The sequence below is a fragment of the Pongo abelii genome, chromosome 1, assembly GCF_028885655.2.
Source record: "Pongo abelii isolate AG06213 chromosome 1, NHGRI_mPonAbe1-v2.0_pri, whole genome shotgun sequence".
NCBI lineage: Eukaryota > Metazoa > Chordata > Mammalia > Primates > Hominidae > Pongo > Pongo abelii.
The window spans coordinates 52,929,268-53,505,380 of record NC_071985.2 but is presented as its reverse complement, the minus strand read 5'-3'; the positions used below and the strand labels follow the sequence as shown (position 1 = coordinate 53,505,380).

Here is a 576,113-nt window from a genome sequence, read left to right as displayed (position 1 = left end):
CAGACACTTAAGAAATATAATATTTCATAATTATTAAATTGCACAAAGTTTACTCACTTAGTATAACCTTCAACTATTTAGATCAACATTTGGCTTTAGCTTCCCTTATTTCTACTGGTTTCACTTCAGCTAAAACAAACTACTTTATTTGGCATTGATAAATTCACAGAAATTACTGTCTTATTATTCAGAGGCCACGCGATAGCTATTCACAGAATCGCTGATACCTTCTCTTTCATTTAGACTCATGTTTTTCTATGCACACAATAAACCTCTATTGAATCCCAAGCAGACATGTCATCTTATAGTAACTATTGCTCTTAGAAGAGGAAGGTTATTTCTAAACACAGCTGATTTGATGACTAGTTGAAAGCACATAAACTTGAAGTGATAGGAGACATACCTTAATCAATAGATTTATGCTAATTGTGAGTTAAATAATCAATCAGAGACAGTATAATATGGTAGACAAATACCCTGATCTTGCATTGTGAGAATTAACTTATAATTCTAGCTTTCCTATTAAAACTATTTCCTCAGGCAAGTCTTCCTAATATAGGAGCCTCAAGTTTCTTCACCACATGCTAGAAGCTAGTAGAAAATATTTATTGAGATCCAGTGCTAGGTAACAAATTAGCCCAAAACTTCGGGCTTAAAACAACAAACATTAATTATCCCAGAGTTTCCATGGAACAGGAACTCATGCCTCATGGCACAGACCTGACAGAGAGAACAGCAGCTGCTGTGTAAAGGAAGCCTCATCCAGTTCATTTTTTCCCGTCTCTTCTACAAATTAAATCCTTCAATTTTTGGAGAAAGACAACAAACTTCTATGAGATTTCTTTCAGCAGTGTTTTGTAGTTCTCCTTGTAGAAATCCTTCATGAATCTAAAGTAAAAGTTCAAATTATATATATATATTTTTAAAAAATGCAACAAAAACTGTTACCCATATTCCATCACTGAAAGCTCACTACATCTACAGAAAGTTAATAGGAAAATAAAATCTACTCCTGGAACTGTGGCAGGCATATATGTTGCCCAGTAGACCTGCTAACTGGGGCTGAAACAGTGTCACTGAGAAGTCCCCGCCCCTAATACTGGAACTTAATCAGAATGAAAGAGTGTCATCTGCCTAGGTAACCAGCTAACAAATTGACTACGGCAGGGAATGTGGCAAGAACTTGGAGAGTATGCTGTCTGAGGTGAAGCAGAAAGGAAAACTCTAAAGACGAGGATGGAACAGATATTGAGAAACTCCCCCTGACAAAGCTTTTCTCACACTAAAAATAAGGTAATACTTGAGGTATCTGAGGCCTATGTACACTAAAGATAACAACAGCAACAGCAAATCTCAAATCCAGCTCACCGTGTCACTAGATTTACTCTTTCCCCTGGCCTTCACATTAAGGGTTCAGCTGAAGGAAAGGCAGGCCCGTTTCCAGGTATAAAGCTGCTTATCTTGGCCTCCAATATCCTACACAAAATGGATTTCAACTAAAAAAAAAAAAAAAAAAAAAGCAGTGTAAAGAAACAAGGCAATCAAGAGGACAATAGCCATATATGATTCAGATGCTACAATATCAAACAGAGATTTTAGGTTAACTATGATTGCTATGTGAAGTGCTCTGGTAGAGAGTATGCATAATCTGGGGGGTTATTTTAGCAGAGAGATGAAAGCTATAAGACATAATCAAATGAAAATGTGAGAAATAAAATATATATAATAGCAGGTAAGAAAAGTGCTTTTTTTTTGAGACAGAGTTTCATTATTGTTGCCCAGGCTGGAGGGCAATGGCATGATCTCGGCTCATTGCAACCTCCGCCTCCTTGGTTCAAGCTGTTCTACTGCCTCAGCCTCCCAAGTAGCTGGATTACTGGCATGCACCACCAAGCCCAGCTAATTTTTGTATTATTAGTAGAGATGGGGTTTCACCATGTTGGCCAGGCTGGTCTCGAACTCCTGACCTCAGGTGATCCACCCACCTCAGCCTCCCAAACTGCTGGGATTACAGGCATGAGCCACCGTGTCCAGCTGACTTTGACAAGCTCATTATTGACTCAACACAGCCAAGAAAAGAATCTGTAAACTTGAAGGAGTATTGGAGATATATAGAGATAGAGCAACAGAAATTATGCAAACTGAAACACAAAGAGAAAAAGGAGTTCCAGAAAGGGAGAATCTTAAGAGCAAATATTCTAAGAGGCAGGAGGTGAAAGCTACCAAGAGGAACGGCCTCACTTCTGTCCTATTCTAATTACCCAAAATAGTCAAAATTTCTGCCCAGGTTCAAGAGGGTGAAGAAAGACACTCTACCTCTTGATGGGGAATAGCCAATGTTACATTACATAACGTATGTGGAATGGGAGTTATTGTTGCAGCCATCTTCGGAAAGTATAATCTGTCACATAAATATTTATTGGATTTCTAGCTTGTGAAATTGCTGGATGCCTTAAGATATGTCATCCTTGAATCTGCTAACCATCTGGAGTGGAGTTCAGCAACAAAAATTCAAATAGTATAATACAAGGTTGAATGTGCCAGATATCATAAGCAAAGAATATAGAACTATGGAGTTTCAAAAGGAAGTAACCAACATTTCATTGGAAATAAATTGAAAAATAATGCATGCAGTAGTTGGAATGTTAGATGAACCTTGAAGGTCAGATAAAATTTTTATAGGTGAGAAAACAAGAAGACCCATAACAGCCAGTGAATAAGTTGTGGAAAGAGAGAAGCAAAAACAACAAAAAATGGAGAAGAAATATACACATACACACACATACACACACACACATGTGCGCACACACACACACACACCCCTCTTTTGGCTTCCTTGTAGAAGACAAGAAAGAACACTGTATATACAGGAAGCTGAAAAGAGAAGTATGTGACTATTTTAGGGCAGTGGGAAGGATGCATTTGTTTGAGTGCAGGCAGTACATCAGGCAGTGATCTGGATGCATCATATAAATTAACTGATATAAATCTTCATAGTCATCTTGTAGGTTTTAAAACAAATAAGAGAAGTGGGGCTTTCAGAGTTTCAAAAACTTGCTCAGGGAAAAATGAAGAGTCAATCCGTATCCTATTCCAAAGCCCATATATTATACATTTCACCAAATGCTTCTTTTTAAACAAAGATCTAGTATTTGATTTGGTATTTAGTGGATGTTCCCAGAAGGGTGTGGACAAGAAGGTACAATGATTTTAATTGCACTTTGGAAACATTTGAGTGGCTTGAAGAAAGAACCCAGAGAAGGTAGGGAGACCATCCGGTGGTCACTATCATACTCCATTACAAGGAGGGTGAGACCTGAAATTATGTCCTGGCAAAGAAAGTAGAGAACAGGGAGCAGATTTAAAGGGACTCACACACTTAACATAAGACCCAACAACCGACAGTACAAATGTTTATGACGTATGTAGTGGAGGGGTCAACAATTAGACAAAAGATTAATATAGATTTAGTCAGGGAAGACACTTGAAGCTATATGTGCTCTCTGAGATATTGATGAAATTTTTTAAAAAATCAACTAAAAATAACCAACAACAACAAACATTACCAAAAGGGAAAATATAAGCATCACAGGAAAAGCATTAGCAATAGTCTTGCATATTAAGGGAAGACCGAAAATTCTCTGAAAGCTCTGTAAGTTTAACAAACAAAAATATATGAGAGGCAGGTGGGGTTTACGATTAATTTGGCATGTAGTTTTATTGTCTGCAAAGAGTTTTGGGTATTTATAAATGAGCCAGCTATAAACCTTCATCAATATTCTACTGTTTTCTCATCTAGGCAGTGACTTTTGATAACTGAAATATTAAAAAGTGAACTCATGTCAAAATCCCAGAATTTTACTGGTCTATTTCTCTCAAAGAATAATCTAATATTTTTATGGTAGGCAGACAGTCGTTTTTTAATGAAACACCACATCTACTTACTGACGAACAAAATAAATGGGATAACATTTCTCTCGGTTATATTAGCACAGTTTCTTCCCTTGTGAAATATTGATTTATAAAATAATTCTATGTTCCAATAGTAATTTTAATTAAAGTCAATATTATTTATTAGCTTAATTTTAACCTTAAAACTCCCTGAGAGGAAAAAAAGGTATAATATTCTATTCTATTATGGTCACTAAATAATTGTGGAACATGTTACCTAGATGAATTCGTTAACTTATCCAAAGTTTTACAGTCATTGTAAAGTCAGCACAGGTATTAGAACCCAAGAATCCTGATACCCAGAATTGATACCAGTTCTCCTGAATTAAAATACATATGTTGTCACTAATAAAATATACGATCACAATTACTTCAGTGATATTCTCTTTCATGCCTATGCCCAACATATTTACAGATCTTAAAATGTTTTACCCCTGTGAAACACATGCACTCCAAAAAACTACATATGTGTGTTTATATATATAATTACATGTTTGTATATATGTCCACATAGATTTATTATGTATTTGCCAGTATTTATATGCAGTGAATTAATTCAGTGTATATAAAACAAATCCTAATTATTTATAAATTGTTCTTTAGAAAATCAAGTGAAAGTTAAAAATTCAATGTCAAAATTAAGATTACAAATGGAATCTAATTAAACTAAAGAGCTTCTGCACAGCAAAAGAAACTATTATCAGAGTGAACAGGCAACCTACAGAATGGAATAAAAATTTTGCAATCTAATCCATCTGACTGAGTTCTAATATCCAGAATCTACAAGAAACTTAAATTCACAAGAAACAAACAAACAAAAATCAAAAAGTGGGCGAAGGATATAAACAGACACTTCTCAAAAGAAGACATTTATGCGGCCAACAAACATAAAAAAAAAAAAAAAGCTCATCATTACTGGTCATTAGAGAAATGCAAATCCAAACCCCAATGAGATACCATCTCAAGCCAGTTAGAATGGCGATCACTCGTCAGGAAAAAACAGATGCTGGACAGGCTGTGGAGAAATAAGAGTGCTTTTACACTGTTGCTGGGAATACAAATTAGTTCAACCATTGTGAAAGACAGTGTGGAAGTTCCTCAAGGATCTAGAACTAGAAATACCATTTGACCCAGCAATCCCATTACTGGGTGTATACCCAAAGGATTATAAATCATTCTACTACAAAGACACATGCACACATATGTTTATTGCAGCACTATTCACAATAGTAAACACTTGGAACCACCCCAAATGCCCATCAATGATAGACTGGATAAAGAAAATATGGCACATATACACTATGAAATATTATGCAGCCATACAAAAGAATGTGTTCATGTCCTTTGCAGGGACATGGATGAAGCTGGAAACTATCATTCTCAGCAAACTACACAAGAACAGAAAACCAAAAACCGCATGTTCTCACTCATAAGTGGGAGTTGAACAATGAGAACACATGGACACAGGGTGGGGAACATCACACACCAGGGCCTGTCAGGGGGTGAGGAGAAAGGGTGGGGAGAGCATTAGGACAAATATCTAATGCATGCAGGGCTTAAAGCCTAGATGATGGTTTGATAGGTGCAGCAAACCACCATGGCACATGTACACCTGTGTAACAAACCTGTGTGTTCTGCACATGTATCCCAGAACTTAAAGCAAAAGAAAAATAAATAAATTTAAAAAATAAAAAATTAAGATTATGCCAATACTAGATAGCCTGATTTATACTATTCAAATCTAATTATGTCCAATTTTCTGGGGGCTGGGGGAATGTTCATCTATCTGTAATACAAATAAGAGACTGTGACTTTTGACTGACCTCTTAAACTTCCTGATAGGATTCACTGAAAACAAAAACAGAGGATCAGTTCTGTGATAGTCCTGCCAAAACTGCATCAACTTAATATAATCATGAGGAAGCACCAGATAAATGCATATAAAGGGACCTTTGACCAAATGGCCTCTAATCTTCTAAACAGTCAAGTAATGAATGTCAAAGAAAGGCTTCTATTCTGAAGTAAGGAGATTACAGAGCCCAAATGAAATGCAATCTTGGTTTGGATTGGATCCGGAACCAGAGAATCTTTCTTTCTCTTTCTATAAAGAAAAATAGTGAAACAATTACAAAATTGGAATGCCTACAAATTAGATATTAATAGTGTATTAACATTACTTTTCTGATTTCGAAAATTTAACTGAAGTTATAGAATTTCTTGACTCTAGTAAATACACATTAAATTATTTAGCGATATGTCATCAGCTCCACAACTTACACTTAAACATTACAGAAAAAAGTACACACACTCACACGTACACACAAGCACTCACATGGAGAGAGAAGAGAAATAAAGAGAAAATAATAAAGCAAATACAATAAAATTTTATCTTTGGGAGAATATCTGTGATTTGCATGGAGATTCTTTGTATTATTTTTCAACTTTTCAGTAATTCTGAGGTTTTTTCAAAATAAAATATTAAAAAAGAATATGAATTCACGTTCATTTTTATTATGCTCAAGGTTGAATTTTATAAAGCCAAGAAAAATGAAATGACACAAATTAAAAAGAGAAAAAGACTGTCCCAACCAAGGAAAAGTAGATTCTACATAGGATAAAAAATTACCATAATGTAGCCCCAAAAAGTGAATGCTGAGTGGTTAGAAAGGGTAGAAATTGCTCACTGTAGAGGGGAAAGGGCATATGAAAGAGATTCGATTTGAAGTGGTTCATAAGTAATAGCCTTGATTAATTTGCATTTAGTTTCTAAATACCACTTTAAAAATTTCTATTAATATTAATGGATATATAAGAATGATGGTAAGTTGCAATCAGACTTTATTTCAAGTTAGATAAATTCTGCAAATTGCCAAGTATCTCTAGCCAAATGTAAAAGTATCACTGTTAGAATTTGTTGAGTTATATATCTTGGCTCTTCAGGCACAAAACCATACTGAAATACTCAGAATGTTTATATTAGTTACCTGTATAATTAGGAGGAAATAAGTCCTTATTTGAACATCTTCAAAATAATTACACTTATAAATAATATTCCTGTTACCGGTATATGTAATAACAATGTGGCAGAGAAGGGTTCTCAGCAGCCCTTAATTTTTTGAAAACTCAAAGCTAGTCTCTAATTCTTAAAATAATCCCTTCCCCTTAACTTCAAATCTGAATTATCCCCTTCTTTACATTCCATAACACTTTGTTTATACTTCTAATATAGGCTATCACATCTCAATATAAATAATCAGTTTCTTTTCTGCATTGAAATGTCTTAAAAATGGGTACTGTTTCCTATTTTTCTATGTATTCCCAGAAGTTAGCAAATATTTTCTATGTTGTATAGATTATACACTATACTCTTATAATATAGTAGGCTAGAGAAAAAATGTTAGTAAGAAAACCATAACAAAGAGAAGAGAAAACATAATTACTAGTCATTAAGTGGAATTGGATCATTATTCAAATCTTCATCCTCACTGGCTTCATGTTGAGCAGACTGAGGAGGAGAAGGAGAAACAAAAGTTGCTGTCTCTGTCTCAGAGGTGGCAGAGGCAGAAGAGGAAAAGAAGATGAAAGGGAAAACAGGAGAGGCAGGCACACTCCATGTAACCTGAAAACATCGTAATTTCTGACATTTTGCTTTCACGTTTCTCCAAAAATGTTTCTACACAGTACCAATCCTTATTGTATCACTTTGTTTTGTTTTGTTTTGTTTTTTTCAGTGCCCATATCATAGTAGGATTCATCTTGTAAAAGACGTCAAAAACAGCTGTGAATAATTGGAACCCTTCTGTCAGATTATGTCAATTTTTTTTTTCTAGCACCTCTTCTTTCTCATCATCTGGCACTGGCCTGAAAGCAGTCACCTCCATTGAGTCATCTTCTGTTAATTCCTCTATTGCAGTGTCTATTTGTTCTTAAATTTCTCCAAGATCCATATCTACAAAGCCTTCAGCACTCCCACCACCCCCACACACCTTTTTTTTTTCTGCGGTATCCACAATCTCTTTTATGATTTGCTGGATTGCTTCTGTCCTAAATCCTGCGAAGTCATATCCAATATTTGGACATAGTTTTTTCCTGCAGATATGTATTATCTTAGGCTTGATGGCTTTCACTGCTCTTTCTCTAACAATGATGGCTTCTTCAATGATGTAACCCTTCCAGGCTTTCATAATGTTCTTTCTATCAAAGTTCTCTTCCATAGCATTGATAATTCTTTCCAAAAAGTACAGTATGTAATGAGCTTTAATGGTACTGTTGAACTTCTGATCTAGAGGCTGAATTAGAGGTGTTGTGCTTGGGGTCAAGTAGACCACTTTGACACAAACTCATGAGGTTCTGGGTGGCTAGGGGCATTGTCCAACATCAAAAGAACTTTAAAAGGCAACCCCTTACAGGCAAGGTACATCCTGACTTAAGGGAAAAAGTATCATTGAAACCAATGCAGAAAAAAAGGATTCTTATTGTTCAGGCCTTCTTGATACAGAGCCAAAATACTTCCAGCTGGTGTTTAACTTTCCCTTCAAGTTTCAGGGGTTAGCAACTTTATATCCTGATCATAAGCCGGACTGCATTTTCACAACATTGTAGGATTAGCCTATATCCCTTCCTGCCTTAAATACTGATACTTACTTCTCTTCCTTACTAATAAACGTCCTTGTGGCTTTTGCCCCCAGAACAGTCAACTGTTGTCTGCATTTAAAACCTTTTCAGAAGGATGCCCTTTCTCTTCCATGATTTTCTTAATGGTTTCTGATAACTCTGCTGCCTCTTCATCAGCAGAAGCTGCTTCTCCTGTTATCTTGACATATTTTAAGCCAAACCTCTTCTAAAGTTACCAAATCATCCTTTGCTGGTGGTAAGTTCTGCAGCTGTAGATCCTTCATCTTCCTTTTGCTTTAAGTTGTCATGTAATTACTTAACTTTTTCTCAAATTATATTAGAGTCTATAGGTATGCCTTTCTTATAGCAGTTCTGCACCCACATAAAAGCTGGATTTTCAGTACAAGACAAGAAGGTATTTCACAAAAAGTGCAAGATTTTTGTGCTTACTGGCATAGCTGCAGTAACAGCTTCATGAATTTCCTTTTCTTCTTTTACAATGGCCGTTATGCTGGATTTATTTATCTTGAAATGGCAGGCAGCTGCAGCTGTAGACCTCAGTCTACAGTACATATCAAACAATTGAACTTTCTTTTGTAATGTCATGACTTTGCTTCTTTGAAGCAGTTCTAGCCTCACTAGTGGCACTTTGTATGGGCCCCATAATGTTCTTCAAGTTTTATATGCACTAAACATAATGAAAAATATGCAAGACACACAAGAGATCACTTTTTACTTGTGATATGCAATTTACTGAGAGACAAACTTTTCATATAGAGATGATTGGTGTCACATGGTGTTTTATGGGATACAACACTTTAGCTCACTGCAATAGCAACAGGGAGTAGCTACAAAATTGTTAGCCATACAGTATATACTGTAGTCAATTTTACACAATTACTATTTAATATTGAATCTTTACATTTGTTTACATCCTTCTTGACTGGTGCTAAGTATCATCTTTAGGTGTTTGCGTGTACAAGTTTTGATCAACTTTAACTTTTAAAATATGTTTGTGTATATTTCATGGTAGTAAATGGTAGACTAGTATCCACATATATTTTATGCATTCATGGCATCTTTTTCTTAATATTTTTGACATTTCTGGGCTATGTAGTCCATCTGCTAGTTTTTTTCAGTTGTTAAAAAATTCTTTAAAACATTTTCCAATATTTTTGTTGAAAAAAAATATGTATTAGTGGACCCAAGCAGTACAAGCTCATATTGTTCAAGGGTCAATTACATGTTACTTCTGGGGAAGAAGCAGAGCAAGATGGTGGAATAGAAGGCTCCACCGATCATCACCCCAACCCCCAACAAGGACAACATGTTAACACGTATTCACAAGAAAAAACACCTTCATTGGAACCAAAAATCAGGTAAGCACCCATATTACCTGTTTTTAACTTCAAATGATTAAAAGAGGAATTGAAGGAATAGAAAACGAAACAAAAGTCCTTAATCACTGACACCACCCCTTCTCTACCCTGGCAGCAGGGCGTGGTGAGAGAGCATTGCTGAACATTGTGGGAGAAGAATTCAGCAATTGAGAGGCATTGACATCAGTGCTGTCCTGTTAGAGCACAAAGGAAGACAGAACCAAACTCAGCTGATGCCCACCCATGGAGGGAACCAGCCCTAGCCAGAAGGGAATCACCCATCCCAGTGGTCCAAAATTGAGTTCCTGCAAACCTTGCCCCCAAGGGCTATAGCAGTTTGTGTTTCCAAGTGCATTTGAGAGGCAGTCTAGGGCTTAAGGACTGCAGCACTTACAGAAGTTCTAGCACTGAACCTGGCTCAGAGACAGTGGACTGGGGCAGCATGTGACATTCTGAGATACCACCTGGGGAAGCCAAAGGAGTGCTACAATCACCCATCCCCTAACCCCAGGCTGCACAGCTCAACACACCAATAGAGACTTCTTCCTTCTGCTTAGGGGAGAAGAGGGAAGAGTGGGGAGGACTTTATCTTGCATCTTGGAGAGCAGCTCAGCCACAGCAGGATAGCGTAACTGTCAGAATCATGAGGCCCCTGTCCCAGGCCCTAGCTCCCAGATGACATTTCTAGACACACACTGGGCAGAAGGAAACCCACTACCTTGAAGGAAAGGACCCATTCCTGCCAGCATTTATCACCTGTTAGCTGAAGAGCCTTCAGTTCTTGAATAACCAGCAGCAATATGCAGGTACTACATCAAAAACCTTGGGTAAGCCTCGGAGAAACTGGCTTCAGGTGAGACTCAGCACATTACTATCTATGGTTAAGGGGAGGGTCTCCTGCTTGAGAAAAGCAGAGGAAAAAGTAAAGGGGACTTTATCTTGCACCTTAGGTACTAGCACAGCCACAGGCAGGTAGAGCACCAAATGGGCTCGTGGGTTCTCTGATTCCAAGACTTGACACTTGGATGACATTTCTGGACTTACACTGGGCCAGAGGGGACCCCACTGCCCTGAAGTCCCAGGCCTGGCAACATTCACAAGAGACTTAAGAGACTTTGGGCCTTAGGGCAACATTAGCAATAGTCTGGCAATACTCCTTATGGCTTATGGGGTGAGCCTCCTCTTCCTTTGGAAAGGGAAGAAACAAGTAAGAAGAACTGCATCTTGTGGTTTGATGGTGGCTTAGCCACAGTACAGGAAAGTACCAACTAGACTTCTAAGGTTTTTAAATCTAGTCCTTGACTCCCAGATGGCATTTCTGGACCCACCTAGGGCCTGGGGGACCTAAATTCCCTGAAAGGAAAGACGAAGGCTGGACTGGCTTTGCCACCTGCTGATTGTAGAGCCCCAGGACCTTAAGCAAACATGGCAGTAGCCAGGGAGCAGTTACAACATGCCTTGAGTAAGACCCAGTGCTGTGCTGACTTTATATCTCACCCAGTGCAGTCATAGTGGTGGCCACAGGGATGCTCAAGTCACTCCACCTCTTGCTTTAAGTGGCTCAGAACAGAGAATGAAACTGTTTTGGAGAAAGTAAGAGAAGAGGACAAGAGTCACTGCCTAGCAATCCAGAAAATCTCCTGGATCTTGTTCAAGACCATCAAGGCAGTACCTCTGAAGTCTATAAGAACCACAGTGTTACTGGGTGTGGGGTCCCCCCTGAAGCAGATACAGCTTAGATGACAACCCCCAAGCCCTTTCAAATATCTGGAAAGCCTTCCCAAGAAGTATGGCTACAAAGAAGTCCAGACAGTGAAGACTGTAATACATACCTGACTCTTCAGTGCCCAGACACGGAAGAACATCTACTAGCATCAACACCATCCAGGAAGATAAGACCTCACCAAATGAACTAAATAAGGCACCAGTTACTAATTCTGGAGAAACAGATATATGTGACCTTTCAGATAGAGAATTCAAAATAGCTGTCTTGAGGAAATTCAAAGAAATTAAAGGTAACATAGAGAAGGAATTTAGAATGCCATCAAAGAAATTTAACAAAGAAATTGAAATGATTAAAAATAAGCAGAAATTCTAGAGTTGAAAATGCAATTAGCATACTGAAGAATGCATCATAGTGGCAGGGTCTGACCTGCAGACCCAGGCTGCATGATGGATGAATAACGTGCTCAGACACAGATATTCAGTGAAAGAGCAGGCCAGGGGGTTGGGCCACTCACAGAAAGAGTTGTGACAGCTGCACGCTGACTAGCTGGCCTTGCCGGCATTTATTCAGCACAGATTTAATGACAAAGGCTTTTAGTCAACATACCTGTGGGTAATTAACCTCATCGCCCTCCCCTGGTGAGAGCAGTCCTACGAATGATCAAAGGTTGGTCTTAGGACCACATGAGTAAACAAGCTCTTTAGATAAACTCCGTTATATTCCTTTATACCTACTTTAAGCTATTAACTCAAGGTAAGAGGATTAGGCTGCCTTAAGCCAAATCTTTTACTGAAGCTATGCGAACCTCCAGACCTTTTCTGTTTTTTGCATCAGGCTTTATGGTGTCCCAGGCACCATAAATTATCTTGGGGTGGCGTGGACTTTACTTGGGGTCTGGGATATCCCATCCCCCCATTGGCCCTAATCATAGGAGAACAGCACACAGCTATGAAACTGTGATTGATGTGATGATGGATGAAGACACCAGTAAGGTCACTCTGCAAATGGCCATGGGGACTCCAGTCTAAGATGTTATAATTGCCTAACTCAAGGTTACAGGCTTGTAGAAGAAACTGGGGATACAAGGGACATACACCAATATAAGAAAAGACATATACAACAGACCCACAGCTAGTATTATACTGAAGGGAAAAACATGAAAGCCTTTCCTCTAAGATCTGGGACACAAAAAGAATGCCCACTATTACCACTGTTTTTCAACATGTTACTGGAAGTCCTAGCTTGAACAATTAGACAAGAGAAAGATAGAAAAGGCATCCAAATTGGAAAGGAAGAAACCAAATTATCCCTGTGTGAAGATAATATGAACTTATATTTGGAAAAACCTAAAGACTCCAACACGAAAACTATTGGAACTGATAAACCCAGTAAAGTTGCAGAACACAAAATCAACATATAAAAATCAGTAGCATTTCTGTATGCCAAGAGTGAATAATGTGAAAAAAATTAAAAGTAATCCCATTTACAATAGCCACACATAAAATTAAATACCTAGGGATTAACTTAACAAGAGAAGTAAAAAAATCTCTATAATGAAAACTATAAAACACTGATAAAAAAATTGAAAAGGGCACAAAACAATGGAAAATTACTCCATGAATTGGAAGAATCAGTATTATTAAAATGCCCATATTATCCAAAGCAATCTACACATTCAATGCAATCCCTATCAAAATACCAATGACATTATAAAAATAGAAAAAACAATCCTAATATTTTTATTGAACCACACACACACACACACACACACAAAGTAACCAAAGCTATCCTAAGCCAAAAAACACAGAACTGGAGGAATTACATTACTTGACTTCAAATTATACTACAGTGCTATGGTAACCAAAACAGCATGGTACTGCCATAAAAATATACATACAGACAAATGGAAGGGAATAGAGATCCCAGAAACAAATCCACAAACCTACAGTGAACTCATTTTTGACAAAGGTACCAAGAACAAACACTGGGCAAAAGATAATCTTTTCAATATATGATGCTAGGAAAACTAGATATCCACATGAAGAATAATGAAACTAGACCCCTGTCTCTCGCCATACATAAAAATCCAATCAAAATGGATTAAAGACTTAAACCTAAGGCCTCAAACTATAAAACTACTACAAGAAAACATTGGAGGAATTCTCCAGGACATTGATTTGGGCAAAGACTTATTGAGCCATACCGCACAAGCACAGGCAACCAAAGCAAACTCGGACAAGTGGGATCACATCAAGTTAAAAAGCTTCTCCACAGTAAAGTATACAATCAACAAAATGAAGAGACTACCAACAATATTTGACAGGGAATAATAACCAGAATATATAAAGAACTCAAAAAATAGAAAAATTCTAATAATTCAATCAAAATATGGGCAAAAAATTTGAATAGACATTTCTCAAAAGAAGACATACAAATGATGAACAGGCATAGGAAAAGGTGCTCAGCATTGTTGATCATCAGAGAAATGCACATCAAAAGTACAATAGGATATCATCTCAACACAGTTAAAATGGCTTATATCGAACAGATAGGCAATGACAAATGCTGGCAAAGATGTGGAGAAAAGGGAACGCTCTTTGTACGCTGTTGATGTGAATGTAAATTATTACAACCACTATGCATAACAGTTTGGAGGTTCATCAAAAAACTAAAAATTGAGATACCATATGATTCAGTCAGCCCACTGTTGCATATATACCCACAAGAAAGGAAATCGTTACAACAAAGAGATATCTGCACTCCTATATTTGTTGAAGTACTGTTTACAATAGCAAATATTTGTAAGCAATCTAAGTGTCTATCAACAGATTAATGGATAAAGAAAATGTGGTACATATGCACAAGGGAGTACTATACAGCCATAGAAAAGAGTGAGATCTAGTAATTTGCAACAACATGGATGAACTGGAAATCATTATGTTGACTGAAATAAGCCAGGCACAGAAAGACAAACATTACATGTTCTCACTTATTTGTGGTATTTAAAAATCAAAACAGTTGAATTCATGAACATACAGAGTAGAAGGATTGTTACCATAGGCTGGGAAGAGCAGTGGGTGGCTGGGGAGAAGTGAGAATGGTTAATGGATACAAAAAAAATATATAGAATAAATAAGACCCACTACTTTATAGCACAACAGAGTGACCATAGTCAATAACTTAATTGTACATTTTAAAATAACTTAAAAAGTGTAACTGAATTGTTTGTAACTCAAAGGATAAATGCTTGAGGGGATGGATACCCCATTCTCCATGATGTGCTTATTTCACATTGCATGTCTGTATCAAAACATCTCATGTACTCCATAGATACATACACCTACTATGTACCCCCCCAAAAATTAAAAATAAAATAACTGTATGTTATGTCTTTGGAATTTCTATCTATAGTAACACAAAAACAAGATAAATCCTGGAAACAAGATAAGTTAAAAATGATTAACTTAGTTCAATATATTATCAGAATGTTTTGCTATATTCAACATGTTTTCAAAAAATACATTTCAAATGAATTTTTAAAAAGTTAAGATGCAGTCATCAGTAACAATTATTCTCTACTCATTTTATTTTAAAACAAAAATCTATTTTAAAGAGTAATTATCAAATTTAAAGACATTACTCAAATTCAGTAAAATACTTCAGGTATGTATTCAAATATGCAAATACCAAGAAAAATATTGCATATCTTATCTCACACTGTTTTACTATTTCAATTTTAAACACTTACTGAAAAATATCTCTAAATGTTTATATGGAATGGCAAAATTTAAATGCCTTATTTTTCAGCAACTAGTGTTTTTTCAACCAGGATTCCACTGGACCCTAGTTTCAGCAAGATGTCACTAGTGATTTCATTAGAGAACATGATCAAACAAAAACATATATTTACTTGCAACTTAATGCTAGTGCTCATAATGATGGACAATGACTGAATAGCCTATTTAGCAATTGTAGTAGAGGATATTAAGCTCCCATTTGGCTGCATATAGGACTGTGTTCCATTGGCTGAGTCCATTTCTTGTTTTTGGTGCACAATGGAAGAGACTTGATAACTTATGAGTACTTTATTGTACAGAGGAACCAATGGCTGATGATGCTATTCCATCTTCTGTTAGCTCCCTTGAGTTTTCTTGCATACAGTTCACTTAATTACAGTAGAAAACATGCTCTACTCCTGATATGGTTTGGCTCTGTGTCCCCACCCAAATCTCATCTTGAATTGTACTCTCGTAATTCCCACTTGTTCTGGGAGGGACCCAGTGGGAGATAATTGAATCATGCGGGCAGTTTTCTCCATACTGTTCTTGTGATAGTGAATAAGTCTCACACAATCTGATGGTTCTATAAGGGGTTTCTGGTTTCACTTCTTTCTCATTCTGTCATGCCACCACCATGTAAGAAGTACCAAACACCACATGCCACATGTTCTCATATATAGATGGGAATTGAACAATGAGAACACTTGGACACAGGGTGGGGAACATCACACACCAGGGCCTGTCATGGGATGGGGGAGGGGGAGGGATAGCATTAGGAGATATACCTAATGTAAATGACGAGTTAACAGGTGCGGCACACCAACATGGCAATGTATACATATGTAACAAACCTGCACGTTGTGCACATGTACCCTAGAACTTAAAGTATAATTATAAAAAAAAAAAAGAATAAAAAAGAAGAAGTGCCTTTCACCTTCCGCCATGATGTGAGGTCTCCTCAGCCACATGGAACTGTGAGTTCACTAAACCTATTATTCTTCCCAGTCTCAGGTACGCATTAGCGATGTGAAAATGGACCAATACAGATCCTATAATAAAAAATCAGGGAAAATTTTAATCCTAAAGAAGGAATTTTTACATATTGTGATCCAGCTGCCATGCCATTTTGCTGTTGTTCTGGGTGCTACAAAATATGATTATATAGATTAGAAGTAAATTGTATTGTGAAGTTTCATATTTTTAATTTTCTCACTTGTTTGCCCTTCTGATTTATATTCATTAGGGTTTGCATTTTACAAACATGTCTGATGTTTCAATGTGCTTATTTTGAATATAATGTGTGAGATAGAAGAAAATTCTAGATCTAAGATGAAAAATAATTTTGGTAATGTTAGTAATTAGTAATTACAAATTTCAAGTTCTTTTACTGCACTAGCATAACAGAGGACACAAAACAAGCTTTCTGTTACAAGGAAAATCACTTATTACTGAGTCTTACATGGGTGCTGATCCATGTTGTCCTATTCTATTGTGTGTTGTCTGTGACAAACAACTAAGATATGCAGCAATGACTTCAGCAAAGTTGTAAAGCAAGCTTACTAAAGATCACAGCATTTGAAGAATAAAGTTGCTAAATATTTTAAGCAAACACCGGAATCTCAAAACAGAGTAAGGCTTTTTAAAACAATTAGACAATTAACAGGTTAAGAAAGCAAGTTATTTTGAAAAAGTTATTGGCTGAAAAGCAAAAGCACATAGTTGGTGAGAATCTATTAGTGCCAGCATTCTAGATGAAGATGTGCTAGAAAAAAACAGAAAAGATTCCACTTTCATAATATTCAATTAGTCACATGATAATATGTCACATGATGCTGAAAAGGCTTTGTGTAATAAACTGATAAACAATAGCTTCTGTTATCCAAGTTGACAACGGATTTTTGCCAATAATTGTCACACTGCAACATTTTCAAGATTTGTAAATTATGGAGAAATTAAAGAAACCTTTTCTGATACAAAAAAAAATGCTACCTAAAAAAAGCAAAGGCCATTTTCTTTGCAATGCTAGTCTCTGATAAAACAGATTTTAAACCAACAAAGATCAAAAGAGACAAAGAAAAGCATTACATAATGGTAAAGGGACCAATACAACAAGAAGAGCTATGTGTCCTAAATATACATGTACCCAACACAGGAGTACCCAGATTCATAAAACAAGTTCTTAGAGACCTACAAATGACTTAGATTCACACACAATAGTAGTTGGAGACTTTAACACCCCACTGTCAATATTAGACAGATCAACAAGAAAGAAAATTAACAAGGATATTCAGGACTTGAACTCATCTCTGGACCAAGCAGACCTAATAGACATCTACAAAACTCCCCACCCCAAATCAACAGAATATACATTCTTCTCACCACCACATCACACTTATTCTAGAATCAACATATAATCGGAAGTAAAACACTCCTCAGCAAAGACAAAAGAATGGAAATCATAACAAACAGTCTCTCAGAACACAGTGCAATCAAATTAGAACTCAGCATTAAGAAACTCACTCAAAACCACACAACTACATGGACACTGAACAACCTGCTTCTGAATGACTACTGGGTAAATAACGAAATGCAGGAAGAAATAAATAAGCTCTTTGAAACCAATGAGAACAAAGACACAACGTACCAGACTCTCTGGGATACAGCTAAAGCATTGTTTAGAGGGAGATTTATGGCACTAAACGCCCACAGGAGAAGCAGGAAGGATCTAAAATTGACACCCTAAAATCACAATTAAAAGAACTGGAGAAGCAAGAGCAAACAAATTCAAAAGCTAGCAGAAGACAAGAAATAACTAATAACAGAGAAGAACTAAAGGAGATAGAGACATGAAAAACCCTTCAAAAAATCAATAAATCCAGGAGCTGGTTTTTTGAAAAGATTAACAAAATAGATAGATTGCTAGGCAGACTAATGAAAAGAAAAGAGAGAAGGATAAAATAGGTGCAATAAAAAAATGATAAAGGAGATATCACCACTGAACCCACAGAAATACAAAGCATCATCAGAGAATACTATAAACACCTCCATGCAAATAAATTAGAAAATCTAGAAGAAATGGATAAATCCCTGGACACATACACCCACCCAAGACTAAACAAGGACAAAGTCAAATCCCTGAATAGACCAATAACAAGTTCTAAAATTGAGGCAGTAATTAATAGCCTACCAATCAAAAAAAAGCCCAGGATCAGATGGATTCACAGCCGAATTCTACCAGAGGTACAAAGAGGAGCTGATACAATTCCTTCTGAAATTATTCCAAACAACAGAAAACGAAGGACTCTTCCCTAACTCATTTTATGAGGCAGCATCATCCTGATGCTAAAACCTGGCGAAACACAACAAAAAAAGAAAATTTCATGCCAATATCCCTGATGAATATTGATGCGAAAATCCTCAATAAAATACTGACAAACCTAATCCAGCACCACATTAAAAAAGCTTATCCACCACGATCAATTCGGCTTCATCCCTGGGATGCAAGGCTAGTTCAACGTACGCAAATCAATAAACGTAATCCATCACATGAACAGAACCAATGACAAAACCACATGATTATCTCAATAGAGGCAGAAAAGGCCTTCGACAAAATTCAACAGCCCTTCATGCTAAAAACTCTCAATAAACTAGGTATTGATGGAACGTATCTCAAAATAATAAAAGCTATTTATGACAAATCCACAGCCAATATCATACTGAATGAGCAAAACCTGGAGGCATCCCCTTTGAAAACTGGCACAAGACAGGAATGCCCTCTCTCACCACTCCTATTCCACACAGTATTGGAAGTTCCGGCCAGGGCAATCAGGCAAGAGAAAGAAATAAAGGTATTCAAATAGGAAGAGAGGAAGTCAAATTATCTCTGTTTGCAGATGACATGATTGTATGTTTAGAAAACCCCATCATCTCAGCCCCAAATCTCCTTAAGCTGATAAGCAACTTCAGCAAAGTCTCAGGATACAAAATCAATGTGCAAAAATCACAAGCATTCCTATACACCAATAATAGACAAGCAGAGAGCCAAGTCGTGAATGAACTTTCATTCACAATTGCTACAAAGAGAATAAAATACCTAGGAATACAACTTACAAGGGATGTGAAGGACCTCTTCAAGGAGAACTACAAACCACTGCTCAAGGAAATGAGAGAGGACACAAACAGATGAAAAAGCATTCCATGCTCATGGATAGGAAGAATCAATATTATGAAAATGGTCATACTGCTCAAAGAAATTTATAGATCCAATGCTATCCCCATCAAGCTACCAATGACTTTCTTCACAGAGTTAGAAAAAACTACTTTAAATTCTGTATAGAAACAAAAAAAGAGCCTATATAGCCAAGACAATCCTAAGCAAAAAGAACAAAGCTGGAGGCATCACGATACCTGACTTCAAATGATATTACAAGGCTACAGTAATCAAAGCATCATGATACTGGTACCAAAACAGATATATAGACCAATAGAACAAAACAGAGGCCCCAGAAGTAATGCCAAACATCTATAACCATCTGGTATTTGACAAGCCTGACAAAAATAAGCAATGGGGAAAGGATTCCCTATTTCACAAATGGTGTTGGGAAAACTGGCTAGCCATATGCAGAAAACTGAAACTGGACCCTTTCCTTAAACCTCATACAAAAATTAACTCAAGATGGATTAAAGACTTACATGTAAGACCGAAAACCATAAAAACCCTAGAAGAAAACCTAGGCAATACCATTCAGGACATAGGCATGGGCAAACACTTCATGACTAAAACACCAAAACCAATAGCAACAAAAGCCAAAATGGACAAATGGGATCTAATTAAACTAACAAGCTTCTGCACAGCAAGAGAAACAGCCAACCTACAGAATGGGAGAAATTTTTTGCAATCTATCCATCTGACAACGGGCTAATATCCAGAATTTACAAAGAACTTAAACAAGTTAACAAGAAAGAAAAAAACAACCCCACCAAAAAGTGGGTGAAGGATATTAACACACTCCTCAAAAGAAGACATTTATGTGTCCAACAAACATGTGAAAAAAAAGCTCATCATCTCTGGTCACTAGAGAAATACAAATCAAAACCACAATGAGATACCATCTCAAGCCAGTTGGAATGACGATCATTAAAAAGTCAGGAAACAACAGATGCTGGAGAGGATGTGGAGAAATAGCAAAGCTTTTACGCTGTTGGTGGGAGTGTGAATTAGTTCAACCATTGTGGAAGACAGTGTGGGGATTCCTCAAAGATCTAGAACCAGAAACACCATTTGATCCAGCTATCCCATTACTGGGTATATTATACCCAGAGGATTATAAATCATTCTTCTAAAAAGACACATGAACACGCATGTTTAATGCAGCAATATTCACAATAGCAAAGACTTGGAACCAACTGAAATGCCCATCAATGATAGACTGGATAAAGCAAATGTGGTACATATACACCATGGAATACATAAAAAAGGGATGAGTTCATGCCCTTTGCAGGGATATGGATGAAGCTGGAAATCATCATTCTCAGCAAACTAACACAGGAACAGAAAACCAAACACTGCACAATCTCACTCATAAGTGGGAGTTGAACAATGAGAACACATGGACCCTGGACCCAGGGAGGGGAACATCACACACAGGGACCTGTCAGGGGGTGAGGGGCTATGGGAGGGATAGCATTAGGAGCAATACATAATGTAGATGATGGGTAGATGGGTGCAGCAAACCACCATGTCACGTGTATACATATGTAACAAACCTGCAGGTTCTGCACACATATCCAAGAACTTAAAGTATAATAATTTTTTTTAAAAGCAAAGGACAAAACATACTTAATGTTTTGTCTATATGTCTGGAAACAAAGTTGTGTCTTAAAGAAACTGTGTGGATATCCTGGTGTCCTATAGTTAGACCACCTTGCATCCTATAGATGCAAAACTACCGGAAGAAAATGTATTTCTTCAGAAAGTGCTGTGACATAAGTGAATATCTTCTATAAGAAAGACTCTGGACTAAATACTCGAAAGAAAGAGTCAATTTAGACAGAGTAGCTGGGCTCAGTGAGCTAAATAATCTAGCTAGGAAACAGTACACTTACATAAGTCCCTTTTATGCAATTGTACGATTAATTTTAAAAATGATCTTCATAATATATGGGATGACCAATATGATGATGAATGTTCACTAAGAAAGTTGGGAAAGTGAGATATAAATTGATTTCAGTCTCTATGGACAGATCTTAATTAGAGGAGACTGGATGGAAGCTTCTAGACACTGGTAAATAACATGAGCGAATGTGGGAAATTTGTTTGCCTTTGGTATATTGGATAGCATATGAGTAGATGTTTTATAATTTCATTAAATAGTCAACAAATATATGGAGTTATTATTGTGCCTCACTTACTGTATGAGGAGTTGTGTATCCAAGAGAACAAAATGAATATAGTAGGTTTGGGATGTGAGTATTTGATTTAAGAGAAGTTTCAAAGTCTATATTCTTTATTACCAACACAAGTTTAATAGCATACTATCATGGTGGGGAAAGATGTTAAATAATTGCCTTGCAACTTCAAAATGCTAGTTTTTCCCAGAGAACAGGAAGCCTTAAATAGCTTTAGTAATCCAAATATTCATTTCATAGTTACATAAGTTATGAAAAGTGTTGATATAACTAGAGCTTTATGCTCATAATATTAGCAAAATTTCAGGGATGCCTGAAAGTGCTGAGGCTACACTTTCCATTCCACTCCCTGAACATGTGTTCTGGATATTAGCCAATATGTGTGTACATTAAAGGAAATACAGCTGAACCCTGTGCTTCTGTTTTTTTTCTTCTTCTTCTTCTTCTTCTTCCATAAGTACATACATTATCATTTGAGTCAGGCACACAGTTAAGAATACTAGTGAAAGATTCATTGACTGCTTTCTCCACTCAGGACTAATGGCCACAAAAGATGGCAAATATTACAATTGGTTTATAATCTCTGAATGTTCATATTATTTCTTGAATTCAATTTTATATAGGGAAGTGAAATATTTTATCTGTACTGTAAGTCCGTTTATACAAAATAAATTCAGGTATATTTAACTACAGTAGTCCCATCTTATCCTTAGGAAATATGTTCCAAGACTCCCAGCAGTTGCCTGAAACCACAGATAGTACTGAATCTTATACGCACTATGATTTTTCCTACATACACATACCTATAATGAAGTTTAATTTATAAACTGGGCACAGTAAGAGATAAACAATAATAACTAATCATAAAATAGAACAATTATAACAATATACTTTAATAAAAGTTATGTAAATGTGACCCCTCCTTCTATCTGTTCTCTGCCTCTCTCTAAAAGTATCTTATTGTCTGTACTCACCTATTTTTAGAATCAGTTCACCACCAGTGACTAAAACTCCAGAAAGCAAAACTTCTGAGAAGAAAGGCTACTGTATTCACAATTAGTTCCAGGGTCACTTACAGCAAATATTTTTCCACCATTTCCTTAACATTTAGTAACTTTATACAAAAGAATGTATTTTGTACTTGTTTAAAACTAAAAAAATTAAGTGGCCCCTATAAAATAAAAATGTGTGAAAAACAAACAATTAAAGATGCTAATTCTGTTTTCATCACCTGGAAACATGAATCATGTTGTAGTAAGTGCCCAAATATTAGACACACATACCATTGTTTAAATATGTTAGAATATTCATTTTTGAACTCAATGTTTAATTATCACTGTCTTAGATTATTTAAAGATAATCCATCATTGCTCATTTTTGTAAAATTGACTATATTTCCTATACATCCAAGAATTTCAGTTAAAAACAATAAAATGCATAACTTTTTGCAGTAAAAAAAAAACAGATCCCTAATGAATTTTTTGGCGGGCACTACATTTCTAGGACTATATTGTTATTTCTTCTCAGCATGTGGTTCCCTTGGAACCTGCCATGTTCCTAAACTGTGTCCCAGCTCCCTGATCACAGTTGATCATTTCAGGGATAAACTTTGAGCCAAGTTGTGCTAATAGGTTCCTTTACTGAGAATTTTAGATCAGCAAATTAGGGAGGAAATCACTTTCTCCCTTTGTTAAATGTGTTATAAAGTTTTACTAGAGAGGCCAGGAACTGTGGCTCACGCCTATAATCCCAGCTGTTTGGAGGCTGAGGTTGGAGGATCACGAGGTCAGGAGTTTGAGATCAGCCTAACCAATATGGTGAAACCCTGTCTCTACTAAAATTACAAAAATTAGCCTGGCATGGTGGTGCCTGCCTGTAATCCCAGCTACTCAGGAGGCTGAGGCAGGAGAATTGCTTGAATTGGGAGGCGGAGGTTGCAGTGTGCCGAGATCGCACCACCGCACTCCAGCATGGGCAACAGAGCGAGACTCCGTCTCAAATTAAAAAAAAAAAAGAAAAAGAAAAGGTTTACTAGAGGTCTATCAAAAGCGATCTTTCTTGCCATATTAAGAAAGTTAAGCTTTAGCAACCAAGAGTAAAGGATGTATACAGAACAAAGTAGATACAACAGGAGAGAGAGAGCATGAATTAACTGGCCAGCTCACAGAGCCTCCGTTCTTAATCCTAGTCAATTTCTCTCTAAGGCCCAGCTTTATCCTTGCTCTTGGATTTACTGAGATATTATAGACATTTTCTCACTTAACTCTCACAACTATATGAGGTAGTTTTTAAAATATTAATTTAAAAATGTGGAATGGTGATTCACAGTAGTTATGCAATTTTCCCAAGATAAACCAGCTACTAAAGAGCAGAATCTGAGCTGGCTGGATTGCACTGAGTGCATCACCTGGTCATGCCACCATTGCAGAGGGAGCAGACTCAGGATGCCTGTGTCTTATTTCATATTTGTGAGAAAACCATCGGATTGTGAAACAATAGCTGGATACTCTGGGACTAAAGTAAAATATTTAGTTCTAAAAATTACATATATATATTACACACACACACAAACATATATATATACATACATACACATAGATATAGATAGATATAGTTTCCACAGCAAGTTAATAATCAGACTTTTCTAAAAAACAGGCTGTTAAAAACAAGATGATGGTGGCCAAATTATAAGAGTAATGAATGATGGAAGAAATACTTAAGAATGGGTAATGATACTTGTTTTCCTTTATTAAGTATATTCAACAATTTACGTCTCCTCTCATTTGAATTTATGGAAGTGTTTGCAATTTTACTGTTTCTAAAAGTAAAACTTTTTTTTATTTTTAAAAGTTCCTGATATTTTGGTATTTTTTACTCATTTTTTTGTTTTTATTTTTGTCTGTTTTTTAACACTTCTAATTTCCATGATATTATGATCCCAAGATCACAACAATTAATTCACTTAATTTTTAGATCATCAAAAATGTAAAGATCAGACCCAGGAACAGAAATCATGATGGAAATTTAATCTATGCATATTCCTCCATTTCATTTCCCTTCTCATTGGCACAGAGGCTCCTGCTGACAGCCAAATGGCCCAGTGCACACAAGAGAGTGCTCCAGATGATTATATTTCTAATGTCACTAAAATATTTTTCTTCTTACAAGATCCTCTAAGTGCTAATCCTCATAAAACAAAACAGAAATGATGCATTAACTCCATTTTACAGTCTCAGAGAGCATTTTAGTAACCTGACCTAAGTCACAAAATGAATAATTTGGTAGAACAAAATTTTAACTCAGGTGTGTCTGACACCAGAGTCCCTGTTCTTTATCTACTTTTTTTGTTGCTTTGTTTGGCCTTATTTTGGTAATTTAGCTACATAATTGCAATTGATTTTTAAAACTATATGATACATGTTTATGTTCAAACATCAAAAGGATAACAATGAAAAGTCTGCCTGCCAATCTGTGTCCACGAAAAACGATCTTCTTTCTGGACTTGGTCAATATTATCAGTTACCTGTGCATATTTCCAGAGATATCCTACGCTTACAGGGGGAAAAATACATATGTTGTTTATCCTGTTCAATATTAGTTAACTATTATTCATAGAAAAGCACCTCAAAATTCAGTGACTTCAAACAATATACATTTATTATGACAAGTTTAAGGGACATTAAAACGTTTTTGCTCTGGGTCTCACTAGGCTGATCTCAAGTGGGTTCTCACTCACATATTTGGGTCAGCTGATGGCTTGCCAAGACCCGGCTGCCTACAATAGCCTCATTTACATATCTGGTGTTTGGCAGGCTATCAGCTGGGCCCACGGGTGACTAAGCATAGGAATGTTCACATGGCAGTGGCAGTGGCAGGGTTCCAAGAAAGAGAGCAGAAACATGCAAGTCCCTCTGAGGCATGGGCTCAAAAGCAGTAGACTTTCATGTCTGTCATATTCTATTGGCCAAAGCAAGCCATCGGGAAGTAGGAATCTACTTCTTTATGGGAGAAGTTTCAAAGTCATATTGCAATAGACTTGAATACAGAAAAGCATGAATGATTGGTGCCACTACTACAATCAACCTATTTATTCACATACTGTATAAAGTATGACATACTTGACACATTCTTCTGCACCTCCTCCCTTTTAAGGCATTCAATATCATGTAGATCATTTTATCATTTTCTATTAGTTCATAAACAGCTTAATTATGTTTTATAACTGCATAATCTCTATAGTGTACAATCATCCATCTCTATACTTTTTGTTTAATAAGCAATGTTGTATTTAAGACTATATCTACAGAATAGATTTCTAGTATTTGATTAGCATAGCAAAAGAGTATATGACTTTGTAATTTTTAAGGATACTGAAACATTTTTATGATATTTTGTACCAATTTATACTTCTAGTAAAAAAGTGAGCATCTTGATTATCCATACTCTTGGTCTATAACATTTAATCTAATTTTTGAATTTTTCAAATATGACAGGTAAAAAATAATGTTTCAATTTGGGTTGAATAAATAAATGTGGCTGAACAACTTTTCATGTGTCTAATAACCTACTGTATTTTCATTTATAACCTTTGACTATTCCTTGGTTATTTGTTGCTTAATACCAGTGATTGAATTTGAATTCTTATAATAAAAATCTGTGTAGTTTTCTCAGATGTTTTAAAATACCTGTGAAGGTGTGTGCCTTGATTCATGAATATCTATATGACTTAGCCTAATTTGTACACTTAATTTACTCATTTTTACATTTTCTTATTTTTACATTTTATTAGTATATATCAGTCTTTTATTGTCTCCTCACTACTGGAGATACAAATTTTAATATGAACCTATTCCCACAGAAGAATTACAGTGTTTTACAAAAACAATTAAAATAGAATAATGATTCATACAATTGTTATACATAACAATATATAGGAGCATGTGGAAGTTACCTAACCCAAAATTGAGGAAACATGAAAATGTTACTAAAGATGAATCTTGACAGTTAAATAAAACTTAACCAGTAAAATAATGGAGGGAAGGCATTCATTCAAATAAGGATAGTACTTGTTGAGGCTCAAAGTCAAGAAAATATATCTTTAAGAAACATAAATGAAAATATACTTTTAATTTACAAAGTTTAAGTAGTCTTGGAACTAGAGTTCCACATCCAATGTGAAAGTAAGTTTTGTGAGAAATAAGCTGGAGAGATAAACGAAAGTTTAGAATCCTGGAGTTTACACTAAGATTCCCTAAATGATTCTAAATATCTAAGTGACTGAAAGAGTTATGCATTTTAGGAACAAAGCATTAATTCAGCAAAGGCTGGAGAATGAATTGGAGCAGCACCAAATGGGTGGCTGTAAAAATGCAGGTACAAAATCATAAAGGACTAAATATGAGGAGTGAGGCAAAGGTCAGTGATGACCATGCAAACCAGACAGCACTTTCCTGCAGTGCAGGAGTTTAAATGTCTCAAATAGTCTGGAAGTGGCTTTCAAAACAAGAATATGAAACTGCCCCAGACTAGATGGTGTAAGGGGTATGTAGTTATACAGAACAGTATACAGGCGCACACAAGAAGTTACCTAATCCAGAATTGAGAAACAGGTTAGTACCCGGACTGAGGTATTGAGCAGCATCTATTGTAGAAATCAGCTATCAAAGATGACATGAGCGAAAGGAAAAACATTACATGCTCATGAATCAGAATAAATATAGATAAATTGTTCATACTGCCCAAAGCAATCTACAGAATCACTGTAATTCCTATCGAATTACCATCATTTTTCACATAACTAGAAAAAACTATTCTAAAATGCATATAGAACTAAAAAAGAGCCCAGATAGTCAAAGCAATCCTGAACAAAAAGAAGCCAGAGGCATCACATCACCAGACTTCAAACTGTACTACAAGGCTGCAGTAACCAAGACAACATGGTGCTAGCACAAAAACAAACACATAGACCAATGAAACAGGGTGAAGAACACAAAAATAAAGCCACATACCCACAGCCATCTGAGGTTTGACAAAGTTGACAAAAATCGGAAAGATAAATTGTGCTGGGAAAATTGGTTAACTGTTTGCAGAAGAATGAAACTGGACCCCTATCTATCACCATATATAAAAATTAACTCAAGATGCATTAAAGTCTTAAATGTAAGACCTCAAATTTTAAAAACTCCTAGAAGAAAACCTAGGAAATACTCTTCTGGACATTGGCCTAGACAAGTAAATTATGACTAAGTCCTCAAAAGCAAACACACACACACACACACACACACACACATAATTGACAAGTGGGACGTAATTAAACTAAAGAGCTTTGCACAGCAAAAGAAACTATCAACAAACAGACAACCTACAGAGTAAGAAAAAAATATTCACAAACTATGCATCCAACAAAGGACTAATATCCAGAATTTATAAGGGTCTTAAACAAATCAACAAGAAAAAACAACTGTTAAAAAGCAAGCAAACAACATGAACAGAAACGCCTCAAAAGAAGACATACAAGCAACCAACAAACATATGCAAAAATGCTCAACATCACAAATCATCAGAGAAATGCAAATCAAAATCACAATGAGATACCATCTCACACTAGTCAGAATGACTAGTACTAAAAAGTAAGAAAATAACAGATGCTGGCAAAGGTCAAGAGAAAAGAGAAGGTTTATACACTGTTACTGGGACGGTAAATTAGTTCAGCCACTGTGGAAAGCAGTTTGGAGATTTCTCAAAGAACTAAAAATGAGCTACCATTTGAACAGTAAATTAGTTCAGCCACTGTGGAAAGCAGTTTGGAGATTTCTCAAAGAACTAAAAATGAGCTACCATTTGAACCAAAAATCTCATTACTCGGTATATACACAAAGGAAAAGAAATCATTCTATAAAAGAAACACCCACACTCATATGTTTATCACAGCACTGTTCACAATGGCAAAGAAATGAAATAAACCTAGATGCCCATCAACAGTGGACTGAATAAAGAAAATGTGGGGTACATATACACCATGGAATACTATGCAGCCATAAAGAAGAAGGCAATCATGTCCTTTGCAGAAATATGGATGTAGCTGGAGGTCACTATCCTAAGTGAATTAACTGCATAACAGAAAATAAAATATGATTTGTTTTCACTTATAAATGGGAGCTAAACATAGGGTATACATGGACGTAAAGATGGAAAAAAATATGCACTGGGGACTCCAAAAGAGGGGAGGGAGGGAATGGAGCAAGGTTGAAAAACTACCTGTTGGGTACTATGTTCACTATTTGGGTGACAGGTTCAGTAGAAGCCCAAACCTCAGCATCATGCAATATTTTCATGTAACAAACTTGCACATGTACCCCCTGAATCAAAAATTTAAAAAAAAAGAATCCAACTATGAAGTAGCACATTTAGGGATGGGCTTTTTTTTAATGAAGGTAAGAAAGTATGGAGAACATTATGTATTCAGCTTAAGGATCTATTTTGCTTATCACATAAAGAACTTCACAAAGGTCAAAGCCAAAAGATTTTGAAAATAGAGTACAATGGGAGGTTGGGTCCTGAGAAACTAATCACAGATCATTTCAGGGATGATAATTAAGGGAGAAAAAGGTAATCTGGAGGAAATAACATAATAATGGGCCAACAGCAAAGAAGACAAAAAAGTAAATAATGTGAGATTAATCAGCCTCAAATGTTCAGATAACATTTGACATGAGTTTGCCAATAGGGATCTGAAGTAAGGCCTCAGTTGGAAGATAGAGGCTTGGAAAAGCCAGCAGGAAATATGGAATTATTTTTTATGTTTTGTTTCCCAGGAACACTTAGGAATTAATGCAGAACACTCTAACCCAGAAACTTTTGTGTCATCAATAATTTCCTTACTTTAATTATTAAAGAAGTAGCTAGCTAGATCATCTCAGATAACAGTAGATGTTTAAGAAATTTGATTTTCTATACATGCAAAAATATAACTGCATTTTCCAACTTTTGTTTTGTTTTTGAGGCAGGATCTCACTCTGTTGTCTAAACTGGATTGCAGTGGTACGATCATCACTCACTACAGCCTTGAACCCCCAGTCTTAAGTGACACTCCCACTTCAGCCTCCCAAGCAGGTAGAACTATAGACACACACCACCACCACTGGCTAGTTTGCTTTTTGTTGTTGTTTGTTTGTTTGTTTGTAGAGACAAGATCTCACTATTTTGCCCAGGCTGGTCTCAAACTTCTGACCTCAGGTGATCCTCCTGCCTTGGCCTCCCAAAGTGCTGGGATTTTAGGCATGAGTCACTACGCCCAGCCCCACCCATCTATTATGCTATAAAATTTCTTATCGTTCTGTATAATATCAGTATCCATCAGCGTTCAGTTAAATTATACTAGTTATTTTAACAGAAGTAATTTAATGTTTTAAAAAAATGTTTACTTGATACAAAGTTATTAACTTGGTAACTGGAAAGGCAAAAAGAGAAGTTATCATGGTGGGAGCAAATTCAGGAAGCAGCTACCACACTTAGATCTGAACAAACAGAATGAAAGAGGCTAGAGCTATTAATCTCAGAACCTGGGGGAAGTCCTAGGGAGCTGAAATGTAGACTTCTGAGAAAAGTAAGCTGCTCAGCTGCCACTGGTGTCTTTGAATTTGAGGAAGGGGCCCTGTAGGCCTGGGAATCAAACCTGAGAGTTGAAGTGTCTGAGGAAGCTACCTTGAGAATGGTCTTGTGAGTGCTGAATTCAAATGCTGCCATGAGAAGGCACTGCTGCTGCTGTAAAAAAAAAAAAAAAAAAGTTTGCCAGTAGGGTGATTCTCATAGGAACACAAAGCCAATAGAAGTAAAATGAAAGAAAATGAGTCCCTAGCCTCCTAATCTCCCTCTAGCAGCCTCTATTCGTGGAGTTTAACGGGGAGACTGCTGGCAAAGCATAGATTTGAACTTCAGAATCCTAGACCCAGTATCACATGGCAGAGTATAGAAAGGCAGGTTAGAACTGAGAGACAATATGCATTGTTTACATTATATAAAATATACCTGAATACCTGACCCAGAAAAAACTCTTTTAAGTAATTTTATATGTGTGATTATGTGTGTGTATACACACACACACAATGAATTTATTATAAAGACTTCCTCTAGGGTGTAATTAAAAACCTTTGTCCTTTATCTTTGGACCTTTTTTTAAATGTTGCACTATTTGGGGATTTATTTTAATTTCGTTTTTCTGGCAATGTTACTTTACCTTTAGTAATCTAATTTAATATTTGAAAAAATTGTCTGCTGTCTTACAGCAGCTAAAAACATTACCCATTACAGTGATAAAACCGTATTGGACTTAGTAAATGAAAAATGCATTAATATCTGGCTTGCAACTCTAGCTGAGCATCCTGCTTCATTATGAGAGGCAGGAATCAGCAAATCTGCCATCTGTCAGCATTTTCCCCAGCACAGACTCTTCTTTCTCTTGCTGCTTCACCTGTGAGCTGAATGCTCATAAACACAGTTTTCTGGGATGGTGGTATTATGTTTTGGCTCCTTTGGCACCAGCATTTGGAAATCCATTTTTCTGACTATCTTAAATCATGAAAATAGTTTTTAAAAAATCTTTCCTTTTGTGCTTTTCATCAAGATCAAATAAGCATCCTTTTTTGTTTAAATCATATTTCCATTCACCAAATTGAAATAAAATACAAATATTTATGTGCATATAATAAAACCATTAGTGGAGCTGCAAAGGAAAATGAATATACATTTAAGTCATTTGAGCAGTATCATTTCACAGAAGCTTAAGTCTTTAGAGGCAATAAGCAGTCTGAATTCTAATGAAATTTTCCTTAAGGAAAGAAGAAAAACAAGTGGTTTAAAAGAAGTAAATCATTAGAAGGAATCTGATATCTTAAAACAAATTTTTGTTTTTATAAACTAAATTACTCTTAAAGCGTAAATTACTCAGTAAGTCTTCTCATGGGAAAACTGACCAATAGAAAAGATTGAATAAAATTAAAATACATAGATTTCACTGTAATATTTCATTTTCTAGTGAGTATCCTAACAACATTTTAGAACTCAAATATACGTTAGTTCACATCATTTCTATTTTTTTAAATATTGCAGGTGGCATAGATTGGAGGGTCATATTCACGGAATCTAGATAGTTTGTATTATTTTTGAGTTAGTCTTGTTAATGGCTGTGCAGTTGCATATAATTTTTTTCAAATCATATGAATTAAAATTAGTTCCATGACATGATAATACAGTAAAAGCATTTGTGATGGTTAATTTTATTAGTCAACTTGATTGGTCTAAAGGATACACAGATAGCTGATAAAATAATATTTGTGACTCTGTCTGTGAGGGTGTCTACAGAAGAGATATTAGCATTTTAATCAATAGACTGGCTAAAGAATATCTGCCCTCACTAAGGTGGGTGGGCATCATCCAATTCTTTGAGGGCCTAAATTAAACAAAAAGGCAGAGGAAGGGCGAATTCACTCTCTCTCTTTTTGAGATGGGAGATTCATTTCCTCCTGTCCTGGGACATGGGGCACCGGTTTTTGAGTGTCATCAGTGGGTAGCTGATACATACTTATTTAATATTAACCTTGCATTCTGTGTCTCCCTGATGGAAGAAACATATCACTCTAAGTCAGCCATAACAGTTTTTTGTGTCCTTAAAAACTAGGTTGGACGTTATTATAAAGCTGTTCAAGAATTTCACATTGAAAAGTGGGTCAGAAGTTGGGAAACTCTTTTTAGCCAAAGCTTCTGTGTATACAGAGTATCAAAGGAGAAAGAGGTAGCTTCATAAGCATAATGATTATGATAAACACAGGTAATCACTGAAGATACCAGAGGTAGCAGCAAGATCACTGCAAGTCTCATAAGCCAATGTGAATAAAACCTAAGATTCAATGATGTGCTTGATACAGATTTAAAGATGAGAATTCCCTTTGAGAGGTAAACTGGTAAAATATCACACATATTACATGTGATTAGCCGTTTGAAGAGCTAAACCTAAAGACAACATCCATGAATGAAGAGTTTTAGGAAAACACAAAACTTCAGTTAAGGTGACCTGGGTATTATCTCAAATCAAAAGACAGCTATAAAGTGATTATAATATATACAGAAACCTAAACTTATTTTGTCCCAGTTTGTAGATAAAAATAATAATTTCAATGTAATTCCAACAAAAAATGCCATATAACTTTTTTAGAGACCTAGAAACATTGATGCAAAATTTCATTTGAGAAAATAAAAGACCCAAAATGTCTGAGAAAATTGTGAAGAATGAGTGTAAGGGGGTAACTCATTCTACCAGATATCTTTCTAAATTCGACAGGAATAGACAAAGTAATAGGAAGCTGATAAAATATATGATAAGTAATATGTGACAGAAGTAGTATTAAATATTAGTGATGAAAAGATGGACTAATCGAATATATATATTTAAATACATATATTAAATATATACATGTGTATATTTATAAATTACAACTAACTATATGAAAAAGCTACCTTATATTACCACCTTAAATGATATACAAAAACAAAATGCAGAGGAAAAAATATAGAATGTGAAAAAATCAAACTAAAAGAGTAAGTATGGATAAGTGAAACGACTCAGAATTAGAAAGTCAGATACTGCATGTTCTCACTTATAAGTAGGAGCCACATAAAGTGTATACATTTACATAGAGTGTGGCATACAACTCATTGGAGACTCTGAAAGGTAGGAGGGCAGGAGTGGGTGAGGGATGAGAAATTACTTAATGAGCATAATGTATACTAACTCAGGTGATGGTTACACTAAAAGCCCAGACTTCAGCACTGTAATATATCTATGTAACAAAGCTGCACTTGTACCCCCTGAATTTACACCTTCCCCCAAAAAACAGTAAGCACGGAGACTGTTTTTAAGACAATGGGATCAAACAGGACTTCTGAAGTAGTCTCAAAAAGCATAAACTGTAAAGGAAAAGACTGAAAAGTTTGACCTTATATTAAGGAAAAAATTAATGGTCATATAAAAATTAACCATAGGGACTTTTAGTTTCCAGTTCCCACGTAAGGAACTTGGAAGTCATCACTTTGCTCTAAAAAATAAAAAAGATGAACAAACTGATAAATCAAAAACTCTTTTTAGATCTGTAAGAGAAGTAAGGTCACAGGGCAAACTGGTGTTCCTAAAACTGGAGAGACAGACAGGTGGATACAGAGAATTACAAATTATCAGAGAAGAAACTCCAGGAACCAGTGTGTGGTAGGAAAATCTGAACTTTAATTGACAGATTACTAGAAGCTAGGTGTGAAGGAGTCTGGGAGTTAAAAACTCCAGGGAGACCCAGTCATAGTGAAGTGCCCCATGCTTTTGTGAGCTTTACCTCTAAGAGCTCAACCAGGTTCTCACACTAAATGTCACAGAAAAATTCCCCCATGCTTCCAGCAGGGATAGGGGAAAAGGAACTGTACTGAAATACTACAGAATATTCTGTTCTTCTTAATAAGACCTGCCCTCAGGAAAAACTAGTTAACCAGAGCCTAACCTGCTGGGGTTTTAGAGTCTAACTGATCTAGAGAAAGGGACATATCCTACTCTATCCCACTTTAGCCATTCTATCTTACCTAAGTCAGGGATTAAAAAGGTGAGAAACACTTGTGAAGTCCACAGTCCAGAGGCACAGGCTCACTAAAAATTAACTGTATAGTAATAATAATAAAAAGTTTAAGTACAAAGACAACCCAATGACTAGCAGATTGGGAGAGAATATTTGCAACACCTATTGTCAGCGAAGGATTCGTTCCAGAAATGTGTAAATAACTCTGACATTAAGAAAAGACAATAATAATAACTCAATAGAAAATATTATCAGATATATAAGAATATGCCTGATAATAAATATATGGAAAGATTTTCAGCCTTATTAGTAATCAGTAAAATGCAAATTGAAACAATGAAATACCATTTTTTCACCTAGACTGACAAAATTTAATACTATCCATTGTTGTCAAGGATATGGGCAAATAAGGACTTTTGCTGCTGCTACAACAGTATATTGGCTTAACCATTTTAGAGGACAATTGGACAAAATCTATAAATTGGAATATGCATATACACTACCACATGATAATGCCATTTATACATGTGCACAAGGATGTTTGTTGTAACACTGTTCCTAACAATAAAATTGGTTAACTAAACTGTCTTCCATTATGAGAATAGACAAATTATTACTAATTTATAAAAATACTCATACATGTAATATGAGCGAGTGAAATCTATATATGGTACCACAGATAAATTTCAAAACTAAAACCCTGAAGAAAAGAAACAAGTTGAAAAAGATATACAGAGTAAGATATTTATGAACAAATTTGAAGCAAATACAGCTACATACTACCCAAATGGAAATTAAAAAAAATTCCGCCCGGGCACGGTGGCTCACGCCTGTAATCCCAACACTTTGGCAGGCCGAGGCGGGTGGATCACAAGGTCAGGAGTTCGAGACCAGCCTGGCCAAGATGGTGAAACCCCGTCTCTACTAAAACTAAAAAAAAAAAATTGGCCAGGTGTGGTGGCAGGTGCCGGTAATCCAGAGGTTGCAGTAAGCCGAGATCGCGCCACTGCAATCCAGCCTGAACAACAGAGTGAGACTCCATCTCAAAAAAAATAATAATAATAAAAGAAAAAGAAAAATTCCTCTGAGGAAGGAAGGAGTGAGTAGAGAAATGGGGCAGTTTGGGGGAAAGGGTTTTAATTGTATCTGCTTCATTTCTTTATCTGTCTATTTACTTAAAGGGCTGAGAAGCAAATTTGAAAAATAGTAACATTTTTAATCATGGGATAGGTAAAATTGTATTCTACGATAGATATCTAGAAGTTCAAAAAATAATGAATAAGCTGCTGGAATATTCTAAGCTAAAAATTAATAAGCATGGCATAGTTGACATAACATAGAATAAATGGACTTATAGTCAGAAGATCCAGGCTTTAGTGTTTTCTTTGCTATTAGCTTCTGCTGTCATCAGGAAAATTATGTATTTCCGCTGTGCTTCAAATGGTCATTGAGTGTTGGCTTTGACACTCTAAGAATGCCATCTCTTGTGTCTGTGAAACACAAATGAATATCCTCACAGCAGTGAGAAGAAGTTTAGAGTGGTATTCTCATACCACTCTAAACTTTAAATTTGATTTCTTTTTATTTTATTCTGTACTTTTTCTTTCAAAGTGATGGTTAACATGTTGCATTTTCAATGCTTTAGGAAACCTTTTCAAATACTTTTTTTTCCCAATTTTTAGGTTCAGGGGGTACATGTACAAGTTTGTTACATGAGTAAATTGCACGTGGCGGGGGTTAGGTGTACTGATTATTTTGTCACCCAGGTAATAAGCGTAGTACCCAATAGGTAATTTTTCAATCTTCACCCTCCTTCTCTCTACCCTCAAGCAGGCCACAGTGTCTACTGTTCCCTTCTTTGTGTACATGTGTACTCAATGTTTAGTGACCTATAATGTGGGAAGAATCATCCATTTCATCTCCTTTTCTGGAAGGTTAGAAGATAGAGATTTCTCCTTCTTAGAAGTATTGGACAAATAGATTTGACCCTTCCTTCTCTTCTTGCACACTCCTTACATTGGCAACAGTAACGTGTCCAGTTGTTTGATTGGAGAGATCGGCAAAAGTTCTGAGTAAGCATGGATCAACCAGTCTGAGACATTTCTTTTTAAAGGATAGCCCTTCCCCTGCATCAGTGTTTGACTTGTAGTGTTCCATTAATAGGGGAGGCTTCATCACTATAGGAGGCTACAAATTTACAAGCTATACTTCCTGGCACTATCACAGTCCATGTAAGCCTCATTCTCCAAGTAACTAAATCCTGAGGTCTGGACTGGAAAAAGGCAGAGAAACCCTAATTCTGACTCAAATCCAATCCCAAGGTGTGTTCCTCATCTAGTTCTACAAGAAATAAGCCTGATCCTTTTGTCCTTATCTGTTCCTGATTCTATTTCTATGCCAAACTTGGTGGAAAATGTGGGATAATTTTATTCATTTGATTATGATCTTTAGAGATAATACATATGACTTTTCAAATACTTATGATCATTTATATCCAGAAAGTTTGAACTGTCTTTGCCTTCTTTTTTTTTACTTTTAAAACATAAATTATATAACTATGCATTATCTATTAATTCTTTAATAATTTATTTAAAATTTATCTACCCCTGATAATCTTTAAGCTTTATGAGGGCAGTGAGCTTGTTTTGTTCACCCCTCCATGGTCAGGGCCTAGTGCTATACCTGGGAAGTGGATGGTTCTCAGAAAATCCCTTAGTAAGTGAAATAAACATTTGTTATCATTTTAGTTCCCTGGAATATTATGCCAAACACTATGGATATGATTCTTGATTTCAAAGAGCTTTGCATTTTCTATTCCTTAACAAAGCCTCTCTCTCAGCGTGACCTGAATGGTAGCAGTTCTCACAGATGAAATGTCCACTGAATAAAAGTGAGAACGTGTTCATGATGTTATCAGAACTGTCTATGAATTGAGGATGTGAAAGCTCTGAAAATTTAAATTTCAACATTTTTACCTTTATTTTCTTCATTATACAGCCAATATGCTCATGTTGTTTCAAGTTATTCTTGCTTTTTTATTTTCTATTTTTACTGTATTGAGAAAGAAATTGGTAACATCCACTCTTCAGTATGGAGTTTGGGACTTAAAAGCAGAAATAGTCATCTTTCACAAGAAAAGCTTTCCTATTAAGATAATTTCCTGCCTTCTTTGCTTCATTCCTGACATAAATACTTCCTTCCATGCCCACACTGTTTTTCTTTCTAGGAAGAGTTCATTCATTTATGGCAGTGATGGGTCTTGTGAGAGAAAAAAAAAAAAGAAACAGAGAAAGAAGATGAAGTCACTAACAAGGTGGAGTGGAGAGTTGGGTATATAAAGTGTTTCTCTGATGGGGTGATATGTGAGCAGAAATATGGAACAAGAGAAGGAGTAAGTTATGCTAAAATCTGGATATATAATGTTCTGAGCACAAGAAACAGAATACAAAGGCACTGAGGTGAGAATGTTGGTCTCTTTCAGGAGCTTCAAGAAGGCCAGTGTGGAATGAGTCACATTAGCTGATGAAATGAAACCCTGCTCATTCTTCTCATCTTCACTCTCTCCTTTGACTTCCACTTCACCCTAGATTATGTTGAAAACCTCTTGAAATAATCTCTCTTCCTTTTTTTAACAAAAGCCTCAGATGCTGTGAGTAGATCACAATGGGTCCTAACCAAGATTTTCAAGCTATAATTGTGCATGACTTTGCAGAGAAATAAGAGACAGACTTCTGTTCAACACAAAACTAATCTTGCATCTTTAAAGGTAAATTGATTGCTTCAAACCACTCAGATATGCTTGCCTTAGCTCCCCTCACTCATTTCCAGGCTTATTAAATAATTTATAAATTTAATAAATTTAATTTTTTTAAAAAAACATACCTGAGATCTTTATATTAAAACAAAACAGAAATGTTTAACCCTCCCCCTCAATAGTTTACCCAACCAGCAAATTACATTTACTAGCCTATATATCTCTCTTATTTGGCATCTGACAAACATACCAAACACTATACTAGGTACAGGCAGAATTAAGACAAGAGGCTCACCTCATAACCTGTGCCAATGTTATTGCAACAACATTCCATTCCCCAACTCACACCATTCTCTAAAGTTATTTTTGTTTTGAGAACACAGATTACATCACATCATGATCCTGCATAAAACCCTCTTCAGTCTTCCATTATTTATAAGATAATATTCAACGTCTCCAGCACAGCCTAAAAGACCTTTACAAGCTAGCCTGGACTCAACCTCCAGACTTGATTTCTAGCTAATTCTCCTCAACATTGTTTATGTTCTAGCCCAATAGTTCTCAACTCAGGCTACACATTGGATTTACCTGGGGAGCTTTTTAAAACACCAATGCTCAGGCTGCATCCCAGAAAAACTAATCATAAGCCCTGAGAGCACAGGCTGGGCAGTGATAGTTATTAAAATTTCTATAAAGGAATCTAATGTGGATGTGGCTAAAAAATGAAACTACCACTACTGCATGTTGCTGTGTCTCTGGGTAATTTAGCCTAATTCTCAAGCATACTGATTCAAAATCAAAGAGACATTGAATTGGAGGTGAAAATAGCCACATTAGCTTCTTACATGATTTCTCAAACATCCTGTGTTCACATATGCTTTCAGTTTACTTGGAACATTCTTTGGCATTTTCTCAATCTAATATCCTCCTATTTATATCTGAAAATGTAGCCTAAGTACTACTCCTCTTGAAATACTTGAAATACTAACAGGAAAGTTAGTAACTTCTGGTTCTAAACACCACAGCATTTTGAATTTATCCCTTTTAAAACTTTGTAGAAAGATTACTTGCTCACCAGTGTACCTTCTGCATAACTAAACACCACATCCTTAAGCACAAGGAACCATATGTTTCTTATGTTCATCTGCTCTGTTCCTTTTGAAACCTATAAGAAATGAAGTGGAAGGAAAATCAGAGAAATGTGGGGTCCCAAAAGCCAATGAAAAATAATTTTTTTAAAGTACAAAAATAATCAATTAGTTAACTGATAGGTTAAAAAAGGTGAGGACTAAGAATTGAAAATGAGGTTTGGAAATGTAGAGGTTATTTGTGTGTTAGAGAGGCAATATAGTGTAGTGGCCAAAAGTATGGATTTAGGCAATATCTACCTGGATTTTTTTCCCATCTACACTTCTTACTAGTTACCTTGCATGTTGTGGTAAGGATTAGATCGTCTCATAAAGTGCCTTTATAAAGTATCTGGAATATAGTAAGTGTTATAAGAGTGTGAACTATTATTTGTAGCATTCTTGCATAAGCAGTTTCACTAAAGTATAGAGAATAAAACCTTATGTGAAATAAGTTTAAGAGATATTTAAAAGAGAGAAAGGAGTATGTGTACTATTTTGAGAAATGGTACTGCAAAGGGAAGCAGAAAAATGAGCTAATCACTGGAGAGCAATATGAAATGGAGAGGGGTTTTATTTTTAAGATCACGTAACAACAACATGCTTGTATGCTAATGGAATGTTTCAGTAGAGAAAAAGAAAAATTTTCAGTGCATGAGAAAGCAGAATTACTGAAATACTATCTACGAGGAGTTGGAAAACACATGGGAACTGTTGTACAGGTGGGAAGACTGGACTAGAAGTGCAGTTCAGTGATAAAAGAAAGCAAAGAAGATATCATGATTTCTGTAAATTGAGGCACTAGGATAGAGAGATAGATAGATGGATAGGTGGACAGATATGGTGGGGCAAGATTGTATAATTTCATTTCCAGTCATTTTATTTTCACAATGAGATAGAAGGCAGAATTATCAGCCAAGAAAAGAGAAATTGATGGTGATTTGAGGAGAGCCAGAGATGTGGAATAGCTGCCTAGGGTGGTGAGAGAATAACTGGCCTAGGGGACTGTATTAGGATTTCTAGGTAGCATTATGAGCTCATCTAATATTCAAGGTTATAAAGGTAAAGTGAAACCAGACAGCATATATGTGTGCTTTTCTCTTGCTTCACTCGGCTGCATAGATGCAGGTATAGAGATGTCAAAGAGTTGGGATAAATTAGTGTGTTCTGGATTTGGCAAAAATGTAGAAGAAAAATAAAGGAATTGTGCGTGGGCATGGAATAATGATTATAAAGGTGATCCATTGGCTTTAAGATGATTTAGAAGTTAGTGAAGAAAATGAGGGAGAGTGTAATGGAGTAGGACCAATGTATTGCAGGTACAGGTGATATAGAAAGCCAACTAGACACGTGATGGAATTCACGTGATTCTCTTCCTTCTCCCTCACACCACGTGCAGCTTAACTGGCTATCTACCATTCACTTTTCTGCTCTTCTTTGCACTGTTGCCTCCTCCAGAAAACCTTTTATTACCCCATCATTTGATCATCAAGAAAGAAAATTAAATGAATTTCATTATAACGACAGATAAGTGTGACATGGTTATATCTTCATGCCAGATGTGGTTATAAGATGGTGACAAAAGCCCCAGTACTATCGACATGTTTCATTTTAGGTGTAGATAACATTAGATGCATCTCCATTCTTATAAACATTATAGCAATTCTTTATGTGATTTAGTCTTGGAAACTGTTTAGCAAATAACCTGCAGGTAGATTCAAATTTGAGAAAATATTGGCAACCATCTGATAACTTTTTGCACAGTCAGTTGTGAAAGTGACTTACAGTGACAAAATATATTACACATACTAAAATATTTAACCTTTCTGGACATATCATGAATTGTAAGGCAATGGGTATTTTATTTTTGATGCAGCTAAATGTATCTGCAGCTTGATGGCTCTCATAAGTAATAATCTGAATTGCCTATCAGAGGAAAGTGCTGGAGTTATTTACAAAGGAAAAACTAACCCAATAACCCAAGGTGTCACCATTTTATGCAGAAATAAAGTGAATATGGCAGCAAGAATAATGAAATGAGATAAGCTACATACTTGAAATCTTATATTCCACATTAAAAAAAGCTTTATAAAAACTCTTTCTGTGGATATATAGGTTTACTGAAATGGAATTTATATAAATTGTGTAGATGATAAGCCAAAGAGCTGACTCTGAAGTCCTTGTTACATCTCCAGTCATGGCTCCCCAAAATGTCTGTATGACTCTCATGTCTTCTAGTATAGGTGCTTCAGGCTAACTACCCCTGAGTTTTTCCTTTCCCTCAGTTCCTCCAAAATACAGCTGATTTTTTTCTCCATAGAATGCCTGTCAGCGGTGCTTAAGTGAACCACCCATCCCAAAAGATGCTCTCCATGTAAGCTTTAATTTTATTCAATAGATGTCATAATTTTTGTTGTAATTACTGTTATGCTAATACAGCAAAAATCTGTTTTCCTCACATTCGACCTATGGCTTCTGTCCATTTTCAAGTTCCCCACATAAGGCTTTTTTTAAGTCCTTTCTTTGTACTATATTTATAAGTAATCTTCATTTTCCCGTAAGTCCTAATTATTGCTGTATTGAGAAATTATTGCTTAAGGGGAAAGCATAGATTTTCTGGAAAGAACATAGCCTTGGGAGACAATCTCTGCTATTATTTGGTTGTACATGTCAAGACAAGTTACTTGCCATGCTGAACTTCATATTCCTTCTGTATCAAAGTGGGTTTCAACAATTTCTGTCATGATAAAGGACAATTCGGTGTTTACAGGAAGTAAATTAGACAAAATATGGGAAAGCATCTAATAAATAAATGACACATTTCTAATATTGTGAACACAGAGCAAGCCCTAGCCAAAATACTAAAGAAAATTATATTTATTTTTAGCAACGTCCTATCCAGCAACGGCAGCAACAGCACCTACAAGCATCCATCCCAACCATATGATTCCTTTAGCCCTGTGGTTCTCAAAGTGTTCTTTGGGATCCCTGGAAGTCCTTTGCAGAGGGTCTATGAGGTCAGAAACATTTTCAAAATAATAGTAAAACAATATTTGCTTTTTTCACTCTCATTCTTCACAAGTGTACAGTGTAATTTCCCAGAAGGTACATGATGCCTTTATTGCAACAGAGTAAAAGAAGAAGAAAATATGAAATTCTAGCTGTCTCCTATTAAGCCAATCTTTAAGAAATTTACAAAATTGTAAAACAATGCCACTCTTCATCTTATGTTTTTTGAAAAATACAGTTATTTGTCATATAAATATGTTATTCATGTTAAAATGTAATAAGTGTATTACAGTTACTTTTAAATAAGTTATTTAATTATATTTTATATTTTTAATTTTTAATTTCTAATACACTAATTGAGATCATTCAAAAACATACAACTTTGAAGGGCCTTCAATAATTTTACTAGTGTAAAGGGGGCCTGAGATAAAAAGGGTTTGGAACTGCTATTTTAGATTTTCTTCTCTTGGCTCACTCACTATAACCTGATTCCATTTGTGTCACTTCTTTACTACTTTCTACTGTAACATGATTAATGTGATTCCCTGTGGGTACAGATTCATCTCACCATCCTTTGGGCTAAAATATATTCAACTATGACAGATAGGTGCAAAGTCCTGCCTGACTAGATTTTAAATGCACTGACCTATATTTGCTAATCCCATGAAGGAAGACTGTTCTGAACAGGAAATACAGGGTCTCCTTAGTTGTACAGGACATGAAGGCACTCTTCCCTGGTACCAGTCTGAACCTGTACCATTTGTCTTCCTCATGTCCTTGGATCCTGTGGATCTTGTCTCAAAGTTTGTCCCTCCCACCAAGCAGGGATTTTAAACACTGAAGCCAGATTTTCTGCTCAGCCACTATTCCTTACCTTTTCCTTCGAACTGAAATCAAAATTAAGTCTGTAATTTAGTTAATAATAATGCACTAATATTAGTTTCTTATTTTTGGCAAATCATGGTAATGAAAGCTTTTAACAATAAGAGAAACTGGGTTAGGATTCAAAGAAACTCTAGTTTTGCAACTTTTCCATAAATCTAAAATTATTCCAAAATTTAAATTATAAATAAAATTAAATTGGACCATATTATTCCTTTTATTTGAGCCCTTCAATGGTTTCCTATTGTTCCTGTATGTTCCTATTGTTCATACAATGAAAACTAAACTCCTGTCTTAGCTCACAATGTTCCTGGACACCTCTCTGTTCCAGAGGACCTAGGAACATCTCATATACTCCCCTGCCTTTATTGCTCTCTAGCTTCTCTGGCCTCCATTATGCTACTTGCTTATACCAAAATCATTTCCAGCTCAGGGTCTACAACCTTCAAGGTATCTCATGGATGACTACTTTCATCATTTGAATCCCAGCTTATTCACCTCTTCAGAATTTTTTCTTCGTGATATTTCTGCCTAAAGTTACCCATTTCCTCTTGAGGCACTCAACGTAACATGACCTTGGTTTGTCTCCACTTTTATGCATGTATGTATTCTATTATAAAATGTATCACTATGTAAAATCTTTTCTTCTTACTACTGAACATTTATTTTTTATGTCTCTCTTCACTTAAATATAAGCAGGATATAGCCTATTTTATTCACTGTTATATGTCCAACACCTGAAAGAGAATTGGTATACAGTAAAAATGGTATCGTTATTTAATGCTGCATAAAATTCCAAAAGTTAGAGGCATAAAGCAATCTTATGGTTTTGTGGTTCAGCAATTCTAACAGGGCAATAGTAGAGATGATCTCTTCTTATTCCCCAAGGATTGAAGCCTCAGTTGGAATAGATCAAATGACTGGACTGGAATATTCAAGGTGTTTTCTTCACTAACATCATAATTCAAGAACATCAGTTGGAGGCCTTGTTTCTTTTCTATGTGTTCCTCTCTAAGGCTTCCTCATAGCAGAGAAGTTTGGTTCCCAGAGAAAGCAAAAGAGGGCTGCCAGTCAGGTAAACAGCTACACCCAGAACTTTCTTCTACTTTATTCTGTTGGTCAAAGAAGTCATAGGCCAGAGTCAAGGGGATACAAGGAAAAATACTTCACCTCCAGATGGACCTGTGGCAAAATTATAATGAAGAAGAACATGTGTGATGAGAGATGTTATTGCAGCATTTTCAGCAGATACAGTCAGTTCACAGCTGGCCTGCAGCCACAATTCAAATGAGAAATGCACTTACACCATACCCAACATTCCCAAAGTCTCATCCAATTATGGCATCAGATCAAAATCTATTACTTGATGTCTGGGACCTCAGATGAGAGAGTTCAAAACTGAGGGTGAAATATGAAGCATGGCTTCCTCATCTTCACTAACATAGTGGCAAGTTGGTAGTGGCTATCAGGTAGGATCTCAGTTGGGGTTGCCAGCCAGGAGCTGTGGGGCCACTCCCTTGGGACCACTTGAGGTCTCTACACAATTGGCCTTTACGAGGCATAAAGTGGAATCTTCCAGGCCAAATAAGGGCTATGCTTGTATTTAATTGGTCAAAGTAGCCATAGAGTTAACCCAGATTTAAAGAGGTAAAGAATGTGGTGTACAATTGCGTGATGTTTCAGAATATGCCAGACCACCTAAATTTGCACTCTGGCTCCACTTAGTAGTATTCTGTAACCTTGTACAATTTACTTAACTCTCTAAGTCTTCATCTTCTTTTCTTGATAGAAGATATGCCAAACATTGGTGACATGATGCTTTTTGTATAAAGTAATTCCACTCCCTTAGGAATATCGTAAGTTATCCAGGAGATCATCCATTACATTATTTTAACAGTCTAAAAGTCATATCATATGATAACACAAAGAAGTTCACTATTTAGAAAAACAACAAACCAAATCTATAGTATTTCTAAAAGTGGTGAGTTAGTTATAAATTATTGCTTAAAGATAACTGGTTTTACTATGAAAAAAATTACATATAACCTTTTTATAATTTCATAAGTTAGAATATCTGAAAGACCATTTTTCTACACCAGGGTTTAAAATATATTAGAATTTTGGAACTACATTTATTGCTAATCAATGTAGATAAACGTGCATTTTGTAAAGTGTAGACACTGTTTTTGTGTTTTCGTGAGGAATGTGGATTCAAAGCAACAGAAACTAAGTGTGACTCATTAAAGCAGAAAAGTCTTAAGTGGATATTGAATAATTAATATACATCGGTCACCCATAGAATTCCCAGGAATTCTGCACAGTGAGCATGTGGTATGATTCTACCACAAAACCATGTTGGCCGAGTTCTGCTTTGCCAGGACTTGGACTGTGGTTGCTGTAACTGCTCTTCGCAGGGCACCACCACTACTTTTGCTGCATTTAAGACCTGGTGATGCTGGAGTTTCTCCCTCACCCGCGAATTTACTTTCCCTTATTCCTTACTATTTTTTGTCCCTAGAGCCAGGTTCAATGTCTTGAGCAAGTACACTGGATTGGCTAAGCCTAAGCGACACACCCAAGCTCAAATGATGCTGCAAAAACAAGTATTTGGTGTTTTCAGCTTCAATGGGCTCTTCCTTCTACCCACATTTATAAGTTTTGGGAGTTCCTAAATGTAGATATGGAGTTCAGATTCAAAGTAAACAAAAACAAATAAATGTCAATTACAGGATTACAGAAACATTTATGCTTATCACCATTCCAAAATTTATGAAAAAACATAGTATAAGTTAACTATAAGTTTATTTTATAGTTTAAAGTGTACACTAATTACATTGACACATTGCTGCATTTATTTTCAAGGTAAAAATAAATGTTTCTTACTGTTTTTTTTTGTTGTTGTCTTTTTTTTGAGATGGAGTCCCCCTCTGTCTCCCAGGCTGGAGTGCAGTGGCGCGATCTCGGCTTACTGCAAGCTCCACCTCCCAGGTTCACGCCATTCTCCCGCTTCAGCCTCCGGAGTAGCTGGGACTACAAGCGCCTGCCACCAGTTTTAACAGTGGAGAGTTTAATAGGCAAGAAGGGGCAAGAAGGAAGAGAGAAGGAAGAAGCTCCGCTGTACAGAGGTGTGTGTGGGTGGGGGTGGGTGGGGAGGCGGGGCGGGGGTGTGCTCCAAAGCCACGAGAGAGAACTCCACCTGCCGCAGATACCAGCTAGGTATATATACAGAGGTTGGAGGAGGCAGTGTCTCATTTGCATAGGGCTCAGAGGATTGGTTTGACTAGGCATGTTATTCACATAGCCCGCGAAAAAGCTGGCCCTCCCACCCTAGCTCTGTAATATGCAACTGCAGGGCACCATGATATTCTACACACGTGGGGATACGTGGGGGCGGTCATGTTGCCAGGAACATGTGGAGAAACGGCAAGAAGGTCCATGTTTGAGTGGACCCAGTTTCTTTTTTGTTCTTTTTTTTATTATACTTTAAGTTCCAGGGTACATGTGCACAACCTGCAGGTTTGTTACATATGTATACGTGTGCCATGTTGGTTTGCTGTACCCATTAACCCGTCATTTACATTAGGTATTTCTCCTAATGTTATCTCTCCCCCATCACCCCCACCCCATGCTAGGCCTCAGTGTGTGATGTAACCCACCCTGTGTCCAAGTGTTCGCATTGTTCAGTTCCCACCTATGAGTGAGAACATGCGGTGTTTGGTTTTCTGTCCTTGTGATAGTTTGCTCAGAATGATGGTTTCCAGCTTCAGCCATGTCCCTACAAAGGACATGAACTCATCCTTTTTTATGACTGCATAGTATTCCATGGTATTCCATGGTGTATTGTGCTACATTTTCTTAATCCAGTCTATCATTGATAGACATTTGGGTTGGTTCCAAGTCTTTGCTATTGTGAATAGTGCCACAATAAACATACATGTGCATGTGTCTTTGTAGTAGCATAATTTATAATCCTTTGGGTATATACCCAGTAATGGGATCACTGGGTCAAATGGTATTTCTAGTTCTAGATCCTTGAGGAATTGCCACACTGTCTTCCACAATGGTTGAACTAGTTTACACTCCCACCAACAGTGTAAAAGTGTTCCTATTTCTCCACATCCTCTCCAGCACCTGTTGTTTCCTGACTTTTTAATGATCGCCATTCTAACTGGTGTGAGATGGTATCTCATTGTGGTTTTGATATGCATTTCTCTGATGACCAGTGATAATGAGCATTTTTTCATGTGTCTTTTGGCTGCATAAATGTCTTCTTTTGAGAAGTGTCTGTTTATGTCCTTCGCCCACTTGTTGATGGGGTTGTTTGATTTGTTTCTTGTAAATCTGTTTAAGTTCTTTGTACTTTCTGGATATTAGCCCTTTGTCAGAGGGGTAGATTGCAAAAAATTTCCCCATTCTGTATGTTGCCTGTTCACTCTGATGGTAGTTTCTTTTGCCGTGCAGAAGCTGTTTCGTTTAATTAGATCCCATGTGTCTATTTTGGCTTTTGTTGCCATTGCTTTTGGTGTTTTAGTCATGAAGTCCTTGCCCATGCCTATGTCCTGAATGGTATTGCCTAGGTTTTCTTCTAGGGTTTTTATGGTTTTAGGTCTAACATTTAAGCCTTTAATCCATCTTGAATTAATTTTTGTATAAGGTTTAAGGAAGGGATCCAGTTTCAGCTTTCTACATATGGCTAGCCAGTTTTCCCAGCACTATTTATTAAATAGGGAATCCTTTCCCCATTTCTTGTTATTGTCAGGTTTGTCAAAGATCAGATGGTTGTAGATGGGTGGTGTTATTTCTGAGGCCTCTGTTGTGTTCCATTGGTCTACCTCTCTGTTTTGGTACCAGTACCATGCAGTTTTAGTTACTGTAGCCTTGTAGTATAGTTTGAAGTCAGGTAGCGTGACGCATCACTCTATCTGAGTGGACCCAGTTTCTAATGACTTGCATTTGCATATCAAAAGTTGCTGGTCTGGCTTTAAGAGCCAGGGCTTTACATGAAATTTTCTGGGGGGAGGAGCCAAGATGGCCGAATAGGAACAGCTTCGGTCTACAGCTCCCAGCGTGAGCGACGCAGAAGATGGGTGATTTCTGCACTTCCATCTGAGGTACCGTGTTCATCTCACTAGGGAGTGCCAGACAGTGGGCGCAGGTCAGTGGGTGAGTGCACCATGTGCCAGCCAAAGCAGGGGCAAGGCATTGCCTCACTCGGGAAGTGCAAGGGGTCAGGGAGTTCCCTTTCCAGGGGTGACAGACGGCACCTGGAAAATCGGGCCACTCCCACCCGAATACTGTGCTTTTCCGACCGGCTTAGGAAACGGTGCCCCAGGAGAGTATAGCCCGCACCTGGCTCAGAGGGTCCTATGCCCACGGAGTCTCACTGATTGCTAGCACAGCAGTCTGAGATCAAACAGCAAGGCGGCAGCCAGGCTTGGGGAGGGGCGCCCGCCATTGCCCAGGCTCGCTTAGGTAAACAGAGCAGCCGGGAAGCTTGAACTGGGTGGAGCCCACCACAGCTCAAGGAGGCCTGCCTGCCTCTGTAGGCTCCACCTCTGGGGGCAGGGCACAGACAAACAAAAAGACAGCAGTAACCTCTGCAGACTTAAATGTCCCTGTCTGACAGCTTTGAGAAGAGCAGTGGTTCTCCCAGCACGCAGCTGGAGATCTGAGAACCGGCAGACTGCCTCCTCAAGTGGGTCCCTGACCCCTGACCCCCGAGCAGCCTAACTGGGAGGCACCCCCCAGCAGGGGCAGACTGACACCTCCCCTGGTACTGACACCTCCCCTGGTACTGTTGGAGTACCAGCCGGCCAGGTACTCCAACAGACCTGCAGCTGAGGGTCCTGTCTGTTAGAAGGAAAACTAACAGAAAGGACATCCACACCAAAAACCCATCTGTACATCACCATCATCAAAGACCAAAAGTAGATAAAACCACAGAGATGGGGAAAAAACAGAGCAGAAAAACTGGAGACTCTAAAAAGCAGAGTGCCTCTCCTCCTCCCAAGGAACGCAGTTCCTCACCAGCAATGGAACAAAGCTGGACGGAGAATGACTTTGACGAGCTGAGAGAAGAAGGCTTCAGACGATCAAATTATTCCGAGCTATGGGAGAATATTCAAACCAAAGGCAAAGAAGTTGAAAACTTTGAAAAAATTTAGAATAATGTATAACTAGAATAACCAATACAGAGAAGTGCTTAAAGGAGCTGATGGAGCTGAAAACCAAGGTTCGAGAACTACATGAAGAATGCAGAAGCCTCAGGAGCTGATGCGATCAAATGGAAGAAAGGGTATCAGCCCTGGAAGATGAAATGAATGAAATGAAGCGAGAAGGGAAGTTTATAGAAAAAAGAATAAAAAGAAATGAGCAAAGACTCCAAGAAATGTGGGACTATGTGAAAAGACCAAATCTACGTCTGATTGGTGTATCTGAAAGTGACGGGGAGAATGGAAACAAGTTGGAAAACACTCTGCAGGACATTATCCAGGGAGAACTTCCCCAATCTAGCAAGGCAGGCCAACATTCAGATTCAGGAAATACAGAGAACGCCACAAAGATACTCCTCGAGAAGAGCAACTCCAAGACACATAATTGTCAGATTCACCAAAGTTGAAATGAAGGAAAAAATGTTAAGGGCAGCCAGAGAGAAAGGTCGGGTTACCCTCAAAGGGAAGCCCATCAGACTAACAGCGGATCTCTCGGCAGAAACCCTACAAGCCAGAAGAGAGTGGGGGCCAATATTCAACATTCTTAAAGAAAAGAATTTTCAACCCAGAATTTCATATCCAGCCAAACTAAGCTTCATAAGTGAAGGAGAAATAAAATACTTTACAGACAAACAAATGCTGAGAGATTTTGTCACCACCAGGCCTGCCCTAAAAGAGCTCCTGAAGGAAGTGCTAAACACGGAAAGGCACAACTGGTACCAGCCACTGCAAAATCATGCCAAAATGTAAAGACCATCGAGACTAGGAAGAGACTGCATCAACTAACGAGCAAAATAACCAGCTAACATCATAATGACAGGATCAAATTCACACAAAACAATGTTAACTTTAAATGTAAATGGACTAAATGCTCCAATTAAAAGACACAGAATGGCAAATTGGATAAAGACTCAAGACCCATCAGTGTGCTGTATTCAGGAAACCCATCTCACGTGCAGAAACACACATAGGCTCAAAATAAAAGGATGGAGGAAGATCTACCAAGCAAATGGAAAACAAAAAAAGGCAGGGGTTGCAATCCTAGTCTCTGATAAAACAGACTTTAAACCAACAAAGATCAAGAGAGACAAAGAAGGCCATTACATAATGGTAAAGGGATTAATTCAACAAGAAGAGCTAACTATCCTAAATATACATGCACCCAATACAGGAGCACCCAGATTAATAAAGGAAGTCCTGAGTGACCTACAAAGAGACTTAGACTCCCACACATTAATAATGGGAGACTTTAACACCCCACTGTCAACATTAGACAGATCAACGAGACAGAAAGTTAACAAGGATACCCAGGAATTGAACTCAGCTCTGCACCAAGCGGACCTAATAGACATCTACAGAACTCTCCACCCCAAATCAACAGAATATACATTTTTTTCAGCACCACACCACACCTATTCCAAAATTGACCACATAGTTGGAAGTAAAGCTCTCCTCAGTAAATGTAAAAGAACAGAAATTATAACAAACTATCTCTCAGATCACATTGCAATCAAGCTAGAACTCAGGATTAAGAATCTCACTCAAAATCGCTCAACTACATGGAAACTAACAACCTGCTCCTGAATGACTACTGGGTACATAACGAAATGAAGACAGAAATAAAGATGTTCTTTGAAACCAACGAGAACCAAGACACAACATACCAGAATCTCTGGGATGCATTCAAAGCAGTGTGTAGAGGGAATTTATAGCACTAAATGCCCACAAGAGAAAGCAGGAAAGATCCAAAATTGACACCCTAACATCACAATTAAAAGAACTAGAAAAGCAAGAGCAAACACGTTCAAAAGCTAGCAGAAGGCAAGAAATAACTAAAATCAGAGCAGAACTGAAGGAAATAGAGACACAAAAAAAACCCTTCAAAAAATTAATGAATCCAGGAGCGGGTTTTTTGAAAGGATCAACAAAATTGATAGACTGCTAGCAAGATTAATAAAGAAAAAAAGAGAGAAGAATCAAATAGATGCAATAAAAAATGATAAAGGGGATATCACCACCGATCCCACAGAAATACAAACTACCATCAGAGAATACTACAAACACCTCTACGAAAATAAACTAGAAAATCTAGAAGAAATGGATAAATTCCTCAACACATACACCCTCTGAAGACTAAACCAGGAAGAAGTTGCATCTCTGAATAGACCAATAACAGGAGCTGAAATTGTGGCAATAATCAATAGCTTACCAACCAAAAAGAGTCCAGGACCAGATGGATTCACAACCAAATTCTACCAGAGGTACAAGGAGGAACTGGTACCATTCCTTCTGAAACTATTCCAATCAATGGAAAAAGAGGGAATCCTCCCTAACTCATTTTATGAGGCCAGCATCATCCTGATACCAAAGCCTGGCAGAGACACAACCAAAAAAGAGAATTTTAGACCAATATCCTTGATGAACATTGATGCAAAAATCCTCAATAAAATACTGTCAAACCGAATCCAGCAGCACACCAAAAAGCTTATCCACCATGATCAAGTGGGCTTCATCCCTGCGATGCAAGGCTGGTTCAATATACACAAGTCAATAAATGTAATCCAGCATATAAACAGAACCAAAGACAAAAACCACATGATTATCTCAATAGATGCAGAAAAGGCCTTTGACAAAATTCAACAACTCTTCATGCTAAAAACTCTCAATAAATTAGGTATTGATGGGACGTATCTCAAAATAATAAGAGCTATCTATGACAAACCCACAGCCAATATCATACTGAATGGGCAATAACTGGAAGCATTCCCTTTGAAAAGTGGCACAAGACAGGGATGCCCTCTCTCACCACTTCTATTCAACATAGTGTTGGAAGTTCTGGCCAGGGCAATTAGGCAGGAGAAGGAAATAATGGGTATTCAATTAAGAAAAGAGGAAGTCAAATTGTCCCCGTTTGCAGATGACATGACTGTATATCTAGAAAACCCCATTGTCTCAGCCCAAAATCTCCTGAAGCTGATAAGCAACTTCAGCAAAGTCTCAGGATACAAAATCAATGTACAAAAATCACAAGCATTCTTATACACCAATAACAGACAAACAGAGAGCCAAATCATGAGTGAACTCCCATTCACAATTGCTTCAAAGAGAATAAAATACCTAGGAATCCAACTTACAAGGGATGTGAAGGACCTCTTCAAGGAGAACTACAAACCACTGCTCAAGGAAATAAAAGAGGATACAAACAAATAGAAGAACATTCCATGTTCATGGGTAGGAAGCATCAATATCATGAAAATGGCCATACTTCCCAAGGTAATTTACAGATTCAATGCCATCCCCATCAAGCTACCAATGACCTTCTTCACCGAATTGGAAAAAAATACTTTAAAGTTCATATGGAAACAAAAAAGAGCCCACATCGCCAAGTCAATCCTAAGCCAAAAGAACAAAGCTGGAGGCATCACACTACCTGACTTCAAACTATACTACAAGGCTACAGTAACCAAAACAGCATGGTACTGGTAGCAAAACAGAGATATAGATCAATGGAACAGAACAGAGCCCTCAGAAATAACGCCACATATCTACAACTATCTGATCTTTGACAAACCTGAGAAAAACAAGAAATGGCGAAAGGATTCCCTATTTAATAAATGGTGCTGGGAAAACTGGCTAGCCATATGGAGAAAGCTGAAACTGGATCCCTTCCTTACACCATATACAAAAATCAATTCAAGATGGATTAAAGACTTACATGTTAGACCTAAAACCATAAAAACCCTAGAAGAAAACCTAGGCATTACCATTCAGGACATAGGCATGGGCAAGGACTTCATGTCTAAAACACCAAAAGCAATGGCAACAAAAGCCAAAATTGACAAATGGGATCTAGTTAAACTAAAGAGCTTCTGCACAGCAAAAGAAACTACCCTCAGAGTGAACAGGCAACCTACAAAATGGGAGAAAATTTTCACAACCTGCTTATCTGACAAAGGGCTAATATCCAAAATCTACAGTGAACCCAAACAAATTTACAAGAAAAAAACAAACAACCCCATCAAAAAGTGGGCGAAGGACATAAACAGACACTTCTCAAAAGAAGACATTTATGAAGCCAAAAAACACATGAAAAAATGCTCACCATCACTGGCCATCAGAGAAATGCAAATCAAAACCACAATGAGATATCATCTCACACCAGTTAGAATGGCAATCATTAAAAAGTCAGGAAACAACAGGTGCTGGAGAGGATGTGGAGAAATAGGAACACTTTTACACTGTTGGTGGGACTGTAAACTAGTTCAATCATTGTGGAAGTCAGTGTGGCGATTCCTCAGGGATCTAGAACTAGAAATTCCATTTGACCCAGCCATCCCATTACTGGGTATATACCCAAAGGACTATAAATCATGCCGCTATAAAGACACATGCACACGTATGTTTATTGCGGCATTATTCACAATAGCAAAGACTTGGAACCAACCCAAATGTCCAACAATGATAGACTGGATTAAGAAAATGTGGCACATATACACCATGGAATACTATGCAGCCATAAAAAATGATGAGTTCATGTCCTTTCTAGGGACATGGATGAAATTGGAAATCATCATTCTCAGTAAACTATCGCAAGAACAAAAAACCAAACACCGCATATTCTCACTCACAGGTGGGAATTGAACAATGAGAACACATGGACACAGGAAGGGGAACGTCACACTTCGGGGACTGTTGTGGGGTGGGGGGAGGGGGGAGGGATAGCATTGGGAGATATACCTAATGCTAGATGACGAGTTAGTGGGTGCAGCGCCCCAGCATGGCACATGTATACATATGTAACTAACCTGCACATTGCGCACATGTACCATAAAACCTAAAGTATAATAATAATAAAAAAAAAATTTCCGGAGATGCTTTAAAAAATGAAAATTTCCCAGGGACCCCTTTTCCTCTCTAACTGTCTGAAATAATTTCTTAATAACTCCTACAACAGTCCCCCTGTGGAGATGCCACACTAACTGCTGTTAGGGGGTTTTAGGCGATGACTCCTTCTGGCTACTTCCTGCTGAAAAGGGGTGTCGAGTGGGGTACAGCAGCTAGGGCTCCTTCTGGAGTTGTTCTAAGGGTCCTCGGAAGAATGGCGTGGCCATGTGTGTTTCAGTTTACAGCACCATTTGGAGTTTCATAGCTTCTAGGCCAGAAGAAACGATTCGAGTTGCAGTATTGTATATATAGGGTCTAAATGTCAATACAAGACATATAAGTAAGAGAGAGCTTAATACAAGGGTTAGCCAATTCCATAAAGAAGACTGGAATTTATTAAACAGGGATTGCAGCCACTCAGGGCTGAAGCCGGCATTTTCCCTGAGCCCGTCAATAATTTTGATTTGATTTGTAAGTACCTGTAGATTTTCCTCTACTTTACTAGAGATGTTAATCCAAAAGCAGTATGTTTCATTTAAAACTGCATCACTAAACCCAATAAAAAGTCTTAGCAGACTCAATGATAGCAAAACTTTCATGCTTTTTTTTTTTTGTTAGTAACTATTATCCCTGCTCTAAGGATAATAATTAAGCAAAATACAACAACAATGGAAACTCTGTTTAATATTTCAGTTAGAAGGTGCTACCATGTATAACCCTACTGCAAATAATAGAGTGAGTATAACAATTTCCATAAGTGTGATGTGGTAGATAATTTGCATTTAAAATTTTACTTGACAAGATATAGAATTCCCCTTTGGGGGTCTATGAAGTGCCTTGGCTTTATTTTCCTAAACAAAGAAAACTCTGGGTTATGAGCATCCTACTCACTTTTATTACCTGGCAGAATTTGCAGGATAATTACCCAAAAGTAGTATATTGATCCAGATTTTTACATTACCCATCCGTTATTTTTTCTTCCAGGCTGCAGGAGATCACTACTTGATTCACAGGAATCAGCAGGGTTAGTCTAAAATGTAGACAAAAGTCTTGAAAACAATTAATGAGACTAGGACTTAATGGCAAATGTATGATAAGCTTTGAAGCACAATTTTTCTCTCTAGTCCTCATTTTCGGTAAAAACAAATTATGAATAAACTATAATCTTATACCTGGCCTGATTATTTGCATAAAGTGCAGCAAGAATGGTTATTTCCACATAGGCCTTTTGGATTGGCTGAAACTGTTTCACAAGGAATTTCAGATAAGACAATTAAAGCCAAGCCCAGCCTTGAGTTTATATGCTCAAATACCTGTGAGCTGGGTGATCCTCTCCTCTTGAGGTCCCAAGATAAACTCAGAACTCCTGGACCTGTTAGAAAGTGACATTCTTTACTGACCACAGGTTAGGAACCCTTTGCAGAGACTCTGTAGACAAGGTGTGAGGACAGCTCTCCCCAAAGTGCTTTTATTGGCTCTGCATGTCAAGCTTGATTCCTTAAAGGGAAACACACCCTTTCAGTTAAAGCCTTGATAAAATAAGCAGTTTTTCCAATTATGTACTGTTGACAAAGAAAAATGGATTCTTATTGCATTGATGCAAACAACTATATTGCCAAAGTTAAGAGTACTCACAGATAGTTTCCAAATTCTAGAGGAATCAGAAGGAGAAATAAACATGCTCCAAATTTTCTTCATAGAAGTATACCTTACTCAATTATTAAAGGCCATAAATAGTTCAAAATAAGTTTCCTTCACTCTGAAAAACAAACCAAGGATCAGCAGTATTCCAAGTAAAAGTTAAAAGGCTTGCTTTAACTTTCTGAGTGCAGTCCATTTAGTTAATTCTTGTTTTGCTTGATATTTGCAAACATGTCAGTTCTTTAGGAGTTTCGTACATTCTTTCTCTCTTCCAATGTAATTATGAATAAAATATTTCTGTAGAACTGAGGTGAGGTCATAATTTAAAAATTCCTTTTTGTTTCATGTGTGGGGTTTAAAATCCACACTTTTTGTTGTGTTTTTGTAAATATATTATGATTTATCTAAAGTAGCTATTAATGTAATAGAAATAAACAGAAAAAATTCTCAATGCTAGCTTCAAAATCTGTGTATATTTATGCATCTGTTTCAGACTTTACTGTTTAAATCTGTGGTCTGTAATGGGTTTAGTTATACATTCATGTCAAACTGCAATTTCTAATAGCATGTTTAAATTACTCATTGCGCATCTTGTTTTATCTTCAATACAAGGTATAAAACACATATAAAATTTTAAAAAATGAAAACAGAAACTAATGTCATGTATTCAAGATATGCAATAAATACTATGTTGAATAAGAATAAAATAATCTGTTCATAATATATATAATATGCTTTAAAGGTTTTTAAAATTATTTTATGAGGAAACCTGAAGGAAAAAATCTCTAAATAATCTTCATTTCTTTATAAAACAATGACTTTTGGCGTTAGTGAAACAGACTTTAAATTCTGAGCAAAAATGTTACAAAGAAAGGGAAGAAAAATGAGCATGAATTTTAAGAGATGGTGATGAATGGTGCACAATTAACATTGAATTATGATACTATTTGGCTGGGGAACAAATAACAATGTTCTGCCCTGCAAGATCCTTCAGAGTTCCCTAAGGGAAATTTTTGAACAGAGAATGAAGCAACGAAAATAACACTTTTCATTAAGTGGGACTTTATTATCACATCACCAAAGTAGAATTTTAATGAGTTAATCAACCCCAAAATATTTTGTAACCTCTGTTTTCTGGGCATTGTAGTTAATGCTAGGAATAATGAAATTAGAAATCAACGTGACACCTGCCTTCTTGGCTTATAATCTAACGGGAAACACACAGATAAAAAAAATCACCTCAAACCATTAATTAAATAATTCAAGGTATGCCAAGTGATGTGGACAGAGTGCATGAGAGTGTCTAATAATGGACCTCATTCACTGTGGAGAGCTGAGGGGTATTCCCCTGAGGAGCTGCAATTAAGCTAATAATTGAAGGGTGAATAGAAATTAGCCCTAGGGTTAGAAAGGAATGAAAAGGCACTGCCTGGTTTTTTTTATTATTACACTTTAAGTTTTAGGGTACATGTGTACAATTAAACTAAAGAGCTTCTGCACAGCAAAATAAACTACCATCAGAGTAAACAGGCAACCTACAAAATGGGAAAAAATTTTCACAACCTGCTCATCTGACAAAGGGCTAATATCCAGAATCTACAATGAACTCAAACAAATTTACAAGAAAAAAATGAGCAACCCCATCAAAAAGTGGGCAAAGGACATGAGCAGACACTTCTCAAAAGAAGACATTTGTGAAGCCAAAAAACACATGAAAAAATGCTCACCATCACTGGCCATCAGAGAAATGCAAATCAAAACCACAATGAGATACCATCTCACACCAGTTAGAATGGCAATCATTAAAAAGTCAGGAAACAACAGGTGCTGGAGAGGATGTGGAGAAATAGGAACACTTTTACACTGTTGGTGGGACTGTAAACTATTTCAATCATTGTGGAAGTCAGTGTGGCGATTCCTCAGGGATCTAGAACTAGAAATACCGTTTGACCCAGCCATCCCATTACTGGGTATATACCCAAAGGACTATAAATCATGCTGCTATAAAGACACATGCACACGTATGTTTATTGCGGCACTATTCACAATAGCAAAGACTTGGAACCAACCCAAATGTCCAACAATGATAGACCGGATTAAGGCACTGCCTCTTCAAAGGTCTCAGGGTGAGAAAAAAGCATGAGACACTAGGTCTTTCATATGTCTAGTATAAAGACTGAGAGAGTGACATAAGAAGTTTTCAGAGGAAGGCTAGGGCAAACTCTTTCTGACCTGGCAAAGCACTTTATGGTTTTAACTATTGTCTAAAGGTGTTTGAGATCTATTACTTGGTGTTTGAGATCAATGTAACTTGGATTTTACAAAAATCTCCCTAGATATAATGAGGAGGATATATTGTTTGAAAAAAATCCATAGAAGAAGGAAGGGTTGAGGGACTATAGCTGTAGCCTAGTTAGATTTAGCTGAATCCTGCAAAACTCCTTACCTAAATTAAATTGTCTAAGAAGCAAAGAAGCCCAAATTGTCAGCCCTCCCTATGATCCTTTGAAGCTCAAACACAAAACAAGTTCACATGGAAGTATTCAGCAGCAGGTTTTGAGAGTGTTTGCTTGTATTATTTAAATTGCCTGCTGTTTCTTGTTCTATAAAATGTGTTTTTGCGAGATTCAAGGATGAATTTGAGTTGGCATGACCTGAAATGCAAGCAGCCTGTCACTCCCTGAAAATCAGAAGTCTACCATCAGGCTATATCAGGATATTTTGTCATAAAATTTACTCCCTAAAATTACACTACTTTTTGGTTTTTCACAAAAAAATATTTAATATATTTTGTAAAGTTTTTACATATTCAACAACTATTTTGAATCTTTTCACCAAAAAAGGATGTTGCCCAGCCATATTCGATATATCCCAAACTCCATTTATTTGAATAAAAGTGTGTGTGTGTGTGTGTTTGTGTGTGTGTGTGTGTGTGTGTGTGTTGGGAGTGAGAGGTGGACTTGGCCCTAGGAAGAAAATATAAATGAAGAAGTTTTTGACCTTAGAGTTTATTAGCCAACTTTAAAAAAAATAACCCATGGATTATGAACGCATTGACTGAAAGGGTGCTCTTCTTAATATAAATGGGTCCGAGTATGCTATGTCCTGTACCCTAGTAGTCACAATGAATATTAATTAACTCCAGGATCACTGAGATTCATCTGGCTTAGATCAATCTATGTGTGAAACTCTTCAAGCTACTCAATAAAATACCAGGATTGAAGGAGTTCTGAAATGGCCCTCCCTTCAGATGGTGTCCTCTGAAATCTTAAAATCTCTGGTAAGAACTTTGAGATCAAAAGCCTGAAATGTTGAGTGACCTGAACTGTCTTTCTAATTGTTCTGCCAAGAGTGGAACGGCACTGACATCCCTGTGTATTCTTTAAATAAATATTCCTTGCTTGGTTTGCTGAAGTTGTTTCTGAGGCTACTCTTACCATCATTCCAAGCAAACTATTGACATGATAGTTGTACAGTCTTTTGGCAGAGGTCTGATTATTTGGATTCCGAAAGAATGATACTCTACTTGTAGACGCACATTTGGGAGTCTATATACCAGCAGACACATAAAAAGTGTTTTTGAAAAAGAGTAGCAGCAGGTATTGACAGAGATTTAAAAAAACTAAAGGATAGACAGCTCCTCTGGGGCCATGTGAGAAACTTGCCTCTCTGTTATTGCAATTGTGGCTACAGAGACCCATGCTGAGTGCAGCCTCGGGCAGACATCAGAAGGCGTTACATAGCATCAGTCATTGGCCTTTTGGATGAGATGACTATCTGATGCAAATGCTCACTACTCACACTTTCACAGACATTTGGAAGCCACCTAGGGGGCACTGTTTTTTGATAGACGTGCTACTGAAGACAACAAAAAATTCTGAGCCCAGAGATTTTGCTGACTATGTATTTTGTTAGAAAACGATGTAAATATAGAAGGAACAGATTTTTTTTAATTCATTAATTTCATACTAATAGCATGTTTAGGAATATGGAAAAGAGGTTGTCATGGGAGGTGTACTCAGATTCTGTGAACAGTCACAGCCCTGGAAGTTGCATCTCTAGCAATAGAAATTGGGAATCCCCTGTGTGAGTCTTTGATTTTATAAGAATATGAATGAGATTTTATCACTGTCATTATTATCGATGGCAGTAAGCAAATAACTAATAAGGGTAGCTGAAAGACTACAAATTTCAAACTAGCCAACAGAAAGGCTCTGGTAAATCAGCCTGATGGGCCAAAGAAAATATAAGGCAGATAACAATTGATTCCATTGACTCTGCAGCTAGAGCCAATTATTTAGATATTCGGCCACCAGGGATCAGACTATTCATTTCCCAGTTTAGTGACGGAACTTATGGAAATGCCATGTGCTTTTAAACTTCAACTCAAGTTGTCATATTCATACCATAAGATGTCCTGGTGATGGAAATCCTTCTGACCAGAAAACCCATTGTGCTCCCTCTAGAGTTTAGATGAATAGACACACAGTGACTCAAGAAAAGCAGGAGTGGGTTCAAAACTACACTTTTACTCTTTTTGTAAAATATTTTATTTTAAAACAATTTTAGATTTACAGACCAGTTGCAAAGATAGATAGTACAGTGTATTCCCATACACCTTTCACTTAACTTCCCCTAAATGTTAACATCTAACTTTACTATATATGGTATGTTTATAAATATTAAGAAATTAATGTTGGTAAATACTAATAACTATATTACATATTTTACTCAGATTTCACTAGTTTTTCCATTAATGCCTAAAATCAAACCAGGATACCACATTGCATTTTGTCAGTATGTTTCCTTAGTCTTCTTGAATTAGTGACTGTACTCACGCTTATTTGTTTTGTTTCCTTTTTATGACTGTATTTCCATGACTTTGTCACCTTTGAAGAAATATTGGTTTCAATTTGAGTTTGTCTAATGTTTATCACAATTTGATTGGAGTTTTGGATTTGAGAGAAGAAAATCACAGTAGTGTCCTTATTTTATTTTATTTATTTATTTATTTATTTACTGAGATGGAGTCTCGCTCTGTCACCCAGGTGAGAGTGCAATGGTGCCATCTAGGCTCACTACAACTTGTGCCTCTCGGGTTCAAGTGATTATCCTGCTTCAGCCTCCTGAATAGCTGGGATTACAGGCATGCGCCACCACACTCAGCTAATATTGTCTTTTTAGTAGAGATGGGGTTTCTCCATGTGGGTCAGGCTGGTCTCAAACTCCCGACCTCAGGTGATCCACCAGCCTCAGCCTCCCAAAGTGCTGGGATTACAGGTATGAGCCACCACACCTGGCCAGCAGTGTCCTTCTTACCACATCATGTCTGTGTGACATGCTATCAACCTGACTTATTACTCATGATGTTAATGTTGATCACTTAGAAGAGGTGGTGTCTGTCTTCTGGGTTTCTCCCCTCTAAAGTTGTTATTGTTCCCTTCCACATTCTATTTGTTAGGAGCACGTCACTAAGTCCATGCCACACTCAATGGGAGACAAATTAAGTTCCACTTCCTAGACAGAATAATATCAAATAATTTTGGATATATGTTAAAATGAATACAGGAATTATTAAAGATTTGAGGGAAATATGTTGAAATTATACAGATATCTTGTTTCTCCTTAAAATTTTGCTGACTGTTTTTAGCATGCCTTAGTGGATCTTCCCTGCAGCATCAGTTACTACAGTGTTCTAATGGTGATTTTCGATGCCTCATCCTTCCTACATTTATTATTTGACCCCTTCTATTTAAAAGATATGCCCCTTCTCCCCTACTTATAACTCAGAAAATATATTTATTCATTTATAAATGATAGCTATTTATTTATAAATATTCCATTCCTTGAGTTACAACCTATTGCTATTATTATTTATTATGTTGTTGGAATAGATCCAGCTTTGCATAGTGGGAGCTCATTCAACTTGTTTTCTGTGTCCTTTTAACATCACTCCTTTCTTCGCCTCCCCTTATTTCTTGGCTGTACAAGATGTTAAACGCTCATCTCATATTTTTCATTGTGCCAGCCCTAAAATAAGCCATCTCACCTCATTGCTTTTATTAGAGAACAATATTTATTTATTTATTTATTTTTGAGACAGGGTCTCGCTCTGTCTCCCAGGCTGGAGTGCAGTGGCACCATCACAGCTCACTACAACCTCCGCCTCCAAGGTTCAAGCAATTCTACTGCCTCAGGCTCCCGAGTACCTGGGACTACGGGCACCCGCCACCTTGTATGGCTAATTTTTGTATTTTTAGTAGAGGCGGGATTTCACCATGTTGCCCAGGCTTGTCTCAAACTCCTGACCTCAAGTGATCTGCCTGCCTCGGCCTCCCAAAGTGTTGAGATTACAGGCGTGAGCCACTGCGCCCGGCCAGATAATGCTATTTAGAAATGAAAGTAAAATGACATTGCTCCCACTTTTACAGCTAAAAAATGATTATAAAAATAGCAATGTTTCTGGAACCTATTAGGTAAGTTAGGTCACAGAGCAAACAACTAACACCAACTATCTAGAGAGAGACAGGGTCTGCAGGCAAAAACAGGACCCAAGTATTTGCTTACCTAGGATAGATGCCACTAAAAATTACACATAAGTTGGTAAGCTGATTGAGCTGGAAATATTTAAACGACAGGTAAAAATTGAGTGTGGGCTATTGTGTGAGTAAATCTTCCGGTAGTTGTAGGCATATGGAGATTCACAGTCTTTTGTAGACTTTTCCTCCAGGAACATCACCAGGTATCCACAAGGAAATGTGGGGAAATTCCTTAGAAAGGCTTACCTGTGTTGCACCCTGGTAGAGACCTAGAGCCTCTTGGGTATGAGAAGTGAAGGAAGGAAGAAAGCTGTACAGCTAGGAAGGAGCAGTAGTGCATACTAGGCTCAACTTTATGTCTACTTCATATATATAGGAGAGGCAAGAAAATTTGTGAAAGCCACATCTACAAAGCTCAAGTTCCAAGTGCCTGCCTAAGATTGAGGCTTAATCAAAACATCAGCAAACGCTCCCATTCTCCCTTCCACTGGCCACACCAACAAGCATGAGGTGAAAATAAAAGTGAAGTAAACCTGGAAGACCTGAAGTAGGGGAGGAGGAGGGAACAGAGTAAACAGAAAGCTCAAAGACAAGAAGAGAAAAAACATTCAGGAATAAAACACTGGGAAATCAGCCCATCATAAATACAAGGTATCACTAGAGTAATTTGAAGTCTCTTGTGTAGTGAGAGCAACTACAGCAACAAGAAAACTCTTCAAAGTCAGCTCAACTCCTAAAGAGATTGAAACAAATTCCTATATTTAAGGGCCCATTAGAAGGGAGAAGGACTCAGACTTACCTTCGAGCATAAGAGATATTTAACTTACTATCAACTATCTCATATAACATGTCTTTCAAAAATAAAAAATCGTATGTAAAGATACCAAAAAAAAGGTAATGAACATCCAAGATTAGATGGATATTTTCATTAGAGGTGGAAACTATAAGAAAAAATCTAATGTAAACTGGTGACCTGTGAGATAGGTTAATAAAAATTATGCACACACAGATACATAACTGAAGCGGGAAGAGAGAGTGGTGGGTGGGAAAAATGAGCAAAGTTTCCAGAACTCTGGGGCAATATCAAATGGCCTGATATATGTATAATTGAAATTCCAGAAAGAGGAGATAGAGAAAAGAACAGAAAAAATATTTGAAAAATAATAGCTCAGCGGTAGATACAAAATTACAGATCCAAGGAGCTCAGTGAGCACTAAGAACTATGAATAATAATTTTAAAAACCTTAATACATCATATAAAAACAAAAAAGAAAAGGAAAATCTTGAAGGCAGTCAAATAAAAAAGATGTTAGCTGCAGAGAAAAACAAAAGAATTTAGCAGATTTTTTTTTTTGGTCACAATTCATGCAAACAAGGAATAGAGTGACATCTTTAAAATGCAAAAAAAAAAAAAGAAGCTAAAAAAAACCTGTAAACTCAGAATTCTGTATCCCGAAATATCCTACAAAAGAGACAGAAAATTATTATTTTCTGATTAAAACAATAACTAAAGATATTTCTTGCTTGCAGACCTACCATGGAAGTGTTAAAGAAAGTTATTTGTAAGACAGACTGTGATATAGATCAGAAACTTGGATCTACGGAACAAAATTAAAATTCAGAAATAAACAAATAAAAGTAAAACACAATGTGTTTGTTTTCTTTTTATGCTGAAAGAGACCTGACTTTAAGTGAAAGCTAGTATGTTTATAAAATATGTAACAGTGAAATTATGACAAAATGACACAAAAGATGGGAGGGAGAAAATGAGTATATTCTGTGATAGTTCCTCACAGTACTTGGAAAGTGGCATAATATTTTTTGACTATAGACTCAGATTACTTAAAAATGAATATTGTAAAGACTAGGAAACTACTAAGTAAAAAAGAGAAATAAATAATAAATCAGTAAAGGAGATAAAATAGAATCATAAAAAGACTCAAACTCAGAGAATGCAATGATGGAAAATAAAAGCAAAGAACAAGTGGAACAATAGAAAATCTCTAGAAGATCTTAGATTAAGTCAATCATATCAATAATCACTTTCCATGTGAATTATTTAAGCATATAAGTTAAATGATATAAATAATTAGATTTTAAAATCTAGACTCAATTTTATACTGTCTACAAGAAACTCACTTCAAATATAAACACTTAAAAGGTTAAAAATGAAAGAATGAAATATGTACCATGAAAATACTAACAAAAGAAAGCTGGAATAATTGTATTAATTTCAGAAAAAGTAAATTTTAGAACAAGGAATATTATCAAGAATAAAGAGGGACATTACATGTGGCAAAGGACATAATTCTACAAGAAGACATAAAACAATCTTAAATAGGTCTGCCGCTAGTAAAAGAACTTCAAATACATGAAACAAAAATAGATAGAACTGAAAGGAGAAATCCACAAATCCATTATTGCAGTTGGAGACTTCAATAGTCTTCCTTTTTTAAATGGTAAGACAAGTCAACAAAAAAAACAGTAAGACTATAGATGACTTGAGCAACACTATCAACTAATGTGGCCCAACTGTTATGTCTAAAATGTTCAAAGCCAAACTGCAGAATACACATTATTTTCAAGTGCACATAAAACATAGACTTATTTCTGGGCCTTAAAACTAACCTTACCAAAATTAAAAAGTAGGAATTAATATTTCATATTATATATTGTGATACGTATTCTTATATCCTAACAGAATTTAAATGGAAAGCAATAATGGAAAAATAGCTAAGAAATTTCCAAGTATTGGGAATCTAAATAACATATTTCTAAATAACTCATGGGTAAAAGAAAAAGTCTAAAAAGTAACTAGAAGTTATTTTTAACTAAATCATATTTGTGTTATTATTGTCATTAGAAACATGTTATTCTATAAAAAACTAAATATTAAACATATAATCACAAAATTGGCCCTGTGCATATATTTTGAAAACCTTCATAAATCGTAATTTGAGCTAAAAAAAAAAAACTTATATCTCAAAGCCTAAAGTATTTTATTTTCCCCTTGGTTAATCAGCCTACACTAGTTTGATTTTAGAAAACGTGCTTCACTTTTGGGGTCTAAATTTCCTTCTTGGCAAACTGAACTTGAGTTACCAAAATTGCCTTCCAGATTGAAGAATCTAGGTTCTATTCGTTCTCAGCATACTTTGCACCTACAGTCAGAGAGGCTGGATGTGATCCTCAAGGTGATAAACACACAATTTAAATTAAATGGCCACAGGAAATACATTCTGAAGAAGACTGAAATGAAGCCATATTCTTTGCAAACAAAGCCCATAATCAGTAATTAGGAATTTTGCATTATGGAGGAGATTTAACATGGGATTTATAAAGTTGAGAAGAGGTGGGAATTTGCTACTATGAGAGGTTTCTGAAAAAAAAACAAAAAACAAAAACAAAAACAGAAATTGATTGAGAATAGTTCCTATCACAGTGTAAGGAGTAGACCACAAGCAGCCTAAATCCTTAAACATTTGGTTCATGCTCTCTATTAACGCAATGTAAGTAACACAAATTTTGATGATCTTTTTATTATTACAGCGTTCATATTTATCATGTTTGTATTGATTATTGCCTTGTATTGATTATTGTCTTGTACTGATTATTGCCTTTATTGTCTTGTATTGATTATTGCCTTGTACTGATTATTACCTTTATCTTATCTAGCCCTTAGAGTCTAACATTTGTTAAAAGTTTAATGATATAATTTCTTTAACTTTTTAAGAATGTTTAAAAAGTAAGTTCAAAGATAAAAATATTTCTGATTTTTTTTTTTTTTTTTTGAGACAGAGTCTCGCTCTGTTGCCCAGGCCGGAGTGCAGTGGCGCGATCTCGGCTCACTTCAAGCTCCGCCTCCCGGGTTAACGCCATTCTCCTGCCTCAGCCTCCCCAGCAGCTGAGACTACAGGCGCCCGCCACCACGCCCGGCTAATTTTTTTGTATTTTTAGTAGAGACGGGGTTTCACCGTGTTAGCCAGGATGGTCTCGATCTCCTGACCTCGTGATCCGTCAGCCTCGGCCTCCCAAAGTGTTGGGACTACAGGCGTGAGCCACCGCGCCCGGCCGGCAATATTTCTGATTTTTAAAAAGTTCTTATGTATAACTCATGATATATTTACCTTTCTCTTTGCTCATATATAACTTTTGGTATTAAAAAGTATTATGTACTTTTTAAAGTATTAAATTAGCCCCGAGGAGTACAATAAGATCTTTCAAAATAATTTATAAAATGAAAATATTTCTGAATTTTAAATAATAAAAAGCACATTCTTAAAATTACAGTAAAATTAAATACAAAAAGACAATGGTTTATAAGTATAACATATGTTAGACTAATCATAAGAAACTATGTATTTAGCTTAAGCCCACCTTTGATTAGAGTGGAAAACTGTTTTAAATTTAGCCACAAGATGGTGCTGTCACAAAGCAATTTCAAAGATAAACCAATAATATAGTCTACATTATTTGTACTTGCATTTCTTTCTAAGTCAAGCCTTTAAATTTTAAAATTCTCATTAGTCTGTGTCTTCTTCCAATTTTTCTTGTATTTAGAGATGTGTTTCAGGTCTGAGTTTTTGAATTTTTTCCTTCCCACCTATTGTTGATTGACTACACCTCAAAGGAGATCAATTAAATCTATTTTGTTGAAAACTGTATGAGATGTTGGCACAATTATCTTTCAAAAATAAGAAATAATATAATTTTGTTTGTATTTTTGATTGTCATTTATTATTCTTTTTTGATTTAACAGAAGAGATATTTCCTTCTCCTCTACTCACAGGGTCAGTTAGTATAACAGTCGCAGAGCAAGCACTCAGGAGAATAACAAGCTCAATAACAAGCTGAAAGAACATTTTCATTAATTTGGTCGTTCCTTCTCTTGCCTCACCATCTGGGTCTCCATTTGCTGAAAGAGATGTCTAGCTTGCAGAGGCAGCAAACAATTAAGGACCTTTCCAAAATACGCAGAAATTGAGATGAATTCTTAAGAAAGTGTTGTTCCCAGATGACTTGACATCCCTCACACTGCATTCTGTTGTCTGTGTCAAAAGAGCAAGGGTACTTATTTAGTATTACTATATTATGAACCTCAAACAATTCAGATTGTAATGCTGCAGCTTATCTGGAATCTAAGGATAATATTTGAAGGTCCTAGAGACCTCAATGTGTCATTTAGAGGATAGCAATTTGAGGATTTGTTGAAGCAGATAATAAATTGTACTATAAATTGCAGAGGATAATGGCCCAAAGACAAGAGATGAGACATTTTTATGCACTGTAAAGATTACTTTATTGCAACTTTAGAGAGAATACTTAAATTTCTCAGAGTGTTTATGAAAAATGACTCCTGCTGTGTTTGTTAGCAGAGAATATTATCAGGAGACTTCTAGACAAGGGGTGGGCAAACTTTTTATTGCACCTACTCTGCTATTGTAGCAAAAGCAGACATAGACAGTAGGTAAGTAAATGAGCATGACTGTTTTCACTAAAGTGTAGTTACAAAACTAGGCAGAATTAAATACCTGGGAATAAATTAAGCAAAAGAAGTGCAAGGCTTGTACACTGAAAACTACAAAACATTGTTGAAAGACATTAAAGAAGACCTAAATAAAAATGGAAAGCTATCCCTGGTCCATGGATTAGAAAACTTAATATCGTTAAGATGGCAGTACTCCCCAAAATAATCTATAGATTCAGTGCAATCCCTATCAATAGGCCAGCTGCTTTATTTTCAATAATAGACAAGCTAATTCTAAAATGTATGTGGAAACGTGAAGGACCAGAACAGCCAAAACATTTTTGAAAAGGAAATTTGGAGCACTCACAATTCCCAATTTAAAACTTAATACAAAGCTACAGAATCAAGAGAGTGTGCTATTGATGTAAATACAGACATATCCAGTCCCTGGGAAGATAAAACTGAGCAAAATGGTCACTATTTCTAGAACTTACAGAATATTTACATCTTTAATTCCAGATTAACATGAGGAAAATTCATTCCTTTACGTACATGATGATCACCAATGATGTACCAAGCACTTTGTGAAGCAGAGAGCTTAAAAAGGCAAAGCTTCTGCTCTTAAAGAGTTCACAGTCTCTTGGAAAAAAGAGACGAAATTCAAGCTAACAAATTCATGATTTCAATGTATGAATTCTCTTTGAAAAGTATTATAGTTCAATAACCCTGACAATCTCCCATGACAAACTGACTAGAAATGTTAGCTCAAGTATCACACACACACATGCATACGTACACACACACACACATACACACACACAGACACACAACACAAATTATATTATTGTATTTCAGAAGAGAGTAGAATGGAAAACATTTTCCCATATTTGGATTCAAATATTCCTGACATTTAAAGTTCAGTGAAACTTTGTATTTCAGTGAAAAAGTAGTTTTAAAAATTAAGTTCATTTAATTTGCATTAATTAATAATCTTGATTGAAACACTTATTCTTACACTTTGTTCAATTATAAAATTAGATTTTGATTAAATAATATTTAATCTAAAAAATGTTGCATTTATCTTCATTGTCTCATTTTCTCATTTATCATTTATCTCTTTACTGATTTAACAAATACCAAGCAACAACTGTGGGCCAATCACTGCTGCAGGTTCTGAGGACAAAATGTTAAGCAGACATAACAAACATACAAACATAGTATCTGCTATCGGGAAGTTTTAAACTAACAGCATAAACAGATATTAACCAAATTCAATTAATACACAATTACACCTGAGACACAGGTTCTAACTGAAAGATACTTCTTGCTATGGAAAGTTACCCTTGACAATAAATAATGTCTTTGGGAAATGTCTTACGTATTTTTACACCTCATGCTTTGTATTTCCAACCTTTACTCAAACTGATACATCTTAAACATTGCAACTAGATGAATTTTCTCATCAAACAGAAATTTGGTGAGGTCAATCTTCTGTTCATTTTTAACTTCCTCCTAACCCCAAAAGAGAAAGAGTTCCTGTTAATATATTATAAATCTCCATCAATTTGACCCCAGCCCATCTCTACTCCCATGTCTCTTATTACCTCTCATGCATGTTTATTTTTTCTTCAACAAATGAGGATGTTTCATTTGCCATATAGGCTGTGGAGTTTAGTAGCTGATATATGTCTTTGTTCATAATATTTTACTGACTTGAACATTCTTTCAATTCATAGGTACAGATTTTAGTAAGTTTCTCAGACCATCTCAGGGTTAAAAAATGTTTGCACATCAGGCATATTTGGTGACTGCTGTTAATTAATGGATTGATTTTCTCTCACTCCTCTTGCATAGTAGATGTTGAAACCGATCTCCTGCATACAAAATCTAACAAACAACACTTTACTCAGCACATATATAAATTTAGAATATAAAAATTGACCATTTTTCCAAAATAATAATATTTATTGAGTGCCTATTAAATGTATTAACATATATAAATCTCACAACAACCATGTGAACTAGAAAGCTTTATGCCCATATCATGATGAAGAAATAGAAAAATCAAGTTAAATAACTTGCACATAAATAGTAACTTGGGGGCCAAAATATAAATCCAGGCAGCCTGATTTCAGAGCCCACAGTCTTAATCACTTTACCATAATGCCAACTCAGTCTCATAAGTCAAAATCAAAATAAAATATAACTGTGGCACCTGCAAAGAAATGCAGTTAATTCTTACTAAGAACAATCCTGTTAGAACATACTTTTACTAATGGGAGAATTCAACTTTCTACACTGGAAATAGATTTCTCCTTTTTTGCTTCCTAGCTGTTTCTTTGGACACATTTCTTAATTTATGTAGGGCTCAGTTTCCGTGTGTGAAAGATAAATAACAAAACCTACCTCATATGAGCATTCAGAGCCTTAACTAATAGAATAGATGTGAAAGTGCCAATTTAAAATGTCAATACTTTTGTGTAACAAAATGCCTCAGAATACAATGGCTTGAAACAAAATGCATGTATTTTTGCTCCTTGCTGTTGGCCATCTGGGGGTCAGCTGATCTAGGTTGAGCATAGCTGGGCTTGACTCCAAGCTGCAGGTTAGAGCCCAGGATTGGCCTTGTTACTCTCATCCTTATTGACACAGTGGCCTAGTTCGGGCATATTCTTCTTATCATAATAATATAAGAGCAAGAGAGAAAGTCCAACCGGTAAGCACGTCTCATGCTTTCACTTGCATTTTGTCTGCTTCCTTACATGCCATTGGCCAAAGTAAGTCATATAATTAAACATAAAGTCAAAGGTCAGGAAAATACACACTTCCTCTAATGTGAGTATTTTGGAAGGGACTGCAAATGCACAAGATAAAGGGTATGGGTAGAGGAAGGATAAAAATGGGGCCAAAATTCAATATCTGAAAGTAATTATTAATAATTTTAGGGAAATCTTTATCAAAAAAGATATCCTGATGTTATTTACATACCTCATTCCATCCAAAGATTGAAATTCAAGAATGAGAAAACTGTCTTTGTATTTGAAGAAGTCCATTGCAAAAGCAAAAAGTAATATAATATTGTTATTTTTATAATTACTATGACATTATTACATATTTTATAAAGCAAATTTTTATGAAAAAAGTTCCTATAACCTGTATTCTCCTTTCACAGAGAATATTTCCTCAAAATCTAACTCGTGGAGTCTTTGCACCTTCAAGTCAAGCAAACTATCATCAGTAGAAGCCAAAACGATAGCGACATTATTACTTTTTTCCAGCTTTATTGAGGTAAAATTGACAAATAAAAATTAAATATACTGAAGGTATACAACATGATGTCTCAACTTATGTATACTTTGTGAAATAATTACCACAATCAAGCTAATTAACATATCCATCACCTCACATAGTTATCTTTGTATGTCTGTGTGTGTATGTGTGTATGTGGTCAGAAAATGTAAAATCTCCTCTCTTAGCATATTTCAAGTATACAATACATTATTACGAAATATAATTGTCATCCATTGCATTAGTTCCCTAGAACCTATTCATCTTGTAACTGAAAGTTTGTACTATCTGACCAACACCTTCCCATTTCCCCCTCCCCTTGACGCCTGCTAACCACCCTTCTGGTCTTTGTTTCTATGAGTGGGACTATTTTAGATTTCTCATGTAAGCAAGAAAGAGATCATACTGCATTTGTCTTTCTGTGTCTGGCTTATTTCATTGAGTTTAATGTTCTCTAGTTTCATCCATGTTTTTATAAATGGTAGTATTTACCTATTTTTTTAAGGTTGAATGATATTTAATTGTACATGTACCACATAAGTCCACATATTGGCTAATGTGAATAATGTTGCAATAAGCAAGGGAGTACAAATATCTCATTGGGATAAGGATTTTATTTCCCTTGGATATTTCCAGAAATGGGATTGTTAATAGTTCATACTATAATTCTACTTTTAATTTTTTGAGTGACTTCTATATGACTTTCCATGATGGCTGTACCAATTTACATTCCCACCAACAGTGTACAAGGGCTCCAATTTCTTCATATCCTCACCGATATTTGGTATCTTTTGCATTTTTGAAAATTGTCATACTAACAAGCATAGGTGATATCTCATTTTTGTTTTGATTTGCATTTCCCTGATGATTTGTGATATTGAGCATCTTTTAAAATACCCATTTGCCATTGTATGTCTTTGGAAAAATATCCGTTCAGGTTATTCAAGTCCTTTGCCTACTTTTAATTAGATTTTGTTTTGTTTTGCTTTGCTTTGCTATTGAATTGTATAAATTCCTTTTTCTGTAATAACCCCTTGTCAGATATATGCTTGCAAATATTTTCTTCCACTCCCTGATTTGCCTTCTCATTTGTTGTTTTCTTTACTGTGCAGAACATTTTTAATTTAATGCAGTTCCACTTGTTTATTTTTACTTTTATTCCCTGTAGTTTTGGTGTCATATCCAAAAACTTATTGCCAAGAACAATGCTGCAGAGCTTTTATCAATGTTTTTCTCTGAGAGTTTTGTGGTTTCAAGTATTATGTGTAAGTCTTCAATACATTTTGAGTTGATTTTTATGTATAGTGTAAGATAATGATCCAATTTAATATTTTGCATATAAATATCCAGTTTTCCCAACCCTATCAAAGAGACTATCGTTTACCTTTATTTCTGAGCCGTCTATACCCTTCCATTGGTCTGTGTGCTTGTTTTTATACCAGTATCGCACTATTTTGATTCTATTGGAAATATAAGGATTAAGTTATTAATAACTAAATTAAATTTCTGCTTTGCAATATAATTTGAAATCAGAAAATGTGATTCCCAAGGTTTCTTCTTCTCACTTAAGATTGCTTCAGCTGTTCTGGAGCTTTTGTAGCTTCATATAAATTGTAGAATTGATTTTTCTATTTCTATGAAAAACTCAATTTAAATTTTGATAGAGATTGCATTAAATATGTAGATCACTTTGGGTAATATGGATATTTTGACAATTTTTTTTCTATCTATGAATACAGTACATCTTTTCATTTATTTGTGTTTTTCTTAATTTCTTTCATCCGTGCTTTATAGCTTTCGGTGTGTAGATCTTTCAACATTTTGGTAAAATTTATTTCTATATATTTTTGATATATTGTGACTGAGATTATTTTCTTAATTTCTTTTTCAGATAGTTATTTGTTATTATACAGACACATAACTGAATTATGTATGTTGATTTTGTATCATATAACTTTACTGAATGTATTAGTTCTAACAATTTTTTGATGAAGTCTTGGGAGTTTTCTATATAAGATCAAATTGTCAGCAAACAGAGATCATTTGACATCCTTTTCTAATTTGGGTGACTTTTTTTCTTGCCTAATTGCTCTGGTTAGGACTTCTAGTACTATGTTGAATATAAATGAGGAGACTGGGCATCCTGTCTTCTTCCTGATCATATGGGAAAACCTTTCAGCTTTTCACAGTTAAATATAGAATGGTAGGTGGGAGCCTGTGATATATGGCCTTCACTGTGTTGAGGTATATTCCTTCTGTACCCAAGTTGTTGAGAGTTTCTGACAGTTATTTTATTGGTCTTTGTATAATTAATGCTGTGATAGATTTAGAGAAGTTATTCTCTATTCAATAAATAGTGCTTCAAGTTCACATCTCCATTTCTTCTTTTTTCTTTGCTTTTAAATTTGATGAGAAAAATGGGTATAAAAGTTCAAATCAATGCGGAGGTCTCAGTTATGTTTAAAATGTGTTACCAATGGTGACTATCATTTAGGCATTACTCTTTTGTCAGTATCCATATTAATAAGCTATAGCATTCTAAGTGATTATTTTAAAATATTAAAAAATTTATATAGAATTTTACCCATCAAAACATTTTTATCAAAATAATAATAATATTTAGCTCTGGTCAGGGTGCTGTTATTGAGAGTGTAAGTTAGCATTACCTTGTTTGACAATTTATTTTAAAACTATTACAATGTTCAGAAACTTTGACACAGAATTCCTATAGACAACAATCTTTTTCTCTGCCTGAAAACAGAGCCACAGGTAGAGCTTCAAGAGAACATGCCTTAGTTATGTGACAACCTGGTGTTTCTAATACTAAAGCCCAGAAACGAAGACTTGCCCATCTGATCACAGACTGCCCTGAAGAACTGCAGGCCTTCCTACTAAGACAGAGCTTTCATTGATAAACTTAAGGCACAAAAGTGCCCTGGAGCACATGTTCTCTACAACATTACAGGTCTCAAATGAAGACGAGAAGGGCAGGGCTGAGATTTAAACATCTTCTTAGTTCCTGCTCCTAAATGTTTCATTCTGAGAGGCCAAGAATATTGCTCTAATAGCTGTCTACCTGTTGGGAAGAATCAGGAGTAAGGAGTAAGTGTTCCAACATATAACTAAAATAAATCTTTAACTACAGTCATAGATACAAACATGTAGATCCTAAAAGTACAAATCAAAATTTTAATTATAGTGTCATATAAAACAGAGGATCTAAATATTCCTCCTATATTCCACTTCATACTACATTATATAGTATCTTAGACAGAAATCATGTGGAATATAGGAGGGCGGGTTTAGAGTTCAGGGGCAATAACTTAAAAACCGATCATATGAAAATAGTTACATTTTGGTGTATATAAATAATGAGATATTATGCAGCTCTGGAAATTATGTTTTGAAAAATTCTTAACAGCTTTGGTAACTATCGCAGTATAATACTAAGTTTAAAAACTAAGACACAAAAGTGCTTATGCAGTGTAGTGTAATATTTAAAATACATACTACATTGAGATAGCCCTAAAAAGAAAAACACAAATGTATTAATAACAAATATTTGGGTACTGGCATTGTGAATTATAATGCTTTCCTATAGTTTTATTTATATTCTAAAATTTCTAGAAGCATGTGTATGATTAATTGATAACAGCACAGCTTATTTAGATATGTTGTGTGCATTTACCTTATTCAAATGAAAACACTGTTGAAAATAAGCCTTACTGATGAAACATGCTCAGTTTCTTTTTCTTTAACATTTCCTCTTTGTGATGTTAAAAGGAAAACTTCAGCTGAATTAAATTTAAAGGAGTTTAATTGAGCAATGAACAATTCATGAATCCAGCAGCCCCACAATCACAGCAGATTCAGAGACTCCAGGGGTGCCATGTGGTCAGAACAAATTTGTAGACTAAAAAAGTAAAGTGACATACAGCAACTGGAAGTGAGGTACAGAAACAGCTGGATTGATTACAGCTCGACGTTTGCCTTATTTGAACACAGTTTGAACACTCAGCAGTGTATGACTGGTTGAAGTATGGTTGCTGGGATTGGCCAAGACTCAGCAATTGTTGCAGGCACATACTTCTAAGTTAGGTTTTCAATCTTGTCTACCAATTAAGTTAGGTTTCAGTTCATCCACAAGAACTCCAATATAGAAGTACGGCCATATTTAGTTTTTGTTAACATTTCCCCACTTTTGGTCATTTTCTCAGTTTTGAGAGATTGACCAAAACTTTAGACATTGATGTCACTATCACCTTTGTAAATGTACATATTTGGTCTTGAAACCCACTGGGAAACAAAACAGTGACTACTGCAAAAGTAGAAACAAGGACTAAGTAGAGTGTACCTCCTTATGCTGGAATGTTCTGTTTACAGGAGAAAACAAAACCAAGTCTGTTCTAATCTGAAATCTATGTGTTTCTTTAAAGTCTTAGTTTGATATGTCACATTTAGCATGAACAACTCCATTTTTGTTTTGTTTGGTTTGGTTTGTTGGGGCCTAGTGTGTGAGCTCAGTCCAAAACAATGGCCTCTAATAATTTTGTTTTAAAAATTTCCCACTTTTTGGCCAAGTTCTCACTTAAGTAAGAGTTTTACTAAAACTTAGGGCCTTAGCATCACTCTCAGTTACCATCATTTTGGGTTTCCAGTCTCAGCATGCCATTCATAGGTTACAGAGTCCTCATGGTCACACATTTCTTTCAGCTCTTGTCATTCCAATTGAAGAGAGACCATTTGACATTCTAGAGATGGTTGCATGCAAACATTTATAACCCTTAAGAGAATGCAGCACAATAGGGAGACTAATTTTATGACTCTCCGGAGGATAATACCAAGAGTGTAGATTATGCTTCTTACCCAGGGTCCCCATAAACCAAACCACCTACAATCAAATAGATCAAAGAATGAGCTAAATAAAGAGTCTATTCACTTAACTAAGCAGTCTTTTATCTATATTGGGCTCTCATCTTTTACCTATCAAAGTATAAGTTTATCCATGGTCAACCACGGATATACATTTGGTCATCTGATGGGCCATTTAAACATTTTGTAAAGGGAGTTCACTCAAATGTTATTTTCAAAGCACGTTTTCTGGTTGTATAAAAGCTCTCCCATGGAAGAGGCCTGATATTATACCACTAAGTTATTATGCCACAGTGTATTTTCTCCAGTAAAGAAAGCTTTTTATGGTTCACAGAGATATGGTTCACAAAAGATAATCAATCCCTTCACAATCTGGAAGCTTTGATTGTTTTCCCGGGAATATGGGACCAAATATCGGTTATAAACTACTTTAGCAATTTATGTCACCACACCAATATATTCAATTAGGATCATTTTATCTTTTCCATGATGAGTCATGGAATGCAGAACTTTTAATAATAAAAGCTTTATGTACTCAGGAAGGACAGGGTGGCCATCCTGGTTCTCCATGAGTCCATGTTTAATTAACATTAGACTTCTATACTCTTGAATACCAGTTGTTGCTCCAAATTTGGTGCATAGCACTGATAACTGATGGGTTATCATCGGTAATTTGACTTGGACAATGGAATTTTTGTTTCCTGGAACCACAGGCAAAAGCCTCTCAATTTTGCAAGTTGCTGCCCGTGGGGTTGCATGCCGGGGGTAACCCAATTAACATTTTTCATTCTGGCCAGAGCAAAATACATGACATTAGCCACTCTGCTTAGCACCCAACACTGAACTGGCAAAGGTCAAACTTGTCATTGGTTGGGCCCTGTCATCTTTAATGCATTTTTAACCAAGACAGACTTTATGAGGGGAGGGCCTCTAGCCCAATTCCATCTTTTATTCAGGTAAAATGTACCCCATTACCTATCTGAAGTCAGCCAATTGGTGCTGCAGTGTATTTCCTTTGGAGTAGGATAATAATTAAGCTGAAAGATTGGCAGGTTTAATTTTTGGGAGCCCTCATTTTTAAATGCACTTCAATGCATTGTTGTTTATTCAGAATGTTTCACCTTAAGTTACTTTTAGTAAGATTTTGCCATTTCTGTAACACTTTGTTTTTTCCTGTGCCTAATGTATAAGCTGGAAGGGACTCAGTTTTTCAGATATGAAGAATCCCATTTTTGCCTAATATTGGCTTTGCTCTCAGATTCCCTTGATTAACCTGCCCAATGATTTTTCCTGCTTAAGTGCACAAGTAAAATGAAACAAAGGTGTAGAACACAAAAATCCCCACAAATTTTTTAAAACCAAATTTTACACCCTACAATATTACGACTTTCTACCAGTTTCTTTCTGACCCAGTCAGATGTAAGAGGCCTCTAACTGGATCCAAGCTGGTTAATTACTCGATCAAATCTATTCCTGGACCCAATCCCATTTCTGATGCAACTTCCAAACCCAGTTTGGATCAAAAATTTGCTCTAAGAAACTCAGAGAGCTCAAAAACACATATAGGTGGAGTTCCAAAATCTGAGCGAGAACTTACCCATGATCTCCAGGCACTCTGAGAGATCAGTGGACACAAGTGGGTTCTGCAGGTACCTTGCTTGTTCACTCAGTTCTCCTGGGGGTTGTCAGAAGCTCTAATTTGCACCCCACTTCTAACATCATCTGTTAAAAGAGAAACTTGGCTGAATTTATTTAAAGAAGTTTAATTGAGCAGTGAATGATTCATGAATTGGGCAGCCCCCAGAATCATAGCAGATTCAGAGAGATGCCAGGAGTGCCTTGTGGTCAAAAAAAGTAAAGTGATGTACAGAAATCAGAAGTGAGGTACAGTAACAGCTGGATTGGTTACAGGTCGGCACTGGCCTTATCTGAACACAGTTTGAACACTCACAAGTGTATGACGGGTTGAAGGATGGCTTCTGGGTTTGACCAAGACTCAGTGATTGCTACAGGAGCATACCTCTGTATTCAATCCTCTCTGCCTATTAAGTTAGGTTGCACTTCATCCATGAGTACTGGAATATAGAAGTACAAAATCCTTCCCAGGTCATATTTAGCTTTCTTTAACAGTGGATATTAGATCCACTGATATTGGATAATTTATCTTCACATCTTGAATTAACTTATGCATATCTAGCTTTACATTCTGTAAAAATCCAGTACAATAACTACATGAGTAAGAAAGCTTTTGATTGATCATTTTTACCGTAGGATATCTCAAGTTTTCACACTCCTATTAGACACCACAGAGCATTTCTTTTTCAGATTTAAATTCTTGACCACACTTTGGATTATAAATTAAACCTCAGTAAATTCAAAATATATTTTTCTTACAGTGCATAACACTTACAATTTACGAATCTCTTTCACATACCAAGATCACTGAAGACAGAACAGAAACAGGTTTCAAAAATAGGTATACTTATATGCATTCACAGATACACACATACACACATTTTACACAATATTCTAGGCAGAGGATACAATTATCATTAAAATACACAATAATTTCTGTCAATCTAATGGAAAAAGAGACATTAAACAAATGGGTACAATGTAATGACTTAGTCTATTTGAGCAGCTATAACAAAATACTGTAAACTGAGTGGTTTATAAACCAAAGAAATTTATTTCTCACAGTTCTGAAGCCTGAGAGGTTCAAGATCAAGCCACCAGCAGGTTACATATACGGTGAGGACCTGCTTTCTGCCTCACAGATGGTGCCTTTTCACTGTCTTCACATGATAGAAGGGACTAGCTAGTGTTCTGCAGTCTTTTACAAAGGCAGTAATCCCAATCATGGGGTCTCCACTCTGATAACCTAGTCACCTCCCAAAGGCCTTACTTCCTAATATCGTCACCTTACGAGTGAGAATTTCAACATATGATTTTCATGGGGAGGACACAAACATTCAACCCATAGCAGTGCTATATCATACAGATGGTGACAGTATAACTGGTATTGTGAGTAAGTATAATTGGTGTTGCACTGCAGATAAAGAGAATAAGAAGGGATTCTGAATAAGGGACATTGATGCTGAGACCTAATGTATTTAAACTTGGTAATCAACAAGTGAAATTTTTATATATGTATTACTTCATTATAGAAGCAAATTTAATTGCCTTCGGAAAGAATGTGGAGTAAGGAGGATAGCAAGGACTGAATAGAAAGGAACGCTCCATGTAAGGCATAAAATGAAGGCATGGCAGGAGACATAGGGACCAAGTCAGGGAAGAAGGCATATGATGTTGTAGAAAACAAGTAGAGTCAAAATAATGCCAAAATCTATTCAGAGTTCATGCAAAATGAGAACTGAAAAGTTTCCAATTGGGATTATATTATCAGAGGAAGTTGGTAAAAATTATGAGAACATCACAACCTGCAGAATAACTTGTTATGTAAACTCTGGGAAGACTTTATTGATGTCATTTCTAATGTAATCCTCATTACATTTCCTTTATTTTATTTCTATTTATTTAGAGGGTTTTTTTTCCCCTTGAACTATTTCCCTTTAATTTTAATTCAGCTTTGCCATTGTTTTGAAAAAAATATCTCTTCTTTAACATATATACTTTCATCTGGCATAAAATTGTTCTACTATATGGTTTTCACTGTCATCTTCTGAAAATTATCTTTAGAAATCCAGAAATCTGCAATGTGCACATTATGAAAGGCACCCCTTTAAAGGCAGAACCATACATAGTATCCCTGTGATAGAATGTTTTTCTTATGTAGCATGTGATTGATTCTATTGGACTCATATTGTGAAAGACACCTCTTTTATGGAAGTCTCCATTCACCTTCTGCAATATGGTAAATCATTGACTTCTGTGATCGTTAATACTGAATGTCAGCTTGATTGGATTGAAGGATACAAAGTATTGGCCCTCACCACTCAGCCACCTTCTCCAGCCACCCTGCTATCGCCCACTGGGCCTATGAACAAAGTGTCCATGGTGGCAGGGATGGAGGTTACTCATGGGCTCAGCAATATGGACTTTGACTCACCAAGGTTGATCTGGCTATGGCCACCACTGAATTCCGAGTTTGCCAGCAGCAGAGACAAACATTGAGCCCTTGATGTGGCACCATTCCTCGGGGTGATCAGCCAGCTACCTGGTGGCAGGTTGACTATACTTGACCTCTTCCATCATGGAAAGGGAAGAGGTTTGTCTTCCCTGAATGGATAATTACACCAGATATGGGTTTGCTTATCTTGCACGCAATGCTTCTGCCAAGACTGCCGTCCATGGCACTCACTTTAGGGCTAAAGAAGTATGGCAGTGGGCTTATGCTTATGGAATTCACTGGTCTTACCATTTCCCCATCATCCTGAAGTAGCTGGATTGATAAAACAGTGGAATGGCCTTTTGAAGTCACAATTCCAATGCCAACTAATTGACACTACTTTCCAGGGCTGGAGCAAGTTCTCCAGAAGGCCGTGTATGCTCTGAATCAGCATCCAATATCTGGTACTGCTTCTCCCATAGCCAGGATTCATGGGTCCAGGAATCAATGGGTGGAAGTGGAAGTGGCACCACTCACCATCACCCCTAGTGATCCACTAGCAAAATTTTTGCTTTCTGTTCCTGCGACTTTCTACGCAACGTTCTCCTGGAGTAGAGGTCTCAGTTCCAGAGGGAGGAATGCTGCCACCAGGAGATCCAACAACAATTCTATTTGACTGGAAGTTAAGATTGCCACCTGGACACTTTAGGCTCCTCCTACCTTTAAGTCAACAGGCTAAGAAGGGAGTCACAGTATTGGCTGGGGTGATTGACCTAGACTACCAAGATGAAATCAGTCTTCTACTCCACAACGGAGGTAAGGAAGAGCATGCATGGAATACAGGAGATCCATTGGTGCATTTCTTAGTATTACCATGCCCTCCAATAAGGTCAATGGGAAACTACAACAGCCCAATCCAGGCAGGACTATAAATGACCCAGACCCTTCATGAATGAAGATCTGGGTCACTCTACCAGGAAAAAAATCATGACTTGCTGAGGTGCTTGCTGAAGGCAAATGGAATATAGAATGGGTAACAGAAGAAAGTAGTCATTAATACCAACTACAACCACGTGACCAGCTGCAGATACGAGGATTGTAATTGTCATTAGGATTTCCTCCTTCTTTTGTTAAAAACATGTTTGTGCATGTATACATTTGTACTAAGAAAATATCTTCATTTTTTTCTTTCTCTGTCATCATGTGACTTATGATTTATTGACTTCACATCAACATTTAAGTTTTGTTAACTTTATGTCACAGTATTTGGGTTGAAGATTGGTGCATTTCCAGTTGTACAAAGGATAGTTGTATTATGTTAGGCATAATTATGACCTTATTATTGTCTTCATTTGAAAATTATGTTTGATCTCAGGAGATGTGTGTGGGTTCATGTTGAAAAGGGGTAGACTTGTGATGGTTAATACAGAGTGTCAACTTAATTGGATTGAAGGGTACAAAGTATTGATCCTGGGTGTGTCTGTGAGGGTGATGCCAAAAGAGATTAACATTTGAGTCAGTGGCCTCGGAAAGGCGGACCCACCCTTAATCTGGGTGGGCATAATCTAATCAGCTGCCAGCATGGCTAGAATATAAGCAGGCAGAAAAATGTGAAAAGAAAGCCTGGCCTAGCTTCCCAGTGTACATCTTTCTCCCATGCTGGATGCTTCTTGCCCTCGAACATTGGACTCCATCTTCTTCAGTTTGGAAACTCAGACTGGCTCTCTTTGCTCTTCAGCCTGCAACGGCCTATTGTGGGACCTTGTGATTGTGGGAGTTAATACTTAATAAACTTAATAAACTCTCCTTTATATATATATGTCTATCCTATTAGTTCCACCCCTCTAGAGAACCCTGGCTAATACACCCTCTAAGCCTGCTTGTCATCCTGGTGCTTCCTTCCATTGCTGTCTTTCTTTATGTACGCATAGTGAGAAGAAATCTCACATGAAAAGATGAAGGGGAGATATATTATCTGAACACTCCTACTTCTGAGGAGTGACTTTATTCTACCATGAAGAGATTGATCATTTTATTTCATATAGAATCAAAATGGAAAACAGTTTCCTTTAGAACATTAAAGGCAGAACTTCATTGTCTTCTAGCACAGAGTGTGTTAAAGAGAAATCAGATACTAATATGAAATTCATGTCTTCTTAGATGGCCTATTTTGTGTGTGTGTCTGGTTTTAGTGTCCTTTTGGGAACTTCTGGGTTGTTATTTTTATGACTAATGGCCCTACATCTTACTATGTGTCTAGGTGCGTGTGGCAGCCATTAATTATACTCACCAAATAAGTAGCAGGAAAATATCTATTTGGTCTTAATATCCTATATGTTCAATAAAAACCAAAGCCTTTTATTTTTTTTTTATAAAGCATTGTTTTCAAAAATGCTTTTACTGAACAGTGTTCTGGGAGATGTTAATAAGTATGCATGAAAATTGATTATAAAGATAAATAAGGTTGGGAATATACTACATTTTTAATGCTATATCCCCTGGTTGGAGATTCCTGAACTGCATTAGAATTATAAAGCCCAGATAAACAATAATGCAAAAATCCTCAACAAAATATTAGTAAACCAAATTCAAGAAGATATTAAAAGAATCATTTACTGTAGTCAAGTGAGATTTATCCATGTGATGCAAGGATGGTTTAACATACTCAAATTAGTACTTGTGATATACCACATTAAGAAAATTTAAAAAAACATACAATTATCTAAACAGATTTTTAAAAAGCATTTGACAAAATTCAATATCTTTCATAATGAAAACTCTCAATAGATTAGGCATATAAGGAATGTACCTCAACAAAATAAAGGTCATATATGGCAAACTTGTAGCTAACACCATTTTCTATGGGAAAAAAATGAAAGCTTTTCTTCTAAGATCATGGGAAAGATAAGGATGCCCACTTTCACTATCTCTATTCAACATAGTACTGGAAGTCCTAGCCAGAGCAATTAAGCAAGAGGAAAAAATAAAATATAACCTAGTAGAAGAGGAAGAAGTAAAATTGTCTCCATTTGCTAAAGACTCTACCAAAAGCTGTTAGAACTAATAACTCAATGAATTAAGTAAATGTGTTGGAACAATATCAGCATACAAAAATTAGTATCATTTTTTTATACCAATAACATACTTTTGGTGTTGCCAAAAGGAAATTGAGAAACAATTAAGAAAACAACCCCATTGAAAATAACAGCAAGAAAAATAAGTACTTAGGTTTGAATTTAACCACAGAAGTGAAACACTGATGAAAGAAAGTGAAAAAAACACAAATAAATAGAAAGACATTTTATATTCATGTATTAGAAGAACTGATATTGTAAAAATGTCTATACAACACAAAGCGATCTACAGATTCAATGCAATCACTATCAAAATTCCAGTGTCATTTTTTACAAAATAGGGAGAAACAGTCTTTTAATGTGAATGGCACCACAAAAGACCCTGAATAGCAAAAACAATCTTGAACAAAAAGAACAAAGCTGGCAGCATCATACTCCTTGTTTCAAAGCACATTACAAAGAGATTGTAATTAAAACCTAATAGTACTAGCATAAAAACAGACACATAACCAATGAAAAAGGGAAGAAATCCCAGAAATAACCCACACATTTATGGTCAACTGATGTTTTACAAAGGTGCCAAGAACACATAATGGGAAACGGATGGTCTCCTCATTAAATGTGTCAGAAAAACTGGATAACCACATGCAGAAGAGTGTAATTAGATCCTCATCTCACACCACGTACAACATTAAACTCAAAATGGATTAAAGACTTAAATGTGGAACCTGAAACCATGAAACTACTAGAAGAGAACATAGAGGAAAAGCTCCATGACATTGGTCTGAACAACAATTTTGTCTTTGTTTTTTTGTTTTTGGATATGACCATGAAAGTGCAGGTAAAAACAAAACAAAACAAAACAAAAAAACAACAAACAAAACCCAGCTACATAGGATGGCATCAAACTAAAAATCTTCTGCAAGCAAAGGAAACAATAAAGTGAAAAGACAACCCACAGATTAGAAGAAAATATTTGCACACCATACATCTGATAAGGGGCCAGTATTCAAAATATATCAGGAACTCAACTCAGTAGCAAGAAAACAAATAAGTTGATTTTAAAATGGGCAAAGGACCTGAACAGACATACAAAAGGCCATGGGTACATTAAAGCAAACATAGAAAAGGCCATGGGTACATTAAAAAAATGTTCAAAATCACTGATTATTAGGTAAATGTAAGTTAAAACCACAATGATATATTACCTCACACTTATTAGAATAGCTTTTATCAAAAAGATGAAATATAATGTTGACGAGGATGTAAAGAAAAGGGTTCTTTTCATTGCTAGAGGGAATATAAATTAGTATAACTATTATGGAAAGTTGTATTTTTTTCCTAAAAATATTAAAAATAGAACTACCATATGATCCAGCAATCCCACTGCCTGCTGTGTATACATACAGAGGAATTGAATTCAGTATGTCAAAAAAATTCTGCTGTCCCATGTTCATTGCAGCATTATTCATAATAGCCAAGATATGAAATCAACCTAAGTGCTTATCAATGGATGAATAAAGAAAATGTAGTATATATATATACACACAATGGAATAATAGCCTCAAAAAAAGGAGAAATCCTTGTCATTTGAGACAACACAGATGAAAACTGGAGGACATTATGTTAAGTAAAATAAGCGAGGCACAGAAAGACAAATACTGCATGATCTCACTTAAATGTGGACTCTAAAATAGCTTAACTCATAGAAGTAGAGAGTAGAATGGTGGGTATCAGAAGCTGGGGTGGTGATGTTGGGACGAAAGGAATGGGAGGTTGTTGATCAAAAGTTAAAAAGTTTCAGATAGACAAGAAAAATAAGTTTTGAGATCTATTGCACAGCAAGGTGACCATAGACAATAATAATTTATTGTATATTTCAAAATAACTAAGAGTAAATTTCAAATATCTCAGGACAAAAAATAAGTAAGTGACTTGCTGTATATGTTAATTAGCTTGATTCAATCATTTCACATTATATGTATGTCATATTGTACCCCATAAATGTAAACAATAATGATTTATCATTTTCTTTTTTCCTTCTTTGCTGAATTTCTCAAATTAAACAAAGAGTACTTGCATGTTACAGTTGGCAAAAGATGAATTTTTAACTTGTAAGTAGATAATTTGTTCATTATCATTTGTCCTCCATCCATCTACCAGTCACAGGAATAAAAACTGATTTCACCTCATTTACCATAACAGAGTGTGAATTTTCTCACCTCTGCGACAAGTCCCTTATGGAGCCTATGTCTAGGGCACACACCATTTGTTTAATTCCATGCTTCAGTAAGGCCAGAGGATTTTACTTACTTTCTCTGCAATGCCAGAGGCCTGTCTTTGCTCATCCCTGACCTAGCACCAAGGTTTACCCCATTACAGATGATGCTGGAGGCTTCGCTTCTATCAGAGCTTCTCCAGAAAAAAATGGAACTCAGGACCTCTCTTCTCACAGTTCCACAAATGGAAAGGAAGATCCTATTGCTCTGAACTTTACTCCTACCCCATATCTTAGTTTCAAGGGTATCAGAGAAACTTGTATTGTTCTCTAGAATCTTTCCAATCCCAACCTGTCTCACAACAGAATGGTGACATTATAATTCAAATTATCTGACAGAGTTACCCTTTATGGGGAGTAATCTCTAAAACACTGAGTATACTTTCTTCAGCTCCCAAAGTAGAAGGTGTGCAGGTAGATATTAGGTACGGAAAAGGAGATCAAGCAAATCCTGTGCATCACTCACACATATTATCTTTGTACAAAGATTAGAAATCAGCAAAGCCACCTGATGTTCTGCTTTTTTAAAAAAATAGAAATTTAAAATTAAATTCAAAAGCAATCTTTATAAAATTGTAAATAAAATTGACTTGGGTGAGAGTAATCTTTAGTCTGAAAATTATTTGTATTTTCTCTATAAAATATTGTCTAAATATCTAGTAAAGACAATTTTTTCAGACTTTATAAATTCTTCGTGCAAAATTCCATCCTTTGGAATTTGTCCTGATTACATGTACTTTGTTATTATTTATTCTAATGAGAAAAAGTTTATTATCCTTAAAATTTCTTTACTCTTTTTGAAGATTATTTTTGTCATGTCTATTCGTTTCACTTGTTAAATAATAGAGGGCAAAGAACAGTAAGGTATAATCACAGTACGTTTAATTTTTTTAAAACATTGTATGTTTAATTTTTTGAAAGAGAACTATGATGCTCATTAGCTTATTAAACTAGGTTAAGCATAAGTCATGTTACATTACTTAAGTCACAGGATAACATGATTTTTTGTTATTTTTTTCAACGTAGAAATATGCAATTTAAATTTTATTTCAAGTAAACATTTATCTAGCTATGGACAAAATAATGAAAGAAGAGTTAAAGCAGGTTTCAGTTATGTTAAATGATTTTACTTAGCTGAAACAAAGATTTCTGTGACTTCTGATATAAGCTTTAACATTGTAATGCTCAATCCAGTCTAAGTTTTCTTGCTCACTAGTAGATTGTTAGGAATATACGTCTGTCTGTAATGTAAATTCCTACAAAAAGATATATTTTAATTATATTATTTTAAAAAATTAGTTACACCTTATACAAGGCAACTTACTGCTCATGAAATTTCCTTGAATAAACCAAATGACAAAAGTGTGGCATTTATTCTGGTCAGTAAACAGAAATAACATAAACTTATGAAAACACAGTATTTTGCTTTTAAGTTTTAGACCTAGTTGCAGTCAATAGCATTATAAATAATTCAAACAGAATGTGCAGACAAAATTTTCAAGTTTTCTTAGTTTCAACTATAATAAAATAGCTAATATTTGACTATTTTGGATCTACTAAAATAGCATCTTCATATGCTTCAGTTTAATAAGTACAATAAAATGGCCACATGGTGAAAAGCTAAGCTAAAGGCACTGAATTACAATAAAACTTGTCAATGGTTTTGCAAGTGATCCTTTATCTCATACTTTTATTATGAGGAGGGTGAGTTTCAAAAAATAATTCGGAATGATGACCTCTGAGTGATGAATTATAACTCAACTAAAGGACAGAGACATAGTTGTGGACCATTTCTCTCCATAAAGGAAATAAACCCACACATATATGACAAACTGATTTCAATAAGAGTTCCAAGAATACACAATAGGGAAAGGATAGTCTTTCACAAAGAGTGATAGGAAAACAGGATACCCAAATACAAAAGAATGAAATTAGGCCTTTGTATTACACCATACACTCAAAACAACTCAAAAATGAATTAAAGAATTAAACCCAAGACTTAAGTCTATAAAACCCCTAAAAGTAAACATAGAGGAAAACCTTTATGACATTAGTTTAAGAAATAATTTCTTGGATGTGACATGAAAAGCATAAGCCACAAAAGCAAAAACAGACAAGACTACATCAAACATAGAGCTTCTGCACAACAAAGGAAACAATCAACTCTTCCTTTACTATCCAATAGTTATCTTGGCTTGTTCTGTGAAAATGGACCTGAGTTGGGCCCTTTAAACACTTTTGCCAGCTGGCAGCATGAGGTTTATTTTTGTCAGTAGAGAGTACTACTACAGCAACACTGGAGGAGGAAGAATTTGGTTTGTTTCAGTTTGATTATCTTTTTTCCGGGTTCTGTTGTGCTCCCCTTACTAGGCTGCTTTAGCATGCAGTTTCTCTAACTGTGGATGCCCCAGCAAGTGGCTTCCCCAGTTTTCTGCTTCTGCAGTGAACAGCTCCTCCAGGAACAGGCTTCCTCAGTGCCCAGCAGCCAGTAGCTTCCTCAGACACCCACCTTGGGAAACTTTATAGAAGAGTTCCACCAGCAAAGCATCTCATATGAACAGCTTCTGAGGCTTCTCACATTTGACTTTGCAGCAAGTTGCAAAGCACAGCATCTCTCTGTAGTTAGCTTCCCCAGGTACCCCAGAGAGCAGATTTACAGCAACTTCTGACATTCCAGGCACCATAGCAACTTTTCTGCCATGTAGGAAGCCATGTTGCTACACTCCCCAACAAGGCTCTAACTACCTTTTGGGGAGGATCTCTCCATTAGATCCCTTATCTTAACCCTACAAGTAATAGCTACTTATACCTATGAGTCTATATTCTTAACAGTTCTTTCTATATCTTATTAAAGAAATAAATCTTGTATTCTCGAATTTCTGTATTATTAAATACTTTTCATATTAAGATTTTCTGTTCATACTATGGTATGGTTTCTCTCCCATGGTTGGACCCAGACTGATACTGATACCCAGAATTGGTAGTGGAAGGTGTTCCCACAACTAGAATTGCCAGGATTGGATTTTGCTGTTGGTTTAATCGGCTCTTAAACTTGACTTTCTTGCCCAGTTGAAATGAGATGCTTGTAATCTATGGTATGCACTATCATCACAATTAATCAAACTATTATCTGAATTGAATGTGATAAAGACAAAAGCACACTGCTTTGGGAGCTGGAATGGTTACTGTAATTAAGGTTCATCACAGTAATGATGACTATGATGCAAATGAGATTTTGAGCCCATTTTAAGCTTACAGAATAAAAATGACAAGCTCAGAGTTTTTCAGAACCAGCTCAAGTCGTGTTGTGAGAACTAGAGAGAGCCTCTGTGCAGGCTTAAGATAATAGCTTAATTTTTGTAGCTATTTGGCTAATGTTGCTGAGAATCAAACGTAAAATTTAGTTCTGCCTGGCTAAACTACAGCAACAGTGAAGTCTTAGTCTCAGTGAGTTTCACTTGTGAACGTTGCTCATTAGTTGGAAAAAGATGAAACCTGAAACATGGAATGGGGAAATCTCATTTAATCTAGATGAAACTGACGATTTTGTGCTAAAATCACTCTGATCTCCCCTTACTAGTGGAAGTAGCATGCTGTTGTGAGTCTCAGGATCCTGATGTTCCTTCAAATCATAGACTTTTGAAATTCTCTGATTAGCAGATGCCTAGAAAGGTATGATGGCTAGTTTTTGTGTCAACTTGAAGGGTATTTTTAGATGAGATTTGTATTTTAGTCTGTGGATTCTCAGTAAAGCAGATTGCTCTTCATAATGTGGGTAGGCCTAATCCAATCAGTTGAAGGATTAAACAAAAGACTGATCTCCCCTGAACATAAGGTAATTCTGCAGCAGACAGCCATTGGACTTAAACTGCATGTGCACTTCTTCCTGAATCTCCAGCCTGCCCGCCCAATCTGGAGATTTTGCACTCTTCCTATAGAAAGGTATAGATATAGACATAGTTACTGATATTTATATATATCTTCTATTGGTTCCATTTCTCTGAAGAATGCTAATACAAAAGGGGACACTCAATTTCTTCAAGACACATCAGAGCTACTCCCTGTTTCCTCTTGACTTGACTAATGTCAAATCTCAGCATGCTCCAAGGAGAAAAGTACAGTTGACCCTTGAACAACATGAGTTTGAACTGTGAGTCCCCTCATATAAGAATTTTTTTCAATAAATATCTTGGAAACATTTTTAGAGATTTGCAACAATTTGAAAATACTCATAGATGAACTGTATAACCTAGAAATATCAAAAACAATTCAGAAAAACTTAGGTATGGCATAAATAAAAATATATGTAGATGCTAGTTTATTTTGTCACTTACTACCATAAAATATACACAAGTCTATTATAAAAAGTTGAAATTTATCAAAACTTACACAAAAATACACAGACCATACACGGTGCCGTTCACAACTGAGAGAAATCTAAAGACACAGTATTAAATCATAACTACATCTGTAGTAATTTCATAGCCAACTCCTATTGCTATTGTGGTGAGCTCAAATGTTGTGGGTACAGGCTTAAAATGTCATGTGACAATGATCAACTCCTCATGAGTAGTTTGCCTCTCCAAGTAAATTGTGCATCTCAGTAAAAAGTGATCTTTCCTTGTTCTTGTGCATTTTTCACCATGCTTACTATAATACTGTAAACCTTGAGTGACACCATGAGACCCATAGGAAATGCCACTTGTGATGCTGGAAGTGCTCCCAAGAAGCAGAGAAAAGTCATGACATCAGAAGAAAAAAGTTGAAATGCTTAATATGTACTACAGATTGAGGTCTACAGCTCCAGTTTCCCACCATTTCAAGATAAATGAATCCAGCCTAAGGACCATTGTAAAAGAAGAAAAGGGAATTCACAAAGCCATCACTGCAGCTACTCCAGCAGGCACAAAGTCCTTACACTTTTTGCAAAATACCCTTTTATCTCATATTGAAAATATAGCTTTTTTTTGTGAGGGAATAAGTCAGATATGCATGTTGACTTTTAAAGGTCATCACTTAAAAGGATAGAAATATTGTATATAGTCTTCAAGATAGTATAAGCAAGCAATAAATGCCAGAAAGGAGGAAATAAAAAGTCATAGAAAAAACAAGGTTAATAGCATTAAATAGTTTAGTAAAAATAAATTTAGGTATATTAGTAATCACAATAACTGAAAATGGAGAAAATACATGGGTTGAATTTAGGGATTATAATGAATAAAAGAAGAAAATTCAGTATATGCTTTTTACCATAAATACAACTAAACATAAGGTTTAATTTAAATATTAGCCAAAGAAAGCTAGAGTAGCTGGATTTATAACAAAGAAAATGAATCTTGAGGTATTTTAGGAGTTAGAATACTCTCCTTTAGTCACACTTTCTATGCTTGTTTATATTTGTACTTGTTCCAGGAGTTAGAAATTTGTAAATAGAATAAAACCTTGGTCAGTTGGGGAAATGTAGCAAAAGAAATTATGTAGTAGAAATTTTTTTTATTATTATTATACTTTAAGTTCTGGGATACATGTGCCGAAGGTGCAGGCTTGTTACAGAGGCGTACACATGCCATGGTGGTTTGCTGCACCCATCAACCCATCATCTACATTAGGTATTTTTCATAATGAAAATGCAGCTTTTATTTGATTGCAGGATTGCTACAAGCCCTCAGGTTTATGATCAGGACTGCCCCCATGCCCCCCAAGCCCTAAAGGCAAAAGATAGACACCAGTTGTCAATCTTTTGGTTCTGCAATAAGAAGGTCTGAAAAACAAGAACCCTTTTTTGCATTGATTCTGTTGATGCTTAGTCCCTGAAGACAGGATGTATTTTGCCAGTGAGGGACTAATTTTAAAGTTATTTTCATATTGAAAAATGCCCCTGACCACCTAGAACCCCATGAATTCAACACTAAAGATATCAAAGTGGTTTACTTGCCCCCAAACACAGTATCTCTAATTGAACCTCTAGATCAGGGACTCATAAGGATTTTTAAGCCTCACTACACACAGTACTCTATGAAAAAGATTGTCAATGCTATGGAACATAATTCCGATAAAGGGAACGGAATGGTTACACCATTGAAAATGCCATTGTTATAGAGAATGCCACAAATGCCATCAAGCCCAAAACAATACATTCCTGCTGGAGTAAACTGTGTTCAAATGCTGTGCATGGCTTCCCGTATTTATGACAGAGCCAATCAAGGATATTATAAAAGACATTGTGGATATGGCAAAAAAAAAAAAAAAAAAAAAAAAAAAAGATCAGGGGTGAAGGGTTTTAAGATACAAATCTTGGAGAAAGTAGAGAGTTAATAGAGACCAGATTGGCAGAATTAACAGAAGACAACTTGATGAAGATGAGTGCATCTGAGCCAGTGCCAGATGATCAGAAAAGAGATGGAAGAAGCAGTGCTAGAAAATCAATTGCCAGACAATCTGGCAGAAAGATTCCAAGTATTTAAGATTGCTTTTGACTTCTTTTATGACATGGATCCATCTATGATATGGGTGCTGAAACTAAAGCAAATGGTGGAAGGATAGGCACTGTATAGAAACATTGCTAGAGAAATGAAAAACCAAAAAATGTCAGACGGAAATTACCATGTACTTCTGTAAAGTTATACCGTGTGCCTGCCTCTCCTGCTCATACTTACACCTCCTCCATCTCTTCTGTCTCTCTACTCCTGAGCCCTCTCTTCCTTCTCCTCCTCAGCCTACTCAATGTGAAAACTATGAGGATGAAGACCTTTATGATGATCCACTTCCACTTAATGGACAGTTAATATATTTTCTCTTTCTTATAATTTTCTTAATATAATTTTATTTTCTCTAGCTTACTTTATTGTAAGAATACAGTAAATATAATAATACATGTAACATATAAAATATGTGTTAACTGTTTATGTTATCAGCAAGGCTTCTGATCAACAGTAGGCTACTAGCAGTTAAATTTTGGAGGAGTCAAAAGTTATAAGTGGATTTTCAACTAAGGGAGGGTGAAAGGAGCTGGGTAAAGATCCCTAACCCTGAATGGTTCAAGGGTGAACTTTTTATACTAGAATTCTGAAGAAAGGAGCTTAGAAACAAGAAGAATTGCAGGATTTTGCTAATATATATTGACAGAAACCAGGGGAACATGCGTAGGAGTGAATTCTAAGGAAATTAACCAAGGAGAGTAGGATACAGCAGGTCCTTAAATAATGCCATTTCATTCAATGTCATTTTATTATGTAAATGAGAAAAAATTGATTACCACCTGAGGGCCACTGTTGTGTTGAATGTGAATGTTCTTCCTACATCTGTACGGGTTTTCTCCCAGTATTCCAGGTTCATCTCACTTCCCAAAGATGTGCATGTTAGGTTAATTTGTGTGTCTAAATTGTCCCAGTCTAAGTGAGTATAGATATATGTGTGAATATGTCCCTCAGTTGATGTCACCCTGTCCAGGTTTGGTTCTCACCTTGAGCCCTGAACTGCTGGGATAGGCTCTGACCATCCATGACCCTGAACTGGAATAAATGAGTTGGAAAATAAATAAATGAATGAATATAAATAATTGTAAAATAAAAATTCATAAAGTATACAGTAATCATACAGATGCACAACAATGAACAAATCTGTAGGAAAGCGCTCAGTGAGCCCACCATATTTTTCATTGTCTGTTTTTAAACTGTGTGGTGGTAGGAGGTGCTCTTTACAATTTTCACTTGCAAACATTTATTTCTTGATTTAACCCACCATAGCTATGACCACTGTCACTCACTGACTCACCAAAAATTGGGTAAGTATTCTTACTTGTTTTATTAACATTTCTTTAATGAATGTGTAGCTCACATTTGTTTCAATGTTTTCAAGTATTTTGGTCTTTATTTAGATTTCCACGCTGAAAGATGAGAGTAAATGAGTAGCCCGGGTGCGGTGGATCACGCCTGTAATCCCAGCACTTTGGGAGGCCGAGGTGAGCAGATCATGAGGTCAGGAGATCAAGACCATCCTGGCTAACACGGTGAAACCCTGTCTCTACTAAAAATATAAAAAATTAGCCAGGCGTGGTGGCTCATGCCTGTAGTCCCAGCTACTCGGGAGGCTGAGGCAGGAGAATGGCATGAACCTGGGAGGTGGAGCTTGCAGTGAGCCGAGATCACGCCACTGCACTCCAGCCTGGGGGACAGTGAGCGACTCTGTCTCAAAAAAAAAAAAAAAAAAAAAGAGAGAGTAAACAAGTAATCAGACTAACTACTATGATACAGATAAGCCACAGGAGGTCAGGGAATGGGCTAACAATACATGTGATATCATACAGAAAGCTCTACACACCAAACTGATAGCTGCTAGGATTAGGAAATTTACGGGGGGCATCATACATTCATACAAATATTGTTTATGTAAACTTTCAGTTTTGATAAATGTTATTTAAAATTCTTAAATTGATTGTTATAATAATGCATAACCACAAAAATTTTTCTTTCTTTCTTTCTTTCCTTCTTGCTTGCTTTCTTGCTTGCTTGCTTTCTCTTTCTTTCTTGCTTGCTTGCTTTCTCTTTCTTTCTTTCTTTTTTTTTTTTGAGACAGGATCTCTGTCTGTCCCCCAGGCTGGAGTGCAGTGGCAAGACCTCACAGGTTCAAGCAATTCTCATGCCTCAGCCTCCCAAGTAGCTGGGACTACTGGCACATGCCACCAGGTCTGGCTAATTTTTACATTTTTGTAGAGATGGGATTTTATCATGTTGGGCAGGCTTGTCTTGAACTCTTGGCTTCAAGTGCTCCACCGGCCTTCGCCTCACAAAGTGCTGGGATTACAGGCATGATCCACTGCGCCTGACCATAAAAATCTTATAACATAACCTTTATCACATTCACAGCACAAGACAAGGGATGTTTTGCTCTTCAATATAGAATACTAAAGAGTAGCCAGATTTTAAATTTGGAGAAAATGGACTTTTGGTGCTTATTAATGAAGAAATAATCTTATTATAAAGTCATGAAGTTTTGACTGCCATCTCTTTGAAGTCTCACAGTTGACCACTGAAATCCCAATATTTTAAAAATCTGAACTTTGTGTGCTAGTGTCTTTGCATGTTAGACTTAATGACTGTGATGTAAGTTTACAGTATTTTGAAATTTCTGAAAAGACATTTTTTTCCCCTGAGATTTCTCCCAGTGAAAACAACTAAACCCTAATCTATGCTTTGTTATATGACTGATAATTTCAGTCAATAAGTAACAAATGACATTGTACAGGTGTGTGAAACAAGATGGGTAGCATTGCTCTACCCATTTATAAATGATGTGTTAATAATCACATGAGCAGCTCTGGGGGCCACATATGAAGAAAGATACAATAAATTTTGGAGAAGTCCAGAGATGGCAGTTGTTAAGTACTGAATATTTGTGTCTCCCCAAAGTTTACACATTGCAATCCTAATTTCCAATGAGACGGTATCTGAGGTAGATGCTTTGGGATATAATTAGAGTTAGATGAGGCAATAAGGGTAAGGACCTCATGATGAGATTAGCACCCTTTTAAGAGCAGAAGAGCTTGCTTTCTCTCTACCATATGAAGATACAGGGAGAAGGCAGCCAGACTTGTATTCTCACATAGTAGAGAGAAAGGGCAAGTTCTCACGAGAAATTGAATCACTCAGAACATTAATCTTGTACTTCCAAGCCCGCAGAACTGTAAGACACAAATTTCTGTTTAAGCCACACTATCTGTGGTACTTCGTTATGGCAACCAAAGCAAACTAATGCAGAAGGATATAATTGGACCTTGCTTTTTGTAGGTTGAGCCACTCTATTTATTTTGCTTAGAGGCTTTAATCTATTCACATTCAAGGTAATTATTGATAGGCAAGAACTTACTTTTGCCAATTTATTAATTTATTTCTGGCTGTTTTGTGTTCTTCATCTCTTGCTGTCTTCCTTTGTGATTTGATGATTTTCTGTAGCAGCATGTTTTGATTCCTGTCCCATTATCTTATGTGTAACTACTACAAGCTTTTGCTTTGTGATTACAATAAGGTAATAAAGCCTCCTGTAGTTAGTCTATTTTAAGCTAACAATATAATTTTAATCACATAGAAAATTCTGCACTTTTATTCTCTTTCCCTCATATTTTATGTTTTTAATGTCACAATTTACATTTTTGTATTGTATATTCACCAGCAGTTTTTTTAATATTTTGTCTTTTAACTTTTAATTACAGTTAAAAGTGATTTACACACTGCCATTACAGTATCAGAGTGTTCAGCATTTGACTATATATTTGCTTTACCAGTGAGCTTTATTTTCTCATATGTTTTCATGTTAGTAATTAGCATCCTTTTGCTTCAGCTTGAAGCGCCCTCTTTAGCATGTCTTGTAAGGAGGTGCAGTGGTGATGAACTTCCTCAACTTTTGTTTGCCTGGGAAATTTTTATCTTCAGTTCTGAAGGACAGATTTGCCAGATAAAGTATTTTCGCTTGCTAGTCTTCTTCCCCTTCCTCTTCCCCTTTTCCTTACTCCTCATCCTCCTCCTCTTCCTCCTCTTCTTCTTCTCTTCTACTTCTTCTTCTTTGAATATACCATCCTATTCTTTCCTGACCTACCACATTTTTTTTCTATAAAATCAGTTGTTAGCCTCTTGGAGGTCCCCTTTCTGTGAGGAATCTCTTTTCTCATGCTGCTTTCAATGTTTTTTTCTTTGTCTTTGATTTCTGGCAATTTGATGATGACAGCTGTTGATGAACTCTTTTTTGGATTCAACATTATTGGAGACTTTTTAGGATCATATACCTGGATGTCTATATGTATCCCCAGAATTGGGGAGATTTATCCATTATTTCTTTAAGTAAGTTTTCTGCTCCTTTTTCTCTTTTCCTTCTACAGATCTATTATGTGAAAATTAGTTCTCTTGACAGTGTCCCATATATCCCATAGACTTTCTTCATTTTTTTTCTTTCTCTCCTCTTACTAGATATTTTTAATGACCTGTTTTCAAGTTCACATATTCCTTCTCACATTTGCTGCAGATTATATATATATATAGCATTTTTTTATTTAGCTCATCATCTTCTTCAGCTTCAGAGTTTGTTTTCTTTTTATAATTTTTTATTTCTTCATTGAACTTCTTATTTTGCTTATACACTTTACTCTTGAATAACACAAGTTTGAACCGTGCAGGTCCACTTATACACAGATTAAAAATAAATACAGAGGATTCTTCCTATCTGTGGATTCTGACTCCACAACAAATAGTGAATTAAAAATACAGCATTTGTGGGATGCAAAACTGATGTGTATGGAGTGCTGACTTTTCATATTCCTGAGTTTCAAAGGGCAAATTGCAGAACATGAGTATGCACAGATTTTTGCATCCACAAGGAGTCCTGGAACCAGTTTCCCATTGATACCAAGGGGCCTCTCTTCATATTGTTTTCTGATATTGTTGATCTTTTAAACCTATATTCTTTTGTAGTTCAACTGAGCTTTTCAACAACAATTATTTTGATTTTTTTGGTCAGAAAATTTGTTTCTTTGGGATCAGTTACTAGAAATTTATTTTCTTCCTTATTATTTGGTGTTGTCATTTTTTTTCTTGTTGTCGGTGTACGTGTTGGTGGTGGAGTGTGTATGTGTGTGTTTCTTGTTGCCTTAAATTAATGTCTGTGTATGTAATGGACCATCACCTCTTCTGGACTTTATCAACTAGTTTTAGTGGAGAAAGACCTTCACCTATGTGTGAGTGTAAGGGCTCTCTCTGGCTGTGTAGGGTGAGATGGTTCCAGCTCTGGTGAGAGCACTGCCTCTATGCAGCTCTGTCAGCTGAGGTCAGCATTAGTTAAGATTCCAGGGGCCCTCAGCAGCTAGTGTCATGGATGTCTATATACATAGTAAAGGCTATTGAGGTTTTTGTTGGTGAAGCCTGCTGGTGTCCTCCTGTTCTATTTTTTTTTTTCTTATGGGAGAGGGAATCTCCCTTGGCATCAGGTCCAGGTCATGTACATGCTGTTGGTGATAGTCACGCATGTTCGATGCATGATGCCTGTGGTGTGGCCATGGAGCTGGAGTGCAGAGCTCAAGTATACACCAAGCTACAGCACCCCTGGAGTCTGGATGGAGGCTAGCTTGTTGTAGGGGTGGCTCCAATTACCAAGGTGCAGGTGATCACAAAGTGCTGTGTAATTAGGATCTGGAGTGCAGGGCAGTATGGAGCAGAGTGGCTCTAAGGTTCAGGGACTACACAGGACTGGGGAGAGTGGTGATCCCAGTGGCAACAAATTTTTATAACTTTTTATTTCCTAAGTATCCATCTTGACTACAAGTTTAACTTTCTCATACCGGAAGTAGAGTTCTGTCACAATTTACGAGAGTCCAGTTCTACATCACACCCAAATGGCTCAAGTCAGTTGCCAGAGATAAGAAGTTAGAGTCATCTCTCCTTCCTAGCAGATTGGGCTCCTTGCTTTCCCACTGCTATCCTTTAAATGAACCATTCAGCTATTTGCCTTTTAACTTAAAGTGACTCACATCCTGTTTCTTTATTTGTACTGCTAGTTGCCACATGCATCTCCCTCTCTCTGCCAAACTCTTCCTTGATGACACACAAGATCCAAGGATGGATGATTGCCCTCTTGAACTCATTACACTTTCCTTGCCTAGGATCTTAAGTAAAAACCTTTGGATTTATTTTCTGTTCTGATAGTTATAGAATTTGCACCTTCCATCTGAAGAATTAGGGGCTTCCTCAGGCCCCACTTTCCCTGGGATGCCAGGGAGAACATGAGATCAAGCTCCCAGCTGCAGCATAGAGCAATAGTCAGACAGTCATAACTGGTCAAGAACCAGACACAAGGAAGTGTTCCAGTATAAACAAGTTTCACATGTGAGAGACGCCTATCTGTGGGTGGGACAACTAGCCATTAGGCTGTATGCCAGGTAAAAGTAGTGTCATGTGAAAACCACACTATAAAACACCCATATCCAGCTTCCCTTTATTTCCCATTAGAACAGGGTTATTAGCCTCTTTAGTACTGGAACCCCAGTGTAGCTGGGGCTTTAAAAACACTGATCTCTGTGTGGCACAACAGTAGCTTCTTCTTGCGGGTAGGGATACCAGCAGCATCTCCCTCTCCAAGGAGGTTTGTTTCAATGATGGCTGTTGGTTAGCTCAGTGGCAAAAGCTGCCAGTATCCTCTGCAGAGCAGGCTGCTGGGGTCCATGCCAATAAACACTAATGGCACCTTTGCTGTGAAGGCTATGGGGAATCTGCAGATGCCATATGGGCTGTTGTAATCCTCAGTGGCAAAGTCTGCCAAGGTGCTCTGCAGAGAAGGCCACTGGGAACCATGTTGGCACACACCATGTGGCTGGTACTGATATCCATGCCATTTTTGTTGTTGTTGTTGTTCAAGCTCCCAGCTGCGGCATAGAGCAATGGTCTGACAGTTGTAATTGGTCAGAAATCAGATACAAGGGAGTCTTCTAGTATAAACAAGCTTCCCATGTGAGGGACACTGGTTGTGGGTCGAAAAACTAGCCATTAGGAGGTTCCTCGTCATCTCCAGAAGTCTCAGGTATGCTGATCTTCTCAGTGTTCCTTTGTGTACAGATTTTGTCCATGTTTCCTTGTTCCATGGTGATGCTAAAAGTTTTTAATTGGATTCTTTTGCCCTCTTAGTATTTCATTCATTGATATCTGTCTAATTAATTGTTACTTTGCAGGCGGACAGAATGAAGGCTCTGTCTTCTACTCCATCATCTTGTTGGCATCACTCCTGGAAAAGGGACATTAAAAAATAAGTTGAAATATATAGAATTGTGTAATTACTTAGCTATGGAGTTGTATGAAAACATAAATAGTTTTCCAAAAGTGTTTAGATAAATTCAGTGCAATTATAACTACAAGAGCATGTTAAAGGAATCAAGGAGAATTTCTAATTTTTGAGATTAATTTTATGAAAGCAAATGTATCATTTTGGTATATCAGCCAGCTTCATAGTAACTAGAGATTTCTTTGGTCACCTAACATGACTTCTGTATTCTTGTAAGTTTAAAATATCTAAAAAAAGTAAAATTATTTATAAAAATTTCAATAACCTTCTAACTTTAACACTTGCATCCCTCCAGCCTTTTTACTTTAACACTTGCCTCCCTCCAGTCTATTCTCTACTCAGTATCTAAAGTAACCTTACAAAAGTAGAAATCAGATTATCATATCCCTCTTCTACTGAAAACACGTCAGTGAATTCTAATCACCTACATTTAGAAAAAAATTGAAACTCTTCATCATCTCCTTCCTGCTTATTTGTGTCATAGATATATGGGGAAATTGTTTAACAGAAACAATGAGTCCACAAGTAAATTATATAGGGGCTGCAACATTTCAGATAGTTATGTGTTTGCAGGAAAAGAACACACACACACATACACACACAAACACACATGTGTGCACAAGTACACATACACCCTGCCTGTAAGCTACAGTAAGTTCCCAATTTAGTTAGCAAGGATGTATAATCCCAGCAGTGGAAAACTGGCCACACAAATCAGGAGCAGATATAGACTATCTGAATACATCTCTTGTTTTCAGAGACCTTGAAAGGGAAAAGTTAATGATGGATCAGTAACTGGGACTCATTTGTGTCCTGGAATATTGTTCATAAGATAACAATATATAGGAATATTGTCCATAAGATAGCTATTGCCTTCTATTTGGAAAGAAAATGGGCTAGTTTTAAGTCACAATATGAATTTTTTTCTCCCTTCACCACATTTTTAATTAAATGCCTTGTTGCTCAATAATTATTTGGTTTGGTTTTTCAAAATAAATTGTAAATAATCAAAAATTTTAATACTGAAAAAACCATCCCCACATTCAAACACTTATTCAAATATTTGAATTGAACTTCCCAAAGTTGTTTTTATTCATTTTATCCATAAAGATGGGATACAATGAAGTGCTTAGATGTACTGTGTTATTTCTTCAATGCCTAGAGCCTGTGCTTTCCACCGCTGAAATTGATATAGCTCTTTCAGCAACTTCCAAAGATAGAAACTGCTCAAACATTCCTTGGAAGAAGCAATGGTACACATGAAAGTAACACAAGCTAGTTTTACATCTATCTAGTATATAACCAACATTATAACTAAATTAACATACATTAAACAGAAGGAATGCCTCACTTTGCTATTGTCAGTCATGAAGCATACCAGAGAATCCACACTATCCTCTCTACCATGGGGAGAAGACACAGAGTAGACAAAAATCCTGGTTTCAGCTTCACTGGAATGAGAGCTAGTGCAAGCTCACTATCAAGATTTACTACAAGTGAATATGACTCGAGTGGAAGAAATTTTCCATCAAAATGTCAGTTACGGCTTTATGATGCTTATATATTTGGGAGAAACTCACTCATACATACCTTTTTTTTTTTTTTTTTTGAGACGGGGTTTTGCTCTTGTTACCTAGGCCGGAGTGCAGTGGCGCGACCTCGGCTCGCTGCAACCTCCACCTCCCGGGTTCAAGTGATTCCCCTGCTTCACTCAGCCTCTGGAGTAGCTGGGAGCATAGGCGCCTGCCACCACAACCGGCTAATTTTTTTGTATTTTTAGGAGAGATGGGGTTTCACCATGTTGGCCAGGCTGGTCTCAAGCTCCTGACCTCAAGTGATCCACCCGCCTCAGTCTCCCAAAGTGCTGGGATTACAGGAGTGAGCCACTGCACATGGCCATACATTATTTTTAGTAGAGACTATTTGAAATACTCTTTCTTATGGAAAAAATAGTTTTATAATATATTTCCTCAAAGTCCCTACTTCTTTTTTCAGTATCTACCCAATATATTTAAAACGTCTTAGTTTCACTTGTTTTTTTAATCTTTCTTACCAGATATTCCGGTGCAAAGTTAAGTGTGGATCATCTTTAGGGATGTAATCTCGACTTCCCTTAGGAGAAAATGAGAAATACCACATTTGTTGGAAGCAAGTCTCCAAGAAAGGTTATTTACTTTGCGTTACCCACAATCCCAATTTTCCTCTTAAATCCCTATATTTAGAATTCTCAGGCTATCTAGAGCTGTAGTTGTTCTAGAAATTCTCACACACATGGCACCTATCTACTTCTTTCCTAAGTTTTCCCTGGCTGAAGGATCACACTCACTAGATTCCTGAAGATAAACTTCTGGTAATTGATACCATTGTTGGTATACTTAGGATGATAGCAACGATCAATGTTTCTTCAGTAATATAAACCTATTATCTTTCCTTCCTTTATACTTTCACTTTCCAATCCCTGAATAACTATTTCAGTTACAGCATATGCTTTCTTTTCCATGTTGTCTTTACATGTCTTCTTGGTAAATTCCTCTAATGTTTCATTTTGTCTCAAAAAGACAAAAAAAAAAATCCTAACTACTTTTATGCAGTACCTGTGGACGAGGTAAAATAAAGAAATAAATAATCCTGTATTTCTGTAGGGTCAAAACTAGTTTTTACATCAGTTATGCATTTCCACTGTTCTACTTATTAACTGCAAGAATAGTATCTGTATTTTATAAATTTCATATATTCTTTTTCTAAATTTTCATTAATATATTTATGCTAATATATTCTATTTAGAAGATGTTTAGCCCTTTCACTACAGTTTTCTCATAGCTTTTAATAAAATCTGATGGCTAGAGTATACCAAGAAGCCTTGGGTTTTAAACAATTCCTTTGTGCTTTTTTCCCCAGCCCAGACGATGACATATTTATTTATAATAAAGGGCCTTATTGTTCTTCATCCATTATTGATTACATTACCTGGAAGGTGAATAGGCCATGATCTGTACCTATGACATCTACAGCTTTGGCTGAGCTTATCAACTAAACAAATGAGAACCAATTTAAAAGCACATGGTAGGGACAGTGTGAAAGAGTTGGTGGAAAACCTATAGGAATCTCCAAGTTAATTTTTTCAGTGTTTACCCTTTATTACTGCATGAAGTGGAAAACATGATAAAGAACAGAGTTTAGGTCTGCCTACTAAAGACAAATACTTGAATTTAATAACAATGAATAATACCAATAATTCAAAAGCTGAAGACACAAAGTGTTAATGATTTGTAATCTTTTATGAGTTCTCATCTAATGATTAAAAACTATTTTTCTGCATAATACTAACACTTTGCTCCTCAAGTAGTAGACTCTTTCCATGTATTGGCTTAAATTCCTAAGAATTTTCCTACATGACACTGTTAAATTGTGAGATATTTAATATATAATTACAAGAACTTGAATCTGAAGCATGTCTCTCAGTTCAGTTTTTCCTGATGACTATTGTCAAGCTCAGCTGAGCTGCCTGCCTCCAGCTCCAGTATTAGAACCATCCTGGTGTAATGTGCAAAAAAAGAGAACAGAGAGAAGATAGAACAATGATCAAATTCTCACTCTCATATTTCTACAAACACGAAAAGATAAAATCTAAGAGGGAGAGCAAGTAAGTCAGGGATTACGGCTGTGATTCAGTTTCCAGATTCCACTAATTGATCAGAGAAAAAGAATGGACTGCAAGATGAGCTTAAATCATGTTATTGTTTCACAATCACAAAGACAAGTGAGTAAAAATATAGAGGTACATATCTGCCAGATAGATTTTGTTGTTGTTGTTGTTTGAGATGGATTCTTGCTCTCTTGCCCAGGCTAGGGTGCAGTGGCGCTATCTCGGCTCATTGCAAACACCACCTCCCGGGATCAAGTGGTTCTCCTGCCTCAGCCTCCAATAGCTGGGATTACAGGCACCTGCCACCACAACCAGCTAATTTTTGTATTTTTTAGAAAAGACAGGGTTTCACCTTCTTGGGCAAGCTGGTCTCAAACTCCCAACCTCTTGATCTACCCACCTTGGCCTCCCAAAGTGTTGGGATTACAGGCATAAGCCACTGTGCCCAGCCATTCCAGATGTTTTAAACTGCTATCACTAGTGAGAATAGACAAAACAGAGTCCTGGACTTTGGCATAGTACATTAGATTTTCTACCACTTGGAAAGAAATAGAAAGGTACAATGAAAAGAGTAGGTTTTTCCCCCATAGAAATTTGTATTGTATCTTCATTTAAAGAAATATAGTGGTGTATTGGCATTTTGTTTTCTATTCATATGAATGATATTAGTATGTACTGTGCCATGAAGTATATATTGCTTTCAGTCCTTAAGTCATTACATTCTTGTTTTAAATCAAGAAAAGCTAATGTCATCCAAAAAAAATTTGCTGGTGATACATTTATTTTCCAGCATCATTTGTGTCAACTATATGAAACTTAAGTTATATTATTATTTTCAGACACAAACTTCACCTTATTTTACCTGTAATATCAAAGGATTAAGAGAAGCAGAAAAAGAAAAAAAATTTCTTACTAAGTAGTAAAGATCAGTGTCTTGGAACTATATATACGTTCTCTACTGTAACATATCGATTTTGTATTACTTTTATTTTTATTTTATTATTTTATTTTTTATTATACTTTAAGTTCTAGGGTACATGTGCACAACAAGCAGGTTTGTTACATATGTATACATGTGCCATGTTGGTGTGCTGCACCCGTTAACTCGTCATTTATATTAGGTATATCTCCTAATGCTATCCCTCCTCTCTCCCCCGACCCCACAACAGGCCCTGGTGTGTGATGTTCCCCACCATGTGTCCAAGTGTTCTCATTGTTCAGTTCCCACCTATCATGTGAGATATGCGGTGTTTGGTTTTCTGTCCTTGCGATAGTTAGCTGAGAATGATGGTTTCCAGCTTCATCCATGTCCCTACAAAGGATATAAACTCATCCTTTTTACGACTGCATAGTATTCCATGGTGTATATGTGCCACATTTTCTTAATCCAGTCTATCATTGATGGACATTTGGGTTGGTTCCAAGTCTTTGCTATTGTGAATAGTGCCACAATAAACATACGTGTGCATGTGTCTTTATAGCTGCATGATTTATAATCCTTTGGGTATATACCCAGTAATGGGATGGCTGGGTCAGATGGTATTTCTAGTTCTAGATCCCTGAGGAATTGCGACACTGTCTTCCACAATGGTTGAACTGGTTTACAGTCCCACCAACAGTGTAAAGTGTTCCTATTTCTCCACATCCTCTCCAGCACCTGTTGTTTCCTGACTTTTTAGTGATTGCCATTCTAACTGGTGTGAGATGGTATCTCATTGTAGTTTTGATTTGCATTTCTCTGATGGCCAGTGATGATGAGCATTTTTTCATGTGTCTTTTGGCTGCATAAATGTCTTCTTTTGAGAATTGTCTGTTCATATCCTTTGCCCACTTTTTGATGGGGTTGTTTGTTTTCTTCTCGTAAATTTGTTGAATTTCTTTGTAGATTCTGGATATTAGCCCTTTGTCAGATGGGTAGATTGTAAAAGTTTTCTCCCATTTTGTAGGTTGCCTGTTCACTCTGATGGTAGTTTCCTTTTCTATATGGAAGCTCTTTAGTTTAATTAGATCCCATTTGTCAATTTTGGCTTCCGTTGCCATTGTTTTTGGTGTTTTAGACATGAAGTCCTTGCCCATGCCTATGTCCTGAATGGTATTGCCTAGGTTTTCTTCTAGGGTTTTTATGGTTTTAGGTCTAACATTTAAGTCTTTAATTCATCTTGAATTAATTTTTGTATAAGGTGTAAGGAAGGGATTCAGTTTCAGCATTCTACATATGGCTAGCCAGCTTTCCCAGCACCATTTATTAAATAGGGAATTCTTTCCCCATTTCTTGTTTTTCTCAGGTTTGTCAAAGATCCGATGGTTGTAGATGTGTGGTATTATTTCTGAGGGCTCAGTTATGTTCCATTGGTCTATATTTCTGTTTTGGTACCAGCACCATGCTGTTCTGGTTACTGTAGCCTTATAGTATAGTTTGAACTCAGGTAGCATGATACCTCCAGCTTTATTCTTTTGGCTTAGGATTGTCTTGGCAATGCGAGCTCTTTTTTTAGTTCCAAATGAACTTTAAAGGAGTTTTTTCTAATTCTATGAAGAAAGTCATTGGTGGATTGATGGGAATGACATTGAATCTATAAATTACCTGGGGCAGTATGGCCATTTTCATGATATTGATTCTTCCTATCCATGAGCATGGAATATTCTTCCATTTTTTTGTGTCCTGTTTTATTTCATTGAGCAGTGGTTTGTAGTTCTCCTTGAAGAGATCTTTCACATCCCTTGTAAGTTGGATTCCTAGGTATTTTATTCTCTTTGAAGCAATTGTGAATGGCAGTTCACTCATGATTTGGCTCTCTGTTTGTCTGTTATTGGCGTATAGGAATGCTTGTGATTTTTGTACATTGATTTTGTATCCTGAGACTTTGCTGAAGTTGCTTATCAGCTTAAGGAGATTTTGGGCTGAGATGATGGGGTTTTCTAAATATACAATCATGTCATCTGCAAAAGGGGACAATTTGACTTCCTCTTTTCCTAATTGAATACCCTTTATTTCTTACTTTTGATGGATTGCCCTGGCCAGAACTTCCAACACTATGTTGAATAGGAGTGGTGAGAGAGGGCATTCCTGTCTTGTGCCAGTTTTCAAAGAGAACAATTCCAGTTTTTGCCCACTCAGTATGATATTGGCTGTGGGTTTGTCATAAATAGCTCTTATTATTTTGAGGTGTGTCCCATCAATACCTAGTTTATTGAGAGTTTTTAGAATGAAGGGCTGTTGAATTTTGTCGAAGGCCTTTTCTGCATCTATTGAGATAATCATGTGGTTTTTGTCTTTGATTCTGTTTACATGCTGATTACATTTATTGATTTGCATATGTTGAACCAGCCTTGCATTCCAGGGATGAAGCCAGCTTGATCATGGTGGATAAGCTTTTTGATATGCTGCTGGCTTCGGTTTGCCAGTATTTTATTGAGGATTTTTGCATCAACATTCATCAGGGATATTAGTCTAAAATTCTCTTTTTTTGTTGTGTCTCTGCCAGGCTTTGGTATCAGGAGGATGCTGGCCTTATAAAATGAGTTATGGAGGATTTCCTCTTTATCTATTGATTGGAATAGTTTCAGAAGGAATGGTACCAGTTCCTCTTTGTACCTCTGGTATAATTCGGCTTTGAATCCAACTGGTCTTGGACTTCTTTTTTGGTTGGTAAGCTATTAATTATTGCCTCAATTTCAGAGCCTGTTATTGTGTATTCAGGGATTCAACTTCTTCATGATTTAGTCTTGGGAGGGTTTATGTGTCAAGGAATTTATCCATTTCTTCTAGATTTTCTAGTTTATTTGCATAGAGGTGTTTATAGTATTCTCTGATAGTAGTTTGTATTTCTGTGGCATTGGTGGTGATATCCCCTTTATCATTTTTTATTGTGTCTATTTGATTCTTCTCTCTTTTCTTGTTTATTAGTCTTACTAGCAGTCTATCAATTTTGTTGATCTTTTCAAGAAAACAGCTCCTGGATTCATTGAGTTTTTTGAAGGGTTTTTTGTGTCTCTATCTCCTTCAGTTCTGCTCTGATCTTAGTTATTTCTTGCCTTCTGCTAGCTTTTGAATGTGTTTGCTCTTGTTTCTCTAGTTCTTTTAATTGTGTTGTTAGGGTGTCAATTTTAGATCTTTCCTGCTTTCTCTTGTGGGCATTTAGTGCTATAATTTCCCTCTCCACACTGCTTTAAATGTGTCCCAGAGATTCTGGTATGTTGTGTCTTTGTTCTCATTGGCTTCAAAGAACATCTTTATATCTGCCTTCAGGAAAGGTTGTTCAGTTTCCATGTAGTTGTGCGGTTTTGAGTGAGTTTCTTAATACTGAGTTCTAGTTTGATTGCCCTGTGGTCTGAGAGACAGTTATAATTTCTGTTCTTTTACTTTTGCTGAGGAGTGCTTTACTTCCAACTATGTGGTCAATTTTGGAGTAAGTGAGATGTGCTGAGAAGAATGTATATTCTGTTGATTTGGGGTGGAGAGTTCTGTAGATGTCTATTAGGTCTGCTTGGTGCAGAGCTGAGTTCAATTCCTGGATATCCTTTTTAACTTTCTGTCTTGTTGATCTGTCTAATGTTGACAGTGGGGTGTTAAAGTCTCCCATTATTTTTGTGTGGGAGTCTAAGTCTCTTTGTAGGTGGCCAAGGGCTTACTTTATGAATCTGGGTGCTCCTGTATTGGGTGCCTATATATTTAGGATAGTTAGCTCTTCTTGTTGAATTGATCCCTTTACCATTATGTAATGGCCTCCTTTGTCTCTTTTGATCTTTGTTGGTTTAAAGACTGTTTTATCAGAGACTAATATTGCAACCCCTGCTTTTTTTTTGTTTTCCATTTGCTCGATAGATCTTCCTCCATCTCTTTATTTCGAGCCTATGTGTGTCTCTGCATGTGAGATGGGACTCCTGAATACAGCACACTGATGGGTCTTGACTCTATCCAATTTGCCAGTCTGTGTCTTTTAACTGGAGCATTTAGCCCATTTACATTTAAGGTTAATATTGTTATGTGTGAATTTGATCCTGTGATTATGTTAGCTGGTTATGTTTGTTGCTCATTAGTTTATGCAGTTTCTTCCTAGCATCGATGGTCTTTGCAATTTGTCATGTTTTTGCAGTTGCTGGTACCAGTTGTTCCTTTCCATGTGTAGTGCTTCCTTCAGGAGCTCTTGTAAGGCAGGCCTGGTGGTGACAAAATCTCTCAGCATTTGCTTGTCTGTAAAGTATTTTATTTCTCCTTCACTTATGAAGCTTAGTTTGGCTGGATATGAAATTTTGGGTTGAAAATTCTTTTCTTTAAAAATGTTGAATATTGGCCCCCACTCTCTTCTGGCTTGTAGAGTTTCTGCCAAGAGGTCCGCTGTTAGTCTGATGGGCTTCCGTTTGTGGGTTACCCGACCTTTCTCTCTAGCTGTCCTTAACATGTTTTCCTTCATTTTAACTTTGGTGAATCTGACAATTATGTGTTTTGGAGTTGCTCTTCTCGTGGAGTATCTTTGTGGCATTCTCTGTATTTCCTGAATTTGAATGTTGGCTGCCTTGCTAGATTGGGGAAGTTCTCCTAGATAATATCATGAAGTGTGTTTTCCAACTTGGTTCCATTCTCCCTGTCACTTTCAGTTACACCAATCAGACATAGATTTGGTCTTTTCACATTGTGCCATATTTCTTGGAGACTTTGTTTGTTTCTTTTTACTCTTTTTTCTCTAAAATTCTCTTCTCGCTTCATTTCATTCATTTGATCTTCAATCACTGATTGAAGATCAATTTCTTCCACTTGATCAAATCAGCTACTGAAGCTTGTGCATGCGTCACGTAGTTCTCGTGCCATGGTTTTCAGCTCCATCAGGTCATTTAAGGTTTTCTCTACACTTTTTATTCTAGATAGCCATTCGTCTAATCTTTTTTCAAGGTTTTTAGCTTCTTTGTGATGGGTTCGAACATCCTCCTTTAGCTCGGAGTAGTTTGTTATTACTGATCGTCTGAAGCCTTCTTCTCTCAACTTGTCAAAGTCATTCTCCGTCCAGCTTTGTTCCATTGCTGGCAAGCAGCTGCATTCCTTTGGAGGAGAAGAGGTGCTCTGATTTTTAGAATTTTCAGCTTTTCTTCTCTGGTTTCTCCCCACCTTTGTGGTTTTATCTACCTTTGGTCTTTGATGAAGGTGACGTACAGATGGGATTTTGGTGTGGATGTCTTTTCTGTTTGTTAGTTTTCCTTCTAACAGTCAGGACCCTCAGCTGCAGGTCTGTTAGAGTTTGATGGAGGTCCACTCCAGACCCTGTTTGCCTGGGTATCACCAGCAGAGGCTGCGAACAGCAAATATTGCAGAATGGAAAATGTTGCTGCCTGATCCTTCCTCTGGAAGCTTCAAATCAGAGGGGCACCTGGCTGTATGAGGTGTCAGTCGGCCCCTACTGGGAGATTTTTCCCAGTTAGGCTACACAGGGGTCAGGGACCTACTTGAGGAGGCAGTCTGTCTGTTCTCAGATCTCAGACTCCATGCTGGCAGAACCACTACTCTCTTCAAAGCTGTCAGACAGAGACATTTAAGTCTGCAGAAGTTTCTGCTGCCTTTTGTTCAGCTATGCCCTGCCCCCAGAAATGGAGTCTACAGAGGCAGGCAGGCCTCCTTGAGCTGCAGTGGGCTCCAACCAGTTCGAGCTTCCCAGCTGCTTTGTTTACCTACTCAAGCCTCAGCAATGGTGGACTCCCCTCCCCCAGCCTTGCTGCCACCTTGCAGTTCAATCTCAGACTGCTGTGCTAGCAGTGAGGCTCTGTGGGCATGGGACCCTCTGAGCCAGGATATAATCTCCTGGTGTGCCATTTGCTAAGACCGCTGGAAAAGAGCAGTATTAGGTTGAGGCAGGCAGATCACGAGGTCAAGAGTTTGAGATGAGCCTGGTAAACATAGTGAAATCCTGTCTCTACTAAAAATACAAAAAATTAGCCAGGCATGGTGGCGGGCACCTGTAATCCCAGCTACTTGGGAGGCTTAGGAGGAGAATCACTTGAACCTAGGAGGTGGTGGTTGTAGTGAGCCAAGATCGTACCACTGCACTCCAGCCTGGGTGCCAATGTGAGACTCCGTCTCAAAAATTCTCTGGACTTTTGTGGGCATTTGTGTTGACTCTATGTAATTTAAAGTGTATGATAATTTATATGACCCAAATTTGACTTAATTTTACTTTTTATATCAAAAGACAAATATATAAATGGAAATTTTTTAATAATTTATTATCTGAAGATATTGGCTGACTAGTATTTATTATATGGGTACAGTTTTTGGGAATTAGTTGGAGGAATGTAATGAAAGTGCATTAAGATAAAAAAATATTAATTGGCCATAGGAAGAGTATTAGTTTCTCTATGGGAATGCAATAATGAATAATAAACTATTCTTTTGACTTCATACACGTACAAAGTTTTTTTTAACTCCTCCCTTCAAGAGATGAAGCTTAATTCCCTTCTCCTTGCATGTGGGCTGGAATTGATGACTCATTTCTATCAAATAGAAAAATGCAGAAGTAATGCTATGTGACTTTAAAACTAACATAAAAGGCATATAACTTCTGTCTTGGCCTCTCTCTCTCTCTCTCTCTCTCTCTGTCTCTGTCTGTTGAATTCCTTGCTCTGGGGGAAGCCAGATGCCATGTTGTGAGAGGACCCTGTGCTGAAGAACTGAGGCCTTCTGGTGACAGCCACCTAAGTGACCTCAGAAGCAGATCTTCCAACCCCAGTCCAACCTTCAGATAATTGCAACCTCAACTAATCTCATGAGGACTATACCCTCATGAGAGACTCAAATAAATTGCTTCTAGATTTCTGACCCTCAGAAACTCTGTATGACAATACATATGTTTGGTTTTAAGCCTGTAAGTTTGCAGGTGACTTGCTACATAGTAATAGGTAATACATTGCTCTTACCTGAAAGATACCTAAAGCCTTGTTGTGGAAGAGGACCAGAGTGAGATGTTTTGAAATAATGCTTCGTGCACTGTGTCACAGAAAAATGGAGAAACTGTATAACAGAAATAAAGGATCCATAATAATTCACGCACGGTTTGCCACATTTCAGATATGTTATAAATTCACAGGAAAAGACCACACATGCATCCACAAAAACATACACACACACAAATACACACTGTAAGACTACAGTAAATTCCCAGTAAACTGAACACTCAGAGCAGGAGCAGCTACATGATAGCCAGGTAATTAATTTTTCTGCTCTATCTAAGCTCAAGAAGAAAAAAAATCACCAAGGTCTTATGGCCGTGAATATTTTATTTCTTTTACTTCCTTTTTGTGCATGTGCAAACATTTTTATTTAGTATAAATAGCTCTCCATTGACATGTATATGAGGCTTGGAATTTAATGTAATTTAAAACTGAAAGACAAAATTGCTTAGAACACGAGAAGAGCAAGTTTGTGTTGTACGCTAAGAGGCTAAGACTACAAATTTTTTTAAATAAAATTTGCCACTGAGAGAAGAATCACTTGTGATATTTGTACTAAACTCAGTATTAGAAATCCCCACATATAAGAAGATTGAATCATCATCGTGCAGCAAACTACAACAATGTTAGTCGGGGACATCTGGGAACTGATTCTTCTCCTCCAGAAAAGGATATGCCTTGTCATTGCTGAATTTGAGTCAGAACCAGAAGAAATCATTATTAAAGAAAAAAGAAAAGAAAGAAACAGGGAAAGAAAGAAGGAAAGGAGGGAAGGAGGGAGGGCAGATGGAAGGAAGGAAGGAAGAAAAAGAAAAAGAAAGAAAGAAAGAAAGAAAGAAGAAAGAAAGAAAAAAGAAGAAAGAAGGAAAGAAGGAAGGAAGGAAAGAAGAAAGAAAGAAACGGAAGGAAGGAAAGAAAGAAAGAGAAAGAAAGCTTAAGTGAGAGCTGACAGCTTATTTATATAAAATGTTTAGAATTTTGATGAAGTACCCTCATAAACTGGAACTCCATACCTGCTAAGATAATCACGTGAGTGGACAGTGTTGCCAGCATCTGCCTACCCCTTTTCAAGGTTTTTGTGGTGCTGAGATAGATGCACCTGCTCCTGCTTATTGTAGCCAGTTTATCATTGCTAAAATTACATACCCTTGGTTAATTAAATTGGGAACATACTATAACCGTTCTGTGTATGTGTGTATTTGTGTATGTGAATGTGAATGTAGTCTTTTTCTGTAAATACCAAACAGAGATGTTCCAGACTCAGGGATATATTTTTCAACCACAGTAAAATTCATTTTGGTTCCAATATTTCAATGGTTTTGATTATTAAATATGAAAATAATGGGTTTTTACCACATCCCTTATACCTAATAATGAAAAATAGCAAGTGCTTTATAAACATTTGCTATTGCTTCTCTACGAACACTTAAATTGAAGAAAGATAAATATATGAAAATAATATATGAATATTCTTCTCTAGATTTTACTAGAAAATTTAGAGCATTTCATTTTTAATATTACATGGAACAGATAATCTATAAATATGGCATAAGATGTATTGCTAGACAAGTATATTTACTTTCCTTTAAAAGATATTTTTAGTTCTCAAATTACCCCCTAAAAATGCTCTCTAAGGTATAATGCTTCATATAATTTACAACCTCACACTATACTTACAAACATTAAAACATATGTAACTATTTTAATAGGCTATGTATATTTTTTTCATTTCAGAGCTACTGACATGTTTCTGCAAATTTATAGGAAAAATGATAAAGATAAATCAATATGTCTAATCAAGTTATGGATCAGTGATGCCTCCAGTGTGTACTCTAAAAAATATTTTTAATTGAGTCTATTCTAATATCTAATACTCTTACAATATATTTTTCTGTTCTTTAGTCAATCCTTCTGTATGCTTTAGAATCTACAGAAAGGGCTTACTGTTATTAATGAAAATGATTAAATGCATACTGGCCTATGTGCATTTGTATATTCTCTCAGAAATCAAGTTGCTTGTCACCAGGAAGAGCCCAATTAACTCTAGAAGAAGATCTAAGAATGCAGATCGAAAGGTGGGAGGCTGATTTGAATTTTACTCTGCCAGGAGCACACAAGAGATTCAGTTAGGAGGATTCAATTCACATACTCATTTGTCAGCAAAGGAATGTGTTTTTGTCAGTTAAAATGAACTCTAGACAAAATTAAATGCAATATTTTTGCACTCTGCACATCTATGAACTGAAGTTCAGTGATATCTGTTTCATTATAGGAAATGTCACTGAAAAATAACCCTGAAATATTTCAGGGTGGTTATAGATAGCTTTCTTCTTAATTCTTTTGGATACTGATGGTAAAATAGAATTATAAGAGGCACGCTTATTTACACTAACTCAATTTTCTCTTTCCTATATTTTTTACCTTTATTACTTTCACCATGCTAACATTAAAGATAGCTAAAAACAAGTAAAGTGATTAATAGCTACACCAGATGGGTGATGCATAGATATGACATAGCCAAAAGAATCATTAGTGTTTGCTTGATTAATTCAACAAAGTTTTATTGAGTATCTACACTGTGCCAGTCATGGTGCTACAAACATAAGACACCGCAGAATGCAAAACAGACAGAAAGCATTGCTCTTTCAGAGATGACATCTGGGGAGACGCCAATGACAATCACATAATAAATAAATGAATTATGTAATATGTTAGAAATTTATGGGGAAATTAAGCATTTTGGTTTAAGAGACTAGGAAGCAAGCTAAAGGTGTGACAGGAGATATTTATACTTAATAATTTCCAGCTGAAAGTATGATTCATACTATCAGAAAACAAAATAAAATATCCTCTAGTAATGGTTATCTTTATAATTTTCTCCTCTGACTGGGGATATGGCAAGAGTAGATGTAGGAGGAGAGAATAGAAGTGAGACTGAATTTATCTCAGACATGCATTAATTTAACAAATAATTATTGATTACCTACTATGAACAAGATACTGGGGATGTAAAGGCAAACAAAATAAACAAAATTCTAAATACATGGAACTTATATTAAGAGGAAGCCAACAAGTAAAAAAGTAGATACGTGATATATCAGATGGTAATACATTTGCTACTTGAAATATATCAAGGAAGTGAGATAAAGATGCAGTGGTAAGAGGTAGAGCTGAGAAAGAGTTTGAATTGTTGTATATGGTATTCAAGGAGAGCCTAAAGGAGGTATTAAAAGAACAGAAAGTTATTCAGATATCTGAAGGAAGAATATTCCAAGGAAAGAAAACAGGAAATGCCATGTCCTTGAGGAAGGAACATATCTATTTGACTTTTAAGAAAATAACAATAAGACTAAGTTTGGCTAGAGCAGAGTGATCAAGGAGGAAACAGTAGGAAGATTAAGACAGGGAAGTAAGAGGAGTCCAGATATGTGGGGCATTACAAACTTAAATTTTATGTGAGTAAGTTGGAAAGCCATTAGAAGGTTTTAAGTGGTGGGATTCAATGTATTTTAACAGAATGATTCAGGCATTTGTATTGAGAATATATCAGTGGAAGTAGAAGATGAAATACAGAGTGATTAGTTAGGAGGCTAATACAATTATCTCAGATAGGGAAGATGGTGGCTTTGACCAGGGTATAGAAGTGAAAGAATTGGTCAAATGCTGCATATACTTTGAAGAAAGAACAGGATTTGCTGACGGTTTTAATACAAAGTATGAGAAAAAATTCAGGAAACAAGGATGACTATGAGGTTCCTAACCTATATAATTGACAATGTGACAATACTCATTATTAAAAATAGAAGATTGTAGAAGAAGGAGTTTTAAACTTGAAATTTAGGTTCCTATTATATATTTAATTGAAATTATCAAGAAAGCAATTTAATATGAATCTAAAGTTTAAGGGGAACATATAAGTTAGCAACATAAATTTAGATTTCATCAACAGTAGATAACGTTTAAAGCCAAAAGATAATATGAGACCACAAAATTGAATGTGTGTCCCTGGAGAAGAGAAGACATATAAAGACAAGTCCTATGGAGCCCAATTTTAAAAGATGAGAGATGAGGAAGAACCAGCAAAGAAAAAAAAGAGTAAAAATTTTAAAAAATGGTGGCCACAGAAGTAAATCAAACTGAAAGATTTTTACTGTCCATAAGTCAAGAGAATGAGTGTTTCAAAGAAGAAAGGGTACACACTAAAGTTTCTCCATCAGGATTAACAATGACCTCTGTGTAGCTAATTCCAATGGCCAATTATTGGTCCTCATCATATTTGACCTATCACTGGTAAATTATCATGTCATTGATAATTTGCTTTTTTATCCAAGAACCTCCTCAGTCTCATGGGAAGAAGATAAACTTGAGTTAGTAAAGTAAACCTGGACAGATGTGAAGGCATAATAATTATTATTTTCTTTTTTAGTACATGGGCTCAGTTAACTTCACTTTCATCTGATGTCCTCAGGCTGTAGAATTAATAATAGCACTTAATTATTATGTGTAAGCATAAATCAATCACAGAAAAGGTGGGAAAACCATCAGAAAGAACTTACCCACTATCGGAACAAACAGAAAGTCCCAACAAACTTTCCCACATTAAGTAAGAGAAAGAAGAAAATACATGAAATGCCTACTATACAAAAGTGAATTGGAAGGAAAAAGAAATAGGAAGTCATGGAATGAAGATGAGGAAGATGAGGCAAAAGCAAAAGGAATCTGTGCAAGAGGAAAAAGAGCTAAAAGGAAGTGTAGTATGTGGTCCCTGATGAATAAGAATGAAGAAGAGATGGTGGAGAAGATGAATACAGCCTGCAAAATGATCCAATAATCTAATCTAGAAGAAAACAAGAGAGGAATCAAATAAGAATAATCTCAAAGGGCTCATTATAAGAAAGTACTTTAAAGAAAACATTATTCTGTGAGATAAACTTTTTGAAAAATAATGAGTTGTGAAAACAAAAGAATTATAAAGTGAGACTGCAGTAGAAGGATGTCAACTGAGAACCAAAAGAAATTACAAATAATAATTAATGGAACAGAAAAGAAAAGAGAGGCTCAAAGTCTAAATTAGTGACTTAGAGGAAAGTCTAAGAAAATCATTCTGAATTTAGGGAAAAAGTGTAAAGAAACTGATTTTATAAAAAAGAAAAAAGAATACCTAACAAAAAAGATGCTGTACATAATAATAATTTACTCCTTAGAGAAGAGAAAAAATAAAATTATAAAAATAGAACAGAAATGTATTCATTAGACAATATAATGTTTTTCTAAAAGAAAAAATACAAATCTGCTGATTGAAATGGTATGCACTGTTTCACGAAAAAAAAAAAAAGATATAGAAATACCCAGACATATGCTAGTGAAGTTACTAAACTTCAAAGATAAAGGATTCTTGAGACATTTTAGCAGAAATATCATGCTTCTAACAAATAAAGATTAAAAATATCAGGCCAGCCTCAGACTTTCAAACTTTTTTGGTTGACACATCCAGGGCTAGAATGTGATAGAGCCGTTTACACAAAGTTCTGAGAAAAATAAAGAGCAATGCAAGAATGTTTATTATAGAAGCTGTCATTCAAATCTAAAGCCACTAGCAGACATTTTCATACATATCATAAAACCAGTGAGACTCAATGAAGGATCTAGGCACAGAGGTAAAAAATAAATCTACATTATACTTATTCTATGTTTGAAAAATCCAGCCAACCAAATGCTGATTGGAAAAACCATAGTAGAGCACTTTTACTCACTGGCAATCAGGATTTACTTCTAAAACCAAAATTAAACTACTGCAGGAAGACAAATGTTATATATGTTGACAAATTCCAAAATAAAAATGTAAAAGATTAGGAAAGGTGAATGGGAAAAATACATGCATTTGTTTCCATGTCTTTATTAATTAGATATTCTCTATATCTGTATTAATAAGTATTCAAACAGCATTGAATTTAGTAAATTAAGAAACAACAATTTGTGTATGTTATTTAAAGTTATGCTAAAGGAACCAAGAGATTCTAACACATTTTAGGAGATCCTAATACATATCAGGAGATTAAGAAGGGAAAGTAAATTAAGTATATTCTGTCAACTTTTGACTTCCCCAAACATCTGCCAGAAAAGTAGATATTGATGTTTAGCAAGCAATTTTATTTATCAAACTTACTACAGATACTGCTTTGACAGAACTTAAGTAGTGTCTCAGAAAAGAAAAGTCAGATTTAAGGCCTGGACTGGATGATATAAGGTAGTCTTGCAAGGCAGGGAATTATTTGGATCAGGTAAAGTTTTTGATATGAAATTTTGTATTGTTTGCTGGGTGCAGAAAGGTAAGAGTCTTGTGAGTTTGATGAGCAGGCTGCTAATTTTGATAAGAAAATTGTTTAAGTTAGTTCACAGTCTTATCTTTGAAAAGTAAATATTTCCTGGAGCAAGCATATAAGTAATTTTTGCCTAAGGCCTATATTGCCTGACACACAAAAAGAAAAGCATGCTATGTGCTAGAATTATTTAGTAGAGAAACAGTAAAGTATCTCTGGGTTAGAATTTCTGAGCAGAGGAATAGAAAAATATACTGGTTTTAGATCTCCATCTCCTCTTTGGTTATCCTTTAGCTTAGAAAGGAGGGGAAATCATTATCACCTGGTGATATAATCAATCCAAACTGCACTGGTTTTAATGTGTTATGGTTACGTGTAGAGTTCCTGGTGGTAATTGTTCCAATATCTCTAAGTGTTAACGTTAGATTTTCTTTTACTTTTTTCTTTCATTTTGGGTACATTTATTATATCATGTTATGAAATAGCAGCTATGACTGAATTAAAAAATTTGGAGATCAAACATTTGAGCAGTGAAACAGACTAATACTAAGATATGAACAGGTCTTGCAGTTTGTTTCTAATCCAGATGCCAAGATACAGAAATAAATCAAACAAAAAGAATTTTGATATGAAAAACTACTGACCCATGTACAGGGCTAAGCCTAAGTATTAATTCCATAATGTTATTGTTTGTTTCACAGACGCTTTTTGCAATATTAAACATTCCAGACAAACCTATAAGGTTTTAAGTACAACATTGTTTTCCTAAAATTGTTAATATTCTACTGTGAATGGCTTGCATTTTATGTAAAATGACTCTATTTTGAACCACCTGTTCTATTACATTAAATTCTTTCAAGCATGAAGTTCTATGGCCTTAATTACGTTGTACAATCCTCCTGCTATTTTTTTAAATCATAGCATGTAAAACTCTTCCTATGTTTTGGTCTTCTGTAATTTGTGAAATGAAGACACTTAGAGCAGAAGACAAGAGTCCTAATTTCCCCTCTGGTGGTTAAAATTTTGAATTTACATTTTAAGTTTTTATCTTCTTGAATCAAATTATACAAATACCTTAAGTTAAATTATTTGCTATTTGGTGAGCCAAAATGAATCTCCATTACAGTAGGGACTATCTCTAAAGCAGGCATCAGTTCAATAAAATTACACATTACTCCCCAATTTGTAAAAGTAGGTAAGATAAATTTTCCCCCCACAAATCTAATACCAGTGTTTAGAGGTAATTCAATTATTTATTTTTGGTACAGTTATTCCTATGAGATTTTCAAATACTGTTTCAGTGTTTTGCTATCATATATGAAGAATAGTCCAGTGTCAGTTGTTGAAATTTATACTAGAGGAATCATCATGTAAATCTAACAAAAACTGCTTTTGGTTGTACCTAATTAGTTTGACTTTATTTTAAAGTCTAAACATTAGCCTCTGATCATGCATCTTACGTTCCCTAACTCTATCAAAGTCCATTTCTCTGAAAGTTTGGTTACAAATCTAGTTCATATAAAATGTACCCAGTTGTTTCTGTGGAGAGAGGAAACTCTCTTTTGGGGTACAATTTGATTCAGTGTTCATATTTCTGAACTATTTATTTTTTGTATCATCTGAAAAGTCACTTAGTGTTTGAGTTCATCCATTCAGGAAACCAAGTGAATTTTACAAAGAACTTGGATCAAAGGAAGATGGGCGACATTCAAAGGAAAGTGAGTACAAATCCAATGGTAGGTTTAATTCTATATTTTAGTCAAATTATGAGCAAATTATAGCCAGACTATTTGTCCCATACTAAAGAGTTACCAATGATGCAAAAAAGTAACATCAGGTTTATAACTCTATTAAACAATTATAGTACTTACATAACAAGTAGTGACTGAGATAAACAAGAATAAAGGACAGAGTAAGATTTGCCCTAATAGTCTCAAGTCAGACAATGGAGCCATGGCTGTTAGTTTGGGGAAGAGTGTTGGGAAGATGTCTGGAGCTCCATCTTAAATCCAATCAATTATGTCAAGGTGTGCTAGAGAGGAGTTGTCTTATAATTGGCATTTTCTGTGGTCTGGAAGTGAGCCAATAAAATCTTTTATTTGCCAAACCCTTTACATGCATTATCTCTTTGGCTACTCACTACAACTGTGTCGGGGGTCCCAAAGATTATACTTAGACTCAGTGATTTGCTAGAAGGACTCACAAGATTCAGATGCTGTTATACCCATGGTTATGGTTTATTATTGCAAAAGGGTACAAATAGATTAAAATCAGCAAAGGGAAAAGTTACATGGGACAATGTGCAGAAGAAACAAAGCACAAGTTTCTAAAATCCCTCTCCCAGTGAAGTCATACAGATGTTTCATTCTTCCATTAATGACATGTGACTACATAATGTAATGTGTTGTCAAGTAGGGAATCCCACTTGAGCCTTGGTATCTAGAGTTTTCTTGGGGTCATTCATGTAGGAACATACCACCTGCGTGACTGACCTCAACTCCTGATACTCTAACACACCAAAGCAAAAACAGGAACACTATAAATTATATTAGTTTGCAAAAACTATCTAATCCATCAGGTACAAAGTGGCCCAAGACCTCACTCACACATATAAAATATCTTACCAAGCATAATATTCCAAGGACTCAGTGCTCATCTACCAGAAGCTGGCCAAGGGCTATTCCTAAAGAATGTCCTTCCTTGAAAATGTGCAGAATCTGAGCAATACAGACCTGCTGAATAATTCATTTCCTGCATAACAGCCTTATGAGATAGTTATAGTTCTGGAGTTCAACTGTGGATTGAATTCAAGGATTCCAGGAAATTGAATGGGAAAAAAATTAATCTCACTGTCTTTAGTCACTCATCTCTAACTAAAATGGTACATTTTTTCAAATTTGAATATGTTCAAAAATTTGATAAACTTGGCTAGGCATCACATCCTTTCAATGTCACATGGGGGCATGTTATATAGGCAAATGTTCTTAGTTTATATTAGGCTCCCAGGCTTCAATTGCTAAGTTTTTTTTTTTTTTAAATAGTGTATTTTTGGTGAAATGTAAATAATTTCTGTACAGTGGAATAAATTGTCCTACAGATTAATTAACTCGTTAGACAATAACTAGTATTATATCTAACACAGGCATTACATTTTTCATGTATTTTCTAGTTTTGCCTATGCTCTTTGAATTAGTTAGTGAAATCCTACTGTTTCTCTCATTAATTAATTAGTTCAATAAAATCTTTGTTCATTTTATATTTGTATGAGAGTCATGATTTTACTTTTGTGAAATTTATTCTCTAACAATTATAAACAAACCAGCTTTATTGCTAGTTCCTATAACTTTGCAAGAAAGAGAAATCAAGCAGATATTTTCTTTTTTCATTTTTCTTTTTTTTTACTTTAAGTTCTGGGATACATGTGCAGAACGTGCACGTTTGTTACATAGGTATATATGTGTCATGGTGGTTCGCTGCACTTATCAACCCATCATCTAGGTTTTAAGCCCCACATTCATTAGCTATTTGTACTGATGTTCTCCCTCCCCTCTCCTCCCACCCCCACTGACAGGCTCCAGTGTGTGTTGTTCCCCTCCCTGTGTCCATGTGTTCTCATTGTTCAGCTCCCGCTTAAGAATGAGAACATGTGATGTTTGGTTTTCTGTTCCTGTGTTAGTTTGCTGAGGATGATGATTCCAGCTTCATCCATGTCCTTGCAAAGGACACAAACTCATTCTTTTTTTATGGCTGCATAGTGTTCCACAGTGTATATGTGCCACATTTTCTTTATCCAGTCTATCATTGATGGGCATTTGGGTTGGCTCCAAGTCTTTGCTATTGTAAATAGTGCTGCAATAAACATACGTGTGCATGCGTCTTTACGGCAGAATGATTTATAATCCTTTGAGTATATAAACAGTAATGAGATTGCTGGGTCAAATGGTATTTCTGGTTCTGGATCCTCGAGGAATCACCACACTGTCCACTACAATGGTTGAACTAATTTACACTTCCACCAACAGTGTAAAAGTGTTCCTATTTCTCCACAGCCTGTCCAGCAACTGTTGTTTCCTGACTTTTTAATAATCGCCATTCTAACTGGTGTGAGATGATATCTCATTGTGGTTTGGATTTGCATTTTTCTAATGACCAGGGATGATGGGCTTTTTTTCGTATGTTTCTTGACCACATAAATGTCTTCTTTTAAGAAGTGTCTGCTCAGGCCCGGCACGGTGGCTCAGGCCTGTAACCTCAGGAATTTGGGAGGCAGAAGTGGGTGGATCACTTGAGGTCGGGAGTTTGAGACCAGCCTGACCAACATGGAGAAACCCCGTCTCTACTAAAAATAAAAAAATTAGCCAGGCATGGTGGCACATGCCTGTGACCCCAGCTACTCGGGAGGCTGAGGCAGGAGAATCGCTTGAACCCAGGAGGCGGAGGTTGCTGTGAGCTGAGATTGTGCCATTGCACTCCAGCCTGGGCAACAAAAGCGAAACTCCATCTCAAAAAAAAAAAAAAAATGTAAAAGAAAAAGAAGAAGCAGTGTCTGTTCATATCCTTTGGACACTTTTTGATAGGGTTTTTTTTTTCTTGTAAATTTGTTTAAGTTCCTTACAGAGTCTGGATATTAGACCTTTGTCAGATGAGTAGCGTGCAAAACGTTTCTCCCATATTTTCATACTGTATTATGTTTACTTTTATTTATTAGAATAGCATTTATCTCTACATTAAACTCTAGTTATTAGACATACCTCTATATCATTTTAAGCACTAAAGTAGTACCATATTAGTGTATCAATAAAATAATATTTATTATTTCTATACATGTATTTAATTTTTTGTAATCATAGGAATTCTGTGTCCTCTTAGAATATGTTGCATGTTTATATAGCATCCCTTACTTCTGCATATAGCACTTTCCCTCTTTTGAAGGATTTTTTCTTCACTCCAACTTTTCATTCCAACTGTGAATAATAAGGGTTTCAGAGGTGAGAACGTTACCCAATTCACACACTTCAGTGTTATTCGTAACATGTTTCATACTAGAATTAAGTAGAAAGAATTTTTTTCACTGGGAAGAAAGGTGTCTTATAAGGAGCGGTCAGTGAGATCGGAGAGAGACTAGTGTGTTGTCTCAGACAAATGATGAAGGAGAAAATTATCTGTCAAATGCTGCTTGCTGACAGATCAAGATGAGGGCTGCATCCTGACTTTTAATTTATCAATGCAGAGATCAAAGGTATCATCATGAAAAGAGCTATTTTAATGTAGTGGTGGGAGCAAAAGAAGAATAGGTTGAACAGAAAATGGAAGGAGAAGAATTGAGAACAGGAAGTATGGATAACTTTTTCAAAGAGTTTTGTTGTCAGAAAGTGTAGAGAAATTAGACATTAACTAAATAAGTAATTAAGTTGAGAAGGTTTTTTTTTCAATTTATAAAGGTGTTCTCCCACCTTTATAAATAGCATATTTTATACACTAATGGGAATAGTTAAGTAGAGAGTAAAAATACCACTGGAGAAATGTTCTTGGGTAGAAGTTAAAAAAAAAAAGGGAATACAACATAAAAATAAAGGCATGGTCTGAATTGGGAGAAGATATAGTTTATTCATTGCAAAAGAAAAATGGACAGAGTGTACAGGTATATATTATCATTGATATGCATCTGAGATACTTTGAAAGTTATATGTTGTGGGCTTCCCTCAGTTAATAAGATGCAACGTCATCAGTTGGGACTGAGGATGAGGGAGAAAGCACTAGAGTATTGAAAACAGACTCTGATATAGTCCTTTAGGAGAATAGGAAATAAAAACACTAGAGAATTGTAGTATCATTTCTAGGAACATTAAAGAAACACTTGAAATTTGGAATTACAAATTTAAAGTGAAGCCAGTCAATACATGTTTTACATAGGATAAATTAGTCTCTGCAGCAGTAATAAACAACCTTCTGTTCTCACTAGCCTTAAGCAACCTAGTTGATATCTGGCTCATTTTATGTCTTTAGTCGGTGGTATTGGGTGTGGTGGTGCTGGGGTTGTGTGTGTGTGCTCTTCTCCACATGGTCATTCAGGGACCTAGGCTGATGAAGCCTCTTTCTGACTGTGAGTCTGGGAAAGAGAGTACTGAGGCTTATGCACAGGATCTTAAATGCTTCATCTAGGAAATAATACATAGTCACAGCACATTGACAAAACTAGTCCCTTGTCCTGAATAAACTACAAAGAGGCCAGAAAATATGGAAAAGTATATGAATGGACAATGAGCAGAAAAGTCCTCTGTATCTGTGTGTATCTGTCACCATATAATGTAGTCACAGATGAAGAGTTGAACTTAACTAGTGTTACTAGGGATTTTCAGTTGAGTATAATAAAAAAGAAATTAACAAGAAATTTAAAGATACATATAAGAGGGCTATTAAAATGATTAAGTGTAAATATTTAAGCATGGAAAAGAAGAAACAGACATTACAAGGGATGTGAGGGATGGTGAATAGACAGCAGCTATGGGGTTGGGGTAGGGTGGTCAATGGGTTACTATGTACATATTTCTAGAGCAAGAAAGCTAGAAAGATTGAGGGTCAATCACAGTGTGGAATCTATGTAAACTATAGAAAACTTTCTTGTGTCTCAGTGGAAAACTTTGCACCACCTATAACATGCCCTACAGGTTGTCTGATTCTGGTCCTCTTCATTGTCTTTGACCTATATTGTAACTATTTGTAAAAGTTGTATGCAACTGAGAGATATGTACATTAAGTCTTGTTTGATAGTGATTTGGGTGATTTCCTCTCTTCGGTGGAAAAAGTTTTCCTTTTTTCCATTTGCAAATTCATCTCAGCATTCCTTTACTCCAGTTACAACATCTGCCTGGGTTCCTGATAGCATAGAAGTAAAATAAATTCTTTAACACATGTTTATTTTCATATCTCTTTGAAAGTCATGACTTCATCTTTTTCAGAAAATTATCTTTCAACAGAAATGAGATTCTGAAGGCTTTTTTCACCTATTAATACTGGAAATTTCTAAGATATGATCATAAGAATGAGTGGCTGAGGAGTGGTGGAGGATAAGGTCATTTTAGGAGAGGAAATCTAAAAATTATGCAGTCACAGAGTTGGAATGTTCATCTACTGCATATTTAGATCACCAAAAATTAAACAGGAATTTTGTTGAGGAATCCAATGCTAATCCAGAAGCTAAAATATTTAAGAAATGGAGGCAAGGTTTATAAATGACGTGTGGCAAAAAACAGGAATAATAGTTAGTGGATTGCATTCATCTGATCACATGAGATTCAAAATTGGAGGGAGTGATTCAGGAAAGACAGAGGAAAACATACCTAGAAGCAGCCATGAGTATCAAGGAGAGGACCAACCTCACCTTTAGGCCTAGTGGAATAAGACATATGAGAGAGGAAATGAGACATTATTCAATATTCAAGCTACAGGAAATATGGTTTCCTAAGGAAAGATTTGAGTTCCTTTTAACGAAAGAAAGTAAAGATAATTTGCAGAGAAGAAGTTGAAAATATACAACTTTTTGCTGATACTGGAGAAATCATTGCCAAGGGTACGCACAGTCAAATGGATTCAGAATTTGAGGGTAATGGGAGGTGGATGCTTATATGTAGAGTCAGATGTAGATTTGGGTGTGGAAACAGAGGACTGACCTGGGATTAAATGTGGTAACTGAGATAAAGAAGAGGAAAGGGCACACGGGATATTCCTGACCCTCAAATTAACTCCTCAACAGACACTCACAGGCAAAAACATACCAGTGAATATCAGTATCCCACAAAGAAAGTTAATTTTCAGAGACAGTGGCAAGTTAATTCCATATTTAGGGGAAAAATAACAATCCTGGTTGTACATTAGAATGATTTAAAGATCCTTAAATATATATAAACATCCAAGCTCTCCCTTCAGAGATTCTGATTTAATTGATTTAGAATGAGGCCTGAGCATCAATATTTTTAAAAAGCTCTCTGGGTAATTCTAACCTGCAACAAGAATGCAATCCACTGGGCTATAGTTACAACTCACGTGCCTTATCAAAATGTTTAATATCTAAATCATATTAGCACTTTATTACTGTTCTCTCTATGCCTGGAATGTGGCTGTATTAGTTCATTTTCACACTGCCATAGAGAACTACCCGAGACTGGGTAATTTATGCAGAAAAAAGGTTTGACTCACAGTTCAGATGGCTGAAAGGCATCAGGAAACTTATAATCGTGGTGGAAGGTGAAGGGGAAGCAAGGCACGTCTTATATGGTGGCAGGAGGAGAATGAGGTAAGTGCCACACTTTAAAACCGTCAGATCTCATGAGAACTCATTCACTATCATGAGAACAGCATGGGGGAAACTGCCGTCATGATCCAATCACATCCCATCAGATCCCTCCCGCAACTGGTGGGGATTACAATTCCAGATGAGATTTGGGTGGATACACGGGGCCAAATTTTTCTCAGCCAAACCATCAATGGCTGGGAATGGTGTCAAGTACTGTGATCTCAGCTGGGATGGGAGGAAATCCAAGGCAGCAGGACTGGGTATCAGCTCTCAATGTCTCAAGTAAGGTTGCTATGGTTACCCTCAAAGGCATCAGATGGATGTCATGATCTGATCTCAAATAAAATTTCACTGGCAGTAGTTAAATTAATTCTGTTTTACAAAGGAATAAAACTAGTTGATAGGCAACCCATCAACATTTTCCTTGATTTGTAGAACCTGAGTCATATAACCATGAGAGTCATCGACCTTTCTTCCACTCTCATATCTGAAGGAAATTATAGAATCATCAGAGTTCCTTCAATGAAAGAGAGGCCCGGGTCACCTTGAGGAAGGTCATTGCTGTTACACTGGAGATCAGATGGCAAAACGAATTTCCACGCAGAGCCTACATCATTATTAGCCCAGTGGAACACGGGAATAATTGAATGTTTATTATTTCCTACTGTCAGGCTGTCTGGTTAAAGTACTTTTAATTTATTTTACTTGCCATAACTATCTTGGTATCCCCCGTTAACATCACTGACCAAGCAACTTACTTCAAAGTAAAAAAATGAAGATAAGCATATTTGTTTCCTTGGGCTGTCACAAAAAATGACCACAACAGTGGAGGTTTATGACAAGAGAAGTTTATTCTCATAGCTCTGGAGGCCAGAAGTGAGAAATCAAGTTGTCAGTGAGATGCACTCCTTCTGGAGGCTCCATGGGAGAATCTGTTCCATGGCTCTCTCCCAGCTTCTGGTGGTTGCTGGCAGTTCTTGGCGTTTCCTTACTTTTTTCTGCATAACTGCCTTTATTGTCACATGAGGTTCTCATTGTGTGTCTGTGTCCAAATACGTCTCTTCTTAAAAAGACAATATTCCTATCAGATTTGGGGCCCACCCTAATGCAGTATGACTTAATCTTAACTTGATTACATTACAAATGCCCTATTTTCAAACAAGTTCACATTCAGAGGTTCTCTGTGGACATGGGTTTGGGAGATATTATTAAATCCAGTACAGTAGTCCAATATCTATAATATTTACTGGTATTATATACCTTGTGGCTCAGAAGCACAGGCCATAGAGAGCTATGGATTGTATATTGGATATTCAGATACAGGGTCACATTGACAGCAATGTCTTTCAAATTTTGGGTGCTGTCTTGGAAAATGTGATGTATCATGTTAACCAGTAGCCAATATATGATTCTATTTCTATTATAGCCAGAAAAGTTTGCTTTGAATACCAAGAGATGATATTGAAGGTGGTTCTTTTCAGAATTACATGTAATGACACATTTTTGAAAAAAGAGAGGACGAGAAAGGTAGAATAGTTTTTCTTTCTATTTTATCTAGGCTTTTATGATTTAGAGACTTTAGCATCTGAGGGGTGAAACTAGAGAAGAAATGGATGTCATCCAATGATCCCGAATTTGGAGTTGGATGAGTGAATTAGAAAAGTGTGTTTTCTTTGGGCATATAAATTAATTATTGGTGTATCAATTACCTTTTGCTATATAATAAATCAGTTCAAAACTTCACAGCTTAAAACAACATATGTTTATTATTTTTTTCTGATTATGTAGGACAGTTGGTGGTTATTCTGGTCTCAGCTGTCCTAGATAATTTCTGTGGTCACTTGGAAGATTGGTTGATATCCAGTGGTCTATAATGGCCTGAATAACTTGTTTGGTAAGAAGTTTGCTCTCTTTTTTATGTGATCTCAAATTCTCAAGATCAGCCAGCCCCAGTCTCACAGAGAGCAAAAAGTCTAAGTCACAATAAATAAGTCTTTTCACAACCTATACTTCCATCTTGTTTGCTGCTGTCCCATTGGCCAAAACAGTTAACAGAAAGGGGAGACTCAATACAGAGGGAGCCACCAAATGATGTGAATACAAAAAGAATTACTATGGTTCTTTTTGAAAAAAAAAATGAACAAAAAAAACTGTCACACTTTTTTTAAACTGACAAAAACACATTTTTCTTACACAAAAGAGGAATTTTTAGATAGATATGGGGGCTTACGCTTCAAACTTAATAATAAAGAGACAGGCTTGGAAAAAAGGCAAGAATCAATGAGGATCCTGAAGTTTGGTAGGACAATGATCTAGCCAGAATAGTACTACTGTATACTGCATCCACTGCTAGACCTTTTATTTTGTTGAATACCGCAAATGGGCATCACTGATGCTTTTGTAAGGCATCACAAATCAATTTGAACCACCTCTTCATCTTCACTTTGTCAGCTCCAGATTAAAACCTTAGATGTAGGTAAGCCTAGATTATTGAAAATGAAAGAGTGAGGATTTTCTATCTTCATTTTCTGTAGTGGAGGCAGGAAATTGCATGCCACTAATTCTAACAATTAATAGAGAATTACTCTATAACAGGAAGGGCAGACACTGAAATGCTACTCACACACACTTTCAAAACACACATACATGTAATGTGCATAACAGGGACTAGTATGTTCATTTGCATTATATTAAAATGATTCAATCTTTAAGGTCTAGGAATCAATATCTTGAGAATAGCAGCACAAGGTGGACCAAAAAATTGGACTTTTTTTTTTAATACCACTTTTGCATCATGGAAAGAGATTCCTGACTTCTCAGAAGTTTGCTTTATTAGATTTTCCTTAGCTATGGTTAGCTATACATGTAAATACATTTTTGCAACCCATGATCTTATACAGAAACTGAAGTAGAAAGATAACAAGGCAATTAAATGTGTAGAATTAATGAGATTTGCATCCCCTGCCATTGTCCACTTTGTTCTGCACATGCACATCAGTGATGTCATTTGTATTAAGACTGAACCAATAGATTTTAATTTCAAATATTTCCCTTTCTACATAATGGCTTCAAAACCACTGGATTAGTTTTTTCCTGTTCTCTAAGCTGCAGTTTGTTACTCCAAATTGAAAATATTTTTAAAGTAAAATAATGTTCTTACTTTTTCTCCCCTATTCCTATCCCTCAATGCTTTCTCTCCATGCTGATTGGCACACATACATGTTTGAGAAAAGAAATTAGAAAGTTGCATTTCTTAAATAATATGTGGACACACAGAATATAACCAGTTTATAAGGCCTAATTTCTGAATTATTAGGTATTCTTTGATATCTAGAGTTTATAATGCAATGTCCCGTTGGTAATCAACAAGTATTTCCCAAGATCAATATTCTAGGAGGCTGGGTGGTGGCTTAAGCCTGTAATCCCAGCACTTTAGGAGGCTGCGGTGGGCAGATCACTTGAGATCAGGAGATCGAGACAAGCCTATAATCTTATGAGGAGCAGTTTAGCTGTCACTTGTCTTATCTTAGCCCCTTCACTCTGTTTCCGTATAAGCTTCTCTTTTAGCCAAACTCACCCAACATGGCGAAATCTTGTCTCTACTAAAAATACAAAAAATTAGCTGAGTGTGGTAATCCTAGCAACTCAGGAGACTGAGGCAGGAGATTCACTTGAACTCAGGAGGCAGAGGTTGCAGTGAGCCGAGATGGCACTACTGCACTCCAGCCTAGGCAACAGAATGAGACTTTGTCCCAAATAAATAAATAAATAAATAAAATAACCTAGGGCTTTGTGTGGATAGTCATGGTCCCTGACTTCAGGAATTATACAGTCTATCAAGAAAAACTAGCATTAATCAGATGTAGGTGGGTAGCAGTTTCTCCATTTCCCCTACCACGATTACTTTAAGTTAGAGGAAAATCAAATTGTCTTAAACATGATGTTGAGTGCTTCACCTGGGAGCTGCTTTTTTCATGTCATCTATTCTTTCCCAGCTGCCTGTTTTGCCTTGAGACACTGACTATTTTATTGCTAAGTATCCCTTTATTCTCCAAATATCAATTAGACAGGATTCTATAAATAAATAATAGAATTTATTGAAGGTTTAAGTTGATAGGAGGGGAGGAAGCAGGTACCCTGACGTATACCACAGCACATAAAAACAATCCGCTGGGCACGGTGGCTTACGCCTGTAATCCTAGCACTTTGGGAGTCCAAGGCAGGTGGATCACCTGAGGTCAGGAGTTCGAGATCAGCCTAACCAACATGGGGAAACACTGTCTATACTAAAAATACAAAATTAGCCGGGCGTGGTGGCACATGCTTGTAGTCCCAGCTACTCGGGAGGCTGAGGCAGGAGAATCACTTGAACACAGGAGGCGGAGGTTGCAGTGTGCCGAGACTGCGCGATTGCACTCCAGCCTGGGCAAAAAGAGCAAAACTCCGAAACTCCGTCTCAAAAACAAACAAACAATTAGTCTGTTTTTGTTTTTGTTTTTGTTTTTTTTACCACCTCCTGGCACTAAAAGCTTCTCTAGTCAAAGCTCCTCTACAGTTGACTAGGCTCCTCACCTGCCACCTGGGAAATGGTGCTTGGACCTCCTGTCTCATGATATCTTCTCACTGGACTTGGTTCTCTTTCTACTCTTTAAATCTCTCCTATAATCTTATGTGTAGTTTAGCTGTCACTTGTCTTATCTTAGCCCCTTTGTGCTGTTTCCATATGAGCTTCTCTTTTAGCTAAACTTGCCCAATAGTGTATTTCTAAACAAAACATACATTCTCTCCCTGAGAGAGTCTTTCCAACCAGATTTTAAAATTTTGTTTCTTCTCTATTGATCAAATACTACATTATAATACTGTTACTAATAACACAATTATACATTGGAGCAAGAAGCTGTGAAGAGGCATAGGATACTATGAGGGTATATAAGGAAATATTTTGTTGTATATTATCATTAGTAAAGATATTTGAGACCGTCCTTGAAAAGTACTTATTTATTTCAACAATGGTTCTTGATAGGTATTTTTGTATAACTGAATGAATAGTTAGAATGACAAGAAGATAATACCTATTTATTAGGCCTGATAATCACTTTGGTTCTTATTCTAAGAGTAATAAAAGGCCTGTGGATGATTTTAACTAAGAATACATTTAAATCTTTGAACAATCTTTCTGAGCACAATCTGGAGAAAAGAATGGAAGCAGAAAAGATGGGGTTTGGGAGGTTTATCAGAGAAGTGCAGAATAAGGCTAACATCTGAGTTCACTGGTCCGGAAAGGCAATGGTGAGACTGGATCTGAGAGACATTTAGGAAGGAAAATCACAAGAAATGACAACGAATTGATGGATAGAAGGTGTGGTAAAGGAGAAGAGGAAAATTCAAAATGAAACTCAGGTTTTCCCTTTGGGGAATTTTTTTCTCTACTAGGATAAAATAATAGCCTTGTGTTTATACCCTGTGAGCAGGGGGTAATCTGATTGGTGTGATGAACAACAATAGGTATTGTCAGCTGAATAAAATTTTAAAAATTTTCAGCAGGTACCTATTTTTGAGCTGCTAAGGGCCTCGTCACAATTTTTTTTTTTAGTTCATGAACACATAAAACCACATAAAGTTGCCACATAATAATTGTAGGTGTCCATATCTGGGGTGTCTGTATCTACAATAATTTTTCTTCTGCAGAAATCATTTCCAGTTTCACCACCCAGTTACCATTGTCAGTTGTTTCATGCTCCTAAAAGTCAGTTGGAATGAATCCTTGTTCCAAGAGCAAGCTTAATAACTTGTTTCCTTCAGCAAAGGTTCCTATGCATCATCTTGTTAAAAAATGGAAACAGGCACAATTCATTTGTCTTGGCTCTCAGAGCACCATTCCTGCAATGTCACAAGACAGGGGAATTGCTGCTGAGTGACCAGCCACCTTTCCATATGGTCAACATGCCCCGCCATTTAGCTCCTGAATGCTTGAGGGTCAAGTAGCCATCTCTGTAGAAGTGACTGCAATGCAGCATAGCAGGATGCAAGGTGTGCCAGTTACAACACAGACATGTCTAGAGAAGTGGTCAATATTTTCACACACGTCTGTGTGAAGAGACCACCAAACAGGCTTTGTGTGAGCGATAAAGCTTTTTAATCATCTGGGTGCAGACGGGCTGAGTCCAAAAAGAGAGTCAGCGAAGAGAGATAGTGATGGGGCCATTTTATAGGATTTGGGTAGGTAGTGGAAAATTACAGTTAAAGGGCGTTTTTCCCTGGTGGGCAGGGGCGGTGGACACAAGGTGCTCAGCGGGGAAGCTTCTGAGCCAGGAGAAGGAATTTCATAAGGTAATGCCATCAGTTAAGGCAGGAACTGGCCATTTTCACTTCTTTTGTCATTCTTCAGTTACTTCAGGCCATCTAGATGTATACGTGCAGGTTTGGGCCCAGAGGCCAGACAAATATTGTATACACAAAATAAATTACTCACCCTTGATCATCATCTGTATCCTATAGTTTATTTTCTGATGATATTGGAAGAGTTACAGAGAAACAATTGATTTTAGACTCTGATGAAAATTGGCTTCTATCTATGATACGAAAAGACGTTAAATTACTTCACTGAGTTGCTTCAAGGCTATATGGATTTGGTAATTGCTTTGGTGGTTATTTGACATAAAGAAGTAAGCAAATGGAGGCTGTTAGAGAATACTGAAAGATGTCAGGGAAGCTTGAAAAATTGTTCTGAAAGTATAAATTATTATGAGTTTAAATGATTATGAGGGCAGATCTTGTCAATATCTTTTAATATTGACTAAGAAAAACTATAAAAAATTACAGGAACTACTTTAAAATACTAAACCATCATTCATGCAAGTTCCTAATAATATATTTTCAATGGTTTCTTATTTCAGCCAAACTCAAGAAAAAAAAATGACAGTATAGCCCTCAAATCCCAAAATAATATTTTAACAAAATAAAATTATTTTATTAAGTGATTTTCAATTTTGGTAATAAATGTCACAACTATATTGATAACTAGGTAACACATTTTCAGACAGATTTCTTATCTTAAAAAATATGTGACCTGAAAATTTTACATTTCAAAATGATCAAAGGACCATCTCCTCTTTGGCTAATTTAGGCTTTTGAGTTTGTAACAGTGACTCAGAAGTAACTGATTACTTTTTTTTTTTTCTTAAATTTGATTGCAACTTGATTCTAGTACAAGAATAAATCTTAACATCACTAAACTGAAAAATGAGGATTGCCCACATTAACTAACTTGGAGGATGCAGAATGCTTCAAAATAAGAACTTCTGTCCTTTAGTTACTGATAATAAATCAAGCACACTACTTAATTATTTTTAGCAACATGTTTGCCAGTGGAAATGTCAGTTATTTTGTAGTTATTTCACAGTATGCTTTTTGCCAGAAACATTAAAAATCAATTATTTTTAATTAAAAAGTGATCATACTTTGTTTTTAAAATCAAATCATTTATAACTTGGCCCAAGAACACTTAAAATTTTATAATAATTATTGTTTTCTCCACATTTTATTTTCAAGTTTGAATTTTTAGTAAAGGTAATAAATAGTTTGGATATATTTCTGTTGTTCTGATGATTTGTATTTTTATATTGCTTCAATGAATGTACATTTATAAAATATTTTATCTTAAAATGTCAAATCATTTTCTGCATTAGACATTATTCCATATAAAATGGAATGTTTATTATATTAAACCACTTGAGATTATGTATGGAGTTTAATCTATTACTGCACTGCTGTAGCAGGACAAGCAGCAGACAAAACTTCTCAGACACCGAGTTGTAGAAGGAAGGGCTTTATTCAGCTAGGAGCATCAGCAAGCTAGTGCCTTAAAATCTGAGCTCCCCAAATGCACAATTTCTGCCCTTTTTAAGGGCTCATGACACTAAGGATTTCACATGAAAGGGTAGTGATTGATTTGAGTAAGCAAGGGGTACATGACAGGGGCTGCATGCACCGGTGGTCAGAGAGAAACAGAACAGGGCAGGGAGTTTCACAATGTTCTTCTATACAATGTCTGGAATCTATGAATAACATCGGTTTCTAAGTTATGAGTTGATTTTTAACTACTGGGTTTAGGCCAGGCAGGCCCAGGCCTGGTTTCAGGCCTGGTGCTGGGCTGCCTGTCTTTGGTTTTACTTCCTTGTTTTTTTCTTAAAACTGAGTATAAAACAATATAAAACAGTATGAGAGGGTCTCTCTTCCTTCATTTCCCCCCTTTGAGACTCTCACTTTTTATTAGTGGGAGTTCTCACTCTTATTTTTGCTACTTATGTCTTTTTGTGCAATGGATTGATAGTGATTTATATAGTATGCTTGTGCTGAAGCATTTTGGTGAACTAAGGTAGCAACGAAGTTTTTTATCATTTGGAGAAATACAGGTATCAGACATGGGAGCAGTAAGCAGGTTCCTATTACTATTACTACTTTTATTATAACAGTTTTAAATCTTCCTATTTCTGGGAACTAATTTCTAAACATGGCTCCTGGATTGAGTCCATGCCACACTTGCACAGGTACATGTGCCAGTTTTGTTATATCTTTAACTATATCTTCAACTACTTGCCCTTGATCATCTATGTGTAGACAACAATTAGTAAGGTTAAATTTTACACAAACTCCTCCTTCAGCTGCTAGCAAGTAGTCAAGAGCTAGTCTATTTTGATAGATAGCATTTCTCATCAGAGCCTCTTACTGGGCAAGAACAGTCAAGACTTGACCGGTTTCATTAGTAATAATTTCTAAAACAGCTTTTAACCATATGATTCGGTTGAGCATGTAGATGGGGATTCAATATCTTTATGAGCCATCTTGTGCCTAAGTGGTGGGTCTATAGTATTGTATGATTTTTTCAGGGGGCCATTTATCATCTTTCTAATCAGTTATGGCTGTGCTTCGTTTTTTGTGGGAAGCATAGACTGGGAAGCCTAGAAGTTTACCTGTTTTTATGGGCAGTAAGAAGAAAGATGGCTTAATGGTGCCAATTACACAGCTACCTGTCCACTGATCAGGCAGCTTAGCCTAAGCTCTGTGTTCACATATCTAGTATAACCTGGTGGGGGCTGTCCAGTCCTGGTGGAATCCTGGGTGGGCTTAAACAGTCTGCAGCTTTGGAAATTTACTGAATGGATTTCTTTCTGTGTAATTGGAACTCCACCATGTAACTGTTTTTGTGGTACCATTATACAGCTTTTGCCTAAGACAACTAAGCTGCCTTACAGGATGAGTTAATCCTTTTCTTTCTTTAACTATGCAATACTGTCCAATAGTTGGGACTTTTAGAACCTAAAAATTGTCAGGGTGGTTCTTTTGGGCTGGGAATTCATCAGGAACTGGGTCTGTGGGAACTAATTCTCAGGATTCCTATGGCCATTGATCTCCTGTTATGGTTCCTCCACAAACACAACATGAGGTGACTTGCAGAGACTGGGCTACATGTTCGGCTAATAGCAAAAACAAATTTTTAGTTTTTCCTGGAATCTCAGGTACTGGCACATTTAGTTCATCATAGAAAGTCTGAAATACTGGTTCTGGAGAGCATTTTTGAACCTCTCCTTTTATTAGGATGCTTACACTAGGATCTACTCTTTTTCTGTCAATGCCTAATGTTACATATTTTTCTTTATTCCACTTTGGGTCTGAGGGGTTTGTGATTATCAATTCTAAAAGGTTGCAGCTCCTACTCATGCAAGAGGGGCTGACTTTTCCTTTTTGGAGCCAAACAGGATCTTTTTATCTTTTTTTCAAGTAGCCTAAATGACACAAGGCCAGTATTGACACATCTCACATAAATATGATTCTTGACAGATATACTTATTTTTTTACTGTGTAACTTTTTTTTTTTTCAATTTAGAGACCCACATCTTATTTTATGCTGCTTACTATTAATAGCAGCACAAGCATCAAATTTTAAGGTTACATTTTTGGGGACCTCTTTTTTTTCTGTTCTAGCTATTACCTTACTTGTGTCACCTAGAAAAGGACCAGTCCTTAATTTTATTTTAAAAACTGTGATCATGGGAGGCTTAAAATGCGTCATAACACGTATCAGGTTCGTTATTTCCTGGGCTAGATGCTTTGGATAGAGTAGCATTATACAAGCAAGTTTCTTTTAGAGTCTTGGTATACTTATAATAACTGTAAAATAATAGGACTGTAGCAATCTTTTGTCTTACCTCAGTGACTTGATGTATATACTGGAAACAGTTCTCAGTCTGAGGAAGGTCAGTTGAAGTCCTTACTGTACGAGTCTAAATTTTAAGGAAAATGAGTCTTGCGATGAGTTTCCTCATGCTTCGGCCATGCGTGGACCAGTCAGCTTCCGGGTGTGACTGGAGCAGGGCTTGTCATCTTCTTCAGAATCACTTTACAGGGGTTGGCGAAGCTGCTCCTGTCTACGTACAGATCCTAGTCTACTGATGTTTAAGGGTGGTCTTGGTGGTTGGGCCTACTAGAATAAACTGAGTCTAATACTTCTACACAGTTATGTTTAACTGGGCTCTCTGATACCGGGAGAAAGGTGGCAGGGTTTAGGGTGTTTCAAACTTCAATGGTTATGCGGGGATTTTCACAGAGCAAGCTTTGGTATCTAGTTAGTCTAGCATTCATTAGCTAATGGTGTCCCTTGGTATTTATTAAAATCACCACAGCATGGGGGGACTTTATGTTTAGGTTTTGTCTAAGAGCTTATCTGCTTCTTGTGCTAACAGGGCCATTGCTACCATGGCCTTTGGACATGGGGCCAGCCTTTGGAAACCCTGTCTAGTTGTTTTGAGAGATAGGCCACTGGCCTTGGCCAGGGCCCTACAGTCTGGGTTAAAACTCCAACTGCCATTTTTTTTTTCTTTCTGAAACATACAGTGTAAAGAGTTTTGTCAGGTCAGGTAGCCTCAGGGCTGGGGCCGACATGAGTTTTTCTTTTTAACTCATGAAAAGTTCATTGCTGTTGGTTGTAATAGATGTAGTTTATCTAATCTATATTTTTATTGATTTTCATCTACTAAAATATTGACTTAAATCTTGTAACTATTTGATTTCAAGCTTTAAATTGATCTGGTATTCTTTGCAGGGCTCCAATTGCATCTAAATAGATGTAAGAGTTGAAAGACCTATAAGGGGCTTCTCTCGCTTTACGATGTCTTATTATTTTTTTTTTCCTTCCTCTGGTTGATGAAATGCCAGAGGAAAGGGATAGCCAAATGGACTAAAGCACAAGTGCCACTATAGTTATTTGGCAGAGTGCCTAGTAAAGGTCCACCGCAATACCACCACACATCCACCTGGGGATGAACAAGGACTGACTGATTGATAAGCTCTTGAAAATTCTTAAGCTCACTGCATCCCTTCAGGTCTCCAAGGAATGCTAAGTCTCCTCCCTGCCGTGAGAGACATGAAGTGAACTGAGTGTAGGGAGACGGAAGCTGGATGGCCCTCAGGGGCTGACCCGCAGGGACTTCGGGATATAGCAGAGAGAGCTTGGCATGACTTATTACTCCAGGCTGTAGAATCCTGAAAAAGAGCTACCATACAGTCCATGCCTGGTCGACTGGAGGACCACCTTAGTGGAAGGGGGACAATCAGGGCCTCTGTTATGCACAAGCATAACAATTGCTTTTGTTTAATGTGCAGATGGAATATTTGATCTATTTCAACCAGGCATTTGCCTCTTGGTATGCTGTCTTAATTGCCAAAGTTTGTTTTAAGTCTTTAACTTTTATGATCCTCTAGTAAAATGAATGTTTCCTTTAGCACCAATTTTTATTAGTTTTTAGACTAAAGAAAGCTAAACAGCTTTTTATATTTAGTAATTCTTCTTGTATGATTTTTATACCAGATAAGCTAAATTTTACCTTTATATTAGTGGGTTATTAATGTTAAACTTAATTTTAATAAAACCTTGTAGACATATTAATCTAATTTTTCATGTTTGACTATATGGTAAGATTTTATAGACTTTTTTCAACCTTTTATAATTTTTGTTAAAGAGCAGGTTGATGGTTTAAGAAAAACCTTTTGCATTTTTACTTTAATATCCAGTTTACAGAAAAACTGGATGATACCTTTTTAACTTTAGCTAATATGTTTACACACAGAATTTTCTTTATAATTAACGTTTTAAAACTTGCTTAAACTTTTAAAACAATAATTTTTTAACCTTTTAATGTAGGTAAAAGTTCATATTTTTATGCCCTTTTATAATCTTTTTACTAAAGGTATATTTTACTTTTCTTATACACCTTGCACATAAACTGTTTCTTTAATAGTACTTACGAGGCCTTATTACTTTTTTTAAATTATACAGTATTTTTTGCATAAAAATTTTTATGTAACATTTTTTCTTTCATGACTTTGGCAGACAATTTTTCAACATGTCCTAACTTTTTGACTTGTTACAAACATTTTTTTCTTTAAACAACTAGTTAATTTATTTCAGGACAAGAATTTACTATATAACACTTTTTTTTACATAAATTCTGCCTCCTTTTTCTTTTCTTTTTTTTTTTGAAGATAACTATTCTTTATGTCTTTTGACTAGACTGTCTAAGGCTACAAGATTAGAAGTTACTATAATACATGTTACACTGTTAAGTTTTAGCAAACTTCACTTTTGTTGAAAACTTTGTAAGTTTGGGATTTTAATTATCTTTTGCTATTAATAAGACCTTGTTTAGTCTAAGTTAACTTAGAATTGGTATAGATGGCCTCTTTTTCTTTCTGCTGGTCTTTCCTTGCCTCTGCCAGCTGCTTATGCTGCTGTTCTAACTACTGTCGGGGGAAGGGAGTCTAAAACCAGCTGTAACTCTCTGTGTATGGAAACTGGTCTGGGTGCCTTGGCTTACAGGTTACCTTGTGTCATACCTTTGAAACGAGGGACCTGTCCAGGCTTCCTTCTGATGGCCAACCTACCTTTAATGCTGGCCAGTCTATTTCACACAAAGTTCTAAGCTTTCCTGGTGTCACAGTAACACCGTAATCTCCTTTAAATTCTTTTTTGAAATTTTTTTTAACATAGTTCCTAGTGGGGTGGGCTTATTTGTGCCTGACCTATGCTGCTTTTTTTTTTTTTCAAGACAAAATACTATGCTCACACCACACACACTCACTACAAGATAAAGAACAGGTAAAGAGGGCACATACACTTTTACCGTTTATACTAAACTAAAATCATGAAATTCAAACTGAGTACTAAAAATTTCAAGCCAAGTCAAAACTAAAACCAAAGTATCCAGCAATTCAAGTCAAGTCAAAACCAGAACAAAAGTGCCAACGTAGGCATGCCGTGGGTGATCAGGCCACGCTTCTACTCAGATGGAATGGGGCAAGCTCTAAAGACTAGTCTTACCAAGTCAAGCCAAGTCAAAACCAGAACAAAAGTGCCAATACAGGCACACCATGGTTGATCAGGCCACGCTTCCACTCAGATCGAGTGGGGCAAGTTCCAAAGACTAGTCTTACCAAGTCAAGCCAAGTCAAAACCAGAACAAAAGTGCCAATACAGGTACACCGTGGGTGATCAGGCCACGCTTCCACTCAGATGGAGTGGGGCAAGTCCCAAAGACTAGTCTTACCAAGTTTCAGATGTCCGGACTCCAAGTGCCAGTTCCTTCTCGGTGTTCAGCCACTGTGTTAATCCTCTGCAGGGGCCTGCTACACACTGCTCTGGCGAGGCGTTCCACCAGGGCAATTTCCTACCTGGGAGGGCTCTTTGGATTGTGTCACTCAGGCTGGCCGGAGTGCCCCGCAGGGATGCTCCACAGGGCAGGCCCAAGCCGCCTAAGGGGCTGCCTGGGCCATCAGTCAGTTATCTTGTTTCCCAGTCAGGGAACCAAGAAATGCAGCAGGACAAGCCGCAGACAAAACCTCTCAGACACTGAGTTGTAGAAGGAAGGGCTTTATTCAGCTGGGAGCATCAGCAAGCTACTGCCTTAAAATCTGAGCTCCCTGAGTGCATAATTTCTGTCCCTTTTAAGGGCTCACAACACTAAAGATTTTACATGAAAGGGTTGTGATTGATTGAGCAATCTAGGGCATATGTGACAGGGGTTTCATGTACTGGTAGTCAGAGAGAAACAGAGCAGGTCAGGGAGTTTCACAATGTTCTTCTATACAATGTCTGGAATCTATGAATAACATCGGTTTCTAAGTTATGAGTTGATTTTTAACTACTGGGTTTAGGCCAGGCAGGCCCAGGCCTGGTTTCGGGCCTGGTGCTGGGCTGCCTGTCTTTAGTTTTACTTCCCTGTTTTTTTCTTAAAACGGGTACTGAGGATAAAACAATATAAAACAATATGAGAGGGTCTCTCTCTTCCCTCACTGTAGCTGAACCTGTCCTGCCTAATATATATCACAAAATGTCAGTTTCTTTGTGAAATCTTATGACAGATTGATAGATCTTTTGAAGGCTTTCATTCTGCAGTCTCAATTAAAATTTGGAATCTATTACCTTTTTTAACGTATTTCTTGCATACGATAATAATCAGTAATTAAAAGAACTTAAAGCTCTAAAATATTACTTTAGCAATGTATAACATAATTGTGCCTATATGGCTATGCAGTGTATTTACAAACATCGACTTCAGTAGCAATCTCATGTCTATTAATAAAAGTGTCTCATAGCTCCTGTTTTTCGAAAGTCGAGAACTTTCAGAGGAAAAAAATACATTCTGATGAACTACTCATGCTTTCTTAGTCTATATGAATAACATACAGATCAGAGTGGAAGTCAATAAATTTAGAAATGTTTCTTTTTGGAATTGTATTTAATTTCCAAGTACAAAGATATCTAGCTTGGTGTCACTAGGATGAAATATATTTTGTGTATGATACAAAAAGAAGAAAATACAAATCTTGGAGTGGAACTATATTATATTTCCTTGGAGTGTGACTAATTATAGTGCAATTTGTGAAAGATTTCTATTATTTATTTTTAGAAAAACGGGTCTTTGTTTTGTTTCTACAAACACACGTTTATATTAAGTAATAAAATACAATTCTATTGAATAACAATATAAGCATATTGTTTAATTATAAGCAAAATTACTATTTTTAACAACAACTTGCTATAATTTTAGATTGACCTACATGATTAAAGTTGGCATATCTATTTCTCCCTTCCCACAAATGAGTTAGTCCTATAAACTATAGGACTGAAGACAGTCCTATAAAAAACAGTAGAGAAGATCAAAATGAAATGAAAATGGTCTAATGCTCCACGGGATGAGTGCATCATCTGTCTGCAAAGTTTTCCAGCAGGTGCTATTTAATTTGTTGAATTTGCCCAAAGTCTGTCTCTCAGGTTTGCAGAATTTGATGTCACCATTATTTCTTTAAACCAAGAACTGCTGATTTGTGCATCATGTATCAGTCGGGGTCCTGTTTGGAGAGAGAAACCACACAGTGATTTGGACAGAGAACATTTTACACAGAGATTTTTTAACTATAACAGAGCAATAGAGAAGTATCAGATTGGTTAGTAATAGTAAAGATAACTTGAAAATAATATAGCAATAGCAGATGTAAGGAGGATGCATTATTTTCAAGGCCAAGATAAAGTGCTCCAGGAAGAGATTCCAGGACTGCACTGGAAATCAAGATAGCACAGCTGTGGCTCACAGAACAGCGGAGAAGTCACTATGGTGCTGCACTGGCAGAACTTGCTGGAATTCCACCCTCTAGGGTGCCAGAGGAAGCTTTTTATGGGAAAGCGTCTCACTGGAAGCACGCCACTAGAAAATCATCTAACAGGGTGCTGAGGGAAGCTTCAGGCCACCAGGTGTGGAGCCCATCTCAGAAGAAGCGTCCATACTAAACTATCAGCAATCTGGTGCTGCAGAAGCCACATCTGCCACAGGAGCCAGTCCTTTTGAAGGAGACAGCAGGCTTTTCTTGGAACTTTTTCATCCGTGCTCATTGATGTTTCTCAATATCAAGATCAGGATATACAGGAAGCCAAGAAAAATCCCACAGAATTCACCACCATGTCTTTCTTCAAGTCCCAATTCCCTAGTCTGTCTTCCTCCTTCTTTCCACTGTTCAGAACCTTCTTAGGTTTGTTTTACATATAATATCTAGGGGGTTTAGCTGTGTTTAGCAGGAGGAATAGGGAGAAATGGGTGTATTCCATTTGCCTGGAACTGGAATTCCATCTTTGTGTTAAAAACTATTTTTTCTTTTCTCTAACCAGTGCTTTTCTGACTCTTAAATTAGTGTATTGTGATATGATTCTGTGTCGTAAAATACTTTTCTCTTCTGACATCTTCACTAAGGTTTATTTTTTTTCTTACCTTCTGTTTTCTTCTTGCTCCCTTTCTTCCTATTGTTCATTTCCTCCCATCTCAACTCTCCTTCCCTCCTCACTTCTCCTTTTCTGACATGGTGCAACTATTCAGAATCTCTTATGTTAAGATATAATTCAACAGAAGTTTGTTTATCACTATATTTTCCAATGAGATAACCTCCATAGCTATTTTGGGTTTAAAATATAAAAATGAAAAATGATTTTTATAGTTCCAACACATAATTTATCTAAGCAACTGAAGTTTTGGCAAAAAAAAATCAAGAGTTTTCATCATTAGAAATAATTTTATTATTTATTTTAAAGCAGTTCAATGTAACTGGTAGCAAAATGGTACAGACAATAAACAGAATCAATTCCCATTGGGCTACAAGGACTATTGTTGACTTTATATTTTATTTTCATGTGCAAGTATAATTATTTTAAAAAGGCAACAGTTCATTAAAAGTCTTTTATAAGCATGTTTTTATTCTTTAAATAACAGAAATACTAATAAATTATCATTATTGTAGCAAGCTGGTATGAACTGTGTCAAATATTAAATTTGGACTAATGTTCATAGTCAAAAATAATTACTTTAAAATTTATGAAACAAAATTTTTAGTTATATAGGAAATATAATCATATCCTAGCTTAAAATTCCTAGTCTCAACAACTGTCATAATGCAAAAATACCAAACTTCAGATCTTGTGGGGAAATAAAAGATTTGTAAAATCTTACATTTATTCCTAAAAATAATGAAGTAAAAAAAGTCAACTTAAAGAAACATCATACTTGACTCTTGATATGCAAATATAAAACAAGTTCATTAAATTTATCGTTTTTCTCTATTACGTATATTATTCCATTCTGCCTTCAGTTTTTAACAATTTATATGTGAATGTGTGTGTCAAATATATTTCACGTTTATAACATATACACATATATGCATACAATCTTTAAGTTTTAAGGCATGCTCCCAATTTTAGGTAACTTGTTATAAATTCTACTTCTCTGATCAAAGTAGATTAAATACAGGGTCTCTGTTTTAGGGGCAATTCTTGGTGTTCTTGTTATTCTAAAATGTGAATAATGTAAAATACCAAAAAGAAAAAAAGACATTTCATAGTCTCAAAGCCAAATTATGCAATGACTATAATCTTTGATTTCACATTGCACTTTACAGTTTTATTTCTGTAGAATTATTGAGAGTACATTAGAATATCTTTTCTTTAGAAATTTTATTATCCTTTAAGTTGATCTGCTTCATTATGAAAAGAAAGGAAAAAAATGTCCCTTTCTAGTTTTATATGTATTTTTTGTTGTTGCTGAATTAAACTCTATGTCAAATTCAAAAATTAAAAAATACAAAATTAGAACAGTGTATATTTAAGTTTATCAATGTTTCTTTTATAGGAACATTTTAACACACTTCTACTACCTGGTAAACTATGTACGCATACTCTTGTGCACTTTTGATCTATTTCTCTAGGGGGAAAATGCAATACAGGTAAAAAATGAAAAACTGGATATCATCAATGGTCAATTTATATTTAAATTTATAACTCAAATTCTGCATGATTTGCATTAATGTTAAAAGCCAAGAATTACCTATTTTTGTTTTATGCTTTTCTCTCATAATGTTAAAGTACAGTTCATATATACTATTTCAAAATTAAGCCAAAAATTTTAATACACCCTTCATTGAGTGTTATTGTTTCATTACCAAAGACATAAGGACTTTTATGTTTTGAAGTGTCTTCAGAGTCCATAAAAGGTATAAATTATCTTCTGTCAATTTTAAAAGAATTTTTCTAATGAAATTTACTATAAAGATATATGAATATGAAAAATGGTAAAGCTCAAGAGTCTAAGGACAATCATTACTGTATATTTCAAGATATCTAGTTAATTTTTCAATCCTTGAATTAAATTTAAGTCAACAAATGTGTATTAAGTATTTTCTCTATGCTAGGCATTCATTTAGGAGAATAATAGATATTTGCTTTATAGTATGCTTTTCTTGGCATAAAATATTTGCTAGACGTAAAGTTACCAAAAAGTGCAGGAACCTAGTGTTTCTTTTCATTTATGTTTTAGTTTCTTCAGTGTAATAAAACATGCTATGAACATCTCAAATTCTAAGATAAGTATTTTTATATCGTAAGGCAGAGGAAAAAAAGTTAAAATGACTTAAAGATTTGTATTCTAAAGCAAACTATGATTCTTACACAAAAGTCAGCCACACAAGTTTGTTGGTTAATCTCTATGTAGAGAAGACTAGACATTTACGATGAGCTCAATTTTGTAAAACAGTAAGTTTAAAGAATATAATATGACACATTTAATTTTTAAGAGGAGCAGCAGCATTCTGTGTCCATTGTGATGCACCAAATATAGTTAGATTTTGTCAACTTCATAAAACCTTAATAATTTTTAAAATTGCTTTCATAGAGTTTGGATTATTATAAAACAATTAAATGTCAGATTTAAATTTTTGTATTTTAATATAGCTTTTCAAATTTATTCCATTGATGTCCTTCAAACATTAATAGGGAGAGTACCAGTAAGTAGTACATTAAGTTTCAAAATGATCTATACTTCTAAGAGAAGAGATTACGTTTTTAAATATGAGAGAATTACATATATTTCCATCTAGTTTCTTTCGTGCCAGCAAAACTTTCGTGGTTTCAAGCAAGGTCCTTGTAGGAAAAAGTTTCTCATTTTATTTTTATCAAAGTTGAGTTTCCTCCCGAGAATCTTGACCAGTGACATTGCAGATGCTGTTTCTTCGACTGGGCTCACTGTTTGGAAGGTAGGCCAGTGGATCTGGTCGAATTAAGTATCTAATAAAAGAAAACAAAATAAATAACTTTGCAATAGTAAATACAGGCAACATTAATTCACATTGACACTTCATATTTCTACTTTATTTGTTCAGTTTTCAGATTATCTAAACTGTCTGTATACAACATTGGTGGTAGAACTCACTGTTTAGCTGGCCTTTACAATTTGGCATGGTTAATATTATCATTTTCATACCTGAGAAGATTATGATGATGAATGCTGATGAATCAAGCACTATTATTTTTCTTCTTCTTCCTCTTTTTCCCTGTGCATATTTGTTGTCAGTCACCATTATTTTTCAATTATAATCAATTTCAGCACCTTCATCTCATCAAAGTTTTATGATTAAGTATGCTGTTGACTTATTATCCCTTACTTTGGCCATTTTTCTATGAAGGAGACCTACATTTTAGCCATCATTCTTCCATTACTTAACTGTTCTTTGTCTTATTTTTATCACTTAAAAAATTAGGAGATTGATGTAAGCAATTTCTATAGTCTTTTCAATTTAAATATTTTATGAATCTGTAAAATCAACAGTTTAACAAATGTTATAGTGAATATAATGCATAACGTTTAAATTAGCAGGAAAATTATTTATCTAAAATTCAGGTTATGTATAGTAAGTGTATAGTATAGCGTACACTATAGTAAGTGTACAGTATAGTATAGTATATACTAGTATAGTACAGTATAGTATAGTAAGTGTACAGTATAGTAAGTGATAATACTAAAGTATAGAGAATAATTCTTAATTAATTCTGCTAGTAAATAGAAAAATGTTTATCTGCCAAACTCAAACATCTCATTAACGTGAGAATTTGTTTTCAGAGAGTTGTCTTACTTCAGACTGTCAAATGATGTACAGGCATACCTTTTTTATTGCTTTTAACTTGATTGCACTTTGCCAATATTGAATTATTTATAAATGGAAGGTTTGTGGCAACCCTGAATCAAGCAAGTCCATTGGAGACATTTTTTCCAGCATGTGCTCACTTAGGGTCTGTGTGTCAGATTTGGTAACTTGAACTTTTTCCATTGTAATTATATCTGTTATAGTGATCTGTGATCAGTAATCTTTGATGTTCCTATTGCAATTGTTTTGGGATACCACTATCCGCACCCATATAAGAAGGCAATTTTAACCAATAAAATATGTGTGTTCTGATCACTCCACCAACTGGCTATTCCCTAGACTTTTCTCCCTCTCCTCCACCATCTGTATTCCCCAAGACACAAAAACATTAAAATTAGATCAGTTAATAACCTAAAAATGACTTGTAATTGTTCAAGTGAAAGGAAGAGTCTCATGTCTCTCACTTTAAATCAAAAGCTAGAAATGATTATGCTTAGTGAGGAAGGCACATCAAAAGCTTACATAAGTTAGAAGTTGGTCTTTTGTGCCAGTTAGCCAAGTTGTGAATGCAAAGGAAAAGTTCCTAAGGAAATTAAAAGTGCTACTCCAGTGAATACACAACTAATAAGAAAAGGAAACAGCCTTATTGCTGAGACGGCAAAAGTATGAGCGGTCTGGAAAAAAGACCAAACCAGCTACAACATTCCCTTAATCCAAAGCCATATCAAGAGCAATGCTCTACCTCTTTTCAATTCTCTGAAAGGTGAGGGAAGTGAAGAAGCTATGGAAGAGGTTAGCTATGGAAGAGGAAGCTAGCAGACGTTAGCTCATGAAGCTTAAGGAAATAAGTCTCCTCCATAACATAAACGTGCAAGGTGAAGCAGACAGTGCTAATGCAGAAGCTACAGCAAGTTATCCAAAAAATTAAACTATTAATAAGATCATTGATGAAGGTGGCTAAATTAAACAACAGATTTTCAATTTGGAAGACAGCCTTCTATTGGAAAAAGTTGCCATCTAGTACTTTAATAGCTAGAGGGGAGAAGACAAAGCCTAGTTTCAAAGCTTCAGTGACAAGCTGACTCTCTTGGTAGGGGCTAATGCATTTGGTGACTTTCAGTTGAAGCCAATGTTCATTTAGCATTCTGGAAATCCTAGGACACTTAAGAATTCTGCTAAATCTGCTCTGCCTGTGCTTTAGAAATGGAAAAACAAAGCCCGACTGGCAGCAAATCTGTTTAAAGCATAGTTTACTGAAAATGTTAGGCCCATTGTTGAGATTTAACGCTTAAAAAAAAGACTTCAAAATATCACTGCCCCTTGATAAGGCACCTGGTCACCCAAGAGCTCTTATGGAGATGTACAATGAGATTAGTATTGTATCATTCTTGCTAACACAACATCTATTCTGCAGCCCATGGATCAAAGAGTAATTTGAATGTTCATGATTCATGGGATGAGGTAGAAATATCAACATTAACAGAAGTTTGGAAGAAGTTGACTCCAACCCTTATCGATGACTTTGAGGGGTTCAAGACTTCAATGGAGGAAGTAACTGCAGTTGTGGTAGAAATAGCAAGATAACTAGAATTAGAAGTGGAGCCCAAAGATGTGACTCATTTGCTGCAATCTCTGACCAAAACTTGAATGAATGAGGAGTTGCTTCTTATTTATGATCAAATAAATTGGTTTCTTGAGATGAAATCTACTCCTGGTGAAGATGCTATGAACATTGTTGAAACAACTGTAAAGAATTTATATTATTATATAAACTTAGTTGACAAAGTAGCAGCAGGGTTTGAAAGGATTGACTCCAGTTTCAAAAGAGGTTCCACTTTGGATAAAATGCTATCAAAGGGTATTACATGCTACAGATAAATCTTGCATGAAAGAAAGAGTCAATCAATGCAGCATACTACTTCATTGTTGTCTGATTTTAAGAAATTGCCACATCCTCCAACCTTTAGCAACCACTACCCCAATCTGTCAGCAGCCATCAACATTGAGGCGAGACTCTCTACCAGCAAAAAAAGATTATGACTCCCTGAAGGCTCAGATGACTGCTAGCATTTTTTTAGCAATAAACTGTTTTTTAATTAAGGAAATTTTTAGGCATAATGCTTTGCTTTTGCACACTTAGTAGACTAAAGTATAATGCAAACATAAATTTTGTATGCACTGGGAAACAAAAAATTCAAGTGACTGGCTTGATTGCAATATTCACTCTATTGTGGTAGTCTGGAACCAATCCTGCAAAATCTCTGAGGTATGCCTGAGTATATTTAGTGACTGCTTCTTGAGCACCTGTAGGAAACTGTGCTAACACCTTAGAATTAAAACAAAATCACAAAACATTACTCCTGTCCGGCAGAAGATTAAAGTGTAATTTATGAAGCAGATATAATGGAAGAAAAAAAAAAGAAATTCCAAACATCATACAAAGTGAAAAAGAACAACAGAGAGAATTAGGAACTACTTTATTGAGGGGCTGGGTTGAACTTGCCTCTCCAGGCTTCAGAGAAGATTTAGGAGGAGGGAACAGGAGGTGATCCCAAATGTTGTCAATGGAGACCACAGAGGATGGATGTTTCTGATGTGCTTAGAAATGATTTGACTTTAGAAAACTGGTAAATCATGGTAGGTAAAGTCAGAAACAAAGGTAGGAAACAGGTAATGAATGCCTTAAGTTTCAGAATAAGTAGTTTCAATTTGTGTTTTAAGGGCAGTAGGAAGCCACTAAGGGTTTGAAAAGGAGAGAAGGAAAATAAATATATGCAACACAGCATTCTAAGAAAGTCATGTTCCAAGTCCAAATGAAAGAAGTATTTAATACTTCTATAATATTTTTAAGAGGCAGTATATAAAATGAACAGGAAAACTAATTAAAAAGTGAGAATGCTAATAAAGTTTGCACTTTTGTCTTAAAGACTGAAGGGAAAAATTCATAAAATATACTCCTTAATGAAAATGAGAAAAGGCAATCAAAAACACTGAGTCTATTTTCTTTGACCAAATGAAAGTTGAGACTAGTGTTCTTGGACCTATTAACTGGATTTTGTCATCTATGCACACTGCTTTATAGTTACTTTAAATATCAATAGCATTGTTGATTGATGAAGAAAACTAATAGTGCCCATTACACTTTTTAATACCATATCATCTAGTGATTTATTATTGTTTGCATCAAATTAATGTCGCTTCATTTAAAATGAACTTCTGAAAGTGAATTTTTAGAAAAACAAAAGATACCAATATAATACATTATCCTCTACATTCATTGATGCAGTAGCAAAAGTTCCTTTTCCTATTATTGTCACTACAAAACCTATGAGTCCAATAAAGCAAATTTCTTAAACTGTGTTTTTATATATTACATGTCATGGTAGGCATCTTTCAAATTATAATTTATCATTGCTCTGGTTCCACTGAAATTTAATTATCTCAATGCCACAAATACAGATCACTGCAACGGTGTAAGAAAAGCTTTTTTATTTTTTTAATAGCAGTCAAGTTGATGTTTTAGCTTAAAACTAATAAAAAATAAGAGTATCTAAAAGACAGAAAATTCTCTAAAAATATGTCTACTTTACCTGTCCACATTGTGACATACATATTTTATTCATAAGTAAAAAGATTAAACATTATTTGAAATTATGAACATAAATATTTGACAAAATGACATGTTCTTAGTCTCAAAAGGTTGACAACATTTTCTTTGAACATTCTGTCAAAAATAATTATGGGAAATGATTGTATTAAGCTTAAGAAACATAATTTATTATAAAATAAAAATAAGGTAAGCATAATTTTTTAAATTCTATATAATTAACACAATTATATTTATTTCAAAAAGGTATAAGAAGGCTGGAATTAATATGGGTAGATTAGATATTTAATAAAAATTATCTATACTTATGGACTTAAAAGAAAAAAGACATGTATAAATGTGGATACCATGAAAAAAGAACAGCTTTATTTTATTATCATAATATACTATGTGAAGGGTCCAGGATGAGTAATTAAAATCCAAGTGCATCATAAATACGATGTTTTCCTCTAATTGAAGTCCTTTATAAATTCAATATCCCCATCAGATACAAGTTTTGATGGTGACTTAAGAATTCTACTAGCTTAAATTGTTATTCATCTGTTTCCCCAATGCTCCTGTATTCTAACCAGTATTATCAGATGGCAAAATAAAGCAATATTATACTTGATAGTTCTATCTTAGGTGCATTTTAGGAATCTCTTCACACTTATTTGGGGTCAGATTTACTCCTGCTGTTTAATTTTCCTAATAAGTTTTTGAAATGCTTCCTGTTTCTGCCCTAAAACAAAACACTCGTCAGTAGTACAACATTAATTCTTCTACTGTTTCTTCTGTATTTATACTTTTGGAAAAAACATTACCTATTTAGCCTTTTTCAGCTGGAAGATAAAAAATATTTTTTTCTATAGAAAACTAGCTTATCTTCAAAATTCCAATACTATGTATCTAAATGCTTTCTAGACATTTCCTCTTTATACTTTAAATAACATATTTGAATGGATGGATGAAGAAAATTTGTGGTATATATGCAAAGTAGAATACCATTCATCCATAAAAAAGATGAAATTCTGTCATTTGCATCAACATAGTCAGTGTTAAACGAAATAAGCCACAGAAAAACAACATAGTGTTAAGAGAAATAAGCCACAGAAAAACAAATATCATGTTTTCATTCAAATGTGTGAGCTAAAATAATTGATCTCATGGAGATAGTAGGTAGAATGTTACCAGAGGCTGGGAAAGGTGATGAGGAGGGGAAGATGGAGAGAGACTGGTTTATTAGTAACCAAAATACAGTTACACAGAAGAAATAAATTCCAGTGCTTCAAAGCACAGTAGGGCAACTATGCTTAACAAGACTTCATTGTATATTTCAAAATAGCTGGAAAAGAACATGTGGGATATTCCTAACACAAAGAAATTATAAATGTTTGGGGTAATGGCTATCCCAATTACCCTGATTGATCATTACATATTTTATGCATGTATCAAAATATCACATGTACCTCATAAAATGCACAACTATTATATATCAATAAACTTAATTAATTAGAAAGTCAACATTTATTAAAAATACATATATACCTGGACCCACATATCACCTCTTTTTTTTTTTTTTACTACCCAACAACCTCTCTTTCCTGCCCGGAAAATTGTCTCCCCATTCTGACTTGTTTTGATGAAACAACATTTTCATTTTTATTTTTGTAATCATACAGTTTGAAACCCTAAAGCTGTGTTAAACTTCTTTTTCAATTCCCAAATCAATAATCAAGTCTCATTTTCTGCCTTCATAAATCTATTTACGTAGGGGCTTGCCTTTACAATGCTTTATCTTGTTGCTATGACAGATGGTTGTTTCCCTAACACCTGCTTTTTAACTGTTTTCCCTACATTCATATTCACCCCAACCCTAACCCATCCTATCAATCAATTCTATTGTTTTCTGCAGAACTCTTAAAAAAACATACCCTTTCCACTCCAGTCAAAATCTTCCACAAAACTGACAACATATCAAAGAGTCTTCTAAATTTTTACATATTATTACATTTAGTTCTAAACCTCTTGCATGGATCCATATTATGCTCGGCATCACAAAATGTTCTCAGTCTTGCTAGTCTCTGACCTTATCACTTGCTTTCTGGATTACAGACACAAACACATCCTAGGGATCTAATGTCCAACAAAACATGTGGATCTTTGTCATTTGTTTTATGTCAGTAATACAATCTATAGTTAGTTAACCTGGGTAAACATCACTTGACCTACCCCAGGACAGGTTGTGTATCTCAAGGGAAGATTCTTGTAAGGAATTTCTTTCCCAGGCTTACACCAACGACTGTCAAACTGCCTTTTCTAAAGTCTTGTTACATGCTTGCTCGTATATGTCTAAGTGCTGTCCATCATCTATAAGGCCAACTTTAAATTCATTTTGTCACCTAAGACCTTTCCAGAGGCAAATATAGTTTATTTTTCCAGTATTACATTTACCTTACAACAGAAATGCTAACTATACAAAATTTCTACTCCAGTCAAATTGCTACTAAAACACTTTATGCAATTACTGTATAGTGCATTTTCCAAGCCATTCTTTCTGTTCTGGAATGTCCTCTCTTCTCCACCATCACAAATTCTATCTACGCTTCAGAGTCTAGTTTAAGTCTTACATTCTTTATAATTTCTCCAACTACTCAATAATGCTCCTTCTATTAATTCAGAAAAGCACTGTCTATGTCACTCAACTAATGCATAGTTTATTAGTGACAAAGTCCTGTTATGTATTGCTATTAAATTTTTCATGTGTAAATTGTAGCTTTGTTAATTAGAGTGTAAGGACTTTGAAGTCAGAGAAAATGCCTTAGTCTTTCTATCTCACATCTTTAGGTGAGTGCTACAACTGTACACGTTCAATAGTTATTTTTCGAGAAATAAAATTAGTCCCATAGACCTTTTTCTATTAAGTGTTTGACCAATCATACTTTGGCTTTTGGGAACTTGAAGGTATTTAGAACTAGACAGTGTGGGATATTTCACGTTTTCTGTTGAGTTGCTCTTTTATTCTTTCATGTTTTCGCTTATTTTTTCCAAATATTTTTTAGCTCACATAATACAGAATTCATGCTGCTATTTCTTTATTTTATACTCCTTTTAAACAATCATATTTTTTATATTACACACAACACATCAAATGCATTTGTTTATTTATAAAATTAGGTATAGACTATTTAAGCACTTATAAGAAAAATATGAGGCTATTATGGCCTAAATAAAAGTACAAAAATAAATAGTAGTTTTCTAAAAACACATGTCTTATATGAGATGTGAGATCAACTTACACAACATCATTCAGCTCTATTCTGGTATCTGGAGATGGGTTAATCAGGATGTAGGAGAGGGTACTTTGATGATCATTCATTTCATCTAGAAGATAAATAAATACCAAGTTTGTTATACTGCTTACAGAAAATTACAGGAATTACTAGTGAACAGCTTATATTCAAACCATATAACTGTCAACAAGAAGTTGGTATAGTTTTGTCCACAGCATGATTGTGCACATAAGTTTGGCTATTTTCAAATTACTGTCATTGAAAATATCTGACACGTACTTATTTTTTGTTCCAATAGATGATAAAAATAAAGTATCTAATTCTGTTCAAAATAATCACAGTTATAGTTTACCATTTATTACACTGAAAAAGTATTTTTCTTTAATAAATGACTGGATAAGATGTTTACTTGATTATTATGCTTTATCAATTACAAAAAATAATTATGGTTATAGATAACAATCCTAGAAAAGAATATCCACACAGGAAATTCTTGGGAAAAATAATATAATTACATTATGTTTAGAAAACATGATAGAAATATGTCTAAAAAGCTTGAAGACCCTAAATATGTGTTTGGCTTCACAACATGACACATCTCATGCAACTCATCCTAATGCTTTTGCAGAATGCAAAGAATCCTCTAGAACAGAATTTAACCATGAATTTTAAGGGAAGTGTACTCCTGAATCATTTGTCTTTCCTAAAACAATATATATATGTGTATATATTTAAAATGAAAAGCTGAACCTTTTTAATTTTATTAATTCACTCTGAAAACATCCTCAGGCTGCAAGTTGAAATGTTGACCCTGCATTACATAGGGCATTGAAAAAAATAAAAAGCAAACAGCTTTGTGGTCTCAATTTTTTAGATTTCAAGATTATCATAAGATGTAAATATAAAGTTATGTGGATGTATACTTCAATAAACATAATTCCTCCCATGGGTACAGTTTTCAGTCTATGAGAATTCTCTCAAAAATCCTGTTCTTGAGCTATAGTATTCCAGGCACTGCAGCTGCAGACAAGAATGGCTCCTGAAGAAAGAACTAAATTTTTCAATTTGACCCAAAGTCTAAGAATAAGTTTCATACCAGTCTAAGAATCAGTTTCATACCAATACCTATAGTATTTAGTACACACTCAAATAACTGCATTAAACTAAAATCAAGTTATTTTAAGGCCAACGTAGCTGACCCTGATAAACAATTCGCTGCACTGGAATATAAATTACTTTCATAAAATAATGTTGACTACTGTGTTCCTCTAACGAGAAACCTGTCACTTTAATATGAAAGACACTATTTTCAGCTATGGTATTTCAAGCTGATATGGAGATGTGCCCCATTTTTAAAGTGTAAAAGCAAAAATCCTTATCTTACAAGGCAGATAAATCACTAAATAATTAAACCCACTATAAGTTTGCCAGTAACATTATTACAATCAATAGCTCACCAAATTCATAATCAAATAAATTAGTATATTCAGTTCCACATCTATGGGATAGATACAAGGAATTGTATCATGCCATAGTGTTAGGGTTGCCAGGAAAAGTAGAGAATACCCATGAAATCTGAATTTCAGATAAACAACTACCATTTCTGTTGCTGTTGTTGGCATCTCAGTCTGTCACTCAGGCTGGAGTACAATGGCTTGATCATATAACTAATGATTTTTAGAATAAATGTATCCCAAATATTGTATGTGATATACTAAAATATTTTTGTTGTTTATCAGAAATTTAAGTTCCACTGGGAATCCTGTATTTTTATTTGCTAAACCTGGTGGTCATATCTAGTGTTAGATGGCTAAGTTAACTGTCTGGAGATTAAAATTCCAATGAATATATATTGATGCTTACTACAAATAAGGTATAATTCCAACTCAAAACATATTTTACTGGCAGGAGGTTACTAGGATTATTTCTCCATATGAAAGGAAATTTTGATTCATATGTGCTTTTTGAGAAACGCCCTCTTGTTTGAATTTCTACAACTGTTGTGCAAAGGTACAGATTGATAGTGCATTGTGGAGACTAAATTGTAATAATCTAAAAAGTAAGAGGTGGACTAGAAAATCTACATCTTATTTGACGATATATAACTCCGTTTCTTTTATGAACAATGACATTATTGAACTGTGATACAGGAAAAAACAATTTAACAGATAACTTCTCAGTCAATATCAACACCTAGCCTTTATCCTTGATTATTAAGAGGATATTATACTTATTTTTGGTTCTAGAATCAAGCCAAATTCTATCGGTGACCTGGTTTGCCTGTTAAAAATGTAAAAATGGTGTAGGTAATTGAGAAATTTCCAGTGGGAGATATGATTTTTGTGCCAATATTTTTTTTTTCTGCTTAAGTAGCCCGTATTATTTATCCTACTGAAGATACTTATTTTCCCACAAACCACGGAATTGGAGCAAGCATTTTGCTAATGTTTTCAATTCAGTTATTATACATGGCTTATCAAGACATAGAAAACATCACAATCAGAAATAATCTCTCTTGGTTTCTTTCCTCACCCCTCACTGACTTTTCCTAAGGGAGGAGGAATGACTTATCTTTTAGAATTAGGTTAAAAGAATTTGCTGACTTCAAAGATATTCTCTTTTTCTTTCATGTGTGCCTTCCTATAGGGTACATTTTGCCTGCTTGTTCTCTGCCATGCTGCTTTGTGGAGAAGGCCTACAGTTGCCCCTCTTTTTTGTGATTTTGTGTTTAAGAAGCATTTGGAGAAATACCTAATGTGAATGACGAGTTAATGGGCGCAGCAAACCAACACGGCACATGTATACATATGTAACAAACCTGCACGTTGTGTACATGTACCTGAGAACTTAAAGTATAGTAATAATAAAAAAAAGAATTAAGAAGTGAGATTTTCTAAAAGCCTATTGCAGTCACACATCAAGACCACATTCAACAATAGTTTTTATTAGCCATAATCCTGGAATATTTTGTCCCCATCAGTCATTCTCTATGGTTGTTTTCTGGATATTCTTTCATTCTGGAGGTGAAAATATGGCAAATTTGTGGGGTTTTCAAGATCCTATCAATTATCGTTGACTATGGCAAAGATACAAATTAATTAAAATATGGCTTTGCACCAAGAATACCATATTTACCGAATAAAATAAATTTTATTCGGTAAATTAGCTTCATGAACAACAGACTCTATTTCTAACCAAATAAAAATATATATGAAGGGAATTTGCAGTGAATATATTTACTGTGTTCCTGATAACAAAAATATGACATTAGCAAAATAAAAAAATATATATAATTTAAATTATTTTCATTAAAAGTACTGTTTCATCAGTGACATAATTATTTTAATAAAATTACTCATAAAAACTGAAAATAATATTTTTGAATATTACAAACTTTAAATTGTATGGAGAAAAATTTAAAGATTGTTACTAGTATTTACAAAGAAACTTATTTTGCTGTATTAACTAGCATATATAATTATTAAACAAAAATCTTCAAATGGCAAATATTTTGCTTAGAGTAGTTTGTGTAAATAGATCACATTAGAAAAGAGACAATCATATTCCTATGGTTCTTACAAAATAATTGATTAATGAGTCCTAGTCCATACACATTAATTTCATATTTTTGTTTTGTTTTAAATTTTTACGTTGAAGTATTTTAAGAGGATTTTTGAAAGAGGATAATAGAATTTTGTAAGAAAGAAATGTAAATATCTTGTATATTTGTGTAGTTACCATTAAATAATACTTCTGTTATAGACTGAATTGTGGGTTCCCCCACAAATTCCAATGTTGAAAAGCTAACCACCAAGATGACTGTATTTGGAGATAGAGCCTCAAAAGCTAATTAAGTTTAAATGGGGTCAACAGGGTTGTCCTCTAATCCAATAGGACTGGTGTCCACATAAGAAGAATAAGAGATACCAGGAGTAAATACACACAGAGATAAGACTGTATGAGGACACAGAAAGAAGGCAGCCATCTGTCAGCAAACATGAGAGGCCTCAGAAGAAATCAAATTTTGGGCACCTTGATGCTGGACTTCCATCTTCCAGAATTGTGAGAAAATAAACTTCTAGTGTTTAAACCATGCACTCTGTGGTATTTTTTTATGGCAGCCCTAGTACACGAATATAACTTCTGAAAACACATATCCATTGTATCATGTGTAGTCAGAGGAACATTCTATATAATATAAAGGTATCACTTAGAACAAAGGCTCTGAAACCAGACTGCTTGCTTTGAAATTATGGATCTGCCAATTGCTTACTCTGAGATCTTAGGCAAATTATTTAATTTCTCTTAATCTCTCTGCGATTAGCATCCTGGCATGAAAAATGAGGATAGCAACAGTGCAATCTCACAGGTGGTTGTTAGAATTAACATTTATTCTATTTATTCTAATAAATAAATAACAAATATAATTTAAAATTAATATGTTCACATTGATTTATAGTTCTTGTACTTAGTATCTTATTGCTATCAAGTGCAACATAAAGGTTATGTATTATTATAGTAGCAGGCAAAATCAAGCAGTAAATTATAAAAAACAATGATATATGTATTGCTATATGAAGGTGTGGACATGCATAAATAGAGAAAGAGTGTTTTGAACAGATAGAAGGGCAAATGGCATAGCAAGAGATGATTTGGTTTAATTTGCAGAAAGTAGGCACCAGGGAATGGACTAAAGGGAGAGAGGAGAAGATTAATTTGAGATGATGTTGAACAGGCAAGCTGGGACCAGATTCTCGAAGGGCTTTACCCTTGGTCAGCAGTTTGAATTTTATTCAAAGTGCAATGAGAAAACATTGAAAGCTTGTAAGGGTCGAGGGGAAGGCTGGTGGTATGAAACAATTTTACATTAAATATATCACTTTGATTGCTTTGTGGGAAATTAACTTTGGGTGGGGCAAGTTTAAACTCAGGACTATTAGGTGGTCATTGTGAAACAGAAACCCATGTGAGAGATATTGGTAGCATGAGAACAATAGAAATGGAATAAATTAGTAAAAAGGGCGAGGAAGAGAGAGAGAAATGATGTGGAAGACAGAAAGAGGAGAGAGAAAGAGAAAGGAAGACAGAGAAAGGGACTTAGAGAAGGAGAGAGAGAATTTTAAGCTGGGAGATACCACAGTGTGTTTGAATGCCAATGGGAGAAAGTAACTAAAAGAAATTGGTGCTACTTGAGAAAGAGGGTGTTTTTTTTTTTTTTTTTTAGTTAGTACAAGAAATACCTTATCAGGGAAGATAAACTCAGTCATACAGTAGTTACTTCTTCTACATAGTTGGTAATAGCATCATCTAGTGATGATTTCATTTTCCTTCACCTGAACTTATATACACATTATGTGTTATCCACTTATAAAACTGGCTAGTTTTACAGTGGTGACTCAATTTGCTCATGTATTCCAGTTTAGTGCCAAATTATGTTTATGAGTACAACTATTTTGTCTATTGTTACTGAACTGACCAGTATATTTGGAGGGTGTGAAAGATGCTTAGAGATAAGAATTAAAGAAGAATAATTCCATTTAACTGACCTCTATTTAAGATTATTTTTATTATCATTCAAATATTTTTAATCATTTTATGATAGGCAAGATAAAATTATTAAAAACATTTGAACTCTCTTAATTTATCTCCATATGAATATTCAGTGTATTCAAGATTATATGAAACTATGAGCAAAACGAGTAGAAAGATTTTCAGAACAAGCTACATTTTAACTTGCCATGAGCCACTCCGTCACTTACTAGCTTCCTGCAAATAAAACTAGTTACTTGATACTCAATTTTCCTTTCAAAATAGAGTATTCAATATTTCTTAAAAACCTATGTCACTACCCTACTTGTGTTTAAAAGAAAACACAGATTTTCTTTTAAAAACCTATGTTACATTTCATAAATATTGAAAAACCAAAACCACCTTGCAATATTTTTTAACATGATAAAGATTCAAAAGAAAGAAAACATGAACAATTAGTCTAAATATATATGATTTCTTCAGTGGTGCAAAGTCCTGTTGTGTTTTGTCAAGATGCTTTCTCCATTGTTCCACATCCCTTACCCCACCATAATCTTCAAGGCTACTGGTGCCCTGGTGAATGGAAGCTCTCAATAAATGCTAGTTTCTTTCAAAATACTATGATTACAGCTATTTTATATTAAAGAATGTGGGACAAAACTATACAGATTGTCTTCACAGTAGGGAACATAGTGTACATTTATATTTAAATAGAATATTCATTGCATGTCAACTAAAAGGTTTTATATGTGTTCAGGTGAAGTACTTCAAAATTTATTGATGAATCTAATTGATAATCTGAAAATGTAAAATTAAGACATTACAGAAAGCCTAAAAGATTTTGGAAACACAAATAGCATATTTATTATATAATTTTATTTTAATAATTGGCCCCACTGATTTAAATTTAAAGTTACTACTACTGAAGTAATAGCTGAGGATTGAAGAAAACAATATTAAACATATACTTAAAAAATTTAAAAATAATTACATACCAAGCTTTCCAGTTTTGCAGCTATCCTGCAGTACTTTCATTTGACTTACAGAACATTTTTATGATTAGTTGATAATTGTAATTTATCACATGATATTAATTATTTTCATCTTCAATTAAGTCATTCAGTAATGATAACAGCATGATTATTTGAATCACAGATAACTCTAATTCTGAGGACACAGCAATGAACAAGACAGGCAAAGTTTTTGCCTTCACAGACCCTTTTAGCAATTTTCTTAGAATAGCTTCATACTGTATAATACAGATCTTCAGAATAAGTGTCAGGAATCTTTACTTACAGGTTTACTATAAGTTACTGTGAACTTCCTGTATAACTTTAAACATATCATTGAAGTTATTTTAGGATCACCATCATTGTTTTGATTATCACATAGGTATGTTGGGTAAAAACAAAATAAGAAATTAACTAATCCCAAGTGTACATTCAATGAGTTTTGACAAACGCATAGTGTGGCAACTACTACCATAATTATGATGTCAAACATTTCCATAATGCCAAACAGATCTCTCATGCCCCTTTGTAGTCAATTTTCTCCTCTCAATCCCAACTTCTAGCAATCACTGATTTCAAGAAGCAATCAGTTTTCTAGGAGTAATAAAATGTGTTTCTATTTTTCTCTTAGCGATGTTTTTGTGTTGAATCCATGTTACTGATAGATCTACTTTGATACTAATATAGCCACTCTAGCTTTCTTTTTTTCGTTGCATGAAAAAACATTTTTAAGAAGTGTTTTTCCACAGAGGAGGTGAAGCAAGATGACCAAATAGAAGCTTCCACTGATCATACTTTCTGCAAGAACACCAAATTGAACAACTAGTCACACAAAAAAAACCTTCATAAAAACCAAAGATCAGGTGAGCAATTACAGCATCTGTTTTTAACTTGATGTCACAGAAAGGGGCACTAAGGAGAGTAGGAAAGACCGTCTTGAATTTCCAACACCAACCCTCCCCTATCTTTTGGCAGTGGCCGCATGGTGCAGGGAGTCTGTGCACTCGGGGAATGGAGAACACAGTGACTGTGAGACTGCATTGGAACTCAGTGCTGCCCTGGAACAGTGGTAAGCAACACTGGGCAGAACTCAGCCAGTGCCCACAGAGGGAACACTTAGACAAGTTCTAGCCAGAGAAGAACTGCCTATTCCAGCAGTCAGAACCTGAGTTCTGGCAAGCCTTGTCACTGTGGGCTAAAGTGCTCTGGGGTTCTAAATAAACTTGAAAGGATGTCTAGGCCATAAGGACTGAAATTCCTGGGGAAGTCCTGGAGCTGTGTTGGAATTAAAGACAATGGACTTGATGGGGCACATGACCCAGTGAGATACCAGCTGGGATGGCCAAGGGAGTGCTTGTGCCACCCCTCCCCCAAACCCAGGCAGTGCAGCTCACAGCTCCAAGAGAGGCTTCTCCCTTCTGCTTGAGGGGAGGAAAGAGTAAAGAGGACTTTGTGTTGCAACTTGGATACCAGCTCAGCCATAGTACGATAGGGCACCAGGCAAAGTCCCGAGGCCCCCATTCCAGGCTCTAGCTCCCAGATGACATTTCTAGACATACCCTCAGCCAGAAGGGAACCTGCTTCTTTTAACAGAAGGATTCAGTCCTGGCAGCATTCATTACCTGCCAACTAAAGAGCCCTTTGGCCCTGAATAATCAGCTGTGATACCCAGGCAGTACTTGCTGTGGGCCTTGAGTGAGACTCAGAGATGTGCTGGCATCAGGGATGACCCAGAACATTCCCAGCTGTGGTGGTTACAGCAAGAGATTCCTTATGCTAGAGAAAAAGAGAGGGAAGAGTAAACGGGACTTTGTCTTGCAGCCCCAGGTACCAGCTTGGTCACAGTGGTACAGAGCACCAAGTGGGCTTTTAGGGTCCCCAATCCTAGGCCTGGGCTCTTGGTCAGCATTTCTGGACCTTCCCTGGGCCAAAGGGGTGCCTACTGTCCTGAGGAGAGAGTTTCATGCCTGGCAACATTCACCAAAATCTGACTGAAGAGCATGTGGGCCTTGAATGAACATTGACAGTAGCCAGGTAGTACCCAACATTGGCCTGGAGTGGTGGTGGCCACAGGGAGAGATTTCTTTGCTTATAGGAAGGGAAGGGAAGTGAGGGATGGGCTTTGTCTGTGTTTTTGGTGCCAGGTCAGCTGCAGTAGGATAGGGAAACAGTTAGAGTCCTAAAGTTTCTGACTCTAGGCCCTGGCTCCTAAATGGCATCTCTGGACTTGCCCAGAATAAGCAAGGAACTTACCACCCTGAAGGGAGGAAAACAGACGGGCTGGCTTTGCCACCTTCTGATTGTAGAGCTCTAGGGCTTTCAGCTAGCATAGGTAGTAGCCAGGCAGTGGTTACCACAAGCCTTGAGCAAGGCCCCATAGTTGTTGGCTTCAGGTCAGACCCATTGCAGTCCCAGCTGTGGTGGCCAGAGGGGTGCTTGTGTTATCCCTCCCCCAGCTCCAGGCAGCTCAGCACAGAGAGAGACTCTGTTTGGGAGAAACTAAAGAAAAAGAACAAGAGTCTCTGCCTGGTAATTCAGAGAATTCTTCAAGATCTTATGCAATACCAACAACATAATACTTTTACAAGTCTATAAGAGCCACAGCATTACAGGGCTTGGGGTACCCCCTGAGTAGATATGGCTGCAGTGACCAAAAACTTTAAACACAAAGTCCAAGTCTCAGGCAGGGTGTGGTGGCTCATGCCTGTAATCCCAGAACTTTGGGAAGCCGAGGTGGGAGAACTGCTTGAGCCTGGGAGTTTGAGAGCAGCCTGGGCAACATAGCAAGACCCTCTCTCTAAAAAAGCCAAAGCAAAACCAAAAAATAACAAAGCCCAAGTCTGAACACCTGAAAAGCCTTCCAAGAAAGATGGGTACGCACAAGCCCAGATCGCAAAGAATACAATAAATACCTAACTCTTCAACACCCAGACACTGACGAACATCCAGAAGCATCAAGACCATCTTGGAAAACATGTCCTCACCAAAAAAAATAAGGAATCAGTGACCAATTATGGAGAGACAGATATGTGATTGTTTAGATGGACTATTCAACATAGCTGTTTTGAAGAAACTCAACGAAATTCAAGACAACACAGAGAAGGAATTCAGAATCCTAACAAAAAATTTAACAAAGAGGTTGAACTAATTAAAAAGAAGCAAGCAAAAATTCTAGAGTTGAAAAATGCAACTGGCATAATGAAGAATGCATCAGTCTCTTAACAGAAGAAGAAATTAGTGAGCTTGAAATCTGGCTATTTGAAAGTACACAGTCAGAGGAGAAAAAGGAAAGCACAATTTTAAAAAATGAAGCATGCCTACAGAATCTAGAAAATAGCACCAAAAGGCCAAATCTAACAGTTACTGGCTTTAAAGAGGAGGTTGAAAGATAGGGTTAGAAAGTTGACGCAACAGGATAGTAACAGAGAAGTTCTCAAGCCTAGAGAAATACATCAATATATAAATACAAGATGGTAATAGAACATCAAGCAGATTAATCAAAATAAGACTACTTTAAGACATTTAATAATCAGACTACCAAAGATTAAGAATAAAGAAAAGGATCTGAAAAGTAGCAAGAGAAAAGAAACAACATACAATGGTGCTCTAATATATCTGGGAGCAGACTTCTCAGTGGAAATCTTACAGGCCAGGAGACAGTGGCATGATGCATTTAAAGTGCTGAAGGAAAAATACTTGTATCCTAGAATAGGAATAATACTTGTATCCTTTTATCCTTGTATTTCCAACCCATTGAAAATATTCTTTAAACATAAAGGAGAAATAAAGACTTTCCTGGTCAGACAAATCTGAGAGATTTCATCAACACCGGACCTGCCTATAAGAAATGCTAAAGAGAGTTCTTCAATCTCAAAGAAAAGGATGTTAAAACAATAACAAATCATCTGAAGGTACAAAACTCATTGGTAATAGTAAATACACACACACAAAAATTATTGTAATAGTGGTGTGTAAATTACTTTCATTTTCAGTAGAAAGACTGAAAGATAAACTGATCAAAAATAATAACTACATTTTTTCCAGTTTTCAGGACATAGTATAATAAGATATAAATACAAACAACAAAAAGTTAAAAAGTGGAGGATAAAGTTAAAGTGTAGAGTTTTGGTTAGTTTTCTCTTTACTTGCTTGTTTGTTTATGCAATCAGTGTTATGTTGTCATCAGTTTAATAAAATGGGTTGTAAGATATTTTGCCAGCCTCATGGTATCTCAAATCAAAAAACATACAACAGATACACAATAAATAAAAAGGAAGAAATTAAAGTATACCACCAGAGAAAATCATCTTCACTAACAGGAAGATGAGAAGGAAGGAAAGAAGGAAGAGACCACAAAACAACCAGCAAAAAAAAAAAAAAAAAAAACAATAAAATGTCAGGAGTAAGTTGTTACTTATCAATGAAAACATTGAATGTAAATGGACTAAACCCTCCCAATCAAAATACAAGAGCACCTGAATGAATTAGAAAAACAAGACGTAATGATCTCTTGCCTACAAGAAACACACTTCCCCTGTAAAGACACACATAGACTGAAAAAAAGTATGGAAAAAGACATTCCATGCCAATAGAAACCAAAAAAGACGAGGAGTAACTGTTTTTACATCAGATAAAATGGATTTCAAGGCAAAAACTATAAAAAGAGACAAAGGTCAATATATAATGATTAAGGGGTAAATTTAGAAAAAGGATGTAACAATTGAAAATATACATACAACCTACATTGGATTACCCAGATATACAAAGCAAATATTATAAGAACTAAAGAGAGAGATAGACTCCAATACAATAACTGGAGACTTCAACAGCCCTCTTTCAATGTGGAACAGATCATCCAGATAGAAAATCAGCAAGGAAATGTCAGACTTAATTCTTGCTATAGACCAAATATCTATTGAGATATTGGCAAAACATTTTGTATTAGTCAGTTCTCACACTGCTATGAAGAACTGCCTGAGACTGGGTAATTTATAAAGAGAAATTGACTCACAGTTCTGCATGGCTAGAGAGGCCTCAGGAAACTTACAATCATGGCAGAAGGGGAAGCGAACATATCCTTCTTCACATGATGGCATGAAGGAGATGTGCTGAGCAAAAGGCAGAAAAGCCCCTTATAAAACCATCAGATCTTGTGAGAACTCACTATCATAAGAACAGCATAGAAGTAACCACCCCATGATTCAATTACCTCCCACCAGGTCCCTCCCATAACAGGTAGGGATTATGGAAACTACAAGTCAAGATGAGATATGGGTGGGGGCACAGACAAAATCCATATTACATTTCATCCGGTGGTTGCACAATACACATTCTTCTCCTTAGTATATGGATCATTCTCAAGGACAGGCCGTATGTTAGGCCACAAAACAAGACTTAATAATTTATTTTAAAAATGATATTATAGCAAGTGTATTCTCTGACCACAATGGAATAAAACTACAAATCAAGAAGAGAACTATGAAAACTATACAAACACATGGAAATTAAACAATATAATCTTGAATGACCAATGGGTCAATGAAGATATTAAGAAGGAAATTGAAAAATTTCTCAAAACAAAAAATAATGGAAACACAACATACCAAAATCTATGGGGTACAATGAAAGCAGTACTTACAGGAAAATTTATAGCTAAAAGTGCCTACATCAGAAAAATAGAAAAACTTCAAATAAACAACCCTATGATGCATCTTAAAGCACTAGAAAGGCAAGAGCAAGCTAAACCAAAAATAGTAGAAAAAAAGAAACAATAAAGATATGAGCAGAAATAAATGACATTGAAATGAAGAAAAAAATACAAAAGATCAACAAAAGAAAAAGTTGTTTTTTGATAAGATAAACAAAATTGACAAACTTTTATCCAGACTAAGAAAAAAAGAGGAAACCCCATATAAATAAAATAAGACATGAAAACAAAACATTACAACTGATACTGCAGAAATACAAAGGATCATTTAGAAGCTATGCTACTATGAACAACTATGTGACAATGAATAGGAACCTGGAAGAAACTGATAAACTCCTAGACACACAAAACCTAACAAGATTGAAACATGAAGAAATCCAAAACCTAAACAGACCAATAACAAATAATGACATGAATGCCATAATAAGAAATGTCCCAGCAAAGAAAAGCCTCAGACCCTATGGCTACACTCCTGATTTTTACCAACCATCGAAAGGAGGACTAATAACAATCCTACTCAACCTATTCCAAAAAATAGAAGAGGAGGGAATACTTCCAAAGTCTTTCTAAGAGGCCAGTATTATCCTGATACAAAAACCAAATAAAGATACATCAACAAAGAAACAAACAAACAAACAAAACTACAGGCCACTATCTCTGATGAACATTGATGCAAAAATCCTCAACACAATATTAGCAGACTGAATTCAACAGCACATTAGAAAGATTATTCATCATGACCCAGTTGGATCTATCCCAAGGATGCAGGGATGGTTCAACATGTGCAAATCAATGAATCGTATCAACAGAATGAAGGACAAAAACCAAATGATCATTTCAATTGGTGCTAAAAAAAGGATTTGGAAAAATTCAAAATCCTTTCATGATAAAAAAAAAAAAATCTAAAAAAATTGGGTATAGGAAGAACAAACCCTCCACACAATAAAACCATAAACAACAGATGCACAGTTGGTATCATACTGAGTGGGGAAAAACTGAAAGCCTTTTCTCTAAGATCAGGAACATGTTAAGGATGCCCACTTTCAATGACATAATTCAACATAATGCTGGAAGTTCTATATAGAATAGACAGGCAAGAGAGAGAAAGAAATAAAGGGCATTCAAATTGAAAAGAAGGAATCAAATTATCCTTGTTTGCAGATGTTATGCTCTTCTATTTGGAAAAACCTAAGGATTCCACCAAGAGTATTAGAACTGATAAACAAATTCAGTAAAGTTGCAGGGTACAAAATCAACATACAAAAATCAGTGGCCAGACACGGTGGCTCATGCCTGTAATCCCAGCACTTTGGGAGGCCAAGGTGGGAGGATCACTTGAGGTCAGTAGTTTGAGACCAGCCTGGCCAACATAGTGAAACCCTGTCTCTACTAAAAATACAAAAAAGTAGCTGGGCCTCATGGTGCATGCCTGTAATTCCAGTTACTTGGGAGGCTGAGGCAGGAGAATCACTTGAGCCCAGGAGGCGAAGGTTACTGTGAGCTGACATCATGCCACTGCACTCCAGCCTGGATGACAAGAGTGAGACTGTGTCTCAAAAAAAAAAAAAAAAAAAAGTAGTATTTTTATATCCCAACAGTGAACAATCTGATAAAATCAAGAAGGCAATCCCGTTTACAATAGCCACAAATAAAATTAAATACCTAGGAACTAACTTAAAGAAGTGAAAAAGAGTTAACGGGTGCAGCACACCAGCATGGCACATGTATACATATGTAACTAACCTGCACATTGTGCACACGTACTCTAAAACTTAAAGTTTAATAATAATAAAATAAAAAAGAAAAGAATGGTTGACCATAAAAAAAAGAGTGAAAAGGCTCTACAATGTAAACTAAAAACATTGATGAAAGAAATTGAAGAGGACAAAAAAAATTAGAATGATATTTCATATTCACAGATATTTCATGTTCACATATTGTTAAAATGACCATACTATCCAAAGCAATCTACGGACGGATTCAATGTAATCCCTATCAAAATACCAATGATACTCTTCACAAAAATAAAAAAAAAGCATTCTAAAATTTATATGGTACCACAAAGACCCAGTATAGCTAACCTGAGCAAAAAACAACAAAACTGGCAGAATCACATTACTTGACTTCATATTATACTACAGAGCTATAGTAACTAAAACAGCATGGTACTGGCATAAAAACACAGCATGAACCATGGTACTGGCATGGTACAGCATGGTACAGACACATAGACCAATGGAACAGATTAGAGAACCCAGAAACAAAACCAGGTATCAACAGTGAATTCATTTTCCACAAAGGTGCCAAGAACATACATTGGGGAAAGGAATTTCAATAAATGATTCTAGGAAAACTGGATATCTATATGCAGAAGAATGAAGCTAGACCATTACCTCTCACCATTTACAAAAATAAATCAAAATTCAAGAGTTAAATTTAAGACTACTAACTATGAAAATACTAAGAGAAAACATTGGGAAAACTCTTCAGGACATTGGACTGGGTAATGATTTTTTAATACCCCAGAAGTACAGACAACCAATGCAAAAATTGACAAACGGGATCACATCAAGTTAAAAAGCTTATTCACAGCAAAGGAAACAATCAACAAAGTGAAGTTACAACCCACAATATGGGAGAAACTATCTGCAAACTGTGTATCTGACAAGCGATTAATAACCAGAATATGTAAGGAGCTCAAGCAACTTTATGTGAAATAATCTAGTATTCAATTTAAAAATGGGCAAAAGAGATGAATAGACATTGGTGAAAAGAAGACATAAATGAAAAACAGGTATATGTAAAGTTCCTCAACGTCACTGATCATCAGAGAAAGACAAATCAAAACTACAATGATATATCATCTCATCCCAATTGAATGCTTTCATCCAAAATACAGGCAATGACAAATCCTGACGAGGATATGGAGTAAAGCGAACCCTTGTACACTGTTGGTGGGAACGTAAATTAGTACAACCACTATGAGGAGAACAGTTGAGAGCTTCCTCAAAAAACTAAAAACATAACTACCATATGATCCAGCATTCTCACTGCTAGGTATATACCCAAAAGAAAGGATATCTGCACTCCCATGTTTATTGCATCTGTATTCACAATAGCCAAGATTTGGAAGCAACCTAAGTTCCATCAAGAGATGGATGGATAAAGAAAATATGATACATATATACAATGGAGTAAAGATGCCTTTCTACTTTTTTTGATTTGCAGTTTCTAAGAAGTCTGTTGTCATTTTACATTTAATCCTCATTCATAAAGTGCTTTTTTCCTCTAGCCCTTCCAAAGTGTGTTCAGCAGTGTGTTTTTTGTTTGTTTGTTTGTTTTTCTGAGCTGAAAAAAGAATGAGATAGTGTAATTTGAAACAATGTGATGGAACTGGAGGTCATTATGTTAGGTGAAATAAGCCAGGAACAGAAATAAAAACTTCACATGTTCTCATTTATTTGTGGGAGCTAAACATTAGAACAACTGAACTCATGGAGACAGAGAGTAAAATGATGGTTACCAGAGGCTGGGAATGGTAGTGGGGATGGGAGAAAGGGGATAGTTATTGGGTACAAAAATATAATTAGATATAATAAATAAGACCTAGTATTTGATAGCAAAACATGGTGACTACATTCAATAATAATTTATTGTGCATTTAAAAATAACTAAAAGAGTATAAGTCGATTGTTTATAACACAAAGAAATAATATATGCTTGAGGTGATAGAAACCTTACTAACCCTGATGTGATTATTATGCATTATTTGCCTTTATCAAAATACCTCATGTACCACGTAAATATATACACCTAGTATGTGCTCACAAAAATTTAAAAACTTAAAAATATATTTTTCCTTTTAACCAGTTTTGTTTTTAATTTAAGTGGGTTTCCTTTGGACAACATATATGGCATTTTGCTTTCTTTAATGCCGCCTGATGACCTCTGCATTTCAACTGAACTGTGTCGTCCCTTTATATTTAATATAATTGTTAATATATTAGGGTTTAGATGTTTCATTTTGCTAGTTGTGTTTTCTTTTTGTTTTATTATCTCTTCCTTCTTTGAAGTGAGTTTTTTAAAAAAATTCTTCTTTTAATCATTCCATTTTATTTGCACTATTGGCTATTAGTTATATCATTTTGGTTTAGTTATTTTGTAGTTCCTCTAGGTCATAGGTTGGCAAACTTTTGTTCTGTAAAGAGACAGATAGTAAATATTTCAGGCTTTGCCGTCCCCATATGATAACTGTTGCATCTACTAAATTCTTACATTGTAGATTGAAAGAGGCCATGTACAACACATAAACAAGAAAGGATGATTGCTTTATTTAGCAAAACTAGTGTGTTATTATTTCTCATGCTATACAGTTTACAATATACAGCTTTAAGTTATTACTCCCTACTCTGAAATAATATAATACCATTTCACATGTAGTAGAACAACCTTACTACATTATATGTCAGTTTTTCCTTTCCTGTTATTTGAGTTATTATAGCCAGACATTTTTGCCTCTACATGTACTAAAAACCACACAATGTTATAAACTTGCTTTCAACAGTAAATTATCTTTTAACAAAATAAAAACATAGCTTTCATGTTTACCTATATATTTACTATTTATTTGGTCTAGGTCCATAATTCCACCTGGCATCATTATTCTTCTGTTTTGGGAAAGCCTTTTATCATTTTTTTGTAGTATAAACAAATTCAGCATTTGTTTGTCTAAAAATATTATTTGCCTTCATTTTAGAAAGATATCTATATTATATATAATGTTATAGGTGGACTATTTTTTTACTACTCTCAAGATGCTGTTCTATTTTTTTGTTTTGTGAAGTTTCTAACAAGAAGTCTGTTTACATTTTACCTATATTCCTCATTCATAAAGTGGTTTTTTCCTCTAGCCCTTTTGAAACATTTTCAGCAGTTTTGTATATGGTTTCTTGGCATTACTTATTAATATGTATTTATTAGTATTTACATTTTTAAATATTTATATTGCTTGGGTTTCAATGAATTTCTTAAATTTTAGGTAGAGTTCTCATCGAATCTGAAAAAATTTTGGCCATTGTTTCTTCAAATATCCATTCTCTTCTCTCCTTTTTGGAGTCCAGTTACATGCATGTTACATTAGTTGATATTGTCCCACTGGTAACTAACACTCTATGTGTTCTTCAAAGTTTTATTTTCCCTCCTTCTCTCTATACTGTATTTCAGATAGTCTATTGCTATGGCTTTATGCACATTGATATTTTTTTCTGTGGTAGCTATTCTGATGCTACCCCCATCCAGTATTTAACTTGGAATACTGCATTATGCATTTTTAGAATGTTCAATTTGGTCTCTTCTATCTTCAGTTTATTTCCTTATCATGTTCTTGTTTTCTTCTGCCACCTTGAACATATAGAATATATTATAACTATTTTAAGATCTGTGTTTTCCAAATCTGTTTCTGTTGATTTATTTTTCTACTGGTTATGGGTCGTATTTTCTTATTTTGCATCCTAGTCATTGATTTATAAAGGAGTTAATTCATCTATTTCCCTTTCCCTGGGGAACAAAGTTGTACGCTTCCTTCGTCCAAAGTCTGCACAACATTGTTTCACATTTTTTGTATTATTTCAGTTGAGAGCATAAATGATGGTCAAAATCAGAGGTTTCTCCCTGTTGTTTCACAGCATTTAGAAAGCTCTTTCTTTGTTCATTTGTTGACTGTTTATACTCAACCACTCAACCCATAATGAACTGTTAAAAGTAAAAAGTTCACTCAACCAACTAACTTATTTCAATAACAAAAAAATTGTATTTGATTTAAATTGGCCTCATTTTTCCTACACATGTGCCAAAACACAGCACTTGAATTTCCAGTTGTAAAGATTAAATATATGTATAAGTGCAATTAAGTATGGTGAGAAATTATGCAAAATATTGGTGTCATTGAAAAATTAATGCTCTAGGAAGGATATGATACAACTCTATAAAGCAAAACTTTATATTTTAATTTAAGGAGATAGGAACAATTTATTGCTCAAATATTTTCATTTACTACCTATCATTAACTCATCAATTACCCTTTTTGAATGCTTCATTGATTTATCTATTAAGAAAAAAATTAGTTTGTTTACTGCTAATAAAGTTCTATGAACAGAATGAGATTAACATAAATCAAAACCCATGTATTCATTCTTGTGTTTTTGAGGGCCAACCCTGAGAGTTCTGGAAATATAGAATTATACAGAATATAATTAATTTTCTGGGGAAAATACACACATACTCATTTATATTAGGAAAAGCTAAATGATACATCTCAAAAAACAATAAAAATCCAGTGCCAATTCCTTCTGAAATAGTAAATTGTTAGTGAAGTCATTAGCGTGATCTCAAATACTTGTATTATTCCTTCCAATTATTAAATGTTGCAAAAAATTATAAAAGAAATAACTAGCCGTAGTTCCGTTTCCCCAGTTGGTAATATGTTTTAGGATAAATCTGTGAAGAAATCTGTACTAGAGAAAAGTATTTGATTTATTCGTTAAAAAATATGAAAACTTATGAGCTGAAAACAGAAGATGATGGTCTCATTATTACCACTACCACCATCACCACTACTATTACTACTGCTGTTAAATCTATCTTAGTTTGAGTAACAATAATAATTCTTTCCTGTTAAGTTTGCTTATTTCTTTTGCATAAGAAAGACAATGACTAAGAACTAAGTCACCGCGTTAGCTATTAAAGAGTTCTCGGTTACTCTATTCACTATTTTAGGCAAATTATAATTTACTTGACAAAAAATAAGAATTTTCTTGGATATAATAAAGGACAAGCCTAGACACTGTTAGTTATCTTGGGTTATTTAAAAGGATTTCTTTTTATTCTTCCCTTGGCTTTTTGTCTTTTACTAACAGTATGAAATTTATAACAATACACGTCAAAATCAGCTAGTACCTATTATCAGCAGTCACATCAGGAAGATTTACTTGCCAATATATACTACTAAAAATACCATTTTATGGACTAATCATAAAAATCCATCAATAGATAAAAAGAGTAATTTTCGTGAACGTGAGAGTCAGTCTAAACAGATTATTGAGGAATAATGCTAGTTATTAACAGAAAAAATTATTCACGTTTGCAATAGAGTTTATAGGTTAAAAAATCTTTTCACTTGCATTCTATTACTTGACAATTATAACTAACACATCATACCCCTGGGAAATACTTTATTATCTTCATTTGATGGTGGACAGTAAGTTCAGAGAGATGTGACTTGCCAAAGAACACACGGATTGTCCAACTTGGAGGTGAATATATTTTAAAAATTATATTGAAGAAAGTTACAAAAAATTAATAAAAAGCAAGCAGAATTTGTAGATTGTCACTTTAGCTGTTTCCCCAAAGCATATGGGTCCTCATATTTCACCTCCCAATCCCATGGAGCTAGATGTGTTTCAGAACTAAATTTTTCAGATTTAGAAAATATTACTGAGCATATAATGCATAATATGTAGCATCCACAGTAGGGTTTGAAGGAGCAGAGAAATTAACGGTTCTTCAGCAAAACATACATGTTCACAATAAATAGGATAAGTAAAGGATACTAATCATTTCAGGTAGTTTGGATCAGTTTCCATATCCAAAAACATTTTACTGCCAAACTTACTTAAAACCTTGGTTTCAGAAATTATGGATTTTGGAATTACAAGTGAAATATTGTGTACCTGTATTCTAATGCAGAATCTTTTGGGAGTAGGTATATGTATATCTCAGATAATAAATGCATGAGAATTTGTATGACTTTTGATTATTTCAGCCTAACCTGTATATCAGAAAATATTAACAATTTTAATAGTGCTATACATTTGAAGATAAGGTCAGAGTTTCAGTTCCTCCTGCATCTTAATCACTCTGGGCAAGGCATTTAATGTCTCATAACTTTGTTTTAATCTCTCAAAAGGCAAACAAAATGTGTCTCCACTATTTCAGAGTTGAATTTTCACATAGTATTATATAAGCATAAACACAAGTATGAAAATCTTGCCCTTCCTTTTGGAACTTATCTCCATATTTTTCCTCAACAATTGCCAATTATTCCATGATCATAAAATAATAATTTCTACAGTCAAGCATTGGATTTTCAAAATTTACTGAAGTCGAGTTTATAAACCCGGTACCACTGAGCCATTTTTTAAGCCTGGTATATCCTTTTACTCCCCCGCAAAAAGCTAACAGTTCTGCCAAATTTTAAACCCTGAAATCAATCATGAAAAAATTAAGCCAAACAAAAATGACATCCATGTAAGCTGTGGTCCATGACAGCATTTTCCATAAATTATAATTTCACATTATTTAATTTTGGTTTAACAAAGATAATCTGAAAAAACTTAATCCAGCAGTTACAACAGTGTTGACTGCTCTATGATATTACTGACAACTTGTATTTTAAAGTGTTTGCTAATTCTTTGAAAAAAATATTAGCAATTTAGTGACTTAAATTTTTAAATATTTTTCAATGTTTCCTTATGAGTTTTTTGTGTTATCTGAGATATAATTATTTTTCTTTAGGCAATATAAAAATAAGATTCCTAATACATCACTTGTAACGCACCATTTTCCTCAAGTTTGACAGTTTCACAGGTGATTATCATGGAAATACATATACATATATATATATCCTTTGATCTGTTATATATATAAAAAACAGTGTTAGTGTCAGAGGCGTTTGAACTGAAGCAATTCCATCTTGAATAGGGGCTGGGCAAAATAAGGCTGAGACCCGCTGGGCTGCATTCTCAGTTAGGCATTCTAAGTCACAGGATGAGACAGGAGGTCCGCACAAGATGAAGGTCACAAAGACCTTGTTAATTAAACAGGTTGCAGTAAAGAAGCCAGCTAAAACCCACCAAAACCAAGATGGTGATGAGAGTGACCTCTGGTAGACCTCACTGCTAACACTCTCACCAGCACCATCACAGTTTACAATTGCCATGGCAACGTCAGGAAGTTACCCTATATGGTCTAAAATGGGAGGAACCCTCAGTTCAGGGAACTGGTCACCCCTTTCCTAGAAAACTCATGAATAATACACCCCTTGTTCAGCATATAATCAAGAAATAACCATAAAAATGAACCACTAGCAGCCGTCAGGGCTGCTTTGCCTATGGGGTAGCCTTTCTTTATTCCTTTACTTTCTTAATAAACTTACTTTCACTTTGCACTGTGGACTTGCCCTGAATCCTTGCAAAAGATCCAATAACCCTTTCTGGGTTTGTATTGGGGCCCTTTCTGGTAATATTAGTATACCTAACATATAAGCAATTTCTCAAAGTATTACAGAACGTCTATAAAATTGGCTAGAGAAGTAAGTTGTTCACTGAAAAGGGCTTATAACCATATGAAAAGATGCTTAACATCATCATAATAAGAAGGTACACTGAGATATAATTGTTTTTACCTATTATGTTGGTAAAAATATTTAAAGAATATTTAAGAATATTTGAAACATCCCAAAGTCTGACAACATATTCTAATGACAAAGTTTTGTAAAAACAGACTCTCTCATACTTTGCTAATAGAAATATAAAGCGGTACACACCTAAGTCAGGAAATCTGGCCATTAGCAAAATTATGTATACACTTAATTGTTAATCTAGTAACTCACTTTCAGAAATTCATCCCAAGGATACACTGGGAAAAATGTGAAAAAATGTATGCATAAGCCTATTCATTGCAGAGCTATTTGTAATCACAAAAGACTTAAGAGACTAGTACATCTCCACAATGGGGTGTAGGTAGCTATTAAGAAAAACAAGGACTATTCTATATTCTAATAAGCCAGTGATCTCTAGGATGTACTGTTAAGTGAAAGAAGCAACAGGGGAAAATATGAACATATGCCACCATTTATGTTTTAAAATTTATATTTAAAAAATAAAGCACAAAGTATATATTAATATATATTAAATATATACATAACTATTAATATAAAAAAATTAAAGATGCTCCAAAACATTGGAAACAAAACTGAAACTAAATTTGCATTCGGTTGCTGATATAACCATACCAAGAACAACTATTCCAAGACTTAAAACGGAATATTTTTACTATACATTCCAATTGGGCTATACCCTAGATTGACAAACGCATAAAAGTCATAAAACGAAAGAAATGCATGATTCCTTACCAATTACAATTTTGATTTTGGCATATAATGCTATCATTTCTGTTGTTTACAACCACTAATATCAGTTTAAGAGGAAATATAGATATAGATAGAAAAAATCAAATAAAAACTCTGTAGCCCTGGATTTCAACTGTAAGTATGTAAATTCATGATATTCTCTCTCTCTTATCTGTCTGTCTGTCTGTCTAGAAACAAAGACAAACCAAAATTCATGATATTCTCTCTCTCTTATCTGTCTGTCTGTCTGTCTAGAAACAAAGACAAACCAGTAAAAATGAGTGTCTCTAAACCCTTTTTTTTTTTTTTTTTTTTTTTTGAGAGGGAGTCTTGATCTTGGCTCACTGCGAGCTCCGCCTCCCAGGTTCACGCCATTCTCCTGCCTCAGCCTCCCGAGTAGCTGGGACTACAGACACCCGCCACCATGTCCCGCTAATTTTTTGTATTTTTAGTAGAGACGGGGTTTCACCGTGTTAGCCGGGATGGTCTCGATCTCCTGACCTCATGATCCGCCCGCCTCGGCCTCCCAAAGTGCTGGGATTACATGCTTGAGCCACCGTGCCCAGCCTCTAAAGCTTGATTATGTTCTGAAATGTTATTTTCCACTACAAAAAAAAAAAAAAAAATGGGGATTCCTGAAGAGATGACATATTCCAAGGTAGAAGTATATATTCCTACAGAGAGCAAGAAAAGTCTATCAAAGATGATTGATGTTATGAGAAAATAACTCCAGAGACATTTAAAGAGGAACCCACTGGGCAAATTTAGGACAACCTAATGAATAATACAATAACTGCAATGTGTTAAAACATATCAAATATGTTTAAATATATGAGTTCATAATAATACAAAAAATCGTTAAAAAAAACAAAAGGGAAGAATGTAATGGACAAGTTTAGATTAGAAATTTAGAGTATGGGAAATGCCACAGGACAAAGACAATTTTGTTACAAAATAAGTTGCAATAAAAAATATGACATGAGGGATACATATATTAAAAACAACTAAATAAAGTTGTCACCCATCTCAATGCATGGATCTTAATTCTAATTTAAACACACTAAACATTATGACATTCTCTGAGATAATTGAATATTTGAACAGCAAGTTAATATTTGATGACATTAAATAATTATTTTTAATTGTGAAAATGGTCAGTGGTTGTGTTTTTAAAACTAGTTGTTGCTGGGCGTGGTGGCTAACACCTGTAATCTCAGCACTTTGGGAGGTCGAGGCAGGTGGATCACCTGAGGTCAGGAGTTCAAGACTAGTCTGACCAACATGGAAAAATCTTGTCTCTACTAAAAGTACAAAAATTAGCTAGGCATGGTGGCACACGCCTGTAATCCCAGCTATTCGGGAAGCTGAGGCAGGAGAATTACTTGATTCCAGGAATCAGAGGTTGCAGTGATCTGAGATTGTGCCATTGCATTCCAGCCTGGGTGACAGAGCTAGACTCAGTCTCAAAAAAAAAAAAAAAAAAAGAAAAGAAAAGAAAAGGAAAGAAAACTAGTTCTTTGATTATAGAGGTAAAAACTAAACTGTATAATGTCTGAAATTTACCTAAAAATAATGTAAGAGGTGAGAGAAATGGGTGAAATTTGTGTGAGCACACATGAAGCAAGACAGGCCATTGAGTTCTTTGTTTTGTTTTAAGACAGGGTCTCTGCCGCCCATGCTGGAGTGCAATGGCATGATCATGGCTCACTGCAGTCTCAAACTCCAGGATTCATGCAGTCCTCTCACTCAGCCTCCTAAGTAGCTGTGACTACAGGCATGTGCTACCAATCTGGCTAATTTTTTGTTTGTTTGTTTTGGTAGAGACAAGATTTCACGTTTGTAGCCTAGCCTAGGCCATGAGTTGATAATTGTTGAAGCAGGATATTGGGTAAATATTGTTTCATTATACTACTCTTTCTACATTTATTTGTGTTTAAAATTTTCCATATCTCCTAAGTCAAAAGATTTAGGTAGAATTACACAAAAGGACACCTTTTTCTCAGGGAATAAACATTCTTTAACCTGCCATTCTTGTCATCAATCTCAGCACATGATTTTAACTCCTACTATCATATGAATATATGATACAAGTAACTACAAGTTTACCACATTTAAAAGCATGTATTTTTTCCTCATTTCCAAATACCTAAGCAAAGAGTTCCAAATGTATTCCATTTCTATATTTCTAACTTTTTCACTAATGGATCAATCTTAATATTTAAGCACGCTCATCTCTCTTTGATCTTCAAAAACAAGTAGTTTCGCTTTCTTCTCCACTTTTCATCCAGCTGTTTGCATAGTTTTCATCTCTCTTTCACAATAAAACTTCTTAAAAAAAATACCTGCCATGGCAGAGTTGTCACCTGGTATCCATTATTTTCTTCCTTAATATAGATCTGAGCCACTGAAAATAAAACATACATTCTTGACAATGGGGTATAGTGGAAATGGTGTGTGCAACTCCTTGGTAATATCTTCCCATTGAGACAGTAATTTCTTTGCTGGTCTCTCCTTCCTTCCTTCTGGGTGGACTGTGGAAAAAATGATTGGAGTTCCAATAGCTATCGTGTACAATGATATGACTTTGGCAATGGAAATATTAGATGGTGGAACAACAAGATAGAAGACTGAATTTCCAATAACTTGGCATCCCATCTTGGAATATCTCCAATATCGTAATTTGGGAAAGAAATAAATCCTTCAATTTTGTTCAAAACATGCCTTCTTTTTTTTTTTTTCAACTTGTACTTAATTATAGTCAGTCCTCCTAATCTATACTCACTTATAGTCAGTCCTCTTAATCCTAACTAACATGTGTAAATTCACTGTATCCAAATTCTTACTTCAAGCTATCGGATATGTAGCTTTCAATGATATGTAACTTTCATACATATCGTTCAACTGATATTGTCTTCTCCAAGGTCACAAATGACATATCACTATACCTTTAATACAATTTGGCACGATTAATCATTCTCTATGTTTCTAGTTTTTCTATTTCTCTAGTTCAACACTTTTTAATATTTTTTTTTCACCTCACAGAACATACAGAAAATGACTTTTGTTCAGCATACTGAGGTAATAGACAAAACTGCTTAAGGCTGGAGAAAACCAACTTGACGTGCCTAGGATCACCCCAGGACCCACACCTTATGAAGGCAGAAGGGGTCAATGCTATGGTAAAAAATATAACCAATTGATAATATACTATTGTGCTCAGTTCTAGACACCTCAGCCTCTTATTTCTTGTTTTTTGTTTTTAAGGCTTTTCCCTAAACATTCCAGAAATGTGAGTTTTTTTGTTTGTTTATTTTGTTTTTTTTGAATGGAGTCTCACTCTGTCACATGGGCTGGAGTGCAGTGGCACGATCTTGGCTCACTGCAACCTCTGCCTCCCAGATTCAAGCAATTCTCCTGCCTCAGCCTCCCAAGTAGCTGGGATTACGGGCACCCGCCACTACGTCCAGCTAATTTTTTGTATTTTTAGTAGAGATGGGGTTTCACTATGTTGGCCAGGCTGGTCTCGAACTCCTGACATTGTGATTTGCTCACTAATTCTTCACCTGGGGGTTATTTCATCTACTCCAACAGCTTTAATTAAAATTTATTTACGCCGATGACTCAAGTCTATGTACACAACTCACTTTTCTTTCTTGAGCATTAGACAAAAGAAATTCAGCTGCGTACAGCATGTCACCCATTAGAAGTCTTCCAGGCACTCAAAAGAAATATCTTCACCCATATGTGTTCTTCTAAGCTCAGTGAATGCCACCATCATAGATTCAGTTGCTCTTACTAGACCCCTCAAGAGTCGTCTTTTGACTCTTCTTTTTCCCTCTCCTTTACATCCTTTATCCAGTAAGTAAATATTGTACTCTGTTTAATTCTTTCAGAGCACCCAAATCTACTGAAAAAAAAAATCAGATTATGATTTGTTGTTAAATCAATCAACATTCAAAACAATAATTGTTTTAAATGATTCATCCTCGATGGAGAAAAAATATCCATTATCTATCCCTAAGGAGGCGAAATGTGTTTTTTTTTCTTTTGTAAGTGTGCAAAAAAATCTTACTTTTTTATGTATAAAGTACACACATACGTACAATACTCAAACAGACACACAGTGTAACTATGGCACTAGTCAAATGATAGTTCTGGGTTAAGCACTTTATTATTCATTATCTAACTTGTCACTCACAACAAACCTGTGATATAGGTATTATTATTATTTTCATTTCACAGGTAAGAAAATAAGCTGAGAGGTTAAATAATTTAACAAATCTATTGGCTGACACTAGAATATGAGTTTATAAATAGAGATGTCTTGTCTGAGGAGGTTGTTTTTTTATTCCCAGTGCCCTGGCAGAGAGAGGGCAGTCCAATAGTAAGGGCTGAGTGGATGAATTAACATGAGTTAGAAATAAATGGAAAATACCAGAAGCCCATGATGTATTAGATTCCACATCCTGTTTTCATAATTACCATGCTATTAGAGATATCCAATACAAGGTTTTAGAATGGACTGATGGATCTATGGGCAAATAGATGGATACAATGAAGACAGAGAGGAAGAAATAAATAAGAAAAAATAAAAACAAGGTGAACGGAATCTGTTCTTTTTTTCTGTAAGTGTGCAAATTAAATTTAAAAAATTGTAATACAAATAAATCAGAGAGAATAACTAAATGCAAGATAAGTGATAGGACGTTTCATTAGCAAAACCAATACGTTTTCTAATGTTTCTCTCATTCAGTCAGCTTATGCACTTCTGAGTTTCTGAGAGTCAAACTTACCTGCCACACTGCTTCCAGGACCACCCTGGGGTTATAATGTTCAGGAAAAACAGCTGGAACTTGGATAAGTAACCATTCACTGAGACTTATTATTAAAAGCAAAAATAGCTGAATAATAACTAACAAAAGTACACATATATGGGACTATAACCCTTTAAGAATATAATCACCTTCCATGTCAATTAATTGGCAGATAGCTATTAGTGGATTTCTAAAATGACGATCTTACTTTTTCTTTTAATTTGCTTCTTAATGTAAGACATTAAATGCGATTATATTAAAATTATTTGTCACAGATGAATCTGGACGACATTTAAGTAAGTATCATATAATTATGAACTTCAACTATATATGGAGTCCTGACTACAACACATTTTAACTGTGTGTCTTTCAGCAAAGTCTTTAACTTCTAGAAGTCAAAATTCTGAAAGGTAAAATGAGATACCTATCAAATCAGGATTATAAAGAGTAATGAGAATATACACATAAAGCACCTAGCATAGTTCCTGGAGTAGCACACATAGCACGCTATGCATAGAGTAGTGCTAACTTAATATGTGGGTTTTTTCCTTATTCAGAGAAACAGAGGCAATTTCTCTTTAATTCAATGACTAAAATTTCTTCCTAAGAACATTGCCTCATGTTGAGATTTCAATAATAAACAAGAGAAAAGGGTAAATATGGAATACCTTCTATTTGATTCTTAACTTGCATGATACTAACACTATCTGAGTTCCTGGTTTACCATGTTACCTATTTATATACATAAATGGTATATACATAAAGCTTGTTTATCATTTGGTTTGGTTTTCCTTTGACTGGACTAAATATCTTTTTAAAGTAAAATTCATACACTGATAAGTGATTTATTTTAAATGTATCATTGCATTATTTAAGCTTTGCATTATTTATTTAAACTGTGTCTATAGTGTCTATATGGCAATTATAGATCATATATAGGAACTGAACAATTATTGAGACAGATCTGCACTGTATGAGATAAAGCAGTATTTGAGCTTCAAAATTAAAGCTTTTGAAGATTTTGTTTCTAAACCACATAAACTAAACAAATTTTATAAGAACATTTTGGTTTACCTGTGGCCGATACAATCAGTTACTTGTCAATGCCTCAAATTCATTTTATCTCAGGCACTAGAATAAGATGATAATTAGAAGGCTACCTGACTTAGGTTCTTTACTTCTAACATGAAAACACAGGGTCTGGCTCAGAGTTTTTGTGAAAATTAAAATTAAGATAATTCATGGAATGGGTTTAGCACAGTACCTAGTAGACTCAGCAAATGCTGAAAATTTTTAGCATTTTATCTTATCATCATCATTTAAGTTTTCTGTAGGAGATTAGATGTATCACTAGTTTCTACTAATTGACCTGTGAAGCAAAAATTCAATTCTTTATTAAATTAGAACCAACTATATTACTACTAATGGCAAGAAATCACGAGTCCATATATACAGTAGTTTTTAAAGAGCATACCATATCCCACTGTAGAAAGACCCAAGTGTTTCATTCTATTTTTCACAAGTTCAGCAAGCTCTTGTCTTTCTGACCTCCTGTAGAGGTTCAGTCGCTGCTGGGTTATTTTTTCAGCTGTTTTACCAGAGTGTTTTGGGCCTTTTCTGCTCAGTCTTCGGGCCCACTGCATGCTTTTTCTCCGCAGCAAGGGATGGTCCGACTGGTCACTGGATGTTGAGTTGCGGTGGTTGCTGCGGTGGTGCCCTTGTTCTTTGGAGTCTTTGGTGTCTTCCCACTCTTCTACACTGATAGATATTTGAGACTTTAAAGGAGATAGATATTGATAATTAGATACTTTAGAAATAAATATGGCCTGAAGTTGAAATAATATTTTATTTGCTAATATATTGTCACAGTTATATTTCTACTCAGGAGAGTTTTCACAGAAAGAGCAAAATCAGTCTTTCATTCTAATTTTCCATTACTAAAAATACTAAAATGTATGTTTCCTTGAACTTACATATAAATCAGGCAAAATAAATATCTGTATCCTCTAGTACAAATTTTTATGAAAGTATTTAATTTTTATGCATAAAGTTTACTTAGCATACATAGTTATTTATGATATTACTAGCATACAGTTGTTTGAAACATACAAAAACAGACATTTTATAACTTTATTCAAATAAAATCCATGTAATGGACTTTTCTAAACCTATTACAAGTATTTCACACTCAATTTAAATAATTAAGATAATTATCTTAGATTTGGAATTAATAATGTTGTTAAAAGTTTTTAAATTATTGCTCTTTCTAAAAAGACAGCACTGGCATGAACGTTATAATATGTGAATTTTTAAAATTCTCTCATATGCTCCAGAAGAAAACAAAACTCACTTTTTAACTCATGCATTTATTATTAACCATATAAAATGCTTTTCTGACAAAAATATTAAAACATATTTCAGGAAGTGTTCTAAGTATTGTGAGTGAAAATATGTTGTAAATATTAATGTTTCACAAATGTACCGTAGAAACACAACTCAAACTTAAAACAGGCTGTTCTCCATAGGAGGGAAAAACAATAAACAAACTCACAAAGTCTATTATGACTTACTCTTTTATGACTAAATCTGATTTTTAAAGTAAGATGCTCTCCTTTGATTTTAAGCCTTTAATAAGCAAATACTTACTGTTTCAAAATTGTTGCTTTTCATACTAGGAAGTCATATGAAATGCAACACTGATCAAAGAAGAAAGTCTTACTTTCTAAAAACATGCACATGCAAATGGACAATTTCCTGAATACGATTGTACTTAAGAGCAGCATTCATGAATCTGTTAACTGTGTTTCCCGTCTACGGATGGAAGCTTGAACTTCAGTTATAACATGCATGTGTTGCTGGCTTTTAAAGTAATGGAATTTAAATTACCAATTTAAGTAACGTCAGGAAGTAGATCCAATAAAATCCTTTAAAAGTGAATATAAATTATACAGGCTCAGTCAATGCTTTATATCCAATTCCCAGTGGCAAGCTATGAAATTCTCTCACACTTAATTTCATCCAAAAATTCAAATACTAATCCACATCTGTTTCAAAACAGTACTATATCAGAGGGATATCCAAAAAATCTTCATCTCTTCATTATAAAATAATTGAGATTAAATGATTTTAGAAACCATATTTTATCTACCAGAACTTAATTTCTAAGCATTAAAAGTTTTTAATACCATGGTTTAACAATAATGAACATTTTTATAAAATTTTAACTCTATTCTCATCTACTTGATAATGTGCTGAAAATTCACTTCTGTGGAAGTAAAACACATAAACTCTTAAGTAATACGTATCACCAACAAGAATATCAATATGTATTTAATAATATAGTTGTACTTTGTAGCAACAGTGAAAATATGCTATTTCAGTCATATTTAGAGGCTTGCAGAGTTTAATCATAATCTTAAATTTATTTGAAGTGATCTTTTTGTTCCTCTTTCTAATCATAAGTCCCTATGAGTGATAGTCTGATTTCCTACAAATATGTGGAAATAATAATCTTGCCAAACCAAACATTAAAGATACTATGTTCATCTAATATCACTTATAATTCAAGTCACAAAACCATAAATTAATAAAAAATTTTAAAGGGGAGCATAGGGATTCACTTCTTTTCCAAGAAGGACATGAAACACTGATTTTGTGAATGCTTTTCCTTAGCCATGTGTATCAGGCATCATGTAAAGTATACATCTATAAGATGAATTGAAACCTATGTATACATTAGTTAAGCAATATTTAATAGCCTATTCAGCATTATTTTGAATTCCCCCAAAAGAAACTGTTATAGTTTGTACATAAAAATCCGTAAGAATCTCAAGTCTTTTTTTTTCAATAATTCCATAAAATAAGTAACATTTCTTTACTAACCTCACTTTAACTACAGTAAAAAGAAATGAGAAGAATTTGAGTGTTAATTTTAGGAAATCCAAACCCAAAACACATAAATTGCTCTTTACATGTTTGGAATTTGCATTCCTTTCTCTCTTTCTTCCAACAGGACATAATAAAAGTATATTAAGTTTATATGTACTTTGTGTACACACAAATTTGAGTTCTATTTTGAATGTTTCCTAACTGTCCCTACAATAAAACTGCATAGCCCCTATAAAAAAGTGAGGATAATAATAGCCATCTTCTATTTGACAGAAATGTGAAAATTCATATAACATTAATATATAAAGAAAACATCTGTCAATTGTAAACTTCCACATATAACAATAATATCATTAATATATCCTTGTAAAATTATCCGCAATATCAATAACATTAGCAATAAACATTTATTACTCTATTCCTTGGATATTGAATGTGTGTGTGTGTGTTTGTGTGCTTTAATAGGAGGTCCATTTATAAATATACTTTCCTGATGTCATTTCTTCTTCTAGTTGTAACTCTCTTGTGTTTTAAACATGGCATCATAATCTAGTGGAAATAGTATAGTGCTGGATACACAACAGTGCCTTTATAGTAGGACCTTCTCCTGAACTCAGCATCACAATGATAGTGTAGTTAAAAACAAGGTTTTGGCATCAGATAGACCTGAGTTTAAATAACAGTTCTACCACTTACCAGTTTGCCTTCTTGGTTATGTAATCTAAGCTCTTTAAGATTATTTCCATTTCCCTCTCTAAAAAATTGTCTTTCTATTATTACATTACTACTTTACCTAGCAAATTTTTCTGAAGACATAAAAGAGATAATGCATGAAAAGGCATAGTAGATGTCTGTCTTAGAAAACACCCAATAAATATTCATATTTTATGGCTTATGACCTTGTATAAAAGGACAGTAAAAGGAGGAAAATAATATGAAATAATTATAATGGGTATATAAAAAGTGAAAAATGAGGATGAAAAAGAGAGGGAATCATTCATATTTTTGGTGCACTTTTCTCTATCACTAGACTTCTGAATAAATCAAGATGCTAAAAACATATTCTTGGCTGTAAAGATTTCTTGGTTAAAGTTTTGTAAATTTAAACAAGAACAAATTTTAAAGTGAAAGTGAATATTTTTCATTCTGCACAGTTTCTGTGAATTATTTTGTACTTTTCCATGGAATAACTACAGAACTCTGACTTTTTTATTGTCAGGCACATAATATAATCATTAACTTGAAAAATCAAAATTTAATACCAATGTTTGTGAGAAAGATGAAAATATATTTGTGTATGTAAATGAAATGCTCCTGGTAATATATACAGTTCAATAAAGAAGTGAAAAATTGATGACTACTCCAACAATTTCCATACAAATTTAAAATACTATCATTTTCTAAAAGTTATATTACTTCCTAAATATTTATCATATTTAATATGATTTTTAAGGCTAAAAGTATTTCTTCACATGAATAATAATTAAAAACATAATAAATAAGAAAATGTTTCTTATGCCTAAAATAGCTGATTATATTATTGTTTTCAGGAAAGTAGAAAGTGTCAGATACACTAAACACATTACTCTTTTCCACACTCTTCACACACACATCAAAGTGACTCAATTCAACTTCTTCCTGATTTTTTACTGAACAGTGATTCATGTCATAGGTTATTGAGCAATCTATGGAACAATGTAGTATTTTAAATAAATCAGTTCACTCAGTAGTTTGAAAATGAGTGTTTGTAATCTGGACTCATGACTCCCTTAAGGATAGTTTTACAGACTTCATAATACTCTAAACTGTGCTATTTAATTTATGATTGAAGTCAGAATTGTGTTAAAGAAGAAAAGAAAATGAAATCACTAAAATGTGCTAGTTTAACATTTTCTCAAAGAATCCTTATCTGATATTTTCCATTAAATAAACGTTAAATTATAAGAATACTTGAGAGATCATCTAAATTTAAATACATAAGCACCAAGGCTAGTGACTCTGAGTTCACTGAAAACTTATTTTTATTTTAAAAAAAATAATCTAAAGAAAGATGTTTCACCAGTTTCCAAAGCTCATTTTAATATGTACATGTGGCCTGTGATCTATGCAGAGAAAGAAAACAGCTAGTTACACTGTATATTGATGCACTTCCAAATTAATTTAGGAATCAAAAAGACAATTAGAGAATAAACAATCTTATAGTCTAAAAAATGTTGAATTTGGAATCAAATAAATAAGCTGTATTTTCAACCACCTCAGGAAAATGTTTTATGACCTTAAGAAAATCACTGAGATTCTTAGAAAATAATCTAATTTTAGACAGGAAAATACCCTGTCTTGATGACAAGAAAACACAAAATTTGTAAGAACCCAGCATTTAAACTCTAAAGTAAATTTAAAGCCAAATATTTACTAAAGAAATTCATGTTTAAATAATAACATTTTTAAAGCCAATAATTTGATGGAATGACGAAAATTATTTTAATCTTTGATTTCCTTTTTCATACATAAAAATAAGTTACTTCATCTGTGTGGTCTTTTAGGTATCTTTCAGTTCCACCTATATATAATCCTTTTTTTTAAATTTTACTTTAAGCTCTGGCGTACGTGTGCAGAACGTGCAGGTTTGTTACATAGGTATACATGCGCCATGGTGGTTTTGAAAATGTGGCAGATATATACTGTGGAATACTACGCAGCCATAAAAAAGGATGAGTTTATGTCCTTTGCAGGGACATGGATGAAGCTGGAAACCATCATTCTCAGCAAACTAACACAAGAACAGAAAACCAAACACTGCATGTTCTCACTCATAATCGGGAGTTAAACAATGAGAACACATGGACACAGGGAGGGGAACATCACACACTGGGGCCTGTCATGGGGTGGGGGCTAGGGGAGGGATGGCATTAGGAAAAATATCTAACGTAGATTACGGGTTGATGGGTGCAGCAAACCACCAATATATAATTCTATGAATATAAAATATACTCGGAGTAGGTAGAACCTCTATTACCTCAGCATTCCAATTCTATAACTTCAAAAGGCAAAATTTATGTATATGTCCAAGTGAAAAAAAAATCAAATTATCTATTAAGAGATAACATGAAATAACCCACACAAATTCATGCTAGTGGTTTTTCACTACTATCAAACGAAGCACCTCTTTCTCCACACAACCTCATCTACATTTTGGTTATTATCTCTAAAAGAAAAATCAAATATAGTTACATTTTATTTCTGTCTTTTTTTATGATACATTTTTAAATTTACACATTAACTTGCACATTTACACCTCTTTGATGACTTGGTTTTACTGCATTGTGTGTATATAAGTATGTGTGTGTGTTTTTAATTCAATCTCTACTTTCTACTTATACTTTGGTCTCTGTGGAATTTGGAATCTAGCTAATTTATTATCTTGGCATTCTTTCTCATCCTGCTGGTGATTTTGTTTTCTTGATCTTTCAAAGCTGTCATTTGGAAACAGCTGGTTTATAAGGCTTCAATTTCTTAATGCTTTTCCTATTGCTTTAAGCAAAGAAAAATCTTATGTTTTTGTTCCTGTTTTATAACACTGAATATTAATATCATGTAACTGCTAACCACTTGATGGCTGCCTGCTCTTAGAACTTAAATAATGTATCTGAGTTAAAAAGAACAAATTGAGAGGGGACTTTGTCATTGTTTTTAATGGTTTGTCTTATTACACTAGAATTCTGGTGATGTGATTCATAAATGTGAGGATGACAGGCAGAAGGTATATATATATTACTTCCTGATTTTTCATTACTTATTTAGAAATTTAAGTCTTCTCCATCAGCTCAAGATATGGAGACATTCATTTACCATATTCTTCTCATCATAAATAGCCTGCCTCCATTTTTGATGTTAGACTGCTGACTGCTTTCAAGTACCAACATTCTTCCTTTCCCTTCTGCCCCATAGATGGGGAAGCTGGTAAGTCCCAGTCTATATGTAGGACCTCACTCCAGCCCCAATATATATATATTTTTTTAATTTTAAAAATTGTTTATTTATTTATTTATTTATTTATTTTAAGACAAGGTCTTGTTCTGTTGCCTAGGCTGGAGGGCAGTGGCAGGATCTCTGCTCACTGCAACCTCCACCTCCCAGCTCAAGCAATCCTCCTGCCTCAGACTCCCGAGTAGCTAGGACCACAAGCATGGAGCATCACGCCTGGCTAATTTTTGTGTTTTTGTAGAGATGGGGTTTCATCATGTTGCCTTGGCTGGTCTAGAACTCCTGAGCTCAAGCTATCCTCCCATGTCGACCTCTCAAAGTGCTGGGATTACAGGCGTGAGCCACCATGCCCAGCGCAGCTCCAATGCTTAATCGTGATGAAAGCCAAGCCAGTTTCTTTTCCTTGCTCTTTCCAGCCCAAGCCATTTTTTGACCTGGTTGGAAGCCTGCCTCACTCTCCATGGAAAGCCTCATTATATGAGTTGTAGCCCTTTTCAATACCCTCTTGGTGCAGGTGTGCAATCATCAGTCTCAACAGGACCAGATTTGGGATGGTGGTTGGGTATTATCCCATCTATGAAAGGTAGTCTTAACAACTGGCACAGCAAGGGGTATCTAGGCAATGACCACCACCACTAGGGATCTCTCTTCTTATGTTTTGCCTTCTTAATTTGCTGTATTGTCTGGAGACAATTATGCTGTTTGGGTTTTTTCTGCCCACTGGCAAGCATACTTTAACCTGTGCAACTTTATGCTGCATTTGCTGAGTCTTTCCAAGTTTCTGTTTAGAATTAAATGATCTTAATGCCTGGAAGCATCAGTAATATTTGGGAACAGGACTGTGGCAATAGCTCCATGTCATGTGTCTTAGCCCAGACCTATCTTTGTGTCTCATACTGAATCATGTTGTTGGTATCCAGTAAGAAATGTGGCTGACACTAGGCACAGGGGAATAATTCCTACTGTGTGATCACTGGTTGTATGTCTCAACCATGCATCTGCCCCCATTCTACAGTGTGTCCTAGGAAAAATACCTGTTACTTTGTGCATTATACAGGTCCATTGGGTGGTTGCTTGTATGGAAGAAGAGCAGTTACCATGTGTAGTGCTGAGGTTCACACTCCTAAAAGGAGATAGCTCATGTGTCCACCCCAAAAAATGCTTCTGCTGCTGTTGCTGTCTATGCCTCCATAACAACACAGTTATAGAGAAAAGCAAACATGGGCCTCTGTGGCATACCCAAGAGGTTAATTCAAACCCAACTTCAATCTAGGGAACTTAAAATCTGATGAAGCAACCATTGCCATCAGGGAGGCCTATAACCCTGATGATACTTACTTGAGGCTCTCTGAAGGAGAAGGCTTGTAAATATGAGCAGGATAGAAAACAAAAACAAAAAAACAAACAAACAAAAAACAGCACCAGCCACAACAACAAAAACAAAACTGGATATAGGAGGAAGAAACAGAAAACTGGATACACAGGAGAAAACAAAAATGTAAACAGAAGTCTATAATTTGTCCCACTTGGAAATTCTTAAATTACTTGAAGAATTTATAAAGGCAGGTAAGTTTGGTGAATGGTGTTGTGCCTCTACAGCGTAAGCTCCAAATTAACTTTTATGTTTCCTGAGATGCACTCATTGGCAAAACTTCAGAAACATAATCAAAGTTGAGGATTGAACTATAGTTATCACTGGAGATGCCACTAAATTTAAACAAAGTACCCTAAATATGGGGATTGCACTAAAATAAAGGTACCTCCCCCTACTCTTATGGAGGTGATTATCACATATAAAATACAGGGCAAATAAATATACCTTATCTTAACCATCAGAATTACTTTCTGGCCTAAATTCTCCATGGTCATAACAAATATTGTCTAAAAATATCCCATAGTAGACATGGATGCTCTGAACCAATTAATAGCAAATTAAAGTAAATCAAATCAAATCTTTGACATGTACAGGTAGTTTGACAATATAGAATCACATGCTCTTTCTGCCTTCTCAATATAAGTAGTTAATAAGGACTACAATAATTGGAACAAGGAACCCCTTACCTAAGAACTATTTAGAGAAGGGGTAATAGTCACCACTGCTTCTCCATTTAATAGTCAAATTTGGCCTGTTCTTAAACCTGCAAAAAAAAAAAATGGAGCCTGGTAGTAGATCAACCAAAGCTTAATGCTGTGGTTCCACATATTAAGGCCACCATTATTCGGTGACATTACTGACTCCATTCAATCATCAATTTGTAAATACTTTGTAGTCATAAAGGCATAAGGATTTGACAAATATGTTCTATTAAGTGCCTCTTTTGATAGCTTCTTACACTCCTAAAAGGAGATAGCTCATTTGGCCCCCAACAAAAATGCTTCTGCTGCTGTTGCTGCCTATGTCTCGGTAACAACACAGATCCCGATCCCCACAGTTACAGGGAAAGGCTTATAGTTTTTCTTTACCTTCAAAAGAACTCAAACTTCTCTACCTGACTACACATAGGATACTTAAACAGTCCTGCTGTCACGAACAATCCCTCTGCAGGCAGATCTTTATTGCATCCAAGTTTCTGTGGGAAAATAGGTATGACATTACATTGATGCCGTCCTCTTCCAAGGAGGTTCCTTTGACACACTCATTCAGGATGAATAAACATTCAAAAAGGAGCTCACAAGAAAGAATAGACCGTTGTCTTATACAAAGTGCAAGGTTCCCCAGTGTAGTCAAATTTCTGAGCATTATTTGATCAAAGGCTACTTCATCACTGACAGTCTCGAGAAACAATGACCTGTCAGTATCCACAACGTTAAGACAAAACTAACATTTTTAGGCCTTTTGGGGTTCCGGATGGAAGATATTCCTCATTAACAAGTATCACTTTTTACTTAAGCCCATTTATGCCCCTGCTCGCAAACTGGCCCACATTGAATGAGACCCCTTAAAACAGAAGGCTCTAGAATCTCTCCAAATTGCAATTTCAACAGGCAATCACATTGTTCGTCTCTTCTACTGCCTCCTGCATCAACCATAGCGGTGCTCATGGGCTTCTGGTAGCAAAAACTATCCTCCTTGGTTACATGCTATATACCATTAGAATGGCAACTGCTGGGTGCATACTGAGCTCTACTGAAATCAGATGCCCTGCGCTCAGGACTGTGCACTCAATGGTCCACTGTGCCTTTGGTTATGAAAGCATCACCCTGCAAGTCTGAAATAGCCACCAAAGACTCCATAGGAAAGGGCCAAACTTGGGCATAAGTCACAGGAAGAAAAAGTTTCCCCTATCCTCAGCCCTTTGTCATACGCCATGGTACTTGAGCATGTCACTCCTATCCTAAATCCCTTGACTACCTAGGGAGCCCCTTGGGATTAATCAAGTGAACAGTGCATGGATGGTGGTACTGTGTTAAACGTGATGAAGCTCACTGCAGAACTGCTGCTTTTGATCCCTTAACATGACAGACCTAACAAAGGACAGGACCCAAAGGTTAGCAGGGAATCATTTGAGCACTAGACACCCTGGATAAAATCAAGTCCCACTTGCACATTTCTACAGACTCTTGGGTCACTGCCTGTGGTTTGGCCATCTGGTCCAGCCAACGGCAGAAACAATTCCTTATCCAAGGTTGCCCTCCAAGGTAAAGAACTCTGGGAATCCCTTGCCTCATACATACACAAAATAATAATCAAGGTCACACATGTCTTTACGCATACATATACACCTACACATTTAAGACCATAATACAAGGCTCATCAAAACAATTCTTACCACCTTCTATATTCCAGACATCATTGAAAGTGACCAAGACATGAATTTCACTTTTCCAAAATACACAACGCTGTGCTTTTGAACAAGGCATTTAAGATAACTTTAATCTCCATACTAACCACAGGCTACAAGCTTCACAAAGCATTTTACTAAATGAAACAAGGCACATTTCAGTCACCCGTCCAACAACACGAGTAAACTGTAAGTGTCTGACTCCAGTTTTGATGTTTGACTGCTGACAGCTTTCAAGATCCAATGCAACCTTCTGCCCCATATTTGAGCTAGTTGATAAGAAAGCCTGGGCACTTCTTCCTTTTTCCCTAGCAGGAAGTTTATGCTCCTTATACATGAGAAACCTCACCCAAAACCCAGCCCTAACCACGATAAAGGCCAAAACAAACATGATCTGCTCCCTCAGACCTACTTAGGAGCCCGTCTTGCTCTCCCCACAAAAAAAAAAAAAAAAAAAAAAAACCTCATCAAAAACTCTTGGGGCATATTGTGGCATCCTCAGTTTTAACATCCAAACCAAATTTTGGGTGAATTCTCCACACTGCCTCTGTGGAGTGGTAAAAATTCTCCTCAGAACTATATCAAGTTTATGTATACAATCATTAGATCTAGGTAAAAAAAAAATAATAATAATAAAGAAATAATGCGATACGTGTCTCATCCACTTAGCACCTTATAATCTGTGAAGAAATCAAAGGCATACAATCATAAACAATTACATAATAATTAAGGGTAAAATAATAGGTACCAAAATTAATGACAGAGGTGGTACAAATAAAATTTTGTAAAGATGGAATTAATGTAAGTGTGAGCAGATTTGAAAGAATGATTCTATGTTAAGAAAGATATCTGTGATTGACTTTAGTAAATATATGTTGAGCACTTGTGCAAAGCACATTGGATACAATAATAAAAACGTAGGCATGGTTTCCATACTATTTATTTGGTATGGACTATAGTGGCCCAATGGTCTGGTTTCAACATGCGAGTGTATGTATATGTGTGTGTGTGTGTGTGTGTGCATGTACGTGTAAAACCTACACACTACAAGGTAGGCCAGAGGGGCTATCACTCAATCACCTTCAGTATATTATAGTCCACAAGTTTAGAGGTAACTCCCAATTTAAAGTTTTATATGTCAGTATTTTCAGTTGTGGAGTAGTAAGCAGAAGAGAAATGAGGAGTTAAGAATATGGGAATATATACAAAAATTAGTTATCATGGAGGCCAAGGAAGAAGTATTTTTCTTGGAATGAAATGAGGTGTTGGGTATTATCAACTAGCTCTTACTACAGCTTTTTTTTCCCCTCTAATCTACATGCCATAAAAAATACCTATTGTTATAAAGACACCGAAGAAGAGCAGAATTGAGGAAACGTTATTAGTTTATTTAGCAATGCTTATCGCGGAAGTTTCAAATACAGGTCATGCATCTTGCATTCATACAAGTATGCTACAGAGGTTACCAATGACCCTGAGAAATAAATTTTCCAAATAACAATTTTCAATATTTAAGGTTTATAATCCTTCTGTAACATACTCATAACTTTTGAGTTGTGGTGTTCAGAAATTTATTTTAAATACTTAATAAAATTGCCTTAATTTTCTCATGTTTCTCCATCATATGACTCCATTTATGTCACTAATACTGTTTTTTAGTTGTTTTTCTTATGAAATCAGACTATTTCTGTTTTCTTTCACTGTGCAGTAGTGGGATGTTTTTTATCTTTTCTGAAGGTATAGAATTGCTTTTCTTTTAAAAGTTAATGCAAATTTTAAAAATAATATTATTAGCACCAAAATTATTATTGATGTAAATTTGATAACTACTTTTTTGGATCTCAAAACATGTCTTTACCCATCTACTATTTATTTGGTAGGGATTATAGTAGCCCAAGGTCTAAATCAGCCTAGCCCAAATCAAGACTGATTTCATTATAATTAATTTTTCATTTATTAGAAAACTAAAGAATGGCTTCCGTAACCAAAGGGTTCATTTTATGTCTAAATGTCTAGAAATCACATCACCAAATGTAAAAACGTATTTGCTTTCTACACACAAAAAATTATGTATGCTTAGGTTTGTATATATTATGCATATTTATATATATTTGTAAAGAATATTGCTAGACAGCTGAATCATGTTAGACTCTATAATTGACTTACAAACAAAATCAACAAAGAGAAAAGCATTGTATAAACACACAAATTCAACATACACATACAGGCAGTCAAATGGTATGCATCATTAGAATCACGGTTTCATTGCCAGCTCTGTTAACTTAGCAGTGCAATTTATAATTTTCCAGAATTACCAAAATATGTAGTCTAAAGCAATGGTTTCAGCATGCATGTGTGTGTATATGTGTGTGTGCATGTTTGTGTGTGTGTAAGTGTAGAACCTTTACACTATAAGGTAAGCCAGTTACTGAAATATATAGACTAAAGCAATGGTTTCAACATGCAAGTGTGTGTGTATATGTGTGTGTGTGCATGTGCGTGCATGTATGGGTAAAACCTACACACTACAAGGTAGGCCAGAGGGGCTATCACTCAATCACCTTCAGTATATTATAGTGCAGAAGAAAGGACCTAACTGTGAAGCTTTCAAAAGCCAGTACAGTGATTCTAACGTGAGTACAGCACCTCCCCAACCATACACAAAAGATTTTAAACACACACACAACCACACACACACACGCATAATTCCCTTATCCTTTGCAGCATCTGAAAACCAATGGATAAATGAGCCTGTGGAAAGAAAATTTTTATGTTACATGCAATGCTTTAATTAAAGAAAAGAATACTATAAGACCTGGTAAATACAAATATTTGTATTCTCATGTAAATAGTCTATCTAAAATAGTACTATGGATCTAAATATACCACTGCTTACAGATCATGACTTCCCTATGAAGACCTAGGGAACTTAAATCAACTTTATAATTTTCTCTTCAGTTTTCATTTTGTAGACTAGCAGCCATTTGACAGGGAGCTGTGATTAAAAGCTTAAGTTACTTTCTGTGGCAGTGCTAAGTACAAGAATGATCTTTAGGTAGTTTAAGACGTTAAATGGACAGAAAGCCATGACTATGTAGTTAAATTAAGTCAAATAAATTGGATGCATTAAATAGCCTCTTGTTAGTAAGTGTGCCAGTGAAACTCTTATTAAGTTAAAGTAAGTAAATAATGAAAGTAAGAAATGCGTTCCTGGGTTTGAGAATGAATGAGATTAAGAATCAGTAGAACTAGAAAATATTAGGAAAAAAATATAAAATAAGGTAAGAGAAAGATTTAAGAGTACAGTTTTTGTTAGAGAGAAAGTGAAACAAAATTACAGATGAGCTCAGACTCATGTCTGCGAGTGTGTGTTTGTGTGTGCCTATCTGTGAATTAGGATGCATCGAAGGTTAGTGAACACAGCTATGCTTGACTAATATGAAAGTACTTAATCACAAGAATACTTACTTTATATATTTTATTTATAACTTTAAGTGAATTGACATGAACATTTTCTGAGGTGGTGTCATCCACCCAAAAATAATGCACCAACGAAGAATGATGAAGTAAGATCTATATTACTCTATGTGCTTTGCCACAGAATTACTTGCTTTTAACACTGAACAACTCACTCCACACATCTCTGCCTTTCTTCTACCTTGTGAAATGATAAGAATATATTTTTTACTTAATCTTCACTCTGCTACATATAGCCAAAGTTCAGGCACAGCTAGTAAAAGGAGAGGGCAAGATTTAAACTCAGACCATTGTGTTCTAAGCCCAGTGCTCATTGGTCAGGCAAAATAATTGGATAAGTGACTCGTCCAGGAATGGGACAGGAGGATAGAGTAGCTTAAAATCCAGCAATAAAAATTTTTATTTGAAATAGTAGGCATCAGATATACACTAAGGATTCTTTATCATGTGAGTAAAGAAAAATGATCATCAATCTGGCTGCACTATGCAAAATATTGAAGGGAAGAAAGTTTTGGTATATTAAATCCACCAAAGTTAATTAAATTGAAGAAAGGCCATGAAGTTTTTATGTCAACCCTCTGAAAAACCTTTTTTTTTACTTATGTATTTTAAGTACTTACCTGGATGCATTTAGTGCCTAGTGTTACTCAATAAATATTTGTAATTCTGGTAGATAACAAGATGGAGAGGATCTTCCAGATAAAGTTTATGTCTTTGTGTTACATGTTAAGGAATTAGAACAGATAGAGCTACAAACCCAACTTTGCCATCTATCAACATAGATGACTTGTTGAAACCATAGGAAGCGATTAACGCCCGAAGGTGATGTGTAGAAAAGACCAAAAAAACTATAAACATCTTTTGTAAACATGTGGTTTATTTCACTTAGCGTAATCTTGTTCAGGTTCATTCATGTTGTTCTCCTTCTCTCAAAAAGTCAAATTCATGGAAAAAGAGTAGGAGGGTGGTTACCATTGGCCAGAGGATAGGGTAAATGGGAAGATGATGGTTAAAGATAACCTTCTATTATAAAGTGAATAAGTTCTGGAGACCTAAAGTACAGCATGGTAACTACAGTTAACGTATCATATGCTTGAAATTTGCTAAGAGAGATCTTAAGACGTCTCACTATAATATTCTTAAGAATATTTACATACACCATTGTTAAGTAAAACAGCTTCTGAAATAAATCAGTCTGAAATCTATAACCTTTTATGTCTAATTAGAGAATGCACTAAGAATAACATAAGGGTTCTTCTGCATAGTAGATGATGGAGGTCTACTCTAAAAAGTTGAAAAGCAAAAGAAAACTAGTTTTCTAATCACTTTAAAAACCATGATAGTATCTTGAAATATATTTCATTATTAACTTTAATTAGCACACAAATATTGAAACAAACACTTCTTAGAATTTAATCTTTACAATGGCAAATTCCAGGAAATTTACTGGGGAAATGTAAGTACATTAATTTGAAAAGAAAGCATTTATATGCATTTAAGTTTAATTGATTATTTCATTTTAACGTCTAAGTATTGAATTCAATATTTAATATTATTTTTCTTTAAGAGCTCTGAATTAATATATTACACCATTTGAGGAAAGCGAAACAAACAGAAAATACTTACTTGTGATGCTATTTTTCGAGACTGACACAACAGGAGGGAAAAAAAACACACAAAACACAGTTTAAACAATGACTAAACAATAGATGCATGCAACAATCAGTAACAAGGACAAAATGTAACATATACCTACATAACAAAATCCAATTTCATGCATATTTCTCTTAGGGCTTTTGAACAAAATTAGGTAAAGAATAAACTATTATTTTTAAAGATTCGGTCTTGTTAGATTGTTTTTGTTTTGCTGAAATTGTCTTCCCATTGTAATAGTAAAGTGTTAATGATTGGCAGACGGGACAACGGTTATTCCACTATGCACATTTTTGGAAGTTACAAGATTTATTCACTATAAAAGTAGCCATAATTCAGGGTAACACATTCCACAAATGTACTGCATACACTACAAATGATGTTGGTACATTAATATGCTTTAAGTATAAAAGTTTGATAGAAAAAGTGGTGCTTGTAGAAGAAAATAAAATAATCGGTAGTAGCTTATAAAGCTACTATAGTCATAACAGAATACTTGATATAATTATTGGCATTCAATAATCATTATTGGTGTTAATATTTGTACTATTTTTTAATTTCAGATCTTACAGTAAGATTGATTTTTTTTCTCCTACATATATATATAATTAAGTTAGTTGACAGAAATGTTCTGAGTTTTCATATTGGCTATGGATTCTAAAATAATTGATTTCTTTAATCAATGTATCATAGCTAAGTAGGGGTTATAAATAAAAATCATGCTGTCTTATTTTTCAAATTTAAAGAACAATAGTCTATTCATCTTTGAATAGATGGAAGTAACATTTCCAAGTATATTATTTGATGTAATATAACTTGTAATATAACTCATCTAGTATTAGTATTATAAGTATTATAATAGTATTATCTATAATTGAAAATATAAGAAATGCATAATAAACATTTGATTGTGGGTTTCTTGAAACTATTTCAGGATTCCTTACACATGACACAATGGAATAAATGTTGTTTGAGAGAATAATAGCAAAGAATGGACAGGTAGAATTTTAAAACCATTCAATCCTAAACCTTATTAAAATAATCTTAATGAGATTTTATAATAGGTAAATTTGTATCTTAATAACATATTTTAAATGCTACTTCCCATTGTAATAGTAAAGTGTTAATGATTGGCAGATGGGACAATGGTTATTCCACTATGCACATTTTTGGAAGCTACAAGATTTATTTACTATAAAAGTGGCCAAAATTCAGGGTAACACATTCCACAAATGTACTGCATACACTATAAATGATGTTGGTACATTACTATGCTTTAAAAGATGTTTTTCTGGTTTCTAGTAAAATGTTCACTGGTTATAGTATACTTCAAACAGATGAGATTTTCTGCACACTGGAAAACTGGAGGCAAACATAGGTCTACCTTTTCTTAACCAAAGGACAAATATGCTTAATAATTCAGAATTGTTCAGATTTTGGAAAATTAATACTATGTTATATGCTATACGGTAGATAATACCCCCAGTGGAACCTAGGTAGCCTTTATTTTCAAAAATTAACATTTCTGCAATGAAAAGTATAAATATTCACTCTCAATGGAATAAGTAAACATTATAAATAATCTCATGAAAATTAAGGTGATGTTTTGCCACTAAATGACTTCAGGGAGCCTTTTGGCATTTTATACTTTTGTATTATGGATTGAGAAGGAAAATACTGATCCTTTTTGTCCACTAAGAGTAATATGTGTCCCTGTCCTTCCTGTATATGTTTTTCAAACCAGGAGTATCTGATGTTTGTCAAAATTCCCTGAACTAAAAAGACATAGGTAGTGGCAGAAGTTCTCCTGGCATGGAGGGCATATGACTAATTATGAATGGGCAGTTCCATCTCTACTCTGCTTTCCATAGACTGATTTTCCAGCCACTGTGTGCACCCTCACTTTACTTTCTGCTTGTGTTTGTGTGACTTCTCCTTTCACTAATCTACATCACACCAGAAAAAAATGAGATAGTATTCCAGGCCTTCTATAAATGTTAATAGTTTTGATTATCAATGTTCTTTACCGACATTTGTCTTTTTAAAAATGTCAGCTAAACATTAGGCAGTGCTTTCCCACCCCCACAGCCAAAGCAGTTATATTAGATATATAAAAAATGATAACTTTTGTTTTCTCTACTCAGAACATGGAAAGATGACAGGCTGGAAAATGATGTGGCATGAAAACCTGCATCTGCCTTTAGAAGTTTTTTTTTTTTTTTTAATTTCATGAATAAACCAGAAAGCAAAGCCTAAAGTCTTTATACTAGTTTATCCTTATATAAAAAGTTGATATTTAATAAATGTTCTTCATAGTACAGAGTAGAATTTAGCACTTAAATATGTATATACTAAAGAAATAATTAATGAATGGGTCTGATATCACTACATTATGCCTATACACCTATTAGTGTTTTTTACTAGTTATACATGCATGGTTTGAACAGTCAGAAAATGTTATAGCTGGTTTAGAAAAATAGCAGCTTATAGCATAATATCTCTTAATTCCCTCTCATAAGACCCATCTACTTTTGTCTCTTTTAGTTGGATATGTTGTTCTTTCTCTCTCTGTTTCTATAGAATATGCCTGCTTATTATTTCATGTTTTTTTCAGTTTCTGCTTTTATCTATTGACTTCTCACTCTGCAAGAAGAGTCACTAACAGTCTTTTCCATATGTTCCACTACCTTTGCCCTCATCACCTCAAAATAGTTCAACATAATTTTTATTGGATCAAAATTCAGGATATACCATGACTAAGTATACTTTACAGATGAGATATATAGGTATGTGGTTAGTATTCATTTCCTGCACACATTCTTTCATTGTTGATAACGATGTTATAATCCTAAGGTCAGTAATTGCTTTATTGTATTAATTGCTTTGATATGTACTTAGATATATGCAATAATTCACCCTGAACTCTTTGGCAACTTTCTAATATTAATTTAAAACATTGAGATGCATCAGGAAGTCTATAGATTTAATCTTCCTAAAGAATTCTCTCTGAAGCCTTCTGACCTGCTCTAGGTCTCCCTTTATGCTTGGGGGTCTTTACATCACCATCCTGTTGATCCGCTTTACTTCATTCTTGTCACTGGTTTCCATAAAACGTCTGGTTTCCTGCAGATCATTATTTCTCCCTCATTTTACTCATTCATTTTGGTGGGAGTAGTTTCCTTAGACAGCAGACATGGGAAGGATATTTTTGGAGAATATATATACTAGATATCTGATTTATTCTACTCTTACACAAGTTTGCTTTGACTGGATAAGAAAAATCTAATTTGAAAATAATACTCTCAAAATCTTGAGAGCATTGTTTCATTTTATTCTGGCTTGTGGTAATGCAGTTGAGAAAACCCCGATAGTACCTTGTATGTGACCTATCGCACGTCTCCTGCTCATCTCTCTGAAAGACTTTAGGATCCTCTCCTTTCCTTCAGTGTTTTGAAAGTTGGTGATGTGATTCACTGTTTAATTCACTGTTGTGGACACATGGTAACCCTTACCAGTTGGAAACTAACACACTACTGATTTTTCTAGAATTATTACAGTAATATTTCTTTAATTTGTATGCATTTCCTCTTTCTTGAAATCTTGTGATTCAAATCTTAGAACTCCTAGACTAATTCTCTAATTTTATCTTTTCTTTACTCTTTGTCCATGTTTTGAATTCTTGCTCTAGTTTATCAATAACTTCCTGAACTTCATATTATAAGCTTTTTCACTTCTGTTGGGAATTTTTAGTTGTCTTCTTCTTAGAGTAAATGACTAATAAGTTAACTGAAAGCTCTAGGTGAGATTCTTTTTATTGCTGCATTTCATGGTGATCTGGCTGGATTACAAACTTAAAGAATCTCCCACATCTGTATTTTAGGGCCTTCCACATGGGTTGGTCAGTTTCCCTAAGAAAGCGTCTTTCAATCTGCTGAAGTGTAAAGCGTACAGAATATATCTTTTAACAGCGTTCAGAATTCAGTGTGATACTCCTAGCCCTCAACTCTTTCCAGGGTCTAGAGGCCACAGACCACTTCCATAGACCAAACTTTTAATATGTGTTCATATGGAGAGAGTGACAGCAGCAAAGCTTTCTGAACTGTTGAGGAAAATTGAGATCTGACAGCAACCTAAGCAAAAATATAGACTCTCCAATAGTGATTACTGAATGAAGTTTCTACTTCCTGAAATCTAGTGTCTTTCTTTAAATTCAAGGAAGAGAACAGGGCCATTTTGAACACTAATGGTTATTTAAATTTCAAAACTTTGTTTTTGAATCATTTGATATTTGAGAGACATGGTGAACTGTCAGAGCCAATTTTATTTTGTTAGATCCACTAAGCTCTTATTCTGTGTTTTTATATAATCTGAAAAAATAACGTTTTCTTCTTTAAATACAAAAAAAAATCTCAATGCCTTTATTGGGTTAATATTTAATTGATGTCCCTTCCTACTTTTTCAGTTAAAGATTAATGTAAGAGATATGCACTTTAATGGTATTTTTTTCATCTTGAAAAGCTATGAGCAAAGATAGATATTACTCATCATAGTATCTAAAATCTCCAAATTCAGGAAGCAAATAATATACTCATTCTTTTAAAAAATGACCAAGAAAAACAAATCTTTTGCAAGATGAATTTTATCTTTCATGTATCAGACCGTAATTACTATATAGACCAACATATTGCTATTTTTTACCTTATTTACCAGGAAATTAAAAATAGAAGTCAGGCTCAACTGTAGTACTCAGTTTATGCTAGTGCAGTAACACTAACTTCTCAAAACATTTACAACAAAATATTTTGTTGTAAAAAGTGCTTGATGTTTCTATTGTTTATCTTTGTTAGTTGCCTCAATTCTTTCTACAATAGGCAGAATTTAATTTAATAACAATACGTGTGTCAGAAGATGGATTGAATTCAGTACAGAAAAACAAGAGGTATTAGTTTTATTTAAAACAGTGTCCTTTTATCATCCCAATGATATATATTTTTAATATAATCTAGATATTTGAGAATTTACAAGCATTTTAATGAGGTAATCTTTATTTGCTATGGGCAGAGTTGACTAAATGTAGTTAAATACTCCTTGATGGCAATTCAAATACTCAGTATCCTTTTCCCATCTGCGATGTCAACAGCACAAAAAAAGTATTTTAATAATATATGAACATTATTATAATACATAATACTGACATGGACATGGAGTTGACCAAGGCCAGAATTTACTGCATTGCAATTCCCAAAGCCTATATGTGAGATAAAAAAACATGGCAACACTCTACTGTATGAAAGTCTTCTTTGTACTTGCTATGGTCAAATAAGAAATGATTTGTATAGACTGAATATTTGTTCTCCATCACCCCACAATGCATATGTGAAAACCTAATCCTCAATGTTGATGATATTTGAAGGTGGAACTTTGGGAAGGTGATTAGATCATGAAAGAGCCTTATAAAAGAGGACTCAGAGAGATCCCCTTCCCTTTCCACCAGCTGAGAATTCAGTGAGAAGATGGCTATCTGAGAACCAGGAAGCAGGTCCTCAGCAGACATGTAATCAACTGGTGCCCTGATCTTGGACTTCCCAGCCTTCAAAACTTTGAGAATTAATTTTTAACTGTCTGGTTTGTTGTTCCAGTCAGTCATTCCTAATTTTCTCTTGATTTGTCTCATTCTTTGCAGTGTGAACCACAACCACCACAGGAAAAGGAAAACTCAGACTCAGCAGGAGAGACAGCAGCAAAACTCCATTTAAAAAAATTTTTTTTCACTATTTGAGATGGAGTCTCGCTCTGTTACCCAGGCTGGAGGGCAGTGGCATGATCTTGGCTCACAGCAACCTCCCCGCCTCCCAGGTTCAAGTAATTCTTCAACCTCAGCCTCCCGAGTAGCTGGGACTACAGGTGTGCACCACCACACCTGACTAATTTTTGTATATTTTTTTAGTAGAAATGGGGTTTCACCACATTGGCCAGTCTGATCTCGAACTCCTGACCTTGTGATCCACCTGCCTAGGCCTCCCAAAGTGCTGGGATTACAGGCATGAGCCACTGTGCCAGGCCACAAAGCTCCATTTAACACTCCTGAAGCTAAAGTGACACCACCAAGAAGCACCTCAGAAAAACTAACCTATTTTCTGCTGGTAACTTATATAAGTGTCAAACTATAAATTTGATCAGCAACAACAAAAATCTACCCCATTATCCTTATGCTTTCTATAAAGTTCTTTTCTATATAGGGATTTATTAATTTTGTCACAAGGTGGTTTAATGATCATAGAAATTACTGAAATGTATGTGTCTGATCTAAGCCTCATAGTTGAGGTAATTTTGTATCAGACCAAAAAAAATGGCTGACCAAAATTTCTTTTTAATTTGTAATAACTTTGAAGTGTCTGAAGAAAAAAAAATTCAAGAATACAAACCATAATTTACATTAAATAATTTTATAGATATTGATAGAATGATGCATTCATCTAAAATCTTTATTTCAAGAAAGAGTCTAACCTAAAAGGTGATATTATACTAAGGCTATAAAAATTACTTAGAACAACATGAACCACATGAAGTGATCAAATCAAAATGCAAATATGTTTTCGGCTGTATGAACTTATCAGAGATTTCTTTCCATAGTAACAGGATCAAGTTTGCTGTTAAATTTACTGAGGTTTACTTTGGGAAGATCTGACACTACTCTTATACTCAGAGTTTTCTTTTGGCTTTAGAGTGGTCATCAATCTAGAGATTGAGAAATGTGAATTTTAACACTTACTAAATTATCTTTGCCTTGCTTCCTTCAAAATGCTAATTTATGCAGTAGGGGCATACATTAGAAATCTAGGTTGCTTGCCCTGAGAACTTTTCTTATGTGTCAGAACCTCAAGGTTATTTATAATTAATTTGCTTCCTGATAATCTTCCAGAAACAGCTAATCCTAGATCTACAAAAGTCATCTAAGGCCCAACATCCATAAACTTAGAACAGCCCCTTAGCCAATAATATTTTTTGGAAGACTGACATAGTTTAGTAAAACAAATAGTTGAAAAAAAATTTGGTTCTGAGATTTAACACTACGTATTCAGGTAGCATTCTTTTTCACTTTCTATTGCATTTTTTATAAATCAGTTTATAAGCTTATGAATGATTGCACTCATCAGATTAAACATCAAAACAAGAATATTTTGTTATTTCCAAACCTCAGATGTAGTAAGTTTCTGAGACTCAGTCCTGTAGATTCCAATGGGAACATCTCCAGTAGAAGAACACAACTTCTGATAAAGTCTGGCATAAGTTCTGATCCATAAGTCATCTGCAGTGATTTTCATCTATAATACACACAAATTATTTACATATTAAATGTGTCAGAAATAAAAACCTAGTGGTAACTTTACATTTCTTTATTTATTTATTTTTGTTGGGGGCAGGGTCTCACTCTGTCACCCAGGCTACAGTGCAATGGTGCAACCACGGCTCACTGCAGCCTCAACCGACATCCCTGGCTCAAGCATTTTTCACTTCTTAAAGGGAGAAATTATTAGTATTTGGAAATCTCCAAGTAATATTTCATGTTTATCCATGTATTAAATTTATTTATTATGCATCACCAAACTTAAGAAATCCAAGTACTCAATTTAGGGCAGTATGACATTATATTAGTTCGATATCAGTAGGCAATAGAGCACTGGTAATTGACTGGGAAATGTAAAGCATATGGAAACTATTTTGCATGCTGCAATAACTGGAGGCTGCCACTGGTATTTAATGTACAGGGTCTGCTGATGTTACCAAATGTAAAGTGCAAAAGACACTCTAGCACCATACTGACTTGTTCCACCCAATGATCTAATAATGCCCATATTGAGAAAGATGAATAGTAGAATAAGCATAGTGATACCAGACAGGAAACAAAAATTGTAGTCCCCCTTTGCTTCTTGTAAATCTGAACTGTTACCAAATCATTTCATTCAGCATACTTGGACAAAGTATACTTATCTATAAAAGTATAGTTAAAGGAGTTAAAAAGCATGATCACCGTTTTCGTGGACCGTATAGTATCCTATGGCAGTTTCAAATTGCCAGTTAACAAAAAAAAATTCATTCAACATTTTTTTTTTTTTGAGATGGAGTCTTGCTCTGTTGCCCAGGCTGGAGTGCAGTGGTGCGATCTCGGCTCACTGCAAGCTCTGCCCTCTGGATTCATGCCATTCTCAGCCTCCCGAGTAGCTGGGACTACAGGGGCCCACCACCACACCCAGCTAATTTTTTGTATTTTTAGTAGAGACAGGGTTTCACTGTGTTAGCCAGGATGGTCTCTAACTCCTGAACTCGTGATCCACCCGCCTCGGCCTCCCAAAGTGCTGGGATTACAGGTGTGAGCCACCACACCCGGCCAAATTCATTCAACATTTTACACAAAATGGCTATTTATTATGATTATTAAGTAAAAATAATATGTTTTCCCTGAAATTTTTAAAGGAATTTTAAAAACTCAAATGCAACTCTGGATTCACAATACAAAAAATAACATGACATAGAAGAATTAGCAAAGTACATGGTAGATAGATTTCAGAACCTTCTATCACAACAATCTTTTATTCTAGAGATTAACTTACAGAACAAAGAAACCCAGATCCTGGTGTAGTGTCCAGTCCCAACAGAAGTCTCGTGATAGAAATCATATAATCCTTCACAAATGACTGCAATATAAACAAATGAACAATATATAAATGTATATTTATATATAATGTGTATGAGATGTGTAGAACAGCTAGAAGTGTGAACATCTGACTTCTAAAAGATTATTTCTCATATCACATTTTTAACCCTCCATACAAAAGTAAATTTAATCTATATTGTTAGTATCCTAGATAAACATGTATAGTTAAGCTGTTCATAAGGAAACATAGGAAATAATTTTTTCCAGAAATATCTAACTATGCTTATACTTTATGTGTGTTATTAGGCACGATAAAAACATTTTTTAGAATCTTTAAAGCAAAAACCCCAAATGAAATGGTGACTATCATAAAAACTTGAAACAATTAAAATAAATTTTCAATGAAAAATTTAAGTCTTTTTTTAGTATTAAGCTCTAAGCTAGTGAAGTAAATTTCTAAACTATATTTATCATTTATTATTGCATATTCTCTTTCCACAACACTTCATGATAAAATAGGGCCTTCTATTTATTTATTTATTTATTTGAGACAGAGTCTTGCTGTGTCATCCAGGCTGGAGTGCAGTGGCATGATCGCAGCTCACTGCAGCCTCTGCCTCCCAGGTTCAAGTGATTCTCCTTCCTCGGCCTCTGAAGTAGTTGAGACGACAGGCATGTGCCATGGCGCCTGGCTAATTTTTGTATTTTTAGTAGAGACAGGGTTTCCCATGTTGGCCATGCTGATCTAGAACTCCTGGCCTCAAGTGATCACCTGCCTTGGCCACCCAAAAATGCTGGGATTACTGGCGTGAGCCAACACACCAGGCCTTAAATGGAATCTTTAAAAAATTAAGGAAGTGGCTCACGCCTGTAATCCCAGCACTTTGGGAGGCCAAGGCGGGCAGATCATGAGGCCAGGAGATCGAGACCATCGTGGCTAACACGGTGAAACCCCATCTCCCCTAAAAATACAAAAAATTAGCTGGGTGTGGTGGCAGGCACCTGTAGTTCCAGCTACTTGGGAGGTTGAGAATGGTGTGAACCCGGCGGGCAGAGCTTGCAGTGAGCCGAGATCGCGCCACTGCCCTCCAGCCTGGGTGACAGAGCAAGACTCTGTCTCAAGAAAACAAACAAACAAAAAAATAAATAAAATGAAATAAATAAATAAATAAATAGATAAATAGAATCATTGCATTTCCCTGGGGTGACGGTGCATCTCTTATATTATCGGTAAGTTTGAAAGCTAGAATAGTCTTTACAGACACAGACCATTTTGTTAGTAAGCAATTAAAGAAAATGTGACTGAAAATAATTCCCAATCGTTAAGAACCATTGACAATAGATCAAAAGTCCCACTGAAGAGAAATTATGATCTGGATTTTACTAATTCAGAAGTCCTCTACTTAAGTGTTTTTCAAAAAAACCACAAAATAGTTATGAATTAATGCCAGCAATTTTTAAAAATGAAATAGAGTATATTCAGTAAGATAGAAAATAGTATAGCAAATTACGAGCAGAAAGGGTAAGTGTTGTTAATATTTTGTTTCAGCTATATATACATACACGTCTACACACACACAGATGCAGGTATGTATTGAAATGCAAAATATGTTTACTGTGTCAAAATTTAAGACTTTAGGCTGAACACAGTGGCTCACGCCTATAATCTCAGCACTTTGGGAGGCCAAGGTTGGCAGATCACCCGAGGTCAGGGGTTCGAGACCAGCCTGACCAACATGGTGAAACCTCGTCTCTATTAAAAATACAAAAATTAGCCAGATGTGATGGTGCACGCCTGTAATCTCAGCTATCTGGGAGCCTGAGGCAGGAGAATTGCATGAACCTGGGAGCTGGAGGTTGCAGTGAGCCGAGATCTCACCACTGCCCTCTAGACTGGGCGACAGAGGAAGACTTTGTCTTAAAAAAAAAAAAAAAAAAAAAAATATATATATATATATATATATATATATACACACATACATATATAGTTCTAGTTCACTCTTTCTTCAGAAGTTTCAGAAAATCATGCAATTTCCTGTATCTCTATTTATAACATAAACGTAAGGCAAAAATAAAGAGAAAGAAAAAACTACTGCTTTCCATTTCTATAGAACAGTTTTTAGAACAGTTTTTCTTCTATTTAACTTATACGTTAGATTTCCTTACAAGATTTTATTTAAACAGAGGATACTGTGGCTAAAAAAATCTTAAAACTACTGGTGCATAATGGTACCCAAGCATTTGGCTCCTATTGATATAAAATCTTCAGTTTCAACACTGCTCTTCAAATAAACCATCCCCTGCAATTTAATCTCTTTAAGAGATCAGAAGTATGTGTGTTTGGTAACAGTGTTTGGAGTGGGAGCCCTGCCTCCTGTAGTACCCAGATAATATGTCTGGAAACTTTAGGGATAATAGGGGTATTTATTCTACTTTGTTGTGTTTGCTTCAGCTCTCATCTGACATAAGCAGATGGTTCCTGACGTTTCTAGAGGAATAATCATGGGCAAAATTAGCCCAAAGTTCTGCAGAAATGCTTTAACTTTCTTTGGATTAGTTTGTTCAATCAAGCAATTATAGAAGACAGTACATAAATAAGCAAAAAGAATAGGTACAATAAAATGCTGAAATGCTTAATTTGAGATTAATGTTATGAAATAATTTAAAACTCTATGAATATATCCTTCTTCGTAATGGAAATATTTAGAGATTGTCTGATTACTTGAATCAGAGAAAACGAGATATTACTGCTATTCAGTTTCTGGCAGAGACAAAAAAGATGATATTAGTATGAACAAACATCTCCACAAACCTCTTAGCTATGATAAAATGAAAAAGTTAACTTGGCATTCAGGAACAAACTCAATGGTTTTAGTTGTTGTAGTCTTTTCATATTTTTCTAAAATAGGCAATAATCAGCAGATTCTTAAAGTGTCCTTAGTTTATCAGTTTATTGACATCAATTTGGTATTTTATTTCAAACCTGGAAAAAATGTATACTATAAGGAATGCTGTTTTTATTAAGTTGGTAATTTTTTTTTACCTTTTTTAATCCAGTAATATGCTTGGAGTAACATGCAAAATGTACTAAAATGTATTAAATATATTAAACACTGCAGGGCACTGGCACAAAAGAATGCCTGAAATAATTTCCATAGGTTATTTTTAAAAATAGTATTTTTCTTACAAAATGTTTCATAGGAGCATTTATGTCATTAAGTACGTGAAATAAAATACTGAATTACTTCTGGAGCCAATTTTAAGTTAATAGCTGCATGTGAAACACTAGATGTATTATTCATTTAAATAAAATCTAAAACAGAAAACAACCATTTTAGAGAGAATAAAAAGAAATATTGTATACCTGATATAGCAGAGTGTCCAACATACTGATGCTAAACACCCTCCCAGCAGCAAAAGGCAGTCGAAACATAAAGGCCAAGTTAGAGCCTCTCTCCCGTTCTTTCTGTTCAGAAATTTGAGATAGAAAAATCTGTGAGCATTCCATATTTTATGTATTTCTGCCTCAGTAAATTGTGTTGACATATGTAAAAAAATTCTAATCATATGGTTATTGGCTATAAATGTGTCATTACTTCACTGATAATTATATTTTTTAAATTGTGCTTTCGTTTTGCTAACCACATTTTCTCAGTTAAAACACCCAATAGTGAAGAAAGATCAATATTTTTTGTACATTAAGCATGTATTTACTCTTCTTACAAGAAGAGACATCAGAATGGAAACAAATAAATATCATTGAAAAAAATGTGAAAAAAAAAAAACTAACGTCACACGATGTACCATAACACTATAAAGAAGACCTGCTTTTAAATATTCTCATGGGTGAGAACAAAAAAATAGGGAGGTAGGCATATGTTACGGTCTGAATGTTTGTGTCCCCTCAAAATTCCTACATTGAAATCCTAATCCCCAAGGTAACAGTATTAGGAAGTGAAGCCTTTGGGAAGTGATTAGGTCACGGAGGTGGAACCCTCATAAATGCAATTGCCCTTTTAAAAAAGAGAAACTTTTTGCCCCTTCTACCATGTGCCATCTATGAACTAGGAAATGGGCCCTCACCAGACACCAAATCTCCCAGCACATTGAATGTGGAATTCCCAGCCTTCAGACAGTGAGAAATTAACATCTGGTGTCTATAAGCCACCCAGTCTACAGTACTTTGTTCTAGTAGCCCTAACAGACTAAAAAAGGCTTTGTACATCCAGTAGTCTCTAGCTGTCCATCATCTTAGTTTCATTTATCCACCTAACTGATAAATTGCACCTGGTATATCAGTTTGCAACTAATCTTCTGTATATCACACACACACACACACACACACAAGTTATGTATGTTTGAATGCTTACAGGTTGGGGGGGTGATATGGTGTATGAGGGTTTCTTTTTAAAAATTCTGTTGCAATTTTTTATCCTTTAATAAATGAAGGTAAGAGAGCAAATGTCAAATTTGTTTAAGTTTAGAAGAGTTTCTTGAGAACGTAAGTTAAGCTTCTATTTAACAAATGGTAACCTCAAAAATTCTAGTTTCTTTTGTTGACAAATTCCCTTTCCTAGGAAGACTGATAGAGCTGAAAATAAGAAATCAGAATAAGATACAGAAAATAAGAAATCAACCTACACTTCTTGAGGCAACAGAAGCAAGCTCCTATTTCTAATGTAACAAATGTGTGGGTTCTCATGGAAGGGAAGCCTCCCATCTCACATGTATCTATAGTGTCTATCTAGTTGAGATGACTATCTCTATAAGAGCGTCTTCACTTGACATACAGGGAGAAGGTAAGGCAAAGGATAGGAAAGTGGTTCCACATTTTTGTCTGATGTCTATGAAATCCTAATATATTCTCTAATTTATAAACCTAGGTGTTTATAAATTAGTTAAGAGTGCTTAACTTGAACAGCTCATGTGAGTGGCTTGCAGATGACTGGAATTAGCTGTTCTTATTGTGATATAGGTAGGTTTTCCTGTGAATTTGAGGACAAACCTAGTTCTCGAGGTGTAACAAGTATCCTGGAGAAGACCAAGCCATGATATGTTAAACCCAAGTTAAAGGGAGTAGCCAGAATAAAGTGCTGGAACGCCTGAGAATTTGATGTTATGTTTACTCTTCAAAACAAACAAACAAACAAACATACATTCCTCGGTTCAATTACGTTACCATTTCACACACTATATTTTCAAATACAGAACAGTTTTTTAACCTACAGTGCTTATTCCTGTAGGAAATGAACTCTTCCCATATCCACACATCTAAATCCTATTGATATCACCTTAAACAGCAAGGCTAATTAAAATTAATTCCATTCACTATTAAAGTCCCCAAACACCAATGTATTCATTTGTGCATTAAAGTAGTCACTTAATAAATATGCGTTGAGAACGTACTTTGTGTAGGGCATCAATCATCCTCAGTGCTAGGAATACAGAGCTCCTATATAGAACTAACAGTATCTTATCAGTTAATAGAAGTATTATGTGTTGAATATGGGCCAGGATCTAGTTAAACAAACAGGGATATTTTCCTTGTCTGCAAGAACTTACACTGCTGTGAATGGTACCAATAGCAAAACAGGCAAAAACACTTGGGTGAATACATGTAATAATTAGGCAGTAATACATACTTAGGAAGGGCACCTAGCTTATTCTTTTAGTAGAAAAGCCAGAGAGCTGAATTAGAGGTGATGTTTAAGATGAGACCTAAAATTGAGTAGAAATTTGGGAAGAGTGAGTGTTAAGTTGAAAGCTATAAGCAGAATGCCAGCATGTTCTAGTGGAAGTAAAAAAAAAAAAAAATCGCTTGAGAGACTTCAAGAACTACAAACAATCCAATACCATAGAGTTTAAGTATATGGGTTGAATGGAGAGGTCAGAAATGAGACTGGAGCAATAACTTTGGACTACGTCTTAAAGTACCAGGATATGCTTTAAGATAATGGGGATGCAGTTAAGAATTACACTGAAAAATAATGATACAAATTGGGATTGTCTAAGAAATAATAGGACATACGGTTACCCTACTTTGAAACCACATTAAGTATTTTGAATTTCATCTTACGGGCAATGGGGAAAAACTAAAGTGTTTCTAAGAGGAGGAGTGATACAATCATGTTTTTAGGATGCTCACTTTGATGACAACATGGAAAATGGCTTGTGAACGAGGAGGTGGCATGGGAAAATTGAGCAAGATAAACTATACTGTTAATGCAGCAATCCTAGTGAAAGATGAATGTACCTTCTACTGTGGTATTTGCAGAAACAGATCTTATTCAGAATGCATTTAGACATTAAATTTTAAGAGGATATGATGATTGAATTTGGTACTAAAGTAGAGAGAAGATGAGGATGATACACAGGTCTCTAGATAATGAGGCAGATGATTGCACCTTCTGTAAAATAGAAAGTGTGGAGGAAGATCAGATCACAAGTTGATTTGGACTTGGGTTTTGATGCCAGTGGACAGGTCCACCTGCCAAAAATATGGATCATACAGGCAATATAACATACAATGGTTTGGAGCTTGGATTCTGAAAACACAAACAATAGTTTCAGTCAAGTGTTTCCGCTTACTAATTGTATGATCTTTTACAAGTTACTTAAGCTCTCTGTTCCTCAGTTTTATAACTGTGAATTGGGATTCATATTGACATCTACATCCCACTGTGATTACAAAAAATAAACATAATAAAACCTCTAAAATTAATGTATATAGTAAGCACTTAAAAAGCTATTTTTATTATCAGTTGTTTGAATATGCTAAATTATATATTACCTCAAGAACTTTGTATTTTTTTATCCTTCCTATAATGCTACTTCCCAGGCTTTTACTGGACTAGACTGGTGTTATCATTGCAGCTCAAATATTGCCTCCCGAAAGAGGTATTTCCTTATCACCTTATTTAAAACGTGTCTTTCTGCAGTTACTCTTGAATATAACCTGTTAAAATTTTCATAGCTTTTTTGAAACCTATTATACCTTGTTTATGTTTTTAATTTATTAATAATCTATCTCAGCTAGATCCTATGTTCCAAGAGGGCAGAGACCACGATTTTGCTTTCTGTTACTTACACAATGCCGAACACAATGCCTGGCACACAGTTAGTGACATTTGATTGGAAAAATAAATAAATTTTTTCTACTTATGTTAGTGGCCTACATCAAAAAGACAATTTATTGCATAGCTTAATGCTTAGAACATTCATATGCCAGAAGCAAGAAGCAAACATTCAAGGTTCACTCAATACTTCTATTTTCTCACTTTGGTTCTTTAACAGAGGTTTGAGAATGTAAAGAATTGTAATGTCACAATATGCAAAGCTTTTTTACTTTACTATGTCTAGTTATTGGGTTTTACAATAAATGTTTCTGTTATTGTTGCCAGTATAAACATACACTATGATTCCTTTTTGTTAAACTTATCATATTTCTTTTCTAGTAGAATTCTGAATTCAATTGAAGTCTTACTGATGATATTCTTTTCCTAACAAATACTTATATAAGTATCTAAAAGAATACCAATGACATTTAAATCATTAAAGATTTCAGACACTTTTAAATGTTTGGTCTTACTTACTTTTCCATTTGTTTTATTATCATGAACATGTGCCTTTCTTGGAAGAAGGAAAGTGTTTCTGGCAGAAATTTTGTTTCCTTTAATCTGTGTCCATCAATACCATATGGAATGAGATGATAAAATTATTGGATTTAACAGAACAGTGTGGGAGGTAAAAAAAAAAAATCAAGAATTTTATTGGCACAAATTACTGGTTTCTATCCCCTATTTTCTCAACTATAATTCTTTTACGTTCCTTCATTCTGTCCTCCGGACTCAATCAAAATGTAATTCCTAAATCTAGTGGTTTTTGTCAGCATTCATCCTACTTGAACTTTCTTACAGTGTTTGGCACACTACATTCTAATTCTGGAGCTCTGTCTTTTCACATCACTCTATCTCAGCTTCCAGAATACTCTTGGACCCCTCGCTCATTTTCTCTGATTTGTCTTCTTTCTAGACTCTCCTTTATGAACCTCAGGATAAAGTCCTTAGTTAAACTCATCTTCCTTGTGGTCCTTTTTAACCTTCCTTATGGCTCTCTAAGCCTTATATTTCTTAAGGCTTTACAATTATACATTTATGTGCACAACTTTCGAGTATATCTATGCATATATATGTGTGTGTGTATATAAATGTATAGGTATATGTGTGTGTGTATATATATATATATATATATATATATATGCACACACACATATATTTCATCCTGTTCCTGAGCTTCATTTATATATCACCACTTATTTTTTTACTTATGTACTATAATTTTAATATACTTAAATAAATGTATCATCTATCGCACTAAGGTCAGTTACTTCCCAGAATTCTGTCTTTGGTTTTAATCAATATATTCACCCTAACAGTCCTAGACCAGGTCTTTATTATCTCATGCCTGATTTATTGAAATAACTTACTAACTCTTTCCCTTTTCCCCATAATGTCTCTTTTCAGATAAATACAGAAATTTCACATCAATTTCATAAAAGCACAAGTCTGACGATGTCACCTCCCCCATGTCCTCATTTAAAAACTTGCCATGACTCCCCATTCACTGCATCAAAAACTCCAAAGACTCAGCATTCAGGGCATTCTAAGGTCTAGCTCCCAAACTGCTTTCCAGGATGACTTTTCAGTACTTCCCAGCACAGACTATTAGTAAGTCAGATGATTGACTATTTAGCTAAATACTGAAAATTTCTTCCTCATATTTGGGTTCCAACTCACTGTGGGTAACAATTTCATATAAGAGATTTCAAAACAATCTCTGCGGGTCAAAACTCTATTTCAAAACCATCTCTGCAGGTCCTCCTCATCCTTCAAAATATGTATCATGCTACCCACCCTATGAAATCCTTTTGTACAAGCACAGTGATGCTGCCCTTCTGCTTGTGTGAATCACTCTGCATGTATGATTTCCTGTCTTTTTGTTATTAACTTTCCTTACAGAGAGAAAAAAAAGATTTTTATGACACTATTTTCGAAACCTATTGACTTTAAAGTTATGTAAAAAGTAAGATTCCAAGCATCTGATTCCATCCTGATAAGAATACATTACACAATTACTTTCTCTTTTAATTCTGGACAATGAAGAATTTGGATTAATTTTATGAATTGCACTTTATCATGCTGACTTTACATATGAGAAATAAAAATTAGGGATGATTAATAGGTAGTATTTCCTATCCAGTTAGATTTTTGTGACACTATCATTAACCTACCTCTCTGTGTCTCAAAAAAACAACATATGGCTAGAAGTTACAAACTGGCAGTAATTAGTCCAAATCTGAACTACACAGGAGTTTCATTTGGACTGCCTAAATTTACTGAAGTTTAATAAGTTCCATCATTTAACATTTAATATAAAAATCTGCATTTCTGACTTATTTTAAATTTGGAGAACCAGATATCATAGGTCATGGCAGCAACTGGCCAGAATTTTTCACTTCACTAATTTACACTCCTTACTTCCATTAAAAGACTCTTATTTTACACTTTGGAAGATAAAATATTTAGAAATTAGTCTAGGGATCTACTAACTCAAATTCTGCTTAAAAGTAACTTGGGTGAATAGTAATTATATCAGAAAATAACATAGTAAGTAATCTAAATACACATTTTAAATGTGTCTTAAAAAATAGAACATTTCTAATTGACTACAAAATATTCCTTGGCTTAGGAGACAATTCTAAGCAATACAACTAAGAAATATTTCTCAAATTACTTTTATGAATCAGGTACTGACCTAGGTTCTTAGCATACAAAAATAATTAACAAAACTTTCCAGTTCTACAGGGATATATACTTTTACTGAGGACACACTTAAAAATCAAATATTGCAAGGTCATGTATAAAAAGCATTTGACAAAATTCAACATCCTTTTATGATGGAAAACTCAACAAATAAGGCATAGAAGAAATGTACCTTAACATAATATACGCCATGTATAAAAACTCCACAGCTAACATTACACTCAATGGTAGAAAGTTAAAAGCTTTTCTTCTAAGATCAGGGGCAAAGTCAACGTTGTCCATTCAAACAACTTCTGTTCAACACAGTATTCGAAGTTCTGGCCAGAGCAATTAGACAAGAAAAAGAAGTAAAAGGCATCTAAATAGAAAAAGGAAGTGGCCGGGCACAGTGGCTCACGCCTGTAATCCCAGCACTTTAGGAGGCGGAGGCAGGCGGATCACAAGGTCAGGAGATCGAGACCATTCTGGCTAACACGGTGAAACCCCGTCTCTACTAAAAATACAAAAAATTAGCCGGGCATCGTGGCGGGCGCTTGTGGTCGCAGCTACTCGGGAGGCTGAGGTAGGAGAATGGCGTGAACCCGGGAGGCGGGGCGGAGCTTGAAGCGAGCCGAGATTGCGCCACTGCACTCCAGCCTGGGCGACAGAGTGAGACTCCATCTCAAAAAAATAAAGAAAAAGAAAAAGGAAGAAGTTAAATTGTCTCTGCTTGCAGATGCCATGAACTTACAATGTATGAAAACCTTAACTACTCCACCAAAAAGCTGTTAGAAGTGATAAACAAATTCAGCAAATTTGCAGGGTACAAAATCAACACATAAAAGCCAACAGTGTTGCTTTACCCTAAAAACAAACTACATGAAAAAATAATTAAAACCAGTCCCATTCAAAATAGCATAAAAAAAAACTTAAGAATAAATGTAATCAAGGAGGTTAAAGATCTTTATACTGTAAATTATGAAACACCAATAAAAGAAACTGTAGATGACACAAATAAATCTAAAGCGTTATTGTGGTCATAAACTGGAAGAAACAATATTGTTAAAATATCCATACTACGCAAAGTGATCTTCAGATTTACTGCAATCCTGATTGAAATATTAATGTCATGTCATTTTTCACAGAATTTTGATAAAACAGTCCTAAAATTTGTATAGAATCACAAAAGACCTCAAACAGCCAAAGCAATCTTAAGAGAATAAAACAAAACAAAACAAAACAAAAAACAAAGCTGGAGACAACACAGTATCTGACTTCAAAATCTTTTACAAAGCTATAGTAATCTAGATAGAATGGCACTGGCATAAAAGCAGACAGGAAGATTGACCAATAGAACAGGATAAAGAGCCCAGAAATAAACCCATGAATTAATGGTCAATTGATTTTTTAACAAAGGTGCCAGGCCACACCATGGAGAAAAGATCATCTCTTCACTAAACTGTGCTGGGAAAACTGGATATCTGCAAGCAAAGGCATGAAATTAGACCTCATCTCATGCTATATGCAAAAAATTGGACCTTATCTCATGCTATATGCAAAAGTCAACTCAAAGACTTAAATGTAAGGCCAGAAATTGTCAAACTATTAGAAGAAAACATAGAGGAAGTATTCCACAACATTGCTCTGGGCAATAATTTATTGTCTAGGAACCCAAAAGCAGAAGCAGCAAGAACATAAACAAACAAATGGGATTATAACAAACTAAAAGGCTTCTGCACAGTCAAAAAAAAAAAATTAATGGAATGAACAGACATCCTATAGATTAGGAGAAAATATTGGCAAATAATACATTTGATAAGGGGCTCATATCCAAAATATATAAGGACTCAAACAACTCAACAGCAATAAAACAAATAACCGAGTCACAAAAAAGACAAAGGACCTACAGAAACACCTCTAAAAGAACATATACAACCGGCCAACACGTATAGGAAAAGCTGATCAACATCACTGATCATCAGGGAAATGCAAATTAAAGCTACAATAAGATATCACCTCATACCTGTAGAATGACTACTATCAAAAAAACAAAATGTAAGTGCTAGCCAGAGGAGTGGAGCAAAGAGAACGCTTTGCACTGTTGGTGGGAATGTAAATTAAGGCAGCCATTATGTTTTGTTTTTTGTTTTTTGAGACTGAATCTCGCTCTGTCGCCAGGCTAGAGTGCAGTGGTGCGATCTCAGCTCATTGCAACCTCCGACTCCCTGGTTCAAGCGATTCTCCTGTCTCAGCCTCCCGAGTAGTTGGGATTAGAGACACAGGCCAACATACCCAGCTAATTTTTGTATTTTTAGTAGAGACAGGGTTTCACCATGTTGGCCAGGATGATCTCAATCTGCTGACCTGATGATCCACCTGCCTTGGCCTCTCAAAGTGCTGGGATTACAGGCACGAGCCACTGTGCCCGACCAAGACAGCCATTATGAAAAACAGCATGGAGTTTCCTCAGAAAACTAAAAATAGGCATGCAATACAGTAATCTCACTTCTGGGTATATATTCAAATAAATTGAAAAAGTATGTTGAAGAGATGTCTGCACTCCTATATTCATGGCAGCCTTATTCATAGTAGCTAAGATATGGAAGCAACCTAGGTGTCCATCATCAGATTAACAGATAAAGAAAATATGATATATATATACATAATGGAATACTATTTTGTCTAAAAAAAATTATGTCATTAAAATTGAATTCATAGTAGAGAGTAGAATGATGGTTACCAGAGACTGGTGGAAGGGCATAAGGGGATGTTGATCAAAAGAGTGCAACGTTTCAGTTAAGAGGAAAAAGCTTAGTGATCTATTGCAAAAAAAAATGCTAACTTCAATAAATAATAATGTATTGTATATTTCAAAATTGCTTGAAGAGTTGATTTTAAATCTTTTCACTACAAAAGTAATAAGTATGTGAGGTCCTGGATTTGTTAATTAGTCTGATCTAATCATAACACATTGTAAATATATATGTGTATATATGTATATATATGTGTATATATATATATAAATGTCGCACTGTACCCAATTAACAATTATTTGCCAATTAAAAATAAAAATATAGAATAAAAGAATAAAACATTTGTACTTTTTAAAATGATAATTTGAAGCAGTTAAAACCAGTGTTCTTTCTTGTGCTTTTATAAACTATAAAATGAGCTATTTGTACCTATAATACTTAAAAACACAAATAAAGGTAAGTTCTGTATGATTTATTATTGTTCAAAAATTGTAACTCTTAAGTTACAACTATAATTCTAAAAATAACAAAAACAGGCAAAGTCAACATTAATATTCATGATAAGGTAAAGTCTGAAAACCAAAAAAAAATTGTAAAATGCAAGGAAAGAGATGGAGAATTCAAACCACTCAAAATGTCTACAGAAACATTTGGCAATCCCCATTGGGTGAAATTTTTGAACAGAAAAGGTTAGAAAATAGTCTTCATATAAGAATTAAGGAGGATATTCCACTCCTTTTAACTACAGTGTAAGTGTAAAAACTAGGTTTTGAGTAAGGCAAAAAAATTTAAAAATAATATTTTTATTGAGCATACAAACCATCATTCAAGATATTAGCTTTAAGTTAGGAAGTCTTATTTTTATTGAGCATAAACATCATCATTCAACAGATTAGTTTTAAGTTAGGAAGGCTATAAATTTAAAGATAATATTTAAATATCTGAGTCCTTAGAAGATAAACAAAGGATGTACAAATTTTTTGTGTAAGTTTTATGACATGGAGGGTTGTCAATGTAAATTATATCATGGTTTTGAAAGATTAACAGGAGTGCATATGAATGACTCATTGCTGAGTCTAGACTTCTTTGTTGTTTTGATACACCAAAACTGCTCCATATGTTACACTTCTAAAATACTGCTTAAATCGGTTATAATCACATGAGCATATGATGAATTGCATTCAATAATGGGTCCCACAGATCAAAATCACTTTCAAAATAAAGAATGAAATTATATATAAATTTACTATTATCTGTTTGATGTATTAAAGATAAGCTGTCCTAAGTTTAGTTTTATGATTTGATGACAGTTTGAAGCCCCAAGAATTAAGTTTAAAAATATTACATAAATAAATAAGAAAATATGATAGTTATAGAAATTACAAAAAAAGAAATAGTCAAAGAAGCCAAAGAACATACTTTTTTTCAAAGAGTTAACAGTAATTTAAATACATCCATATTCAATTAATCTGACACAGTTTGATTATGACAATGAATATATTACAAATATGAATAAGTATATGGAGACTATAATTTTAGATTCCTAATATATTACTGGAAGGAATTTGGAAGGACTTTAAATACAAATGATACAAATTCTACATCTTGTGGAGAAATTTATGCACTGAAAATAGTAAACTAATTATTTGAACATTTTCTGAGCCTGTATCCAATTAGTTCAAGCTATAAATATATAATGACAGCATTCAGCACAGAATCTCTCAAGTAATTCCTCTACAGGTTATAGCAACAAGAAAGATACTTAAACTCACAAATAAGTGTTCATTTTCCCAATATAATAAATCTGGTACTCTGTTGGCTTTAATGTTTTGAAATGTTTTTTATTTGACTTGGGCTGTGAAGTCAAGGGTTCCTATTTCAGTTATGTCTGCCTTGAAATGGAAGGCTGAATAAATGTGCTGTACTCTCTTTGACTCTGAATTCAAAAATGAGTAGTGCCTTGCAAACTAGCAAAGCAGAATCAAACAGTGATGGACCTACTTATTAATGTAGAGGAAGAAACAATAAGCAAGAAAAAAATCATTGGTTTCATGTCCTTGTCTAATGTGATACTCATTTTAACATTTCAAAAAGAAAGCACACCCAAAAGTAACCTTTGTCATCCTAGATACTTTCTTTTTTGTGACTTATAAGCATTTTTATTTCTTTCATTTATCGAGAAGTGAAAAAAATTCTGCAATCTCTCTCTCTCTCTTTCTCTCTCTTTCTGTAGATGTGTGTGTGTGTGTGCATACGTTTGTGAAAAGACAATTGTTGGACTTCCTAAGAATAATACATAGTTAACTACTGTATTATAAATTATTTATTTTCATAAAATAATTAACTTTATAAAATTACCACATTCTAATAATTTAATTTTATTAACTTAGTTACATAAATTCATTACTTTTCTGCATTTAATATTTTGATTTTAATGGTTTTATCAATTTGCTATACATTTTCCTTTTCACAATAGACACATACACAGCAGCTGTGTGGCACTCTTCCATGGGGAGCTAATTACATTGAATTTGAAGTGAATGTCCTCCCTGGCTATGCACTGCATTGTCTTAGTGGCATAATGTGAAGACTTTGGGCTCATTACAATCACAATGAGCTCATTACAATCACAATGGGCTCATACAATCACAATCCTATAAATATTATTAATAGAAAAATGTATACATTAACATTGTTATCCATATAAATTGTATTTATAACTTTTCTAGAATAGATTGGACAATGTTTTTCCTCATTTAAAGAAATAGAAACTAATTAGTCTTCTTTCACATTATTTTTGGATGAATATAGAGACAAGGTAAATATTTTCTTAAAAACAGGATAAGAATCTTTCTTAATGAATCAAACTCAGTGTTGGCAGGTAGCACCAAACTCCCACTCAGCTGTTCCAGAACCTAGATTATGAATAAAATGTAGCTTAAGTTGTCTGGGCAAAAAAAATTAGTAAGACAATGTGCTTTTGTTTGTTTTCATATATCTGTGTCACTCATCATATTATAAATTCTATGTGGTTTATTCAATGTTGTAATGCCTAGCATTCAGCAAGGCATTTGGCTCGTAGTATGTGCTCAGTAAATATTTATTCACTTGAGTTTAAATTGAGAATGTGTAAATTTTGCCTTCTTACTATTCTATAGTGAAAATATATTGAAAAAATGACATTTTTACCATATTTCTCCCAGAAGATATCTCCAATCACTGGTAGAAATTCTTCTCGTTTTGTTCTACCACTGACTACAAAAGTAATGTATAACTTATAGACATGACTGTTTGCATTCTGACACCAATTCTGTTGCATCAAGTGTGCATCCTACAATTAAGTTCAATTGTGACACTATCCGGAGTTGGCAAAGACTCCACAAGTTAAGGGGCTCGGTCCCAGAAGACTGCACCCAATTTAAACACCAGCCATAAGTCCTAGGTACCCTCAAGCCACCTGTATTCCTGCCCAGACAGCTTCAAATTTAGGGCTTCCCATAAACCCTCAGATTCAATAATTCACTAAAATAACTCACAGAACAACAAAAACACTATGCATATGATTACAATGTTATTATGAAGAATATAAATGAACAGTAGATGAAAAAGCACATGGAGGAAAGCCTTAAAGGGTATCCCAATCACAGTCACATCCGTGACTGTGATGTTGGGGTGCCCCATTCTCTCAGGACGTCAACATGTTCGCCAACCGGGAAGCAATCCAAGCCTTATTTTTCAGTTTTTATTGAGGCTTCATTATGCAGGTAAGATTAATTAAATCATTAGCCATGTGATGAAACCCAGCCCCCAGCCCTTCTGCCCTCCTTGGAGTTGAGGGTAAAGGCTAAAAGTGTCAACCTTTTAATCAGAGCTTCCTTTTTCTGGTGCCCACCCCAGCTTATAGAGGCGCCCCTCCATAAGTCCCTTTGTTACCATAGCATCTAGTATGGTTGGAAAGTATGAATAACAAAAGACACTCCTATCACACAGAAAATTACAAGGAGTTTTGAAGTTCTGAGCCAGAAACCAGGGACAAAGACCAAGTATTTATTTTTATTATACCACCTAGTTATCTCAGATTTTCATTATTTTGCTTCTTACGTAGGATGTAATTATCACATGATTGTATATTGTGATTATGACTATCATTTGGGAATGGCGATCATTCAAAGGCAATTTTAAAGAAAACAGTCTTGAAGCAAATTGTGCACAGATACACACATTAATAAAAGGCTTTGTGAAATACATCAAAGCAAGAGAAAAGAAATAAGCCTTTGGAGGAAAATGAGACGAAAGTTTCCCTTCTTTTTCTATTGTTGTTTTCTTTTCCATTTCTTTTCCTCCTTGCCTTCTCCATCTCTATTTAGCTCTTCTACTGTTGCCTGTTACACCTGTTACACCTACTTTTTTGGGAGAAGGTGTCAATGACATTCAAACATGAAAAGTATCACTGAGAAAACTGTAGTGGTGATGTAAATATCCAAGACCAGGATAACGTAAAAAAAATCAGCAAAAAAAAAGTGGGCAAACAATAAAAGAAAGGTCAGATGAAAAGGAAAATGGGCACAAATGCTGTTACCAAGATGGCAGAATAGAAGGTAACCTGCTCATTTCTCCCCAAAACAACAAAATGCTCAACATTACTAATCATAACAGAAATATAAATCAAGGCCACAATGAGACATCATCTCACCCCAGTTAGAATGCCTATTATCAAAATATCAAAAAGACAAAAAGTAACAAATGCTAGCAAGGATGCAGAGAAACGGGAACGCTTATAACTGTTGGTTATAAGAATGCAGAGTAGTATAGCAATTATGGACAACAATATGAAGATTCTTCAAAAAACTAATAGAACTGTCACATGATCCAGTAATCCCACTGCTAGGTATACATCCAAAAGAAAGAAAATTAGTATTTCAAAGAGGTATCTGCACTTCCATGTTTATAACAGCATCATTTAGAACAGCCAAGATATGGAATTAACCTAAGTGTTCATCAATAGATGACTGGCTAAAGAAAATGTGATATGTATACACAACGGAATATTATGGATCTGTAAAAATAATGAAATCGTGTTATTTGCAGCAACATGGATGGTTTCTCTTAACATAATAGTCATTATGTTAAGAAAAATAAGCCAGGCACAGAAAGACAAATATAGTCTGAAAAACCTTTAGTCTTTGTAAGCTTTAATAAGCATAAAAATCTTCAAACTTTCTCAAACTTGCATAAGCATGTAGCAGGCTACAAAAATTACACAGCCTGCAAGGAGTGTATATTTCTGAAGTTACATAGGTAATGATGGCTTGAGAAGAAGCTTGAGTGGAAAGACAGGGGCTACAGAAGACAGTGGAAAAGGGAACTCCTCAAGAAAGCAAGGAATAGTCAATTAACTTCACAATATTTTTCATATTGTTGTTATGAACTAGTTATCCTTCCATGTTTTTAGCTCTTTTCATTTCTCATTGAAAGACAGTGTTGTGGTGATGGGATTCAGGACATGCTACTCCAAAATATGTCAGCTTGACTTGTGAGAAAATAGCAGCAGCAGAATAGACTCTAAGCTTCTCTCACCCATTCTTCCCTGAAGCAGGCCATAAAACTTAGCTGACCTTCCACTGAAATTAGGTCATAAGATCCTCATTCCAGAGGGCTCCCCCTCTACTCAGAGGAGGGCAATGTCCTCATATCTGAAGACAAAGAGATGCCAAGAAGATCTGAAAAATAGGCCTTGCTAAGTCACCTCCCTAATTTATTACCATGATACCCCCTTTGTCCAATCATAGTTCTGTACAGCTGTCCATGCCTAGGCATACAAATACACAGATTCCCTGTTTCTTTGAGTCTTTATTTCTGAAGACATTTGTCACATAAGATTTATGTTCAATACATTTGTTATATTTTTCTCTTGTTAATCTGTCTTTTGTTACAGGGACCTCTGCCATGAACCTTGCAATGGGTGAGAAATTTTTTCTCCCTATTGGATCTCAAAAACTAATACCCCCAAATATAGTGCCTTGACATGCTGAACAGAATAAGAAACCTCTCAAGATCTCTCTGACTCCCCACCGTCCTACAACCTCCTCTCAGTCCTTTCTGTCCCAAAGCACAGGATGAAGTTGTTCTCTGAAGTTCCCTTATTGGCCTAAAGTCTGGACCTGCCAAAGAAGAAAACAATTACTCTGGTCTCTTTGAGTTTTCATTAACTGAGCTCACATCACAGGAAGCAAGACTGAAGTCTGTCAACACACCTGAACAGACTTTTGTCACAAACCATTGTCTGCTCTGTGGGCCCAACAGATTTTGTCCCAGGCCATATTATATGTTCCTCAAGTCTATTGAATTTCCCTGAAGATCATTTACTATGTGTCCCCCCAAAATCATTCATAACTCCCATCTCCCTTTCCTCTAGAAAGAAAGTATATAACCATGTGTACCCCATTGCATGGTGGGGCAATCACTTGGTGATTCTCTCGCACGCACGCTAATAAATTTGCATGCCATTTCTGCTATTAATCTGCCTTTTGTGAGTTTCAGCAAACCTTTGGAGGGCAAAGGGAAAATTTTATCCTTACCCCTATATCCCCTACAGTAGATATTCTTCACTAAGTAGCTACTTTCAGAAAATCCTTACAGAGTATTATTTCTGATACCAATGGAAACCATATATTAATATTTATTAGAATGCAAGATCTACAAGGAAAACATCAAAGCTTAATCATCACAAAAGTAAAGTAATTGGGAATAATACAGTTTAACATTCCACACCTATCCCTATAAATCCTACTTGTTAAACATGAATGAAGACCACTTAGTAGCAAAAAAAAAAAAAGTGTGTAAGCAGCCAAGCTGGTGTTTATTTCTGATTTATTTATTTATTTATTTAGAGACATAGTCTCTCTCTGTCGCCCAGGCTGGAGTGCAATGGCACAATCTTGGCTCACTACACCTTCCACCTCCTGGATTCAAGCGATTCTCATGCCTTAGCCTCCTGAGTAGCTGAGACTCCAGGTGCACACCACCACGCCTGGCTAATTTTTGTATTATTAGTAGAGACGGGGTTTCACCATGTTGGCCACGCTGGTCTTGAACTCCTGACCTCAAGTGATCCACCTGCCTCAACCTCCCAAAGTGCTGGGATTACAGGTGTGAGACACCACGCCCAGCTGTGATTTAAAATCTTAATTGTGTTTCTAAAGGTGAAGGTCTCACCTGTGAAGGTGCAAGGAAATCTACTTATAGATAGATGGAAACAATATTCATAATTGTTTGGAAGAATAAAAATCCATGTATCCCTCAGCCAACAGTAGCTATAGAAAATGCTACTGATTATTTAAATATTGGAAATAGAGATCAGTTTTCTAATCCTAAAAATCTTCTTGCACCCAGAATACAAATATGGAAAGATAATTAAATACTGTGTTAGCTGTCATACCAGTAAATATTACTGATTAAAAAAAAAACCTTGATTGGAAGATTTACCATATCATTCATAGAACACTATTTGATAGGGCTGCCATAACAAAGTAATATCGACTGGGTGTTTTAAACAATATAGACTTATTGTCTTACAGTCATGGAGGCAAGAAGTCTGAAATAAAGATGTTGTCAAGATTGGTTCCTTCTGAGGACTGTAAATGAAAGATCTGTTCCAGGCCTTTCTCCTTGGCTTATGGAAGACTATCTTCTGTTTCCCTTCACATTGCCTTCCTTTAATGTGTGTCTGTCTCTATATCTAAATTCACCCTTTTAATAAAAACGTCAGTGAGCCATAAATTAGAACTCACCCTATGGTCTCCTTTGAAGTTGACTGCCTCTCTCTAAAGACCACATCTGTAAGAGTTAGGATCCCAGCACAATTTTTTTTTTTTTTTTTTTTTGGATGGGGCATGAGATTCAACCCACGAGACTATAAAAGACTAAAAAGTTTCTACATTTTTAAATTTTTAAGTTTTTGAAATTAACTTTAACATAATATGGTAACAAGTGGATAAAAGAATTTTCCACAGCTTTATAACATTCAAACTATTTATTTTAATCCCACTTCCTCCAGCCTTCTTATCGCTGAATAATTTGGAAATATGTTGATGTATTGAGTTTCTTTTTTCTTCGTGGGAAAAATCTAAAAGACATAAGGACAAATACAAATCTTAAAAAACAAAACAAAACAAAAAAAACCCTGATGACAAAAGTCCCTTCCCTTTTCCTTGGAGCATTTTCTTTAGAAAACTTGTAATTGTAAATCCTTTCTCTGTCAAAAACTTGTAACTGGAAATCCTTTCTCTGTCCCTGAGATGGATGCAAATCTCTGAAAAGCTGAATAAACCTCTAGCCAGTTTTGCATTTCAGGAATGTTTTTCTTGTGGGCCTTGGGGGTATCTTTTTGAAATGTGAACATCAAGGAGGAAGGCAACTTGTGTCTCTCTCTTTGGGAATTTAGCCTAGATACCTGGTATTAAATTGTGCCTTCTTGCTTGCTGCAAAAATATTAAGTTTTATTTTTCCTTTGGATAAAGAGATGTATGTAATTGACTGGCATATATACCTCATATTTTTCTTCTTTTTCCCTAATGCAATAAGCAAACAACCATGTCAACACAAATGCTCACAAATACTGAAAATACCTTCCACAATTATGACCGTGCTACATCAACTGACTCGTCAACAACTAGAATGCACAGAATGAAATATTTATTAGTGACAATATCAACAAATATAAAATGTATCATTATACTTTTAATGCCATTTATTTGAGTACTAATTATATGTCAAATGCAGGGCTGTTTTGCATAGATTATGTGCTGTAATCTTTATAATGACCCTACTATTTAAAATAGCTCCTACCACTATTTTCCACATAAGAATCCCAAGGCTATTAAATAATTTATCCAGTTTCCATCTCTCAAAAGCAGTGGTGAATTGGACCAATCTGACTACAGAGCCTGGCTTCTTCATCACGAGTGATTCTACCTCACTTGCCATGAAGGAGGCTGTACTATATTATGCCAGCACGGATTCCTGCTGGATTTCTGATTATTTGGTTTGCTTTCAAGTCTGAGTCAATTTAGCCCTGCTTGCCATCTTTTTTTATGTTGCTAAAGCAACGTGGCATAGTGGAAATTTTCTGTCCTGAATATTAATAGCCTTACATTTCCCTTACTGAATTGAACTGGTAGCTGTATAATCTCGGGAGAGGTATCTATCTAGTCTCAAACTCAGTTGCCACATCCGGAAGCAGGGCACAACAACAATTTCCCTATGGCCATAAAAAAGCAGGGTAAGGCTCTATAAACATTATGTGTGTGACTAGCTTTGGAGAAATCAATAGATGAGGGTATAGACACAACCTTACTCAACAATATGTTTCCCAGGAATTAGGACAGCATCTGGTCTGTCATAATTGGTAATTAAAAGAAATAATTAACCAAAAAATATAAGGCATCATTTTCTCTACCTCTTATATTGTTATAAGAAATGAAAACAGCCTAGATTTAACTATTTATTTATTTTTAGAAACGGGATCTCACTATGCCACCCAGGCTAGAGTGCACTGCCATGATCATAGCTCACTGCAGCGTCGAAATTTTGGGCTCAAGGGATCCTCCTGTCTCAGCTTCCCAGGTCACTCTGATTATAGGCACGAGCCACCACACCCAGGTTAACACATTTTACAATGTATAAGACTGGGTCTTTTTTTTCCTTTCACATCTAATTCTCTCAGTACACTACTATTTAGTAGTAAGTAAAAGCTGAGTGCAAAAACTGTCTACACCCACACTCAGCCTGTATACTAAAAATGGAAACCAAATCTTTCTGACCATATAACATTACTTTGCAATTCTGTTGTCTCTATTAGCATTATCCAGATCTCTTCCCAATCCCAGTCAAGTCCCTGTTTTGAAATATCATCATTAAATTAAATTCCATTTCTCAGTATATTTTGACCGTGTTTTCCTCCCTCTGAGACCTTGCCAAACTTCTACAGGGGAGGTAGTCTCCCCTACCTAGGTAAGCAATAAACTTAGCTTTACGTCAGGTTGTGTTGGTGACATCTGGGAAGCCAGCATTTTCATGACATAGCAAATAAGTGGGTATACACATTTCTGTTGCATTTAATTCTTTCACAAATCATGTGTTTAATACTTAATAACAATAGAACAAAATATCTCCATCATATTTACCTGTGATATAAATTGTTCAAATCTGTCAATTCACATTTTTAAAAAAATTACCAACTAGAATTTCATCTCCCAAATAAAAATTCAAAACAGCATTTTAGTTACTATCTCATGGCATTTTTAAAATATATTTACAGAGTTAATTTTTGAATAAAGATGGTTAAATCTAATTTACTTGATAAGGTGGGGTCTTACCTTTTCCAGTTTTGAAAGAGCAAGAGAGTAACAGTCTTTGGCTCTGAATTGCATGAATCTCATGTTGGCGGGGTGAGTTAGCTCTGTGATAATACTGAGACTGGAAAACAACCTACATTTCAAAAGAACATTTGCATTACACTAACAATCCAATATGTTTTTTTTTATAACAACATATTTATGAGTGAGTGATTTCTAGCCTTGGGCATAAAACTATATCCAATTACAACAGCAGGCAGTGCCACATAAAATCTTCTATACAATGCAGGAAAAATGAAACACTATTTCCCAAAGAATATTTTAACAGACACTTTAGCACAATAAGAAAAATAAATTCAGTAATTTGGCTTTTTTTAGACATTTTCTCTTTACAATTATGGAACAACATAGAAAAAACTCATAAAGCTGATTTAAGAAGTTACAAGGTTACTTTGTGGATGGTATTGAAACAGAAATGTATAAAGATAAATAAGCTGATTGGCAAAAATTTCACATAATGAGCTTCTTGTCTATTATGTGAGCTCTTTCATGTCCTATGGGTCCTTATTCTCATAGTGGGCAATTTTTAAATGTCAAATCTTGCTACAACAAACTTCTGAGATGAGGAAATAATTTATGTAAAATTTCATTGTAATGAATTGGGGCCAAGGCTAAAGCATTGATAGTGGTCCCCAAAAGTATCCTGAAAATTTTTTTCACAGGTCCCATGGCTTCATATTAGCTTTCTTCCCATTTGACACTCTCTCAAATATATACCAAAACGAGCACACATACGTACACGCTCACACAAGATTTCTTTCCCCCAGAGAAAAGGGGCAGGAGGATACCATAATAAATGCTTTTTATTTTTGCTGTTGTTCATGATCTGATCCTTACCTGATATCCATGCATCCCTGGTAGCTTTCCTTGTTAAATATTTTGGTATTCTCTGTGGCAGCCACTTCTGCGATAATCACCTTTGTTTTTCATTTGATATGTCTTTAAACTAAGCTATGACCACTTAAAATTCCCATCACTAGGTTGAACTCATCCCTTGAACTCAGGGACTAAAACTGACTGCAAATATGCAGAATATAAACAGCCTGTTTGTGTGGCTCAGGAACAAATCAGCTCCTTCTGCTCTCAATTTATGAATTTATGCTCATTCAGTCATGAGGGTGCTGTTACTTCCATGTGCCCAAGTGCCTGATGTGGTACCTGCTTCTTTTAAGATGGGAGCCCTGTCCCTGAACTCCAGCATTACAGATGAGTTTTTACCTTTCCTCAGGTCCAACTCCGGAAGGTTGATGGATGATTTGCCAGGAATGCTCCCTCCTGCTGGGGAGAGTGCGCCCACCCTACTGCTCTGCAGCAAGCAGGGCCTTTCTTAGCCTTCAGACCAGGCTTCTCTGATTATCTGCCTCTCAGGTGTGTTTACACTGGGCTTTAGTCACCATTCCGGTTAAGACACTAACACATTCTTAAGAAGGGCATTCTTAAGAGGAGTTTTTTTTGTTTTGTTTTGTTTTTAGAGTTATCTGTAAAACTCAACACGCCTTCTTGGCCATTAGCCCAAATGGACTAACATTGGGCCTTACCTAATCAAGGCCTTTGAGAGCTAGGATATCATTGGGTATTTTGTGAAATCTTTTAGTAAAATTCACAAATTATAAGGATATATGTATTTTTCTAGGGGTAATAAATTGTGGCTGACTAAACAATCCTACTCCTTAATCTTCATTTTGATAATAAATACTATTGTAGTTATTGATTTGGGTAAATTGTAGTAATTGTTATTAAAATAATATCAGCAAAACAACCACCACAATATAATTTCTTTTGCTGACTTTTAATGTTAAAAATACAGTAATTTTATTTGTGCAACTGATAACTTTTTCAATAGTTCTGTGACCTTAAATTCATTACAGAAACTCTAAATATCAGATTTTGCAAAGAAAGGATGTAGCAAAGCATGAAGCTAGTGGCTACATACAAAAGGTACTGTTTCTTAGTTAAAACAGTTATTACTATTTTCTTAGTTTTTAAAATTTTTCTCATGTTGTTATTTCTGCCTGAAATGCCATTTCTTTTCTGTTTACTTTTCTCCTGAATCTCTATATTATGAAATCACGACCAGTATTTAAAGTGGTTCTCAAATCCATTCAAGATGAAACTTAAAACATTTTTAAAGTCAGAATCATCCTCTCCAGTTTGGCTCTCCAGTATGTGATTTATTGATTACACTACCTGTTGGCCCCTCTAGCTACCTGGTTGGTTTTATTCATGCGTTAGCTCTCCTACTAAATCATAACATCTAGAAAGCAAAGTTTCCCTCTCAGTGACTATGACCTTATATTCCTTTAATTAACAAATCTTTGTTAAAGTAAACAATTTCTCAATTCATGTTTGTGCAGTTGAGATTAAATCTTGATGAAGAGGGCACTGAATTTAATTAGAATAGTTTACGGAGAAACATTGTATTATCCATATTTCACATGATTTTCTTTTAGCAGCTCTATTCTCACTCAAAAGTAACCCATGATAGTGCATTCAATAAATAAAAGTTATTTTCTTAAAAACTCTTTAAAAATTAGAAAAGTGGCCTGATGGAAAAAAAATGTCAATTGACTTTTGGCTGGCAAACTCCATCTGGTAGGCCTGGGAAATGCCACCAACTGCCAAATTTCATACCATCTGGAAGTTTCAAAGTATTTATTTAAGCAATATTTTAAAATAACAATGTCACTAAAGATATTCACCATATATGGTTGTCACAGACAAAATTCCATCATCTGGGGAAATAGAAACTAAAATGAAAAATAGGACAAAAATGAATCAATGAGCACAAAGCCCTATAAACTCATGCAGACAACAAATCCCACATTCATGCACTGAACTTTAAAAAGAAAAATTAACAGATCTAAGGTTCTCCTCTTTGTCTTTTCCTTTTTTTCTCTCTGATGGGTAACGCACATCCATAAACCAATTATTATAAAGCACTGCTCTAAGAGTTGTCTATGTGTTAACTCATGTAATCTTCACATCAGATGGGAACCCTCTTGTGTTTCCATCTGTATCCTCTCCTTCCCTAGGAAGAGCTGAGGGTGTCTGTCTCAACCCTGACTCTATCTTTTCAGTGTCTTTAGATGTGTACTGGTCTGTGCCAAGCTGTGAGGAGAGAGTCCTCTGGGACAAGTCTTGTGGTCATCCAGTATGTCTCCTGACCATGGTTCTCAAGGGTGGATTTTAAAAGCCCACTTTTGCCTACACCAAAGTCACATCCTCCTGCCTAATATTTTTTCTCTCTATCTGCCTGACTTCTTTGGATCTCAATAGTTTCTAACTTGTGTTAGAAATTGAGAGGGTCACATTACCTCTTCAAACTGCAAAAAACTACTCCATGATTTACCTCCAATTATTAGTTTATAGGTGAGGAAACTGAGGCCCAAAGAGACAAAATAGTATGTTCAAGGTAACATTCCAGTAGATGGCAGGGCCTGGGTCACACCACAGCATTAGGTTCTGAAGCTTCCCCCACCATTATAATAAAGAGGAAGATAGACCAGTGTAAGGAGACACAGATGATCCAAATAAAATAAATTATTAACAATATCTAGCAATGGATTCATGTTTCATATATTAAAAATCAACTCTTTTAAAAATAACGTTTTATAAATTACTTCAATTTACCCTTAATGAATAATTATCAACTTTTTACTATTAGAAAGTTCTGGTCTCCAGGAGATAGATAAACACATAAAGTAAGATTCTTGACTTTAAACACCATAATATAATAGATGAAACAATAAAAATTCACCAATTATAAGGATATATGTATTTTTCTAGGGGTGATAAATCTTGGCTGACTAAACACTCCTAGATTAAGTAGCATTAAGACACTAGTGAATGGATAAATTATGAAGAACATTTAGGACAGTGTTGAGATATCAGGCTAGAGATAGAATTTATGAGGAAAATGTAGCTACAAACTAATGAAAATCGAGTTTAACTTTTGGAACATTTTTATTTCCCTTAAAAATATGTATTTTATCTTTGATATAAATCAGTATTCTCACTTTGAATCAAGTCGTGGTTACCTGGATTCTTTGGTTTATTATCCTTTTATAACACATTTTATCAAATAGAAATATACACATATATGTAGCTAGAAGTATTTGGGGTCTTAATAAGGGTGAGTGAAAATATGGTTGAGTGACCCAGTCCTTGTATTTGAGTGACTTCTGGAGTTGAAATTAAATAGGACAACATAATTTACGTGATGTGCCTCCCATTTCTGATCTACATAAATGAACCTATAACATTTATGTTATTTTGGGCTGAGAAACTGAAAGTATTAGCTAAGCCTGCCACCTAGTGAAAAATCTAGAACTAATACTTATATAATGAAACGCTGTATGTTAACACCCTTTATATCCATAAACTATTACTTGTATTCAGTTATAATATTTTATATTTACAAATTTGGTTGTCTAATAGATTTATTTAGGCTCCTTTGAAACACTAATACTGTAAATCTATTTCTGGGTCTTAATATGAGCTAAATACTTTTTGCATGTAGAACATTTTAGAATTAAAATGAAATAATAAGTCTCTTTTCCCTGGGCACTAGAAACATAATAGAGCAATACTGTAATTAAAAAAAAAGATATAGTTTGTTCTATTTAAAACTTTTCTACAATTACTTCGTGTTCTGACTCAGTGATGTAAATATAATTGTGGAGATGTGTAAAATATCTATGGAAGAGTCCTCTGCCTGCATTAATTTATTCAATAAATATTTTTACTAACCAATATAAAGATGAAAAACACACCATATATTCTATTTCACAGGCTACTGGGGGAACTCTGAAACTAGCTGTATTTGTATCATAAAGCAAAACACACAAATATAAGAATATTGGAAAATATTTATGATACGTTATTCAAAATATTACCTACTGAGCTATATGTTACACTATAAATTCTGATTTGCAATGGTAGCTGGAAATAATGTTTTTAAGTAACAGGGGGTATACATTAATAGGAGGTATACAGACACACTTAGACACACATAAAACACTACTTGGATATTTGGACTGCAATTGACTATCAACACTAAAACAAGTATAAATGTATGTAATCTTTCATAAATAATTTTAAAATACTTCAGTGAGTCTGAGTTAGTAATAAATGACAGTATGATAAATATCAGGAATCCTCTGTATTCAAAAATCTTATCCATGTAAACCATCGCCAATCTAAACATTAAAAGTGGTTTTCACTATATAAAGGTATCACTCTTGTATTTATACACGTTGAGTATTTTAAATTATTTACTTATATTTATGGTTATATTATTTTGAAATCCATCATTTTTCCATGTGCATGTACATGTTGTTTCCTAAGTAAGATTATGACTACCTGTGGCAGTCTAAAGACAATATTCTTTTCTTTAAAAAAACAGAAACAAATAAACAAAACTTGCCCTTCTATGCTCTTATAGTTGTGGCAATGCAGAAGTCTTTTAACTGGTCTGCTCTCACCCCCTCTTTCTTTTCCTGAAACAATTCTCTACATTGCACCCGCAGTTATCTCTTAAAATTTCTCTATCCTTCAATGATTTCCTGTTATTCTTAAAATTCAGACCAACTTATGAACATACTTTACAAAGCCATGAAAATATGGCTTCTAAATTCCATTTCAGCCTCCTCGCACCAGTCTTCCCCTGGCTGTGCTCCAAGTCCTTGAATAGTCACTATCAGGATCTCAGAACTTCGTATATGCTGCCCCTATATGGAATGTGCTGTACCCATCCTTTTGCCCATTTAGTCTCTCTTCACTTTTCAGGTAAAAGATTATCAATTCCTCAGGAAAACATTCCCTGACCCATGGGACTAGAGCAAATATTCTTGTTATCTGGGTCTATATACAATGCTACATAATTTCCCCAATAATTGCTACAGTTATAATTTTCTAATTAAAATTTTAAATGACTGGCTTAATACCTTCCCTGTTAGACTATTAGTATTCTAAGGCCACCAGCTATGTCCACCTTGTTCATCACTGCAGCCACAGCATCCTGTATACTCCTGACACTTACTAGATGCTCAACAAACCTAGGGGCCAAGCATGATACATTAACAAATCACAATTGCAGGCATGGCCACAGAAGTCATCCTGTCCTACTATGGATCTAATGCAGGAGTTGCTCCATTCCAACCAGATAACAATCCATGACCTGTTTCAATGTTTCCATTGACATTGCTCATTATCTTACAAGTGTAGTCAGCTAAAGTTTAGAAAACAAAAGCAAAAACAGCAACCAAAAATCTTTGTATTACAACAAAATCAACCCGAGGGAACTTCTCAACTAGGTCATGCCTAGACTTTTACCATACAAATTCTGTACCCATTCTGCCCTAAACATTATTCTGTGTTCTCTCCAGAGAGACGTTTTTTTCCCAGCTCCTAGATAAAGTTCTCTTGTCTTTCTTGACACTCTGGTCATAGCCCTGAATCTGCCATTTTTTTTTCTAGATGGGCTAGGATGAGACACTAAATTTCTCTAAATGTTTATTTCTTCCTCAGTAAAATGAAAATAATGACAGATGCCAGTGACATGCCAAACAGCCACCAAGTAGGATATTTTGGTAGATCAATTTGATGTAGACTTTTTACTGTGGTTGTTTCTAATCCACAGCACATTTTGCTTTGTGGGTTTAAACTTTGTTTAGATGTTAGTACTTGTTCATACAAATATGAAAACATGCAATGTTTTCCAATTGTAATGATTGTCTTGTTAGGTAAATCTTTAGAAGGATAAATTTAAATTTGAAATTGAGGACTTGCTTTTCTTTCACTTTTTAGCAGCTCTTTGCATTGGGATAGCTTACTTGAGTGTCTTCTCTTAGATGTGTAAATAAAAACCCTTTTGGGGAGAGAGGTACAACAGGATCTAACCTGAGGAAGATATTATCTCCTTATTGTCTTTGGTATGCAGAAATGGCGTCTGGGGAGGTGGTGAGCCAATTGCTTAGGATTCAAGTAGTCTTTTCTGAGTAAAGGAGTGGAGATACACTATTCCTCCAGGGAATATGGAACCTCTGGAGTAGAGGAAGTCCCAGAGAAAGTTTGCTGCTTTAAAGGCCTACTAAGAGCGCCCCCTCTGCGAGAAAAAATAAATTAATTAATTTAAAAAATAATAAAACTCATTGTGAGAGAAGGAACGAATCAGGGTAAGTGATAAATAAAAGGCCTGTCTAGGTTGTTCTAGGACTCTCATGATGTCTTTAATTTACTTTTCTAAACACTTCAAAATAAACAATGTGATAGGTGCATGCATTGGTTTAAGTTAAACAGCAGGTGCAGCTAGCATTCTATTTCATCACCTAAGGTGGCCCACTCTGGTTTTTAATCTGAATGTTCACACAACATTACTTCTGTTATCTGTACTTCTATCAAAGTCATAGGCCTTACTAATCAACAAATTAAAAATTGGCTCTCGATTGAGAATATTAATGGTGTTCTTTAAGATATAAGGATTGGCTGAAATATTTTAAAGATACTATTCCCGCATGCATAATTAATGTATAAGAATTTAGTTCTCTTAGAGATGGGGCCCAAAGCTTTAATCCTAAATAGTCTGATATCCAGCCATTGTGACTGGATTTCTAGTTGTCTGATGCTTACTGATGAGGGTAACTGGATCCTACCTCTGGAATGTTGTCATCTGCCTCTAAGGAATTTCATGCAAGGTGGTGGGTAGAGAACCTAAAAGGAGAGAAAACTGGGAGTAGGAGGAAGAGAGAAAAGGGAGAGAGTTGAGATCAGTGTCAGTGTGTAGTAGATAATCAGTAATTATCCATTGAGGGTTTCAGTGCAGCAGTGATTATCATGATTGATCATAGACTTGAATCTGGGTAAGGAAGGGAAAAAACCCTCAGGTGACTAGGGTAAGTAAAAAGGTAGTAGGATCAGTGGATGACAGGTTCCAGTGTGGTCAAAGGACTATTAAGAGTTGGGAATATTAGAAGAAAATAGATAGAAAATAAGTAGCATTTCTCAGAGTGTTGAATGCTAGAAACTGAGAATGTGGAGTGTAAAATCATTCATAGTTCAAGGTTTAGGCTATGACCATGAGAATGGGTGGTGAAGGTCAGATATTCAAAGGATCATCTATGTAAGATTGTTGAAATCATCAATAATTATGATCATCAGGGTTGGCAAGAGTCATAGTAAATCAGGAACTAAAATCTCCAAGGAATGCAGAAGAGTGATGTGGAGGACGATAATTAACTACATCTATAAAATGCAACTCCCAAGTCTGCGTAATTTTGGTCATTTATCTGCATAAGTGATACTTCTTATATCATAGAAACCTATAAATATCTGTCTTACTTTTTTATCATGTAAAACTAGCCTAGCTTAGCACACACAGATCAGCGGCTTAACATACAACACAAAAAAAGTTTCATATAATTTTTTCCTAAAAAATACTGTTATATACTTAGAGAAATAATAGTAATGTCATAACAGGGCATAAGAAAGGAAAGAACCGAGGTAATTTCTTTGCAATTTGGGTTTCTAATAGTTCTTTTGAAAAATTCTGCTCGAAACTATTCAGTCTAGATCACTATATATATATACCATAAAAACTATATAATTTTTAAAATATACTGCTCAAGACAGGTAAGCCTAATAGTTAAGGTATCAAAAGTTATTAATTAATTCATTCATCCATCCATTCATTCATTCAACAAGTGGTAATCACATCTTCAGCTAGGTACTCAGAGTAACATAGCCTTTGCACAATTAGTTGACATGTGTGTATCTGTCCATAATTACTATGGTGAGTTAATTTGTTTTAAATTACTAATTACAGCCTTTGAACCTCTCAGTAAGATGGGGATTTATTATTGCCTTGGAATCAAAATAATTCATCTAGAGAATATATAATAAAAGTTAAATCAATAAAAAGTCACCATAATAAAAATAAAATTCATGGCAAATTGAAAGTTTAAATAACATGTTTAATTAAAAAGACCTAGGATCCTCTTTTATATAATTAGCTTTTGCCAAGCATGGAATCAAAAAGTATGATTTTTTACCCTACTCACTGGCTATAAATCTCATCCTTGAATTAATTTTCTACCATATAATTTTCTTTTATACTCTCTAGAGAAAAAAATATGTTTATATATCTGTAATATTTTAAACAAGTTCTATATAGTGTCTTTTAAAAATGTACTGTTTAATACAGCTCATTAGTTAACTACTTAGCTATATTCTAAGCGAACTGCTGCATTATAATAACTTTAAAGTGTGTATTTCTTCTTCTGGAACAAGAGGTTCTTATGCAAATTCAGTGTAGATTTTCCAGGTGCTATGACAGATTCTTTAAATAACTGATCTCTAATCTTTACATTAACACTGCAAGGTGGGTTATTTTCTGCAGCATTTTATAGATGAGAAAAACTGAATCTTAATGAGGTTAGGAAGGTCACAAGGTTAGTGACTGTCAGCTGGAGCCTCTAGGATATACGTTGTGCCAGATAAAGTTTGCTGCTGTATAGCCCAAGGTCAGTGGCTTTTCCACTCTGCCACATGGAAGTGATAATTATACTGCTAGTAATATTAATAGCTAATATTTATTAAGTAATTAAAAATGACCAGGTATGTGCTAAGTAAGGCATTGCGTATTTCTAAATCTTTAATAATTTTGTGATTAATATATTGAGATGTAGAGAAGAAAAGTAATTTGCCTAAGATCATACCAAAAATAGGCAACTTAACACAGACACACATCTAGGCTCTCTCCTTTAAATTTTGAACTCAAATTAGAAGGCAAAATAATTAACCTCAATATATGCTTTACTACAATATGAAAGTATGAAAGTGGAGTGAACATGGATGATGAGAAAGTTGAGATTGTTTCATTTACCTCTGTAATTTGGTAGCTCACGTATTTTCTTCAGGCTTCTGCAAAACTCATACAACTTAAAAAATGGTCTTTTGGATATTTAAAATTTCATATGATTTTAGGGAGAATTGTTCCAAGTGAAACAGATGCCTTGAATGACAGACGAGTTTGACTTTACTTATAGCATGGATCTTTCTCTGGTCAGGATTGTTTACTCTTACCCAAAGACAACCATAACGGGGATTCACATCCCCATTAAATTAAATTCAATGAATTAAATTCAATGGGTACATTTAATTAAAAAAAGACAGGAAAATAGTGAAAATGATGTCATGACTTTGCTCCTAACATGGGTAAATTACCTGTTCACAGCTGTGCAGTCTTTCCGTCCTAGCTATTCAGTATGTAAATGCAAATATTTGGTCACTACTAGGCTTAATACCAATACGAGAACATGGGCTGCTTGTCAAAACTCATGACTACTAGTGCACATGATTTTCAAGAATTTGCTACTGTTAAACTATCTGAGAAAATAGATATATCATTCAATTTATTTTATGAGAAGCATTACTGATCTGGTGTTAAAAATTTAACTTCATGCAGTGCCAGTCATGCTCAATAAACATTTACTTTATGAAAAAAATGAATAAATGAACATAAAGTTGGTGTGTCTCATGTTCATTCCTCACAGAGTCAGTGTCAAATATTTTACCAATGTTTAGCACAAAGTAAGCGGCAAGGTTGGATGATTCAGCCACTTACCTGAAGAGTGTCTGCACGTTCACAATGGTTTTGGCATCTGCCATGTAGTCTTCCTCGGCACTCATGGTGCTCTCTTTATCCACAACCACCATATTAGCAGCAAAGGTCACTCCACACCTGAGTAAGTCATCTAGGCTTTGATAAAAATCAACAGAGAAAAACAAACATTAAATAAATCACAATGTTATAATCAGTGCTAAAGTCTAGCACTATCCCCTGTGCTTATATAAGTTGCCTTTAGAGGTGGCTTTTACAGAGTGTGCACAGGTAGCTATTATAGGGAATTATGATACAATATTATCTACCAATATGAAATAATTTTTATTTTGGGTACTTTACATGTCATAGATCTCAACTGTTTCAAAATATGTGTGTTAAAATATTTTCTTTAATAATTTTTATTAATTATATACATGAAATATGGAATACATCCATTTTGCAATAAAATAGAGCATGTTAGAAATTTGTTTTTACAGTTAACATACTACTTCAAAGACACATTTACATTTTTTTACTTCTAAAGTAATTTTGGCAAGAGAGGAATAAATAAGTGCTATGTTAATTTAGATAGTCAAGCCTAATGAAAAAACATACAACTATGAAATGTTTATTTTTAAATGTTTATTATTCTTTTATGTAAGACTTATGTGCTATAGATTGGTTCTACACAACCAAGAGCATATAAAATATACAAATTCTGTTGTATGCAAGCCTACTGTTTAGCCAGCCTAAGTTTTTGATAACCTGATTTCTTTGGCTGGATGAAGTAATTGCTAAAGTAGGAAACACATACCTGTGAGCTAAAATAGAGTCAGTCTTCTTCCCTATCACTGACAAAAAAAAAAAAAATCTTACCTATCATTCTCCCAATGAATTAAAAGAAAATGTTTACCGTTAAAGCTGAAACAGGGAACCATTATTCTCATTGCCTCTGCTTCATGCAAACTAGAAAAGTAGAACTGAATTGGATAATGGAGACTAAACTTGAATGAGTACAAGAATGTTCTAGGTACAGAGTTGATTGAAGACAGATAAGAAAAGATAGGTTAATTGATTTCCGTATCTTCTGATTTATAATAGGATGTTTAAAGCTTAAAGAGCAGTAGTTTCTCTTAGGTTTTTAAATTGAAGAGTGAAGTCCCTGAGGATCTTTTCCAAGTGCATGATTGGTTGAGTTAGCCATGTCACGTTAGAGGGAATTATTTTCCTTTTATGGGAAGGCGGGAGGCAGGATTTCTTACTCTGTTATTAGGCGAGAGGGTATTACCAAAGCCTTGAGTCCAAGATCCCCAGGAGTAGTCCAGAAAAAATATTTCGCTTGAATCAGGAACAATGGTCTGTGGCAGAGATTTTATGGCTAAAACTGTGGAAACAGAATGTTATTCCAAATAAATTTCCTATGATAAGAGGGGCCAGGACCATAACATCCAACCACTATGATGACCTTCAAGTTTAAATGCCTAGGGATACTTGGGTCTTTCTTTTATTCAGGAAATTTATCATAATTTTTCTTAATTTATTAAAGTACATTAAAAAAGAAAGAGTTAGATGGAAAATGAATGTGTTATGGCCCTTATGGACCATCAAAATGACACTTAAGTCATATGTCTTCACACCACTTTATCATAATTTTACATCACTTTCTCATATTTCAGCTTTCACAATCTTTTTTCTTCATTAATAAAATATCTCCATTATAATTACCTATATAGGAAAAGGAAAGGATAGGGCAGTCGAGGATAAGAGTGACTGGATAAGTATATATGCATAGAAGTGAAGATAGGAAAGATGAATATTTAATCATCAATAATTCAATGACGTTGAAGTGAACATTTGACCAAAACTTCACTTTGAGAGTACCTGTGCTAAATAGCTAACTGTTACCTATACCCTCATGTGTCGGTTAATTCCAGTCTCAAAAATACTGGCTGTTATAGTTTACTCATAACCTTAGCAAATTATCATTACATATCAATTTAAATCTATATAGAAAATAGATAAATTTGGAATAATATTTCTGAACCATGTAGAAGCTTTTTAATTTTTTTATGTTTTAAGATTATATTATTCTTTTTCCATTTACTACCGCACTTAATTTTTTTTTTAAAGTAGGCTGCCAACTTATTCTTATAACTCCTGTCCATCATAATTTCTGCAAGGCCATTGCCTTGTTTTTCCCTCAGCATGGCTGCTTTACACAGTGTGGCCAGCAGATGGCAGCACAAGAAAGTCAATCTAGATGGAAAACAAGTTATAGGGATAATTGGCAAAGCCTCCCTTTCTATCCCTCTCTAAGACCCCTTTTTGCAAGGACTAGAATGTGAAACATGTAAGTGTAAAGAAGTGTTCATAAATGTGTTTTAATTCATTCAAAGAGGTATTTTTAAAGAAAGATTTCAAACACAAGCAAAAGAGGAGAATTGTTAGATGAACATAACTGTCCCCAGACCAACAATTATCAATTCGTAGCCAATTCTGTTTTATTTCTCTCCCTAGGAATTTGATCCTTTCAATTATTTATTCTCTCACCATAAATACTTTTACAGAGGAAGAATCCACTTCATAGTTTACATCAAAAAAGGTATACGGGACATTTATTCTTTAGCTTTTAGATATACTGTTTTTCTAATAAATTTTAACAGAACACTATTACCTCAAAAGATTTCAAAAAAGATGATTGGTTATACAACGTGTGTAGAATTTAAATAGTAATTTTAGTACATCTAACTACAGTTTATTTACTTGGTTACTATTATCATAACTGATGATGTAAATTATATTAATGTACAATGGAGGCTAAACATATTTTAGACTGGTTGACCTTTAATGTATCCACAGCACTAAATACTTTCAAAGTTATAAAACTTTGTTTCCTTCAACATCTACAGGATAAAATGTAAGCGTTAAAGTTCTCAATTGGTAAATTTTAGCATTTTATTTTGAAGGCTCTGGCTGACATTTTTTAGAAGTGGAAAAGTAACATATATTATTTCAAGTATATCGGCTTTTTGATCTTTTATTTTTATATATATTTTTAATGTCACCATAATACATGTATAAGAATTTGTATTTAATTACTAATGTATTAAACACATATGACCTTTTAATTAACAAATATTTTAGAAATTATAAACTCTGACATGTGACCAAAGTAAACTCTAAAGGAACTGCTCCAATTTATAAATCTAAGTTAAAATGAGCATTTCTAAATTATTTCAGAGTTTCCAGAAGTTATCGTAATGCTATCAATGCATCACAATATTGCAAATTTAGTTTTCTCTACCACTATGTCAATAGTAATAATGTTGTTATAGATGACACAAAACTAAAACAGCATTAGAAACTGAGCAAAACTGACAAAATTGACATGCAGCAAGATTTGTTTTAATTCAACCATAGATTACTACTTAGAAAGTTTAATACAAGATGTATAACACGAGAACATAAGCTCTACATGCAAAATATATCATATTTGCAATACCGACACGGCAAATTACACTCATCATGCAGTAACAAGGCACAGCACATGACAAACCACAGGACACTACACTAGTTAGTGTGCCAAAGATTTTGTCACCTACTTGTCAATAGAGCCCACCATGTAGTAAACCATTGGAAACCAACAGATTGCATCCAGAAAATGCATATCTGGCCTAAGTAGTAGATGGATTACAAAATGAAACACAATGTCACAACAGTGGCAGCACTTCTAGGGAAAGGAAGTAAGTTGACTTAGTTTGCATTTCCAAAACTCAACACTGCTGACAAAATTAATTTTCAGTGCTTTTTTTCTTAACATTAACTAGAAAATGTCATTTGCACTTGTTATGAATCATAAAATGCCCTCAGAATTATAAAAACAAATTGTATTTCAGCTTTCTAAATCAGAAACATTATGGCATAATTCTACAAAAATACAGAATTGATATTCTTAATTATGACTAAGAAATCTTATAAATGAATTTAAAAGTTATCCATGCAGAGGAGGCCTTGTAAAATAAAAAACTAATGCATTTTTTTAGATGATCTAAAGCAATGGGTACTAATGCCTATTAGTGAGCAACTATTAAGCATGTCTATTAAGAACTACTTTCTCTAAGGGATATATGTATAATCACAACATGCCCTATATAATATATCAGTATGTCAAATAAATATAGTATATATGCTTATGCAAAATATGTGTTATATAAAATTATAATGAAAGTAATGCATTTTTTAATTTATTGATATACTCAATATATATTATTGAGGAAACATTTATGACTGAAATCTTTACTTATATACATATTTGAGGAAAAAACCATAAACCGGAAAGCTTCCTTAGAAATTGCTTAATCTATAGTATTCATTTCACAAAGTTATTAATTCCCTCATGTATCTATTCACTCAGCATATATGTATCCAAACATTTTATTTAATAGACATTTTAATACATTCAGGCATATGCAAAAGAATATCCTGTTAACTTGTAAGAAATACAGATTTTAAAAATTCATGTACAAAATCATACAATTCTATTATATATTTTAATCTGTAAAAACAAACAATATGTTATATTTAGGAGGCAGAATTGAGGAACATTTCACAGAGCTGATATTTAATTTGAATGTTAAAGGATTAGTAGAAGTTTGTTCAGCATATGAGGAGGAGAAGAAAATTCTAGGCCAAGAAAACTTTAGTACCTACAAGCCTCCCTGGCTAGATGAACTTTTTGTTCTCTCCCTGACTTATTTCTCTCCTGTTGGTCATCCTTCTAGCTCTTTACACTCTGAAGGAAAAGAATGCTCAATACAGTAAAACATTTAAAGAAAAAAAACTTGTAAAGAATACCATTATTTTAATTTTGATTAAATTTCTCCTATCATAAATTTTCTTTGTAGTCATTAAAATGACGCAATATTATTACATCTTACGATTGTACCACAATTCATTCTTAAAATCCTCAGTTACTTATTTTGTAAGTTATTTTCACTTTTTTCTGTGAAATACTGCAGTTATCAGTTCTTTGCAGTACCTTGCTATTGTATTTAACACTGGTATTCACATCTTCCGAGGACTTTCTTTTCTTTTTTTTTTTTTTAAGCATTGATTTTTTTTTTATCATTATCCCAAAACATTTATAAAAGGGATATTAGTGGCTCACAGCCTATAAAGAGTTTTAAAGATCCTGATATATGTTTTCAACAAATATTATAACCAAATATACACTCCAGTAGCAGTCTCTGATAGTGCCTTATGGTAGAGATTTCTAGTTATACTCTTTCTAGGCACTGTCCTGCTTCTTAAAATTAGCAGGGCTATTTTAATTGCTGATTCAAAACCCTCCACATCTCTCTCACCCTGTCTTGTAATTGGAGAAGCACATAGGAGGATGCAGGTACCACAAGAGTGGGGCAACACTGAGCTGTTGCGGTGATCTGAAAAATCCCTTCGCCTGTGTCTTGAGGTCACTGTGGACAAAGTAAGTCTTGATTTTATGCCAACCCTTCTACTAGAGTTAAAAATGAAGATAAGTCCTTTCTATTTTGTTGCTTTGTCTAGCAGAGAATATAAAAGCTAACTGGCCATCAAATTTAATCATTGTTATGCTTTAAGAAACTCATGAATTTCAGTCACATGCAATTCTACCACAAATATGTACTTACAATGGGCAAGCAATGTGCCAAATCCTTGGAAATTGCTTTAACATCTGTATTGTGGTAGCATGGTTCATCCTTATATGAATTCAGCTATATTACAAGGTAAATGAAGTCACCTGAACCCTGCTAAATATATAATCCTGATGAAAGATATCTAGGGTAAGTGGTCTACTATGCCGTATTCTTTGCAAAATTTAATTTTGTATAATAGATAGATTCATCTATTACAGCTATTGAAAAAAGGTGGCTTAAAAGGAAATCTGAAACATAAAGAATAAATAAACTCTGCATTTACATGTATTATGCCAGCTCACCTAAATACATTGTCAACAGTGTTCATGGCACCTACCTGCTTAGTAATTGAGTAACATAAATGATATAGGCTCATAATGAAACAATTTTTTTAATCATTGGGAGGCAGCTAATTGGCAAGCACAACCTTTACATTGGGAAGCATTATTATTGAAAAATATTAAACAAAAACATAAAACATCCCTAAAACTAGATGTCCTTTTCCTACATTATGTCCCCAAAGTACCGATGAAGAGTTTTATATTTAAAAAATTATGCGTAGAATAAAATGTATGCATTTTTTAAAATCTGACTGCTAAACAGAGAAGGCTTATTTACGTTAGGAATTACATTAAGGAAAAGTGGTGACAGTGATAGACAGATTTAACTATATAGCTCATTACAAACAGATTAATAAGAAATAAATATCGAACAATTGTTACTTATACAAAATTTGTAGACCACAGTTGCTTAATATGTAAAGAAGTATTTGATAATCAATTAAAAAGGTAAACATGACAAAAAATAGATCCAGGGAAGAATAAATATACATGAATCGAAACAAAACAACATAGGCTGAAACTAACTGGTAATAAACAAAATAAAAATTCAACAAACACAAAAAGTAACTGATGTTAGTAAACAGAAGAAAAATGAGCACATTCATTAATGAGTCTTAACTGTAATTCTATTAGAAAAGATGATGACCTATGAGCCAAAAGCCTCATATTCTTATAGAAATTCTCATAGCAAAAGTTGCCATCCAAATATTAGTCAGTGACTGTTAGGAAGTAAAAAAGGTTTGTAAATTTGTATGAATTTGTAAAATTCAAGACCATTATTTTGTTCCCATTTAACTAATAACAATAAAAAATTAATTTCTTTATTTCAAGTTCAAGAAATGAGTATAGCATGCTTTTATGAGCACAGTTTATTTTGTGAACATTTCCTAATTCCAGTTTTAAGTAGTTTATTACTTGCTAGACAATATGAAAGTAGTTTAATTTCAGCTACTTAAATAAGTGTCCTTTTTTATTAATTGGGTTTTCATATAAATCCATCCATCAGTTTGAATAGTGACAGTGTTAGTTTCTTGATTGGCAGAAGAAAAAAATGATGTTTCTTATCTTCATTTTATGAATCAGATATTGCACTAGGATTTTATATACATTATCTACATCATCTCACAATAGCTTTTTAAGATAAATGTTTTAACCATTTTACAAATCAGAAAAATGTGGCTTAAAAAGACTCAGTAACATTTAACAGACCTATCAAGAGCATAAATTTAGAACTTATCTCAGATCTGAATAAGTCTACAGTTTGAATTTAAAAAGTAAGAACACTGACATCAGGGATTTTATCATTACTTTTAAAATAAGCTGAATTTTACTTGGCACCATATGTGGAAAGAAGATTGGTTTAATAAATGGATAGTATGAAAAAGACCTTGATAAATATTAAGAGCAAAAGCCTGGATCTTTCACTTCATCTTTATGTAGCTTTGGATAATGTATTCTAGCTTTTGACTTGCTTTTCTATCTTTCACATGAGATGATGTTAAAAATGACTAGATGACCTTTAAGGTTGGGGTGGTAATCAAAATATTTAAAATCAGTATGGCACAACAGACCAAACAGAACAGATGGCCAGCCAATCAGAACTGACACCAGCTCTAATGAACCAGTAGCAACTGAAAGATGCTTTTCAATATGACTGAGTTTTATTTAATTACCATTGAGATCTAGAAAGGTTTATATTTGAAAACATTGTGAATACTTATTTTGGCATATTATGTGTATGAATATTATAAATTTAATTTACATTTTAAAATTCCATGCTTATTACATCTGCTATTATTTATTTCTGTTATATTGAATTAATTGGCGTTTTGACTAATTTTTTAAAATAGCCATGTACTGAATACTATTTTCAGCCGTACTTATGTGAATTTAAAGGAAAGTCAAACCCTCAAAACTAACTAATAATTCTAGAAGTGTATGCAATCATCATTGTAGGAATTTCTATAACATGGAAATATTGTAAAGAAGAAAGCCTCATTTTTTTGTAATATTGTAGGATAGATTGCAAAATACTCTCCATTTCAGAGCAACAGGCATCTAATTGTTAAAAAAAAAAAAAAAAAGAATTGCATAAAACTTCCTGGAACATTGTTAATTGGTGTTTAGTTTTAGTTTCCTCATTCTTAACCAAAGGAACAGAGGACAACAAGTAAGAATATTTGACACTACTTTCGGGAAGTACACAGAAAGCTAATAGATTTTACAGCATGAACTTTCAACCTAACCCTTTGAAATAAAGTCAAACCCTACAAGAATTATTTAATAACAATATAATGTGGATTGTTGGATTCCCAAATATAAGCCATTAGGAAGGCAAAGGGAACTTTTAATGCAAAAATAAACCAAAGTTAAGATATATTCTTGTTTTCAAAAAGTATGAGCAAGCAACATGTATTTTTTTCATATATGAAAACCCTGTAAGTTGAAAGAAAAATAAAACAGAAATTTCATAGAAAGGTCTAATTCAAGAACTGACCATGAAAAAGGTCATTCACCTTCTTTGTGTCTCTTTTACATCCTCTTAAAATAAGAGACAGTGTTGTAGCCACCTCACACAGCTTTCGGTTTATTTAAATGTTTACATCGTAATTTGAGATTTTAAACTGCTTGGCACATCTCTCTAAGATTAAATCATCACTGTAATGTAAATATGTGACTTGTGCAACTAAAATGTAAAATAAAGTGTGTAGTATGATGACTGACATGTAGTAAATAGTCATTATAATTATGAACAGAGGATGGAGGTAAATAATATTAACTTTATTAAATAATCTTTATGGTCTTATTCAGATGAATTACTATCTGATAAAAGCCACATCTATATTTATAGAGAAATACTAACCAGTTGTCAGTAATTAAGAGAGGTAGAGTTTTCAGATTATTCTGTGATTGATCAAGGAATGAAGACTGGCTATACAGTCTTCATTCCTTGATCAATCACAGAATTGATTTTATAAAGACATTTGTGTAACCTGTTTATTCAAAACCAAACATAAAGGGATTGATTTGGTTATAGCTACTCTAAAATCTACATAAAACATACAAGTAAAACACTTCTTCTTAGCTCCTGTCACCTGTGTGATGGTGAAAATGGAGACTTCGAGATTTGAAATTAGGTTACCTAGCAAGACTGAAGATTGAAAATGAGGAGTCCATCTCTGTTCATAGAGTGAACTCCAGTCCAAAATATGAAGAGACTGATTTTTGGTAGGGAGGTTTACACATCAGGACAAGAAACTTTATCTTGAAATTATGTGAAGAGGAGGAAAGTACAGTTTTGTCCTTAGTCCTATCAGAAAGATGCTGTAAGCACAGTTCCACTTTTTTCTCAATCCACTTCCTATCTTCCTGTCTGTAACCTGGTACCTGAATTGATCCAGTTTGATCCAAGCCATACAACATACAGCTACTCTAAGGCAATGTTTGCAAATGCCGTTGTCTTAACTTCCACTTTCAGGGCAATGGACTCATCATAAGCAAAAGAAGCCAAAAGCTGACACATTTGAACTCACACAGTTAGGCATCTCTCCTGTGGCAGCTCAGCCAATTCCTTGGAGCTTCCTACCAGAGATGCTTCAGAATTAAGATTATGTTTGAAAGAAGTGATTTACAACCACTGTATTGCCATAGCCATCCCACAACGCAACTTTGATTGTTCTAAAATTTGTTTTAACAAACTTTTATTTCTTCTGAAATTTGGTCCAAGTTTCTGTTCTCCTTAATTTACCCTAAATATGCCTCAGCTTTCCTTAGATGCCAAAGTATAGAAAAAGTCATTGAGTAATCATATCTGAAAATTCTTCAAATGAAAATTCTACAAGTGTGATAAATTTTTGGAGTTTATTATTCTTATAATGATGATTCTAAGAAAGTTGCATCAATAAGTATTTTGATATTGGTATAGTGAGAATAAACAACACTATAAAGTTATAATGTATTGGGGAGATGTCTCTCTTACGAAAAACTTTGATAATTTTGAAAGGCAGAGACAAGGCAACAGAATTTGGCCTCATTTATTAATAGTTCATCTTGACATTTGCATCACATTGGAATGGATGAGGAGAGTGAGAGAATCCTAAAATATGGTATTAATCTAAAGACCACCTGCTACTAATTTCCAGTCACAGAGATGAATATTATAATTTTAGAATAAAATGGTTTGACTGTCTCATTCAGCGACCCATATTTATATTTGCATAAGAATTTTGAATTGCTTAAGTAGTCCTATTTAACAAAAGTAAACCAATCCAATATTTTCCAAATAAATGCACATGGTAAAGCATTATTACTTCTATTATGTCATAGAATGTATGGTTTAACAGTGGTCCGATCATAATAACCTCTGATGATGCTTTGTGTTATAACATATAAAAATGGATCAGTAAATGCTTCTCTGATAATTAATGGTTCTTCAGAAAGACAAAAAAATTTGTCCAGTTTTGGCAGAGATTTGTCAGGCTAGTTGATTAATTTAAGGCAAATTGCAGTAATTATTTCAGTGGCCTGTTTCCTGTGGTATTATGAGTAGATGACCACTTGTAAAACAGTTTTAAATAAAATTCTCAGAATATCCCAGTTTTAAGTAGTATTTATGAACATAATCATATTCAATGATATATTTTGTATCACAGCACAGAATATATCTCCCAATGAATCATGTACCATAATGTATCTGATTTAAAATACTACCAGCATATTACAGGCAATTATTTTTGATATACATTAATATACTATTAAAAACAGTTTATCTTGTTTGTTATCTTAAAATATACTTACGGGTTATCCAATAGCAGTACTATGGGATTAAGTTCTTTCTTTGGTCTATAATATGCCCTGAGAGGAACAATAAAGTTATATAATCCATTTCCAGCTGTTTCAGCTGCAACTATAATTAGTTTATTTTTGAATCCATAGGCTTTTGCATCCTCATAGTAGTTATGCTGGCAGCTCTAGAGAAGAGAAAGTATACATTGAAATGCCATTTGGATACTCCATTAAAATTTGGAGAAAATTTAAGCTATATGAAAATGTAAAATTAATCAAACCACTTAAATCCTTATTTTCTAATAAATTTGAAAATAGTTACATTTTTCTGTGCCCATTTCTGCAACCTGCAGTAAGAAATAAAAGTGTGCATGGGCAAGAAAAATGAATTGCAGGTTTGTAGCTTGATGTTGAAAGACCCAACATTTTGTGTGTGTGCTTGTTCTATCATAAACTAAAGCTTGCTGCTAGAACACATCCAAGTATACACTTTTACAAATTAATTTTCTCTGACTTTCATTTTCAGAAATATAGTAATATCATAATTAGGTAACTTCAGGAACATTCCCAGTACCGAATGCTTAAAGCGATGAAGAAAAGAAAACAGTGCAAAAAAAAACCAAAAAACAAAAAACCCCTAACTGTCTACATGCATAGTTGAGCTGGCAAGATAATGATTCAAATACTCTAAAGCAAAATACCCAATAACACCAACAAAAACAAGAACAAAGCATTACCAAAACTCATCGTTGGGCTAAGGGCATTTTGCTATTTCATGGAGTCTAGAATTTGACAGGATTAGCATTGTTAACCGAATATTATTTTCAGCTAAATTATCTGCATGGAGAACTGTTTTGATGTTCTGCTATTTTACCTTTATATGTCTTTATGTGCATTTCTTATTTATGTGAGTTGAGATTAGTTAATTCTCTGGAACATTTATCACCTCTGGAACATCTGAATTTTTTTTTTTTGAGACAGGGCGTCACTCCTGTCGCCCAGGCTGGAGTGCAGTGGTGCAATCATTGCTCACTGAAATCTCAAATTTCCAGTCTCAGGTGATTCTCCCACCTCAGCCTCCTGAGTAGATGGGACTACAGGTGGGCACCAGCATGCTCGACTAATGTTTTTGTATTTTTGTAGATATGGGGTCCTGGGCTCAAGCAATCCACCCACATCAGCCTCCCCAAATGCTGGGATTACAGGCATGAGCCACCATGCTCAGACACCTCTGGAATATTCTTTGCCATTATTCTTGAATAAAAAAATTGCAAAACACTGGTGAAAACAAGGCACCATGAGTAAACAGAAATAATCATAACAAGAAAACCAGATCCACAAAGACTACGAATTTTGTGATTAAATTCAGAATATAAAATGAGCACATTTAACATGTTTAAAGAAATAAAAGAAAGTATTTAAAGCCTGAGAAAAGAACAAGAGGCTATTTAAAATAACATCTAGCAGGTTGATGTTAAAAATAATATCTAAATCTATTTCTCTGTATCTTCTTGAACTAAAGAGTGTAACTCAAAAGATTATTTAAATTACACATAGGATTCAGCCAAAGGGATCACGTGCAGGACAGAATGGAATACAGAAACCAAAATGAAAGGCAGAGAAGAAAAGAAACAGAACCTAGGGTGAAAAAATTAAGACTTGGAAGCTATCGTGAGACTATCTAACATTTATTTAATCAGAATATCTGAAAAAGAGCTAAGAGAGAATCAGAAAGAAAACTTATTCAAGTAAATATTGACTGAGAGTTTTTGAGATGTGATGAAAAACCAAATGAGAAGATCTTAAAAGCAGACACAGAGAAAAGAGCCACATCTACAAGAAAAAACAATTGGAATGTTAGCTGACTTTTCAGCCATTATTTGGAGCACAGAAGGCAGTAAGTAAAGTCCTTAAAGTGCTACAAGAAAAGAAAAAAAAAAACAGAAAACTAAATTAACAGCCTGGACTTGGACACAAAGTAAACCATCTTTCAAGAATGAGAGCAAAATAAAAGGAAACCATAATTAAAAGGATTCTCCACCAATAGAATCTCCTTAACAGAATTTCTAAAGGTGGTAATCTAGGAAGCAGGAAAATGAATCCAGAAGGAAATTCTAGGTATAAGAAAGAACAGAGAACAAAGGAAATGGTAATGAACAAGGGCAACAAGTCTTTATTGAAAGGGTGCTTGGAGAATTATAAACAGAATCTGAAGGAATATAAGAAATACAGTCACTCAGAAAGAGATCATGCACACAACAAGAATAGTGTTGAGCTGATGTTTGGATCATCAAGAATGTCAATATTTATGAGATAAACAAAGGAAAAAACAACTTTCCCTAAGGAGATTTAGAAATAGCTCAATTAATAGGGAAACAAAGAGCAGAGAACAGAGAATTTAGTGTTCATGAACGCTGACCAGGACACCAGCCCCACTGATACTGACACAGAATAAATTGGATAACGCGATCCCAGCTCACACACTTCGCAGACACAGTAGAGTCAGCTGCATAATCCCATACTGTTCCTATAATCCCAAAGTGGGTGCTCATTTACATAGCAGACCACCTTCAATCAGTCTAATGCTACCTAAATAACCAATAATTCCAGATATCACTAGCCAATCAGCAACACCCAGAAATTTTGCTTCATTAATATGGTAAAGAGACAGTTAATAGTCCTTTGATATTAAAACATCCTCTTATTGTGCCTCCATCAATCCTGTTCTCTGAAAGTTTAGCTTTTCAGTTAGATTGGGATCCCTGTTTGGAGATAAATTACTTCCACTTTTTTGTCTCCTAATATTTTTTTCTACTTTAGCTGTGCATTTAAAGAAATAAAAACCAGAAGTGAATCCAGGTTTTGTGGTGACTGAAGCATATATTATTTTAAGATTTAGCCATAAAGAAAATAACAAAAATATTATAAATAATATTAGTCTTAAAAGGAGTCAATGTGGGGGAAGGGCCTTGAAATTTAGGATTTATTAATGTTACTGAAAATACATAGCTTGCCAGAAATATCAAGTGCTTCATAATATTAAAATAATAAGGACTGCATATATATATACACACATATATGTATACATGTGTGTATATGTGTATATAGGTATATATATTTATGTACATATATGTACATATGTGTGTCATATGTGTATATATACATATGTGTATATATGTATATGTATACATATGTGTATATATACATATGTGTGTGTGTGTGTGTATATATATATATGTATATTTGAATGAGACCAATATATATATTCGGTCTTGAGGGACAGAATCTCATTTGAATGAAAGCAATATACATATATTTGGTCTTGAGGGACAGAATCATCCATCTCAGTGGGCCCAGATGAATATTTCAGAGTAATGGCAAAGATTCTCAAAGCAACTTCAGGGAAACAAAGGCAGGAAATTTCTAATGTTCTGTAAATCTTCTTCCTCAAGAGTGAAAATAATAGTCAAAATTTATAATATTTATCATATAAAAATAATAGCAAGAATATATTAAGCACCAACTCAGTTATTAAGTTTCTTGCACTTCATTAAACATGCACTAAATTATATAATCCCTATAAGAGCCTTATGAGGTTCATATTAAAATAACATCCACTTTACGGATGAGGAAACTGAAACTTGGTGAAGTTAGTTGCCCAAATTACATGACTTGTAAGTGGAGAGCTGAGATTTTAACTATAACTTCAAAACTTAATGTAAAAGAAAAAATCCCTAGCTAGAATTAGTGGCAGATCTGAATCTCTAGGGGCAGTAAATATAAGGTTCTTCCTTTTATCAGTGTTGTTATTCTTCAAGAGAGTAAATTCACACCAGTCAAGTCCAATGGTTGTACTGTGAAAAAAGATAAAAACTCTAGCATTCTTAGAATTTTTATCTTTTGGACAGCTTCTCTTGGACATCCAAGAATGACAGTAAAACTTCGAGAAAAGAAATATTAGGCAAGACTCTAATATGAGCTTTCACTTTAGTCATAAATGAATCTTTGTGTCTAACACACGGACTTACTCTTCCCATCATGTCAAGGGATTCCATAATGGGATATAAAGTAATAATGGTAAAATAAATGATGCGCATTTGGCCAAAGTGATTTTTGGAGACTTTGGTTGTTGAGGGTTCACAGGGATGAGATTTGGTACCTTATTTTCCTCTTTAGCAACATGACTAGCAGATCCAGTAGGCTAATTTAGTAGAAGACTAAAGCATTTGGGTAATCATTTGTGCAGTTAAAAATGTAAAACTGACCACTTTATATAAATTTACATTGGAAAAGACAATACCAATACATATTGTAATCAAACATATTGTAATCAAAATGCTGTACAAATTGCTTAAATTATGTAATTATAAAATGCTGTAATTTTATTTTGTAAATAAAAAAGCAGCAACAAGTACTTACCTTGTCTAATCTTAAGCAGCAAAATGGTACTTTTTCATGAAGGAGATGACAAAAAGTGGGTGAACTTCCTATATATGGAGAATAAGGTGGGTAACCTTTAGCATACCTGTAAAACAATACAAAATATTACCCTTGGGTAAGGCATGCAAATTTGAGAAATTAAGTTACAACCATGTTCCTCTGTTTTAAATACATTATAATCAATACCTCTGTGTTGCAATTATATTTTGATAAAGAGGTAGTTAAGAAGAGAGGTAGGCAAACTGTGGCCCCACGATCAAATATGGCCCTCCACATAATTTTGCAAGCTGAGGGTTGTTTCTGTATTTTTAAGTGGTTGGAAAAAATCAGACTAGTATTTCATGTCATGTGAAAATTATATGAAGTTCAAATTGCAGTATCTATAAATAAAGCTTTATTGTAATTCAGCCACACTCATTCATGTATGTATTGTGTATAGGTTTTTTTGTGCTTTCGTAACAGAGTTAGTAGTTGCAACAGGGGTCAAAAAGCCTGAAATATTTACTGGTTGTTCCTATCTAGAAAAAGTTTGCTAACTCACAGCTTAGAAGATTTTCATTTTTAAAAAATAAATAGTAATGTTAATTTTTACAAAATCCATTTAAAGCAAAATGCGTTATTATGATTTGCTCTATCAATATTCATTAGCCATAACTACATAACCGAAACAGAACAAATAACTGAGCTAATTGGTTAAAAACATAGTTTTTGTTGGAATCATACTTAAAACACTATCAGAGACATTTAGCTTGCTGACTTTCAAAAAACAGCCAACTGCATATTTCGGCTATACTGACTTTCAGAATGAAACTTCTAAAACGTAGCAGCATAAATGAAAATTAGGCAATAAAATAAAGTTTAGTGAAAATAATATTCTCTTATCCAATAAGAAAGTGTTTGATTTTAACAAGTTTACCTGCCAAGCCATAAAATTTCCGACCTAGTTAAAACTATTTTATCTTAAAGAAGAGATGCAAATCAGCATTTTCAGGAAATAAACGTCATTGACTAAGAGATACAATTATAGGGTAAAATTTTGTAAATTTAGAAGTTGGTAATCTCTACAATTACTCAACATCTCTTTCATTTTTCTAGAAATAAAAAAAAATCTTTTACCTCCCAATTTTTTAAGAAGTGTAAAGAAAGAATTTCAGTCTCACTCCAAAACACTGTTTCCTGTGAAGACACTGGTTGCCAAACCTACCCCTATTCCCATCCTAGATTCCAAATATATTCGAGAACTTTGACCATTAATTTCTTTGAAGAGTAGATTTGGTTTTGTGGGTACATCAACCTTTCTTACAATATTTTTTTAAGTGTGAGAAATTTAAACAAAGAATATTTTCAAGCTTCAATGATATTGAAGTTCTTCTTAGTTCAACATTACTTGAATTTACATTTTATGAAAGACACTGGAAGAAATGTTAGAGATTATGTTGCCAATGCCACTACTACCAGTACTATAACTAATAGTAATTAATACTAATTGAACGCTTACTCTGCACAAAACATTGTTTTGGTATAAGCATTTTTTCTCCATTATCTCAATTAATCACCACATAGCTTTCTGAAGTAGTAATTACACTCAGTTTACAGGTAAATAAATTATTGGCTAGTGTCTTTTTTTTGTTTTTTTGTTTTTTTGGTTTTTTTAAGACAGAGTCTCAGTCTGTCGCCCTGGCTGGACTGCAGTGGCAGGATCTTGGCTTGCTGCAACCTCCACCTCCTGAGTTCAAGTGATTCTCCTGTCTCAGCCTTCCAGGTAGGTAGGACTGCAGGCGTGTGCCACCACTCCTAGCTAATTTTTATATTTTTAGTAAAGTTTGAGACCAGCCACACCATGTTTGTCAGGCTTGTCTCAAACTCCTGACCTCAAATGATCCTGCCATCTCGGCCTTCCAAAGTGCTGGGATTACAGGTGTGAGCCACCGTGCCCAGCTGCAAGTTTTTTCTTTTTCTTTTTTTTTTTTTTTTAAATTAAAGTCACTTGTACACAACCCACATAAAGTAGAACTGGCATGGCAAACAATGTCCTTAGTACTACACAGTCAAGGCTGTGGACTGCTGTGTTTTCCTGAAGAATGACAATTTAATATGTGGAATAAGACATGTAAACAAACTCTACTGCAAGCTACAATGTGATTAATACTATATAGATTGGTGCTCTATTATTATAGAAGCCTAGAAAAGGGAAACAGTGCTCCTTTTATTCATACATTTAAAATAATTAATGCATAGTGTATGAAAGTGCTGAACACTGAGATAAGTAAGGAAAGCTTAATGGAGGGGGCTGTATTTTCATTTCATTGAATAATTGATTGAACATCAATATGGATGTGCAGTAAAGTAAATTCAAAGTATAAAGTACAATATACTATCAAAACCATACAATTATGAAAATGAAGTTTATATCTTGGGAACACTGATTTTTTTTTCCTTGAGGATAAAAGATAATTAAGAGCAAAATGAGATTGGAAATATATGTTGAAGCCAGAAACTTGAGGGCTTATAATGCTCTGCAGTCAAAAGAGATACTGGCTACTAGCAGTGTGTTTTGGTAGAAGTATATAGGAATGATTCTAGGATGTTCAGGAGGAAAGATCATTAGCTCCTTACCTATTGGGAAGGTACCTAAAGAAAACACTTAAGGACATTAGCACAAAACCCAGTAATCTTACACCTTAGAGTATCTGAACATACTCTAAGTTTGAAGACATTTCTTCATCTGGTGTAGTTTCATCTTCTGATTGGTCACTTAGAAGATCACATGTTTGAATCGATGATGTATCTGCAACCTCTAAAACAGGAGCAATGCTAGGTCTTCTTATTTCTTTGCTTCCCTCTGTAGGAAGAGACAGGGTAGGGCCACTTGCTGACCTACAGCTTGTATCTTGCAAGTCTATAGCCACAGTACCTAAAACAATAAAACATGAAAATTTATCAAGGCGTTTGTCATATTGATCACTAGTGTTGAAGGTTAAATGAAATATGAAATATAATGAACATAATAAATATATATATATAGAGAGAGAGTATATATTTATGCGTGTGGTATATGTTTAGTTCTGATAGCTAAGTATTTCTTTTGCACACACGCATTTTCCTGGACAAGAAAATCTCTATTTGCACAAAAGTGTATTTGCAGAGTGTTGTTCTGTAGCACAAAACATAGGATTTGTAAAATCCTGAAGTATATAGAAACTTAAACTGAAAAAAGTATACCCTGATGTTTCAATTTATATTTATTTAAAATTTATTCTTTTGTTGTTGACCATGTCCATTTTGTGAATTTTTCATTATGTCTTTCCCCTCTTTGCTTTTTGTTTTATTTCTTTTTTTCTTTTTTTTTTTTTTTTTTTTTTTTTAAGACAGTGTCTCGCTTTATCCTCCAGGCTGGAGTGCAGTGGCACAATCTCGGCTCACTGCAAATTCCTTCTCCCAGGTTCAAGCGTCCCCTTTTCTATTGAGCTATCTTTTTGTAACTGATTTGTGACCACTTTTTAAAATATCGGAACTACTAATATGTTATACTTATTTTGTATTAAATGAATATTTATTGAGTGCCACATATGGGGAGCACTGTTCCAGGTACTTGAGATCTGTAGAGAAGACAAACAAAGTTTCTACAAGATGAAACCTGTATGTAGCAAGTAGACAAATAAATGGATAATTGTAGATAATGATCAGTAGCATGCAGGGAGAGGAATGGAATTTTTATTTGATAGGAGAGAAGGCCACTGTGAAGTTAGGACATTCGATTTTTGACCTGAAATACAATAAGGAACATACAAGTCATGGAAGTACCTGGAGTCAGTAAGAATGGCAAGCCCAAGCCCAAGTGGCTTAAGGTTATTGAATACTTGAGGCACTCAAGGAATAGAAGGTGGAAGAAGCAATTCCCTTTGTGAATTTTATTGAAATTTAAAAATTAATTTTAATATCCATTTATGAAAAATTGAGGTTCCTCTCCTTCTGGAGAAAATAACGATGAAAGACAACATATTTCATAATTACTCATTTCATTTATGCACTCTAAAAGTTGTTAGTCTTTGCTTTGTCCCATTCTTTGAAACAATTACAGTCATGCATTGCTTAAAAAGGGGGATATGTTCTGAGAAATCTACCATTTGGTGATTTCTTAGATATTCAAACATCATACTTACACAAACCTAGATGAGGTAGCCTACTATCCTAGGCTATATGGTACATAGGCTATATGGTATAGCCTACTGTTATATGGTATAGGTATAGCCTACTGCCCCTAGGCTATATGGTATAGCCTCCTGCTCCTAGACTACAAATCTGTACAGCATGTTACTGTACTGATTGGTGTAGTCAATTCCAACACAATGGTAATCTCAATATAGAAAAGGTACACTAAAAACATGGTATTACAGTCTTATGGGACCACCATTGTATATGCCGTCCATCATTGACTGAATTGTCTTTATGCAGCACATGACTATTTAAAATTCTACTTTCCTCAAACCTCTGACCTTCCAACCTTCTTCCTCATTATAATAACATGAACTGAAGAAATTTTTACTTTATCTCAGCCCTTCACTTCCATAGTGATTTTTTAGACCTTGTTATAACCAATAAAAACAATGTTGCACACATTTTTATGCATTCACCTTTTGATCACCACTATTTCTTGTTTGTTCAGGTCACTCTCTGATTTCCTAACACTAGCTATGATTTTACCATGCTGGAACTTCAATTCTACTGATGATACCAGAGTTTGTCTCATTCCCTTGATGCTCTCTATTCTCTTCTTACCTATCTTAAATTCCATGTTTAAGCATTATGATTATTTTCTTGCATATACCCCTGGATCCCTTGATACATTTTTGCTTCATTCCACTCTCTTGACAAAATAGAACCCTGCTTAAGTTAAACTCTCCATGTTCCCCATATCTATACCTATGCAACTGAATACACTTGGACAGTTTAGCTCTTGCATCATTAATAGTCTCTCCACATTGTCTGTCCTGATTTTTGGCAGTTTCACCATACACATAGATGATCCTTCCAACATTCCAGACTCAACTCCTTGTCCTCTTCTCTAGTAATGGCTTTTTCTACTATCACTCCAGTCATTCACTCTCATGGCCACACCTTAGCTTTTGTAATTATTACTTGCTGCACATCATCTCTCCTTCTGGCATTTCACTCTTTGACACCTGTACCTTGGCTTTCCACCTCTTTCCCTCTTGATTTTCACTGGAATTAGAATCGATTAATCCACTCTCCTTTCAGTCTTTTTAACCAAAATACATCTTTTCACTTCCTTACTTAAATTAAGTTCCATGGCCTATAATTATACACAATCTATTATACAAACCCTCAATCTCTCTGCCTTCCTTACTTGCTTGTACTTTCAACACAAGCTACAAATCCATTTCTTTTCTCCGTTTTGCAGTCAGACGTTTTAAGAACTGTCCAGACCTACTGTTTCTAATTTATCTTCTACCATTCTTTCCCAAACGCAGTCCAATCTAGCATTGTCCACCACCACTCCATTGAAACAGCTCTTATGAGGGTGAACAATGATCATTGCATTGCTAAAGTCAATTGACACTTCTCAGTCCTTATGTTATGACATATCAGTAATATTTGACATGGCTTACCGTGGTGTTGTCTTAATGCACTTAGCTCACTTGGATTCCAGGACACCATACTCACTGGGTTTTCCTACTAGCCTGCCAGTAGCTCCTCTCTGGTCTCCTTTGCTGGTTTCTTCTCATCCCCCTGATACTTAATCTTAGTATACTGCAGAGGTCTGTTCTTTGTCTTATTTTTTCCTGCCTGTACTCATTTCCTCAAAGACTTCATTCAGTCTTATGGTTTTAAATACATACATAAGATCAGAAATACAAAATTTACTTTTTCAGCCTATCTGTCTGTCTCCTGAAATCTAGACTCTTAATATAACTTCCTGTTAGACATCTTCAAGGTGTTCCAAAGTACTCTTTATCTTCCCTTTACCCCTGCAAAACCTGCATTCCCCCTAGCCTTTCCTCTCAATTTATGGCCATTCCCTTTCTCTAGTTGCTTAATCCGAAAACCTTATGTTTCTTCACCCTTCATTTTTTCTCACAGTTCAATTTCATTTTTTAAGGAATCCTGATTATCCTCAAAGTACATCCAGAATTTTCTCCTTCTTATCACTTCCACTTGAAAATAGTCTGATCCTTGCTCCAAACCATCTATTTTCAACAGCAGCCCGAGTTGAGCACTCAGCATTGGTGAGATCAGGTCAATGGCTCTGCATAAAGCCTTGCAATAATTCCCACTTCACTGAGAGTAGAAGCTGCAATCCCATATGGACTTAAATAAGCCCAACAGGATCTGGCCTCTTTCTACCTATTCCTCCTCATCTCCTACTACTCTTTCAGCATTCACTGTGTTTGAGGCACAAGGGCCCTTTTACTGCTCCTGGAGCACCCCAGCCAGGCTCCCACTTTAGGGCCTTTGTACCAGCTGTTATCTCTTTCTCCAGACCTCCACAGGACTAATTCCTCATTTCCTTCAGGTATCTGCTCAAACATCACCTTCTGGCCTACTAAGCACTTCATTTAAAATCTGTTCCTCCCAAAATTAATTATCTCCTATACTAGCTCTGTTTTCTTCTTTTAGTTTTTCCTTTATAACTTATAACCCACTAACATATTAAATAATTTACTTATTTTTTTATATGTACTTTGGTTATCGCCTGTCTTCTACATAATAGAATGTAAGCTCTATGAACTAGGTATCTTTGTTTGTTTCTTCACTAACGTTTTATCACAAACACTTACGAGAGTTCTTGGTACATATTAGGTACTCAATAAATACTTTTTTGGGTACATATTAGGCACACAATAAGTACTTTTTGAAGACATTAAAAATGAATATTGCTACTGTAGAATAAAAATAAGTAAATGACAAATAGGATTACCTAAGAAGGTCTAGGTAGAACCATGGAATGGTGTTTGGAGGTAGTGATATTTAGACTAAGATATAAAGAATTAGAAGTCATTACTTAGGCAATGTTGGGGTGTGAGGAATAGTTCCGTCAGAGGAAACTTAATGTTTTAAGGCCCATTGGTGAAAAAAAAACATTAGTGAAGATTGAAAGAAAGTGAGTATGTTTGGAGCTTAGGAGAGCAGCAAAGGGGTGGTAAAATGTGGGGCTAGAAAAGTCAGAAAATATCATTAATAAAAAGCCTATAAAGAAAATGATGACGTAATTTATTTTCTAAACTAGGATACTGCAGAGTAAAAGGGGGTTCTTTTAATAATTACATCAGGACAATTACATAAACTGAACAATCCTAAGAAACTGGAACATTCCTAAGAAAACTAGGATTGCCTAATGCAAACAAGAACTTTTGGTTATCCTATTTATAAGTTAAGTCACACTATAGAATTTAGACTTTTTTTCCAATAGGTAGTATAAAGCAGGTGATTTGTTCAGGAAATGATACTATCAAAATTATTTTTAAAAATTTTTACTCTGGTGGCAGGATGGAGAATTAAGTGTAGAGTGGCAAGGCTGGAGGCATGGAAAGAAAACAAGGTTGTTGATCCTGCAGTTCAGGGAGAGGAGGATGGAGGCACAGACCACGATGATGTTGGTGGTGGACATGGAAAAAAAACTGAATGATTCTAGGGGCTATTTACTGACCAGATTTAATAGAATTTGGTTAACAATGAGGTATGAAAAGAGCGGGTGGTGAAGAGTCAGAATGGTGGCTTTACAAATCAAAGGATAATGTTGTCATCTGCATTTTAGCAAGAAAAAAAAAGAAGGAGAAAAATGGTGTTGAATGACTGAATGAGAGTGTAGGGATCAGTTTAATTTGAATATGCTGTGCCAGTTTTTCCCACAAAATACTCAAATAGAAATAACCAGTAGACAGTTCGCGTTGCTGTAAAGAGATGTTGAGTTAATGCTTTAGATAAAGGAATAATCAGTTTATGGACAATTGAATCCATGAGAACAGAAGTGACCACACAATGAAAATGAATGTGCACAATGCAGAAAAAAAGGCATTAGAGTGTTTCAGGAAGAACATGGTCAATATTCTTGTCATATACTGTGAAGACAATCATTAGATGTAGTGACAAAGAGGAGCATGGTGACATTGCCTGAATAGTTTCAGTGATATGACTGCAGGTGTCAGATTGAATGGGGTAGAATCACGGGCACAGGACAACAATAAAATCTAAAGCCTGCCACTAAACACAACACTTTGGAGAAATTTGTCTCTGAAGTTGTTATCACAGAAGGTTCAAAATTACATGTGTATGGTGCACACAGAGATATGAAGACACACACACACACACACACACACACACACACACACACACATACACAGAGTGAGAGAGAGACAGAGAGAGACAGAGAGAGAGAGATCAGCCAGTGATTCAGAATAGAAAATGAAGTTAGGTAATGAAGAGGGATTAAAGAGTAAAGCCTCTGAGGAGGAACAAGAGCATGGTTCGTGGAATAAATGAATGTATCAGTATTATTTAAAAAGGACACATTTTCCTTGTGACAGATACTACATGTTTGTAGGTTTGTAGATGGTTTGGTAGCCAAACTGTAAAGAAATTCTTATTTGCATGGAGGTATTTTTTCTTTTACCTTTTTTCTTCTGTGTCATAGAAGCCAAGTTCAATGATGAGAGTGAGGTGAGAGATGGAAAGAGAATTTTGAGAAAACAAAGAATATTTGAAATAGCCTCTCTTGATGATAATTACAAAGAGAACTTACAAAAGAAATATAAAAGTGTATGATGCTTTATATATAATGAGAAATATAAAATGATTGTTGGTTGTGTTTTTGTAATATCTTAGATTGAGGTTTTTTTGGACACAGAGTCTTTTTCTGTTGCCCAGGCTGTTCTCAAACTCCTGGCTCAAGTAATTCTTCCACCTCAGCCTCCGGAATAGGTAGTATTATAGACATATGCCACCACAGTAGGCTAATATCTTACTTTTTAAAAAATTCACAACTTAGAACTGTTGTCCTGTATACCTAATCATACCTAGTTTGTAAAATGCAGCATGTTTGAAATTTTATTTAAACTTTTAATAAAAATTTAAATGCATTTGTATTTATCATTATTTTTTATTTTAGGAATAAATTAATGATATTTCAAATTTGTTTATACTTACCCATGCTGGCAATTATGCTATGTACAGGTAATCTGGAAGGTCCATGATAAAATGACCTGGACACATTGCTTTTTCTCTGCTGGTCTTGGTTTTTAAATGCTGAATTCTCTTCTTTGGTGATATTAATATAAAAACATATGTCTGTAGAATTCATAATGTATCGAGGACCTGGATTCAGCAAAATGTTTTTATTATCCTCCCTCCTAACACCAATCAAGCAGACGCCAAACCTTAATTTAAAAAAAAAATTAGAGTTTGTAAGAAAATTAGTAAATTATTGAAAGGCTGAGGAAAATAAAAGTTTTAAATCATAGCATTTTAAAGCTTGAAATGATCCTAGAAGTTCAAGATCCTCATTTTTACAGGAAAATAAACTATGTGCCTAGTGCGTTGTAAAACCAATTTAGCTGATTATGACCACTATAAATTCACATTTTAATGAAAATGAATGGAAGAACATAAGAAACATGAGTGCATGTATACACTAAGGGCAATATTATTTTGCAAATTTTTACAGTTTTACTTTGGTCAAAAAACATAAACAGCATTTCTTACTTTGGTTAAAAAAAGTAAATAAAAAGCTTAAAACTATTGGCCAAAGGAAAGAAACTTACCCATGGTCACCTGAAAGAGAACCAGGGTCCCTGAATTTATCATAGTTGGTTTACTTTAAATTTTAGAAAAAAAAAATATATTTTTAAATAGTCTTAAATAGGTATGCACTTAGTCAGAAAAAAAAAGTAAAGTAGAATACAGAAGCTCCTTGACTTATGATAGAGTTATGTCCTGATAAACCCAGCATAAGTTGAAAATATTGTTAAATAAAAAATGCTTTTAATATAGCTAGCCTAACAAATATCATAGTTTTAACCTAGCCAACCTCAAACATACTCATAACACTTACATTGCCTACAGTTGGGCAAAATCATCTAATACCAAGCCTGTTTTATAATAAAGTGTTAAATATCTTATGTAATTTATTGAATATTCTACTGAAAGTGGAAAATAGAATGTATGGATACTGGAAGTACGGTTTCTACTGAATGGCTATTGTTTTGTACCGTCATGGTCAAAAAATAGTAAGTCAAAGCATCATAAGTTGGGGGTTCCTGTACATTACATAATAGATTAGTTAGTAGACTATATAGGTATATTGTAAATCCTCCAAAATGTGTCACATTAAAACATTTAATACAGATAATATGTTATTTTCATTATATACATACATTTTTATTTCTTAAGTAAATCCTTTTTTTTTTCCAAAAAGGAAAAGAAAAAAAAAGTTCTATGTTTGAAGTGGAAGCTAGTTTTATTTATTTTTTAACTTACTTCTCAGGCCAAAACAAGGGCCACCATCAGAGATTTTTTTTCAAATGTATAGTTTTTAGAAATATTAGTGTTACTTTGTTTTAGTTCCTAATCAACATCTTAAAATTCAGATCTGTGAAGAAGATTTTCATGTGTATGTAAATTCTTAATGGATTAAAATATTTTTAAAAGACTTTAAAAGTTGCTAAATGAAATATTCCTACTAGATTATAATTTACTCCTGACTATCCTATAGAGACCATACAGACACCAGGGTTCAAATGTTTCAACATTGGGGAATATTGTGACAAAAATTCCGGAATGCCTAAACACATGAACACAATATGCATTCTATTTTAGAAAACTATTTTCACATGATATGCTTGACTGATTGATATTTTAATTTTTCTCTGAGGCAGAAACATACTTTTTGTGTGCATGGAAAGAAGCATATGTAAAACTCTTTCCTTCATATTCAGCAAAAAATGTACTTTCTTCCAAAACAATGTGGTAGACTTCATTCCCGGAGCATCTACCGTACATCTTCTGCCATTGTTCTGGCGATTGCTGGCCTTCTCTGCAACACAGGCACACACACATACACACACACAAAAAGAAAACACAGTGAATGTGGTTAAAAAACAGTTGCTATAGAACTGTTTCTCAACGGTGTAAGAACTGGCAAGCACAATCCAAAGAAGCATCTGAGTAATGCTTTGAAGTCTGAAGATGACATTATATGCAAGAGTTTCTATAAAAATTTTGAAATTAATAGTATATATGTGTGTGTGTGTGTGTGTATATATATATATATATATATATATATATGCTTGAGAAATGGCAGTTTTCTAGAAAGTGGGAGTTTTTAAAGATCCAGCTAATGAAAAGGTTTACTCTCATAATGAATCAATGAGATACAGGATTTTAGTCTCTCTTTATATGTATATATATGTATATCCTATCATGCATATCTTCTAAAATTTGTTTTACAGTCTCCATAATATGGCCAACGTTATCTTACCTATGATACCTGTGTGGCTGCTGTGGGTATTTTATTTTGCTTTATACTTAAAATTACAAATTTATCTCGATTTATCTTTGATTTTATAGAAAATATACCTTTAGTTTTTGTTCATATCATAGCAATAACTTTCTTCCAATTGTATAGCAGTCACAAAAAGACACTTTTCTGTGCTAAATGTAAGGGTCTCTCCAACTAACTGAATATTTTTGTAACCACAAAATTCATGTTGGAATCCTAATCCCATTATGACGGTATTTGGGAGTGCGGCCTTTGAGAGGCAACTAGGTTATGAGAGTGGAGCCCTCAGGAATGGAATTAGTGCTTTTTAAAAAGATGCTAAAGAGCTATCTTCCCGCCATGTGAAAATACAAGTCAGCAGTTTAAAACTCAGAAGGGGGCCCTCACCAGCACTGGATTATGTTGGCACCTAGATCTTGGATTTCCAGCCTTCAGAACTGTAGGAAATGAATTTCTGTTGTTTATAAAATGCCCAAGCTGTGGTAATTTGTAATAACAGCCTGAACTGACTAAATCTCCAAAAGACATCCCACATAAGTATTTTTATAAAGAAGATAATTTTACCACAAAAAGTGCAATGTCTTTTGTTCTGGAACGTTCTGTGCTGCCCGCCTAACTCAGTGGCTTTAGAAATATATTAAAAATTCAGTTTATGAGAAATTCATAATGGATATATAAATAGGTTATTTCTCATTTTATATAATAAATTCATTTACCTTTGCTGAATGACGCTTATGAACTCTACAAAAAAAGCACATTTTAGAAGCAATATGATAAATATATAAAAATCAAAATAATTTATCATAATCTCTAATAGATTCTTAATGGATCAAAACAGATCACAAGACATTACAACCATGTTTAGGACTTTAAAAGCCATTTTAAACTGAGTATTGTCTAAAGGGTTATTAGGAAGGTAACATTTATCAATATTTTCAAATTGTCGATAAGCTTTAAAAAATATCTATATTTTCTAAGTATTCCTCATTTCTGCCTCATTCTTTCTTAAGTATGCTTAAAGAGTTAAGAGCCTGGGCCCTAGAGTTTGATTGTCTAATCTGAGTCCCAACTCTATAATGGTTTTTTGTTTTGTTTTGTTTTGTTTGTTTTTTTATTTTTATTTCTTTATTTTTTTTTTTTAGATGGAGTCTTGCTTTGTCGCCCAGACTGGAGAGCAATGGCACGATCTCAGCTCACTGCATCCTCTGCCTCCTGGGTTCAAGCGATTCTCCCGCCTCAGCTTCCCGAGTAGCTGGGATTACAGGCACCTGCCACCATGCCCAGCTAATTTTTGTATTTTTAGTAGAGATGGGGTTTCACCATGCTGGCCAGACTGGTCTTGAACTCCCGACCTCAGGCGATTCGCCCGCCTTGGCCTCCCAAAGTGCTGGGATTATAGGTGTGAGCCACCGCCCCTGGCCAAACTCTACAATCTTTTGTGAGTTATTTAACTTTTCAGTGATTCTTCATCTCTTCAGTGAAAAACAGTATCAGCTTCATTGGGTTAGATAAAATGAGGTAACACAAAGAAATCACTTGGGAGATGTTGGGATCAGAGAAAACACGCAGTAAATGTAAGCTGCCAATATTACTCTGATGTTACATCTTCCTCATTGCTAAATTCCGGAGCTATTTTAAATAAACCTAGTCAACTTACTAAACAATAATGCTTTTAAAACTTGTGCCCATTCTTCCATAATATTAATGTATTTTTGGAAGTAGGAAAACAACAACATAAAACAGTTTTGATTTTTGATTGCATATGACTACATCTAGCTACTACTTCCTAAGAATGATTGTCCCTGGTGGAAAAAACGTTCCCTTTGGCAAACAAAAATAAAGTTATTTTTGTTATGTACCACATTACTATTTAGCAAGATGGTACTTGGCAAAAACAGAACCTATCTGAAAGGCTGAAAATGTATGAGATGGTGCTGGTAATTCATCAGTATTTGTTTGAGATCCAAAAGCCAGCATGAGGTCAACTAATTGTCATGCAAGGGTACTAAAAGCTATTCAAGAGAATTAAAAATCTAATTCCAAAAGCTGACAGGGGAACACAATGTGGTAACTTGGAAGGGAACAGAAATGGATGGAATCGGACAAGGACAGTTCAGATAAATTTTCTTAAATAATTTACTTATTGCCTTGCTATTTTACACTGGCACATTGCCCCTCAGGCAGCATCATTTTTTAGGATGTCATTTCGTTGGAATTTTTTTTTCTTTATGATTTTTTCAAAACCTCTAATAGTTAACTTGGAATCTCTAAATTAATCTAATTGTCAATATACAAATTTTGATATTTTCATCGCATGTTATTTGCTTGAGAAATGCTAGACATCAATATTACATCTAATGCTGGTGTGTATATCCAGTCCCCACTCATTAACTAATATACAAAATATTTATTGAGCACCTGTGAAATATAAGGAAAGGCTTTAGATTCAAAGGTTATGGCAGTTAACAAAAAAGGTAAAAATGTCTTGTCTCATAGAGCCACTAGTGGGAGAAGGCCAACAATAAACAAGAAAAAGCAAGTTGTGTTGTGTTTAGAGATGATAATTGTGGGGAGAAAAATAAAGCAGAAAGGGAGCTAATATTTTAGCAGGTAGAATAAAATGTAAATAGTGTGACTAGGGAAAAGATGATATTTGAGTAAAAATCTTGAAGAAGGCAAGAGAGGTCTGGGAGAAGACCATTACAGGCAGAAGTAGCTACAAGCACTTCCCTGAGACAGAGTTAATGCTTGATGCGGCTAAGGAAGAGCAGGGAAGCCAGTTTAGCTGGAATTCAGGGAGGGGGAGAAAATGGGGCCACAGAGGTAACTAGCTGGGAGGAGGGATCATGTAGGACTTTACAAATAACTGTACTGTGGCTTTGACCTTTCATTGGGATGACTTGGCAATCACTGGAGATTTTTGAAGACTAGTACAAAAGATCTGATTCATATTTTATAAAATCCCTCTGGTCATTTTGTTGAAAACAGATTGAAGAAGGGACAATGACCAGTGAGGGGGTTATTGCAATGATCCACCTAAATGATATTGGTTTGAATCATGTTAGATTCTGGGTATGTTCTGAAGGCAGACTTGAAAAATTTGCTAATGGAAGAGAAAAATATATAACAATCTTAAATATTCTTAGCCACAAGAAACATGGATAGATAAACAAACAAATAAATATCCATATAGATAACAGTGAAAATGCAAGTCCCAGTGCTTACAAGACATCATGGGGAAATCTTAAATACAAAATGTTAGATAAAATAATAGTCTGCAGATTCAGCTTTATAGTAAACTAAGTCCTAGAAAAAGAGAGATGTCAAACAGACATGGTGAATGTGAGGTTTCACAAACATTTGGAATGTTTATTTTTTTAAATCTGGAATACTAGGTACATGGGTGTTCACGATAATATTCTTATACCTTTTGAATGTCTGAAATATTTTCTAATAAATAAAAAATAAAATGCATCACAAAAAGGCAAAAAAACTCCACCATGATTGATACTAATAATTAAAGCTTTTTGTTTGTGTATTTTTCACTGCTTCCTTGCTGTGTTTCAGGGCAGCATTTGGTCTACATTATATGAGCTTCCCCCATCCCCTACTTACTAACATTTTAGGACTAATATTTTCTCTAGGCAGAAAGTAATCATTTTTCCATTTCTATGATGAATGTATTGAATTTAACTTTTTTGAATATCTACCCAGTTACTCAATGTATTGAATAATCTATCTTTTTACTCGCTAATTTAAAACAACTCCTTTATCAAACACCAAATTCCTAATTATCTGTGCCTGTATTAGAGGTACATATAATTTATAGCCTGTTAATTGATTCTTCTCTATGTATTCACTAATAGCGCACCATTTCAATTATTGTAACTGCATATTATTTTTAAGTATATAAGATAATCCCCTCTCATTATTAGTGTCCTTGAAAATTTTCCTTGCTTGTCTGCTTCGTTTTATCACATAAACTTAAAATCAGCTTATCTATTTTAAAAAAGAATGTTGTGTTGGTATGATTGTTGGGATGGAATTAAAATAATAAATTTGGATGAAATTGACATCTTTATGTTAGCAACATATTATACCTTCATTTGCATGCTAATTACTCTTTATTTCTGCCACAACATCTCACCCAACACCAAATGCAGCAGAATGTAGCAGTGGAACCACTGAGCCCTGTTGTTTACTTTGTTTTCTGGAGGATTTCTGGTGACTAGAACATATTCTAAGACATAGTAGATGTTCAAAAATATTTATTTAATGAAAAATTTTTATTTTCCTGGTAATCTATGAGATATATGCTTTTACTCCCATTTCACAGATAAAGAAACTGAGGTTCAATGGCTTTGATGATCTTGCCAGCATGGGTAGGTCAAATAATTCAACCCAGACACTCTGGCTAAAAAGTCAGCACTTTGTTCAGGAACGTCAGTTCTAAGGAGCTCCACTATTCAGTGTGAATGTTGCTGCTGTTTTATTTCCATTCTTCAGGCTACTAGGATATTAAATGCCAAGTTTTTGTACCTTTATTAGTAATGCAGGACATTTTACATCCTATAGATCTGTCCAAAAATCATTAATTTGTCTTCAGCTTACAGTTCTATCCCAATTATCTATTTTTCTTATATCTTACTTTTTATATCTGGGTAGACTTAATTCAAGATTGATTTTGAATGAGGGAGAAATAATTACATAAATAAATAGTGCATTTCCAAACTTCTTATAGCAGCAAATCCTTTAATTATATCACCCAGGTGTGACTTGTACTCATATATTTGTTTATTCCTTCCTCCATCATCAATTCTTACACCTTTAAAACAGTCCTAATTCATTTCCTTGTTTCCAGTGAACGCTTTCACAAATCCTTTTACAGTAATGTAATAAGAGTAAATTTCAAAATCTCAAATTATTTCATGTCACTCTGCCATTGAAAATGCTAAAGGGCTTCCTTCTTACATTAGATAAACTTTGAAAAATTGTCATTACAAAGCCCTGCTCACCTGTTCTATGACTGTCTTTCAGGTTTCACCTGTTACTTCTGTCTGCTTTCTCTTATGCACATCAGCCAATAGAAGTCTTTAATTTGTCCTGAACAAGACACTGTCTCTTATGTCTAGGATTTTCCACAACACTTTTCTGTCTACCTCCTATGGCGTATCCATTCTTGACCCTCAGCTTAATCATTACTTCCTCAGTTTTGCTGTAGTGTACTTCTCCTTTCATAATACTGTAACATTAAATTGTGTTAATTAATTCTTAATATCTTGCTTCCCTATGAAATAAGCTTTATGAGAAAAGGGATCATGTATTGTTTACCACTATATCCCCAAGACGTGACATCGGTTCTGGCACAGAGGAAGAGCTTAATATATGTTCTGTTAAATGAACAAAGAATAATCTAACAATGTTCTTCATGCTCAATTACTAAATGTTCTGCTTTTCTAATTATATAATTCCTTTTGCCTTCACCAGAATAATTTTTAGGTCTAACGAATTACTTTCTCTATGATAAATGTGTCATTAGAATTAAAAAAAAAACACTGAGTTTCATAATCACTAATAGACATGAAGTGAATTTAATATTATATCAATTTAGTGTTATAATTAGATAAAAACAGCAGCAGTAAAAACACAAGAAATATTATGGACAAAAAGCATAGAATGGGAAGCTCATTGAAAATTATGAAAAATCATTTAATAAAGATTTGAGATGTGTTTACAGCAATTAAATGAACATTTAGGTGAAATAAGAGGCTTGTGTACTTACTAACTGTTAACCTTGAGGTACACTCCAACCTCTAAAGTAGTATAATCTGTTATCTACTTCACACTCTTGTGAGACTGTTCTACTATATTGATTGGTAATTGAATAGTAAAGAATCCTTCCTAGCCAAGTTTATGTCCACATTTGTTTTCAAAATCATTGCTAGCTACAGCTACTTTTAATGATCTTGGATTTTAAAAAAAGGAAAAAAATAATAGAATATGGAGATGAAACATTATATTAAAAAAAAAACAAATGGAGTACAGAAGAACAGTATATGTTTAATATTTGAAAGATTCCCAGCCAGGCACGGTGGCTCATGCCTGTATTCCCAACACTTTGGGAGGCCGAGGAGGGTGGATCACATGAGGTCGGGGGTTTGAGACCAGCCTGACCAACACGGAGAAACCCTGTCTCTACGAAAAATATATATATGAAAAAAAAAGGCTGGGCATGGTGGTGCATGCCTGTAATCTCAGCTACTCCAGCCTGGGCAACAAAGGAAAGAAGAGAAAGAAAGAATCCCCTAGGTCTCTAGTCTCTCTGAATAAAGGGGCATGCTGTAGAGTTCATGCACCCAATACCCAATACCAGTCATGAGAGCCTTAGAAAATTTTGATGAGACATCTTGGAAGGAAAAGAAGCTTGTGTCTATTATTCTTGACATTTTTATGCCCTCAACAAATGTCTTAATGGAACAAAATTAAAAGGAAAGGATATTGGAAGACAAGTTGATTGCTTGGGAAAAAGGAAAAAAGCAGTCTAGTGAAGTAAATAAATTACAAATTCCATGACTTTGTAGCCTTCGGCCATGCAATTTCAGATCTCCCATTCCTATCATTTAATAATATTTTAGGCAGATCCCATTTCTTTAAAATCACGTTGGAGATCCATTTAAATCCAACCCAGGCCTATCAAATTGGAAGCTCTAATCTTACCAGCTCAGGCTTGTTCTCCCTGGGCTGTCACTGCTCTGTAGGCTAATTCTAACTGCCGTCATTGTTTTCTATGAAGATGGTAACCACATGATGCCTATCTTATAGAGACATGAAAATGTTTTTTGGGGAGTGAGAGGTGGGCCTCTGTATGACATCACTGGTAAGTAAGAAACTGCATTCCGCTCTTCCTTATTTCCTAGCGGTACACCCTACAGACTCTAGCTTCTTGAGCTGCCTCACTTTGTGGAGTAGATGGGGTACTAGAAAGATAGGTCAAACCTTTTTAAACTATCGGTTGTGCTTCAGGAAACTCAAGCGCAAGAGTGTGGGCTGCTCCACAGCAGTCTCTACTCCCTGACTTGTCATCTCCCTGACTTGCCATCTCCTTCTCTTCTTCCCCTCGTGTTCAAATAATCTCAGGAAACTACATAAGCAGATGTCTAACTGGCAAATGAGATGTTAGTTCCTACTGCAGGCAGACATCCTATTTTCCATGAGTAATAAGTAATTTTTTTGGACCTCACCTCACTAGGCTGGGGGTGAATGCATAACCACTGTGCTCCTCTATCTGTCACCCTCTCTGATCATCTCTTTTTATAGAAGGGTAAGAAGATTAGTAAAGAAAATACTTGACTCATTTTTGTCCTCAGTTTTGGGTTATAATCACCAAACCTGGGGCAACATGAAGGTTCCTCTCAGCACAGTAAGTATTGGTTAGAAAAAAACAAACCACAAAAAAGCTGTTTGTTCCCTTCTGTTTATTGTTTCCAAGGTAAAGATATTATTTGTTCCATTAACTTTTGGATTGTGTGTAAATCAATCTGGACAATTTTTTAAAACATGAGTTGCATATTTCTCACTTACCGATGATTGCATTTTCAAGGCAAATGGGTGTTTATTGGCAGAAAGAATTAACTCACATATTAGTCTACTGCACTTCAAAATAATCAACCAAGTGGAATAAGGGCTGTTAGCTAATAAGTAGTTGGATCTGCTCTTTGCAGAAATGTATTTCAATACAGACCTCTGAATGCAGTAAAAGAACCTTATATAGTTTTGTTTTTAAGAGTTTCCCCACATCAGTTTTTCCAAAGGGAGAAATAAAGGATTTAATTGGAATTTCCTGTCCTAGATACAATATTTTGAAGTCTTAATATGTTGCATACTCTGTTCTTATTTCAGGATATGCTGTACAACCCTGTGCAGTAAAGTAGTCCCATTTTAATAAAATAGCACAAAATCTTATTATACTGATGACTTCTTATGTTTTTATGAACCTGTATGTTTTTGTGAAATTCATATTAATAGATGTTAGAAAGTAGAATTTATTTTTTTAATTTTCGTATTTTCTTTATGTATATAAGAATGCCATCACACTAGAGGTAAACTAAAGAAAAGCCTTGGTGTTATGAAGCACTGCCTTTAAAATTGTAAAATATAATCATTAGTGGGAGGCTACCTCTTTCACAGCATTGTTTTAAGCACCTCTACATTGTAATCCTTGGATTTAGTTTGCTAGTACATTTTGTTCTCTTTGATCCTAAATAATGTAGCTAAACAGATGATAAATAATTTACTTCAGATTCACCAAAATTGACACAGATTGTCATATTAGTTACTTTTATATATTTATATTTATTATCAAACTAAGTTATCTTTGCATCAATGGGAATAAAGAGCACCTTGTCACAAGGTAACTTTGATATATAATTCATTCTCCACTATGCAGTAAAAGTGTTTACATATATATAACTACAGAAATTTTTGCATATATGTAACTGTAGAAATATTTTGACATTTTTAGGAAAGAATTTCATTCCAGTTTGTACTTAAATAATATTAATGAGTTAAATATAAATTTCTTTATTGATATTCTATTTTGAAGAAGATAAGAAAATGTATTAACTCACTATATTGATTGCAAGGAAATTTTAAAGGTCTAAAATAAGTCACCAAAGGGTTTAAATCTAATTAAAATTAATGCACTTTATTTAATTCCATAATCTATGGGAATTATGTCCGTTTGGTTGCAATCAGTTTGTTGTTTGTATACTTCCCAGGGTGTTTTTTTGCACTCATGAATTACATTATTTCACAATTATTGCAAACTTTATTTAAAAATTAAAATATCTAAATGGTATTACAATTCTGCTTTTACTATCAATGTTAGGAATCTACAATTTAGCCACTGTAGGTCAAATAAATAATTCTGACAAATCGTAGCCTGTTTCATTGGAAAGATAAATATAATTTATGGTACGGGGGTATGTGGGGTACACAGAAGCTTCCAAAACAGGTGAGTTTACAAAATAAACAGCTAACACATAACTTTGTATTATATGAACATTTATTCTTGTAAGTCTGCAGATAGAACTGGCTGTACAGATGCAGAATATCTAGGAAGAAAAGTACTTAAGAACTCCAGATAGAAGTAATAATAATAAAAAAAGACACCTCAGTCTACTAGGAAGATGCTTATGAATTCCAATTCTTGAATAGCGGAACTGCCCCAACATTGTAGGTCACCAAGCATCAAATTAGAAATCTGAGTTCTAAGATTAAGAATTGCAGACACAATATACAGCATGGTAATCAATTTTCTACCACCAGATGGAACCGGAAAGCTGTTTGCCATTTTCAGGATAAGAAAAATGGCCATCAAAAGTGGAGCGAATAGGAAAATGCTAAATGGTTTTCAAGCGTTATTGACAGTGATCATAAACAATGAACATCATTTTGAAAGGCATCTACTTCAATGAGAAATAAAAAAAGGTGCAAAAGTTACATTTTAAAGGTTGATTGTACATGAAAGTAGCTTAAATTCACTGCCCTTAACGTTGGTTTCTCCTTCAATAACTCCAACGGGTTTTTTGAAGTGTTAATTTAATTCCTGTTACCACCACAGAGAAAAAATACCCTAAAATTGTGTTAAGACTTTTCATCTACTTTTTAAACTGTCAGATGAAAAAATAAATTCACTTGTAATACTGGAGCTGCATTCTCAGCTCTTTAACTCCATTATTAAATAAGTTATATCTCACTGATTTTAAACTGTTCTACTTCAGCATTAATAAAATTTTATACCTACACTGTACTTTCCCCTCTCTCACACAGATCACAGCCTGCTTGCTTAGTGAATACCATATGCTTCGCTTCTATTCAAGTGCTTCATGCCATTGTGCATTTACATTACATTGCTATATCTGTACCTTTAGTTTAAAACATTGTAGTGAATTTCCTAGGCAAGACATATTCCATAAATATTAATACTTAGACATGTAGGAACTTACGAAGCTCCTATTGCTGTTATTTACATTTTATCATTTGCCCTTTAAAATAATTATAACTAGGATGTTTCTGCTGTCTCTCCATGTTGTCATTTGATTTCTTCTCAAGTAATTAATCTTACCATAACTAAAAATAATCTTCATTAGTAAAATAAATCCATTAGGGGAAATTTGTAATACATTCCAAATACATATAAAAGCAATGTTAAATTTCATCCTGCCCTGCACTTAGTCTGAGTAATTGTCTATTAATCAGACTATTGGTCTGATTTGTGATCACAATGTATTCAAGCTTATATTCCCCAAAGTCCTAACACCGTACCTTACATAGTATGGATGCATATGATGATTATTTATAAAATGACTAAATAAATGACCAAACCATAATAATGTTTTAACTCTTAATTAAATGCTATTTTCTCATTCATAGCTTAAATTTTGATCAAAAAAAATTAAAAACACGTGCTTCCAAATCCTGAGCTTACTTCAAAGAGTTTTAAGGTATCTCTTAATAATATGTTACCACATTTACTACCCTATTATTGTAGGTACTACCTATTGACCTCCTCCTGTAAGATATAACAGAAAAGAATTTTTTCACAGTGGATTTCCCCAGAGTTGCTTATATAATCATATTGCTATTTTTAATTTCTATTTTGCAATGTTCTGACTCTAGTGTCTACAGAGCAAATTTAGTAAAGTAAACACATGAATCAGGCCAGATATAGGACATAAGGAGTGTTCAAACTTGTGGTGAATTGGTTGTTGGATGTCTACTGAACCGCAAATTCGAAGAAAACAATTCAAAAGGAAAAAAAAATGTTGACACCATGTTGGCAGCCAAATAAAACCTATCTACTGGTAGAATTTGTTTCATATGCAATCTCTGATTTACTAGGTACTTTTTAACTTACCATACTTAAAATTATGTTTCACTAACTATAGACAGAGTCTTGATTTTCTATTTTGGAACGTGGGGATGATATTAGCTACCCTCTTCATTTCCATATCTTCTCATTTTTATTTCAATATTTATTTGTTAAATCTTGAACATCATTGAAGTTGTAAATATTTGTATTTTGTTTATTAGCTATAAGTCTATGACTTCAGATTTAAAATAGAGAGCCTGTGAGCAGTGATTACATTATTATGCAGATTGCAATAGAGTTCACTGAGAGTCAAGTGGAGGGCTTCAATTATATGACCTTATCTGCAGTTCCCTGAGTTATCGAGAAAGAATGTTCAAACAATTTCTCTTTACTTACTGACTACTTATTGCTCTATATTATGACATGTTTTAATTTGCTTTATCATAAAATCTTTATTTCTTGGAGTTTATGGTTTTGTTTTCCAGCTGGGAGAAAAAACAGATGCATTCCATTCGATATGTTGTTTTTAATTTATTCCAATCCCTTGTGGAGACTGAGTGCCTGACTTTTCTAATTTGGACCCCTTTTCAGTGGTCAATTTTAGGAATCATTGGTTCTAGCTGTGGTGCAGACATGTGGCCTGGGTTCCATCAGTCGGATACAAATATAGGCGTTTGTTTTGGAATTGAGCTAAGGTAGGAAACAGGCAGGGTGGGAGGCATCCATTTTGTTGCAATGGATGGCTAGTAGAGGTAGTATTGTTCTGGGGGCTTTTAGAGGCCAAAGCTCCTTTATCTGGTTAGTTGCTTGGTGTGGTAGTGGGAATTTTTTATGCAAGTTTGACATAGAGAGTAACTTTATTGCTTTCCCAATGACTCTGTGACTCTCTCTATTCCTTTATATTTCTCTTTATACTTAAAACTAGGCAAGTAGTCTTGTCTAAAGTTTAAAAACTCTAATCAATACTGAATTTTTTTTCCTCTTTCGTTTTCAGAAAATTTTCTTCATCATTAGTGTTTTTATAATTTGGCAGTGCTAAGTATCTAAGAGTGGTTCTTTTTTATTTATTATGACTCACACTCAGGAGACCCTAACAATTTACAGGCTTGAGTCTCTCCTCTTCTCTTATAATTTCTAACTATCATTTTCTCTATCCTCTCTTGGTGGAACTGCTACCAAAGCAAATACCATCTCTTCTGGATTGATCTCCTGTGCTTCTAGTCTTTTTGCTTGTATATTCCAACTCTGCATTTTTATCTAAAATTCTCAGTATTTCTATGAGATTACCTTCCAAAACAATTTTTTTTAAATTTCAGCAATCACTCTTTTAATTTCAACAGGTCTTTCCTCTCCATTTCTCCACCACAACTCCTGTTCCGTTTGGATCTTGCTGGGAATAATAATTATCATTATTTTATTTTGGATTTGTGTATTTATTTGTTATGACTCTTTTATCCCCTTAATACTGAAGAGAAAATCAGCACCTCCAGAATCATGTTCAACAGAAATTTAAGTTAAATATTTAAGCCTGTACAAAAACAAAATCCATAAGATTTTATTCCTTTGAACAATCATCACCAGCCTTTATAATACTTCAATATAGTCTTCTAAATTATTGTTTATACTACTCTACTTTTCAAATACATGCTTGAATCTCTTTTTAATGTACTTTGTTTTCACTTACTGAAACTCCTTGTTTTGAAAATATATATTTGACTCTCCTTTTAAATATTATAGTTTTGATTTTTTTAAAACAAATCTATGTTTACTAATGAGTGTAAGTAACACCCAACCTTCGCTATAGACCCAAAACAATTTCAGTACAACAGAACAGAAGCAGTTGCTCTCCTTTGGCTGGATATATTTCTCTCATCTCATCCTGCATGCTGAAATTCAGCAAACAACAAGAGCCATATTTCAAATTTCAAGTACAAGATATAAGGACATTAAATGGATTCCTTTGTCTGTGAATATGATGTGTTAAATGGTAGGTTTTACCGTATAGAAAGCAAAAAGAAATTAGACTACTCAGTCTGGGGCCTCTCAAATACCAGATTATAGAGAACTGCAACCCAGCTCCAAATTATCTGCTAAGGTGGACTTCATTTTCTTTAAATTATTCTAGGAAAAGTTTTATTTTTCCCAAATGATAAATGTCTAGCCAGACTTAACTGTAGGGAAATAGTACTGTGATTAATGAAAGAGGTGTAAGTCATCGTTCAATATACATAACTTGAATTAATATTTGCCCTCTTTTTCTAGGCACCTTGTACCCCCAAAGCTTCACTGGGGACTGGCATTTTGTCTTACTATATCACCCTTTAAAGAAAGTCTGGGCCGTGATTTCCAACAGAAAATATTGCTTTGTTTACTTTCCATCTCCCAGAAATTCATTCAATTCTCACTTTTTCTACTTATTTTTCATCAATAAAAGCTTATAATTTATTAAAAATTTCTTTTTCATTTTATCAATGGAGTCTCATGAGAGAGAGCAGATAAATGCATATGGTTCATAAACTACTTGGAACCAGGGCATAGAACCAAAGAATAAATCATCTCAATCTTTAGTGCATCTTATTTCATTTATTTAACTAATATTTGTTGAAGATGCATGTTGTGAAAAACATTACGGAAGGTTTAAAGATAAGCAAGATATGTTCTCTACATTGAATGAAATTACAACCTCATAAGTAAAGATAAAAATGCATAATACCTGCTCTGGCAGAATATAGTAAAATCTATGCAAGTTCATAGAAGGAAGAAGTCACACTGAATTAAGGAGATTAAAAATATTCATGAAGAGATAGAATTTTTGATTTAACAAAACCTTCTAGGAAGGCAGAGGAAACAGCATTAAAAAAAGATGTAGAAGGCGGAAACCACAAAGTATATTTAGGATCATGTAATTTGGAGTACATGCTATATATAAAAGAATCGAGAGATAAGGATACAAAAATAAATTAGTACTAGAGCATAGACAGCCTTAAAGAAATAAAGCAGATATATTTAGATCTAATTTAATAACGAATGCTGAGCTATTAAACACTTTCCAAGCATGGGACTGCCAGACAAGGGTCAACATTCAGATTCTTCAAAATATGTTTAATAGAATACTTGTTCCTGTTGACCTTTTAATGAGTCTGCTCAGGAAAACATTTCCCAGTCAAGTAGATTTTGGGATACATCTAATAAAATGCCTTTCCATGTAGATTTTTAATACACATTGCCTTATATTTTTAAAAAAGTAAGATTAAGAACTTACTTTTTTATTATTTGCTATTACTATTATTTTCCTTTCTTGTGATTACCTCTACTCAGATCTCCAGCCTTGTAGTAGGTTTTTTTTGTTCTTGTTTTTTTGTTGCCACAGGAGAAATGGAGAAAGGACAACTGGGGATTGCATATCATCTTTCTTAATTCTCATGATTAAAGAAGCAGGCTTCTGTGGAAATGGCAGAATTATTTGCATAGAGGCAACAATAGCAGTTGGTAAATGTGTTTCAGTAGAACCCATGGTGTCCCCACCTCCAGGGTGTTCTTCAGCCAAGTGTGTCCCCCAACAGTTCATATGTTGAAGCCCTATCCCCTACCCAGTATGTCAGAATATGACTGTATTTGGAAATGGGCCCTTTGAGATGTGATTAAATTGAGACTGTTGAGGTGGGCCCTATTACAATCTGACTGGTGTCTTCCTAAGAAGAGGAAATTTGGACACACAAAAGATGTCAGGAATGTGGGTGCAACAGAGGAAACCCCATGTGAAGACACAGTGAGAATACAGCCATCTGCAAGCCAAGGAGAGAGGACTCGGGAGAAACCAAACATTGATCTAGGACTCCTAGCCTCCAGAACTGTGAAAAAATAAACTTCTGTTGGTTAAGCCACCCAGTCTGTGGTAGTTTTCTATGGCAGCACTAGCAAACTAATACTATGGCCACAAAGATCCATGTAAGTTAAAGCAGAATAGTGTAAGGTGGGAAAGTTTTAGAAGAGCAAGTATTAGCCATTACGTAGTATCCTGATGAAGTGAAATTCATATCCTACAGAGGAAAGAAAGGGAATGATATGGGATAGAAATAAGAAAAAGGCCTTTCCATGTTTGGAAATCCACTCAGCAGAAAGTTCCACATTTCTTCCCAGGACATAGTTAGCTGAACAGCAGCCTATGGAGGGGATATGCAGGGGCATGAAGTAGGTTAAAAGAACTGGTTGAGTTAGCCAGATAAGAATCACCACAAGCATCCCCCCCCCAACACACACCAAACACACACACACACACTCACACACACTCCCCACTAGCATCCCGCACCCCCCACCCACACACACAGAGGAAGATGAGAGTTTGCCAAAGATAGTGTCTGTATATGTCTTTCTCATACATCCATTGATGAGGTAATGGATATGTCCCAAAGGTTACCTGAGGGAGCCTAAGGAGACACCAGAATGATGCTACTAGACAGCCAGAGATAACTGAGAAGCAGATGGATCCCAGGAGCCCATTCATAAAAAGCTCTGTGAAGAGTAAGTAGGGCAGATGTGTGTCCTCAGAACAAGCAGTAGGCATTGGACTTATGGCTCACCAGGAAGCTTGCCAGAAGATGACATTAGCTGTTGTCAGCAGCTAGATAATGAGTAGCTACACTGTCTACCTGAGAAGTTTATGAGACCAGAATGAGTCATGGACCCATTACACACCCATTGATAAAGGGCGTTTCCCCACCTTGCTGCAGTCAAAAAGTCACCAGGTAGCTGGTGGTGTGGGGTAATAGGGGTGGGAAGGAGATGTGGGGTTTCGAAAAGAAGTCTGTTAATACTTTCAAATCTGACTGAAACCACTCAAAAACATACTTTAATCTATTAATGAAAATAGAGGCTCAGATTAACGAAGTTATATCAAATAAAGTTCAAGTTTTATATGCCAACTAACAATTAGCAAATTTATAGCAATCAAACACATTAAGACTTTAAATTGTGTGTGTGTGTGTGTGTGTGAGTGTGAGAGTGTGTGTGTGTGTGTTTCACTCTAAAGGGAAATCAAAATGCCTCTCATCCTCACTGGTACTCTATTTTATCCACCTAAGGAGGAGGGTGACTGGACTAGATTTGCCAGGTTACAAAATACAGTTCTCTGTCACAGTTTTTGAGTGTGGAACTTCCAAGGGAACTAAAAATAGTTCATTTGAGCATGCTCCCCCACTTTTGTATTTTATTTTATTTCATTTTTTGCTTTCTTGCAGTCAGTATGGTAATTATAATCCCCATTACTTTTGAGAAACTTTCTCCTCCTCCCTCATGACAGCTGATTCCCTGGGGCTTCTGTGAGGAGTTCAGGATTAAAGGGAAACAAAGTCTTCCTGTCTTCCTGTCATTATCTCCTTCCTTGCTTTCCTCCTGCCTTGTGGTCTTTCTCAGTCCTTCTTTTCTGGTGATGATAAATGACAATGGGTTTTTATTTTCCCTTATCACAGTGTTTAAAATTGGAGATTCTGGGTGCCGGAGCATAACAGACAAGGAAGATCTAATGGCTAATTTGCATCTGAGTTCCTTAGCCTAATGGTCAGAGAAACATTGAAGGCTTCTGTCTGGTGTAGTTCAGATCCTTAAAAGTTCTGCTTGGAATTTGGGTTCAAGGCAGTAAGAGAACAAAGCATTGCTTTACCTGACATTTGCTGGCCTTTCTTTTCTTCCAAATATATATTTTCGTAAAGGTTTTGCTGGGAGAAGTCCTCCAGTGAAAATAGTATCTCCAAATATTTAAAGCCCCCTCAAGTTAAGCTAAAATGTTTTAAAATAAATTTTTAATTCCTCAGTCTTTCTTTGTTAAAGACTTGAAATTTTAAAGAGTTTCAGGCAGTCATTTTGTAGGATGCTCTCAATATTTCACATGATTAGAAAATGTTGGCAGGAATACCAAAGTAACTTCTTAGTGCATCATATGAAAGGCAACATGAAAACATCTTTGTTGATTATGGTTACCTTGATCCCTTGGTTAAGATGGTGTCTCCCAGGTTCCTCCATGATAAAGTTACAAATTTTCTCTTCATAGTTATTAACTATTTTAGGGAGGCATGTCAAAAGCACACAATTATACTAGTTCTTCTCAAACTTTCACCCCTAATATTAGTACTCATTGAGGAATCACAATTATTGCTGTAGTGTTTGCCTAATGGTGACTTCATATTTTTCTCTTTCCTTCTATATTTATTAATTAGAATTCTAAAGTAAGAAAGAGCTATGCCTTATCCCCTATTTACTTATTTATATTAGTATGGACTACTGGATATTTATTTTATTTTATGGGTTAAAATCTAATATCATTTATTTTGTGGCCCAAAAGATTCCATCTTAGCCCATTAGGACCTCCTTTATGCTGTTTCTTTTGACCAGCCCCCATATAATTCTGAGCAATTCTTTACTTTCTGCCACCACAACATTTTTCAGGCTTATCTGGTATTTTCCCTGCCCCATTCCTGGAATCAACCAATACTCCAAAGAGCCCTGGATATTTATATCGGAGGATGATGTTTACCAGTCAAGATCTGAGCCTTAAGTGTTGCTAGGATTTGAATATGTTCCCTAAAGTTCATGTGTTGGAAACTTAATGCCCAATGCAACAGTGTTGGGAGGTGGGGCCTACTAAGGCCTTATTAGTTCATAGGGCTCTGCCTCATAGAATGGATTAACATCCTATGGCTGGAGAATGGGTTTGTTATAAACATGAGTTCATCCTCCTCATTAGCTCCCTTTTACACATACTCTCTTGCCCTCCTGCCTTCTGCCACGGGATGACACAGCAAGAAGGCCCTCACAAGATTCTGGTCCTGAATTTTGGACTCCCCAAGAAAATAAATCTGTCTTTATAAATTATTCAGTCTCAGGTATTCTGTCGTAGCAACACAAATTTGTTAAGACATGTTTGCTCATTTCTACTGAGATGTCATTGCCTCTATTCTGTCTCAGAGACATAGCCAGGAATTGTAAGTATATATACTAGCAGACATACATAGATGCACATCTGTATTTCTGTATCTATCTTTTTTGTTTATATACATTGAAAATCATGAGTTTATACTGATTCCAATCTCATCCACAAGAACTGTCACAAATTGGAGGGGGTTAAAGAGAAATAACAACTAAAGGCAATGCAGGATCTTAGAGTTGTGGAATAGAAAATAGACATTAATGAAAAAAAATAAAATTCAAATAAGGCCTATAATTTAGTCAACAGTATTGTATCAATGTCAACCCCTTCTTTTGATAATTGCATTACGATTATAAAAGATAAATGTTAAGGGAAGTTTATGTATGGGAAGCGTATACGTGAACTCTACTGGTTTTCCAACTTTTGTGTAAGTTTAAAACTGGTTCAAATTAAAAGGTTTTTAAAATGTCATTAAAATATGTTTAACCTAATATTTCCAAACTCCCTTGAATACATAATTTTATTTTTCAGGAAAGGTATTAACCCCCATCCAAAAACATTAATTTTGCCTTGGAACACAAATTTGGCAACCATATGAAATTACAGAATCACTTTTTATACAGCATACACACAAATTAATTACATTGCATTTTGGCTTAATGTGTTTCTACTGTGGCTGCAGATTTTGCAAAATTATTAAGCAATCTCTGGTGAAATAGTTATTTGAGGAATCCAAAAATTCCCTTAAGCTTAAATGCTCATGATAGAAAACTGAACAAAACCACCTTTCTATAATTTTACACTTAGCAATTGAATACAGGCATAATGAAATCTTGAAAGCTAAGCAAACAAATGTAAATCAGGTATTCTGTTTTTCTTTTCTATTTTTAAAGATACCAATTACTTTGAACACAACAGATAAACTTAACAGCTAATGTTTATAAGAATTTTCATTTCACAAAGAGCATTGCAGCAATATCTAGATCTGCTGTTTGAACTTGTTTGTGAAAATAACATACTTTCCCAATAAGTTAATGAATAACTTCTTATGAAATAACCACCTCTGAGGAACATATTTACAATATTGCAACTTTTTAAAATTAATTCTGCGCCATGTAAAAGCAAATTTGCTTCCCCTCACTTTTAATATATTTATAAAATATAGCATTGGAATTCTTAAATCTTTTCATCCATTCAGAGTACGTCAAATATGCATTCATATCATAGACCAACTGATTAGTATTTGAAACCTTCTCTTTCTTTGGTCTCATAAATCAAAATAACGTTATTTCAAAATATCCTTGTAATAATGTGTTATCAGTATTTGAATCTAATAGCAACTATTATTTGCTTATACTAATAGAAGTTAACAATTATTTTCTCTGATACCTATATTTTTAATCTTTATGTCCTCTGATTAATTTTCAAATAAATTTATCTTATTTAAGGGCTCTTCAATAATTCTTTCTTCAATTCTTTATATTGTTCATTTCCTCCACATACACTTTCAAATGGTCACTAAAAACATACACCTTTTAAGCAGACAAAAGAGTTTTATACTTCCTGTAACTCATGGTGGCTTTCTTCTATAAAAATCTTCTATGACTGAATAATATATCACTTGAAAATAAAAGGGTTCAACATTACAGGTATTTAAATCACCTTTTTCTCAAAATACATTTAATCCTAATTTCTGTAATATTTAAGGCATTGAATCAAAAGATTGGCCATGGTTAAAAACATGCCGTCGCTGTTCTTGCATCCTGTTATCTATTTGTTTGTTAATGTCATTGTTCCAAAAAATATATAAATAAAATTATGAACATTTATCCTTTTATAGTCATGAAATTGTGATGTTTTAGTATAGGCCTAGGAATATTCTGATTTAGATATAAAATACAAACATGCAAGGCGTGGGACTTTTTTTTCTACTCCATCACAAATACAACATGTGGTTCTGGGTATCCTGTTTTGTCTTATCCTGTCTCTCTCAAACTGCCAATTTTGACACCAAATTAAAAGATTGACTTTTACTTGTATAGATTCTGACTGATATAGATTAACAAAGCCAATGAGACAACTGAAGACCAATTACTATGGTTGGGCGTGGCTACATCATTTTCAAAGTAATCCTGTGAGTTGACTTCATCCAGTTTCAAGGCTTTAAATGGGGTTTATATGGTCATGACAGCCAAATTTGTATGTTCATCAACATTCTTATAATGGCCTAGGAGACGCTACATGACTTGGCCCATTGTTTATTTTCAGATCTCAACTTTTACTACCTTTCTCTTCCTTCACTCTGCTCTATTTATGCATGTCTTCTTTATTCACTTATTTATTTAATTATTTTTTTTTTTTGAGGCGGAGTTTTGCTCTTGTTGCCCAGGCTGGAGTGCAATGGCACAATCTCAGCTCACCGCAGCCTCTGCCTCCCAGGTTCAAGCGATTCTCCTGCCTCAGCCTCCTGAGTAGCTGGGATTACAGGCATGCACCACCATGCCAGGCTAATTTTGTATTTTTAGTAGAGATGGGGTTTCTCCATGTTGATCAGGCCAGGCTCAAATGCCCGAACCCACATGATCTGCCTGCCTCGGCCTCCCAAAGTGCTGGGATTACAGGCATGAGCCACCACACCTGGCTTATGCTTGGCTTCTTGATGTTCCTCAAGTCATCAGATGTGCTTGCATCTCAGAGTCACTGCTTTTCCTTTTGCCTGGAAAACTCATATCTCAGATATGTGCATAATTATTACTTTAATTTGCTCAGGTCATTGATCAAATACCAACTCTTTGATGAAGTCATACAATGACTGTATCATTTAAATTAAACCCATTGCTACATCCTTGTGCTCTTCATTGCCCTTCCCTACTTAATTTTTCTCCATAGCACTACTGCCAGCAGAAATATTTGTATTTTACTTGTTTATTATTGTTTATTTTGTCTCTCCAATTAGAATAAAAGCTCCCCAAGAGCAGAGATTTTTCTGTTGGTTTTTTAAGAACACCTGAAATCATTCTGTCACACAGTAAATATTCAATAACTAATTGCTAAATAAGTGAATAAATAAATGGATTAGATAAAAATTATTATCTCAACTTTCCATATAATGTGATTGAAAATTAAGTGGAGCAGGTTAGTTCAATGTTAATTGGGTTTGGCAGTTAATGAGTCAACCATTTCTGTCTGCCAAAACCAGTGTTCTTTCCTCTATGCCACATTTCCTTCCTGAGTTTACAACATGCCTACTACAAAACAAAGAATTTTGTTTGTGATTAGGATTTGTGATTCCTGAAGAGTATAATTTCAGTGGCTGCTTTACTGAGATAAATTTCTTTATCATACATTTTATAATAATAATAATATGACTTGTTTTGGTTTGTGACAGGAAACATTAAAATTCAGGTAAAGAACTATAAAAAAATCATGTAGTAACTATACCATAGGTATACGTAATATTTATTTTAGCAGAATGATTGCATCACCAGATTTGAGCTCTCTCTTTAATGACTATCAATGACCTTTGTGGTACTTCACATGTAAAACTTAGGTGAACTCAGTAATTTGTATGATTCAATATATTCCCTTCTAAGATCCTTTGATTTACCATTTCGTTCCTATGATATTTAATCTAATGATATTTAAAAAGTAAACATCTAATTCTAAATAAATGTATGCATATGTTTGTAGGTAAATACATGTGTAGATGTATATGTACTTTATAATTTATAAATATTTACATAACTAACAGATACAACTAGAATCAAGCCATTTGAATATGTGAAATATACTTACATCCTTTATGCAAAATATGAAAGCATAGTTTCTTTGCTATGTATAATTTTTAATGATAATCACAAATCTGTGACAAAATGACAGAAACTGTATTGACTACTCCAAAATGTTTTATAAACCACTCTTCCCTTGCCTTTCTCTATTAAAAACCTATAAATCTAAAATACTTAATGTTTCAGGATGCTTGAGATATGTCTGGAAACACGTGACAGGGCTCTGACCAATTATATGTTAAAAGGCAATAAGCGGGACTCATGGAAAGCCTTAAATATAGCCTCAGCTGGCAATAATCTGCCCCTTTGACATTCTTCCATCTTCCTACCTAGAAGATTAGCCTGAAGCAGAGAATGCATTTTATGATTACAATAAGAGAATCCTGAAAGGTAAAGACTATAGGGTAAAGATGTTGGAATAAGAAAATAGAACAACGTGCTCTGATGATGTCATTGAGTCAGATAGCCTGCTCTGGATGCTGAACCCATAGTTTTTAAGGTGTAAACTAAACACCACCCCTACTTTCAGTGAGATATTACGTTGCATGGGGCAGAACACATTTTTAACTAATGCAATATTCCTTATTACACAGAAATAAAATTAGAGTAAATCACGGCTTGCCTCACCCATTACTTTCTAAGGAACAAATGATTTTCCCTTTATCATGCAGAAACATTCCAGTCTCTGGATCCCATCCTTTACTCCCTCATTGTGTTTTCAATCTCTTTTTCTTTAGTGGTACTTAAAATTTAAACATTAAAAGCAAACAAAAATAGATAAATACTTGTGTACGTAGAAAAAACTTTCCTTAACATTTCTGTGCAATAGGACTTTCATTATTTTTCTTTCTTCGATTAATGAACAAACCTAATGAAGTAGCAATCTCCAACCACACTTCATTTCTTATCATTCCTTAATTTGTTCATATTTTCTCACAACAAGAAAATCCCCATTGTCGAAATTATTTTTTCAGAAGTCCTCAGAGAACAGCCTCCAAAATGCTTGCTCAGTCTTAATCTAGAATGGTCTATATTTTTAACAATCCAGTTCATTTTAGAAACCCTATCTCAGTTTTATTTTATTATGCTATACTATATTTGCTTTCCTTTTCTTCACTCTATTTCCTAGAATTAATAAATTCCTAGAAAATAGTCTCAAGTTGTCATTTCTCCCAAATCCCTACTACTTCCTCCTTCACATTTGTGAGCCTGACTGGCACGATCCACCACCTCAGGAACCAAGCGTGCAGCAATTCCTACCACATTATGTCTTCATCAGAAAGCGAATACATCCAATATCAAACCACTTTTCCTTCTGCCAACTATGTACTTCATTATTTTCTACTGTCCAGTGTCAATCAGTGAGGAGATTTTCTTTTTTTCCCCCTCTCTCTTTTCTACACTCATATCTAATTAGTGGCAAACTTCTGTGAATTCTAACTAAGCAGTATTTTTCTTATCAATTCTCTCTTTTTCTTCCCCCTCGATTATTACTGAGATGAAAAAGATTACCTCGTGAATGGGACTAATTAAGTACTATGAAAACAAATTGAAAGACAAAGAAAATGAATTGCTAAATTTTTAAAATTCTGATAAAGCTGAAATGTAATCAAGATGGGCCAGTTGAATGTTAACAAACTGGACTGATAATCCAGCATTTTCTTGTGGAAATCATTATAGTCCATATTCAAAGTTGATTTTTTCTAAAGAATAAATTTATGTTCATTGAGAATAAATTTATTTTTGACAAGATTGCCAAATAAATAAAAATGCTAATTTAATCAACAATAAGACATACCACTGCCAAGAGCACAGAACACTCAAATGTAAATAAAGTGAGCAGGTCTGAAAAATGAGGAAAAAAATTGAGAAGCATTAAAATACAGAATAAACTCTCTAAAAATATAAATAACACAGTTCTTTGAAGTCATCTAAGTTATTTTATGACTGACAGATCAGCTAGAACTGGAATTAACATAATAACAAATAGAAAAAGAAAATGTTATATTGTAAGAGTTTTAATCAGCCTTGGGAATTGTATTAGTCAGAGTACTGGCTAAGTTGCTGGAGAGACCACTTCATACCCACTAGGATGGTTATGATAAAAAAAAAAGCAGATAATTACGAATATTGCTGATGATGTAAAGAAAGTAGCATCCTGATATACTGATGATGATAATCAAAGTGCTATTGGAAAAATATTCTGACAGTTCCTAAAGAAGCAAAACAGAGTGACCATATGACCCAGCAATTCTACTCCTAGATATAGACGCAAGAAAATGAAAGCCTATGTCACACAAAAACCTTTTCACAAATGTTAACAGCAGCATTGTGAAAATGTTAGAAGCAGCCCAAATACCCACCAACTGATGAGTGGAAAAATAAAATGTGATATATCCATGCAATGGAATATTATTCAGTTGTAAAAAGGAATAAAGTGCTGGTGCATATTACAATATGAATGAACCTTGAAAAACATTATGTACAATGTTCAACATCTGGGTGACCAGTACACTAGAAGCCCAATCTCTACCATTATGCAATGCACTTAAGTAACCAACATGCACACATATCCCCTGAATCTAAAGCAAAACCAAATTATTTAAGATTCTTTATGTTCATTTATTTACTGTATTACCAAATATACTAAAATGATTTCAGCTGAGCATAATGGCTCAGGTCTGTAATTCCAGCACTTTGGAAGGCCAAGACAGATGGATCACTTGAGCCTAGGAGTTCGAGACTAGCCTGGGCAACATGGCAAAATCCTGTCACTACAAAAAAAAAAAAAAAGCCGGGCATGGTGGTTCATGACTATAGTCCCAGCTACTGTGGAGGCTGCAGTAAATCTATAAAAACAGAAGTAGATTGTGGTTGCCTAGGGCTGCAAGAATTGGTGGGGGGGAAATGTAGGGTGACGCTAAAGGGTAGATAACTTCTTTATGGGGTTCTGGAATCATTTAGTGGTGATGGTTGGATAATTCTATGAATATACTTTTAACATATTGAATTGTACACTTTAAATGGGTGAATTTTACAGTATGTAAGTTTTATTTCAATAAATCTACTATAAGAAGTTATTATGGTGGATGATAGCGTTTACTGTGACACAGTTGTAAAATAATTTTGCAAGTCACTCTTATTTAAAGGAAATCCTTAATTATATAACAATGTTTTCAACAACATTGCTTTCTTTTTTAATAAAGCAAAATTCATTAGAGTATATTGGGAAAAGTCTTATTCTGAGGATCACTAAAATCTTTTTTTAACTTATGTGAAGTATAATTCTTTTTCACCAGTCAATACTGTTTGTCAATCAATAATATTTACTAGGAGATGCACAACGTAATTTAACTTCAGTCATGAGTAATGAGCTGTGTTATATAGTGTTTATAGGACTTATTTTATCATTCATGTATACAACAATGAAGTTGCCTAGATAGTCATCATTATAGTTGTATGAGTCTGTACAAAGACGTTACGGAAAAATAATGAAGACACTTGATGAGTTCTATGAATGTTCACTTAATTGATGTTAAAATAATTTTTAGTACTTTATTTAATTGCATCAAAATGACAAACGCTTTCTGCAAAGAAGATAAATGTCATTCCTAATCCTGTTACATCATTCCTATTGCACAGATTAAAGGCTTGTAAGTGTATAGAATAAAAATATTCCTATTCATAACTTTGAGAAAATTGCTCCTAAGAAGCTCTTACCATCCCAATTAGGCAATCAGAAGTAAGACAGTAAAATCTAATTTATATACCATCGAGTATTTACTACTTTTAAATTAACAACTTATCCATCTATAAATAAATCTCAGAAAAGAATTTTCCTTTTTCTGGATTTATTTGATTTGACACTTCACTTAAACAATTATCAATTAACTTACTTAATATGAGTAATCGTAACCACTAGCATAAGTGGAATTTACTTAGAAAATCAACATTTTGTCTGAAATATAAGATTATAAATATGACAAGGTATGAAATGAAGTACATTTGTCTCTTTAAATAAGAGCAATGAGTATGTTCACTAGTTATATATTCTTTGATCATCCTAGTCAAAAACAACTTCTGTATTTCATAAAACTCTATCAAAATAAACAAACAAGAATAAAAAAGGTTCTAATGGTACAACTTTCTCCAACCTTGAAATGCATATAAAAAATGATTTATACTGCATTAGCTAATTTTATGCAACTACTTTGTTATTATTCTATTATAAAATTGCCATTTTGACATCAATTGTGTACATTAAGCTTTCAGATAAAACTTACCTCAGGAACAGAAAAATTTGACTTTAGGTTCTTATACTAATAACAGTCAGAATCCTTTAATTAAATGTTTCATTTGCTGCAGAAGTATTCATCTTTAAAATAAAAATAATGTCCTAATCCTAGGCCTAACAAATGATGCAGGCACTTAGAATTTATTAATAAGTTGCAACAAACTATCTCAAGACTACTGAGAAAAGACAGCAAATTACTGTCACTTTTTGTATGTCTTGAATTCCTTAACATATCTTTATTTATCTATCAGATAAAGATAACTCAAACAAATTCAAATATAGGTACATATCTAGCTGTATACGTAGGCCTGCTATATTTTTAAATCACATAACTGCTCTTATTGTTTTTTTATATAATTTAAAAGGTTAACTTAAAGAAAAAATATACTTACTGCCCTCTAGAGGTATGAACCAGTAGTGTAATAAGTGTAGATGTTGCTGGGCATATACAGTTTAAAGCTAACATGGCGTATTTAAACTCTTCTTCACAAACAACATGATCTGTTTGAAATAAAATAGGTAAATTAGAATAATTTACCTTTGGAGAGTAATAAGATATAAAAAATAAAACAAAATGAATAAAATGGTATAAGTCTCAATATAAACATACTTGTTTTAGAGATGTTTTTACAAGTGCAATTTTATCCCCAGGAAATATATCTCCTAAGAGAGAGTACTGGAGTATGGGTTAAGTGATTGGCTTGGGGGTCACTCCTGCCTCAACAAATTTAGCAACCTTTGCTAAAATGCTTAACCCTGTCTTAATAAAATTGGCAACTTTTAGTAAAATGCTTAATCTTCCTATGCCTAGCAGGTGGGTTTGAGGTGTGGTCTAAAATATATCAAATACTTTAGAAAGTCTCCTTTTGTTCTGATAATTCTATAGTATAAAATACAACAGTACTGATTTAGAAGAGTATTGATATATCAAATTCATAATGACACAGCATACATTTTAGAAAGTAATTATTAAAAGATTTAGCAGATAATATGTGCCTAGCATAGAAGAAATATATTTGGTACTATGAAAATAACTGTAATATCAAGCAATAGAATTTGCTAAAATAAATTGAAATTGAAATTGTACTTTAACTCCAAATTCCTAAAAGTCATAAACCCAAAAGATGATAGGGTCCAACCAGAAAACATAATAAAAGGCTGCTGAAATTCAATGACATAAAAATAACAGTGCTAGAAATGAGAGCACATGGGAAGGTGCAGGCCACATCTAAAGAGAATGATGCTACTCAGGCCAAGCATTGTTATGCAGGAATCACGGCCCAGATGCCAGATATTCTATTTTCTACAGAAGTCGTGTTTTTAAAAAGTGATTAAATACTGTTTATTTTGGAAAAAACAAAAACCTGCTTTCCCAAATAAACAAGCATAGCTGGTATTAAAAATAAAGAGAAGGTTTATAAGTTCGAAGAAAATACATATTCTTAGGCAGAAAAGTAGCACTTTTAGCAAAATTAAGAAATAGAAGATCAAATTTGTCAGTGAGCTAGATCTATAAAATGAACACAAAACACCATACAATTTATGAAGAAAGAAGAAAAGGTTACATGGGAAATGGTTTAGCAAATGCTTTGGACAAACATTGACTTTCGTTCTGTCCTGTTTTTATAATATGATTTAGTACATGAGATAGCATACTACTTTTTATTTTCCTTTCATTTTTTATGGTTTCTCTTTCACATTTTATGGAAGAAAATATATACTATGGATATATGTCAGGATTTACTCAAAAATACAAAAATATCAAGTCTCTCCTAATAATCTCTCTCCCCACGCCCACTTGTCAATATATTATAATTGACTTAAAATGTTTTTGAAATACATAACCAGATTATTTATTGCTTTGCAGGAAAGGCAAGCAGATTCTAGATACAATTTTGAATGCAGAGAAGTGTACATAAGATTTGCAAAAGAAGAGTGTCTTTAAACTATCATTTCAATATTATCTCAAAATAATTTTGAGTGTGTATGCCCAATCTGTGAAAACAGAGTGACAAAACTGTTAAACCCGGAATGTTATTACTGTAGAATCATATGATATCAATACATAGGGGACCCATAAATTTCAAATCAAAAATTAGAACAGATGATCTGAGAAAAATATGTACATTTATTACAACACAGAATTTTTAAAATTTCAAACTGTAACAGAAAATTTGGAAGGTATGATTACCATATATGCAATGTAGCATGCAATTATTAACTTTTCCTTACTATAGTGCACAAACCATATTTCTTTCAGTAGGGGAACGTGAGAAAATGTGATGGATGTGTGATACTTTGAAAATATCTCATTTTATTTTCCTTCACTGGTTTAAAAAGTAAAAAAAAAAAAATTAGGTCTCCTCCCTTTTCTTTAAAAAATGTGTGCATCTGAGTTTGGGGGGCAATGGCTGTGGGAAGATTTTGCTGCAGTGGCTAATGTTTCAAAAACAGTACTAATTAGAGAAAATTAGAAGGAAGCAAAAAACTCCTAAATTTCAAGTAGTCATTTTTGTGTTCGCGTGTGTCTTTTTTCTACATTTGGTAAAAGTTTTAGAGTGTCTATCAGCCCTTTCAACAAAAAGTATATGTACTACCATCAATGGTGGCAATTTTACACATAAACACAAAGTATGTATGCGCTGTTCCTTTGTACACTGAATTATCTAGGGATGCAACTGCGGTGTAAATCAAGAGAAAATTTACTTTCTTATGTTTAGCATTGTATGTGAATCATTAATAAAAATTAATATATGTTACATATCAGTCAAAAGCTAGCACCTTGTCATTGGTAAAAGTGTCTTTTTTTTCCACAGTCTTCTTGTTTATTCATGCCTGAGTGTTTACATATTTAAAAAACATGCTTTTTATTATTATTTCCATTTTTTCTTTTTCATATTAGGATTAGAATATTATACTAATTTTTTATACTTTATGTGTATAGATAGTTATATTTACTATGAATTTCATTTCAAAATAGTGTAAGAAGTGTTGCAAAATATTTATTATAAAAACAGAGTACTGTATCAGAGAAAATAACCATTTTTAGATAAATAATATATAATTATCATGAAAGCCTTTGTTAGAACAAATGTAAATTCAGTACTCTTTTCATTAAAAAAGCTATTTAATTTCTATGAATGGAAAATATGAGGAAAAAGATATGATATAATATTCAACTGGATAATAATCTTTATTTGCATGTATCTCAGAGAGCTAAAACTCAATCTGAAAAATAGAACTGCTTGTATATCTAGACTTGTCCTCTTAGGTCCAAATCCATCCTTCCTCTTGGGACATTTTTTAGAACTAACCACTAATCCTCAGCCTGAATTAAAATACTGAAAATATTCCTTCATACTAACTGCCCCTCATTTCCCAATACATTATAATAGCCAAAGTTTATGGATTATACAATCAAATTCCCCTCTCTTTCTTTTTTCCCCATTGTCATTCTCACTACTTCCTACAGGTTTCTAATTCATCCATAATTCTTAAGGCTCAGATATTAAATTTCAGAATTAAAAAATACTCAGATTTTAGAAAGGCAATATGTTTCATCTACCAGACGCTATATAATATATCCAAGGAATGACCTATTCCTAAAAATATCATTGTTTCTGCAGCTAAATGTGTGAATATTTATACCAAGTAGAAAAAATGAAGGGTTAAATAGCTTCATGGCAATTCAGTGCAGGAACCACCACCAATAATTTCAGATAATTTTGTGTTTTACCACCAAGACTACAAAAATATTTTCATGTTTCAGAGATTCCTGGTTTTGGAATTACAGCTAAGGGATTGTGGACTGTTATTCAAACTCTGATGTTCTTTCCTCTAGGCTAACAACTTCCTAATTGGTTTTCAAGTTTTCCAACTCTTCAGCATTCCACCTTGTAAGACTTGATTACATAAATTGGGTCACTCTTGACACATTCAACTAAAATAAAGCCATCCCTATAAATTTTATTAAACCAATTAAAAAAGAAAGAAGGAGGAGAAATGAAATAAAACAAGCTTGCAGCACCATTTAGCATTAATCATTAGGTCAGCTTACTTTCTGACCCACTTCCTCATAGTTGTTTCCCTATTGCCCACAAACCACATAAACACTGTCACAAGACTATAGCTTCCCTTAAGTGCTCTATAGATTACAACTTAAGCATTGTAAGACATTAACTTTTCCATTTGAGATATTCTTTAAGGTTCTGCATACTGGTGAAACTACTGACATCAGCTGGTCTGAAGGACCCCCATTGAGGTTAGCTACCCTTCACGACCCCAAGAAGAGCTGACTCACCAAGGAAGGCTGTTTCCACATTCTGATTATTTCATGCCCCTTACGCCATCCAGTCAATGATCCCAATATCCCTTTGGCCTCCACCATCTCCTTAAAAACTCTATCTCATAACTCCTCAGGGAGATGAATTTGAGGGACTCCTTCTGTCTCCTTGCTTGGCTCTCCTATAATCATTAAATTATTTCTTTGCTGCAAACCCTCTTGTCTCAGTGTATTGGTATGTTACTGTGTAGTGGGCATATGAAACCTTTGGTCCTGTAACAAATTCAGAGTCGAGAGGCCAAGAGGAAAAAGCATTCAGGGCACATTAGCACTAGTTCCAAGAATTAAACTGCCACAAGCACAGCTGCTAAAACAACCTGCTGTAACCCTAAGACAAATTTTAGCTAATAGCTGCCATGATTCTAAAACTAGTTTTACCTACCACCTTTACTCACCAAAGATTGCCAGTTTCCAAAAGCTTCTTCAGTGCCAATGACCATAATTTCAAAATAATATAGAATATTTCTTTTAAAAATAAGGCCCCCAACCTTCTATTTATTCTTCAGACATACCAAAGACCACTCCAGCCTGTGTGTATGCCCTGAATTGCAATTATGTGATTCTCAAATAAAATTTTAAATTTGCAACTTTTTTTGACTTTGACAATTTATTACCCTTCTACCCTTCTAAACTACATTATCCAATACACTAACCACCAGTCACATGTGGTTATTTAAATTTAAATAAATTAAAAGTAAATACAAATAAAATTTCAATTCCTCCATCATACTGGTCACATCCTAATAGCTCAATAACACTTGTGGCTACTAGCTACAGTATGGGATAGTGCATACATAGACATTTCCATTATTACAAATAATTCTGTTGAACAGTGCTGTTTGATCTGCCAAATGGTTTAGAGGCTTATTGTAAATTCTAAAACATACAGGATATATATATATATATATATATACATATATATATATATCTATGTGTCACATATCGATATATATCTATATAGATATATACATATATGTATATAGATATATCATATATCTATATCTATATAGATATATACATATATGTATATAGATATATCATATATCTATATCTATATAGATATATGATATATATATCTCTCTCCTTGAAATGTGATTCACAGACAGTCAGAATTTGGGTAATCATACTAACACCTTTTCCGTGCCCCTTCTCAGTCATATTGCTGCTAAATTTTTCTATCTGAAATAAGAAGATAGATGGCAGAACATATTGATACAAATGCAGTTGGGTGGGTAGATTTGTTGGTGGAAGTTTATAAAAGTTCCGTTTCTTTCTTCCTATGATTTTTTTTTTAGTGAAATAAGTGGAAATGATGATTAAGGAAGAGCTTGAAGTTTAGAGGTTGCAGGTTGTCTTTTGCTTGTTTATTTTGTTTCCTTTAGCTACATTTCAAATGCATGGAAGTCTACACCAAGAAGATAGAGAGTGAGAATTAAGGCTGGCTTCTGACAAACAAGTCCAACTAATGGAGAGGGTCAAGTCATTGATGGTGAATTGAAGATGTAGATTATTAATAATGTGCCATGACATTCAAGCAGGCTAAGAAGGGAAGACAAAACCTATGGGTGTAAATGGCAGTGAAGATTTGGTAGGGACAATGAATTGTAGGTCTTGTATGGTCAAAAGATAGTTGAAGTTCTTCATTAGAGGGAGTGAACTACAAAGATAGGAAGTGGTGGTCAGAGAAGGACACACTAGGATTGGAGATGACAGAGGAGTCACGTTTATTGGTAACAATATGATCTAAGTTACAACCCTAGAATGGTTGCTGAGCTAGGATGAGATGAGCAAAAACACTGAAAGAATGGAAATTACAGAAACATTATTCTAGAACATCAAAAGAATCCTTTTCATGGGCATAAACATCATCAGATAGTACGACCAAGCAGTGTTGGAGAGAGTGACAGTGAGCTGGGAGAGAGAGTACATTTTCAGGTTTATCAGATACATTTTTTTTTTGGTGGGGGGAGAATTTCAAGTCAAAAACTGCCAATTTTTATCAAATAATTTTGTAATTAAAAATAGAAGAGAAAGTCACAAAATTTAGATAATATAGAAATGCCTACTGTAGAAATACATCAATAACACTAATTGCTATTTTCCCCTACTACCCATTTTCCCCTTTGTATGCAAAAACCACCTATCTATGGAGAGATGTTTAGAAGAGGTGGTTGAAAAGGGCAAGTATACTAATGTTTCTTCGCAGCACCTTGCTGATTTTAGTCAGCAATACATAGAGAGCTGATCTGAGGTAACAACTGATCACTTTGCAAGCAGAAAGAGAAGGGAATAGAACTCTCTTAAGTAGTACATTGTTTGCTTGTGATCAAAAATCTAATAAAAAGTATAGAAATGAACACTTGCAGAATTGAAAAAGTGAACTGTATCCTAAATAGCAGGAGATGACATTCCCTTCCAGAGCCTTTATCAGAGGCCTCCAATTTAGACTTCCCAGCCAGACCAATAAAGACAGACCTGTGACAAAATCAGATTAAAGTGCAGTGCTGCCTTCACATTGAAACTTGTTTCAGATGATACCAAGGTATCCACCATTACAAGAAAGATGGCAATATGGACAGGGCAACAAAATCCAGTAAGTCAGGTTTAACAAGGTTCTTAGAAAAGAACTTTGAACACAGTTACTGACACATAGAGAGGCCTAGAAGAAATCCACTCGAATTTCAACTTCAAGAGTGGCCACAGAGAATAGTGAGCCATGCATATGAATGGACAAAGGAATTACCCTCTAAAGAGCAGAATCAAGGTTTAATTAAGGAATTTTATATGTTGCTTTGGAGGTTTCTCAATTCATGTGCCACAGGACATACTATGGACCAATGACTACTGTGCATTTCCTTCTTCTGTTTTCCAAAAACCATTATTTTATTACAACCTTCTTCCTCTACTATTGTGTATCTACATGGGGTAGTGGTCCTGGGACCACTTAGCAAATTTATTAATGTGCATATTGCTAGATTATTAGGAGCCACATCTAGATCCGACTTTGCATTTTCCAGATATCCTGAACTTTGAGCTGGATGTAGCATTTGATGAAACTTGGAGTATTTATCTTAGGGAATGGATGAGTGTTTTCTCATTTATTCCCTATGTCAAATACTCCAAGTTTTAGTGATGCTATATGAATGCCATTTATAGTAGCCAGTAAATGGCTAATAGACATACTAAAAAGAAAGAAAGAGAAAATGGATACTGGGGGAGAGAGTAGTTTTAGCCATGGTTCAAGCCTTTAGGCACCCAAGTAACCATGTACAACATTATGTATTATATACATTTATATAGATAAACATTATATATGTAAGTAATGTATATATAACAGCAATATTATATATAATAATTTAATATATAATACTATATGTAATATAATATCTAATAATATATAATATATAAACAACATTGTATATATAATTATATATTATAGATATATATATATAATGTTATGCATGGTTACTTGGGTGCCTAAAGGCTTGAACCATGGCTAAAACTACTACCTCCCCCAGTATCCATTTTCTCTTTCTTTCTTTTTAGTAATAGACGCTCTTACTTCCCCCACCCCACTGTCATATTTTACCTGGATTCATGGCTGCTCTGGTAGAAATTACATATCTCAGTTTCGCTTTTAGATGGATATGGCCACATTACTAGGGTTTGTCTGATGGGACAATGTGCAGAAATGTATAAACTCTGGATTACTTTTTGTATACAAAATCACTTTCCCTAAACTCTTTTCTTCTTGTTGGTGAGAGAACATATGTAGCAAAAGCACAGCTTTGATTATGCAAAGAAGGACAACTCTTTATCAAATATAAATCTGTCATTTTTTTCCTTCTAGCTTCTAATTCCCCTCCTTTGTTGAAGAAAGTGTTTCCTATTCAAAAATTATATGTGGCAGGGCGTGGTGGTTCATGCCTGTAATCCCAGAACTTTGGGAGCTTGAGGCGGGCACATCATCTGAGGTCAGGAGTTTGAGACCAACCTGGCCAACATGGCAAAACCCAGTCTCTACCAAAAATACAAAAAATTAGCCAGGTGTGGTGGTGCATGCCTGTAATCCCAGCTACTTGGGAGGCTGAGGCAGGAGAATCGCTTGAACTCAGGACGTAGTGGCTGCAGTGAGCCAAGACTGTGCCACTGCACTCCAGCCTAGGTAGTAGAGTGAGACTCTCTCTCTCTCTCTCTCTCTCTCTCTCTCTCTCTCTCTGTATATATGGAGAGAGAGAAGAAAATACAAAATATATGTATATGCATCTTATCTTGTATTTTCTTCTCATCCATTTAAAGTTTCTGTTTATTCTGACTTAGATCTTTCTTCACTATTGCTTGATAAGACATAAGAGATCAAGTGGCCAAGTGGTATCACCAGTGAGTGTGCCAGGCCATGGGCAAATTTCTTAATCCGTAGGCCTAACAGGCCTTATCTCTAAAATGTGAATTACAGTAGTGTTTACCTCATAGAATTGTCTGAGGAAAAAAATAGAAAATGAGTATAAAATGCTAATCAGAATTCTAAACAAGTATTATGGATCATCACAATCCTGCATTATTAAAATAAAAAGATAGATTTCAATAAACTATCTTGAAACAAATGCCAACAGCATACTTTTAAAATGTAAGTGGCAAAACAAAATAGCATAATTCCATTGTTACACAATTAAAACATGGTCTCACTTTTGTAAAAATGCTGAATTCTGCAAGAATGCTCATGTATATGCCTGTATGTGTGTCTGGATATGCACAGAAAATAGTGTGTAAAGATAAACATCAAACTGTCAATAGAAACTGCCTCAACAGGTGAGAAAGAGTTTTAGAAGCATATGACTTTTAAAATAGTAGTATTATGTGAGATTCTTGATTTCTTCTTTGTTATTCTAATGTCTGTCATTTTCCGTTTAAAAGCTTCTAAAATAAAAAATTACAGTTGAGATGCAAATTTATTGATAGATATGAATCAAAATTGTCTTCAAGTCCCTTTTACTTTATGAAAAATAAAATTGATAGTTACTTTAAAACAAGTCAGGATATTTTCTTAAAAGTCTACATCACCTTATATTCTGAGCTCTTGTGTGATTTAAAGTACTAGAAACCTCTTCCATGCAGTTGCTAGGTAACAGCTCTTTGGAAAACAGTAAATAGTGGAAAGTGCAGTAAACCAATCTAGTGCTGGGTTTTAATTTACAGAAATCAAATATCCTTTGGAAAATGGCTTTTAAACAGAAAAATGAACCACGGTGAATTTTAAAATCTAAATGTTAGTCATTTTTATTTTATGGGGAAAAAGTTAATTAAATAGAACAACTGATTAAATTGCATTATAAAATCTTTCCCATATCCTTTGCTTATTAGATTCTGTTTGCAAGCAAGAGTGGGTTTATTGCTACAAAAAATCGTATCTTTTTCTTATACGAGAATAGATAATGTCTTGCAATCAAGTGAGTTTTATTTTGATCCTGTTACTTTAATCAATAAAATAACCACTCGTGTATGTGCGTGTGCGCGCGCGCATATGAACACCTCAGAAACTTTGCCAATTCAAAGATTGTGAGGCATTCAGCCACTGAATGGCTAAAAATAGATTTAAGTAAATCCTTAAAAGTCACTTAGTTTCACCAGATCTAACTATAAGAATGCTTATTAAATGCATAGAATCTAGCCCAATTTGCGATTTGCAATTTTCTGTAAAACATTTATTTCATTTCAATAATACAAGTAAAAAGCATGTTTCTGTTTTTCCAATTGCTTCAACACTTATTTTAGTACAATAAATATAATCTTTTTTGATGTTTCAGGCTATTAAATACTCAAAAGGGGGGTCAAATTTCCTCCACCCTAGTGCAAAACAGTTTTAATTTCATTAACCTCCTTTTCTTTTATACCTCTCAGAAATAGATAGCAGTCTTAATATTTTTGAAAAATTATTTTCCTCCAATTTCTTTAGGTTCTAACCAAGAGTATCCTTTATCAGCTTCTGATAGTATAGAAGACACTTACTGAAGCTTCTTTTTACTGATAAAATAATAATACTAAATAATATTTCTGCTTTCATGCTAAGTGATATATATATTATTAAACCTCATAAAAGTTATATGATATATATTGTGTTAAGTAGTTTTCAGATAAGCAATCAGATATTCAGAATAGTGAAGTAACTTGGCTAAATTTATTACTTATTAAATTCAAACTATCTACAAAGAACTCTACAAAAGCTATACAGCTCTAAAATTGATTAACCAGCACTTAAAATAGGTAACATAATGTAGCAGTGTTTCCCTCTGTAGAAGCCACTTAAAGATTACCACTTGCTACCAGATGAACAAATGGCTGGAGCAGCCATTACACTGAACTGATGACTGAGAAAATACAACAACCAAGCTCCCCAAACACCTGTCGTGTAATAGTGAAGTCTGAGCGAATGTAGGCAAATTTGCCTTTGAGATCAGTTTCATTCCTTTTCAACCACAAAACACAATATTGTAGCTGAACTAAAATAATTTGAGTGACTGATTCAAAAATATTTTGGAAGATTTCTAGAAGATTTATTAGTAGCAAATAAATACTGCAATAAATGGTAAAAAGAAAGTAAATGCATATGTATTAAGAGGATATACAGATACTTTGCCTGCTCTGAGGGAATGAAAAAAGCATCACTGAAGGAAATAACACTTAACCAAATTTATTTATTTATTTATCTATTTACTTATTTATTTATTTGTTTATTTATTTATTTATTTTTGAGATGGGGTCTCTCTCTATAGCCCAGGCTGGAATGCAGTGGTGCGATCGCGGCTCACTGCAAGCTCCGCCTCCCAGGTTCACGCCATTTTCCTCCCTCAGCCTCCCGAGTAGCTGGGACTACAGGTGCCCGCCACCACACCTGGCTATTTTTTTTTTTTTTTGTATTTTTAGTACAGACGGGGTTTCACTGTGTTAGCCACGATGGTCTCAATCTCCTGACCTTGTGACCCGCCCGCCTCGGCCTCCCAAAGTGCTGGGATTACAGACATGAGCCACCATGTCCGGCCTGTTTAACCAAATATTTTAAGGATAATTAAGAAAAATTTGAAAGGCGAAGAAAGTATGCAGAATTTCTTAAAAATAAAATTGGAGAGGTAGGAAGAAACGGAAATGTTTACAGAAATATATTAACAAAGAATGAAATCTAAAGATTAAGGAAGGAAAAATATTGCTGAGGTTGCTGATAGGTTATGAGGTAATTGGGCACTCAGCAAAGATATGGAAAGGAAATCCTTCAATTATAATAGGAAAAAGCAGGAAGCAATAAGTGAACATAAATTAACATTTGGAAAATAAGTTGGAAAATTTAAGGAAATTTTCATGTATTGGCTTCCCATATCTGTGTATTAGAAAATGAGATAAATTTGAAATAGTAATTACAAGAGCAAGAGAATAATTTGATTAAAAGAAAAAAACAAAAAACTACAACGTTAAGGGCCGCTTTGAGCTGCCTGAATATGAGTTTATGGTAACACAAATCTGACCCACTGGGTATTATTGTTTTTCCAGGAGTGCCAGTCAAGGAGTGAAAAAAAAGGATCAGCGTACCTGGAATTTTGTTTGTTTGCATGTGTATTTATTTTTGATCAAAAGCTATGGGAAAAAAATGAAAAACAAAGAAAGTCAGAACACTGACATGTGGCTGACTGAATGAAGTGGCAGACTACAGAGTTCAGGTTCCTTAAAGAGAGAAAAAGAGAAGAAACGGAACTGAGGCACAGGAAGACTCTAGACTGATGATGAAATGGAATAATGGTTCTCAAGCTATTTGTGATGAAGGGCCAGTTTTCTTTTTCTTTTTAATTGTAAAATAAAAAGAAAGAACGGGTCATAACCCATTGCAAGCACACAGGCAGCTCATGCCATATGTGATTCAACTATGATTTGGATATAGCCCAAACTAGTCTATATGCTTAGTAGTCTACATGCTTTCCAAAGAGACAGTCCATTAATTATGCATTTGGATGTCGTGGCAATGTCAAATCGCTATCAAAATTTCTAAAATGCTGCTCTCAGTTGCTGTATTTATCATGTTGTAGCTTGATAAAAGTCTGTGGAATGAAACTGGTCTTTGGACCACACTTTGAATAACACTGCAGTAGATGAGTTGATGAGGTGGAAGGAGAGTGTTTTATAGCACTGGGTGATTGAATAAGCAAAATGGAAAGAAGATTGAATTTGGATACTTTATGGGCTGAATAGTATAAATAAGAATCATCGGGAGTGATGACAGGGTCAAAGTATATCTTCTATTATACATCATTTTTACTGTAACCCTCAGGAAATTCGGGTCTTTAAATCAAAAAAAGAAACTTTTGAATCAGGCATTCTACGAAGACTAAAATGTAACCCCAGCATTTGCAGAAATGCTATATAAAGTAGGAAAATGTATTCAATGTTGCCCTGTGCTTGATTTAAAGAATCATTGGATTTGGAGTCACATGGCATGAGTCTGAATCCCTTGCCTGTAAGTATGCTAAGTCTTTGGCCAGCTATACCTTGTAGCAAATTAGATAAAAAAATGCATAGTTATTTTTATAAATCACAAAAAGCTGTAATTCTTATGTAGTTAACAATACTATATTTTATACTTGAAATGTGCTGAAAGTAGACCTTTAATATTCTAACCACACACATTAAAAAGAGAACTATGTGAGGTGATGGATGTGCTAACTAACTTGATTGTGTAAATAAGTTCATAATGCATCTGTATATCAAATCATCACATTGTACACCTTAAATTTATACAATTTTATTTATCAAATATACCACAATAAAGCTGTAAGAAACTAAAGCTGTAAGAAACTAAAGCTGTTAACTTCAATTGAAGTGACTCAGGAAAGCATACAGTAAGCTATAAAGCCCCATAACAAGTAAAGTTTTGTTTCATAAAAATAAATAATACATAGAAATGTGCATTTATGTGAGCCCACCCATACTCTTCCCTTACCAATGAGGAAAGATGCTACAATTTGCCTGATCCTCCCGGACAAAAAAAAACCAAAGCCAAATTTATGATTGTCACATATAATCTCATGACTGTAATCTTAGCACTTTCGGAGGCCAAGGTGGGCGGATCACTTGAGGTCAGGAGTTTGAAAGCAGCTTGGCCATCATGGTGAAAGCCCATCTCTACTAAAAATAAAAATAAAAATTTAGCTGGGCATGGTGGTGCACACCTGTAATCCCAGCTACTTGGAAGAAGCTGAGGCAGGAGAATCGCTTGGACCCAGGAGGGAGAGGTTGCAGTGAGCTGAGATTGTGCCACACTCCAGCCTGCAGCCTGGGTGACAGAGTGAGACTCCATCTCCAAAAAAAAAAAAAAAATCTGTTAAAACTGTTTTTGGCAACCATTACTGCGGACAAAATTATAAAAAAAAAAAAATACAATAAAATACATAAAATAATCCCTTGAATTAGGCATTTAGAACCCACTTTTTGGCCACTGGTTATCTTTTAGAAGTCTCCCATAACAACCTAATCTTCATTCCCTCATCCTCCAAAATGTCTATTCTTATAGAATAAGAGATTGAGAGACATTCAGACAGACAGACAAATAGGTAGATGCTACTATCAACTAGATATTCAAATAATAACCCCAATAAAGTAACATATAAAAAAGATTGAAATTTCAGTTTCACCAAGAGGAATATGCACTTTAAAAGGAATTCTTAATGCAAAGTGAGCTTTATTTTATGAGACAATTGAGCCAAATGTTTTGTCTTGTTGGAGTCCTTACCTACTCTGAATTGCCCTTCTTCAACATCACCAACTTCAACCACCCCAAAACAGCCCACACAACTCTTCAATATGATATTCACATCAGCAGATTCCAAAAATAAAATCAGTTTGACATTCCAATCATGTACTATCCACACACTATTTTTGACCTGTACAGCATACTACTGTACTGAATACCGTGGGCAATTGTGACACAATGGTGAACATTTGTGTAACTAAACATGTCTAAACATAGAAAAAGGTACAGTGAAAAGATGGTATTACACTCTATGGAACCACCACTGTATATGCGGTATATTGTTGACTGAGATGTCGTTATGCAGCACAAGACTGCATATAAAAAGCCAAATTGCTACTGATTTCAGAATATAAAAAATCTCTATAACTCATTAAAAAATTGCCAAACAGAAAATAAGGGCACAGGGATAAATTTTATATACAAATGCAAAAATTAAACAAAAAACACAAGAATGTACAACTCTGTGTAATAAATAAAGATTTAAAATTTTAATGAAGAATTAAAGGCAATACCACATATCTCTTAAAAGCACACATTCTGGAGACAGAGAATGTGGATTCAAGTACTGTCTCAACCAGTTAGTATGGCACCATTTCTGCATTAAAAATATATATATATATTTGGATCTGTTTCCTCATCTGTAAAATTGAAATAATAATATAATCTGTCTGTGGTAGCCAGCCTCCAGGATTGCCCCAAATAACTCTTACATGCTGGTATTCATGCCTGTGCTGTTCCCTCCTACACAGCAGAATAGGGATGAACTGTATAACCATTAGGATATTGCAGAATAACAAAGTGTGATATCTAAGGTTATGCCATAAAAGGCATTGTGGCTTTGCCTTGCTCTCTCTTGGATCATCTGCCCTGGGAAAAGCCAGCTGCCACATCATGAGGATGCCCGAGCAGCCCAGAGGAAAGGTCCACATGTAAGAAACCAAGATCTCCTACCAACAACCAGCACCAACTTGGGAGCCATGTAAGTAAACCACTTTGAAAACAGATATTCTACGCAAGTCAAGCCTTCAAATACCTGTAGTTATTTGATAACTGCAACCACCCTAAATAACCTACATCTTCATTGTAACATAAATATCCAGATTATTACTTCTCCCAAATTCCTGACCCACAGAAACTGAGATAATAAATTTACATTGTTGTTTATACCACAAAGTTCTGGGGTAGTTATGCAGCAATATATAACTAATATACTAGCTTATGAAATTGTAATGAGAACTGAGTTAACCTATAAGTAGTGCCTTAGAACAGTAGCCCTTGCACAGGAAGTACTACATGTGTTGACTACCACTATTACTATAATAATTATTGTAGTTCTTATGTTATTTTTCTTTCTACCAAAGGGCAAAAGTTAGTACTGCCCATTTCTTCAAGGGTAAGTAATATATTTCTGGAGAGCAAATTGGCATTGTGTATTAAAAACCATAAAAGTACAAATACCATTTAACCTAGAAATCCCACTAATCATATTCATCTTGGTAATATTTACAAATAGCTACCACTTTTTAAATTGCTTTATTTCTCATTCCTTATTTGAAGCAGAGTTAGCATTCTCAAGAAGGATTTAGCTATTGGCAGATTTATCAATTTAGTCCTTATGATTGATTATACAGCGTAGCTTGATGGCTTAAATGAGAATTTGTTATGAATGAAAGTGGCTTTATGAAAATATTAAGTGAGATTGATCATGGGTTATAAAATGTAGCAATAGACTAATACATATTCATAAATTTATATATATTTTGCTAACAGTAACTGATATTTTACTTCACGTAAACATAGTATTGTAGTCTACATAAACATAATTTATAGTTATAATTAGGTGAATAACAATTTCACTGCTTAGATATAACCATTCACAAATTTTATCATGGTATTAATTATGCTTGTTTATTTGGATCTTGTTAGAAAAACGAGAATATGCAAAAATCTATAAGTAAATTAAAAATAGTAATCATCCACAAACGCATCTTCTACCTACTACTATATATTCCTTTTTCAAGTGAATTATAAAGTTCTTCCTAATCTTATCTTTGCCTTGCCTCCATTTCCTACTATCCTCTATCTTGGTGCAGCCATATTAAGTGTTTTCAGTTCCTGTTAATTCACCACACCATTTTCTACCTTGGTTTCTTACCGTATGGCAACATTCAGGAATCACTCATATCTGCATTCATTTAAATATAACTAACCCATTCCTGTGTCAGTGTGTAACTTACACGTCCCTTTGCCAAAATTCATCTATCATATCTGTATGTCCATCCTATTTTAAGCTTTCCTTGATGCTTGCATTTTTTTCCCTTAGTAGCCATCTAAGTACTTTCTTGCTCAAACCATCTTTCCCACTAGAATGTAAGCTTCAAGAGGGCATGAGAGTTTCAGTCACATGATACTAAGAATCCTTTTAATGTTTGGCATTCTGTGTGTGCAATGGTATTGCTTTCCAGTCTTCATTTTGCTGATGATTAGTGATATTGACCATCTTTTTATATGCTTAATGGTCATTGGTATATCCTTGTGTGTGTATAAAATGTCCATTCGATTCTTCTACTACCTATTTTTATTGGTTTGTTTGGACTCTTAAAATTGAATTGTAGGAGTTCTTTATATATGTTTGGATTCAAATTTACTCAGATATATTCATTGTGAATATTTTCATCCCAGTCTGGGGTTCGCCATTCTTTGAAATTGTCTTGTGAAGAGTGGAAGGTTTAATTTTGATGAAAGCCAATTTTTCTTTTTTTTTTTCTCTTATGGTTTGTGGTTTTTGTGTGTCTCAGCAAAGAAATATTTGCTACTCAAGCCTGTGAAAACATTCCTTTATGTTTTATTTTAGACATGTTGTAGTCTCACTTTTTACATTTAAGCGTATAATTTATTTCAAGTTAATATTCACTGTGTGGTGTGAGGTAAGGCTCAAGATATATATTTTTTCCAGAAGGATATAAAGTTGATCCTGAACTATCTATTGAAGATTATCGCCTCTCCAAGGTAATTAACTTGGCATCGTTGATGAAAATATACAAGTTGATCTACTTCTAGGTTGTATTCTGTTCCATTGATCTATTTGTCTATCATTATGATAATTCCATGCTATCTTTAATACTTTAGTATTACAGTAAAGCTTCAAAACAGAGGTACTACAGATATTCTGACATGAATCTTCCTTTTCATAGTTGTTATGAATATTATCTTTACACTTTTATATTATTTAAAATAAGATTATTAATATTTCAAAGTGCCAGCTATAATTTCAGTTGAAATATGTATTGAATCTATAGGTTAATTTGGATATAATTAACATGTTAAAATATTGAATCTTTTAACCCTTGAAATAAGCTACATTCTCAGCTTATTTAGCTCTTCAAAAATTTCTCTCAGCAATGTTTATAGTTTCTTTAAATGAGACTTGCACATATTTTATTAAATTCTCCCATATCTATTTCATACTTTTGATGAATTTTACAGGTTATATTTAATTTAAATTCCTAAATTATCTTTACAAGCATAGAAAAATAAAATTGATTTCTGTATAAGGAAGATCATTTTGATGTTCCTAACTCATTCATTAGTTCTACTAGCTTTATTATAGATTCATTACCATTTTTAAAGAAATGTTCACTTAGCCTATGAATAAAGCTAGTTTTACTATTTCCTTTCTAACATATACATTAACATTTACTTAATTTGCCTTATTGCACAGGTTAGGACCTTCAGTACAGTGTGAATAGAAGTAGAACACACAGCTTTGATGTCTCAATATTAGAGTTTAGTACTCAGCCTATAAGCATCAAGTATAATAAAAATATAATGTTGCTTTTCTTCTATTTCCAGTATGCACAAATTTTTGGTAAAAACATTACTGATTTTTGAAATGCTGTTGTTGCATCTGTTGATATGATCATATACTTATTTTCCCCTTTAATGTATTAATATGGTGAACTGCTCTGATTTTAAATGTTATATGACTATTGTAGCCTTGGGATAAACCCAGCTAGGTAACAGTATGTTCTTTCTGTGTATTACTGAATTGGATTTGCTACTGATTTGCTGGAAGATTTTTGCATCTGTGTTCATAAAATGTATCAGTTTGCAATTTTCTTTTCTCATGATGTCTTTGGCTTTGGCCTAATCAAATAATGCCGGCCTTACAAAATCACTATAAATTTTTTTTCTCCTCTCCTTTATTTTGTGGATATAAGCTTGTACAGAACAGGTTTTATTTCTACCTTAATCACAGTCGGAATTTCCCATTTATTGATATGTCTAGTCATTTCAATTGGGTACTGGCCAATGTGAATGTTACTTTATACAATGTTTAAAATGGGGTGCTTCATTTTGGTAGAATTAGTTTGATACCTTGAAGGCCTGCTGGATTTTTAAGCTTTCAAGGGCAGTGTTAGTAGACAAAGTTCTAAGATGTCAAACCTCAAATGAGATTATAGATCAACTGGATATCTTCATTGCAGACTGGTGAGACCTTGACGAGGGGAGCTACATAACCCATTCCTGGAATATTGACCCACAGCAACACAGATAATAGGTTTGTGTCACTGTAAATTGAAAAGTTAGTGGTACGCTTCTATTACTGAAAATGAATACTGATCTATTTAGAGTACCCTTTACTCTGGGGCTAAGTCAATCTTACTAGCAAACTATGTATCTCATAAGATTTCAAATGCCCTGCTGATAGCCAAGGTCATTCTACTATGTCTGCTCAGAGTGTGAATATCTCCCCACCCTGTTTGAGTACTGAGAATTTTTCTGCTTATGATTCTGTGGTTGTTTTTAGCCTGGCTCTTAGAGTTTCATTTTGTACATGTGTGACCTAATACTCAGAAAAAAATTACAAAGCGCTGTTTTTAGATTTCTGGTGCTCTTTTTCTGTGTCACTCTCTCTTCTAGAATTTTTTTTTCCACAACATGATGGAACATTACTTGTGTACTTGCAAACTATTTCATATATTTTGGCATATTTTTTATTTTGCTAGGTTATATTATCACTTTTCTAAGTGGATCTTTTAAATTGTATATTCTGTATAGTACAATAATTAGATGTTATGTGTCAAGCACTGTGCAATCACTGGACATATAAGGCACTTAAACTCATATTCTGGTGTTAAATAGATATTGAAATGACTATGAATCAATTAGTTCAGTACTATGACAGAATTTATATTGAGTGTGAAGATATATGAAAAAGTGAGAGTAGCAAAGATAAAATGATTTTCTCAATCTCCCTTGGTTGCTGCAGTCAGCTGATTTTTAAGTCTACAGAAAATATATGAAATGTTTTACGTATATGTTCTCACTCCCCATTTCCATTATGATAGCTCTCTCCGTATCTCTCACCTGGACAGCTATAATAGCTTCCTAAATAATCACTCTTATGAGGTTTTTTTTTTTGTCCTCCTCACCGCACTCAACATTGCCCCTAGAGTTTTTTATTTTTTATCTAGTTAAAATTGTATGCCTTTACCTAATGCTTGCATTATTCTCACACTACTTCTCCAAAAACAAAATCTTAGTAAAATTTAATTCACAATCACATATACACACATGGATGCATACACATGTATTTGTGTATGTGTATGTGCACAATATGAAGTTCCAAGGCAAGGTGATTTGAGGCAATGATAGTTTTAACACCCCATTATAAGAATTGTCACCTCCACTTGCTGGCCATCCTACTGTTAAGATCTCATTCACTCTTTTGTTTTTTTTAAAAAAAACATATGTTAGGAGACTCTTTTCAAAGCAAAACCAATTACTTCTGGGATGGGGAAACTAAATCATGAAAGCCTTAACTATATATTGTAGGTGTATGAGATTGACTAAATTCATCAAGCAATATACAGTGAGACTAGAGCATAACTGGAATCATTGGTTTGATATACATGGAGGTTATGAAGGGCAGGAAAAGGGGGTTGTAAGGCTTCAACTAAAGCTCTATGTAGTAAGGATAAGCCCATTGGAGTGGTATTCTTGGGAAGTATATAAAAGTGCATTGACTTTTTTACAGGGTGACAGGTAAAGGCAATGAGAAAAGCTGCCACTGGAATTGACACCTATTACATCTTGTTCATCATTATGTCACTAGCGCATAGAACAACAAATTGATCATAGTACAAATATAGAAAATGTTATGAAAAAGTATTTAAGAGTGAAAGAGAGCATACCTGGTCTTTTTCATAAGACATTTATATCAAGGAACTATTTGGCAGACTAAATACCATAGGCATAGGATATGATAGAATATGTCTGGCACTTTCTAAAAAAATAAGTATTATTTTACTCTGGTACTCAGAACCAAGAAATTGGGTGTTTGAAAATATACAACTATAAAAACATTAATGGAGATAAACAAAAGATTATTTTAGTTAATTAAGTCATAAGTGGCCCACAAGAAAATGTCTTGAAATACCTAATATCCAGTGTCAATTTAATCAAATGTCAAGGAAAATAAACAGGAAAGGTGGCTTAAACATCTTTTGCAATATTTAAATTTTTAAATGTTCATTTAAAAATAATCAACACCAATGTTAATTTCTTGTTTTGATTAAATGGATAATGGTTATATATACCACATTAACATTAGGAGAAGCTGTGGGATGTAGAGGGTATATAGAACTCTTTGTACTATCTATACTGCTTTTCCATAAATCTAAAACTATTGCATAAAAATTTTTACAAAGAAATGAAAAACATAAATGTAGTAAAAATAAAATTTTGATTTAATACTGAATTTTAAAATACAGATTTAAGGAAAATCTGAGGGACAATTGATAACATTTGCATATAAACTGGATCCATAAAATTATTGACCATTTTAGGGGTAAAAATTTTAGCATTGTTATGTAGGAGAATTTCCTTATGCTTAAGAGAGCTCCGCTGAAATAAAAATATGTGTGTATTTGGGTATGCGTACAAAGAGATTAGTCAAAAGTGGCAAAATGTTAACAGTTTTTGAATGTAGATGGAGAGAATACTTTTTTTTAATTGTATAACTGTTTTAAACAGTGTAAGTTTGATTTTTTGAAAGTAAAAATAGTGACGAATGGCTTAAAAAATTAAAGATTCTCCAGACAGTGTTGGGCTTGAACATGGCCTTATGTTAAGTAGTTTCTGATGATCTCCACAGTAATAAAAAAAAATCAAAGAGAAAAGATTTCCATCCAAAAAAAAATGAGAATTTTCAAAGGCTTAATGTTTTATATTTTGAAAATATAACAACTCTAAGCATTATGTTCTTAAGTAGGTTGTAAAAATGAAGTTTAAAATGATGTCTATGTGGGTGTTATATGGGAAATGAAGAAATCATTCAGCATGAAAAACTCACACTTTACCATTTGGTGAAAGTCAAGCCTGCACATCCATATGTTATTTAGAAACAGCTAAGATGATTTCCAATATTTATATTGCTTGGAAATATTTTCCCACTCTCTTTCTTGGGTAGGAAAAAGTGATGCATTGGAATATCTAGTGATTTAGTACAAAACAGATGATGGCTAAGTTGAGCAAAACCTTCATTTTCTGGTCAAATCATTTCTCCAAGATATGGGCATGTATGTGCGTGCACTTTAAATATTATTATTTTTATAATGGGAATCACACTCTATGAAAGATACATGTTTAAACAATATTGTCTGTGACATTGCTAAAAGTACATTTACTTTTTCTTGGACTTTTAACTTCTTATTGTAATTAAAATTTTTTTTTTAATTGTTAGAAGAACTAACTCCTATTGTTCTGGTATAATGATGCATTCTTCTAGGCAGGTTTGAATTGAGAAGTACAAAGTATTTCATTCAGTCAACACTTTACTGTTGAGATATGGGTCTACTTTTCATGAACAAATTACAGTCAATTTCTGTTGTATATGAAATACCATAACCAAAGCATAGAAAATATCTCAAGGGTAGCCTCTGGACTAAAAAACAGGCATGGAAAGTAGATAATTCACACTTTCCTTCACTCGTTTGTTTTTACATCCTTTACTCCTACTTGTGGGTGAAAATTTGCCAATTCGATTTGTATTTCTTCTCATATCTATTCAAATGAAGTGGGAGATTTTCATAGGACCCAACAGTTGAAAGAAAACTGGATGAGGAAGCTAAGAGAACTGAATATTCACAGACGACATAACACTTTATTGGGAAGATAGAGATACTGTGTTTATCTAAATTCAGCTATTAATTTACTCTTAAAACATGAATTTACCTCCCACTGATTTTCGGAGTAACTTTATCTGACTAGGAGACAAACAGCAAACTTCATTCAGCTGAAATTGATTAACTGGAGAGCACAGTTTATTTTCAAAATTCATTCAAGGTTTTTCAATGAAGAAGTTATCCTCCTAGTAAAGTACTTGTTTTTTCTTTTTTGTTTTGGGGTGTGTGCATGTGTGTGTGTGTGTGCATTTAATGATTTAGGAAATGCACAATAGAGAAGAAAATATGAAGTTGATTTCAGTCTGATTAAATGTTCAGCTAAAGAAACATGTCTGATAACTAAACTGCCATAATATTGTGCCCTTTAATCGTGGTTTGCAACTGAGGAGGGGAATTTATGAAGGGCTCCACAACATGGAAGCATAAGGTTTCCCCAGGTGATTGTAGATCCGATATTTGACCCTAGAGAAGCTTTACTAGAATTGCTACACCCACAAGAGCTTGACAGAGAATACAAGATGTTACAAAAACACATTTTTGTATTAGTCATGTCTATGGCACGCTGCCATTGCCTCTGTCATATGTTTCAGTACCAATTGCCACTTCTAACAAAAATATTATATTGGTAAAAAAGTCTCTCACTGGAAAAAAATGATTTGACATAACCAAAGCCACAATAACATCTGAATTTTGAACCATAAAAGGTGACACAAATTATTCACAAGGAAGAATCTTTAAAAAATAATGATACTGTGAAAGGGTATTGGAATTTGTATTCTGGTAAAAGAAAATGAGTTTAGGCTGACAGTGGAGGTATGAAGATGGAGCTGCCTCCTGTGATACACAAACAGCAATCACTGTTGCAAATGTTCTGGGGGACATGAAGTGCAGCAGTAAGCTTATAGATACAACATGTGAATACCCAGAAAAAGATGAAAAGGGACTCTTTTGAAACAGCCTAAGTGAGAGATGATAATGGCGTAGACTAGGGTTGTGATGCCGCTGTGGATTAGGTAGTACAACCGATAGGACAAGATGTGGGATTGGATGCAGAGAAGGAAAGCATGACTCACAGGTTTTTGATTGAGTTCTAAACAGATGGTGCTGGGAATAATGGGTGAGAAACAGGTTTTAGGTCAGAGAAAAATCAATAACTATTTTTAGACATCTTAATTTTAAGAGGGCTGTTAGAAATCTAATAAGAGATATTGACCACGTAGTTGAAGATTCAAAACTGAAGCTCATAGTGGATACTGAAGAAGAGTTTTAATTTTGCAAATTATATAAATAGATGAGATGCTCTAAGAAAAAGGTGAATAGAAAGAAAAAAAAACTCTTTTTAATTTTCCTTGTAGAGAATTTGATGATACATGGACAATGACAATTTTATTTCTTGTGTTCTGATGCTTATATCTTTTACTTTTCCCACCTTCACTGCCATTTTTATGATTTCCAGAAAAATACTGGATAAAAGTTGATTTAGTAGACACCTATGTTTGTACTTAAATGACAGCTTTTTAATATGTGATTATTAAATATAATTTTTTTCTTGGTTATTTTGAAGATAACTTGTCTTAGGTTAAGAAGTTTGGTCCTAGCTTTCCAATAGTTTTTTTTTTTAAGTTTTAATTGTGAATGAATGTTGAAGTCTGTCTCAAATACTTTACTACATTCATTAAAATTATGATATGGTTATTCTCTTTTAACATAATGTTCTATTTCTGGAATAATTTCAACTTGGTGATTATATATTCTTTTATAAATATATTACTCGGTTTGTTTTGCTAAAATATTTTATATAATTTTTCAACTCTGTTAGCCAATTAAGTTAGACTGTAAATGTCATTTCCAAAACTATCTTTAATGACTTTTGTATCAAGGCTATGTTATTCCCATTAAATGAGTTGGGAAGATATCTTATATTTTCTATTCTCTGAGAAAATGTGTGTAAGCTCAGAATTATATGCTTTTGAAATCTCTCTTATAAACCGTTTGTAAAACATTATGAGAGAGCCCAGTTAGTTTTCCTCTAAACAAGTATAATTTAAATTTGTTATGAAGATTACGAATAGGCACTCAAGATATAAATTATACCAATTGCTTAAATAGGTATCACTTACTGGTGGCTTAAAAATTAAAAAGATACTTCCGAGTATCCTTTTTAGTATTATAATGACATGAGGGGGTTGTTTCTCATATCATCCCCATTTTACAACTTGAAAAACTCGACCTTAAAGACTTGAAGAAGCCTGAGGTCATGCAGTCAGTACACAGGACAGCAACTACATCACCATGAAATGTCTCACTCCAGAATTCGCAGTTTCAATCATGTTATTTTGACAAATTTATTATAAAAAGGACAATTTGGTAAAAGTAAACTTTGCTTACTTTTTAAACATAAATTATAATCATGATTATATTTCCACAATTTAGGGTAAACCGAAGGAGCTATTTAAATAAATGGAAATGCAAATGCCTCATTTCATATCTTGTGAATATTGGAATCTACATATTTAATACCTATGAGAGTACAAGGACAAGAATATAATAAATATTGTCAAGGAAATATGATTTTAAATTAATTATTATTTTATCACCAACAGTATTAGTTATCTACTGCCATATGACTAGTGACCTCCAAACTTCAGTGACTTAACCACCATTTTATTTCTCAAAACTCTGTGGGTCTGCATGATTCCTTGGGTTGGATGGTAAGTAAGTTGGGAGCTGGACAGGTGAGGTGCTGGTATGGATGAGCCTCACTTTCCAAGTGATTTTTCATCCTTAGAGAGGCGAAACTGGGTTTCTTTATATGTAGTCTCTGAGCAGTGTTCCAAAACAGCAAAAGCAGAACCAGTATGGCCTTTTAAGTCTTAGCTTCTGCTGTTACACAGCGTAAGTTTTGTTATATTATATTGGTCAAAGCAAATCACAAAGCAAACCTTATATACAAAGACGGGGAAATAGATTTCACCTCTTCATGGTAAAAAGCTGCAAAATCACATGGCAACAGGGCACAGATATATACAGCATGGTTTCTTGAGGGCCATTATTTAAAGAATCTCTTACACAAACTAAGTGACAGCTTGATACACTGCCTTTTGAAAGGAAAAGTCCATAATTTTTTAACCTCATGCTGAGATATAAAATATGGATATTGTTTTGAGAGCTTCATACATCACTCCAAACTCTTTTTGTGGCATTTTAATGAAACTAGGATGCCTTCATCTTTACGCAATATAAAAAGAGATCCTCTGAAATGTTGTAATCTCAGTCATAAAAGAATGTAGGCACTAATAAAAAGAATTTCATCAGGTGTCAAAATGAGAAATATTGAGATAAATGGTTGGGGTAGAATTTGTAAATAATCTATTCATTTTTATGGTATTATTAAAATAATGACAAAATGAGAATTAGAAAATAGATTAATGCAAATAGTCTGTATTTTTTTTTAGCAGTAGACTTTTTCAGCAAATTTGATCTCTCTGTGGAAACATACCAACGGCATGCTAAAGGGAGAAAGAACTGAAGTCTGCTCTGAATTTTAGTTAAAATACACTCAAAATCACAAATTTGTCTTTCGAAAACACATATTGTTTTAAGGTCTTGATACAATATCCATTTATAGAACACTTAATATGTTTCAGACATTATTTATTAAATCCTTACAATTAACCCTGATAAAACAGAGACATAATCCATATGGCCTTTTAGTAGACAGGAAATAAGGCTCAAAATATTAATCTGCCTACCTGTCTTAAGTGGTGGCACTCAAATTTAAAGTCATCATTTTAAGATTTTACTTAGTGTTAACGTCATTACTGCCATTCAAAAATTTTGTCATAGCAAGTCATCACCATGTATATTTAAAATTTTTCAAAAATATTTCTTTTCTTAAATAATAACAAAAATAAGATAGCCTAGTTACAAAGGTCTTTTTAATAAACAATTGGCATTTGATGAATGCTAATGATATATGTAACAGGTTGTAGATGGAGTACTTTACATATATTTTTCCATTTAATTTCACAAAGCCTTCTACAAAAGAGGCACTGTTATTTTTAAATTTCAGTTAAGAAATAGTCTTAGAGAGGCCCTAGCACCTATTATACTGTATAAATCAGAATCTCTATGATCAGTACTTTAGAAATTCTTCCAAAAACATACTAATGTGCAACCAGAGTTGGAAGCTATTACTTTAAATTGATTGCTATACATTGTTAGGAAAAAAAATGATGACATAAATTTGGAGAAGGCTAGAGCAAACTGAATAGCAACCATTTCATAATTTTCTTATCATTACATCAAAATTCCCGAGGATTTATAATTTTTCATTTCAAAATCATACACTAATAGATAAGAATTTTAAGATATGTAAACACATTTTCTGAAGGAAATACGTTTTGCTGACACATTGCTAAAATGAATTACATTTTAATGACTTTTGGAGCTTTAGACTTTTAAGATAGAATATAATGTAAAACATGGGGTATTTGTGATGGGGGGAAAACATGCACAAGAATTACTGCTTAGATCAACATTAGCGTTTTTTTTTGACAGAAGCATTTAAGAAAAAAAAAAGCAAGTACAATTTTGCTGTTCAATTGTCTAGCAATTCAAGGTATAATCTTATGTGATCTATCATTTTTAAAGCAGTACCTTCAAAAAAGTTCACATGCATCTTTTTCTTGAATTCTTTTCAAAGTCTACTCCCTAAATTAACTCTATTTAAATATACCTGAATACATTTCAATGTATTAGTCTATTGCATGATAAGCCTATGTGTGTATTAAACAATTATCTATAGCCAAGTATCACCCATCTATGTGTAAACCTATGTATAAATGAGCAGATACGGCACTTGAAATTTGTGTCTATATTATGCATAAATCTACTACTGCTGATATATTTAGGCTTATTCAGGTATCCAGTATGTTAAGGTACTAAAATCAACAAGTTATATAAAAAAATTAAGACTCAAGCCAAAGTATTATCTTGTCACATATTAAAGTGGATAAATCCTCTCATATAAAGTAAATTAGTTTTAATAATCATTTTCAGTTCTTTAGAATCTTGAATATTTTAAGTTGCCACTTAGTTCAGAGACTTAACCCTTAAGCCACTATAGCAGTTTCAGGAAATTCAATGGATCTCATGCAAGACAAAAACTTACCAGCAAATTTGATGTGAAATTTATTTTCAGGCTTTAATATCTGGACATACAAAGGACAATTTGGAGCAAAATCTTTCACAGCCCATGCTCTCAAAATTGTTTGGTGATCCTGAAGTGATCAAAATAAAAATAACATAGCATAAGTTAAAATTTTTATAACATATAAAGTAAAAATAAGCAATCAGTTTGCTTGGTCACATCCATAGTTAAAACTTAAACATAAAAATTACTCTGAGGACTTGTTAAGGATACCTATTATTTCCATAGAAGAAGGTAGTAATAAATAATTCAATCATAGCTAATTACTAGCACTTAGAATATTAGAAAAGATTAAGAGGAAAAATAGCTACACAGACTTAAAAATAATTTTCCTAGAAAATTCCTGCAGTCAGAAGCTTTCAGACATGTAGCAAAACTAATAGTTTGTAATAGGAATTTCCAAGGAGAAATAAAAAATGTACATATAATAATAACATGCTTAGAAAATTACTTTTTTATACAATAGTAAAGGTAAAATAATTTTGACCTGTGTGTATGTGTGTGTGTGTGTGTGTGTGTGTGTGTGTGTACCTGTGTGGTATGTCTGAAGACATAAAAAACTCTTAGATATAATAAAATAAGTCAAAAAAAGTTTTTAAAAAGACACTTAAGGTAAGAAAGGGAATCAAAACCATGCTTAACACGAACTCCTTTACATAGTAGTCACCCCATAAATTCAATGAATTGAAAAAATCCAGGAAGATTATTAGATAAATGCACCACACAGTTAGCTAATACATTTTTGGAAAGGAAGCACAAAGGTGCTCCAGGGTAGCACTGTCCATATAACAGCCACCAGACACATAATTCTATTTAAATTTGAAGTAACTAAACTTAAACAAAGTTAAGAATGTAATTACTCAATCACACTAGCCACATTTCAAGTGCTCATAGCTGCACATGGCTAGTGGCTACCATAATAGAAAGTGGAGGTATAGAAATTTTTCACCATCACAGAAAGTTCTATCTGACAGCACTATTAGTGAAAGGAAAGGAAGATCCAAAATACAGATAGACACGAGGGACTGTTTATCCAAATGCAGATAGAAGAAGTTGTTACTTATGGTTGGAAACTGCTATAGACAGAATGATCATGTCCTCCCCAAATTTGCATGTTGAAATCCTACCCTGCACAGTGAAGGTACTAGGAGATGTGGCCTCTGGTAGGCCTCATCGTGAGGGCAGCCATCATGAATGCGACTAATACCCATATAAAAGACACCTGAGAGAGAGCTCCCTCACTTCTTCAGCCATGTAAGGATGTTGCAAGAAGACAACCATCTAGGAACCAGGAAGCCAGTCTTTATCAGACTTTGAGTCAGCTGGCTCCTTGATCTTGGACTTTCCAGCCTCCAGAATTGTGAGCAATACATTTCCGTTGTCTATAATCCACCCAGTCTATGCTATTTTGTTATAGCAACCCAAAACAAGATAGTAACTTTAAGTTACATGAAAGTTGGTGAATGCTAGTCCAGCATGGTTTACATGTACCATATGTACCTTACAGGCAAATATTCAAATATCAGAATGAGCCTAATAATTCTACTAAGATTCATCAAGTGAATACTTGTTAATCCATTTTACATGCTTTTAAATCTGAGGTTTGAGGTTTATAGATAACTTAATGGAGGATTACTGTTATTTCTCTTTCACTAGAAGTACACAATTTTAAATTAAAGGGAAAAAATAGAAAGTAAACCACTATATAAGTAAAAGGATGCCAAGTTATAATTTTTATTTTATTTTATTTTATTATGTTTAGTGTTGTGTTGAAGATAATGGGCCATTCTAGGGGTTTTAATCCTGCTTTATCCCTCAGTATCTAATTAGACTTGGACAAGTTAAATTTCCTCATTAGTAAAATGCAGATATTCTGTATCTTACAGGATTTCTAAGGTGAAATAGACAACACACATACACCTTTTAATAGAGGTTGGCAGTCAGTTATTGAAAAAGCATAAGTTGTTTTTCTTATTATGTGTATCATCTCAGTAATAGTGAAGTAATATCATCAAGGATAAAAGATAAAGAACAAAAATGAATTTCTTAGGAAAAATTTAAAGTGAGACTTATCTGCTGACACCAGCAAGAAATGTAACATTAATAATAAAAATAGAAATAGAGGAGGCCAGGAGGTTTATCAATGTGAAAGAATAACCTCCTAATAAATTATCCTTGCATATGACAACTATTAAAAAATCTATAGAACAAGCATATAAAGGCCTTAGTAAATGAACTAAAGTAGGCAGATTTTAGAGGAAAATTAAAACTTGGAGGAAGTATCTTGCATGTTATAATTTCCCTGTTTTTGCTGCTGTGATCTGAGGGCAGCTGTGGTTACCATAACAGCACAAGTTGGCTAAGACTCCACAGAAAACCTGCCGGAACAACAAGGGAATGCAGCCTGGAACAACCAGAGCCACCAGAGACAGGAAAAGGGAGAGGCAGCAAAGAGAAACCACAAATTCTGTGAATGAGTGTGAACATCTTCGGCTGACCTCTGAACCAAGAATCCATGGGGAAGCATAAAAACAATCTGAGCTGACATTTGTGAAGCATTGCCAACCTCAATGGTGATGGAGTTTGCTTTATTTTGAGTTTAAGCAACTTAGCCTCTGCTAAAATGAGAGCACTAACATTACTTGGAAGAATACAGGAGAATCCAAGCCTCCGCAACATAACACAATATCCAAAATACAATGCAGTATTATTTAATTTATGAATTTCCAGAAAAATGTGACTTATTTGCATGGGAACCAAACAAAATGATAACCAATAGATGGTAGCTACTAGACAGTCTGAGATGTTAGAATTAGCAGAGAAGGACTTAAAGCCGCTACTAGAACTATGATCAGTAATGTAATGAAAAACATGCTTGTAATAAAAAAAAGAAAATTTCAGCAGAGTAATAGAAAGTATTTTTAGATTAAAAAGCTGAAGTTTATGAAAAAACATGTTCACTATATGGGCTTTGAAACAGATTGGGAATGACAGAAGAAAGGAGTCAGTGAACTTGAACATAGATCAATAGAATTTACCCAATTTGAAAAACAAAGAGAAAAGGTAAGGAAAAGGGAACAGAGTTCGGGAACTTGTGTAACACGGTAAAAAGGTCTTACATAATATAATTGAATTCCCAAAAAGAACACAAAAGAGAAAAACTAGCAGAAAATGATTTTAAGAAATAATGACTAGAAACTTTTTAATTTTGTAGAAGACATACACTTATAAGTTCAAGAAAATTAGCAAAATCTAAACTATATAAACAAAAAGATAACCATGCCTAGCCACATTGTATTCAAACTGTTAAAAAACAAAAACAAAGACAAAATCTTGACAGCACCCAAAGAAAGAGTCATATGGCCAAGGACTCTCATCAAAAATCCTGAAAGCCAGACAACCCTGGAAAAAATTCTAAAGTTTAGAATGAAGCAAAAAAACTATGAGACCAGAACTTTATATCTAACAAAAACTCCCTCAGAGAGGAAGGTGAAATAAAGGACTTTTTAAAATAAAGAAATCTAAGGAAATGTACTGCCATTGGAATCATACTACAAGAAAAGTTTAAGAAAACCGTATAAGCTCAAGAAAAATGATACCAGGGAGAAAGAACTTCAGAAATAAAACAAGAGTAGCAAATGTTGAATGTTTTAATGACTATAAAAACCCATTTCCTCTTAACTTCTATAAAATATGTAATCTGAATAAAGCAAAATTTATAATATTGTTTAGTGTAGTTTCTAATCTATGGATAAATTATTATATCTAACAACAATAACATAAGAGACAGTAGAAAAGGAATAAATGCAAGTTTATAATTTTAACAAGTGGTATAACAATGATATAAAGCTGACTATGAAGCAGTAAGAATGTGTATTGTAATCCCTGGAGCACTCACAAAAAAAAATTCAAAAGGCACATCTAAAAAGCCAATACGTATATTACATTCAGTGCTTTACAAAATCAAATAATAAAAAATGTGGGAAAGGAAAAACAGAAGAACCAAAATCAGAGGAAACAAACAGAAAACAATTTAGATAGAGCTATATCTAACCATATTAATAATGACATTAAATGCCAATGGACTAAACATGTTGAAACACAAAGATGTAGATAGCGAGAAAACAAACAACTCAATTTAAAATTGGGCAAGAGATCAGAACAAACATCTGACCAAAGAACATATACAGATTAGAAGAATGAAAAGACAGTCAACACATGTCATTAGAGAGTTGCAAATTAAAACAGTAAGACATCACTAAACACTTTTCATAATAGCTAAAATCTAAAATGCTGAAAACACCGAATACTAGAGAGGACACAGATCAACAGGAAGTTGCATTCATTGCTGGGAGGGAATGCAAAATGATACATCAAATTTGGAATACAGTTTGACAATTTCTTACAAACTAAGTATACCCTAACCAAATAAGCCAGCAATTGGGCTCCTTAGTATTTACCTAAGTGAACAGAAAATGTAGGTCTCCACAAAAACATGCACGTATGTGCTTAAAACAACTTAATTTATAATTACAAACACTTGGAGGTAACCAAGACATACTTCAATAAATGAATGGATAAACCGTGCTACATCCACACAATGGAATATTTGGCAATGCAAAGAAATGCACTATCAATCCAAGAAAAGGCATGCAAAACCTCAAATGCATATTGCTAAGTGAAAAAAGACAATCTGAAAAGGCTACATACTGCATGATTACAACTATATGTCATTGCAGAAATGCAAAATTATGGAGATAGTACAGAGGTCAGTGGTTGCCAAGTTGGGGAAAAGAAAGGACAGAAGGATGTATAGGTAGAGCAGAGAATATTTTTAAGACCCTAAAACTATTCCTTATGATATTATAATGGTGAATGCATGTCATATTACATTTATCAAAACCCACAGAATATACAATACAAAGAGTGAACCCTAATGTAAACTATGGGTTTTAGTTAAATAATTTATCAGTATTGGTTCATCAGTTTCAACAAATGTATCACAATAATGGAAGATGTTAAAAATAGGAAAATGGGGTGTAGCAGGAGAGGAGTGTAGGGGGTGAGATACGGACATTCTCTATATTTTTTGTTCCATTTTCTCTGTAAACCTAAAATGGCTTCACAATAACAACAAAAAGTCTAGTTTATTTTTTAAAAAGTAAGTGAGAAAAGCATGATCTGTAGAGTCACAAACCTTGGGCTCTAATCTTTACTTTAGAGGTTACAAAATGCATGAGTAAAGGGAAGTTACTATGGATCTGATTCTTCTTACAGAAGTTTTGGTTATTGTATAATGGATGCACGCAACTTACTTTTCTTATTTATCTTAACCCTTGGCAACAGTTGACCTGTAGACCACTGGCTCCCTAAAACATCCTCATTTGGCTTATCTGACACCATGCACTTGGTTATCCTTTGAAATTCTTTTATTTTATTTTATTTTATTATTATTATACTTTAAGTTTTAGGGTACATGTGCACAATGTGCAGGTTAGTTACATATGTATACATGTGCCATGCTGGTGTGCTGCACCCATTAACTCGTCATTTAGCATTAGGTATATCTCCTAAAGCTATCCCTCCCCCCTCCCCCCACCCCACAACAGTCCCCAGAGTGTGATGTTCCCCTTCCTGTGTCCATATGTTCTCATTGTTCAATTCCCACCTATGAGTGAGAAGATGAGGTGTTTGGTTTTTTGTTCTTGCGATAGTTTACCGAAAATGATGATTTCCAATTTCATCCATGTCCCTACAAAGGACATGAACTCATCATTTTTTATGGCTGCATAGTATTCCATGGTGTGTATGTGCCACATTTTCTTAATCCATTCTATCATTGTTGGACATTTGGGTTGGTTCCAAGTCTTTACTATTGTGAATAATGCCGCAATAAACATACCTAGGAATCCGACTTACAAGACATGTGAAGGACCTCTTCAAGGAGAACTACAAACCACTGCTCAATGAAATAAAAGAGGATACAAACAAATGGAAGAACATTCCATGCTCATGGGTAGGAAGAATCAATATTGTGAAAACGGCCATACTGCCCAAGGTAATTTATAGATTCAATGCCATCCCCATCAAGCTACCAATGACTTTCTTCACAGAATTGGAAAAAACTACTTTAAAGTTCATATGGAACCAAGTCAATCCTAAGTCAAAAGAACAAAGCTGGAGGCATCACTCTACCTGACTTCAAACTACACTACAAGGCCACAGTAACCACAACAGCATGGTACTGGTACCAAAACAGAGATATAGATCAATGGAACAAAACAGAGCCCTCAGAAATAACGCCACATATCTACAACTATCTGATCTTTGACAAACCTGAGAAAAACAAGAAATGGGGAAAGGATTCCCTATTTAATAAATGGTGCTGGGAAAGCTGGCTAGCCATATGTAGAAAGCTGAAACTGGATCCCTTCCTTACACCTTATACAAAAATTAATTCAAGATGGATTAAAGACTTAAACGTTAGACCTAAAACCATAAAAACCCTAGAAGAAAACCTAGGCATTACCATTCAGGACATAGGCATGGGCAAGGACTTCATGTCTAAAACACCAAAAGCAATGGCAACAAAAGCCAAAATTGACAAATGGGATCTGATTAAACTAAAGAGCTTCTGCACAGCAAAAGAAACTACCATCAAAGTGAACAGGCAACCTACAAAATGGGAGAAAATTTTCAGAACCTACTCATCTGACAAAGGGCTAATATCCAGAATCTGTAATGAACTCAAACAAATTTACAAGAAAAAAACAAACAACCCCATCAAAAAGTGGGCAAAGGCCATGAACAGACACTTCTCAAAAGAAGACATTTATGCAGCCAAAAAACACATGAAAAAATGCTCATCATCACTGGCCATCAGAGAAATGCAAATCAAAACCACAATGAGATACCATCTCACACCAGTTAGAATGGCAATCATTAAAAAGTCAGGAAACAATAGGTGCTGGAGAGGATGTGGAGAAACAGGAACACTTTTACACTGTTGGTGGGACTGTAAACTAGTTCAACCATTGTGGAAGTCAGTGTGGCAATTCCTCAGGGATCTAGAACTAGAAATACCATTTGACCCAGCCATTCCATCACTGGGTATATACCCAAAGGACTATAAATCATGCTGCTATAAAGACACATGCACAAGTATGTTTATATCCTTTGAAATTCTTATCCCAAACTGAACTCATCTTGCTACTGGTAGTCCTCCCTTTTCCCAAAAGAAAATACTACCAGATACTAAATCATCAGCTTCTCTGTCTCACTTACCTTACATTTAGTGAGTTCTCAAATCTTGTTGATTATGCCTCTAAAGATTGCTCTAATAGATTCCACTTTTCTCCAGCACTAGTGCCACAGCCTAATCTAAAAACTTGTCACTTCTGGCTTGAAGTAAGGGCAACAGCTCCCCAGTCAGCCTATCTCAAGCTTTATAACATTTTTTCACTAATTCTGTAATCTTATCAGATGCAGTTTTTTCCAACTAAAATTCTTATTGTTGTACGTAGCTACTTAAAATCCTACAGTGGTTTCGTTTCTTTTGGCATCAAATTCAAACTTCTTAACAAGGCTTATGACAACCATTATTAAACTTTTCCCAAACTATTTCCTTAGTCTTTGCATTCTTCTCTCTAGTGATAATGCACATTCTCTACTCATAACCAGCATTTCTCACCTAGGACCATTTGCCAAGAACATTCTTTATGAGCTCAGCCCTACTCATGCCTCTCATCCCTGCTAAAAAGTCACTTATCTAGGAAGCCTTTTCTTCTGACTAATGGTAAATTAGGATAGATGATGCTACTTGATCCCATTGTATTCTGTAAACAATTAAACCGATCTAATTTTTAGCATTTTTAAAAGTTGGTCCTCAGTAAACTATAAGCTTGATGAAGGCAAGGGCCATGTCTACATTTTGCTCACCCTAGCTTATCCCCAGAACCTAGCATTCATTTGCATATCACAGGTGAATAAGAAAAATAATATTTACTTCATATTGATAGTGTGAACATTAAATATGATAATATAAAGAGAATTAGGCATATAGAAAGCATTTAGCAAATATTTCAATTCAATGGATGAATACATGGGATAAAGTACCTATTCTGAAATCTTCCTTGTTTTATTCATATTTTATGCCCTCACAAAACAGAACAAACTTCAATAATTTTGAGTGGATCATTAGGTGAGGAAAAAGGAAAAGAGCTGTATCATATGGCATAAATATCATATGAGAAACAGAAAAGAAAAATTTTCCTAATACAGATAATTAAACTAGCAAAGAAACAAGATTTCACTTCATTTTTTTTCTAAAAGCAGAAGATAAGATTGATTTTTAAAAACTTTTCTTGGGGACAAATTCATCCTTAAGTAAAGTGCTCCATATTTTGAATCACAGAGTAAAATGTTTATTGTGATAACCTTAGAATAAAAATGCTGTAATGATAAAGGCAGGTAACTTGGGACACTATCACATCATCTGAGTGTCTGTTGCTACTGTGAAACAGAACGTTTTACCCAAAGTTAGTTTGCCTAAAAATTAAATTAGTGAAGAATGTCTCCATAAAATTTAACTTAATAAATTGTACTACCTAAAAGGTATTTGTTGTTGTTCTAAGAACTTACAATAAAGCACTTTACCTATGGCAGGAATTATTTTACTGAAATACAATTAACCCATTAAAGAACTCAGACATTTTAGATGAAATTTTATACATGAATTATTTACCTATCCATAAATTTATAATTTTTATTAGACTCTCAAAAGGAGTCTGTCACCTACAAGTGATAAAACATTGGTTTGATCAAAGGCATCACTTTCCTTTCAATTTTTAATTTATAAAATACATCTGCAGCACTTGAAAATTTATCTATTTACCCTGCATACTTTGAGTATATCTTGCTAACTTATTCATTGGACACTTTATTTTTTAAGATTACTAGTATATAAAGTGAAACTGAATTGTAAAACTTAAAATAATACATGTAGATAGATTTGCCCAAAATTTATAGGCGATTGAGCAAACTAATCACAAACACTTATAAAATAAAGAGTAAAAAAGGTCTTATGGCAATCTGGAGAACAAACCTATCTTGAAAACATTAGAATGTATTGTTGTATAAATTCTTGCCAAATGTAATCCTTGCCCAGAGAACAATTTCTTCACAGATGGCCCTATGAAGGCCTCACAGTAGATTGGACTCAAAAGCACCTTGGGGTCAGGATCTATTTTGTTCATAATTAGAACATCCAGGTCTAATATGTAGACTGTTAAAAAGTATAAGGTTAGATTACATACACATATATCTGATAATATCAAAAACTGAAGGTAATTCTGATACAGAGGATTCATAGTATCTATCATCTATAACTAATTAACCTAACTTCCTGACTGAATTAAGGAAATGATACATTTCATTGCAATTAATTGTAATTGATGTCTTTAGAGAAGTATGCTTCAAATTTGATATATACTTATTTTAAATACAAAAATAATTCAAAAGTGCTCTTAAATAAAAATACTTTAAAAGAAAATAGCCAAAATCACTAAAAAATACTCCACCATTAAAATATGTGACTGCATTTTACAATAGAATAGCTGGCTATTAGAAAGTAGAAAATCAGGCCAACTTGTTGAAGTCTAATTAAACTATATTACTCACCCAAACCTACAGGCTCGACAGTGGCCTAGTCTTCATGAACAATCTACACCAAAGTCAAAAAAAAAAAAATTAAAAGAAGACTTGGTCTAGCATTCTGGGCCTCAGCATTCAAACTTGTATGGCTGTAAATATAATTTTGTCTTCCTGCCAAGTTTCAGCAGAAGGGATTTAACAGTATATCTGGGAATGAAACATTACCTTGGGTTCTAGTTCTAGGAAAAAAAAGTCCTTGCTTTTTCAATGATCTCTCAGGGACTGTAATTCTGCTTTTGATTCCCACTCTTGTGGCTGAAAATGTACCACTCCTTACAGATACTTAATGATAAAAACCTGCTTGCCTGTCTGAATCGCCATATATATTATCAAAATCTTACTAGAAATTTTGGGACTGGGCATCAAGTCAACATTATTGCCAATTCAAAAGTTTAGTTTCTGTCTTTCCTTACAGAGTAACTAAACTCATTTTGTACTCTTTCTGAAAGCTGAAACACTGTATCGTTTACTAGTCCTTGGTCTGAGTTGGAGTAATTCATCCAGAACGATACACTCCTTAAACTGTATGTTTTACTTACTTAAATCCTCTCCCAGGTTTTGAAGGAAACTTCCCTCAACACTAAATCCACTTCCAGATCTTAATACTCTTGAATTTTCCCTGATCTAGTTACTCAATTTAACATAGTCATGACCAAACTATCCAAAATCCTCTTGAAACTCACTGGTATACGAATGTCAAATGAATAATAAAGTGATTCGTAAAGAGGTCAGGTTATCTTGACGGCGTGTAACTGAAGTCCAGTGATGTACATCTGTCAAAAATTTACAAAAAATTATTTCTGAGTGTACTAAAAACTCAGTTATATTAGGCATTTCAAGGTATCTTTTCAAGTTTAGAATTCTGTGATTTTTGAGAATGGTAAGGAAAATATTTTTGAAAACAAGTCACTAACCACTGGGTTGACTAAAGAGCTAAATAAAATTGCAAAATCTCCCAAAAGAATCTAAGGTACATTTCATTAGGCAATGACATAGTACAGAGGATTATGTGCTTGTTTCAGTGCCTGAAGTGGATCTTCTTAAAACAAAACATACTTGAAAACAACAGTGAAAAAGCTTCCATAGCAAACATTTTATTTCAGCTCTTTTCTCATGCTGTCTGAAGGATACATGAAGGGAAATCACTGAGTGCTCAGTGATTGTTTGCTTTCTTTTCTAAGATACCATATGTTCAAAAATGCATGTAATAATCAAGAATAAATATGTCTCTGACATTTAAGAGGAAAGTCAGCAGCATGAGCCGGGAATAAAAACAATTTTTTTTTCTGAGAGTTACAACTTAAAGCCTTGGGAGTCAAATACCTAAGATGTCTCAAAGTTTCTCCCCTCAGAGCGAATAAACATTAGACAGGTTTCCTCCTGACTGTAGGCCTCTGACCTCTCTTTACTTAGAACATTTATTTTAGAAAATTTTCCATTATAAATTCTTTCTCTGCTCCTTTGGGATGTGAATCTTCCCTCTGCCACTTGCCAATGTTTCTCGAGGGCCTGGAGCCTCCCTCTGCCCTGATAATGTTAACTGTTATTTCACTAAGAAAATGGAAACGAAAAAATCAACTTCCACAAGCTCTTTTCACTATATGGGGCCACAAACATACCTTCATCTCTATCTATATATACTGTTTTCCCTTTTGTTAAAATGGATCAAAGTTTTACACCCTTATCCAAGAAAAACCTTCCACTCCTGCATAAGATCACATCCTATTATTTTCTTTCATGATCAATTTTGCCATCTTTGGTAGATATTTATCATATTTACTGGCCAAAATCTTTCCCACTAAAAAATGTAAAAAAGGGAAAAGAAGGAAACAAAGCTTTCATTGATCAAACATTACCCATCAGTTACTGCCTGATTTCATTACACTCATGTACAGAAAACACTTTCAAAGTCCATAATTATTGCTTCCAATTCCTCTTTGCTATTAAATTTTAAACCTTTCTAATATAAAAATTTAAAGATATAAATTTCTCTTCAGATGCTGGTAAAGCTGCATTCCATACAATTTAATGTGTTGCATTTTCATCATAATTTTTCTTATTTTATCTTTTACCCATGGGTTACTTATGGATGTTTTGTTTTATTTCCAAATATTTGGGTATTTTTCAGCTGTGGTTTTATCATTGATGCCTCATTTAATTCAATTATAATCAGAGAACATCTTCTGTAGGTTTTAAATTCTCTGCCGTATCTTTTCTGGTCCAGAATATGATGTATCTCTGTGAATGTTTCATGTGTGTTTGAAAACTGGAATTCCATTTTTTAGTGTAATATTCCATATGTCAATTAGATCAAGCTGGTGATAGTGTGTTCAAGTTTGTTATAAATCTACTGATCCCCTGCTTTTTTATATAGATTGCTAAGACAGAAGTGTTGAAAATTATAAGACTAACTGTAGCTTTTTACTCCTCCTTTCAGTTATGCCATTTTATACTTCATGTATATTGAGGGTTTTTTTTTATATAAAGCACACATGCACATTTAGGAGTGTTATTTCTTTTAATGCATTGATCCTTTACTCAATACAAAATATTCCTCTTCATCTTTGGTATGAGTTCTTGTCCATGATTCTTTGCTTAATATAGCCACTTCCACTTATATATGATTAGTATTTGTGCAGTGTATCATTTTCATCTTCTTATTTTTCTATCTATCCCATCTATTCTTTGTTCCCTTTTCCTGCCGCCTTTTGCATTAAATATATTTATTGTTCCACTTAATCATACAGGTTTTTAAAATATTTATTAAGGGCCACCCTAAGGTTTACAACATACACCAGCATTTATTACACCCATCTTTCAAATAATACATAAAGAATCTCACTACAGTATATTTTGTTTTTTTCAGTCATTATGCTAGAATGTCACTCATTTTACTTATGTTTGTTTTAAATCCCACAATAATTGTCGTTATTTTTGTTTTAAACAATAAATAACATTTTTAAAATTTCAAGTTATATGTATTTACCGACATATTTATCATTTCTGGCTTTCTTAATTTTTTCATGTGAATCCAGAGTGTCATAAGACATCATTTCTATTTGCTAAATAACTTTCTTCAACTTTTTTATAATGCAGGTCTGTTGGCAGTATAAATCAAATTTCCTTATCTATTCATCTGTTAATGGACACTGTTTATTTTGATTTCTTGCCTATTGTGAATAATACTGCAATGAACATAGGAGTACAGACATCTCTTTCGCATGTTGATTTCAATTCCTTTGGATGCATAACAGGAAGTGGGATTTCTGAGTCATATGGCAATTCTATTTTAGGTTTTTGAAAAACCGCCATATTGTTTTTCATAGCTGCTTCACTATTTTATATATCCACAACCAGTGCACAAGGTTTTGAATTTCTCCACATCACCATCAACTCTTTTTATCTTGATTTTGATAATAACAATCCTAAGAGATATAAGGTGATATCTCTGCTGTTTTCGATTTGCATTTCCCTGATAATTAATGATGTTGATCATCTGTTCAAACATGATACTTGTTGGCCACTTGTATGTCTTCTTTGGAGATATTTCCATTCAAGTCATTTGTCTATTTTTTAATCAGCTTATTTCCTTTTGTGTGTGTGTGTTTGGTTTTGTTTTTTGCTATTAAGCTATAGAAATTCCTTATATAGTTTTGAAATTAATCCCTTATTAGACATATGGTTTGCAAATATTTTCTCCCATTCTTCAGGTTGTCTTTTCCCTTTCATTTTGTCCTTTGCTATGCATAAGTTTTTTGTTTTTTTTTTTAGTTTGATATAATACCACTTGTCTATTTTAACAATGAGAACACATGGACACAGGAAGGGGAACATCACACACTGGGGCCTGTTGTGGGGTGGGGGCAGGGGGGAGGGATAGCATTAGGAGATATACCTAATGTTAAATGACAAGTTAATGGGTGCAGCACACAAACATAGCACATGTACACATATGTAACTAACCTGCATGTTGTGCATATGTACCCTAAAACTTAAACTATAATAAAAATAAATAAACAAACAAATAAATAAATAAATAAATAAAATTATACAGATCTCTAGTTCACCCTGCAGCACACACGAAAAATAACATTTTTATTACCGTTAGTAGTAGTCACTAACTTTCACTGGGAGCTTACTACTGCTCAGTGCTAAAAAAAAAAAAAAAAAAAAAAAAAAAAAAAAAAAAAAAACCCTTGTCTATTTTTTATTTTGTTGCTTGTACTTTGGTGTTATAACCAAGAAATCAATGCCAAGACCAAAGTCAAGCTTTTCCTCTGTTTCAATTTTACCATTTCAGATCTAAGTTAAAGTCTTTAAGTTGATTTTTGTGTAGGATGTAAGATCCCAATATCTTCTCTTTCTTTTCCTTCCTTTCCTCCTTTCTTTCTTTTCTCCTTCTCTCCTTTCCTCCCTCTCTTCCTTCCTTTCCCTCCCTCCCTCCTTCTTTCCTTCCTTCCTCATTGCTCCCTCCCTCCCTTCCCACCTTCCTCCCTCCCGCCCTCCTCTATTCCTTCCTTTTTTCCTTCTGTTGAAGAGACTATCCTTTCCACATTGTGTTTTCTTGACACCCTTGTCAAAGATCAGTTGACTGTATGTGCATAGGTTTATTTTTAGGCTCTTTATTAGTCTATATGCATGTATTTATGCTGGTACCATATGGTTTTAATAACTATAGCTTTGAAATATATTTTTAAATCACAAAGTTTGATAACTCCTGCTTTCTTCTTTGTTCTTAAGATTGCTTTGGCTATTCTGGATCTTTTGTGATGCTATAATAATTTCAGGATTGTTTTTAACTATTCCAGTTAAAAAACAAAAAAAAAGAAATGGCCAGTGAGATTCTGACGGAAATAGTGAACACAGGATGTCTTTCCATTTTCCATTTATTTACGTCTCCTTCAATTTCTTGTAACAATGTTTTGTAGTTTTCAGTGTACCAGTCTTTCACCTCCTTGATTAAGTTTAATTCTAAGTATTTTATTCTTTTTGAGGGCCATTGTAAAAGGAGTTATTTTCTGAATTTCCTTTTCAAATGGTTCATTGTTAGTGCATAGGATTGCAAGTACTTTTACTAAATTGATTTATTAGTTCCAACAGTTTTTTCTGGACTCTTTATAGTTTTCCACATAAAATAGTTCCCCCTTATCCACAGGGGTGGGGAATATATTCCAAGACCTTCAGTGGATGCCTGAAATTGTAGATATTACCAATCCCTGTATATACTATGTTTTTAACTATAGATACGCTCCTATGGAAAATTTTGTTACATGATTTTTCTGAGTATATTGAGATGGGAATATATTTTTAAGTTCTTTATTCTGTTAATGTGTTTATCATAGTTATTAATTTTAGCATGTTGAACCATTTTTGCATTCCAAGGATAAATTATACTTGACAATGATGTATGAGCTCTCTAATATGATGTATGAGCTCTCTAATATGCTGTTGTGCTGATGTGTTCTATAAATAATGAGCTTTATGATTATCTTAGGTTAATCTTAAACAATTTTTAATTAATGATTCAATTTACAATGCCTGCCTTTCCTAACATTTCATATGCTCTCTCCCCAGTGTTCTCTTTTTGATACTTTTCACTAACATTGTACACATTTATTTAATGTCAATTCTTACTAGTACATAAGATGTCACTTAGGACTTAATGTCACTTCTACTAGTAGATAAGGTCCATGAGAATGGAAATGTTTTACTGTTTTGTTAATAACTGTATGTTCAGCTGGTATGTCCGTGTTTGGGGTACAGAATACTCAATAAATATTTGTTGAATGAATACAGGAAAAGAAGGAATCATTTTTAAAAATGGAAATAATGTTATACTAGGGTACTTTTTCTTCCTTGTATAAAATACTATGCGCAATTCGGAGTGGGTTGCAACATATTACATCAGTTAGCCTCCTAGAAATTTGAAGCTAGATAGACTAAGGCCTGTAAACATATGACAAGACAATAGAATAGTGAGTGGTAAATAGAAGCTCTACAAATAACAGTTAGCAGCCCCCTACCCCCCAGCACACACAAATGTACAGCATGGTAATCAACACATAAAATATATAGCTGATTTTGAAAATTTTGAGTAAAGCAATATGAAAAAGGAAAAAGAAAATGTAATCAAATTGATCACTGGGTCTTCAATAAACAATATATTCATAGTCATGCAATTCTAAAAGTTTATTGGGTTCGATGCTTAGATAATCAATAAATAATGGCAGACATCCTCATTTTGTTTAGAGAACAAAAGGTAAATGGTATCAGTCTTCAAATGCACAAATGTAACTTCAAAAACGAAAACTGGGAAATGTAAAATTGAGATTGAAAGCCAAAGGAAAAAAGGGGTCAGAAAATGTCATTTTCTTACAGGGCAAGGATATAAAATAGATTAATAATTTAATGGACACAAAGTTAATATATTCTTTTAAGGGATAAACTAGGATGGAAAGGAGAAGAACAGAGAGCTGATACCAGAAACCATGTATACATGTCATTATTATTATAATATTTAAACAGTAGTACCACTTTTATTTTCAAATGTGTATGCCATTTGAATAGTAAGCTAAGCTATTATCAACATGGGGACAAGTTTGTTGTAAAGGCAGAGGTTTGGGATTTGGACTAAACTGGGTAAAATTTAGACTCTGTCACTCTCAGAAATCTATTGAACATCTCTGAGACTTGGTTTTCTCATCTATGAACAAATTGTGGTTAATGACATAAATGCACAAAATGCTTGATCACATGAAAGTGACTTATTAAATGTCTAATGTTTGGATCCTTTTTTTCCATTTTTTATTAATTAGACTTGAAGAAAAATGAGCTAAAATATGTATACCAATAGTAGAAATGTTGACTAAAACTACAATCCTAAAAAACTGCAAGATTTTTGCAGATAATTAACATTATGATGTTACAAATCTTTAAATGTTACCATTGTATAAAAAAAATCTGGGCATATTCTTTAAAAAGCGTATGTCATGTGCTTTATTGTTTTAAAATAACATTAATCTAGAATAGTCAGAAAGCATTTTGATCACAATGAAATTACACTTAATAATTTTTCTAAATAATTTTGGCCATTCAAAGAAAGAAGAAAAATTTACTGAGTCAGCTGCTATGGCACTTTCAAATTCATGATTACCTACTGTTTTTCTAATAAAGAATACAAAATTTTATATAGACACACATTTATTTTTTGTAAAATATTGCTAATTCCACAGGAGAGTATTTGTAATGCTTATTAATTTTGCATTTTAATATTATTCAGAAATGGCCCCCTCCAATCAGAAAAATATACACAGACCAATTATAGGATTGTCAGTGTTTGGCTAGTTATTACATTGTCATTAAGACAATAAAATACCTTATTCAGTTAATTTTATAAATTCAGCAATAATAATTCAATATGTACTTTTAAAAAATAGTGTGCAATCAATGTTTTTCAAAAGCTGTACCATATCAAGGAACATCATATATATATATAAAGTTTCATAATGCATCAGATTGATTTAGAACAACATTGAGGAAAATTGCTTCAAAGTTATGCCTAATATTAACAATTCAATTATAAAGATTTTAAAAATATATTTTTACATGTAACAGATTATTCTAATTCAAAATACTATAAAAAATTACATTATACTCTGTACATTACAATTCTAAGACTTGCAGTATTTTCTAATAGTCAGAAAATACTGCAAGATTAATCAATTAAAAATAATTTTTGGAAATGGTCTATCCAGAAATAACCATTTTAAAATTTATTTTAAATGTGTCTTCCTTAAGAAATCATAAGCATTTCACTAATTAATTTCACATTGTTATTCTTGGAATTGAGGCTACGGGAAGAAAGAGAATTTTGCTTAATCTTATCAACCTAACAAATATTTCTCCAAGATTCCATGTAATTGACCTGATATTTTGTATTACTTTTTCAAACGAAGTAAAAGTTTTTGTTGTTGTTGTTGTTTGTTGTTGTTCTCCTTAACTGTGTTGGTAAAATGTAAAATGTGCCTGTTTATTCTCACTACTTACTAGTGGTTTAAATACAATTTTGAACCATGTTGAAGAGTATGTAGCCTAGGAATAAGCTTTGATTTTTATACCTTGTAAGATGGAAAGAGAATTTCCCCCAAATAATTCTCCATGATTTTTCCATATGGTTCAACTATTTAGTGTGAGTGAGTTTAAGAAAAGGGACACCTGACAGTCTTCAGACAAGTTGGAGTATTTTACATTATGTAAAAACATACCATGATTCCAAGACTTCTGGCCCTTCCAAGACTTCTGGCCCTCCCAAGACACTGGCTGTGTACTGGAAGCACATAAAATGACAGTGACACTGGCTTGATCATATTAAGGGCAAACGTCAAAACAGTTCATTTTCTTCCAAATGAATATCCAAGAAAAGTTTACTGCATGTGAAATGATTAAATTGTAGCAGGACTGTTTAATCACAAAGGAGGAATTGCTTATTCTCTTCAAGAACAACTTACTTGGGGAGAGGCAACTGAAAGAAATGATCTGGACCAAGCTCTCATGTATTCATCATACAGTCCCTACAAAATGATACAAACAAAACAAGCAGACCTCGACATTTTGAAAACTGGAGAAAACATGCATTTATTAACTTTTGGGGAATCAAAGAGCAAAGACTTCTACTATCCTGATTGAGTTTACATCAAATGCTGGAGGATGAGGAGTGTCCTTTAAGAGAACTGTTTAATCAACCTCTGTGTAAGACATAATGTAGTGTTTGCATCAGCAACTATGCCAGATCCTTTCTAAGAAACAATACATTACATGGGAGAATGTTAATTACAAAGCAACGTGGTGTCCTGTATGCTAACATTGTTAGCTATTTAGCATAATGCATAATTTGTCTACATCTTTATTTGAATCATTGTGCTCACCTATATATAAATATATAGATATATAAATAAATGGTTTTAAAAAGAGGTGAATGATACAGCCTATTGTTATGTCCAGATATGAGCATATTAGGAATAGTCTGCTTTCTATTTTATAACCAAGTCTCTCAAAGTTTCTGTCTCTCCAAGGGCTGTAGACACTTCCATGAGTCCCTGTACATCCAAACATAAAACAATTAAAAGAGATTCCAGTCTTTGCCAAAGGAGCAGAGATACTGTACCACTCATGAACATGAGTTTTTCTTTCTTACCCTTTCTATCAAGAACTGAAACTCCACCCAGTTACCAGGACTCAATGACACTCTCTTGTTGTCCCTTTCTTCAAGATGTCCCAATTCTGACACTGACTTCCCTGCTAGGTTTTTAAGAACTGACATGCTTTCCTTATATAATAGTCCCCCCATCCACAGTTTTGCCTTCCCACAGTTTCAGTTACCCAAGATTAACTTTGACCCAATAATATTAAAAGGAAAATTCTAGAAATAAATAATTTATAAGTTTTAAGTTACATGCCATTCTAAGTAGCATAAAATCTCACTCCATCCCACCCTGTCCCACTCAGGACATGAATCATCCTTTTGTCCATTATATTCACACTATATATTGCTTCCCATCCATTAGTCACTTAGTAGCTGTCTTGGTTATCACATTGGCTCTTGAAGTATTGCAGTGCTTGTGTTCAAGTGGCCCTTATTTTACTTAGTGGTCCAAAGTTCAAGAGTAGCAATGCTGCCAATTTGGATATGCCGAAAAGAAGGCATCAAGTGCCTCCTTGAAGTGAAAAGATGAAAGTTCTCAAGTTAATAAGGAAAGAAAAATATCTTATGCTGAGGTTGCTAAGATCTATAGTAAGACCGAATACTCTATCCATGAAATTGTGAAGAAGAAAAAAGAAATTAGTGCATACTATATATAGGGTTTGGTACTATCGGAAATTATAGGCATCAGCTGGGGATGTTGGAAAGTATTCCCCGTGGATAAGGGGGATACTACTGTACCTACTGACCCCTTGCTACTCTGCTAAACTTTTCACAGCCGTATATGCTACTTGTTTCACAAAACAGTTTTTCCAAAAGTATAACAGCTGTTGAGTTCTACCTGTTTTATGAAGCTTCACTTGGCATGCCTTATTTCTTCTCCTGATTCATAAGTAAAAGCAAGACAGAATAATTTAATCAGAAGTTTAGATGAAAGTTGAATTTAAAAATATATAAGTATCCATCCCCTCAATCATTTATCCTTTGTGTTACACATAATCCAATTATACTCTTAGTTATTTTTAAACGTACAATTGAGTTATTATTGACTATAGTCACTCTGTTGTGCTATCACATAGTAGGTCTCATTCATTCTATTTTATTTTGTACCCATTAACCATCCCAATCTCCCCGTCACCACTCCCCCACTACCCTTCCCAGCCTCTGGTTACCATCCTTCTACTCTCTATGTCCATTAGTTCAATTGCTTTGATTTTTAGATCCCATGAAATGTTTGCCTTCCTGTGTCTGACTTATTTCACTTAACGTAAGTAAATGCATCTATTATATACCCACAGAAATTTTTTTTAAAACAATATTAATTATCTATAGCAGAGGTCAGCAAACTATGAGGGCCTGGAGACCAAATCCAGCCTGCCACTTTTTCTTGTAAATAAATTTTTATTGAAAGACAAAAAAGTACATATATGAAAAACACAGGCAGTTCAACTGCAAATTTACCCATGTTTATACTGACATCTCAAGGGTTACGTGAAGCTGACATGACAAGAAACCTGCTTACCTCCTCACAACTAATGGCACATTTTTCAAATCAATGATTTTTTTCCTAGACCAAGACATATTCTAAATCACATTGAATTAAAAATGCTATCAAACCTATACATGTACATAGTCCAAAAAGACAAGTTCCATAACATATAAGTGCAGCCTTCTCTCCCCTTCCTACTCTCACACATATTTTCACTCCACAGAGGTAGTCCCTTTACAGCCCTAAAACTGGGTATTCTCTTAACCTCTTTCCATATTTCTAACTATGATTTCAATACTATTTCCTGCTTTTCAATTTAAATTATTATCTACTAGCTTTCTAGTATGGATCAAAAGAGTATAACTTTCTTCTCATCCCTCATTCTGAATTTCCCGTTTCCCATCCTTTGAATATACAAGTCGTGATTCACTTAGCGATGGGGATATATTCTGAGAAATCCATCATTAGACGATTTTGTCATTGGGCATAGACTGTACTTGCACAAATCTAAATGGTACAGCCTAGTACATACTAGGCTATAGGGTATAACCTATTGATCTTAGTCAACATCATCACAAACACATAAGCTCTGCACTGCTAGGTTACAACAGCTATGATGTCACTAGGCAATAGGAATTTTTCAGCTCCATTATAATCCTATGGGACTACCATTGTATATTCAGTGTGTCACTGAAATGTTATGTGGTGCATGACTGTAGTTCAATAATTTTTGTTAAACCAATCATCAGTGTTCACATTATTATGGCTGTTTTTCATAGAACAGCATGTTGAGCGCTATAATTATATTTCCAATCTTGAATGATCTGTTTTCCTTTCTAATTGTCTCTTTTGACATTTGTTAGTTTTCTAACCACTCATTACTAATTCAGAATCTGTCTGCTTGGGCTACCATAAAAAAATACCCCAGATTTGGCCGGGCACGGTGGCTCACACCTGTAATCCCAGCACTTTGGGAGGTCAAGGCAGGCAGATCACCTGAGGTCGGGAGTTCGAGACCAGCCTGACCAACATGGAGAAACTCCATCTCTACTAAAAATACAAAAAATAAAAATAAATAAATAGATAAATAAATAAATAATTAGCGAGGCTTGGTACCCGGAAGGCGGAGGTTGCAGTGAGCCGAGATCGAGTCATTCCACTCCAGCCGGGGCAAGAAAAGCAAAACTCAAGTCTCAAAAACAACAAAAACAACAACAACAAAAACAACCCAGATTTGACGACTTAAACAAAAGACATTTATTTTCTCACAGTTCTGGCAACCATAAGTTCTAGGACAAGGTCCCAGCAGAGTTGGTTTCCTCTGAGGCCTGTGACATTGGCCTCTTCACCTGGTTACCTTATATGCACACCCACCCCTGGTATCTCTGTGTATCCTATCATCTTATTCTCCTCTTATAAGGACATCAGCCATATTAGATTAGAGCCCACCCTAATGGCTTCATTTTAACTTAATTACCTATTTAAAAGCCCTATATCCAAATATAGTAAAATTGTGAAGAACTAGGAGTTAGGGCTCCAACAAGTGAAAATAAAAAGGGAGACAAAATGCAATCCAAAACCCCTGCCCAGAAGTGGAAAGCTCTTCTCAATACACTCAACCACATCAGGTAACACCAGCTTGGTCTCCTCCCCAGAGGTGGCCTTCCTGAAGTTCTCCACTCCCCACAATGGTCTGACTGCTGGCACTGAGAGCCTGCTGTTGAGGGTCCACTTCCAACATTACTTTGGAAATTTCCATTCTCTCCTCTGTGCTGGATCCCCTGAGGCTACTTCTCCTTCACTCACTCCTTGTTTTTGGTAAACACATCTTCCAGCAGCTTCCAGAGAGTTGTGCATTCTTTAAAATCTTTAGTTTATATAAATAACTTCTTTCTACTTTCTTACTAGACCAAACTTTTGCCAGGATACAAAATTCTAAGTGAAAAAATATTTCCCTTCAGAATTTTGAAAGCATTGTCCCAATGTCTTCTGCCATTACTGATGAGACGCCTGAAGACATTCCAATTTTCCACCCTTAGTTTTGAATATTTTCTTCTTTTTCTGCTATCGTTTCTCTTCCTCGTATGCCTTTTCCTTTTTCCTTTGGCTTCTTCTTTTGTTTCCTTCTCCCTGACCAGCACAGATCTTTTCTAGTCCTTATTGTATAATGAGTGGGCCCTCTCAATTTGACAATTTTTGTTTGGAAAATTTGAGTGTATTATGTCTTTCATAATATTCTACCCTAGCGTTTTATAAAATCCCTTTCTTAAATTCCTACTATATTGATATTGCTTCTGTCTAACTACCATAATTTTCTCACCTTTTTAATTCTTCTTTTACACTATTTGGTTTTACTGTTCATTGTATTATTCTTCATTCTTCAATGTCCTTAGGTTTACCTTCTAGGCCTTTTATTAAATTATTCATTTGTTATGCTAGCTTTAATTTCCAGGAGCTCTTTCAGGTTCACTGAGTGTCTTGTTTGTTTTGTGATCTAGTCTACTATTCTTATTTTATGTATGTACCATATTCTCATATTACTAGGAATATTTATTAAATATATATTTTAAGATTGATTTCTATTTCCAGAACTATATAGTATTGTTTGTTTCCTCTGAGTTTCTCTTTTTGTGTATGGTTTTTGTTTGTTTGTTTGCTTATTCCTTCTTGTTCTTGTTAGAAATGTCCTCAAATCCCTATGTCTGGTGTCTGGTGTCTGAATACAAGTAGGAGTTAAGCACTCAAAAGAGGTTAGCATTTGAGTAGAGACAGAGAGCTTTTTTCACATAGATTTTATTTTAGAGTGATCAATGTTTAATATTGCACTGGGGAACACCAGGTTTCATATCTCTGCACACACAGACACACAGACACACACAGGCACACACACTTTTGATTGAATGATATAAGGCATTTTATCTTGTGTTGAACCATTTCCCCTGAGGAAACTCCTCCAATCTTTTGTCAATGTCAATAGAGATATGTACCAGGCTGTAATGGTTCTCAGAGTCATTTGGGAAAATCATATCATGTTCAGTGATATGATTACTCTTAATTCCCTTAATTTTAGCATGGTACCTAGACTCTTAACTGTAGCTGGTGTTTCTGAGTAGAGAGTATCCCTGGATCAAATTCTCCAAATAGCAAACTCTTTTACCCAGATTAGGAAAGTAACCAGCAATGGATATGTATAGGGGTTCAAAGAACCTACTTTTCTTATAGACGTCTAACCAGTATTCATGTATTTAGTCATACATATAACCTTACATTCAGAGACATCTGGTACCTCTATTTTCTGAGACTGTTGAGGTTTGGTTGCAAAAAGCAGCTTGCTTCTAATTTGTTTCCTGTCTCAACTTAAATTTTAACTTCCTTCACTGTTGCCACTCATCCATCTGCTTTGTAGCTTGCAAAATTATTATTAATATAAAATTAGTATTGTCTCATCTACCAAATCTGTTGTCCCTATAGGTGTAAACCTTCTTACTCATTTCTTCCAATTTAGTAGTGTCAGGAAAAAAAAGAGAATGCATTTGATTAACTAAAAGATTCCAAATTCACATTATAAAGGGTACTCTAGAAGGTATTACGTATTTATTTCCTAATGCTTACACCTCTTTTGCTACACAAAGATAGTACACATACTGAAAAACTGAAAGTAATTTAAAGCCAAATTACCACTCGAGGGAGCACAACACTCACAATTACATAAGTCAAAGAATTATAGAAACACTTGATTATCTTCAGTTCAAATTCATTTCTTCAATAAACATGTTTGGAGTACCTACTATGTTGAACCAATTAAGAAGCGATTAAAGTAGTGCTTAAATGAACTGATGAATCAGTCTGATCTGAATTAAGGTAGTAATTGTGAAGAAAATGGGGAGCAGATACTTTTTCTCATATATATGTTTCAAAAAATATTTTAAAAGTTTTCCAATCATTTTTTGGTCTACACTCTTCTATTAGTTTCCAAGGGCTGCCAAACAAAGTACCACAACCTGAATGGCTTAAACAACAGAATTTTATTGTCTCACAGTTCTACAGACTGGAATTCGGAAATCAAGTTGTTGGCAGGGTTGGATCTTCCTGAGAGCTGTGAGGGAAAGATCTGTTCCAGACCTCTCTCCTTGGCATGTATATTGCCGTATTCATCTTTACATGGTGTTTTCCCTGTATACATGTCTGCCTCCAAATTTCCTCTTTTTATAAGGACACTGGTCATATTGGATTAGTGCCTACCCTAATGGTCTCATTATAAATTTATTACTTCTTTCAACACCTTATCACCACATAAGTTCACATGCTGAGGTACTGAGGGTTGGGACTTCAACGCAGGAATTTTGTAGGCCCACAATTCAGCTAATAGCAGCCCACTCCAAATGAAAGATGAGAAAATCAGTTTAAACATTTTAGAAATGGATAAGTAGTTTAGGTAAATTAGAGTGAGGACAACACAGAGCCTGCCCATTCAGGACTTACAGTCCTAGATTAATGTAAAAGAGTATGCCTATTAAGTGCTCCAGAAGAGAATAAAACATATACCTGAAAGATCTATGCACATTTTGCCTTTTCCCATTCTCTATAGAAACCACCAATTGTTCTCATTTGTCCACACACCACAGATAAAGGCTAGATATGGAGTCATTGGCTTAGAAACACAGGAGGTAGTAGAATTTACTGAACATAAAATAATGAAGCACTTTAAAAAATAATAAAATAAAAAAATTTTAAATGTAGTTTATACCATTATTTGCTTTATACAATTTAATTTAGTTATAAGTTTGATAGAGCTGTGGACCTAAAAAATGCATCATAAATATCATATAAGCCAAAGGTTACCAAACTGAAATGTGTTTCAGAATTACCTGGGGAGCTTTTAAAAATATAGAGATTGTTGATTACCACCCCAAATATCTTGAATAGAAGGTTCTCAAATGCATAGTTTTAAGAAACTCTCCAATTGGTTCTAATGCCTGATCCATCTGCTTTGTCTTAAGATTGAAAAAATTAAGGCCACTTTAACAAAACTGCATATCATAAGACATATTTAATAAAAATGGTCTAGTTCTGTTTATATATGATTCATTTTGATCAACAGATTATGAGAGTATTCATAGAAACTATTTGAAAAACACTTTTGTTAATACAATGAATGATACAACTGTTCTTATGGAAAAGATAGGTCAGTAATATTTGTTTCCTTTTAGTAAAACTTTAAGTTCACCAATACTTAATGTTGGTGGATTTTTAAAAACTCAAATTTAAAAAAATCTTCTAAAATGGAAAGCACAACTTACTAAAAAAGATTTTAGAAACTTACAGATGATGTCCTATCCACTTCACAACGGCTACTGAGAATAAAACAGGCCTCAGCGTCATCCATCCTAAATACAGATGGAAAAACAAAATAATCACACACTGAAATATCTACATGTTTTCTGAAAAATAGAATTTCAGTCTTTAGTCCATATATTGCACAAAATGTACATGTAGACCATATGTATCCTTAAGCTTAAATGAAAGTTGAATTTCTAGCAGATCATGACTATATCTGATTTTGAACAAAAAAAATTTTGCTATTGGGTTGTCTATTATAACTTAATGTTTTATGACAAAAGTTAATAAAAGCCAAATGTTATTTCTTTGTATGATTAAATATATTTTATATGCATGCTTTGAGTAAATTAAGGGGCTATATTGGTCTTTATTTTATGATTAATAGTATTTTAACTGTAATGTCTGAATCAAACTAAGAGGGGTGGAATACAGCCTCTCTGTATTCATAAGTAAAACTCTACTCTGTATTTATACTTCCTGGAGATCATTCATCATCTTTTTCCAAGCCCCTTCCCCTCATGCTAGGGTTCAATATTTCTTAAGTTTAGTGATAAAGACATAGTATATTTTAGTGTTTGATACATGACATTCTAAGAGCACAAGAATGTTTATTTTCAAAATAAGGAATGATTTATCTCTGTGGTTCACTGTGATAAAGTAAATATTTTCCAAACAAAAAAATGGTTTCTATGGGGAGGAAATATAAAAGTCTTTGCAGTAAGACCAAAACAAACAGTTCTGGGAAAATGTTGCGCCATGGTTATTAAGATAATATGAGTGTTGGATAACTTCCTTTAAACACCATTTTCAACTAAGCAATTCAAAACTCATGCAACTAACCTATGAAACTTGTTTGGAGAATCCTACTCCATGCTCTATGCATGAGGAATTGCACTGAAAAATGTATTAGTTTATATTAAATCCCAAATATTTTATAGGAAGCTAAGATTGGAAATGAACATAAAAATGGATACTGCATCACTCTAACTTATTTTTTTAAATAGCTTTTAGAGTATGACCAGACAGCTATCTCTCTCTCTCCTTCATTCCCTTCCCTTTTCTTTTATCACATGGAGGAATTCTTCTTGTAAATATGGTCGCTTTTACCAAGACATCATTTTAAGACTATTGGTAATAAATTAGTTATATTAATCCTAAATAGTATATAGCTTAGATACTAATAGCTAATACCAATAACTCAGATAAATTTGTTAGATGGAAAGAAGCCTCCATGTACTACACAAATTCATATTGAACATAATATGAATATTACTCATGTTTGTTGTGTGAAGAACTTAACTGTCATACAATAAATTAAGAATATTGATTATCTACACCAATGAATACAATGATCTAGATTATAGTAGTATCTAAGCATCTATTTCTCTAGCACACCCAAATAATGAATATAGATAGCAAACAGTAAACACCTAAAGCCAGGGTTTACCTGAGGTGCTGGGAAAATCTGATGACTTAAAGAACTGTCACATGTACAATGACCACAAATATAAAGTATTTAATCCACCAAAAAGATGGAAATACTCACAAAGAAATGTAACTTTCCAATTAGATAACACTCATTATATCCTGCTAGTTTCTCATGTTTTTTGTTTCAGAAGTTGAATCATTGAAAAAAAACTCCATTAAATCGACTTTATTATATATAAATCAAAGGTAACATCAGAGTTCCTGACTAGGTATCTAGTCATCATTTGAAGGATTATGCAGCACAAAGGAGTCCAGAAGTCTGTTCCACAAAACAGTTGACTTTTCTTCTGTTCTTTTCCAACACTCACTAGACAGACAGACAGACAGACAGACACACACACACACACACACTTGCACACACAGTGAAGACAGGCACAAACACACACCCACTCATGCACACTCAGGTTATCCAGGAAAGAAAAAAAAAGTATAAAGCACTTATGCTATTCAGTTCAGTGGGGAGGCTTTTAAATCTAGAAGAGCATGTAGGACAACTCAAGGGTAAACATGAAGATATGTTCAAAACTTTAAAAACAGAAAATATTGAGCAAAACCACTTTTGTTGAAGATACCTTCTGGCATCTGAAACTAAGGAGATTGTTTTGCAGAAACTCTGTTTCCGTGGTGTCCACGCTATGCTCAATAATACTCACACTCATATGATATAACTTGGTAACTTGTGACAAATGTTTAAGACTATGTCACATTTAAGACAAATTGCCTGGTACATGCACAAAAAGAAGAGGGTAGCTAAGTAAGTCCTGTCACCTTTCTGATTCCTCTAGTCCACGGCAACCATTTTTTCTCTGACCCCAGGCAACACAAGTGCTATGTGTCCAATACATAGTGCAAGCTCTTTAAAATGTAAACCCTAACTCACACTGCACTGATATGTCACACCATATTTAGCCCACAATTTTTATATGTGGGATAAAAACCGTATTCAGGGATTTGGAGACTACTCTAACAGTGAGTCTAGATACCTCACTGAATCTCTGATAGCTTAAGATAATTATTCTGGGCCACTTTTTTCATTGTGCTGTGTGGTCAGTCTTCTGAACAGTTTTGCCTTGAGATGAGGCTGAAAAAGAGGAGTAAACACACTGATTTTATGATATATTTTTGACCTTTTAGTTTGGCCAGCAGAGGGACTAAGGCAAGAGTCTATACTCAAACATACTTAAACACATCTTGCAACATTGAAAATTGCTAAAATTTGGAAGAAAGAGAAAATATTAAGTCACTCAAAACTGTAAGCTGCAAGATGAAAGGCAGGGATACCTACTTTGCTCTCAATAGGTCTTGATCTTTAAGGGCTGAACCTTGAAGGTAGATAACTCGTTGGGACCACATTGGAATCTGCAGTACCCTTCGAACCTGTACATCCATTTCAGTAGGACACAAAATCACCACATAATAATCCTATTCAAAACAAAATGGGCAATGGAATAGAAACAATAATGTTTTATGTTATGCTACATAGAAAAATAAAATATCTAAGAAAAATTTGAAATATGATAAAACTGAAATGAACTTTTGCTAATAAAATTTCACATTTAAAACCTGGGCATATATTAAATAGCATTACACTATAATAAATACAACTGGGACATAAACAAATCTTATAAATCAATAAATTCATCTCAACTTATTTCAGTCTTACTAAGACCATAAGGGAAGGTAATCAGTGGTTATACCTGGCACACACTTCCAGCTTGTGAAGGTTTTAGTTTTATCTACAGACTGATCCTAAAATATACATTGAACACCAGGCAGAAGCATTTAAGTATCAATTCATACTTCATTACTTTTAGGATCAAAATTGTGATAGTGATTTATATCATTTAGCTATATAATTATGAAACAATAATTTTGGACACTTTCTGATGAATCTTTGAATGAATAAGGATCCATAAAAACATTGAAAATACTGACAAAGTAAATTAAAGGAACATGATATCAAAATATTACAAAATATACGGTCCTTTGGAGAAAATTACATCTGAGTGGTGAAACAGTTTAAACCAATGATCTATAGAAATTACAATTCTCTGGTAAACATTCACCATTTTACTGCTGTAAAATATATCTACTACGAATTTCTGGAGTTTAAATAATTATCTACATTGATACTAGATAAAAGTTAATGACTGTATGATATGGTTTGGATTTGTGTCCCTGCCCAAACCTCATGTTAAATTGTAATTCCAAATGTTAAGAGAGAGGCCTGGTGGGAGGTGACTGAATCACGGTGGCAGATTTCCCCCTTGCTGTTCTCCTGATAGTGAGTGTGTATCACCCCCCTCTTCCTCCTGCTCTGGCCATGTGAAGACACACCTGCTTCCCTTTCACATTACACATGACCATAAGTTTCCTTAGGCCTCCCCAGCCATGTTTCCAGTATAGCATGTGGAACCGTAAGCCAATTAAATCTCTTTTCTTTATACATTACCCTCTCTCAGGTAATTCTTTATAGCAGTGTGAGAGCAGGCTAATACACCATGGGATCAAAATTTTCCCACAAATGGATTTTCTTTATGGGTTATAATAAGTAAGCTTGAAATTAATTAAATATAAATAATAAAAAAAACAAATAAGTATGGAGTTGCTATTAAAAATGCAAGTTAACATATGAAAACAAAAGAACAAGAACAAAATGATTCTGCCATTTAAGATAGAACAAAATGATTCTATCATTTAAGAATCAATTATAAATTAGCTGTTTTAAAACACAAAAATATAGTATTTATAAAGGTCTACAAAATATTCACAAATCACAAGGAAAGGATAATTAGAAATACTAAGCATTGTCTTGAAGTCTAGAGTTATTCAACTTCTTGACAAAAATTTGTTGAGTAAATACAAGACCTTCAACAGACTAAGTGCAGTAAGCAGGAAAGGAGTTTAATGCCTTGGCCCATAGCAGAAAGTGGAAATATCCAAGAATTGTATCTGCATAGACAGAAAAAAAAGTTTCTTCTTAATTCGTATTCTCAATTCAGCTAGTTATTGTCCAATTTTTGGTCATGTATTGCTATACATATAGGACCTATTTATACTTCAGGAAACAAAATAAAAAAATGAAAGTCCCAGACTTCCACATTTCCATTAGCAATCCTCGATAAAATTCCGCAGTATTTAACTGAGCAGATGATATTGAAATGGTTTCTTTCTTGTTTTATTATATTTTATCTTAAAATTCACTGTTTCATAAAAATATCATTTATGCTCTACCCAAGGGAGAAAAAGCAATCTTTTAATTCAAAGAAAAATTTTCTTTGTAGCATTAACATTATTCCATCTGTCTTTCAGCGTAGATACAGAAGGAAACTTAAAATACTGAGTATTCCTCCAGCATTTTTTTCTATGTTCCTGGTTATATTTGTGGTTCTTCATTTACTCCTTCTATATTTGGTTGTATAAATAAAAATCCTCCACAAAGCAGGCTGCACCATCAGTTAATTGACTTTGACAATATGTTAGTAGGTATGATCCAGTATAGTACATAATATAAGCCAAATGTACCTGGAGCCTAGGATGAGCATAGAATTCATTTAAAAAATCCATAAGTAAATCAATCTTCAGTGAGCTGACACACAGGACGACATGCTTTTCAGTTTGAGCTCTATGTCGACTATAGTTTCCTCCTGACTTTTGTCTCTCCATCCACAAATAAGCCAGCTGTTCAAACTGTAATATATTTTCCACATGTGAATGAAAAACACAGTAAGGAAATAAATAAATCAATGCAATACATCTATTGTTTATTAGGTACTTTCAATTTCCTAGATGGAACTCATTGAGATTCTAATCATCAGTGTTCCCCTTCAACAACAGACTTTTCATATGATTTCTACAGAGGCTGCAAATGTCTCCCAGGGGCTTCAGGTCTCTAAGGAAACATATTAACATGATTTTGCTATCACATGATAACAGGCCACTAAGAGGTTTGTACCTCTGCTTTATGTCCAGTAGAGGTGAGTGAAAGAGAAAAGCCTTATTGCTATTTTCCCACATTCTCTGTCAAGTTCTAACCACATCTCATGCAATAAGAGTTACTCTTACCACAATACACAAGGCCACATTCTAGCTGTACAGTAGCCATTAACGGAGGAAAGTGAAAGGTGCAAGGGAGGGATGTCAGGAAGAAAGACATGCATGAATTTATCGGAGTAGGAAGGCCATTTTTGTAGGTATTCTATTCAGATACATTGTGGCCAAAGTTTTGCAATGGAATATGCAAGTTTGATTTGCATTTCCCTATAGCCTGCTTCTGATCTGCCCACACATGGGCAGCCAGGGCTTAATATAGGAAAGAGTTAGAGATTGCATCTACTTATTTTTAATTCCATTTATATATCCATCCCTTTGCAACCTCCCTACTCACTCCCCAAAGTGCCACATAATATTTACATACCATGTTCAGACTTTTTTTTTTTTTTTTTTTTTTTGTAGAGATGGGGTTTTACCTTATAGCCCAAGCTCATCTTCAACTCCTTGGCTCAAGCCATCCACCTGCCTCAGCCTCCCAAAATACTGGTATTATAGGCATGAGCCCTGCACCTGGCCCAGATTTTATTTGACAAACATAAGTAATAGATTTTTCTTCATTGCAGTGTATGACTTTGTGGTTTATTTTGAAGAATCAAGAGAAATCAACCCTTCACAAATTTATTTCTTTGATCTATCATCCTATAATTAAAAACTATATTATTCTATATTTAATATAATTAAGTACCCTATATTAAAAAAAATCTTGAAGGATTGAAATAAGATGAGTGCTGTCAGTCATGACTGGAAGGGAAAAAAAGCAACTCGTTGTTTCTAATAAAATGTAAAATGACATTTCTGCAGTAATTTATGTAATTAATTAAATGTGATGATAGTATGTGTTAGTAAATTATTGTTAGATAAATAAGCCACTTTCAATTTCTTATTAAATGTGGAGGATTCAATTTCATGTCTCTGTACATTTCTATACAATGTAAGATGGTTTTGTTTACCTGTATGGGTAGAACCACAAGAGCAACACAAATCATAGCAACTACAAAAAGCTTGGAGGACCATGTTTCAGGAGTGACATCCCCGAAGCCCACAGTAGAAAACGTCACAATGCAGAAATAAAGGGAGTCAAAGAGATTCAGCTTCTTTCCTATTCGTTCCAGATGTTGGATCCCACAAATGCTAAAGAAACAAATATGCATTAAAATTAAATCTTTCAAACTGGACACATAATTTCTCATCATTATTCTTTTGAAAGCCAAAGCACATTTCATAAAGCCATTTAATAGTCCCTCATATTTTACAATATATTTTTCTAGGAAAGATATAATTAGTAAGTTCTTGTCCTACATTGACCAGACATGATCTTATTTTGATTAATAGCCAAAAATGGTAGCTAAAATATCACACAGTATATTTGAGTAACATGCAAAATGAACAGACGATTTCATGGGTGATACACATAGACATTGAATGAACATCAACACCAGAAATCACTACCTCTAATCCCTACCAAAATACCAAGTCTTTTCTTTTTCTTTTTTTATAATTTCTTTTGAGACTCTTTTTCTTTTGTTATAATTTAGGAAGAAGAGAAAGACAGTAAAAGACTTGAGGAGTTAACAATTGCCAAATGCTATGGTTTGAATGCTGTCCCCTCCAAAACTCATGTTAAAATTTAATTGCCATTGTACCATACTAAAAGGTGAGACCATTAAGAGGTGTTTAGGTCATAAGGGCTCCACCAACATGAATGAACTAATGTTGGTATCCTGAGAATGGGCTCCCTCACAAGATTGATCTCTCTCTCTCTCTCACGCGCGCTCTTTCTGTCTCAGGTGTGCTTTCTCTCTCTTTGCCTTTCTACAATGTTATGAGATAGCAAGAAGGCCCTCACCAGTTGCCAGCACCTTGATCTTGGATTCCCAGCCTCCAAACCCAATATAAGCCAATACACTTCCATTTATTATAAATTACCCAGTTTCAGGTATTATCTTATGGCAGCACAAAATGGACTAAGACACAAAACAATTCTTAAAACAAGTCCTTAAATGAATCAATCATTTGTACAAAGCTATTGATGAGGTGACAGTAAGAGAGCAGCATGAAAGTTGTTAGATGTCCTCAAATTAGAAATGTGTTAAAATAACATTAGAAATAATGCTGCTATTAGCAAAAAAAAAAAAAAAAAAAAAGCAAAGTGAGACTATGAATAATAAAATATATTGTGCAATGTTGGAGGAAGATGTAAGATTTGCAACACAGCAATCAGTGTATAATTGCTATGGTTTGAATGCTTGTGTCCCCTCCAAAATTCATGTTGAAACTTAAATTCAGAATGCAACATTATTAAGAGGTGGGCTTTAGGAGGTGATTAAATCTGGAGCTCTCAAGAATGGAATTAGCAATCTTATAAAAGTGTTGGAGGGAACTAGCTAGCCCTCTTTTTGCTCTTCTGCCTTCTGCCATGTGAAGACACAGCCACAACGTGTCATCTTGGTGAGAGAGAAGGCTCTCACCAGATACCAAATCTGTGAGCCCTTGATCATGAACTCCCCTTCTTCTAGAACTGTGAGAAATATGTTTCTGTTGTTCATAAATTACCCAGTCTCAAGTATTTTGTTACAGCAGCACAAATGAACTAACACAGAAATTGACACTGAGAAATAGGGTGTTGCTATAACAAATACCTAAAAACGTGGAAGCAGCTTTGGAATTGGGTAATGGGCAGAGGCAGGAGAAGTTTTAGGGTACATGCCAGAAAAAAAGCCTAGATTTTTAGTGTTTAAGGGCAATTTTGGTGAAAGCTCAGAAGAAGAGGAGAGTAGAGAGAGCCTAACTTCTTATAGATTATTTAAACAGTCATGACCAGAATATTGGGGGAAATACCGACAGGAAAGGCCTTTCTGATGAGTTCTTAGACAGAAATGAAGACTATGTAATTGGAAACTGGAGGAAAAGGCATCCTTATTACAAAGTGGTAAAACTTGGTAATTATGTCTGTGTCCTAATATTTTGTGGAAGGCACAATTTAAAGGTGGTGAACTAGAATACGTAGCAGAAGAAATCTCTAAGTAAAGTGTTCAGGGTGATGTATTGTGTTTCTTGACTGCTTTTAGTAAAATGTCAGAAGAGAAAAATGGATTAAAAATGAAATTTATAATCAAAACTGAAGCAAAACCTAAAAAATTTGGAAAATACTCAGCCTGGTCAGATTGTAAATAAAAATTGTGCTCCAGAGAAAACACCAACAGTTTGTCCAAGCAACCATGTGATAAGGAGACTCATGTAAGATAAAAGGAAGCCAGGTGGTCTTCATCAAGACAATGGAAGAATAATCCCGAAGGCATTTTGGAGCTCTTCCAGACTGTCACCCTCATCACAGGATCACAGTGTGAAAGCTTTGAGGGCAAAACAGTTTCAACAGAGGAAACCAGGGCACGTTTGGGGCCTCAAGAGTCAGCTTTCTTAATTCTGGTGCAGTGCTCTTTGGCCACCCCAAGTGCTGGTCAAGCAGGTGCAGGAGTGACTCAGGATGCTGCTATGGAAGTCAGAGGTGGTAAACCTTGGTGGCATCCATGTGGTGTTAATTTTGCTGGTGCACAAAGAGCACAAGCTGTGAAGGCATGGTGACCTTTCCTCTAGATTTCAAAGCATGCCTTGGAGAGCCTTGGTGCCAAGAAAGAGAACTACCACCGGGGTATGGCAGCACAGAGAGTCCCCACTAGAGCAATGCCTGGTGGAGCTATAGGGGTGGAGCCATCCCTGAAACCCCATAGCTGTGTAGTCACCAGCATGAAATGCCAGTGTGGGAGAGCTGGAGATGCTAGACCCCAACTCTTTAAGTGCTGCTGTGTGGTCTTTGCCAAACAAAGCTTAGAAGATGGGGTTTCCCATGGCCTGGTCGGGGCCAACTCCTCCCCATTGTGACCAGAAGTCAAGACATGGAGTCAAAAATTATTCTCAAACCTCAGGATTTAATGTTTTTTCCTTGTTGGATTTCAAACTTAATTGGGACCTGTTACCCATTTCTTCTTGCCTATTTCTCCCTTTTGGAATAAGAATATCTATCCCATGCCTGTCTCACCATTGTATTTTGGAAGCACAAAACTTGTTTAATTTCACAGGCTCACAGCTGAAGAGTAATTTGCCTCAGGATGAATCATGCCTTGAGTCTCACCCATATCTAATTTAGGTGATATTTAGATGAGACTTTGGACTTAGAGTTGGTGTTGGAACAACTTAAGACTTTAGGGGCTATTGGGATGAAATAAAATGTATTTTGTATGAGAGCAGGACATGCATTTTGATGGGCCAGGAGCAGAAGGCTATGGTGTGAAGTTTGTGTCCCCTCCAAAATTCACACTGACACTTAAATCTCACAAGGCAACATTATTAAGAAGTGGGGCCTTTAGGAGGTGATTAAGAGTCATGAAGGTAGAGCACTCATGAATGGAATTAACAACCTTATAAAATTGTGGGTCAGAAACAGCTAGGCCGTTTTTGCCCTTCTGCCTTGGGAGGATGCAACAGTAAGGCCCCATCTTGAAAGTAGAGAGAAGGCACTCAACAGATGTTAAATTTCCAGCATCTTGATCTTGGCCTTCACAGCCTTCAGTATTGTGAGAAAGGAATTTCTATTGTTTATATATTACCCAGCCTCAGGAATTTTGTTATAGCAGCACAGACTAATATAATCATGGAATACTACTCAGTAAATAAATAAATAAATAAAAATTAAAAGAAGCCAAGTTCTGGATAAACTTCAAAAACATGTTGAGTGAAAGAAGTCAGATATAAAAGACCACATGTTGTATGGTTCTGTTTATATGAAATTTCCAGAGAAGAGCCAGCAAATTAGTGGTTGCCTGGGACTGATGATGGGAATGTGGTGGTGAAAATGTTCTGAAACTAAATTGAGGTGATGGTATATATCTCTTTATGTATATAACTGTGAATATACATGAGAAAATTATTGAATTTACACTTAAAATGAGTAAATTTTATGACACATATATTATATCCCTATAAAGCTATTTTAAAAATCAGTGTATATTTGTGAACACTCACTATGGCTTCTGGGCACAACAAGCACATGGCTCAATTATGACAACCATGAAGAAATAAATATTCAATGTTTGCTTTCCAGAAGTTCCTTTTCCGGCCTTTTAAGATAATCTCCTTATTTGTCTAAGTTATGTAGCATACATATTCTATTGTCTTTATGCATATATATATTTTGGTACAGTCAAGAATAAGCTTACGAATGGTTAGGTAGCTGGGTAGGTACATAGGTAGATGGATCAAGAGACAGAAGAGAGAAAGGAAGATACATGTCATCATTTTAATTGTTTACAACTGTTGTGTGAGTTTATTTGCTTTTTTCCTTTTTCTTTTTTCACTTCAGGTCTCCAAAATGGCCCAGCAAAATCATCCTCGCTTACAAATTTGGTGTGAGCTGCCAGACTGTAAGCATACTTAAACCAATGAGTTGATTCATAACAGTTTATTGGCTCAGCTGCCCCTACGGAATATTGCCAAACTAATTACGAGAATATTCAGATGTAGTCTAGTATTACCAAAAATGGAATTGTATAATACTTCTGTGAAGTCAAGTTTTAAAATTTTATTTAAAATAACATATGTTTGAAAGTGTAAACAATTTTTGCTTAACTTCTTTATACTTCACTAGAGAACAGAGAAGAAAGGAAGATAACATATATTTTTAATGATTCAAATATTGAGTACTTGCTTTTGCTTGAGTCTGCATTAAAAGCCAATCACTGATTATAGTTAAAATGTATATTTCCTAATTCAAATATATATTTTCTAGACCTAAACTACCAGAAAAGTCTCCTACTGTGCTTCCAGGTCTTTTGTTTGTCCTTTTAATATAATGTACTCATAAGAGCATTATTCATATTCTTTAAACACAGCTCAACCTCAGGTTCAAAAAGCTGCGGGATTCTCACTGTTTAAACAGTAGTATATAACCTGTATATATAACCTGTAGTTTATAACTTGTAGTTTGATAGATTATTATAATAGCTGCCAACAAATCAAGTCTTCATATGTTAAACAAACCCTTCTTTTGCAATATAATATTCCTGTACCACCTGTCAGAATATGAAGTCTATGTCTTCAGGTCCTTGAATATGAACTGGACAAATGACTTGCTTTGACCAAAAAATATGACAGAAGTGACATTATGTGGTTGCAGATGCTAAGCCTTAAGAGACATTGCAGCTCTTTTTTCTCATTTTCTTGATACCCTGAGACCACCACACTGTGAAGATGGTGGTACGGTCTACTAGAGGATGAGAGGCCATGTGGAAGAGAACTAAGATGTCCTACTTGGTTCTCTTTCAGTTGCCAGACATGATAGTAGTGCCATCTTACATCCTCCATTTCTCCTCAGGCCATCAGATTACTGAAGTTGAAAGAGTAATTACAGGTGAGACTGGAAATCAACCACAGAATTTTGAGAAATAACCAACTGGCTATTTTAAGCCACTAAGTTTAGGGGTGCTTTGTTATTTAGCAATAGATACTTGATATATATATATATACATATGAATATGGACTATAGCATCTGGATCTACTTTGTTTCTTTAACTTTTGTCTCATTTATCTCACCTTCACTGTTTGGACTGTTAACATAATATCATTTGAAATAGTCAAGTACTAAAAGCAAGTAAAATAGGCTTTACTTTTCCTAGTAACTAGTATTGATAACTCCAGCCTTTGTTTCAGGTAGTAATATTTAAATATAATAAATGAAAAATTGGGGAATTTGAAATGCATTTGATTTACTTATTGAAATTCATTCTACATAAATAATGTACAAGTAAATAATAAACAAAAAACTTGTATTTTATAAAACAAATTGCATATTCCAATATAAGATATATTTATTTTAGTCACATTTCATTCTGAAATGTCTATGTCAATAACGTATTTCAAAAGTTTTTATGATTAACTTTGCTACCATGTTGACTTACAAATCAAATGCTTGACTCATAATCCTGTTATGTCACAGTGAATACTGCATACTCTAATACAAAGTTCAGTCAATCAGTTTAGTACATACTAAAGCATTCAGACAACTGTCTAGGCTATGTTTTATGGAAGAAACTAATTACTCAATATTAGAGACAGAATTGCCTGTAATAGGTATACAATCTGGACTCCATTGTCACTTTCACATTAAGTTTTGCACCTACTTCCCTTTTTGTTATCTTGTTTTTATGTAAAAAGTCACCTCCTCAAAGAGTTGAAATTGTTTAGAGGGGAATTTTGCAGTAATTTGCACTAGCTTATCACATCCTAAAGGTAGAATGTTCACACTATTTAAGAAAAAACTGTCTTCAAGCCTCATAAAATCCTAAAAAATTCATTTAAAAAGTATTTTTAAAATTACTTCTTCCGAGTTTTTATTTTACAAAATGATACTAAGACATGGAGAAGTTTGATTTAAAAACAGAGAATAGACTGTTCTGATTCACATTATATAGTCATAGCATCATTTTCTGATACCCATTATAGAGTACCTATATACAACATGTGGAAAACATTGTTTAATTGCATATTATTTTGGTTACCGGCAACACAACTGGAGAAGTTTCAAAGATAATAAATATAAAGACTTATTTTACTGCTCTGTGGTAATCATTCAAGCAAAATATATCCTTATATATAAACTATCTCTTCAAAAAGTAATTCAGCTAATTGTAGGAAGGAAGAGAAGAAAGTGTGCCTTCAGGACAGGTAGACACACAGACAGTCGATTGTTACTTATATGTTATATAAGAATTAAGGCAAAGACAGTTTTAGAATTGAAAACATACTGGATTTGCATTACGCACAAACATTAATATTTCACTAATACATATTAGTTATTTTACCTAGATCTGTGAATCCTAAGACATGCTACATAAAGATTTGAAGCAATACAGTGATAATCACTCATTATAATACAGATTGTTATCTTGTTTCATTCACACATGTCTTTGGAGCTATTATTAAATGAAAACTGTCTCCTCTCTTTCATCATAATTAATGAATTTTGGTGAGTTCTTATTTTGTGTCTGTACCCAGAAATAATTTTAATGATAGGCAGAGATTTTCTGATAAATTAAATACAAAATGTACTCAAACACAGCACATTCATAAGCATAATATTCTATTTTGCCTTATCATAAAAGAAATGCATCTTTTCAGTCAGTTGAAACCAAGTTAAACAATTTAAATTATATATTAAATTAAAAGTGGCAAAAGAATTTAATAATGTCTCATTAAAGCATAAATAACCATAGTTGGTGGATTTTAGTAAATACTTTGGTATGTTTATATTTTCTAATAATCAAATTTAATATTGTTTTGCGACTGAGAACTATATATATATAAGCTTTCATATATATATAAGCTTTCATATATATATATATATATATAAGCTTTCATATATATATATATATATATATAAGCTTTCTTAAAATACTTGGTTTCGGTAGTTATCTAATCATAACACACTTTTTGTTTATTATCCTATATCCCCTGCCTAAACATTTTAAATTAAAAAATTTACTGCAATCTAAAATATAAAAAATAAACCAATATCGCACCATGTTCTATTTATAATTTTTGCTTAGTTAATATATATCAAAGTTACTCCAATTCATTTATAGTCATTTACTTTCAAATGAAAAATTGCAAATGAATATCTTTTTATTATAATTTCTGTATTGCAAAAATACCTATAAATTTTAAATAATAATAAAATCATTTATATACACTAACAGGTGCTATAAAATTTTACTTAAGTATTTTGTAATGGAAAAAGCTGCCTAACATTATGAAAGTTAGTCACATTTATTCATATAAATAAATTTATTAATGGTTTACTAGCCAAGCATTGTACTGGATGTTACAGATGCAGGTATCAATAGGACAAAGGTCTTTCACCCAGTCTGGTAAAAAAAGAGCCTCTAGAATCTAAAGTGAATGATTATGACCTCACTTTACTATTACTAATGATATCACAAATTAATAAATATTTTTTACTTGCTGAGTGCTAACCTAGGTAAGTTACTAAACTTCACGCTCCTCAAATGAAAAGCAAATATATTAATAATAATATTAACTTCTCATTGGCTATAATGAGAAATAAATGAGCTAATGCTCTGTGAAATGTCTGGGATAGAATAATGTTCAGTGAATTCAGTAGTAATTTTGTTATTTATTTATAGCCCCAGAATGAGAGAAATAGAATAATAAAAATGAATCAAATATATACACAAAAGTCTTATAAAGCTTTTGTTTCTGTTTTACAAAAAAATAAAATATTACTGCTAACGATAGAGTCAGGGATTATAGAGAGAGAAAGTGGTGATAAGAAAATACTGTTTATCCCTCTTTCCTAAGGATTCACTAACAAGTTTATTAACAGCAGACACCATCCATGGATTAATGAGTAGCTATAATCTTATCCTTTCTCAAGGCTGCAAGTCCCAAGGGTTATGGAAGTGGAAATATGGGCGATCATAAAAGCCTCCAAAAAAAGAAGAGTTAGGCAATTTGCAAAGTAAACCGTAATTTTTAACTATTTACAAAGAATAGTCATGTTGAGATTAGTTGACCTTTGGAGGGTGACTGCTATCATTTACAGAAACTGACAACGAATTCTTGGAAAAGCAGTAAGGGAAAAAAGATTAAGCACTATTTCAGTGCCAGTATGTCAACATCAGGCTAGTGACTTGTTTTAAAGGATTACTTATCACTGAGATTAATTGAATGAAAGGATTTCATTTGTGATTATATAAAAGACGGTGTATCTGTATATCCTATATGTATATATTTATACAATTCAGTAAGTTATGTAATTAATATCATGATATGTTAACATTTAAGACCTAAATTTTAAAATAGTAATATTTTGAAAAAAAATCCAATAGAATTTTCTCTTTTTATATTACTTAAAACATATATTCATACTCACTATTAAGATTTAAATGGATATTTAATTTTATATGACTTACAGATTTCATATTTTGTGAATGTTAAGTATACCTATTTTTTTAAAGTTTATGCACTTTAGGAAGCAGATAAATCCTGCCATTCACATACTTATCTTTTTGCATACTTGTGTTCAATATTCACAATATTGAGCTTAAACTGGACTTGGGCTTTCAAAACTAATTCACATAGTAATTTCTGCGTTACTGTGATTTAGTTTTATATGAATGTCCACTTTGGTTAATATCTGTTTTAAAGAACACTGTCGCAGAATAAAAATCCTTTAAGAATTTTATAGGATGGTATTCTAGTATTTTTTTCTAAAATTCAGGTAAATACATGTTTAAATTATGCATACTACAGAACAAAATGACAAACGGCTAAATTTGTCCTTAAACACCTTTTCAGAACTTGATTACAACCAATGTACAACAGAAAAATACAGAAATTTCCTGGGGAATTTCACATACTTTAATAATTCCAGAATTATATGAATAGAAGATTGAATATATGACTAAAACCATGTGAAACAAGTATGCCCCTTGACAAGTATATTGTTTTATGTGGCTTTCAGCCAATAGTTATTGATTTTCCAAATATGACCTACAGATAGTAGGGGATAAAGGCAATGGTTACTAATGACATAAAGTAAGAAATACTACAGAAAATTTTGCAGGTAGAAGGTATGAAAATATTTCCCTTTTGGGCATGCTGAATTTAACATTCCTATTAGATATTCTCCATCCATTTAGATTTTGTATTTTATTAATATATACCTGTAGCAAGCCATTTCTTACACTCCTTGGTTTACATCCTACTTGAACTTGTTTACAGTTCTAATCTTTTCAGTTCCAAAACAATAGTAATATGGACTTGTTATTAAGAGATATATAATAACACATGGACACTGGGAGGGGAACATCACACACCAAGGCCTGTCAGCGGGTGTGGGGCAAGGGGAGGGAGGGCATTACGACAAATACCTAATGCATGCGGGGCTTAAAACCTAGATGATGGGTTGATAGGTGCAGCAAACCACCATGGCACATATATACCTATGTAACAGACCTGCACATTCTGCACATATATCCCAGAATGTAAAGTAAAATAAACTAAAGACATTCAATAAGGATACAAAGAAAGTCTTATATTATCCTACCCCTGTCTACCCTTGAGGTGATGTTTAGTGTCTTTTTAGTTGTTTAATATTTTGTTTGGTTTTAATTTTTAATTTAAACGCACTTACGATTTTATCCTGGCAATTTATTACCACAGGATTTTTAAACCCATCATTTTAAAGTGAACTTTGTCTTCAGTTCTGTATTTCATTGGATATATATGTTCCTTGAAAATCCAATTTGGCAGTAAATATTAAGCAGATACAAGATTCTGCAGTCAAATACATTTGGCAATTCTGGGTTAAGCATAGCTTTTAATCAAATGACATTTCAGATTTTTTTATTGCGTTAATATTTATTGTGTATCTCTGAGAATTGATTAATTTTACAGGATTTACCAAACATATCTGCCAAATATTTTGGTTTATACAGAATATTTCAAAGAGTTAGGGTTTTATGGAATAAACCTTGAGAATGTGAGCCTATAGTTTGTGTTTTGTCTTAGTATTTTAGAATCACAGTTTACCTTAATCATAAAATGACTTGGGTAACTTTTATCTTTGTCTGTGATGTGGATTACAGAGCCCTGGAGTAACTGTTCCATAAAGAAATTTAATAATGAGACTGTTAGTCCCTAATTTTTTTGTTTTTTTTAATGGATATCAAAATATATAACTTAAAATACAACATTTAAAAAATTCTCCATCTCTACCCTTCATCTCAATTTGATTCTACTTAAAAACCCATAAGTATGCATTTTGGCATGACCTACCATTACTTCCACAGATCCAAAAAAATCAATATGCCTCACTAAGCATCTCTTTTACTGAGTTCCTACAAATCTGAACCTTGAGAACTTCTGACAAAGTACAGTCTATACATACAGACCCACAGCAGCCAAACAAAGCACTAGATAACCACAGAAGCTCCCTCATCCTGCTCAGAAAGAAGCTGGGAGAAGACAGATTTTTTTCCTAAGTACTGCAATTATTTTGAAATGTGGCTCACCAAATTGAGCATGCCATATGGAAAGGAAGACTCAAAACTGTAACTCATTAAAAAAATTAACATTCCACCTTTTTGTTAACTGAAATAGTGTTAAATCTTATTAAGAATAATTTTAGTTAAAGAAACTATTTAAACACCTATGAAACATCTTAACCACATTAACTGAAAAGTATTAGGCCTCATTTTGCAGTATCTAGATTCATGGCATACATCATAGCTGGCCTTTCATTTCAGATTACCCTTAGAAATAAAAAAGTATATATATTTAAAAAGTATTCACTTCTTAAGTCTCATTTTAACAAAATATTCCTCCATTTTGAATAGCTATCTTAATTTATATATTTTAAAATCTACTTTTTTTTCCTTTTTTTCTTTCACCTAACGAAAGAAGAATCACCAAGGTATAAGACAGAAATTATCTAAGGCTCTACCAAACAGAGTGCTAAGTGTTCTTTCTTATATTAAATATTTCAATATTGTCCACATTGTCCATTGCCAGTCCTATATAATATACTTCTTTAAACAAAATTATGTTAAATTGCAATTTATTACATTTTATCTTCTTTCATCATTAATGATTTAAAAAAAATAAAAGCGTCTGCTAAACAATCTTTGTAGATTTTTTAGACTCAACCTGTGGGTTATTACTATTATGTATACAAATGAAAGTGGGAGGGTTCTGTTATTAGTAGGAAAGATGGAGCTTTTAATCACGTAGTGTGTTGTTCTGTTGAATCCTTAGGTTGTATGCTGTACAAAGTATCTATTCATATCCATTCATAAACATTTATTAAGAAATACGTACTGTGCCTTAATGTAAAATGTATTTCCCACTGTGAATTGTGAAGAAAGTAGACAAAGAGACAAAACAATGGAATAAGAAGGATGATTAAAGTAGATCAAACCAGGTGAAAATAAGTAGACAAAAGCATTATGGTCAAAGGCAATCGCATAGTACAGTCAATAATCAAGAAAAATCATCACTTTTGTCTGGAAACTCCCATTCTATGAAACTCCAACAATAAGCAGTTAAACGCTTATTGGGAAAAAGAACAGTTCTGTATCACCGATGGAAAAGCTATTATAAAATTATTTTCATGTTTTTATAACAAAATCACATAAGACAGTAAATAAAGGCAACCTGGTATTTAATCACTTTACCTTTCTACTAATAAATGAGAACACTTTCAATTTACTACTTCTTGCTTCTTGGAAAACATAGGATTTTCCTCTCCTGAAAAATGTGAGATATAAGTGCTTATACTTTTATATTTGCTCTGTTGCAGATCATATGCATTTGAAAAAGTTTTGTTCTCCATTCACCTATTTATTGAGTACTACTAAGTGTCAGGCACAGTACTTAGTACTGGCAAAGACATTGGTATGTAAAAACCAGCATGGCTGCTTCCTTGATGGAACTTAGAGTTTAGTGGAAGAGATAGAAAATAATGGCTAATATACATGTATACAACTACAGAAAGAAGAGGCCCCAGAGTTATGACTTCCGTTCATAGTGGAATTTGACCTAAGCAGGTGGTTCGGACTTCAATGTAAGAGTCATGCTTAAAATAAAAATGATGCCAAGTTTTCAGCCTTTATTCAGTAGAGAAGGTTAAGCATTCTAGGTAGAAGGGAGGTTAGCGTGATGGAGAAAGTAAAAACAAAACAACAACAGGACTCTGAAGCAGAGAAAAAATAAATAAAAATGTGAGATGAGAATAAAAACATAGGGAGAATAGTGTTCACGTTAGAAATTTAGAACAAATTAACACGCTTTGCCTATACACCAAGACACGTGGAATATTTTAACAAGTATTAAGTATATGGTAACACAATCATATTTGTATATCACAAAGGTCATTTGGTTGTCATGAGACGAATGGTTTGGCATAGAGCCAGAGGGAATATAGGTAAGCCACATATATATATAGCTCTTGCTATAAAGAGGTTATGATCATTTAGACAAATAAGGTGGTGACTAAGAAGTACAGAAGTGGATAGATTTGCAGGGTGTTTAGGAGGTAAAATCTATGGGATTTGTTGATTGTGTATTCTGTAACAAAGCAGGAAGTGTTAAGAATGCCTCCTACGTATCTGGATTGCTCAAAAGAATGAGCAGTAATTGCTATCTCAGAGATGGGGACATTTTGGGAAGAAATACAAATTTTATTTTGGACATATTTAGTTTGAGGAATCTAAGAGGAAATGGAACAAAAACAGTTGCATTTAAAAGTTGTAATGAAAGCCATAGAAACTGACCTAAGACTATTTATTTGGTCATCATTTTCAAGTTATTTTGGGGGCATATGTGTAACCACGAATGTAAAGAGGAAAAGTTGAGGCTTCAGCTTGATTCTCCTTGACCTCCACAGCCTTGCAGCTAAACACTATACATTGAGAGCAAATCTTAGATGAAACTCCGTCACATAAAATAGTTATTAATCCCTATTTTGTAAGATCAAAGAGGATTACATATCAACAAATACATGGGAACAAGCACATGGGAAAAAAATAGTTCATACTACAAAAGTATGAAAATGTACTAAAGGCAGGTTCAATAACCAGCTTGTGGAATCAGGTGACCGAAGTTGCTGTTAAATGGAAACAGGTTTGAAAAGGTTCCCTAAAGGGTTAAGCTACTGTGCTCTCTGTGTTCTTATAATCCAATTACACAAGGGCAGAGGCAAACAAACAATATTTTCTTGCCAACCTCATGTCTTGAAAAATATTTTTAGTTCATCTTATGTTAATTTGAAAGGATTTGGGCATAGAACTATTGACACTTGAAACTGGCAATAGTTGGTACCGGTTCCTGATTAGAGTTCTTCACAAGCTGATTAGCCATCCCTAGACGTTAATTTGTACGGACACATATCATAACACACTATCCATACTGCTATATTTATAGAATTACAGATAATATAACTAAAATGTAAGATATATTCCCAAAAGAAAAATATAAGAAGAAATGATAAAATTTAAAAAGGGCCTAGAAATGATCCCTGAGGAACTACATCATTTAATGATGGCTTACAGAAGAAATGAGCTTGTAAAAAACATAAGAGAGAGAGAGAGAGTGTGTGTGTGTGTGTGTATACCTATGGAGTATATGTGTGGGTCTACAGGTACGTATCACATGTCCACATGCATGTTCATAGCCTCCATGCACATGTAAATATTTCTTCATATAAACTTTTTTGGCTTTAATATTAGAAAGAACTTACACTGGTTTTCTGAAGCTCACTGTGGTATCAGAAATCCCTTTCTAAATATACCTTTACTCCCTTCCCAGTAATACAATAATACAAAAGGTCAGTCGTTCTAAGAATTATGTTTCCCTTTTTCCTTTTTTTAAGGCTTAACTTTCAAAAACAAGCAAGCATAATGCCTATTCTGCTTTTCTTTGAATTTATATTTTGTCTTCCTCTCATCGGTTTACCTTAAAAAAAGGGTATTCTTGACAGGAAAAGTTTCAACATCGTGACCAGTTAAAAACAAATTCTACTGGCTATAAAGAAGATTTAATAAAATTTTTCATTAAAAACTCAACTGTAAAATGCATTACTCTGGTGCAGTATGACCATAAACAAAACATTTCGAGTAGGGCAAATATGAGTAGATGAGGCCAGTGAAGAAAGCAGGGACAAATTATAAATTATTTCATATACAACACTAAGATATTTGCATTACCCTGAAGACTCTAACAGCACAAATGAAGAATTTTAAGCAAGAGAATGAAATCATCTGGGTAGTGTTGAGGTCATCAGTAAATCAATATCTACTAATATTGTGAGTGGTTCCTACATGCTCCAAGCAGCAAATATATTTACACTAAACTATTAGTCTCAGGCTGAAAATCACTTTAAGACTGCCCATGAAAATCACCCAAGTGAATTTACAGCTCTAACCAGAGCAAATAATAGATACAGAAATGCTACTAAATTCAGCCTAAAAGGATTTTCTAAGTTGTGAGCCCTTTATTCTCTACAACCTACTTTTCTTTTTGCTTAAATTTATTTTACTTATCTCATTCAGCCCTTAAAAGTAAAGTGTATATCCAAGAAATAATATAGAAATATTAGCTTACACACTATTAATTTCCATTATATGTTTAGAGATATGTTCACAGAGTTGATAAAAATAAAATAATATATGTATACATCCCATCTTCTTTACTATCAAGAAGTTAGTAAGATTAACACTCAATTTAAATGTCTTTGTACATGTGAAATATGAAATAGGACCAAATAAATATCAGCTAATTTAAATGATTTGTACACATTTATTGCATTTCCAAAAGAATATCTTGCTAGCTGCTGCCAGATAACAAGACCAAATAGTCTCTAGTCAACATTTTCTGGAAATTAAATGAGGCACAAAATAAGCTTTGTTTTATTCTATCAGAAATGGTCCAAATTTAACCATTAAAAATAAAAGAGAAAGTACAGCTTAACATGTCTCTTCACATTGTAAGCAATGAGAATTACTCTCACAATAAAACTGACTCTTATTTTTATGTAACTACTTATTTGAATTCAATTCTTAAAGTGTAATATTAAAATACCATGTTCATCAACAGAGAAACTTTGTCATAATGACAGCCCTTTCAGTTTCATAATAAGCTCTGCTTAAAATCAACTGAAAAATTTCTCCCTTCTAAGAGATGGTTAATGAACTTATATCCATTTCATGGACTATAATATTCATAGATAATTCTGTAATATACAAACAACCATATGTGAGTAACAACACTGTTGAAAGGAAGCTGAGCAATCCATTTGAGCATTCAACTAACCTTTCTATCAATGGTATATTTAGTTGCTTATAAGCTAGTATCAAATACATCAGTAACTATACAGAATGGCCTCTTAGACCAAAAAAAAAAAAAAAATACTGCAAATTACAACTGTTTTCTTGATCAATGATATTTGTTCAAAGAGCAGTGTCAGAAGGTCAATGACACATTCTAAACTAAAGAAAGTTACTGGAAAACATGGTCTGTGTTAGCATTAACCTAATGGACATTGCTCCTACGACTTGAATTTTTAGAAAATTTGTAAAAGACTTAGCATATCAGATTCTTTAAACTCAAGGAGATTAAGGTAGGCAATAATATTGCAATTAAGATGCTACCATTCAATAAAAGCTTCTACTCTGTATTTTTTTCAAAACACATGACAAAAAAATTAAGCAAAAGATAGATTTCTTTAAATCCAACGTGTACAATAAATATACTGTTCTCTATACTTTTTCACTCCATGAGACTCATTCAACTAAAAATAACATTTAACAGTCATTATTCTAATTGCCTTTATCCCCATTCTCAGCAATTATCAATGTCATAGAATAACAAAGCCATGATGACACTGATGAAAGGTATGGAGCAAGATGTGGAACCACAGCTTACTGGTTGGGAACAACTGATTGATCTAGTCCAACTCGTTTCTCTAAAGAAGCAGCGTCTTAGGGCAGTAAGCGTAAAAATCTTGACCAAGATTCGCTCTACTCATAAGAGGTAGCCCTAGAAATACAATAAAGCTTTTCATCAATTACCCCTAACTTTGTGGAAGTTAAATAAGCCTTCTCTGTGAAATCTTCGAAATTAGACATATCTTCATTTTTGAGATATATCAATTAGGAAGAGAGCCAGTTACCTACAAGTACTTTGTTTATTCAGGGGCTGTATTCTAAGTCCTTCTCTGTATCGAAAGGAAACCACATTTAAAACCTAGTGAACTAAACCACTAATAGTTATTAAGCTACTAATTAACTAAGACAAATGTTCCAAATAAGATGAAATTTAACTAAGCTATGCTGTCTTTCCTAAGTAAAAAATTTGTCTACTGTGTCTTCCTTCCACTTATGTAATGTAAAAGAACTCACTTAATATCACTCTTTTTACTACCACCTGTCTTTACCCATTAGAAATGTAGATCTCTAAAGTTTTGATCCCTGTTTTAAATATTGTCACAAGGTTCAAATCATGGCTAGTATGAAAAGAATAATATAGTTCATTAATTGGCCTTCATCGTTAATCGCTTTGGATGAAATTGAACTTAAAGTAAAATCACTGTTTCACTGTTTCATTTTTTATTTCTCTGTCTTTCCATCTTCAATGAAATATTTTGCCTCAAATGTATGATAAAAACTCAATTTCATTTCCAGAACATATTTTATGTTATCAAAAGAAAAAAATTGTGATACAAGCAAATGATCGAAAATAACGGAAAACATGTATTACAGAGCAGCTGGTGGTAGATGGTGTAGCAATATTTTTAAGACCCTGAACTGAGTTGTCAAGAAAGATTTCTTTAAGTATTTGACATATAAGCAAAGAACTAAAGGAGGCCAAAAACTAAGTAAAGAACATACAAGGAATCAGAAACATTTAGTTCAAAACCCACACGTCAGGAATCATCATAACATCATCAAGGAACAAAAAGAAAGCTGTGGTGAGGAAGCCTATTGAAGGAGAGAAGGTATGATGTAAGTTGGGGTCAGAGAGATAAGCATTATAAGGGAGCAATTATGTTGCAGACAGACCAGATCATCCAGGCAAGAGATAATGGAGCATAAAAGGAGTAGTGACAGTGTAGAGCTGGATGTAAAGATTTGGGAGGTAGAGCCAATAGGGCTTGTCAATGGATTGAATACTCAGTGTGAAGAAAGGGGAGGAGTCCAGATATGCCAAGTTTTTTTAACTTCTTTTAAGGGATAGGGTGAATAGTGGAGTAACTGACAGAGAAGATAGACGAAAAAAGTTGTCTGGAAAGACAGAAGAATCAACAACGTTGTTTTGGACTGCTGCAGTTATCAGCTTCTAGATGATCTTGAAATCCGTCTACCTCTAGGAGCATCTAGGCAGATAGAGAAGTCAGGCCACCGAGAGCAGGAAGAGCCTTGAAAACTTTCTCTCTAACTCTTACCAAAGGTCTGGAAAGAGAATGATATTAGGAAAAGTTAAATGAAAGTGTAAATTATTCTTCCACTGCTCTACATTTTCTAATGGATCTCCTAGGATAAAGTTGAATCTTGGAAAACATCATAATTTTTGTCACAACATGTCATCCCCTGAAAAAAGAATTGCTTTCAAACTACTGATAAGGCTTCAATGCATGAAAAAGAAGGCAGAGCATGGTCAGAGAAACCCAGACTCATTTCTGATGTCCAACTTACTTAAAAACTCACTTAACTCCCTCTGACCTTATTTGTCTCATCTATAGACAAGAGATAATAAGTATCTCAGTGTCATAGAGCTATTACTGGAATTAAAAGAGATAATGCAAGCAAAACTCTAAGGCAATAGGCAGGGAGCCAATGCTATTTGCACATTATAAAAATTTTTGTAAAAAATATATTGTATTATTATATATAACATTTCTGTATTATTTTGCCTACATAATGAAATTCCTGACCTCTGCAAGAAGGAAAATATTAATTTCATTGAGAAACGTGTGTTTTGTTTTTCTCTTTCTAACTATGTATTTACTCTCTCTGATGAGAGCTAAGTAAAATTGCATACCTGCCCTCTACTGTGTGGCCTGGAAGCTTTTTATAATGTTTATACAATGTTTATACTTAATCCCTACTCTGTTGACTCATAGTTTTTTCTGTTTCTGTTATAATAATCCAATTTCATGTCTATTTTAAAAGCTGCCTCAAACCCTATTGTTGAAGTTTATATAATATTCTTCTTTCTGTGTTTGACAAATGAGTAGATTGAGGCTCAGGAAGCCTGTTATTCAACTAAAGTCACACAGCAAGAAAGAGGTACACCAAGATATCTTCAAATCTAATGACTTTTGTTTTGTTTTGTTTTCTACCTAATGACACTCTAGATAGCTGTATATAAATATGCCTCTGTGAAAAATAAAACCTAAGAAGAACGATCATTTTTTTAAACTAAAAATATTTCCCCTAAATTGCGACAATAAAAATACTACTTCATGTTTGAATAGCACTTTATAAATTACAAAATGTTTTTATATAAATGAGCTGGATCTTTGCGGTTATTCAGCATTGGGCCCTATTTGAATTTATAATCATAAAACAGAAAAAATCTAGAGAAAGGCAAACAAACAAACAAAAATATCCTGGGGAGAACAGTTAAAGCATTTGGGGAATATTTGGCTTGTAGAAAAGAAGACCGAGTACTCTCAATTGTCAATATTAAAGATAATTACAAAGCAGAGAATTGAAAGTGGTTTTCCACCTTCACAGTAGGCACACTAGAGGGAACAAGCTCATATGAAATTCTAATGAGATATTTAGAACATCCTAAAATCAATTTGCTAGCAAACCAGGAACCTAAAAATAAATACCCAAAACTTATACATAAAGACCTAACAAAGACCTATAATAAATGTAATTCAATGGGCTAACAGACAGGCTCTATAAAAAGAGTATTAAGTGTCCCAATGAACCTGGATTATTAGGGAAAATCAGAAATATTCTATATAATATTTGCAAAGCAAGATGTTAGTGGAAGATAATGTAACCCTGGTATATTAACCTGGGTAGGAGATATCAGTTTAAGCAATGCATGTAGAAAAAGAAGACATTGCTAAAATAAGTAGCTCGACACACTCTGAATCAAAATACTTTAAAATATCCTGGGAAAGATCATGGACAAGAAAAAGGCTATTTCATCACATATGATGAAATAATTTAGACAATGTATTAATAGGAAATGATGAGAAGAAAAGCAATGAATCGCAATCTTCATTATAAGGACTCTATACTCAGTTGAAATGTAAAAATATCTACACAATTTCAGGAGTTAGGTAATAGAAAAGGCACTAATAAAGAAAAAAGAATAAAAAATGAAGAATTTTAAAAGAAAAATTGACTTTATGATGTTTTAAAAAGATGTATGAATTCAGCATAAGTTTGGTTGCTTGAGGGTAGGAAAATGCTTTTATAATAATAAAAATGTACTATAAAAGCTCTGACGTTGACTATGGTTTAAAATAGACAACCATCTGGGTAGGATGGTATAGAAAGGGCTGTGTTTGAAGAAGTGGAAAATAAAAAATATTCTCAAATCCATTTTAGTAATATGGTTCTTTATAAAAATCTTCTGCTACAATTATATTTTTATCAAATTCTCATTGCATTTTCACTCATCTTTGCTTTGTATATTTAATGGCCAAGTGTTTTAGATACCATAGGTGAAGACCCTATCTACTAATACATTGTGTCTTTCATCCCTATATAATGCCTCCCACTGCCCAGTTAGGGTTTTTGTTTTGTTTTACTTTTAATCAGAGATTTCACTTTGTCATTGCCTAAGTACTCTCTTCTAATCCTGTGATTTTAGTGATCATTTATATGTTGATGATTACCAAATTTACACACTAATCCTAATCCCCCTACTGAACTCCAGGATCCTATAGCTAAATGGCTATTTAACATATCCCCTTGGATTTCTGAAAGTTATGTAGAATATAATGAACTCCATTTCCCTTCCTTTCCAGATTCCTTTCCAGATTTTCTTATCCTTGTATGTATGTGGCACCATCATTCACAGTTTTCCAGAATACAAACCTCAAAGTTATTCTTTTTTTTTTGTCCTCACACCTTATATCTAGTTTGTAATCAAAAGTGTGTCACTTCTGTCTTTAAAGCAGATTGCAAATCCAATCACTGCCTACTTCCTTGCTACCATTCTAGGTCAAGATTTCATAACCTCTTTCCTGGAGTCTCACAATAACCTCCCAGCCAGTATTTCTGCTACTGCTCTTGTCTCCCCACAGCCTGTTCTCCATATAGTATCCACAGCATTTTTATTAAAACGTCTATCTGAGTATGTTCTTCAAATAAGTAAACAAAGCTTCTGTCCCAGAGCTCTGCACTGACTCCTCCTCTGCCTAGCACACTTTAACTAGACATATGCATGGCTTATTTGAATACTTCATTTATTTCCCTATTCAAATTCCACTTCTGTAGAGAGCAGTTCCCTCAACACCCTACCTAAAAAAGGAGCCCATCTGCCTCCATCCTCGCCACAGATTTATTTTCTCATTTTTTTATTAGCTGACATTATATAATGTCAGCTAATGATTATTGTCATTATCCCTAAGTTAAAAAAGATTTTGATCATTTTAATTACTGCTCCAGCTCTAGCAACCTAAAAGAAATTCAAAATTACGCTTATTGAATTAATAAATATTCGTATTGTTAGTGCTCTATCCCTCTTAATCCCTCTTTCTTTTTTTTTTTTCTTTTTCTTTTTTTTTTTTTTTTTTGAGACTCCATCTCACTCTGTTGCCTAGCCTGGAGTACAGACACGATCTCGGCTCACTGCAACCTGTGAATCCCAGGTTCAGGCAATTCTTATGCCCCAGCCTCCCAAGTAGCTGGAACTACAGACATGCGCTACCACACACAACATTTTTTTTTTTTTTTTTTTGTATTTTAGTAGGATGGAGTTTTACCATGTTGCCCAGGCTGGTCTCAAATTCCTGAGTTCTGCTTGCCTTGACCTCCCAAGGTGCTAGGATTACAGGCATGAGCCACCGTGCCAGGCCAGTCCTCTTTCTTTTCATTTGCACTTTTTTGTTATCCCTTTGCAAAATTTCCTTACCACCTTAAATATACTAAAATATACTTCTTATAAGGAACATTAATATACTTCTTATAAGGAGCACTAATTTTTTTTACTCAATAAGACTCTTTTCTTCAATAGAAAAATTTTGTTCCTTCATGTTTAGGGGAATGAAGGAACTAATCTGTATTTGTTATTTAAATATCATTTGTGTTTACTGTTTTTTCTTTTACTTTGTTGTTACTCATTTTTCCCCTCTTTTGGGGAGACTGACCAAGGAGATATGGTCCTTTCTGTACCATACATTATAAATATTCCCAAATAAAATTTTGGAATGCTATTACACTTTTCCTAGCTTTCCTTCTCCCCTCTCCTAGGTTTGCTCAGATAATTTAGTTCTTTTTTTCAAGACAGTTATTAGAATCGGGTAATAGACAAGTATTCCCACACAGTATTTGTATTATCTGATAAAATAATATCCTCTTAAGTTTAAATTCACATGGAATTAAGAGATCCCTCTATAACTTCCCTTGTTTTCTATAAAGATGCTTGTACATCCTTTAGTCATGCATCTATCTGCAAGGTTTTCAAAAGGCACATAAAGCTCTTCATGTTTCCGGTAATATCACTAATCCCAGCTACTATCACATTACCACTTCATTGCTATAAACTGCCTATGAGATGAATCCAAAGAAACTCTGAGAACTAATAACCCACCTTTATATGAAATATATTGATGATTATTGCCATATGCCTCTCATTCTCTTTAGTCACCATCAAAGTCTAAAATTACAGATTATAACCCAGATGATTATCCCTATTCTATAGCTCACTAAGCTCCCTATTTCACTAACTCTCCTATATGGTCTCAGTCTCCATTCATGTAGATGACTCCCTCAACAACCTGTGTACAGGCAATCTTGTATATGCACTCAGCCCCATATCAGATTTTTACGGCTCAGCTATGTTTTGGAAACTATGCCTGCAAACTGAAATTCCCTGTCTCTCTTGTCATTTGACTTCAGGTTAGATTCTGTCAGCATAGAGGCACTATTGGCAGACTGGAATACAGAAGGAAGAGTGTTAGTCTGGATTCTCCATAGAAATAGAACCAATATGTTATATAAAGAGATGTATTATAAGGAATTGACTCACTAAACTATGAAGGCTGATGGTGTGAGAGACCCAAGGAAAGCTAGTGTTGAAGTCCGAAGTCAGTTAGTAGAGGGTCTGGGGAGGGTGGGTTTTTAAAATTATATTTATACCTTCAACTGATGAGGTCCACCCGCATTATGGAGGGCAGTCTGCCTTACTCTACTAATTAAAATGTTAGTCTCATCAAACCCACCCTAACAGAAACACTCAGAATGTTTCATCAACTATCTGGGAACCCTGTCGCCCAGTGAGGCTGACATAAAACTAAGGATCACAGTAAACGAGAAGCTGTTTTTGCCTGTTATTTTTGTTTTGTTTTTGGTTTCTTTTTCTTTTTCAGTTTGTGTTATTGTTTTTGTTCTTTTATCTTCTTTTGGCCTTTTAAGTAACAGCACCAATAGCTGGTGTGTGTGGAAGCCTGGCTTTTGTGGAGTGTGTCAGCAGAAGGCATGCCAGGGACCGCAGTAGAACGATATTCTTAGGATCTGACTCCAATTACAGCAGTGGATTTTCCATAGCCTCAACACTATGGCACTTGAGGATTTTGGCTCAGGTGGTCACAGCAACATTGAGGGATGCTTTTTGACTCCTTGGATCTCCGAAGTCAGTAATTGTGTGGCTTCTAAATTCTTGTAAGGCAGCGCCATGATACTTAAAACTTCATCACTTCACTTTAATTCCTCCAGTTCAGAAGTGGAACAATCTCACATTCTTATTTTTGTTCCTTGAGTACTTCCATAATGTTGCCACCAATTCCCCCTTCCAATAGACAGTAATTTTTGTTTTTTGACTGGATACTGACTGAAACAGTCTGACTTCTCAGATTGTTGTTTTAATGTTTTCACATTAATCTTTCCTTCCTCCACTTCTTGGTCACTCAACCTCTATAGTCATATCTTAGATCATGCCACATCCAATAGGGGGATAATTCACGTGTCACCACAAATGTTACTCCTTAGAGCCTTCGTTCACCAAACTATCTGAAATTTACCTCCGTATCTTTCCCTATAGTTTTTATCGGTACTCAACATAGAAAAGATAAACATTTATTATTCTTCTCCCATCTGTGCCCACCCCTGAATGTAATATAAACTATCTGAAAGCATTATCTTTGTCTACTTGCTCATTTCTCTATCTTTAGCCCTCTAGAAGTTCTGAAATGGATTTAGTTTCTCAATAAATGTTGATTAAATGAATGCATTGCATAATTCACAGCCAATTGCATATTTTATCATCTTTCCATTTTTTTATTATTCTTCCCTGTGTATTTTTCTCAGATGGAATGTGTACTCTTTTAATTCTTATATTTCCTGAAATAATTTTCTTACACCTAGAGAAGTGGGTATGGGACTCTTGATTTCAGGCTTTTCTCTCTGATGTCTATACATATTTTTCAACCATCTTGGAATTTCCAGTATAACAGATACAACGGTTGTTGCAAATGCATTAATTTTATTTTTTATATAATTTAAACTATTATTTTAGGTACTGAGGGTACATGTGCAGATTTGTTACATAGATATAGTTCATGATGCTAAGGTTTGGGGTACAAATGATCCCATCATCCAGATAGTGAGCATAGTACCTAGCAGGTAGTTTTTCAGCCCTTGCCCTCCTTCCCCTCTTCATCCTCTAGTAGTCCCCAGTGCTTATTGTTGCCATCTTTATGTATCCAGTGTTTACCTCTCACTTATAAGTGAGAACATGCAGTATTCGGTTTTCTGTTCCTGCATTAATTCACTTAGGATGATGGCCTTCAGCTGCATCTGTGTTGCTGCAAAAGACATGACTGTGTAGTATTTCGTGGTGTATCTGTACCATATTTTCTTTATCCAGTCTACCACAGATGGGCACCCATCTGTGCCCATTTTGTAGAATGATTTATTTTCTCTTGAGTATATACCCAGTAATGGAATTGCTGGGTTGAATTATTTTCCATGAAAACTGTACTAGTTTTTGATTGCTGCAGGAAAAAAAAAAAATTACCACAAACAGCATTTTAAAAATTTACCACAAATAGCATTTAAAGTAACACAAATTTATTTTCTCACAATTCTAGGGTCCAGAAGTCCAGGTAGGCTCAGCCGGTTTCTTCTCTATGAGTTTCCCAAGGCAGAAATCAAGGTGTTGACCAGCCCAGGCTCACTACAAGAAGCTCTAGGGGAGAATCTGCTTCCAAGTCAACTCATGTTGTGTGCAGTTCAGTTTTATGTGATTGTTGGACTAAAGTACTGTTTCCTTCCTGGCTCTTGACCAGGAGTCAATTTCACCTTCTAGCAGACTCTTGCATTCCCTGGCATGTGGTCTTCTTCAGCTTCAGAGCTGGAAATGGCTGGTTGGGTCCTTCCCATACTTCATCTCTCTTTCCTTTGTGTCTCATCTCTCCTTATAGTGCATTTATTTGACGCCAGCCCCACAGTTTTCTTCTTGTAAGAGCTCATATGATTTCAGACTAGGTCACCTGGATAACCCAGGATAATCTCCTTAGTTTAATGTCTGTAACCTTAATTACATCTTTGAAGTCCCTTTTACCATCTAATGTAACATATTTACAAGTTACAGAGATTAGAACATGGACATCTTTGAAGGCCAAGCTGCCTACCTTTTGTAAATAGGCAGTACATAATTTATAAGTCAATCAGTCATTAATCTTTTGTTTTCCTACTGGAAGCTTGAACAAGTTTTTGTCTTTGGAGTGAAATAATTTTAGCACTATATGCTGAGATGGTTGTTTTTTTCTAATATTTTAATCTCTAGACTCACATCTTTCCTCAAAACAGCATACCTTCTTTTCCTACTATTTGTTTATTATCTTTCTTCTATCTTTTGTTTTCTTCTCTTATGAACATCTATAGTATTGATTAGTTATTCCAGATATATCCTCCAAGTCCATTCCCTAATGTGTTCTATTTCCATGAGCAAGTCTATTTAATTAGAGACCTATCTAGATTACTATTTGTTTTTCCCTTCTTTGATTATTGTCCTTCTTAGATAATTATTTTCTTTTATCTGCTTGTTGAGCAAGTGGTGGCAATTCTCAGGAAAGCAGAGACGTCTTTGCTCCTGGGGGGCCAGCAGTACACTGGCTGTGAAACCCTGGGTGAGGCAACAGCAAGAAACCTTTCTGACTCTGTTCTCAAATTTCCCACTTTCAGTAGATGGAGAGGCCTCAGCCAAGCTCTTTAGTTCATACTTAACTCTTTGGAGGCCAGGCAGATTGGTAAAATTCACTCCAGCAGATGTCCACCTACACTGGATCTCCAAGTTTAAACAATTATCTGGTTCTGATTCATTCAGTCCTCACTCTAGTGCCTTTATTCTAGTCTCAGGCTCCCCAGTTTCCCCAATGGCAAAAAATATCCCAACCGCTTCCTTCTTGGCACTTTTCTTGCCTGCCTCAGGAGGCATGAACAGGTAAAAGCTGGTATTGGAAGTGGAGGAAGAAAAGGATGTGTTAAGCAGACTTCCTCCGGGAGTCTTTCTTGCACTTTGTCAAGTTTTCATGGTTTTTTCTACTGCACTTTAAGTAGGGTACTCCTTTTTTTTTTTTGAATTAAGTATGTTTAAAGATCCATTTTGTCTCCATTATTGATTTACTGACAAAATCCTTTTGTTTTATTTTATTGCATTTGCAATGATTGCTTCCGGAACTTAACATTTTATGTATAGTATAAAAATTAAAACAATACAATTATATTTACTCCATTCTGTCTTTTGTGCTACCATTATATTTTACTTCTATATATGTCTTCTTTCTCTGATTAACAAAATGTACCTTTCTTGACTACTTCCAGATTTTGTCTTCTCGTTTTTAGGTGTCAAAGTGGCCTTAACAATTCCTAAGTTTTAAGATCTTATTTATGCCTCATTGTGTCTTCTGGTTATTTGTTAATAGGGGAATAAAGTAATAGATACAACTAAATTGTGCATTATCTGCAGTCGATTTTGACTTTGTTCATACCACTAGTGTTATACACGATTTTCCCAAAACATCATAAGATTCTTAAGATCATGTACTAACAAAGTTCATCTCTGTAAGCATAATTATAATCTGATCTATACAAAGCATTTAATAGACATCAATAAATGACACAGGCATATCAGAAATATATTCTAGAAAAGTTACCTAAAAGCCCTCAAGACAGTAGGCATGATATAGTTAAACCAAAGAATACATATTAGTGTATGAATGTGGAGGTTAATGCATAAAGGTACAACGATTGGTCTTAATACAAGTTTCCCGAGAGGAATTCTTTGAATTTTCCAGTCAAAACAATTTAATTCTCAACTGAGATCCCAATCAAAACGTGAGCTATTTTCCAAACAAATAATTTTTTACACCCAAACTTTGTATTCCATATTTATTCAACACACATTATTATGTACTTTCTCAAGGCTGTCTGAAGATAAAACTGATTTAAAAGGAGTAGACAATTTAGAAAATAACAGTGGAGTCCATTTTCAGGCAAGCATAGCCCTCCTACCCACAAAAAAACACTGTTCTCACACTAAAAATTAAATAATAATAATAATTTATTAGTTCATATAATGAATTGTGTTCTCTAGTACTTACTTTTTATATATTAACTCAGTCTTTTCACAACAATTCTATACAATATTATTATCTACATATTATGGATAGTAAACTGAACTTAGAGCAGTTAAATGACATGAAGTTATACTTACTGAATTGATTAATGAAAAAGGCATAATATGAGCCCTGGACTGTGTGGTTCCAGAGTTTGTTATGCTTACCATTATTTCAAATGGCAAGCACATCTTAAAGCTTACTAAAAAAGAAAAAAAAAAGCAACTCCCTGAAGTCACTCTGATGTGACAACAACTATCATTAAGAGGGTAATTAAGGAAGATAATAAGAGGTGAAAGAAAATAAGGTAAATGTATTAAGAACAACCTAGATAGCATGCACTTGGTAAATGGAAAGGGTTCAGCACAAACTAAACCAGAATGGAGACCATTTCGTTAAGCTATCTATTTTTAGTCAAGGCTTCTTACCTATCTTCCGTAAGAAGGAGTCAGCAGTTAACTTAGTGAACAACAGTCTGCCCTGACCTAGAAGAGATTGCACTCAATTGCTGCTTGAGAGTACAGGTGAGAGAGCCCCCACCAGGTAAGTCATGGCCTCAAAATGCACCATTCACAACAGTGATAGATTTGAGCTCTTTGCAGTGATAAAAACCAGAATTAGAAGATAAGGCTCTGGGAAGAGGAACGTTTGAGTTTTTAAAGGCAAAGCTCCCAGTGCAGATAACGCATGAGACTAAAAACATCCAGAATGAGACTTACAATTTTACATTTCATCTCAGCCCCAACCTGCAACTGGGTCAAACCTACCTACTACAATGTCATATATAATTTTGTTAATATATACAGAATAAATATATAGGTGTATAATATTCCTCAATGGGTGGCTGCTTAATTAAAAAGCAATATTAAAAAACAGAAAATAACATAAAACAAAAATTATATTAGGTAAGAATATATTTCAAATATAAAAGAATTTAAATAAATTATGATTTGTAGGACTTCAATATTAATTATTTCTTTTAGAAAAATGCATTTATTTTAAAAAATATTTCAAGATAATCTCATGAAGAATGTTGGATTTGAGTTAAGAATCTACTGTGGAGTTTGCTTCTTTACAAAACATTCTTAAGTGTTATCTTTGACACAAACCCATACAAAATAATTTTGCTGTTACGTAATTCTAAAACAAAATTTAATTAGGAAGTTGAATACAAACTCTTATGTTACCCTCTCAAAATACCTAAAAGTCATAATTAATCTACTTACTTAAAGAGGCCCTGTATATAATTACAAAGGCACATTAACCGCAAATTATTTATTCTGTGCTTCTTAAAAATGCGCTTCTTTTAAAATGTTAACTATACATTTGGCAGTACAAATTTTTCAAGCTTTGGCATGTTTTATAAGGAAAACATTAATTTGAATGAAAGGAAATATTGAGACTGCAAACTTTTTTACCACCTGGTAAATGTCAATTTGTACAACAAAATATTATCAGAGAAAAAAAGTCACATGGCAGGAATAAATAATGCTTAACATCCCATACACTCCCTATGAATCTCATTGCTGTGCACAGTTACTGGAAAAACTTAATTAGCAATGGCATTCTGTGCTGAAATCATCTAACACTTTCATCCATTCCTGTAATTCAAACATTAGCATTCAAATCAGCCCACAACTTGCACTTCGGTATTTACTGAGTGAATACCAATTAAATTGTCCCAAATAATCATTTTCATTTCCCGTAGATTGTATACCTAATATCTAAGAGTCCCATGAAACATATGATCATTTGAGATGTTGGGATTCTACATTTTCTAGGGGATTTTTTTTGAGGAAATGATAAAACCAGCCTTTCTATTGTCAAAAGAAATGTCTCACTCTACTGAGCACTGTCTTTGTGTCTATGCAAAAAAATTAGTAAATCATGTCATTAGCCATAAATTTGGGGTCAGTATACTTTGCCTTTTAATAATTTATAAAAGCTGACCATGCCCTACCCTGTGCCCTAATGTACAAACATGGATTTTCTTTATTTCAAAATAATGGAAGATTAACAGATTTTCAAGAGAGGATCAAGATTCAGATCAGACAAAAGTAAAATAGAAATTTCAAGAAAAAAAATCAAAGAAAGAAATAGAAAAAAAAATTAAACATCCTAAACAATAATGGGAAGAGAAAAACATGATGGCACTTATGGTAATGCTCTGAGTATTTAACCAGTTTGTTTGTATGCTCCATACATTTGCTAGTTCTGTAACCATGGCCCTAGCTCAAACTGGGCCTGCTCTGTTGATAACAAAATGTCAAGTTATCTTTTAGGTATAACAGAGCCAAAAACTGTAAGTCATATAGTCAGGGCACGTGCCCTAGAAAAAGCTTTGACCTCTAACAACATCCTGAACCAAAAGACTGGGACAAAATTAGAATCTGAATGCTGAAAACTTTCAGAAGTGAGGGATTCCTTCACTTGGAAGATGTACGGCTAAACTTTGCCTCAACGTAGCTTACTGTAAATGACCACATTTGAAGCCCTCTAATCAAACTCTGTAAAGTAAACATTCCTAAATCACTTATCTTGCCCTCTAACCCCTTAAAACTTGCTTCAGGCCCCAAATCAGGGAAACTGATTTGAACCTGTCTCTCTCTTTGATGGCCAATTTTGCAATAAAGCCTTCTTTTCTCAAAAGCCAGTGCCATAGTTATTGTCTTCTCTGTGCATCGGGCAGCAAGCCCATTTGCTTTCTAACAGTTTCAGTAATTTTATTACATGTTCTGCTCTCACAAATTATAAAAAAAAGCAAAGAAAGGAAAATGTTCAAGGCATAAATTTGGGGGTTATATGGAGACAAAATTGGCCAAAATTTGGTTTATCATTTTTATAAGGTATGTGTGTGTAATTTATAAAAATTATATCAAAGGGTATTTTTTAAATTAAAAAGTTGCAAAAGTTTTACTACTCAGTCATTTCTTTTTGCAGAAGCCATTTTCACAGACTTACACTCTGGCTTATAACTGTAAAAAGTCCTTCTTATGACCTCACACAAAACTTAACTGAAAATAAGAGTTTTAAAATAATGTTCTTAAAATATATGGTTTGAAATGCTTAACTTATAATATATTTAAGTATCTCCACTTGATAAGGGTATTTTTATTCCAGAATGTTATTTTCTATCAATTGCAAATATTAGTTAAACATCTAGTATTTTCCAACTACCATAAGAGATGCTGGGCATAAAATGGTAAGAAAAGCAAATTCAGTCATTGCTCTCATGAATTATAAAACTCTAGAAGAAACACTGATAATTAAAGAAGGATTATATATTTCACAGGTTTTAGAATGCTGAAGAAGCATAAACCTTGGCCATATCCCATAATTTAGACAGACTACAAGAAAGTGTCATAGAGAAGCTATAATCAAAAAGTTGAGTCTTGAATGATGAGTAGGAGAAAGTGGGGAAGTAGAACTTAATATGAGACTCATTTGAATAAGGATTAAATTAATTACGCAGATTAAATTGAGTGTTACATATAATTATATTTTGCATTTTGTATTAAATTTTATTGACTCCATTTACATTTCTCACTTTTTGTGATTTTGTCTTATTTTGTTTTCAAAAATTATACATAGCCATTATGAAAATGTAAACCATAGCAGGAAGAATAAGGAAGAAAGTTGTTAGTCAATCGCCAGATCTTCAGACAAAAGCACTTTCAGTAATTCATTTATAATGTAAGAAAAACTAATGTGAAAAAAACAAAAAACTAGGAACCAAATATCATGACAGTGGCAATTAACACCATTAGACCATGTTGTAATTCTTCATCCAAACTACAGTACTTATCTTCTCACTGTCCACTTCCCAAGTAGCTATTTGCCTTTAGACTTCAACCAGTACATAGAGAAGCATCCAGTGTTTAAATAGGTTTTAATCAATGCATAGGAACATTCCAAGTACTTTTGAATTAAGCATGTTAATCATGTTTAACATGATCACATTTTTAAACAATAAATGAGTTTATTTTGTCTTGAAATAAGATTGAGAAGGTGAATTGATTCAATTATTATTATGACATTGAACTAAAACAAGAAATTATAACATTGAACTAAAACAGGAAATCAATTAACATAATATAGTTTCTTATGTTAGAACCCCATGAAATAATATGAAAATATATAAACACATGTAAATTTAAAAATATTAAAGTTTGAAGTAAAGTAGTTGCAAAATAAATCTCTCAGTGTAAAATTAGAAACATCAAATTCATTATAAATGATAGTGCTTATTATTAGTTAGAATATGTTGATAATTAAGCTAAAGTCATGCATTTAATTCCCGGATGTTCCAGTTTACTCTGCTTTGTTTTAGAGACGCAGAATGAATCATAATTCCCAGCTGTCTTGGAAGTGTGCATTATCGATGATGAGGGGTACACTGCCAATATGTGGACAGATTAGTCTAATTCCATTACAATGACAGAAAAAAAACAATTCTGAGCACATTTCCCATAGAGAGTGGGTCAGCACAGCAGCTTAATTTTTATTTCAGTTTGGCACTAAACATGTGTCTCTTGCAGACAGATGCGTATTGATAGTTCTTTGTAATTGTGAAGGGAAGATTTTTTTAAAAAAACATGTAACAGCTTTCTAAAACAGGTAATTTTAAGACTGTAAGATTCCTGAACAATATAGCCAATTTATCCAAATCTTTCAGGCTCAAATTACAATGTACATATTAAAAGTTCTGATTTAGCAATGTTAATTTCTGACATGTCCTATGGTTCAATATTCAGAAAGTGGTAAAATAAATGATGGAATCTATTCATATGAGAAATATTTCTCAATAGTCCAAAAAATAGTTCACTTTTATCTTTACAGAACAGTTACTTCCCTCTCTGTGGCCTAAAATTATTCCCCTATTTACCATGCCCCTGGTTTTTACCTATCATGTTACACTAAGATCAAATTTTAAAAGTACTCTGAATGAAGTAAAACTGGAGCCATGGGCATGTCGCAATGCTGTGTGTCATTGAAAGCCTTAAATGTAGCAAGAGAGCAATGCTACCATTATCTTTAACTTGGTGGAGATAATGAGAGACTCAAGTATTAGAAATAGGTATGAAATACTGAAAACTTGAATATAGTGGCGAAAGATGTTTTCTTATATTTCCTGTTAGTATATTTTAGGCACAGTGGTTCCCTGTTATAGTTTTATTAAAAGGATACTATGTTTAGACATTTTTAAGTAATTTAGTTTTTGTGGACTCACATGAGAATTTAATCATCTTTTATAAAGAAGGCATTTGAAATGGAAAAAAAAAAAACTAAAACTTTTGAGGTATTCACATTATTTGCCATGCCATTTGCTTAACACTTTATATCTAATTTAATCCTCACTTCCAAATAACCTTATAGAGTGATTAATATCCTCATTTAATGACGTGTAAAAAAGTTGTTCAAGGGCTTTAAACTAGGATAACCCTAAGTTTTAAACAACTAAGGTACATGTGGACTTTTATCACTTAGTACCAAGAGACTTCTTTTTATTCCAGTCTCCAGTTGTTTTTTCTTTTTTGTGTGATAGTATGATATTCAGCTGGATATACTACTACCCAGCAAGACAATGTTTTTGCAGGCCCCCTTTCAGCCATGTGTGGATATATAACCAAATTCTAGCCTAAAGTACAAGTTGTGTCTTATTTTTCTAACTACAGGCTGGACTTAGGATGTACTTGCAAGAAGAGGGCAGCCATCTTGAACCATAGATAGAAACCATGTTTTGAAAAATGGGAGGAACAAGATATAAGGAAAATTATTCCCCAGCAGTATCAAGCTGGGGAAACAGTCTTAGACAGACTACCTAGACATTTCTATTTGTTTAAGTTGCTGTATTTTTGTGGATATTTCTATTTTACATTGTGTATGGTGCAACACTTTGTTAAAACAGGCTGCATGACATACTATGACTAAGATACAACTAATATATAGCATTGTTTGTATGTTTCTTGGTAATTAGACCCTTGATGTTGAACTTGAATAAAACTTATTCGATTTTATGATGATGATCATAAGTTATGAAGACTGTTTGCTTGTAATGCAGAGAAGAATACACAAAGAAATCAAACCTGTTTATCCATTTGAGTTATTATAATTTAAGAACATATTATGATACATGTGATTAAACAATAAAATTGTATGTAGTTAAACTTAGTGTTATGTAATTATTGCACATTAAGAGACATATCCACTACTGGTGACAGTTGTAATACTAGATAACATCTCAAAACCACTACTCAGTTATTTAAAACTAAAACACACACACAAGACACACACAAAACAACAAAACAACAACTATTATACCAAATAAAACAATGAAATAGAAATAATTTCAATAATGAATACATTATATAGTGGAAATTTCATATAAATAATGAATAACCCTTTCTCTAGCACTGCTGCATCCTTTGGCATAAGAAAATGGTGAAATTTGTCTAGGTGCCACCTATACTACCCAAAAAATAGAAGTACTAGGCAGAAAGTAGGAGCGCATAGAAAGCCAACTACAGATGAAGATTTACTGTGATGAAGATGCCTCCAGAACAAAAGTGCTGCTAAATGTCATCATGTAAAAATAACGTGTCCTTTTTCTCACATTAACATCTCAATTATCCTTTGTCTAAATTTACTTTAAGAGACTCCCCCATTATATTTAGTAATCATTAATTTTAGTATTTGTAATTTTCCAGCAATTGAAAAATTATCATATGCATACCATACATACATAATTTTAAAAAAAATTTAAATACATTCCCTTAAGTTAGATGAGAAAACATTCCTAAGTTAGATGAGAAAACACTCCTAAGTTACCCAAATAATGTTATTACATTGAATTCCAGAATTTTTAGTGACTTTAGAAGGGAAATAATTGCAATTAATGTTTCATATTAATGCAGTTAGATAATTACTAGATGAATCATAAAGACAGTTTGTGAAAGGTAAAAAGACACTAGGCAATAAGATGGCTGTATCAATCTTAGAGGCTATTTTATATTTAAAAGCATTAAGTATGCTAAAATAGGTGTACTGTTTTTAAATGATAAAAGTATGCAATGAAACATATTTGAAAACCATTTCGTAGAGTTACTAACCACATACTATTGATACAAAAACTTGTCATACCTATATATCTACATTTACATGCATACATTTATAGATATATTTATACCTAGCTCAGTTGTACTAGTGTATGTGTGCATTTTTCCTTTTTTAGTACTTCCTAATTAGCTTTTTCTCTTTCTCAATAGGGTCAGACCCAGGTCACAGCACAATTACACATATCTAAGATTCCTGCAACACAAACATATTATTCTACCTCATTTTTTGATGTTCACATTTTTTCTCTCATTAAGGATCTGAATGAATCCATATGTCTGGTGTCACATTTCATGTTGGATTACTCTATAATTGTCAAAGTATGACCTTCCAGAAAGGGAAATTACTGTTTTTATAATAAAGCATATTTTATATGTTTTTATAATGAGGTGCCAGGTCTTGCCTTGCACTGTCCATAAATCTGCCGTGGCTTTCTGCTTGATTGCACACTAAGAATCATGCAGAGAAGGCAGAGGCAAAAGCAATGATTGGTAAGGACAGTTTTCTCAACAGTGTTTCTGCTTTGAAGAATGTAGAAAGATGAGGGCACTTCTATATCAGTAGTTTGAAGGAAAAATTCTTGTTTGACAACTATGGCATGCAATATAAATTCTCATAGCTTGGCTGTTTACAGCAGTTGGTAAAATGTCAGAGTTGCAGTATATATCAATAGCAAACGATGTATGTGCTTTATTATTTTTTAAGACTGAAGAAAGAGTGTTACTATTTCTTCTGTAGGCGATCTGTTACATTTTTTGGTGAATATTTGTTTATTTATTTATTGACAACTATTAATGAAAGTTGTTCATAATATGGTTTCCTTTAGAAATTATAATTAAATTAAACATAACACAAATTCTGATATGTACAATCTTACCAGGTGAAGATAAGGCATAGTAATGTAGATATTAAAATCAAAACTTGATTAAACATTGCAGACTGTGTACGCTGAATGGCTCTGTGTAGATCATTCTAAAATAATACAGAAAAAAGTTGTAAATTTTGATAAATACTAAATATGCATGAGTTTCATTACATTTATTAGTATATATTTCATGTCAACTCTCCTGTACACATACATACATACGTAAATACATGTATTTCAAATGGAGATATAAGCATATTTCCATTTTTGCCTCGATCTAAGTGTAACTTACTAAAGTTTGCATAGTTCAAGGATATTGGTATAGGAAGACTACCAAAGCACTAAATTTCAGTTTACTTGCATTACAGACATCTGAACAGGTGTTGCACATACTCCCCCAAACCCCTACATGTTAAGCATGATCTCTTATGGAAAATCCTAATTTCAAAAGATCAGAAAATAGTATGTTTAATTAAGGAAGAGGGAATAGATGAGTGAAATTACAAACAAAGCTCATTATCAGGAAAATTAACATCAATTAGCCCAGACAGTTTATCTTGAAAAGAAAAAAAAACAAAATAGCCAATAAACAATTCTTTTCTACGTTTAATTTCTTAGAAAAGATATTATGGCAATGAGCCATTACTTGTCTACCACTCATTTTGTCTACCACTCATTTAACCGGAACTTTTATGAAGACAAATAATTAAGTTGACTGATTTGGATTTCATCTCTCACCCTTTAGTTTCTAATGGCAGAGGTATTAATGAACAGAAAGCAAATACAAGTTTAGCATCTGGCGAAAAGAGATATGGAAATAAAATGGAAAATGAATCTTAAATTAATATTGCAAAACAGGCTTTTTTACTGTCAATATTTGTCTAATGTATCCTGTCTTGTTTGAGTTTTTTTTTCCAACAACTAATAACACAGAAATTAACAAATAAGTTTATTTTTTTTCTGATGTATTTTTATTCATTAGAAACTTAGGCAATCTATATTTCGTCAAACACTATTTCATCGGGGCAATTAAGACAGCCCAATGTTTCTGCAAATCATTTCACAGGCCACACTCTCCCACCCTTTGGCCATGTATTTTCATAAGACTCCAGTGGTTACTCCATATAAATGTTTAGAAACATTCATCTGGTTGTGAATATTAAAACGTTATCCAAATATTCCTTTTGGCCAAAACTTTAGTCATAATGTCAGTTTAAACCCCATTTAAATGGAAAATAACTTTGCCTCCAAACAAGTATAATTTTCAATGCGGTAAAATTAATAATATTGAGCCCTTACTTTGTTGTGACAGATAAAATACTATACACACATATTATGCATATGTATGTGTGTACATTTTGTATATACGTATGTATATATAATTTCATTTGATTATCACAGCAAACTTGTAGGTGCTTTTCTTTGCAGATGAAGATAATAGCAGAGAAGTTAGATCATTTGCCCATCACATTGTTCAGTATATAGTGAACATGTATTAACATTTGTGGTATGAATGACTCAATGGTAATGCCTTACAGCTAGCTTTGAATTACTAAAGCCTGTGGTAAAAACGTTTTGGTCATAGTTATAAACCCTGCCGCCAAGCAGGGTCAGCCTTGGGCAAAATGCAACTATGGCACAGCTCTGAGTTCTCCATCTTTTATTCAACCTCTTGCTTCCTTTTCTCCTAATGTCCCACTCACAACCCCGCTCAAGCAAATCCGGAAGGATGACTCTAAATGAGGGGCTTCTGGCTCCCACATAGAATCTTAGGAAACCCCACAGATGTTCACTGAATATGAGACTACCTACAATTAAGAGCAGTTTGACTAAATCTCTTACCTGAGCCCTCAAAAGCCAGGAGTCCCATTATGCATCAACAAACTGCCTTGGGAGGGAAGGATATTTGTACTCTGAAGATTGGCTAAGTGGTTGAACCAGTCCAAAAACCAATAAGGTTTTTAGTGATATTGAGAAATTCTGAACCATTTTTGTTTACCAGTCATAGGACCCTACAAAGGTAGTAACTTCGCAATATGGACATTTTACAAGTTTTCATTCTGATTAAGATACAGCAGACTGGTCATTTAAGGACTGTTAACTTTCAAATTTACACTATGCATCACTTTAATTATTTAACAGTATTTTACCAAAATGACTCATTAAAAAAAAATTTAAATGAAACAATTTACTATGACCTAAATTAATTTAAAAGATGTTTAAAAATGAAAATCTTGGAAATTTAATTACAGCTTAATTAATTCCAATAGTATGAGTTATACATTATGGGAGAATGCAGAATGAGAAAGTTCAAGACTAGATCCCAAATTCTCTCTCTCTGTTTAATCTAAACATTGAAAATAAGAAATGGTTTAAAAATATTTTCATATTTGCACTTTAATTCTATACTTACAATCATATTTTCCAAGGCATGTTTGGCAAGCCAACAGTTCAGAAAGACTGGGACAAATAGATTCCTTAAGGAAGGCCAGAATATCTGTAAAACAAACCGAAACTAGACTTTTATCTCAAAGCAATAAATCATACCCAGTATACTAAAAAGAAATGGAAAAAAAGCTGTTAAAGAAAGTGTAATAATTTAAAATATGACAAATAATGTAAACTCACTATTAATAAAATGCAAGGAATTGATATGTTCTTTCATTCATTGTCTAAATCTTTCTTAGGGAAATTATTGCAGAAGCAAAAAGAAAATAATAAGCTTTCACCAGATGGCAGATACCTATGCTAATTCTATCATTAAGTCTTTTAGTGTGATGGTTTGTAATAGACATTGACTTTGTTTTCTCTGTAACTTGAGGTATTAAGTAGGAACAAAGAGGAAAGGCACTCTCTCTTTTTATAATATTGCCTCTTACTCTCTTTATGTTAAACCACTTTAAGTGACATTGCGGAGCTATGTTCAATTAGAATTATATTTAGTTCACCTGTCATTTAATCTAGTTCCAGTTGCTTCTCTAGATAAATCACTCAAATTAAAATAATTATCAGAAGAGAGAAACAGCTCCAGGTAGTATCTACTTATTTTCAAAATCCTCCAAATAAAATTCAAATAAAGTGTTACAAAGGATAATCCCAACAGACATTATTATAACTTTATTAAATTGCGATTAAAATATAGTTTTGCAAAAGGAAAGTGCTGAGTGACATATTTATGGGACTGTAGTTGAATAGGATCATCATGGAACTGATAACACAGAGCAGTTTGAAAAGAAGCAAAATGTTGGGTGTCTGACTTTTGGCAACCTTCTTACTAAAAACAGAACTAGACTTAACAAATCTTGTGGTTAAACCACAGACAGATACTTTCAACATATGAAAAACTTTTGTAAATATGTTTCCAATTGGCTTATTTTTTAAAAAAATCCACAATATAAACAATAAGTGGATAAGTAATTTCTAGTAATTTTAAACAATGACATTTGTCAAATGGCATCCCCAGAGTATATATCTCTTTAAAATATTTTACTTTGCTATTGTACGAAATCATTAGTTTCCATTTAGTTACACAACACGATCCAACCAATTTTATCTTGTTGCTTAGTATCATGATTCTAACCAAAGTCTAAATCCATTTATCTTAGCTACCATATTATATAACAGTATCTAGGTTTAAAGATTTTACTTAAGTCTAATTACAAAAGTGTTTTTTAAGGTTCTTTTAGGACTTACTGAGATAATGAAGGGAACTGCATTAATTATTTCCAAGATGAAAGGTATTCGTAAAATCTGTTCCCAGATGTTTCCCTTCCAAGAAAGAATGAATAAAAACGAAAGTCAATTATACTGCCTCCTATTAAAGGGGGAAAAAGACAGCACTTAGAATTTCTCTAGCAATAAGGATGCTTCCATTAACAGAATACTGAATATTATATAGAGATGTAGCAATGACTTTTAGAGATTATTTTTCTTAGGGTAATCTTGCTCTCTCAATTTAGTAAGTTTAAGAAGTAAAACAAATGTTTGTAGAAACCACGAATATTGCACATAACATTTTTTATCAAGTAATATGCCATGGAAGAAAAGTTACTAGTAAAAATAAAACACATTAACAAAACCTAAAGTCAATTAAAAAGTGACAATTTGAAGTTTTACTTACTATAATAATGATATTCACTAACCATCAAGTATATTAGTTTGTGAAACATACCCTTGTTAACAATCATTGGTATTAAAATTGTTTTCACTTTAATACAATTTAAAGGAAGGACTTTTTCAGTCATCTAGACTCTAATCTCCCTACCCTCATAATACAAACATATTAAACAGGACTGAGTATGTAATTTGCAGGACCCTGTGCAAAATGAAAAATATGAGGCCTCCTAATAAGAAATTAACAATTTCAAGAAGGTAACATTAGAACATTCAACTAATCACGAGGACCTTCTGGTTGTGGAACCCTGTGCTGACCCTGATATTATGCACAGAATACATGTCCACGAAGCTGACCCTAATATTAAGAGGTCACCACTGAAACTTTCTTGATTGTTGTCTGACGATAATGAGCACAGACTTTCCTAAAGCAGTTTATTCTTCTATGAAGAGATCTATGTATTAGAAAGGCAATTTGAAATCTGCTATCCCTGTAATCTCCAATTATCCATTATAACACTGACTATAAAATTGGGACTCTTTCTTAATTTTCCTTAAGGCCCCAAAGGCTTAAAAACTGCATTGATGGAATATACTTGCACATCCCAAAGCAAAGTTGTAGAGCAGCTATTGTCTCTATATACTAAGAAATTAAGTAATAGGTTTTGTGAGCATAGTTTATCACCCTCATCCAGGCTACATAAAAACAGTAAAGGAGTGGGAAGTTAGAAGAAAGGGAAGCAGTGAAAATGCCTCCTTATAGAGATGTTACAGGTGCTGTGGTGCATTTCATCACCTCAAGTTAAATGAAAAGGGCTCTAGGGAACCAAACCACTTAACTTGGCTCAAACATGGAGACTGCATTTGGCTATTGCCCAAAACTTTTTAAAATGAAGAGATCAAAGAAAAAGATGACTGGATAAGAGCAGGACACAATCCCACCAATTTTAAGGCAAAAGTGCCTATTTTCTGGGAACCAGATATAGACCCTAAAGAATGGAACCTATGGTCATTTAAAAATGGTTTACACTCAATAAGACTAGGTAGCTGAAGGTGAAATGGGACTTCAACAGATGGTGGGCCTGAGAAGCCCAAGGTCTGTGTCAGAGCCCTAGTGGCTAGCCTGACACACTGAGGCCTCCAGGAAATTCAAAGGCTCCAGATAGGCCACAAAAGCTTTACATGGGAGAAAGGGCCAGAGCTTGTGTCTGCCATGAGGAACCACCAAACACCAGACAATAACTGTGCCAGTCAGGCAACTTCAACCCAGAAACTGACTGCACTTCATTCCCTGTTCTTCCTCAGCCTTAAAGGGCATCAAATAAGAGAGGAAGTAGAAACAGCAGATAGGCCTCCCATGATAATTCCCTGTGCCATGTAGGTCTGAGTTGAGGACAGGGAGAAGCCATCTTAGAGGAGAATTTTAAATTTTTGCATATATTGACCCTAATTTCTTTTCTTTTCTTTTCTTTTTTCTTTTTTTGAGATGGAGTCTCCCTCTGTCGCCCAGGCTGGAGTGCAGTGGCGTGATCTCGACTCACTGCAAGCTCCGCCTCCCGGGTTCACGCCATTCTCCTGCCTCAGCCTCCTGAGTAGCTGGGACTACAGGTGCCCACCACCACGTCCAGCTAATCTTTTTTTTTTTTTTTTTTTTTTTTTTTTTGTATTTTTAGTAGAGACGGGGTTTCACCGTGTTAGCCAGGATGGTCTCGATCTCCGGACCTCGTTATCCTCCCGCCTCGGTCTCCCAAAGTGCTGGGATTACAGGCGTCAGCCACTGCGCCCAGCCCCTAATTTCTTAAATACTAAACTGTGATTTGCTGTATGAATGAAAAGACCAGAAAAGCTATAGAACCTCTCTGAGATGTCATCTGATTAGCATGGATCAGACAGAGGATGCATGGTTTTGAAGAAGTGTAGAAAGACTGATCTTTTCCTACTACCACCGAATCAGGACTATTTAACAAAAGAGTTATAACTAGTCATTGTTATGCCATGTTTTTTTTTTTAATTGTGCAGGTGAATAATACCATTTCTTTCATCAGTTTTTACATGGTATCATTTCCAGAATGCTATTCTTTGCCTTTCTCTTCCATTATTGTATTTTCACTTTTCATTTTACATGTTTCTTTGGTATCAATGATTGTCCACAAGAAGAAATTGGTCTGAGTAGCAAGAAAGGAGGGTTATGGGACCAGTTGCTACTAGTGATATGGAAGGCTATTTCTGTTAATGCCCAGCAAAATTTGTATGAACTGTGGCACATTGTATAATTTAGTTCATGTAAACAAAAACCTTTTATCTCTCTTATGTCTCTCTTCTCTTCATTTCCATTTATAACACATTTTATGTGTTTTAAATGCCTTTTATGCCTTTTATGATTTTTATTTAATTGTCTGTCTTGGTTGGGTTTGTTTCCTATTTTTCTTCCACATTAAAGCCAGAAGAATCTTTCTAAAATGCCAAATTCCCATTGCCAACATAATAAAATCCAAACTCATCACTGTATTATATGAAATTTCACAATTTGAACTCTGGCTACTAGCTTGGCTTGTAATTTTGATATTTCTGTTCCTATCCTGAACTCAACCAAAGATTCATCCACACTGAATTTTATATCCATCTCTGAACAAGCTAGGCTACTTTATGCTTGTAGACCTTTGCCCACATCTGTCCCTCTGGCTGGAATATTACACCTCCACACCTTCAATACTAATCTCCTTGGCAAGCATTTGTAACATTTCAGTGAACTAATTTTTTAAAATGCTTGTTGGGGCTCAATTAATACCATGAATGAGTAAATGATACTCCCAGCTATTTCATACATACTCTTCCCCTTCTTTGATATAGTTATTTTATCTTTGGAGCTTAAATATTTACATTTCTTTCCATTGGATCCAAATGATCTCATTTGAAAGGATGATATTGTTTAAAACCTTTATTCTTAAAGTAATCATGTAGAAATGATTAAACTTGTAACTGCAGAGCCAATTGAAATTTTCTGGAGGAAAGGATTCAAGAGTTCTTGTTTATATACCCATGTTAAGAAATTTCATCCATGTTTCAGCTTCAACTTATAATCACTAATAAGCTAATGACTTCCAATATTCTATCAATAGCTCAAACCAATATTTTATCTCTTGAGATTCTGACTCAGATCAACTGCTTAATCCACTGCTTCACATCAATGCCTCTAAAGCACTTTATATATAGTATGTCTAAAGCAAAACTTATGATTTGTTCCCTGACTTATCTCCCAGTAACACAAACCAAAAATCTTGGAGAAACTTTTTACATTTTCCTTTCACGCTATACTATACTTATAATTATACTATAATTTATCAATAAGACCTACTAATTTGTAAATAGATCTCGAGATTTTCTAGTTTTTATTTCAGTTCATTTCTCACTTTTTGACTTGTTAAGCCTAATTAGCCACCATCCCATCATTCTTGCCCCATTCCAACTCACCTACTGCACTATTTCCAATCCCCTGCACCTTTACGCCAGACCAGGCCTACTCTTCAGAACTATTCAGATACTTACAAAACAAAGGCAAAAATGTGATTATATCACACAAGGCACTATTTCATTTGTCTCTTGTTGACTTCTCCAACCTTATTTTAAAGATCATTCCTTCCATCGACGGAATATATAAAGTATATTCACTGCTTAGAACATGCCTTAAGTATACTTTTGCATATAACTCTTCAAGAGGCTTGGAAAAGCTTTACCTTTCTTTACAACTTCACTTTGCCGAGTTAACTCATACCTGCCTTTCAGCTCTCAACCGAAATCTGGGTTTTTAGAGACTTTCCTTGCCCCTTCATCATATACCCTCTAGGCAGGATCTGACCCCCACATTAGGCTTCTTGATCCTCCATCAATTTCTTTCACATTACTTTTTTTCAGTTTGTATTTATATTCTCAAGACATTACAACACTTTAAACTCTGTGAGGTCAAGATCAGGACCAGTGTATTTCAGGATTGCATGCTCTGCTCCTAGCACAGTGCTTGACAGTCTGAATCTCCTAAATAAAAACTGTTGGTACATTACGTCAACCATGGATTGTTGACTCACACCACATGTATGCATATATGTGTGTGTTTGTGTGAGTTTTGTGACACATGAATGAACTTCCCACAGAGGACTAATTTTCATGGTCTAAAATTGTACAGTGGGGCAATGTATTTATTGCTAAAAATAAATGCATCTCATTTCAGTTACACGCATTGAGTTTAATTCTAAGATTTCAGGTTGTCTTCTGAACTATGAGATACATCCATAAATTATCTTTCTTAAAAATAGCTAATGAAACATAAATATAGAAAGGATCCACAAGTTTCATTGGCCAAAAATGAGTCCCAATAAGCCTAAATCACAAAAGCCTAAGGATAAATGCTAGTATGGTGAAAAAAAGCATGCTTTCATACATGTCACTATGTAAGAAAACTAAGAAATAAAAATTGAAAGGCAAACACAATGCCTTTCAAAATTATATTAAATACATTTTTCATTTAATCTTATTTTCATGAAGGAGATAAAAAACATTATTCTTCTTCCAAAAACTAACTTCTTTAGTTTCTAAGTAATAGCTGTATCTCAGTGGCCAGTCCTCTCTATGTTCCTCTTATTATTGACAGAATTCAATAAAATATAAAGAAATCTCAATCTAATTAGTCTACATTTAGCATGGACACATCATTTTTAACCAATAATAATGCAGGAAAATATGCGATTTTCTAAAACGCATCGCACTTTTATTTTTATCATAAAGAAACATGGAACCTTGGAACTACTACCTGTGCAACCCTAAAGAGCACTTTAAAAATTATATTAGTTATAGCAGTTTATTTGTTGCAAGCCCAGATTCGGCCAAGGAACATTTTGTAAATACTTTTTATTCTTAAATATTAAGAATACCTGTATTTTAAAATATTTAATAAAAAGTTCGGTAATTTGTCTTCTTTGGATGAATTTAAAATAGTGTCGTAACGCTATGGCAGTCTTTGTATTGTTGGGTAAACTCAACAATATTTAGATTTACCATTTTCAGGACAAGATAAGCAGAATCAACAGTATCTGGTATTCAGGAGTCCTGGACTAAATTCTTTGTTCTTTTCCAGAAATAAACCAGTGTGGTGTTAAACTTTCAAAATTGTTGCTTTTTATAATGTGATTATGGAAAAAAGGAATTGCAGATTTAACAAAAGTGTTCTAGGTATGATGAATTTTTGTGTGTGGAGGTTTGGAAATTGTGCCAGAGTTTGTTTTTGTTTCCTTTTGATTTAATCAATGTGTGTGCATAAATAGAACTTTATTTTGAAAGCAGTTGATAAAGAATTAGAGGGTATTTATGATGACAAAAGAATAAGAACTTTAGTGTTGGGTGATTACCATGTTTGTTTTTCCAACTAGCTATAAACATGAATGGAATGATGATTTAACCACAGATCTGCACTTCCGTATGACAGAAGACAAAATAAGTTCATGTCATGGATGCTAATTCATTATCTGCTAAACTCAACATGTACTTTAATAGTTCTAGGTAATTTCGCTTTAACTTAGTCTGGTTTTCAAAACCTACAGTCTCAATGAAAGTTTAAACTATTTCAGTTGCTAATGGTCTAGTTATGCTTATTTTAGAATGTCTAATTTCAAGAATTATAAAGTGCTTGCATAATGCTATATTAAATGTATTTTTAAATATTTAATGTATACACATATAAGAATACATATTATATCTCTCCATAAATATACATATATAAACAAATACAAGAAAGTTATATATGGATTTGCTATTAATATTACTATTTCAGAATTATAAGTATCAAAGAATGATATCACCAGTGGAAACAATTGCTGGTGCAATACAATATCCATTTCTGTGTGTCTGTATATTACTTTTCTTTAAAAAATCTAACTTAGCCAGGCATGGTGGCTCATGCCTACAATCCCAGCACTTTGGGAGGCTGAAGAGGCAGGCAGATCACTTGAGCCAAGGAGTTCCAAACCAGCCTAAGCAACATAGCAAAATTCCATCTCTTAAAAAAAAAAATACAAATATTAGCCAGGTGTGGTGGTGCACACTTGCAGTCCCAAGCCACTTAGGAGGGTGAGGCGAGAGGATCTATACCTCCTAGGAGGTAGTGACAATCGCGCCACTGCACTCCAGCCTGAGCAACAGAGTGAGAACCTTGTCTCAAAAAAAAAAAAAAAAAAAAATCTAACTTGAAGGAAGGAGTATGTTTTAAATTCTGCTACCAAACATGCCTTATTTAGAGACCATAAATGACTACCAATTACTTGATTTACCCATTCGAAAAAAATTATCAAACACTCTGTTGAAGGGACCAAAGAGATTCATAGACTGGACTATATTGATGAGAGGAAAAAGAAGATAATTAACAGCAACCTATCCTTCTACTTTCACATAACTCCTATTTATCCTATCTGTTTTCTCTGTAATGCACTGGACTTAACTGCTGTCTACATTTCCTCCATCGAAGCCATTAATGTTTATGAGGGTTGAAATGGAAATATTATATATCATCTAGCTCTGCATGCAAGGTCTTACAATTTTCTGCTCTAATTTTATAAATTATAAGCAATAATTGATTATAAATGTCATCATCATATGATTGCAATGAAAAATTATCTTGAATCGATATGTGTTTTTAAACGGCTTTTAAAATTAGTGCTAAGAGTTCTATTAGCAAAACACCAATCTTAATTTCATATTACATTTTAGCCAGAAGTTGGAGCAAATACATCTTCAGATACAGATTAATATTTTGGCCATGTTAAAATTTTGTATATATTCCTGTACTAGTGGAAAGGATAGGATTAATTTATCCCAAAACACACATGCCTAAATTTTAAGCATACCATTATTTATATACTACATTCAACATTTATCATATGTATGTATGCATGTATATTAATGAACATTAAAGATAAGATCTGGGATATTAATTTATTTGATTTTTTATTTTGTTTCATTTTTCTAGTTGCCCAATATCCAGATTTGTCAATCAGGACATATTTATAGTGCATCTATTTTGACAAGGAGATATACTTGATATACTTATAAACGCTTAGAAGACCCTTCTTCATTATCTTCATCTATATTGCTTATTATTGATTTAGTACTTTTCCAGGTAATTTAGGGATGTGTGGCTCCCATGTGAAAGCTCTTAACATTTCTCTTCTCTAGCTCTAATTTACTTATTGATCCACCACTTTCCACCTTCTGCACTCCCAAAAGACAATGGAGACTTTCCAAAACTAATCATTAAACCTCAGGTTTCTATTCCATTTTACTTACTTCTTACTTATTATAAACTTTCCTATAGTATTTCACTCCTGCCTTGTACTTTCTCTCTTTTTTAAACAATGAAGATTTTTTTTTATCATGAAGCAGTCATCCTTGCTTCATCCTACTGCTTTGAGTAAGCACCTGCCCCAGTCAAACAACATTCTCCATTTAACAATTTTGACACTCAATTGTATTCCATTATAACTGACCTATTGTAGGCAAATAGCAAATGACCTCCTAATTTGTAAACTCAATAGCCTTTTCTCAAGTTTCTTATACTTGACACAGCACATATGCTTTTATATAATACTTTTTGTTCCTCAGACATTTCTAACATCCTATGTCTTCTCATAAATTGTAATCAATCCACCTATATTTTTTAAAGCTGTCATTCTTTTGTTTCTATACTTTCTTATTCATCAATCTGACATTCTTAGGAATTAGTGTTTTTTTTTAAGATGGCAATAATGAGAATTAAAAAGAAAAAAAAAGTGAGCCTGAAAAAAGGGTGAGTTTGTAAAAACTTCTTGCTCTAAATTTAGAACTAAATAATAGTCTGAAGAATGTTATTTTCAAAACTCTTGTTTTAAAAAGTCAGAGAGGGACAGATGCAGTGGCTCATGCTGTTACCCCAGCCCCTTGGGAAGCTGAGGTTGGAGGATCCCCTGACCCAAGGAGTTTGAGACCAGCCTGGGCAACATGGCAAAATCCTGTCTCTACAAAAAAATACGAAAAAATTAGCCAGGTGGCGGTGTGCACCTATAGTCTAAGCTAGTCAAGAGAGTAGGGAGAATTGCTTGAACCCAGGCCGAGCGGAGTTGAAGCTGCAGTGAGCCATAATCGTGCTACTGCTCTCCAGCCTGGGTGACAGTGTGAGACCCTTTGCCAAAAAAAAAAAAAAAAAAAAAAAAAAAAAAAAAGTAAGAAAGAAATTGATGTGCTAGATATGAGTTCCCCAAAAACATAAGCTTGAGTACACTTGATAGAGTAGATGAAAAGGCTATTAACAAAAATTAGTAATGATTATGACAATCATTCCAATGACTTTCTAGCTTTTCTAACTTCTCTGCCTTCCCTGATTGTTCTATTATTTCTCCAAAACCCTGAATTTAAGCATCTCCATCAACATAAGCCTTAGTTTCCACCCTGGTGATTAACTCATGCATGATAGATTCTCATGGCTTCCTTTACTATCAGGTCTTAATAGTGAAAATGACTGTCAAGTCTTAATAAATCTCTCTCTCAAAAGTTCCAGATTCTCATTCTCAATTGCATACCTTATTTATCTGTGTGCTCACCAGTGCCTGAAATTAATCACCTCCAAAACTAATTCCATTATTTAATCTATGTGGATCCCAATCTGACTTTTTTCTTGATACAATTGTTTCTTAGTTTTACTGCAGTACTTCCAGTCCTTCAAACTCAGAAGCTATTAGAATGCTATGAATTTCCTTCTCTTGGCCTATCTCAACCCATCAGTTGATGATTTCTTTAGCTTCTACCTTCATAATTAATCTTTCATTAAAACTGGCAAATCTTTTTATCCAGCCAAAATCTTACTGTCAGTTTTCCTTTCATACTGCAACACATCTTAACTGAGCACATGAACTTCACCATAATGTCTATTTGACCTGAACTGCATAGAGATTCTGAACTAATATTCCTAAAACTGAATTTCAATTACAGAATCTTGTGTAAGTCATCTTCCATCAACTTAAAAATATATGCTGCTATACAATGCCCCCATGTTCTAGACAAATATATGTATTATTCCTCCAATTTTACATGCGAAGTCCTTCCTTTATGCCTTTGCTAATTTTATCAATCTCTATTGTGCTGTCTTTTCATCTTGCCTTATTGAAATCACTATGGTTCAAGTACTAGTGTTTCTTTTTCATTCCATGATATGAACTCTCTCTATAAAACCCCACAGTACTTTCTTTGACCTCACTGGAAGTACCCATTATATGCTGCTTGTATTATTATTATCTGTATGATATTCTGCTGTAACCTCCCCTTTCTTGATTGTAAACTCATTGAGAAAAGAATCACGTGAAGTATAGAGCTCTCCATTAAGTAGGAGCTCAATAAATATTTGTTAAGTCATGTTAGCCAAACAAAGCTTTATCAAAAAATAAGATAATTTATTAAAATAATTCCTGACATACATGTTTTTGCTTTCTCAATATTTTGTGTACAAATCAGAAAAAAAAAAATGTTGAATACAATAAAGTTGAACCATTCCATTTGCTTGCCTCACTATATGCATACATATAATGGGTAAGTAAACCCATAGGAACTAGCAAAGCATTTGTAAGTCATCAAGGAAAACATTACTGTATTCATACAGCTTTTTATCAGCTACTGAGGAGGCTCAAAACAAAGTGGCTCAAGAAGAGTCAGCCTTACCCTCCAGTGCAAACTTTAAATAGAGGAATACTGAGTAAATACTACCGATGTGTTCTATCAGCGGGAAACTGCTAATTAAAATAACTTACCTTATAACTAAGATAACCAAGTAATATTGTTTCAAACAGACTTATCAATGCCACTGAAACCTGAAAGATAAATTGTAACTTAATGAGAAAATGCAATACAATTAAATTATATATATTCTTGGCTATACTACTAACTTTATTTAAATATATTTGCATGTATACATATATGGGTATATAATAGGACTTATTAGGTGGCACTTCAACTTCTATACACAGATGACAGGCTGCTTGCCAGAGTTTGCTGTCTCCTGTACTACAGCTTAGCTTTCATACATTCTAATACTCCTTAGTAAACCATTTTTAGTTATTATTCAAAATGTAAAGGTGGTATTAAAATAGACTGGCTGAAGTTTACATGATATATAAAGAACAGGTCCTTTTATGTGTGTGTTTCATTTAAAAAAATTTTTTTAAATAGAAATGGGTTTTTGCAATGTTGTCCAGGCTGGTCTCAAGCCCCTGGGCTCAAGCAATCCACCTAACTCAGTATTCCTAAGTGCTGCGATTACAGGCGTGAGCCACCGTGCCCAGCTACGTGTGTGTGTTTCTAATACATAAAATCACACGTAACTGTCCACCACAGATAACCACTCTATCCCAGAAGCACGACCATCTGTACCAAAATCAGTATTTCTCTTCAGAAAATACAGAAAATGAAATAACACACACTTCAAGTTTAATAGTATATTCAATCTTATCACCCATGTCAAACAAAATAAAAAGGCTACATCTTTGAATACTAAATAAAATAGACCATACCACCACTTCAAAGTACTTTCAGATTTTATTTGAATGAATTTCATAACCAATTCCCCTTGTGCAGATAGAAGTGTTAGTACTATCTTCCTATGTATGCTTTTATCTTTTTCTGTATTCTCTATTGTATACACCATCTCTACTGTTAATTACCAAAAATATATTACTGTGCCACAAAAAGTAAGTAGAAAAAATAATAAAATTATTCTGTGTAAAGTACTCTACAACCTTAGGATAGATAAATATAATCAAATAAGCAAATATAAACAAAAAGTGACTCAGGTAAATATATATGTTTATAGATTTTTGACGTTTAAGACTATTTGAATGAGAATGGCAGATACCCTGGAGATTACATTTTTTCTTCTGTTGGGATAAAAATCTTTGAATTTAAAAGAATATTAAAACACAAGAACAATAAGAAAACAGATAAAATGCATAGCAGTGTAAGTAAAATATGTTCAGAAATATGTGCAGTAGCCAGGCATTATTATGATAGAAAACGCAAATCTCTTTCATTTTCTCCATAAATCCTCTAAATCATAATTACTTATGCTTTTTTTGTAGAAGTACATAGCATTAGATGATCTCTAGAGCATTTTTAACATGTTACTCAAAGTGCTACTTAAAAATGAACATCGGCCGGGCGCAGTAGTTCACGTCTGTAATCCCAGCACTTTGGGAGACCGAGGTGGGTGGATCACAAGGTCAGGAGATCGAGACCATCCTGGCTAACACGGTGAAACCCCGTCTCTACTAAAAATACAAAAAAATTAGCCGGGCGCGGTGGCAGGCGCCTGTAGTCCCAGCTACTCAGGAGGCTGAGGCAGGAGAATGGCGTGAACCCAGGAGGCGGAGCGGAGATCGCGCCACTGCACTCCAGCCTGGGCGACAGAGAGAGACTCCGTCTCAAAAAAAAAAAAAAAAAAAAAAAAAAAAAAGAGTATCGTTATTATTTTAAAATATCACTGTTTTAAAAAGCAATTTGAATGGATCAAAATATATTTGAAGATAATATATGGCTATTCATAAAACAATTTATTTTAAATGTGCACTTAATTGAAGGATAGCTCAGAGATTAAAATACTACATTTTAATGAACATTTCAATATTTTCAGAGTTATTTATAAATTAATATGATATTGCAACAAAAGTGAGAGTAAGGAAATGTAAAAAGCAACTTGACTTTAACAAAACTTAAAACACCCAGGCACAGTAAAAACTTGATTTCATGGTTATGATCACAGTGCACACATACTTAAAGTAATTCATTATCACATACAAATATACAGACTTCACAATCATCGTGACTTTGAAAGGCATGTGGAATGAGTGTAGAATGAAAGATATTGAAGACTTGGAAGAGTGAGAAGGTAGCAAGGGGGTGGATGATGAGAAATTGCCCAGTAAGTGTAACATACATTATTTGAGTGATGGATATAGTGAAAGGCTGGACTTTACCACTACTCAAAATAGCTAAGTAATAACATTGCACTTGTACCCCATAAATGTATACAACTTTATGAATAAATAAATAAACTATTTTAAAGATTGCTCCTAAACAGTGAGTCTTAAAGTCTTTCTCTTTCCTCCAGACTCCACTGTCTTCCAACCACCAATTCTTTCTGATGTTGGTGATTCTGTTCTTCTGATTAATTTGTAATTTTTAAAAGCAACAAAAAATAAAAAGGATCTGTAGGAAGTAAACAGAAGTAGAGGAGATAGAAACTTACAAAAAGTTTGCTGGGCATGAAATTCAGTAGAAAACAAAACAAAACAAAGAAGTAACGGAGACTCTAGGGAACACCTCAACAATATAAATCAGACATGTTGCGCTCTGTCATATTTTCTTAGCCTTTCTTAAAGACTCCTGTTATGCTGTGGCATACTTTTGGTTTTATTTACATGATTAATTGCTTAGGAACTAAGCTCTTACTATTGGTGATATGAGTCATTATTTCATTTGTTCATTCATTAAATAATTATTTATTGATAGTCTACCATATTCCAGACACTAAGAATACAAGGTAAAAAGCAAACACAGTTATAGGCTTTGATTAACTTTAAAGGAATCATATAACAGGAATACTTAATGTAGTTTGGGAAAACTTGTGGAGCCTTAAAGCAGTAGTTTACTTTGGTTTTCTCCAAACTCTCACAAGCTCTTTAAAATCTAATTCTGATCACGACGAAATCCTCCAGAGGTAGAATGCAGGGCTCAGACAAAAAAGAAAATAAAATGAAAATGTTAGTCCAAGATGTGCATGAAGATTAATCAGGCAGAAAGACAAACTCATTTTGAACATCAAAAGCTCTCCAATAGTACTTCTCTGTGAAATGTGAATAAACCCAGAGATATAGGGATAAAACAAAATTGTACATAACCTGTAAGCCCCACAAAGGTAGACTTCTGTTCACCCAAAAGATATGAGACCTATAAAAAGAATAATAATAAGTTAGTTTTTTAAAATGTGAAAAATCTATTCACTTTTAAAATTCAGTTAAAGTTGGAAATATTAAAAGAATGCTAGCATAAAAAAGACAAAATATCAAAATCAACATTTGAAAAAATGTTGTTGCCTTAGTTTTCTTTTTGCTAACATTCATTTCTATTCCAATAAAAACTTTATGAATTTCATTTTTTGTCACTGTTAAAAAATTAAAATATGTGACATTATTTAAAGAATGATATGGCAGGGCAGAATAACCTTAAACCCTTTACTGGATAATTCTACACTGAAAAGTCATTTAATAGTCTTCTATAAACTCTAAGATTTTCTTATTTGTAACAGGACATATGTATGTCCTGTATAAATACAACAGTATAAATAATCAGAAAAAAGTCAGTAACAGAGTATACAACACAATAATATTTCAGACTTGAAGTTTTATAAAATATTTAACATACCATGGAAAACAGTGTGACTGGGTTAACATACTGGGCAAGACAAGGAGTAATCATCTTTATTCCCTAAAAATAATATATTTTCTGATGATAAAAAGGCTTATGCTCTGGAAAGAACATCATAACACTTAATATCCCTCTAATTCTAATTTTCCACAATTTATAACGTAGTTGTGTCTACATCATTTAGTACACAGTTGATTCCAATGAGAGTTACTCACAGCAATATACCCTATTCAGGAAAAGATGAAAATAATTACATTTTCCTGAAGAGAGGCAGGTGAATGGTAGTTTTTCGCATTTCAGTAAATGGTGCCAAATCTCATTTTATTTGGCTACTCAAAACTTGAGCATCCTTTTAAATACTTTCTTCTCCTGCATCTGTAAATACTAAATTCACTAGCCATCAAACCTTTTCAGTCATTGCAACCAAATATCTGCAGAATTCATCTGCTTCTTTTCATGCCTACTACCACAATCACCTTTTCCAAGCCACTATTTTTCACAATTGGATGCTTGCAAAAACCTACCAGTGGGAACACTGCACTTCTTTTGCCTTCTACCATTTTTCTCCAAGTCGCGAATACACTGATTCTTTCAAAATGCGTTTTAGATCACATTACCCTATTCCCTATTGTGTATTGCCTTTGCACTTTCGCTAGAATAAAGATCAAAACAGTTGACACGGCATTCTTAGACTTATTCAAATGGACTCACTCGTTCCTTCTACAAGCCCTTTTTTACATTCTCTCCTCTCATCCTAGAAGTCTCAGCTCAACCCTCTGTGTTTCAGGGAAACCCTCTCTGAGGACTCCACTTGATAAACTTTGTCAACTAATCCCTTGGGCCATGTCACCCATCACACCTTTCCTGCCACTCATCTCAGTGGAAACTTTATATTTATTTGTATATGTGTTTCTTTAATGGCTGTCTCCTCGCAATTACAAGTTCCATAAGATAAAATAACTATCTAATTTACTGACCATTATAAACCCAATGCCTTGCTAAGTACATGCATATATTAAACTAGGCAACCAATGATCAATGATAAATGGTGACAATTAAGGCAAAGGTATAACTTATGGATCCATTATCACTGTCTTTTCTAAAACACTTTTATATTCTAAGTAACATTTGAGAAATCAGACTACAACAAGGTGTGTCAGAGTGAAGAGGGATAGATGCCCAGTTTTGTTAAGTGGAAAAATTATGTGCCACAAAAGTTACTATATTGTCAAGTAGATAGCAATCTCTGGAAAAAATTATAAAATCAGTTGCTGAACAGAAGTGCGTATTTTCAAAGAAAATTGGTAATTAACATAGACTTATTAAAATCTGCTTGACTTTCATAATCGCCATTCTGACTGGCATGAGATGGTATCTCATTGTGATTTTGATTTGTATTTTTCCATTGATCAGTGATGTTGAGCTTTTTTTCATATGTTCATTGGCTGTGTAAATGTCTTTTTTTTGAGAATTGTATGTTCATAAACTTTGCCCACTTTTTGATGGGGTTGTTTGTTTTTTTCATGTAAATTTGTTTTAGTTCCTTGTAAATTATGGATATTAGACCTTTGCCAGATAGGTAGATTGAAAAAATTTCCTCCCATTCTGTAGGTTGCCTGATATTCACTCTGATTATAGTTTCTTTTGATGTGCACAAGCTCTTTAATAAGATCCTATTTGTCAATTTTGGCTTTTGTTGCAATTACTTTTGGCATTTTTGTCATGAAGTCTTTGCCCATGCCTATGTCCTGAATGGTATTGCCTAGGTTTTCTTCTAGGGCCTTTCTGGTTTTGGGGTTTACATTTAAGTCTTTAATCCATCTTGAGTTAATTTTTGTATAAGGTGTAAAGAAAGGGTCCAGTTTCAGTTTTCTGCATATGGCTAGCCAGTTTTCCCAGCACCATTTATTGAATAGGAGATCCTTTTTAAAAAGTCAAGAAACAATAGATGCTGGAGAATTAGGAATGCTTTTACACTGTTGGTGAGAATGAAAATTAGTTCAACCATTGTCGAAAACAGTATGGCGATTCCTCAAGGAGCTAGAACCAGAAATACCATTTGACCCGGCAATCCCATTACTGGGTATATAACCAAAGGAGTATTAATCATTCTACTCTAAAGACACATGCACACTTATATTTATTGCAGCACTATTTACAATGGCAAAGTCATGGAACCAACCAGAATGCCTATCAATGATAGACTGGATAAAAAAATGTGGTACATATACATCATGGAATATTATGCAGTCGTAAAAAGGAATGAGATCAGGTCCTTTTCAGGGACATGGATGAAGGTGGAAGGCATCATCCTCAGCAAACTAACATAGGAACAGAAAACCAAGCACCACACGCTCTCACTCATAAGTAGACATTGAACAATGAGATCACATGGACACAAGGAGGGGAACAACACATACCAGGGCCTGTTGGGGATTGGGGGGCGAGGGGAAGGAACTTGGACAAAAATAATAATGAAGTTAGTTTAAGACTTTTACAGTGCCAGTGTAGCAGATTCGGTGAAATCAATACTTTTCTAAAGGGTCCAAAAGAAATAATTTTCTAATGTGTATATCTGAAATTTGTAATACAATCAGCTTCGTATTTTTAAAATTCCAAAAAAAATCTGCTTACATCAAACTAATGGCATTTTCTTTGCTCTGTGATATTGGTAGGCAATTGAAATGTCATAAAGAATTTAAATAAGAGTTTTAAAAAAGACATACTTATTTTCCAGGCCAGACTATGTCTTGTGAAATAGGCTTCAGAATCCATAAAAAAAAAAAATTCTACAAATCTCATATATAAATTTCAAAGAGATCTCCAATGGAAAGACATACTTTTACCAGTTTCCTTAACATTAAATTGGATAAATACATAGAAGGAAATGTATACATTTTGGTAAAAACTAGTGTTCAAACCCTCCTTCATAAAATGAACTTATCATAAAAAAAAGAATGTGGGATCTAATCTGCACATTCGTAGATAACCTCCAAAATGAGGAGTGAAACCAAAACTGACAGCCAAATTATAATTTCAAATAAAAACTTAATCTCATTGATAAAAAAACACTAGGAGGAAAGAAAACATGCACAATAATATTTATTTCAGTATTATTTATAGCAGGAGAGTAACTGGAATCTATCTGAATACCTAACAAGAAGAGAATTTAAGTAGCAGATGCATCATCATCAAGTAAAACAACAAAAACATTACAAATGAGGAAAAAGTCATTAAAATATTACTTTAGGTCATACCAGTATGTATATGTTATCTATATGTCTGTGTATAGAGAGAATTTGTAAATGAAATCTTTAAAAAATGCTAAAAGTATTTATTCTAGGTGTTGTGATCTCAGATAATTTTTACTTCCTTGCCATATATATCTATATTGTAATATGCATGAAACATTTTTAAATAATAAACAAATTTCCCTTTCCAAAATATAAAAAATTAAATAAAAAAATGCAAACCAAAACCCAAATATATATCATTCAGTTATTCTGAATTAGACTATCCTGTTGATAAAATTCATGTGTGAAGCATTATTATGAAAACTAAAGGAACCATACCAAACAATGGAAGGAAAAGCAAAAGTTAAATATAGGAACTTAATAATGTAGCCTCAGTCACTTTTCCCAGAACACTTATGAACTGTCTTAAAAGTAGGAAAATAGAGGGTAAAAATGTGAGAACAGCTTTGGCAGAGGAGGTGGGAGTCAGGAGGTGAATATGTTTAGCAGAAGAACAAAGCGTTTGAAAGTAATAGGGTTAACATGCAGGACATAATTCATATGAAAGGATATGTTGCTCACAAACCCAAGATGAACTCAAAGACTGATAGCTCCAAAAAAAAAAAAAAACTAATATAAGCTTGTAATGTATTAACAAATAATAAATAAAACAGGAGGGTAAATTATACAACTCCCCTGACCAATATACACTAAAATCTGAATACTAGATATGATACTAAGCCCACATTTCAAGAAGAACATAAAATATTTAATACACATCCAAAAACCAGGTGACAAAAATATGAAAGCATATGAGTCTTGCCAATATGTTAGAAAGACTTTTCAGTATTTGAATCCTTTCAAAACATTGGAAACATTTAATCCCAGGTTAGACAACCAACTATCAAGGATGTTACGGAGAAGACTGATAACTAAGTCTTTGAAAGAATGGACATTAAGGACCCTTCCATCGGACATAACGTTGGCTGTGACAGAGTTGGCTCTTTAATTAACATTCATTCTCCCCCTTCCTTGGCATAGAGTCAAGTGCAAAAAAGTCACTCTTCAGTCAACTACATGTCTCAGTCTTTGTGTCAAGGTATGATGATATAACTGGTTCTCATGTGGGACCTGAGTGTGAAGCACAAGCAAAAGTGATGTTTGTCATTCGCTGGCCAATAATTTTTAAAAACATATATGCCTTCTCCAAGCTCTCTTTCTCTTTCTGAAATCATGATGCAAAGATTCTGGTCTTAGGACAACACATAATCACAAAATGCAGGGGGCTTGTACGTATAATACCTACCATGTTATGGAGTGTGTGTGTGTGTGTGTGTGTGCACGCGTGTGTGTCTGTGTCTGTATATGTTTGTGTATGTGAATCATTATATGGAGAAAAGGTTCACAATGACCAAAAACACCAGTATTAGACTCCAGTAAACAAAAAAATGCTTTTAAATTTTTGAGATTTGTTAGAGAACTTAGTCCTACTTCAATCTAAAAAATAATCAATATAGAAAAAAGAAGAAAAGGTCTGCATTAAAATGTTCATTCCTATGGATCATCAAATATTTAAGAGCTATTGTCAAAATTATATTTTCTTCCCTTAATAGTTGTTATCCTGAGGAAGAAATAATATTTAAAATTTGAATTTCACTTAAACACACCATTTGCTATATTAGGCGTTGATTTTAAATGGAACCCAAATACCATAAAATAGAAACATGTTCATGTGCTTCTTACCTGTGTCTCTATCACTTGATGTTAAAAACTAATAATCATTTGAACAATTTTTAAAGTAGATACAGATGCATGAGTTTGGACACAGTGATGAACTGTAAGCATCAGCAGGCAATGAGTTAATGCTGACGGCTCATCTTTCAGTGTAATTTATAAACTACATGCTGCAGGTGTGCTTCCTTTCCTAACATCTTTAAATCATTTACTACACATTGTGTGTACATCACAGTTTGCCATTCACACATCATATATTAACAATAAAATTCTTTTCATATTATTCAGTTTTCCCATATTATAATGTTTTCATATCAGTTTTGATTCCTGAAAGGGATTTAAAAATAAAGCAAAGCAGCAGAAAATATCTGCAGACTTATCATGTTAGAAGCTCTAATTAAATAAATCTCTTTGCTTAATTAGCCTCATTATTTTAAAATAGAGCCTGCACCCATAAAGGCGACTTCTGTTTTTCATTAACCAATACTGCAATGACAATGGGAACTAAACAGAACATTGTATTCAAAATGGAACCATAAATATTTTTTAATTACTGTAATCTGATTTTTCAAATGTATATCCTCTACAATTATGGCCAAATATTCTTAGTGATATTACATAGAAGTTAATTGTAGGAAACTTTGTTCCTCTTAATGTTTTCAAGTAATATAATTTTACTCTGCTAACACCCACCAAATGCCCTTTTACCCTTAGAAGGATTCCATCATGCCTCATTTTATGATTTTCAGGTCTCGCTAGTGTACTTTTTATTTGTAAATCACCACATTTTAAAAATAATTCTGATATGATTGTAGAATAATTTGTTACATGAACCATTTTATTAACACTGACATCTCCAGGCAGTAGTCCTCAATCATTTTTATTGTGCAACACACTATCAATAAAATTGCTGAGCATCATTTCATTAATTCAGCAGTATTCACTGACCTACCAAGTCCTACACTTAGTGTGAGAGCTACAGAGGAAAACACGGCATGGTTCTTGCCCTTGGTGAGCATATAGAAAGGACTGTTAAGTGAATGGTAAAATCAAGGGCAATGCTTTGGCTGTTGTGAGAGAAGTATGTGGGAGAGCACCCAGAAGATACTCCTAAGCCAGAGTGGAATTGGGCTACAAGGCACAATACCCATAAGGATTTTAGATTAACTGTTATCCAAAAAGTTGTTTTCCTGAAGGCCCTGGAGTCCAGAAGCAAGTCAAAATTGTGGGTTGTGAGGAGCAGGAAACCTAATTTCCCAGAAGAGGGAGAAGAATGTTCAAAGGCCCAGAGGAAGGGAGATCAAAGGTGCATAAGCTACTTCAAGTAGTTCAGCATAGCTGGAGTAGGGGGCTGATGAGGTGGAGCAGGCAAAAGTTAGATGATTAAGGAACTTCTTTTACTCATGTATCCATTCATTCATTTAACAAATAACTATTGTTTGCCACCTTGTGCCAGGCTCTGGGGATTCAGGCAATGATCCCTGCTGTCATGGAATATCCTCTCTAGTATTCATGGAATACCACAGAAAACAAAATAAATGAGTAAAATTAGGTACAATACGTAAAAGAGAAACAGGCTCTAGAGAAAAAAAAGAAAAAGAAGAAAACTATTAAGGGAGTCTTATGAGGAGATTACAATGTTAAATAGGAAGCTTCATATTATCTGAGGAAGTGTGCCTTATGTTATCTGAAGGAAGAGAATCCTGGACACAAAGAAACGCCCCTATGAAGGACCTAAGCTGGGTGTGTCTGGTATGATCAAGAACAGAGCGAGGCCAATGTGGCTGGACCAGACAGAATGGGTGTGGGATGAGTAGTGGGTAGTGAAGTTATAAAGCCATGGTAAGTACTTCGGCAATCAGAGCAGAGTCTTATCAAGATGTGACTTATATTTTACAGAAATAGCTTCTACATTAAGAATCTATCAAAAGGGAACAAAGGTTCAATTAGCGGGATTAATTAATTAGGAAGCTATTGCAGCACTCCAGGTGTGAGAAGGTGGCTTGTACAAGCATGGTGACATTGAGAAGTGATTGTGTCCCAGGTTTATCTTGAAAGTAGAAATGATAGAATTTTCTAGGGCGTTTGTATATGCTGCAGAAAAGTAAAGAATGGATTCTAAAGCTTTTGGTCCAAGCAACTTTTAGGATGTAATTGTTATCCGCTGAAATGCGGAAGGCTGTGAGTAGAGCAGGGTTTGGGGGAAGGATAGAGTTTTCGTTCATTGAGATGTGGAAGAGCACTGAAAAAGCTAATTGGAACACGGTGAGTCTGAAATGTCTGGACATCAAAGTACTAAAGTTAAATATGCAGTTGGAATTTGGGAGAATAGGAACACGCTGATTTCCTGTGGCCACTGCTTAAACAGAGATAAAAAGCATGATAAGATTAGTCCTGAGGGTCTCAAAGCAGAGTGGCAAATATGAGAAAACCTCTATTTCTTCATATATAAGGTGAGAATAATAAGATGAAATATATACCGAAAAATAACACATATAAGAAAACTAGTCTAATGACAGAAATAGCAGGAACTCCAAAATAAACAATCTTTTCACAGATTAAAAGTTCCCTAAGGGTACTGAATGTTCCTATGCATCTCTACATCTTTGCTAATAGCAATGTGACTGGTACATGCTAAGTAATAAAGATACAGTGAAATATTCATATCTCATTAAATAGTTTTATAAAGAATTATCATAGATTATTAAATAAAACTTCACTTATTAATCTTTAACATTAAATAAATACAAACCTTTAAACAAATACAGAATCATTTTTACTACCTAAACAAGCTGAGGGGTAACCAATTCATTTAAATGCATATTATGAGCTCACTTTCCATTTTACTTTGATCATTTCATTTTTTAATTTTCTTAGGGCAGACTTGCACATGAAGAAATAATTGTACAGATGTTAGTCATCAAATTAAGTTTTCAGCTTTGAAAATCATTGTAAATTTAGTAGGCTTGACAAGGGTCCAGGATGATGACTAGATAAATATTATGCATACAATTACACACCAGTACCTTTTCCTAGTGTTTCTAGCAAAAGGCAGAGCCTAAAAAGGAAAATCCACAAATGACTAGAAATATAATTTAATAAGAGCAACACAATTATGAGCACAAAATAAGTCAAGTGAATACATCAATGTCATTTAACTCAAATAAGATAAAGAACTGCACAGGTTAAAACTGAGTCTTGAGATAGTTATCCTTCCCAATATATGATGGAGTGTTTCCACTGAAGGTTAATAACTACTTATTATTATGAAAATATAAAACTGTCATGCAGTAGAGTAAATCTTTTGGGAATATCTGAAAATCAAGAACAAAAATGCATTTGGGTCTTTAAAGAGACTTATCCATTTTAAAACAAAAACTACTTAATGCACTTTGGCTAGCAATAAAATTTTATGCCTAACAGTCCAATATTAGCATCAGACAAACAGAAAAATAATAAAAGATACTTACAAAGAACCTACAAGAATTATGTAGTGCCTGTAAATCAGATCAATTTTATTTGTGACAAACACCTAAAATGCCCTTAAAAATTAAGCTCTATACAACATGCTTTAAATTTAGAATGTGATACAACTAAAAATAATCAAAATAATATTGTTGAAGGTCAGAAAAAGGTACCTTACCATTCATTTCCTTGTGAAGGGTTTTCTAGTAGTACTCGGATTATGTATAATAAGCAGCTTAGTAATTTGAGAGAAAAATTGAACAGGCGTATCCTTAGACCTTTAAACAAATGATAAAAGTTTGATTTTTATTTGAACTTAGTTCACAAAAGACTAAAAAGAATTGTCAAAAATATCAACTTTAAATACAGCACTTAAATTGTATTTAGAAGCTACACTACTATAATTGTCTAAACTCTCTGAAGTTCTTGGTGGCTGAATTTTAATTACCTGAATATTGAAACAAAAAGCGAGTTTGACAGAATGCTTGAACTGCAAATGAGAGTGCATATTTTATAAAAAGACTAAATCTAGATTTGAACATTCAGAAGCCACAAAATTTGTGTCCAATCGAGGTTGATTAAAGTATGTTTATAAGTTTAAGCATTTTATATATCCATAAATTTTGGGATAAAGTTTGGCTAGAAAATCTAGCTGCTTACAAATTCACAAGCCAAGTTATAAAACTTATACCTTCACAGAATCTTGTAGATTTGATTATAAAGAAATTAATTATATTTGTATGGTTCTATGTTGTATATTTAATAACTATATAATTATAAGACATACCAATTATATACTTATATATATTATTTATTCATTATATAATAATATATATTATATAAGTATAGAGAAATCTTAATAGCATACACTGAGAAACACACACACGATCAATCTCTCCATTTCTGTCACATACACACGCATACGTTTAAAGTTCAATAAATTAAATTCTATTTTTAACTATTTAAAATACCCATGAAATCTTAAACTTTTGTGGGAATTAAAACTGCCATGTATGTATCTTCTAAACTGTGTAGGTCACAATTATGCAGCCTGTAATATTCAATGATGATGAAGAGTATTTAAGATTAAGCAAAATATACAAGAAGTCTGATTAATATGAGCATTATCTTTCCTGTAATTACCTTGTGATATCTGATTCATGCATTATGAATAAAATTTTGATAAAGGCCTTCCTATAATTATTACTTAATAAAATCTAGAAATGAAATGTCACTTTTTTTGTCCTACTCTGCTGTTGTGAGTGTACTTGTGGTAACAGTTCTTACCAGTAAAAAGGTTAATGCTTATCATTTGTGAAATTTTTCCTAGCTTTTCCAATTAAAATGCTGAATACCTTTTATGGGTTCACTTCCTTAAAGAATCTTTCAAATTATTAAGAAATTGTGCTGGTTTTATAGAAATGGGCCTCCTCAAATAACTGCTTAGTTGCAGCTGACTATGGGTGAAGTATTCAAACAATGCATCCACCTTTTTTGGCCTGGAAAGATAGGACTGTTAGTACTGAAATAAGGGAAACTATTCAGATGATGTGACCCCTTTAGGTAATATCTATTTATGGAGCTTCCTTGGATATTCTGAACAACCATGTTAGAAAAGCATTAGTTACTAACAGTCTTAACCTTGAGGCCCGCCTGTCATTAAGACTATCTGAGCAGTATAACTTAAATATTGAAATATTCCATATCATCAGTATTTGGATAACTTCCCACAAGTCAAGCTTCTCTCTTTGAATCCTACCTACAGAGGCACAACTTAATTTCGACAAGAGGATTTGGAGGTCAAAATTCACAGAGCTTAACGTCTATACCAACTAATACAGGCCTCTCCATTCCTTGTGACATTTTAAGCAATGACCATGAAAAAAAATTGCATATTGGTTTATTACATATGGCTTTTTAAACATATATGGCATTGTGGGAAGCAACAAGCATCAGCGGCACTCCTAACCTTGAATAGGCTCAGGAGGACAGTTACTATGCCAATTTTGTATTCTTGAAGTTCTACTTTGTTACTTTCTTACATTTGTCTGATGATAAGAATCACTGGGATGTTAAACACTTCCTGGCTCAAAATCTCTAGGCTAAGAAAGATAGGAATCTGTATATTTCAGTGCAACCTAGATGTTTCTTATTATTTGGAATGATTAGGAAATATTAAACGTTCCTTTCCCTAAATCAGACAATTGTTTCCCATTGTGGTCTGTCAGAGCTTTTTGAAAATACGATATTTAGAGTTAAAACGGAAGGACCCTCATTTAAATTATTTTCCTCAATGTTTATACTAATCCAGGTAGTCCACTCAGAAGTCTACTTATTAACATGGAATTTGGAGAATTGAAGATGTTCAAGAGGCATTAATATCACTATATGTAGTGCCTATACTTTTCTAAAATGTTACCACCTGCTGGAAAAAATAACCAATTTTATTCCTCTACCACCTGCTGGAAAAAATAACCAATTTTATTCCTCTATCTAAAAAGTATTTTGCAAAAGATCACACAGTTGAAATATTTTGAAGTCAATATATGTATGAACAGAGAGGGGAATGAAATGAATAACTTACTTGATCTCTGGTTTTTTATGAAAAATAATTTTAGTCTTTCTTTAAATGTATTTTCATTCATATAGAATTCAACTTGTACCCTGCAAACAGAAAATAAAAACATGTAAATGTATGTAAGCAATCATATCTTTATTTTCATGAAGATCAACAAATATAAATTGATCTGTAGTTCTCTAATTAACTTAAAGAATAATATATTTTTGAAATAAATTATTTGATTTAATGCATTATATATTTTAGTAAATTCCCTGCCATGGAAAATGAGAACTGAGTAAAGTACTGATTTAGAGAGAAGCAATTATTTTCTACTTTTAAAGATAGAATCATTTTAAATATTATACACAGTCAATTCAATTATTTGTATTAATGAACGTAATGAGTGGCATGGATTATTCAAAACAGCAATAATGCAAAAGTCTTTAATATGTGTGTTTGAAATGGGTTTGAATCAGTGCTTTCCCCATTTTTTTCCCTGCTGTAAGAATTAACTGACGTTTGAAAAATTCAGTTTGGACACCACCACGCCAGATCTACTTATTCAGAATTTTAAAGGGCAGGGCCTAATAATCAATTCTTCACTACACCTAGAGCCTATTTAGGACACCATACTCTGTAACACTTTACCTTCCTACTTATGGATCAACCAAGAAGTAGCAGTGGCAAATAGAACTGTTAAGGTTACCACAGGTAGATTATAAAGCAAACAACTCAATTAATAGACTGCATATTATATATTTGATCCACTATACAATAATATCAACAGTCTAAAATAATAGCAGTACTTTAATAAATACTCTAAGTTCTAGCAAACAGTCTCCCTTTGAGAAGGCACAATTAATATTTTCAAAATACTAGGTGAAAAGAGAAATCTTGTTCAGTGCAAGGTAACTTGTAAATATAATACTCAATTTCCTTAATCAGTCTCAAATATATTATGAGTTAGAATTTCAAAAACAGCTAAGAATGGATTTTAATGTTTACACAAAAACAAATATTTAATTTCATTTTTCCTAATATGGTAACATTTTGAAAATGTAATTCATGTAAGCCAGATAAGATTTGGGGGTCTTTTTTTCAGGGGGGAGATTTTTGGTTTTGTTTTTTTTGCAAGAGTAGATACCTTAGAGAAAACTGGGAGAAAAAAAACACCTGACATTACAAAGCTGCTCATGCATTTGAGAAATATTTCACTACTATATTATCTCATAAACTCTCTACTACCCTGCTTATTCAAGGAAAACCATGAATAGTTTAAAAGCAGTTTCTTGTGTCACAAAAGCAACAGGGCATTTTTTTTTTTATTTTACTATACTTTAAGTTCTGAGATACATGTGCAGAACGTGCAGGTTTGTTACATGGGTATACACGTGCCATGTGTATGGTTTGCTGCATCCCTCAATCTGTCATCTACATTAGTTATTTCTCCTAATGCTATCCCTTCCCCAGGCCCCAGTGTGTGATGTTCCCAACAGGGCATTTTTAAAATTAATTACGAATTAAGCTCTATGTGTTGTATCTTCTAAAATACTTGAATGTTCTTTTATATCTTCTCTCTAAAGAATATATTTCTATTTTTATTTCCTCCTTATCATATTCTGACTTACTTTGTTTTTTCTTCACCTTATATATTAAATGAAATTGTTTTAAAGTAAGCAAGATTCTCTTTAGTTGATAACTTCTCCAGACTAGAAGTTGGAGAAGTTCTTTAGAAGTTCTAAAGAAGCCACTAAAATGGCAATGATATCTTTTAGCAGAACATTTCCATCTGTACGCCCATGTACATGCGCACATCCTACAAATCTACATACATATACATACTACAAAAGTCCATGCACACACATACAGAAACAAAACTTCATCGGTGTCTTGGAAATGCATTATTGGATCTGTTTCCCTGTTTATCAAATGAAAAGTCAGTTCATTTTAAATATAGTAACTGTAAATGGTGAGATAAAGCTAAATTAGTTGAAATTTGTTATGGCTACCTAAGCAAATTTGAGAGGACATACGGCTATTCCACACATAATTCAGCAAAGGCCATGCAGATTTGCTTCCCAGAATTACCAAATTTATAAGAATGAGTCCATTTTTCAGATAATATTGGAGTTCAGTACTGGGTATGTAACAGAGGCGCCTTTTTTTGTTGTTTTTTTGTGAGGGAGTCTGGCTCTGTGGCCCAGGCTGGAGTGCAGTGGCGGGATCTCAGCTCAGTGTAAGCTCCACCTCCCGGGTTCACGCCGTTCTTCTCCTCAGCCTCTCCGGTAGCTGGGACTACAGGCGCCCGCCACCACCGCGTGTTAGTCAATTTCCTGACCTCGTGATCCGCCCGCCTCAGCCTCCCAAAGTGCTGGGATTACAAGTGCAGAGGAGCATTTTTTAACTAAAATGAGATCATCTAAAGCCTTAACAAAAATAATGAGGAATCTGGAAAACATATCACATATGGAAAGGTAGAAGAAACTAGAAAGAATTCATAATTATGAAGAGTTAGGAGTCACAGTTGTCTTTAAATATTTCAGTTACCAACATTATTAAAATAGAATGACACGTGATTCTCTATTAAATAGAACTAATGTTAGATAAATACACGAATTATGAATGAGAATTATCCAACTTTGAAATGGCCATCAATGTGGAGAGCTCGCCAATGCCTATAAATGTGCCAAAGGCTGGACAACAGCATGCGAGCCACTGGCTTTTTTTTTCCTGAGAGCAAAGGCAATTTTGCATGGTGTGAAGTCTCTCATTAAATAATTTCTTAATCCCAATTTAATTATCAAATTATGTGAAGTAAAACTCTTAATGAATCTGGCGATCTCTCTGAGTCAATATAATCATTGAAAAACATGGATTATATTAAAACATGAAATTATACAACTTTTAGAGTTGTATAATTTCATGTTTTAATATAATCCATGTTTTTCATAAACCTGAGAAAAACAAGAAATGGGGAAAGGATTCCCTATTTAATAAATGGTGCTGGGAAAACTGGCTAGCCATATGTAGAAAGCTGAAACTGGATCCCTTCCTTACACCTTATACAAAAATCAATTCAAGATGGATTAAAGACTTAAATGTTAGACCTGAAACCATAAAAACCCTAGAAGAAAACCTAGGCATTACCATTCAGGACATAGGCATGGGCAAGGACTTCATGTCTAAAACACCAAAAGCAATGGCAACAAAATCCAAAATTGACAAATGGGATCTAATTAAACTCAAGAGCTTCTGCACAGCAAAAGAAACTACCATCAGAGTGAACAGGCAACCTACAAAATGGGAGAAAATTTTCGCAACTTACTCATCTGACAAAGGGCTAATATCCAGAATCTACAATGAACTCCAACAAATTTACAAGAAAAAAACAAACAACCCCATCAAAAAGTGGGCGAAGGACATGAACAGACACTTCTCAAAAGAAGACATTTATGCAGCCAAAAAACACATGAAAAAATGCTCACCGTCATTGGCCATCAGAGAAATGCAAATCAAAACCACAATGAGATACCATCTCACAGCAGTTAGAATGGCAATCATTAAAAAGTCAGGAAACAACAGGTGCTGGAGAGGATGTGGAGAAATGGGAACACTTTTACACTGTTGGTGGGATTGTAAACTAGTTCAACCCTTGTGGAAGTCAGTGTGGCGATTCCTCAGGGATCTAGAACTAGAAATTCCATTCGACCCAGCCATCCCATTACTGGGTATATACCCAAAGCACTATAAATCATGCTGCTATAAAGACACATGCACACGTATGTTTATTGCCGCATTATTCACAATAGCAAAGACTTGGAACCAACCCAAATGTCCAACAATGATAGACTGGATTAAGAAAATGTGGCACATATACACCATGGAATACTATGCAGCCATAAAAAATGATGAGTTCATGTCCTTTGTAGGGACATGGATGAAATTGGAAATCATCATTCTCAGTAAACTATCACAAGAACAAAAAACCAAACACCGCATATTCTCACTCATAGGTGGGAATTGAACAATGAGAACACATGGACACAGGAAGGGGAACATCACACTTCGGGGACTGTTGTGGGGTGGGGGGAGGGGGGAGGGATAGCATTGAGAGATATACCTAATGCTAGATGACGAGTTGGTGGGTGCAGTGCACTAGCATGGCACATGTATACATATGTAACTTACCTGCACATTGCACACATGTACCATAAAACCTAAAGTATAATAATAATAATAATAATAAAAAATAAGACTTAATGACAAGTATAAACAGTAACACACGTAAAGTGTGTAGCATAGTGCTTGACATACAGTAAGTATGCAAACTAGAAACTATTGTCATCTTTAATCAATATATGTCATTTTTCCTCTGAGATGGGTATATTTTAAAAAATCCTCAATAGGGCATTGACTGGTAACAGTTCATTGTATTGCCTTTCTTGGAATATTTGCATTTTAATAAAATTAGTTTGATGCCATGAGAAAAAAAAAAAAAAAGAAATTATACAACTTTTTTTTAAAGCCAAAAGGCAAGCAAAATGTTTTTTGATACAAGACTTATATTGGGCACAAAAAATGTCCTTTAGGCTTACTGGTTACGGTATAAAGTAGAGCTTTTTTTTTTTTTAATTTGATTTAATGATAACTCTTCCCAGCAGCAAGGCATGTTAGTGATAGCGTGTACTTTTGAGACCTTCCTCAGCACCAAACAGTTTTTTAGCACCCAGGTATTTAGTTGAGTTTAGTGTTTACCCTTCCCAATGTTTTTCATGATTTAACTTATTTTAAACATAATCTCACTGCTTCCTTTTTCAAGTTTAAACTGGTTTCATCTCCTCCCTCCATTCCTTCCTCCCTCCTTTCCTTCCTTTAATCTTGCCTCCCTCTCTTCCTTCTTTTCTTCTGACCTCCCTACCTCCATCTAACTTTACCTGAATTTACTTACATCTAGTAGACTATGTTAGTGTAATCTTTCATGTACTCTTACACTAAGTTAGTGTACTCTTTCTGGACCTTCCCCAGAACCACAGAGTTTTGATTTATGGCAAATCTGCTCTCATCACTTTTTAAGATGTCATTTTTGTCAAAGGCTTATACAAAAGCTAAAATTTAAGGTAATTTTGTTACATTTATTCGAACACCATAATAGCAATTTTATTTGATTTAAAAAGATACTGGAATTCCAATCATTATTAGGTGGTATCTTCTATTGAAATATGTTCTTACTATTTAATAGTCATTTTTATGTTGATCAACAACATTTTATTTGGGTAGATGCTATATATTCTTTGTAACACTTATTTCTGGCTATTTTATAATTTTGGTTGCTTTTTAAAACTGTTTTGTTCCAATCTTTAACTTTTTGGTTTTGATATTGGAAATGGCTACCATGTTGACCTCTCTTACATGTGATTTTTTTTTCACATTTATTTATTTATTTTTTCCATTCCTTTAATTATTTATTTATTTATTTATTTATTATTATTATACTCTAGGTTTTAGGGTACATGTGCGCAATGTGCAGGTTAGTTACATATGTATACATGTGCCATGCTGGTGCGCTGCACCCACTAACTCGTCATCTAGCATTAGGTATAAGGACATGAACAGACACTTCTCAAAAAAAGACATTTATGCAGCCAAAAAACACATGAAAAAATGCTCACCATCACTGGCCATCCGAGAAATGCAAATCAAAACCACAATGAGATACCATCTCACACCAGTTAGAATGGCAATCATTAAAAAGTCAGGAAACAACAGGTGCTGGAGAGGATGTGGAGAAATGGGAACACTTTTACACTGTTGGTGGGACTGTAAACTATTTCAACCATTGTGGAAGTCAGTGTGGCGATTCCTCAGGTATCTAGAACTAGAAATACCATTTGACCCAGCCATCCCATTACTGGGTATATACCCAAAAGACTATAAATCATGCTGCTATAAAGACACATGCACACGTATGTTTTTTCACATTTATTACGTTTGCTAGACAGACAGTTATGGACATGTTCTTTAATATTTCTACAGTAAGACCTCACTTAATGTCATCCATAGCTTCTTTGCGACTTTAAGAGAAATGATAGATAGGCCAGGCGTGGTGGCTCACACCTCTAATCCCAGCACTTTGGGAGGCCGAGGCAGGCAGATCACGAGGTCAGGAGATCGAGACCATCCTGGCTAACATGGTGAAACCCTGGCTCTACCAAAATACAAAAAATTAGCCGGGCGTGGTGGGCACCTGTAGTCCAAGCTACTCGGGAGGCTGCGGAAGGAGAATGGCATGAACCTGAGAGGCGGAGGTTGCAGTGAGCCGAGATCGTGCCACTGCACTCCAGCCTGGGCGACAGAGTGAGACTCTGTCTCAAAACAAAAAAAAAAAAAAGAAATGATAGATAACAAATCCAATTTTACCATAGGCTAATTGATGTAAACAAGAGTTAGGTTTCTACTGGCCACAAAAATGTCACCAAACTTCTAAATAAAGACCAAAATACTTTTGATATTAAACATTGAAATAAATATGAGCTATACATACATTCAAGAAAGATTAGTGAAAACAAGCAAGGTTATGTACCCACTTGTTCCAGTTCAGGGTGGTAGGTGGCCAGAGCCCATCCTAGCAGCTCAAGGGGACAGGCAGGATCCCACCTGGACAGGACGCCATCACATTGCAAGACACACTCAAACATCAATACTCATGCTACGATCATTTAGACACACGAATTCACCTAACTTGCACATGTTTGGCATATGGGAGGAAACTGCAGTAACTGAAGAAAACCCACGCGGACATGGACAGAATGTGCAAACTCCACACAGACAGTCACCCCAATCAGGAATAGATTTTTTTTCTCAACAATGTTATAACAAAACAGTGTTGAATTAAATGGCATTATTTGAGGAACTACTGTGTTTGCATTTCATTGTTTATGCCCTACTACATTGACCAGCACTTTTGGGGGGAAAAAAGTCAAATAATTGTGGCGTCCCTTTCTTATAAGAGGATGCCTCTAGTGTTTTAGCAGTAATTAATTACACTTGGCCCTTTGTATCCGTTAAGTTCCACATCTATGTATTCAACTAGTTGCGGATAGGAAATATTTGGGAAGAACAAAAAACAACATCTGTACTAAACATGTACAGACTTGTTTTTCTTGTCATTATTCCCTAGGCAATACAATATAACAACTATTTACATAATTTTCATGTTTTATTAGGTATTTAGTAGTACTTAGGTACTACTAAGTGCTATTTCCCTCCTAATTTTCCTAATGATACAGACCTGTTTTTCTTGTCATTATTCCTTAGGCAATACAGTATAGCAACTATTCACATAACTTTTATATTTTATTAGGTATTATAAGTAATCTAGAGATAATTTAAAGTATAATGGAGGCTGTACATAGATTATTATGCAAATCTTATGCCATTTTATATGAGGCACTTGAGCATTGTGGATTTTGGTATCCACAGAAGTCCTGGAACCAATCCCCATGATTACTGAGGAACAATTGTATTTTGTTGATCTTGGGATTGCTTAAATATTTACACTTTACTAAAACTTATATCAGTAATGGATGGGTATTGATTGTTATTAAAAAAACCTACATTGAACCTATCAAGTTAATATTATATTGTTGCTTTTCATGTACTGATTTGGTGAATTACTTCAACAGTTTTCCTATGATGCAATTGTTTTTGTCTATCCTGGAATAAGTTGTCTTTGTGATGGTAAACTATTCAGGTAATTTACTGTTGGATTCATTTTCCTATACTTTTTCAGGTGTTTTTCTTCTACAGTCATAATGATGTGATGTCTTTTTTAGGTTATTCTAGTATCTTCGAATATGAATTGAACAACTCCAGATTTTTCTATGGTCTGAAACAATTTAGATACTGCAGAGTTGTTTTTTGCAACTGTCATCAATTTTTCCTAATGATATCAACTACCTTAATGTTGTTTTAATTTGATACTTTTTTTTTCATTTTCCTTTTATTCTTTTGTTCTGGTACTTGAGTTCAATGTAAAATTTACCCGGAGTCTTGTTAAAATGCAATTTCCCTGATTCACTCTTAAAATTCTTATTCAATAAATTTAAATTAGGCCTCATCATTTTAATAACATGAAAAATAATACTGATCCAGGCTGTCAATGCACCATTCTTTCAGAAACACTAGTTTGCTTTTTTCTAGTGCCAGTGCCTTGACACCTATTTAGGATATCAAACTTTTGTGGATAGTCTCTTTTAAATCTTATAGTAGACATAGATCATTATCAGAGGAAGGTTCTTCCTCTGTGTCTACTTCTTACTACCAAGTGCCGTTTCCCTCTCTCTTTCTTCTAATTTGGCAATATTGGTCATGGAGTCCATATATAAGATTTTTATTACTGTACTCATCTCAAACAAGGGATTATCTGCCTGGACCTTCTGGTCTCAGCAGGCAGATTCAATGGATGCACAGAAGTCCTGTTCTCTATTTATTTAATGTTCATTGTCCTTTGAAAAATGTACATCTGAATGGCGAGTTAATATACATAGCTCCCAGTACAACTTGCATTTCTAAGAACTTTTCACCTGGAGTTATTTCTGTGCTTCTAGACTGTGGCATCCTGCTAATTCCATGTTTGGTGATCTGACTTTGATCAGTAAGGAGAAAGTATACTGCTAAGGTTCTCTCACTCTGTTTTCACTACTAACAAAAATAAAAATTATACCTTCCCAAATATATCACATTATTCTCAGTTTACTCCTATTTTCTCTAAGGTCATTGTGATGGAATGAATTATGTCCCCCTAAAAGAAAAAGTTCTAGCTCTCATGACCTCAGAATTCAAACTTATTTGGGAATGAGGTCATTGCAGATATAATTAGTTAAATTAGTATGAGGGTATACTATAATAGGATGAGCCCTTAATTGAATATGACAGATGTCTTTATAAGAAAAGAAAAACTTGCACACAGACACATATGCAGAAGGAAGATGGTCATATGAAGACAAAGGCAGAGATTGAGTTATACTTTCAAAACTCAAGGAACACCTGGGACTACTAGAACCTGGAAAAGACAAGGAAAGATCCTCTCCTAGAGCCTTAGTAAAGCCCAAGGCCCTGCCTACACCCTATGTTCTAATTTCTGGCCTCCATTACTGTCAGTCAGTAAACTTCTATTGTTTTCAAGCACCAAGTTTGTGGTGCTTCATTGTGGCAGTCCTAAATATAGTCTTTTTCTATAATGGTGACAATACCAGTTCTCAGTCATACCACGTTCATTCATTAGAATGTAAACTCCATAAGGGCAAGGGCCATATTGAGTTTTGTCCATGCTTATATCATTAGCATCCCACATACTAGTTAGGACTTACTGGACATTAAAGATTAAGAGATAAATTCCTGAATGAAGGCATAATGTGGTAGCCAATTTTTTCTTTGGTACAAACCATGAGGACTCTGAACTAATAGTATGGTAGGAGAGATAAAATCATCTTATTTTTCTTCCTTATGTTATAACATCTGAGGATGCAAAACTTGGGTTTATGGTGAGGTGAATCCTTGGGAACTCTTTCTTATTCCAACTTAATCTACCTTATGATTAATGTCATTTCCCCACAGATTTTGTAAATAGGTTATGAATTTAGATTTTATTTGTTTTTTTGTTTTTTGTTTTTTTTTTATTAATACATAGAATTTATTAAAACAAGCAAGGAGTAACATATGTTTAGATGCACAGTGCTTTTTTCTGCAGTTGGCCATTAGACCATAAATGATATTTACAACTTCTGTCTTCTGATTTTATTTATTTGTACCTTTAGCTGTCTATGATTTTAATAAACGTTTATAAAGAAAGTATACTATTATTAATTTATTTGATTTTTACTTCAGTAACGTAGATATCAACTTCACAAAAAAAAGAAACTTTGGGTCAGACATGGTGGCTCATGCCTGTAATCCCAGCACTTTGGGAGGCCGAGGCAGGTGGATCACCTGAGGTCAGGAGTTCTAGACCAGCCTGGCTAAAATGGTGAAACCCCGTCTCTACTAAAAACACAAAAATTAGCTGGGTGTGGTGGTGCATGCCTGTAATCCTGGCTACTTGGGAGGCTGAGGTGGAAGAATCACTTGAACTTGGGAGGTGGAGGTTGCAGTGAGCTGAGATTGCACAACTGCACCCCAGCCTGGGTGATAGAGTGAGACTCCATCAAAAAAAAAGGGAGGAAAGAAGGAAGGAAGGAACGAAGGAAAGAAGGGAAGGAGGGAGGGAGGGAGAGAGAGTCAGAAAGGAAGAAAGATAGAAAGAAAGAAAGGAAGGAAGAAAGAAAGGAAGGAAGGAAGAAAGGGAGGGAAAGAAAGAAAAAGAAACGTTGATTCAAATAATTTTAGTGACTGGCCCAAATTCATACAGCTAGGATGGGGACAGAGTTGGAACATTGGTCTTTCTATTCTTTTTCTTGCTTCTTGCCTTCTTAGCAAGTTGAGAATTTATTAGTAGTAAGAGAATTCTAGAACATTTGTAAAATATTATAAAAGAACATTGTAAATAACAGATCTACCCACAAATACTGGGCTATACCCATAAATAGTGGGACATGTTTGTTAAGGTCTGCCCTGTGATTATTGACTCTAAACCAGATTCCTATCCATTTCCAAATATTCATACTTAATTTCTGATAACCAACAAATGAAGGCTTGTCAAACACAACAAAAACAAACATAGACAAATAGGAATTAATTAAATGAAAACTCATCTGTACATCAAAGGAAACAAACAGAGTAAACAGACAATATACAGAATGCCAGAAAATATTTGCAAACTATGCATCCAACAAAGGACTAATATCCAGAATCCACAAGGACCTCAAACAACTCAACAAGAAAAAAATATAAACTCTTTAAAAAGTGTGCAAAGGATATGAACAGACATTTTTCAAAAGAAGGCATACAAACATATGCAGCCACAAACATATGCCACCATGCTCAACAATGCTAATCATCAGAGAAATGCAAATTAAAATCACAATGAGATACCACCTTACACCAGTAAGAATGGCTACTATAAAAAGTCAAAAAACAACAGATGTTGGAAAGTTTGCAGAGAAAAGGGTGCACTTATACACCACTGGGAGGAATGTAAGTTAGTACAATCTCTATGGTAAACAGTATGGAGATTTTTCGAAGAACTGAAAATCAAACTACCATTCAATTCAGCAATCCAACTTCTGGGTATGTACCCAAAGGGAAAGAAGTCATTCATTATATCAAAAAGATACAAGTACTTGTATTTTTATTGCAGCACTACTACCAATAGCAAAGATATGGAATCCACCTAAGTGTCCACTTAATGGATGATTGAATAAAGAAAATGTGGGGTAGATATAGATACACACACAAACACACATACACACACAATGGAATACTGTTTGGGTATAAAAAAGAAAAATAATGAGATAATATCTTTTTCAGCAACATGAATGGAACTGTAGGCCATTATTCTAAGCAAAATCACATAGAAACAGAAAGACAAATATTGCATATCCTCACTTATAAGTGGGAGCTAAACAATGGGTACACATGGACATACAGAATGAAAAACAAGAAATCGAAGACTTCAAAAGGTGGGAAGGTGGGATGGAGGTAAGGATTGAAAAATTAATGGGCACATTGTTCACTATTCAGATGATGGGTACACAAAAAGCTCAGATTTCACTACTACACAATATACCCATGCAAGAAAACCACACTTGTTCCCCTTAAATCTATAAAAATAAAAGTAAATTAAAATAAAAAAGAAGGCTTGTAAAAAATAAATAAACAAGTAAGCCTCCTATCCATTTTTCATTTTAAAAAGGTAGTTTTGGGCCGGACGCAGTGGCTCATGCTTGTAATCCCAGCACTTTGGGAGGCCGAGGCAGGCACATTGCCTGAGCTCAGGAGTTTGAGACCAGCCTGGGCAACACGGTGAAAGCTCGTCTCTACTAAAATACTAAAAACTAGCCGGGCATGGCGGCAGGTGCCTGTAGTCCCAGACTCAGGAAGCAGAGGCAGGAGAATTGCTTGAACCCTGGAGTCAGAGGTTGCAGTGAGTTGAGATCGCGCCACTGCACTACAGCCCAGGTGACAGAGCAAGACTCCATCTCAAAAATAAATAATAAAAAAAAGATAGTTCATGCTCAAGTGCTTCCAATGAGTTTCCACCTGGTTTCCAACCTCTACTCTATGTACACAGAGAAACGCAATTTAAATGTTGTACAATTTTTCCTAAGATATTTCCCAACTTCTTTTTGCCATCTAATTCTTTTCATAATTACTCAAGCCTAACATACTCAACACCTTTAGTCAGTAACATCTTATAAGGAAGGAAGGATTAATTTTGATGACATTTAGTAGCATTGTCTGCATTTTAAAAATACAATTCAAAATAATGTCAGTTTTGGAAAGGGAACTGAGCTACACACACACATGGAGACACACGTATATGCACATATATGCATGTGTTTATATATCTTACATATACCTATACAATGGCATGTGGTGTAATGGTAATGAGGAAATAAAATGGGATAAATAACAACTATCAATTTCTTTTATTAGAAATATTATCAATAGCCCCTCAATAACTGCACTGACTCTCCTTATCAGCCCTTAGTAATCACAACCTGCAGGTAACTGGAAATAGTCTTGTGGTTTCCATGGTAAAACACATTACAAAATCAGCCAAGAGTACTTTTCTATTAAAGTACTCTTTACTGCAAAAAAGTATTTCTTTTCTGTTAGAAAACTCACATCCTTATGTTCAATGTTCATTTGCTGGGCCAACTCTCTGTACTTCCCCATTTTATTTAAAATAATTAAATCCAAGCAACCCCAATTTGATTTAAATCTAAGCATGAGAAGCAAAATAAAAAGAAATCTAGAATAATTATAAAGGTATGTTTTGTCATTTGTAAATTGCAAAGAGATTCCACCTCTTCATGCCCCCTGCCCAACTGTATGAGGTGGGCAGGCCTGAGCCAAGCCATTAAAAAGAGAAGAGAAAAGAAAGAAAAAAAATGCAAAGAATAAAACGTTTATTCATTTTTATTCTGTTAAATGTGTGATAAAGAGCAGGAAAAATATACAGAATTTAGGCCTGTAATAAATTATGTTTGGTAAGGATTACATATCCTTACCACTACCACCTCAGAAAAGAAAAGAAAAAAAAAAAAAGAGCAGATGCTCCTAAATTATTTCCACGTTTTTCTTCTTACCCCACCTCCACTCCTTCCCATTATTTATAAACACACAAAAGGCCTCAAAGGTAATATACATACATACATAAGTACATATACATATGTAAACAAACATACACATGAGTATGATTACATACATTATAGATATATAAAGCTGTTCATCACAAAACTACTTATAAGCTTATAATATGACTACAGGCACCTGCAATCCCACCATAAAACTAATAGCTTGCCAATCAAAACTCTTCATAACTACAACACATAAGCCCTCTTCTTCTTTTCTCTATACATAAGAGTATAGAAAATACCACGTAATCTCTAACTCAAATGGGACTATTTCACTAGTCATTGTAAAATCTCGAAGGAAAATATAAAGATGCTGACAGTCTAGGATTACCAGGAATGGCACAGTTAAATATTATAACAAAGTCCAATATGGGGAGAAATATATGTGTTTGTGGAGAGGGAACCAATAGATCTCGATCAGTTGGGCTATGTTCAACAGATGAGAGTTATTTGTATGAAACTGGAAATTACATGAACACACTAATATGCAGTGAAGGAAGCACTTTCCTTTTTTTAACACTTCCCACCAAAAACATACGATTTTAAATCAGCCCTCCAAATCGTCTCTTCCATTTTGCACTTAACTGGGAGAAGTCATAATTCAGTAATGGGCAAAGCTCACTGGAACACATGTATGTCTTTAGAATTTCTCTTAGTATGTAATGCACTCGCTTAAGTTACGACTTTTAATAGGCAAATTGTATTGCGTGGAATACATTTAAAGTCAAGGTGACACAATTTGAAGGAAGAAGGGAAAACGGTCACAAATATTATTTCAGTTAATACAAACTTACGACAATACAAATGAGTTTTCTAGGGAAATATGTTGTGGAAAATATGTTTCCACAACATTTGTATGTTAATTTGTTTATTCTGTAGTATAGTGTAAGAGCTAAAGAAGATGAGCATGAGCTTTGGATATGCATTTGATTACCAGGTCTGATAACTATTCTCTGTAAAATGCAGGTATTACTTCCATTTCACAGGATTGCTATAGAAATTCAAAAAACATAGCATATATGTAAAATATACAACAAAGCAATGACAACTCATAACTTTTATAGTGTGTTGATAATACAAAACTTTCCTAAAATAAACGTATAATTGGAAAAACAAAAACTGTGGTTCATCTATTTCAATTTGATGTGGTTGGTTCCTACAATAATCATTTACTTGGGAAAAATAAGCATATAACACAATAAAGAACTTCATTATTTACTTCAGAAAATGCCTACAGATCAATTTATTGGAGACAATAAATAATCTGCTCACCTGGGCAAACAGATCACTTATCAAACAGTAGCTTACTCATTAAGACTTCCTTCAAAGCCCTCACTTTGTCAAGAACTTTTACCATTCTAAATCAGTTTTCCACCTTGAAAGATCTGCCTAATACCACAAAAGCGATCCTACAGCCTAATAAACAGCTCAATTATAACATCACTCTCCTGAAATACTGTTAAAGCTTACTCACTAGGTGAAGATAGTTTGAGCAAACATAATTTAATTCATTAACAGGCTTTCTAGTGACATTTCAATTATTTGTTGTTTATGGTATAAAGGGAGCTTTCCCACACCTGCTGTTCCATAATGTAATTATTTTTAGTCAAAGTAGATGAGGTCTATGTCATCATTTTTAATAACTGCAAATCATTTCTCTATAATAATATTCACCATTTAATCACAAATCCCCTACTAATGGATCCTTAAGTTTTATTTGGTCTCATAAATAATGATTAAAACATCTATATTTTACAAAAAAGAGATGAGTAAATAATAAATTTATTTTCTATAATTTTATTAGATAATGTGAAATCTATATGTTATTTTTAAATATATGCATATGTCAAAGAATACATCAGTAATCTAAAAATCTGGTGATCATATTCTCCCAATTTTAAATAAGCCTCTTTGATGAAACCATCTCAATACAATTTCCCTAAACTATCTAAGAAATTGATAATGATATAGTTAAAATTTGAAAATGTTACACTTGAGAAAAATTCACCATCATTTCTATCAGAAAAATTATCCAGAACTTGAAAGTAGATGAAGGCAATTACTAGGTGCTCTTTCTTTTTTTTTTTTTTTTTTTTTTTTTGCACAAAAACTATTACAATTTATTGAATGATTTAAATACTGCTCTAGCACTTATATATAAAAATCATATCATTTAAACTTGTTTTCCTTTTATATTTTCATGATCATTTTATTATAAATGGAACAAGCTGGGAAAACATTTCATGACTCTTCTAATTCATGTCTTGTTATTATCCAGTCCTCCATTGTTGTCTCTAATTTGGTAGCTGACTGCTTTGTTCTTTCAATGCAGTGCTGGACGTGGCTTTCTATTTTCTGTGGTATTTTACAAATACAAACGAAAAGACATTAATGTATAGAGTTTTGTCTAATAGTCATCCAAAGGATTTCTGCCTAATTTAAAAAGATAATTTCAAAGGTTATGGTTTATGGGCCTGTAGAACTAGGGGTTGGTGTGGGGTGGCGACTGTATTTGCGGAAGTTCAGGTGGAGGGGTAACTCAGCAATTTTATTCTATCATTGCCTAGAATTACTTAGCTTAACAAAAGCTCCTGGATCAGTTTTAATGCATTACTGTTTCCCTCATTAATTAATGAGGTGTATAAAATTTCTGACATGTTCTCATGTTGTATTTATATAAAGGATATGTTTTTAACCTTTTGAAAATTATGCTATAACAGCCCTTCCTCAAATTAATAAGAATTTCTTACTAACGGTCAATATAATTTAAGTTGATGTAACTGCTTTGGAAAACAAATGTCATTTATAATATTATAAAATAATCTATAGATTCCATAAGCTTCCAGTCAAAACTACATAGACTATTTTGTGGAATTTGATAATCTGATTCTGTAATGAGTAAAAAATCAAACTATACAGGATGTTTGAGAAGAAGAATAAAGAATAGAGGTTTTCTCTACTTGATATTAAGACTTATTAAGATGGTGCAGTAATTAAGGCATTATGGAAGCGGTACAGAGAAGGATAAATTGATTCGTGAAATTTAAAAAGATTCAATAAATTAACTCATGCATATAATAAGTATTAATACATAACACAGGTGGTATGGCTGAACAGTAGTAAAAAAGAAGCAGCATTAAATAAATGAATCTGTTTAAATGGTTCTCTAAGTAGCAAAAAAAAAAAAAAAAAGTAAAGAAAGAAACAGAAAAGAAATTGGATCTCTATCTCACAGTATACAGATTAAATCACCTCCTGAAATATTAAAAAATTTTAACCTTTTATGAAAAAATAATGGTTAATATTTTTGACCTTTGAACAGTGAAAGTGTACTTTAGAAACAAAACAAAAACAAAAACTTAAAGTATGTATAAAACTTCTGCCCTAGGAAGATAAGAGTATAAACCAAGAAATAACTTCACTAATGGGCTCAGAAAATTCTATAAGCTCAAATTTATAAAAGGCATTAGTTATTTGAAATCTTAAAGAAAGTGAAATAAGTTCATAATTGGGAGAAGATATTTGAATAAAATATCTGGTAAAGATTTAAAATTAAGAATACAAAAAGAATTATTAACAAATTATTAAGAACAAACATGTAACCAAAAGATGCCAACTAGCATTTCACAGAAGAGAAACAATATTGGCTAATAAACTTAGTGAGAAATGTTAAATCTCATTAGCACTCAGGAAATAGATATAAGACTATAGTGAAGTAACATTTTATATCCATTTAATTGGAAAAATCAAAAGGTTTAATAAAGCCAAACGTTGCAGATATGTGAATCAAAAGTTTTCTTATTATCAGTGGAGTCAGCTGCCGCAATCATTTTTGTAAACAATTTGACATTGTCTAGTCAAATTAGATATTTACGTATTTACAACCCAGCAACTCCATGCCTAGATAAATGCATTAGAGAAACTTAAACACTTGCACTGGGATGCATGTACAAGAAGGTTCAAAGGACTGGGCACAGTTGCTAACGCCTGTAATCCCAGTATTTTAAGAGGCGAGGCGGGCGGATCACCTGAGGTCAGCAGTTTGAGAGCAGCCTGCCCAATATGGTGAAACCCCGTCTCTACTAAAAATACAAAAATTAACTGGGCTTCGTGACGCGTGCCTGTAAACCTAGCTACTCGGGAGGCTGAGGCAGGAAAATCGCTTGGACCCAAGAGGCAGAAGTTGCAGTGAGCCGAGATTGCGCCACTGCCCTCCAGCCTGGGCAAAAGAAAAAGCGAAACTACGAAAAAAAAAAAAGAAAAGAAGATTCAAGGAAGCACTGTTCATGAGAGCAAATTTAAATACGAAACAGACGAAGCTTAAATATCCACTGACAGGGATAACTTGTGGCATATTAATACAATAGAAAATTGCAGTGAAAGTTCATAATCTATGGTTATATGCAATAATATGAATAAATCTTAGTTACCTAATGTTGAATAAAAGATGCAAGCCTAAGACTATATGTCAGTGATCAGTTTTATAAAGTTCAAAAAAAATTTAAAAATTAAACAATAACGTATTTACAGATGAATACATATCTGTTAAGCTATACTTTTTAAAGCAAAAGTATGAAAAGCCAAAACAAGGATAGAAATTATCTCTGTGAGGAAGACCAGAGAAGACAGTATAGCAGTCCAGAGTTAGACTTCATTTATTTATAAGGTATTGGTTCTTCAAGTGTCATAGGTGTCTGTATATTTTTAATAAGTTAATTAATTAAGTAATGAAGCAATAAATGAATGAAATAAATTAAAGTCTATCCATATGACAATGATAAGAGTGTGCCACAAACTAAGAATTGCAACTAAACTAAATCTGAACTTCTGGAGATTAAAAGCAATTGTAAATGTATTTATTAAAAATGGGCAGGAGGACTCCATAGGACTATCTGAGAAGAAATGTCCATGTTCTGCCAACAAGTAAATTAATATTTAGCACTTGTAGGAATTTGATAGGGAACCATATAGAATATGATTGGCAAGGTTGGATGAGAAGACACATGGAAGATATTTTCTTATTTAAGCAGCAGCAAGAATAAAGAGAAAAATATGTAAATATATGTATATATAGTACACTCAGGGAAGTAAAAGGAATTAAAATGGCTAGAACAAAGGGAGTGAATCAGATAAATGCAAGATATGAATGTAGGAAGTTAAAAAGAAGCCCATGTAAGTTAAAAGAACTTGAATAGAAGCTAAGAAATATATTAATAAATAGTGACAATAATTTATCAAGAGGAACTATTTACTAACAAACCCTGGGCACTATGCAGAGCACATAGCCATAATGCCTTATTTAATCCCCACCTCCATTATATAGATTAGGGGACTGAGGCATTTGCCCAAAGTCGTACAAATCATAAACAGTGGAACTGCTCCAGGCAGTCTAAGCCTGGAGTCCACACAATTTACCCTAACATATTATACACATCAAATTTACTTTATATTTGTCATTACATATTTTTTCTGATTATAACACACACTTAAACAGATTATAAAATGTATTACCATAGCTAAACAGACATTTTAGAAACTTTCTGGATACAATTTATTTACACAAGAAACAATGGCTACCAATTTAAGTTTCAATTAATTTAGTAGTTAAATATTATTTCATAAGACTTTATCATGTGTTAAGTATCATAGAAGTGGATGTGATCAACATGGAAATGTGGCACCCAGATTCTCCTTCATCAGTAACAGCTGGATATTCTCCAGCTGCCAGCTGCTTCAATGTCTGCCTTAGCTTCAAATAGCCACCTTGTGTAAGGTCACACCTCTCCCAGGACAGCCTACAACACAAAGTTTGTATCAGTGTCCACTTCTAGAGAATCCAACCAGAGGCATTAGCAATTAACTTTTATTAGATGCCTATTAATTTCATAGTAACTCTACCTGATCCAAAACCAAGCAACTAGTTATGGTTAAACAGGCAAATATAAGAGGAAATTGTTTTACCACAAAGAAAGTTTTAAAAGTAATTCAGGATTCTGCATCTGGCAGTATAGTATACCAGATGTCCCATGAAACTCTTCCCCCCACCCCAAAGGAAGCATCTAAAAAAGTTGAACAAATTATTACACATACATAGACACACACACACACACACTTTTTAAAACATGCATGGCTTAGCAAAAAAGTAAGGGAAGTCCTTAGAAGCCAGAAAAGAAAATAGGAATCCAGAGAAATAAGCTATCACTGAAGCTACTGTTCACCCTGGTGCTATCTGTCAATTTTTGCTGATAAGGAATTTCTGTTTTGACAGGCCAGAAACCTTTCAAAGAGATCTCCTACAAAAAGCTCCACAGAAATTCCCCCACAGAAATCTCCCACAAAAACTAGGGTCCCTAAAGGCAACATCATCAGCGCATGAACTAAGAAAAATCTTTCTTACAGCAGAAATAGATGTTACAGGCACTTAGCTGTCTTGTCATAGTTCGGAGCAGTATGGAAGGGGAGACAGAGAGACATAATGAGACTTATAATTAGTTTGCTAGGGCTGCTATAACAAAATAACATAGATTCTGGGAGCTTAAAGATAAATGTATTTTCTCATTTTTCTGGAGGCCAGAACTCCAAGATCAAGGTGCAGTAGGGCTGATTTTTCTTGAGGCACCTCTCCTTGGTCTGCAGATGACTGCTTACTCAGTGTCCTCATATCATCTTTCCTCTGTGCATATGGGTCCCTGGCATCTCTACATGGTTCAAAATTACTCTTCTTACAAGAACACAAGTCAGATTGGAATAAGGTCCACCCTAACAACCTCATATTAACATAATCACCTCTTTTAAGACCCTCTCTCTAAATACAGTCACATTCGGAGGTACTAGGAGTTAGTGCTTCAACATATAAATGTCAGCGGGTGGAGAGAGACACCACTCAGGGTACAACACTTGTTAGCAACAGGTCTGAAATCACTCACTCTAATTTTTCACCTCTTATACTTTCTTTAACCTATTCTACCTCTCCACCAAATCAGCAATTTTTCAAGGTCACCAGTGACCTCTACATGTAGCAAAATGCAGATATTGGTGATCAGTGTTCATCGTACTTATTCTATCAGAATTAGGCACAGTTGATCTTTTCATCATGTTTGAATCACCTTCTTTACTTGACTTCCAGGACACTCCAGACACTCCATTTTCTTGATTTTCTTCCTACCTTCCAGGGTACTCCTTCTGAGTAACCTCAGCTGGTTCTTTCTTGTCTATTCTTAAAATAGTCCTCTTTTTTAGCTACACTCAAAATGTAACCCAAGTATATGTCCAGGGTTGCCAAATTTATATTTCCAGCTCAATCCATTTCCCCAAACTCATATATTCATTAAACTGTCTACTCAATATTTCTACTTGGATCGGATCTCTATCAGACATCTGCAACCCAGCATATCGAAACTTAAATTCCTTGTTCTCTTCCCTGAAACCTCCTTTCCAAGTTAGCTGATGTCAAATCTATTCTTCTCATCGTTCAGCCAAAATCACGTCATTATACCTGAATCTTCTTTTTACTTGAGTGCATATTAATACTATTGTCTAAAGTTCTTCAAGTAGTAAAAATGTTTTACCAGAATAAGAGAGAAAAAAGAAAAAAATGCTTGCAATGAACATGTTCAGTTGACACTAGCAATAGTGACCTAAGATATTTAAACTTGACTTCAGATTAAAATTTATTTTCAACCAAGACACAGTGAAACAAATCAAAACAAAACTTCAAGTAAAAAATGGAAATATTGAACCCAAACTGAACTCCATCCATTTATCAATCCACAAAAATAGCAACAAAATATTTCACATCATTGAAAGTACTGTGATGTGCAAAGTCTTCTATTCTAAGGCATGACCTTTAATTAGATATTACTGCAAAAACTGCCAGATTGGATCCCTAGGGTGAGTGATGTGTAGTGACACAGAAGGGTATTGGAAAGGAAATAACCACCCACTCTCTTCTTCCCATCACCTTATTGTGTCTGAAAAAGGGGGTACTCTGATCTAATTGCTAATTTCCCCATGCCTATCCTTTCTTCTCCCAATTAATTCTAATTATGGCATTCAGGATTCCATAAAAATCTAGAATTAGTTTTAAATCACAATAAAGTTTGTCATCACAAAGCTTCTTAAAGTTTGATTAAACCTCAAGCTCCACTGATGAGATACTTAGCAGTTTTTGCTTATAACTGTATGCTTAGCACCTAATTCATAGTGAATGCTCACTAATATACACTGAATTAAAAGTTACTCTGCAGTGGTTACTTCTAACACCCTGTTAGCATCCAAAGTCGAAAACTATCAGCATGCAAACGCTGGCAATCTGTGGATTCTGCCATCTGGCATCTATGCTGAGAAACAGAAACTCCCAAATAACCTTGCTCCAAAAAGGAACACATTTGTTAATTTTAAAATGCATGCTTCTGATTTGCTGGGGATAATATGAATAATCTAGCACACTATGATATCTCTTTATTTCCTCAACTAGACTTAATTATTGTACAATTTTTCAACAAGAATATTCATTTGAACTTTTAAGAAAAAATATGAACAACTCTTACATTAACTAAGCTCTCTTTTGCCTTGCCTCCAGGCCTTGTCCTTCTTCCTTCAGCTCTCTTTCTATGCTTCCTGAACCTTCTTCCTCCCTAGTCTTAGTGAAGTGACACACACATGTTCTTGCTCAGTACCCTCTACTCCTTTCACAATAGTACTTATTATAATGTGTTGAAACTGTTTTGTAATGATCTATATCCTCCAAATGGACCTTAGAGACCAAACAACTGGTTCTACATAGAACACAGAAGTATGAAAAGAGGAAATAAAAGTAACTTCTAAAAATATTTCTGTATGTTGATATTTTGTATATTTCCATGTTGAAGGTGTATACTCTCTTAGAGCAAAGTAGAAGCCTCTACGCTTAGTGCTTTGCAAGAATAATGAACAAAAATAGACTGAAATAGACAGGAAGCTACCAGATGGAATGCATCATTAATAACATCTAAATATGAGCCTCATCAAGAGTTGATTTGAGGGCATGTTTCTTGCTATGTGTCCCTCCAAAGCTGCCAGTAATGGCTTTACTTAGATCTAAAATTGTGAGGGCAGGAATTATTTCTATTTTGTTCATTTTGCTCGTGTTTTCAGAACCCGACACAGGGCCAGATACACATATTAAGTACTCAATACATTTGCTGAGTGTTGAATGAATTTTGCTATATAAAAGTTTGCTGTTTTCTCTTGTTCTTATTTACATTTTTATCTGTAAAAATCATGTTGACAATTATAAATATCTTCTGACCACTTTTTTCTAATTTTCAGTCATCCCTTCTTTTTATGTACTAATATTGGGGCTTATTTGGACTCCCCACCCAGCAATCTTCTTCAGCCTTCCCCTCAGTAGTCCACCAAATGAATCATTAGTAGTATCATTATGTCCTTCTATGTGGGGAAAACACCACTGAAAAACATATTTTTCTTACTGATACTTTCAGAATAGCTAATGTACTTCACAAAAATTATAGTTAAAATGTTGGAAAAATGTGTACTATGTGAACACTTACTTAAACATTTAAATAAATATGTGTTGTATTTACCTATAAACTTACATATTTAAATGTGTTGCATTTGTATTTACATATGTGCAGTATTTATATACCAATGTACATATTTAAATCACCAGTATATTGCTTTTCTATATCTACATAAAAATATAAGACAGTTGATTTATTTCTACCTTTGGATGCTTTTCATATACTTATTAATGAATCATTAAAACCATAACTTTATTAATTCTGCTAAACATGCCTTTTAGAATTGTGAAACTATTTGTACCTTAACATGGAGGTACCTCTCAGACCAAGCAAGTCTGAATTTTAGATCATTAATTTTTAGAGAGAAACAGAAATAATTACATCTCATTTCAAATAACAAATGAAACAAACCCACAACAGATGAGTTCTAGACATTCTAGACATTCAGCCTCTTGACATAATCCATGTCTCTAATTTAGGAAAACTGTAAAATATGTTTTAAAATACCAAAAGAATGTCTGGGAAACTTTTAGGTCCTGGCTCACTATGATTTCTGATAATGATGGAAAAGGACTATGAGGATTCTGTTGTAAGCGATTTCCAGCATTTCTGTGATAAGGATAACTTCACCAGCAGCCATGGTTATGGGAATAACTACAGCATGGTCCCATCCATGACCCTGAGGCTTCCAAATAGAACTGAGAAGACTGCCACCTTACATTGTTACCACTATCAATAAGTCTTTCAACTCCAGATATAAGACTATCAGGTTTCCATTAACAGTCATTCCACTATATAAAATAGATGATAAACTCTGAAGACTATTAATAGCATGCAAACTTTCTTACAACCCTAGTACTTATGAAAATATGCATATTTCATTTGTACTTTCATAAAAATTAGCAAGCATTGACTTAACATTAACAAGGAAGATGTGTTCTTTAGAATTAGGAAAAAGTTGATATGAAATTAAAGCCTCACTGTAGAAGAACTTTGCGAAAATAACTGAGAATTATTGTAAAGCAATTTTACTTTAACAGTAGATTACATTTACCTCATTAAAAAAACAACAACAACAATAAGAGTAAGATCCTGACTAGAAGCAGCTAGTGTGTGCCACCCTTATGGAGAAAAGTGAAGGGGCAAGTAAATACAGCACCTTGAACTAAACATCCAGGTACATGCATTGGGATCCATCAAGAAAACAACTCAACCCAAGGAGATTAGAGAAAAGCAAGACAGGATGACTGCCCACCCTGGAGCAACACAGAGCCAGTGTAGCCTCCCCAACCCAGGGAAGTGGTGAGTAAGTGAGTGAGTGACCCCAGGGACCCATGCTTCTCCCATAGATTTTTGCAACCCTTAGATCAGGAGATCCCCTGGTGAACCCCTACACCAGGGCCTTTAGCCTGGCATGCAGAGCATCTGGTCAGGCACATGTGAAGCCCCAGGAGCATTAGATATCCAGACTTCCCAGCAAAGGCAGCTGCAACTCCAGCAAGGTGGGAGGTCAGACCTGCGTACATACCCTGGGAAAGGAGCTAAATCCAGGGGCTGAGCAGCATTGGTCTGCAGGCCCTGCTTTCACGGCACCTCCCAGGATAAGACCCACTGGCTTGGAACTCCAGCCAGTCATGAGTAGCATTGTCACAACACCTTGAGATGGAGCTCCCAGAGGGAGGGGCAGGCCACCATCTTTGCTGTTTTATAACCTTAATCATTGTTGCCTTAGGGCTTTGGGGGATCGGGGGTAATTAGGGACTGCGGTGGTCCTCCAGCACAGCACAGCAGCTCTACAAAGAGGCAGCTAGACTTCTTTTTCACACGAGTCCCTGATCCCATTTTTCTTCCCTGGGCGGAATCTCTCCACCAAGTTCTACAACACCCCTGCTGGTGTTTTCCAGCTGGCAACAGTCCCAAACCTCCCAGGGACTGAGCTCCCAGAGGGAGGGGTGTACTATCTTTGCTATTTTGCCACCTTAGCCATTCTTGCCTTTGGGCTTTGGAATGTCTGAGGGGCCTGTGGGCTGGAGCATACCACCAACCCAGCAGAGCTGCTCTATGAAAAAGCAGGCTTACTGCCTTTTAATGTAGGACCCTGATCTTATCCTCCTTACTGGGTGGGACCTGTCAAGCAGGGTACCTAGCCACCCCTGTCAGTGTGTTTGGGCTGGCAACAGGGACAGAACTTTTCAGGGACAGAGCTCCCAGAGAGATCTGCAGGCCGCCATCTTTGCTGTTTTGCAGCCTTCACTGTTGATACGTTCAGGTACTGAAAAATCCAAGGTGACTAGAGACTGGAGCAGACCCCCAGCATACAACAGCACCCTTATGGAAAAGTAGCCAGACTGTTTGTTATGTGGGTCCCTGATCTCGTACCTCATTGGGTGGGTCCTCTGAGCCTGAGTCTCCAACCACCCCCCAGCTGGGACTGTGGAGCCAGTAGCAGCTCTGCAACTCCCTGGGACAGAGCTCCCAATGGGAGTGGGGATTGCCGTATTTGCTTACAGGCTTCACACTTGCTGTCTCCACACTCTGGGGAGTCCACGGCAACCAGAAGCTGGTCCAGACCCCCAGAATAGAGCACCCACCTCACAGAAAAGTGGTCAGACGATACTCCATGCAGGTCCCAGTACTCTCTTCTCCCTACTGGGCAGGGCCACCTGACATATGACTCTAGTAATACCATGCTGCCCCCACTTTACCACTTTAATCAGAGGGAACCCAGCAGTTAAAGCAATACCCACACACAGAGATGAGAAAGAACCAATGCAAGAACTTGAGCAACTCAAGTGGCTAGAGTGTCTTATCTCCTCCAAACAGCTGCACTAGTCTCTGACAAGGTTTCTTAACCAGCCTGAATTGGTTGAAATGACAGAAATAGAATTCAGAATATGGATAAGAATGAAGATCACCAAGATTCAGGAGAATAGCAAGTGCAATCCAAGGAAACTAAGAATCAATAAAATGATAAGGAGCTGACAGATGAAATAGCCAGTGTAAGAGAGAACCTAACTGATCTGAAAAGGCTGAAAAACACACCACAAGAAATTCACAATGCAATCGCAAGTATTAACAGCAGAGTAGAACAAGCTGAGAAAAGAATCTCAGAACTTGAAGACTGTCTCTCTGAAATAAGACACTCAGACAAAAATAAAGAAAAAAAGAATACAAAGAAACAAAACCTCCAAGAAATATGGGATTATGTAAAGAGGCTAAATAGATGAGTCACTAGCATCCCTGAAAGGGACAGGAGAAAGCAAACAACTTGGAAAACATATTTCAGGATACTGTCCATGAAAAGTTTCCTACCTTGCTACAGAGGCTAACAGTCAAATTCAGGAAATACAGAGAACCCCTGCAAGATTAAATGCAAGCAGATTATCCCTAAGACACATAATCATCAGATTTTCCCAAGGTCAAAATGAAAGAATGTTAAAGACAGCTAGAGAGAAAGGGCAGGTCACATACATAGGAAACCCCATGAGGCTAACAATGGACCTCTCTGCAGAAACCCTACTAACCAGAAGACATTGGCAGCCTGCATTCAACATTCTTAAAGAAATAAAAAATCTTCAATCAAGATTTTTATATCCAGCAAAACTAAGCTTTCTCAGAAAAGAAGAAATGTGATCCTTTCCAGATCAAATGCTAAGGGAGTTTGTTACCATCAAGCCCACCTTAGAATAGACATTGAAAGAAGCACTAAATATGGAAAGCCAAAACCATTACCAGCTAATAAAAACAAAACTAAGTACATAGACCAGTGAAACTATAAAACAACCACACAAAAAAGCCAGCATAATAACTGGTTAAAAACACATGAAAGGAACAAATCCACATGTATCAATACTAACCCTGAATGGAAACAGGCTAAATCTCACCATTTAAAAAGTACAAAGTGGCAAGCTGGATTTAAAAAAAAAAAAAAGCAAGATCCAATGGTATGCTGTCTTCAAGAGACCCATCTCATATGCAATGACACTGATAGGATCAAAATACAGGGATGGAGGAAAATATATCAAGCAAATAGAAATCAGAAAAAAGCAGAGGTTGCAATGCTAATTTCAGATAAAACAGATTTTAAACTAACAAAGAACAAAAATAATGGGAAAAAAAGGGCATTACATAATGGTAAAGGGTTCAATTCAAGAAGAAGACTTAACTATCCTAAATACATATGCAACCAACACAGGAGAAACCAGGTTTATAAAGCAAGTTCTTAAACTTACAAAGAAACCTACAAAGAAACTTAGACTTCCACAAAATAATAGCTGGAGACATCAACACTCCAATGACAGTCTTAGAGAGATCAGTGAGAAAGAAAATTAACAAGGTCATTCAGGACCTGAACTCACCATTGGACCATATAATATGACAGACCTCTACAGAACTCTCTACCCAAAAACAACAGAGTATACATTCTTCTCATTGCCACAAGACACATAGGTTAAAATTGACCATACAATCCAACACAAAAAAATCATCAGCAAATCCAAAAGAACCAAAATCATACCAAACACACTCTCAGACCACAGCACCATAAAAATTAAAATCAAGAATAAAGAAAAAAATCACTCAAAGCCATGCAATTACATGGAAATTAAATAACCTGATCCTCAATGACTTTGGAGTAAATAAAGAAATTAAGGCAGAAGTCAAGAAGTTTTTTGAAACTCGTGAGAACAAAGATACAACATACCAGAATCTCTGGGACACAGCTAAGGCAGTGTTAAGAGGGAAATTTATAGCATTAAATGCTGACATCAAAAGTTAGAAAGATCTCAAATTAACACCTTAACATCACAACTAGAAAAACTAGAGCAGCAAAAGCAAACCAACCCCAAAGCTAGCAGAAGACAAGAAGTAATCAAAATAAGAGCTGAACTGAAAGAGATTGAGACACGAAAAACAAATCAAAAAATCACTGACTCTGGGGGTTAATTTTTTAAAAAAATTAATAAGTTAGATAGGTTAGTACCTAGACTAATATAGAAAAGAGATAAGATCCAAATAAACACAATCAGAAACAACAAAAGAGATATTACCACTGTCCCCACAGAAATACAAATAACCATCAGAGACTACTACAAACACCTCTATGCACACAAACTAGAAAACCTACATGAGATGGATAAATTCCTGAACACATACACCCTCCCAAGACTGAACCAGGAAGAAATTGATTCCCTGAACAGACCAAAAATGAGCTCTGAAATTAAATCAGTAATAAATAGCCTACCAACACACAAAAAAAGCCCAACACCAGAAAGATTCACAGCTGAATTCTGCCAGATGTACAAGGAAGATCTAGTACCATTCCTACTGAAACTATTCCAAAAAATTGAAGAGAAGTGATTCCTCCTTAGCTCATTCTATGAAGCCAGTATCATAGAAATGATACTAAAACCTGGCAGAGGCACAACAACAACAAAAAGAAAACTTCAGGCCAACATCCTCAATGAACATGTATGCAAAAATTGTCAACAAAATACTGGCAAACCAAATCCAGCAGCACATCACTGAGCTAATCCACCACAATCAAGCAGGCTTTATCCCTGGGATTCAAGGTTGGTTTAACATATATAAATCAATAAATGTCATACATCACATAAACAGAACTAAAGATAAAAACCACATGATCATCTCAACAGATGCAGAAAAGGCTTTTGATAAAATTCAACATCCCTTGATTTTAAAAACTCTCAAAAACCAGGTATTGAAAAACCATATCGCAAAATAATAAGAGCTATATATGACAAGCTCACAGCCAATATCATACTGAATAGGCAAAAGCTAGAAGCATTATCCTCGAAAACTGGCACAAGAGAAAGATGTCCTCTCTCACCACTCCTATTTAACATAATATTGAAAGTCCTGGCCAGAGCAATCAGGCCCAAGAAAGAAATAAAGGGCATCTAAATAGGAAGACAGGAAGTCAAACTATACCTGTTTGTAGATGACATGATTCTCTATCTAAAAAACTCCACAGTCTCAATCCAAAGCATGGTACTGGCATGAAAACAGACACATAGACCAATGAAACATGGTAGAGAACCCAGAAATAATGGTGCACACCTACAACCATCTGATCTTTGACAAAGCTGACAAAAGCATGCAATGGGGAAAGGACTCCCTATTCAATAAATGGCACTGGGATAACTGGCTAGCCATATGCAGAAGATTGAAACTGGACACATTTCTTACACCATATGCAAAAATCAACTCAAGATGGATCAAAGACTTAAATGTAAAACCCAAAACTATAAAAGCCCTGAAAGACAACCTAGGTAATACCATTTAAGACATGGGAATGGGCAAAGATTTCATGACAAAGACACCAAAAGCAATCACATCAAAAGCAAAAATTGACAACTTGGATCTAATTAAACTTAAGAGCTTCTGCTCAGCAAAATAAACTATCAACAGAGTAAACAGACATTCTACAGAATGGGAGAAAATATTTGCAAACTATACATCTGAAAAAGTCTAATATCTATAGGGAACGTAATAAATTTACTAGAAAAAAGAAAACAAGTAACCTCATTAAAAGGTGGGCAAATGACATAAACATCAACTTTTCAAAAGAAGATATACATGCAACCAACAATCATACAAAAAATAGCTCAACATCACTGATCATTAGAGAAAAGCAAATCAAAACCACAATGATATACCATCTCACAACAGTAAGAATGGCTATTATTTTTAAGAAGTCAAAAAATAACAGATGCTGGTGAGGTTGTGGAGAAAAGAGAATGCTTATACATTGATGGTGGGAGTGCAAGTTAGTTTAACCATTGTGGAAAGTGGTTTGTTGATCCCTCAAAGAGCTAAAAACAGTACTACCATTTGACCCAACAATCCCATTACTGGGTGTATACCCTAAAAGAATATAAATCATTCTACCATGGAGATACATGCACCCACATATTCTTTGCAGCAATATTCACAATAGCAAAGACATATAATCAACATAAATGTCCATCAATGGTAGACTGAAAAAAGAAAATGTGGTATATACACACCATGGAATACTACTCAGCCATAAAAAAGAATGAGATGATGTCCTTTGGAGGAACATGAATGGAGCCAGACGGCATCATCCTTAGCAAACCAACATAGAAACAGAATACCAAAAACCATATGTTCTCACAAGTGGAAGCGAAATGATGAGAACACATGGACACAAAGAGGAAAACAATAGACACTAGGGCCTACTTGAAGGTGAAGGTTGAGAGGAGGGAAAGGATCAGAAAAAACTACTATTGGGTACTAGCCTTAGTACCTGGGTGACAAAATAATCTGTACAACAAACCCCTATGACACGTTTACCTATATAACAAAGTGAACATGTACCCCAAACCTAAAATAAAAGTTTTTGAAAAGCACATTAAATTATAAAATAAAGATGAATGTCAGGAATTCATAAATAGATTCATAAATAAATAATTAATTAAATTCCAGTGGTACTTGCGGTTTTGTCTAACAATACACCACAGAATATAATAATTTCTGTAACTTATATTTAAACAATGTGCTTATGCAGAAAGAGTCAGTATACTGGGCAACTCCATTCCAAACCTGCTTTCATTTTCTGCACACATTTTTACAAATTTTGTCCTTTTTGTATCCTAGATTGCTTGTAAACTTCTTTATGTTAACAAAAATTAAAGATTAATTGAGATGAATTTAGTTTAGGTGTCCATAAATGAGCTATAAGCCAAATACAAACTAGATATAAGTGACGGAAGATAATACATATGTGAAAAGTATTACTACTAGAGGTACCAGCAGTTTTTGATGAAGAACAGATGTACATTTACCAAAATGATGTTCTAATACAAATAGTAAAATCTATGGAAATCAAGTCATTAAACCTTACATTTTTATGCTTTAACTCTTAAAATAATTTTCAGATGCCTGATCTGTTTTATTCATTGGGTTTAATATGATTTCATACTCCTTAGTTTGCAATTGAGAAAAATAAGCTACTCATACTAGTGAGAGGTGAAGCCAGCTGGACTTCCTGGGTCGAGTGGGGACTTAGAGAACTTTTCTATCTAGCTAGAGGATTGTAAATGCACCAATCAGTGCTCTGTGTGTAGCTAAAGGATTGTAATCTGCACTCTGTAAAAACGCACCAATCAGCACGTTGTGTCTAGCTAAAGGATTGTAAATGCACCAATCAGCACTCTGTAAAATGGACCAATCAGTGCTCTGTAAAATGGACCAATCAGCAGGATGTGGGCAGGGCCAAATAAAGGAATAAAAGCTGGCCACCCAAGCCAGTGTGGCGACCCACTTGGGTCCCCTTCCACGCTGTGAAAGTTTTGTTCTTTTGCTCTTCACAATAAATCTTGCCACTGATCACTCTTTGGGTCCACACTACCTTTTTGAGCTGTAACACTCACTGCGAAGGCCTGCAGCTTCACTCGTGAAGTCAGCGAGACCACGAAACCACCAGGAGGAACAAACAACTCTGGACGCACCACCTTTAAGAGCTATAACACACACTGTGAAGGTCTGCGGCTTCACTCCTGAAGTCAGTGAGACCACGAACCCACCGGAAGGAAGAAACTCTGGACACATCTGAACATCTGAAGGAACAAACTCTGGACACACCATCTTTAACAACGGCAACACTCACCATGAGGGTCCACGGCTTGATTCTTGAAGTCAGCAAGACCAAGAACCCACTGGAAGGAACCAATTCCGGACACACTAGCTTAAATTAAGAAGGAATTTAAAGCCTCTCAAAAATGAAAAGTGTAGACTGGTGACACCTACAGACATGGATTGAAGCAGGAGCCCATCTATTCACCGATACTTTATTTTTCTCCATCTCCAGTTACAATTCCCTTGGTTCATTCAGAAGCAGATTTTCCTTCATGGTGGCAAAATGTCTGCAGCTGCTCCAGAAATTGTATTTATTCTTGTTGAGTCCAGAAAGAAAGAGAGTCTAGACCAGAATTTCAAGAAAAACTTCTATTGGGTCTCAAAGCATCTGATAGAGCTATGCATCTACCTTTAAATTAAAAACTGAGGTCAGAGGATATAAAGTTCCTTAATTGACTTAGCCTGGTAACATTTGTGAAAATAAGTAATTCAAATTAAAGCTGTTGGAACTTTCAATTATTTTGAGTCTTAAAGAAAATGTGATTGTTTCTCTAATTATGGATTAACTTTTTCCTTACCTACTTTGTTTTGTAAAATGTTGCAAACGATTAAATGACACCAGAGATAAGCTCCCTTCCCTCTTACTTGTTGACCCTCATTATAGGTTAACTTCCTTCTTTTTTCTCTTGCACCTGACTCAGATCAGATAGCACAAAGACTCTATGATTATCAAGTTGCTCAAGATGAACTGTTAAGTATACCTTTCCCAAAAAGGAGCAAGCTGTAACTAATCAAATTGTAATTCATAAACCAGCTTTATATGAAAAATGTTGTAATCCTACTAAATTTCTTTGTTTCTACCTATAAAGGTAAAATCCTAGTTCTCCACTTCAGAACACTGACCCCATTCATTTGGAGTCTGTTTCCTGGGCAGCCATCCTTAAATTGCACACTTGAGTAAATTCTTTAGAACTGGATTCTGATCATTTTGATTATTTCAGGTTCTCACATTCTTATTGGGAGTTTGAATGAGAATGAGGTGGAGAAGGGTACTAAGGTCCATGGACTGAGAATAAGGGGGGAAAAAAGTGGTTTTCCAGAGAGGAATCAGGAATTGTTACCAAAAATGAGACAATGGATGTCCAGTGGTATAAAATAACATGTCCACTAAAGAGGATGGCAAGTAAATAATTATCACTCATGCCATATTACATAATAATTTTCCATATTTCATTAAATACAATGAGTGAGGTTATCAAAATCATGCCATATCATTTAATGTCCATGTTTCAAATGTAAATACAAGACATATTACATAATACAGTATAAAACAGTGAAGTTCACACTAAAGTCATATATAATAAGATATATTTTGTGTTAAGCAAAATCTTCATTTTCCTATATCCCGGATATCATTATCAAAAAATAATATTGGTAGTGGTGTTATTAAATGTAATATTTGGGTTATCTATCTATTGTAGTTCCAAGCTATCAAATTTTCATTTTACTTCTATTTCTAGCAACAAATAGGAAAGTCAATCAATTTAGATCTAATTTCATGTTCCATAAACTGTCTTCTAGCTTAAAAAATATTAATTTAATAAATCACTAGGTTTCAACTTTTATAAATACAATGAGTATTTTATTATAGAATCTTCAGTTTCCCATCTATTTTATATTGCTATGGTTGAAGTAGAGAAAAGGAAGAAATTTGGCGATTTGTTGTATTTTGGAGATCTTTGCAAAGAACAAGTCAAATTTGACTTTGAGATTCTAGCTCAAGCATCAGATTACATGTCAATGTCATTTACAAGGATAGGTAATACCACAAAAAAAGTAGCTATTCAGTGGTTTTTGATTGTCGAAGAAAGTGAGGGAACAGGTAGAAAATGACCACAATGGTAGTATTTTCACAGTTATTTGTAGATTTATGTAAAGCAAAAAAAAAAAAAAAGTCAGTTGTCTGCACAGCAAATTCCCAGATGGAGTTGACCCAGGCCATGCTCTGCCTTCTTGTTTCAGTTCTCATACTGTAAACAAGTGTCCTTTTCATGGTCTTAATAGTGCCACATTTTTTTTTTTGCATTTTTATGCTTTTTGTTCGTAATTTCCCTGTTTAATAGCTCTTACGTGTAATGTTGAGTTTCTGCTACCGTTACTAAGTGCAAGAAGACTGTGATATACCTTACAGAGAAATATATGTGTTAGATGAGCTTTCTTCAGTCATGAGTTATAGGGCTGCTGTCTGTGAGTTCAATGTTCATCCAGATAATCACCAATCTGTATATGGGCCTGCTCTAGAAAGTGCTAAACTAACATTTATTATGCATAATGAGGCTATAGAAAAGATGGGAAGGTAGCTAAATTTGTGAATTCATGAGGTGATAACTGATTTTAAAAAAACAAAAAAAGCACAGTAGGCAGTACTGTTATGAGGCTGAAAGCCAAAAAAGTTTACATTACTGTTTATAGCCATGTTGCCCAGAATCAAGAAATGTGAAAACTTTCTTGGCTAGTGTTTTATTATAATGAAACACTGTATATATTTAATTATGTGATATAAATATACATTTTAAAAGGTGTCTTTAAACAGACATATACATAAAACAAGGTTATGTATTGAACACTTGACAAAAAAATGTGACCAAAGGTTTATGGGATCCTATTCCTATACTTACCTAGAAGTAGTAGTTTAGTATTCACTAATGCAGAGTTGATGGCAACTTTATAGAACATAAATAGCACAAATAATGAGAACTGACTCTGTGTGTGTGTGTATGTGTGTGTGTGAATCAACACACTGAGGGGTATGCAAAAAAGTGCTAGACACAGTCCCTGATTTTGTGTTAACATTTGAGGAACAGACAAGAACGCATTGGATCATCCAAATAAAACTACAAGTTAGGGTCTTAAGGCTCAGCGTGAGTGAAACTTTACACATATAATTATATAAAAATTGTTCTTGTATAATTATATATGCTATGATATATATAAACATACACACAATTTCAATGCTTATATTTTATAAATTATAATATATAAATCATATAAAATATAAATGCACACATACACAGTCCATTCAAATGTTATATGTTACATTATTGTATATATAAATTATACATACACAATGTACTCGCTCTGAGTCTTAGAACCTTACCATGTAGGTTTTTTGTTTGGTTTTTTTTTGAGATGGAGTCTTGCTTTGTCACCAGGCTGGAGTGCAGTGGCACGATCTCGGCTCACTACAACCTCCGCCTCCCGGGTTCAAGCAATTCTCCTGCCTCAGCCTCCTGAGTAGCTGGGATTACAGGCACGCACTGCCACACCCAGCTAATTTTTGTATTTTTAGTAGAGATGGGGTTTCACCATGTTGGCCAGGATGGTCTCAATCTCCTGACCTCATGATCTGCCCACCTCAGCCTCCTAAAGTGCTGGGATTACAGGAGTGAGCCACCGCACCCGGCCACCATGTAGTTTTATTTGGATAAGCCAATGCGTTCTTGTCTGTTCCTTAAATGTTAACAACACAAAGTCAGGGACTGTGTCTAGCACTTTTTTGCATACTCCTCAGTGTGTTTATTCCGTAACAGTGGTCCCTAACCCCCGTGCCCCAGACTAGTACCAGTCTGTGACCTGTTAGGCCCACAGCAGGAGTTCAACAAGCATTACCACCTGAGCTCCACCTCCTGCAGCGACATTAGTTTCTCACAGGATCGCAAACTCTATTGTGAACTGTGCATGGAAGGGATCTATGTGGTGTGCTCCTTATGAGACTCTAACTAATGTCTGATGATCTGAAGTAGAACAGTTTCATCCCAAAACCGCGCCCCCACCGGTCTGTGGTCAAACTATCTTCCAAGGAACCAGTCACTGGTGCCGAAAAGGTTGGGGACCACTGTTCTATAGGATATCTCAAACCTTCTTGTAGAAGAAGCAAAAGAGCGTTTGAAATGGCAAGTTATCTCTTTTATTCATTTTAATGTAAAAAGATGGACCTCACAGAACTTATGAGAGCTGTTAATAAGCTTCAGTAATTTGTCTTCTGTTTGTTCAATATAAGGTATTAGTAACACAAAGGTTGAAGCACAGACATAAAAATGCATCATATTAACGTGAAGTTAGGTTAAATTACCTGAAATATGTTCAAAAGTATTCACGTGTGAGTAATGACACTTTATTAGCAAAACAGGGTAACGTAAAATGAATGATATTAATAATCTAACAAATTTTTTGAAAATGAGGTCATTATCTTTACAGTTTCAAGTACTTTAAAAGCTGCTTGAATTTCTTTCATGGGGAACAATATTAATAGGAAACCATTATTCTGCAGGTGAATCAGCATGTGCTCTTGAAAGTTGCATATATTTCTAGCATATGAAGGATATATGCTTAATTACTCAGAAACTTTCATTTAAATAAAAATATGAAGTTACCATTTGAAAAGTTCCAATTTGTTTAAATAATTTATTGTGAAGCAAACTTGCTGGTGCACAAGAAGGAGCATAATTCCTATGAACGGAGGTACACCCCTTTCACACACAGTAACAGAGCAAGAATTGAACATAGGTCTGGTCTTGTATCATGGCTCTTGCTAATGTACCAAATTTCTTCTGCCATTTTTCCTTAATCCTAAATTGTCAACTTTCTAGCCTCAAATTGCTTTCAGTTAACGATCTCTAATAAGCATTTTTGATAAAACAGAATAATGGTCAGTAATGGAATGACAGCTATGTCACCAATCTAACAATCTCCACAATCAGTGCTATAGAACAATGACCCATGTCTATTACACATGCTTCCAGATCACAAATTAAAACCTTATGTTTTTTCTGTCAAAACATCCTGTTTCATTTTCCATTTTCTAATTTGTTTAGTTCACTCATGCTTTGATCATTGGCAATCCACAGAAAGATGAATCATTTTGATTTTATATGAGCATTCTCAAGAAAGTTAGAATCAGATGTAGAATTATTGTGAACAAATACTTTACTCTCAATATTACAAACCTGGGTAGCCCCAAGTATTTACACAGATTGAGAATGGTCTTTTGATACACTAGTTTTATTATTCTACGTTTTCCTCTGAAAAACAGAAAATTCTATGCTGCCATTTCCATTGAAAAAATAAATTACGTGATTCCTTTCCTCGCTTCTCTTAGAATTGTTCAAGCTAGAATCAAGTAGAAATGGCATGCACTAACTTCTTATTTTCCGATGATATCTAAGCCAGAGAAGGTGTTAGTGACTAAAGGGCTATTAAGAAATGAAATAAATCTTTACTCATGGATTCGTACCCATTTACTTTAGCATGGTCCATTTTAAAAAGAAGTCTTTTAGTTTTAAGTGTTGATTGTAAAAAAACAGAATCATTAATGGAGTAGAGATTTCTTTCTTGCTGGCTTATGACTGTGAGTAACAAAAATTGGTTAACACTTCCCTCGCTCGTTTGGTAGAATTATTCCCTTGATTGGTGACATCAGTGTATTTGTAACAACTCCATCTGCAATGCTGGCAGCCTGGCCTAAAATGTACTGATAAAAGGAACAGAAACAGGCATTTTGAGAGAAAGCCATTCTAATCATTCAAGGGCAGACAAAGTCAGACATGATACAATTGTGCATTAGATTGCCCCATACCTTTCATGCTTATGATTATGCTATACATATTTAACTCCTGAATATGAATCTTAAAATAAATAATGTGACTGAATAACTTTTCAGAAAAAATGATGATTGTAACATATTCAAAATATCTTCAATTTAAATACCAATGATAGAGAAAAGATTTTATACCAAATGAGAGCAATGTAACGACTTAAAGTCAGTGTATAATGTATGTACTCAACTTTGCAAAGTAACTTAAAAATAAATGCAAAACTGAATATTACTAATGCTTAAGAGAGTTTTCTGAAATGTGTGTCTCTTGTTGATCATTAAAAGAAATATATTTAAACCATGCAATGTAAGTTCATTGAAACTACAGATTATGAAAAGTACTCTATTTTGGATGAATAAATAAGAGCAAATAATTATAGCCTTATCCATGTCAGCAAAAACATCCAAACATTGTTTTCATCATTTCGACCCCTTGATGTTACAGCTTACCCTACAGTACCTTTTTCTTGAATCAGATATTGATGGTTGAAGTCGTGGAAAAGGCACAAATGTGGATCCGCAAGGAACTAGCTGTGGAGACATTATGATCTTCTGCTCAGATACTTGTTCAAGAGAAAGAAATTTATTTACAGCCACAAACTCCTTTCATCCAGTAGCATGATCAAAGAAATGAAGGCTTGTTTTTTTATCATTATTTTTTAAGGATTTTATAGGATGTAAACATTTCAGCTTCAGCAGCTGATTCTAATTTCTTTAATGGTATCTTTGATTCAGCATTGCTTGGCAGACTATTAAGGAAATGTTGATGATGCAGGAAGACCAGTGTACTGGTTAACATGATTATTTTACAGAACACTGTGCATTCATTAATAGTAAATAAATTGTCATAATATTCCTCTCGGCTTCTTTCTAAAAATCTTTTACATTTATTTGGTCTCAAGATGTTCGGTGCTCAAAATATAGAACATACCACTTGTTTCAGAAAATATAACCTATGATCTTTTCTCTGCTAAACAAAATCAGATATTAATTTTAACATCCATCTCCCATGAAATGGAGATCATGTCTACCAAACACACAGGCCTGATGACTCAGAAAAATATGCAGCAATCATATTTCATACTAGCAAGGAGTATGAAATGTCAAATTTCATGAAGACACTATTTTTTGACACACATCCTACAAAATGACTGATACATTTAGAAACACAATAAATATGAAGTTTATTGTGGCCATAACAGGAATGGCAGAATGCACAAAGAAAATATATATGTATAAATTCATTAAAATGTAGCAATATAGAAAATGTACAAATCCCATTAAAAGGCAAACAAAATGTTAGGAGGAGATTTAAAAATTAGATAATGACAATTTTTCAAAGTAGAATATAAATATTTTTTGAAGTCTTAATCATGAGAGACTTGTTTTGATTGAAAAATCAAAGCAATAAAAGACAATTAGTTAAATATTTTAACTAACTGTTCAGTAAAAGACAATTAGTTAAATATTTTTGGTATATCAACAGTATGAAATAGTATTGTAATCACAAATAATGATAGATGGCTATTCATAAAGTACTATTAAGTAGAAAACTGATATATAAACAAACAAAAAATAGGTTACCAAAAACCATTGTGATTTGATCCTGTTTAGGTAAAGAATATACATGTAAAGGAAAAATGGTAAATATTATACACTAAGTTATTAGCATTGCTGAAATTATGTTGTGTTTTTTTGAAGTTTCTAGTAATTGTCACTCATCAGTATTTTCCATTTTCTTACACTGATCACATACTGCTTACGTAATATCAATAAAGTGCTAACAAAATAACAAACATCATTTACACTTAATAACATCTCTATCACAAGATTTAACCATGATTTTACTTCCTAAAATGTTTATCCCTTCAAAACCACTTTTTGAATGCTACATACGAAGATTCAAATAGCTGCTCTCTGATGACATTAGCTCATTTAACAATAGGCCAATGGAACAGAACAAAGCCCTCAGAAATAACGCCATGTATCTACAACTATCTGATCTTTGACAAACCTGAGAAAAACAAGCAATGGGGAAAGGATTCCCTATTTAATAAATGGTGCTGGGAAAACTGGCTAGCCATATGTAGAAAGCTGAAACTGGATCCCTTCCTTACACCTTATACAAAAATTAATTCAAGATGGATTAAAGACTTAAACATTAGACCTAAAATCATAAAAACCCTAGAAGAAAACCTAGGCATTACCATACAGGACATAGGCATGGGCAAGGACTTCATGTCTAAAACACCAAAAGCAATGGCAACAAAAGCCAAAATTGACAAATGGGATCTAATTAAACTAAAGAGCTTCTGCACAGCAAAGGAAACTACCATCAGAATGAACAGGCAACCTACAAAATTGGAGAAAATTTTCACAACCTGCTCATCTGACAAAGGGCTAATATCCAGAATCTACAATGAACTCCAACAAATTTACAAGAAAAAAACAAACAACCCCATCAAAAAGTGGGCAAAGGACATGAACAGACACTTCTCAAAAGAAGACATTTATGCAGCCAATAAACACATGAAAAAATGCTCATCATCACTGGCCATCAGAGAAATGCAAATCAAAACCACAATGAGATACCATCTCACAGCAGTTAGAATGGCAATCATTAAAAAGCCAGGAAACAACAGGTGCTGGAGAGGATGTGGAAAAATAGGAACACTTTTACACTGTTGGTGGGACTGTAAACTAGTTCAACCATTGTGGAAGTCAGTGTGGCGATTCCTCAGGGATCTAGAACTAGAAATACTATTTGACCCAGCCATCCCATTACTGGGTATATACCCAAAGGACTATAAATCATGCTGCTATAAAGACACATGCACACGTATGTTTATTGTGGCAGTATTCACAATAGCAAAGACTTGGAACCAACCCAAATGTCCAACAATGATAGACTGGATTAAGAAAATGTGGCATATATACACCGTGGAATACTATGCAGCCATAAAATGATGAGTTCATGTCCTTTGTAGGGACATGGATGAAATTGAATATCATCATTCTCAGTAAACTATCGCAAGGACAAAAAACCAAACACCGCATATTCTCACTCATAGGTGGGAATTGAACAATGGGAACACATGGACACAGGAAGGGGAACATCACACTCTGGGGACTGTTGTGGGGTGGCGGGAGGGGGGAGGGATAGCTTTAGGAGATATACCTAATGCTAAATGGCGAGTTAATGGGTGCAGCACACCAGCATGGCACATGTATACATATGTAACTAACTTGCACATTGTGCACATGTACCCTAAAACTTAAAGTTTAATAATAATAAAAAAAATAGGCCATAGTGGGAATCACATCATATCATTTTCCTAACTACTATTTAATTATTACTTCGGCCCCTGACAATTTCCCAGAATTATTTGTTAGTTTCTGATAAAAACTTAAACGATGAATCAGAAGCCAAAGCCTTACTGTAAATAGTAATTTTACACAACATAAGTTCTTGAACTTATCACTGCCCAGAGATGAAGAACCATGTCCTCTAATATTCTCATAACTTTTATTCTGCTGAGAAGTCCGTAGGGAGTTGCTTTTCCCATTTCTTCAAGTGTAGGCTTTGCCATCTACAGCTTTGGAGACATTTTCTTCAACTCAACTGAGCTAGACCCATCCATGTCTTCTGGCCTCATCAGTGAAAATATATTCTTGCCATTCTCATAGCAGAATCCCCTTACACACTTCCAAAAGGACAAGTTACCACCTGAGTATTGTAACATCAAGAAAAATGGCATGGAATAAAAGAAGACAAACTTTGTAGCCACACTGACTTGCATTTAAATCCAGCTATGGGCTGGCTTGCAAGAGGACTTAGAATGCACCACGTTAACTGTTCTGCGACTCTATTTCCTCAAGGTAAAATGGAGGTAATGGCTCCTACTTTCTATTATTAATGAGAATAAAATAAGAATGTATATGAAATACTTAATATAGAACTCACGGGTCAAAGCTTCTCCATATTTTTGTCTCACATCTTTATGGTATTCTTATGATAACCATTATTATCATACAAACACAAATAATTTTTAAAAAATCACCCCAAAACAGACTTTCAGTAAGGATACACAATATTATTGCTGAGAAATGTAGATTTGTGATAAGTTTGCTGAAATAAGAGCTCAGTGATTATTTTAGCAGAGTCTCTAGTCAGTCTGTACTACAGTCTCTCCATGAAGTAATTAGAGATGTCTTTATTTCAGCAATTTAATGTATTTACACTAAAATGTCTGCTGGTAGAAGTGAAGAACTGACGACTGAAGCAGCATTTCCTAGCATGTGGAAGTTACAGAAAGTGGTAATTCGGAGTATCTCGGTATTCTAAATAGGTTTATCTGTGAGTCAGCTCTCTTACTCCCATTATCTATAGCTACCAAAACACACAAATTTGTAGTTTAGTTTCCTTTGCTCAATACTATAGTAAAGTGTTGGGGTTTTTTTTAGCAACAAAGTCTTCATTTTATCCATCTTTTTCCAGCTTAGGAAAGAGATGCCTTATCACATGTTCATATTTATTTATTTCACAATGAATAAAATGAGGATCAACAGAAATAATACTCTGATTTAAAACTTAAGTCCATGAGACATCTTTCCAAAGCATCAGTTTGGCATAACAGTACATGCTGCCAGGAACAATTCAGTCTGATTCTGAATAGTTCATAAACACCAGCACTAGCCAAGCAAGAAACAGGGAAAAAGTAGGTGATATTTACAATTTCCATGTAATTTATTTGGACCTGATTTTGAGTTTCCAGAACTAACATCAATAGAAGCATTCAACAGCCAAGTTCATTTTTAACCTAATATCCTGGAACTCTAACATTTCCAAGCTCCCACTTGGGACATGAGTCTTATTAACAGGAAACGGAAAAAAATATCAATATAAACAAGAGAAAAGTTACATATAATCCTTGAGATTATGTATTTCTTACTCCAGCCTTGAATTTTCACACCTAGTTTAATTCTATGTGTATTATATTTATTAAATAAAATAAAATGAAAATAAAAGAGAGTAGAAAAATTGTGACTTTACTGCAATCTCCAATAATGTATCACCAGGAATGAACTCTAGCGTGTTTAATGATTCTCTGTTGCTGAGCCAAAATAAGTGACTTCTGCTCCCTATGTGATCTTTTCCACATGTGAAAGGATGCCTAACTGATAATGTTCTACTTTATTAATATACTTTGATTAATAATCAAGCTCATAATCTCTTCTTATAAACCAAAGGCGTAAACCATACAACCTATAATGTAAGGCACTGCAATGAAACAAAGGAGCTCAGGCTGCTAACTTCTCCATATCATCTTGGGAATATAATTTCCACTCATGTAAATTTGGGGCATTCAAAATTTATGCCTTCTAAAGAAAAGCAGCAGCAATTCAAAAGCGAAGAAAATTCTCAAATAATCAGCACATGCAGAGATCTCTATCTGGCCAAATCTAATTTTATTCTTTTAGTGGGCAACCAAGGATAATATAAATGAAGTATGAAATAAAATTTCCATTTTTACTTTAGTGATCAAGGTGATTATTAAGAATATCATAATTCAACATAGATATTACTTGTACCTACTAATATCTTAAAGCACAGGCTTCCTAGTGATTCTGACAGAATGACTAAGAGAAAGCTATTGATGTAGTGAAGCTCTCTTCCAATATGAAATAATTATTGGCCTTCTTAGGACTGCATATGTAAGAAGAAAATTATCCCTTACAAAAGGGGTAATTACAATTACAAAAGGAGATCCTTGTTCTTATTTCTCTGTGGAGAGGTCTATATGTCTCATAATGATGAGGATCATTTAAAAGACAAATCTGATGATTTCAGAGAAGCAACTATAAATATGAACTAGTTGTACTGGCATTAATTGGCAGCACTCTTACAAACCAAAATGCATTTGGAAACTTCAAGTTCTTCAATCTTCTGGAGTCCTTAGTCTCCCAAGATATGAACTAGCTTTCTCTCATGTTAGATTTGAGGAAATTTGGGTAGCTTTCTCCTAGGTTAGAAATAGAGGAATTCTTTACATAATCCATGTGGAAAAATAATCCTCAGCTTGGGTGCAGAAGTATTTATTTATTCACTCAATAATTCTTATGCCTTCTATTGTGGTTGGCATCATATATAAAGCTAGGAACAGAAAATAGGTTTTGTTTTCATAGAGCTCTTACCATAGCCAGAAGAAACAGAAAATAAATTAAAAAAAAAAGAAATGTTTACTTGCACATTGAAATAAGTGCTCTGAATGGAAAATCCATGACACTAAAGAATCGGTATGTTGAGTGGGTGATAGGTAACTAGGGCCTCTCCACTAGTACCATAAAGCCTGGGCTGAGGGGCTTCTCTTCTTGTAGATGATCAGCTCCAAAGGTAATCTGATTAATTTAAAATTGGCTTTTATTCACAATTTGAAGATAATGCATGATACCTGTCATCAGGGTCCAGTATTCTTGCATTCAGTGCAAAAAACTTGGAAGGTAATAGATTGGTGGGGAAAAAAAAAAGGAGAATCTTTTTTACCTAAGATATATTAATGCACTACCTCAGAAACCACATATTCAAAGACTGTTCCCATAGCTGATGATTATCCATATTTTAATGTTGAGTGCATTTGAAAAATAACTATTTTCAGTATATTTATGCTTTGAGAGAAAATCTTAAATAGCAGTATTGTTACATGGAGTAAACTGATTTCCTACTAGACTCTGTGGAAAATTGTTTCTGCATTGAAACTACACAATGGGCCAGGTGCATTACCTTAAACTTGCTCATTTTGAAACCTTACTCCAGGCAATAAATACATACAAGCTACAAAATTATTATTAACATAGTATTTGCTAGAGTTGGGGAGACTAATTATTTGAGCTGAAACAGAAATGCCTATGTCTTGAAATTATTCCCATATGAAGAATAAGAAGAAAACAGGAAGTCCAAGAAAGCTGTTGTGAACTAATTTAGCATTAAGTGGAACAAACGTATTAAAAGAAGGTGTTCATCTTTAGCCTTTAAAATCACAAAAGAACAAAAAAAAGGAAGCCTGCTTCTTAAAAATTTGATTAAAAGGTAAAACCAAGAAATAAAATAAATTCAAAAACTGTGAAAACAGAATTTATATATTTTTGATATACATTAGATAGATTGTAAAATCCACTCATAAAAAAGAGGTCACTTTGTGGAACTTTGTGGAAATGACCCAGCTTCACTGATACCTTTCTGCTGAATCATCTCAATGAAAGGAAACAAAAACAGAAGAATTCTCAGCATCCTAAATTCTAGAGGAGAATTCTAATATAATTTTCCTAGCAGAGACTAGCCACAGCCTGGACTGAATAATAACTATCCTTCAAAATCACCCACTTCCGTTTTCTTTACTTACTTGGCTCCATGTTATCAAGGTATAATTCTGATTATAATTTCCCTTTTCATGCATATTATTTAATGTGAACAAAGTCACCACCCTAACATTAAGGTTTGTTTCTCAGTCATACTTACTTTGCTAAGTATGGGTCAGTTGCTCTGAAATTACACAACTCTGGATGTTCTCACAAAATCAGAGGCCCAACATTCTAGGAGGAGTGTAAGACTGTACCATGGCCCTCATCAAGTAAGGCCATTATGATGTATTCACCATGTGGTCAACACCATCTCATTTTGTCTTTGATTTGGCTTTATCATTAAAATGTCCAAGAATTAAATTTCAATTCTTCAGCTGTTACACATTATAAAAGTGTTTGTCATAAACAATATTCATTTAAAGATAGTATCAGTAACACATTGGAAATTGGAGAGCCAAGATGCCTGGATCTGCTAATGATAATTCCAATTAATAATGACAATTGAAAATCACTCTAACAAATATTTGAGAAAACATAGTAAAATGTATTCTACTTTAGGCTGTTTAAAAAGTTTCTCTAAAACATTTTTTAGAATCATGCTTATTTTCTTTGCACATTTTTATAACCTTGGTTTTACCAAGGTTATAAAATGACTATATGAAATGTCAGGTTGTTAGGTGCTAAATGAGGTCTGAGGAGAGTTGGTGGGGTGGTGGGTAGCTGGTAAAACACTTGAGGAATCATAGACAGTTTCATCACAGCTTTTACTCTCTCTCTGGGCATGAGCTGGCCTGTGACCATCTGTGGGTGCAAGCCACGAGCCGTATGTACAGTGTCAGCATGGTAATTATATCTTTTACAGACAATAGTGGCTCCGAGCCAAGCATGAGCTCACATGGGTGATCATCTAATGTGCCTCACATGGCATTGGATACATATCATGCAGAGTTGTGTGCCTGCACTCCAAACCTGCTGAGTCACACTGTGTCAGAAAGCCGCCTTGGCCTGCTCCTGACTAAAGTTCAACCATCTCCCTTACACTCCACCCCCTAAGCTGAGGGCATCCTCCAGGCAGAGACACATGCCCACAGGGCGGAACCCTGGATCCAGAGTCCACAGCAGTAATATAGGGAGCAAAAACTCCAGGTTATGGCAGGCAACCACTCCACGTGACATTACTCCAAGGTTGCTTTATACATTAAGCCAGGTTTCTATTTCCCTATCTTTACAGGCATTGGGCCAGGCAATAACAGGTTACTGTTCAGCCCCATACCTGGTGGAGAAAGACATCTTTCCTACCATAGGTCTTGCCACATGGCCTGGCCCCACATGGGCCAGTGACCAAGTAGTCACTTTTGTAACTTATAGGTAGTTAACCACAAGGTTAAGCCTCGATAAACGGCCCAGCTAACAGTGCAGATTATCATAGATGTCACTTTCTTGGTGATCACCATTCATATTGCTTTGAGTTCAGCCCATTGACCACACTGTCCACATCCAGTTTCAAACAATATGGTGTCAGTACTAGGTGGGACTGCAACAGTGGTCCAGGCAGCAGTAGCACCTCAGCTAGACCCATGTCTAGGGGTGCCTTAGGCCCCACGGCCTTATCTTGCATTATGACTACAGGTTCCAAGATCTCTTGCAACTCTGCTGCTAAGGGGCTTATACTCAGCATACTCCACTGGTCTAAGTTGGTACCCCACTTTGCTAAAGTAGATGTCTATGCCATTCCAGTCTGGGGGATTGTTACCCATGAAAGCACCCATCTCATCATTGGGTAAGTCATTCATACGACAACTGCAGCCTATCCTGTCACACTCTCACTAACCTGAAGGGGAGCATATGCAGTTACTAGCTGCTTTCCCAGTCCGGGGGATTGTTATCCATGAATGCACCCATCCCACTATTGAGTAATTCATTGCATGATGACTGTAGCCCACCCTGCCACACTCTTATGAGCCTGAAGGGCAGCATATGCAGTTATTAACTCCTTCTATATCAATGAATCCTAGAGCTCAGCTTCTTTCCATAGTTGGGGCCAATAGCCTACTGGTGTTCCCAAGCGCTCCATGCACTGCCGTAGGCCTCAGCCAGAACTGCCTGTGGATACATGCACATACAGCTCAAATGGGCGCCCCTGGTTAATTATCCATAAGGGCTGTGCCTGCTGAATAGCCCACTTGGCTGCTAGAAAGGTTGTCTCAGCCTCATCATCTTAATTCTAGGCAACGGGAGCATTGCCACTTCAAAATCTACAAGAGAATCAGTGGCTAACATAGTATCATTAACAAGACCACAACATATGGTGAGGCTATGCATATAGACCTGTGGCAACTCTGTGAAAGTCCATTGTCTCTCTCCCATGAAGGCAAACTGTTCCTGGCTCTCTGGATAAGAATGCATTAGTCATGTCCACTACATAGGGGTACTGTCCCAGTTCTCTTAAGCAGTGTGTCAAGTCTGTAATAGACGGCACAGCTGCCAAGCCATGTAAAATATCCACCCCCAGAATGTATCTGCACTATTTTTTGTCTACCAGCGCCAGCACTCATGGTATGTTGGTGGTGGACCAGTGGATTGCAAACCTCACATGTGACCTCCGGTTGTGGTGTCTCCCCACACCGGGAACGACGGCCAGTTCCTTCATCAAACAGAAAAGGCTTTACACCCCTACCTGGTTGCAGCACATAGCCTTTGAGCTGAAGTGGCCAGGCTGGACTGGGTCATGCAGCAATGTCCTTCTCCCACTTGGGCATTTTCTAGAATTGCTGCTCCGGAGACAACTGTCTCCACAAAGTTAAGAGTACTTCATTGGGCCGCTTATCGATTTTCTCTCAGTCCAAAATCAAATGTATCCATATCTGCGAGCGTGTCACTCGTTGGGGCATTCTTATCTCTCGTGGGGGTAGGGGAGCCTGCAATTGGAGCACCTTCCCCTTCTTTACGGTGTGAACCCAGGTCTACATTCACAGAAGCCTGTAGTTCCTTTTCCAAGTTCTGTAGCTAGGCCTCCAGGTGCCCCGCCTGCGCCTGACGGTCCCCATTCACGGCAGCTTCTAATTCCTTTCTTGAGCTGTGTAGCCAGGTCTCCAGGTGCCCCACCTGCTCCTGAAGGGCCCTTAACTCTGCTGGATCTCTCAGGGACCGGGTGTGTACTTCTCGTAGTGCAGTTAAAAACACCCATCCAACTCTGCCAGCAAAGACTCATTCCTTCTCGGTATTCGGTGCTTCCAGCTGCTTCAGTGCCTTCTCCATGCAAATGACGGACCCATCTACTGCCACCCAGGTTCCCACCGAAGGCCATCGGAGCAATATAGCTGCCACCAGGCACCACAACCCATGTTGTGGCTACATGGTAAACCCGAAATCGGCATGGACCAAAGGCTCACCCAGCTGGGAATCCTGTTCATGAAATTAATTGTTAGGTTCTAACTGAGGTCTAAGAGGAGCCGGTGAAATGGTGGGTAGCTGGAAAAACACTCAAAGAGTCATAGACAGTTTTGACATAGCTTTTACTCTCTCTGTGTGTGCAAGCCGGCCTGGACGCAAGTCGTGGGTGCGAGCCACAAGCTGTATGTACAGCATTAGAAGTGTAATTATACTTTTTACAGACAATAGTGGCTACGAATCAAGCATGAGCTCAGTTGGGTGATCACCTAACGTGCCTAATGTGGTGTGGTTATATAATGTGCCTCATGTAGCATCATTACATAACGTGTGGAGTTGTGTGCCTGCACTCCAAAACTGCTGAGTCAGGCTGCACTGGAAAACCACTTCAGCCTACTCCTAACTAAAGCATAGCCATCTCCCTTACACAGGTCATACTGAAATTCTGTTTTACTAAATTATAACTCAATTTTCCATGGATGATCTGACTCTCTTACACTAATTATTCTTAAAATGTTCTAACTTCTGCTTATTATCCTAGAACCACTCAATTGAAAATTAACTTTGAAATGTGCTAAGAAGATTAGAGCTTAAGAAATGAAATATTCACTTCCATGAAATGTATCCTTTTTTGAAATTTTAAAAATAACATTACCCTCCTCTTTTTGTTATGTTGTGGTTTTATATTTTGTCTAAACAATGGCATTTCATGCAGTTTAATCAAGTGTTATTAAATACCTTCTTGAAGACAGAAATCAGAAATGAACACAAAAAATAAAAAATGAATACATTTTAATGAAATTATTGATGATAAACTAAGTTCTTTCTGTTTTAAAAATAAATGAGTACTATTTTACTGAAATTTACATAAGAATATAAGAAAATATTTTTCTTTTGGAAAACAAAGCATACAGATGGATGCCATATGTTAACTAATTCAATAAATATTTGAGTACTTCATGTGTGTTTGCATTGCATGGGCTGCTGGGAATACAGTGCCCTCATGGGCTTTCTTAAATCATTATTATGTATACATTAAGTGAGATTATGGGTATATTTCAATCAGTTTATGATGTTTGAGTATAGATTCCCAACATTTCTATAAATTTCCAAATATTAGTATATTACACTTTATGCACAATTTTAAAAATAAGTCCAAATAATATTTTTAACAATGATAATGTTTCCAAGTTAGGACAGCATCATCCCACATGTTGCCAGCTGTTTTCAATTTAATGGTACACAGTATTTGGTTTTTATTTCAATTAAACTACTTGTCTAAAAAAGTGGCATTTCCCTCACTTATCTTGACATTCATTAAATAATAATTGCAACTCTTATCAATCTCATAAAATGCAATGGCATGACCTCAATATTAGGTTTTGCTTTAAATTTTGGAAACAGATATGAAATAATTTTCTCTGATGTCTAAAAGTAATTCAGCAAATCTTTTAGTTACTAGCCACTAAACAATAATTACATATAATACATTTAAGTAAAAGTGTATTATATATAAATTATATCTATTATATTAAAATGAGTGATGATATTAGTTACAGTGGCATGCTGTTAGTTGTTGTTATTACTTTAACAACTCTGTTCAAAAAATTGGATAAATTTCTTATATACTCTGAAATAATTTATTGAAATAAATTAGTGTATATCTAACAAAGGCATGATCAAATTTGAAGAATTATAAAGTGAATTAAAATGTGTTGCCTTAGTTGAATTCCATTTTTAAGGGTAGCTCAATTTTCCATACTACCTACATTATGAATATAGTTCTATGCTGTTGTTGAGTAAAAGGATCACTCTTGGTAGTTTTTAAGTCCAGAAAAATGAATATGCACTTTTACATATTTTATAATCTCCATATATGAACACTTCCTTCTTTCTCTAACCACTGTCAAAAATAATCTCTTAATACTGATGCATCATCAAATGTTCCAAAAATCCAAGAATTCCAAAGGAAATTGACTAAAATTGCAAAGTTAAAACTTAAATTATAAATATAACTTCAAATCAGGGACCACGTTTAGGGAAAAAAGAAACTAATCTGTATATCAAACTTTATTTGCCAATGTTCCAATCCAATTCTCCTCAAAAGGAAGCTAGATGGAGCAAAATCACTCAGCTGAAAATTATGCAATGCAAAATAAATATGAATTCAATTTTCCTGTTTGTGTCTTTGAGACTATAGCAGCATTGAATACCAACCAACCAAGAAACAACAACAAAACTTTAAACACATAAACATGAGCACAGTACTGTGCTAAAGTGAAAGCAGCATAATGTGGCTGAATGACAGTTGTTCAGTTCTACACAGAATCATACAAACCTATGTATAAAAATTATATCCCAACTCTCAGGAAGTACGTAACCTTGAAAATATGTCTAATTTCCTCTCTTTCTCATTATTTCAGCTATGAAATAGAAATTAAAGATATCTATTTAGGCTGGGTGCTGTGGCTCACGCCTGTAATCCCAGCACTTTGGGAGGCCGAGATGGGTGGATCACAAGGTCAGGAGATCGAGACCATCCTGGCTAACATGGTGAAACCCTGTCTCTACTAAAAATACAAAAAATTAGCCGGGCGTGGTGGCGGGCGCCTGTAGTCCCAGCTACTCGGGAGGCTGAGGCAGGAGAATGGCGTGAACCCAGGAGGCGGAGCTTGAAGTGAGCCAAGATTGCGCCACTGTACTCCATCCTGGGTGACAGAGTGAGACTCTGTCTCAAAATAAATAAACAAATAAATAAATATATAAATAAATAAAAATCTTTTTATATTCGTTAAGTAGGTGACTGTACTGAGATTTAAAAAAAGCATCTAATATCTAATTATCACTCCAAAATTATTATATCTCTTAATTCCTAAGTAATAAATAGAATATACAAAACCAAAGAAGTCAGTAAATATGTTTTAAATCAACATGTTGAATACGTTTGAAAAAAATAGAAATAAAATGAATTACATTATATAACCCAACAATATAACTTACTACAGAATGAGGTCAGGAAATCCAGGGACCTAATCCTGCCCATTGCCTCTTTTTTTACATCCTATAAACTAACATTTTTTTTTCTATTTTTAAATGTCTCAAAACAAATCTAATGAAAAATAATATTTTATGGCATGTTAAAGTTACTTGAAAATCAAATGTCAGTGTCCATATACAAAGTCTTATTGGCGCACAAACATACTCATTGCATATTGTCAGAGAATGCTTTTAAGTTACAACAGCATAAATGAGTATATTTAATAAGAGACCTTATGGCCTCAGAGACTAAAATATTTACTATCTGGTGTTTACACAGAAAAACTTTGCTGATCTTTTTTCTAACAAGCAAGATATTTTATATTCTACTAATGTGTTACACTTGAGTGTCACTTTTAAAAGACTCAGTTTTTGATTGCACAGGATTTATTATTAATTATCTGATAATAATTCTATACTCTTAACCACTAGGACATAAGATATGCCATAAAGTTGGGAGAGATAATGTCCAATGCACCATTATATATTGATTAGTAATATATTTAAATACACCACCTACTCAATTATTAAATAAATATGTTTTTTGATATGAGGTAGTCAAACACTTTAAGAACAATTATTCCCTTTTCCAGATAAAATACAAGGTGTCTAGCACCTAAAAAATTAAATATACAACATAATTTACAAAATGAAATATACAAGAGCATTTATAATTTTAAAAATCATTATTTAAGAGATTTAGATAAAAGTTATATATAAAACATGATTCACAAAAGCAAGAGTTATATAAAAATATTTATCATTTAAAAAATCATGATGTGAAAGGTTTAAATAACCAACTCATTTACACTAACCCAAAATCCGCCTAAAGTCTAGTAAGAGAATATAGTTTCTAAAATGAGCTTTTGTCTCATTAGAATTTGTTAATTACTTTTTAAGAACTGACCCAAATGTGCATTACCTTTCCATAAACATAGTCAGAAAATTATATCAAGTCTTTTCAGGACAAGAATATGGGGCAACCGGGTGACACTGCATCTATGGACACAAAACTTCTGAGCGTATTAATTTGAAGTAAAAGCTTACATATTTTTATAGAGCTCTGAATTTCCAAAAGATAGCTTACTGGATAAGGAGATGGAGCTATAAGTCTAGTATGTCTGAAAGTGGCTGGAGGAAAAGAGATCACAGGACAACTTTCTACAGTACACCTTTCTTGTATAATTTCCCTTCTGAGTTCATCCACCTGCTCACCCTCAAAGAACTAGGCATTAGGAGCACACAACTCACTGGAGAAATAATAATTAACATATAAATGGATTGAGGAGCTTGGGAGGTGTTTTTAAGTCCATTATTTCATTTTTCAACCAATCAACAAAAGTACATAGATTTATTGAATGCCTATTAAGGGTAAGGTGCCAAACTTGACTATGGGAAAATGACAATAAATAAGATACCTCCTCCTCCTCAGGAAGACAAGAAACAAGTGGTTCCGTTAAAGGATGATCAGTATTGAAGAACTGTCAGTCTATGTGTTACGAAATAAGAGTGAAGGAAATATAAAAAAGGAGGATTTAACTCAGTCAAATATCTTACTGAGAAAATGACCAAGATACAGAATTCTGAAGGATACAAGTCAACTACAGAAAATGCTGGTGGAACATTAAGGAATAAAACATGTTCAGAGTAGTGTTAGCAACATAAATAAACATGGTGAGACATTTTATATAAAGTTATAAATTATGAATTATTTAGCAAATGTATAAGCAAAATATTAATTTAAAATATAGTTGTGGTGGTCTTGAAAGCTATTGAGCTATAATTCTTAAACAGAATTTACTAGAGTTAAGCTTTATGCATGAGAAATTTTGCTCATGATTTAATTTGTAGCTTTCAAACAATTATATTTGATATGAAGATAATTATCCCATCTGTCTCTCAGCAATATCTTAGAGAATTAACATTTTAACACACTGCAGTTGTGAGGATTCTAAAATCAGAATACTAAAGTTTAATCTCAGTAAAAAGTCTTGTGTACATCTCATGAAGTATTATTAATCTGAAGTCTCTTGCTATATAACAATAGAAACATAAATTTTGTCAGAGTGGGTAGCAATAAATCACACTTACTTCCATCTTATTACTCTCAAATCTGTGAAAGTAGATGTAGAGGAAAAGAAAATCCTGGGAAATAAAATAAGTCCAGACAAAACCAAACTTAATTAAAAAGTCATAAAGTATAATCTGTAACTCTGATTTTTATCTTTGAAAAATCGTACTGTGTTGGGAAAATGGATGTCCACGATAATTTTCTATAATTTTCTGGATGGTTCTTAATAAATGAGGTACGTAATATTTCATGTTTTAAAAATTAAACCCATTACACACTTATCAGATGGCCAAAATAAAAAATAATGACAACCGTATATGCTGTGAGGATATAGAAAACCTGGATCCTTTATACATTGTTGATACAATGTAGGTGGTACAGCCACGCTGGAAAAAACAGTTTGGCTGCTTCTTAAATTAAACATGGAATTGCCACATAATCCAGCAATCGTACTCAGGCATTTATGCCACAGAAATACAATTGTGTATTTACACAAAAAACCTGCACATAAACGTTCATAGCAGCTTTACTTGTAATAGCTCAAAACTGGAAACAGCCCAGGTTTGCTTCCATGGGTGAATAGTTAAACTATAGTACATCTACACCATGGAATACCACTCAGCGATAAAAAGGAACAAATCACTCGCACACAGCAACAACTCAAGTGAATCTCCAAAGCAACCTAAATATCCATGAAAGGTCACTATAACAATAAGTTATGGCATTCACATGCAAAAGATCACATCACAAATTTTAAAATCACAAGAAAACTTGATTCACTGCTGTAGACATATCTCTATGACTTCCTGAAAAGTGAAAAAAGAAATATACAAAACAGACTATATAGCCACCATCATTTGTATAAAGAAATATATATATATACGTGTGTGTATATATATATTTAATTATAGATGTATAGAATATGTTTTGAGGCATATATTGGAAAAAGAAAACCCACCTAAATTGATGGTCTTTAGAAATGTAAACTGGAAGAAGCCAGAGATATAAACAAATGTTTATTCTTGTTTACACTAGTCTTAAAATTTTAAACCACATGACTGTATTACCTATTCAAAAATAAATATTTTTAAAATAATAATATATACTTCAACTTCTAATAATGCTCTTATGAAAATAGGAATTGTTTTACTTGTAAATGGGATTGCATTTAGAAGGATGAAAGGGCAACATGGGAAAATTTAGACTTGGAAACTGGAAACAAATTGATTTGAAATTGAGTTGCTGGAAGTTAGAAATGCTTGGATGGTTTGGTCACTTTCTTTGGTATGATTCCATATTCTCACTGAGCAGGCTTTTCATCCTAATTTGTTTTCAGACATAAAGTTAACTGGAAAAATAATGCCCTGAGCAGCACAAAGGCACATTGACGAGCTTGCACTTTCATGTCTTGTTATACATGATCACATTTGTTTTATAGTACAAATGATGTCTCCTGTGGGACTAAGCAATGTGATTTTACTCAGGATGTGAGCAGTTGAGAAAAAACTTAGAAATAATGACTGCTTTCACAAAAATACAAAGTTTGGATTTAAAACTAATGTTTATGAAATGTTTTTCTGGACAGGAAAAAAAGGGAAAAAACATTAACCCTCATTCTTAGCAAAATAGTTTCAAAAAATCCTAGCCCAGTGGACCTTTCAAAAGCTTAACATTCGGATAATATACAACTTGATTCAAATATATTTATATTTTCTTCATACATGCTAAAAGTTACTAGTGGAACCTCTCATAATTGCTATAAATTATGAGAGTTTCCCCACAGGTCTAATCCCGCCAACATTTTAAAATTGTCCAGGTTCAGATTTATATTTCCATAAGAGGTAAGCAGGATATAGTTATAACATAATTATAAAATTAAAAAGAGAATAAGGGAAGAAAGAATAAGACCACCTTTGTTTGCTTAGCTCCTTTCTTCATCACCACCATGAAGTAGATCACCAGAGCAGAGGAAAAGAGAAAGTGCATTCACAGGGACATACCAATAGTTTAGGGGAGACTGAGCAGAAGACATGACCTTGAGGAAACAGGATCAGGCTGGAGAGGTTGCTAAGCAAGTCCAAATAGGAACCTGCAAGCAAGTCCCCAAACTGTGCTCCACTTGGCCTTTTCCTTTAATAGCTTTTTCGCCATATAATTTATATAGCATACAATTTACCTATTGAAAGTGAATAATTCAATAGGTTTCAGTGCCTTAACAGAGTCATGCTATCATCACCAAAGCAAATTTTAGGATATTTTCAGCACCCCAAAAGAAATGGTGCACCCATTTGCCCAGTGAGCTCTCCATCCCACCCACCCCCCAGCTCCAGCAACTATTAATATAATTTGTGTTTTCATAGATTAGCCTATTCTAAATATTTCATGTAAATGAAATTATGCAATATATTATCTTTTTATGTCTGTATCTTCTCATTGAGCCTAATGTTTTCAAACTTCATCCATATTGTACCTTGTATCATACTTTTTTTATTACTGAATAATATTCCTTTGTATGGATATACCGCATTTCTACTTTTGGGCTATTATGGGTAACACTGCTGTAAATATTAATGTACAAGCCTTCTGTGAATGTATGTTTCCATTTCTCTTGAGTATATACCCGATAGTATTCTGGACCATATAGTAAATCTATATTTAACCTTTGAGAATTGCCAGATCACTTTCCAAAGCAGCTTCATCAGTTTATATTTGCACCAAACAATTTTATGAGAGTTGTAACTTCTTCAGATTCTCACCAACATTTGTCTATTCCATTCCATGCTAAATATTATTCTTCTATTCTGTGAATTATCTTTATAATTTCTTGATGATGTACTTTGAAGCCCAAAAGTTTTTGATTTTAAAGAAGTCAGATGTGTCTATTTTTGTCTTTTGTCACGCATACATTTGGTGCTACATCATTTGTCTGTAGCACAGTGGAAACTATATATCTTCTGAAAGACGGAGTGTAATTAGCTACTCTTCTTTTCTTTGCAGCATATGGGCCTCCTGGTGATAGCAGCCAGCAATTTGACATTTATATTATCAACAGATGGACACCTTCCCATAACACTGAGTGCTTTCTAAGTCACCTCTGCTTATACCCTGTGACACCTGACATCACAGCTCAGAACATGCCTTAGTCTTCTAAACAGAAGATTAGTGCTAATTCCTCAAAAGCAATAGTAGTATAAAAGGAAAAACCTAAGCATCGGATTCTAATGAGTGATGAAACCTCCTAGTTGTTACAAAACCTATTCTACTGTGGTGAAACAGAAGTAAAGAAAAAATCTAAACACACAGATAAATAAACTTCCCTTAAAAAAAGAACAAGTAAAATCAGAAAGTCAAAAAAATCATTGAAGATATTATTGAAGAAAATTGGACTGAAATCAAGAAAACTTGAATCATCAGCAACTTAAGGCACAATGTACGTCATGGAATATTGATTGCAAAACTAACACATATTCTGGTAAAGGTACTAAACTGCATAGAAAAAGAATGTAATAAGTATTTGGTAAGGTACAAGGACAGCATATGTAAATTAGAGTAATCTGAGATTTTTTCATGGAAAAAAAATCAATGCCTGAAAATACAAGAATTATCTACGGGATTATGCAACAAAGAGTAACAAAAGAACTATATACCCATGGGATTTAGCCTTCTAGTAAAAAGACAACATATTTTCATAAGCATGCAAGAAGTTAAACAATACTCATCACACTTCCTTGTGGAGAGAATAAAAATATGTAATTAAATATTTGAATTTAAGAAGTGTGTCAAAATTAAAAACTCAGGATGCTCAGGATGGGAGATACTGTTGCTAAGTACTATTAGTGAGACAATTATACCCCTAAATAGGAATAAACTTAAACAACTTTTGAAATTGTGATTCTGGAATCAAATGTGAATATTAAAAACCTTGCCATTATTTAAAAAAAAAAAAATTGGGAGGTGGAGGTGTGAGGCAGTATGGATACTTACTTTCTCATCCTTCATTGGACAGACAATGGATGTCTAAAGTTGAAACATTTAATTTCACAACGTTCTCATTATAGATGACTTGTAAAATCTAATAGCTCTTCTTGTAAAGAAATATTTACATCAAGTTCAACAATACTTTCAATTTCACTTAAGTTTCTTTGTTTCTATCAACTTAAATAATATCTTTCATTTTAAAAAATTTTATATGGGATGATTTCATTTCAGTAAAATTCTTTCTTACCCTTTCACTGTCCATTCATCATCCATCCATATTTCTCTTTATATCTACATATATATGTAGAAATGTCTGAAATTATCACATCAATAATATTTTTGAGTGAGTTTCCTTATTTATATTTTTCTGTATTTTTTATTTTTTAAATGGACATTTATAACTTGAACAAAAACAATACATCTCCTTTTAGAAAATTGTTAGTAAGAATCAATTATTTCATAAAGTTATAGATTAGAAACAAACTCCCGTATGGTAACATCCAGAAAAAAGGTATTTCGGATACAAATCGGCTAGGGATACTCTAAAATGCAATTCTGATTTGGTACGTCCATAGTGGGACCATAGATTTAGCATTTCTAAGTGCCTAGAGCCACGTATTGAGTAATAGAAATTTTAAGAAATTTTATGGAACTACTCATTAAATAAGTAGAACATTATAAGCATAAAATGATGATGTGAGGCAGAATTTAAGAAAATAATAATAACTAAAAAATAAAAATAGTAAAAAAAAACATTTTTTTGTATTGTAATTCTGTGCTCAGTAGGTAAAGGGAGATCTGCTTTTATAGTTCTTTAAAATATTCCTTTAGCTGTTATATTCTGATAAAACAAAATTTCTCTTTGAATTTAAGAAGTAAATCCAAAAATTTCCATTGCTCAATAAAATGTATAATTTTGGCAGTTTATTTTGTTCCATTTTTCTCTATTGTGACCCTGTTTTGTTTGTTTGTTTGTTTGTTTACACATGGACTGTAAGTATTCCAAAGTGAATTATGATGTGGGAAACTTCATATGGGAAAAGTAACACAGAATTATTTTACAGATAATAGGCCCCCCCACACTAGAGAGTGAGAAGAAGCTACAGAGTAAAAACATATCTAATTTTATTATGTGTTATGTATTATGTTATTATGTATTTTTTTTTTCCTGTATGTGACACTCATAGTTTCACAAACATCTCTGTGATACATAGTATCACATTTCATCTCTGGAAGGCTTGTGACTTAAGTTAAATCCTTCCAAAATTCTAGTAATATACAGAAATCCTAGAACAATGTTTCTCAACCAGCATCAGAATCTGTTGGAGTGTTTATTAAACATGGACAAGAAATAACTCTGGGACCAGCCTTCAAAAGTGCATTTTCAACAAGTAACCAGGGTGATTCTTATAATGCACACTAAATTTTATGAGCCATATGGGTCTTTTATTCAGATACGTTTGAGTATTTCTTTTTTATTGCTAGCTGAAAGCAGTTTTCTTGAATAGAGTCTGAGTATAATGATGGAGGTTAAACTAAACAGCAAGCTATAAAACACACAACCTTTTGCAAGAAGGAAAGGGTTCAGTAGGAAATCTCACGGGCTCTAAGTTTTGGATGCCTTAAGCAGAAATAGGCTGAGAAAGAAACAGAGGCCCGAGTGGCAAGGAAATGGAGATGAGAAGGCCCCAAAGACAGACATCATGTACTTGACAAATGATTTCAGATCTATTCCTTTCTCTGGCCCCAAATCAGAATGATATACCAGTTTACCAAACTTCTGATACATTTTAGCCCATCACTGGATAGTTAAAAAAAATTTTTGATACCTTACATTTTTTGAGTGTTCAATAGAAATCAAAAGCTTGTCTCCAATTCAATCCCACTCCCATATGCTTATTATCAGTTTAAAGGATAAAAAAGCATTGCTCAAATAGACAAAATTTCAAATGTATGTGGACTTTCTCAGCACGAGTGAGAGGAAAAAGAATTTAAACCCAAAGATCCTGGCAAATTTATTTGAAAAATCAAACATTTGGATTGTCTAGATTCTTCTTAACTGTTTTGCTTCAAGCACCATGTGTAAGAAAATACACAGAATGAAGATTTCTTATTTTAACCAAGGCACATTTTATGATCATTCTGTCAGAAAAATGTAAATTTTTAGATTGCATTTAAGTAATATCTGTTGTATATGCTATTATAATAAATGATTATCACAATCAAGAAAATAGCTTTAGACTTGTAGTCTTTAATATGTCTCTTATGTTAACATGCAAGAAACCATTTAGGATGTTAAACCTAAAGAATATTTTTATTTTATCCATGTACAAACAGCTTAAAAATAAGCACAGGACCACTTGCAGAGGTTCTAAAATAAATCAGCCAGCAGACACCAGAAAACTGCACATGCTCTGTTTCTTACTTCTGTTCCCTTTCTGCTCAATTATCATAGGAACCTCTGTTTCCGTCAGGCAGATGCTTCTATTCTCTGAACCAAAGGCTGTGGGGGCAGTAGAAGGGTAAAAAATGATACCAGGAGGCTCGGAGAGAGATCGCTAAGCAAATTCAGATGGACCCCATGGAAAATTTAAAGGCAATGTTGGGAGATTATGTTCCTGATATTTTTCTAAATACAAAAAAAAAACTTCACATTCATATATTTATGATTCATTATTTGAGATATTTGCAGAATTTGTGCCAGACCATGCTGTCTCAGTTCACAGTTCATAGTGCATGCTTTTACATCACTGCCTCTAGGGAAGTCAATGAAGGAAGGGAATAAATTCAACTTTGCCTCCAGGAGATGAGTGAAGCTCAGAAGTTCCCTGGACTTGGCTCTTCTATGCCTACCACTTTGAGATTGATGATGATTAACTCATGCTTAGATATCCTCTGGGATCATTAAATGTGTCTTAAATCTGTGACTTCTGTTGAATTGTTTTCATCGGATTGTAACACAAAGGCACTAAGTAGTATAGCTATATTTGTTTTGGTTTGAAGAACAAACATAAATTTTATATTTGGAATTGATTGTGTAAAGAGTAGGACTAGATGGAATAGAAGAACCAGTGGCAGGTAAATGTGGGGATTCTGAGGATGTTAAATATGAGAGAACTTTTGTAAAGGGGGATTCTTTGGTGGAGAAAGAGAAATACCAAAATAAACTTTGATTACTTTGCTATTTCACTGAGATCTTGGTGACTGCAGTTTTTGTATGCTAGGGACACATGAGTAGGGTGATATACAGTCAAAATGTGAATACCCTTAGATGCTACTTTCTTCTATTCCTTAGAGAGACATCTTCTAAATCATCCATGAAAGATGTGCATCTGGCACTCGCAGTGGGAGTCAGTGATGGAGAATCCATCTCATTAGGATAAAGTCCACTCTGAAATATGGAACAACTCTTTTTTGATGTGTTTTTCTGCAGTTTCTTACAACTTAGTGTTACTCTGAATCGTGATCTGAAAAAAAAAGTTTCCTTTCTCAATTACATTCACTTATAGAATACCCACTGTGGGCTCATTTAGTTTTACCACACTCTCTACCCTTAAGTTTCCTCTTTTATAATGAAAAGAAACATTCACTCTTCCACCTGCCGTGGCTGGTATCCTTGAATCATTGTGCCTATAACTAAACGCAAAATGTGAGATTTATTGTAAGGAGTATATAATGGAAAAGGAATCTGGTCACTATATTAAAAATAATGTGATTTTCTGATGTGTTAGAAATGTTTGTAAATATAGTGAACCTCAAACTCTTGCCAATTCTGTTCTCCCTCCTATTCTCTTCTTTCAAGTCATCACATAGTTACCTACAAAATTCCAACCCCTTTTCTTGAAACTAAATAAAATAAGTAGAAAAAATGAGAAAAAAGGTAAATATTTTTATGCCAATGGGAAATAATAAACCACACTCTAATTCTAAAATAACACTCTCCAATTCTCTTGATACATGTGCCCATACCTACATTATTTTTGTTTTTAAAAAGAGGAATTACTGATTGTTTTATTTTTAAAAGCATGAGTTTTTTCATTTTCTAGGAGTCTTTATAATAGTGCATGAAAACTAAAACATTCCTGTTTTACTTTTACCCTAGAATAATATACCTGGCAAAAATATCCGTCAAGCATACAGGAGAAAAAAGACCTTCCAGACAACCAAAAGCTGAGGGATTTCATTAACACCAGACCTCTCGTACAAGAAATGCTAAAGGGAGTTCTTCAGTCTGAAAAGAAAGGATGTTAATAAGCAAAAAAAGATCATCTGAAGGTATAAAACTCACTGGAAATAGTAAGCACACAGAAAGCACAGAATAATGTTAACAATGTAATTGTGGTGTGTAACTATGCTTGACTTAGGCAGAAAGACTAATTGATGACCCAATCAAAAATAATAACTACAACAACTTTTGAAGACATAGTACAATAAGATATAAAGAGAACAATAAAAAGGTAAAAAGCAGGGAAATGTAGTTAAAGTGTAGAGTTTTTAATAGTTTTTTTCATGTGTCTTTGTTTATTCAATCAGTGTTAAGTTGTCAGCAGTTTAAAATGATGGGTTTAAGATAGCATTTGCAACCCTCTTGGTCACCTCAAATCAGAAAACATACAATGGATATGCAAAAAATAAAAAGCAAGAAATTAAAGCATACCATGAGAGAAAATCAACTTCACTAAACGAAAGACAGGAAAAGAGGAGAGAAGAAAGAAAAGAACACAAAACAACCATAAAACAAAACAAAATGGCAGGAATAACTCCCTACTTATCAATAATAACAAAATGTAAACGGACTAAGCTCTCCAGTCAAAAGACACAGAGTGCCTGAATAGATGAAAAAACAAAACCCAATGATCTACTGCTTAAAAAAAATCACTTCCTCTATAATGAAAATAATAAGATAGAAAAATATATCCCATGTCAAGAGAAACCAAGAAAAGCAAAATAAGCTATACTTATATGAGACAAAATAGATTACAAGACAAAAACTATAAGAGAAAAAGAAGCTCATTATATAATGGGTCAATTTAGCAGGAAGATATAATGATTGTAAATATAATGCACCCAACACTGGAAGACCCCGATATGTAAGGCAAAATGTTACTCCCAGAAAGAAAATCAATAAAGAAACATAGGACTTAATGTGCACCACAGAACAAATGAACATAATAGATAAGACCCCGATATGTAAGGCAAAATATTACTAGAGCTAAAGGGAAGGACAGACCTCAATACACTAATAGCTGATTAAACACATCACTTTTAGCATAGGACAGACCTCCCAGAAAGAAAATCAATAAAGAAACATGGGACTTAATGTGCACTATAGAACAAATAAACATAATAGATATTTACAGAACACTTCATCCAATGGCTGCACAATATGCATTATTTTCCTCAGCACATGAGTCATTCTCAAGGATAGGCCATATGTCACAAAACAATTATCAAAACATTCAAAAAAATGAAATAATATCACTCATTGAGTCTGACAAGGGAATAAAACTATAAATCAATAACAATAGCAGTTATGAAAGGTGTAAAAACACATAGATATTAAGCAGTATGTGCATGAATGACCATGGGTCAATGAAGAAATTAAGAGGAAATGGAAAAATTTCTTGAAACAAATGATAATGGAAGAACAACATACCAAAACCTGTAGGATACAGCAAAAGCAGTACTAAGAGGTAAATTTATAGTTATAAGTGCCTACTTCAAGAAACGTTAGAAATATTTATAAATACAATGAAAGTGAAACTCTTGCCAAACATCAAATAAATAACTTAATAATGCATCTTAAAGAGCTATAAAAGCAAGAGCCAACCAAACCCCAAATTAGTAGACCATAAGAAATAATAAAGATCAGAGCAGAAATAAATGAATTTGAAATGAAGAAAACAATACAAAAGATGAATGAATAAAATGTTGGTTTCTTGAAAAAATAAACAAAATTGACAAGTGCCAAACCAACTGAGAAAAAAGAGAGAAAAACTAAATAAATCAAATCAGAGATGAAAAAGGAGATAGTACAACTGATACCACAGAAATTCAAAGGATCATTAGTGAGTACTATGATCAACTATATGTCAACAAGTTGGAAAATCTGGAGGAAATGGATAATTTCCTAGACACATAGGGAGTACCAAGATTGAACTGAAAAGAAATCCAAAACCTGAACAAATCAATAACAGGAAATGATATTGAAGCCATAATAACAAGAAAATCCTTTGACCCCATGGCTTCACTGCTGAATTCTACCAAACATTTAAAGAACTAATACCAATCCTACTCAAACTGTCCTGAAAAGTAGAGAGAAAGGAATATTTCCAATATCATTCTACAAGACCAGTATTGCCCTGTTACCAAAACTGGAAAAGAACCAACAAAAAAAGAAAACTACAGGCCAATACCTCTGATGAATATTGATACAAAAATCCTACACAAAATACTAGCAAACCAAATTCAACATTATATTGAAAAGATCATTTATCATGACCAACTGGGATATATCCCAGGGATGCAAAGTTGGGTCAACATATGCAAATCAATCAATGCAATACATCATATCAACAGAAGGAAGAATAAAAAACATATGATTATTTAAATTGATACTGAAGTAGCACTGGATAAAGTTCAACATACCTTCATGATAAAAACTCTTAAAAAACTTGGGACACAGGGAACAAACTTCAACATAATAAAAGCTATATATGGCAGACTCACAGATAATATCATACTGCATGGGAAAAAACTGGCAACCTTTCCTCTAAGGTTTGGAGCATAACAAGAATGTCCACTTTCTCCACTGTTATTCATCATTGTAATGGAAGCACTAGCTACAGCAATCAGAAAGGAGAAAGAAATAAAGGGCATCCAAATTGGAAAGGAAGAAATCACATTATCCTTATTTGCAGATGATATTTATATTTAGAATAATATTACATTTGGAATAACCTAAAAGACTACACAGAAAACTATTAGAACTGTTAAGCAAATTCAGTAAAGTCACAGGATACAAAATCAACATACAAAAATCAGTAGCATTTCTATATGCCAACAGTTAAAAATCTAAAAAAGAAATCAAAAAGCAATTCCATTTACAATAATCACAAATATAATTCAATACCTAGGAATTAATGTAACCAAAGAAGTGAAAGATGTCTGTAATGAAAACTATAAAATACTAATGTAAGAAATTAAAGAGGACACGAAAATAATGAAAAAATATTCCATGTTCACAGGTTGGAAGAATCAATATTGTTAGAATGTCCATACGACCCAAAGCAATCTACTTATTCAATGCCATCCCAATCAAAATAACAATGACATTCTTCACAGAAATAAAAAAAATATATAAAATTTATATGGAATCACAAAAGACCCAGATAGCAAAGGCTATCCTAAGCAAAAATAACAAACCTGGAAGAATCACATGACCCGAGTTCAAATTATACTGCAAAGCTGTAGTAACCAAAACAGCATGGTAGGTACTGGCATAAAAACAGACACACAGACCAGCGGAAAACAATAAAGAACCCAAAAACAAATCCACATCCCTATGGTGATCTCATTTTTGACAAACTTGTCAAAACTATTCATTGGGGAAAGGACACTCTCTTCTATAAATAGTGCTGGGAAAACTGGATATCCATATGCCCAATAGTGAAGTTTGACCCCTATCTCTCACCTTACACAAAAATCAAATCAAAATGAATTAAAGACTTAAATCTAAGACCTCAAGCTGTGAAACTACTAGAAGAAAACACTGAGGAAACTCTCCAGAACATTGATCTGGGCAAAAATTTCTTGAGTAATAACCCACAAGCACAAGCAACCAAGCAAAAATGGACAAATGAGATCACATCAAGTTAAAAACCTTCTGCTCTGCAAAAGAAGCAGTCAACAAAGTGAAGACACAACACACAGAATGGGAGAAAGTATTTGCTAATTACCCATTTCACAAGAGATTAATAACCAAAATATAAAGAGATCAAACAACTCTATAGGAAAACCATGTAATAATTCAATTAAAATTGGGTGAAAGATTTGAATACACGTTTTTCAAAAGAAAACATATGAATGGCAAACAGGTATATGAAAAGGTACTCAACATCATTGATCATCCAAAAAATGCAAATCAAAACTGTAATGAGATAACCTCTCACTCGAGTTAAAATAGCTTTTTTCCAAAACTCAGGCAATAACAAATGCTAGTGAGGATGTGAAGAATTGTTGGTGGGAATATAAATTAGCTCAACCAATATAGAGAACAGTTTGGTAGTTCCTCAGAAACTAAAACTAGATCCACCATACAGTCCAACAATCCCACTGTTGGGTATATACCCAAAAGAAAGGGAATCAGTATATTGGAGATATCTGCACTCTCTTGTTTGTTGCAGCACTGTTCACAACAGCCAGGATTTGGAAGCAACGTTAAGTGTCCATCGACAGGTGAATGGGTAAAGAAAATGTGGTACTTACACACAACGGAGTACTATTTAACCATAAAAAAGAATATGATTTTGTCATTTGCAACAACGTGGATGGAACTGGAGGTCATCATATTAAGTGAAATAAGCCAGGCACTGAAAGACAAACATTGCATGCTCTCATCTATTTGTGGGACCTGACAATCAAAACAATTGAACTCATGGAGAAAAACAATGGAAGGATGGTTACTGGATGCTGGGGTGAGGGGTATTGGGAGAGGAGGGTGGAAGTAGGGATGATTAATAAATATAAAAAATATAGAGTTAGGAAAAATGAATAAGACTTAGTATTTGACAGCACAAGAGGGGGACTATAGCCAATAATAATTTAATCATATATTTTATAATGACAGTATAATTGAATTGTTCAGAACAAAAAGAATAAATGCTTGAGGGTATAGATACCCTATTTTCCATGATGTGATTATTATGCATTATGTACCTGTACCAAAATATCTCATATACCACAGAAATATATACACCTACCATGTACCCACAAAAATTAGAAATTTGTTTTAATAAAACATCTCTTGTTTTAGAATGACACAAAGGGATGGTATAAAATTTAACTTTTCTAGAATTCTCATAGTATTTGGATTTTTGTCATAATTTTGAGTGAGGATTTAAAAATCATAGCAAATGCCATCATATCATTTCTTGAGGAATCTAATGGTCTCAGTGAACACTGTAGCTTAGTCTTAATTAATAGTCAAGATGTCATTTTTCATGGCCCCTGTGAATATTCTCCTCATACAAAGTTTATGACTCAACAAGATCTCGTGTAGAAAAAAAAAAATGGTGGGCTGACAATAGAATAATATTCTGGCCCATCATGCACACAAGGTTTATTAATTAATAGCAATGTTATTCTATTTTACTTACCACTGAGCATCTAATCTCATCAAAGTGATAAGTATGCAAAAATAAAAGTATAGGATTATTAAAGAGGGTAAATTAAAAAAACTTCAATTTTTTGAAGTCTTGTTTGTGAATAAGCTCATGTAATTTCCATGATCAAGTAGGTCAATAAACCAACTTTTCAGTTATTTACATTCTTTTAAATTAAAAAGAAATTCACTATTTTAAGGTGCTTCTTTTTTTCCAAATGAAATCAAACTTCCTTATCAAAGAAAGCCTTTCAGAAATACTAAGAAAAAGCAATGAGATCTCATTGTCCTTATGTAGCAAAATGTGAGAAGTTGCACAACCTGACAGAAAATGTTCTGTAATATTTTATCTCACTGTTGCCATCAAAATGTTACAAATTAGCATCATGCCAAAGGGGATGAGGTACACTTTCCAGAAAGCACTTTTTAATTGTAAGCCGATATTAAGATAGAGTGAGTTATTGATTCTTATTTCTAATTAGAAAATGATACAATATAATGAAACCAAAAAAAATCTTCAGTAGAGGCAGTTTATACACTGTTGAAAAAATTGTGCATGTAACTCTCATATGTCACATGAAAATATGCACATTCAAATCATAAATGGAAAATAGAATCAAACAATTAAATCTAGAAAAATCTACATCATTAATAAGGTCATAAAGTAAGGATATATCTGACAATTTTATAATAATTTGGAAATCTAGAATAACGTGTGTGTGTGTGTGTGTGTGTGTGTGTAGTTTTTTGTTTCTTTTGTTGTTTTTGTTAATTTGGGGGGTGTTTTTTACTTGTTTTTGTTTTGGCTTGCAGCATTTGCAGGAAAATGGGAGGAATAATATTTTCACAAGCAGTGCAAAAAGGCAATTATTATGTAATTTACAAGAATGTCTAATGTCTTCGGAAACCTGGCCAGTAATTTGCCGGGAAAACAAAACAAGAAGCAAATAGGCTGTGAGCTTAGGGTAAGAAGACAAAATGCTGACTTAAATAAGTTTATGACTCATCACTTATCCTTGCCTTTTCTAAGTGTTTTCCTGAAGGGATTCTATTTATTACTCTTTTTATAAAGTTGATACATCTTTTCTCAGAGTTAAAATTATTTCTTATTGTTTTGCAGAAATGTAGTAAACCTGAAAAATACACATTAAATCAAATGTGTGAGCTTTTGAATTTTTATTATGTGTAAAAATTTGATTATAAATCTTTACATCACACAAGTTTATATAAACTTTTACGAAAAGGTGTAATATTTTTGTAAACAAGTAATATCTTAATAAAACAAGCAATAGCATAAAAGGCACATTGATTTGAAATACAAATGAGATATGCATAAGAAAGTCACACCTAAACTTTTTTTAAAAGGTATGTAAACAGTAGCTGTTTTACTTGGAAACAAAAAAAAAAAATCACTGAATATAGTCCTATATTGATCTCATCTAAAGCACAGCTTTTTAAGATCACTTGAAAACAACATATCTTTTCCACAAGTGTTTCATATGTAATCTATTTACTTCAATATAAGTCATAGTAAATAAACGGAATGCTCTTTCTCTTATTAATTTATATTTTTATTTTATTCCATATTTTATGCATAACCTGGCAGTAATTTAAAAAATAAAAAACAGCACATTTCCCATGTTACAATGGGATACATGGTATTTTATGCCTGCACAGAAACTCATCCCATGAATACATATATTTCATGAATTAATAGGCCATTCCTCCAATTTTGAATATTTAGATTGTTTCCAGTTTTATGCTGTTATAAATGAACTATGAATATCATTTCAGATACGTTCTTAGGGTAGATTCCCAGAAGTGGAGTTACTTGGCCAAAGAGTAGAACATTTCAATGCTCTTGATAAATATTGACAAATCATTTTGCAAAGGGTTGCACAAATTTACCTTCCCGTTAGCAAAGTAAGAAAGTTTCTATTTTAGCAAAGTAAGAAAGTTTCTATTTTACTATATCCTCTTTCACACTAAACAGCTTAATTGTAAAAAGCACAACTAAATATGGCATTTCATTTTAATGTGCTTTTCTCTGTTTTTTAGTGATGTAATCTTTCTGTGGTTAGAATATATTTTGATTGCATCTTTTCTCTATTTTCTATTTAGTTCTTTGCAAAATATTCTCTGAAATTTTTTTTATAATACAACAATCAATCCATTGTTGTATTTTCCCAGTGTATTATCTGTCTTTTAATTTTCTATGTGTATGTATGTGTGTGCACACAGGACACGTTAAATAAGACATTTCATTCTTTTTCTTAGAAAGACTGCTTCTACAGTCTTATTTTTAATCTTAGGAAGGTTTTCTCCATTCAGATGTTATTTGATAAATATTCTAAATATTCAATTAATTATTTTTCTTTTTAAAGAATTTAATTTGCTGTGTGTTATTCTTTTACATTCATTCATCTAAAAAGATGCGTAAAGTGCTTGCTTTGCATCCAGAGGAACTACACTAAACTTGGCATAAAGTAATAGTGAACAAAACCTGATGCAGGCCCTGTGCTTGTGTAGCTTAAACTTTGCTGCAGGAGACAGCCCTTAATAAAAGGAATGTCATGCAAAAGACGACGAAACCTAAATTAGGTAAAGGGAACAGTGAAGCAGAAAAATAATCTTTCACTCAAACAATGTGGTATTAAAGAAATTAAAATGATTTTGGTGTTGTAAGGACAAATACAAATTAAAAACAAGATAATAAATTTTCCATGTTGAAAATATGGAGACTTCTCTCTCCTCCTTTTTCTTGATTTACTTTTTAAACATTAGAATTGTGAAATACATCATCTTCTCTTTGAAATGTATATAAGTCCTTTGGAAAGCTAGGTAGGCTTTTTGTCAGCTTTATGATCCATTAATATCTTTCTTAAGAACTTGAATGCCATCTCTTTGAAATGTAATGAACAAAAGGGGTAACATCCCTACCTATCTCACTCTCTGTGGGAAAATAGGAGCCTAACTTTAGTGGGCACCTTGTTCCAAGTGGCAAAATGACTTCCTGTAATAATGATACGATTTTTTCTTCCCCCTCTGGATAAAAACAATTAGTTATCACACATGGTCACCCCAACTACCAGGTAAAGCTACTTGTGACAAATGGTGCTGTCTTGTCGTCTTCCTTGAGGACCGGTTATTGTGTATCTTTAAAACATTTATATAAAGTCCCATACCTAGTTGGCTTCAAAATTTCCTTCCATCTTTGTAGTACCTTAATAGACTGCCTGTGATGTGTATCACATTCCAGTTTAATACTTATTCAGTAATGAAGGTTTCCTTTTTCTACTGCCTTTGTGGTAAGAATTTCTAGGTGGGAAGATTTTGTTTTTCCATGTGAAAAGAGGGGAAATATGCTTAGTTTTATATTATAAAATAATATTTTAAGTGACCTAATGATGAATTATATATTTCAAAATTACTAAAAGAGTAGTTTTGAAATGTTCTTATAATTAAAAATGTATAGGCCATAATAGATATGTTAATTAGCTTGATTTAATCATTCCATGACTTATACATATATCAGGACATCACATTATATCCCATAAATATATATTATTACTATCTGTCAGTTAAGTTTAAAGAGAAAAAAATGTCAAAGTTTTAGGAAAAAAAAAAGATCTCTCTAACTGTAAAGGAGAAAAGAGATTAGAGGAATGGACTAGTCTTTCCTAACTAATAAAGGGTTCAGGTGAGAAACGGTAGGAATTTAGAATAGGGTGGGAGTGATAAAGAAGAGAAGTATATGTATTTATGATATCTCATATATAAGATCAATAGGATCTGGTGGTGCGTTGGCTATCACAATGAGAGGCATAAAGATGACTCCTAAGTTGTTTATATTGTAAACCAAAAAGTATCTGAGACAAGTTTCAATCAATTTAGAAGTTTATTTTGCCAAGGTTAAAGAATGCTCACGTTGCAGTGAGCTGAGATCGTGCCACTGCACTCCAGCCTGGCAACAGAGCGAGACTTCATCTCAAAAAAAAAAAAAAAAAAAGAAGAAGAAGAAGAAAGAAAGAATAGAAGAATAGAAATGCTCATTATACAGCCTCAGGAGATCCTGACAACATGTGTCCAAAGTGGTTGGGATACAGCTTGGTTTTATACATTTTAGGCAGACAAGAGACAAGACATTAATCAATACATGTAAGATGTACATTGACTCCCTTCAGAAAGGCGTAACAACTCCAGGGAGTAAAGGAGGAGTCTCCAGGTCACAGAGGGATTAAAAGATTTGGCAACTGGTTGAAAGAGTTTATCTAAACACCTGGAATCCATAGAAGGGAGTGTCTGGGTTAAGATCAGGGGATGAGGAGACCAAGGTTCTTAATATGCAGATGAGTCTTTTCAAGCTTCAGAGAAAATAGATTGCAAATGTTTCTTATTGACTTGAAAAAGGTGCCAGGCCCTTAGTTAATTCTCTCCTGGATCCGGGAAAATACCTGGAAAGGGAATGGAATTCTCAACAAAATGTAGATTTTTCCCACAAGAGACAGCTTTTCAGGGCCATTTCAAAATATGACAAAGAGATATATTTTGGAATAAAATATTTTGATTTATTTCAGGACCTGCTATCTGTCATGACACTATACTAGTGTCAGGCTGGAATGTGGTACCTTATTGCTTCAAAAAGTCTTAAGATCTCTGTTTTAATGTTAATGCTGGTCAGTTGTGCCTGCATTCAAAAGGAAGGAGGGTATGTTGAGGCATGTCTGTCCACCTCCTTACCATCATGGCCTGAACTAGTTTTGCAGGCTAACTTTGAAATGCTCTTGGCCAAGAGGAGGGGTCCATTCAGATGATTGGAGGACTTAGAATTTTATTTTTTAGTTTACAATAACATGGTAGATAGTATTCCAAGAAATTTGGACATGAAAGGAGAAGCAAATATGGGAGAGAGTCATGTGCTAGGTTTGAGAAATTTGAATACTGAATTTGAGGGAACTGGGAGAAAAAAACAAAAATAATAAATTGGTCATTATATCGTTGATTTTGAATTGACTACTACAGTAAGGTTCTGATTTCTTTCTTCTTTTTTTTTCCTGAATTGCTAATTACTCCCAAGGCAATTCTATTTTAGCTCAATGTCTTTAACAATCAATGTCCCCCCTTGACAAAAGTAAACAAGGAAACCAAACGAAATACCTGAGTACCCAATAAAATACTATTTTCTTTCACACCAGGTATTTTCTTTTCAATTTAGCTAAACTCTACCATCTAAATATAGTGCAGAATCTTTGCTTTAAACTCATCCTAGTTGTCCATTGACCTTCTGTGTAGAGAATTAACATAAAGGAGTAAATACTTTATTATTTAGAGACTGTCCCAAAATTTGAGGTTTCTAGCATCCAGGACTTGAGCCTTGAGCACTACATGTAAGAATAGTAATTACTCTATGCCTTCAATCTTCAGTCTTTCCCCAAAATTGCCAAAAATGTAGGAACCTTACTCTAGTTCCTAATCCCTAGCCCTGCCAGTTGCCAGGAGAGGAAATCAGGCCTTAGAAATACGAAGGAAAGGTAGAGTATTTTTTTTTTGTTTTGGTTATTCTCTTTTAGGGGTTAGAATTTTTGTTCCAACACTTTTCTCCCATTCCTTTTCCAGTCACTAGTAATGAAGAAATACCATGACTGCTTTAGTATAATTTTCACAAGACGTTGGGGAGTGACTGTGTTATTAAAACCATCTGTTTGGGTTGCCACCTGGAAATGCAGTCTGTCATTTCAAAGAAGTGGTCTTCATCTTTATCATTTTATCCCCAATAACAAAAAAAAAAGAAAAAAAAAAACTTTTCAAACTCTTCCAAAAAACAGAAGAGCAAATACTTCTAAACTCATCTTATGAAACCAACATTACCTTCATACCAAAAATAGACAAGGCAAGTACAAGAAAAGAAAATTTTAGCATAATATGTATGGTTAATATAAATTCTCAACAAAATATTAGCAAGCCAAATTCAATAGCACATTCATAAGACCATTTACCATAACCAAGTGGTATTTATCCATTTAATGCAACAATTATTCAACATATGCAAATCAAAAACTGTGACACATCACATCAACAAAATGAAAGACAAAATTATATGATTACCTCAATACATACAGAAAAAAATTTGAAAGAATTCAACATCCTTTCACAATAAAAGTATCAAGAAAGTACATGTAGAATAAACCTTAATACAATAAAGGCCATCTATAACAAGCCCACATCACACATCATACTCAATGAGGCAAAGTTGAAAGTTTTTTGTCTCAAGTCAGGAACAAAAAAGCAATGACCATTCTTGCCACTTATATTCAACATAGTACTGTAAGTTCTAGCCAAAGCAATTAGGCAAGAAAAAGAATTAAAGTCATCCATATTAGAAAGAAAGAAGTTAAACTGACTATGTTTGCAGAGAACATGATCTTATATATAGAAAATACAAAAGACCCCATCAAAAAACTTCTGAAAGAACTTAGAACTAATAAAGGAATTTAGTGGAGTTGCAGGATACAAAATCACCTACTAAAATTAGTAGGATTTCTACACACTAACAAGAAACTATCTGAAAAAAAATTCTTAATCCTGTTTATAATAGCTATAAAAATACTTAGGAAAAAAATTAACCAAGGAAGTAAAAGACCTGTATCTTGCAAATTATAAAACACTGATGAAAGAAATTGAAGAAACAAATAAACAGAAAAATATTGCATGTTCATGGAATATAATAATTAATATTGCTAAAATGTCCACACTACCCAGTGATCTACAGATTCAATGAGATCCATATTAAAATTCTAATGACATTATTCACAGAAATGGAAAAATCAATTCCAAAATTTGAATGAAGCCACAAAAGACCACAAATAGTCAACTCAATCTTCAGCAAAAAGAAAAAAATTCAAAGGTACCACACTATCTGGCTTCAAATATACCACAAAGCTATAGTAATCAAAACAGCATAGTACTGGTATAAAAACAGATACAAAGATCAATGGAACAGAATAGGCAGCCCAGAAATAATAGATACTTTAAAAGTCAATTGATTTTCAGCAAAGAAGACAAGAACACACAATGGAGAAAGGACAATCTCTTCAATAAATGGTGTTGGGACAACTTGCAGAAGAATGAATTGAATTCTTATACACAAAATTCAACACAGATTAACTAAAGACCTAAATATAGACCTGAAACTGTAAAAGTAATAGATGAAAACATAGGAGAAAAGCTCCATGGCCTTTGTTTGGGCAATAATTTTTTGGATATCACCCCTTATGCATAGGCAACAAAACCAAAAAATAGACAAATAGGGTTACATAAAACATCCCAAGAGAACAATCAACAGAGTGAAAGTAAAAGACAATCTACAGAATAGGAGAAAATATTTGCAAACCATATATCTGATAAAGGATTAACATACAAAATAAATAGAAAAAAAAATCAATAGCAAAAAAAAAAAAAAAATTTACAAATGGGTTTCTCAAAGAAAAACATACAAATGACCAATAGATATATGAAAAAATACTCAACATCACTAATGATTAGAGAAATGCAAATTAAAACCACAATGAGATATCACCTCATGCAGATTAGAATGCTTATTAGCAAAAAGACAAAAGATAAGTGTTGGCTAGAATGTGGAGAAAGGGGAACATCTGCATACTGTTGGTGGAAATGTGAATTAGTAGAGCCATTATGGAAAACTATCTAGAGATACTTCAAAAAAATAAAAAAATAGAACTGCCATGTCATCCCATTGCTGGGTATATATCCAAAGGAAAATAAAATCAACATGTTGAAAAAATACCTGCACTACTATGTTCATGTAGCATTATTCACAATAGCCAAGATATGGAATCCACCTAGGTGTCCACCAATAGATGAAAACTTTTTAAAATGTTGTATATATACAAATCATTATACATATACATATATGTTGTATATATTATCATCATTTAAAAAATGAAATACTATAATTTGGGACAACATGCATGAACCTAGAGGACATGATGTTAAGTGAAATAAGCCAAACACAGAAAGACAAATATTGCATGATCTCATTTATTATAAGTGGAATCTACAAAAGTTAAACCCGTGGAAGTAGAGAATAGAATAGTGGTTACTAGGGGATGTGAGTGGGGAGGAGGCTGGAGAGATGTTGGTTAAATGATATAAAATTTATATTAGATATGAGGAATAAGTTCAAGAGATTTAATGTACAACATGGTAATTGTAGTTAATAACAATGTATTATATTCTTCAAAATCACTGAGAGTACATTTTAAGCTTTCTCACTATAAAAATAAGTATCTGAGATGAGATTATATATGCTAATTAGCTGTATTTAGCAATTCTATAATGTATACATATTGTAAAAGATAAATATATACAATTTTTATTTGTCAATTTTAAAAATGAATTTGTAAAAAAAGAAATAAGCAGACAGTGAAGGAAAAGATTACTTGAGACAGGAGATCACTAAAGATCCTTTACTGCCAAGGAGAGTGAGACTATTTCTGGATCAAATTTTATCAGATTCAAACATTGAAGAAACGACCTTCCTGGCAGGAAATTTGCTTATAAAAAGTAACAAAGTAGCAAAGGGCACAGTGACCTGAATAGAGCAATTTGAGTGATTACATAGGCAATTTGGTGTCATAATTGGTCTTTGAACATTAAGTTGCAAAGTTTAGATTGTGTCCTTTCAGTCATGAAGAAGGAATGGGGATACACAATAAAAATTGTTTCAATAAGAAATGACATATTCAAAGATATGTTTATGAGTAGGAACATGGCAACTGTGTGCAAGATTAATCAAATGGGTTGGAAAAGGAAAGTAACATCTTGGGAGGCCCTCTCCATAGGTCAGGTGTGAAGTAATAAAAGGTAGATTAAGGTGGTGGGAGAGAGAATGGACAAAAAGGAAAATTTTATGAAAACTAAATGGAAGTTTACCCATAGTTTCACAATGAATAAACTGTTTTTATAGTTTTACCATGCTAGTACCAAGTAACAAAGTTATTTAAAGGACATTTCTTCGGAAATAAGAAGGAAATTTTTGTATATCATTACCATAGCAAAATGTGGCAAATGAATGCCTTATAAAGATGTCAAGTTAATATGGGCACTTTCCAGGAGAAAAGTATAGAAGTCATATAAATAAATTATTAGATTTAGTACTTTATTCTGTTACAAGATTGTTTTTTAAGCCAAGATAAAAATCTTGCTAGGTTTTTATTATATACTTCAAATGTTTCATATAATACCTTGCAAAATCAATCAACAAATACAAACAAGATCCATAAACACAAATATGTACTAAAATGCATCAATAAATACACAAATAAATGCAAGAATCATATGACATCAGTTGAAAGTTATTAATCTATATAGTTCTTAATCAAAAACTTTACTTGATGCATATTAATTACAAGATTAAATATGAATTCCTTAATTACCATGGTCCATTACAGAACAGTTCACTCTGTATTTCAGCCATATCTCTCACTCCTCCTCTACTTGAACGTTAATATTTTAAATAATCTAAACTAGACTATGTTTCTTGAACACAACTCACTTTCCTATGCCCTCTTCCATCTACTAGACCACAATGCTTTCTTCTCAGTGTAACCTCATCAATATCTCCTTATCTGTCAAGGGCAAAGATCAAATGTCCACTCCTCGCTGAAGTCTAACCTTCTGATCACTTTGCATTTAAGTCCCTACATGATAAGGCTGAACAGCAAGTGCTGTTGTCAGCATAAATCTAGGATCGTCTATTTTTTCTTTCATAATTTTTAGAAACAGGATGGAGAACTGATGGTTGGGATTCATCAGGAAGTACAAAAGATGAGGTCCAGGGAAGGCATATTATTCGTTATCTGGAAGAATAGCTCTTACTTTTGTCATGAGCAATTCACACGGGACTATGTTCATTTAGATGTTGTTACAAGAACTTAAGGGATTTCTCCTGTGTGATGGCTTCCGTCACATCCCTGAAGTGAAAAGTTAGATCTTCTGTGGAGAAAGAGATAAAGGTGGCGAAGGACGGCTGAGGAGAGAGGAGAGCATTTCAAAGGGGCTTATTAAGAAATAGGATATGGAAAACAGCAGCAGAATTGCTGAACAGCATTTACATCTCTAACTATCCCTCAGTACTGGAGCCTTTCTTTATCCAAAACTTTGATTGCATTCAGGATAACACCCTGCCTTTAGCATTAGGTTTCAATTTATGTGCTTGTGGTCTTTTTCACAATTCTTAGCAGCTCTAATATTGCAGCATAGAAGGCATCACCTCTAAGGAAGCAATGAAACAAAACCAAAAAATCCTGAGACTTGATCTCAACTGGGTTAAGTATCTTTTGTCTGCTCTCTCTTAATACCCAGTAAATCTCCATCCGCATTTACCACACATTAAAGTGTGTTATTTATGTCAACGGTCCCCAACCTTTTTGGCACCAGAGACTAGTTTCATGAAAGACAAATGGTGGTAGAGATGGTTTCGGGATGAAACTGTTCCACCCCAGATCATCAGGCATCAGATTCTCATAAGGAGCTCGCAACCTAGATCCCTTGTATGTGCAGTTCACATAGGGTTCGCTCTCCTATAAAAATCCAATGCCACATGGCCGGGACGGTGGCTCACATCTGTAATCCCAGCACTTTGGGAGGCCAAGGTGGGCGGATCACGAGGTAAGGAAATCGAGACCATCCTGGCTAACAAGGTGAAACCCCGTCTCTACTAAACAAAATACAAAAAATTAGCCGGGTGTGGTGGCGGGCGCCTGTAGTCCCAGCTACTCGGGAGCCTGAGGCAGGAGAATGGCGTGAACCCGGGAAGTGGAGCTTGCAGTGAGCAGAGATCCCGCCACTGCACTCCAGCCTGGGCGACAGGGCGAGACTCCGTCTCAAAAAAAAACAAAAAAACATAAAAACAAAAAAAAAACAACTCTAACGCCACCATAGATCTGACAGGAGGCGGAGCTCAGGTGGTAATGCTCGCTTTCTGGCAACTCACATCCTGCTGTGTGGCCCTGTTCCTGACAGGCCACGGACCAGTATCGGTCAGTGGTTCTGAGGCTGGGGACCCCTGGTTTGTGTTATATAATGAGCTTTTTTTTTTTTTTCTCTCCAGGTTCCAACATAATTGAAGCAAATAGTAAATACTGGTTGAATGCATGCCAGAAAGACACTATACTTAGCACACAGACAAAAAATTCATAGCTCTTGGTTCAAAGAAGTCTGTACAGTAAAATCTATTGTTGTGCTCTCTTGTGAGAACTTTCTGTTCCTTTAAAGAAGCAATAATCCAGGACAATGGATGAGGCAGGAGTCACTCATCATTGCTGTGAGTGTGAATCATTGCTATTATAAATTTATTCCTAAAGGATTTCCATCCTTTTCTTGATATCTTAAATATCAATTTCTACTTTCTCCTACTTTTTCTAAGATTTTATTTTAATTTAGCCTCTTAATCTGTTGAAAAATCTTAAGTTGATTTGATTTTTATGTTGTTATATTTTTTAATTTATTTCTTTCAAGTTAATTGGTTACTTCTAATTGCAAGTTCTTGGGTTAACTTCCTATCATTTCAGGATAATATTGTTTTATTAATTTCTAAATTTATTTGGAATAAAATATTTTTTTAAAAACACATTGTCTTTTTAAAATATGCCTTAATATTTGGCAGTGTCTGTTCCTATTTTTAAAAATGACCTCATATTCTCAACATTTATGTTTCAGATTAATTTGATAGTGTTATGTTGATTTTCAATAAAAGAAATACTTTAACTTTTATTGGGATTGTAATAAAGCTGTGAATTTATCTGATATTTGGTCACAACATTAGGATAAAGCTATCATTTCATTTGTTTCAGTCTCTATTTGATATGTACCAGTTAAATTTTATAGATTTCTTCAGGATCATTTGGAACAACTTACTGCTATAGCTATTTATGGCAAAACAGTGCTGAGGGAGTTCAGACTTCTGGAGAGAGCTAAAAAAAACCCTCTGAATTCATTTTGTTAATGAAATTAATTCAAAAGGATAACAGGAAAGGCAGGGCTGAAAGAAGAGAATGGCAGCCCTCAGACTGCAAGTCCCTATTCATACTTAAGCAACGGGAGTTTATGTTTGCCCAAATTGGCCAGATTGGGAAGAAAGCTAAAAGACTAAGATTACATATGCTGCTAGAAATTTCTATTGAAAATAAAGGCATGCCTTTGTTTTGATTATGAGGTAGATAAACAACTTCTAGGGGTGAAGAAAGGTATAGAGATTCGGGGAAATCTTCAACCAAGTTAACCAAAGTCACTCAAGGGCTACAGGAAACTTCTGCTATGCTAAGAAGTTCTAACCAACAAAAAGCCTCCTGAGTCCAGGAAGCTTGAGCTAGAGTAAAAAAAAAAAAAAAAAAAAAATTAAAGGCCTTTGAGTATGGAGGCTTTGTGTAATGATAGGCAAAGACATTTGAGACAACACTTCATTCCACTAAAAGCAACCAAAAACAGTAACAACAGCAAGAATAACCTGTTTTTGGGTGAAATGCGGTAAGTATGAAATAATCCCAATTTGAGGAATTGTTGGAATTTGATATTCTTATTGTTTAAATTTTTTAAAATATGTGTTGGTAGATTTTCACAGTGCATTTGATTACATAATTTTAATTTTGCCTGAGTAAACCTGACTTTAAAACAATTGAAAAAAACTGTATCACAATATAAAGAAAAGAATCTGAAAATGTGCAAAGGGAGAGAGTTAGACATACTTGTGGGAACCTCATCCCAACACTTTCATATCATATATTGGTGTTATACTCTGACACAATACCAAGTAAGCTGAAAAGCTTTAAACTATGAGTAGAGAATCCTACTCTAATTCTACTCAAAGTAGGATTCTCTAAACAAGAAAATACTTTATACATGTTATAAACTGGCAGATGCAATGATACTCAAAGAGTCTACCGCAGATTAGGGTGCTATACAGAATATACAAGCCTTCATAAAAAGAACATAATGGGGATGCCTAGGATTCTCACTTCTTAGGTGAGTAACTACTGTCCTTTTCAGAAACAGCTAGATAGATTCTTACTTGCTACTGAATCTTGATGAAGATTAAAGGTCTGACCACAGAACACAGAGAGTTCATCTTAATAAACAATTAAGAAACAGTTGCCCATAGCTAACTAGCTGCATCTGACCTATTCCACTAAAAAAATCAAGTCTTTATTTCCTCTAACATAAGTGCCATTAAGGCACAAGTAAGTTACATGAACAGACAGCTCACTCTCCTGGCCTACTCCTACCATACTATTCTAATATGTCCCATATGGCAGACTACCTATATTAGTTCATCTTCCCCTCCCCACTAAGAAGTAAGCCCCATAAAGGCAGAAATCTTTACTTATTTTGTATGACTTCAACACATTGAATAGTATCTCATAGTACCTGAGACATGCTCAACACATATTTGTTGAAATAATAGATGTTTTAAGAATAGATATTTTTGCAAAGATATGGATGGCATACTAGTATTAAACAGAAAATAGAGGAACAAGTTCAATTAGAAAAAAATGCTTAGGGGTCCATTTACAGTATCTGTTGGAAGAATTTAGGCAGCATGGGACAAGAACTGAAAAATTCCCCAAACTTTTCTGTGCCCAAGATATTCTAAAGGAGAAAGAATGAGAGAGGTAAGGCTATCTTCAGAAAACATCCCAGAATATAATAGCATTGAAATCCAATTGAAACAGAGAGCTGAAAGAAATGTGAGAATGAATAAAATAAGCCCTTTCATGTGCAATTTTTGATCTCCAAGGGACTGAAGTTAAGTTAGTTTGTCGATACAAGTCAAAATTGTTCTTAAAAGACATCTGGATTCCTGGTCATTAACCATATTGATAAGTTTACCTCTATTGTGGAACACTTGTCTATAAACAAGGTAATTGTGATCAACAGATCAATCATGCCCTAATGCATATCAAACTAGAGTCCAAATGGTACAAATTCAGGGGAAGGTATAGGGCTTCTGAGATCTATGTTTCCAGAGATCCAGCAGATTCATTCTTCCCCTAGACAGGCAGAAATCCTTCCACAGAAAGGGTCAGCTCAGCAGAGAATGAGGTGTGTTCATGGAGAATTGATGTGAGTTCTTGAGATTTCATGAAACAGAAATAACAATTATTTTATTTCAGCAGTAGAAATGGTATATATATTTGGTAATGTGCTTCCATTCTAAAAATATAACCTTCATTGTGCAGTTGTTAAAATCTGCTTAAAGGAGGTTTTAAAAGTAAGAAGCAGGACCTGAAAGGCAACCTCTCAATACCATGAAAGAAATGGTTCTATGTACACCTTTGTCTTCTTGTCTCACATAAGGCTCAGATTCTGCTGAGAAATGCTCATGAGCACATGCTGTTCACCATTTCATCTCTTCCAAATGGTAGCAAACCTTGGCTATAAAATAAGAGAGTAAGGTAGTGACATATTCTGAGAATTCATCCAACCTTCTCACCAAAATTAAACCTTGCCAGTTCAAGTTTTGGATTCAATATGAAGAACCACTAGAGACTTGGAACTTCTCTCAGTGCAGGGAAAGCTCCACCTGGAATAGGATCCTCCAGCTCGAGAGTAGTAGCCTAAACTTGGGTAGTAGTAGATGTTGGTGTGATGACCTAGTCACTGTAAGTAGTGAGTGAGGATCTCGCTCAGCATCTAGGAAAGAAGGCAGACTTTGATAACAACATACAAAAAGCAATCTTAGATGTCTTAATCTTGGCTTTCTAGGAGATAAAGAGAGAGAGAGAGTGCAATGAAGTGAAACAGAGAAGGCTAAGGAAAAAGTATTCAAAAGAGAGAACTGCATACGTTTTGCCATTTTGTCAGCAATTCCTATTCACTATCACCACTTTGGGTAGGATTACTTGTAGGTCATCATTATTATGGAATGCAAAGGCTTTCTAAGGGTGATGGATACTATTATTGAAAAGCTGCTATATTTTATTGAGTACTATGATGCATTTAGATAGTAGGTTAATGTATACTTTCAATAAAATCTGGTGAAGAGGAGAAGAACATTTACTGAGGAACTTTGTAGAATGAATTAACACATAGGAACCAACAACGGAAGAGTTGCTGCAAAGGCTTTTATGGAGTAAGAATGTCTAACATATAATTTCCAGTTGTTTCTTGATGCATGATGACACCTACCTGCTTCTTAGAAAACTTTAATGAGTTCTACTCCATATACATGGAGAAGAAAATAGAAAGGGACTCTAGTGTCTCAGGTTTAAATAGATGCTTGGATAAAACAAGCTATTGTTAACCATGGCAGGCCTTGTCTCTTCGGGATTTTAAAAAATTTGGATGGTTTTGAATTGGCACACAACAGATACTTGGCCATGTCTTTCCTAATGAGAGAGACAGAAAACATCTGCTTATCCTTCACAGAAATTTAGTGTATTATATTTAACTTCAAAGAATGGTCTTAACAATCTACACAGAAAAATATGAGAGTTATGGCTATTTTAAGATTTAAGGATAAAATAAAAACATACTAAAAAAGAGAGAGAATTGTGAGAGACACATTTAAAATTCTGTGAAAGCACAAATATAACTCATAAAGATATTTGTGTGTGTGTGTGTTTATTCACTTCATGGCTTTCTTGATCTAAAATCAAATGCACCTTCTGTGATGGGAATTTGCAGACACTGTTCTTTTCATATGCTTATTTATCCAGCACTACATTTAATTGCTGAATCATGTTTTTTTTTAAAGTTCATGATGGGAAGTCTTGATTTCTAATCACGCCAGGAGAAAATGATCTTAACAACTTTGATGAGCTACTCTGTAGAACTCAGTTAGATTGAAGATTTGTTACATGATCTTCATATTTTCTTTAAGCTGTTTTTCCAGTATCCTTCAAAGTGTTTCAAACACTAAATAACTAATAAATAAAACATGAAAAAAGAGAAAGGAGGAAGAAAGAGACGGAAGGAGGAAGAGGAAGGAGAGAGAAAGAGGAAGGAAGGAAGGGAGCTGAATGAGCTACCTCAGAAAACTGGCTGAAATGTTCATGAGATTCAATAATTTTATTTTTCACAATATGCTTAATGGAAGAAATATAAAATGTTTTTTCCAAATGGCAGTTATTTTACGTTTTTTTAACTTTATCTTGGTATGTTACTCTTGTGTATTTTCTCAGTCACTTAGAGGACTGCAAATAAGTTAATAGCATTAATTAACTGATAATAGTGTCAGATACTTAGTTTCTTGAAGGGGAAGAGAAAGAGAGTGAATGAGAGAGATTTCAAGGACATGGAAAAATCATCTAAGTATACAAAACCGGGTGATAAAGGAACAATACAGTATAGTGGACCAAGGTCTGAATCTCAACTTCATCATAGTTACATGGTCTTAATTAAATCATTTACTTTTTCTGAGAATCAATTATTAATAATATTATTTATTCTGGAGAAAGGAGAAAATAATATCTAATTTTTAGGTAGGCTCTTATGAAGCATAAATAAGAGTAAATATGAAAAGTTTCCTGGTAATAAAAACCAACGAATGAAATTTTGTGTCTTATTGTATGTTAATCAACTTAAGAGTCTATCTTCATACCAAATAATCCATACATTTGAAAAGTGTTTTACTAATTATTTTCAAATACATTATCTAGTGTGACTATCACAGCAATCCTACAAGAGGGTGAAAGAGAATGAAAGTTCTGTCTCATTTTAGAAAGGAATCACTTAGAGTCATAGCTGTTAAACAACTAACCAGGAAGTAGGTAGCAAGGGAAGACTAAAAAACTTGGAATCCAGGTTTGCTCTCATGCATTTCATTACTTTTTACACTTTACAACGAAATTCCTGTTTCATTACAAACCTCAAGCAGAATACGTTAAATATTCCAAATTTTGAATTGTTTTTCTAAGGGAAATAATTTCTTGATGAGGCCTTTTCAATAATAACACAACTTTTTTACAGAGATCAAAAATATTTTATGATTTAAAGGGATACATTTATGTTTAAAATTATAGAGAATCTAAAACTTTGGAGCTATTATAGATACATTATATATATGATTTATGTACAATTTTACTTGCATTATTCTATTACGATTGAATATTGCAATCTTAAAGACATACATAAGAAGGGTTTTTTCTTTTTTCTTAGAAACTAATACCAGATAAAGCAGAATTTTGAGTCTCTCTCTCTGTCTTTCCCAGATATTTCTCCATTTTCAACAAGTAACATGGTGCCTTCAGTTCAAAGATTCCAGAAAGACTCATAATTAATTGAGTATATTATTTAGTAATTTATATACTAAATTTCATGGTGTCTATAATTAAGCAATTTTTCAAAATTATAAAAGTATAAAGAAAGTATAAAGGGAGAGTTTTAGAAGTGAAAGTTTGCCATTTTCCCAAAAAAAGTAATGGGGTGAATGGTATGAACTAATTAATCATACAAGGTGAAATTTTCAAGATCTATGATCTGCATTGTTTTAACTCCCTAACAATGACTAACTGATCTCTATACACAATTATTGAACACTGTCTTAACTACCCCCTTTTAAATTTGGAATTCTTTGTATCTAGCATCATTCATTTGAATAATTCAATGGTGTCTATATTATTTTTTTCATTTCATTTAACATCTCTCTTTTGAGAAAATGTACATAATGACATACTACAGTTTTATGTTGAATGAGTCATAAGTAAAATGTCCATACTGCTAAACTATGTCCCTTGACTCTAGCAGAGCTGTGAACCCACCTAACGTCTGATGGGAAAACATTTCAACCATTGTTCCAATTACAAGAGGTTTGTCAGTTCAGCTGACTTCTGTAATGTAGATATTCATCGTGCAAACCAACAGATTACTTGGACATATGAGAGATCTAATATATATTTACAATAATATAAATATAGATATAATAAATAATATATATATTTGATATATTTATATATACATAAAATCTAAGAATCATTAGCTCGAACTGTCTTCTCAGTTTAAATTGAGGAAGAGGGTGGAGTGCGGTGGCTCACGCCTGTAATCCCAGCACTTTGGGAGGCTAAGGCTGGCGGATCACCTGAAGTTGGGAATTCCAGACCAGCCTGGCCAACATGGTGAAACCTGGTCTCTACTAAAAATACAAAAATTAGCTGGGTGTGGAGGCACATGCCTGTAATCCCAGCTACTTGGGAGGCTGAGGCACAAGAATTGCTTTAACCTGGGAGGCAGAGGTTGCAGTGAGCCATGGTCATGCCACTGCACTCCAGTCCGGGCAACAGAGTAAGACCTTGTCTAAAAAAAAAAAAAAAATTTGTAGGAAGAGATCATAACTAACATCTAATGACTAATCTAATGACTATTTATAAAATACTAGGCAATGCGTTAGGTTTTATATATATATATGTGTGTGTATAAATATATATATATATATATATATATATATCCTTAAAGAATCCTAACATCAATGCTAAATAGGTATGATTATACTCATTTTACAATGGTAGGAATTAAAGCTCCCAAGATTCATTAACTCAAGGCTAGTAAACATAAAAAGAGCAATATAAACACAGATACATCAGAATCAAAAGCCAGTTTTTTTTCCATTACTACCATTGTATAAAGATAAAACTGAGATCCAGAGAAATTAAACTAATTATCCAAAAAGACAAACAGTATTGTCACTAGAATTTGAATAGATGTTTTTCTATTTCAATCTACTGTCTCCTGAAGGACCTAAAGTAGCTAGAAAAACATTCCACGCCAAACTTGTTAGGAATACCATAGCATACTTCAGAGTAAAGTAGATACTGTCCTACATAAATTATATAAAAATTTTGCACATTATTCTTAGTGTGTGATTCTAAAAACAGCTGTAAGTTCTCTTAACTAAAGTATGAATAAACATATGTATTTCATAATTATAAAGTAAATGGAAAATATGGAAAATACTGCCAATATATTCCTCAATATCTAGTATCATTTCTTCTTATCTGTACAAACTTATTCTTTTGAAATAATAGTATCTCTGGCTGTATTTAAATATGTATGTTTATAGTATGCAGTTAATTAAAGCTTTCTATGTCACCAGGCAGTGTTGGTTTTGAAGTTCATTTTTAAAGACCACTAAATGTGCATTCATAGAACAATCGATCCAATCAGTGATATTAATATCTCCTCTTCTTTCTTGCCTATACTTATTTAAGTGATGAATTCAATTAAGTTAGTTAAATTCCTCTTTCCCAGCAAAACATTTTCTTGGAAAAGTGATTGATTTTTCCATATTTGCATAAACAATTCCCAAGTAAGAGCTTGTGATGATACATTGAATAGAAAATAAAATTTCAAAGAAATTTTGTTTTCTTTTTAATTATGCCAACAGATTACTATTACCTTATTAACTGTTTATGAAAATATGGTATTCTGTAAGAATGTGCAATATAATCAGTTAAAAGCCAACATCTATCCTATAGCTTCTGCTGCTAGCCATGATAGAGTAACAGGTACCAGATTTACTACCCCATCCCACTCCACTCCCAAAACAACAACAACAACAAAAATGACAACATACGCACACAACAAAATATTTTAAGGTAATGAACATGAGACAACAAAGGATGGCAATTCCTGAGAGGTGAGAAACAAATGAGGTGAACCTACAACTGTCTCAGTTTATTCTTACTGTTTTGAGAAAATTTCCCACAGTCAGGAAAAACAGATGAAGCCTGGCAGACTGAATGGAGAAGGCACAGAGATGAGTGTCTGAAAAGACAAAAACAGCAAGCATTCACACAACACAGAATCAGGGAGAAGAAAGCGGCACAGATAATAAATTCCAGAATCAGTAGATATTCTCCCTTACGCACTCAGCTGACCCTTGATTAACATATGTATGTTAGGAAACTATTCAAGGCTGAGGAAAGAACCAATGGCAATGGTGCCTGGCCCTAACACAAATCCAGGAATTGTGCTTGAACTAATCTAGAAAACCTCAAGATTCCGAGAGCACTGGTTAGAGTCCTCACAAGGGTCTTGCCTCAGTGGTGGGGAATAAGTCCTAGACTGAGCATTGCTCTGGTACTGCCTAACTTAAAAGCAAGACCCAAAAGGATCAAATCGTCTCCAAATATTCTAAAACAAAGCTCAAGAATATTTCTGGAAATCCAAAATATCTGCCAAAAAAGTAGAATTCGTAATACTCACAACCCAATAAAAATTACTAGAAATGCAAAGAGGCAAAAAAATATAATACACTAACACTTTAAACTCTTTCTCTGTTTCTCATGTATGTTATTTTAAAATGTGTAATTATTTTTATTAGGAAAACCAGGCAATGAGAAATGAAATCTGCACTGCTTTTAGCACATTATGGGATTTTACTTAATGCTATACTTCCTGCTGTAGCAGCTCATTGATATAGGACAGTGCTCAAAGAAAAGTGCTATTGATATTTTTTAAGTATTTTCATTTGGAATCAAAATTTGGAAACCCGCAGTCTTACCACACTCCATAGTTAGGAGAAAAACCAATCAGTTGTAACCGATCCAGAACGGACAGGATGTTAGATAGCACAGAAGGACAACAAGAAGCACCTCAGTACCTGGAAAGACAAGTCACTCAGGGAACTGGGAGCCTTGAGGGAGAAAGGATTGGTGCAAAAAAACAGAATGGCTGCAAAGTCTCTTAGAACCAACACCTCCTTCTTCACCACACAGAATTATGCAAATATCCCTCCCTGACCTCACAGAGCACTGGAGGATGAAACAGACTAGCTGTAGACCAGAGTGGGCCAGGAAGGAAAGAAATTAGGAAGGGGAGTTGGCACTTCTGCTTACGTTAAAGTCTACCTACTTCAGGGGCTATGTTAAAGTCCACACATTGCAACTTAACGTATGAAGAATTCTTTTACAATTAAGCCTCTAGAAGATGGAACATTAGAGAATTCAAATCTAGAGGCACTGACCAGAGAGACTAAAAATACTGGCATTCTGGATTTGGATGGGAGGAGAGGGAGTGACAAGGAAATAATCAGCTACTCCCCGTGTCACCCACAGTAAAATCCTCAGGCAACAAATCCTGTCCATTCATAAAGAGCTTCCAATTATTTTTTTGTATTAGATTGAAATGAAATAGCATTCAATTAACATTTTTTAGAATTTATTATAAAGACTTTATTTTTTAGACCACTTTTATGTCCACAGCAAAATGGAGAGGAAAGTACAGAGATTTTTCATATAATCCCTAGCTCTACACAAGTGTAGTTTCCCTCATTATCAGTATCCCTCTCCACGAAGGTACAGTTATGATGGATGAGCCTACCTTGACACATCACAATCACCCAAAGCCCATAGTTTACATTAGGGTTCACTCGTGGTACTCCACAATGTATGGGTTTGGACAAAGGTGCAATGACATGTTATCCATGTCATATAGATTATTTTCTTTTTTCCCCCATTTTGTATACACTATGCTTAGCAAAATAACGCAGGGACAGAAAACCAAATACAGCATGTCTTCACATATAAGTGGGAGCTAAATGATGACAACAGATGGACACAAAGAAGGGAACAATAAACCCTGGGGCCTACTTGAGGATGGAGGGTCGGGGGAGAGAGAGGATCAGAAAAAATAACCATTGAGTATTAGGCTTAGTACCTGGGTGATGAAATAATCTGTATGGCAAACTCCCACGACACAAGTTTACCTATGTAACAAACATGCACATGTACCCCTAAACCTAAAATAAAAGTGAAAAAAAAATTAGAAATTCTTTTTTTTTTGAGATGGAGTCTCACTTTGTCACCCAGGTTGGAGTGCAATGACGCGATCTCTCGGCTCACTGCAACCTCCTCCTCCCGGGTTCAAGTGATTCTCCTGCCTCAGCCTCCCAAGTAGCTGAGATTACAGGCATGCGCCACCACACCTGGTTAATTTTTGTATTTATAGTAGAGAAGGGGTTTCACCATGTTGGGCAGGCTGGTCTGGAACTCCTGACCTCATGTGATCCACCCACCTCTCCCTCCAAAAGTGCAGGGATTATGAGCATGAGCCACCACACTCAGCCCAGTTCAATTTTTAAAAAGACCTACACTAAGGTACAGCATCATGAAATATCAGAAAAGCGGTGATACAGCTTTCATTGGTGATACAGCTTTCATTGGCTGGAAGCAAGTCTCATTCGAATGTTCATGGTCCTCTCAACAGAAACATGGAAAGGTAAAAGAATGGAAAAATGGCTTCCACATTCTGACAGAAAATAATTTTCCAACCTAGAAATGTTTCTATTCATGTGGAAAGGTAGAATAAAAAGATTTTCAGACACGCACAAGCTCAAAACTTTTCCTCCTGAAACCATTTCTAGGGAAGCTTCTGGAAAATGTGCTTCACCAATACAAAAGAATAAACAAATCCAGGAAATAGGACACTCAAGTAAAGAAAGTGAAGAGCATTCCTAAGATAATGGATTTATTATGAATGGAAGTCCCAGCTCCAGAAATAAAATACTAAATGGAAGAAATAATAGAATGGAAGCCCCAGCTCAACAGAGAAAAAAGTGATAAACAATCCCAGAGAGCTGTGGGTACAGAATGAAGCTTGAAGATGGTTCAGTGGGAGGGGAGGGCGTTCCTGAGTAACTCCACAGAAGAGAACCACAGAGGATCTGAGACTTTCTTTCCACAGCATAACCTGGACCTTCCCCACAGGTACACTGCCTGATGTGTCTGATTACCCTGAGAAAGGCTTTGTAGTTCTACCACAGTGCTTGGTGAAACACTATCAATAGGTAACTAGAAAATTTAGCAGACAACAAAATGAAAATGTGTATATACTTAGAAACAAAGACAGTTGAATAAGAAAATGATAATCATAATACTCATTACTCAGTTCTGAGCAAAATTGAAATAGTCATATAATATGCATACATGGTATTCCTCTAAACAAAAATAATTACTGTATTAGAAGAATGGGTAGTGGAAGATGTGTGTTGTGATGGTATAGTTAGACTGCTAAATCCTTATATTTCATAGTAGGAAGTCAATGAATACTCCCTCAAATTGAGAAACTGTGAAACTGACTATAGAGAATAAAAGCAGGGAAAAAAACTCAAAAGGCTTCAAAGTGTTTCTTTCTGAAAAGTACATCATGGAAAAGCTGACAAGGTGAAGGCAGGGGCCACATGGTTTTTGTTATTGTTGTTTTACTTGTTCTTGTTTTCTTGTAAACCTTCTAATAATAGCTGATTTTTGAGCTATGTACAATCATTATTTTGGCAAGAACATTTTTTAAAGAACAGGTAATTTCTTCTCAAGAAATCATCTTGACTATAGCTGCTACAGCTATTTACAAAACATACTTTTTTTTCAGAAAATTAAACATTGAAATATTAGTATATATGTGATATAGTCATTCTTTTAGCATTTTTACCTTTCTGTATCACATAGGCCTAGAATAAGGTCACATAAATGCTAATCTGTGGCAAGAAAATATGGGTCAGATTATAGTGTTTCACTTTTTTATTGTCATAGAAAAATTATTCTTACATGATACTTGAGGAGTAGGAAATAGGAAATATTTATTCTTAGTAGTTCATTTTGTAACCTCCAAATTCCATATGGCTATAAATATCTAGATCTGGACCAGTTTAGTAAAAAAAGTTCTATTTTTATATATGTGAAATACACATGTATATTCCAAACTAAGCAAAAATAAAACATTAAATTTAATAAAGTGTTTTACTTGCTCTTTACTAAAAATGAATGCCACTGGGTGAATATTATCCCATTTCTTTCTGTCCCTTATTCCCTGAGGCTATTCCAAAATTTCAGTATAATGAAGTTAACACAATACAAAGTCCTATCAGTGGCTGACTCACTCTAGAGACATTCCACAAGTATCCTAAGGAGATGCGGGGAAAGATGGAGGGGAAACTGTTATTAGTAAGAACATATTTTCTTTCATTTATTTATAAAAACTTTCCAAAAAGAGAAAGAAATCCCACTCAAGCATAAATTAACTTCAGTTCATTTTAAAAGTATTTACTAAAAGCCGTCATAAAAATATATCAAATTCACTTTCTTCCATTATTTATGTTTTGAAAACTAAGTCTTTCATTTTGTTGTTCTCCTATTTAAATTATAGTAGATGTGTACAACATGAATAGACAGATGACAGCTGGATAATAGGCATCACAAATGCCTCAATGTTCACATTTCAGGAAAATTATGTCTTTCATAAGAAAATTCTGTGGGAGAACCAATAATACTGCCAGTTCTTCAGGTAGACTTTAAAAAGTCTTACTATATATTTCAAAACCAACATGTATGAATTTAATATTTACTTATCAACTTCTCTCCATATGCCAGTACAACACCAAATTTTTTAGGAAAATCAGCAAACACCCTCATCTCCACCTTCCCTTCCTACATCTTAGTATCCCCTTCCAGCAAGCCTAATGGCCAAGAAAAATAGGGTTCAAGTTCCTGGCTCTGCCACTTTCTAGCTTTGTAATCACCAACGGGTTACTTAACTTCTCTATGCCTGTTTCTTCAGCTATACAATGGGGATAATATTATGCTTTCTCATTGGGCATGTAAAGTACTTGGAAGAATGCTAGTAAAAAGTAATGTTATATGCATGTTCTCTTAAGGAGCTAAAGATCCACGAATAGATTTCAACTTGACATGCACAAAAAATGCAATGTCTAATTTGAGCACCTTTGGTATTTTTGATGAATACCAAAGGTGTTCAAATTAGGCACTGCAATTTTATGCAAGCAGGGAAAATAAACTTGCAAAAGTGGAGCTGAGATTTTTAGAAGTTTTGGAGGGTTGGTTAGAATGATAGCGGGCAAGTTGTGTGAGCTGGCTTATAAGGTCAAGTTCCCAATTTCTTCAGTCCTGGCCACTACCTTAGTGCCTCCACAAACACCCAAGATATAGCAGCATTGACTAGGCTTGGTTCAAGCACTGAGTCCTTTGAATTATTCTCTCACCACCAATTCATTTACATTTCAGTGATGCATCAGGCAAGGATACAGATGAACCATGTCACCTGCTTCAGCTTGTCCAAACTAAATAAAGTAGAACAAATAGAGTACAATAAAGGTTTGAAAAGCATAAAATACAGAAGATAATACAGATTACATAGGATTATAAAATTATACAGGATTATAAAATACAGAGATTTGCATAGGGAAAAAGCCTTCCTGAAATGCTGAGATAAAGATTATGTAAGTGATAACTGGTCAAAAAATAGGTGAATATCATGTGACATGTAGAGATGGGGCGGGATGTCTTCAGAGGTTGTTATTCATTCCAGACAGAGGAATTGTCCAATGGCAGCCAGAAGGAAGACCTGAGGCAGAAAAATTAAAACACCTCTCAACAGTTCAGATGAGAAAGGCAGGCACATTAATTAGAAGAGTAATAATTAAAATGGAGTCATGAAGACAACAATTTGAGCCATCTATGAATTGAATCAATGAGATCTGTAGTGAACCAAGCTTTAAAAAGAATTTAATAATCCAGCCTTGGGTGGCTGGTTGCATGTTGGTACCATATCTAAACACAGAAAATACCAGAGCGTAAATAGTTTCAAAGAGATGGCAAAATTAATTTTGGACACTGTGGATTGAAATGTCTGCTGAACATGAAAAGACACCCAGTGGAAAGTAGTCTGTATAGTTTTAGAGCTCTGCACAGAGAAGTAAGACAAATATCATGATTTGGAAATCATCAACATATAATTACATTTATTGAAGTTTAAACGAAGTAAACTAGAAATGAAAAGAGCAAAGCACCAAGGAAGAATCCTTGATAAAACATAATTTTTAGTGCTAAATAAAAGAAGGGAAGCCTGTAAAGGAGAACTAAGATAAGAGGAGTAAGACATAAAACAAAGAAGGATATCATAGAAATCAAGAGAAGGAAGTTTCAAGAAAGAGGAGGAGAATCAGAAAAAAAAAAAATTGTTCACTGGACCTGGCATGAAAAAGATCATCAGAAATTTTAAGAGAAACATAAGTAGAGCCATAGGGCAGAAGAAAGAATGCACAAGATAGAAGAGTAAATAAGAGCCAGGAAAGAAAAGTTCAGGTTAAAAATGGGAGGAAAGCATGGAAATATATAGGGTACTGAAGGTCTTGATGATATGTAAAAATGAATCAGTTTGGTGTTAGTAAGGAAGTGTGAAGACTGAAAGGACAAGTTAGAGTTACATGGTGGGATGTTGTCACATAAGTTTCCAGAAGTAGAGCAATCTTGGTCATACTCAGGTCCAGCTTAACAAGAGGGTGCTGGGCAGAATTGGACATAAAAGTCACCAAACTAAAGGAACTATAAAGGCAGGTTCTGGAACAGGGTATTACCTGGGCAAAGAATGCGAAAACAATGATACTAGCACCTGGGATTAAAATAAAATAAAAAGAATAGAAGCTCCCGCCCAAATCCTCCATAACTGTGGAGGAATCACCAAAGGTTGACAAAACACAGTGACAAGAAAAAAGCAAAGGCTGTAATAAATAACATACGCCTCAAATAAGGGGAAATGTAATGGTGTATAATTTGTAAGAAGAGGGGTAACACATTTCCAAACCTGTGATACATGGGGAGCAGTATGAAAATGAGCAGCTTTTATTAAAAAGATTTTAATGTTACAGTTTGGTTCCTATTCAAATTAACAAATGGATGAACTCTCTTTGAAAAAACTGAAGATGCTGGAAAATTTATTTGTAAGGGTGCATGCATTCCAAGAGGCTTAGAAGAAAGGATTAGCAGAGAGGGGCATGCCTGGACCATTAAATCAACAGAGTATGAGGATGAGACAGAAAGAGTACAGATGAATGAACATATTCTCAGAAAATTATATTGTCAAACATTGTAGTAACTAGAAATAATGTTGTCAAGAGAAAATTCCTGTCAACTTTTATATCAGATTTTATTTTAATAGTAAATATATAAGCTTTGCTAGAAAAAGAACCTTGGGACTCAGGAGGAAGTTAATTAGCTTGAAGATTCCAAGTGGAATTTGGGTTAAATTTTACCCAAGTACAAATATGATTCATGATTTATCACCCAGTCTAATATTCAGGAGACGTTGCCCAGGGTTCTAAGCAAAACATTTTGTTTGTTTGTTTGTTTGGGGGTGGGATTTGCAAAGACGAACTCTGAATGGAGAGGGTGCTTCCAGTAGGCGTGGGCCCCATGAAGAAGAGTCAGCACACGTGTGTTCTACTCAGAACAAGGACCGTTCACAGGCAGAAGAGGCTTATCATTCAGTATTTGCCAAGCATTATTATTTTCAAGTGTGAGTACAACACGATGTAGAAGAGACTTGGAGTCTAGTTGGAGAAACTGGAGATATTTAAAAAATGACAACTCAAGGGAGTAGTTATAAAAATGAAATAAAATAATAAGCACAAAAACTTAGACTAGGAAGAAAGCTCAGTAGTGAGGAAGAGGCAAGAGGAAGATCAGAAAATTAAAAACTAGCTATAACCTTGAGATACTATGCAATCCTGTTCTGTGTCAAACACTTTACACAAATTATCTCTTCAAAGAGAGGATGGGACTTGACTTACACATCAAGTAACTGGTAGTGAGTAAATAAACTGTGAAGAGAGGATAAGAAATGTTTCCTCTAAAGGTTTTCTACACATGTATTTAATTTATATTTTGATTATTGGACCACACATATTTATCTAAACAATTAATACTAACGAATTCTCTTTGTCATTCCACTCAGTCAATAATTCAATTGCCCAAATAAATGGAATGGATGGGTCAATTTAGTGGAAATAACTGAACTATTTATTACAGCCAAGAGGAAGCTAACTAATTTAAAAAAAAAATTTATTATAGAGATCACAAAACGAATTTGATGACTCACAAATAACAGAGCAAGAAAGAGAATGGGATTATTTTAGAGTATTTTTTTCTTGTAATCAAAAAAGAAAAGGACATTCACTCACTCATCCATTAGGTTTGTCAGTGTAATTCCTTGGACATAGTCTTAGCAATTCATAGACTGAAAATGGAATAGCTCATCTAGAAGTAAATTCATAGACTGAAAATGGAATAGCTCATCTAGATTTAAAAGTTTAGATACACTCATACTTTCAAGTACTTTAGTTTTTATAGCCCATCAGTTACATTTTATAGAGGCAATAAACATAAATGAAACTTTTTTTATTAAATGCACATAAATCTCAACTCTATTGAACTCTTAATTATATAATTAGCAGGCCAAACATGATGACTCATGCCTGTAAGCCCAGAACTTTGGGAGGCCAAAGTGGCAGATCTCTTGAGCTCCTTGAACTCAGGAGTTTGAGACCAGCCCACGCAACATGGCAAAACCCCATCTCTATTAAAAAAAAAAATACAAAAAATTATCCAGGCGTAGTGGCGAGTGCCTGTGGTCCCAGCTACTCGGGAGGCTGAGACATGAGGATCACTTCAGCCCCAGTGGCACAGATTGCATTGAGCTGAGATTCTGCTGCTACACTCCAACCTGGGTAATAGAGTGAGACTCTGTTTCAAAATAAGGAAATTAATTAATTAATATGCATATAATTAACAGATTAATCAAGCCCTTCACTTCCTTTCTTGCTACTAAATTCCTCATTTTGTTGTTTTATTTAAAAATCTCATGGGGTTTTTAAATTCTTGATTTAAAGTTTTAAAACTATCAATAATATTATTAAGAATTCAATCATTTTGGGGCAAATTTGTTTGATACTAGTCAATTGATAATCTAGACATCCCCTGCTGCTAGAATAATAAGAATTCTTACATGTATTATTATTCATTTCTGTTATCATTAATAAGAGTACGTGATTTATCATTGAGTCACTTTCTTACTCTGCTATTGGAAAAGCCAATATCAAACCACATTTTCTACTATGAAACATGAATTTTCAGGAAGACAAGTAGAAAGAAATAGTCAGAGGCAAATAATTTAGAGGCTACTAACATTAAAATCAAGAGGATTAAAAATAACAACAACAACAACAACTGTAAGTGGTACAATTTACAATCTCTTCCACCATATCTTATCATTACAAACTATATATTCTTCGTGTTCCTCCCTTGAGCTCTTATTTTATTGATAAAATGTGTCCACATTGAATAATAATCACAATATTTAATAAGTGCTAATAGGAGAACAGAACTCTTGTTTCCCACAAGTATGAGAGAAAAAATATTTGACTTGAAGCTTGACTCTCTAAAACTCAATTAGCATAATATCATTCAAATGGACTGAGTTTATGAAACATGAAGAGCAATAAACTTCTGCTGTGATGATTCTACTCTCCTCAAAGCAACTTAGTGAAATATAGAAAATATTCGAATCATGGAAATAATTTGAATAAAATTTTAACAAGAACTGGCACTTTATACACTTAATGTGTTTTCCAAAATATTTTTTCTAAATCCTAAAAAATCAAATAACAACATATTGATGACTTCTAAAGACTAAGAAGGTATCATTTAGCAGTAATTATTACCTAGCACTGAGCTAAGGAATTTTCATAAATTATCTATTACCTACCAACAGCAGTAAAATTATTATCCTCATTTTGCAGATGAGAGCACTGACAACTAGAGAGATTACATAATTGCCCAAGACCATACAGTTACTAAATGCTGGAAGAGGGACCAAACTCACCAGAAAGAGTTGGTTAAGATTTTATACCCTCAACAGCTCTAATATACTGACATTGAAGAAGCATATGACTTTTACCTTATATTATTTAATTGCTACCATAATAATCATACCAGAATTCACAATATATTATTATTTATTAACATTCCTTATAATTATTCAGATTGCTGTGTATCATGTCTTAATTTCAGAGTCCTGATTTAGATATAAGGCTATAAGATTTATCTTTGTAGGCTTTGATTACAATAATCTATAGACATATTTTTATGTAAGTACTCAATAGAAAAAAATTACTTTCCATTTAAACTTAATTCTTCTGTTTTAATGAAAAGAAGTATCAAAAATAACCCACAGAGTATGTAAACCAAACTCTTTGATATTTGCTTTTAGAATTAAATTGACTACGCAATGGCATGGGTAGGGGTAACATGATGGAAAGTAAAATAAAAGTCCACTGCAAAATTAAGACAGTTCAAATTATCCTGCTTATATACTGACATGCTCCACTGCTCCCAAATGTCTAATTACTTTGAGAGAAACATTCATTCATCTTTTCAAAAATGGTAGCACTCGCTGGCTCAATGCCTGCCTGGTTCTTGCCTTGATAAGATAGTGTGGAAAAAATTACAATAATCATAATCAATACTTTAAAAAACCTTTTCTATCAGCTGAGGCAAAGAAAGGGGCAAATTCTCTTTTATTATTAACCTGAACTGCTATTTCAAGAGGGAGTGGCTTTTGAATATCTTAAATCTTGCAGTTCAACTTCTGCAGGTTATTTGAACATGGTATTAGTAGCATTGGCAGTACATAAACATTTGACTTGTAATATCTGACTGAAAAGTGATATTCTGTAGCACCGAATGTGGATTAAGTAGATGGAAAAAAAAAAAAAAAAAAAAAAACAGGAAAACAAACGTTTAAAGCAAAAGCTGTTGCCCTAATGCCCCAGGTGCAGTACACCACAAATGTGATGATTTACTTAAAATAATGAAAACATGAATATTATCTATTTTTATCATTAGCTTCTCCAAGAAGGCGATGTCAAAGTGTGATTTATTAATCTGTTTCCTTTACTTTCCTTACTAACACAGAGCAAAACAAAGATTTTATTAGCAAAACAAAAACTGTACTGTCTTATTGCAAACATTCTGTTGAGATTTTTAAAAAGCAGTCACTTTTATTGTTATTCTTAATACATAAGCTGTGTAAATGTCCTTGTTTGCCTTTGTTTTCCCAATGACACAAATCTACAATGATACAATAGTATACCCAGAAAGTAAAAAGGATTAACATAGTATTTTCTAATCAGTCATGTTAGAAACTTATATTTTACAATGATTTATAGAAGTTGTATAGTTATGAGCAGCAATTAATTTTTACCAAGGAACAATAATACATAGACTACTAATTGTGTATAGGAACGAAATCATATTTCTAGGGTATGATATGGAAGTATGCATTAAATACCATAAAATATAAATACTCATACTCTTATTCCTCAACAAGGTAATTTCATATTTAAGAATTTATTTTAGTAAAATCATCAGTGAAGTCCCCAAAAAGCCTATAAGTATTTAAAGACAAGAATGTAAAATATCAACATGAAAGCAACCTAAATATCTAACAACATCTAATTAAATAAACACAATATATTCATATTATAGAATATTATACTATCAAAAGTAATCTTGTTTAGGAATCTACTTAGAAATACATGTCACAAAACAATAGATTTAAGTAGGTTTACGTAACAATATGTTAAGTGAAAACATCAGTTGATACAACAATATCTTCTATGGTATAACTCCACTTGTATAAACATAATCCTTAAAGCCACTATAAATAAAAAAACGTGTGTGTGTGTGTGCACATGAATAGTCAAAGTATTTTACATGTTCTTCTTTTAAAAATTCTATACATTAACATGTACCAACTTTACATTTTTTAATGTTCTTGAAAGAATTTAACATAGTATTTATAGTCTAGAGGTGTTGGCACTAAATGTCAAAAATGTATTTTTAAAATAAAATAATAAAATTATTTGAATAGTTTATTAGCAAATAAATTTTCTAAGTTTAAGCATAACATTTTTCCTCATATTTCCATTCTGAAACTGTCTCTCTTTGGGGACTTTACCAAACCAAAAACCAATCCCTCTGAGACCAGCCCCTTCATAATCAATCTAATAAATTGCTGCCTTTCTTATAAAAGTATACAATATGAGTATGTGTATTTGTGACATTTATTCATTAACTCTGATTATATGTGACTACTATTCCACATTCTTGATATTCCTGGCTCTCTGTAGGTGTTTTGAATACACTGAATCGTCCCTTTCATTCATTCTGTCAGTTTTTGAACCTACAGTCTATCATACTCATCCCATTTCATTAAAAGAGTTTTTTAATTTATGCATATAGATTTCTAAATCAATTTTTACTAAGCATTACCTACAGTGTACTCCTAAACCTTCTAAATGCTACTTTTTAAACAATGTGACTCTGACTTTCCTCTTTTTTTCATTCCAACACCAGAGAACATATTTTTGTAGCCATTGTTGTTTTAAAAATAGTGTGTAGAGTACAATATACATTATACAGGTTTTAGCTACACTAAAAGCCAAGATTTTACCACTACATAGTGTATCCCCGTAACAAAACTGCACTTGTATCCCTTAAATTTATACAAATAAAAAAAATGCAAAGTAAACACACTGTGACCCTCTAGTCTTTGGAAAATCACCAAAATGTTAAAGCAGACATTGAAAGGAATAAAGCCAGGTATGCTGCTACTTGTGGATCTTTACTTTTCCCACACTTTTGACTGAGTATAGCTCTTCTTGACACAAGGCATTTAAAATATGCCAAATAAGCAAAAATACAAAAGGGTGAGGGTAAAAAGAACTGTATAGATATCCCACATCTGCCACAAGTGATCAACAGATGCCAGCCACTGACAGATAATATTTGTTAACAAGCAGGACAGATTCTAATTATGAGATGGCTTGTTATAAGAAAGAGAAATAGTATAATGGTCACTGCAATGGAGGATGGGTTTCAAGTGACAGCCCCAAGCCCGCACTCCTCCTCCAGAGCCTTGCTTTCCTGCTTCCTCCCAGACCCTGGCACTAACCTCATTCTTTTCTTCACTGCCCTTCCAGATAATGTAGGACATGCTCCTCCAGATGAAAATGACTTTTTGGCGAGGAGGTTGGGGTGGGCAAGGGCTCCATCACTCACAAAATCCTGAAGGTTGATCTACTTTAAAATTTTAAGTAAAACAAAGCTCCTGTTTCTAAATTGATATTTTCATGTTATTTGGCAGTAAAATCGAGTTCACCTCAACCACATCTTATAGGTGTATTCTCTTCCTTATTGATATGGTTGAGATGTTACACCACCTCCAAATCTCATGTTGAAAAGAGATCTCAGGCCGAGTGCAGTGTCTCATGCCTGTAATCCCAGTACTTTGGGAGGAGGAGGTGGGTGGATCACTTGAGGTCAGGAGTTCAAGACCAGCCTGGGCAACATGGTGAAACCCTGTCTCTACAAAAAGATACAAAAATTAGCCAGGTGTAGTGGCATGCACCTGCACTCCCAGCTACTTGAGAGGCTGAGGCATGAGAATCACACAAACACACAAAAAAAAGAGAGATAGAGAATGATCCCCAATGTTGGAGGTGGAACTAAGGGGAGGTGTTTGGGTGATGAGGGCAGATCCTTCATGAATGATGTGATGCAGTCCTCACTGCAATGAGTGAGTTCTCACTCTGAGTTCACAAGAGAGTTGGTTGTTTGGAGAAAGCTGGCACCTCCTTTCTCTCTTGCTTCCTCTCTTGCCACGTGACATGCGAGCTCCCCCCTTACAACATCCACAATAAGTGGAAGCTTCCTGAGGCCCTCACCAGAAAAAGGATGCTGGTATCATGCTTGTACAGCCTGAAGAACTGTGAGCCAAAATTAATCTCTTTATGAATTACCCAGCCCGAGGTATTCCTTTAGAGCAATGCAAACAGACTAACACACTTGTCATATACCACCCCCGCACCAAAAATACCAAGGCTTCCTCAACACCTGTATGATGAAATGATGGGTTTGTTAAAAGAAGCTTTGCATTCTGAAGACTCATTAATCAACATATTACAGGGCAATGTGAACTGACCTACCATATTCCAAGAATGCAAAGCTCCAATGCTCTCATAGTACAATCCTTTGTACCAAATTCTAACTTATATAATAGTTATTTTGTATGTCTTATCTCTCCAGCACAATATAAGGGTCAAGGATACTGTAAGTGTGGGATCATATTCTTCAAGTACTTTTTATGCATTATCCCACCTCATAAGGTAGCAAGATTAAGTTAAATTTGAACATAATTTGGGATGCACAGAGGAGCTGACCCTGGCTTCATTATAAAAGTTTACTAGAATGAGATATTACATGAAATATGTTGTAGGAAAAATGGAATCAGTAAGTCAGAGCAACTTGATAATAAAAATTTTAATTAGTGTTTATAGGCATACATTTAATTATATGTTTCTGTAAGTACTAGAATTTCTTTCCTATCTTCCACGTGGTAGTAAAGCTTCAAGTGTAAAGAGATGTATTACAAGCTTCTTTCTGGCACTACAAAGAAGAAGGAAGTAAATCAAAAGTGCTCTTCACACCTATGTTTGTTGCAGCACAAGATTTGGAAGCAACCTGTGTCCATCAACCGATGAATGGATAAAGAAAATGTGGTACATATACACAATGGTGTACTATTCAGCCATAAAAAAGAATGAGATTCTGTCATTTGCAATAACATGGATGGAACTGGAGGTCATTATGTTAAATAAAATAAGTCAGAAATGACATGTTTTCACTTATTTGTGGGATCTAAAAATCAAAACAATTGAAGTCATGGAGACAGAAAGTAGAAGAACGTTTAATAGAGGCTGGGAGGATAGTGTGGGGGTGTTGGGAGAGGAGGTGGGGATGGTTAATGGGTACCAAAGATAAAAAAGAAATATATATATATAATCTTATTCATTCTTTCTAACTGTATATTTATATATTTATATTTATAGCACATATATGAATGTATAACTTTCTAACTATATATATTAATATATAACTTTCTAACTATATATAAATATAAATATGTTTATATAGTTATAATTTTATATATAGTTAGAAAGTTATATATTAATATATGTGCTATCAAATGCTTTCTAATCATATATAGTTAGAAATACATATATATGTGTATATACATACATATATGTATCTGATTATATATGTATGTATATACACATATATAAATATATATACATATATATAGTCAGAAAGAATGAATAAGACCTACTATTTGATAACACAAGAGGGAGTCTATAGTCAATAATAATTTAAATGTACTTTTACTTTTATGTATTTTAATTTTTTATTTCTATAAAATAAAAAATAATTTCTATTAAATTTAATAAAAATTATTTTTAAGAAAATTTAATAAATTAATTCAATAAAATAATTTTTTATTTCCATAAAATGTGGGGGGAACAGGTAGTATTTGGTTACATGAGTAAGTTCTTTAGTGGTGATTTGTAAGATTTTGGTGCACCCATCACCCAAGTAGTATGCACTGAACACAATTTGTAGTCTTTTATCCCTCACCCCTCTCCCACCCTTTCCTGCTGCATCCCCGAAGTCCGTTGTACCATTCTTATGCCTTTGCATCCTCATAGCTTGGCTTCCACTTATGAGTGAGAAAGTATGATGTTTGGTTTTCCATTCCTGAGTTACTTCACTTAGAATAATATTCTCTAATTCCATCCAGGTTGCTGCAGATGCCATTAATTCATTCCTTTTTATGGCTGGGTAGTATTCCATCACATGTATATATATATACACACACACACACGTATATATGTGTATATATGTATATATACACACGTGTATATGTGTGTGTATATATGTGTATATATGTATATATACACACATATGTATATACGTGTATATACACACATATGTATACACACATATGTATATATGTGTATACACACATATGTATATATGTGTATATACACACATGTATATATGTGTGTGTGTGTGTGTGTATGTATATATATATATATATATATATATATATATATATGTGATGGAATACTACCCAGCCATAAGAAGGAATGAATTAATGGCATCTGCAGCAACCTGGATGGAATTAGAGAATATTATTCTAAGTGAAGTAACTCAGGAATGGAAAACCAAACACATATATATATATATATATATGTGTGTATATGTATATATATATATTTTTTAAATTTTTTTCTTTATCCACTCATTGATTAAAGGGCATTTGGGCTGATTCCAAATTTTTTCAACTGTGAATTGTGCTGCTATGAACATGCATGTGCAAGTATCTTTTTGTATAATGACTTCTCTTCCTCTGGGTAGATACCCAGTAGTGGGATTGGTTTCAAAAATAACTAAAAGAGTATAATTGGATTTTTTGTAACACAAAGGACAAATGCTTGGGGGGATGGATGTCCCATTTTCCATGATGTGATTATTACACATTGCATGCCTGTATCCAAACATCTCATGTATCCCAAAAATATATACACCTACCATGTACCCACAAAAATTAAAAATTTAAAAAACTGGTCACTCCATGTAACAAAAAAAAACCCACAAAAGATGTGACTTTGTACACATATAATAATAGGAATGTACATATTTTTGAATAGCGTACCTTCTATTCGAATTCTTAGAACATGTTTAGATAACGATCACAGATGTATTTCACATACTTTTTATTCTTCAAGAAAATCATTCTTTATTCATACTAACACTGCAAAACTAAACAGACCCTAAACTATTATAAGCACTGTTTCTCAATAAGAAAAGAAAAAGATTTTTACAGAAGACCAACACACACACACACACACACACACACAAGAATTCAATACCGTTCATCTCAATTCTGTATTACTACCACTACCTATGTGAGTATGAGATGGAGTTGATCATTTACAACACCTCCACATGTCCCTTGGACAATGGCACTGCTGGCTGTCAAGCAGATTGATGGTTTTCACTGAGCAGTTCCCTATGTAAATTTCAGAATTCACTTTAACAGTCATTTGAACTGTCACAGTATGAATTATGGACTGAAGCACATTCTGCTTTGCTATTTCCATAGAAAAGCTCCTTGTGAATATTAAATTAGATGTGGAAAAGACATTTTCAAGTCAAATACCTTAAACTACAATACCTAGCCTTAGAATGAACAATAAAAACTATTTTGTTTCTAAGGGGGATCAGAATTTTAATTCAAATGACTCATTTTTATTATAATAATGTACATATGTATATATGTGGTGGCCTGTATATTCATAGCTGTGACTTATTTCTTTTTCTTTTGGCAATATCTTCTTTATACTATAGAACTAAAATTCTTGGAGCCTTTGTATGGACTACTTGTGTTAAATAATGTAGGAGGATCCAAAACGAATTAAAGACATGGCTTTACCTCTAGAAAGTTATGTTACAACTTCAAAAATATAAGCATAATTATAAAACAAAATAATGTCATGTAGAATATATGGAGTAATCGGAGTGATTTCAAAATGTCATTAATAACTCTGGCACTGCATCCAATTTAGAGTCTGGTAATGAAAAAGGGGGTGATGTGATACCAGACAGCCTCAGATCATGGTATGACACAAGCAAAGGCACTAGAGCAGACATCAGCTTGTGAAAAGAGGGATGATTTCTGTGAGTAAATACACAGATCAAATTTCAAAAAGCATTTTAGGAAGAAAAGTCAATTAATAAAGAGCTTTGAATGTTGAGTCAGCAGTTTAAATTTCAAATAATAGCATTAATGACATACCATAGGTTTTTAAATGTGAATATGATATGGTAAAATCATGTTTAAGAAGACTATGATGAAAATGCATAGGCTGACTGAGGCTCAAGTTAAGCATTGAAGATTATTGGAGATAGGGTGCCTAAAACAGACCTGGAATAATGAGCTATGCTGGCAAGTGCTGTAGTAATTTAAATAAGATAGGATGAAACTGTACCAAGAAAGAATAGGTGGAGTTCAATACCTAATTGAGGAGGGAATTTGAAAAAAATGGTACAAATCTACTGTAAGTTTTTGAAATGAAGAATTGAAATAATTATATTGATATTAATGAATTAATTGATATTAATGAATTAATGATATTAATTCAATATAATTGAAAAAATTATAGTGATAATAATGGTGATAGACAAATTAAAAAGCTGCACTAGTTTGAGGTTATTCATATGATATGAATTACTTAGCAACCAGAAGTTGGCTATAATAGTCACGTGCTTTATATATATATATCTCTATGTACATATAAACAGTCATCCCTTGGTATCTAGAGGGAATTGGTTCCAGGACCCCTGGGGATACTAAAATCCACAAATGTTCAAGTCTCTGATATAAATGACATAACGTTTGCACATAACTTAATCATACCCTCCCATCAGGTATAAATCTAGATTACTTATAATAACCAGTACAATGTAAATGCTACGTAAATAATTGTAATACTGTACTGGCTTTTCATTTGTATTTTTTGTGGTAGGCTTTTAATTTTTATTTTTATTTCAATAGTTTTTGGGGTACAGGTGGTTTTTGGTTATGTGGATAAGTGTTTTAGTGGTGATTTCTGAGATTTTAGGGCACCCATCACCTGAGCAGTGCACACTGTACACAATATAGTCTTTTATCCCTCACCCTTCCTCCCGACCTTCCCCCCCAAGTCTCCAAAGTCCATTCTATCACTCTTAGGCCTCTGCATCCTCATAGATTAGCTTCCACTCACAAGTGAGAACACATGATGTTTGGTTTTCCATTCCTGAGTTACTTCACTTAGAATAATGGCCTCCAGCTCCAACCAAGTTGCTCCAAAAGACATTGTTTTGTTCCTTGTTATGGCTGAGTTGTATTCCATGGTGTGTGTGTATATATATATATATATATATATATATATATATATATATATATGTATATAATTTATATATATATTTATATATATAAATATATATAAATAAATATATAAATATAATATATAAATATATAAATATAAATATATGAATATATAACTATAATATATAAATATATAAATAGAAATATATTATATATAAATATATATAATATATTTATATATATTTATATAAATATATATATTTCTATATAAATATATAAATATAAATAAATATATAAATATATAAATATAAATAAATATATAAATATAAATATATATATGTGAGAGAGATATATATATATATATATATATCACATTTTCTTTATCCAGTTGTTGGTTGATGAACACTTAGGTCAGTTCCATATATTTGCAATTACAAGTAATGCTGCTATAAATATGCATGTGCATGTGTCATTTTCACACACATAGTGACTTCTTTTCCTTTGAGTAGGTACCCAGTATGGGACTGCTAGATCAAATGGTAGTACAACTTTTAGTTTTTCAAGGAATCTCCACACTGTTTTCCACAGTGGTTGTACTAATTTACATTCCCACCAGCAATGTAAAAGTTTCCCTTTTCACCATATCCACACCAACATTTATTGTTTTTTGACTTCATAATCATGGCCATTCTTGTGGGAGTGAGGTGGTATCACATTGTGGTTTTAATTTGCATTTCCCTGATAATTAGTGATGTTGAGCATTTTTTCATGTTTGCTGGCTATTTGTGCATCTTGTTTTGAGACTTGTTTATTCATGTCCTTTGCCCACTTTTTGATGGGATTATTTGTTTTTTAAAAATAACTTCCCTCCATGATTGGTTAAATCCACAGAAGCAAAACCCATGGATATGAGAAGGCTGACTGTATATGGCTATATTAATAACCAAATTCAGGATTCTTACAAAGCCTTATTTTTCAATTATTTATTTTGTTTGTTTGAGACAGGGTCTCATGCTGGCATGCAATCATGTGATCACGGTTCACTGCAGCCTCGACCCCCAAGCTGAAGCGATCCTCCTACCTCAGCCTCCCGAGTAGCTGGGATTACAGCACACACCAACACACCTGGCTAATTTTTTGTACTTTTTGTAGTGATGGAGTTTTGCCATTTTTCCCAAGCTAATCTAGAACCTGGGCTCAAGCAATCTGCCTGCCTTGACTTCCCAGAGTGCTGGGATTATAGGCATGAGCCACCCCACCCAGCCCTTACAAAGTCTTAATAGAACATTAAATTGTATATTTACTTTGGGCACTTGTGGAAAAAGAAAATAATTAATTAGTCCAATGCAGGTAAAGAGGAGACAGTAAACATAATTCAGTTTTGTGTTTTGGTTAGAATCCTAGCATGTTCTCCATCAAAGGACAGCCATTCTATTATAGTATCTATTGACTACATTTACATATCAGATTCTCAACAAAGAATGTAACTTCAATCTCTTTGCATCCTTTATTATTAATCAAAGCCACCTACACTAAAAAAAAAAGGTTTTTAAGGAAGATTACATAAAAGACTGAGCAGTGTACACTGTACACAATATAATATATCAATAATATAATCAGTCTGTAACCTCACGTATTTTTTTTTTCCTATAGGATATACCTGAAATACAGTACTGGGTGTGTCCCGTAGATCTACTTTAAGAGAATAATTCTCTCTAGTTAGATCAGCACCAGGGAGTGAGAATGTTATGAGTCTTATGAAACTTGCTATTTTATGATAGGAGAGTGCATAAGAATACTGTACACTAATCAAAGATCCACAGGATAAATTTCCTTTAAATTTGAGCCCCAAGGAAAGCTGTGTTTCTTCTGAACTACTAGTTCATTTCTCGTCTTATACAACTGATCATGCCCTTATCTTTGCTCTGGTTAACTTTGCAACCCATCTCCAGTAAATACACACAAATTGGTGGAAGTCATACTATGTACCTACATACTCCTAACTTGGTTTTTTCCTTATTATCTTTTCATTCTGTTGTACTTTCTATTTATTCTATGCTATTGCATGAATTTCTGTGAACCACTGCAAATCTTCAGAACAGGCAAAACATACTAATAAGTAGGCCTAAGTGTTAAGCCCTAAATCAAGTAACTTCACCTTATGATATGTAAATTTCATAACATTCCTGCATAGTGTTTTCATTATCCCAGTACAGTGTTGAGAAAAAAATCAATTTCACACTGGTACAAATACTTCAGGAGATAGAAGCATAAACAGGAAATCTTAAAGTCCTACTGAGAAAAATATTGAAAAATAAAAACACCTAGCTATAAAAAATAATAATAATTGTGGATTAACTAAAGTAGCAAATAAATAGATGACCCTGGCCAAAGCATACAAAATGGACATTTTAAAACGTCTTAGTAAGTTAACTATTTGATCTTACATGATGCCTTTTTGATTGATATATGCTCATGATTCATTTATTATTCACTTGCTTTTTCATAGTATCCATTCTGCTGTTTTTATTTTGTTCCTGGGATACTGTTTTTATTTTGTTCCTGGGATACTAACTACCTTTACCCTATTTCAGTCAATCAATCAATAATAATCTATACCCCCATACACACACAAATAAAACCATTGCCTTAGTTTGTTTTGCTAATTTTCCATTTCATTCTACTTTCTCCAGACTGTCAAAAGATCCACGCTCTACATCTAGAGGCAAAAGGGGTTTTTCTTTCAGAAAGTATGACCAACTTCAAAAATTCCCTAACACTTATTTTAATCAAGTCACTATAACACTGGCCTACGGGGATGCAAGAGCTGTATGATTTTTCTGACTTCAAAAGCCTTTAAATTTGTTTGAATTTTGTTCTTCTTATTATTTAAATGGCATTAAATCACATTTGTGTATGTTGTAAACATTGTGAATGGGCATAATAATTAGATTCTAGTTACCTCTTACAGGTTATGTGACTTCGAACAAGTGATATATTTCTGTACCTTGGTTGATTCATTTGTAAAATGGGAAAAATAACAGAATTTCTCAGAATTGGTATAAAGATTAAATAAAATAATACATGTAACATGCTTAGAAAAATGTTTGACACATGCTAAGTAGTTGGTAAATGTTCTCTGATGTTATGCTAAATACTATATTCAATATTGTCATACATTTCCACCTTATCTTCTGCATTTTTATTGGAAATGGATGAAATAGCACATAAACTCTTTTGAGCAGAGAAAGGTAAGAAATAGAAACAAAATACTGACAGTTTCCATCTATAATTTGCCAATGTAATCACCACATGGTGTGGCAGTGACAGAAGTCATTACCATCACTCCTTAATGGAACCTGTGCAGCTTGCTGATCACCCTATCTGATCCCTAGGGGACAGAGTAGTATTTCAGTTTTTGACAGACTTGAGATAGCAGGCTGTCCATTATTAAACTAGACATCTGGCCCCTGTTGTTAACAACTAGTTGTTTATAATATGTGGACAATCTACAAGTTTTCCCACAGGGAGTTAAATGAGGTCGAAATGTGTTAATCCACTTTTATCCCTATTCACACAGTGATTTATAAGATGGCTAAGTGTGCCCTTGTAATAACAATTCATCATTATTATTCTGTGTAAGTCCAGTGCAAGAAAGCCAAGAACAACCAGTTCACTGTTTCTTAGATTTACTGTTTTCTGGCTTTATATGCAAAGTCCATTTCTTACCCATATTTACATATGTGAAAATTGGAAGTAATACAACTCTGAATTCAAGGAATGCATACACAGAGGGATATGATTCTCACCCTTTAAAGCTGTGGCATAATTGCAGTAGTGCTAAGACTACTAAAGCACTGATTGGAAGAGAGGTATAGCTAAGACTCTAAAGAGTAAAGAGGTCAAAGAGTTGGAGATGTGCTGCCAGGCGATTGTCCCCTACACATCAGCCACACTTGACAATTGGGTTCTGTTTCTGTTTTCCTTCACTGCTTCTATTTCTCAGAAAAGACTAAGATAAATACGTTCAATCTAAGGCAAAATTGTGGAGAGAAATCTCACTGTCCTTAGTCTCCCTCTTTTGCTGATTATCTTCTGCCTCACATCCAAGAGCATGTTTTTCTCTCTTTCAGGCAACTAGGGCTTTCCAGGTTCTCAACTCTTTACCTCCAAACTCCAAAGCCATCTCCACTTCCCAGTCAAGAGAAACAAATAAGTCTAATATCACTGAACTAATTTATTTCATTTACGTTAATGATTTATTTTTTCAAGTATATGCAGTGGTTCCTCCTTAATCTGAAATTATACTACATCTAAGACTTTATGTATGAGTCAGCTTGTTCTAGTTGTACCTAGTTATTAAGGAGTCAGGGTCAGAAATTTCTAATTCACTCCTCCGCTTTTATATGACCAGCTACAGAGAATCCAACGTCATTTCACGGTGTTTTCTGGCCTCCATGGAGCCTAGTTTTCTATTCATCTGCTGCAAGCATGTACATGATCACTCTTCTACATGAGAGGTACGCAATGAAATATCCCGGTGGCTTAGGGTCCTCCAATACCCAATTTGCTGAGACAAATTGTGAAGCCAAATACACATAAACAAAGCTGTAAGCTGGAGAGATGGAGGTGGTTGGCTGCAAGGCATGCAAAGGAACCTCAGCTCCTAAGAGCACAAAGTTTTTGTTTTTATTACATGAGCGTTTAATTAAGAAAACTACAGTGACAAAACACATAATATCAGAAAAGTTGTCACTATCAGTGATTGTTTTAGGCAACAAAAAACTAATGATGCAGTTTGGTTGACGAAGTAAAACATGGTTATGATGTGTGGTGAATTTCTTGGTTTCTATGTTATGGAGCACAACAACAGAAATACATGTATATTAGATATCCATACTTGATATGGATTCACTGCATGTTTGACAGATTAACAGTGTTCTATATTTTATTTAACTGCAAGAGTAAAACAGTATCTATGCTCAATATTGACAATTTGTTTATTCATAAAGTTTGGTCATTTGCTGATACCTTTAAAATTTCACATACCACCAGCACTTCTACTTCTAAAGAAGTTTCTGTCCTTGCTTATCCATCTCTACTCTACATAGGCAGAAATCTCAAGATGAGAAGGGACTTAAAGTCCCCCACCTTCACTTGTATCCTACCATCTACAACCTCACCCAACCAATTTTGACTTTGTACTGAGTATGAAATTGTGTCAGTGCTCCAGGCCCACGGTTCTCTTCTATAAGTGATTTTCTCCATAGCTATGGATAGCTTCAGTAACAAGCCACATGTAAAGCCTAGTTTGGTCTCTTGAACTCCAGACCCATACTTCCAAATGCCTCCTGACTCTCCTCAGTTCCTTGAAAATGCCTTGCTCTCTCCTGACACTGGCCTTTTAGGCAAGCTGCTCCTTAGCCTGAAATATTCTTTTCCCATTTAATCTACCAACATCTTCTCAAACTTAGACCTCGATCTCAACACAGATTTCTTTGAAAACTTTCCCCAGACCACTATTTCATCTGCCAGACTAGGCTCATCTTCAATCATGCTCTTTCATAACATTGTGCAATTCTCCTTTATAGCCTAGCACAACTGTAATTAAGTTCGTGTATGTATTTTTAAATCTAATATCGGTTTCCACTACTGTAAAATCATTTACATCTGAACTAGGTCTATTTTGCTCACAATTTTATCCCTAGAGCTTAGTGTGCTTCTTGATAATTAGTAGGGTGTTTAATGTCTGTGAACGAATGATGCCAATGCTATTAAGGGTTTCTGCAGGCTATCATTTAAATTTTGAAATGATAAAGACCAATATATCCACAACTGTCAGAAGTTTCTGTAGGGAGATGTTATTTAGTAAAAACAGAATTGGCTCTACTGATACAGTGATTATTTTAATCCACTTATTATGATGGTGTTTCACCAATTTTATAGCCATCTTACCAATGCTCTGACCCTGTATGTTAGCCTACTTCTTTTTTTAGAATTGCCACGTAAGATTACAAAACAATGTGAAAGATAAATTGCCCATACTGCATTTTTATTCCTAAGTATTTTGTCTAAAAGTCTTATTTCTTTGGTAATATGTCTGACATTCATATCCATCCTAATTTCAAAAAGAAGTTGAGCAGATGACTATAATATATTGTTACCAATGTGGACACAGTTTATCCTATTTACTATCTCACAACGTTTAGATAGATGTCTGTTACTTAAATTACAACTCAATTGCTAATGATTAAGATCCTGTGAAAAGGATTTTTTTTCTATGACCCATTAAAAAAATCCCATATCCAATCAAGGATTGTGAAAGATTAAAAATAATTGTCTTTCTGGATAATTATTTATTGTTTTGATTGCTTTTGCAGAGAAAATTTTAATTCCAAATTTAAAACTCAGAAAAAGACATCTTGCTGAAGGATACTGCTCAACATTAAATATTGCTCAGGAAAAGGCCAAGTGAATTTAATTTCAAATTATAAGTATATAAAGCAACTGGTTACCGTTTCACTGTAAAAAATATTGCTTTCTGCTTTATTTTCTAAAGATAACTTAGACAAGCATGGCACATGATAAATAATATGACACAGGCAATACATAAATTCTCTAATAAAAACAGATGAACCATCAATGACAAAAGGATCAATTGCCATGATCTCAATGTTGGTGTCCCCACAAAATTCATATATTGGAACATAATACTGAATGTGACAGTATTCAGTGGAGCCCCAGGGAAATGATTAAGTCACTCACAGAAGTACTACTAATACATAACCAAATACAGAAAGTGGACATATGATAGCTGTTAAATTAAATCAAACTTTAAAAATAAAGTATCAGTAATTCAAAAAGTCACATTTCAATTTTATTTATAAGAATTGGTTAAAAGAAAAGAACCTTGTGTGTTTTATATAAAATATTAATGTCTGAATTCTTAGTAGTGATTGAAAAACAATAATTATTAAATAATACATTTTTCTCTGCATTTTATGTATTACACTACATATATTCAAAGTCTACTTTTTTATACCATTACCTGTTTAAGTTTCTAATTTTCTATTGCCTTATTTGTGGATATTTTTCTTAATGAAGTCGATATTGATAAGAAACACAGGATTATCTAAACTCTCTTTCTAAAGTAAATGCTTAAATCATTTTTGTAGATATTGTATATGCATAGTTGATGCCACTATCTGATTAAAGAGTAAAAATAATGTGTCATTCATTTTAATGGCACTCAAAAATTTAAAATTGTCTTTACTAACCTGAACTTAAAATTTAGAATAAATATTTTATAATAAATGGCTGCTTTTCAAAACAATATATAATTTATTATGGGAGATAAAATTGGTAATTCATAAAATGTTTAATATGTCAATACAAAACCCATTCTCACAATTGAATTTGATTATGTAAAGCAATATATTTTGCAGTGTATATCTAAAATTACACATATTCCAAATGCTGTTGAAATATTTCTCTATTTTTATAAATACCTCTTAAACTGTTAATGGATTGACTTGTACTGTGTTCAAATCCTTTAATGTTTTAACAACTACAATGCATTAGTTGACTTTCTTGAATTACTTCTAAAGGCCACCTATAAAATAGAAAAGGTATACATGATTATTGGATTTGAAACAAGTGACCTGATTTTTGAAAACTAGAATGGTCTTAATTAAATAAATGACCTTCTCTTCTATGGCTACAACTGAGGATTTTCCATTAACAGTAATTTGAATTGTGACAATTTATTCACATTAAGTGTGTTGTGTTCCAAAGTTTAAAATTACTAAATCATGATGAAACAGGAGAAGGCTTGTATAACTGGCTGATGACTTTTAAAACCTGTAACTTATCAGTCTTTAACTGCAGGAGAATACTCTAAATCTTTACTGCTTTGTGAATCATAGAAATATTAAAACAGAAAACAGGCTTGGAGCAGTGGCTCCCACCTATAATCCCAGCACTTTGGGAGTCCAAGGCAGGAAGATGGCTTGGTGCCAGAAGTTGAAAATTGAATGTTGAATGCCTTGAGCCATCTCTAATATGTGATTTCAACTACTTTATTTTCAAGCAAATGCTGAATATCCTTTCTACAAATGGTGCAGAGTCTTCTTGACAGCATTAAAATGCAAATTCTATAAGGACAGCATCATAACATAAACAATACTGTCAATATTCTGAGGTGAATTAACCTCTTATCATATCTGTGACCCTCTCCAGACTGAGCGCTGTTTCATATTCCTTTCCGTATTTATCCCAAAACCTAACTTAATGGGGCCCTGAGACGTAGCAAACATTCAAATATTAGCTGAACGAATGAATAGCCATTAAAGACATATCATACAAACCACTTGAATAAGATTTTTGTTTTTTACGCAGGATGTCAAACAAGTAAGTGTGCATCATATACACAAAAGACATCCCTACACATAAGCAATATTCTCATTTAGCAACTCAAATTTATTTCATGGCCTCACAGAAGTAGTGTTATCCATGTGCTAAATTCTCTGCACTGCTGTGTCTAACCCTATTCCCATATGTCCTACTCGGAAAAGGATATCAAAGTGCAAATGAGAGAGAAGCAATTATCTAAGGATGGCATAAAGATAATACAAAGACATATCTATTCATTACATATATTATAATATATATTATTAATCACATATATTTGTAATATATGATGCATTACATAATATACAATTTTTAGCATACAATATACAATATTTTATAATACATATATTATAAAAGCAATGCATATCTGTTACATATACACTATATACATTACATATACACTATGCCAGTGTATGTGTATGTGTTTTTACCTACAGAAAAGGTGGCACAATATAAATTTAGATGACCTACTTATCCAAAGTTGATTCACAGAAAATCTATGGTATGGAATACACATTTCCTATATCCTAATAGGCCCATCAATATTATGTCTTTAACAACACCCATTTGAGCATCTATCATATGCTTCATTCATTTTCATATGCCAGTCAACTATGACCTAAGACGGAGTTTGAAATTCTTACAGTGAGGAACAAGGTACAAAGTGTTTATGTTCCTACATTTGGAACACAATTCCCCCATCATTACTAGGATGTGGCTCTCTAGATCCAGAAAACGGCTATCTTGATTCAGATTCTCCCAGAAGGTAAGCTTGAGATAGGATGGCAGCAAAAGCAGTTTATTTGGGAATTGATCACAGATAAAATACCAGTAGGGGAGAAGAGAGACAGAAGCCAATAAAGCTTTCAGTATTAAGCCAGTTATCACTGTGGGCAAGTGGAGCTCAGTCCCTTTGGACACAGTGTAGAACATGCTTCAGAATTATCCAAGCTAAGGAGCAAGGCAGCAAAAGTATTGATTCAGAAACAGCCTATTTACTCAGTGTGACACTCCAGCTTGTTCTCCAAGCAGGACTTGGATGCACCTGAGTTGGTGGTGGGGAGAAAACCTCATGTAAGAGGTGTTCAAAGAAAGTTGCTTTGAGAATACGGGCAGAGCACTAAATGTATCTGTTGTTGGAAATGATCTACCTACTCCTACATGAAAGAGGGTTTCCTCCTCAACTCTATAGGAATTGAGTCCAAGAAGATAACTGAGTAGAATAAGATTGCTATTCAGGCGTAATTGCAAAGAGGAATTTGTCACCATATTATAGACAAGGAAGATGACTTTACCTACCACATATTAGCTTAGGAGTCTGAAAAGGGAAAAAAAAGGATTGCAAACAGCAAATCAGAAGTGAATAAGGGAACTAATATTTAATGAGCACCTAAACTATGCTAGGTGCCGTAAATTATTCTTATAAGTTCAAATGAGTAAAGTGAAAAGAACTTAACTTATTTCTTGAGGGATTTGAATAACAGTAAACCGAACTGAAGAGTCATCTTTACACTGATAAGATATAATATCCAAGACAAGTATTTAATTTACCAAAATTTCAGTTTCCTTGTGCCTAACATAATTGCCTGCTATTCAGAGTTTGTCTGAGGATTAACTAAGAAAGAACATATCGTACAGTTAAAAGAACTTGGGAGTACTTAGTTCCAACTAAATGTTAGTTCTGTGCTTCTCCATCCTTCCTCTTGCCACAGTTTTATAAGGTAGATAGTATAATTCCCATTATAAAAAATAAGATCGCTGAATCTAATAATGGCCAAATGACTTTCCCAAGGCCACTCAGCTAGTGAAGGAAACAGCCAAGGACTGAAGTCTGGGTTTCTCTGATTCCAACTGTCTTGCCTTCAAAGATTAACAACAAACGGAACCAAAACCAAAGAATAGTTTTCCATGAAGCCACAAAAGTAGCCAAATCCTTAAAAATGGTTGAATGATTGTTTTAAATGTTTAATAACTTATTTTAGTAGTAAATGTGGCCTGCTTTTTAAGTTAAAGTTGGGCTAGCATAACCTTTTAATATAACATAAAATTTTAACCATTCTGCAAAACTTTTTTAATATGGCAGTGATCCATTTAGGCAGTGTTCAACTAACCAAAAGTCTTAATTACTAAAATATTTCTGCAGCATCCTTAGAAAAATGAGGGCAACCACATGAAAATTAACATATTGGATATGACATTTAAAACAAACAAACAAACAAACAACAATACCATCACTATAACCAAAGTATGTGCTTTATGTGTTTAATCTATCTCACACTTTCTACAAAGAGGATTTCTATTCTATATTATGATCCTGAGGTCCTGAACTAAATATACATTCAGTCACTAGGAACACCATGCTACACTTACTAAGCCATTTAACCAGGCTAATGCAGTTTATCTAAATGTCAACTTGTATTACAAATTCACTTAAAAATTATTTTCTTTATCTTCAGTTTACTCAAACACTCTACAAGAATACTGAGAAATTGGTATTACTTCTTTAAATTTTTAGCCAATATGTGTGGTTTTGCCTAAAAAAGAGATTGAATCAAAATATCCTCTACAAAACATCCATCTCCTTTCAAATTACTAATATGAGACCAAACAAGATGCCCATAATTGATGCTCAAGATAAAATCCTCAGTGTGTAGAGACAGGAGTTGGTATTGGGAGCTGAAAAGGTGAAGAAAAGAAACAGAGTGCATTGGTCAGTGGTGAATGAGGAGGGGATTTTGGATTGGACCAATAATGGATCTTTTATATAATTAAAATAGCACATCAATACCAAACTAAACTTCAATGAAACATTTCAATTGAGTTGAGAACCTAGTTAGTATACATGTATTATTTTAAAACAAAGAAATGTGGCATGTGATATATGGGATGACTATTCCAGAAAATACTAAATTCGCTGAAATACAAAATGTGCTTGAGACAGAAATAGACAGAGGAATTTCAGAAGTTTGTGCAAAGCAGTAATGCTATAAATAAAACATATGAACAATATTTTGCTAACAATAAATATTCTAGTTTTGAAACTTAATTTTAATTGTGAGACATATATTCGGTTTCAGTTAAAAATATATACTAGTTATGAAAAGGTTGTATCATGTTATACAAACATCATTATTCATAATGGTCAGAGTTACCTGTTCAAAGTGAGTATATTGTATTAAAGAGGTTGTCATTTTCACTAACTACCTGTTACATATTTAACCAATCGTCTACTTAAAACTCCAAAATGTTTAAACAGCATAAAATTTCCAGTGCCAAGTAGATACCTACTCAAGACAACACAGACAAGGAGGAGGTAAATAGACTCAGGAGATTTTAAGTTTCTAATGTGCTTTTTCAAACAACTTGGATGCAATTTTGAGTTTGATTAACCACACCTAAGGAAAAAATGCAAATTTTCTGGAACTGATATTGCATACCATTTGGGTGTATTATACCTCTGATACCAGCCTTATACACATCCTAGAAAAGCACAGATAGACAAAAGAATAAGCACCAAATGAATGCAATAAATACCTTGCAAGAATAAGAAAAGTGTAAAGAAAAAGAGTTCCTTATCTATAGCAACAGTTATATAGAGTCAAAATGGAGAGACAAATCAGAGTCTCTTTTACTCCCTCCCCCAGCCTAGTCTCCCTCTCTGGCTCCGTTTTCCTTTTCTCCCTCCTTTCCCCACTTCGGCCCTCCCATTTCCGTCTCTTTTTCAGCAATATTTACAGAACAATCCTCCACCACACCACTCACCTGTCGTCGTTTTGCCATCCTTGGTCCCCTAGCAGCAAATCTCGAAACCTGTACCTGGGAGGCAGAGGGGGCACTTCGCTCTCCAAATCAACCATCCTTCCTCAAAGAGTGGGAAACATCAAACAACAAATGGAGGAGAGGAGGGAGAAAGAAAGAAAATATTGCGGAGTAGAGGGAGAGGACTAACAAGACGCTGTGGCCGAGAGAGGGATGGGAGAAGGGGAAGGGGACAGGGAGGGGGAGGGGGTCGGCTTGGAGCCGGAAGCTAAGGCTTGAAAGGGGGCTGGCTCCTCTTTCCCGAGGGTGTAATGGGGATGATGCAAACCCAACCCAGGAGCAAAAGTCTGGCTCTGACAAGAATCAACGCTGCCAAGGAACCGCCCCCAGGCTCGGCACCGCCTCTGGTCCCCAGGACTAGGGGGAGGCGGGTATAAAAAGTTACTTCGCCGAAAAAGACGCGCGGTGCCTAGAAAGAGGGGAGAGGGGTGGGAGTGAGCGCCGCTTGATGGTGAAGCACTTTCCTTAAAGGCAGTTGCCAGATCCTCCCAGAGGGCAGCCGCCCGGCTACTGTTCCCTCGAGCGGGCTTGCATCCGGCACAGCCCTGAGCTGGCGGGAGTCGGGGGTGGTGGGTTACGGCCCCAGACGTGGCCAACCCGGCTCTCCCCGCAATCTCCCTGCGGAGCTGGAGCTGGAGGCCCAGCCAATGAGACTCCCCCTCATTAGCATACACAGTGACGGCACGGGGGTGCCTTGGGGACAACCAATGGGGGCGAGCTAATTAGCGGATTGCGGGGCTCCAGACCCTTCTCTGGGAGGAGGGGGGCCGGGGTGCTTGGAGTGTTCCAATATGCCACCAGCTCCCTCGCTTTGATCGCCTTCAGCCCAGGTGGGCGGGATGAAAAAATTGCACGTTTCTGGAAAGGGAATCCCCACTCTCAGCCCCAGGAAAATCCCATTTTTTTCTCACATTCTGAAAGAAGGGAGGTGTTTCCCTGAACTCGGGGAAAAATGAAGGGCCACCTTAGGCCGCTGAAGAGAAGCATTTAGATGACAGGGAAAGCACATGGAAACGCACTGAGGATTTTACAGTAGTGAGTTTCTATTACTGCTGTCGCTGCTACTAGCAGCGTTGTGGGCTTCCAGGTGGCCTGGCCTCAGCCTTCGGTCCCCTCCTATTAGTGGTTCACACGGAGGAAGAAGTGAGCCCGGGAGACCAGGTTCTGTTTTTCAGTAAGAACCACTGCTTATATGAACCCTGCTACACAAGCTCTGGTTCTATTTGCGCTTACCGTTCTTTCCTTCAAAAACTGATTGCATCTGAGTATATACAGACCTAATACTAACCACCTGACAGCCTGGGCCAGAGGATACCCATATGGCTTCTCCTGCCCTTACTTAAGAACCTCTCTGTGTGGAAGAACAAGCTAGTTCCTTGATAAATGGATACAATGTGAGAGACAATAATCAAAGAACATATAGAGGGATTTGGAAACACCTGTGAGATACACACACTTCTTCGAGGTGGGGGTCAAGGAAGACACTGAAAATGAACCAAGCCTTCTATATTCGTTCGCAGCCTACTTTAGGGAAAAGAACAAACGTGAAGCAAGCAGAGAGAATAGTATGAGTAGAGGCATAGGGATTTTTTAGAATATTTGGCTTATCCAGAAAATAGTGATTAATTTGGCATGATTAATGCTCAGTAGAGGTCATGTAGCACAGAGTTAATTTAAGAAGCTAGAAATGAAGGAAGAAATTACCAAAACTTGTAACATCAAATGAAATACGATGACTACTGAAACCTGAAGAATAGCAGTTGAAATAAAAGTCATACTGTTTGTCTCTGTCTTCAAAATCCTACTTATTCTTCCAGACCCATCTCAAATTACATATCCTCCATTAGATTTCTTGGTTTTTCCAGCTGCTTATGATGCCTTCTTCCTTTGAACCCCTTTGTTTGAACCCTTCATAACCCATGTGAGTATTTTGCCTGGAATGCTTACTATAACCTGACCTGCTATATGATTATCTGTGCATTTTTCTTATATCTCTTCCGCTCTCCCTGTGGCTTAGCTTCCTCTAGCACAGGACCTTCAAAATAGCCACATTTCAACAAATAGGTGTGGAGTTGCATTAAAAGCTATTAAACCTAGGAAATTAAGCATTTTTTTTCCATCCATGCTTGCGCTCCTGTGGTATGTGTTTGTTTATGAAATCATAATTTAGCATGAACTTTTGTAATTACTTTGCTAAATAAGAAAATAATATTGCTACATTATTTATACAGATAGAGAGGGATAGAGAGAGAGATCTGGTCTATATTTCAGACCTTATCATCTCCTATTAAAATGGTTCTATTAATTTTATTTTTAATGTTCCAGGTTAATATTTATAGTTATAGTCTAACTGTATTATTTGGATGACAGAAAATCTGAAATAGTTACATATCATTAACAGACTAAAAATCAAGACACTAAAAAAAGAAAAAAAATAGCAATCGATTGTTAGTCCTGGGATGCTGGAGGTTAGAGGGTAAAGCAACATTTTACTTTAAAGAAAGCTATGTGCCTCTATTTTACCTTTTGTGAAAATCTTAGTCATTTGGCTTCCAAATACTCAGATAACAGTTTAGGAGAGAATAAATAGTACATTAAAAATAAATAAATAAATAAGAAAAAACCTACTCAGCTGATACTGTGTGCCATTAAGGATACAAACGATACAAAGTAATGTGCTCAGCCCAACCGATTGGAAACTACTGCATTGATGATATTTTGATTCTCTGGTGTGTCTTGAAATTGTCCAAGTGAATTTTTTTTACTATAAACTTAAGAAAATTAGAAGAATAATGTAATATCGGAAATGCTATTGATATGGTTTGGCTCTGCGTCCCCACCCAAATCTCATCGTGAATTGTACTCCTATAATTCCCATGTGTTGCAGGAGGGACCCGGTGGGAGACAATTTGAATCATGGCAGTAATATACCCCATACTGTTCTCGTGATAGTGAATAAGTCTCGTGAGATCTGATAGTTTTATCAAGGGTTTCCGCTTTTTCATGCTCCTCATTTTCTCTTGCCACCGCCATGTAAGAAGGACCTTCAGCCTCTCGTCATGATTCTGAGGCCTCCTCAGCCACGTGGAACAACTGTAAGTCCAGTTAAACCTCTTTTTCTTCCCAGTCTCAGGCATGTCTTCATCAGCAGTGTGAAAATAGACTAATACAGTAACTTGGTACCAGTAGAGTAGGCATTGCTGAAAAGATACCCAAAAATATGAAAGCGACTTTGGAACGGGGTATCAGTCAGAGATTGGAACACTTTGGAGAGCTCAGAAAAAGGAAAATGTGGAAAAGTTTGGAGTCTCCTAGAGACTTGTTAAATGGCTTTGACAGAATTGCTGATAATGATATGAACAATAAAGTCCAAGCTGAGGTGGTCTCAGATGGAGATGAGGAACTTGTTGGGAACTGGAGTAAAGGTGACTCTTGTTATGTTTTAGCAAAAAGACTGGCGGCATTTTGCCCCGCCCTAGAGATTTGTGGAACTTTGAACTTGAGATACATGATTTTAGGGTATCTGGCAGAAGAAATTTCTAAGTAGCAAAGCATTTGAAAGGTGACTTGGGTGCTGTTAAAGGCATTCAATTTTAAAAAGGAAACAGAGTATAAAAGTTCAGAAAATTTGCAGCCTGATGATGCAGTAGAAAAGAAAAACCCGTTTTTTGAGGAGAAGTTCAAGCTGGCTGCAGGAATTTGCATAAGCAACAAGGAGTCAAATGTTAATCCCCAAGACAAAGGGAAAAATGACTCCGGGACATGTCATAGGTCTCCATGGCAGCCCCACCCATCACAGACCTGGAAGCCTAGGAGGGAAAAATGGTTTCATAGGCCGGGCCCAGGGTCCCCATGCTGTGTGCAGCCTAGGGACTTGGTGCCCTGCATCCCAGCTGCTCCAGCCGTTGCCAAAAGGGGCCAAGGTACAGCTCAGCTGATGGTTTCAGAGGGTGCAAACCCCAAACCTTGGCAGCTTCCACATGGTATTGAGCCTCCAGGTGCACAGAGATGAAGAATTGAGTTTTGGAAACCTCCACCTAGATTTCAGAAGATGTATGAACATGCCTGGATGCCTAGGCAAAAGTTTGCTGCACAGGTGGGGCCCTCATGGAGAATCTCTGCTAGAGCAGTGTGAAAGGGAAATGTGGGGTCAGAGTCCCCACACAGAGTCCCTGCTGGGGCACTACCTAGTGAAGCTGTGAGAAGAGGGCCAACGTCCTCCAGACCCCAGAGTGGTAGATCAACCAACAGCTCACATTGTGTACCTGGAAAAGCCACAGACACTCAACACCAGCCCATGAAAGTAGCCAAGAGGGGAGCTATACCCTGCAAAGCCACAGTGGCACAGCTGCCCAAAACTATGGGAACCTATGTCTTACATCAGTGTGACCTGCATGTAAGACATGGAGTCAAAGGAGATCATTTTGAAGCTTTAGAGTTTGACTATCCTGCGGGATTTCAGACTTGCTGTAACCCCTTTGTTTTGGCCAATTTCTCCCATTTAGAAACTGGTGTATTTACCCAATACATGTACCCCATGGTATCCAGGAAGTAACTAGCTTGCTTTTGATTTTACAGGCTCATAGGTGGAAGGGACTTGCCTTGTCTCAGATGAGACCTTGGACTGTGGGCTTTTGGGTTAATGCTGAAATGAGTTAAGACTTTGGGGGACTGTTGGGAAAGCATGATTGGTTTTGAAATGTGAGGACATAAGATTTGGAGGGGCCAGGGGTGGAATGATATGGTTTGGCTCTGTGTCCCCACCCAAATCTCATCTTGAATTGTACTCCTATAATTCCCATGTGTTGTGAGAGGGACTTAGTAAGAGATAATTTAAATTCTGGGGGCAGTTTCCCCCATACTGTTCTATGGTAGCAAATAAGTCTCATGAGATCTGATGGTTTTATCAAGGGTTTCCCCTTTTGCATCCTCCTCATTTTCTCTTCCCACTGTCATGTAAGTGCCATGTAAGTGCCTTTCACCTCCCTCCATGATTCTGAGGCCTCCCCAGCCATGTGGAATGTAAGTCCAGTTAAACCTCTTTTTCTTCCCAGTCTCAGGTATGTCTTTATCAACAGCATGAAAACAGACTAATACAGCTATTCTGGCATTTTTTTAAATATAGCAATATTTGGGCATCAAAACACATTTATAATTGGAAGATCATTTTGCTCCTTGTATTTTTTTTCTCAGTCTTCTGTAGGTGTACTTTTTCTTTTTTGTCATTAATTTTGACTTCTGGTTCTCCCATCTGTCTTTCTACTCTTTCATTCGTTTTTTTCTTGTCATGTCATGTCATTTCCTGCTGTTAAAATGTATTTTCCTCTTTCACTCTTTTTACCTTTGTTTCCTTTTTTCACTGTGCTCTTTTAATTGCCTACCTCATAGAGCCTTTTCCTTTATGTTTAAACGTTTTTACTCTACTATGACTTGAGATTTGATTTTTGGAAACAATTTTAAACTTAGTTTTAAACATTGCAATTTTGTATCTTACTCATTGATGTTCTTAAATCTTCTAATCAACATCTAGTGTAAGTTAGAGCAATAGAGGAGATTGCCCCACACGAAGAACAAAGAACTTTCTAAAATTTCCTGAATGATTATGCCAATGGGGTAGAGTAAGTATTAAAAAAATGAAGATTAAGGAGAATGGCTTCCTGGTTTTAGAAATTTTATTCTTTTTATTTTCTAGAAAACATATGTGATACCTTCTCATTTCTTCTTTTTTTTTAATAAAAACATTCATGTTTTAAAAATCTCTGGTTTCCAATACACTGATTGATTATACCGATGTTTTAACACAAAAAGAAAAGATTCATTCCCAGAGATGAAGAATGATTTAATTAACAATTTTAACACCTTATTGATAATTAAGTTGTGATGAACTCATAAATGTGTAATGAACACAGTTGCATTCATAGAATATGATGGGGATTTTTACCCAAAACTCAAAATATGTGTCTATCACATATGTCATTTTTATGATAAAATTCCTAAAGTTATCAATGATTATGTCTACATAGCCCTGTAACTACTATTTGAAAACAAAATTTAAAAAGATAAGAAACTTACTATATATTAGGCTACCCACTTATAGATACTTCATCTTTGTAGGCAGAAGACCTGATAATCCACATCCCTTCAAATAGCATCATTAAGCTACATAATATCTCTATGAAGGTTGCATGTTCTACTATGGGTTTCTTTTTGTTGGTTTATTTGTTGTGTTTTTGTTTTTGTTTTATGCCAAGTCTGTTTTATACCAATCTACTATTTTTTATCAATAAAAATGTATTAAGTGGTTACTATGAATTGAACTTTTTGTAGTCTAATGAGTGAGGGTAAGTAAGTGCTGAGAGACAGAGAATTCAGCAGTTAAACTAGAATGTAATAAGCCTCAATAGTGATTGGTACAGGCCGCTGTGCTGCTAATGAGCACATAAAGACACATGATTCCAGTTTTGGAAAATCAGGGAAGGCTTTCTGTAGAGGCTGACATCTATACTGAAGAATAAAAAATTGGGTGAGTAAGGTGGAGGCAAAAGTAGCAGCAAGTAAAGTATACAGGCAAAAATGACAGCAATGAGAAAGCATGGGTGGATCCAGCAAATGCAAAAGCTTCATAGACTTTGAGCAGGGGCATGAGTTTGGGTGAGGAGGACTCAAAGAGGGAGGGTGAAAAAAAGGCAAGATTGGCACCTTCATTTATTAACGACCATATCAGAAGAGCCTTGTGTGCTATGCCAACAAGGTTGGGTTTTATTTTGAAGACAATAATGAATCTTTTAAGGATTTTAAGCAGGTAAGTGACAAAGCCAAATTCATGCTTTGGAAAGATCACTGTGGTAGCAGTGTAGATAACTGATTGGTGGGAGAAGAATGAAAGAAAGGAGACCATTTATGAGGTATACAGTATTTTAGTAGAGATATGTCAATTGTCTGAAATGAGGCAGTGGTGACAATGCACATGAAATCAAACAACAGATTTATAAGAAATTAAAATGACAGAATTGATGGGATAGTAACAGAAAGATTGTACAACTTAATGGAGAGTGAAGAATCAATGATAATTCCTAGGCTTCTGGGATTAGTAAGTAGGTGGAGGGTATTACCGTTGGATGAGAGGGGAATACAGAAGTAGGTTTGAGTGAGAAAATGATCTTGCTTTGAACCATTTGCAAAAGGTCAAATGGAGAATTCCAGAAGGTTTGAATATATGGGTCTGAATATCAAGAGCAAATACTTTTCCAGAGATACAAAACTGGGAAGGATCAACATGTAGGTGGCTGTTGAAATTGAGGAAGGATAAATGCACCTGGTTCTTACACTATGAAAGAAGAGGCGGGTAGAGACTGAGCCCAAAGACCACTAGGGAGAAGGATGAATGGAGAGGGGGGAGCAAAACCGACGGGAATTCAACTTCTCCCACCAGAGCAGAGAGACACGTGTTTCTCTATTTTCTTGATTAGTTTTATTCTGTGACCCTTGATTCAAGCTAAAATAGATTCTATCTACAGAAATAAAAATGTAACAAAACGTGTCCTATATTCTAAGCATGTCCAGCTACATGAGCAGAATCATTTTATTTCAGCAACACTGAAAAGAGGAAGGAGTAGAGATAAAATAAAACAGGCAGAATATCACATTTAATTCACAAATTTTACCCAATTAGCACAGGTAAATAATACAAAGAAAAGCCATTTAGAGGTTTATGTATAAAGATATTCCAATACGTAATATAATTTATCCAACACTTCTAGTATTATTTTTTGTCAGCCATTCTAAAAATACAACTTGTGGCCAAGTTAAACGTGTATGCAAACCTTATGATGAAAACCTGTAAGGAGACAGTTAATGTTTTATTGTGTTCATAGTAACATCCTCTGATCTTCCTGGAATTTCCCTCTTCTCATATATCTCTCTAAAGATACATGCTGTTCAACAGTACTCTTAATGATAACACATAACACCTTCATTTATCTGTTTTTAAATCTCCTTCACATTGACTGAATTTTGAGGGGAGAGAGAACATAGAACCAAAGAAGGAATTATTTAGTGGCAAATGTGATTCAATAACATTGAAGTATGTTCTCCTACAACAATCAAGAAATCATATCCTCATTATTCTTCTATTTACAAAACATTTTCTTTGTGAAAAAAAGTCTCCATCAGGTTTGGAAAACTCTAGGTTTTTTTTTAATATTGAATATTCCCATATTTATGTTGCTAGTGTCCCAAATTCTGCCACGGATAGATTGAAGGGTGCACCTCTCTTCATGGCCATCCTTCAGCTTGACTATTGGCATATCTGTACCTGCTTAGAAATGGCTGCTACCGTACCTTGCAAGTAGTGGATGATCAATAACTGTCCAATGAATGAATGAGAAATTAAATACAGCTGGTCTTTCATATCCATGAGTTGCACATCCATGGATTCCTCATCTGAGGATTCAATCCACCATGGATCAAAAATATTCCAAAAATAACAAAATGAAAATAAAAAGCAATATAAATAAAAACACAGGATATCAAATATTTCTATAGCATTTACATTGTATTACTTATAATCTAGATTATAAGTAATCTAGAGATGATGTAAGTGCACATAAGATTGTGCATACATCACATGCAAATCTATTTTATATAAGTTGCTTGAAAATTCACTCATTTTGGATTTGAAATTGGAGGATCAGAGACTATCTCTCAGTAGACGATGTCAGAATTGAGTTAAATGTTGATATCTGTATGGGCTCCTGAAACCAATTCCCCATAGATACTAAGGGAATGTGGATGAACTAAGTCAGACCTTTGTTGCTATTAAAGGTTGAAAATATAACGTTGCTAATAATACTGATAAAACATTAGTAGCTACAGTGTGAATAACTATTATGCGTCAGGTAGTATTATAGGAGCTTTACAACAACTCTGAAAAATAAATAATGTTGTCCTAATTTGAAAGATGAGAGAATTTAGGCTCAGAAAATACCACCCAGCTAGAAGATGCTAAGCCAAGATTTAAATAATTTTCTGACTCCAAAGTGCATGTTCTTCTCAATATACCTAGGAAAGAAGCTTTTTATTTAATAAATAGCAGATGATGGTGCTTACCAATAGGTAATATAAATTATAAAATAAAATTATAAAATTGCTTTATCACTATCTTATTCATCTACTTTACTCCAGCCTCAATTACCTTCATTCATATTGTGATATATAAGAAATATATATGTGGTCTCAGTCCCTGGTTCCTGGCATATAGCTCCTAAAACTCTTGAAATGTCTGAAGTAAGAAGAGTGCCCTTTGTATGCTAATTACTGGTGGCTGGGACCCTTAGATAGTTTCAGGATGAGGGCTGGTCACCAGAAAGATCAAGCCAGGATTAGACAGTTGGAACTCTTATCCCAATCTCCAACTTCCAGGGAGAGGAGCAAGACTGAAGATTGAGTTGATCACCAATGGTCAGTAACGTAATCAATCATGCCTATGTAATGAAACCTTCATAAAAAACCCAGAGGACAGGTTTTGTAGAGCTTCTGGATTGCTAAAAACATGGAGATGCCTGGAAGGTGGCATGCCAGGGAGGGCATGGAAGCTTCATGCCTCTTCTCATGTACCTTGCCCTATGCATCTCTTCCATCTGGTTGTTCATCTGTATCTTTGGTAATTTCTTTTCAGTAGACCAGCAAACACAAGTAAACTGTTTCCCTGAGTACTGTGAGCTATCTAGCAAATTAGCCAAACCTGAGGAGGTGGTCATGGTAACCCGATGTCCACAAAAAAAAAAAAAAAAAATTACCTGGGCATGCGGGTGCTCACCTGTAGTCCCAGCTACTCGGGAGGCTGAGGTGGGAGGATGGTTTGAGCCTGGAAGGAGGGGATTGCAGTGAGCCAAGGTAGTGCCCCTGCACCCCAGCCTGGGCTATGGAGCCAGACCTTGTCTCAAACAAAAAGATAATCATGTAAATTTTAAAATTCCAATCTGGGAAAATTGTATTGCACATGTAGACACTGTTTCTAATGTGTGTATCTGCATGTGTGTGCAAGTGACATACTTAACTAAGGTATGCAAATTTTTAAAACACTCTCAGAGCCTTGTATTGAGGTCTGTTAGGTCCTCCCCCACACAGGGTTTGATTTGAGAAGTAGGATAATGCTTGTAAGAAAGAAGAAACATACTTGGTATATCTTATTAATTGAAAGTTTTACTGACGTGAAATATTGTCTTTTATTTTTATTAATTCTTTGTATTGAGAAGTTTAATTGACAAAGAGGAAAACTTTAAACGTTATTGCTGAATTATGTCTAAAATATATCAACAACTTATAAATATACAGTTACTATCTATTCATTCCAATATTAAACATGACTTCAGATTCATTAGTTTAAAATCTATCATAATTTGAAAATATTTTATACTTGTAGGGTAGATATTTTCTTCATTTTGAAGATGATTAAACAAAGACCAAAAAAGCCAAAGTAAATCACTTAGTGGATATTTTACTATAATTAATATGAAAATTAAATTTTCCTGATTATTATGCAATGCTCCTTAGCTACAAGCTAACAGTAGTTTTCATTGCAAATGCTATGATAGTACAGACACAGCATGTGACAATAAGTCAAAGAAAAAAATGTTGCATATTGGCAGGAAATTAGGAAACTCATACTTTTTAGTACGGAAGAGTATTACATACATCAAGAGTGTCAGTGTGCTATATATAAACACGTAAGTGGTTTAATGTTCATATATTTTCTTTTCCCACAAATATATGTCGTAAATATTAATAATATTGTCATCATATACCAAATTTGTATTCTTATTTATTTTTAGGTAACTCACCGCTTCCAAGTGTTAAATGGTAGCTATGTTTCCATTAACGCTTTGATTTGTGCAGTTTCAGTGTACAAATTAAATATGCGAGTGTTTACTGTAAATTTTTTATTGTCTAAAAATAAGAATGAAACAGAAAAACACAAATAGTGATACTATTGTCAAGACATCAAATACACATACTTACAGATTGAGAAAAGGGAGGAAGTCAGTAGGTAAGGCCATAAGCAGCAACTGTTTAGCTGCATTTGAACATTCTGTATTCAGTGCTCAAGAAAAGAACAAAATTATAGAACATGAGATGCTATAGGTATATAATTGAATAGGTTTATATTTAAAAGATTATATATTATTAGTGATTTTACCTATTTTTAGCTATCTGAGATTGGACTAGTTTATTCAACATGCATGTTTATTATTTGAGAGTAGTGAGTCAGCATGCATCTCTTTCTCAATGTAAATGCTACCTTTGCACCCCCAGATCACTCCAGCCTGAAGAGTACAAAAATTGTATCCTATCTTTTACACATACAAACACACCCACACATAAAATCTTAGAAAAGCTTCTTCAGCAGTTCCAGTTCCATCATTTGGGCTGTGAATTCCAGAATCGGCATAGCTTAGTCTAAAGCCTACCCCTTACCCTTTACCTTCCTCCACATCTGGGCTCATTGCCTCCCCAGTCCACTCTTCCCCACTGCCTCACTTTAATCAACTACCTGAGAAGCAATATTGTTTGGCAATATACAACTTATGAATCTGGACTATTTGGATTTAAAGCCTGAAACTGGCATTTACCAGCTGCTTGACCTTGGACAATTTACTCACTGTGCTTCATTTTCCCCATCTGCTAAATGGAGTAGAGTGTTTATTTGGGGGAATAAAATACATTAATACATATAAATAATTTATTATGGTGCTCACCACATAGTCTGCTATTGCTATTATATGTGTTTTTCAAAATATAGGTATCAACATTTTTAGAATTATTTTTCTTAATATAAACTCATCTTCAATGTTTAGCAACTAATGAATTTAATTATGCTTTTCAAGTTTTATTCCTCAGGTTGAACAGTTTTGATTATATCCAAAAAGATAAACTAAAGTATGTAGCCTCAGAGCAACTGAAACAACATAAATGTACTAAAGTTAAACAGAAAAAAAATCTGGCTGTTCAGTGATTCTTCTGGACTCCCCTGGAAATAATAAATATGGATAATCAGAAAACCTTAAATATTCTGTAGTTAGAAGCCAGAGCATGTAGGCATTTAAAATTAAAACAAGCATCTTGAATTACATTCACATGCATAGCAAAAAAATATATGCAGCATATTGAGTTCAGATGCAACAAGCTGAACATGTGCTACAGAGCTAAATGAGTAATGCAATTTTTACACTGGGTCCACGCAAGCTTTACGGTTGCAAAAAATAAGGATATGGCAAAAAAGCAATCTGGAAATGTCATAACCAAATCAATAATTAAGAGAAAAATTCACCACCTCCCACTCAAATATCAATGCAAAGTATATTAAAATACTAATTAATATGCAGAAAGAGAAGATATGATATTTCAGAATATTAGGACTATTAACATTTTTGACAAGGCATTCACCCAGATTAAGAAGCAGAAATAAAAAACAACTCTAATCTGTGCTTTACACTTTCTATTTCCTTTCTTTTTGCCTGCAAGCCTACAACCTCACTTGTACTTAAGCCCTGGGAAAATCCCCAGGTTGCGCAGTGTGGTACAGAAATACTGAATGCCATTAAATGTTAATGACCTGACAGCCAAAATGAGTTTTCAACTAATTTCCTGAATCAGGACTAGGCTCTTTTCCTAGGAGTTGACCATCAAATTATCTAGGGCCATGATTTTTTGATGGCTTATCATTTATTCAGGCAACTCTTCAAAAATATTTTCTTTATAGTTTAATTAAAGTAGAACATGAGTCAAATGAGGCTAAGATTGTGAATATAGGAAATCAAAGAGCTTTGTTTTTAAATGTCCCACCTATTTTTTGTTCTCAATTCCCTTCATTGCTAAAACTCTTGCCAAGGATAAGTTCCTAATAAAGCCAACCACAGGTGAAGGACAGATTCCAAGTGCATAGGTGAAGCTCAATCATGATTAGAAAGAGTAATCTAGAATCCAGGTTATTCCTGCTAAAGCCATGTGTGAACTAATAAGCAGCAATTCATCAAATAGGGGAGAAAATATAAATGCCCAAATCATAACCCAAAAGGAAAAAAAGATATCTTTTTTGTTTAGTAGAGATAGTGCAGAAACTGAACTGTGAAAGAAGAGCCAAGTTAAGAAGTCCAGTCAAATGTGAAGTGGGGATGCCCAATATAAGGAGAAGATTCTATCGGTTAGTTAGAGCAAGAGGAGTCATAAGAAGAAGAACATCAAAGAACATCCAGGTCAATATGACTTATCCAAATTAGCAGATTGTAAATTCTCAAACAAGGAGGTTTTGCCACTATTCATAAGGGTCAAGGACCAAAATGTCCCAGTATATCCCTTAGGATGTTCTCAATTATAAGTAGCAGATATATGATCTACAATGTCATTTTTAAAATTAAATAAATTTATTATCACAAATGGGGAAATTCAGACATAGGTCAGCTTTAGCAAAAGCTTAATATAGTGACCTACAGATGCCACAAAGGTCTTAGTTATTCTGTATGCAATTGCCATTCCTTCTACATCCCTCCCTGTGATTTCAAGATTGCTGTCAGAAGCTCTGAAGACTAGTTTATTCACTTCCAACAGAAATAAGAGAATAGCTTTAAATCTAGGATTCCCAACAAAACCTAGAGCTACCAGAACAGATACCCCAAGTACTTGGTTTTCCAATCTGCAACTAAAGAATAAAGATTGCTAAAATAGTCTAGTCTGTCTTTGTCCAGTTTTTTTCAAAACAAAACAAAGTAGAATAGACTTCAGAGTCTCTGCATATACTGTACCCAAAATAGAAATGTAAAGCCTATTCTGAGATCATACTGCAATCAGGATATTATAATATTTGTCCCAATTAATTACATTGGACTTATTAATAAATTTTCATCTACCAATATCCTGTTCCTATATATAAAAGTCCTGTGTTTTTAATTAGATCATGGTGGCATTCTACCACCCCTTTCTATATACTTGCATGGGCATATGATCTAATGTGGTTCAAAGAGTATGGGCCACGGTGACGAGGAATCTTTCATGTATGGGTATCAGGAGACAAAAATTCTTGTTCTGCTAGATTTCTAACTAGGGGCTATGTCTGTCCATATTGTGAATGGTCCGAAAATACATAAACTTTGCAGCAACACAAGATTTATTTTTAAGCTTCTGGATCTGGCTATGACTAAAGCAAGCACCACTCCTAGAGTACCCAGTCATAGGAATCAATAAGTTATCTTTTTGCTTAAGAGAGCTGAATTTCTATCACTCACACCTGAAAAAATTCCTAGTAAAATACATCAATCTCTTCAATAGTGCTATGAATAATTATCAGTCATCATTGGCCCAATGCCAGAATCTTTTCCTAGTAAAACTAGGTAGTGAAATAACTTTCAATTTTTCTCAACAAATTTTATTGCTTTTTGGATGCTAATTTTCAAATAATTGGCACAGACTAATATTCCATGTTCAGGTCCCAAATTTTGTTCTGCAGTGATTACACACCCACCACAAAGCATCAGTCCATCTGATCCCATAGAAAAATTAATTTCACAGTAATAGCAGACTTTCAAAGATAAGCAATTAAAAATATTTTAACCAGGCTGGAACGGTGGCTCATGCCTGTAATCCCAGCACTTTGGGAGGCCGAAGTTGGTGGATCACTTGAGGTCAGGAGTTCGAGACCATCCTGGCCAACATGGCGAAAACTTATCTCTGCTAGAAATACAAAAATTAGCCGATGTGGTGGCGCATGCCTGTAATCTCAGCTACTAGGGGGCTTAGGTAGGAGAATGGCTTGAACCCAGGAGGCAGAGGTTGCAGTGGACTGAGATCACACCACTGCACTCCAGCCTGAGAAACAGGGTGAGACTCTGTTTTGAACAAAGAAAAAAAATTTTACCCAATGTTTTACCTAATTTTAATATATTACTTTTACATCATTTTTAACTGCATGAATTGAGCATTCTTCACTTTTGCAATTTTATTCATCTCCTTCTGTATTGCCAACTGAAACAACAACCAAGTATAAAAGAAATATGGACTGCTGTGTCATCATTGGGACCAGGAGACAACCACATTTTAAATCACAAACTCCAAATTAAAAAAAAAAATTTATCGGGACAAAAATGGGAAAAAGTGTCAAGAGTAAGTGCAAACACTTAGAGATATTTTAAATAGTGCAGAGGTTCTTCAAAATAGATAGCACAGCTCTGAAAGGATCAAAGATATCTTACATGGAAGATGTGAATACAATACAGTGTTTATAAAGCAAGATTGAGGAGTGTAGAAAGGCTGAACAAGAAGCCACATATATATGCCATCTTTTCAGAAATCAGTCAAGATGAGAGTATATACACCCCAATCACCTTGGTGACAGCTAATCAAAGCCAGCAGAAAATAAATTAATAGAGTCTAAAAATGTCACAGACACCTGGAACATAGGACTTTACTGTGGAAATGAAAACTCCAAAGATTTTATGCTCAGCAGACATGAGAAAGGTAAATAAGAGTGGAGATTATTACCAAGGAGATGACGAAACAAAGATGATGAGGATATGTCCTAAGTGTTCACTGCTTTAGCTCATATCTCTCACCCTTAATTTTATTTCAGCAGATATTTAAACCAGATATGTGCATCCCATTCAAAATTAGTAAGAATCAGAAAGAAACAAGCATGGATGACATACTCATAGATTAAAAATTAAATAAGTGAGAAAAAAGCAATATAAGAAATAAAAGAGAGTTAAAAAATACCACTAGAACAATTACCAAAAACCAAAAAATAGTTTCTAATCAAATCTTCTTGAGTTCAAAAGACTTAAAGAAAACATAAACCAATTATAAGACCAGTAATGAAAAGTAAATTCACAGAGCTCAGAAAAAGATAAAAGAGAGAAACAAAACAAATACAGAAATAAAAGCAACATTAGCAGCATTGTGTACACATACACATACATAAACCCCCACCATCGACACACACACACACACACACACACACACACATTTATCCCTGTTCTGTATTTTGGGACATGGAAGAAAAACTTGAGAGAATCAACGTGGAACTCTTAAAAATGATAAATAAAACAGATTAGAGATCTAATTATAGATATAAAAGACAAAGAAAATATAATATATGCATAATTGCTGTTACTGAATATGAGAAAAAAATTATGTAATCATATATGATAATAGAAAACATTTTAAAAATTCAAAAATTTACTGTTTTTTTCTGAAAAGAAGAGAATCATTTATTTATAGGTTAAGACAGCATATTGTATTCTAAGAAAACAATCTAGAACAATAAAACTAAGAAAAACACTGGAGGAGCTGAATTCATAGGCAAACTGTTAACGATAATAAAAGAGCGCATGATGGCCGAGTGTAGTGGCTCACGCTGGTAATCCCAGCACTTTGGGAGGCCGAGGCGGGCGGATCACGACGTCAACAGATAGTGACCACCCTGGCCAACATGGTGAAACCCCGTCTCTACTAAAAATACAAAAATTAGCTGGGCATGGTGGCGCACGTCTGCATTCCCAGCTGCTCGGGAGGCTGAGGCAGAAGAATCGCTTGAACCCAGGAGGCAGAGGTTGCAGTGAGCGGAGGTCTCGTCACTGCACTCCAGCCTGGTGATAGGGCAACACTCGGTCACAGGAAAAAAAATAAATAAATAAGAGTGCATAAAGATTGCTGGATACAAAATAAACTTACAAATTCAATGCCTTTTCTGAACAAAAGAACAACTGTTAAAGTTAACAAACCAAACCAATGACAGATTGGGAAAATCTGACTTTTGCAATATATAAAATCAATTAGGGGTTAGTTGAGAATAAGTAAGAAATATATAATAAATTTATGCATATCTATTATATCACTAATTTAAAAGTATGGCTTCTCATAGAAAAGGATATGAAGAGGAATTTTACAGAAAAGGAATAAAAGCTAATAACTATCTGAAGTTTAAGAAGAAATGTTTGCATAGATTAGTAACTAGAGATATACAAATTTTAAAACAATAGTGAGATATAAGGATATAAGAACCTTTGTATACTGTATTGTAATATAGACTGATGTAGACATTCCAGAGAGCAATTAGCTAGTACAAAATCGTATTTAGGATACATAAACTTTTTGGAAAAGGAATACAGCTCAAAAGCTATACCCCGAGATGTCTTCACAATCACCCATGAAGACACATGTACAAAGGGATGTATTGCATTATTGTTGTGATAGAAAGAAGTTGGAGCAGTTAAAGTGACTGTCACTGAGGGGATAGACAAGTCATCTGTGACTGGTGTACATATGAAAACTATGCAGCAATATATATATAAACATGATAGGTATTTAAAATATAATACAGAATAAAAAATTTAAGACCTAGTATAAGATGTGTAAGAAAAATAATTTCTATGAAAAAGTGAAACATATGTTTTGGAAGAACATGCACACAAATGTTTATGCATCAGATATTTTAATGTGTTTGGCAGTTAGTAGGAGGAAAGAAAAATCGGAGAGGGAGTGGCGATAAGAGAGGATATGAAAATAAAACGAAACAACTAAGGTTCTTTTGAACTGAAGAGTATGATTATCTCAACTCACTGCTTCTGGAGGCGAATTAATTAAAAATTAATAATAAATTTAAAATGATGATTAAATAAAAGCAAAGAGCAATGCTTTTGAAAATATTGAATTTCAAAGATAGATCAAGAATTCCACAAAGATAACATTCCATTTCTTAAGCAGAGGTAGGTTTATTTTACAGTAAGTCCTTATACATATGTTATAAATAATTATTTGCATGATTAAATGTTAAATAACAAATGAAGATAAAGTAGAAAAAAATCATCTGTATATCTTTATATATGAACATACAAGAAAAGCTGTAGAAGACTATAAAACTGTTAAAGAAGTGCTATGGACTGCATGATTGTGTCCCTCGAAATTCATGTTGAAAGCCTACCCTGCAATGGAATGACTTTAGTATATGGGGCCTTTTGGAGGTAATTAGGTCATGGGCATGGGGGTGGAGCCCTTACGATGGGATTTTTTTCATTTTAGCTTTCTTTTATTTTCCTTTGTAGGTGAGTGGTAATAATGCATTGTAGTTTGAGGTACTATATTTTCCTAGACAATTTGGGCTGCTAAAATAGAATACCAAAAATTGTGTGGCTTAAATAACAAATAATTCTCACAGTTCTGAAGGTTTGAAGTCTAAGATCAAGATGTCAGAATGGTCTGGGTTTTGGTGAGTACCTTCTTTTAGGTTCACAGATGGCTGCTCTCTTGCAATATCCTCACATGGTGGGGAAAGAGTGAGAGAGAGAGAGAAAGAGAAAGAGGGAGAGAGAGAGAGAGAAAGAGAAAGGGGGAGAGAGAGAGAGAGATTGAGAGAAAGAAGGCTGTTTTCGATCTCTTCTTAGAAAGGCACCAATTCCATCATAAGAGCTATTGGAATTTTAATACATATCATGTCTGTCGGTGAACATGTCTATAAATTTTGTAAGTATATACCTAGGAATGGAACTGACAGACTGTAACATGTGGATATTTTCAAATTTGGTAGATTCTTCTACAGAGTTCTTTAAAGTAATTGTACCAATGTTCGTTCTCATTAGCAATATATGAAATTTCTGGTTTCTCCAAATCTTTCTCAATGCCCAGGATTTCACATAAATACAACCGTTGATACCTGCAGATATAAAAATTTAGCCTCCCTTCACATAGCTCACAAAATTTAATTTAAATATTATTATTAAGAATATACACATACCTTTTTGTGTGATGCTACACTACCTGTATACAGTGCTTTCATTAATACAAAATATAAACAATATTATATCCCATTTATATTTCTGACTATGCGTATTTAAATTTTGCAAAAAACTTCTTGTTTTTTTATTCAAAAAAGATAAGCAAAACTATTTTAGCTGTTAGAAGTCAAGCTAACGGTTACTCAAGCTAATGGAAGGGGGCATGCAGGAACTTCTGGAATGCTACTACTCTTGTAGTGTTTCTTAATTTGCATGTCACTTACATGGTTGTATTTACATTTAAAATAGTAATTCATCCTAGACATACAATTTCCACATTTTCTCTGTGTTGTAAGCAATAAATATTTATATTTAAAAGGGAAAAACTAGCTTCAGGAGGGGGTATATAAATACTACTGATATTTTCTTTTCTATATCTTGGTGTTACCTGACTTGGTAAAACCGTATATCTTATTTTGTGATTTTAACAATGTAAATGAAATTAAATTAAAATTGGTTACAAAGTAAAATTACCCTATAGGTATTCAGAGAAAGTCATGGAAAGGAGAAAAATCTGAATGACTCTTGCACGTAATCACAGACTAAAAATGAGTGCAATAATATTTATAAAGTCCTTAGAAAAAAGAAGTGTGACTCAATACTTTTTATATTTAGTCAAGTTGACATTTTAGTATAAAAGAAATAAATTTATGAATGTGCAGGAAATCAAGGAATAGAGTCCAACAACAGCTTATCCTAAAAATTTGATGATGAAATACAAGGAGAAAAAAGATGAATCAAAATTAAGATCTCAATAACAGAAGAGCCACATTTGGAAAGATTCGTGGCAAAAAATAAATCCACTTTGAAATAAAACTAAGATTTGAAGAAAATTGAAAAATTAAGTATGAAATTGAATGTAAGGTTGGAAACTTAGAATAAATGTTAAACCTAACAAAAATAGGAAACAATGAAATGAGAGTATTTAAGACTAACAGTAAGACTGTACTTCATAGTTTTGATACTAAACACACCCATGGAACCCTCTTGGGACAATTAAATGATAGTTCTATTGATTTATATGATCTCTAATCAGAAGCTTTAAGAAATAGTGTACAATTTACCAGATTTCTTCCTTTCTCTTCATGACTGATAGCATTCAGATAGCCTAGATCTGAGACTGAGATCTCATATTGATCTCAGGGTGAGAAAAACATGTACTGTCAGTCCATGGGTGGCCCTTATAAACAAGCAGCATGAGTGAGAAATAGAATAAACAAATATTAAAGAATGTTCTATAAAAATACATCTAAACCAAAATCTGTTTAAAATTATTTGTATTTTTGTATATTGTACATACAAACACAATATCTTGTATATTATACACACAAAATGCAATATTTTGTATACTATTATATTATTATATTTTATACATTTGTGTTTTCACATATAAAAACAAATAAAAACTCATTTTAAGCCATTGAGATTCTGGGTGTATTTATTACTTCCACTTTAGTTAACGGGATGCTTGGAGCTATCTAAAATGTTGCATGGCTCACTGCTGACTTCTGGAACCTGGCAGAACCAAATGAAAATTTCCTCTTTCTTATGAAAAATAATAGGCCCTCATATGTTCATATGTTCCCACATATGAAGAAAATGTGAATTGACAAACACAGATCATTGAACACACAGAGAACCTTGTCTTCAAGAGTGGGAGTCAGAAAAAATGAGACCTAAAAATTTACAGTGACACACACATCACATATTAAAATTATCAGGCACAGAATATAAAATAAATATATAAATCTGAAGACATAGCCCCAAACACAAAACAGACAAAATCACATGGAAGAGAAACAGAGGCTATAAGTGAGGGTATCGTATACCTCTAATATGAGTCCCAGGAAAAGAATATATGAAAGAAAAGAGAAAACATTTGAGGAGATCATGTCTGAGGATTTTTCAGATCAAATATAAAATAGATAGGAAGCAATGAGTACAGAAGGGTTGTAAACGAGTAAACAGAAATGCATACCTAGGCATACATTACTAAAAATGAGGAACACTAAAGACAAGAAGAAGATCCTAAAGGAAGCAGAGAAAAAAGAAAGCTCACCAACAAAACAAAGACTGCTACACTGTAAGAAGCCTTTTAAGCCCAGACGGAAGCTATGAGATAGTGAAACAGTCTCGTCACATTGTCAAGAGAAAATAAAAATCAGCTTCCAATGGAGTACTTAGGAAAACTCTCTTTGAAGAATAATTTTGTATAAAAAAGCTAATAATTATTAAATACAGACTTTATTAAAGAAGCTTTTAGCAGGGTGTGGTGGCTCATGCCTTTAATCTCAGCACATTGGGAGGATGAAGAAGGAAGATCGCTTGAGGCCTGGAATTCAAGACCAGCCTGGGTAACATGATGAGATGCCGCATCTACAAAAAATAAGAAAAAATTAGCCAAGTGTGATGATGAATGCCTGAAGTTCCAGCTACTAGGGAGGCTGAGGCAAGAGGATCCCCTTATATATCTGCAGAGAGCACCCTTTCTGCAGAAAGTAAAAACTACCTTGCTGAGAGAATTAAATTTATGTTCGAATGCTATTTCTTCGCAGCACTGGGGAACAAGCATTTCCAACACCCTGAACCCAAGAGTTTGAGATAACAGTCAGCCATTATCATGCCACTGCATGCCAGCCTGGGTGACAGAGCAAGAAACCCATATTAAAAAAAAAAAAAAAAAAAGGAAAGAAAAAAGAAAGAAAGAAGCTTCTAGAAGTTGTGCTTTCATAAATGACAACAGAGGGATAGTCTAAGAGACAATTAATTTTAAGGTAAATTTAAGTAAATATTATTTCTTTAAAAATTAGTAATCATAATTTTTAATTAGCGGTGTTAAAAGAAATGGCAGGATTAAGATGCTAAGAAATAAGATCATGCAAATTGGGAAAGTCATAAACAGACAAGTATTATAATTTCTTATTGTTTGAAGGGTGATTAAAATATGGATTTATTTTATACAATTAAATGCATTTTAAGATAATGATTTAAACAATTAAAAATGAAAAATGGAATAAGAAAGATAAAAACAAAAAAGTCATTAAAGGAGAAAAGTAAAAAGTGTAAAAGAGGAAATAATTGTAAGATGACAGAAAAATGATTAAAACAATTGATAATCACAATTGCACTAATTGGGCTAAACTCTGCAGTGAAAAGATAAAATTGTCAAATTAAACTAAAAAAATCCATTAGATTACAAAATGTTATTAAATTAAAGAGGATCAGTGCATAATGGTAAAATGTTCCCTTCTCAATCTGTAACAGTTTTACAATTTTATCTATCTAAGAACATAGGAGACAGGAGAGGGGAGGAAGAAGAAAGGAGGGGAGATAGAGACAAAGAAAAAGAGGAGGGAGAAAAGAGAGTGAAATAATTCACACATCTACAAAGAGATATTGACAAATCTACCAATATTCTGTGTTATTTTATCATACCTCTCTTAGTGGTTGGTAGAATAAACAAATTCTTATAAAACAGAAACAATTTAGAGAATTTTGTCAACACCATTAGTAAACCTAAAGTAATAATATATATCAAATAGTATACCATAACAATTCAAGAATGTGCATTTTTATGCACATATAGAATATTTATGAAAAGTGATAGTGTGCCAAGTCATCAAGTTAGTTTTTAAAATTTTCAAATAGTTGCTAACACAGCAACTTCGTGAGATGATGATACAATTAAGGAATAATAACAAAATATGACTAAAATAAAACTATACTTGTAAATACAAGAAAAAGCATACAACTCATGAATAACAGGAAAAAGCACTAAGGAAATTAGGCAAAATTTAGAAAATTAGAATAACTTAAATACTATGTATCATAATAGAGTGTTAAAAGAACATATAGAGATAAATGGATAGCCTAAAATTCTTACATTAGAAAAAAAAGTATTAAAATTAATGAGCTAAACAGCTATCTCATGGAATTAAAAATATAACAATGATATAAATCCAACAAGAGTGGAAGGAGGGAAATAATAAAGAAAAAAATAACAAAATTGAAAAACCTAGTTAACTAACGGATCCAAGAATTGATTTTTTTGAAATTACTAATAAAATAGGTAAACCTCAGATAAGAGTAAGGTTAAGGAGAACCAAAAAGAGAACAGGCAGAATTAAATAATATTAAGATTAAAACAATGAGACAATTATGAACAAATTCATGCCAATGTATTTGAAAATGCATATGAGATAGGCAAATTTCTAGAAAAATTTGAGAAAAAAGTTGAGAAGACTGATTAAAAGAGAAATAGAAAATCTGAAGAGTCACACAACTATTAAAGACATTCGGTCTTCAGGTAAAACTTAAAACCTGATTCCAAGCAATCCCCTGAACACTCATTTCACAGTACGGGCAAAACATTGAAGATCTATGTGGACCATTACCAATATTCCATCAGGGAGAAGCCTACCTGTACAGGATGAATGTAGAAATGAGAATCACAAAAAAGGAGAATGTGTCCTATCTTCTTGTTACAAATATTTAAGTTAGCTTAGGATGAATATAGAAATGCATAATTTAATTAATAAAAAATGTTTCAGGGAATCTCAGGAGCAATACCAGGGACTAGGCATACTTACAGCCAAGGTCTGTAAAGCAAGTGCACTTGGAAAGACTTTGAATGACAAGAATGCTGATGTCAGCCAAAGACCTTGTTTCTTCCCAGATTGGCTCAAGCTGGGCCAGACCCTTGCTATACTACCAAAAAAAAAAAAAAAAGAGAGAAGGAAATGAGCCCCCAAACCATTCATAATTTTCTCTCATCCCCTGGGGGCACTTATTAAGTGTAAGTAATTTAGCTCTGATTGACACAAACTCATAGTGGGTTTCACAGTATGTCTGGGAGTAGAGAGGGTTGCACAGTATTTTCTGAGAGTGGAGCATCAGTGAGAAAACACAAGCTGGATCAAGTGGAATGTAACATATCCAAATTTGTAAGGGATTTATATTATAAGACATTGCCCAAAAGATTTGTAAAAGAGTATTTCAGGTTATTTTTACATATGTGTAATAGCAAAAGACAAAATTATTTACGAGTTCTCACCCTCCCATCCATCTCTCAGAGTTGGGTACTTTACACCCAACCAATTAAAGTTTACATTCTCTCTTGGGAATGAGACAGACTGAATATTCTTTCTCCAGGATGGTGAGTTTCACAGGGAAACAAAAGTAACCATATTATTCTCATAAGCAGTCCATGGGGGCAGAAGTGGGGCTGTGTAAAACCACTTGAGGCAAAGTCAATTTCCAAGTTCATGTCTGCTCAATTATCCTTACGTTGAACAATATGATCTTTCCTTTCACATATTGAGGTTAAAAGAAGCATCTAAAAAAATTCTATATATCTTCAGAGGTTATGGTAGGCACAAAAAAAAGAAAAGAAAAGAGAGATGGCACATATATTTAACAATACTGTTATTAAAAGAAGGGAGGGATACTGTTCCTTCTCAAAATTTTATCATTTGCTACTCCAAGACTCATGCATTCCTAGTGGGCCAGATCTTTCCTATGCTATCACACAACCACAGTCCTGAGTACGTATATTTTCAGGCTATTAGTATTGGCCCAGAAGTCTGTATAAAGGTAAATTTCAGTGAATATTGGGATGTCTAGGAACACCATTTGATGTGCAACTCATTCCAAAGAGCAATCAACGACATAAATTATTGGCAATCTATTATTATGTTGGAAGGCTGCTTCTTTGCACTGATTTTGTTTTCTCAGCATGCAGACTATTTTATAGACAGCCATGATATCTTTGTGTAAAGGTGGAGTTGGTAGCATGGCTAAGGTCTCAAGGACCAGTTCTAGCTTCTATTTGGGGGCTCCACTAAGGAGTAATGACATTTTTTGAGGTGAGATAATCTAAATCTGTAAGAGAAATGGTAGGAGCATTTCTCTGTAGCAGAAGAAAGTCCTTGAGTATGAATCTTAGAGGCTGAGGAGTACTCATGGTCTTTTGCCATAGGTTTCAATCAGCCCTGCGGCTAGAAACAGACTATTTGTAATGTCATGGAGTCTGAAGGAGATATGAGCTTCAGGGCTTGAGTTACTAATGTTTGGATTGATTTCAAAGCCATGAGCTGTAGATATTAAGCTGGTAGTCTGTTTGATTAGTCTAGAGGCTGTAGTAAAATTTTTAATTGTGATATGTGCTATCTGCAATATCCAAAACAATCAGTCAAGTGTTGAGGCTCCTTTTTTGTACTTAATGGCTGATGAATCAACAGCTCATCTTTACAATTTCTTTGAATTATAGTCCAAATAGTTCCCAACAATGTATCTTGGATGATGCCTTAGATTTTGGCTTTATTCAAAGTCCGCTTGTTTTTGTCACTTGTGCTAGGATGGTATGCAATGTGATACATAGGCAGTTTTCTCAGTAGAAGCCATTATCAAAAATCATCATTGTAACAGAATCTGAACATGCATCAAGAGTTTATATTGTTCTAGAATTTATTGATGATTTGCCAATAAATTTGACAATATTGTCCTAGAATTTATTGATGATTTGTCAATAAACTCACTGATGATTTGTCATTAGCATATTAGCATGACTTGGTTTTCCTTTAGAGGGTTATTTTTAAAAAGCACTTGCAATGTTTAAGACAACATACCAGGGCCACATTTTGTATTTCTATGTCAGTTTGAGAAGATGGCACTTTCTTATCTAAGCCTCTGTAGTCTTTGGTGGCTTATACCATCTTGTCAGGGCTGTTAAACTTGGAAGTAACCTGAGATAGTGCCCCTACTTACATTAACTCTTCTGTGAGAAGACCAAACAATATTTCTTCTCCTGGTCTGAAACATTGCTTCAATTGTGCAAGCTAGGCAAGCGTATTAGGTTTGGACCATTCTGTCATGCCTTCCTCTAGCCTTTTTAGATGGCAAAGACAAAGATCATGATGACTATAACCCAATAGAGATACCCATGCATTTGAGCAACTGAGACATTCATGTCAATAATATAAAGGACTTTCAGCTCTCATATGTCAAAATCTAAGAAGCAGGCACTCCTATTCTTACAACAAAGAAAAGATGGATGAATTGGAAATCAGTGACTTTTCTTGAGCCCAACAAAGAATTGATTTTGGAGGCAAAGCACCATCCTGAAATCTGGAGAAGTAAATTCAGAGAGTCACAGCCCAGGTAAAAGTAGCCGAAGCCATACACTAATAAGAATTAAATGATAATTTTGACAAATTTCTAGAGACTAAGTGTGGACTAGAATGAGAATGAGAAACTCCAGGGACCACAGACTTAGCAGGACCCCACACACCCTAGTATACACACACTTTTGTGTGCTTTACCTCCAGAAATAACAGCAGGTTCTCAAAATGAAGAACCAAGAAAGACCTTCTGGCATGAGGAATTGGAAGAGTAATCCTTGTGAAATATGCCCAGAACCTTTTCCATAACAAATCCCAACTCTCCAGGGAGAAAACTTAACAGAGCATTGTCCCAGAGCCATGGAGAAGGGTATTCTTATCACTCCAGCCTCTTCTACTCTTTCTGTCTCACCTTGGGAAGAATAATTAAAAACAAAACAAAACAAAAATATATATGAGAAAAAACACTTGTGAAGATCACAAGCCAAATATACAGCCCCCCGCCCCACAATTAGATTTAATTGAATGATTACAAAACACCCCCTCCCCCAACACCTTACCATCAAATCAACAGCGCTCTTGTTGATTACAGATGAAAGAACTGCAAGACACAGACTCTTGAGAAAAAAATACTTAGGAATGCCCAAAGTCAAGGAGGGAAAGTCAAGGACACTAGAGGAATTCGAATTCTTTGACATCCATAGATGCAGCAAGCATTAAATAAAATTCAGTTTCTAATCAGATCATAAATCTTCACAGTAGAACTCTATTTACCTCAGTTCCTATGATCTGATATAACATGTTTGGTGTTTGACAAAAAATTACAAGGTACGCCAAAAGGAAACAAAAAACACAGTTTGAAGAGAGAAAACAAATATCAGAACCACACTTACCACACTTATATGACACAAGTCTTGGACTTATCAGATAGAATATTTAAAATAACTATAATTAATATGTTAAGGGTTCTAGTGGAAAAAATAGACAACATGCAAGAACAGATGGATAATGTAAGCAGAAATAGAAATTTTGAGAAAGAATATAAAAGAAGTGCTAGAAATCAAAAACACTGTAACAGAAATGGAGATTGCTTTAGGTAAGCTCATCAGTAGACCGGAATAGGCTAAGGAAAGCATCACTGAGCTTGTAGAGAGGTCAATAGAAACTTTCCAAACTTAAATTTAAGGAGAAAAGTATAAAGTAAAGAAAAAAAAATAGCTCAGTCAGGAACCTTTAAGAACTCTGGAAAAAATTCAACTGGAGTGACTATGTATAATTTGAATATTAGAAGGAGAAAAAACAGAGAAGGGGGCAGAAGAAAATTTGAATTAATAATGGCCAAGAACATTAAAAAATTAACTACAGACCCAAACCACAGTTCCAGGAAAATTAGACAACAACAACCAGAATAAGTACTGAAAAAGTACTCCTAATATTTTATTCAAATTTAAGAAAACCAAAGACAAAACAAGAAGAAAATCTTAAAGAATCAAGAAGAAAAAAACACCTTACCCATTAGAGAACCAAAGACAAGAAGTACAGCAGATGACTCCTCAGAAACTACAAAAGCAAGAACAGAGTGGAGTAAAATACCACAAGTGTTGAAAGAATGATCTGTCAACATAGAATTCTATATCCAGAAAAACTATCCTACAAAAATGAAGGAGAAATAAAAAAAAAAAAGAAGAAATTCATTGCCAGTAGACCTGCAAGAAATGTTAAAAGATTTACTTCAGGCAGAAGGAAGATGATATAGTCAGAAACTTGGACCTACATAAAGAAAATAATGTTGGAGAAGAAAAAAATGAAGGTAAAGGAAAATATTCTATATCTCTTATTTGCAATTGATCAACTCTATAGGCTGGCAGTACCATATGTTACTATAGTGGTGAATATGGGACATTATGCTTTCAGCAAAAATTTATAAAACTTCATAGCACAAAGAGTAAATATTGATGTATCCAAATTTAAAAATAATCAAGTAGGAAGATGATGGATCTCTGGGTGGAATTCAGATTATAAAAATTAACTCTTATTAAATGTATGATATCACCTCACTTAAAGAAGAAGGGAAAAGGTGCTTATCTAAGTAACGTTGATGATTATTGGAAACTGTAACTCTGAAGGCAAAAGGAACTGTACATAAGTACCATTCTAGCTGGCAAAGTTATTTCTCATGTGGGTGTGGATGAATAATTCTCAAAATTCTATACATGTGTACTGTGATTAAACAAAAGTAAATAGATGTTACATGGTAGGAGCCAGCTTCTCATTGTTGGAAGGAGAGGTTACATAAAACAGGAGGAAATCTAGAATAAACCCTGTAGCATTGGGTTAGAGTCAGAGACATTAGTCTGAACTCATGTTAGCTTAATATATCGATAGGTACAAATGGAAATTATCATAAATATGTGCATACATAGATTAGCATACATATGTACATTTCCTAGCTCTATTTGCTGAGAGGACCTACAAGAAATAACACCTCAGTAGCGACAAAGCAACAAACATATTCAGCACCCAAATCTTGGTTTCTAGAACTATCCTCCAGTAGACGGAAACAAGCAGAAAGGGCTTGTTACTTGCAGAAAGGGCTGATTCTAGGACTGAGGCAGGGAATATACAAGATGAACCTAGATTATCTTATAGTGTCAGGAAATAAGGAAGCACTGAAAAAAATAAAATGATGGGGTCATGTCAAAAGTATACAGGAGTCAATCTGAAAGATCTCCTAATGGCCTAATCTGGAACAATTTGAAATACAAAATAAATAATACAGTTTTGGATCATAACCCAAAATGTAAACTAAACATCCATGAGTCCACATTTATATACATAAATGATTGAATGCATAAATTAATGGGAGGGAAGAAACAAGTTTCCAGCACTAAAGAATTACAAAGAATATATGTAATATTCCCCTTTCAAAGGAGTGAAGCTTAATGTCCTACCCCTTGAACATAAGTTGTGCTTAGTAATGCTCTTCCAAATAAACACGGTATGGAAATGGGGAAATAAGTTACATAAACACTGTATAAACCTGACAAACACTACTCCAGCCAAGTGATTCAGGTTAACATAATCAGTGATGTATGTTGGTATCATGTACCCTTGATGGGATGTAATGAAAATGACACTTCATGTGAGTGATCTTCCTCCAAATACCCATAACCCTTATTTAATCATGAGGAAAACTTCAGACCAACTCCAACTGAGCGATGTTATTTCAAATACCTAACCAGTACTCCTCAAATTTTTCAAGGAAACAAGGTAAGTCTAAGAAACTCTCAGTCTAGATGAGCCTCAGGAGACATGATGACTAAATAGGTGGTATCCCAAATGGGATCGTGGCACTGAACAAAGATATTTGGTAAAAATAAGGAAATAATTGTAAACCATTAACTTTAATGAATTATAATGTGGCAATATTGCTTCATTAGTTGTGACAAATGTACCATAGTAACATAAGATATTAATGATTGGGGAAATTCTATATGAGGTATTCAGGATTCTCTGTATTCTATTTTATTTTCAACAGTTCTATAAATTGAAAACTATACTAAAGTAAAAAGTTTATTAAAAAGTTAACACAGAAATTAAAATATGAATATTTTATATCTATTAAAGAAATATACTTCATGATTAAAACCTTCCTACCAAGAGAAAAAATAGCAGAGCAGAAATTCACAAAGCTGGCCTGTTGAACACTTACTCATTTTATCAAAATCCAGTTTGAGTGTCTTCTCTAGCTTGATGGTTTTCTCCTTCCATTACCTGTGTTTCTTTTCTACTCAGTTCTGCACTTATTGGCATATTTATACGTGCCTCTTTGTTCTACCTTAAGTTCCCTAAGTTGATGATTATACTTAACTTTTCTCCACACAATCAGTGCCCACCAAACATAAATATATGTGGTTGCCAGTATGTGCTGACTACCCTAACCCCCAGTAATTATGAATGTGACTTATTTGGAAATAGAGTCTTTGCAGATATAATCAAGTTAACATTAGGTCATACTGGATTTGGTGATTTTATGAGAAAGAAGAGGGAGATTTAGACACAGAAACAGAGAGACATGTAATGAAAAAGTCTATGTGATGATGAAGGCAGATATTAGAGTGATGCAACTGAAAGCCGAGGAATTACAAGAATTGACAGCAATCACCCTATGCTAGAAGGATTCTTCTCTGGCATCTCTGGAGGTAGCGTCGCCCTGCTGACACCTTGACTTAATATTTCTAACCTCCGGAAAGTGAGAAAATGTATTTTTAACCACCCAGTTAGTGGTAATTTGTGATAGCAGCCCTGGGAAACTAATACGTTGAAAAGGACTATGGCCGGGCACAGTGGTTCATGCTTGTAATCCCAGGACTTTGGGAGGCCGAGGTGGGTGGATCACCTGAGGTCGGGAGTTCGAGACAAGCCTGACCAACATGGAGAAACCCTGTCTCTATCAAAAATACAAAATTAGCTGAGCGTGGTGGTGCATGCCTGTAATCCTAGCTACTTGGGAGGCTGAGGCAGGAGAATCACTTGAACCCGGGAGGTGGAGGTTGTAATGAGCCAAGATCACGCCACCTCACTCCAACCTGGGCAACAAGAGCAAAACTCTGTCTGAAAAAAAAAGAAAGAAAATAAAAAGAAAAGAAAAGGACTAAATGTTTAAGGAGCTGACTAGGGGATGTGTCAAGATAATAGTTTTAGAAAAACAGTGAGAGACAAATCAAATAGCAAATAGCTAGGAAGTATGCGAGTAATTAATAAATTAATGCCATAGTCATAAACTATTCTTCCAAAAATGTCTGAAGTGATCAAAACAAGAATATATTATGCTTTTTCACTTATATTAACAATAATGTAAAAGTTTTATATTAAGCAATTTTGCAAGGCTGTGGAAAAATACCTGCCTTTCGGTGCAATTGGGAGTTTGGGAATTAGGATAACATTCTTGGACAACAATTTGTAATGTCTTGAAACATAAAAATTCATAGCATCTGTGGCTTCGCAAATGTATTCTTATTTTAGAATTTTCCTTCCTAAGTGTATTTTAGCCAATATTACATACATCCATTTTCACAGTTACATTCAAATGAAAGTAAGAGGTACTTTTTCTCTTTCTTTTATTTCCCTGCCGTGTAATCTAACTCAGCTTTTCTTTGCAGCCAGTTCTATGTGCAAAGAGTCAGGATACCATTTCATCTCATGTTATGAAGGTCAACATGTAGTTCAATCTTAAGATAACATGAAGGCTAGAAAAATGCTTCTATCTGGCTCCAACTAGCCCTGAAGCCCATATTGTGTTGGCTATTAGTTAGATATGGGTAGTATAGGGTTTACAACAACTAGTCGCTACCATTATTCCCTTAAGAATAGGTTTCAACTGACTTTGAACATTGTTTTTCAAATCATTTTATTGATGTATGATTAACAGAAAACTGTACATATTTAAGGTATACAACTCATTTTTAAGAACAAAGAAGGCATCTATTACAAATCTCACTCTAGAAGTGGAAATTACTTTAGTGGAAATTTTTCACACTATTAATGACCTTTTAAATTTAAATAGTTTAACCATTTTAAGATGCCACTATAAAAATAGTCACCCGCGGCTGGGCACGGTGGCTTATGCCTGTAATCCCAGCACTTTGGGAGGCCGAGTTGGGCGGATCACTTGAGGTCAGAAGTTCAAGACCAGCCTGGTCAACATGGCGAAACCCTGTCTCTACTGAAAATGCAAAAGTTAGCAGGGCTGCGGTGGCGCATGCCTGTAATTCCAGCTATTCAGGAGGCTGAGGCGGGAGAATTGTTTGAGCCCAGGAGGCAGAGGTTCCAGGGAGCTGAGATCACACCACTACACTCCAGCCTGGGTGACAGAGGGAGGCTCCATCTTAAACAACAACAACAAAAAGTCATCCTTACCATTGTGTTCTACAAAACTGATCATTACAATTAGCCTGACCTTGGACAACTGCTGAAACAGGACTAAAGATTACAAATAAGACACCTAGAATTGCATATTTTATTTAGCAGTTTAACCATTTTTGTATATAATACCCTGGCACTGAAACCATGGAGAAGTGAAAATTTTTATCTGTGAGTAATTTTTTAAGAAGGTTTTCATATGTAATCAAAAGGAATCTTCATCACCTTGGCATTCAAATTTATTTCTAATAATTTGCCTGACAGAGAAAAATAAACACTTGTATACCTTTAAGAACTCTCCCAAGGAATTAATAGTTTACTTCATCTTTTTTGGTTTATTGATTACTTTAAAAAAAATGCATGCTTTTATGTGCTATTGAGAATTTGGGATTACCTTAAAGATTACTTTAAAATCACTTTTGAGGAATACTTTGTGAGTAGAACTTTATTCCCTGGGAATATCTAATAGAAAAAAGTTTCTCTGTTACAATCAAATGCTGTTTTGTTAATTTAGTGATGACATTAAATAGGAATATTATTAGTAATATAATGTTTAATTATTAATAAATAGATTTCTTATTCGAATTAAAACTTTAACAATGAAACTAGCAGTAATTATGTTGTTTTCTGATACAGCAATAAAATATTTTATCAAATCTACTAAAACTTGGTCATGTACCCAGATTAATTTTTACATTTTTTTTTTTTGCTGTTGATTTAAAAATTAATTAGGGTTAAGGAATAGTCTTTTTCTGGGGGGGGCAATAGAGACAGCATAATAAATATTAAAATGTAAACATATATGAATTCTCAGGCATCATTTTGAATTTGAATTTCTTTTAAATGATATGTATAAGGTAATCTAATTAGTTATATTAACTGGGTTATAAATTATTTACTTACAACTAATAAATGACAATTAACCATCTACTTTCAGTCATTTACTAATTATACATCATAGGTAAGACTGGTTTTATTTTTCCCAAGAAATGATTACTTCTATCTGATATGTAGCAGTACATAATTTGTTAGATATCTTGGAAGATTAACTTACAGAAAGCAAATACACTCTACTTAAGTATGATCGTTACACAACATATTAAATTATGTCTCTATGAATCTTCATTAGGGACTGGAAAATATCAGCTCTAAGAGTTTCCTCTGTCCAAAACCAAAATTGATAACAAAGTATTGGAATAAAATACCCTTGGAGTCAAAAAGGCAGTGAGCCTAATGTGTACATGCTCAATTGTGGAACCAGACAGCCAGGGATCAAATCTCAAGTTCACTACTAACTTAAGCAAGTCATTTTAACCTCTCTGGAATTCAGCTTCCCTAGGCATAAAAAGGCAATGATAAAAGTATATTATAAGGTTTTTGAGTGAATTAAATTAGATAATGCATTTAATACAGCACCTGACACATATAAATTAATCATTCCATAGCAATTAAAATTGAGTCAGTAGAGCTTGGAAAGTTAATGCAATGCCAGTGCTGGGCCAAAAAAGTGACTTTGCTCACAGATTTCTAATATGCCATTTAAAAGACAGACATTTGCAGTTGTGTTGTGTGTTGTACCCTGGGATAAATGCCTGGGAACCTGAGAAAGAGAACATTAAAAGAGGCAGCTAGTATAGTGAAGGGAGGAAAATCAATTTTCTCTGAAGATTTTAAAAGATTTTGCATGTGATTTTAGATGACTGAGGAAGTTGCCAAGGATATGGTATTTTTTTCCTTTACCTTCAGACGGTTAAATTATTTGAAGAGCTTGCAATCTAGCTTTAATAATGCACCTAATAAAATAATTGCAATAAATATAAATGTAGGATCATGTGTGTTTTCACTTCCTTACAACTAAAATTAAATAAAATCTAAAGTCGTCATTCTTCACTTTTGTCCAAATTATTGAATTGTGCTAGCAGTGTTCTTTTAGAAAGAAGTAAAGCTACTAAGTGGGAAAGGAAACTTTAGAATGTTAGGGCTTCTTTATGCAATGAAAAAATGTTCTAAAATAAATCATAAAGGTGACCTTTATCTTAGGCTATGCATATAAGCATATAAGGGTATTGGGGCATTATTTTTTTCTTGCGATTAAAAGGGAAATACAACAAGGACACTTTTCAGGATTTTAAAACTCTTTTTTATTGGACGAGAAAGGAGACCAGCATATGTCTGAGTCAGTAAGGGGAGGAAAATTTGATTTCAAATCAGGAAAAGTGAAAGAAAATGACAAGCTGATCATGATTTGAATTAATTAGAGAAAGGACAATGGACTCTGCACAATTCTCTTCTTTTTTGTAACTTTAATTTGTACTAGCTGTGCTTTCAAAGTGCTGGTAGTTGTGTGAGGGTACAGACAGAAAAGCCCAAACCATGACAACTGAAAAAATAAAAACACGGAGTGAGTAATTGATGACCGAATCTTCACATGTGAATTATAACACTTATATTTGTGATTATTAAAAATAAATTGGCCAAGTGCAGTGGCTCACGCCTGTAATCCCAACAATTTGGGAGGCTGAGGCAGGTGGATTGCTTGAGCTCAGGAGTTTGAGACCAGCCTGGGCAACACAGTGAAACCCCGTCTCTACCAAAAAATACAAAAAAATCAGCCGGGAGTGGTGGTGTGTGCCTGTAATCCCAGCTATTGGGGAGGCTGAGGCAGGAGAATCACTGGAACCTGGGAGGCAGAGGTTGCAGTGAGCCAAGATAGCACCACTGCACTCCAGCCTGGGTGACACAGCAAGACTCTGTCTTAAAAAAAAAAAATTAAATTGGTTTACCAATCAGATGTAACTAGTAGTTTTATTATTAATAATTCATGATGTTTAATATCCTGTTCTTTTGAATATATATCAAGATCACCATATGGAAAATACTCATTTCCTTTCCATCCTTTTTCTGAGCATAATGGGCACCTGATTTGGACTACCGTATCACTTAGCACTATCTTATAAAAATTTCTATGATGATAAAAATGCTCTGTAATAGCCGTTACCCACATGTGGCTATTGAGTATTTGAAATGTGACTAGTGAGACTGATGAAGTGATTTAAAATGTTTAATTGATTTAAATGTTTAAGATGCTTTATGTATTCCTCATGGTAACTAACCACAAGGCAGAAACCTATAGTTGATGCAAAAGAACAAAAAAGAAAGGATTAAAAGAATACCACTAGAGAAAATTATCAAACCACAAAGAAAGACAGCAAGAGAGGAAGGCAGAAACAAAGGATCTATAAGAAAGCCAGAAAACAAATTACAAAGTAGCAGTAGCAAGTCCCCACCTATCAATAATTACCTTAAATGTAAATGAATTAACTTCTGTAATTCAAAGATCAAGAGTGGCAGGATGAATATTTTTTAAAAACAATAACAAGATCCAAGTATATTATGTTAACAAGTAACTCGATTCACCTTTAGAGACACACAGAGACTGCTGGGATAGAAAAGGATATTCCATGCAAAATGAAAACCAAAAGAGGGCAGAGGTAGCTCCACTTGTATCAGACAAAATAGACTTTAAGTAGTAAAGTGTAAAAAGAAACAAAGAAGGTCACTGTGTAATGATGAAGTGGTCAATTCATCAAGATAATATAACAATTATAAGTATATATGCACTCAACATCAGAGTACCTAAATATATAAAGCAGTTATTACCTCTTTTCCCATGTAGAAAAAAAAGTAAAGCTTGCTGCCAACATTCACTTAATTTTACATAAAAAAACTCTTTGAGGTTGAAACAAATATGACTGATTTTCAATGTGAAAATAAAATATGAAAGTTTCTTGGAGTTATTTCTAAACAGAATGGACATCAGAATCATCTATTTGAGAACAATCAGATTCATCAAATGGATCTTCAGCCAACATCTGTTCAAGAACTATGTTAACGTCACATGTAGGAATACTACGTTTTCTAGGATTTGACATTTTCAGTGATCAAGAATTACCATATTTTGTAAACGAAAATACCACTACTAAAAACAGAATGCTATAAATAGAATGATGTCTTTTGTTTCCAATGTTGATATATTAGAGCAATGTAAAAATAATAGTAAAACCAAGATATTTCAATGCAAAGTCATCTTGGGGTAAATGCTGCAATCACAAATGCCACCAGCTAGTATTCTTGGGTCAAACAGGAGAATGGCTAAGCAATCTGAAGGGAAAGATAGAATGAAACACAAACATAGCAAAGGACTTCAAAACCCCATTTTCAACAATGAACAGATCATCTAGACAGAAAATCAATAAAAAATCAAATGGACTTGAATTACACTTTAAACCAAATAGACCCAACAGATATATACCAAAGATTCCAACCAACAGCAACAGAATGCACATTCCTTTCAAACACATAAGGAACATCCTCCAGGATAGATTGTATGTTAGGCCATGAAATAGCTTAGGGATTTTAAGGGAATTGAAATCATAACAATCTTTTCCAATCACAGTAGCATGAAACTAGAAATCGATAACAAGAGAAATCATGAAAGATTTACAAATATGTGGGAATTAATCACCATGCTCTTCAACAATGTGTCAAAGAAGAAATCAAAAGGAAAATAAAAAATACAAGATAAAAATGAAAAAACTACATTGCAAAACTCATGGGATGCAGCAAAAAAAGTTATAAGTGGAAGGTTCTTCATAGAAAATATATAACAACAAATGTCTATATTAAAAAAAGATCTCAAATGAACTATGTAAAATTCAAGGAACTGAGAGAAGAACAAAGTTCAAACCTAGCAAAAGGAAGGAAATAACAAAGAACAGAGCAGAAAAAATAAAATAGTAGGAAAAAATCAATGAAAAAGAGTTGATTTTTTGAAAAGATAATAATATTTAGCTACATTTAAAAAGGAGAATGAAATAAATAAAATCAGAAATGAAAGAGGAGACATAACAATTGATACCACAGAAATAAAAAGTTGTGAGACAACTATGAAGAATCATACACCAATAATTTGGTTAACCTAGAAGAAATGTATAAATTTCTACATGCATACACATACAACATATCAAGACACATCCACATGCAACCTAAACATATACAACCTACCAAGGCTGAATCATTAAATAATAGAAATCAGAATAGATCAATAACAAATAAAATGATTGAATCAAAAAAAGTTTCCTGTCAAAAGCCAAAAGCTGTATGGTTTTACAGCTAAATTCTACCAAACTTTTAAGAAGAACTAATATCAATCTTTCTTAAACTTTTTAAAGGAATTGAAGTGGAAGAAGTACTACCAACATCATTCTATGAAGTCAATATTATTTTGATACCAAAACCAACAAAAGACACTATAAGAAATGAAAATTACAGGCCAGTATCTCTGATCACATAGGCACAAAAAGCCTCAACAATATATTAGCAAACTGAATTCAACAACACATTGAAAGAATCATCCATCATGATCAAGTGGGATTTATCTCTGGGATGCAAGGATGTTGCAACATATGCAAATCAGTACGTATGATATACCAATATAACAGAATGAAGGACAAAAACCAGATGATCATCTCAATAAATACAGAAAAAGCATCTGACAAAATTCAATATCCTTTCATGATAAAAATTCCAACCGATTAAGTATAGAAGAAATGTATCTCAACCCAATAAGCACCATATATGACAAGCCCATAGTAATTCATATGGAAACACAAAAGTTCCCAAATAATCAAAACAATTTTGAATAGAAAAAATAAAGGTGAAGGCATCATACTCCTTGATTTCAAAATTTATTATAAAACTATTATAATCAAAACAGCATGGTGCTAGCATAAAAACAAACATATTTATCAATGAAACAAGATAGAAAGCCCAGAAATAAACCCATGCATTTACGGCCAATTGATTTTCAATAAAGGTGCCAAGAACACACGATGAAGAAAGGACAGACTCTTCAACAAATTGTATTGGGAAAATTGGGTATCTATATGCAGAAGGATTAAACTGGATCTTTATCTTACACCAGATACAAAAATCAACTCAAAATGGATTAAAGACAAATAAAAAACTGTAAAACTACTAGAAGAAATGAGTTAAAAGCTCCACAATATTGCAATGATTTTTTTTATTTTTATTTTTTAGTGACTCTGAAAGCACAGGCAACAAGGGCAAAAATAGACAAATGGGATTTCACCAAACTAAAGAGCTCCTGTACAGCTATGGAAACAAATAGCAGAATGAAGAGAAAGCCTATGGAATGGGAGAAAACATTTGTGAACCATACACTTGATAAGGGGTTAATGTCCAAAATACATAAGGAACTCTAAACAACTCAATAGCAAGAAAACAAATAACATAATTTAAAAATGGCAAAGGAACTGATCAGACATTTCTCAAAAGAAAACATACAAATAACTAGCAGGTTCATGAAAAAAATACTCAACATCAATAACTATTAGGGAAATGCAAATTAAAACCACAATGAAATATCATAGAAACACAAAATATAATAGGTATATTCATTGTGTGATAAAGTCTTTGTTACCTTGAATTTCTACATTTTTGTTGAATACTTTTTTGACTTTTCCTTCATATGACACAATTTTGTAATATTTTCAGTGTACATAAAATAGAAAAAATAATTCAGTCTTTCTTTTAGTATGTTTGATTTAAATTTGTTTCTTGTTATGTGGAAATATTTGAAGTCATTTCAAGTTCACCACTTGTGTCTAAACATTTTTAAGATTGTCATCAAATTTCGGAAACAATCCTGTCAGATTTCCCTGACATAATAAGCTCCAAGGTTTCAGGACATTAAAAGAGTTCTAACGATATGATTAATATTAAATGTTCTTTGAATTGAAACATTGAAAACTAGTTTGACCTCAATGTCTTCATTTCAAAGGTGCGTTATAAGTTTTATGGTATTGTTATTGATATCAATATATTGTGAATGACTTGAGCAAGTTTTCATTTTTACTAGGAGAAGAATCAATGAGAATGGAATCATCCACTTAAAATTTTACACAGCAGATCATAGTCTCTATACTTTTTAATCTTGTTTCTCCTTCACTACACATAGACTGCTGGTGTCGGGCATATTCATATGTGCTGTCTTCAGACACTGAAGTTTTGTGTTATGAAGCCAATTGATTTGGCATGGGGTGGTAGGACTATGCCTGGAAGCCATTCTTACACTTGGAAGACCATCAGTTATCAAATTATATTTAATTGAGACTGTAAAATATACCACATAATTCTCAAACTAATAGCATCCTATGGGTAACTTTTTGTTGCATCCTTCAAATGCCTGAAACTGTAATGTCAAGTGACTCAGTGGAAATACAATGAAGGGGAAATCAGCATAGAATAAGAGAGACAGCCGTTCATTCTCTTGCAATTAAGAGATTAATTCTGTTCAATTTTTTACAAAAACAGATGACCATGCAGAAACGTTATTAAGGGCCAGCTCAGGTCCTTGATGGTGTCTGTTCAAATTAGGAGCCCTGAAGCTTAAACTTCATTAGCTTCATAGAAAAATCAAGCTCTGTTATAAATAGTAGTTTTTACACTTTTTCTTTACATTGAGATGCTGTGTAATTGTAGTATTATGAATTCATTCAGTAATTTATTTAATTTGTATCCATTTCTCTGAGTCCTTTTTCCTCCATCTATTTTAATACAACTGCCAAAGCACCATTACTTAAATAATGCATTACCTACATTTCTTCTTCAATTAGATCTATCAAAGATTCTTTATTGCCTGTAAAATAATTCACAAATTTTTGATCTGGAATTCAAACCATTCCTCATTTAAAGCTCCTTTTACTTCTTCCACAATTTCCTTGTGCAAAACCACTGCTCCAATGTGAGTCTTCTCATTAATTCTAGGTTAGTCCCCACACTTTGCTGTTCTTCACAGTCTCAGTGGTACTCTTCCCTTAAACTACAGTGTAATATCCAAGTGTTCTTAAAATCATCCCTGATCAAGACCAGTGTTCAGTAATTTCTCTTTCCTGTAAACTTCCTTTGAAAATTTTAATCATAACAGTCATTTGTTACTTAGCATAGATATTAACTATTTCTAATTTTTTAATATGGATTTTTCTCTAACACAAATTTATATCCTTACCCTTCTAAATTTTTAATGTCCTACATATACATAGTACATATTTGCTGAGAATGTGCCAATATGAATATTGAAAATAAATTGAATCCATTTCAGGTTTAATCTTAGTATTAATAGTTAACTATTTGCTATCTGTTCTTTCTAATGGTAATCTAATACTATATAAACATTTTATGAGTTTAAGGAATAATATGTTGCTAATTTTCTTATGTTCTAAATTTGTTTGTAATAGACTTTTGTAGTTTTGAAAAGTATTGATGAAAAAAGGGAAACAAAAACACTCAATTGATGTCTTGCTATCAGTCTTTGAAAAAAGGTAGAATAAAGAAAAAATAGTAAAAATAATACATCTGAAAGATATTTGTTGAAATTAATTCAAGAGGATTATTTCTACTTGGATAGTAGAGTGGCATTTTACATTCAACAATTGCAAATTAGGTGAAGATTTGTATAGCAAAATCATTTCTGTATGTACTTTAAATTATCCACAAACATATACATATGTATGTGTGTACCTTCAATACTTTTACAGTATATGCATAATTGTAAAATAAATAAATGTGAAGCATACACTAGAGTATATATGTAAATATTTTACCATATTTTTAAACACATATTTTAAACACAGACCACTGGATTTGATACCTGGCTCTAGCAATGTCTTGTGACCTTAAGGGAGTTGCTAAAATGTTCTGTGGCTCAGTTCAGTCATCTATACCTTTGAGAGAGTAATAGTCTCCCATTCCATTGTGTTGCATTAAGTATTGAATAAATGTGCTTAGATCTGTGCCTGGTATATAATTAATACTCAATAATATTAATCTTAGTAAGCTTCTGGAATACTCTCCAAGTGATAATATTGCTATTAGAATAGAAACCACTATTGGAAATTTAAGCCCAAGTAAAATATTTGGATTCATACGCAAACAGATAAAACTAAGGAAGGAATAAAGAAGTTTAAATGATCTATTATGTCAACATGTGTGTTATCAGTTAAATCAAACTTCAGAATGATAGTTCAGAATTCGTATTTGCTTGATTATTCATATATCCACGCTATTTTGTTTCTTATTTTTCTCAAAACAAATGACTAAGTCTAACTCTTTAATCCTTACATTTTTATCACACAAATAAAAATAAAAATAAAATAAAATGTAAAATTCACACTGGAAGCAAAATTAGAGTTAGGGTGGGCCATTTAATATGAGAAAATGACCAATGCAAAAGGAGGATATCACAATTCTAAATACGTATGCAAGCATCATCATAGCCCTAAAATATATAAAGATTCACAGCATTAAACAGGGAAATACACAAATCCACATTTATAATGGGAGATGTAATACACCCTTTCAATATCTCATAGAATAATCAGACAAAAACATAGTAAAAATACAAAAGATTTTAACAAATTACAAACTTGACCTACTGACATAGGTAGAATTTTGACTATAATGGGCCATAAAGAAAGACCCATCAAATTTTAAATATGAAATTAAATAAGAAATCAATTTAAAAGATAACTAGAAAGCCAAAGTTCCCAGAAATTTACACTTTAGAAAAGTTTTAAAAATAAACTATTACAGTAAGAAGAGCTTGGTGATATAGACCCACACATATCCAGCACCTGACTTTTGACAAAGGTGAAAGCATGTCAGTACAGAGGAAAGAATGATACTTTCATTAAATAATGCTATAACAATTGGATATCTCTATTTTAAAAATGCATCTGGAGCTTTTTATTATGCTATACACAAAAGACAATTACAGTTGTTCTAAAGGTCTTAAATGTGAAAGATAAAATAATTCTTTTAGAAGAAAAGCATTGTGTTCTAGGACTAGGCAAGGTTTCATTAAATAGGACATATAATGCACTAGTCATAGAAAAAAATTGAAAATTTGCTCTATTTTAAAATTAAGAAATTCTTTTTATTATTATAAAAGACATGTAATACTGAAGGGAAAGAAAACCCACAGACTGGAAGAAGGTATTTGTAATACTTATTATAAGATTATTTTCATATCTAGAATATATAAGTAATTATATATAAACAATTCCTACAATCCAATAAGTCAAAGACAAACAACTCAATAAGAAAAAAATATGCAAAGGATTTGAATAGAACCTTTACCAAAGAGGATATCTAAATGACCAATTACCACAGGAAAGTTTCTCAACTTCATGTTAAGGACAGGAGACAGGGAAATACTGGGTAGAAGAGTGTGGTCCCCAAGCAAAGGCCCCACCCTCAAGCCTGAAGACCTGTGGCCCTAAATGAGGACAGGCATTTCAGGTTTCACACCCAAAAAGTTGCCTTTTGGCCTGCCATGCCCCGCTGTCCTACCCCCATATAAATCCCAAATTCCAAGCTCCAGAAGAGACCCACAAGTGAGGAGACAGGGAGGCAAGCCGACAAACAGGCCTGCGATGGCAGAATGACACAGCAGAGAAAGAGAGGAGGGACGTCTGGACTCCTAGGGGAGTTTGTCCAGGGACGGGTGGAGAAGAGTCTGGCCACTGGGAGGCCTGACACTGGGCGAAGGTCACCTTCCCACTCCATCTCGCTGACAGCCACCTCCACCACTCAATAAAAAGTTGCCCTCATCCCTCGAGCCCCCGTGTGAACCGATTCTTTTGGGACACTGGGCAAGAGCTGGGGATACAGAGGGCTATTTCACTGTCCCACAGCCCATGAGATAAGGAAGAGGGTTTGTTGAGCTGATTAACACATAAACCATTTGCAGATGGCAAAGCTAAAGGAGCACACTGTAACATACGCCCACTTGGGCTTCGGAAATCGCAGACACACGCTCCTAGATGCTGCTGTGAGGCCAGAGCCCGAAAGCACTCACCCCAGTTCCTGCACCTGTGCATCTGTGTGCTCCCCCTCCCGTAAGGGGTTTGAACTGCAGGGCTACCTAACTGGCAAGTTGCACCCCTGTTGCACATCCTTCAAGGGGAATCAGGGATCTCTCACATTTCAATTAGTCATCTGGAAAATTCATATTATAACCACAGAGAATTATTGCTTTGTGTTACCAGAAAAGCTAAAATTACAAAGATTAAAATTACCAAGTATCTCTGAGGATATGGAGCAACTTAGACACTGCTGATAGAAATGTCAAGTGACATCAAGTGTTATAATCCATTTGGAAAATTGTCTAATTGTATCCATTACACCTAAACATAAGTAAGTTATGTCCCAATGTTTCACTATCAAGTATGCACTTACCAGAAATGTGGATTGTGTTTACCCAAAACCTCATAATATAAGGCTCATAGCAGCACTATTCATATCAGCTCCAAACTAAAATCTGCTCAAATGCTCACTAACAGGGCACACAGATAAATAAAATGTGAACTATTCAAAAAATGGAATATTAAATCGCAATAAGAAAGAACTATCTGTAACTACGTCTAACAATGTGTTTGAATGGTCCAAACACAATTTTTGGTGAAAAACTCTAAACATAAGAGTAAACTGCTTCTTTTTTCATTATACAAAGTACAAAAGCCAGACAAATATATTCCATGTTCTTGAAAATCAGAATCGTTGTCTCTGTGTGTGGGGGGTGTGGGAGAGGGTTGAGAGGCGTATTGACTGAAAAGGAGTACTGAGGTTTTCTGGGAGGTAATAATGTTCAGTGTTTTGACCTTGGTGGTGGTTTCATAGATATCTTCACCTTCTCAATATTCAGCATATGATTTGTTTATGTTTTCCTTATACATATTACACTACAATACAAAGTTTTAAAAATCAGCATTTCAATTTGTTGATTTTTGGATTATTAAACCTATTTATGTCAAATGAGAGTGAGCCAGTTGCTTCATACACATATACAAAAAGTATTTAGAAAACTAATTTCATGAATTGCTAGAAAAGCAGACCCCCAAATCCAT

At 34.5% G+C, this 576,113-nt stretch overlaps 1 protein-coding gene across 12 annotated transcripts; it reads right to left on the bottom strand.

Moving 5' to 3' along the window:
- Positions 1–139,066: 139,066 nt before the first annotated feature.
- Positions 139,067–532,887, bottom strand: KCNT2 (potassium sodium-activated channel subfamily T member 2). 12 transcript variants are annotated; one of them, XR_008510934.2, is made up of 30 exons: positions 532,212–532,880; positions 415,130–415,209; positions 412,724–412,823; positions 403,588–403,636; positions 400,447–400,506; positions 390,209–390,283; positions 388,929–389,012; positions 386,528–386,622; positions 351,113–351,293; positions 349,635–349,799; positions 347,395–347,531; positions 344,605–344,668; positions 318,844–318,952; positions 291,742–291,850; positions 264,858–265,028; positions 263,123–263,352; positions 256,658–256,871; positions 253,937–254,042; positions 249,530–249,702; positions 242,319–242,390; positions 238,738–238,872; positions 228,078–228,189; positions 208,513–208,614; positions 205,105–205,188; positions 203,689–203,817; positions 196,466–196,486; positions 181,183–181,483; positions 152,469–152,553; positions 144,524–144,726; positions 139,067–140,978 (listed from the first exon to the last, which is right to left on the bottom strand). XR_008510934.2 is itself a non-coding variant. In XM_054523904.1 (30 exons), the coding sequence occupies exons 1-30, from the start codon at positions 532,227–532,229 to the stop codon at positions 144,615–144,617; spliced, it is 3,444 nt and encodes a 1,147-aa protein (XP_054379879.1). In that variant the 5' UTR covers positions 532,230–532,880; the 3' UTR covers positions 142,177–144,614. The 12 variants fall into 12 exon arrangements, 11 of the variants coding, with proteins under 11 accessions (XP_054379892.1, XP_024094983.1, XP_054379879.1 ...); XM_054523904.1 differs by lacking the exon at positions 139,067–140,978 and adding an exon at positions 452,654–452,724 and having other exon boundaries at positions 142,177–144,726; XM_054523897.2 differs by lacking the exon at positions 139,067–140,978 and having other exon boundaries at positions 142,177–144,726; positions 532,212–532,887.
- Between the last annotated feature and the right edge of the window lie 43,226 nt (positions 532,888–576,113).

Excerpts from the sequence above, each read along its gene's own strand:
- KCNT2 (XM_054523897.2), bottom strand. The coding sequence starts at position 532,306 with ATGGTTGATTTGGAGAGCGAAGTGCCCCCTCTGCCTCCCAGGTACAGG. Across the intron at positions 254,043-256,657 it reads GAAATGTCTTCAAACTTAGA|GTATGCTAAAGGTTACCCAC; the intron begins GTATGTTCAGAT and ends ATTGTTTTACAG. Across the intron at positions 203,818-205,104 it reads GATCTGGGTTTCTTTGTTCT|ATGAAAATCACTGCAGATGA; the intron begins GTAAGTTAATCT and ends TGTGTATTATAG.